This window comes from Puma concolor, chromosome B2 (genome assembly GCF_028749965.1).
Source record: "Puma concolor isolate L17-30 chromosome B2, mPumCon1.1.hap2, whole genome shotgun sequence".
In the NCBI taxonomy this organism is placed as follows: Eukaryota; Metazoa; Chordata; class Mammalia; order Carnivora; family Felidae; genus Puma; species Puma concolor.
The window spans coordinates 21,525,745-22,074,815 of NC_141671.1; the positions used below are offsets into that span (position 1 = coordinate 21,525,745).

General features: G+C 43.9%; 4 protein-coding genes, 3 long non-coding RNA genes and 1 pseudogene across 21 annotated transcripts; 6 read left to right on the forward strand and 2 right to left on the reverse strand.

Annotated features, from left to right (window-relative positions):
- Positions 1 to 3,419: 3,419 nt before the first annotated feature.
- Positions 3,420 to 29,464, reverse strand: RIOK1 (RIO kinase 1). The gene is made up of 17 exons (XM_025917216.2): positions 29,150 to 29,464; positions 25,872 to 26,085; positions 23,804 to 23,894; positions 22,545 to 22,614; positions 21,236 to 21,278; positions 18,224 to 18,316; positions 17,336 to 17,448; positions 17,148 to 17,228; positions 14,774 to 14,860; positions 14,234 to 14,371; positions 13,763 to 13,866; positions 13,450 to 13,556; positions 10,852 to 10,917; positions 8,335 to 8,454; positions 7,455 to 7,508; positions 5,840 to 5,992; positions 3,420 to 4,267 (listed from the first exon to the last, which is right to left on the reverse strand). Exons 1-17 carry the CDS (start codon positions 29,218 to 29,220, stop codon positions 4,157 to 4,159), a joined length of 1,716 nt encoding a protein of 571 aa, XP_025773001.2. The 5' UTR covers positions 29,221 to 29,464; the 3' UTR covers positions 3,420 to 4,156.
- Positions 29,465 to 29,493: 29 nt separating this feature from the next.
- On the forward strand, positions 29,494 to 84,814 carry CAGE1 (cancer antigen 1). Of its 9 annotated transcripts, none has more exons than XM_086706338.1 (14): positions 29,494 to 29,744; positions 31,428 to 31,645; positions 35,052 to 35,139; positions 38,100 to 38,623; positions 41,374 to 42,429; positions 45,642 to 45,791; positions 47,658 to 47,768; positions 50,168 to 50,248; positions 50,472 to 50,579; positions 65,145 to 65,249; positions 65,874 to 65,944; positions 79,944 to 80,012; positions 82,431 to 82,470; positions 83,715 to 84,814. In XM_086706338.1, the coding sequence occupies exons 1-14, from the start codon at positions 29,732 to 29,734 to the stop codon at positions 83,817 to 83,819; spliced, it is 2,739 nt and encodes a 912-aa protein (XP_086562464.1). In that variant the 5' UTR covers positions 29,494 to 29,731; the 3' UTR covers positions 83,820 to 84,814. The 9 variants fall into 9 exon arrangements, with proteins under 9 accessions (XP_086562464.1, XP_086562467.1, XP_086562465.1 ...); XM_086706341.1 differs by having other exon boundaries at positions 84,015 to 84,814; XM_086706339.1 differs by having other exon boundaries at positions 31,431 to 31,645.
- An 8,999-nt stretch (positions 84,815 to 93,813) lies between these two features.
- On the forward strand, positions 93,814 to 134,001 carry SSR1 (signal sequence receptor subunit 1). 2 transcript variants are annotated; one of them, XM_086706353.1, is made up of 9 exons: positions 93,814 to 93,985; positions 96,686 to 96,798; positions 100,621 to 100,708; positions 101,993 to 102,255; positions 103,937 to 104,013; positions 104,800 to 104,878; positions 108,098 to 108,191; positions 118,305 to 118,368; positions 133,696 to 134,001. In XM_086706353.1, the coding sequence occupies exons 1-9, from the start codon at positions 93,907 to 93,909 to the stop codon at positions 133,718 to 133,720; spliced, it is 882 nt and encodes a 293-aa protein (XP_086562479.1). In that variant the 5' UTR covers positions 93,814 to 93,906; the 3' UTR covers positions 133,721 to 134,001. The 2 variants fall into 2 exon arrangements, with proteins under 2 accessions (XP_086562479.1, XP_025773122.1); XM_025917337.2 differs by lacking the exon at positions 133,696 to 134,001 and having other exon boundaries at positions 93,816 to 93,985; positions 118,305 to 120,681.
- Positions 134,002 to 151,709: 17,708 nt separating this feature from the next.
- Positions 151,710 to 334,953, reverse strand: RREB1 (ras responsive element binding protein 1). Of its 6 annotated transcripts, none has more exons than XM_086706350.1 (13): positions 334,767 to 334,953; positions 224,055 to 224,169; positions 220,429 to 220,552; positions 219,583 to 219,795; positions 214,520 to 214,609; positions 213,016 to 213,179; positions 189,948 to 190,092; positions 189,270 to 189,403; positions 172,950 to 173,139; positions 169,101 to 172,014; positions 162,334 to 162,498; positions 156,596 to 157,402; positions 151,710 to 155,214 (listed from the first exon to the last, which is right to left on the reverse strand). In XM_086706350.1, exons 4-13 carry the CDS (start codon positions 219,751 to 219,753, stop codon positions 154,697 to 154,699), a joined length of 5,298 nt encoding a protein of 1,765 aa, XP_086562476.1. In that variant the 5' UTR covers positions 219,754 to 219,795; positions 220,429 to 220,552; positions 224,055 to 224,169; positions 334,767 to 334,953; the 3' UTR covers positions 151,710 to 154,696. The 6 variants fall into 6 exon arrangements, with proteins under 6 accessions (XP_086562476.1, XP_086562473.1, XP_086562474.1 ...); XM_086706347.1 differs by lacking the exon at positions 334,767 to 334,953 and adding an exon at positions 285,419 to 285,852; XM_086706348.1 differs by lacking the exon at positions 334,767 to 334,953 and adding an exon at positions 284,737 to 285,354.
- On the forward strand, positions 154,052 to 175,717 carry LOC112853683 (uncharacterized). The gene is made up of 3 exons (XR_015251083.1): positions 154,052 to 154,173; positions 154,433 to 154,480; positions 174,394 to 175,717. It is a non-coding gene; the product is annotated as an uncharacterized LOC112853683 (long non-coding RNA).
- An 8,269-nt stretch (positions 334,954 to 343,222) lies between the features above and the next one.
- Positions 343,223 to 366,823, forward strand: LOC147580785 (uncharacterized). The gene is made up of 3 exons (XR_015251084.1): positions 343,223 to 344,386; positions 356,519 to 356,683; positions 366,444 to 366,823. It is a non-coding gene; the product is annotated as an uncharacterized LOC147580785 (long non-coding RNA).
- Positions 366,824 to 401,627: 34,804 nt separating this feature from the next.
- LOC112853720 (large ribosomal subunit protein eL39-like) lies at positions 401,628 to 401,948 on the forward strand (annotated as a pseudogene).
- A 75,204-nt stretch (positions 401,949 to 477,152) lies between these two features.
- LOC147580786 (uncharacterized) lies at positions 477,153 to 493,845 on the forward strand. The gene is made up of 4 exons (XR_015251085.1): positions 477,153 to 478,449; positions 479,707 to 479,773; positions 491,937 to 491,976; positions 492,871 to 493,845. It is a non-coding gene; the product is annotated as an uncharacterized LOC147580786 (long non-coding RNA).
- The last annotated feature ends 55,226 nt before the right edge of the window (positions 493,846 to 549,071 follow it).

The window sequence follows — 549,071 nt, forward strand, 5'->3', positions numbered from 1 at the left end:
ACACTCTAAAACTAGGCCTGTCCTAACACAGATGGCCCTGCCATGCCCTAGCCTCAGTTCCTTGGCCTTCCGGCCTTCAATGCTTTTGTCTGTTACCCTCCCGTGGCCACTCCCACCCATGGCTGTACCGCAGATATGTCCAAGGGCAACTTTCCATTAGTATGACCTTAAACATACCTTTCTCTGGCCTCCTCTGTTTTTCCAACTTCTGCACTCTAGTAGTATTGTGACTCCAACAATTCTTTGGCCCCAAGGACCTACACTTTTTCAACGACAAATCTAGAACCCCATGATGGTCACATACAGTGGTTACACAGGTTAAAAATCTCATCCAAAGAGGATGAGGTTGATCAGCCTTTAAACAAAACTACTACTAAACAAACAAACAAACAAACAAAAACTACTAAGTAGCACTCATGAGACATGGAAGCGTCTCAGAGAGCTACAAGTAGCTCTGCTCACACACTAGATGACCCCCTTACCGTTCTGGGGGGGGGGGGAATGAGGACAAAGATTATGTGGCTGTGTGGTTACTCTAGCTGTAGGACAGCTACCTTCTCACACTCATGGCCCGCCAGCACTCAAAGCACGATGTGCAGTGACACAGAAGATGAAGGAAAGCTGAAAACCAAAGTCAAGAATTCCACCAATTCAAGTCTTGGTTCCTCAAATTCAAGTCCAGAGGTTTCCGTAACTGGGACCAAGATGCATGGAGAACACAGGTGCAAGAAAGGCATCTTCTCCTTCAGAAACTAGCTTAGATGATTTGATACCCAGCATTCCAATTTGCCCTGGGGCATTTACAAAAGTCTTTATGTCCAAGGCAACACAAACCCAAAGGCTACAGAAGTTATAAACTGCAACCGAAATGCAGGGACTGTGACAACTTAATCGATTCAAAACACAGCATAAAGAGCTCTTGCTTAATGATTACCCATGGTTGAAAGCTGTGTCCATCTGATGTGCTCATAAAACATCTTCCTGGGAAACTATACTTTGAGGAGATGCTGATCAGTGCAACTCTTTCACCATGACAAAGTAACCCCCAGAAGTCAAGGTAGAACTCTGAACGGGCATGGTCTCTACTTACTGTGTGTATAAACAACTAAAAATTAGAAAACCTGTCAAGCTTTTGAAAACAAAAAGATTTTAATGTCCTCCTTTGGAGCCCATGACGTTTGAGATGTCCTTAAACCGAATTTTTTCTTTTACCAGCTTTTAGAACTTTTCAACTCTTCATTTGCCAATCCAAAAGACTAATGAGATCACAGCCACAAAACAGGATAGGCCCACTACCAAGAAATAGCAAGCTGCTCACACTGAATTCAACAGAACATTCTTGAAAAGGAGAGACCATCTGAAACAACCCTTTGTACCAAACCAAAACGTTTTCCAACCTCTTGAGTCCATCTTCATCAAGGAGAGAGAAAACTAAAGGAAACCTGATGCCAGCACAGAAACATGGGTTTCCTACTTGTCAGACTGAGACAAATAGTGCCACCATAGTTCCTGTCTTTTTGCTGCAAGGCCGTGCTCAAGTGCTGGAGCATCTGGGCCTGTGCAAGTTCTGGTCCCAAACTGCTTCATCACAGGAAGGATGACACCTAGAGTAGCCCTGGAGATAGCTGTGACTTTGTGCTTCAAAGAAATTATCCAAATTTCTCACAGTACACTTTTAGAAAGTACATTATTTGAAAGGATTAAGTATCAACAAAATATGACAGGAAATCAGATACACGTACAATTGACAAAATTATGTACCAGCCTTTGAGTCAAAGACCCAAACCTCATCCCTCCAGATGGAAAGTAACTGTACAACCAATAATCCATGGGCACTTAAAACCTATCAGGCACTCAAAATTCAATTGCAACTGAAGTCAGCAAATAGCTCTAGAAGTCTGCCTAAGAAGAGACTCCTTCTTCTAAGCCTTCTGGTGAGAAAGACAGGAATGGGGACATACAGTTTCAGACAAGTTTGCCATGAATATTACCAGTGGCCCACAAATCCAAACAGGTAAACAGCCTATCAGCAAGACAGTTATTAGAAAAATGTTCCTCAAATTAGAATCTACCCCCCCCCCTTTGTTTAAAGTAGGTTCCATGCCCAGCGCGGGGCCCAAATTGGGGCTTGAACTCACGACCCTCATGCTTAACCAAGCTACCCAGACACCCCCTAGAATCTCCCTATAGTCCCAAATTTTGGTATTTTACAAGCCACTTCCTCCTGGAAGCAATGCAAATGAGAAGGAATTGTCCCTGTATCTTGCTGACACTACTTCTGCCCAAGAGAAATTGATTCCAAACTTCATAATTACATTAGATTCACCAAAAGATAGCACTGAGAAACTTGGCCCCTTCAAATACACCCTGTCAGAGAGTAAGACCAAACAAATACAATATAAGGAAGATCCTGAAGATAAAACCCTCAAAGGTGTATAGAATTGTTAAGTCTGTTTCTGCTTTCCCTTTGGTTAATTGTAGAATATTTTAGAGGGGCTGTTGTATTTCACTGAATTACATTTTGCATTTTGAACTTTTTGAAGTCAGGGAGAAGATCGTATGAACATAATAAATGTGATCTAATATTTTAAAAGCTTAGTTGACCACCCCCACTAGCCCACCAATCTTCAAACAAGCAGGTGCAAGCTTCAGTTTAAGGTAAACTAAGCTTATTTGTAGCAACTGTTTCTGATGCAAGGGCTAAAACAGACATTTCTAAAAAATTAATTTCTTTTGACCTTTGTGCTTTGTTGCAATGTAAGCTTTTATCTCATCTCTTACCCCCAAAACCTGCTCCAGCCACATTCCTTCCCAACACAGGAAGTGGCAACTCCAACAGTCTCTCAGTTGCTTGGGTCACAAATCCTGAAGTCATCCCTCACTGTCTGTCACACGCCTGATACATACTCCCCTCAGCACATCAGGGTTGCTCCACTTTGTGTTACACCCAGAATCCCACTGCTCTCTCCAAGTCCACTGCTACCATCCTAGACGAAGTCATCACCATCGCTCACGTGGGCTACCACCGTAACCACCCACTGGTCTCCCACCCTTGCTTCCTACTCAGGACTCCACAGAGGCTAGAGAGATCAAGATCCTCCCAAAACCCAAGTCAGATCGTATCCTTCCTCTGCTCAAAACCTTCTAATAGCCTGGCACCATCAGATCTCCTCTTTCTCAGTTATGGGAGTCTCTTGTTTCTAGAACTTTCAGGCACACTTCTGTCTCAAGGCCTTCCCACCTGTTGTGCCTGGAATACCCTTCTCTCTGAATATGCACACGACTCACATTCTTCAAGTATTTGCTCAAAGGTAGCTGCTTAGTGTGGACTGTTTGACAATGGCAGCCTCCTTCCTCCCCAGGAGTTCTCTCTTTTCTGCATCCTTTCTCTCCACAGAATTCACCACCTACTCAGACACTGTTTTTTATTTACTTGTTTAATGTTTTCCTTTCAAAATGTAAACTACCTGAAGGTAGTAATTTTTTGGTTTTGTTTACTTCTGTATCCCTAGCACCTGAGCCACTCAAATATTTGATGAGTGAATGAACAGGCCAAACAGCAGAGTGTGAAACAGCTTACGAACTGGGATGTCTGAACTCAAGAGTATCAGAGATGATGCATAAGTGCATCACAAATGAGCATCAATGCATACCTCACGGTCGTAACAGCTGCAGTGAATGATTATGTCAACAGCCATGTGAATTCTCTTCGAAGGGAAACTCCCTTCTACAGAAACCGTGGCCCTGTGATCAAATGATTTCAGATGGGTCTCTGGCATGTACAAACAAAGCAAATACAATCTGCCAAGTCTGTCCAAACTGCCTTTACACTTACATTGTAACATTTATGATGCCTCAAAAAACACACTGCAGGAGAAAAAAATACATATAAAAATAAAATTGTACAAAGTTCTTCATATAGTTGCTTAAATAAATCCTCTGTCAATACCACACAGAGGCAGTGACTGGGTCTAGATAAGAGAGTTTAGAGCTTTTTACATAATTAGATGAGAACACGTAACTCCGTCTTCACGACACTGCCGTGATAACCTCAGTTAAAATCAGTAGCACGTCTTCAAGACGCAGCTCATAGCTCACAGCGTGGGTGAGAAAAGTGACAGATGGTAAATTACTCTTATGTTGTGGCGTTCTGATTCTATTTGCCCTTTTTCATCCTGGCGGTCTTCTCCTTTCTTTTTTTCACATGTTTTGGAATTTTGTTTTTTCTTTTCTCTCTCTGGGCTTCCTTGACCATCTTTTTTCTTTCCTGTAAAAAAACAAAAATAAACTAAAAGAACCTGCAGACTTCATTTGTTCAGGGTATTAACTTTACTATTACAACTAAATAAAAAAATATATGTGAAAAGATAGAAGTGAATATAACTAGATGAAAATGATTATGATTTGGTAGTGAAATTTCATTCGAAATTTGTCTTTGGAGTTTCTTAACAGAAATTTGCAGGGCACTTGGGTGGCTCAGTTGGTTAAGTGTCTGACTCTTGATTTTGGCTCAGGTCATGATCTCCCGGGTTCCTGGGTTCGAACCCCACATCAGGATCTGCTCTGACAGCATAGCACCTGCTTGGGATTCTCTCTCTCCCTCTCTCTCTGCCTCTCCCTGACTCACACTCACTCTCTCTCTCAAAAATAAATAAACATTAAAAAAAAAACGGGGTGCCTGGGAGGCTCAGTCGGTTAAGCGTCCGACTTTGGCTCAGGTCATGATTTCACAGTTCGTGAGGTCAAGCCCTGCATCAGGCTCTGTGCTGACAGCTCAGAGCCTGGAGCCTGCTTCGAATTCTGTGTCTCCTTCTCTCTCTGTTCCTCTCCTGCTTATACTCTGTCTCTCTCTCAAAAATAAAGACTAAAAAAAAAATAAAAACAAAAAACAAAAAACAACCCTGAAGACTGCCAGGTGCACCTAGATTAGTCAGTCGGTTAAGTGACTCTTAATTTCTGCTCAGGTCATGATCTCAGGATCCTGAGATCTATGCCCAGCATGGAGCCTGCTTAAGATTCCCTCCCTCCCTCTCTCTCTCTGTCTCTTCCCCCCATCCTCAGCTCCTCCCCCACACCCTGTCTCTAAAAGAAAAGAGAAGAGAAGAGAAGAGAAGAGAAGAGAAGAGAAGAGAAGAGAAGAGAAGAGAAGAGAAGAAAAGAAAAGAAAAGAAAAGAGAAAGAAATTTGAAGACTGCCAAACAGAAATATCTGGGAGGATTATTAAATGTTTGCAACTAATTTTCTTCACAAGTTTCATACTCTAAGAGAAATAAAGGTTGGAAACAGACTAAGCATTTCTAGTAGATTGAAAGAGAAAATTCTGTGCACGTGAGCTCGGTATGTCTCTCAGAAGTCTTAGGACCCACATGTTGTAAGGTTTAAAGGATCAAGCTAAGAATGAAGAGTAACATTTACACAGCAGTCATGTATCATTCAGTCAGTAGTGTCTCTTGTCCATGGCTAGGAGTGGAGTAAGTCTTTTAGATCCTGGCAACACTTGGCAGGGCTGCAAATCCCCTGTAAAATGGCGTTTCAATACTTCATCATGGGACAACTCCAACATCATTTGTATTTCAAGTGAATTACAATCATTTCTGATCAATGAATTCAGTGTGTCCTTCTCTCTAGGCAGTGCCCAGGGACCTCTTAAGAGCAGTCCAATCCCTAAACGGTGTGACTTCCAAAGGCAAAGTTCACACTTAGAAACTAGATCTACAACTGGAAGTACTTACTGATCAATACTATTTTCTGCCATCATAATCTAGATATGTGAACAAAGAGAAATGAGGCTGGCTTTGCTGCCACATTGAAGAACAAGGGAATCTGAGTTCTCACTAACCTTTTTATCAATTTCAGGGTCAGCAGTGGGTTTCCTGGAGCAGGCCTGGTCTCCCTGCTCTTCAGAGTCTGTGTCAGAACACTCAGAGCTTCCAGCATCATCTGAATCAGAACAAGCCTTTTCCTTAACTTGATCTTCCAGAAGTGCAGGAACCTTGAAAATATTACAAAACCATGTCATTCGAAACCACTTAGTTATCTATTGTTAAATGTGTTAAAGCCACAATTCAGATTTTTTAGCCTTGCAGATATACACTGAAAAACAACATCCTGTACTGAAGCATCGAAAACAACAGAACATCAGGGCAGAAGCTAGAAAACAGCCCATCTCGTGAGGCTCAAGAACATACCCAAATGAAGGAACTGGGGCTTTCCTGGGTGACTCAGATCAAAGACAGAACTGAGCTGGAATATCGAAAAATGTGAAATATAGATGGAAGTAAGAATTAAAAGATTTATTTGGATAATCTCACAGCTCCTATAAATACGATTTCAAGCAACAATTTATTGTCAATCAAAAGGGAAAACAATATTTAAACAAGAGAGACTTTCTTTTCTGACATTTAGAAGTTTTAGCAGAAAGCATTTTTTTTTTTTTTTAATTTTTTTTTTCAACGTTTATTTATTTTTGGGACAGAGAGAGACAGAGCATGAACGGGCGAGGGGCAGAGAGAGAGGGAGACACAGAATCGGAAACAGGCTCCAGGCTCTGAGCCATCAGTCCAGAGCCCGACGCGGGGCTCGAACTCAACGGACTGCGAGATCGTGACCTGGCTGAAGTCGGATGCTTAACCGACTGCGCCACCCAGGCGCCCCCAGAAAGCATTTTTAAAGAACAAGAGGTTTTCTTTTTATAATAAAAAGTAAACTTTAAAAGGGAACTGTACAAAAAGGTTTCCTAGCCAGTTTTAACAAAATGTTCCTGGCCTGGAATTCATGGCACAACAGCCCTGTAACACTTGCTATATATAACACACAGTGAGTATGTGAGTTTTCCTAATTTGATTCTTCCAAAAACAAACACACATCAAATTTTCAAAAAGCAAACTATGATCCTTCACATTTAAGCCTTTAGTTAAGAACATTAAAATAACAAGAACTGCCTTTATTTACTACTGCTTAATTAGAATTAATCTGCACCATCCTGAAATGTAAAACAAAATAAAACAAGACTTTTCCAAGAAAAAACCCCTAAGGAATCCAGCAGTATAAGACTGCCAGACTCATGAGGAGATTGCTCTTCAACAGGTTATAAAGCAGTAGGAGACCAGATTCCATTGTGTTTGTTTTTTTTTAAAGCTGACTGTAAAAACATTAAGAAATACATGGCTATCATCAATAATTTCACAAATGAAGACCAGGATATAAAAAATATCACTGCCTCAGCAACAATAGAACAATTCGGAGGCAGAATGAGAAATAAACCGTAAATTCCCAAATTTCAGTCTTAGGGTTAAAAGAATGAACACAAAAAGGGCATTTCTGAAAATTCCCATGAACTTGGAAAGGATCTATACTAATATAATACCACTGTTAATTTAATTCTAGTATACATCAAGTTTTATACCCTCCAAAGGAGTATTCACGTAAGTGAACAGCAACACATGTTCTCATACCTTCTGAACTCCTGACAAATCTTTCTTCATTCCCGTAACAGTTTGGTACAGAATCTTATAACCAAAGAGACAAAAAAGAAGAGTCAACATAAACCTATGCTGTGAAGAACACACCCTGTAATATTATGGAAGAACGCTGGGAGCTGACCGGTACCTTCTGTGATTATTAAAAGGAGCCTAAAATTTATCTCCTCTTAACACACAGTTTATTCTTGGTGGGAATTATTCTTCCCCACCAAACATAAGAGACATGAGCAAACTCTGGCCCACAACCTGCCCACAACCTACCCACAGCCTGATGGTTTTTACAGATGAAACTCTGCCACCAACCTGATGACACAAAACTCTAACTCTGAATCTCAATTAAATGAAATGTATTCTCCTCCCCCAAATAACTCCATTCTTCTCTCATTAATAGGAATTGTGATTAGCAGGAATTGATTATTATTAAAGAGCTTTTAATTTCATCAATAAATACTTGGGGAAATTTTTTCTTTGTTATATAATGACCTACATAATAGCCTCCAATTTGCTTCCTGGCCTGCAAAGTCAAAAATATTTACTATCTGGCTTTTTCACAGAAAAAAAAAGGTTCCAGACCTTGAAACACATATGTTAACAGACCCACTATAATAATGATTTATAGCCTAGACTTATACAGATATCTTCAATTTTCTGCAACTATTGTCTATTGGACTCAAATGTGTCATTTTTTCACAAATGCCAGTGAACATCCTTTATATCCAATACACAGAAAGGACCTGTTAATGCAAAGGGAATTAGCCATCTCACTAGATTAGAAGCCAACAGTCAAGAGGCAGGTATGTGACAGTAGCTTCCTCTGTAAATTTGCTTGCTATATACAAATCAAGCTACTCACATTGTCTTGTTGGGCATTCATGGCCATATCCTCTTCCTTCAATTTCATCATTATATCCACATCCCTCTCGTAATTTTTTACTTCGTTCAAGGTTCTAGGAATGTATGCTCGCTTAAACACCTAACACACACGGAAAGTAAAACCAAAAGCGTTATTCACATGCTTCTCTCATTCACTGAGCATCCCACACCCGTCATGTCACAGAGGAACCTATCGTCATCTACAACACTGATTTTCAGCCAGGCTCTCCGCACACACTGGTGTTTACATCTGCTGTGTGGTGTGCCAAAAGGAATTTGTTACTAACAATAAAATATGAAATGATTTGAAGTTACCCTTAAAATAACACCTCTCTCCCTTCATTTACATTCTCAAAAGCTTTTCTGAGTGGGAAAGGAAGGAATGGAGTTGCATTAGCAAGTGCTGCCCCTGGTTATGCCTTACAAAGGAACATGTTCTTACATAGAAATATTGTCTGTCCTGTGCTATGGTGAAAAGGGTTCAGAATTGGTGATAAATATAGGGTGCCTTATAGTCATCCACCACACTAATAGCTGTGAGAACATGGATCACACTCACAAAAAATCCACTGATCTTCAAGGCTAAAACAATTTTCTTTTTTACCATAAATATTTAAAATCTACGATGTTACTGAAATCAACATATAAATCATTTTAAAATTCACAGTCACGAACTGAAACAGGATTTTCCTTTTTGAGTCAGATGTTTCAATAACTTCTTTAAAAACGTGCTCTATCTCAAGTATTATACTCTCTGATTTCAAACTACACTACAAACCTATTATAATCAAGAGAGTATAGCACTAGCACAAAAACAGACACATAGATCAAGGAAACAGAATAAATAAGCCAGAAATAAACCCATGCATATAGGTCAATGAATTTACAACAAAGGAGGTAAGAACACACAATGGGGAAAGGACAGTCTCTTCAACAAATGGTGGTGGGAAAACTGGAAGCCACATGCAAAAGAATGAACCTGGACCACTTTCTTACACCATACACAAAAATAAACTCACAGTAGAGCCAAGACCTAAATGTATGACCCAAAACTATAAAACTCCTAAAAGAAAATAAAGGCAGTAAAGTTAAACAACAGTGTTGGCAACATTTTTTGCATCTGTCTCCTCAGACAAGGGCAACAAAAGCAAAAATATGCAAACGGGACTGCATCAAACTTAAAAAGCTTTTTCACAGCAAACAAAGCCATCAACAAAACGAAGAGGCAGTCTACCGAATGGGAGAAAATATTTACAAATGATACATCTAATAAAGGGTTAATATCTAAAATATGTAAGGAACTCCTACAACTTACCACCAACAAAAAAACAATCTGATTTAAAAAATGGGCAGAGGACCTGAACAGAGATTTTTCCAAAGACACACAGATGGCCAACTTACCCATGAAAAGATGCTCAGGATCACTTATCATCAGGCAGATACAAATCTAAACCATAATGAGATATCACCTCACACCAGTCAGAATGGCTAGTATCAAAAATAAATCAGTATTGGCAAGGGTATAGAGAAAAGAGAACCCCCATGCACTGCTGGTGGGAATGCAAACTGGTGCAGCCACTATGGAAAACTATATGGAGGTTCCTCAAAAAATTAAAAACAGAACTACCATAAAATTCAGCAATTCTTCTGAGTATATAACCAAAGAAAATAAAAATACTAATTCAAAGAGACAGATGTATCCTATGTTCACTGAAGTATTATTTACAAAAACCAAGATAAGGGAGTAACTTAAGTGTCCATCAACAAAGAAAATGGAGTGCATGTATGTATGTGGATACACATACACACACAGTAAAATGAAATTATTAGTAAAAAAAAAAAAATGAAATCTTGTCATTTGTGATAACATGGACAGACCTCAAGAGTATTACATTAAGTGAAATAAAAGAGAGAGACAAATACTATAAGACTTCACCTATATGTGGATTCTAAAAAAAACAAAACAAACTGACTCATAATATAGAGAACAAGCTGGTGGTTGCCAGGTGGGGAGAGAATGAGGGGCAGAGCAAAATACGTGAAGGGGATTAAGAAGTACAAACTTCCAGTTTTAAAATAAGTCACATATAAAATACAGCATAGGGAATACGGTCAATAATACTGTAATAACTATGTATGGTGACAGATGGGAACTAGACTTATTGTGGTGACCATTTAGTAATGTATATAAATGTTGAATCACTGTGCTGTACACCTGAAAGTAATATAATACTGCACGTCAATTATTCTTCAAGTAAATAAAGTTCTCTATCTAGAAAGATTGTCTCATAGGCTGCTGAGTGGAATGATGTACTGAAATGTATTTATATAATCTGGCTCAGTTAAATTATGCACAAGGAAAACAGTCATTTGAAAACTGCTTCTCTCTTAAAATCAAGTTTGTGACCTAGCATGCCCTTAAAACAAACAAACAAAAAACAAAAACACAAACAAAACTCAGTGTTTCCTAAGCCTGTGAGTAGATAATAAATCTCACCTCTTCATCCACATGATCTTGGCTGGACCTTTCTTCCTTGGTCCTTTGAGATGCTATTTCCATGGCCTTGGAAAGAAATCAAAAGTTACTTTCCTTTATATTCAACCTATAGAAGATGCATCCATTTCTCAATTTTAGTATAAACCTGCTCTCATTTTTACCAGTATCACCTCTACACTTCTGAAAGAAAAGACTCAGTGACCTCTAGTGATACAGGTTAGCTCTCTCAGTCAGACCTCACCAAAAAGGCTGCGGGAAGCTCACAAGTAACAGAATAAATCAAACTCATCTAGCCTCAGGGGATCCCCACCCCTTTCCTTAAGAGTAAAACTACTTTTCCTAATGTTTAAATGATTAGCAAAAACATTTACTAACAGAAAACTGAGACCCAAAGAATGAAAGACCTATTCTTTAATTCTTGAATAGTCAATGAAAGAAATGGAAGAGGAAAGGTGGATTGTCCTTTTGAGTATGTGTCTCTAATGCTGTGGAAGCATCAACCACCAAAGAAAGCTCTTTGAACAAACGATGACTGACACTAAGGTGACAGATTTTACAAGAGTCTTCTGGCTTGTAAAATTGGATTCGTTCTCTACTTAGAATATACAGGAAAGAGGAAAAAATTGTGGTACTAGGTTTTTTTGTTTTACATTCAGACACTAAAATTAGTGCTTAAGAGTTTAGAAATAAAAATGATACCATTTATCCAATTAATATATGCAATTGCTTAGTATGCACCAGTACTGACTGAGGTACAGGCAATACAAGAAGAGAACTCCTGTCCCTTAACAGTTCATGGTCTAGTAAAGGGTGACAACATTAAAAAGAACTTAATAACAGAATGCAGTACAACTACTTCTATTACAGGCTCACATAATATGGGAAATACACCCGTGGAAACAATGATTTTTGCCTGATTCCTCCTGGAGAAAGCTTTTTGAACTGAGCTCTAACATTCACTAGGCAGAGCAAAATGTGCAAAGGTAGAAATGGGAAGGCATTCCAAGGAAAGGGGAGAATACAAACAGGGTATGATAAAACCTGGAAAACTGTTTCGGGGCATATATGCCATGTATTCAGTATTCTAAGATTTAGAGGCAACGAAAGTAAAAACAGATACACTGACACCAAAATCAAAAGGGTGTGACCAAGAGAGGGAAAAAGCAGCCCAAAGAATGGGAGAAAGTATCTATAAATCACAGATCATCTGATAAGGGGTTACTATTCAGAATATATAAAGAACTCCTGTAACTCAACAAAAAACAATCCCATTTAAAAATGGGCAAAAAAGTGGATGACATTTCCCCAAAGAAGATCTTTTTTTTCAACGTTTATTTATTTTTGGGACAGAGAGAGACAGAGCATGAACGGGGGAGGGGCAGAGAGAGAGGGAGACACAGAATCTGAAACAGGCTCCAGGCTCTGAGCCATCAGCCCAGAGCCCGACGCGGGGCTCGAACTCACGGAGTGCGAGATCGTGACCTGGCTGAAGTCGGACGCCCAACCGACTGCGCCACCCAGGCGCCCCGCCCCAAAGAAGATCTATAAATGCCAACAAGCATGTGAAAAGACAGATGCTCAACATCACTAATCATCAGGGAAATGCAAATTAACAACTATAAGACACCACCTCACCCTCACCAGGATAGCTGTTCCAAAAACAGGAAAAAACCAACAGGAAAACAAAACCAGAAAATGGTGAGGATGTGAGTACGTGGAGAAACTGGAATGCTTGCACAGTGTTGGGTGGCAATGTAAAATGGTATAGCCACTAAGGAAAACAGTATTAAAATTAAAAGCAGAATTACGATATAATGCAGCAATTCCACTTTTGGGTATACGTCCAAAAGAAATAAAAGCAGGGTCTTGAACAGGTATTTGTGCACCCGTGTTCATAGCAGCATTATTCACAACAGTTGAAAGGTAGAAGCAACTCAAGTGTCCATCCACACACGAATGGATAAACAAAATGTGCTGCATGCCACAAATGAATCTTGAGGACATTACGTTAAGGGGATCAAGTCAGCCAGAAACAGAAACAAACAGCTTGATTCCACTTATGTGAGGTACCTAGAGTAGGCAACATCACAGACAGAAAGTAGGATGGGCTGTGGGAGGGAAGAAAGAGGAGTTAATGTTTAATGGGCACAGAGTTTCTATTTTGCACAAGGAGAAAAGTTCTGAGATGGACGGTGGCGGCACATCATTGTGCATGCACTTAAGTGACGTGTACACTTAAAAATGGTTACAATGGCAAGTTTTATGCTATGTACGTTTTACCACACTTTCAAAAATTCTAGGATTCAGAAAGACCTCTGAGAAACAAGGGAAATACCAAAAGCGAACAGGTCTCTTACTAAACATTCATGAACTTTGGCAGTCTATGTAATCCTGCCCAATGCTTCATGTCAAGAAACCTGGCTTTCTCATTGGCCTTTTACTGTACTTTTGATTCCCTATCTGTGAAATCAGAAGGAAAAGGTCTCAGGAAGCTGTCAAAATGAACATATGCTAAGCAACCTGAGTCCCTAGAAGCGCCATGTAAGTGCAAATTACTATTGCCATTTTCTGCCCTTTCCCTTCCTCGCCCCATCTCACCTTTGAGAGATAAGCATCTATGTTCTCATGTGTAATGGATGGATCTGTGACAAATTCAAAGAGTTCCCGCACAGTCATCACGGCAACGCTGTGCTTCAAAAAGAAATCTGTTGGAAGGAAAATATAATGATAGCTTTATGAGGGAAAAGGTTTATTCCAACTACTTTACAGAGGAACAAAGATATGAATAAAAATATACAATCTCCTAGCAAATGGTAATCGCTGTATCAAATGATTTAGGGCCATATCAACAGCTTAACAGTGCAAGACCACTATACAAACAAGCTGGCTGGAAACTCCAATTCCCACTCACCGTTGATATTGGCACAGTCTTTTCTCAAGAACTCCAAGGCATGTGGGTGGTCATGCTCCACGGACTGGGAAACATCAATGATGTACACACCTCCGCTATGGTACCTGTGGGCCAGACACACAGGGACTTGGATGCTACTACTTTCCTGCATTCCTTGCTTAAAAAATTCTACTTTAAAAGCAAGGGAAATAACCAATAAGATGAACAAGGTGGGTAAGGATAAGAGGCCGCTTGACTAACAAGAGATGAAAACCGAGAAAATTTCCAAAGTCCTAGAAGCCTGTTAATGATCAGATGGTCAATTCTGTGACTGAGGTCACCAGAGGCAGAGAACACATCCTATACTATGACCGCATGGAAGCCAACTTTAAAACTTTAAAATTTAAAAATGACTTCTTAGATTGGGATTTTATTTTTTTAAAGGACATGAAACACCACGCAGGTGGCTCCTAAAGGACAAAATGCACTCACAGCATGTTAAATTCACTGAGATCCGCGTGGACGAGTCTGGCGTCTTGATACATTCTTCTCACGAGTTGGATGACCTGCAGATACAACTCCCGAGCCTTGGATTCTGAGAGCTGGACGCTTTTCAACAGTGGTGCTGGCCTTGAATAAAAATCAAATGAACTAAGATAAAATGCCCCAGAACAAGTTTTCCTGCTTTAGACTACATTGCTACATGCACTTCTTTTCGACAACTCATCGCTGAACAATTTGGCTCATGACAGATGTACCATTTCAACAAGCTGTCAAGAAACAAGTGCTCTTGCAGCCTACTATACAAAACATTTCTCAGAAACAGGGTGAACTTTGTTATTCTGAAGCATTTGGGGACTTAAAAAAGGTAGAATAAATTAACTCTATGCACTCATACAGTAAAAAAAATCCTATCAAATACTTCAAGATAAAAGGAGCTATTTAAATGGGAAATATTTATACACTGTATACTTCAAAGCACTTAAAAATACCATTCTGAGCATGTAATTATTAGGCCTTCTACGTACTCACATGTCATCTTTCCCAATGAAACCCATGACAAGAACATGACTTCTTAGCAGGATAGGTTCTGGGCATGGGATCTGTGCAGTGTTTAGCCTGTGATATTCAAACAGGTAAAAGGACAAGTTAGAAGGTGACACAGCATCTAAAGCAAATTATAATGGCTACAGAAGATTAGTATCACTGTTAGGAGGCAGCGCCAACATGTTTCAACTGTATTATTGTTTGTCATAAACTCTAGGGCCCCAGTGATTTTTAGGTGACACCATGATGCACGACCAAGAATGACACAACACTGGCAATTCAACTACTCACAGTCTCTAACACTCGGTCCCATTCCAGAGATGTTAACCTGTCAAATGTGCATCTCAGAACTGATGAGATACAGCAGGTATGTCTTTTCAGCTAACTAGCTAAACAATGATTAATAAAAACAGTTGGACTCAGGGTGCCTGGCTGGCTCAGTTGGTACAGCATGCGATTCTCAATCTCAGGGTCATGAGTTTGAGCCCCATGTTGGGCACAGAGTCTACTTACAAAACAAAACAAAACAAAACAAAAAACAAAACAAAACAAAACAAAACAAAACAAAACACGGTTGAACTCATACCTAACATCTAGCTAGCTAACTGAACACAGGAAGATTTCAGAAAGACTTTCAAAATAAGGATTTAATACTAAAGTATCCAATGTATGTTACCTCTGTATGGCACATACAAAGTTAAAAGTTATTTGAAAGAGAAAAAAATACTTCAAATTTTTTGAAAAACTTCATCTCAGCTAAGCAAGTTGCCTTCACTTGATATAAAAGGATCAGCACAAAGAATAATACATAAACATGTCGAAAACTGGATAGAAAGAGGAGGGGTGCCTGGGTGGCTCAGTTGGATAAGGATCCGACTTCAGCTCAGGTCATGACATCGTGGTTTGTGAGTTTGAGCCCCGTGTCGGGCTCTGTGCTGATAGCTCAGAGCCTGGAGCCTGCTTCAGATTCTGTCTCTCCCTCTTTCTCTGTCCCTCCCTTGTTCAGGCTCTCTCTGTCTCTCTCTCAAAAATAAACAAACATTAAAAATTTTTTTAAAAACAACTGGATAGAAATAAGAAAAAGAAACTATAATAGAGTTTAGGACCTAGCAAAACTGTCTAAACTCCAATACCTATGACAAAATAACCCATCAGTCTCACCACCAGATTGTGTTACTTCCCTGTTTAAAATCTTGCAACAGCCACTCTGGAAAACAGTATGGAGGTTCCTCAAAAAAGTAAAAATAGAACTACCCTACGACCCAGCAATTGCACTACTAGGTATTTATCCAAAGGATAAAAAAAAAAAATGCTGATTTGAAGGGGTACACGTACTCCAATGTTTACAGCAGCACTATCAACAATAGCCAAATTATGCAAAGAGCCCAAATGTCCATGAACAGATGAATGGATAAAGATATGATATATATAAAATGGAATACTACTCAGTGATGAAAAAGAATGAAATCTTGCCATTTGCAACAACGTAGATGGAACTAGAGTGTATTATGCTAAGCGAAATAAATCAGGCAGAGGAAGACAAATATATGATTTCATTCACATGTGAAATTTTAGAAACACAACAGATAAATATAGGGGAAGGGAAGGAAAAATAAGATAAAAACAGACAGATAAACTGTAAGATTCTTAAATACAGAGAACTGAGGGTTGCCGGAGGGCACTGGGTGGGTGGATGGAGCCAAATGGGCAATGGGTATTAAGGGGGGCACTTGGGGTGAGCACTGGGTGTCACATGTAAGTGATGAATCACTGATTCTACTCCTGAAACTAATACTACGTTATATGTTAACTAACTTGAATTTACATAAATAAATTAGGGGTGCTTGGGTGGCTCAGGCGGTTAAGCAACTGACTTCAGCTCACATCATGATCTCATGGTTTGTGAATTCAAGCCCCACATTGGGCTCTCTGCTGTCAGCATAGAGCCTGCTTCAGATCAATCCTCTGTCTCCCTGTCTCTCTGCCTCTCCCCACTTGCGCTCTCACTCTCTCAAAAATAAACATTAAAAAAATAAATAAATAAAATAAAGTCCTGCAACAGTCCCCTATCATCCTCCGTATAAATTCTAAATGCTTTCACATGGCTACCAAGGTGCTTCAAACGACTCACCCTTGCTGAATAAATGTAAATTTTTCTATAACGGATTCTCAAAACAGAGAAGATAAGGTAGTTTCTATTTGCCCAGAAATTGGTTTCTTTTGCATACCTCAGATCTAACACAACTGAACAGCACTATGAGTCCCCACCTTTACACAGAACCACACTGGGATTTGTCAGCAAGAAGGAGCTGGGGCCAGTATGCCTGGCACAGCACAGACACCCTCCCTCGAGAGTCACCTGATTAAGTTCCTCATTTCTTTTTCTGCCCAAGTTTTCACCATCTTTCTGGGGTTTCCTTTACAATAGCCATGACGAAATCTTGAACAAGAAAAACACTTGTTATTGTAATCGTTCTATTATTCTAGTTTTTATTTTTTTAGGATATAGAAATCAGGCCACTGGAAAAAGAATCTGAGCTCACTCACCTGAATTCCCCGCTTACATACTTATCCCGATCTTTGAACACCAAAATAGAAGTTTTGTAAATTTTGATTGCTCTGCTGTCTCCATTTGCTGTGCTAGCGTGGTACACATTAGCCTATTTTGCATCAAAAACAAAATAAGTTTGTGTAAAATAACAAAAGTATTTTAATTTTCAACTGTTTGATTCTATCCTCAAAAGTCAAAAAAAACAAAGTCAACTGAACTGAAGTAGCATGTAGAAGAAATATCATCTTTTGAATACATCAATTAAAATATGAAACATCATACCAAAACGTACAGTAAGTAGAGCTCCAATTTACATATAAGATCCAATTTATAATTAAGCATGAAGCAGTTTAAAACATCTTTGCATCTCAAGTATGTGAAAAATATTTCAAGACATTCTTACATCTCATGATTTATAAACTGAATTTTACTGAGGACTGCTTCCCATAGAATGAGTTGCTAATTTACAAATGCCATGTCTGTCTGTCTGTCTCCATATCCACGTACAAAGAAAAACAGAGAAAGAGATTTGCTCATCCACAGAAACTAGACTATAAGCCCCCCCTCCCATAGTAACTATGTGGCAAGGACTGGGGCCTGCAGTAATCTGACCACCTATGCCTACCCTGGGCACTACCTGGACTCAGTGATCCAGTACAGCAACAATAGTGAAAAGGCCGATTTATGTGCACAACTTCCTACCTAGCCATAAATATTAATAAAGCTGTTTTTACAAACACTAATTAAACTATCCTGACTTGTGCATGCTTTTTTTTTCTTTTCTTTTAAAGGCACAATTTATTTACTATGTGCCTTAGTTTCATTTGGTATCTGAAATAAGAAAACTAACATGAAAACATTCAGGCATCCAAAGAAAAGCTCACTTCTTTTCCTGTGCTAATGCAGCCATTTATCTCTGATATGATTCCTCTAGTCAACATCTTGAATAGTATCATTCGTGTTCTAGGATCCAACACCTAAAAAAATGCAAAAAATACAAAGTTCAGAAAGATAGTATCAAGTATTTCTCATTGAAGCACCTGACCATTAATAAACTGAAGAGCTTAAATACTATGCTATTCTGGCTGACTGACAGTCTCAATTGTGGTGTTTTTATTTATTCTGATTTTTAGTAAATAAAATACGACACGAAGGCCAAAGGAACAAGAGACAAACCAACAAGTTCGTTCAGACACAGAAGTCAAAGTCTACCAAGTTCAACAGAAGCAGAAATGGACTCTAGACTGATATTAGCTAATAGAATATATAATGCAAGCTGCATAGCAGTTCCACATTTTCTAGTCACACTAAAAGCAGCAAAAAGTAGCAGGTAAAATTAATTTTGATATACTTTATTTAATGCAATCTATCTAAAACACTATCAATTTCAACATGTAATCAATATAAAAAGTTATCAGTAAGAGATTTAACATTCTTTTTTTACACCAAGTCTTCAAAATCTGGTTTATGTTTATAGCACATGTCAATCCAGACTAGCTACGTTTCAAGTGCTCAGTGGTCACTGTACTGGATTTGCAACTTTAAACTGGGGTCAGCACCCTACAGCACAGAAGTCAAATCCAGGCCATGGCTTTTTTTTCTGCAGCCTGCAAGCTAGGAATGGTCTTTACATTTTAAAAGTTGCTTAAAAAAAAAAATTGTGAGCCACAGTGCTTGAAGTATTTATTATTTAACTCCTTATTTATTGATTATTAAAAAAAAAAAATTGTTAATGTTTACTTTTGAGAGAAGAGTTAGAGCGTGAGCAGGGGAGGGGCAGAGAGGGAGGGAGACACAGAATCTGAAGCAGGCTCCAGGCTCTGAGCTGTCAGCACAGAGCCCGATGGGGGACCCACGGACCATGAGATCATGACCTGAGTAGAAGTCGGACACATAACCAACTGAGCCACCCAGGCACCCCATTTATTTTTTATTTGAGAGAGAGCGAGAACACGTGCACACATGAGTGGGTGGTTGGGGAGGCACGGGACAAGGGGGGTGAGGGAGAGAGAGAATCTCAAGCAGGATCTGCACTGAGTATGGAGCATGACCAATGTGGGCATAACCTGAGCTGAAATCAAGAGTTGGATGCTCAACCGAGCCACCCAGGCGCCCCTATTATTTAACCCTTTAAAGAAAGAGTCTGTGCACCTCTGCTATAGATGAGTAAATCAGGGAAAGGGTCTCTTTCAAAGTTAGAGCAATCAATCTTGAGTAAAAAGGATCCCAAAGTCCTCTTTAACAGAAAGCAAGGAATTTAAAGCCTGGTCTCATCCATCCCTGAACTCAACCAGCCAGATATTTACATGCAATTTCAAGGGACACTCACAGCAGCCCCTCCAGCTCCACAGAGAGAGACAGTGTGAAGTGGCCAAATCTAACTATACTTTAGGGTCTATCCTCAGTGATGCAGCCACGGTCATACCAGAAACCTAGGGTTAATAAAAACAAAACAACCCTGGAAAGACTACAGGACAAAAAGCCAAACTGCAACTATGGCAACTAGAGAAGAATGAAAGGGAATTGGGCTAACGGGCCCTAACTGACATTCCCACTTCACTGCACAGGTCAGCAGAGGGAAGCGACGCGCTGAGAATCCAGGCAGACACCTGTGTGGCTGCAAAACTGGGAGGAAGCCAAGGCAGGGGCGTAGGAGGAGCAACGTACCAAAATGGCTTAAAATCAAAATAAGGGAGAGAAACAGGAGAATGGAATAAACTTTACAAATACATATTTAAAAAGACAGCTTAAGACCAAGATATACATTGTTTATTCAAAATTAATTTTGAAAAAGGGGGAAAAAAGGATTTATTGCCTTTGTTATTTTAGGGTGTTTGAAAATTATGGCTGCCTCACTTCTCTAAGCTGGACTATACACTTTGTTTTCAACCACACACACACAAAATAAATGAGAGGACAAGGAGGACACAGATCTCAGACCCACTCCTGCCCAACTACAGGTGGAATTCTTCAACTGCACAAATGGTTCTGGAGCTCAGGTTGGGTGTTACTCTGCTGGGGACTGAGGTGGCTAGTAGCAGGGGGTTCATATCTTATATCAAGGATCTGGGGATCATAGGGGCTACTATTCCAAAATGTTTGTGCCTCTGTGTAGGGGTGAGAAGGGTGGTAGATAGCAGTAGCAATGTTCTGACCCTTTTTACCACCTTCACGTCAAAAATCGGAGCCAATGCTAACATCCAATTCACAACTCTCTACATACGGGAAAATTAGGAAAAAGTTCCCCCATTCTTGAACAGAAAGAATAAAACCAGCATAATGTCTAAACCAAGTAAGGGATTTCTAGTGAAAATCTGAAGGCATTGCCCTATCCCTTCACTTTGTGACAGGTACCTTCTAATAAAGCTCACAAAATTCCTGCATATCTTGCTTAAGACAAAAGATTTCTGGACTTCCAGTAAATTCTGCATCCTCATAGAAGATGAAAACACCGCATGGTGGCCACAGAGGGGGGCATGACTCTAAGTTATCTATTATCAATAAAACAAAATGTAGACTTTTTTTTTTAACGCTTATTTATTTTTGAGACAGAGAGAGACAGAGCATGAATGGGGGAGGGTCAGAGAGAGAGGAAGACACAGAATCTGAAACAGGCTCCAGTCTCTGAGCGGTCAGCACAGAGCCCGACGCAGGGCTCAAACTCACGGACCAAAGATCATGACCTGAGCCGAAGTCGGACGCTCAACCGACTGAGCCACCCAGGCACCCCTCAAAATGTAGACTTCTAAACTCAAAACTAGAAGGAGTAATTTTAGGTAACATTAGCATTAAGCAAGAAGAATGAATGCAAACTATAATCCCAAGAGAAAAGAAGTGCTAATTTAAAATGAGAACTTATAATGCCTACTTAAAATGAAAGCACATTTAAATTGTACCTGTTCCACAGTTGCTCTGTCTGCCTTATCTTTGATGCGATACCTAACCAAAACCAAAAAAGAACGTGACATTCAAAATTCAGAAGCCAAAATAAAAAGTTCAAAATGTATCTCATCCCATAAAATTCCTAAGTAGGTACTTTCTTTAATAACCCATTTCAAAATCTCATTGTAGTTTCATTGCTCAATGTTGCTTCCTTTGTGTCCCCTTAATCATCAGTTCAGTTCCCTAGAGCAAAAGGAGCACATCTGCAGTAAGAAAAAATCATTCTATCCATATTTCAGAAGGATTAGATAAAGAGAGCAGCCGGGGTAAGGTGAACCATGCTGCAAAAAAGGAAACATTGGGTCTGTTAATATTGTCTCTCAATCTTTAATGATTCTATTAATCTAATGTGAGATTTAAAGTCATTTATATCACCTTCTCTTTAGAGTCCCTTTCTACAAAGACACGGGTTTTTGTCATCTAAAGACAGTTCTTGAGTTCTGCATTAAAATGCAGACTCTGACTGGTTTCAGTCCACACACTGATTCTATTAGCACACTAACCTCAACTCAAAGATTCAAACACAAAGATTCAGACACTTCTATGAAATAACAGATGACTATGGCAGTTCTCAAAAGGCTGGTATCTCTTGGGGATAGCAATAAACCAGAAGAAAAGTGATTTTTAGTCAGAAGAAAGTTGGTTTTTAAGTTCAAACACTGCTAGTTGTATAAACTTAATGTCATTTTCTACAATATGTCAATGCCCTAGTGTTTTTAGCATATAGAAGTTAGCTTGCACTTAAACAACTGGTTTTGAGAAGAATAAATAGAAATTGTTCTTATTAGATCACTATTTAATTTTAAATCTTCCCTTACATTTTTAAAAATATTTCATGGAGGGGTGCCTGGGTGGCTCGGTTGGTCGTGAGTTCAAGCTCCACACTGGGCAAGGAGCCTACTTAAAAAAATTTAAAAATAATAAAATAAAAATTTAAAAACATTTCATGGAAGGGAAAAATTTTTAGTAAGTTTTTAAAAGGAAGCATTTTCACACTTTAACACTTCAGTTTAAACTGGAATCTACATTTTAGTTTACCATTACCCTCCCAAGAGCACATTGTGAATTTCACAAGATTATAGTTTGACCACACATTTAAAACGCACTTAATATTCTCAACTTACTAAGGAAAGGACACCCTCATTTAAGCTAAAAAGAAAAAGAAAATAACTGGTTTAATCATATAAAGAAATATCCTTTCCATGCTCATTTGTCTAGAATTAGTCCCTATCCGCCATGTTTTATAGTTAAAATATTACTTACATATCTGCTTCCTTTTGTCTAGACTTCTCGGTGACTTTATTTATGACAGAATCAGTAACATTTAGCTTATCTAAAAATTAAAAAATCCACAATGTAAACAACAGTTAAGACAAAAAGACAACATTTGAATAGAATACTTTTTCCCTCTTCCTCCTCTATTTTCCAAATATTTTGTTACACATAGAGTATCTTTTAATGATGAAAAACTATTAATGTTTTTAGATGTTGAGCATGAAGTTGTGTCTCCTTAGTGACAAGTGTTGCCACTGTCATCATCACAGCTCTAATTTGAGCCACAGAAACCCAGATCCAGGAATCTCCCCAAAATCCTTTACCTGCATATGCTGAATTTCAGACACTTGTTAATATTTTATACGGCGAATTTGGGAATATAAACTGCCCGAATTCCAAGTTTAACTCTAAAAACTTCAGTTTCATTTCAAGTTATAGGTCAGTGATAGGATATGAGAGACACTGTGCTAGGTTTATAATGAATCAACTTCCACAAGACAAAGATGATCCTGCATTTTTTAAGAGGTGGTGGTTCAAATCAACATTCTGATTCCTTGCATTCAACAGCTCACTAAATGATTAATGCGTACATAAAAAGTGTCTAGTAAAACAAAATGTATTTATATTCAATATTCTAGTACAGTTGATACTTGAACATGTGTTTGAATTATGCAGATCTACTTATATACGGATTTTTCACAGTAGTGTACTGTACATGTATTTCTTATGACTTAACATTTTCATTTTCTTTTATCTAGTTTCCTTTATTGTAAGAACTTAGTATATAACATACATAACATATAAAATGTATTTATCAACTGTTTATGTGATCAGTGAGGCTTTTGGTCAACAGTGGGCTACTGGTAGTTAAGTTTTGAGGGAGTCAGAAGTTACACGTGGATTTTCAACTGCATGGAGTCAGCATCCCAACCCCCAAGTTCAAGGGTCAACGTATTTTCAACATTCTAGTCTGAGACAATGCTACTTTAATACACAACAGATGAAAACTTGAACAGATATCTGTAAATTTATATTTTTACAGCAGAGGAGCAAACAGCTAAAAAAGCAGAAGCTGAAGTCTCTTCCTAAAGCCAGGTCTTTAAATACGGAGTTTTTATCTTCTCTAAACATTATTATTATTCAGCCAGTAACACTGAACACACTCATTTCTTGACCTAACAAAATTTATGACACTTCATGGCTTCTGAAAAGCTTCCTCATAGCCCAAATATATTTTATGAACTCACCTAGATTAATTTTATTCTCAAATTTCCGTAAGACCTTGTCTGCTGGAGTAGATATTTTGGCCAAATTGTAGTTGGAAGTCTGCTGATTTGTCTAGAAGAAATAAGTTCCAGAGTTGAAGGCACTAGTTATAAATACAGACCTAAGGTTAGTTATTACATGTCTTTCTCCTTAGCTAACAGTTAACTATCAGAGCATCAATACTTGAAGGAGTACCCTAAGAAAAGGTTAAGAATCAATCATGTTTGCTCAAGAAATTTTTTAAAAAGACATTTGAAATAGGACAAAGTTACTGGCTAAAATGAACAGTCTGTATAATCTGTATTTTTTAACCTCCCTACAATATATTCCTCATTATTATAAAGAACAAATTGTAATTAAATCCATTTTTTTTAATTCAACTGTTAATAGACTTAGAATTTGACAATGTTCATTTACCTCCAAAACGTATAATGAATGGCTAAGGCCAACATTAAACTGGTTCTAAGAATTTCATTTTGGGCCCATTGTCTCAAGAAAGGGAAAGATCAGGCATGAGGCTTACCACTTACACTGGCGCTATACACAAACTAAAATAATAACAAAAAGAAAGAACCCTTATTCAAAGGGAGTATAGTACAGATAAAAAGGGCTCATAACAATGACTGATTTACTCCGCGTATCTCAGCTTGCAAGTGTGAGGCTGACTGCATAGACCTATGCTGTCTGTACAGACCTATTTAAAGTTTTCTACCAGATACAACTTTGAAAACATTTCTAAGTAGAGATTCACAGTAGAAAACACAGGTAAAATTTTAATCACCCACAATCCCAGCACCCAAAGATAATAGTTAACATTTAAGCATATACACTTGCCTTTTTTTCTATCTTTATTAAAAGAGAATAAACTCTATATTAAAATAGCTCAACGTCTCACCAAAACAGACAAGTGTGAAATTCATCTGGTTATTTTTAAAATGCACTAATTCTTATCCACAATATAGCAATCTTAATATTCAAAGAAATACTGTTGGTTTTTTCCCCCTCCATCTCTTTCAGAAATCTTTATGCTCTAGTAAGATGTACCATGTTAATCCTAAGGCTCTGCAAAATCCTGAAACAGAGTACTTCCAGTTGAGAAGCAGGCTCTACAGTCTGATAACTTGTGCCCAGTACACAGTAGGTGATGGCAGATTCATGTCATTAATATAGTTTTCCACTGCAATGTATTTTATGGCTGCATAATATCCCATCGTGTGAAATCAGTCCCACAACAAATTTAGTCAAGCTTGTTTCCAGTGTTTCTCTATAAACAATACTGGAGAATCATTCTCATAACACCATTCTTGGCACAATCTTAAAAGAATTGCTGAATCAAAGCATTTATTTTATGTTTTAAAAGCTTTTATCACATACCAGTTTATCCTCTAAATAAGTAGTTATTTACTCAATCAGCAATTATAGATTTTGCATCTTGGTCAGTTTCATAAGTGAAAAAACAGCATTTCTACATATTTAACCTGCATTTTTTAATTACTAAGGAAGCGGAACTTTCTCTCCATGTTTCCTAACCATTTGTAGTGAACTGCCTATTTGCATCTTTTCCCATGCAGACTTTAAAGCTCCTAATCTTACCATAATTTAAATAGTTTTTATTTTTTTACTTTTTTTTTTTTCAACGTTTATTTATTTTTGGGACAGAGAGAGACAGAGCATGAACGGGGGAGGGGCAGAGAGAGAGGGAGACACAGAATCGGAAACAGGCTCCAGGCTCTGAGCCATCAGCCCAGAGCCTGACGCGGGGCTCGAACTCCCGGACCGCGAGATCGTGACCTGGCTGAAGTCGGACGCTTAACTGACTGCGCCACCCAGGCGCCCCAATAGTTTTTAAAATGTACTATGAAAAGAACCTACATCCAGGAAATGATCAGAAATACAAAAAGGATGAAGAATAAAACTCGTTAAAGGTTGGGGCTACAGGGCAACATAACCTGAGGGAAATCTTCCAATTCAAGTCCAGAACAACAAAAAGTCCTTTGAAAAAAGAAGACATAAATAACATAAAGATGTATACAATCATTTGTAAAATACCTGTGGGTTACTCCTTGCATTTGAGATACAACCTTTGGTGAGTTTTCCAACTCCATCATCCCAATCCCAGTCATCTTCATCATACTCCTCCTCCTCTTCCTCCTCCTCCTCCTTCTCTTCCATATCACCTCCGCCCATCTTCTCAGGCACATTCTTCTGCAGATCTTCAAACAGAATATCTTCCTCTCTGATGGTCCTCAGGTCAATGTTTTCACTAGAAATAACAATGTGCAGCATGTTTCCACATAACTCTAATTGGATTTATACATGCAGCTATTTGTGATATAACAGACTAAATTTATACCAATAAATCTAAAAGTTTTCCTCTCAACATTATCTCCCAATAAACTCAAACTTAATACCAGGTTCTGTTTTTCAAAGTGTCATTCCCATTGTTTGCTTATTCTCCAGGTCCTACTAAAGAAGAAGTACATCAGGTGTTAAATCACTTCGGCCTTAATGAAGTCAGGATTTACATTGTCATTTTCTCTGCTGAATGAATGCACTCTGACCAGTACACCAGACCCAACTCCAGGAAAACCATTCACAGATATGTCTTAAGAGTCAATGGGGGGAAAGCTTTCTGACAAAATTTGGGACTAAGTCTAAAGCAGCCTTACCTTGAACTCAATACCACTCCAACAAAAGAAGCTGTATCAAGATTTGTGCTACACAAAGAACTTCAAATCACCCCTATTAATAAAAGGGAAGGAATGGTGAACATAAGCACCACAAATGAGTGGTGTAATTCAGAGCAGTCTGGGTGTAATTCAGTAAGAGAAGTGGTGATTGTCAAACCCAGAGATCAGGCCCAGAGTAAATGGAGCACAACCAATAGGGTGTTTTTCTGCCATGTGAAAATTCAGAGCCAGTGCTACCAGATCTTAGTTTTTCAAGAGAAGCCAGAAGTGTGGACTTTTAAATCTCCCACTTAACTGGTACATTTAATTTTAACCAAACACTGTGCATACCAAACAAAATATGTCTGCAGGTCAGATTCAACAGAGGTCCCACCAGTTTTGATCACTCATGTAGAGAACAAACACAGGAACCACATAGAACCCTGATAATGTGAACTACCAGCTTAAAAACGGTCAGACAAGAGTTCAGTAAATTCAGGTGATCAATCCTGATTATTAATTAGCCACAGCTCAAAGGGTTCCAAATCTCCATGGACATGGGTGGGAAGAGAATAATCATCAAACACCTGCTATTTACTACGATTTTGTAAACATAATCCTTAATTTGATCCTTTAATTGCCAACAATCTACAATGGCACATTAAAGTTATACCTCATTTGTTTGTTGTTTTTCTTTAATTTTTTTTTAATGTTTCTTTATTTTTGAGACAGAGAGACAGAGCATGAACAGGGGAGGGTCAGAGAGAGAGGAAGACACAGAATCTGAAACAGGCTCTGGGCTCCGAGCTGTCAGCACAGAGCCCGATGCGGGGCTCGAACTCACAGACTGCGAGATCATGACCTGAGCCAAAGTTGGACGCTCAACCGACTGAGCCACCCAGGCGCCCCAAAGTTATACCTCATTTGTACCAGAACTTCTCAACCTTGGCTGGACAATTCTTTGCGGTGGGAGGTCGTTTTCTGCCTTGTAGGATTTTAGCAGCATCTTTGGCTTCTACCTACCCAATACATTATGCTCTCCCCCCACCTCCCAGTGGAGTGGACCCTGGAGTGTGGCAGGGTCACAAAGTCCATTGGCTTATCTTCACAATATCCAGTGATGGATGGTAAACCAGTGTATACCCATTACTGCCAACTATTTACCAGCCACACTGGGCTGTTTCTTCTTCCTACTTCTTCCCTAAAGCCTTTTATATGGTTATCTGGAAACATAAACCTGGAATGCATCTGAAATAAAATCTTCTTGTTTCTCTGACTAAATCTTATATAACCTTTCAGTATTAGATTATCATCATTTGGTCAGGAAAGTCTCCCATCTTCTTCACTCCTTTTTCCTTTGTACTACTTACCCAATTCTAATACAAATAATTTGTCCAATTATTTAATGTTTCCCCTCCTATCTTGTAAGCTCTGTGTCAATCAGGGTGGTGTTTACAATGTATCCCTACCCACTAACACTAGACCTGGCACACAGAAAATGATCAACATATTTTTACTGGAAAAAAAAAAAATCCCCAAATGACTACTAAAATCTACATGTAATGAATCTTTACTGTGAATATAAAGTAAAAAACGTTTTCTTGGAATTCCAAAGGAACTCTCATGTTTCATGTAGGAGTTATCCTGAAATCCTTTTGCCTCACATCCCACAGCCAATCTACCACCAAACCTTGTCACTTCTACCTCCAAAACATATCCCGTGACCCTATCTCTAGCTCCCCTCATGTTTGAACTGAATTACTTTATCACTTTTGAACTGCTTCCACTCATGCCCTCTACAACCATCCTCTCCATAACAGAGTAATTCCTTTAAATCATAAATCAGATTGTCATTCCCCTAGTAAAATCCCTCCTATGGCTTTCTGTTAAGACCTAGAATATCCCAACTGCTTATCATCCCTTATAAGGCTCTATATGATCTGGCCCCTTCTCACTTCTACATCATTTCCTAGCCATCTTCTCAACTCGCTGTGCTGTGCTCTAGGTACACTGGCCTCTAGCCCTTTCTTTCACAGCCAAGAGTGATGCCAACGTTGGGCCTGTGCATTGTTGTCTCCTCTTCCTGAACTGCTGTTCCCTCTGCTCCTCCTGAGGTTAGTTCCACATGTGGACTTAACTCATCCCTGACACTGTCATTAGTCTACCAACTGATTTTAATTATTTGCATTGAGTATATTATCTGTGGGGTTTTTTTTGTTTGTTTATAAAATATCTCTATGTACTTAATTGTCTGCCCTCCTTCCCAAATAGAAGGTAAAATTCAAAGACTGCAGGGACTTAATCTTGTTCACCACCATCTCCCGCGCCGAGAACAAAACCTGGCCCACGACAGGTGCTCAAATATTTTTTGAACGCCAAATGCAGTTAAAGACTAAAAATCTACGTTTCCCAACCACTGTCTCCAACTCTGCCTCTCAGCGAGGCTAGCCAATCTGGAACTCCCTTGACAAGTGGCTTTCGTGAACTCTGGCGCAAAGTGGGATTAAAAGACCCGGCTGGCATGGAGAAAGAAGCAAAGGGCTGTGGAGAGACTATTCCGAATGAAATAACTGTCTCCCTCAAAAGCCCGAGGCTGCCCGCGGCGGCGGAGACAGCAGAATCCTCACGGAGTCTGTGTGCCCAAAGGGGCTCGCCCACCTGTCCGAGGAATCCGCGTCGTCGAACTGCCCGGGAACCACCCGACTCATCAGCAGCCGCCGGTAGTCCATGACGGAAGCGTGCAGAGCCTCGGCGCCCCTGGAGGCCGTCCGCCCCGCGCTGGGACGGAAACCGCACAGAGACAGAGCTACACGCAGCCCATCCAACCCCCTCTGGGCAGATGCCCGCCTATCAAACTGCTCAGAAGCTCCAACGCCAAAAGCGAACGCCACGTGCTAAGAGAGATAAGGACCTACAACCAGGACAGCTAGGACCGCCCTGACCGGAACTCCCGCCCGACCGGAAGTCTCAATCCTGACGGAAGTCCCGCCCTTCCCCCGGCCGCGCCCCTGGGGCGTGGGGCGTGGCGCAGGGCGTGGGAGCCCGCCTGGCGTCTTAGCGAGCCGAGACTGGCTAGGGCGGTGGGCGGGCGTCACACAGGGCAGTTCCAGCGCGCCCGTGTGCCATCTGCGAGTTTTTCAAAGCCTTCAGTGGATGAGGTCGTAAAGCGTTTTTCTTTCTCCCGCGAAACCCTGTGCGGAAGGTGGAAGCGCTGAATCCTTACAGCGGATCCAAGAAGCTATGGACCCTGAAAGTGAGCACACTTTTTAGACTTGAAAAGTTTGGTGCATTGTTTTGAGGGAAAATGAGAGGAGTGATTTTTAAAATGTTTGTCATACAACTGAGAGAATTTTAAATCTAGAATGTTGGTGGTAACTCCAAATGACGACCCTTTTAGCGCCCATCTTAAAACAGCTTTATAATGTTCCTGGAATATCTACCCAAACATCTGAATAAATACTTTAAAAATGTTGGCAAAGACCTGGTAAGGACAGGATGAAAGATGGAAAAAGTAAACCTAACTTTAAAGTAAGTTGACAGATTGCGCCATGTGAACAAATTTATAAAAGTGTAAATGGAAGTTCTAGGTTCACCAACAAAGAAATTGAAGAAATAAGGGCCTTGAGTTTTTTTGCGTTTGGAAAACGAAGATTTTTCAGATTCCTTTCACCACAGCCTAGGCAGCATTTATGTGTTCGGAAGGTGGAAAAGGTGAGCATAAAGTTAGGCCTTTCGCTAAGCCCGACTAGCCTGCTTGTCTTACTGGCTTTTTATACTTCAGACGATGGCATGGCTTTGGGAAAACAAATCAAGCCTCAATAAATTGTTCATTAATTCGATAATTCAATAAAATAATCCGGGCAAATAGGTAGCAACTGTAAATTGAGAAGTTTTAATAGAAATAAAATCTTTGGACTGCAGGATTCATTTGATCAGTATTTACTCTGTGAACAACATTGCTGTTTGCTGCGGTGATTACTGGAAAATCATGAATGGACTCTTCTGGAGGCATTTATAATCTGTAAATACTAACACCCTTGAAAGGGTGGTAAAAGCTAAAACGGTAAAACAAATAGGTGCTGAATTGTAGAGATTTCCCATGTTGCAGGAATTTTTTAGATAGATGAATGGGTATATAGGAAGGCTTTAGGAGAGAGAAGCATTTGCCAGGTCAGACTGAAATAGTAAGGAGTATGATCTGACTAGAGCAGGCGAGTATTGGATAGGTAATGTGGGTCCAGGCTATGGGAGTCCTAGAAAGTCCAGCAGAAGAACTTGGACTCCAGGTGATTGGACATCCTGTCCACTACCATCCCCGACCTGAGGAAGTCATGAGAGTATGGGCCTGTGTGATGGCGCGAGTAGTAGAAAGAAAGCATGGGTTACGAAAAACATTTTTAAAAGAGAAATGGACGGGACTTGGTAATTGGATGGCTCATAATGATGAGCTAGAAGGATATCAAAGGCATCTCCAAGTTTTCAAACCCAGTTGCCTAAGAGAATGGGTGTGGCATAGGAAAGTGGGGGAAATGGATTTACATTGTTGGATTTGACTTGATAATGAGATAATAGAAAGTACCAAGTAAATAGAAAAACAGTATTTTGTGGAACCTAATAGTTCTCTGATAATATTTTGTAAATATCTTTTGATTAAGTAACTGAGAGTTCCCTTCACTTTGAGTCCCAAGTCTTCTAGGGAATTATTGGATAGTAGCCACACATATCGACTTGTTTTTGTCCAAATCAGTATTTGCACTATACAAAGTGACCATGGTATACTCAGACTAAAAAATTTTTTTTTCTAATAACTTGACCAATGACATTTTAAAATTTAGGACACTGAACTTTGCTGCTTTCTTAATGTGAGAAGGCATGGGGGACAAAGCTCTCTGTTCACATATACTAATAAACATTAAAATTATGTTTTTTTTTAAAGAAGACTTTCATCATTCACCAGTTAGGAACAAGGATTATCAAAAAGTTTGCTCATCACCTTCAGATCCTGTGCATTTTGAAGTGGATGCTTCTCATGAAAAATTAGAAAGCAACTTGGAAGCGGATGCCAGGAATGTCAGCAGTCTTCGTCAAGACTTAACTCGCTCAGATTCTCCCTTCTATATGGACACCAGCAGTACCAATTCAGACTTGCCTCAGGTGTGCATTACTTGTAAGTTCTAGGAGGTATAGATGTATTCGGCTTTCACGTTGTCTTCCTCTGAAAATGTCCTCAAAAATACGAAAAACAGTAAAAGAATCTCCAGTGGAGGCTCAAAGGAGGGGAATACACGGTCTAGTTTTCCCAAAGGTAGAACGTTACAAATAGAGCATTAAACCTGATCCTTTCTAGCCTCCACACAAAGTCCTAAGCATGCAGCCAGGGGGACATGGCCACAACAACTGGGTCACAGAGGCAGGAAAAGAGCCCAACGGGCCAGACATCTGGTCTTGAGCATGTTCTAATATGTCAGCATGCAAATGATTTAGATGTCATTCATCATGGTATTGACAGAGCCCTGCATGTAAATGACTTTATCTTAATGACAATTACAAGTGTCCTTTCTCATAAACTAAAAAAAAATTATACTGTCCCAAATTGTGATGAATGTTTAACAATTACTAGCAGGAGTGTAGGGAAATAATAGGAATGAATTATTTTGTGCCATATGTAATTGCCTTTTTATAGTTTGAAAATGGACAAATATTGACAATTTCATGTGGGCTAACCCATAAATTGGCATAAACTATCTAAAGGGCTATTTAGTGGGGTGCCTGGGTGGCTCAGTTGGTTAAGCGTCTGACTTTTGATTTCAGCTCAGGTCATGATCTCCTGGTTTGTGGGATCGCAGAGACTGCTTGGGATTCTCTCTCTCCCTCTCTCTGTGCCCCTTCCCTGCAGACATGTGCATGCACAGGCGCTCTCTATCTCTGTCTCTCTCTCTCTCTCTCAAAATAAATAAAAACAAAACAAACTGAAGAAACACATCTTTAAAAAAAATACAGGGCTATTTAGTGAGAGGAAATTGCATTTTATTTTTAATTCTATCTCAAGGAAGTATGCAAATGAGCTATGTGCAGGATTACCTATAATAAATAAACATCAGGGGTGCCTGACTGGTTCAGTTTGAAGAGCATGTGACTCTTGATCTCTGGGTTGTAAGTTCAAGCACCACACTGGGTGTAGAGATTATAAATAAACAAGTAAACTTTCATGAAAGGCATTATTTAAACACTAGAAGCAACTAAATTTTTACCAATAGGAACCTAGTTAGATGATTGCACAGATGTACAGTAGATACGTAAACCTTAAATATGATAATACAGACACACAGTTGACCCCTGAACAATGCAGCACTTAGGAGTACTGACTCCCCTCATAGTTGAAAAGCTTCATATGACTTGTGACTCCCCCAAAAGTTAACTAATTGCCTACTACGACTAGAAGCCTTACCAATAACAAACAGTCAATTAACACATATTTTGTGTATTATCTTTATTATATACTGGAAAGAAATATGATTTAGAAAATCATTAGGAGAATAAAATACATTTATAGTACTATACTGTATTTATAAGAAAATCTGTGTAAGTGGACCCGGGAAGTTCAAACCCATGTTGTTGAGGGGTCAACTGTATATTCGGTGACATAGAAAAATGATTACATTGCTTCTCACTGGGTAGTGGGCTTTTGAGTGTTTTTTACTTTCTCTCTTTTTTAAAATGTTCAAGATTATTTTCATAATGATAACTTTTATCATATTTTCATTTATTTTTTTTAAGTTTATTTACTTTGAGAGTGCATGTGTGTGCATGTGCATGCAAGTGGGGGAGGAGCAGAGAGAAAGAGGGGGAGAGAGAGAGAGAGAATCCCTAGCAGGCTCAGCACTGATGCAGGCTCCAACTCACAAACTGCCAGATCATGACCTAAGCCAAAGTTAGAGGCTTAACCAACTGAACCACCCAGGTGGCCCCTTTCATATTTCATTTTATTTTTTTTTTTTTTAAACGTTTATTTATTTTTGAGACAGAGACAGAGCATGAACAGGGGAGAGTCAGAGAGAGAGGGAGACACAGAATCGGAAGCAGGCTCCAGGCTCTGGGCCATCATCAGCCCAGAGCCCGACGCGGGGCTCGAACCCACGGACCGTGAGATCGTGACCTGAGCCGAAGTCGGACACTTAACCAACTGAGCCACCCAGGCGCCCCTCATATTTCATTTTAAAAGAAAATTTCACCATAGTATTACAGTGTTAGTCAAAGTCTAACATATTATATATATCAAATTGTAAAGAATGAATCTCCTAAATTATGTAAGAGGTTCTCTGTCTTGGAACTCATGGAGTATTTTATTCTTTATAAAGAATTTATAAACCAAAGGAACAACAAGCATATTTTAAAGACAGTATTATCATAGAACGCTAGAGTTAGAGGTAATCTCTGAAATTCAACGAGTAGTGGAGTTCCAAGAAGTTTATGTAAATATAACATCAATACATATGAATAGTACTATTTTTTTTAAAGGATATTCTTCTTGGGGCGCCTGGGTGGCTCAGTCGGTTGAGCGTCCGACTTCAGCTCAGGTCATGATCTCACAGTCTGTGACTTCAAGCCCTGCGTCGGGCTCTGTGTTGACAGCTTGGAGCCTGGAGCCTGCTTCGGATTCTGTGTCTCCCTCTCTCTCTGCCCCTTCCCCGCTCATGCTCTGTCTCTCTCTGTCTCAAAAATAAGTAAAACCATTTAATAAATAAATAAATAAATAAATAAATAAATAAATAAAGGATATTCTTCTTGATATGTTTAAAATCTAATTAGCAGGAATGGTCTAGATTAGCAAGAAGTCTAAAAAAATGTTTATAAAATATAACTCAGTTATCATACTCTTTAGGTACCTTCAATAAGTGGAACAATGTTATAAAAAGCATGATTGAATAGAAGCTTGTAACCAGTTGACTTTAGTAGGAGATACAAATTTTTTAGAGCATCATTTGTCTTACATGCCTGGTACACTGTTCATAATGAAACCAATGTTTTCCTCAAACATTTAAAATATTACTTAACAAAACCTTTCCCTTAGATAACATTGAGATAACTTTGAGAATAAGTCTTACATGAATTTTTATAGATTTTTATCTATTGGAAATCATATTTCACCTCATTACTGGAACCCACCCTGTATCTTCACTGTTAAAAGACTTGAATGACAACTACCCTAATAGATCTTTAGACCAGATTTAACAGACTCCAAAGGATTATCAGAGATTTATACATTATTATATACTCATGTTTGTAGTACCACGATTTGACTTACAAAAAAAACTAAAATATTAAAATAGCAAGATACTTGCTTAACGTCATTTAATATCGTGACTCCCTTAGCATGGTTTTACTTTTTAGTAAAGGAGCTCAGATATACAGTAGGGAAGGATACTGGAAAGTACATTCTACCCATGCAACAAAAAATACTAAGAGAAAAGTTACATAGCAATGTACATACACATTTAGAAGAAGCTTCTGATGTTTGTTTAAAGTATTAACACTAATGCCTTTTTTATTATTAATACAGAATGAAATAAAGAATGTAAAAAGGGAAGATGAGTCTAAACTCACACTTGCTGAAGAAATTTATAGCACACTAGATGACCGGTTAGGTGGTGAGTATCTCTTTGTTGGCAATACACAGAGAAACAAGATTTGTGTGTGTACGTGTCCTGTGATAACAGCAATAATAATAATAGCCATGTGCTAATATACACTTTATATGCATGATCACACTCCACAAACAATCCTATGAAATAGGTTTTTTTTTTTTCTTTTTGAATAAGGGTTGTTTGTATCTACCCAGATGAGAAGCATGAGGCCCAGAGAGTAACATGCGAAGTACAAACCATTAGCAACACATTTGACTATCTTAAAATAAAAAATAATTTCTATATGACCAAATTATAACCAACAAAATTAAAAAAAAAACAAAACAAGATACAGACTAAAAACACATGCAATGTATACATTGACAAGATTAGTATCCAAAATAAAGAACTCCGATAAGAAAAAGACCCCTAGAGCTTGATAGACAAACAGGCCAAGTGTACGTATTAGCTTGCTGGAGCTGCCATAACAAAACTCCACAGATCGGGTGACTTCAACTACGGAAATTTATTTTCTCACAGTTCTGGAGTCTGGAAGTCCAAGATCAAGGTGTCAGAAGAGTTGGTTTATCCTGAGGCCTCCCAGATGTCCTTTCTTCCTTATAAGAACACCAGTCATATTGTATTAGGGCCCCACTTTTATGACCTCATTTAACCTTAATTACCTCTTTATAGGTCCTATCTCCAAATACAGTCACACTGTAAGATGCTGGGGGTTAAGCCTTCAGCATGTGATTTTTGGGGAAATTAAATTGAGGCCATAACAGTATCTAACAGGCAGATCACAGAAAAGGAAACCTGCAAGACTATTCAAATGACCACAAAATACCATTTAATGCATACCAGTTTAATATGCATTGGAGGGACATAGTAGAGCAAATAAACTTCTGTGCTCTTGTTGGAAGTATAAATTGGTACAGCTACTTTGGAGGGTAATTTTGCAATGTCTAGTGAAGTTGAAGGTAACATTTTCTATAATCCAGTGATTCTACTTTGAGGTATGTATATCCAGAACCTAGACAAAAATTCTTAGTGTACAAGGAAACATGTATAAGGATGTTTACTGAAGGTTGTTTTTAACAGCAAAATTAGAAACATATCTAACAAAAAGGGATTAAAGTGTAGTCCTTCAGTAAAATGAACCAAATCACAGATATTTACATGGCTAAGTCTGAAAAGCAAAATTTTAAGTGAAATAAAGACTTTTGTATGGATATATATATATACGTTTTATGTCTAATATATATGTTACAAATGTAATTTGAGTCTATTTACATACAATTTTAAAGCACGGAAAATAGCACTGTACTGCATATCACCCAGGGTGCTGCATGACATTTTGAAATATTTAGGAAGCTGTGACACTGGACATCTGTTGGACTCCACAAACTACCAGCTTAAGATAGTTTACTATTTCAGTGTAAAACCTTTCTATAAAGTATTATTTGCAAAGCTGGGTCTTTGAAGGTTGCTGTGATAAAAAGCAAGTATTGTACAAAAATCAATGTAGAATAGAAAGTGATGGTTGTCATTGTCCTATCTGATTCCAAGATTTGAGACATGTGATACCCAGTAGTGCATCCAAGTAGTAAGTTCAATTGTATGAGAATAAAATAAAGCATTATATTTTTCTTTCAGTTTGTGTGTAATTTTCAAACATCTAAGTTGTTGAGACAAATACTGAAGTTGAGCTTCACTACTTAATAAATGGAACTGTTAGGTATTTCTTTCCAATTCTTGGAAGTTGATATATATTATTTAAGGTACATAATTGAGTAATGAAAGCAGAAAAATATGGGTGGAAAGAATAAATACCTACCAGCTTTCGTAGTTATCTCTCAAGAGGGGGAAAGGAGGGAATTTAGATAGAAGGAGGCATCATTAATTAGTTTTGTAACATTTTATTGCCTATTTGCTCCTGATTTTTATCTTTTTAATTTTTAAAATGTTTACTTATTTTGAGGGAGGGGGAGAAAGAGTGAGGGAATGCTGAGCATGAGTGGGGGAGGGGCAGAGAGAGAGAGGGAGAGAGAATCCCAAGCAGGCTCCACAATGTCAGCCCAGAGCTCAACTTGGGGCTCAAACCCTAAGATAATGACCTGAGCCCAAACTAAGAGCTGGACGTTTAACCAACTGAACCACCCAGGCATCTCTACTTCTGATTTTTAAAAATTTCTTGGGGCACCTGGGTGGCTCAGTCAGTTAAGCATCCGACTTCAGCTCAGGTCATGATCTCGCAGTTTGAGAGTTCAAGCCCTTCACTGGGCTCTGTGCTGACAGCTCGGAGTCTGGAGCCTGCTTCGGATTCTGTGTCTCCTCCTCTGTCTTCCCTACTCATGCTCTCTCTCTGTCTCTCAATAATAAATAAACGTTAAAAAAATTTTTTTAAATGTCTTAAGTCTGGATAACTTGTCATGTTGACAAACACAGCATTTAGAAATAGTGTTCTAGAATCCCAGGTGCACTGCCTACCCAACCTGTGACATTAGGCAAGTAAGTGACTTAACATCTCTTATGTCTCAGTTTCGTTATCTGTAAAACAGGGATAATAACAGTGCATGGCTCAGGGGATTGCTGTGAGATTAACCAAGTTTATGTGTGTTTGTTATTATACTGTTCATTGTGCTTTTGTATTCTTTGGACACATAATCAAAACATTTTAGAATTACAGTACAACAAAAGAATTTTGAAGATATCTTGGAATTTGTTGTAATGGCATTTGACCAGAATGATGTACAAACTTTTTTGGTAGCAGTCATTTGAGAACTTCTGGTCTCCATGTAAAATGTAGTTTATTTTGTTTGCTAGCACAAAGCCATGCTGAAATACACTCAATAAAAAAATGTTGACATAAATATAATTTTAAAAAGACTCCCAACAGTTTATTTCATAAATGTAAATATAACTGTTAGCATATAAATGTATGGACAGCTAATTCTTATTTCCATCTTTCTCTTTCTAATGAGATTTCAACATTGGAAATGACTCACAGAATGTACTACCTCAACTAGTTGACCCCAGCATTTCTTCCTTCAGACAATTTGAACCCATTTGCAAATTTCATCACACAGAAGCATTTAGTAATGAAATGATAACATTTCAAAATCTGAAAGAAGGCTTACCTTATACAGTACAACCCGAAATGCAAATTCATGTGTATTATTGTGCAAAAGACACTAATATAAAGGAAGATTCATTTAAGGAAGAAAATTCACTGGGAACTAGCACTTCTACAAATGAAGAGCAATTTGCTCATAAATGTGTCATACAACCTTCTAGAAGTCCACCTGTAGTCCACGGCAGTGGAGAGACAGTGAAATTCATGGAAATGTCACTGGCTAAAAGTGCTGCCACGGAATCTGCCCTCAAACCTAGTCAACCTCAGAGCTTCTGGTATGAGGAAAATGTACCCAGTGATGTTGACAAACCGTTTTACAAAGAGAACAGCTTTAACCAGCTTGATCTGAAAGCTAATTATGCAACAGAGAAGGTAAATTTTGGGATGGTCAATATAGCTTGTGGAGTATTAAAATATGTGCTTTCAAAAAAAAAACCCAAAACTATGTATATAATTTTAGACTTTTCCAAGTACCACTAAATAATCTAATAATCAGCAAGAGGGACATTGCTTCTCTGGGGAAAATACCTTCTGAGATCTTAATCAATTTAGAAACAGATTTTTCTATTAAAATCATGTCCATACATGGAGATTAGCCCTACTGAATGGTCATGTCTTTGAGAACCAAGGCTCTGTCTTACTCATCCTTTTATGTGTCTTAGCATCTACATGGTGCCTTGGCTTTTATATTTGTGAATCAAATTGGCTGGAACTCAAGAGTTTACAGTAAGGAAAAGATTGAGAAGAGGAAGAAGGATGGAGGTATTAAGTTATTTGACAGGAAAATCTTAAAATTTTTCTATCATGAGGGATTTCAGTTAACAAGTATAAAATGTTAGTTTTTCTACCAAAGTGAAAATACTAATTTGTCTTTTGACTTATTGATTCTGGGCATACATGTAGTATCCTAAGAACACTGAAGATGCCACTAGTATAAATTCTATGTGCTCTCTGAAAATTTTTTGAAAGTAATAGTTTTAAGACTTGGTATGGGCAAATATAATCCAAGAATAGTAAAAATAATACCTTTTTATTTTAAGTCTGATGAAAAAAGCTATGACTATTTTTCATTTCCAAGTATGAGCAGTTTTTTTGTTCATTTATTTGGAAGCATTATTTAAAAGAGAACTTTATTTCCCTGTATTGATTCTGGAAAATGGCATTTAAAAAATCTGCTTAATTAGCATTTCTCAAGATTGCTCCTTCCTATTTCCACTGCATTTAGTCATTTTTTCAGTCAATAAATACTTTCTGGAACCTATTCTGTGCTAGGCTCTATGCTATGTGTTGATTATATAATGGTTTTAAAGAATGTGGTTTTTGTCCTCATGAAAGTAACACCTTAGTAGAGGAGACTCACATTAAAGAATCACACAAATAAATGTAAACTTTCAACTATGATAAGGCTCTGAGTGGTTACATATAAAGTGTATGTAAAGTGTAGATAACGTGCTATAGTATTACATATAAACTGTAAGCTGCAAGGATGATAAGAGCTGTGAATAAAATGACAGGAGTCTTACTGTCCTAGTCAGCGAGTTTGGGGGAGGCTTCCGGAAGTAGTGGTCATTGAGCTGAGCTCTGAAGGATAAGTTAGGAGTTAAGGAACTGTGGGTGGGAGAGCATTCCATGCAGAAGTAACATGTGGAAAACCCTGTGGCTTCAGGGAACATGGCACCCACTAGTACCTGACAGAAGCCTGGATTGAAGGAGGCATGTAGTAGATGAGGACGAAAGGTAGCCTTAGGCAGCAAGACCAGATAGTAGAACCTGTAGGCCTCTGTAGGGATAGTTGTTTTTATCCCAGAATGATAGTAAACCATTAAAAGAGAGGTCCAGTGACACCTGAGTGGCTCAGTCAGTTAAGCTTCCGACTTCAGCTCAGGTCATTATCTGGCAGGTTCATGAGTTCGAGCCCTGCATAGGGCTCAGTGCTGACAGCTCAGAACCTAGAGCCTGCTTCAAATTCTGTTGTCTCCCTCTCTCTCTGCCCCTCCTGGGCTCACACACTCTCTCTCTCAAAAATGAATAAACATTAAAAAAAAAAAATACAGGGGTCCAATACCTCTAAGTTCTAGGAAGTTATATAGCCCACCCTTGCAAATATCTTTTACAGGATTTTTAATGTCATATTCATTTCAGTATTTTCTTACTACAACTTATTGTCCTTTGAAAAAGCCCCTAAAACCTGTGTTGTGGGCAGAAAGTCAATGGCAAAATATGTTCGTCTGACATTCTTACATTCACAGGAGTCATAGCAATGAGATAATGGTTTAGCAGGCAATAAAAGTAGTTTTCATTCAGGGGAGCCTGGGTGGCTTAGTCGGTTAAGCACCCAGGTCTTGATTTCAGCTCAGGTCATGATCTCACGGTTGTGGGATCGAGCCCTGCATTGAGCTCTGCACTGAGCCTCATGCCTGCTTAGGATTTTCTCTTTCCCGCTCTGCTCCCCCTCCCTCATGTGTCTGTTCCCTGTCTCAAAAATAAATAACAGCATTTTTTATTTTTTATTTTTTAATGTTTATTTTTGAGAGAGACAAAGTGTGAGTAGGCAAGGAGCAGACAGAGAAAGGGAGATACAGAATCCACAGCAGGCTCTAGGCTCTGAACTGTCAGCACAGAGCCCGATGTGGGGCTTGAACTCACAAACTGTGAGATCATGACCTGAGCTGAAGCCAGACATTTAACCGACTGAGCCACCCAGGCACCCCAAATAAATAAATAAACATTAAAAGAAAGAGGTAGTCTTCATTCAGAAGAGGCCTCACAGACTGTAGGGTAATTGATAAATTTGTTTTAATTCATTTGAAGTCAAAGAAAGTACATGTGTTCAGAAAATTTCGCACCATAGAAAGTGGTCAGAGTATCAAAGCTGAGTTTTTCTTTTGTAAAAGTAAATATGATACCTATCATATACCTACTCTTTGTGCTCTGCTATCGGTGCTATATATATACTTAGCAGTTAATACCTAAGTATGTTTGTTAAATAGGTATTATTGGAAGTGGATATTATCATTGTTAGAGCTGAGAAAACCAAACTAGGGACCTAGGACTTAAGGCCAGCTCTGATTTCAAAATGTATGATCTTTATACTCTTTTTCACTTATTTTATTTACTATAAGATTTCAGTGTCTTCGAAAGGAATCCAGAGTTTCGGGGATATTCCTGAGATGTCAGTCAGTCACCAAAAGGCAGTCACAGTGGAGGACATGGACAGACCAGGGACTGTCTCATATTGGTCTCCTGCAGTCATTTCTTGGAGTAGTGGAGCATCTCAGGAGGACAGCAAGGCACCTGACATGGAGCAGAGTTTGGAGAGCTTACAACCTCTGGAAGAGGACATGGCTTTAAATGAAGTCTTACGGAAATTAAAACATACTAACAAAAGGCAGCAAATTCTGATCCAAGACCTGCAGTGTAGTAACAAGTATTTAGAGAAGAAGGTCGAAGAGCTCCAGAGGCAGACTACCAAGCAGCAGGTGTTCGTTGACATAAATAAGCTAAAGGAAAAGATGGAAGAACTAATTGAAGACAAATACAGAGTGATCCTAGAGAAGAATGATACCGAGAAGACACTGCAGAACTTGCACGAGGTTTTGACTAACACCCAAAAACATCTCCAGGAATCTAGGAATGAAAAGGAAACCTTACAGCTCGAGCTTAAGGAGGTCAAGGACAATTATGTTCACCTACAGGAAAGGTACATGACTGAAATGCAACAGAAAGATAAAACTGTCAGTCAGTGCATGGAGATGAACAGAACCTTAAGTAAGAAAGAAGAAGAGGTAGAGAGGCTGAAGCAGCTCAAAGGAGAATTGGAAAAGGCCACCACTTCTGCTTTGGACTTGTTGAAAAGGGAAAAGAAGACCCGAGAGCACGAGTTCCTGTCTTTACGGGAGGAATTTCAGAAACATGAAAAGAAGAACCTGGAAGAACGACAGAAACTGAAATCAAGACTGGAGAAACTGCTCACTCAATTTAATACTTTACAGTTCATACCTGAGAACGAGAAGGGGAAGAATGCCAAACTGAAGCAGCAGGTCAGCTCAGTAAAACAAGAAAATGTGAGGCTACAGCAGCAGATTGCAGGGAGCGAGGAGCAAAATTATGCCCCTTGGTTTGAGACGGCTCATTTAAAGGAGGACTCTGGGGAGGCAGTGGAGGCAGATATCACAAAGGTATTGTCACAAATTCAGAATCTCTAACGCAGAATTTCAGGAGTTTCTAACAGTCTGCTCATGCATATTTAGATGCAACACTTTGTCAGCAGAAAGAATTATTAACAACGACAAAAAAATGGGAGAGTGGAAAAGGTACCACAGATTTGGAGAAGCTTCTCCGGTTCTTGGGTACTCACATTAAAGACAGCTACTTCTTGGATACTCACCTAAAGAGGCTATTTCTGGCCTCTTGTGACTATTTTGGTAGAGATGAAAATTAACATGGGAATTTTCTGGGTACCTATGATCAATCATCTGAAGTATCCTTTGAGAAAGGGTTTTCTATGTGGGGATCTCTATGTTTTCATGTCACTTCTGCCTATTCAGTGATAAAACTAAATAACGCAATTACGTATTTGGTTTACAAAGTAAAACAAAACTATATTATATCACATATTAATTTTATGAAAGTATACAGTTTTTGATTGAGGTGTAATTGACCCATAACATCAGTTTCCAGTTTACAACATAATTCGTTATTTGTACGTGTTGCAAAGAGATCACCACAATAAATCTAGTTAACATCTGTTAAAAATAACATGAAAGCCTCATAACAGTACATTTGGAGAGGCTGTAATTTTGTATTCTATGCAGTTCAAATGACTTGGTAGACAAGAACCTGGAAGCATGTCCTGGAAGTGATCATTTTCATAAGCCAGAGCACATCTATTTCAGTTTTGAAGGCTTGTCTTGAGATGTTTATAGTATAGGGGCACCTGCATGGCTTAGTTGGTTAAACATCCAACTCTTGATTTTGGCTCAGGTAGGATCTCACGGTTGGCAAGATAAAGCCCCAAGTTGGGCTCTACACTGACAGCATGGAACCTGCTTGGGATTCTCTCTCTCTCTGCCCCTCCCATGTGCATTCTCTCTCTCTCAAAATTAATAAACTTAAAAATATTATTTATAGTACAGCCTTATTAATTCTGACTATTTAGAAAGAAGGCTAATCTGGGGGCACCTGGGTGGTTCAGTTGGTTAAGCATGTGACTTCAGCTCAGGTCATGATCTCACAGTTCGTGGGTTTGAGCCCTGCATCGGGTTCTGTGCTGACAGCTTGGAGCCTGGAGCCTGCTTTGGATTCTCTGTCTCCCTCTGCCCCTCCCCTGCTTCTGTTCTCTCTCTCTCAAAAATAAACATTAAAAACTTTTTTAGAAGAAGGCTAATTTTTTTAATGATTCTTAGGAAAATATTGTCTTATACTTAAAAAATTCTGTCTGTGCTCTTTTCTCCAGAAAGAAGTTAGGATTTTCTATGCTAGTGGTTCTCAAGCTTTAGCATTCATCAGCATTAGGTGTGAAAATGCAGATTGCTGGGGCCCACCTCAGCATTTCTGATTCAGTAGGTGTGCAGGGAGGAGGGTGGTGCTGAGAATGTGCATTTCTAAGAAGATCCCAAGTCTCACCCATGCTGCTGATCCCAGGGTCACACTTTGAGAACCACTAACCTAAGCAGAGATGACCTTAATTTTAGCTGCTAACCAAATCATGACAAATTTTGAATTGGTAAACTCTGAATAAGTTAGTACAACTGTACAGAGGTTTATCACAGTATATCTTTTTTTTCTTGAATTTTCTTTAAAAAAAAAAAAAAGTAGTGGTGCCTGGGTGGCTCATTCGGTTAAGGGTCTGACTTTGGCTCAGGTCATGATCTTGCAGTTTGTGAGTTCCAGCCCCACATTGAGCTCACTGCTGTCAGCCTGTTAGCCCAGAGATTGTCTGCCCCTCCTCTGCTCATGCTCTCCCCCAAATAAATATTTTTTTTTAAAAAAGGAAAGTTCTTTGTTTTATCTTGACTAATCAATTTCTTTAATATCCCTAAGTCATCCTTACTCTGCTTTTAGTTTTGCTTTTCATGAACTCTAGGTCTGTTTTCTCAAAAGTGTGGTCTGGGAATGTCCATGAGATCAAAAGTATTTTCATAGTAATAGGAAGATGTTATGCCCTTGCCAGTCTCATTTTTTTCACAAGTGCTCCCAGTGGCATTTTCTAGAAACTGTTGATCATTGCTTTTATGGCTGCTCAATGTGTGAAGCAGATGTAAGAATCATGCTGTCTTCTATGAAGTCAGCATTATAGATACTTACAAAAATGTAAAAGATGCCACTCTTTCCACTAATTTTTTCCTTTGGAAAATGTGGTAATTTCATATTAAAATTGTTATTTATGTTGACACAAAGGATTTATTGTTATTTGAATAGATTAGTAAACATTTTTATTTTATTTTTTTAATGTTTATTTTTGAGAAGGAGAGAGAGAGAGAGAGAACATGCACACAGAGAGTGGGGGAGGGGCAGAGAGGGGAGACACAGAATCCAAAGCAGGCTCCGGGCTCTGAGCTGTCAGCCTAGAGCCTGACATGGGGCTCAAACTCATGAACTGTGAGATCATGACTTGAGCCAAAGTCGGATGCTCAACCAACTGAACCACCCAGGTGACCCAGTAAACATAATTTTTAAATGTTCTTAGTCATAATTTCTTTTTTTTTTAAAGTTTATTATTTTGAGAGAAAGCATGTGCATACACACGCACCAGTGGGGGGAGAGGCAGAGAGAGAAAGGAGAGGGAAAGAATCCCAAAAAGGCTCTGCACTGTCAGTGTGGAGTCCAACATGGGGCTCGATCCCACCAACCTGAGCCAAAGTCTGGAGTGGGACGCTTAATCAACTGAGCCACCCAGGCACCCCCTCAGTCATAATTTCTAATACAAAAAATATTGATAGATATAACCCATATAAACAAAAGGCTTTTGGGATTCTTATTAATTTTTGAGTCTATAAAGGGGTCCTGAGAATCAGAAGTTTGAGAACCACAGCTCATAATTTTGTTTTTTTTAAATATTAACATTTATCTCCAATTTCGTTTGTTTTTAATTTTAGAAAGAGAGCATGAGCAAGTGGGGAAGAGGAACAGAGGGAAAGAAAGACTCTTAACCGGACACAGGGCTCGATCGCACAACCCTGGGATTATGACCTGAGCCGAAATTAAGGGTCAGACACTCAACCAGCTGAGCCACTCAGGTGTCCCATTATCTCTTCAAATTTAAATTTGAGTGCCACGTTGTTAGGGCTGCTCAAAGTTTTAAAGAGTGGTATTTAATTCAGAATTCTACTTAAAGAGCAATCCAGACTCTCTGTCTTTATTGTAACACCTCTGAATTGTGTACACATAGGATGCAAAGATGATACATTCTAATTTGTTCCTGAATTGCTCACCTTGTGAAGAAGAAAGCCTGAATCCCCCAGATGTGCAAAGAACCTCTCAGCTGGTCTCCAAACTTCACAGTCTTCTGGCTCTGGTCATAGGACTTCTCACACGTCAGGTAATTTTAAAAATTCATATTTTTTATTGGGGAAGGAAGAAATATAGAAGTTGGACTAAACCAAAGAAGCAATATAAAGCGTTGGAGTTAAGTCATGGGAGAAAAAAATGGAAGACAAAATTCAGACCTCCTCCTGCTTCTTTTTATCTTTCTTTAACACCTAATTCCCACAAGTAAAATAATATAATCAGATACAAGATAAAGGCATCAGAGAAAACCTTTTATTCGGTACTTCTTACATGTCATGGAAACTCTATCAGAGTGATAGTCTTGTTCTCTGGTTCAGTTGGTTCCTAGTGATTAGTGAGCGTTCCCATCATGGAGCTGTTTGCCCAATCTAAAATTTAGCTTTTGGGCAGGGGGAGAGCAGTGGGGAGTTGTATACATTAGTGGAATGAAGAATGAAATTAGTGTAGGTGAGCTTAAATTCTGACTTCACCACTTTCTGGCTCTGTGACTTGGCCCAAGTGACTTTGCCTTTCTCAGCCTCAGTTTCTGCATTGTAAGTAGGGGAAATGATACTTTCCCCTGCCCTGGGAGGTTACAAGCACTACATTTAATGAGAGATGAGAGTACAGAGCATGACATTTGATAGCTTCTCAAATGAGCTAGCTGTCTTTCTTCCTCTTCATTATTGTCCATTTCTTTGATCTTGGGTGTAGTCATCAGAGCCCAAATTGGGGGGCATGGTCTGTGATGTTCCTGATCCAACACAACCCTTATTTCTATTGTGTTTTAGCTAAAGTTTGTTGAATGCTAGCATTTATTTAATGCTAGACACTGAGCTGATTATTTTATGCAGAGATCACAAAGTGGCAGCATGCAGACTATATCCACCTAACGTTTTGTTTTTATATATGTGACTCTGAATGTGGCACAGACTCTCCTTAGCTGCAAACTTTTCCAGCCTACTTTGTTCCTTCAAACATTTGCTTACTTACTGTAAGGCTTGGCTTTCCACCATGTCATTGGAGGCTGCTTCTCCACCACACCTCCCCATGAAGAGTGTGTTCTCATCCCTCTTGTTGGTGGATGTCATCCCACACCAAATATTATCTGTTTGCTTATTCTGTGTCTCCCACCCCCACCAGAGTGGAAGGCTTCAACATCAGAAACGTGGTATGTTGTATGCCCCGTATCTAATTCTGATGAAGCCCTTAATCAGCACTCAACAAATATTTGTTGACTTTCCAACCTGTCCTTGGAGGCATTTAAATTTACTGACCCTGCCTTTCATGGGTTATCTCATCCAAACCTTATGTCAGTGTTTATATTCTCAGGCTTAAAAAAAAATGGAAACAAAACATGGAAAAACAAACTGGGACTTAGAACTGTAGGGTGTCTTGTCCAAAGTCCTACATAGGGTTAAGCGACAGAACTCAGATACAAACTCAGGCAGTCTGACTCATGCACACAGTTTTGGCCCTGAGGTTATACATACAAATACCTTCATTATAGGCACCTAGAGCTTCAGTATTGTTGGGGATGTCTGATTACTCTGCTGTTAGATATAGCAATTTGGCTGAAATTTGGATTTGTAAACTGACCGGGCTAGGCTAACAGGAGATGTTCACCTTATTATAGGTGAGTATTAACTTCCCAGAGATTATACCAATCTGTCCCAATAACCACTTACATACAAGTGTGAATCTATAAGAATTCTTTCTTATAACCCTTTATTAGGTGTCTTATGGATGAGTAATTGAGTTCAATATTATTTTATCTCTTTTGGTTTGATCAGGTATTATGGAATTGTGTGTGTGTGTGTGTGTGTGTGTGTGTGTGTGTGTGTGTGTGTGTTTTCTGTCCTTCTTTTAGCTTTAATGAAAACTTTTTAATATAGCTTCTCAAACTATTACCCTTTAGGACATTACTACTACTGATGCTGAATATTTCAAAGATTGTGAGAAAATTAGTGATATAATGCTACAAAAACTGAAGCACTTCCATCTTAAAAAGAAAAATTTAGATAAAAAGGTACTGTATTTATTCTTTATTCTAAAACCTGTATCATTTTTGGTGAAAATAATAGTCAAAGAGAAAGGTAACATGAAACTCTCCAAATTTTGATTTTTTTAAAAGAATCATTTTGGAGGACCAGATTAGTTTTACTATGGCCCTAACTAAGGAGATACATTGTTCAACATTTGGCTTGTTTTATAACTTAAGTTTGTATTACAAAATATTATTCATCTACCAAAAAAAGGTATGATTATTTTTTCCACTTTTGCATGGCACTACTGATTCTTTTTTTTTTTTAATGTTTATTTTTGAGACAGAGAGAGAATGAGCACAAGCCAGGGAGGGGCAGAGAGAGGGAGAGAGACACAGAATCCGAAGCAGGTTCCAGGCTCTGAGCTGTCAGCACAGAGCCCTATGTGACGCTCAGACTCAAACCACGCGATTGTGACCTGAGCCGAAGTCAGATACTTAACCGACTGGGCCACTCAGGCGTCCCAGCACTACAGATTCCTGAAGAACAGTGTATTTTGATATCCCGATAGTGGTTTCAAACTTTATCACTTGGAATAGTGGATACATTGAAAATCAGTCATTTTATTTTTCAAGTGGCACAAGCATAAGGGAAGAGATTCCTGGAATTTCTTCAATTATTCTTTTCTTGGTATAGTGGTACAGCGATGGAGGGACAGATTAAGAGAGTAAGTGAAATGGGGAAGGTAATACCAGGATGTTAACTTCTGCCAGTTTTCATATGAGAAGAAAACAGAAGTGACAAGTTTATCAGCTAACGGAATAAAAATATACTCAAGTATGGGATCTTGGATTGTAGTAACAAACTCAGTCCTATATTATCAGGAAATTACTTCTCTGAACTAGTGTGGGTAGAAATTTATGCAGGTATTCTGGGGAGTCTCTTTGTCTTCTAGTTAACCTGTAGAGAAAAGGATCAAGGAATAACAGATATGCAGAGAAACAGATACATCCTCCATTTTTTAAGCCACCCTTCAAAAATAGGCCCCATTGATGGGGCACCTGGGCGGCTCCGTTGGGTAAGCGTCCAACTTCGGCTCAGGTCATGATCTCACGGTTTGTGAGCTCGAACCCCGCGTCGGGCTCTATGCTGACAGCTCAGAGCCTACAGCCTGCTTCAGATTGTGTGTCTCCCTCTCTCTCTGCCCCTTCCCCACTTATGCTCTGTCTCTCTCTGTCTCTCAAAAATAAATAAATAAATAAATGTAAAAAAAAAATAAAAAAAAAAAATAGGCCCCATTGAGGATTGGAGCAGGATGTTACAAAAATACAATGTCAGATGTTTGTGTTCTTTTGGTAAATTTACTGAAATATTGGCAGGTGAAATGATGTGGTGTCTGTGATTTGACTTAGTGAAGGGGAGGATTGGAGTGGGGAAGACATGGTTGGGGATATAAATGATACAAGATTGGCTGCTAACCGTCAATAGTCGAAGTTGGGTGATAATTAAATGAAGGTTCGTTCAAGTTTTTTCTCTATTTATATTGGAAATTGCTCATAATAATAATTCTGTGCTTCATAGTTTACCTCACTGATTTTTACAGAAGTTTGAATTTTGAAGATTAAGATTTATTGTTATTATACTGAAGGAACAAATTAACAAATAAGAAATGATTATAAATTACACCTAGGAAAAATTGGTAGTTTCTTTTTTTCCTCTAAAGAATTCTGATAGTCTGGTTGTAAAAACAACTGAATATTGGCATAAGCTCCCAGAGATTCCCAAGCCCACCCTCAGGTTCATTGATTGGTAGGACCCGTGGGACTCTGCATAGAGTCATACTCGAGGCTCTGTTTCACAGTGAGGGGATACAGAGCAAAGTCAGCGCCTGGAAAGGGTGCTCAGGGCAAAGTCTAGAGGAAAACAGATTCAAGCTGCCAAGAGTTCCTTCTCAGTGGAGTCATGCAAAATGCACTTCATTTTCCCAGCAATGAGCTGTGACAATATATGTGAAGTTTTTACCAGGGAAGCTCATTAGAGACCCAGCACGCAGGATTTTTATTGGGGGCTGCTCACATAAGCACCTCTGACTAGCACATACTAAAATTCCAGACCTTCCAGAAGGAAAGAGGTGTTCGTAAACACTATATCTTTGTACAGATAGATGAGGCACAATGAGCTGTTCATATTATGGAACAATGGAAATCCTCCTGCAATCCAAGTTTCCAGTCCCCGAGGGAGCAATCTGACTAGCAGGCCTTTCTAAGGAGAGCAGTCTCAGATCTGCTGTGTGATCGCTTTTCTGTACATGAGCTGTAAAAACAGTAGATCTTTGGAGACCAGGGATTAGATGGTGCATGATTTGATGATTTTATTATAAATGTTATAGAATGTAGTTTTATTTTGTCTTCTTTTCTGAAATGTAAAATGCTTTTCTTCTTAGCTACTGAAACATAAAGACAGAATCACAGCTTTTAGAGAGTTGATTACTAATGAAAAAGCATTTCAAGATCGAGTTACTGAGGTGAGTGTAATATTTACTGTGCACTGTCCTTAACAAAATACAATTTCAGATATTTATGTTCTTCTGGGAAATGTGTTGAAATCCTCCCAGCTGTATGTTCTATACATCTATGATTCTAGCCATTGAAGATCTCTTTGATTGTTAAACTTATAAAGTATTTATTGTCAAATTTTCCAAGGAATGTGGAAGTGTTGGAAGTGAGCACAAATGTATGTAATCTCAGGTTACAGGCTTTGATTCAGATGAAACCAAGAATGTTGGAGATGTACCTATCTTACTGGGAGCCAAACGGAATAAGTACCACAGTCTGAATGAAGAGCTTGATTGCTTGGTAAGAAAGATCTTTTGTTGGTTTGCTATCCTTTTTATCCATATTACCATTTTATGGACAAGTTTAAGAAACTATCAACCTTCGGGGCGCCTGAGTGGCTTTGTTGGTTAAGTGTCCAACATCAGCTCAGGTCATGATCTCACCGTTCATGAGTTCAAGCCCTGCATAGGGCTCTGTGCTAACAGCTCCGAGCCTGGAGCCTGCTTCGGATTCTGTGTCTCCCTCTCTCTCTGCCCCTCCCCCACTCATGCTCTGTCTGTCTCTCTCAAAAATAAATAAACATTAAAAAATTTTTTGTAATTAAATAAATAAAGGATTCTTTGAATCAAACTTAAAAAAAACTATCAACCTTCAAAAACTTTGTTCATTAAAATGGTCTTACACTGGCACTGTGGCAGTATTATTTGACCACAAGAGTATAGAATTGAAGTTTGTACTTTCAGGTTTTGAAATTTTACATATTGTCCTACCTGATACTGTTTAAAGTAATCAGATTTATTTTTTCAAAATGCAGAAATAAAAAAAATGTGCTATTTTTCACAGCGATTGAAGCACATTTATATTTTTGCACATTATTTATTTTAGTAATCTCTACACCCAACGTGGGGCTCGAACTCACAGTCCTGAGATCAAGGGCTACATGCTTTTCTGACTGAGTCAGCCAGACACCCCACTACCATCATTTTTATATCAGTATATCAATAGCTGTTTATAACAACTATGATTTAGGAGTACTTTGGGAAATAGTTCTTATAGTTTACTTTAGATGCCATCTAAAGATGAAGGCATCACCACAGAAAAGAAGTAGTAATCATGTGACTTAAGGGAGGTGTTAGCTAATGTGGTGGCGATAATCATTTTGCAATATAGAAGTGTATCAAACGAATATGTTGTACACCTTAAACTTACACAGTATTATATGTCAGTTATATCTCAATAAAGCTAGAAAAAAATAAAGATAAAACATGAAAAATATGTTATAAGAAAGTGAAAATGTGAGGTGCCTGGGTGGCTCAGTCAGTTAAGTGTCCAACTCTTGATTTCCGCTCAGGTCACGATCTCACAATTTGTGAGCTCAAGGCCCGAGTCAGGCTTTGCACTGACAGCATGGAGCCTGCTTGGGACTCTTTCTCTCTCTCTCTCTGTCTCTCTGCCTCTCCCCTGGTCACACTCACTCTCTCTCTCAAAAATAAATACATAAACTTAAAAAAAAAAAAGTGAAAATGTGATCTTGGTATCTAGATAGTTACAGAATTACAATCCAATTGGATTTTACTATAATGAAAAGGTGATTAATTAATGTAATTTGTTTTTTAATAGTGATTAATTAGAGAAGTCTATAATATTTCTAAATTATTAAAAATTGGCATTCTGCACTAAATTCATAGCATAACCATTCATCTTTAAGAGAGAAGAAAAAGTCCAATGGGCTCAAAAGTTTCTTGTAATTCATTAACTTTTTAATTTAATAAGTTATTATTGACTTCCCAGAAAAGGCTAAATAAAAGTTGTAGTCACTCTGGAGACAGAGAGCTAAATCAAACATGATGCCCACTTCTTTTTGTTTTAATTTAGTGTTTGTTTATTTTTGAGAGAGAGAGAGCATAAGCAAAGGAGGGAGGGCAGAGAGAGGAAGACACAGAATCTGAAGCAGGTTCTAGACCCTGAGCTGTCAGCACAAAGCCCAGTGCAGGGCTCGAACTTACAAACCGTGAGATCGTGACCTGAGCTGAAGTTGGACACTTAACTGACTGAGCCACCCAGGCAACCCCCTGATGTCCACTTCTAACATAAATAACTATTCATAAGGGGTAATGGAGAATTTTTTTAAGTTTATTTATTTTGAGAGAGAGCACAGAGAGAGGCAGAGAGAGAGGGGGAGAGAAAGAATCCCAAGCAGGCTCCACACTGACAGGGCAGAGCCCAACATGGGGCTCAAACTCACGAACCATGAGATCATGACCTGAGCTGAAATCAAGAGTTGGGTGCTTCACTGACTGAGCCACCAAGGCGCCCCAAAGGAGAAATTTCTTAAAAAGTGATACAGTGACTAGCATCTGTCAGAGGCCATGTTTGTTGAATGAGGAGTCCAGAGGAGGACCAGATGCTGTCCAGGTGGGGGAGTCATGGAACACCTCGTGAAGGAGAATGGCTGGTTATGTCCGACCATAGAGGGATGAGAGCAGACCCTCAGTAAGTTCATTAGTAGTTTCTCTGCTTCAGCATAGAAGATACTGTGAGGGAACTTCATGTTCCCAGCAGTGGGAAGCTGGGAAGGAGAAAGAGCACACAACTGGAAGCATGTCAGATACACGATGTCATTTTTTTTTTTTTAACGTTTATTTATTTTTGAGACAGAGAGAGACAGAGCATGAATGGGGGAGGGTCAGAGAGAGAGGGAGACACAGAATCTGAAACAGGCTCCAGGTTCTGACTTATCAGCACAGAGCCTGACACGGGGCTCGAAATCACAGACTGCGAGATCATGACCTGAGCCAAAGTCGGACGCTTAACCGACTGAGCCATCCAGGCGCCCCACGATGTCATTTTTAAAGTGTGCTGTGGCCTACTTGTGCAAACCGTGTCTCAGACCAAATAATTGATGAGGAAGGGACAACTCTTCACTGGAAAAGTAAGCTATTAAAAGCGGAAGAGAAGAGGCATCTTTTCCTAGCAATTCTAATGGCTGCCCAAACCCTACATTCAAGACTGAGGTGGGGTGCCTGGGTGGCTCAGTTGGTTGACCGTCCAACTTCAGCTCAGTTGATGATCTTGCCGTTCATGGGTTCAAGCCCCGCATCGGGCTCTGTGCTGACAGCTCAGAGCCTGGAGTCTGCTTCCAATTCTGTGTCTCCCTCTCTCTCTGCCTCTCCCCTGCTTATGCTGTCTCTCTTTCTCTCTCAAAAATAAATAAACATGAAAAAATTTTTTTAAAAGACTGAAGGGGAACTTTCAGTGAATGGGTCAGACTGACAACCACCTGAGCCTGCTGATTAATGTCAACCTCACTAAAGGGGAGACGCACATGCCTGTGCCCTGTGACGTGCCACAGGAAGGACACACACAGCAGCATCTATGAAGCCTTTTCAGCAAAACAGCTGGGTCCGAAAGCAGCTTTCTAGACCTAACTACCTTGACAGTAGATAAAGAGATGAATTAAATGACACCATGATAACAAATGCAGAATGTGAAAAACTCTCATCAGTCAACACTGGACACAGGGAAAGGAAGGAAGCGAAGGAATAACGATTATAGACTAAAGGAGTTTGGAGACAAGAAACTAATCAACCAAATGCAGTGAGTGTGTGACACCCATGTGTACAGGTCCTGATTTGAACAAACCCCCTATAAGAAGGTATTTGTGAGGGGCTCCCAGTAACAGCTCAGAGCCTGGAGCCTACTTCAGATTCTATGCCTCCCCCTGTCTCTACCCCTCCCCTGCTCACACTCTGTCTCTCTCTGTCTCTCAATAATAAATAAATGTTAAAAAATTTTTTTTAAATAAAAAAAAGGTATTTGTGAGATAGTAGCAGAAAAATCAACACAGTCTAGATATAATATTAAGAAGTTATTGTTAATTTTACTAAATGAAATAGTGATATCACTGTGTTTTTAAAGCCCTGATCTGTTAGTGATACATATTGAAAAGTATGTGTGAATGAATTAATAGGATGTCTAGGTTTGCTTTAAAATACCCTAGGAATAGACACTTGGGTAGCTCAGTTGTTTAAGCGTCTGATTTCGGCTCAGGTCATGATCTCACAGTTTGTGAGTTTGAGCCCCACGTCAGGGTCTGCACTGGTGGTGCACAGCCTGCTTGGGATTCTCTTTCTCCCCCTCTCCCTCCACCCCTCCCCAACTTGTGTGCACATGTTATCTCTTTCTCAAAAATAAATAATAAACTTTAAAAATAAACTAGGGGGGCCTGGGTGGCTCAGTTGGTTGGGAGTCCAACTTCGGCTCAGGTCATGATCTTGCCTATAAGTTCTAGTCCCAGGTCTGGCTCTGTGCTGACAGCTCAGAACCTGGGGCCTGTTTCAGATTCTGTGTCTCCCTCTCTCTCTTTGCACCTGCCCCACTGGCGCTCTCAAAAATAAATAAACATTAAAAAAAGTTCTTAAATATTCCAGGGAAATGAAAAGCTGGCCAAGTTGGGGTGGTGGGAGGTTGAAAACGGATGAAAAAACAATGGAAAATGTTGATAAGTTGTTGAAGTTAAGTGCTGGGAACATGGAGGTTCATTTATACTAGTCTCTCTACTTTTGTATGTGTTTGGAATTTTCCCAAATAAAGAGTTTTAGTTGTGTTCTTTGTTTTTGAAGTGCAGAAGTATGCTCCAAGAGGCTCATTTCTCATTCTCTAAGGAACTCTAGGCCAGCAAGACTTGGTCTGCTGGAGCTAAATTTGAGGCTCATACCTCCTCTCCTCCTTTGTCTTGTGCTTCTCTTGTGGCCCTTCTGACCCCTTGCTTTTGGTTCTTCTTCACAATTCTGATCCTCTTGTTGCTCGTTTCACCTCCTGACCTCTTCCATCTTGAGACAGCGTCCTTGACCCCAGCTTTGCCTACTGACTGGCTCTAGCACTGTGGTTGTTTAACTGTCAAGTACAAAATGTATCCTGATCCTAGAAGCCCTTGATAAGGTACACCAAAGGTGGGGATTTAGTCAGAGGGAACAGACAGGCGTCTAGTTAACAGTGCTGAAGTTCAGGGGTGCCTGGGTGGTCCCAGTTGGTGAAGTTTCCTATCTGACTCTTGATTTTGGCTCAGGTCATGAGTTCAAGTTCATGAGATCAAACCCTGAATCAGGCTCTGCGCTGACTGTGCAGAGCCTGCTTGGGCTTCTCTGTCTTCCTCTCTCTCTCTCTGTCCCTCCCTCCCTCAAAATAAATAAATAAACATTTAAAAAAAAAAACAGTGATGGGGCACCTGAGTGGCTCAGTTGGTTGAGAGCCCGACTTCGGCTCAGGTCATGATCTCATGGTTCGTGGGTTCGAGCCCCGCATGGGGCTCTGTGCTGACAGCTCAGAGCCTGGAGCCTGCTTCTGATTCTGCGTGTCTCTCTCTCTCTCTGCCCCTCCCCTACTCGTGCTCTGTCTCTCTCTCTCAAAAATAAATAAATATTAAAAAAAAAAACAGTGATGAATTTTAGGGTTCAAGTTAGGCTAGTTGTAATGATTCTTCAGGGTCCTCCTAGATCCCATCTTCAGTAAAATAGGAATTTTTTTTTAAGTTTATTTATTTTTAAGGAGGGGGAGGGGCAGAGGGCAAGGGAGAGAGAATCCCAAGCCTACTCCATGCTGTCAGCACAGAGCCCAAAGCAGGGCTTGATCTCACAAACCATGAAATCACGACCTGAGCCAAAATCAAGAGTCAGACACTTAACTGCCTGAGCCATTTTAGTGCCCCCAAAATCTTTTTATAAAAATAAAATACTTTTACACTAGTATTATAGAAGATATCCTTTTTTTTTAAGTTTACTTATTTATTTTGAGAGAAAGTGTGAGCAGAGAGAGAGAATCCCAAGCAGGCTCTGTGCTCTCAGCACAACAGAGGGCTTAATCCCATCAACTGTGAGATTATGACTTGAGCCGAAATCAAGAGTCGAATGCTTAACTGAGCCACCCAGGTGCCCCTAGAAGATATCCTGTAACCATAATTATATAATAGTTGAAGACTAAAAACTGAAATACTATTCTAAAACATCCCACTTTACTGTAACACTCACTGTATTAAATGAAACGTTAATTTATTCTTTTGGTAGTCTTAGAAGTTTATTTCTTCTCAAGGAAATGCTCAGAAAGTAGCAAATTTCCTTCATTTTCATATTCATCTCCTATAGTCCTAAAAATAAGGAAACAAATATTATATAAGGCATAAAACTACTGCTCTAGGAAAACTTTTCTAAGTAAGCCAAAAGAAAACGGTCACAACCCAATGTCATATGGTTCCTCTGAACTATTAAATATACCCACCAGTTCCTGGATTTGGATACAGTATTTCCTTGAGTAAACCTTACAGTTTGTGGGCCTCTCTGCCACTGAACCACCAACCTCCCGAGGAAGATTCTGGGCTCACTGGAACTCAGGTCACACAGATGGGCGGGCTATCCAGTTGGGCAGAACACTTGCTCCTCAGTTTCCACAGGAAGATATTGACCTTACCATCTGTTTCCTTGCCGTCTCCAGCACCCAGGGCATTCATGGGATACTCTGCTCCCTTTCCTCATCTTTCTGGTTTTGATTTTCCTAAATCCTATTGTGAAGCCAGTGCAAGAAGCAATACTTGCACGACAGATCCTGGTTGCAGGATATAACATCAGTCTATTTGTTGACCAACCTAGAACTTAAGAACTCTTCCATCTCGGGCGCCCGGGTGGCGCAGTCGGTTAAGCGTCCGACTTCAGCCAGGTCACGATCTTGCGGTCCGTGAGTTCGAGCCCCGCGTCAGGCTCTGGGCTGATGGCTCGGAGCCTGGAGCCTGTTTCCGATTCTGTGTCTCCCTCTCTCTCTGCCCCTCCCCTGTTCATGCTCTGTCTCTCTCTGTCCCAAAAATACATAAAAAACGTTGAAAAAAAAATTAAAAAAAAAAAAAAAAAAAGAACTCTTCCATCTCTGAAGAATTATCTGTGCAGCCCTGTCATTCCTCCCAGAGCAATCCACAGTAGAAAATCCATTTCACTTCTTGGTCAAATACACATATACCCCACGCACAGAAGAAACACTGGGTTTTTATTGTTCTGTTCTATTCCATTTTTGTGCATGTTGGTCATAAATTCATTTCACTGCTTAATGAGTCACAACCTGGATCATGATTATTAGCAGAAAGCTGCTGCTTGAAACATGTTGTCTTGGCCCTCCAAAAGGATTGCTTTTACCAGGTTGTGTTTCATGTTATGCCCTTAGCAATCCTAGGAAACCTCTTTCTCTATTTGTTACAGAGAGATTATTGTTTCACTTAGTGCCACGTGGATGAGAACCTCCTTTGAGGCCTCAGGCCTACTAGGAAAAACTTCTCTTTAGAAACAGGTGTGTTTTCATCACACGAATAATGCAAATCATGTAACTGGCCAGATGTCAGTTTTGCTTTAGCTGCCAGGAAGTTCAGTATCAAATGCATGGCTCTGTAGTGCAGGTTTTACCTGTCTTCATGTATGCATCTTGTTCTTCACTTGTTCTGTACATTCTGATTTAATTGCATTTAACTTATATTTTACTATATGTATTCAATCTCAAAACCATGTAAAGAATTGGGAAATTAATCAATCAGCCAGCCTTCAGATGTCCCAGTCTCCTAGGCCATTCATAACAATGACGGATATATTTACGGTCATGGTTAAACGTTATTTCTACCTTGACACACTTTCTCTGTAAGTTGACAGCAGCAGAGCATAAGACAATCCCATTTGAGGAAAAAGTGTTAGTGTAAGCAAAAAAAAAAAAAATTTTTTTTTTCTTAGGAAACCTGGAATTATGAACTATGTAGAACCAAATAGCTTGACTGTATTACCAGGCCACTTGTACCTCTCATCATAGAAGGCCTCAGTGATCCTCGCAGAGGCGTGTGGGAGGCACAGCAATGGCCACCCAACACAGCAACAGAGATTTTGTGTCGCTTAATGAAATAAAAAATCTAGGCACTTACAGCAAAAGGGACTTGGTAGCTGTGATTAAATCAAGGAAACTTCTGTGGAGATAGATGATTAAATCAAGGTCCTTGGGATGTGGAGGTGGATTATCCTGAATTATCAGGATGGGCCCAATCTAATCTCATGCATCTAGCCATGTCTGAGAGAGCTACAACCTTGAAGAATGTTAGAGATGCAACGTGCTGGCTTTGAGGATGAGGGAAGGAGACCACAAGCCAAGTGACGTGGGCAGCATTTAAAAGCTGGAAAATCTCCCCTAAAGCCTTCAGAAAGGAACACAGCCCTGCTGACACTTTGACCTTAGCCAAATGAGATCCCTGCCAGACTTCTAACCTACAGAAATGAAAGATAATAAATTTCTGTTGTTTTAAGCCACTTAGGTTTGTGGCTATTTGTTACAGCAGTAATAAAAAGCTAATACAAGAGGTATTGACCTTATTTTTTGGGGGGGGGGGGGTGGATTTCAGTGCCTCATAATATATTAGGGCAAGTTAATATATTATTAACTTGGAACTATGTCCATAAATCTAGAACACAGGGGGACTGTAAAGGGGACCCAACCCAGGAAATCTTCCTCCGGAGGACTTTATAACTGAGCAGTAACACCTGGTCCGAGGGAACCTCATCCAGCACCACCAGACAGCTGGCTTCTTCACCTCTCAGTACCTGTGTCCACACAGCATGGAAAGCAGCTTTCCAGGAGGACTTCCTCCTCTACTCTGGCCAAGTGTATAGGGCCTGTGAATAGGGCCAGACACAGGTACTCTTACTCTGCCTAGCTCAGCCCTACCCTGGGAGTCTGCCTCTTTGAGATCATTGGCAAGGCCCCTCGCCACTGCTGTAGGTCTGCATTTGCACCACGTGCTCCAGCACACGTGGGCAGACCCCACAGGAAGGGAGGTGCTGGGGAGATGAGAGAGCATGCCCCTGCAATGCTGTCAGCCCTCGAGCACCCTCCAGATACTTCTTATCTCCACTTATGCAAGGGCTCTGATGCGATCTTAAAAAGTATTTATTTTAAATATTTCACACCAAACTAATATAATAAATAACCCTGTATGTACCACCCAGGTAAAGAAATGAAACGTGAATATAGTTGAAGCCCCCTGTGGCTGTCTCCAGTTGCATTTTCGTCCCCTCCACCCAGTGGTAACCATTATCCTGAATTTAATGTTTACCTTGACCATGCAGGTCTGTATTTCCTGCATATATATGTATCTTTAAACAATGTGCAGTATTGTTTTGTATATCTTTTATTATTTTACATATCTTTTTTATTGTACATCCTTTTCTAAGTTTTTTGGCCTCAATCCTATAACTGTAAGGTTCTTTTTTTTTTTGTGATAGATGTAGCTGCATTTACCCATTTTCACTCCTATGTAGTATTTTAACATATGAATAAATCATAGCTCACACTAGAACGTTTCAGATATACCGAGTCTTTGTCCACAAACCTTTGCAGAGTTGAAATCATAATGTCTATATACTGTTGAATTTTAATTGATATATCACACATTTTTATATGCTACTATACTATCCTTATAGATTGTATATAGATTATATATAATTCTCAATGGCTGCATAATATTCCATAGAGTGAAAATACAATAATCTTTTAGCCATTCCCCTTATTGGATGATTGAGTTCTTTCTGCTTTTATGGAGAGGCTTTTCATTTGTGATTATTTCCTTAGAATAAATTATTGAAGTGGCATTACTGCTTTTAAAGCTATAAATATGCATGTGAATCTTTATGTACATAATCAAATGAATTTCAAAAGACTAACTTTACCTTACAGATATCAGTGTGTTAATGGTGCTATTTCATCAAATATTACCACTTGAAATGTTTCTAACAATTGACCTTTTAGTTTATACTTGTAGTAAGATGAAACATTTTTTAACATACTGTTTTTACAATTGTGTGTGGGGGACAGTCTCACCTGCAGATTTTAATATATACAGAGTTTAACAACTCTCTTTTAACAGAGATTTTAACATATGCATTATATTTTAAAGAATAATAATTGTGATAGAATAAATAACATCCTGTTTGTTATATGCAGATTCCAAACTGCTTTCCAAGACAAAGTTTTAAATGTTATTGTATATATTCCTAGGCCTGATAACCATCTAAAGATTTTTTTGCTTTTTCTTCAATTTCATGTGTCCCCAAATCTGATTTCTCTTCTACCTTCACCTAGTTATGGAGACTGACCAGGGAGGGTGGGAGGGGTGGGGAGCAGGGGGAGGAGTTTCCCCGTGAGGGCTGAGATCCTCACTGGGCGCAACAAAGGATGCCAAAATCAAAGGACTAAACAAGGCCAAAAACCATGCAGGAATGTCATGGGAAAGACCTAGAAGGGAAGCCACAAGAATCATCGACCAGATAGGAGGATGGGGTGGAGGTGTGGTGGCACCAGGTACAGTACCTATGGATCCAGAAATCTAGGGCCAGACAGAATAGAGCCAAGTGAAGCCTCTTCTCTGTGAACCATGTGGTGAATGGGAGCTCTATCATCGGTTTGACTCACAGTGGTCTAGATCTCCTGCTATTTTAAGCCAAGTGCATAGATAGTCACTTTACTACTCTTCAGTTTCTCATACTTCATCCAAATCTACTTTCTTTTAGTGGAGACTTCAAGTGGGTTCAGGTTAGCATTCAGCTCAGAAGTGCTACAGTGTCTCTGAGACATCAAGGAAAAGACACATTAAAGGACACCTTTCATTAATATTATTCGAATATCACATTCAAGGTTATCTCATGGTATCTTCCTTTACAAAAGAAAAATGTTACCACCACTCCACCCTTTATTATTTAAATATTACTTTACATATACTTTTTGGTATGCTTTCATGAAAATGTTTTAGACTTTTTCAATGATTCAATTCTGTCTTCTAAAATTTTTCTTTTTTTTTTAAAGCTTATTTGAGAGAGAGAGAGAGAATGTGCATTCAGGGGAGGGGCAGAGAGAGAGAGAGAGAGGGAGAGAGAGAATCCTGAGCAGGCTCCGCACTCTTAGCACAGAGCCCAGTGTAGGACTCCATCTCATGAATTGTGAGATCATGACCTGAGCTGAAATCAAGAGTTGGATGCTTAATCAACTGAGCCATTCAGGTGCCCCTAAAATATTTCTATTTTGAAATTTCTTTTAAACTCTAAAATTTGACCTTTTAATGAAAAGACAAGCAATGGACTGGGAGAAATTTACAAATCACAGGGATATTTTTAATGTTTATTTTTGAGAGAGAGTGTGGGGGAGGAGCAGAGAAAGAGGGAGACAGGGGATCCAAAGCAGGCTCCATGTAAAGCCTGTTGTAGGCCTTGAACTCATGAACCATGAGATTATGGCCTGAACTTAAGTCAGATGCATAACCAACTGAGCTACCCAGGTGCCCAACAAATCAAAGATTTGATAGAGGACTTTTATCTAGAATATGTAAAGCACCAGGGTGCCCAAGTGGCTCAGTTGGTTAAGCGTCCAACTTGGGCTCAGGTCATGATCTAATGTTGGTGGGCTCGAGCCCCGCATCAGGCTCCATGCTGACAGTGTGGAACCTGCTTGGGATTCTCTTTCTTCCCTTCTCTCTCTGTGCCTCCCCCACTCATGCTTTCTCTCTATCAAATAAATTAACTTAAAAAAGAAAACTTAAAAACATATGTAAGGCACCCTCAAACTCTATAAGAAGAAAATAACCCAATTTATTTTAAAAAAAATTTTTTTAACGTTTATTTATTTTTGAGACAGAGAGAGACAGAGCATGAACGGGGGAGGGGCAGAGAGAGAGGGAGACACAGAATCGGAAGCAGGCTCCAGGCTCTGAGCCATCAGCCCAGAGCCAGACACGGGGCTCGAACTCATGGATGGCAAGATCGTGACCTGAGCTGAAGTTGGACGCTTAACCAACTGAGCCACCCAGGCACCCCGAAAATAACCCAACTTAAAAAGTGGGCAAAAAGGTTTTAATAGACGCTTCACTAAAAGAATACATGGATAGCAAATAAATATGTGAAAAGATACTCAACATCATTGAGATGCACATTAAAACCACAATGAATACCACTACATAACCCATTATAGTGTCTGTTAAAAAGACTGACCACACCGAGGAATGATGAGTACGTGGAACAACTACAAGTCTCATATGCGGCTGATGGGAATGTAAAATGGTACAGCCACTTTGGAAAACATTTTGGCAGTTTATTAAAAAGCTAAACATACACCTGCCATTGGTCTACTCTTAGGTATTTACCCAAGAGAAACGAAAGCATATGTTTCTACAAAGATTTGGATGTGAAAGTTCCTAGCAGCTTTATTTATAATCAAAAACTGACAGCAACTCAAATGTCTAGCAACAGATGAATGGATAAAAAAATGGTGGTATGTCCACATGATGGAATACTACTCAGCAAGGAAAAAGGGATGAACTACTGATACACATGCAACCTAGATGAAGCTCAAAATTGTGTGGAGTGAGAAGAGCCAGACAAGAGTAAATACTGTTCGCTTCTATTCTATAAAACTCTAGAAAATACAGACCAGTCAATAGTGACAGAAAGCAGATGGGTATTTGCCAGGGCTCACATAGAGTGGGGAGTCAGGGAAGACAGGCAGACAAGAAAGAGGAATTACCAAAAGGCAAGAGGAGGGGCAGTGATGGAGATGTTCATTATATTGATTGTGGTGATGGCTTCATGGTTGTATATATATGTGAAAACAGCAAACTGTACTCTTTAAATATGTGCAATTTAGGGCCACCAGCTGGCTTGGTCAGTTAAGCGTCTAACTCTTGATCTTGGCTCAGGTCATGATCTCATGTTTCATGGGATCAGGTGCCATGTCAGGCTCCATGCTGATAGGATGGTGCCTGCTTGGGATTCTCTTTCCTTCTGTCTGCCCCTACTCCAATCATACATGCACATGCTTTCTCTCTCTCTCTCTCTCTCTCTCTCTCTCTCTCTCTCTCAAAATGGGTAAATAAAAATAAATAATAAATGTTTAATAAAATATATTTAATAAATTGAATAAAATTGTTTAATAAAAATATGTGTTGTCATATGTCAATAATACTCTTTTTTAATTTTTTTAACATTTATTTTTGAGAGGTAGAGAGAGAGAACAAGTATGGGAGGGGCAGAGAGAGAGGGAGACACAGAACTTGAAGCAGGCTCCAGACTCTGAGTTGTCAGCACAGAGTCCCATGTGGGGCTTGAACTCACAGATGGTGAGATCATGACCTGAGCCAAAGTCAGACCCTTAACCAACTGAGCCACCCAGGCGCCCCTCAATAATACTCTTAAAGCAGTTAAACTTTACACACACTTCAGCAGAAACTTAAAATTTTGATTCCTTTTCACTGTAATCCAAAAAACTGCTTTACGAGAGCTATTCCTTCACCTCTAAAACAAATATTTTTTAAGGAATATTTTGCTCTTATTTCTTTAATCTGAGGTTAGCAAATTTAAAAAATTCAGTCAGCAGATTTAAAAGAGTTATTACTTTGATCTTGAAAGCCATTAAAGAAATCCAAAATGTGCCACGAAGTCTATAAATGAAAAACAGAAGTGAGAAAGAATTCCACATTGCTTTAGTTAGAGGTCACAAGATACCTGAAGCTCCAGGTGAGGAGTGCAGGGAAGGAATAGAATGGGAAAAGCCAAGCCCTATGCTAATAGTTGATCAATACGGATTTTAGTCTTCCCCACTTCTAGACCTATCCTTTCAAAAACTTTTAGATTCTCTTCCCCTTGATTCCATCTGTTAAACTGAGATCATAATATCTGTACTCCCTACCTTAAATAATGTATGTAGTCAGAAGAATAGGACCATTAATTTGGTATTGTCCCCATTTATTTACATAAGAGAGAATAAGAGAGTGGCTATTCCCGCAGCAAATTTGTTTTGCTGTTGCTTCTCCTATGGGATTTCACTACAGACATGTAAGTATATCTAAAACATTAGAAGGTTGATGGCCATTTTGGGGGCACCTGGGTGGCTCAGTCGGTTAAGTGTCCAACTTTGGCTCAGGTCATGATCTCAGGGTCTGTGAGTTCAAGCTCCACATCAGGCTCTAGGCCGACAGCCCAGGGCCTGGAGCCTGCTTTGGATTCTGTGTCTCCTTCTCTCTCTGCCTCTCCCCCACTTGTGCTTTCTCTCTTTCTCTGTCTCTCTCTCTAAAAATAAACATTAAATTTTTGGTAGTTTTTTGTGTGTAAAACATTAGACCTTAGGTCAGAACATGACATACATTGAGCTGAGCCTTTTTAAAAACTTGGTGTCATTTATGCAAGTTGAGACTATGTATCAAACCTGAAAATGCATCATCAGGGACATCAGTGCTTTACTTCAGATGGGAGCAAATATATCAATGCACTGGTTATAAATGGAAAGAGGATAATGAAGATTTTGGGCAGACGTTCGTTTTCACTAACAAATGTTCAATTATTTGCAAAGGTCTTTCATAATGTTAAATTGGAGGAAGTTATAATTGTGAGTATAAAATTATAAAATTATCATTTCTGTTCCTCTGTTATAAATGCAATCTAACTAGGATTAGTGTCTATTAATTCACTTGTGATACAGCTTGGTTTAAGAGAATCTTGGAATAAGGGCACCTGGGTGGCTCAGTGGATTAAGTGTCCAACTCTTGGCTCAGGTCACGATCTCACAGTTGTGAGTTCAAGCCCTACGGTTCAGCGCTGACAGTGCTGAGCCTACTTGGGATTCTCTCACTCTCTCCCTCTTTCTCTGCCCCTCCCCCACTAGTGCTATCTCTCTCTCAAAAACAAATAAACTTAAAAAAAAAAAGAGAGAATCTTGAAATAAAGTATAGGCTACTGTTCTCATTAGTTCTCAGCAACCATGTGTGGTTTTCATGGCAGTTTCCAGGTTAGTATTTTTACTGATGTTTCTCCATAGATCACAAAATTAGGAAATCTTCTAGAGTCAAAAGAAGACCATTGCAACAGACTCATTGAAGAAAATGACAAATATCAAAGATACATAGGCAACTTAATAAATAAGGTACAAATGTTCTTATAGAAATATTTGTCTTTAAAAACTATGCCAAATATTAAAATAATAGAATTTTAGTGCTACAAAGGATCTGAAGAATGATGGAACACATTTATATTGATTCTTTTCACTTCATAATGACATTATAAAATGCTCCCATCAGCCTTTTAGCTGACATCTAACAAAGAACATTCTGTGTATCTATCCCTTGCTGTTGGCAATTTTAGGTCTTAGTATTACGACTTCATTTTGAGGGTAATTGTAGATCTTTTCAACTTAACATTCTAGTTTACCTTCTGAAAACTGCATTAACTTTAACCAAACAGGCTCTAACCCTTAGCTGATACATCTACCACTTGTGTGGAAGACAACTGGATTATAGTTGACTCACTACAGTTGTCCATTTTCTGACACTTCACTCTTTCTGCATGATGAATAGGTACTTTATGATTCTATTTCTATTCATATTCCTGATTTCAAACTGTAAGGAAGATGTTTTGCCTCCTGTAAAGCTATTGATGAAATTCACATAATTGAACTTCAACTGAAGAGATTTTTATAAAAGCAAATATAAACAAAAATAAAAATTATAGAATTTATCATAGAATAATTTTTTGGCTTATTTTTTTCAAGGTTACATCATATGAAGAAATTATCGAATGTGCTGACCAAAGGCTTGAGATATCCCACTCCCATATTGTACAGTAAGTTGAAAAAAGCTTAGTTTTTAATTTTGTAAACATTTACCGGTATTTTATTTTGCTCTCTGCCTTACCAAGTTTATTTTTTTAGGCTCCTAGAAAGAGGAAAAATGTGAAGTTTTTATAAATAAAGGCCATTCTTCAATCAAATAGTCTGCTCAATGTCTGACTACTTGAATAACCAGATTTTCATCTTCTTTTCTCAGAGCTCCCTTTGATTTCAGGGAGGGGGGCGGTGACAAACTTAGTGAGAAAGATCCAAAAATTTCAGGAGCTATTCCATGGTGTTCAGGTAAAATAACCTTGCAATGCTTAATGCTTAGACTTTATTCACAAAAAGTTTTGAATGCACACCAAATGAAACATACATGTATATATATATCAAGTGCCAACTAAACTCTCTCATGAGAATGAGATTCAGCTTGAGGCATCTGGGTGGCTCAGTCAGTTGAGCGTCCTACCCTTGATTTTGGCTCCGGTCATGATCCCAGGGTCATAGGATGGAGCCCCACATCAGGCTCCACTCTGAGCACAGAGTCTGCTTAAGATTCTCTCTCTCCACCTCTGGCACTCTCTCTCTCTCTAAAGAAAATAAAAATAAAAATAAAAAATAAGCTGCACCTGGGTGGCTCAGTCAGTTAATCGTCTGACTTTGGCTCAGGTCATGATCTCACAGTCTGTGAATTCAAGCCTCACATCAGGCTCTGTGCTGACAGCTCAGAGCCTGGAGCCTGTTCGAATTCTGTGTCTGTCTCTCTGCCTGTCCCCTGCTCACTCATGTGCGCTGTCTCTCTCTCTCAAAAGTAAATAAACATTTATAAATAAATAAAATTCTGCAAATTTTTTTCACTTATTATCTTCATTTCTCATATGCTGTTTCTTCATCCTTCCCCCAATTTCATTTATACTGTGCTGGCTATCACTAAGCTTAAGCAAAAGGTCTTACATAGAAGGCACATAGAAGGCACATTCTTACATAGAAGGCACACCCCACATGTGAACTTTCTATAGGGCTAACTCACCACAAGATAACTAACTGAAAGACAGTTCGGGTATTTGTACCTTGGGAAGTTTGTTTTTGTTTCTTATTATTGTATCTAAGCAGAATGAATGTTAAAACAATTTTCCCATTTTTCAGACTGACATTGACAAATTTTAAATTTGAAAGAGGAAAGGAGTGTTAATTATACACTGAAGACAAGTAAAATAAGACTCCTCCTTAGCTTGTAACCAAGAAAACTCAGCCAATGTTCAAACATCATGGGCTCATGAAATATAGAAATAACAAATAACCTAATATTTCTAAACCAATATCAAACCATCACTCTGGCCACATTTCTTTGCCCCAGTCATTTTTAAAATTCAAATTTTTTTGAACTTACATTTCAGAAAAGTGACTGATCCACTTTGTGGCCAAGAAGAGATTTGAGGGGCACCTGGATGGCTCAGTCAGTTAAGCATCTGACTCTTGATCTTGGCTTAGGTCATGATCTCACAGTTGATGAGTTCGAGCCCCACACTCTTCACTGACAATCTGAAGCCTGCTTGGGATTCTCTGTCTCTCCCCTCTGCCTCTGCCCCTACCCCGCTTGCTCTATCTCAAAATAAATAAACTTAAAAAAAATTTTTTTTAAAGAAGAGATTTGGGGTGCTTGGGTGGCTCAGTCAGTTGAGCGTCTGACCTCGGCTCAGGTCATGATCTCACGGTCTGTGAGTTCAAGCCCCGCGTCGCACTCTGTGCTGACAGCTCAGAGCCTGGAGCCTGCATAGGATTCTGTGTCTCCCTCTCTCTCTGCCCCTCCCCCATTCATGCTCTGTCTCTCTCTGTCTCAGAAATAAATAAACATTTAAAAAAATAAAAAATAAAAATAGATTTGACATCTGGGTTCTATAAATTTTACTAAAATGGTTGTCAACTGTGGATGCTTATTAAAATTCCCTTGAATGCTTTTTAAAAATATCACAGTGCTCAGACTCTACTCCCAGATGCAGTAAACTAAAATAACAAGCGAGTTCTGGGCATCAGTGTATTTCAAAAGCTGTCCAGGTGATTCTAATGTCTGGACAGTTCAAGAACCACTGCCAGATATCATGTGAGTTGATTTGCTTTAAGTGATAAGAATCATCATTTTTTTAAATCAAATATAGTCTCTTACATTCATGAAAGCAGTTTTTTTAAATTATCATGAATTAGCTTTGATCTTTAAAAATATTTTTTGATGCTTTTATTTATTTTTGAGACAGAGAGAAAGCACAAGCTGGGGAGGGACAGAGAGAGAGGGAGACAGGAACCGAAGCAGGCTCTGCACTGACAACAGATATCCTGGTGAACTCATGTGAGATCATGACCTGAGCAGAAGTTGGATGCTTAACTGACTGAGCCACCCAGATGCCCTAGTTTTGATCTTTTTAAAAGGTATATGCTACATCAAAAATTATCAAATACATCATTAGAGCAATGTTTCTTTAAGGTGGTGCTATTCTGTTAAAATTTAGCAGTGTTTGAAGTATCTTTAAATATTTTCACTGGATATACTGTAAGTTTTCAATTTACATGCCTTGAATTTTAGAAACAGCTGCTTGCTTATAAAAGCCGTTAATGACACTTGATTTTTCTAAAAGACTAAATAAAAGAAGGAACTTGGTGAGATCCATTTTGCGCATGCAGCCAGAGTAATCTTTCTGAAATATAAATCAATCTGATCATGCCTCCTAAAACACTTTTAGTGATTTCTTCCACCACTTTTAGATAAAAGAAAAATCCTTAACATGACCTAAAATTTTCTTCACAATGTGGTTTCTGCCTGCCTCTCCAGTCTCATCTCCGCACTCCCTGCATTGCCTTCAGCCACACTGGAGATATTATAGCTTCTCGAATGCATCACATTCCCTTTGGCCTCATAACTTTAGCATAGGCTGTTCCACCTGGAACGCTAAGGCTACCTGCACCTCAGTTATCTCCTACTGTTCTTAAAATCTCCACCCAAATGCCCTTTCCTCAGAGGTATATTCACTGTCTTCCCAGTCTGAGTAAGGCAGCTTTTCCGTAATGCTACAGAGATTCAAGTAACCAAGCATCTGTCTCCCTAACACTGCTCTCCCTGTAATACCTGTGGCCAGATCAGTTTCAGGTATAAAAGTACTGCACCATATATTCCTGGTTCAGAGACAGTTTTCTATGGAATTTTAGACTTGTTCTCTGTACCCTCCTCCCCATCACATCTATGACAACATCTTGGTGAGAGGTAGATCCTCTCACAAAAATATCCCAGTTCAGGGTGCCTGGGTGGCTCAGTTGGTTGTTAGGCTCAGGTCATGATCTCGTGTTTCATGGGTTCGAGCCCCACGTGAGGCTCTGTGCTGACAGCTCAGAACCTGGAGCCTGCTTTGGATTCTGTCTCTCCCTCTCTCTCTGCCCCTCCCCCCCCAAATAAATAAACATAAGCAAAAATTTTTTAAATATCCTGGTTTAACATACAGATGGCCAACAGGTACATGAAAAGATGTTCATGTCACTAATCATCATACAAATCAGAACCACAAGGAGAAGACACCTCACACCTGTTAGAATGGCTATTAACAAGACTAGAAATAACAAGTATTGGCTAAGATGTGAAAGAAAGGCAACTCTCATGCACTACTGGTGGGAATGTAAACTGGTGCAGCCACTGTGGAAAGCAGTATGGAGGTTCCTCAAAAAATTAAAGATACCACTACCATATGATCCAGCAATTCTACTTCTAGGTATTTATCTGAAGAAAATGAAAATCACTGCAGCATTATTTACAATAGTCAAGGTATGGAAACAACTGAAGTTGTTGATGGCTGAAAAGAAAAAGAAAATGTGATGTACATATGCAATGGAATATTATTCAGCCACAAAAAAGAAGGAATTCTACCATTTGTGACAACATGGATGGACCTTGAAATGCTAAATGAAATAAGTCAGAGAAAGACAAATACCATATGATCTCACTTATATGTGGAATCTAAAAACTAAAACAAAACAAGCTCATAGATACAGAGAACAGATTAGTGGTTGTCACAGGTAGGGGGTTGGGGGGGGCGGTGAAATGGGTAAAGGGGGTCAAAAGGTACAAACTTCCAGTTATAAAATAAGTCATGGGGGTGTCATGTACAGCATGGTGACTGTAGTTAATAATACCATGTTGCATATTTGGAAGTTGCCAAGAGGGTAAATCTTAAAATTTCTCATCACAAGAAAAAAATTTTGTAACTCTATATGGTAACAGATGGCAACTAGACTTATTGTGGTGATCATTTCACAATATATACAAATATTAAAGCATTATGCTGAACATTTGAAACTAAAATGAAGTTTTATGTCAATTATATCTCTCTAAAAATTATTTTAAAAGCCACAAATTAGATAGCACTATTTCAAAGTGCATTAAACCCTTGAAGAGCCTCCCCTCACCCTTAATATAGATGCAAACTCTCCACTACAGCTGCTAAAACCCTGCATTTTTTTTACCTCATACTCTTTCTCCCACCTCATCTTGGTCTCTCCTTACCTATTCCTTGTAGTTGCTAGAACTTGGCAAGACTTGTCTGTCTCAGGGCATTCACACTTGCTCTTTCTTCTGCCTAGAATGTTTTCCCCTGACCTGACATTTTGCCCTTCTCAACCTTTAGTCTCTGTTCAAATGTCACCTCCTCAGAGACCTTCTATGACCACACTATCTAATGTGACCCTTCTTCCAGTCCCTCTGTATCACAGAAATACATACATACATAATACATGCTCAATGAACAGGATAGACAGTAGACTGGTCACTGAATAAGAAAGAATAAGTGAGTTAGAAGAGAAAAAAAATGCATACACTGTATTACACAAACATATGAAATAAAGGTCAAGTGAAACTGCTCAGAGGAATAAGATCCAAACTACCTGGAATTTCAGAAAAAGAGAATGGAATGGTGGAGAATAAACTATGGAGGATTTTTCAGAACAGAATAATGTAAAGAAACCAAGACCTAGAAATGTTGTTGTAAAATTAAAGAACACTAGATAGGAAGAGGGGATCTTAAAACCAGGCTTAAGAGAAATGACCTTATCTGCAAATGCAAACCAGCTTGACTGACCTCTGTCCTGTGGATAGCAACAACAAAAGCCAGAAGAGAGTGGAATACTGTCTGTGAAGCGCTGATAAGAGTCACTGCCAACCTAGAATGTTTTATCCACTTGAACTCTTGAAGAAATGCAGATAAGATACAGAAACTTCAGACAAAAACATAGATCATTTCTTGACAATAAGACTTTACTGCTAGAAACTTCAAAATGAAATGAAAACAGAGAAATGACAGCAGGTGCAGCAGAGATTAATTAATTATGATAAAAACTTTATACCAATGATTTTGAAAAATTAGATGAAATGGAGAGTTTATAGAAAAAATATTAAAAGCAAACAAGGACAGCCTGAGAAGCATAAATGATAAATTAATTTCATCATAAACATAGATACAAAACTTCTCAACAAAAATAAACAAACTGAATCCAGCAATGAAAAGAACAACAATGCTTCCTGAGCAAATTGAATTTATCACAGCAATGAAACATTAAAAACTCTATTAATAAAATCCACCACATTAACTGATTAAAGGAGAAAATAGCATTTCTTTTTTTTTTTTTTTAATTTTTTTTTTTCAACGTTTATTTATTTTTGGGACAGAGAGAGACAGAGCATGAACGGGGGAGGGGCAGAGAGAGAGGGAGACACAGAATCGGAAACAGGCTCCAGGCTCTGAGCCATCAGCCCAGAGCCTGACGCGGGGCTCGAACTCACGGACCGCGAGATCGTGACCTGGTTGAAGTCGGACGCTTAACCGACTGTGCCACCCAGGCGCCCCAGAAAATAGCATTTCAATAGGCTCAGAAATTCTACAGCAGTATACATTAAAAATATTTTTGTACAGCTCATGACAAAAATACAAATAAGGGAATCTTGTACTTTTTTTTTAAGTTTATATTTATTTATTTTGAGGGAGACAGAGACAGCATGAGTAGGGGAGGGTCAGAGAGAGAGAAGACAGAGAATCCCAAGCAGGCTTTGTGCTGCCAGTGCAGAGCCCAACACGGGGCTCAAACTCACAAAACCACAAGATCATGACCTGAGCCAAAATCAACAGCTGGCCGCTCAATCGACTGAGCCACCCAGGCACCCCAGGAATCTTCTACTTTTTGATTAAGGGTATGTTCCCATCCCATGCCCTCCCAAAACCCAAAGCCAATATAATAATCAATTGAAACACTGTAAGTATTTCTTTCATCTGAAAATCAGGAACAAGATAAATAAACCCATTGTTGTTGCCAATTCTATGTAGTAATATGCTGGCAGTCCCCACCAACATCCTAAGAAGAGAGAAAGAAATTGAAATTGTGAATATTAGTATAAAAGTAACAAAATTGTCATTATTTTCCAATGATATACTTGCCTACCCAGAAAGCCCAAAATAATCTACAGATGAATTATTGATATTTACAAATGACTTTAGCAAAATTGACAATCATGAAAAACTTCTAAAGTCAATTTAATTTCTTTACACTATAAATAAACTAAATAAAATTTTAAAGTCTATATATAATAGCAAACAAAAGTTCCCTACAAAAAATGTCCATGAACTTTGGAAAGAAATTTTTGTCCTTATTGGAAGATTAAAGAATACATAAGTAAGTGGAGTGCAATAAAATATTCATGGAGTAATGAGTAGAAAGCTTTAATAATTAAAAAAAAAAAAATCAGGGCACCTGGTGGTACAGTCCCATTAAGTGTCCAACTCTTGACTTTGGTTTGAGTTCAAGCCCTGCATCAGGCTCTGTGCTGATAGCAGCGGGCTCTGTGCTGATAGCACAGATCCCCTCCCTCTCTCTCTGCCCCTCCCCCGCTCATGCTGTGTGTGTGTGTGTGTGTGTGTGTGTGTGTGTGTCTCTCTCAAACATAAATAAACATTTAAAAAAGTTTAAAAAGATAAATAAAATTCATATGGAAATTCAAAGGGCCACAGAATGGTCAAAAGAACTTTGAGAAAGAAGGACAAAATTGGGGGAAAACCTGATTTTAAGACTTCCTGTGAAGCTACAATAATCAAAACAGTGTGGCATTGACGTTAAAATAGGAAAAAAGATCAATTGAACAGAATATGGAATCTAGATACAAACCCACACATATATGGGTGACTGATGTCTCCTAAAGGTGCAGACATGATGAAGTAGAGAAAAGATTGTTTTGACACATATGGTGCTGAAATACTTGGATATTCATTTGTTTAGAAAGAAAAACTTTGGGGCGCTTGGGTGGCTCAATGGGTTAAACATCCTACTTCAACTCAGGTCATGATCTCATAGTTTGTGGGTTTGAGCCCCATGTCGGGCTCTGTGCTGACAGCTCAGAGTCTGGAGCCTGCTTCCGATTCTGTGTCTTTCTCTGTCTTTGCCCCTCTCTGTCTCTCTCTTTCTGTCTCTCAAAAATAAATTAAAAAAAAACTTAAAAAACAGAAAAACTTTAATTTATACCTTGTACTACAGCCAGAAAAAATTCAAAATGCATATTAGATCTAAATTTAAGAGCTAAAACTATAAAACTTCTAGAAGAAATATAGAAGAAAATGCCTCTAACCTTAGGTTAGGCAATGATTTAGAAAAGACACTAAATCCATTAAAGAAAATTTGAGGGGCACCTAGGTGGCTCAGTCGGTTAAGCATCCGACTTTAGCTCAGGTCATGATCTCGTGGCTTGTGAGTTTGAGCCCCACATCGGGCTCTGTGCTGACAGCTCAGAGCCTGGAGCCTGCTTCCAATTCTGTGTCTCCCTATCTCTCTGCCCCTCCCTCACTCATGCTCTGTCTATCTGTCTCTCTCAAGAATAAACATTAAAAAAATTTTTTTTAATAAAATTTGATAATTGGATTTCCTCAAAATTAAAAATTTCTTAGGAAAAAAAAATCCTAAAACTTATATAGGATCACAGAAGACCCTGAATAGCCTAAAGCAAATGTTGAGAAAGAAAAACAAAGCAGGAGACATCACACTTTCTGATTTCAAGCTATATTTATAAAGTGATAGTAACCAAAACAACATGGTACTGGAATAAAAACAGACACATAGACCAATGGAACAGGACCAAGGGCCCAGAAATAAACTCACACATTTACAGTCAACTAATATTTTATAAAGGAGCCAAGAATATCTAATGGAGAAAAGACAGTCTCTTCAATAAATGGTGCTTAGAAATTGGATATTCACATGTAAAAGAATAAACTAGAACACTCCTTTCCACCATTCAAAAAAAGAACTTGAAATGGATTAAAGACATAAATGAAAGACTGAGAACCATGAAACTCCTAAGAAAAAAGATAGCTTAAAAAGCTCCTGGACAGGGACGCCTGGGTGGCTCAGTCGGTTAAGCGTCCAATTTCGGCTCAGGTCATGATCTCACAGTTTGTGAGTTGGAGCCCCACATCGGGCTCACTGCTGTCAGCACGGAGCCCACTTTGGATCCTCTGTCTCCCTCTCTCTCTCTGTCCCTCCCCCTCTTGCACTCTTTCAAAAATAAATAAAACATTAAAAAAATTAAAAACAAAAAGCTCCTTGACATGGGTCTTGATTTTTTTAGATGTGACACCTAAAGCACAGGCAACAAAGCAAAAAAATAAAAATAAAGAAGTGGGACTACAGCACACTAAAAACTCCGCATGATAAAAGAAATAACAAAATGAAAAGGCAACCTGCAAAATGGTAGAAATATTTGTAAATCATATACCTTATAAGGGGTTAAAATCTAAAATATGTAGAGAACTCATACAACTTAATAACAGGAAAACAAACAATCCAGTTTTAAAATGAGCAAAGGATCTGAATAGGCATTTTTCCAAAGAAGATATTCAGATGGCCAACAGGTACAGGAAAGCATGCTCAACATTACTAATCATCAGAGAAATGCAAAATCAAAACCACAATGAGATATGCCTTCATACCTGTTACAATGGCTATCATCAAAAAGACAAGAGATAACAGGTGTTAGCAAGGAGATAGAGAAAAGGAACACTTATGCACTGTTGGTGGGAATATAAATTGGTGCATCCACTATAGAAAACAGTGTAGAGGTTCCTCAAAATATTAAAAATAGAACTACCACATGATCTACAAATTCCATGTCCTGGTGTTTATCCAAAGAAAATGAAAACACTCAAAAAGATATATGTATCTTTATGTTTATTGCAGCATTATTTACAATAGTTAAGGTATGGAAGCAATCTAAGTGTCCATAGATGAATGAATGGATAAAGAAAATGTGTTATGTACACACACACGCACACACACACACACAGAAGAATACTATTCAGTAATAAACAAGAAGAAAATCCTGCTATTTGCAACAACATGGATGAAACTTGAGGGCATTATGCTAAGTGAAATAAGTCAGAAAAAGACAAATACTATGTGATATCACTTATATGTGAAATCTGAAAAACAAAATAAAAGAAAACCCAAACCCATAGAAAAAGAGATCAGATTTGTAATTAACAGTGGTGGGGGATGTGAGGAGGCATGAGAATTAGGTGGAGGTAGTCAAAAGGTACAAATTTCCAGTTATAAGATATGTAAGTACTTGGGATGAAATGTAAAACATGATGACTATAGTTGAACATTGCTGTATGGTATATTTTAAAGTCCCTAAGAGTAAATTATAAAATTTTCATCACAGGAAAAAAACTTTTACTCTTTTTTAAAAGTTTATTTAATCTGAAAGAGAGAAACAGCATACATGCCAGAGAATGGGAGAGGGGCAGAGGGAGAGAGAGAGAAAATCTTAAGTAGGCTCCACACCCAGCACAGAGCCCAAGATGGGGCTCGATGCAGGGCTCTATCTCACGGCCATGAGATCAGGACTTGAGCCCAGATCAGGAGTCGGACACTTAACCAACTGAGCCACCCAGTTGCCCCTATTTTCTCTTTATTTTTCATGTATTGATATGAGATGATGGATGTTGACTAAACTTATTGTGGTTGTGGGGAAATAGGTTCTACTTACATAAATGGGTTAGAAAAAAGCTTAGGGTGGAAAGCCACCACCACGGGGCAAAAGCACTCGAGATTAGGTAGTGAGATATTGTAATGGGATCATAACAATAGAACTTTTATCCAGAATATATAACAAATCCCAAAACTCAGTAGTAAGAAAACAACCCAATTAAAATGGCAAAGATTTGGTGAACAGATACTTCACCAAGAAGATATATGGATGATGAAGAAGCACATGGAAAGATACTCAACATCATTAAAAGACAAAACCACAATGAATAACTCTACACAACTACTGGAAGTTTTCAAAGACTGACTATAGAAAGTATTGGCAAGGATGTGGAGCAGCTGACCAGCTCAGACCATCCCGGTGGGAATGGAATATGACACAAGCCATTTTAGAAGCAGTCTGGCAGCTTCTTACAAAATTACACAGACACTACTGTATGACTCAGCACTCCTATGTGTTGATCCAAATGAGGAGGAGATGACAATATTAAATAGGCCCCCTGTTTACAAACAGCTTGAGTTTATCATGCTTCATTATTAGAGAAAATGCCATGGGATAAGTCTTTGTATTTCTAGACTTGTGTACACACAAAGATGACTGTGCATGCCAGCTTTATTTGTAATAGCCCAGAGCTGAAAACAACCCATATGTCCCTCAAATGGTAAAATGATAAATTGTAGAATAGCCACACAGTAGAATACTACTCAGTGATTAAAAAAAAAGAGAAAATGAATGAACTCTTGGTACATGGCAACAACATGGATCAATGTCAAAATAATTGGACTGAATGTGAGATTCCATTATATAAAATTCTAGGTGATGGAAAGTAATCCATAGTGAGAGAAAGCAGGTCAGTGGTTGTCTGGGGACTTGGGGACTAGGAGGAATGGGAGTGAGGGGTTACACAAGTACATGAGCAAAATTTTGAAGATGATGGATATGTTCACTATGTTCACTGTGATTATTGTTCTCTGGGTGAATATATATGTCAAACATCAAACTGCATGTTAAATTTGTGCAGTTCATTATATGTCAGTTATACATTAACAAAAATGTTTCAAAAACAAAGAACAAATGCCAGTGCTAACACAGACTTTACAATGGGTAAGTCTGACTTCCACTCCCAAGCAGGGACATCATGCCATCTGTTGGCTTGGTCCAGTTAGCACTTTCATTCTGCTGGATGGTGCTGCTCTGCTTGCTTGGCTTTCTGCATGAGCTGCCAGTGTCCTTCAAGGGAGGATATCACTTCCCCCATGGAAACCAATGACTCCATCTACCTGGCCTTAGGTTGTGACTTTTTGTCCTCAGCTCTATGCACAGGAGCACTGTGTATAAGTACGTTACATTGGTGCTTGCAGCACGCTTAGAAGAACTTTTCACTCTCTCTCCTTTTTTACTTCTTTTTTTTTAAATCTTAAAAAAAATTGTTTTTAATGTTTATTTTTGAGACAGAGAGACAGAGCATGAGCATGAGCATGAGCATGAGCAGGGGAGGGGCAGAAAGAGGGAGGCACAGAATCCGAAGTAGGTTCCAGGTGTCAGCAGAGAGCTGAATGCAGGGCTCAAACCCACAAACCGTGAGATCATGACCTGAGCTGAAGTCAGACGCTTGACCTACTCAGCCCCTTTAGTCTCTCTCCTTGAGTATCCTTTTCCTCCACGACTTGGGCTGTTGTTTGTGAGCTCTAGAAAGACAAAGATTTATTCCATGGCATTTTCTCTAATAATGAAGCATGACAGACTCAAGCTGTTTGTAAACAGAGGACCTGTTTAATATTTTCATCCCCTCCTGGATGGACAACATCTCCCCTTTAATCTTTGAAAACAAAAGCCTGATATCTCTGGACAATAATGCAAAGGTTTCAGAATGACACCCCATGAGGCATATCCCAAGGCAGATATGTTTTGTTTGGTCCATCTAATGTTTAAAGTATTTTTGAAATATTGCTAATATTTAAAAAGGAAGATTTCCTGTAAAGATTTAGATTTCCGTCTCTTCTTTAAAATTAAGATCTGACATCATTACTGCAACATTCCCACATGGCAACATCAGGCAACATCAGCCAAGTAGCAACTTTGTCCTTTAGGCAGGGAATGAGTATGATTCCCTCCCAATCAGATGGGGGCCCCCAAATGTGGGGCGACCAGACTGAGTGGAAGCCAGTGGCCTGGGAAATGAAAGAATTCACCTGAGGCAGAACAAAGGAGATAGAAGTTTATTGAATACACCGAAGGGAGCAGTGGGCAGGACAGCAAAGGAGAGACTGACTGTCTGCCACAAGGTAGTGGGTGGGGACTGTATTTAAAGAGGAAAGGTAAGGTGGTATGGTGACCAATGGAATTTTCCCTTTTTTGGAACTGTGCCTGGCTGTAAGTAACCCATTGGTCAGCTAGGGCTTATGGATATTTTGAGGTAGGCTGCCTGATGGGCCGGGTCTGTATTCAGCCAGGAGGTTGGGGTCACTGTGGGCCCTTTTGCCTTGATCAAGTTTTCATGGCTCAAGTTTGTTACTTAAAAGTGACCTCTACAATAGGGGCAAATGTTCTCTGGTTTGTCCAAATCCCCACTTAGCTGGCTTTACTCAGTTCACATACTTGCTTGACTCTTCCATAGGCATTTGAGGTAATGACTTCTGCAAGAGAATTTTCTATCCTCCACAGATCTGTTTACTCTCCATAGTAGCCTGAAAAACAGTTTCCCAAAGACATCCAAATCCCATTCCCTGGAACTTGTGAATGTGCCCTCGTATGGCAAAAGAGACTTTGCAGGTGTGATTAAATGAAGGATCTTGAGATGGTGAGATTACCCTGCATTATTCGGGTGAGCCCTAAATGCAGTCCCAATTGTTGTTACAAGAGGGAGGCAGAGAGAGTGAAGTTTGATGACAGAAGATGGCAATGTGATCAAGCAGCAGGAAGAGTAAAGGCCATGTGCCGAGGAACCAGGAGCCAAGGAATTAGGACAGAGGCCAGAGAGAGGGAAAAGACAAGGCAAAGAAGGCTCTTTCTGAGCCCCTGGAGGGAGCACATCCTTGCTGACACTCTGACTTTAGCCCAGTGTATCTGATTTCAGACTTCTGACCTCCTGAACCGTGGGAGAATAAAGGTGTGTTTTTCAAGCCTCCAGCTTTGTAGTCACAGGAAACTAATAAACTGTCCCTGGATGGGAAAGGGAGTTTGGGAAGAGACTACTTTAATTGAATTTGCCCTCCTAAAGGCAAGAAGGGAACCTGCTTGTACCTCTCTTGCTAAAAGCCATAAAAGTAGAACACAAGTAAATCTCTAACAGGCCACCTGCATGCTGTGATCCTTCCTACGACACTATTACACATTTCCCCCATGTTAAAGCAGTTCACAGCTCAAGGGTTGTGCTTTTAAAAAAATTTTTCTTTTGAATGTTTGTTTATTTTTGAGAGAGAAAGAGAGAGCACAAGAAGGGGAAGGTCAGAGAGACAGCGGGGCAGAAGATCTGAAGAGGGCTCTGCACTGACAGCAGTGAGCCCAATGTGGGGCTTAAACCCACAAACTACAAGATCATGACCCGAGGCAAAGTCAGACGCTCAATCTCTCAATCGACTGAACCATCCAGGCGCCCCCAGGGGCTGTGTTTTTAACATGTTATTCCCAGGATCATGTTGAGTTTCCTTGAGCAAAGGGATCAGTTCTCTCACTGTCTGTGTAAATGAATAGAACGTCTGTCACTTTATAGGTTTACTACTATCTACTTTCCTTCTTCACTACTGGAACCTATAAAGGAAGAAATTAATTAAATAATTTGAGTTGCTAGGAAAGAATCCCAAATTCTCATACGGTGAGGTGGATGGATGATATACAGGAAGCTAGATCACCACTTATATTTATCGTCTCAAATCCCATAGTGAGTCCAACAAAATATTAGTTTAGAAAAGTCAGTTTTAGTCATAAAATCCAATTGTTTCTTCCTTCAGTTTAGAAAAGAGAAATAAACATCTGGAAGATTTAATTAGGAGGCCCAGAGAGAAAGCAAGAAAATCAAGGTAAGTTTTCTCTTTGTTTCTAAATAATAATGTCTTTAACTTTAAAACATAAGTCTAATGAATAATACATTTAAAAAACTTTTTTTTCCTTTTCTTAATTTAAGATACACTATATGCAAGTGCTTGGTATTTTGCCTGGCATAAAATAGTTGGTTGATAAATGTTTTTTGTAGAACTTGAATTGGAAAGCCAGAATACCTGCCCTCATGGAACTTATAATCACCTCTAAGGAAGATGATATAAAGATATGAGCTAATATTTTGTCTGCACCAAAACAGCTTACATATATATCTTATGACCAGATTTTCTTACACTAATATTAAATCTTATAATACATACATTATTTCTGTAATTTTGAGGCTACAAGGTATATGCACAAGCCCTATGGGGTTGATTAAGACCATAGCAGCATATTAAAATGGGATTCTTCACGGCCTAGTCCCTGAGGTGCTAAAAAAACAGTTATCAGTTCTCAAAGTGAGAGTGAGTTTCCCCATGTGCAGAGTTTCTGAAGGAAATTGCAAAGAACTGCTTTCAGGACTCCTATCTCTTGGCCAGATCCAATGTATAAAAAGTGTGGAGAGTGGGGAAGACTGGAAAAGAAATTTCTTTGAATCCATCATATTGTGAGCTCCCATTGCCCCCAAGTAATTCTACCTCTTTTGCTTAAAGCCTGGTGTGGGGGTTTCCAGAAGATCAACTTGAGAGCTTTGATATGCATGCCCTAAAAGTTGGGAAACAGAACACCAGTGACACACCATGCCTGAGATAACTAAAGCAAGCTGTGGCAGATCCACAGAGGGGCTGTGATGGGGTGGCCTGTTCTCTCTGAGCTCGTCAGCAGGACAAAAGATGTGTGTGATAATTTCTTAAGAACCAGACAGGAGAGAGTTGAGTTATCTTGGGCTCTGCCCAAAGCTACCTGGAGGGCTACCAGCACCAAGAGGCCAGAAGGGAATGCCAGATTTTTAGAGGCTGATGGAGTATCAGGTGACAACCAGAAGGGAGATGCATCGGCTTTCGTCAAGGGAACTGTAGGACAGAGGTCCCTAGCAGTGGCAAGCTCCACAGACGCAGTCAGCTTAGCCACTACAAGCCCAGAGACTGAAGTCACCATACCAAGTAAAAATGTCCCAGCACCTTACCTCTCCTCCCTCCTCCTGCAAATGGAGGAGATGGTGAGTGAAGAGGGAGCAGAAATTGACCCTCAATGGCAGGTGGTGCTCCCAACTACATGCCTTAGCTTGGCAAGGGGGAGGAGAAGTCCTACTTTTGAATGAAGATTAAAGGATTAATATGCAAGACCGGACATTCTGCTTACTGAATTGAGATTGTGTTCGTGCCCCACAATGAGGACTGACCTCACCTTAGAGTTAGCCAACGACATCACTGGGCCTGCTGCATATTCAGCCAATGGCAAAGGAAAAGCTTTCTTGAGTGAGGAAAGTCCAAAGCAGAAATGGGAAGCAGATATTAAAGTTGAGTTTTGACTATGTCATGAATCACGAATGTTCAGCATACCATTTGCAATACAACTATGTTTTGAGAATTAAAACCCCTTAGCAGATTATCCTACTATTTGCAAAGTGATAGGTTAACTATGATTTTTTCCCCCTAATATGAAAGAATACAATCTGATGCCTGGCATATTACAGATGCCCTATAGTTGCTAATTTAAACTAAATATGAATCTTCTCTGAATTGCTGTCAGAAACTGTGGAATATTTTTCCCATCCTTATTTTAAAATAAGAAAATTCGCATATAAATTCACAGATTTCACTAGTACAGCTAGTTGTTTATTTAGCCTATTTTCACAGTGGATTTGAGGCCCAAACTTCGAATGGCCTTTGAAGCCAGGGGGTGAGCTGGAGTAGAAGAGCCCTTTCCAGCTGGTCAAGGCTGTTTCTTAGAAAACTGGAGACTTACAGGAGCCTTCAGCCCCCACCATCCTTGAAGCTTCCCCTCAGCATGGGGAACACGCTTTAGACTACCTCTGCACTGCCTCAGAATTGTGGTGCTCCTGTCGCTGACTGTCTTCAGTAGTGGAAAGAGTGGGAAATTCGGAGATAAAAGCGAGCACGTTAATAGTTTCAGATGTCTTTTTTTTTTTTTTTGCTTCTAGTTCTTCATCATTTTCAAGAGCCAGAATCTTATCCTAAAGAAGTCCATGAGAATGTTAAAACACAACAAGACTGTGGCTCAATATTTTTATTTAATTGCAATGAGACTGATCCATATATTACACACTTAAAAGCTTTCTCTGACTCTTTTAGGTGCTCATGGTTCTATCCTAAATGGCAATTTCTCCTTGAAAATGAAGGCAAGAACATATTAAATAATGGCATACTTGTTCACTAGGGTCTCTATTTTAGCCCACCACTTTTTTTTTTTTTAACGTTATTCTCTATCTCCTACAGACCAAGAAGATTAGAATATCATCCAAAGTCCTTGACCGTGGTAGGTCATACTGATGATCACTATAAAGAATGTTCTGTTTCCATGTAATTTGACTGTAGCACAAGATTAAATAGGAGTTCCTAAAGTTACATTTCAGTAATGTTCAGTGTCGCTTTCCTTTCTGTCCTCAGATGAGGCCTCTTTGACCTCTGATCATCATACATCCTGTAACTGGGAACCTTCCTTCTGAAATTTTCCTTGTATTCATCCTCTTCACTGCATCCCTACAGCCACTGCCACATGTCAGGCCCTCATCATTTCTCATCCGCCCTATGACAGTCATCTCCTACTTGTTTCTGCCTCCAGCTTGGCACCCCTTCCTTCCATCCTCCACAGAGTAGACAGAGTGATCTTTCAGAAGCAAAAAGGATGATGCCCCTTCCCTACATAAAACCCCTCAGTGGTTCCCACTTGCATTCTGGATCAAATCGAGCTCCCTAGCACAGCATGTAAGGTCCTCTATGATCTGGCCCTCACCCTCCTATCCAGCTTTCTCATTCACTGCTTCCTCCTTGTCATCATAACCAAACCACATCTAACCACTTGCCATTTTCCAAACATGCTGTTATTTTTATGCCTTCCTGGTATGGCCCATGCATCTTCCCCTGCCAGGAATGTTCTCTCTCAATTCCTTTTCTCCTCTTACTTCAGTTCCCACCTCACAGACTTATAGACCAGTTCAAGCTCCATCTCCTGTATAAAGCCTCTCCTGCCCTGTCTCCCACATGCAACTGACTGGCTTCCTACCACGTGCCCACACTGTCCCCTTTGATAAAACAGCACCTGCAACATTTCATTACTGTTCTCTACTTGCACATCCCTTAACTTGACTAGAACCCTTTTAGTGCAGGGATTGTCTCATATTCATTTTGGTATCCCCCAGCACCTATCCCCTAATAGGTACTAAATAGGAGGGGGTGTTAGGCAGACTCAGGACCCAGGACCAATGCTACCCATGGTGGAGTAATTCCTAATATAAGATGTAGCCACTGGTGCCCTTGTCCTACCCCAGGCCAAGGGTATGTATTCATGAAAACCTGTGGCCTATTTGTGATATAGCTTTATGGAAGAGGGGTATAGTCAAGGCATGTCTGTATATGCTCCACTGAGACCCAGCTGTTCTAATAGTGGAGTTATGAGAATACCTTAATACTACCTACCAGTTCTTAGTTATACTGTGCTGGTAAGTCATTTTATGAAATATTTACATTCTTGTTTCTATTCCTTTTTCTTCATTCTGCCAGCTGGCAACCAAACCAAGGAAGATGAAACTCAACCACCCTTGTTCCTTGCCATGTTCCTTAATGAGAAAAAGGTTGAAACAAACAAAAATATTTATTAAAATATAGTATTGGTATTATCTGTGAAGTTTATCCATCTACAGGCTGTACTACTTTTCCATATGTATATAAGAATTAGCTGTTTATGCAGTAAGAATTGTATATATAATTAAGAATGCCATATGTAATCAAGAATCAGCTGTCCTGTCACTGAATGCCTGTGTTTCCTAAAAACTTGATACATCTTTTTCCTTTCCTTTTTAGATGCCAGATATTTTAGAAGGAAATAGAAATTATTTAAATTAAATAGGATTGAAGATTAAACATTAATCATTTTCATCAACCAGTCCAGGAGCACAGTCATTACTAAGTATAGTAACCAGATCAATCATACAAATGATACATTAAAATCTGTATAAAAGATGAAATTATACATTCTAAAAATTGTGATTACTTTTCTTCTAATTTATTCCTGTGAACGACAAAACATATTTAACATAAACAGAGGAACAAGTGGCTTCTTTTGCAAATGTCTATTTTCATTCACACAATATCACTTCCATATTATCAAGCCTTTAATGACACATAAAAACAGTAATGTATCTCATTCCAACTTTTTGTTTCTGCCTGTAGGACATCGTTTTTCTCTTCTGGCGGGCAAGCTCTTCCTACTACCAACCAAATTTTAAGACACTAATTCTGAAATCCTTTGGAATTAAAACACAGATGAAAGGGGAGGACTGGTCCTTTGAGACCTAACTCATAATTTCTTCTTTAACATAGTTTTGAGGAATTAGTTCTGAATTTAAACAAAGGAACCAGAGACAGCTGATTTTGTGAGATATATCAGAAAAACAAATGTGCCTACATGCATATTATCCTTTTGCTAAATCCCAGAACCAGGATGGAGGTGTAGCTGTTGAATCAACTATTGGAAGGGAGAAATTATTTTAGCTTGCTGAAATTAGTTTTGCACTGAAATTACTCAGGTAAGTACAAGAGAAGAATATATGGAGAATATATATCTGCACTTGAAGGAAGTGCTGAATAAATAAAAGCTATTATTATTGTTGTTATTTTTGCTGAGGAATTCTGTAAGACAGATCTTATGTGAATTTTGAAACAGAAATTTTAACTTCTCAAATTCAAAAAGTTGCAATACCATTTAAGACAAATGATGAGAAATGCACAGAAAAATGCAGCTGTGACAGTGTTGTGTTTCAGAAAATTAAGCATTGAAAGTTTTGGAAATGATTCCAGTTTTAAAAAGAGATATTGTTTCCCTGGAGGATCCCCTCCAGGGAAAATTAAAAACATGACAGGAGAAAGACAAATATTAACATAAAGATGGCTAACATACAGATTGCAGTTCTGCAATCTGTACACGATTGTGATGAAACTTTTGGAAAGGAGGGATTAACATAGGCTGTCTGCAAACAGGAGCGTGTGCCTAAGCACCACATTTGCCATGTATGTTATTAGACATTTATGATATTTTACCTGCAGGTTGTCTCAAAATGAATGTGCCTCCTTTGGTGCATGACTGAAGGATGCTGAGTCTAAGCCTGTACTTCTTTCAATAAACATTTAGTGACTTTCAATAAACTGTGTGACAGCCTCTATGTTAGATGCCAAGGACACAAAGAAAAATCAGGCAAGGAAGGACTACATAATCCAAAGGAGATAGATACACTGTTCTAGAGTGGGGTGCAGGTGTAACTGTCCAGGGTACGCTAGAAGCATAGATGAAACGACCCAGGACTATGTCAAGGAAATTCAGGACACCTGAGCCATATCTGTCCCTGACTGGACATTCCCCAGACAGATAGAAGGGGAAAACAACAGCACAGTCAAAGCACAGAGGCATGATAGGCTCTATTACATCCCATGAACCACAAGTCATGTCTAAAACCCACATTCTTCATATGGCAGGAGGCGAAGATGGTCATGAATAGCATTGTATGCCTGGCCAAAAAATCTGAACTTTATCCTTATGAAATCTCAAGCTCCAAAAGTTTTAAAGTAGAGGAATGATGTGGTCATATATGCATTTTGAAAGATCACCTTAAAAGTGATGTAAAGGGTAGGTTGATGGTGGGTGATGCTATAATCAGAAGTACCTGTTAGGGGCACCTGGGTGGCTAAGTCAGTTGAGCGTCCGACTTCGGCTGAGGTCATGATCTCACAGTTCATGGTTTGAGCCCCATGTTGGGCTCTTTGCTGACAGCTCAGAGCCTGGAGCCTGCTTCTGATTCTGTGTCGCCCTCTCTCTGCCCGCCCCCCGCCCCCAGCCCCCGTCATGCACACTTGCTCACTCTCTCTCTCTCTCAAAAATAAATAAACGTTTTAAAAATAATAAAATAATAAAAGATTGTGACACTTGCCTATAGAAATAAAACTCTGGGTATGAGCAAGTGGCATATGTAATTCTGGAAGCTCCACTCTGAAATATTTACAAAGGACTCTAGGAGTCAGTATGAATTCATAATTGTACCTCTGGGGTACTTTGTGAAACTGAACATAGATCCTCCCATATTTAGCAAGGCCAACCTTGCATGAAGAACAATTAGAACATAGTTTTTAAGAAATTCCAGTGAGCACGATATGGTGAAAAATTCAATGGCACTAATGTACACTTGAGGGTCCTTATAATAAATGGGGCCAAGGTCAACAAAGATGTTCTGAGAAGAGAATTTCTGTGATTTCACAGCACAACCACTCTACTGATGAATTCCACTTCCATTTGGACTAGAGGATTTGAACATCCCTATCAGAGACCTTTGGTACTCGGAGAATAGGGTCTAGGAAGAAGTCAGTTCCCTCTCTCCCATGTCTCTCGTTTACTCTGATGCTACTACCACACAACACTGACACCAGATGTGTGGTGTTTTTTCACACACCAAGCATCCGACAGCAATTCTCTGTGACATCCGCTGGGTGTCCTACAATTTAAATCAATTCTGACACTCCCCACCTGGAGGTAGCATCAGACTCCACAGGGTAAGGGCTCAGTCCCACAAGACTGCCCTCACTCCACGGCAGATGCCTATCACTAGTCCAGGTGATGACCAGCTATAAATCAGAGGTTCCGACAAACCCCTCCTCAGGTTTGATTAATTTGCTAGAGCACCTCACAGAACTTAGGGAAACACTTACCTTTAACAGTTTATAAAAGGATACAGATGAAAAACCAGACTAAGAGTTACACAGGATGAGGTCTTGGGAGGATCCTGAGTGCTCTGTCCCCACGGAGTTGGGGTGTGTTCCCTTCCTGGTATTTGGAGGTATTCGTCAACTGAGAAATTCATTGAATCCTATCCTTTTGGGATTTTTATGGAGGTGTCCTCATGTAGCCATGACTTATCATTAAATCCATGTCCAATCCTTTTCCTCTTTCTGGAAAATAGACAGTAGAGCGGAAAATTCCAACCTCCTAATCATGGTCTGGTCTTTCTAGTGACCAGCCGCCAGCCAGGAGCCATCCAGAGCTCACAGAGTTGCCTCGTTGGAACAAAAGATGCCCCTAATGCTGTTCTCACTTAGGAATTGACAAAAGTTTTAGGTGCTCTATGACAGGAACTGGGGCAGAGACCAGTATATATATTTTCTTCTATCTCACAAATAGGTATAAAAACTATAGTACGTAAATACATGAGGAATTACTACAACTAATAGATCTTTTTAATATACCCTTCCCTTTATTGAGGGATGATCTACATACTGTAAAAGACACCTATTTTAAGTGTAGAACTCAGTGATTTTACAAAGTAAATGTACAGTCATGCAATAATCCCCACAATCTAGTTTTAGAATATTTCCATCTCACACACCCCAAATCTCCTCTAGCCTACTGGCAGCCAATCACTGCTTTCACCCCCAATTTCTTCAGGATTCTGGTCAGTCTTGTTCTTGGGAAACATACAAGAGAAGTCTTAGTACGACAAACTGTGATCAGCTGCTGTGTCTGAACATGAGGCATTAAGGCTGCTACTTGGTTACTTTCTTGGTATTTCACTGTCATCTGCCATGACCCATCTAGTTTTGTAGGGGCCAGCTGGCAAATTAAATTGGAATTTGATGGAGACCACCACCCTATGAGAGTGGCACACACCTCTACCATTCTCTTGGGATGTGAGTGTGCTTTTAATTTACTATCTCCATTGGGAAGGAGAGTAGTAGTGGCAGCTTGAGAAGCTTCCACTGAGCCCTTCACACTCTTAATACTCTTGATAGCTCCCCAAGGAACCAATGTAAGGGTTCTTTCAACCACCAAGTATGTCCATTCCATCTGTACTTTCAGGGACCAGATAAGGTGGGTCTGATAACCTGAAGAATCCACTGTTGGCTGGACCCAGGATGAGACTGCATTTATTGCCTGGCTCCTTTATAATCCTACTCTAAAAGGGGGCCATGTTGGCATGTTAGATCCTGGATATAACATCAGTTCAGACCTTGTGTCCAAGAATCCTCCAAAGGCCTGGGTGTTCCCCTTTCCTCAATGCGTGATTACTGTGAGTAAATGTCCATCCTTTGAAGAAGGATGGGGGATTCACAACTGAATGGCAACTACTGTGGGGTTTCAGGACTCCCCATCATAGTACCCTGGCTTCTCTGCAGTTACTGCGTTCTGGAATTGAGAACCAGCTCAGGCGCAGCTGAGGAGGGGACCATGACTTTTTCCTGGGTGACTGCCCTCAACACCCTCCCAATCTTTCTTGATTTCTTTAATTGTATAAATTAACACTAAGTTGAGTGCCCACGTATCTTATTAACCATTGCCGTGGCTCTCTCCAGGTTACTCCTCCTGCTCGTTCTCCAGTCCTCTCCCTATCAGACTTTGCAGCTCATGGTGACGGTGATAACTGAGCCCACCCTGTTGGATGGTTAAGGGGTGCCATCTGGTCTTTGTTCTCATCCACTCATCCTCATTGCTATCAGCCCAGTTCTGTAACAGCATCCTTTACCCTCAGCCTGGGCTACAGAGGACAACCCACCACTGGCCTCAGTGAGGCTGGAACCCTTCTTGCCTCTGCATTCCTCATTGCTTTGGTAGATGGAGTGTCCTCCAGGCCCTCTCCCAGAATGTGAGCTGGTGAGTCTTCCAGCCTTACATAGTAGATCCATTCCAACAGGCTTACGTTTAGGAGCCAGGCAGAGGAGGAGGGGCCGGTGAGGTGGAAAGAGAACTAGGAGAGTAAGGTTGTCACTGAGTCTAGAGAAACAAGTGTGAAAGAAGCGGGGAACAGGGCTCAGATGAGGACTTTGGGGTTTAGCAAGATGGAGATGTTTTACTGTTGAAAAGAAAAAGCCCAGTTGGAATAGGTGGAGAAGAAAGTTGAAAGGTGAGCTAGTGAAGTTTTACTGTGTCAGAAAGCAGGGAAATGAGGCTGTTGCTGAAGGGGAACAGGGGCCACAGGGAGTTTTGTTTTTTAACTTGGGCGATATTACCGTATGTTTGTATGTTCATGGGAGAAATGGATTGGAGAAGTAGAAATGTATTATGAGGTAGGGGCGCCTGGGTGGCGCAGTCGGTTAAGCGTCCGACTTCAGCCAGGTCACGATCTCGCGGTCCGTGAGTTCGAGCCCCGCGTCGGGCTCTGGGCTGATGGCTCAGAGCCTGGAGCCTGTTTCCGATTCTGTGTCTCCCTCTCTCTCTGCCCCTCCCGCGTTCATGCTCTGTCTCTCTCTGTCCCAAAAATAAATAAAACGTTGAAAAAAAAATTTAAAAAAAAAAAAAGAAACGTATTATGAGGTAGAAAAGAGAGGGCTATCTTTGAAATACACGTTTTTGAGCAGGGGACAGGATGCGTACCACAAATGGTGGATGCCCTTGGTGGGCCTATAAATATTTTTGTTGTAACAGAAAGAAGGGCAGAGCCTAGGTGTACAGAAGGACATAAGTGGAGGGTTTTGTGGACAATGATCAGGTGATTGTGCTTTTGTCTGTCCATTCTTTTCAAGGCAATATGAGCTGGGGAGGTCTGTGAATTGTGCAGAAAGAGAACCAGATGGGAAGAGCAGCCGGGAGAGAATGTAGGACCTCCTCCTAAGTTAGGAGAGCTTGGAGAGCCATGACTTCTGTGTGTGTGTGTGTGTGTGTGTGTGTGTGTGTGTGTGTGTGTATTTTAAATGTTTATTTTTGAGAGAGAGCATGAGCAGGGGAAGGGCAGAGAGAGGGGCAGACACAGAATCTGAAGCAGGCTTCAGGCTCTGGGCTGTCAGCACAGAGCCCGATGTGGGGCTCAAACCCACAAACTGTGAGATCACGACCTGAGCCGAAGTCAGACGCTTAACTAACTGAGCCACCCAGGTGCCCCAGAGCCACAACTCCTACGAAAGCTTTCCTTGTTTTCTGTTTCTTTTTCCTGTCATGTCCCCTTTTCATAAGGAATTTCTTTCAGAGGTAAAGTATAGCACAAAAAGCCCAATTCTTTTCTTTAGCCCTTGCTAGGTGAAGTCTTTGCTTGCATGTAATGAACACACCATTTTTTTTTGCTTGATGTTTTTTCATTTCCTATTAAGCCTACAATTAAACTTCAGTTGCAAATTTGTGGAGAACAGATGTCACTGGTAACAATATAACCAATTCAACAAATATTTTCTGTGTTATCACAGAGTGTACTCTTCTGTAAACGTGAAGCCTAGGCACACTGATCCCTGGCCTCAAGATGTTTAAAGACAAGACACATAATAAACTATATATTGTGTTGAAGGTAGTAAGCACTGTGAGTGAAGAATAGAGAGAAGGAAATAGGCAGTGGGGGAGAGGGGGAGGGAAGGCTGGAGGGTTGCGATTTTAAATTAGGAGGTGAAGGTAAGCCCTCAAGGTAACAGCTGAGCAAGAGTTTAAGGGACATGAGGAAGTTCCTCAGCTATGTGGTAACCTGGAGAAATATAACACAGAACAAAAACTGGTGCTTAATGAGCCCATTTGCCAAAGAGGCTGAAGGAACACTTAAGTAATCAGAGGAAGAGAAGGCTCTGCTTTTGCAAATTCTAAGGGAATACAATGACCAAAGGAGAAAATCAACTGTGGATCTGCCTGAGCTGTAGGAAGAGAATAACCAGGATGTGGTATATTCCTGGCAAATGAGTATCTTCAGACAGATAGGTGCAGAGGTGAGAGAAAAAGAGAACGTGGGGAAATATTTGGAAAGACCTAAATAAATTAGTAGATACTTTCTTTCTTTCTTTGTTTTTTTTTTTAATTAAGATTTTTAAAGTAATCTCAGTACCCAATATGGGGCTCAAACTCACAATCCCAAGATCAAGAGTCACACATGCTCTACTGACTGACCCAGCCAGGTGCCCTTAAATTAGGAGATAGATTCTTAATTCCATAAATCAAGGATTGGAACCAGCTAAGGGGGAGAGCTCTGGGTGGGCACTATGGGAAATCTGCTTATTATTGGGAGAATGTAGGTCATAACATAGGACTTGTAAGCACCAAGATCAGGGTAAGTATTTTACTTCCCTGATCCACAGGCAACTACTTTTTATTTTTGATGTTTATTTATTTATTTTGAGAGATATAGAGAGCTCGCAGGGGAGGGGCAGAGAGAGGGAGACCGAGAATTCCAAGCAGGCTCCGCACCCTCAGCTTGGAGTCCAAGGCAGGGCTGGAACTCACAAACTGTGAGACCATAACCTGAACAGAAACCAAGAGTTGGATGCTCAACACTGAGCCACTCAGGCACCCCAACTACTTTTTATTTTAATACCAACTGGGCAGTCACATAGGTTTCTTTGTTTTCTGTTTGTATGTTTTTATTTTTCCTAAATTCTGCATATAAGTCACTTCCAGGATAGGCACACTTTGTCTCTGATGAGTATTAGGTAGCTGGCTGCCTGAAGTTCAAGTCCCAAATAAAATCAATTAGTAATCATTTAATACCTGGTGTAGCAGTCCTAGTTTAAGACTGAACTGGATTATCCTCACCGGTTCAGGCTACTGTCTAAACATGTCCTGAGAACTGGAGACAGACCTACTAGGAATCTCGTTTGAGTTGTAATGAGAATCCTCCCCATGGGAAATCAGTCCTGTGAAGGGAAATGAGAGTCAGTGAGACATCCTTGGTCCAGTGAGGAGACAAGAGGTGATTTTGAGTACTGTACATAATGCCTATACCTTACACGGCTCACATTGGATTCATTCTGGTACGAGGAGAGAGCAGCAAGTTAAATAGAAGGATTGTCAGAAACCTGTCACACATCAGGAACTCAGAAAAGGCCTGATTTGAAACTCAGGGAACAGAAGCTGCCTCACGGTTGGGAAGGACAGTCTTCCCGCGCCAGTAGAGTACTCGCAAGGTTCAGCCACAAAGTGTTGACAGTGGCCTTGGTGGCGTTGGCAGAGTGGCAGCTTTGGCAGCCGAGCACAGAAACGGAGGCAGCAGCAGAGTGGGAGAATGCCCTCTCAGGGAGTGCCTCACTTCTGCCAGGTGCCTTAGCCATGTTAAAAAACCAAAATTGAACCAAGTAAATGTGAAGATCTAACTGGCTCTTTTAAGCGACTCATGAATTGGGCAGCATTTCACCTAGCAAGTAGAGGGCAGCTCCAAGGAGTTGTACAAAAGGGAAGGTTTTTATAGGAAGGAGGGTGGGGCCAGAAGTTATTAGCAAAAGCAAAGGGTTGTTTCAGGCCTGGTCACCTGCCCTTAGGGGGGAAGGACAGGGTGTCTTATTAGGTTGATTACCTTACCTTCTTTTGGGAGATAGAAAAGGGCCCATGTGACTAGATGCCTCATTGATGCTGATCAGAAAATTCGTGACTGACTGGTTATGACTCTATTTCTGGGGGAAGTTGACACCGCAATTAAGTAGCATATCAAGTCCAGATTTGGTGTTTTGGCCTAAATGATGCCATTTTGGGCCTGTGATTTTCTTTGTAACAGCAGTGGCGGCAGTGGCACTGGTGGCCTGGTGGAGTGGAGTGGGGCTGAGCTGCTTGAGCTCAGCACAGTCAGGCTGTGATTTTAGTAGACAGAATTAATGGCAACAGCAGCCACAAAGTGCTTTTATAGGGGCCCCAGGGCAAAGAGGCCTTGAGCAGAGCCAATGCAGGAGCAGAATAGCAGAAGGTCCTAGGCCATGGAGCAGGAATCTGGACTCAGCCTGCCAGGTTCAAATCTTGCATCTGCCATTGACCAGCCTTTAAGCTCTGGGTAAATTACTAACCCTTCCGTGTCTCCGTTTTCTTCTCAGTGAATAATATCCAGCTCATAGGGATTTTTAGAGATTACTGAGATTATAATGAAAGCACAGCTCTAGGAAATAGTGATTGGAAATAATAAGCAGGCAATAAAGGTTAACTTACTTGTTTCATCATCTATAGGACATCTCACACGGATTCAATCCAGTAATACTACATATTCACATTGTTTAATTGCATGAAATACCAGATTATTGGTAACAACCCAACTAGATGAGGAAACTGAAGGACACTGAACAGCCATTGCTGCCTCTATTTTATATTTACCAAATGTTTACCATATGCCAGGCACTGTTGTAGATGATTTATAATTCTGGAATGTCAAGTAAGAATTTAAGAACTGTCAAAAAAAAAAAAAAGAATTTAAGAACTGTCACTATTTAACCATAGATGAGGTTGTGGGCAGATAGGGTCCAAGATCTTTCAGTGTATACTTTAATGCTTTTTGGGTTTTTTTTAACAATTATATATTACAGAACATATTTCTGCTTTTCAGTGCCACATACGGGCACTTCATGTTCCTTGTAGCACTGTAATTTAAAATTATACGAAGACTATCGCGCGCTGGGCACCAGGCGGAACGTCACCCAAACGAAGTAACTACTTGCGACGCAATTAATTGGGACCAACGGACAAGCAGGGTGGAGCGAGCAACAAACCACTGGTGGCCAGCCCGCGTCTAACGCGGGAGGCGGACTTTCTCGGGAACGTCAGAGGCCGCCGGCAACCCGTCACGTGACTCCTGGGGCTGCCCGTGCTCCCCACCTTTCCGAGCCAAGCAGCCACGTTGGCGGCGTTCCTGGGCCAGAAGAGGGGGCGTGGCGAGGGCCCTTGCGTGATACGTGCCCCGCCCCCTGCCGGAGCCCGGATGAAGAGTAACGCCATTACCGCCGGAGCCGCGGAGAGCACTGGCGGGCGGTGACTGGTTACCGGACCGGCCGCGCCATGAGAGTCCTCTCCCGCCTGCTTCTGCTTCTCTTGCTTGTGTTTCCCGCCACCCTCTTGCTCCGAGGCGGCCCTGGAGGTGAGGCGAGGGAGTCGGTGGCGGGTCTTGGCCGGGAAGGAGACGAGACGCCACCGACCGCAAGTTTGAAGCTGGAGGCGGCAGCGGCTCCTGGGTCCGGCGTGCGTCCCGCCACCCTCTCCGTACCCCTTCCCCGACCCCCGGCCGGTAGTAGGGGGTCTCAGCGCGCGCGGGCTGAGTCCCGCTGGGGCCTCCACCTCTTGCGTGCGGAGCGCGGGGCAGTGCCGGGCGACCTTGCTTGGTGGCCGCCCGCAGCCTTGGGCTTCTCCTCTGTCCCGGGACCCGCGCCTGCAGCTGTGGCCGGAGTTGGTGGGTCCTCGGCTTGGGGGAAGGAGGCGAAGGGGCAGTGGGCACAGCTGCACCCCGAGCGCGCTCTGCAGCCCGTTGTATTTCTTCTGGTCGCCTCCGCTCCACCCCCATCCGCTCTGGGCTGACGTGTCTTTAGCTTCCACGCTGGGAGCCCTCCATTCATTTGCTGAAACCCTTGGTCTCTACACACCTAAACTCTTAGAGCATCTTCTTTTCTGGCCATCTCCCTGTTTATCAGCACTCGGTCCGTCCGTGTTACCAGGAGTCTTCATTTCAGAAGAACTCCACATGTTCGCCTTCATTGTCCACCCCTTACTCCCAGGCCGAACGAGGAATTCCTATTACTTGAGCCCTCGGTTTTCTTCTCCTATGTATCGTTTTTCTGTTAACTGTTTTTTGTTCTGTGGGAAACAGCGCTTTTGCTCTTGGGGGTGGGGGGTGGGGAATCTAATTCGACACGATACGTTTATTTCGGCTTATTCTTTCCAACAGTTAACCTGGTGTGGAAATCACTTAGCAGAACATTAATGATGTGGAAAGTTGGCTTTTTGCCCTGGTTCTATCAGGAACTTCAGTTTTCTAATCTGTAAAATTCAGTCTGACTACAAGATTTCTAGAATTCCTTTCATTCTGTGAGTTCAGGCAAGCTGTGTGGCAAAATGAATGATAGTGCCAGGTACCCATGAGTGGTTTTGCAAAGAACAGTGAGGTGACTGGCTTCTATTTAGTGGATAGAAAACCAAGTGAGAGAATTACCCAAACCTGTTAATGAAATCATTTGCGGGTGTAAAGAGGGATTCTTTTCCTTTATGAGTGGCTTGCTGGTCTGTGCTCACTTGGCTTTTTAAAGAAAATTAGACGATTGTACTTGATTAGAATCTAGGTGTATTTTTTCAGATTTTAAAACATTTTCATCTTTAAGAAACATCAATTCAGTATCTAAAGCCAACTGGATATCTTTAAGCATTTTTTTGTGAGGAATGGTCTTTCAAAGGATGTTTTCTCTTCATTTTTCCAATTGAAAATGGCTAGACTTTTAGGCACAAGATTGTTACTGGTTAACATTAATATCTACAGAAATGTAGGGTGCAAATTCATTATGTATATTGAGAAGTCTTGAAATTTAAGTACAGCTTAAAATTGTGTGAGCATAGGTATTTTTCTTACTGGTTTTAGAAAATGACTTGTAAATTATGAATGCACTATTTGAGTCTTTCTTCAGCAAACAGTAGAAGCTATTTTTCACAATGTGTTCGCAATGTGTGGATCAGTGTTCTTTAATATTTTAAATAAATCTTAACCAGTAAGAACTAAAGGAAGTGGAAAAAACTTAAAATGCATAGTCCTTAGTACGTACTGTTTTTCTTGGGTATTGCAGCATCTACATATGCTTCCTTTCCCACATTTTTCCCTCTACTGAACTGCCACATCATCATTTTTTTTCTGAGGAAAGTTGGAAGAATCACTAGGACTTGGGAATTCTTTTTTGAGGTCTTGCCTGAGATAGATTGAATGTGACTTATTTAGAGAACTTTTGTCTATAAAATTATAGTTTCTTGGCCTTACAGTTATGCGTAATTTTTAAGTGTAGGGAAAATAAAAAAGTACTTGAACATGTTTGAAGGTATATGCAGAAATAAATGCATGCTTTCAGGGCTATGAGCCCTGAAGTTATCAGTGCAGTTTTCATTAAATCATATGCATTTTATGCAAGCTAGTTTTTACCATGGGTGCCATACAAATGTATGTTCCTTGAAATTACATGCTATCAAGTTCTAAAAGTTAGAACTGTAGTCAAGTTTAATAACAAATGTTTCTTGCCTAGTTATTGAGAGTGCTATTTTCCTTTAGACCTAAGCAGGGTTTTTGTTTGTATGGTTAATGACAGGGATTAAATTTTGGAGCTTTTTACATTTATCTTTGTATGTACGTACGTACGTATGTATTTATGAGAGCACTAGCGGGGGAGAGGATCAGAGGGAGAAGGAATCTCAGGCTTGATCCCACGACCCTGGGATCCTGACCTGATCTGAAATCAAGAGAGGCTCAACCGACTGAGCCACTCAGCCTCCTGGAGCTTCTTTAAAACAAACTTGCTTCAAGTTTTTTATTTGAGCCTCCAGCCATCTTTAGTTTCACCTTCATTTTCCTAACAATTAGATCCTTTTTAAAATTAAACCGCATTTCCCATTAAAATTAACACATAGTTGGTAAGACAGTCAATAAGATAAAATCATGAATCATCTAGATGCATTGTAATTTGTCATCATTCAAGTGAACTGAGAGATTGAGTTACTCCAAGGGGGAAGGTGTGTTGCCTATACCTGGGATTAAAAAACATTGGTTTGCCAGGGGTAAAGGTTAACTGTTTGTTTTGTATTTTATTGTTAGGCTCATTAGCTGAGGCTCAAGATCTTACAGAAGATGAAGAAACGGTAGAAGATTCAATAATTGAAGATGAAGATGATGAAGCAGAGGTGGAAGAAGACGAACCCACAGATTTGGTTAGTGTTCTATGCAGTGTAACTCATGTATATGTCATTTCTAGAATTTATCCTTTTATAGACAAATTTGATATTAACATTCTTGCTTTTAGAGGCTTGTAAATGTGATCAAAGTGGATTGAAGTTGAGAGAATGGGGCCAGGCATTGAGGATGGATTATAAATATTTTCTTGCACAAGGAAGGAGACATGAAACAAAGAACAATTAAAGATCATATGATTGTGAGTCTATGAGAGTAATAGTATAGTGGGAATAGCACTGGACCAGTGTTGATAGATTTGGGATGCATCTACTTAGCTTTTTGACCTTGAGTAGCTTTTCTCTCTGGATTTCATTTGCCTCTTCTTTCCTTCATTCAGTAAGCAACTATTTACTGAGTCCCTACTATGTGCTAGGCACTGTTCTTGGTGTGAGGATAGGCCAGATATTTTCTCTGCTATCGTGGAGTTTCTGTTTTTGGGGCGGTATGTGTGTATTTTGCTGGCAGGAAGTGAGGAGCAGGCAGTAAACAATATATAAAATGTGTCCTGTGAAGAGGAAGGGGTTTAGAGAAGATGTCTTGAAAGTCCTCTAGTTCTGAGACTTATTCTAAAATTATAGTATGACAGTAAGAATGTTAGGCTAAAATCAAGATTATTGCTGCATGCTTCTAGCTAATTTCATTTCCTCTCTTGGACTACTATAATTTATCCTACACATTTTTTTTTCTTTACTACTTTTAAACCCCAAAATTGGTCCTCTTCACAGTCTTAGCAACACATTGCCTTCAGTGTCAGAAAGCGAAGGCTATCAGGTGCAAACGCTGTCAAATTTTCTACTTCTAAATATGTTACTCACTCATTCTTTCTACATTTTCCTTAAAAATTAGTTGTCTTTACTGTCTTCTAAGGCTAGCCCTACCACCTGTGTTCTTGTCCCGCTGTCGTCCTGTGGGATTTTGTATTATTCTGTAATTTCACATGTTGATCCTTCTTAGTGACTTGATTCTTTCAAACTGTATATGCATATACAGTACTTACGTACTCCACTTTGTATTCTCCACTTTAAGTTGCTACACATTTTATCTTTACCAGCACATTTCTTGAAAGAGTAAATGTATAGTTTTACTATGTATCTAGTAAAACTGTTCTTGCTAAGTCACTACTGACCTAATTGTGAAATTCCTCGTCTGTTTTTCATTGTTTTCCTGTTCAAACTCTTAGCATTTGCAGAGTAGAGTATCCCTTTCTTCAGTCCCTTCATGTTGGCTTCTGTGGTACCCTCCCCCTTTAGTTTCCTCTGCCCCTCTTCTGCTGCTTGGTCTTTCCACTATCTTCTCTCCCCTGCTTATCCCCATAATGTTAATGAAACCTGTGGTTTCAGGGCTCCTGGGTGGCTCAGTTGGTTGAGCGTCCAACTTCGGCCTAGGTCATGATCTCATGGTTTGTGGGTTCGAGCCCTGTGTAGGGCTCTGCACTGATAGCTTGGACCCTAGAGCCTGTTTCGCATTCTGCCTCCCTGTCTCTCTGCCCCTCCCCACTTGTGCGTGCACTCTCAAAAATAAATAAATAAACATTAAAAAAAACCCTGTGGTTTCAACCAACACCATCTTTAACTGACAACCTTCAGACCTTGTCTCTAACCGCTTACCTTACTGAACTCTATACCTTTATTTCCAGCTCTTTGCCAATTAGCACCATCTGGATATTCCATTAGTACCTCAAATTTTATTTATTTATTTATTTTTTAAAATATTTATTTATTTATTTTTGAGAGAGAGAGAGAGAGAGAGAGAGAGAGAGAGAGACAGAGTGTGAGCAAGGGTAGGGGCAGAGAGAGGGAGACACAGAATCTGAAGCCGGCTCCAGGCTCTGAGCTGATAGTACAGAGCCCAATGCAGGGCTCCAACCCACAAACCGTGAAATTGTGACCTGAGCTGAAGTCGGAAGCCCAATCAACTAGCCACCAATGCGCCCCTTAGTACCTCAGATTTTATATGTCCAAAATGGAATTCAGCTTTTAGCTCCATAAATTATTTACTGTTTTGATATGGCTCAGTGATTCAAGCTCTTGCCTTATTACTTCCATTTCTTTTTATCCCACAACCCATTAAATCATACCTTCAGGGTGATTTGTCTTAACTTTCTCTAGCATACCCTTTCCTCCTTAATATAGTTTTAGGGTTCCTGCCTTCTTGTCTCTGGTCTCTTTTCTCAAAGGTGGAAATTCACTAACTCTTACTAAATTAGTGGTATCATTAAGGATACTTAAAATATAACATTATACAATTGCATAGTCATCAAACAAATTTTTGAGTGCCTTCTCTTGAGTACTAGCTGGCTGTGGAGAATTTTATTTTAAAGTGTAAGACAGTCTTTGCCCTTGACGTCTGTCTATTGGGGGAGAGAGTGTTTTACATAAATGGAAGGCAAAATGCCAGTAAACAGTGGTACCCTTAAGCATCTCAATTTATTAAGGGCCTGAATATTTCAAATATGAATATCTTTGTAATTCTCATTGATGCTTGGAGAAGGACTGCACTGAGGTTAAAATTGTAAATTAAAATTAGTTCATATTTTCTATCACCTTTGTTGAGACCTAATTTACGTATCATGGTAGTCTCTTTTAAACATGCAATTCAGTGATCTTTAGTAAATACTAAGGTGAGCAGTTCTGACTTTTAGGACATTTCCATCATCCCAATATAATCCTTCTTTTCCTTTCCTTTCCTTTCCTTTCCTTTCCTTTCCTTTCCTTTCCTTTCCTTTTCTTTTCCCTTTTCCTTTCTTTTCTTTTCTTTACCTTACCATTTTTACCAAGTTGTGTGATGTCTTCTCAGAGGAAAATTCTTCTCTTAATCAGGTTAGAAATCACTCCAAGGGTGAGGACAAGGTGCTCGAGAACAGAAGTCTGACAAAAGGGCTACAGGCCAAGTCTAGTGGTCTTTATTCTTTTACATAATTGTCTGTGGCTGCGTTTATGCTGCAGCCTCAGAGTTGAGTAGTTGCCCGAGGGACCTCATGGTTCTCAAAGCCAAAAATACTTGATATCTGGGTCCATGGGTTGGTGCCACTTTCAGAGTATTGTTTCCTCCACCCATGTTGTGGGAGGAGGTAGCTGGGGAAGACTAAGTTGGAGACTTTTTCCTATAAGGTAGTATTCCTGGTATTTAAATTAAGGGGGAAAATGAATACTATTTGTTTTAACTAGAATGTAAAATGTTCCTTTGACAGACACATTTTAAGCTTTTTTCAAACTTTACAAAGTTTACCAACCCATGCTTTAGAACCTTGAAGTTTGAAGTGTGGTTTGAGTACGTGAAGCCTTGGCATTTCCTGCGTGCTTTTAGAAATACAGAATTTCCAGGGCACCTGGGTGGCTCAGTCAGTTAAGAGTATGACTTTGGCTCAGGTCATGATCTCGCAGTTTGTGAGCTCAACCCCTACAAGCTGTGCTGACAGCTCTGAGCCTGGAGCTTGCTTCTGTTTCTGTGTCTTCCTCTCTCTGCCCCTCCCCTGCTTATGCTCTGTCTCTGAAAAATAAATAAATGTAAAAAAATTTTGGGGGGAAAAAAAAGAAATACTGAATTTCCAGCTTTCCCTAGAGTTATATCAGATCTGCATAAAATCTCCAGGGGATTGGTATGCACTTTACTTTTTGAGATGTAAATTTTATTTTAACTGATGAGATACACTGAAATTCATTCACTACTAATCCCAAGAAAGCCTCAGAGAAGCAGTCTTTTGTGCTAAATCTAGTGAAGTCGTTTTTTTAAAGTCATTATTTAATTTTTTAATGATGTATTTTTACCCCATAATTACTTTTTAATGTTGTTTTTCTTAGGCTGAAGATAAAGAAGAAGAAGATGTATCTGGCGAACCTGAAGCTTCACCAAGTGCAGATACAACAATCTTGTTTGTGAAAGGAGAAGGTAATAGAGAAATGTTAGTTTTAATTCAGACATAGGAATTTTTCAGATGACAAGCTCACTTTATTTGGGAAGCAGAGATGCTTAAGATCTTTATTATTTTCCTCTCTTAGATTACAAATAAGTATGTAAATACATATTTCCAAACAAGTTTTCCTATATGTGTGAATAGCCATATCTGTAAGGTAGTATTCTTGGCATTTAAACTAAGGGGGAAAATAAATACTATCCATTTTAACTAGAAGTTAAATGTCCTTTTGAAAGCTACTGTTTTAAAACTTTTTTCAAACTGCCACAGTAAACTAACTCATATCTTGAGTGTAAATATTAGTGAAATATTAAATGTGTACTATTAGGCCTTGATTAGAGCCTAGGTTTCAGTAAAAGAAAATACATATAATGTCTTAGGTTTATTGAGGGCTATATGGCAGACACTGTTCTCAGTACTTTGTGTGTATTATTTAATCCATATGAGGATAGTTACTACTGTTCAGTAGAGAGTCTAGAGAGGTGAGGAACTTGTCCAGGATGACTCAGCTGGTAAGTAGATTGTGAAGACAGACCCAGATTTGTCTGTCCCAAAGCCTCTGCTAAACTGGGTGAAACTCAGCTCTGTAGACCACAATGTAATCATTGAAGACTTCTTTTTTGAAATTATTAATTATCTTGGTCTTCTCAAGTTTTGTTTTATTCTCACCTACATTCCAATTTTATGCCTCCAATAGGTATGATATGAATAAGAGATTCCCCCCTTCTCCTTTTTTTGTAGCTGTCTCCTGGGGTCTCACCTTCAAATTTGTGTTTTGAGTGATTGCTCAAAGTGGATATGGGTTACCTGGTTCGTTTTTGTTTTTTTCTCAGTATTTTAACAGATACTACAATTTTCAGGTGAATCTCTTAGGCGTGTCTTTCTGTCATTCTTCTGTTATTTGCACAGATAATAGATACTGAGTTGAAGGTGATTTCAAGACAGATAGTCACACGGCAGCATAATCTTAACTGCTAAAAGTACACATCTCTTTCTTAGACCACATGATGTGCAAGTGATGTAGTCTGACATTGAGATACTCCATTCAGTTCTTAAGTTGGAACGCTGGAGCACCGACAAGGGTTGCAGTTTATACATCAACTGTAATCTGTTACTAGTTAGTAGGGGGCTGGAGTGAGCTACTAAAAAAGATTCTGAAACCAGGTCCACGTGTAGGAGAGGGTGCCCAGATCCTTATAATGTCTCTTCGTGTCCTTTGAATGTTTTCTAATCTTCTGGTTTCTTTTTTTGTTTCTTAGATTTTCCAGCAAATAACATTGTGAAATTCCTAGTAGGCTTTACAAACAAGGGTACAGAAGATTTTATCGTTGAGTCTTTAGATGCCTCGTTCCGTTATCCTCAGGACTACCAGTTTTATATCCAGAATTTCACAGCTCTTCCTCTGAACACTGTAGTACCGCCCCAGAGACAGGCGACTTTTGAGTACTCCTTCATTCCTGCAGAGCCCATGGGTGGACGACCCTTTGGTCTAGTCATCAATCTAAACTACAAAGATCTGAACGTAAGGCCTTCTAAACCTTTTTTTTTTTTTCTTTTTTTTTTTTAAGTTAGAGATGGAGGAGGACAGTTGACATTGTTTAATGAATACTCTTATTCATCTAAGTGCCTGTTTTGTAGTTGGAACTGTGATGGGCAAGAGGGAGGCAAAAATAAATTACACATGTTTGTCTTCAAGTCTAGAATCCAGTGGAGGCAGATGGATGTAAACAGGTGATATCACAGCATTTATAAATGATACATAGTGAGGGATGGGTGTAAAGTGCTGTAGTATGAAAGTGGATGTGACTTGACCTAGATGTTAAAAGGAAAAGGAGCAGTAAGCCACACAGTGGAGTCTGCTTCGTATTCAGATGTTAATATGTGTTAAGAAATCTATTTTGTACTTCCTTTTATTGCTTGCATTTTGCCCATTTTACTGCTTTTATTTGTAAGTGAAGGTCTTTCTGTAACTGTTTTTCCATCATTTTATACCCTCATAGATAAAAACATAACCAAATATTTTTAGGATAGTTAGAGCAGTGAGGTTTATGGTTTATGAGAACCAAATAGTCTAATATGCTCTGTTGTCTTTTTTGTGGTTTTTAATATACACATTGTATATCCAAAGAATTAATGAGAGAAGGCCACTAGAATTTTACTGCTGAGAGTTGACTTCTAGGTGCCAACTATTATGTCCTTTAGATGAGAGCACATCTAAACCATTCCCTTCTCAAAGTTTTCAAAGTTGGAAATTTCATCCTCTCCTGGAAGCTTACTCAACCTTTTCATCGCATAGTGTCAACATGTTCACTCATGTCTGAGATCAATTTCTCATGCTGCCATTAAGTTTTCTGTTTTTCTTTAAATTACTTAATGGGAAGGGTTTTTCATCCTTCAAAATAATGTATTAAGCTTCCTCAACTTCATAGTTAAACAGTTTGAATAATTATATATTTTGTCTTGTTTTTGAGCACACATGTACATAGTTTCAGTTCCAGTTTGAATGTTAGTTTGTATCCTCAATGTATTCTGATTGCTGGAATTGTCATTGGAGCAATGTGGATGGAAAGATCTTGAAGTAAAACTTAAATAATTACAGTTTAGCAATAAGTGACAGTTTTGAGAAAGTAATGCCTTGTTGTGAAGCATCAAATGCTGAAAACATCTAAGTATTGTCCCAGTGACTATGATGAATTTGAAAACTGAAGTGTGAAACTGACAAAATTATTCCAAGACCACAACATAAACATGCTTTGATACTGCAGATCATGTTTATTGTAAATTGATTTCCAGTTCATTGTGAATTTAGAGCATGGATTTGACTTCTGGTCAAATCTAGTTCTTAAAATCCGCTACTCTGCATTTTCATGCTGTTCCCTTCTTTGGAGGATTCTGTACAACAGAAGTTATGGCTTCTAGTTAATGGGTGTTCTGTGGGGTTTTTTTTTCTTTCTGCACATTTGTCTCCTTTTTACTTTACTTCCCTGTTTTCTCACACCTTTCCCCTTCTCTGCCCTCATGAAAGTGGAGGACAACTTTAGCAAGGTTTTTTATTTTGTAGAAGAAAGTAATACAGTGTTGAGTCTCTGACATTGAGCTAAGTGATGAGAAAGCTGTTTCTTTATCTGTTGGGGATTCTTCTAAGAAATTGTACAACCTTTTATTTTTTCAATGAATTTCACATTTTTGTGATTTATTAATAGGGCAATGTATTCCAAGATGCTGTCTTCAATCAAACAGTTACGATTATTGAAAGAGAGGATGGATTAGATGGAGAAACGTAAGTGAAAGTTGCAATGTGTAGGTAGATCTTGATCTCACATGTCAGGCCTGGAAAGCTTGCTCCTGTCAACATTTGTTTTAATAGTGAAAATGGACCTATAAATTTTGTGAAATCTATATCTTAGGTGGTTCTTATAACTATTAACAGAGAGGAAGGATGGTTGAAACTGATAAAAAAAAAAACTGTTTTAAAAAAGATAGCTGGCTTTCTGAACATCCCCTCTCCTAAATTCTTTTCTACCCCATGCTCATAAGCTGATCACCAGCCTCATCTAAGTTACATACCTCTTAAATTGCTATTAAAAATATAAATTAGAAGATGTTATTATCTTGGAAACTGTGTTCTTCATGAACAATGATGAGTCATTTATACCATATACATATATGTAATTGAGCAAAAGCAATTTTTAAGTCAAATTATGCAAAATAATATTTGAGGGAGACAAAAGCTAATATAATTATTTTAACTAACTGAGCTTGAGCTTGAGTATGACAAATAATAAAGTAATTTTATTTATTTTAGATCAGATACTTGGTTTTTTTTTTTTTTTGACTAATTGTTCTTAAAGATAAAAGTAAATTTGTGGAACTTACTACCTAGATATAAATTGAATATAAAATATTTTCTTCCTTTGTCCCATAAGTTATTTGGAAAACTTATATTGTGTTAGAATTACAACTGTAATTAGTTGTGCTATTGTTTGAGGTAAAGCAGAATTCTAGTTTTAATTAGTTGTGTTTCTTATGAATTAAAGCCAGTTTGTTTTTTCTCCTTTCATATCAGAATCTTTATGTATATGTTCCTTGCTGGTCTTGGGCTGTTGGTGGTTGTTGGCCTTCATCAACTCCTAGAATCTAGAAAGGTAATTCTAGATGAATGACTCTTACAGTCATACATCAAAAGTTGTTATATACTGAGCATATTCTAGTTATTTGTGGCTTCTTGCTATCATTCTAAGTTTGTATTTACAGGTTTGTTGCACCTTAAAAAAATTTTTTTTTATTGTTTATTTTTTGAGAGCAAGCATGAGTGGGGGAGGGGCCGAGAGACGACAGGAGAGAGAGAATCCCAGGCAGGCTCTGCACTGTCAGCACAGAGCCCGATGTGGGGCTCAAACTCAAAAACTATGACCTGAGCTGAGATCAAGAGTCAGGTGCTTAACCAACTGAACCACCCAGGCATCCCTGTTGTACCTTTTTAAAATAAAACTGGGGCACCTGGGTGGCTCATTTAAGTGTCCGACTCTTGATTTTGGCTCAGGTTACCATCTCATGGTTCTTCGTGAGATTGAGCCCCATGTCTGGCTCTGCACTGGCAGAGCCTGCTCGGAATTCTCTCTGTCTCCCTTTCTGTCCCTCCCCTGCTCACATGTGCCCTCTCTCTTTTTCTGTCTCAAAATAAACATTAAAAAAAAATAAACTGAAGATGAGACCTTGGATATGTGACTGATTTGTTTAGACTTTCATATACATACAATTAGCATCTTTGGCTACACCCTCCAGAATGATCTTTACCTTCTTACTGTAATTCTAAATCGTGCTAGAATTTTATTCTTTAAACTCAGTAAGATTTCATTGTTCTGTTTACTATGCTTTTTCATGGATTTGTTACTTGTGAGCAACACAGATTTTAGATTTGCTTTAATACTCTTAACTGTAAGGATAGCAATTACCTAAGTCTTTTCATTTGAAAAAGGAAGAATGAAATTGGCTGTATTCTGTCTAGCTTCTGCTTTCTTGTTAAGGTACTAAAGTGGCAACACTGAAGCGCCTGCTATAATCTTGGTTTCTCTTTCTCTGGATACAGTAGCTAATTCCATCACTGTATCTTTAGCTCCCTGTCCTCCCTGCAAAAAACCAGAGCAACCCATATTATTGCTCTCAATGGAAAGTATAACACGATTTGTGTCAGAGACAGTAAGTACTTACTCTTTAAAAGAAATACTGGGGCGCCTGGGTGATGCAGTCGGTTAAGCGACCAACTTGATCTCGGCTCAGGTCACAATCTCACGGTTCATGAGTTCGAACCCCGCATCAAGCATCTGAGCTGATGGCACAGAGCCTGCTTGGGGTTCTGTCTCTTCTTCTCTCTGTCCCTCCCCTACTTGTACACTCCGACACACACGTTTTCTCTCTTAGTGAGTAAACTTGAAAAAAATAAAATGTTCTTTATTTTAAAAATAATAAAAAAAAATAAAATACTTGGAGGGCACCTGGGTGACTCATTTGGTTAAGCTTGGCTCAGGTCATGATCTCATGGTTGTGGGTACTGTGTCGGACGCGGTGCCTGCTTTGGAATCTCTGTCTCCTCCTCTATCTGCCTCTTCCCCCCTCCCCCCCAAAACAAACATTTAGGATAAAAAAAAGAAGAGAAATACACAGGGCACCTGGGTGGCTCGTCGGTTAAGCGTCTGACTCTTGATTTCAGCTCAGGTCATGATCTCGTGGTTTTAAGAGTTTTGAGCTCCACGTTGAGCTCCATGTTGGCCATGTAGAACCTGCTTGGGATTTTCTCTCTCTCCCTCTCTCTCTGCCCCTCCTGTGAGCTCTCGCTCTCTCAAATAAATAAACTTAAAAAAAAAGAGATGGGGCCCCTGGGTGGCTCAGTCAGTTAAGCACCTGACTTCAGCTCAGGTCATGATCTCACGGTTCACGAGAGCACAGCTCACGCTGGGCTGTGTGCTGACAGCTCAGCCTGGAGCCTGCTTCAGATTCTGTCTCCCTCTCTCTCTCTGCCCTCCTCTGCCCACACCCTGTCTCTCTGTCTCTCAAAAATGAATAAATGTTAAAAAAAAGTTTTTGTTTTTGTTTTAAAGAGAAATACTTAGTGCTCAAGTGTTAATTTCCATAACTTTCTTTCCCACGTTTTCATGATAGCATTTTTGCTATAAATTTGTGTATTAGGTATAATGGCATCTTTAATTTTTTTTTTTTTTTATTTGGATGAAGCCATTTTTTTTTTTTTTTTTTAATTTTTTTTTTCCAACGTTTTTATTTATTTTTGGGACAGAGAGAGACAGAGCATGAACGGGGGAGGGGCAGAGAGAGAGGGAGACACAGAATCGGAAACAGGCTCCAGGCTCCGAGCCATCAGCCCAGAGCCTGACGCGGGGCTCGAACTCACGGACCGCGAGATCGTGACCTGGCTGAAGTCGGACGCTTAACCGACTGCGCCACCCAGGCACCCCTGAAGCCATTTTTTAGTTACCTTTCTGTGTGTATAGTCTGGTTTCTGGACTGTATAACTAATACTCTTATGTAAATGGCTAGGTTTTTTTAAGAGCAAGACTAAAGAAGGAATTGAATCACTTTCTTCCAAACAGTTTTGCTGCAAGTACTCCAGGGACAAAGTTTGAGGTTGTTGTTGGCTTAAATGAGATTTTATGTTCTTGTTTTGTTTTACCTGTGCCGTCTGTTTAAAAAGTGTGTGTAGGTAACAATGCAGCAATCTGCCTGCCTACATTGAATGTTTTAGTAATTATCTTGAATTTTGTTTGATGTAGAAAACTTATTCTTTAAAGTTCGTTTCCCAAAGAGAAAGAAAAATTGTATAAATAGAAGTTCTTGCTTGGTCCACCAGTTGTATAACAACATATGAAGCTTTATAGCAGAGGAAAAGGTCTTTAAAACCTGAAAACAAATAACTGTTGCAAAGATTTATTACTTATAATTTATTCTTTTTTTTTTTAATGTTTTATTTATTTTTGAGAGAGTGTACACACACACATGGGCGGAGGAGGGGCAGAGTGAGAGGGAGACAGGATCTGAAGAGGGCTCTGTGCTGACAGCAGAGAGCCCTGTGCAGGGCTTGAACTCACAAACTGCGATTGTGACCTGAGCCGAAGTCAAACACTTAACCCATTGAGCCACCCAAGCCCCCCCCCCCCGCCTTATTGTTTATTCTTTATAATTAGTGTTAGACATGACTTTTCTCTTTTAATTAATAAAATACTTAAGTAAGGGTATGTTTTTAAAACTATTTGTTTAAGATATATAAATTAGGTAACTTAATAGGTCTTTTTAAAATTACTGTGAACAACATAATAGAACTTCTTTAAAATGATGTTTTTATGCTTTTTTAGCGCAAGAGACCCATACAGAAGGTAGAAATGGGTACATCAAGTCAGAATGATGTTGACATGAGTTGGATTCCTCAGGAAACTTTGAATCAGATCAGTAAGTACTCTTATAAATGTGGCTGGAAATTTTTTCTCTTAAATGGAAATCAAATTAAGTATTTTAGATTTAAAAACACTTGGTCAGTTCTACTTAACACTCATCTTTTCCATTGCTTGTATAGAATCTAGTATAATATGATCAGTAAACACTTAAAAATTTTTTTTCTGAGTAATATTTTTATGCTTTAATTTAGAATGCTTCCATATCTGCAGTTTAATCTACAAATGTGTGAATTCTCTGTATTCCTAATCTTTTCCTATCTCTTTTTTTCTGTTGCTTCAGTGCAGAGTAGAAGAGGTGAGGCAATTAATTTTTTTAATGGTGTTTGCTATGTATAGTTTTGGGGAGGTTGTATAGCATATGAATACAGTACATTTAATGAGTAATGGAACAGTTTTTTATAGCACTATATTTATTAGAAAAACTAACTACCCACTGCAGTTTGAAAGAATAAACCTAAAATATTGCTTGGTGGTTTACCTAACATATTTCAGCTTTATCACATATGCAATTAGTTAAAATATTAATCTTTATAGATATTTTTTCTTCAGCTGTAAATGGGCTTTTAAAAAAAATTTATTGTAAAAGTAGTATGGCTTCATATTAAGAACATTATAATAATAGGGGCATCTGGGTGGCTCAGTTGGTTAAGCATCTGACTCTTGATTTCGGCTCTGCTCATGATCTCACGGTTGGTGAGTTTGAGCTTCACATCGGGCCCTGCAATGTGGAGCCTGCTTGGGATTCTCTCTCTCCCCACCTCCCTGTGCCCCTACCCTGCTCACGTTCTTTCAAAATAAATAAACTTAAGAAATTAAAACAAAACAAAAACAGTACAGAATGAAAAACTGAGATCACCTTCTCACTCCACTAATTTCTTTTTCTTTTTCTACAAGTAATTGTTATTCTAAGTATTTTCTGTACATTTACCAGTGCATATGGCTATTGTTTCTGTGAATATTGTACACAGATGGCATAATGCTACGTGCACTGTACTAGAATCCCAAGTTTTCGTATGTTGGATATTTTTTTTTATGATACTTATTTACCTCATTGTTTTTAACAGCTGGATAGTATTCCTTTATGTAAATGTGTCATGATAAATTAAACTTGTTCTCTGTTGAAGGATGTTTTAATTCCAGATTTTCATTCTTAATTTAAAACTATAATGAATATTTTTATATAAATTTATGGGATAATTTATCATTTTTTTTTAAATTGAGGTAATTGACATACAACATTATATTAGATTCAGATGTACAATGTAGTGGTTCACTATTTGTATATATTGTGAAATGATCACAGTAAATCTTGTTACTGGTCCCACACAGTTAAAAGTCTTTTTTTTCTTGTGATAAGAACTTTTAAGATGTTTAAATATACAATACAGTATTAACAACTATAGACACCATGGTATCCATTATACCCCCATAACTTATTTTATAAAGCTGAAAGTTTGTGCCTTTTGACCCTCTTCTCCTTTCACCGACCCCGCTATCTGGAATAGATAATTCCTTAAAAGTAGAATAGTTAGGTCTAAGATTATATACATTTTTTTTTTTAATGGAAAAAGCTCTTTCCCTCCCAAAAGATAGCGTCCGTTTATGTTCTCAGCAGTGTACAACATTGCCTGTTTCTTTTCTACTCTCACGAGTCTTTCTCAGGCATTAAATATTATCAAATGTTTTAATCTGGTGGTATGATACAAAATGGGATCATTGTTTTTCATTGACAATTAAGAATGAGATTTGAGGGGCACCTGGGTGGCTCAGTCGGTTAAGTGTCTGACTTCGGCTCAGGTCATGATCTCACAGTTAGTGAGTTCGAGCCCTGCATCAGGCTTTGTGCTAACAGCTCAGAGCCTGGAACCTGCTTCAGATTCTGTGTCTCCCTCTCTCTCTCTGCCCCTCCCTGCTCGCTCTCGCATGCGCTGTCTCTCTCTCTCTCTCTCTCAAAAATGATAAATAAACATTAAAAAAATTAATAAAAATTAAAAAGTAAGATTTGACTTCTTTATACATATATAGCCACTTATTATTTTTTTTGTGAATGAGCTATTTGTGTCCTTCCTGGATTTACAAATTGAATTGTTTTCATGTGTATTACTTTCAGGGAACGTTCTCTATTGAAACATAATTATGGTAGGGTAGGTGCTTTATTAAAAGTGGGTACAAAGTAACAGCATAGAAGGGGCTTTCATTCTCTAGGAGAGAGTAGGAGAATCATTCATAAAAGTTGACTTTTGACCAACCAGAGTCTTGAGTTAGATGAGAAGGAATCTTCAGAGTTTTATGTGCTATGCCAAGGATTTGGCTTTTCTTCTTGGTAAAAGGCAGCCATCAGATACTTTGAAGCAGAGAAATAAACATTTATATTTTTAAAGGAAATTGTAATAGTTTTGTGGTGTATAGTTTAGCAAGCAGGAACTACTAGAAATAGGGATACCGGTTAGGTGAATTGCGTAAAACATCTGAGAAATCCTTAGGGCCTAAGCTAAAGCAGTAGTGATGCAGAGTAAAATAAACTGGAAAGATATTTCAGAATTGGAGGGAATTGGCCTTTGGGTGACTTTTTGGATGTTTTAGGGAGGAAGGAGGAAAAAGTACTTGTGAGTTTTAGGCATCTGGGTGGAAGATGATCCCATTAATGTTAGGGAATATAGGAAGAGCAGCGAACATGCATGAGGGGTGAGGAGTTGGAACTAGATCTGTTGAGTGTGAAAGCCAAGATAAGGATATCCAGTAAGCTATTTGAAAGTTGTATTTAGAGCACAGGTGGATCAAGATTTGGAGATGTTGATGGGTGCCTGGCTGGCTCAATAGGTGGAGCATGCAGCTCTTGATCTCAGGGTTGTAAGTTTGAGCCTCATGTTGGGTGTAGAGATTACTTAAAAATCTTAAGACAGGTGCCTGGGTGGCTCAGTCTGTTAAACATTCTACTCCTGATTTCTGCTCAGGCCATGATCTCATGGTTCCTGAGTTCAAGCCCTGCAACAGGCTCAGCACTCTCAGTGGGATTCCCTCTTCCTCCCTCTCCCTCTCGTCTCCCTCTCCCTCTCCCTCTCGTCCCCCTCGTCCCCCTCATCTCCCCCTCGTCTCCCCCTCGTCTCCCCCTCGTCTCTCCCTCGCCCCCCTCGTCCCCCCCCTCGTCCCCCCCTCGCCCCCCCTTGCCCCCCTCACCCTCCTCGCCTCCCTCCCCCTCTCAAAAATGAGTAAACTTGAAAATAAAGTCTTAGAAAAAAGATTTGAAGTCATTGAATATATAGCATAGGTGGTAGTTGAGGTCCCATGAAATAATGTCTTTAAATTTAAATAAATCCAGGGGCGCCTGGGTGGCGCAGTCGGTTAAGCGTCCGACTTCAGCCAGGTCACGATCTCGCGGTCCGTGAGTTCGAGCCCCGCGTCGGGCTCTGGGCTGATGGCTCGGAGCCTGGAGCCTGTTTCCGATTCTGTGTCTCCCTCTCTCTCTGCCCCTCCCCCGTTCATGCTCTGTCTCTCTCTGTCCCAAAAATAAATAAACGTTCAAAAAAAAAAAAAAATTAAAAAAAAAAATAAATAAATAAATTTAAATAAATCTTTAGATAATCTTTTCTCTTTAAGGACAAATTTTCCCCATTATCCTGACATTTGTTATAGCAAAAGATGGAATTGGGTTGTACAGTAGACTGTGGTATCTTTATAATGCATCAGAATTACTTGTAAAGTCTGGTATGTTAAAATACAGGCTCTTCAAAAGTAATTAAATTTTAAGTGTCTTACATGGAATTAGCCGAAACTAATTTGAAAAGTATTAAAAGTTATAATTAAAAACTAAAGTCACCGTAACAGCTGTGGAGCCACCTCTCCAAAAGAATTCTTTCATGACAAATAGATTGGGAGAGTTAGTTTTATAATATCTTTCTTCCTGACATTATCATTCATGAGCTTTAAAGCTGGGAATGATTATACTTCAAATCATTGATAATTGTATTTTAATCAGCAAGTGTCAAGTATTTAGTCTTTCACAATACTCTGCTAGGTCATGAGTGGTATGTTGAAAAGAATATTACTGTTTTTTCAGAAGTTTACATTTCTACTTGAAAATAAAGCACACGTTATGAAATATTTGAGTAATCCAAGGTAGTATATGATATGTGCTAGAAGGAGTTACATGGTATGGACAACTTACAAGTTAGGAAAGAGGACCATATTAGAATCTAGGGAAACCTTGTTGAAGGAGAGAATTGAACTGTTGAGTGCCTCCTTGTACTGGGCATTCACTCTGCAAGGTGAGGTGCTATCCCTCTATTTACTGATGAGACACTGTTACTGAGGAAAAGTAACCTGCCAAGATCCACAGCTGGATTTGTCTCATTCTGAAGCCCACGTACTTTTTCAGGAAGACTTAATACTCAAAGATGGGTAGAGTTGGGACGTCGAGGTGGCTCAGTTAAGCATCCAACTTCAGCTCATGATCTCACGGTTTGTGAGTTCAAGCCCCAACTGTGCTGACAGCTCCAGAGGCTGGAGCCTGCTCTGGATTCTGTGTCTGCTTCTCTCTTTGCCCCCCCCACTGCTTGTGCATGTTTTTTCTCTCTCTTTTTCTAAAAAATAAACATTAGAAAAAAATATTAAAAATAAATATATAAATAAAAATTAAAAAGGTGGGTAGAGTTAAAGTCACTAAATATTTTTTAGTACTTGTCTTTCTTCCTCAAAATCTGATTGTCCAGCTGAGTTTGTTTTAGGACCACGTCTTACTACCAAAAGACACTTGTATTATTCCTTCTCTTTTTCTTTTATTATTTATTTCTAAAAACAAAAATAACCCTTTTTAGTGTTTTTTTTTTTTTTTAAGTTTTCATTGTTGTTTTGGGGGGTTTTGTTTGTTTGTTTACTAATTTCTACACCCAACATGAGACTTGCACTCACGACTCAGATCAAGAATTGCGTGCTCTTCTGACTGAGCCAGCCCAGGGCATCCCAATTATTTGCCCTTTTAGAGTGCAGGTTGTTTTTTTGTTTGTTTGTTTTCTATACAGATACAGTGACACACACTACCTCAAAAAAATTTTCAATTTGCAAAGAAATAACCTTTTCCTGACAGAAATAACATCACATTTAAAGAATTATGAATTACTTTATTAATAATCATGTTGAAATTTCTTCAGTTGTTTCAAAAATAGCTTTTATAGCTGGTTTTCCAATATAGGATGATGCATTGCATCTGTTTGTTCTGTTTCTTAAGTCCTTTTTAATTTATAGCAGCTCAAGAGATGGCCGCTTGTCCTCTGGAAAAGGACTTCTCACACTTTATTTTTAAAAATTTTTTAAAGTTTATTTTGAGAGAGAGTAAGCGTGTGAGCAGGGGAGGGGCAGAGAGAGAGGGAGAGAGAGAATCCCAAGCAGACTCCATGCTGTCAGCCCAAAGCCAGGGCTTCCCAAACTTTGTGTGCAAGATCACTTGAAAATCTTATGCAGTTTTGGATTCAGTTGTTCTAGGGTGGGGCCTAAATGTCAGTGTTCTAATAGGCTCCCAGATGATGCCAGTGCTGCTGACCCATTGATCACACTGAGGGAATGAGACTCTAAAAAATCCCTTGTTCCAGATTTCTCTGATTGTTTTCTCCTGGTGTGTTTTAGCTAACACTTCTTTTAACTTGGAAGACTAATCTATAGGTTTGATTAGATTTAAATTAATCATTTTTGGCTGATATGTCATAACTTAAAAGTACTTTTCCCCGTATCACATCAAGAAACTGTATCTGATTAGTGATGCTAAACTGAGCACTAGATTAGGGTGGTAGCCACATGATCGTTCCATGTAACCAGGATCGGATAGGTCTTTTTTGCTTGCAACCTAGAAGTTACCTGTATACTATCACTTTGACACGCACCAATGTCCAGTTCTCTAAACCATTCACCATTTGATATTCCTTTCCTGAATCAGTAATGTTTCAGAAGTTGTGATGATTTTTAATTGAAATTTGTTTAATTTTTACTAACTGCTATTGTTTTGTAAAGTAAAGCTTTCTTTCATCAACTGGGACTTTTTGGTTACCTTAAAAGGACAATTCCTATTGAAAAAGCAGGCTAAATGCTTAATTCTTATCTTTATTTTCCAATTTTCAAAGAGTTGGTTTAAAAGCCACCCAAATGGTGACAGATGAGTTTTTCCTAATTCTCTTCTTTTTGACTATCATGTATAGACTCGGGTTTTCATAGAATCTGTGGATTTTAGTGAACTGTATTCTTTTTGATGCACAAATTGTTAGAGTTTTGACTACTGGTTGCCTTTTTGAACTACCTCCAATCTTACCCTTTTGAACTTTGAATGATCCCTTACTTGTTGGCTCAAGAAGATAATCTAGACATTTTGTACTTTCTCTACCTTAGGCATGGAGCAAGCTGTTTCTCCAAGGACCCCTGGATGATACTTAAAAATGAAAATCTGGACATTAGGGATGTCCTTGACATTGGATGATATGGTTTCTAGGCCCATTCTGTGAACTGAGCTGGAAAATATCTATTTTTTCAAATCCCCAAATCATATTGATATTTTCAGTTCAATTTTTAATAGTATTTTTACTTAATTTTGTATGCTTGTATTTCTCTTATACTTGGTTCCTTACAGCAATAGTTCTCAAACTGTAGCCCTCCCCAGAACCACCTGAATTGCCTCTTCCCCTTGCTAGGCCCCACCCCTTAGAGTTTCCAATTGGGTAGGTCTGGGGTGAGGCCCAAGAATTTGCATATCTGTATTTTCAGGTGACTTTGAAGCTACTGGTCCAGACCATACTTTGAGAGCCACTCTTAGAACATGCTTTTCTCATACTTTGAGAGCCACTCTTAGAACATGCGTTTCTCAGAGTAAAGGGGTTGAGACAAATGGAAGATACTTTAGGTTGAAAAAATAGCCATTTCTTTCAGAGATGGTACATGTACTTTGCATATTTGAGGATAAAATGGAGAACACCAAGAGAAACTTTGAAGATCATGGAGCAGGAGGTGTGCATGGAAGCAGAAGGTCTCTCAAGCTTTGAGGAATTACCTTTGGGGAGTGGTAGTGTGAGGGCAAGCGAGTGTAAGGGGCCAGCATTTATTTTGGAAGATTTTTCTCCATCTCACCAGAACATAAAGGAAAGAGAGGTGTGGTTTTAAACAATTTGAGCCTGTTCCTAATAAGGTTTTTTTTTTTTTTTTTCTTTTTAATTTTTTTAACGTTTATTCATTTTTGAGAGAGCACAAGTAGGGGAGTGGCAGAGAGAGAGGGAGACACAGAATTGGATGCAGGCTCCAGGCTCTGAGCTGTCAGCACAGAGCCCAATGAGGGGCTGGAATCCAGAAACTGCAAAATCATGACCTGAGCCAAAGTTGGATGGTTAACTGACTGAGCCACTCAGGTGCCCCTAATAAGTTTTTTTTATGAAGGGCAGGGTGGGCATTTTCAGATCAGGCCCATTTACTGAATATCATTAACATATTTTAGTGTTTTTTGTTTTTTCAGTTAACTGATTTTTTCATATACTTTAGGTTTTACTCTTAAAAGCTAAAATATTTTGATCTTAAATATTTTGTTGGATTTTTAAAAATAGTTTTTTAGGGTTTTGGGTAGGGAGGGTTATAAGAAAAGGGTGTTTTTTCTTTGATGGCTGAAAAGCATCATTATGCACATTAGTTATTGTTTTTTAGTGAAGTAAAATGCTGCTCTCTAGGCCGTTGAGGTATTTGGAGCCATTTTCCCAAAAGCTGAATGTTTTTAGGCCACTATCTTAAGTCTGTTTCTCATTTATATGCTTCTTTTTAAATTTTTCGTTAATGTTATTTATTTTTGAGAGAAGGCAGGTGGGGGAGGGGCAGAGAGAGAGGAAGACACAGAATTCAAAGCAGGCTCCAGGCTCTGAGCTGTCAGCACAGCCCAATGCGGGGCTCGAACCCACAAATGGTTTGATTATGACCGTAGCTGAAGTCGGATGCTTAACAAACTGAGCCACCTAGGCACCCTCTCATTTATCTGCCTCTTAACTTTGATGTGCTAGGTAGGTGATGGAGGTCTTTAGACTTGAGACTCCATTAAGCTGAGTTGGCTGCCTTACTGGAGTCAGATTGTTGTGTGTTGAAATAGGCATTGCAGTTCCTCTGAGGCACTTTTTCCTGTATTCTCATATTTAAAACCCTGCTGCAGGTGGTTGAAATTGTTGGAAGTCAGTAATCACCACTTCACATCTGCATAGTAACAGCTGTATTTGCACAGATGGCTGTTAGATTCTGAAGTACTTTTTGAATCCTCAAATGTCACATTCAGCATATTGTTTATTTTAAAATATTATCTAGGGGTTCGTGGGTGGCTCAGTTCTTTAAGCATCTGACTTCAGCTCAGGTCATGATCTCACAGTTCGTGAATTCAAGCCCCATGTCGGGGTGTGTGCTGACAACTCAGAGCCTGGAGCCTGCTTCGGATTCTCTCTCTCTCTCTCTCTCTCTCTCTCTCTCTCCCTCTCCCTCTCCCTCTCCCTCTCCCTCTCCCTCTCCCTCTCCCTCTCCCTCTCCCTCTCCCTCTCCCTCTCCCTCTCCCTCTCCCTCTCCCTCTCCCTCTCCCTCTCCCTCTCTCCCCCTCTCCCCCCCTCCTCCTCCCTCCCACTCTCTCTCTCTTTCCCCCTCCCCTGCTCGCACTCTGTCTCTCTCTCAAAAATAAATTTAAAAAAGAAACATAAAATATTATCTAGTAATTGGTCAGTTGTCTGAAGGCAGTAGTTTAGTCTGACCTTTCTGAAATCTGATGAAAGTTGTATACTTCTTCAGAAAAATGCTTCTGTGCTCAGTTTTAGGTGAGTTGAGCCTCCCCAAATGCATCATTAACTAACCTGTTTTAATAAAGTACTGAGATCAGTTTTCACGGGATTTGTAGACTCAGTCTTAATATTTCATAGTCATTAACATTTAAGCACATTTTAGAAAAAATTTAGTTGCTAAATATTCTTGATAAACATTTACTATATATTTTTAAAATATGGTTATGGTGATCTGGTAATTTTAGAAAATAAAAATTAAGATATTGTAGGTGGATTTTTTTTTTCATATCATTCTTCATGAGATGCTTACAAATGAACCCCATACTTTGGTGTTAAATACCTTTTTTTTTTTTTAAGCTGTAAAAATAATTATAATTTGTAACATATTCCCCAAAGAGCTTATCTTCCTAATATGTAAAGGGCTCCTAGAAAATAAAAAGGGTAGTGGTCAGAGAGAAGACAGCTTTTTTAAAGAAACATAGGTGATGCTTACTGGTTGGACATAGACACCACCAATTTAGCTATTGTTTAGTAGACTCCGCTAAGAATCTAATGTAAGAGATAAAGAGAGGGATGCCTGGGTGGCTCAGTCAGTTAAGTGTCCAACTCTTGATTCTGGTTCAGGTCATGATCTCACAGTTTGTGAGTTCTAGCCCTGCATCAGGCTCTGCACTGGCAGTGTGAAGCCTGCTTGGGCTTCCCTCTTTCCCTCTCTCTCTGCCCCTCCCCCCCCCCCCCCAATGTGCACACCTGCTCTCAAAGTAAATTAACATTGTAAAAAAGGAGATAAAGAGAAAAAAGTACAAAGATAATACTTAGGTCTGCATGATGGTTTTGGTATTGATCATCTGTCTAAAAATTTCCTTTAATCTGCTGCTTCCAGGAAAATGTATGAAATTGCCAAAAATTATGCAAACTGCATGGCTGCATTTATAAATATTAATTTGTAACCAATATACATGTTTTTGAGCTGCAAACTTCATACCTCTTAATAGTACTTCTAAAGTGTTTACTTATGCATGTATAAGCATATTCATTGTAGAGTTTAAGAAGATTATACTTGGTGGCTTCAGTATTCTAGTAACCAAGATTAGGTCTTTTCCCATCCTGATTGCGTGAAGTTTTGTTTTAATTGAGTTACTTCTTGAAGGATTATCTTAAAGGTTATTTTAAAAACCTATACTAGATAAGAAGCATTTATTATTAGGGTATTTTTGCATGTGTGTGTGTGTTTTCTTTTTTTAACTTAGTGGTAAAGCTGAAGGAAAATGCTTTTTAAAGGTCTTTTGAATCCATTGTACTTAAAATAAGCAAGTTAAAAACTTTCTCTTTTCTTCCAGATAAAGCTTCACCAAGAAGGTTGCCCAGGAAACGGGCACAGAAGAGATCAGTGGGATCTGATGAGTAAATGTTCCTTTGTGCAACAATTCAGTCTTTACTTAACCTGCCCTAATGTTTTTCGGCCTGATGGGAATTAGTGCAGAGAAGCCATATCACCATAGAAGGCAACTACTACTTATGTGTGGACTGAGCAATCAGAGTCTGTGGCGATAATATTACTGAAAATGCACTGCATTCATTTTTCTAAAGTAACAAATTTGGTTTTTTTTAAGCCATTAAAATCTATGTGTGTGCGTGTGTATGTATGTGAGCAGTTGGTCTTACCAGAATCATTGTTGAACTACCTGAAGCATGCCTTTAGAATACTGAATATAATGATGATGTCTCTTTTTGACATTTTCTGATATTTCCCCCCAAAACTTAATGAATATTTGTCCAATATGATTGTAGATGTCCTGCTTTTAGACTGTTTTAAAGGAAACTGTTTTTTAGAATTGCTCAAATCCCAGTTGATGGCACAAATTACTGTTTTGTTCTTGTTGCTGTTTTACAACTAGTATTCTAAAGGCACACACAGGAGTAGCTGCTTTTTAGCAATAGAATTGTTTTGGTATTTTTGCTGCTGTTTACTATAATGCGCACCTTCAGAAAACTTCCCAAATGAGTCCAAGGAATTTGGGGATTTCTAGCAACAAAATTGTGAAGCATGAGAAATCTGCTGATTTTGATATATAAAACCAGCCCCACCCTCTTTTTGTTTTTGTTTTTGTTTTTACAAAAAAAAATGGTACATTTGTGGGAACTGAGTTGTGTTATCCATCGTTTTCTCTCTGACCCAGGAGGTAGCTCTGCAGTGATTTTAGACCTCTTTAAGTTGTCATTTTGTTTTTTTAAGAGATCATTTTTTCCCCCTTAATTAGAAGTATCTTGCTTTTAGAAAAATTGCCTTGGTCTACAGACTAAGCAAAAAGTCAGTTTATAGGGGCAGAGATATATTACAAGTAATACTAATCTGTTAAAAAAAGATGAGTTGGATATTTTTTTAAGTAGCTAACCAGTTGGTTCTTACCTAATCTTTTGGGTATTTTGGTTGTTCAGAAGCATTTATTTTTTTAGTTAATCTAAAGAATTCCAAAGTTTTAAGCACTTAAGATCTCAACCAAAATTAAATTGGACTTCATAAAACCCTATTAGAGTCACTCTTGTCATAGGTAGTAAATAAAGTTTGGCATTATTGTCAGACTGGAAAAAGGGTAAAGTAAAATAGATGAACAAATAAGAGGCTTTTCCTCTCTGTCTTTAAGCCATAATCTCCCACGTATATTTCGTAAGGAAATGGTAAATGAAATTCTAGTGGCTGTTTAATTCCTGATCGGTCTTTATTACAATGAACTGACCTCTCCTCCCCTCTTCGTTATAATCCCCACTCACGTCCATGCAAAACAACAGCAAAACAAGACACACAGACAAAAAAATCTTTCCAGGTTCTTTAAGTATTTAAACATCTGAGCCAAAGCCAGAATAGAATAGAAGTTACTGTATAGTTGTTAATCACTTTGCAAGTAGGGGCTAAGGTGTCAAATTATCTATATTGGCATTGCTGAACTATAAACTTTCTATACCTGTAATATAAAGTGTTTGAGTTTTTAATTGGGCTGTATGATCAATAGCTTATTTTGAAAAAGCTCTATGAGCTGTAAAAACTGCATGTTTTTTGTTTAATGTAATATAGGAGACCCTCCACCTTCTCAAGGAATATATTCCAAAACATTGTTTTGTGAATTTCTAAGTTTGTGAAACTACTAGAACATAATGCAATGAGGTGTAATTACAAAATTTAAATGGCTTCTAGAGAGTTTTATTGACTACTTGGTGATACTTAGGCAGTGGCAAAGCTACACTGAGTTACAGATGCCAGCCCTTCGGCCTCCTAAGTAATTTGCCTTACATACTAGCCTTTCCACTGCTGGGGTTCCGATCAGTGCCTCAGAAATCATTTGTCATGTTTCATTTTTTAGTATAGATTGGGAACAGTTGAAATCCTTTAAATCCTCAGCTGCCAGGGGTCTTCTATAGTATCAGTATGTGTTTAGCAGAAACTAACTCCATAATGAATGGAATTCAATTCCACACATGGTTTGTTCAAGCACACTTAATAAGTAGCCTATTTTTTAAATGTCTTTTTTAAATGTAAATATTTGGATGAAGTTTTTAAAGTTTGTTTTGATATATTCATTTGCTACACCAACCATGGTTTCAGAATTCACCTTTTGAGCAAATTGGTTTCAGAATCTGTGAAATGAACCAAGAATCTTGTATATCAAACCTGTTACCCAGACATGTGAGAATAATGTGTTCATAAAGCATGGATCTCGCTTTGGTTGTATAGCTTCATTCATTCATTTCATGGTCTCACATAGTGACTTTTAAGACGTCCCCCTGCCTTCTTGAACCCTCTGAGGTGTTGTCTGAGGAGGGGCGGGGTGGGGCGGGAATGGGACCTGCAAGGTCCTGAGGAAGATAGAACTTAGAAGAAAAGGAGCATGGGCTTGGTTTTAGTGAAGTTTTTAATTTCATATAAGCTTCAGAAAATAGTGACTTTGATAGGGGGAAAAGGCAAATTCAGATCTTAAAACATTAAAAAGTCCACTGCCTTAAGAATGTATTTGCAGTGCATCAGCCTGTACTTGTATTTGCCTCTGTTAATGGTGAAAATGTGACATGGAAATCTTTAATGACTGTTACTTTGGAGGTATAGTAGTAGGTAAATGTAATAATATGCAAGTCTCATATAGCATTCATCTTTTGTGGAAGAAAAAAGGTACTTGGTTAGTGCATTTAAATAATGCAGTTTGTTTTTTTTTAACCTTGAACTTGGCAATACACATCATCTCTCACCAAGATTTTGGTAGGTTACAGTCCTTGGGTTTTCAGTCTTCATTTTAGTTCCAAAATTAGATTTTAGCTTAAATTTAAAAATTTAAATTTGTATTTTCAAATATACTTGAAGTAATTTGCCACACTTTTGGACCACATCACTTATAGCTATAAAATCAGTACATTTGCTCTAATTTTACTAAATAAAATCCTACTTGGAACATCTCCACCTTAGTGAAGAGCAGCCTGACATGTCAACCCCTTACTCTTAATTAGCATAAGTGGAATAGGATATTGGGAAGGAAGAAGAAAACTTACCTGACCTGCAGACATCTAAACAGTTTCTTTAGGGGCTCTTATGAACTTTACCAGTTAGTATTTGTAGGATTTTTTTTTATTTTTCATTTATACAAAAGCCTGAACTTTTGTAGTAACTAATTATGTAACCTGGAGTTTGCCCTTTTTTACATTTTGGAATTATCTGGGAATATGGCTCTGAAGCTCAGGTACCATTTAATGTAGCTGCTTTTTTAAAGGCAGTAGGAAAGGAATTCACTTATTAAACATCAGTGATGGACTGTCCTCTTGGGCCTTTCCATTTATCATCTAATAAACCTTCAGAACAACTCCCTGAGGGAAGATGATTCTCATTTTTATAGAGGGGGAAAAACCAAAACCTGAATTTAAGTAGCTTGCTCAAGGCATTATGTATTGAATTTAGATTCAGAACTTTTTCTGAAACTCCCACATTCTTTCCCCTGACCCATGTTTAAGACGGAATTTTATAAAACCAAGCATTTGGGCAGATTCAGCAACCAGAAAGTTCCAAAAAACTCAATACTGAATGTATTATGTCTATGCTTGTACTATACAGTAGTATATAAATGCCATTCAACTCTAGAACACTGTAAAACCCCAGAGTCTTCTCAGCTGTTATATGTCGATTTGTGCATTAGTTTGATGTTTTTGAAATTTTTTATATGATGATTCAGTTATTCACAATACCCTATTTAATCTTAATGACACCTCTTAAATGTACTCCTGAGTAACAAAATCATGGTCTTTAAAAACGTTTTCTTTAAGATAGATTTGACGGGATTTTCAAGTTTTAAGGGGTTGAAGATTCATCTTTGTGTAAAGAGATGAGGATGAGGGGCACGTGTGTGTTTCAGTTAAGTGTCTCTTGATTTCGGCTCAGATCATGATCTCACAGTTTTGAGAAGAATCCCCACATCAGGTTCCTAGGTGGACAGTGGAGCCTAACTTAAGATTCTCTCGCTGCACTTCACCTACTTGCATGCATGTACTCTCAAAACAAAACAAACAAACAAATGAAAGGGAAGTACAGTTGACCTTTGACTAATGGGTTTGAAAGGTAGGGTCCACTTATATGTGGATTTTTTTCAATAAATAGTGCTGTAAATGTATTTCCCCTTACGGTTTTCTGTAAAAAACTTTTTTGATGTTTCATTTTTGAGAGAGACAGCGTATGAGTGGGGCAGGGGCAGAGAGAGAGGCACAGAATCTGAAGTAGGCTCCAGGCTCTGAGCTGTCAGCAGAGAGCCTGACATGGGGCTTGAACCCACAAACTGAGATCATGAGCTAGAGTCAGATGCTTAACTGACTGAGCCATCCAGGCGCCCCTCCTCTTATGATTTTCTTAACCTTTTTTCTAAAGCTTTATTATAGGGATATAGTATGTAACATACAAATATGTGTTAATTGACTATATTATTGGTAAGGGTTCTGGTCAGCAGTAGGCTGATTAGTACTTAATTTTGGCAGATATTTTAGAGTTAAGTTTTTGGAATTACTCAAAAGGTATATGTGAATTTTTTAATGCATGGGAATTGGCAACCCAAACCCTGCATTCAGGGGTGGACTATTCTTGGGTTATACAAGTACACAAATTGGGATTGTAGGTTAGGCTTGTGTCTTCTATCTATTCAAGTAGGGATTTTGCTTAGTGGGCATCATGGAGCATTAAAAAGAAAATCCCATGTCCTCTAGAAAACATGAAGGACAGCCCGTATGTAGACTTCTGTTGTAGTACCTATGTCAGTTTATCACTGTGTTGCTTTTCCCTCTGCTAGACTGAGTTCCGCATCTTGTTTGCCTTTTATCCCCAATTTCTAGCTTGCAGTTGTCATGTGGAAACCACAAGGTTTAAAGAAAGTATGAGAAAGTGTGGGCCAATTTTCATTTGTCAACTCTTCCATGGGATTGTGTTCAGAGGTATTTCTGGTGATAACCCAGTATCATTGGCAATTGTCAGGTTGAACAAGGACAGATGGTATGGTATGCTAGCGTTGGGATTAGGGTGTGGTCCACCATGGCCACTAGCCAATGGTGGCCTTGAGAAAGCAGCTCATCTCTGAAGTCTTGATGTGTTCTTTATAAATTTTTTAAATTGAGAGATACTCGAAGTATCAGTCCCAAATTGTCTGATTGTGTTACCTACGAACCCTTACTTAATACAGTATTATTAAATGATTCTTCGTAAATTTTGTTGACTTAGCAAAACGAAAAAGAACTAAGGTACAGAATGGACCGCCTAGAGGCTGCCTGAAGTTCGAATCCTAGCTCTGTCTTAATTGGAGCAAGTCGTATCACCTCATTGGCTTCAGTTTTGGGTACCGACCTTTTGGAGTTGTTTAGCAGTTCAGAACAACATAGACCTGGCACACCAGAAGCTATGGAAGTGATTGCTGCTGCTGTCGCAAAGCGCCACGCTGTAACGTCCCATGACACGTATGCGTGGTGGTGTACCTGGCACTTTTTGGACTTCTCTGTGGAGTCATATAGTTAAATCTGTATGGGAAAGCTAAATCCTGGTGGTTTTTTAAGCTAAAGAGTGAAAGTCTTAAGGCGGACATGTAATGTGGCCAGCGCTCCACATTTAACAGTGAACCAGAGTAGTGGGGCTGGCACTGGGAGTGCTGTTGTAATCTCTTGGAGCCTGCACATCAAGCTGAGAATTCTGTCTTTCAGAACCCTTGGAGTGGCTACAGGTTTTCCAGCACTGGTGGCAGTGCTTTTCAAAACATTTTTGAAAGCCCTCAGAATTTCTTTGAGCTTCACACCGAGCCACCCAAAGAAAATCAGTCATGTTTGTGGATCTTCAGAAATCTATTTGATCATCCGTTTTACATGTCAAAATAGGTGCTCAGGCTCTAAAAGCATTTTAGAAAGGGGTAGGAGAAATATTTTAGTCAAGAATAGTGTTCAGATTGAGCAAGTATATATATATATATATATAATATATATAATAATATATAATATATATGTACACACATATATATACACACACATCAAACATCTGTGTTCTTCTATACATTCTTAATACAACTATCCTAGATAACTGCATTATCTGTGATGAAACCACTTCAAGTTGCCCACAGGCACCTATGGTGCAGATTTGACCCATTGCTATCTCTAGCTTTACTGGGACAAGATCCGTGAATACTCAGACAGGGAGCACGTTCACATTCACGCACAAAATATGCTTACCTGTGTTCTAGTTTCATTGCTTAGGATTGGCTTGATAGTTTCTCTGAGGTTAGATATGTTCTGTGTTTTTTTTGTGCTGTCACAGCCAGAAGTCAAGATGGATTTATAAATACTCTGGACAGTGGCTCTTTTAAAAAGACCTGTAGAAGATTTAAAGCAGTTGGTTCTCAGTACACTTGAAAACAGGACTTCATCCCTTGAACTCTTCCGGGCAGTTGATGATTAGAGTCCTATGTATTTTAAGGTCTTGAATTTAATGTCTCAAAACTGTTCATAATCAAGTGAACTTTCCATGGCTTAGAAATACTGGTTGTGTATTTGAATTCGCCCCTACAAGCTGCTGGCACTCTGTGTCTTCACTAAGTGGGAAAATAAGATCTAGAGGGGGCTGTCGGCTGCCTGTCCTGAAGCCGTCCGCAGAGCCCTTCCTAGAGTATTCTCATTTCCAGAACCACCGGTAAGATCCTGTGACCCATGGGGCACTACAGTGACTTTTCACATGGCTGATGGCCTGATAGATCTGGTTTCGAGGAGGAATCCTGGACGGGCGCTGTCTTGGTTATCTGTGCAGTGAAGACTTTACTGTGCTGATGCTGTCTACACAAAGTGCCCAGAACTGTTATGGGACCTTACTCAACTGTCACCAATCCCATTTCTCAGATTCTTGAGACTTCTATTTCCAGATGTGCACCTCCTTTCCCATTGTCCTCACCATCTCTGACTTTTTTCTTTTTGTGCCCACCTATACAGAAACCCTCCTGTCTTAAGTCTTTTGCAGGATTCTCTTGCCCCTCGACCTGCATTGCTGTTTATGTTGTTTTCTCTCTTCGTCAAAGTATCTCTTAAGCTATTGGCTTCTTTTTCTTCATTAGGCTTTCAGTCTTTTACATTTCATTCAATTTAGCTTCTGTCCCCACAAACCTGCTCTCAGGATCTCATGGTTCCCTACTTGCCAGCCTTCTGCAACTCAGTTCTCTGGCCTCCACTTGTGCATTTAACCCACTGGCCACCAGGCCCCCCTGCCAATTCCCCTTAGTTCCTGTGATGCTCTTACCTCCTTTACATGTCACCGCTGACTAACCCCAACCTCTGGTCATTGTTCTGTCTGTACTGGCTTTGAATAGCTTTATCTGCTAACTGTGTTTATTACCTCAATCCCCAGCTATTTTCCTCGTGCCCTCCTGCCTGTGATTTCCTGTTCACTTAAACTTTTTATTGTAACCCTGAACAAACATGTCACAGATGTTTATTTCCCTGCATGAATCTCCTCTAACTTCTCACCATTCTCTAGTAACACGACTCTCATTTATCCAGTATTAAATCTTAAAAAGTCCGAGTATAGTCATTTGCACATAAGTATTTAATAAATTCTTAACTAATTTTAGTTCTGCTATGAATTAAATTAGATTACAATTCTGCTTCAAAATCTAACAATTTAAGAACTTCAAAGAAATCTGAACTCATTCATTATAGGCAAAACTACTTCTGTTTCAAAATATTTATTTTAATATTTCCTAATTCATTGCAGGAGGTCTTGGGTTTAGTATTTTAATTCCAGTGCTTTCAGACTTGGAAATGTGATTTCTAGCAGTGTATTTTAATCAGGTTATTTATGACACAACTTTCTTCTGCAGTGTGAGATTTTATTTGGTGACTGTATCTAAGATGTTATCTGGCTGTCTTTTAGGATTCTTCAATGAAAGTTGGCCTGATTAAACCATAACATTCTTGTGCAGCTTTGAGAATGTTCCTGCTGTATGAGTATCTCTTATCACAGTTTTTCCAGTTTGGTAAATTCAAGAACACCCTTTTTCTTTGTTATTTCCATTGGTCTAACCTACCGCCCAAACCGTCTGCTGCATCTTCTAAAATTTACATATCCCTTCATTAAAGCTGATCTCGAAAGTATTTGTATGCAGTAAAAATGTTTCCTAAAGTGCCACTGCATATTACTTCTAGGTCTTAACGATGAGAAGCACGAAGTGAATCTAAAACATTAAGCAAAAAAAGGAAAACTACAATATTGATCTTAATTACCCCCTGGAATTCGTAAGAAAAAAAAAAAAGGTTCACACATTGTCTGCATTTAAAATTTCGACATTTCAAGTAACAAAGTCTTCTTTTAGAATAAAGATGATTTAGGGTGAGTTTTACTTGTGCTATTTGTCAGTGAGTTGACTGTTCAGGTGGTGGACGTAAAACCCACCCCCCACCACTCTCACATATTGAGAGTTTGGGTTCCCAGTAATTGTACAGACTGCATCCTCTGACCTTTTAGACATTTTTTAAGCAAGCAGAGATGCATCTTTGATTTAGCTTACTCAGCACATATCGATGAGTCAGTACCTAGAATTTCCTTTTCAAGATTTTATTACAAGTGGCAGAACTGAATAAATGTGTTCTTCATGGAAAAAGTATGGAGATCTCCAAAAAACTTTGGAAATTTAGTGTTTCTAACTATGTCACGTTTTTTAGTCTTTGCTGCTGAAAGGAAAAAAAAAAATGAAGAATCAAAATATTAGGACAGTAAGAAACCAGCATTTTAGTTTCTTGTCCACAATGCTTAAAACACTCTGTATTCTATAAATTTCAGATTAGTCCAAAGTCTAAAGAGCAGTATACCCACAGAATGCTAAAGTAGTTTTTGTGGTAGGGTGATAGATTTTTTTTTTTTCCTTTTCAAGATGTTTGTAATATGCTTATATTTTATAATGGAAGAAATAAGTGTTAAATTTATCGGAGCCTCCTACAATGAGTATAATAATCACAATGGTTGTGGGCAGTTTTGCTGTAGCTCATAAAATGAGCCCATTTTTAAAACTTGGATGTATGGTCACTCTATATATTCAAAAAAATTAAGATAGATTATTGATGGAAAACCCTTGAGAGTATTTTTCATTTTTTCCTTAAAGGAACCGAAGCTTCCCATGTGTTATTTTTCAAATTTAATAAACGACCTCTGTAGCCAGGTTTGTGCCAGGTACTGAGTGCTGGCGCTCTTCCCCCGCACCTTGTCCGCCAATCCCTGTGCCCATGATAGCCCAGTGATTCCAGTCCTGCCCCTTGTCTGGACTCTAGTCCCACTTAAGTTGGAGCATGGAGACCCACCGTCGTCCACAGGCGCTCTGGTATTCCCTTGCCTCTCACATCTCTTCTGCTTCCCTCTGGCCCCCAGCCTTGGCAGGTCTCGAGCCCACACATTGTCCTTGATTCTCCTTGCCGGCTAGCCTTCCCTGACCTGCTTACCTCATCCAAGGCCTCTGCTCAAGCACCTGCATCACACCACTGTTTATTGTCCGTATTCCCTCACCACTGTCTGAGATTACCTTGTTCTTCCATTATCTGTCACCCCCTTTGGAAATGGAAAGTTTTGTGACAGCAGGAATTTTATTTAACTTAACCGGATCACCAAGGCTTAAACCATTACTGACACATGATAAATGTTTGAATATATATGGATTATTTAATTATCACACAACCATACAGTGAAGTAGGTATATCCTCATTTTGCAAGTGAGGGACCTGAATACACAAGTAACTTACTAAAAATCACTCAACTATTAAGTGACAAAGCTGAGGTCAGAATACAGGTGTGTCTGTGTCCAGAACTTTCACAGGATCTCCCTCATGATATGGAAGTTTTCCAGGTGGGAGTCTGGTCACCATTCACTGGAAACTCAGCAGAAAATAGGTTGAATTGCTGTGCTTTGGATTCACACATGCCCGAGTCTTGGCTTCCCTCTGTGCACATACGCACCAGACTTCCAGGCTCAGCTCAAATGGCAGACGACTGTACCCTGGAGGATTCTAGAGAATAAGAGGCTGAAACGGCCTCTTCGTTGTACATTTCAGCCCCACAAGGAAGCGTTTACCGAAACAAAGGAAACTGGCAAGCAAGTGCCCAAGAGTTGCTAAAGTATGGTTGATACGAAATCCTGTAGGTGAGTTCTAGAAAAAAGGAAGTGAAAAAATAGGGAAGCTGTGGCTTCAAAATGAAGTCAGTTCCCAAATTGTGACTGAATTGTAACCTTAAATGTGTTTTTTTGTTGTTAAATGCATAATGACAAACTTAGTAAATTATACCAAGTTGAGACAGCTAAGTAGCTATCATAGGTGCACAGAGGCTGCCCACTAGCCATTATAGGATCACCATAAGGAAAGAGACCAAAGAATACGAGCAGTGTAAGCCCCCTTCAGGTAGTGTTTCAAGTCAAGAGACTAGCTGTGTGTTAAGATAGATATAGATATATTTTTTTAATTACTAAATTTGTAATAGGAATAATTGTGTGTTTTGGGTTTCATAATTTATTATTTTTTAAGTTTTTTTTTGAGAGAGGGAGAGGGAGAGAGAGAATGAACGGGGGAGGGCCAGAGGGCAAGTGAGAGAATCCCAAGCAGGCTTCACACAGTCAGTGTGCAAAGCCCAACTCGGGGCTCAATTCCACAAACCTTGAGATTGTAACCTGAGCTGAAATCAAGAGTCGGATGCTCAACCAACTGGGCTACCCAGATGCCCTTGGGTTTCATAATTTTAAATCAGTAGTACTCTTCTTTTAGAATCCTGTTATTCCCAGGTTACCTTGATACCTGTCTGCGTGGGTGTGTTTTGCTGCCCTCTGCTGCTAACAGTTGGTACAACAGTGAAGTGTTGACTCCCAGGGCTACCCCTTAACATTGCTAGAAAGGTGAAGGATTGGGAAGACAAGTCTGTGTTAGGAATTTTTCTCTCCTAAAGCAAACTACTGTTTCAACCAATGCAGCCCAACCAGCCTATGCATGCCTCTGCTCCCCACAACTAACCCCCAAAACTAAACATCAAAGTGAGAAATGGTGCTTTTGCTAAGATGTCAATGAAATGATTTGGATTTTTAAGTTATTTGAAGGATCACATCAGTAGAAAGGTGAATGCTGAAAAGACACCCCTCCAGCCAACCACACCCAGAATGTGTTCTCTAGATTAATCTTAACCTTCCAAGAGCCAATCACCCCTCTGCTTTGCCTCCATCATGCACACACACACACACACACACACACACATTTACTTCAGATGAACTAACCAAATATTTTCACTCGTTGGACATGAGTGCAGTGTGATGGTTAATAGCTATTGAAACTAGATTTTGCTTGACTCAAGGCTCACCCACTTAGTGGCTGGATAACCTTAGACTTGCCACTTAACTGGTCTCAGCCTGTTTCTTCTGTAAAATGGGAACAGTAACTGGAGTTATTAGTCACTAATATTCAATGAATATTTATAAAGCCCTCACTATATGTCAAGTGTTGCATTGAACTTATTAAAATAACTGCATGTAAAGAAAGCTTATCTCAAAGCCTGGTCCAGTGTAACCTAATTTTCACCAGTAAGAAGTAGGTTTCTTTTCCTCATAAGTAATTTTTGTGTGTCAGCAGCTACAAAACCATCCTGTGAAATTCTAAAGCGTGGTGCTCTTCCTATTTTCTATACTTAACAGAGCCTCATATGTTATTACAGTTAGAAAGAATCTTATGAGTTATCTGGTCTAGCTTTTGTCCAGTCCAAGACTGTCCTCTGTGACCCCCCCCGTATGAGCACCTCCACTGGGCCAGGCACCCATTCCCATCCTTGGACAGCTCCCCTATTAGACAATTCTTTCTTGAACACAAATTGCCTCCTTGTGGTCTGTGTCCCAGTTTTCTACAGATCATCTTAGAAAAAAATCTGCTTGCTTTCTCTCATGACAGTCCTTCATATATTTGAAGAGACCTATCACTCTTACTTTGTAGGCTAAAGTAAAAAGTGATAATAACCACCTCAGCCTACATGGATTTTTCTTTCTAAAATATTCCCATTATTTTTTTTTCCAAGGGAACACTATTAAGATGATGGAAAACACCTAGCCACTTAAAGTCATACATACTGTATTGAGCAGTGTAATTTAAGGGTCCAAAATAATTATTTGCAACTAACGTTGGAAATAATTGCCATTTGTTCCCTCCCTGCAAAATGCATTACTGGAGCAGTTATTTGCTCTCAGGCAGCATTCATGACTGCAGTTGCCCATAAGATTGGATGGAGGAGGCTTGCTTAAAGCACAGTGTTCAGGGCACCGTCCCCAGAGCTTCTGACTTGAGTTCTGGGCTGGGGCCCAGTAATCTGCATTTTAATAAGCATACCCAGTGCTCCCACATGCTACAGTGTGCCCTCAGGAGAGCCTGGTGTCCCACGCGAAGCACTACCTGGTGCAAAGGAAGGAGCCCATCTTCTCTGCTGGCCCCCGGGGAGCCCCTAACTAGCGGAAGGGCAGGGCAGCACCTGCACCACAGACAGGGATGGGTTGGGTTGCTGGGCTCTGGGGACCCTCCTTCTGCTTGTACAGGAATGGGGCTGCTTTGCTTGCCTTTTCCTATTGTTCCTGCCCTCTTCTGGGATGCCCCAGAGGCCAGCTAAAGGCAGTGGTGGCGGCTGACCCTTTGAGCACTTCCTGTGATCCAGAAACTCTTCTAAGCATTTTACTTGTGTTCACTCATTTAATGGCCAGGGCCCCCCACCCTATGAGAAAGGCTCTAATACCATCGTGGTACAGCCAAGGAAACGGAGGCCTCGAGCGATAAGGCAGATTGCCCACTGTCATTACCCTGCTTTAGAGATAGTAAGGCCATCCAGGATCTGGACCCGGACAGTGTGACTCCAGGAGCCCTGGCCCAAGGCACTGGGACCCCTCCCGGGGCTGTCAGACCCATCCTCCCAAACACTGATGTCCCAAAGCCACCTCAAACTCAATCTGGAAATTGGTCATTTTTCTCCCTAGGTCACTCCTTCAGTGTTTCCTGCCTCCGTTGGTGCGGTGACTGCCATGGGAAACCCCCGTTTTACAGGTCCCCCTCCTTCCTACCTCTTACCAGTCTCTGCTCAGCTCACTTCCTGCATTTGACAAATACAGCTGGCCCACGGGGGCGTGGTGCTGGCTGTCACCTGTCATTGCTGGGGCAGCTCAGACCCCACGTCCCACTGCCAGCCCGGTCCCCTTCAAACCCACCACCACCCACACGCTGCCCTGTGCTCATCACAGATTGGCTTCCCGATCCTGTCGCTCTCCCCTGCTTAAAACCTTGCGGCGTCTCCCCACAGCCTGCAGGACGAAGACCAAATCCTCCACCGTTTGCCTCCCACGGACCTTGGAGCCGATGTCTCACTAGTCCCCACGTTGAAACCGTTCCCCCGCTGAGCTGCCTGTCCTCTGTGCACAGCACCCTGTTGCCACCGTCCAGCCCTCTCCCTAGATGGAGGACCCTGACACTCTGCCCCTACCTGCTGGCCAAGCACCTCGCTTGCGGGTAACCTTTCATTCTGATACAATTTCAAACTTCCAGAAAAGTTGCAACATAGCCCAAATTCCCTCTACTCTTAACCCTCATGCTGATCATTACTCGTTAACATTTTGCCACATATACACATACACGTACACGCTGACCTATTTGAGGGTGAATTGCAGACATGATGCCCCTTTGCCCCTGAACACACCCGTGTTTATGTCCGAAAGACAAACACACTCTCTTATCTAACCAAATTACAGTGGTCAGAGTCCGGGAGTTTAACACTGATGCGAGGTTCTCTTAAAAAAATTTTTTTTTTAACGTTTATTTATTTTTGAGACAAAGAGAGACAGCATGAACAGGGGAGGGTCAGAGAGAGAGGGAGACACAGAATCTGAAACAGGCTCCAGGCTCTGAGCTGTCAGCACAGAGCCCGACGCAGGGCTTGAACTCACGGACGGTGAAATCATGACCTGAGCCGAAGTCGGACACTTAACTGACTGAGCCACCCAGGCGCCCCTGATGCGAGGTTTTCTAATCCACAGGCTGTGGTCGGGTTTCACTAATTGTCTCAGTGATGGTCATCACGGCTGCATTTTTTTTCTGGTCCAGGAGCCAGTCTAGGATCACCTGTTACATTTAGTTGTCAGGTCTCCTTAGTTTCTTTTAACCTGAAACACTCCCTCAGTGTCTCAGGACTCAAAAAAGCATGTTTAAGGAGTCAGGCAGGTTGCTTTGCAGAGTGTCCCCCAGCTAGAGCTCATGTGCTATTTCCTTGCCCTCAGATTCATATTATGCCTTTCTGGCAGGAACAGCACAGAAGTGATGAGGAGCCCCACTCAGTGCCGTGAGCCAAGAGGCACCTGCTTCTGCTGTTTTGTCGTTACTGTTGTTGATACTGATGACCTGGGAGACGTGGGGGTCTCATTTAGTTTGTCAACCTCGGTTTTCACGTCACCTCTTCAAAGGAAGCTTTCTTAGCCTCCCGCACCCCTCTTCCAGGCACCCACAGGTCTGGGGGCGCTGTTCCTATAACACCATTCTCAGTGACTCGATCTAATCCTGGTGGTTGTGTTCCTGTGTCCCCCACTCTGCTGCAAGCTCTGTGAGAGCAGGGACCACATCTTGTTCACCAGGGCAGCCCCCGCTCCCAGTTCAGGGCCTGGCACGTAGTAGGTGTTTCATACATAATGCTGAGTGAATGAAAGAGTGTGTGAGACTATCCTTGAACAGGTCCAGTCACAAAGCAAACCCCCACCCAGCTCTCTCCGGATCAGGCTTTGTGGCTTTTTCTGCTTTACTCGTGGAGCATGGCTAAGTTTTTTTTTATTTCTTTTTATGCCGGGTTCTCGCTGAAAGCATGAAAGTCTTGACTAAAGCCCAATAAAGAGGCACCATGTTTATCCTTCCCTTGGGGAATCACAGGACGGACCGATTTTAGAAACTTCGAACCCCAGTTTAAGATTTTCCCATTTGCTTCTTCTTGGCGTGTGGGAGGGTCAGGGTGGGGGAGATTCTCTGGGTCTTTTCTCATGTGAAATATTTGGACCTGAAAGAGCAGCACGAAGCATCTTTGGTGGGCAGGGGGGCCCACAGCCCGGTGGCCTCTGTCCAGCCACACCAGCCATGCACCGCACCCCGGGTCGGGAAGTGATTCAAGGGCTGTCCCGAAGCCTCTCAGGAGGTCACTCTCTCCCTTTGTTGTTTCAGACGCAGGAGGAGGGAGACGCACTGATGTTGTCATCAGACCTCTCCCGAAGCTTCTGCCATCTCATGGTCTCCAGGGGCTGGGGCTACGGCTCCCCACAAGCCTGCTGCAAGGAAACCCCACCCCCCCGGACGTGCGGTTCCTGGAGACCGGCCATCCTCTCTGCACCGTTTTGCTATTTGTGAAACCTAGGACAGCACCACCCCCTCAGCTGGATCCTCCCCTGGCTCCCGCGGAAAAGCCACCGCTGGGAATGGCTGTGCGACCAGGGCTTTGTGGCTTTTGAATAACGGCTGTCGTGCGTTGTTTCTGGGTGGACATGTCCTAGTCCATCAGGCCTCCCCTGCCAGCAGGTAGGATGGGGATGTGGGGACCCGCCAACAGCGAGGACCGAGTGAACTGTATGCCCCAAGCAGTAGATTCATTCCGTTCAGCTTGCTCTTACCCCATTACGTAGATGGTGGCAAAGGTCAGGAGACAGGCGGCTCTGGGTGAAGGGACTTGGTTGCAACACACACCTTAGCAGCTTCCAGGTTCATCTTAGGGACATGTTCCGAGATGAGCTGGGCCGAGAGGGGCCTCAGAAGGAGTTGGGCAACCGTGGCACTTGCAGGGCCTCGGGAGCAGGAAGAGCTGAATAATGCTCCCCGTGATGGCAAGTGAGCAGGCCTTTTCCGTGAGTGGGGTCCTTCCTCCGCCTCTGAGGCCTGGCTTCTGTGTGCTGGTGCTCATAATAGGCTCCCCAGGGCCCTTTCATTATGCTGACATGAATTGCATTGAGTTGAATTGGACTGAAATAAATTGAATTGAAAGGCGTACAAACAAGTATGAATCTCTCACTGAGTGCCAGGCCCCAGGGAATCACCAGAATCGTAATACAGTCCCGTCCACACCCACTGGGCCTTATAAGGACACTACCTCAGACTTGCAGCGGGAACACGTTTGGGGGGCGGGGGAGGAGGAGAAGGGGCAGGGAGGGCGGGGGGTGGGGGAGGCTTCGAGAGGAGACGTTCTTTGAGCTGAGCCTTCAAGGGCAGAGTGGGGACTCTGGAGAGGAGGGAAAGGCAAGGACATTACAGACTGGGCAGGTAGCAGGAACAAAGCAACTTGTGTGTGAGGAACAGGGAGGTGGCGATGAAGCCAGTGACCATGATCCAGCCGAGAGATGACACAGAGTCACACGAAGTGCGGCTCAGATGTGGCCGGGGATCCTTGTGCATCCCAACCACCTAGAACATTCCGCACACCTAAAGTGGAGTTCCCAGGGGGCTGGCCCAGGAATCTGCATTTTTTAAACCACCTCTAGAAGTGAATTCAGAGTTTGAGACTGGCCATCAGGGGGTGGAGGGGAGCCTCTGCCGGGTGATCAGGTCCTGTGTCAAGTGAGTGATCGGCACACTTCGTGCAAGTCAGAACCCCCGGAGGGCCCGTTAGCACACAGAACTGCTGGCCCCAGCCTCAGATCCTGAGTCAGCAGGTCTGGAGTGGGGGCCTGGGTATTCTCCTCGTGGATATGCTGCCAGGGGGTGATGGGGATGCCACTAGGCAGCCAATCTGAGGAAACACCCCTCTGGGAACCCAGCCGGACTGAAGGAAGCCCACTGACCCTTCTGCGGCTCTCAGGACTCAAGACAGTCATATTGGGACCACTTACTTACATTTGCCCATCCTTGGTTTCCAGCCGTCTGTGACACAAGTGTGGTGCTTGGGCATGTGACATACCCAGTACTCACTGATCCCAGGGTGGGTGAGCCTGGGCCGAGCAGCCCAGCAAACCCAGCTGGGGCATGCTGGGGTCTGGTGCTCAAGGCCATGCCGTCCCCCAGGCTGGCCCTGCAGAGGCGCACGGTATTCCTAGGGATCCATGGGATACCTAGTTTCCTGCAACCGGAAGTGGTTCCGATTTCTCCAAGGTCACAGGTGAAATCCCCAGGTGTCCCTTGGAAGGGCTGTCAAGAGCAGCTAGGGAAGAGCAACGTTCCATTATAGATGCCAAATGCCTTATTCAAGGCCACACAGCTCAGGTTACCAGGGTGGGAGAGAGGACGGGGCGGGGGGGGGGGGCGGGGGGGGGAACTCTCTTCTCCTTATTACCTCGCCGTCCCCCACAGGGCTTCTGCCACCTAAATGCGCATGCAGGCCGTCAGCATACATTTTACAGCTGAGGCACCCAGAGTTGAAAACCTTATTTAAATGAACAAATGTTGGGGCGCTTGGGTGCCTCAGTTGGTTAAGCGTCCAACTTCAGCTCAGGTCGTGGTCTCGCGGTCTGTGAGTTTGAGCTCCGCATCAGGCCCTGCGCTGACAGCTCAGAGCCTGGAGCCTGTGTCTCCCTCTGTCTCCGCCCCTCCCCCGCTCACACTCTGTCTCTCCCTCTCTCTCAAAAATAAACAAACATCAAAAAAAATGTTTTTAATGAACAAATGTTCCCACCTACCCCAAAGAGAAGTCAAGTCACAGACGTCTAGTCCTAGGCCAGGGGAATCTCTTGCTTTTCCAAACAAAAGCAAAAACCAAACAGCACTTTCTTATTTGTGTGAATTCTACAAAGATGTTTAATGAGATGTGGGGGGAAGGCGAGCGTCATGAATGCAGACCCAGCTTGGCATGGCAGGTGTCCAGCAGGGACACGTCTGTGTGACCCATGACTCATGGGCACTGTCTCTGGAACCTGGTCCTGTGTTCACCTCCGGTGAATAGCAAGATAACTATGGTCATAGTAATGCTAGGACTAGTCCCTACCATCTCTCCAGAACTTACCATGTGCCTGACCCTCTTGCTACGTGCCTGGCAAGCAGGAGCTCCTGGACGCCATTTTGTTCCTTCTCCTTCAACCCTATAATCACTCACGTGTGCGTGGTGTCAGATACACGCAGAAGATCGACCCAGGGCACCGTATGAGTCTGCCCATAAGCTGGGCAGCCTAAACGACGGAAATGTGGTTCCTCACAGTCCTGGGGGCTGGAAGTCCAAGATCAAGTGCTATCTCCTGAGGCTTCTGTCCTTGGCTTGCAGATGTCCATCTTCTCCCTGGGTCCTCACGTGGCCTTTCCTCCATGCACATGTATTCTTGGTGTCCGCATGTCCAAATGCCCTCTTCTTATAAAGCCACCAGTCAGATTGGATGAGCACCCACCCTAATGGCCTCATTTTGCTTCAGTTACCTCTTCCAAGGTCCCCTCTTCAAATACAGTCACAGTCTGAGTACTAGGGATTGAGTTTGGGAGGGGGTACACTTGGGTGTGTGAATTCAGCTCATAACAGGCAGTATTTCCTTTACTATAATCTTGAGTATGTAGGTGTTTAAGGGCTTTGAAAAATTAAGAAGTACTATCTCTCAAGCTTACACTGCCCTTCCTTACCTCACAACCCAGTTTATTTTACCTTCAGGTATATGTGTAATATTCGCAGCCTCCAAACTCTTGAAAACGTGTGAAGCCCCTTCCATTCTTAGAATTCTGAGCAGCTTCTTGGTAAGCCTGTCTCTAGTATCATTAAAAACCGAATTCTGGGCCCAGAGTCTCCCGGCTGTCTCCACCATGATGGTGTGATAGAATGTGGAGGATCTTGTCTAACAACCCCGGGACACAAGAGACCCATGACTCTCGTTGGCAAATGTTCCTCGCACAGCCGCTGGGCCTCAGGGATCTGTTGCCTCCCACGGATAGTCCAGGTGTGGGAAGAAGGGCTCACACCAGCTCATGGAGAGGTGAAGGGGTGTTCAGCAGAGCCCATGACCCTTCCTAGGGCTTGGGGGGGCATCACCAAAGATGCCAACAGAGGAACTGCACCCTCAGAAATGACCCCGCTCCCCAACACAGGGTCCCTGCTGCCTCTTAGAAAATGAAAAACCTAGGGACGCCTAGGTGGCTTAGTCGGTTGAGCATCCAACTCCTGATTTCAGCTTGGGTCCTGATCACGGTCATGAGATGGAGCCCTGTGTTGGGCCCTGCACTGAGCATGGAGCCTCTCTTTCTCTCTCTTTCCACTCCCCTCTGCCCCTTCCCTTGCTCATGCTCTCTCTCTCTCTCTCTCTCTCTGTCAAATAAAATTCAAAAATACCTTATCAGAGAATGAAAAAGTCCAGGACTCCCGTGTGGCTCAGTTGGTTAGACTCTTGATTTCGGCTCAGGTCATGATCTCATCATTCACGAGTTCGAGCCCCACATCGGGCTCTGTGCTGACAATGCAGAGCCTGCTTGGGATTCACTCTCCCTCTCTCTCTTTGCCCCTCCCCTGCTGCGCTCTCTATCTCGCTGAAAATAAATAAACATTTAAAAAAATGTAAACCCTATACTCTGGTTTCTCTTCAGATCGAATAAAAAAATGTAAACCCTAAAAAATGAAAAACCCTAAAGTGAATAGGTAATAGAGGATTTTCTACAACATGTAGAAGCACTTAGGTCAATTTATGGGGACTGTGAATCCTTTTCTCCAGAATCAGAAGTGAAAGTAAGGCTTTTCTTTTCCCATCTCTGTGAAATAACTATAGCTGCCATTGTCTGCATGGGAGCCCCTTGAAGGGGCTTCGTTGTCCCCATATAATCCCTGATACAGAAGACTGAGGTTCTATCACCACGAAGGCCTTAAGTACTCACAGAGGCCTGGGCAGTATCATTTTAGGGGGCTTGTACTTATTGGAAGTTCTGTATGCACCTTACATTCTGGGAAACAGGCATTTCATACCCATTGTTGAGATAAGACATGAGGGTTCAGAGGACCCAAATCAAGTGCAGGTATGAGGCTTGGATTTGAACCTAGGGCTGTTTGGCTCCAAATCCCATAAGCTTTGCGCTGTGTCTCCCTGCAGAATGCCGGGAGATGGGTAGGTCCCAGCCTTCTGCACAGTGGAAAGCTTCAGGGAGCTTTTAAGATTCTCAGTGTTTCCCCGACCCCAGAGACTGATTAAACTGGCCTGGGGTGGGTGCCCGGTCACCCAGGATGTAAACAGTTCCCAGGGCATTCTAAAGAGCAGCCAAGGCAGAGAACAACTGCCTTCCAAGGAAAGCACTTGGGAAGGTCAAAGCTACAAAATGTGCAGTCTCGAGGTGAGTGGGAAGTCATTAACTGAAAACTTGCATGTCAACTTGGCTTGGGCTAAAGTCCTGCCACTCACTGGTCTGCGTTAGAGGTGAGGGCACACCTCATGTCCCCACCCACCACCCAGAACACACAGCCCAAGACCGCAAATCAGGGCTTTGTTTCCACTATGAAAACAGACATGGACTAGCTAAAATGTGCAGGGTGCATTTTGGAGGGGGCACAAAAAAGAATAATCGCCCCTGCCCTGCTCTTTTCATGCTGAGGAGATACAGGTCAGCTTAAAAAAGCGAAAAAAAGGGGGCGTGGGTAGAGGGAGAAGGACAAATATATTCCATTATGTGATGAAAACCAAGTGAATGATCTTCGCAGAAGAGCTGAGTAGTCTGGGAGGGCCTCCAGGAGGGGGTGAGACTGAGGAGCAGAACTGTCAGGGGACGCGGTCGTTTGAGGGAGTGCTGGAGCAGGAGACTGCGGGTGGGTTGGCCAGGTTTGGGAAGTAACATTTCGGCGTCTTTTTCCAAGCCCACACAGGGCCGTTGGAGGTGTTGGGTCAGAAAGTCACTTGAGGAAGTTTCACTGGGTGTGTACCAGCTTCACTTTGTCCTGGTGTCCCCTCCTCAGGGTCCTCCACAGCCACGCGCTGGGCCTCAGTGACAGGTGGGGCCTGGGAAGGAGAAGACAGGTGTTGCCTTGAAGGAACAGGTGGTTCTAAGCCCCCATCTGAATCCCACTCTCCCCCATAAAGGCTGCAGTGTGAAGCGGGTTAACCTTTTCTCAGCCAGCACGCTGTGAAGAGTGTAGTGGTTTCTCTGCCCTGGGGCTAACCTGGTACTTGAACCCTCCCTCCTTTTTCTACCTGAGGGCAGGGCTGGGGGGGGGTGGTTGGTGGGCGCACCAGTTCTCACGACTGGCACTGAGGGGGCCAGAGCTGGCCGGCCTCTGCTTCCTAAGGCCTGTCTTCGGTGCCTTCCTCACAGGGCAGCTCCAGCCTGACACCTTCAGCTCTGCTGCCCTCCCCTCCCTTCCTCTCCCTGCGGGGTAGACCCTCCCCAGGCAGCTGGCTTTCTCAGGCTGACTCTCCCTTCTCTGGGAACAGCCAAATACCCAGGACCTAGCCCTGTTCTGGGGCTGATCCAGGGCCAACCCCTGACCCCACCAGGCCGATCAGATAAGCTTGCCTGGGAATTCAAGAGGTGGCAGGGAGGGACCCAGTGTCCCCAGGGGAGCCCTGCAGGTGGGAAGACCTGGACCCCGTGGACTTAAGTCAGCCTGCTGTTCTGCCTTTGAAAGAGACTAAGCTGCTCCCCCTCGCCCTTCCCTCCAGCCCTCCTGTTCTGCCAGCACACCTCTCCCTTTGGGGTCACCTGCCTCCTGGCCTGGCCTGTCCCCCAGACTCAGCCCTTAGTCCCTCCCCACCCTCCCAGCCCTGGGTGAATGCAGTTAGTGGCTTTGGTCACCAGCCTGAGGGCCCCATTCCTGGACACTCTAAGATCGATAGAGGGCTGTGAGACCTGTCTCTAACGGAGCCATGTTTTGTGTCACAAAGCAAAGCAGATTCTCACTGTTCACTGGAGTCCCTGTCACTCAGTACCCCCAAGGCCGCACTGTCCCCGGCTCCCACGCCACCCCTGCCCTCCACCTGGCTCTTTGAGACGGTCTCCGGCTTCGTGGAAACAAGGATGCCTTCCAAGGGGAATTTCTCAACTTTCCCCTCTCCCTGGTGGGGTTGCATCTGCGTTTTCCTCTCCCCCTAGGTCCCCATCTGTTCTTCAGAGCTTGGTCACCTGCCCTTTGTCCCTCCTCCTCCTGGGCTTTGGTCAACCACCAGGGAATTTCTTGCCTTATCAGTGAACGCTACCCATCCCCCCACTCCCCACAAACACGTAACTTTTTTCCTTTATCCTTAAGTCTTCCCAGGACCCAGAAATCCCCTCTGGTGACAGTCTTATCTCACCCCTTCGCCTCTCTGCAAAGGCTCTGTCTTCACACCTTCATTTCCACTGTGTGTCGTTCCTTCCCTGGGGCTCCGACCCCCCACCCCCCTCCTGCAGGGTGGCCCCATCCTCCTCTTTCAGGACTGGGCATGTTCCCCCTCCCTCCCTTTTTTTTAGACAGTGATGTTCTCACTCCTGCTTCTCTGAGCTCCTCTGGTGTCCTCTGTCTTTCTGGGTCTCTCCCTCTCTTTCTTCCCTTCCTTAGCTGTACCCTCAGCCCAGACACCCTGACTTGGATCCCCCTCAAGCTCTCTGCCTCCCCCTGGTGGCAGCCCCGAGTTCTCCTCTGGGGAACTTTCTGTCTCCAGGCAGTTTAGGGGTATCTGACCTGGGAGGGCTCCAAGAATGTGATGTGACCCACCATGAGCCTGCAGCTCTGACCAGCCAACAAGAAGAAATCCTGGGGCCCTGGGGTATCTGGGTGGCTCAGTCGGTTAAGCACCCAACTACAGCTCAGGTCATGATCTCACAGCTCATGGGTTAGAGCCCCACATCAGGCTCTGTGCTGACAGCTCAGAGCCTGGAGCCTGCTTTTGGGTTTGGTGTCTCCCTCTCTCTCTGCCCCTCCCCCACTTGTTCTCTCTCTCTCTCTCTCTCTCTCTCTCTCAAAAATAAGTGAACATTAAAAAAAGAAGAAGAAGAAATCCTGATTTCACTAGCCAGAACTAGCATAGCAGCTGGGGTTGCTAAACTGTTGAATACAAGGGTGAGCTGCTGCCCTGGGGGGTGGGGGGGCGGGGTAGACCCTCTGTGACCACAAAATCTATAGGAAGAAAGCAGAATGGGGAGAAGAGGCAGGTGAATCTAACCACCTCCCTTGAGAACCTGGATCTGGCCGTGCCCACAGGTTGCTTGGGGACTTCTCACCCAGTCCCAGTCTTGCATAAGTTGGCCTGGTTGGGTTTTTGTCACTTGCTGTCATGGCAGGCACTTCACGCCGTCCACGACCCACCAGACCGGCTTCTCCTCATCTAGTTTCTCCAGCTTCATTCACAGCGCCGTCTCCTCTGTGTGCCAATGATGACTCCAACATGCTGACCCCTGCCCTGTCGGGTCTCCCTCATGCATGATGCCAGGTGTCATCGCTGCATTATTTCAGGAATTTCCTCACCGTTTCTAGAACACGGCCCTGATACACCAGCTGGTGCACCCACCGGCCTTCAATGACCCGCCTGTGACCAGAAGCTGGGCCCATTATGCAAACTCTGCTAATTCCCTCATTCATCACATATGCAGTCTTCACTGTCCTCTCAGTAGGGCGGGGAGTGTCCCCATCTACCCAGTGGCTGTTAGCCCATCCCCCTCCGGCAGGCCCCTCACCCCTTCATTCACTTCTCCCTGTCCTGTCCCCAGGCCTCCCTGGCTGGCTCACCGCCACCACACCCTGTCTGCTGAAACCCTCCCAAGTGCCATTCTCCAGGGTCAGCAGCCAAAGTGTCCCCCCTGCCTGAGCACCCACAGTGCCCTGTGCTCCTCCACCATGTGGCCACACCAGTCTCTGACAAGAGTTACCTGCCTACCTCTTTCCCTCCTAGACTTCTGGAGAGCGGGGTCTGTCTCCCTTGCCTTGGGATCTCCTACCAGTACCTGCGCCTCCTCAGTGCTCACAGATACTGGCTGAGGGAATGGCCACAGCTGACCACAAGGCCTCCTGGGCCCCAGCCCCCTCCCTGCCCTCTGGCCAGGACTCCTTCCAGGTAATTCCCTGGTTCTCCTGGGCCTCTTTCAGAGATGATCGCAAAACTCACCTCCAAGAAGCCAATCCACAAACACTTATCTTGCTCTTTTCTTTTCCCCCAATTAAATAAAAAACTCTTAAAAAAAAAAAAAAAGACAAGACAACGCAGAGGAGGAAGGAGGGAGGGATGACTAGGTAGACCCCGGAGGATTTCTCAGGCAATGAAACGACCCTGTATGATACTCTCACGGTGGATACATGTCATGATACATTTGTCCAAACCCTCAGAACAGACAACCTGACGTGAGTTCTGGGGTGAAAGACGACGGACTCTGGGTGACGATGACCTGTTTTCCGTTGTAACAAATGCCAGGCCTGGTGGGTTGCTGATGGTGGGGGAGGTTGGGGCTGTGGGGGCAGAGGGTATACGGGAAATCCCTGCACCTTCCTCTGTGCTGCTGCGAACCCAACACTGCACTAAAAAAATAAAGTCATGGGGCACCTGGGGGGGCTCAGTCGGTTAAGTGTCAGACTTTAGCTCAGGTCATGATCTTGCGGTTTGTGAGTTCGAGCCCCGTGTCAGACTCTGTGCTGACAGCTCAGAGCTTGGAGCCCGCTTCAGATTCTGTGTCTCCCTCTCTCTCTGCCCCTCCCCCGCTCGTGCTCTGTCTCCCTGTCTCTGTCTCTCTCTCTCTGTCTCAAAAATAAATAAACATAAAAAAAAGTCTTAAAAAAAGACAGTGCATAACAGGAAAAATTGACATGGTGTAATTCAGTTTCAATAAAAAATTACTAGGTGTTTTCCTCCTGGTGTATTTACTCCCACATCCTCCATGCACCCCTGCCCACACCTCCCTGGCATTTGCTCTCACTGTTCCTTTCACACTGACAGGGCCCCTCCCTGACTCACTCACTGGTGATGCCTCCCCTTCTGCCTTCACTCAGCTCACAGACCAGCCCCACCTCTCCCCTGCAGCACCCAAACTCAGGACAGTCAGCACTTACCTCAGGTGAAGGAGAGCTGGGTTGCCTCCCTAGAGCCAGTGAGCTGAGAAAGAAAGGCAGCTGAGAATGATGTGGAAGGTTTTGGAAGGATGTGGGCAAGGCAAAGTTCGGGCAGTTCTGCCGGCTCATGTGGCCCCTTTCGGGTCCCAGAGCTGGGTACACACTGTACAAGTCAGAGTTCTGTGCTTTCACCAAGAGCTGGGGGGAAGGTCTTGGCAAGGCGCACCCACCATTAGTGCTGGCTTGACTGAGCCTCACTGGTTCTGATCATGAAACTCGATACCACTCTCAGGACAGCAGCAAATACAACTGGGCTTGAGGTTAGTGGGGGGACACCAGCCCCTAGGAAATCAGCGGCCAGGCCTGAGACACTGAGGGAGTCCTGGGACCCAGGGAAACACACAGGGCTGGATTCTGGACCTCTGAAACAGAATGGAGCAGTGTCACCTCACCAGCCGTGCCACTAGGCGGCGCTTAGGAACTTAGGAAGGTGAGCTCTGGGCTGAGGGAGGGGCCACTTCCTGGGAGTGGACCCAGTGCAGTCAGTTGTAAGCACAGGGCTCAGGGTTCAGTGCTCTGAGGGTGCCATCTTGAAAGTCTTGATGATTTCATCCTTGAACTGGGATTTGGGAGTGAAGTCTGATGGGGTTTGGGGGCTTGGAGCCTTGCCTCGTGTGTTGTCCTGCTTTTCTCCACCTTCCTGCTTCCTGGGATGGGGTCTTGGCTGCCTACCTCCCCCCTTTCCTAGAGATTACAGCCCCTTGGGTCCAGGTGGAGGCCTGGGGGTGGATGCAGGGAAAGTTGGTGTGTTGGTGTGCAAGCTCCACATGCTGGGTTGTAGGTGAGGTCTCAGGTGCTTGTGGGCACCTCCCCACAAGGATCCCCCATGCCTGAGAGAGTGTGACCTTAAATAGCAAATAAGAAACACCATGGAGGGGCTCCTGGGTGGCTCTGTCAGTTAAGCATCTGACTCCCGCTCAGGTCATGATCTCGCGGTTTGTGAGGTTGAGCCCCACATCAGGCTCTGTGCTGACAGCTCAGAGCCTGGAGCCTGCTTCAGATTCTGGGTCTCCCTCTCTCTCTCTGCCCCTCCCCCTGCCCATACTGTCTCTCTTTCTCTCTCAAAAATAAATAAACATTAAAAAAAAAAGTACATTAAAAAAAAAAAAAGAATCACCATGCCATGGAGAGAGGCAGGGGGCAGGGGTGAGAAGGAAAAACATTTTTTTTCTGCTTTTTGAACAAGGGCTCTACATTTTCATTTTGTCCTGCATCCTACAAATAATGCAGCCAGCCTGGGCTGGGGGACAAGAAGGTATCAGAAGGCAGGGCGGCCCAAAGTTCCAGGCAGGCGACCCCAAGGTTGAGCCCGGCCATACTTCTTAGAGGTGCCTTTCCTGGGGGTTGGGGTGTGGCCCCAGGGTAGGGCGGGGTCCTTGTACCAATGCTGGCAGGTGAGTAGCTATACAGGCTAGAAAAGAGGCCCCAGAGGGGTGCTTCAAGGAAGGTTCTGGAGCATTTCCTAGATTTTAGAGAATACATATTTGCAAACAGTTTGCCTTAATGTTAGCCTGAGCGGCAACCAGAGGTACAACTGAGGAACAGGAGTCTGGGACAGTCTTTAATTTCTGGAGCCCTGATTTTCCAACTTTCCCAGACTGCAGATTCCTCTGGGAATTCGCTAAAAATGCATATGACTGGGGCCCACCTCCTGAGATCCTGAAGCAGTAGGTCTGACATTGAATTTTTAACAAGCAATCCAGAAAATTCTCTTTAGTGGCTGGGCCATGTGGGTGGGGGACCCACACTGAGATGCCTGGGCACGAGGGAGAAGAAACCATCTGGCAGGATCTGCCCTGGCAGGCACCTTATGGGGCCGAGACCAGCCGTCTCTGCAGGGCCCGGCCCAAACAGCCTCACCCTGACCCCTACATCTTGATGGTTGTTTTGCAGCGAAGAGGTGGAACACTTGGGGATTCACAGAGTGACTGTGGGGATATATGGATGGTACCCAAATCACATCTGCTTCCGTGTTTCACAGGAGTATGTGCTCCCGGTTTCTTCTTTTGTTTTAAAGATTTTTAAAAAGTGTTTATTTATTTTTGAGAGAGAGAAATAGAGGTCGAGCGAGGGACGGGCAGAGAGAGAGGGAGACACAGAATCCAGGCTCTGAGCTGCCAGCACAGAGCCCTAAGCGGGGTTCGAACTCATGAACCGCGAGATCATGACCTGAGCCGAAGTTGGACGCTTAACCAACTGAGCCACCCAGGCGCCCCCAGTAACTACCCTTTCAATGAACAACACACACCATCACAGGCACCCCACGACACCCACGATCTTAGGATTTTTCTGGTGGTCAGTTTCATCCTAACAAGGCCACAAATTAGCTGGCTGGCCTGGGCAAACCATTTCAACCCTGGTCTCTGCTATGAGATGATAAGGATTTTTTTTTTTTTTTTCCTTCCCGGCTCACTGGACGTGGGTGAAGACAAGAAACAAAAACCACAGGAAAACACTCTGCACTGTGCACGCTGCTGTGTAAACACGTCCCAGATGAGGAAAGAAAAAAAGTTGGGCCCCACTAAAACAGCGATACTCAATGAATAAAAGTAGTTACATTTTCTAAACTGAACGGGTATCACCGTGATTTAAGACCCCCCATCAGAGAGCTTCCTGGGTGCATGGACGAAGGCAGGGCTGGAGAACAGCTGTGCCCCACGCTGGCTACCTTGGCCCGAAGCATTAATTCCTGCCTGGACCGCCAGGCTGGGCTCCAGGCGGCAAGCAGCAAGGGCCAGACACGTCACGGCCACATTTGGCTGTGGCTTCCTTCCCCTAAAAGTAAAACGGGAAAGGAGAGCCCGCTGGTTTCTTATTTAGGACACTGACACTGGCAGCCTAGAATCTGAGGGGACTGTTCCGTTGTTGCTAAAGAGCAACCTTCAATTTTAAGTTTAAAATAAACCCAGCCGTCCTTCTCAGTCCGCGGCTGCCTGGGGAGCTGGTGTTGGAAAAGGAGGGGCCCAGGCCGCTTGGGGCGAAGACAGGGAACTGGGAGCTGGCTGGCCATGGCACGATGGAGCGTCCTTCTTCCTTCTAGGCCCCTTCTAGGAGCCTTTGGAATCCATGAGTAGGGCCAAAGTGCAGAAATGCCGCAGGAAATTTTTGGGTGGCTTGTGTGTTTAGGCGTATGTGTTATCGCGTGGCTGAAGCCTGGACTGGTGGAGTTGCTGTCAGAAGGGTCCGGAATCCACAAACACTCACACTTTAGTGCACACCCAGTCCCCTGGGGCTCTTGCTACCTTGCAAGTGCTGACTCCCAGGATTTGGGGCCTGAGGGGGGCTCACTGTAGCAAGGTAGCAAGGCCAAGACCTCATCCTGGGGTCAAGGTCCTCACCCTGCCCCCACCAGGCCCTCCTGTAGACAGACCCCAGGCTTCGCTGCAAAGGCGGAGGCCATGAGGCAGCTCTTCCTAAGATGCTGCCTGGTGTGAAGCAGGAGTTCAAGGTGCCTCCCTCCCAGCAACCCCAGCGTGTGGCATCTGCTGCTCACCAAGGCCCAACGGAGTCCTGGGCCACTGTGACCATGAGGCCTGTGGTGGGGAGTGGCCAGGTGACTGCAGAGCCAGAGGAGACCCACCTCTCTCTGGGCCCCTCCTCCGTTGCAGGGAGCAGTTTGACCAGTTGGGTGAGGTCTGGACCCGTGTTTCCCCAGCTCTGGGCAGCAGAGCAGAGTGACCCTAGGGACAAGTGGCAGGCCCCCAGGACTGTCTCTTGGGCCCTTCATCTTCCTTCAGTCAAACTGGAGAAGGCTAGGTGGGCCGAGACAGAGAGAGAGACAGAGAGAGAGAGAGAGAGAGAGAGAGAGAGAGAGGGACATGCACTCAGGGGCTGTGGGCTGACTTGGGACCTGGGGGAAAGAGTGTGCAGAGTTGCTCAGGGATCAGGCCTTCCCTCTGGAGAGCTCCTTTCCTGCTAGTCTGGCTCCCCTCCCTTCATAGGAGTCAGCAGGGGCTCAGGCAAGGCCTAGACCTCTGGGGCCTTGCAGCTTGGTCATCCCCCACAATCCCCTTAGCAGGCTGTTCCCCCCAACATCTAGGGAAGGAAGGTGTCCTGTGCAAGTTCTGCCCACTCGCCTCCCCTGGAGCCAATGCAGCATTTGTATGAGGAGCAGTGGTGAGGGGAGCCTTTCCCTCTATGCTTGGTAGCAGGTGTTTTGTTCCAAGCACCTGACATGTAGCAAATCTTCTAGTCTGCACGGCAGTCCCACAACGAAGTAACTATTCTTTTTAAATGTTTATTTTGAGGGAGAGAGAAAGAGAGAGCAAGGGAGGGGCAGAGAGAGACAGAGAGAGAGAATCCCAAGCAGGCTCCACACTGTCAGTGCAGAGCCTGACGTGGGGCTCAAACTCAGCAATGGTGAGATCATGATCTGGGCTGAAACCAAGAGTCTGGAAGCTTAACTGACTGGGCCACCCAGGCACCCCCAGGTAACTATTCTTATCCCATTCTTATGGATGGGGAAACTGAGGCAGAAGGTCATTTACTAGGCATAAGAGACAGAGCTGGGATTTGCACACCAGCCAGCTTGCCAGAGACCTGGCTTGTGGCCATTTCTCTGCCCTGCCTCTCTGACACAGGGGCAGAGAACTAGCTGTGTCTTCAGGTAGGAGGACATAACTTTTGGGACCCCTCCCCCTGGGGCTGGCTCACCTCCACCTGCCCCCTGGGTTAATTCCATGCAGGGAGGCATGTCCCTCATCCAAGCTCCCACTTATCAGTCCGTACATGTGTGTTGATGAAATTCTTTTTTTGTTTGTTTCTTTATTGTGAGAGAGCGTGCACAGGCAGGGGGAGGGGCAGAGAGAGGGAAAGAGAGAATCCCAAACAGGCTCTGCACGCTGAGGCTGGAGGCTGACATGGGGCTGGAACCCACAAACTGTGAGATCATGAGCTGAGCAGAAATCAAGAATCAGACACTTAACCGACCAAGCCCCCCAGGCGCCCTGATGAAATTTTCTTTCAAACATGTGATGTTCTTTCCCCTTCTATGAGGTCGCTAACAGAGTCAAATTCCCGGAGACAGAAAATAGAAGGGTGGGTGCCAGGGGCTGGGGGAGACGTGGCACAGATGGTCGCCTGGTGGGCCAGGACCACCGACCTTGGAGTCGAGTGAGTCAAGGTCAAGTACAGACCCACGGTTTGCCAGCTGTGGCTCCTCCACTAGGGGCCAAATCAGATAACATGTGACAGAGTGACCAGCACGGACAGGTGAGTGATGAGTTCATGTGCGTCTGTTACCATGTACTCATTCTCTCCCTGGAAAACAGCGATCAGAACGTGAGGGTTCTGGCGTGGCCATTTGGATTAGTGTCCACTCAGCTCATCAAAGCCAGTTTTGCTCAGGCAGAGCCATGGGGCTGCAGTCAGAACTTAAAATCCTAAGGCTCCTCCTCCCCATCTGGGAAATGTCCCATCCCAAAGTGTCAGGGGCCCCAGCCTTTTGGTACTGGGTCCTGTGCTCCTGCCCTGCAGAGGAGAGTCTGGCCAGGCACTGACAGCGGACCTGGGTCAGGGTGAGCAGCAGGTGTCAGGGTGGGAGGGGGCACGCCCAGAGATCATGCTGGCGAGGAGGGTGCTGTTTCTCTGGGACCCACCACAGAAGGACTTGTGTGTTGGAAGGACAGGGTTGGAAGCAGCCACTTCCTAGAAATGGGGCACTTATGTGGGGTGTAAAGGATCAAGGATTTTTTTTTTTTCCATTGGCCACCTATCCTCTACCAAGGTTAATATTTCAGGATTGAAGCCTCCTCTTTTTTTATTTTTTAATTTTTTTTATCTAGTTCCAGTATAGTTAGCATAGAGTATAAGATTCTGGTGTACAATTTAGTGATTCAACACTTCCATACATCACCCAGAGCTCATCACAATAAGTACCCTCCTCAATCCCCATCACCTGTCTCCCCCATTCCCCACCCACCTCCCCTCTGGTAACCATCAGCTTGTTCTCCAGAGTCAAGAGTCTGTTTCTTGGTTTGCCTCTCTCTCTTCTTCTTCTTCTTCTTTTTAATTTTTAATGTTTATTTTTGAGAGAGAGAGAGAGAGGGCATAAGCAGGGAAGGGGGCAGAGAGAGAGGAGACAGAGAATCCGAAGCAGGCTCCAGGCTCCGAGCTGTCAGCACAGAGACCGATGCGGGGCTCAAACTCACAACCTGTGAGATAATGACCTGAGCTGAAGTCAGATGCTCAACCAACTGAGCCACCCAGGCGCTTCTGGGCGGTTTTTGTTGGACTGCTTTTGCTTTGCATTATACTCTCTAGCTCCATCCACGTCATTGCAAATGTCAAGATTTCATTCTTTTTTTAATAGCCAAATAATATTCCATTGTATATATGTATATTACCACATCTTCTCTATCCATTATCTATCAATGGACACCAGTGAAACCCTCTCTTTTAAAAGTGAATTCTGGGGCACCTGGGTGGCTCAGTTGGTTAAGCGCCCGGCTCTTGATTACAGTTCAGGTCATGATCTCACAGTTCGTGAGTTGGAGCCCCGAGCTGGAGCCCCAAATTGGGCTCTGCGTTGACAGTGTGGAGGGTACTTGGCATTCTCTCCCTCTCTCTCTCTCTGCCTCTCCCCCACTCACGCTCTTTCTCTCTTGCAAAATACATAAAAACAATAAAAAAGCTTAAAGAAATAAAGTAAAAGTGAATTCTGAAGATCTGGATGTCACAGCTAAGCCTGTATGCTCTGGCTGGTGTCTCAAAGCTTTGACTTCTCTGTAGCTAATGGATCTGACGGCTCATCCAGTCCTGTCGGCTCCCCTTGAAAATATACCGTGAACCCAACCTCTTCTCAGTGTCTCACCTCATCACTCCGTTCCAAGCTGCTGCCTGTTCTGGCCTGTGTCACTGTGACTACCTTTTGACGGCCTCCCTGTACCCACCCGCCCCATCATCCCACGGTCCACAGGCAGCCAGCAAGCCCCTCTGCCCTTTGTCGCCTGTTGCCCCTGCCCCCCTCTCATCCTACTCCAGTCTCGAGGCTTCTGCAGACCTGGCAGGCTCCCCCAAGGCCTTTCTTTCCAGGGCCCAGCCCCAGACATCTGCGTGGGTGACTTTCTTGCTGCTTGCTGTCCTGAGACATCTCCAGTCATCCTGTCCAGCCCTTCTGGCCCCCAGGCCCCCATTGCCTCCTTTCCCCTCTGGACCTGCATTCCTCTGCATCTTCCTCCCTAGAGTTTATTGTCTGCCACTGTTAAAGCCCAAGTTCCACAAGGAAAGGAATCTGTTTTGTTCCTGCCTTATTCTCCATGCTTAGTGCTGTGCCTGTCTTTTCTGTCATGCTCCCCAGGGGCGGCTCACTTGCTCTTCACACTGACCAGTGCGGTCCAAATCCCCAGTCAGGGAAATGACTCCATCCACCCTGGGGGGATGGGGTAGGGGGCTGTAAATGCGTCGATGGCCAGCAGCACCCACCCCCCACAACTGGAGAGGCTTGTCCAGTCATTACATTAGAATCATTCCCAAATTATTTGATTATCTTATTTTAATACAAGTTCAAGACCCCTTGCTGGCATTGCAGCCAGTCTCCTGGGGGCTGGTGAGAGAGGGGTGTATGTGTGGGGTCTCCCAACAGAGGGCCCTGGAAGTCTTACAGACCAGAGAGAGCACTGCACCTCTTGTCTCGCTGTGACCCGGCACTTAGCCCTGTACCACGGTGAATGCATTATAAGCACTGTCTACAGACAGCTTGCCCTGAACCCAGCTTCCCCGAGTTACTTTTTGAGTCCTGGCTTAGAAGATTCAGGACTTTACAACGACAGACCTCCCCGCCCCCGGTCCCCCTACTTGGGTTCCCCTGCACCCTTATAATGGGCAGGAGGAAAAGGCAAAGCGGACATCACAGGAGGTGCTGCCCAGAAAACACAATTCCCCTTTCGCTGTTGCTAAACCAGTACAGACGCGTCACCTCCCAGGCCGAGGGTGAAATCACTGCAAAGGCCCCTGCACGTCCTGACTTCCCACTCTCCCACCCACCCTCCCACCTGAGACAGCCCTGCACCTGCAGCCACGTACAGGTGGCTCTTCTTTTCACGTCTCTTCTTTTCAGAGAAGCCACCTGGGGGACAGAGCTGTCTTTCCTGGGTGCCCCACGCCGAAGGGGAGAAGGCACGCAGTTCCCCTGATGGCCCTGGACACCAGTGGCCTGTCCTGCACAGGCTGCGGTTTGGGGGCTGGATAAGGTGGTGGGGTGACAGCAAATCACAGGAGGGCCGTGTGACCGGCAATCTGCCATTTTTAAAATATAACATTTATTGCTCAGATGGTTTGATACAGAACAGCTTTTCTTCTCATTTTGAATTTGGAAGTATTATACAACTGAATACAAAGAGGGACACAAAGTACCAAAACCAAACTCGTGATTCTGTTCATGTGGCATAAACCGGTTTTGTACATAACATGTAGCAGCAGTTTTTAAGTTCCCTTTAGAAAAATATGAATTCTACATATTTATTATTGTTTCCTGTTTAATGCATGGGCTGAAATCACTGGGATCAACTTCCTTCTTGAAGAAAGAGAGGCTAGAAACGAGGGGGGGTTGAAGGTATGATGCATCTTTCTGAAACTGGCATCTGACTGTCACGTAGCTTCCCCCGGGACTGTTTGACAAACAGCCCCGGGTTTTATATTTTGTTTTCACAGCCAGGAGTTTCATGTAGTGATTGAATCTCAGCATTGTGTCCATAAATCAAAGAGAAAAAACAAGAGAAAAAACTTGCACCTCAAAAAACTTTTCAGAAGATCCATATATATATATATGGATATATATATATATATATATACTTTTTTTTTTTTTTTTTTTTTTTTTGTAAAAGCCCTGAGAGAAGGAGAAAGAGAATCAAACAAAATGTATAGGAACAAATTAGCTGGACATGCAAACTAAACTATGATTCACCCAGAGTTTAAACAAATCACAAATTTCACAGTTTAATATTGGGGGGGGGAGGGGCAGAACAACAAACAAATAATACATTTCTCAACCTCACTAATAAAATGTGGCAAGACCTTATTGACTACGAGGGTACAGATGGAGGCTAAATAAAGCTTTAAATCAATAGTGATTATTGCGAGCTGTGGCCCAGCAGTTCTGCCGGGCCGTTTCCTGCTACATCTCACCGCGGCGTAAAGGGTTAACTCATGGCTTCTCTCCACATGGTTGTGAGTTTTAGTGTGGAGAGTTGCAAAGAAAAACAAAACACAAGATACCCCAAATAATAACAACAAAAATAACAATAACAATCGTCATTAAAAAAAAAAAAATGGAAGGGATGCACGAACTGGTTTCAACTAAGCAAACCACACTTAGTATAAAAGTGATACAGGGGATCATTGGTTCTGATTTGTATCCATCTAAATAAAACCTCGTTCTGGGTTCATACATCCCCAACACAGTTACAAATCATATATACCTCAACCTTTTTCCTTTCACATGCAAAGACATCACTTTTCATTATCTCAAGAATATAGATCTTCCTTTGAAGTATGGGAGGTTGGATTTTGGCCACGAGAAATCGCTAAGGAAGCGGAGAGAAAAGGGTCTGTGTGTCTCTGTGTGCATGAGTGTAAGTAAAGTGTGTGTATGTGGGGGGGGGGGGCGGTGCTCAGGGCTAGGAGGGTCAAGGGTCCTGGGAGGGGTGGGGATGGGGGTCCTGCAGGGGGAAGGTGAGAGGGGCTGAGTGGTGGAGCAGCACAGGAGGCCCCTGGCAGCACAAGGCTCGGGCACCCTGGAGGTCTTGGCTGGAGGACCGGATGCTGAACACAAGCTCAGCTACAGTAGGATAGATTTCTTTTCACTGCTGGCGGCTACAGTGAGGGAATTCGATTACCTGTATGGGATGCTCATGGAAAAAAAAAAAAAAAAAAAAAAAATCCTGCCTTTTTGCACCCAGGGGTTCAGGCTATTTCAGGAGCTAGAAACAGCACATTTATCGTCAAGCACCAACCCCAAATCACAGGAAGGTAAATACAAATCTATTTTTCATCTTCAATCTTGCATGTGCAGTTTTATTACCAGTAGTAGTACTTCCTCGCTTTGAAAAATGACAGTAGCACAGGCGGGTAAGGCTTGGGCTGGGTTTGGCAGGAGGACCAGTAAGGGACAGGTCTCCTTGCTGCCTGGCTTTCTCAGAAGCCCTGGGCGCGTGCCTCCTGCTCTCCCCTCTCTGAGCTGCTCTTCGGCCGTGTGGGAGGACCGTTCACGGCCCCTGCTGGATTCTGCAGTCACGGAAAAAAGGCTTGTCTAAGTACAGTGGAAGAGCTACCACCCAGGTGTGGGGGAGGCGGGGGGCAGATGCCCACATGGGGACCCAGCAGCAGCCCAGGTCTCCCCGGACAAATATTGCCCATTTGTTTCTGCTGACTGCAGAGACCAGCAAACTGATGAACTAATAATAATAATAATAATAATATTAATAATACATATACCAAAAGGGGGAGGGAAATCAGATATATGACATCTGTGCATGTTTTCTATAGGGTAAGTTGCCAGCATAACTCTTCTCTGCAAGTTAAGAATGGATGTCTTGACATTTGAACAGTAATACCACGGCTAACGCTGAAAACACGTACAAGGTTGAAGCTAGAATCTTTCCTGGTTTGGCGTGCACCAAATTGGAAACCTTCATCGACCACATCCTGCAACACCGAGGACCCAATCACAGCTCCACCATGTAGCAAACAGAACAAGAGAAAAGGTCTATTTGAGAAAAGAATATCTTATCCATATTTCCTCTGGTAATTTACATGAAATTCACATCATTTTCTTCCAGTTATTGGCTATGGGTATCCAAGGGCGTATTTTTTTTTCTTCTGTTTCCAGCTCACAGAACATTCGTTACTATCACAGATTCGCAAGAACAAGCTCACACACACCAAATACAGAAGGTAACATTAATGCTTAAATGAAAAGGTCCTCTCCAAATAATTCATTAAAATATTTGCTTTGTTTTTCAGAAAGTCATTTTGGGAAAACACAACACCCAGGCTGACACCGAAGGACTGGTGAGTAGTTAAGGCACTCGAACTGTCCATGCTGCATCTCTCGCACGGGGATGTAAGGCTATGGCACCGGACAAGATGGCCCGCTCCTGCTCATGTCACTCTCCCTCTCACTCCCCGAAAGCTGAAGGGCACTGAGAAAACCTCATGAAACATAGATTCAGGACACTTTGCTCTGCTGGCTTTGTCTGTGTGCTGGTGGGGGGACAAGACAAGCTGTCATTCCATTCCCAGGAGTGGTGAGGCACCGTCTGCAGCCAGGAGGGGATGGGTGGGCCTCTTGCCCTGCAGCTCTGGCAGGTCTTGCACGAGGGCCGCTGGGCTCTCGGGGTCTGGGTCACCCTGAGACACCTGCTCCTTGGGGCTGCCCGCTGGAGCGGCCTTGGGGGCATTCCTGCCAGCTTCAGCCTGGCTGGTACCTGCCGTCCGGCCCCCTGCCCGCTCCTCCCTGCGGCTGGGATCCTTGGTCGAGTTGGCCAGGCTCTCCTTCCGGCTCCGGGTGACGGCCACGTGGTTGCTGGTCGGTGGAGCCGAGTCGGCCTCGTTTTCGGAGACAGGGTTGTTGCCGCTGTGGGTGGACTCACTCTCACTGTCCTCCTCGCCTCGCTCATCCTTGTCGCTGTCCTTCCCAAGCTGCTTGGCGTGCCTGGCTTTCTGGTGGACCCGCTGATGGCGAACCAGGCTGTGCTTCAGGGTGAAGGTCCGCTCGCACGTCTGACATTTGTATGGCCTTTCTCCTGGAGCAACAGGAGAAAAGAAGTCACGTCAATGGTAAGGCCACCAGTATCACCTCTCCGCCCTACACAAAAGCAGTAGCCGTGTGAGCAGGCAAAGGGGCAGCAGGTAGCAAGGGTCAGCACCCCATACTCAGGGAAACCCTCTTATTTGTCTGAATTGGCAAAATAAGGTCCTAGACATGCATGGGGCTGGCCTCAGCTTCTCTCTCCCTTTCATCCCTCAACCTAGGTTTTCCCCATAGGATGCAGGAACCAGAGTCTCAGGGTGGAAGCCTTGTGGACATCCAGACTACCCTGAGGAAAAAAAAAAAAAAAAAGAAAAACCTAGGGAAGGACAGCAGCAAGGTCCCTCCCATGGGGACAGGCACCACTTCCAAGGGTTGTGCAAGACAGGCATCTCCTAAGTCAAAGGTGCCAGATACTCTGTGTTCTGATACGGAGCAGCTGGGGCTTTCCCTCTTGCTCACAAATACTGAGCTGTGAGCACCTGAGAAAATTACCTGCCAGGAGCTCAAGAACCCCTCTCTCCCAGGAGCCAAGCATGGGAGCCCTCCGATCCCCAGAGCCCAGGCCCTGTGGACTGCAAGGCAGAGGAGTGTGCAGGGAGTATGTGTGCACCGTGGATGCAGCAGCAGGGACGGGAGGACAACCAAGACCAAGATGTGGGGCCTGGGTTTCTTCTGTGGAGGGGGTAGGTGGGATGTGTTTGCATCTTTTGGCTTTATAAGTACGTTCAGGTGTCTTCCCTTCTACCAGAACAATGGCCCCTGCTTTGGGGTTCCTACCTAGGGAGTTCCAGAAGGAGCAAGGACACGTGTGGAGCAAGGACACCCGGACATGCCTATGAAGCTCCTGTTCAATGACATCAGCTTGGCTGTCGTAGAGCCAAGTAACGAAAAACCCCTCGCTTTGTGCTTCAGCAGCCAATTTTCCACCTGAGGGCTGATGAGGAAGCCCAGGTGCCTCCCACAGAGCACCTGTCCACAGGCCACACCCCCGGTCCTTCCCAGGCTCACCACAGGTCCCCAACGCCAGCACCCACATTCTTCTAGATGATTCTGTGAGACAGGGCAGCCTTCGTCCCCTTTCTACAGATAGAAAGGCTGAGGCTCAGACGGCTGATCAAAATGCTCTCAAAAATATCACTGCTGAGGGCCCACCCTGCCGCCTCCCTGCCAGGACCCTGTATGTTCCAACTGCTAAGAGAACAGTCTGTTAAATTCCTAGTTTATAGTGCCTGTCGCGCCCAGGGGGCACACTCAGGAAACGGTCTCTGGCCATTCGGGGCAGGCGCCTCCTCCAGACCCTGACTGGCCTCCTCGCTGGAGCATGCTCCCTGCACAGGCGCGGGAAGCATCGCCTGGGCATGCCCCGCCCTTACCTGTGTGCGACCGCATGTGCCGAGTCAGGTCCTGCAGGGACCAGAACCTCTTGTTGCACACGCTGCACACCTTCTTCCTCTTGTCCGCCTTGCTAGCCACGCTTCTCGGGGAGTCGGTCTTTGGCTTCTTGTCATCGTCACTCTTCTCCGAGGGCTTCTTCTCGGCCACGCCCTCCCCGTCGGAGGCGCCCTCGGCCTCCTCGCCCTGCTTCTCCGTGGCTGGAGACACCTCTTCCGGCAGGGGCTCCTCCGAGGAGGGGTTGGTGGGCTTCTCCTCCGGCTCAGGAGCGGGCGGCACGGCGGGGACGGGCAGAGGGCCCTCGGCCCCTCCGCTCGCGCCCGAACCCTCCTCTCTGGGCTCCTCGCGGCCGTGGGCCTTCCGGTGGCGGCTCAGGGTCCCCAGGAACTTGAAGCTCTTGCCGCAGACATCGCAGGCGTGCTTCTGGTCCTGCTGGGCGGGGCCCCCGCTGCTTGCGGCGCCCCCTTCGCCCTCCGCCAGCTTGAAGCCCATCAGCCTGCTGGCAAGGTTGAGGTCCAGGCTCTTGTTGCTGACGGTATCTTCCTCCGGGCCGTCCGCGTCCTCGTCCCTCTCCTCCATGCTGTGCTGGTCCTCACGCTCCTGGCTCTCCCCGGCTCCCTGCTCCTCCCCGTCCCCGGCTGGTCCCCGCTGCCCCTCCTCTGCAGGGAGCTCCTCCTGGACCTGGATGGGCGCAGGGGCTCCCTCTGCTGCGGGCTGCTCTTTCTCCCGGGAGGTGAGGTCCAGCACTTCGCCCCCCACCGCTGGGGTCTCTGCGTCCGACTGGCTATCTGTGGGAGTGAGCACAGGGGCACAGGCTGAGGCCCAACGCCACCCAACACGCTCCTTCCAAGGGTCCCATTGTGACTCTCGGCTGGACCCACCACCCCCAGGCCCGTATACCAAGCCCAGCGAGGATACCTCTACCCCCACTCCTTGTTACCACTCATATCCCCAAAGGCCGCGGCGAACCTGGGGTTAATTGACGAAACACACGGGTTGGGGTCACAGGGCAGGCTGCCCTCGGAGCTCCGGCCCTCCCTTTCCACTGCCCCCTAGCGGTGCCAGGCACCCTTCACGGCCACACACAGGGATGCTCAGGCCCCCAGAAGGTGTGAGCAACTCAGGGCAGCACAGACAGAAGGATCGGCGAGAGAGGAGAGTTGGTGCATTCCAGAGACTCGCAGCACTAGGGAGGTTGAGGAAGCGGAGCTGTAAGTTATTTTTCCAGTGCAAAGAGATTATACAAACATGCAACATATATAGGACCACTGCCCGAACATAGTACCTGCTGAGCGACTCACAGAAAATGGCCCAAAGCATGTATTCTGTGCCATGGCACACGCGCTCCCGTTCGAAGGCTAACTCCCGGGTAGAGTTCCAAGGCAGGAGATGCATGCACACCTGGAGGCCTCCCTGGCTGCTGTGAGGACCCCACGCAGTGAGTGGAAACACTTCCTATCTCTTCATTTGTTCCCGCCTATCCACCCTCCATAGGAAAGCGAGACGTGGCAAGTCTACTGGTTTCTAATGACCTTCATAAGGGATGGCACTGGGGCAGCACCAATGACACAGAACAGACCACAGTATTTCTCACAAGCACCATCTTCTCTTCATTCAGGTTGAATACGGACTTAATGACTGCTTTATGTGCTATGACCTCGAGGCTGTCTGCTGAGACCTACTATTTAATTCTAGATCCAATTTCTTAGGGCAGGGATTCGGAAATTCCTCAATTAGGGTGACAGAGCCCTTGTTTCCTGGCTCCTAGGTCAGATGCACCTGCCTCATGATGCCGATCTCGGATCACAGTGCCTGAGCCAGCAGATTCAGGCACCTAACCTGGACCCTCACTTGAGGTGACCAGACATATCACCATGTCCACCCATGTCCATCACTGAGTCACCCACTCGATTTGCCATCAAGGCAGTCCTGGGGGCTGGGGGTGAAGGAGCTAGTCCTACCCTTGCTGTGGTCACTCCTGCCTGGGGCTTTTGGCTTATGTACAACCATCTACACGGCACTCCCACTTACGTAATTTCATTGGTTTTGTTCTGACTGCACCTTTTGGCAGCCACTGTTTATCTCAAGAGGCTTCAGAAGGAAACACATATGTGTGGTGTGGATATAAGATTTCTGTCAATAAGTGATTTTTATAAATTATCCAAAAGTTAAAAAAAATTATCCAAAAATTTAAAGAAGACTCCTGAGATATACACACCAATGTCTTAGGTCTTATTCTTAACTAAAACTGTATGCCCATTTTTGGGAATCATTTCAATGGGGAGCAGCTATTAAATGGATTTTGGTATAAGCTCTACCAAAAAAAAAAAAAAAAAAAAAGCATAGAATGCTCAGTTTCTTAAAAAAAAGCTTAATCTCTGGTTACTTCCTATTTGTCCCAGTATGTTCTAGGCAGTTTTGCTTATTATTTTTTTTCACCAAAGAACATGGGTTATTTTCAAGTTTCACTGCAGATCATATTTAAGATGATCTTGAAAAAAAAAATCATGACGACTTCTGAAACGAAACCCAAGTAAATATGCTAATATCAGATTGTTCTCATCGCCCCCCACTCCTTCCTTCCTTAGCTCATCCTGTATCTAGTGAACAAAAGGGGGCTTGACTGTGCTCTACCAAACTTCCACTAGGGGGAGTGTTTTAACAGGGCAGTCCGGTACCCTTGAAGTTCTAGCAACTCCAACTGATTTTTATTAGTGATTCCTGGCAACAGTAGACTTAGCTTCTTCTCATTTCATGGATATCCAGCTTCTAATGCCTGCCAGGTCCTATTTTGATCCCCACCTTCTTCAACTGCCTACACTTTCAAATGCAGCTAGTACAACCAGTGGCTTTTATAAGCAGTGTCACTCTGTTCTCTTGTCTCTCCCAGTCCCTCATTCATGATGCTAAATCTAAGAAAATTGCTAGCAGAAGCAGGAATCCTGCGTGCACCAGTAGATAACAAACCCACAGCTCCTGCTACAGGGAAAGTGGAGACTTTCATGTCAGTGCCACAATGAAATATCTATTGCTTCCTAGAAATTCTATGCTACTCAGCTGATGTGACCAGCTACCAGCCTAAATACCCAATCTGACTGGGCAGGGGCACAGCTGTTGAGGAAGCTGCTGTCTGTATTTCACCTGCCCAGAAGCACTTCCTGTGGTGCAGTGTGCGCTGGCACGTGGACTCCTGGACTGCTTAGGGCGGCCACTGTTAAGAACAGTGTAAAACCTTCCATGTTTCTACACTGATTTACAAAGTGACATGCATGTGCCCACAAGTATGAAGGCTCCCACAGGCATCACCCAAAAAAGAACCACGAATATCCCCCAAAGGCAAAGTGGGCTAGGGAACCTCTCTGCCACGAGAAAGTGAGTAAAGAGCTTCGGTTTAATGATCGATGTGCCCCTGAAGCCAGAACTGCCCCTTGGTAGCATTGTTAACATTCCTTTTGGTGGGGGGGGAATCTAGGGTATATGTTCCTGAAAGAACTTATGTGATTGAAAATGTCAGACTTACGTTATAAAACAAATTTAGGGACTTTAACCTAGGCATATAAACCTAGAAAACCTCTCAAGAACTTCCTTGGTCATTTCCTGCCTTTTTTTTGGTTTTGTTATGTTTTTTGTTTTTTTTAATGGTCTTTCTCCAAAGCCTCACTTTTAACTTCACGGGAGGGAGCCCCAAAAGCACCCCATACCCCCACCGTGCTCACCTGGGTTTGAAACTTTCCTTGAAATCACTCAACTCCACCTCCCTGACCCCTCTGTCCTTGCCTCTTTCTTACTATGTATGGATTGTGACCACAATTAAACCAAACATTTATTTTCTCTGGTTTCACATTACAGCTTTCAGTGAATTTTCTTTTTCCAGAGGCTTTGTCCCTTAAAGAAACCCTACACAACTTCCAGGATGGGCTGGAGGCGGGGCTCTGATGGGATGTGGAAAAACAGAACTCACAACTGCAAATTTAAAAACTACACCCACAACGTAAAATCTGGCACTGAACCAAAGCTAAGACGTGTATTTGAATTAGCTTTGTGTCTGCAGGCTCCTATAGCTGTCCAGAGGTCAGGAGATCTGGGTTCTGTGTTCCTCCAGAGGATCAAGAAGCTGAATGCAAAATGTGCATCTGGCAACTTCGAGAAACCGAGGGCTCCCCTTGACCTCCTCAATGATCCACTCCTGCCCCTCTTCTGGAACAACTGTGGGTGGAATCACATGGCTGCTTTCCTAAACCAGGCTTTGAGAAAATGTTCAGGGGCTACCAGGTGACACAGTGGCCGGCTGTTAAACATTAAGAGTGATCACCCGCAGCAAATTCCGCAAGCATCGCTGTGGGTTTCCTGGGGGCTGAACAGCGGAAATCTGGCTCATAGGGATCCAAGTTATGGCAAGGTTCCATGGGTGTCTGTATCTTTCTTTACCCCAATATCCTGGCAAGTGATGTAGAAATGGAAGCTGGAGGGAGGAGCCAGCAAGCTGGCTTATATTTTTATACCCTTAGAGGGTTTGATCTTAACCAAAGGGCCTGGCACTTCAGGGCTTGGAGGAGGTACAGGGAAAAAAGCAGAAGTTCCACATCGATTCCTCTTCCTGGAAATGCTACCCATTCAGATGTGCCCCTCTCCCCCCTGTAACTTAGGGACAGGTGGGCTGGGGAAAGGGGGACTTCCAGACAACAGAGCTCCCATCCCCACCCAAATCTGAGGGAGACAAACACAGGGCACAATTATACCCCCTGGAAAAATGCATCTTGGGGAGACCCTCTTTGGCTTTGAGCAGTGGGGAAATGTCAAGCTTTCTGGATTTGCAGGATCAAATCCATGCTGGTTACTAACCAATGGCCAACTAGCCATGTAGGTAAGTAACCTGCAGTAGCCAATTTTCTGATCTGTTTGTTTTGGGGGGTGAGAGGCACAGGACCCCAGCACTTGGAGATGATGGAATGTAGTGAATAGAGGACAGGAGTAAATACAGAAGCTGTAAGGGAAAAAAAACAAAAAGGTGGCAGGAGACGCACTGAGCAGCCGTTAATTGCTCTGTAGGGGCTGGAGGAAGGAAGCACATATCAGCACATGAGAATAATACCCGGATTCAGGTCAAGCAGAGATGTGATTAAAGAAAGGACATGCAGAGTGCTTTTTCAAACAAGACAAAAGTTTTTTTTTTTTTTTTTACTGGGAAGAGAGTTATTGAAGAGAAAAACACCCCCACCCCACGCACCCCTCCCCGTTGAGGGCTGGGCATCACTACTTCCTGAAACACCCTGACATCTGAGTGAGCCCATCTCTGCTCTGGAGGATGCGGCGGAGGCTGGGGTTTGAGAAAACACCACCCCGCGCCAGTAAGGTTTCATATCCCTTTTAGACGGGATACTACCAAGAGCTAGAACTGTACCCCCAACCTCACACCCCACTTCCAGAGGGACCTGACAGCAGGAACAGACGTGTCCGCTGGTGGAGGAGGGCGGAGGGTGAGGGGACAGATCTTCCCTAGTGGCTCAGAAAAGCGATCTGGGGGCATGGTCAGTGTTTCCCCAGTCCCCATCCTGCTGCATTTCCCAGTCCTCGGCAGGGCCCACGTCTACGGCAACTGCCGAGTCCTACAGAGAAATGAGGAAGGCAGCCTGCCACACACGTGCGAGGCTGGCCAGCGGGGCTCTCCGAGCTGCCCTCCTCTGTCCCTCTCCTCCGCTCCGTCACCCGGAAGCACTACCTGTGCTATCATGGGGTCCAACATCACTCTCTTTTGACTGGGGGATAAGCCCGTTTCTTCTCAGGGAACAGTTGGTAACTCCGTGTTTGCGCAATTGGTGGCGTTCACAGTTAGATTTGGTAGAAAAGAAGGCATCGCATTTTTGACAAGGGAAGGGTTTCTGACCTGAAGCAGGAAAAAAAATATATATTTATCTGGCTTTCTACTGTAATGAAAAAGAAAAGTTGCTTTCCATTCATTCTTCTGGGGTAACTGGCATTTGTCCCCCCGCCCCCCACCCTCCACCCCTTCCTTTAAACACACACACACACACACACACACACACACACACACACACACACACACACACTTAAAAAAATACTGATACCACATCAACAACTCAAATGGGATCTTCCCTTGAGTGAAATGGAATGAAGGTTTTGTCTTCAAAATACTAGAAGTTAACAACGAAACCAAGATGTTTAAAGTAAAACAGCAGCATTACAATCGAAAATCTTAAGAAACACAACAACCAGAAAGAGTGAGTGAGTGAAGGGATTTTAGAGCAGAGCCAGGAAACACCTAGAGTCTGTCACAAGGAGAAGCCACCTCTTGGTAAGGGCTGATATGGCAAATACTACAGACGCTGGCGGGTCAAACTGGAACCTTGGGCCCCTGGACGTGTCTTTGGGAGCCGCTCCTGGCTTCCTGGTCTAGCTGGGTGTGGCCTGCCCACAGTAGACTGGAGGCAGGGAAAGGGGCTGAGACAGTCCTACAGTGACCTCTGCCCAAGCTCACTGTGGTCCTAGCGGGCAAGGCAGAGGAGGTCCGTTCCTTGCATTAAAGGGTCTTTGTTCCCCCTGCTGGAGTACACAGTGACCAACAAATAACTGAGTCTGTGTTAGGAGATCAGCTGCTCCAGGCCTGCCTGGCTGCCTGTGAAGAGAAGTGGCTGAGTGGGCCCTCTGCACCCCCACTCCACACTGGGGTAACTCCTGAGACAAAAGTAACCTGATATGCTTTGCTGGTCTTATCCTTCCACTTCAATTCCTTTTGTACTGTAAACACAATACTTCAACATGTGGACCAGGCTCTTCTGCAACGTGTCCTGGGTGCGTGTGGATGGATGTGTGGAGAAAGCAAGGGTAAGGAGGATGGCGAGCAGGAAGGGGACAAGGGAAGGGATTAGGTGAGCTTCAGGAGAGAGAAGGCAGTGGTAAATCATTTACTCTATCGCTGGCTTCTTCTGCTTTCCCCCACAATTGCTAAGGTCCTGGTGTCTGATTCTACAAGAGAACAGGTTTTGTGTACTAACAAACACCACTTCAGAGCTGCAGCCTGGCATGTTTGCCTTGTAACCTTGGGACTGCCACAATCAAATGCACATGTCAAAAACTGGCAGCAAAGTTAACCAGCACAACCCCCTCAAAACACCAATCATAGAGGCCCTTCAACCTCCCGGTTACTATCAACGGATGCCCAAACCAGTGCAGGTGACAGGCCTGGGCACTCACTGTGAGCGGAACGCATGGGCCTGGCGCCTGGGATTATTTAGCACAAGGGGATGGGGGAATTAGCACTGCGCACCACACAACTCCAGGGGGAGCTGTTCACACAGAGCATGCTGGTGTGCAACCCCACACAGCCAGAATCGCTGCCCTGCCAAGTTCTAGCACCAGCAGCAATCCAAGAAAGGGGACGTCCCTTCCCTCCTGAGCTGCAAAATTCAGCTTCAGAATCACTAGTGCAGCTTTTTAAGAATGCAGATGCCTGGAACAATCAAAGACCACGGAAGGAGAAACGCACAGATCTGACATGTGTGCTTTTAAGGAACTCACATGGGACCTATAGGATAAAAAAGTGGAGAACCCACTGACCCCTTGAAAGCTTCCCTCCACATAGCCCAGTGGGTGTTTCTGCTAAGTCGTAAAAATGACAAAAATGAAAAACAAAAACAACTCGCCTTTACATGTAGTTTTTTTTTTTTTTTTTTTATGGTGCAAGCTTCACGTTATTCTTGCTTTTCACTAAAAACTGAATAGAATCTTTAACAACTGTTAAAGTTTTAAGTAACAACTTTAACAACTGTCACTGTTTTAAGTAAGAAAAATACTTGAAATGTTTTATTATCGAAGGCGACATCATGGCTTCTCTGAGGCCAGGCAGTGAGAGAGAGAATTAGCGGAGAGCAAAACAAGTCAGAAGCTATGAGGATGAACTAGGTAATTCTCAATTCGAAATAAAACAATCGGCTGCTTGCTTCTTCCCATGACAAGATTTCCTCTGGCATTTTCCACACTGGTAAATGCTTCACTTTTACAGCTGGGTTTGGACAGCCAGGTTCATGCCCCATGATGAAGATTAATACACTAAATTCAGACAACGGCCCAAAGATTTCGGAGTACTGTATTGGGTTATGAAGAGTCTCAAAGTGACAACAGGAATCTTTAAAGATTTATCTCTCTCTGCATAAGCCTTACATTCATTTGCTCATTCACTCTCTCGTTTATTTTTACTGCTGTATAACTGACACACGCAAGCCTTACATTTTTAAATAGTAGTGTGCTCTCTCTGATTGCATGGACAGAGAAAAACATGAACACTTCCAATATTTTTTCATCAGATAGGTTTCCCCAAAACTTGTTGATGGGCAATTTACACGGAAAAGTATCAAATGATGTCACTTACTTGGTTAGCTGCCACAAATTACTGCTTTAGCAGAGGTGTTTCTAAATGTACCTGTGACCACAAGAAGTTATCTTTGCACCAAAGACTCACCACCTCCCTCCACCTCCAGCAGAGCCATAAAAACCATCAGCTAGCCAGCGTCATGCTCTACTCTCAGAGAGCAGTCAGGAAAAGGGGGAAACCGTGTACTACGTGATGCTATCTGGCCTGCTGGGGCCATCAGGAGCAGAAGAATGAAGAGTGAGAGTAAGTTTGAGAACTCAGCTTCATACCCTCAGACTTCTTTCCATTGCCCTCCACCCTCGTGGGGAAAGCTTCTTTCTGTATTTGACAGAAGGCTGGCTGGGCAAAAATGGTCAAGGCCGCCACTTTAAGAAAGTGAAAAGTAGCCAGCGTCACTGGTGTCCAAGGCACTTTCCACGCTGAGCTTTGCCCATCCTACTGGTTTCAAACTCAGTTGCCCGTGAGCAGCTGGTAGCACAGGTGAGGGTGGAGGGCCTCAGGTCGGCAAAGAAGAGGCGCTAGAATCAACTGCAAGAATCCCAAAATGTCAGAGCTTGGTGGGGGGAGGAGGGAGTTTCAGTCATCCCAGGGTCCTGACTCCTTCATTTTGGGAGAAAAGGGACTGAAAGGGCAGGAAGACGGGGATGAGCAGAAACGGGCCAGCTGCATTTTCTGGTACTCTCTCGGCCTGTGGCCTAAATGAAGGGGAAAAGGAAGGGACAGTGGACTGTCCTCTCCCCAAGAGGCAACACTCTTCAGGCAGATAAGGCAAGGAACCAGGAACCATCCCTGCTCACCAGCACACAGGCTAGGAAAACAGTGCAAGGAAGGAACTTGGCTGTGCATGGAGAGCTCACCAGGGCAGATAAAACAGGATGGCAGATGCCAGCTTCCTTCTGAGACACAATCCCTAGAACCCGAGCCCTGTGCCCCTTGCCTGAGCCACAGCGAGCCCCACTGGACACAAAACATCTGGTCTACCTAATGCTGCCCATCTAGGAGACAACTTACTGGCGTTATGATCGTTCTGTGTGTTTGCCAAGAGGTCACGAGGAGGTGGACTCTTGAGACACATACGTGGTTTTGCTTAAAGGCGATGTAAACCCAGACACTGCTCAAAGCTAGATTTCAACACTTAAAAAAAAGGCTTCTTTGCTGTATAACACTTTTGTTTACAGGGCCATTTCAGAACCGAGTTTAGTTTCTGTGCTCATACATATGTGCCTCAGTTTTATTCCCAAGTTTCCGGAGGGAGCATGTCACAGAAAGCTAGGGAGCCAAGGCACAGGCAGCTGGGGGATTCTTCAATAGCTGAGCGTCTACCAGGAAAACACCAGTCTGTGGGAAGAGTGGGTGGGTCAGATGATTTCCCAGGCTCTGTCCAGCTGTGACACTCGATGAATGGAAAACGTTCTAACACAACACCAGACACAACACCCAAGTGCTCTATAAAATTATTTAACAGAGGTGATGCTGAGACTGTCAATGGAAGCTGAAGCAAGTAAAACAGCAAAGGAAATTAACAGAGCCCAGTGGGCGTCAGCTTTATACAGTGTCTGTGTGTGTGGCTAGTACTATCCTGAGGTCATTCAGTCTGATTACTAGGATCCTGGTCCATATCTCTGTTCACCTTATCTCCAGCCCCTTGCCAGCCTTCTGCCCTGGTACATGTCAGGATATGTCATGAAGGCAGAAGCAGGCATGCCCTATACACCTGCCAACAGAGAACCAGCAGCCACATACCTCGATTGTGGGGCAGCTGCAGGGAACTTGACCCTGGCTTTGAACTCGAGCTCTAAGACCACAGGCAAGTTACTCAGCCTCTCTAAGCCTTCATTTCCTCGCTTCAAGATGTGGACAACATCGCCCTCATGGGATGGTCAGGAGGACTAGCTCTGGAATGTTTCTCGACCAACCCCGAGTGCTCCCCTCAAGTTAAGGCCAGCAACCCTCACTAGAAGGACATGGGATGGTCACGTGGTACGACAGGAGGTCATGGATGGGGCTCCAACAGACACAGCTGCCAAGGGTCTAGTAACTGGAGAAGTGGCAGAACATGTTTATATTTATGTCTACCCCACCCTACTCCATCATAAACAAGCCTCCCATCATCCTTGCTGCTTCCAGATGCTACCAGACTTTACACCAACTAGGACATTTTGGCATTCGAAAGCCAGACAATTGAAATGACTGCTTTCACAAGTGGGAACTCAGATGAGGCATCTGTGAGATGTGGGCACAATTCTTGAAAGGAAATGCCAGCTGCTCCAGTTCTATTAGGAAGACTGGTGGTTCACTGGGAAGGGCGGAGGGGACGGCATCAGGGGAGTGTAGAGGAGGTGGCATGGACATGCATTGTGAGATCCAGCCACCTGCTTTCTGGAAAGTGGTAGCAAAAACACGCACTTCTCCAAAGGCTATGCAGGTGACAAACAAGTGTCACCCAAAAAGAGTAGCAAGAGACCTCTGCGTGGGGCACCTCCTGTTCAAGATGCATCTTCTTTTCGGTCTTAGAACTGTTACTCTGTCAGGCTTCAATGATCTCAAAGGAAAAGAAAATGGCAGCCTGAGAAGGCAGCACACACTTTAGAAATCTAGAAGTTCTGGTTCCTGTTACATATTTGAGTCCTCCATGGGCAGGTACTCCTGGTTTGCTGTCCCCGGAGTCCTGGGTTTGAGCCCCCGTCCCTCACCCGAGAGAAAGGATGCATCTATGTGGCAACCAGCCTCAGAGAGACTTGCTCTCCCCTCCCTCATGACTAGCCATGCCAGCCATGGGCGTCTCTGAGGTTTCTGTGACAATCAACCTTTTGGAATGAAGCCTTTCCCACCTGAGTACAGAGCGTGGCTCACACATAGTTCCCCACTACCTTCCCCTCACCACCATAAGCCTTGTAACTGACTGGGGTTGTCAGATCTAGCAACCAAAAACAGTTAAATTGAATTTCCAATAAATGACAAATCAGTTTTTAGTCTATCCCCAATGTTGCATATTTAAGCTATGCTAAAAGTTATCTGCTTTTTATCTGAAATTTATGTTTACCTAGCACCCAGTATTTTATCTGGCAATCCTGTATTATGCAATTCTTTATTTGGTTTTAGGTCCCACCATTAGTATTTGGGTGGTAATCTCCAAAAAGTTAAGGATCTCACCCAATTTACCTCTACTTCGATGACATAAACCATGTATAAATATTCAGTAAATCAGGATTAAGACAAGAGCGAATAGTCATGTGACTATTAGAAGTACCTGGTATAAAATTACTTAAAATGTATCCTTTCAGGGGCCCTTGGGTGGCGTCTGTTAAGTCAGTTAAGCCGCTGACTCTTGTTTTGGCTCACGACATGATCTTGTGGTTTCGTGAGTTCAAGACCCAAGTCCGGCTCTGTGCTGGCAGCACAGAGCCTGCTTGGGACTATCTCTGCTCCTCCCCCACTCACAGTGTCTCTATCTCTCCCAAAATAAATAAACTTAAAAAAAATGTATCCTCTTAAATAAGCTTTTTAAAAGTCAACATATAGAAACTAACATTTGAAAAACACTTTGGGATATATCTTTTTGGCAATATGAAGTCTGCAATATTCCCTTTAAGAATATATGGAGTCCAAACAACTTCACAGAATGTTCAAAGTCTTAAAATGTTGAGGAATCTGGGACGGACTTTCTCCTGCCAAAGCACCAATACCTCAATACCGAGTTCCACTTCTCCCTAGCTGCCTCCTGTGGGGAACCAAGTGATCTTGCTACATCCTCCTGAAGGGCCGAGGCAGATGCAAGTGAATGATCCAATGGGCCCAGGACCATTTTCACCCCCCAAACACCGATATTCAACACTGCCTTCACCAGCAGCTCCTCAAAGGCCGAGACACTAGGAATAGGTTATTGTGGTTACAAGGGCACAGGGGGAAAACCCGTTGGCATCACCAGGCAAGCCCCCTGCTTCAGAGACTGAGGCTGAAGAGAAGCTAGAAATGGGGCCATGGGAAAAGGGTCCCACGCTTTTGACCCCGCCTCCTGTTCTCCCCATCCCTGGGGCCGGCCAGGCCATAACCTCCCTTCTGGGAAGTAGCACTCGGGGCCTGGTGGGCCCTCTTACCAGTGTGTGTGAGCATGTGCCTCTGGAGGGAGCTGGCCCAGGGGAAGACCCGGGGGCAGTGGGGACAGTTGATCTTCTGCAGGCAGTTGGCGTAGGAATTCCGCTTCACCCTCAGCAGCTTGTCTTCGGGGGGGCTGCCCTGCTCCTCGTCACTGGGCCCATTGTGGTCGGCGGGGGCTCCGGCCACCTCATCCTGAGCGTCGTCCTCTGCGCTCTGTAGAAACGGACTGAACTTGTTGGTGTCTGTAGTGGCCAGCATCTTTTCAATGCTGGCAAACTCCCCACTGGAGTCCAGGTCCACCCCGCCGCTGCCGGAGCGGGGCCGGCTCCTCACCCCCTTTTTCCGGCCCCTCTTCTTGGACAAACCCACCGGCCCCTGCTCGGTGGGGGAGGCTGCTTCTGGGCTGTTGGCAGGAGGCGACGGGTCGCTGGATTCTTTTGGGCTGGTGGTGTTGGTGGGGGCGGTGGCGGCTCTGGGGACAGGACTTCCTAACCCGTCAGGAGCCGCGCTATTGCTGCTAGTGCTCGCGGGTCCCGGCTCTGTCACCTTAGCTTTCAGCAAGGTGGGGGCCGAGGACACAGATGAGATGATCTGGGCGATGGAAGCCAGTGGGGGCAGCTCCTCCGTCACGGGGGGCTTTGGCAAGAGCAGAGGGGGCTTGGGGCGCAGCGGCCGCAACAGTGCCGGGCTGCTGAGGAGAGTGGAATTGCCCAAGATGGGGGAGCTGCTGACCAGAGCTGAGGAGTAGATGGGGACAGCAAGCTGAACGGAGCCCTGCAGGGGCTGAGCATGCGCTTCCAGAGTGGTGGCTGCGGAGGCCGGAGCTGCAGGGGCCACGGGTTTTTCCAGGATCCCGCTGGGCCCCAAAGTCACTGGCAGGGTAGGGCACGGTGGAGGACCAGGAGAGGGCCGCTCACCGCTCCCTGGTTCCTGCTCAGGCTTCTTGACTTCGGCAGGAGCAGCCGTATCCTTGTCTCCTTTCCTGAAGTTCTTGGGGATGGACAGGTCGATGGGCTCCATGGAGCAGTCGTAGGGGGCTGAGGAGGTGGGGCTCAGGAAAAAGGCGGCATTCTCCTGCTTCACCTGGACCAGGGCCAGGCCCTTCTGGGAAAAGTCCAGGGGCTCGTTGAAATCCACTGCAAAGTTGCTGGCGGGCTCCAACTTGACTGAGACATGGGGAGGCAGAGGCTGGGAGGCGCCCCCGTGGAGAAAGCCGTTCTGGGGCTCCAGGAAGGTGGCCAGCGGTTTTCGTTCGCCAAAGGTCCCGCCACTGTCCTCGATCCTCCCCGAGGCCTCGACGGGTGCCTCGGCCGGGCTCAGGCCGTCGGCCGCCAGGACGTAGCTCTCGATGTCGTGCTCGGGCACGTGCAGGTGCTGCTTCAGGATGTGGTGGATGCAGTTGCGCTTGGCGGAGAAGGCGGCGCTGCACTCCTTGCACTCGAAGGGCTTGCGGCCCTTGGGGCAGCCGCCCAGACCGCGGCCGCAGTGCGTGCGCATGTGAACGCGCAGCGCGCGGTAGTGCTTCAGGTCCTCGCCGCACAGCCGGCACACCGTGTCTGGGGAGCAGAAGGCGTCCACCATCTCGGCGGCGCTGCTGGTCACGTACTCGATGTTCTTCTCGATGTCCTTGCGGGTGGCCTTGAGGTGCTTCTTGCGCAGGTGCCGCTCGCAGTTGGCCTTGACGGTGAAGGGGTAGTGGCAGATCTTGCAGATGTAGGGCCGTTCACCGCTGTGCGTCCGCAGGTGGCGGATGAGCGCGGCCTTGTCGGCGGCGATGTAGTCGCAGATGTTGCACTGATATGGTGAGATGCCCAGGTGGGAGCGCACGTGGGCGCGCAGCACCCCCGAGAAGGCGAACACCTGGTTGCAGAAGCGGCAGGGGTAGAGCACCTTGCGCATGGCCGGCGTCTTCTTGCTGCCGGGCCCCGTCATGATGGCCTTGAGGTCACCCTCCGTTATCTCCTGCTTGATCTTGGCCTCCATGCTCAGGGGCAGCAGGGCCTCGATGATGCTGTCTTGCTCCAGCTGGGTCTTCATCTCGGCCTGGCCGGGGAGCTCCATCCGCGGCTGCTGCAGGAAGAGCTGCGTGGCCGTGTCTGGCTGGGCTCCGGCCTGGGACTGCAGCAGGTGGGCGTTGGGGACCGCCTCCACGGGGGCTTTGAGGAGCTTCAGGGGCGGTGGGGGGAGGCTGGGGCTGATGCAGCCCGGGGAGGCCTGCTGGGCATTGAGGAGAGGGGGTGGTGTGGAGGTGGCCACCACCGTCCGTGGGGTGACCAGGGGCTTTGGCTTCAGAGGGGGCATATGTTTGAAAATGGCCTGCAGAGGGGCAGCAGGGGCCTTGGAGAGAGGCGGAAGACTGATCTGAGGGGGGGCGGAGGCCGCCATCTTCAGAATCTGCTGGATGTCAGCCAGCTCGATGGCGGACTCGCCGGAGATGGGCTTGACCACAATACTACTGTCGGGCTGGATGATGAAGCCCTTCTGGAAGGGCTGCAGGGACAGGTGCTTCATGCTCTCCTTGGTAGCCGGGAGGACCGTGAGAGAGCCGCCCAGGGAAGCAGCTTCGAAAGGAGACAGACTCAGCATGTTGGTGCAGCCGGGGTCCTGAGGTAGCTGACACCTGAGTGTCTGGAGCTGTATTGCTTGGTTGTCATCCGGCAGGGGCTCCTCAGCGGGGGCAGGCCTGACGTCTTTGGTGTGCTGCAGGCCCAGCAAGGCCAGGAAGACCTTCTGGTCCAGGGCGTCACCAGGCAGGGTCTTGGCCTGCAGCCTGTCCCGTCCCTGGTCCGTGGCGACGTGGGTCTGCTTGTGCAGGGTGAGCGAGGAGAGCATGGGGAATGCTTTGTCACATGTGTCGCAGACAAAACGGTGCTGTTCGCTGATGCACCTTCGTAGGTTTGTTTCACACCAGGCCTGCGTGGAAGGCGGGTTGGCAAAAGCAAGGGAATAAGGAGGATTTAAAAATAATCACTACCCCGAGATGCAGAAAGTATCTGTTATATAGCTGCCCCAGTACCCAGCCTCTCTCTGTACTATCTAAGGAGTTGGCCTCCCCCTGCTTGCTAATTCCTGTCCCTACGCTGAATAAGGAAGACCACAAAGCACCTTAAACATCATATTGCTTGACAAATGACATCAATCCCTGGAGTATCTCAGAGAAGCAATGAAATACAGTTAAGTAATAATAACACGAGGGGCACTGCCTGGGAAGGGGCCTGAGGCTGTGCCATCTGCGGGGAGGGTTATGTGGGTGTATATGCGTGGGCGTATACACGTGGGTGTATACATATGGAATAACCCATTACCCTCGAGGCTTCTGTGCCTTAAGAGTTTCACTGTTGACATCCTCGATCTCAATTTTTAAAATTGAAAAAAAAAAAAGTTTCAAAGTAGTTTTCAGTAGGCAGGGAACAAATATGGTTCAGGTTAATAATGACCCAAAACATTTTTAATAGAAAGTACCACACTGGAAATATTTACCTGTAATGTGGATATTAAAGAAATATTTAAGAAAACAAATTCAGTTCAGATAGAGGTGGGAGTGGGGGTGGTGAGCACTTCACAACTTTAAATCCAAACGCCCAAGAATGGGCAAAAGGCATCGGTGAGCTAGACTCTTACACAAGGTGGTAAGAAATTCAACACAAGATTAAAACCCAACTATCCTTTCTCAACAACCCAATGGAGACTGAAAGGGTCAAGCTGAATTGCAAGAGAAAACGTTGTTACAAAAAGGACAAAACCCAAGGGACAACATTTTACGGAAGGGAGACCTCAGGGTAAGGAGGTATAGTCCAACCACGCGGCCCAGGGAGGTGGCTGCTGGTTCCGCAGGCTGACCAAAATACCTGAGAAATTCGAGGAAACTTCCTACAGGAGAAGTCAGTGAATCCTAAGTCATGGAAGCCAGCAGGAATGGAAGGGTTGTTCTGTATGAAAGGCCTTCCCATGGCGTCCCTGGGAAGCTGTTTGTGGACAAGCGCGTTGTGGCGTAGCAATCCTCGATGTGTTCGAAAGGTGACACAGCAAATGTCACATCTGGGAGAAAAAAGGGATAGGATATGAGGAGGCGGCCCAATCAGAGTTGCCACTTATCCAGGAGCCTATTATATTTGTTGTTGCTTCATTTCAATTGAAATAAAAATGGTATAATCTCGAGAAGCCAGTCTGCTCACGGTTAACACCAAGAAAAACGCTTCCTTTAAAAAAGTATTTTATCAACTTCTGGATATCCAAGCTTTGTAGACAGAACAGGTGTGTCCATTAAGACAGCTGGGAACCTGAAGCCACTGTGCTTACTTCTGCTTACCTCAATTATGTGGCATAAAGCGATCATTTCCAAGGTTTTCTCCCTCCCTCGGCTCAGTGGATTTTAGTGATCATAAATGTTTACAAGCCAAATAGCATAAGTTTACACTGAACCGAGAGCAATCACGATGGCATCCCTGGTCTCTGATCGGGACGAAATGATAATCAAATTCTCCAACTGAATTAGTAGTCCAAGCCAGTGACTGTGTTCAATTCTGATATTACCATCGTTATCTGAAAAATAACTGTAGCTCCCACAGTAAGCAGGCACCACGACTGTGGCAGGCAGGTGGATATCCGGACTTCCATCTTACAGATAAAAACACGGAGGCTCAAAACATTAAGTGACATGGCCAAGGTCACACAGCCAGTATGAAGCAAAGACAAAATATGAGCCTCCTTCACCCTCCCGCCCACACCTGTTATGATGTCTCCTTTTCCTTGAAAGACCCCCACAGATGCAGTCCATCTAAAGATCAGCACCCCCAACTTCAGAGGTGACCTCCACCTTCAATGTCCTGGGCCACACAGACGTGAAACACACACATTTTATAATGCTTCCTCCACTCTTCATACCAGCGTCACCTTCTGGGTCTTCACTCAGAACCACCCTAACAACTATCCTATCATCGGGGTGTTCTCAACATCCCCTAGACTGGCCCTCAATACGGTAGCCATGCAAGCCATGTGGGGCTGTTTAAGTGAATTAAAATTTCCTCAGTGACATCAGGCAGTGCAGTGCAGACCTGACCTGCTGCTATGTTTCCATGACCGCAGAAAGTTCTGTTGGACAGTGCTGTGTGCCTAGCACCTTTCCAAGTATTTGCACATACACATGCCTTTGCCACTTACGAAACCCCTAAGGCAGGTCCCACGAGTGCTTTACAGAGAAAGAACCTGGGTCTCAGAGGGGTAGGGCGACCTGCTGGAGTCTGCATCTGGACTACATGCACCTTAATGGAAAACTTTTTTTTTTGCTTTGAGATTCTTCTCTGGAAATAGATAACGAAATGACCCGCGAGGCAGCAGAGTTCACCGTCCTCTCACGCTGAAAGAAGTGCCAAGTATGTGCGACTCTGCTATCCTTATCGCGCGGTGGCAGGCCCCAGCAAGCGAGGTCCTGCTGTGCGTCCACCTCTCCTATCTCCGCTGCTACCTCGGCCGCGTCTCACCATCAAGACTCCTGTCATCATTCAATTAAATTTAGAATGCTGGGTTCCCATGAGCCACTCAAAACACAAAGCTCCTTCTGGGGGAACGGTGCTGAGGTCACCAACCGTGAGACGCTCTAGGGCCCCCACAGTACGGCTACGTCTCCCTCCCTGGCCATCCCTTGCACGCAGCCCACGTTCCGGGGGGATGGCCCCCCAACCACAGGGAACCCTGCCCAAAACACTCAGAGTGCTAAGTCCTAGGCTGTGAGAAAGTTAAGCAGGGAAGCAGTGTGTCTGTGGCTCCTCAGGCGAGGCTCTCCTTCTGTCCAGAACACGCTCAAGTTCCAAGCTGCATGTGTGGAGGGGCCGTGACCTCGATGCCCCATGGCAACTCTGTCCTTTCCTGTTGCTCTGGAAACGTTTTTCTCTTCTATGGAAACGTTTTTCTCTTCTATCATGGGGACTTCAGTCCCCCCAGACCCAAGTTCAATTGCACACTCCTCGTAGTCCCCAACCCATCCCCATGCCAGCAGTCAGCTGAACACTCTGTACTGACCTGAAGGGACGAGAGAAATGCCTGAATTCAGGAAATTTAGCGCTGATCAGATACATATGATAGTAAGAAATCCCTGTTACTTTTTGAAGTTGTGACAATATTTTGGTTACGTCTTTTTTTTTAAACATCCCTTTCCTTTAGAGGTAATGTAATGAAATACTGTTATGTGAAATGTGATGCCTGGGATTTGTTTTGAAATGATCTGGGATGGGGGAAGAGGCGAAACACGATGGGCTGATGGGCCGTGAGTTGGTAATTCCTGAAAATGGGGGGAGGGTGCGTGAGAGGGTCATGACACTGTGCTCTCTACTTGTGCATATGTTTGAAATGTTCCTGATACACTTAAAAGAGAGAAACATCTAATTACAAATGGCTAATGAGAGCGGGCTGACTTGTGGCCTCTTTTTCTGAGCTTCAGAAATGTCCACAGCATTGTGGTAGATGCGTGTGGGGATTTTAATTTATAAACCCCAGAAGAGAGGTCTTTATGCTGAGTCTCACTGTAGCACAGGTGAAGGGAAGGAACCCATTTCCCCAACAAACCTACGGGACAATCAGAGCTTCTGGAAAAAAAGGTGGAGGCGCCGAGCCCAGGGCTCAGGAAGGCTCCATGGTGTGAGATTTATGCACAGGCAGAGTGAGCCACACTCGGTGGGCTGGGCAGTCGAGCCCATGGCCTCATCTGGCTTGGCCTCTTATGAACCAGAGATGGTGCTGACTGTCTCTCTCCCTCCCTCTTCCCCTCTGTCCTGTCTTGGCTGTAAGCAGGTGTGGATTGGGAAGCTGCAGGAAACAGAAGCTGGTCTGTGCCCTCCCTGGAAGGTGAGAACAAGAGGAGGTGAGAAAGTCTAGGGTAGGCACCAAGGGCTGTCACCCACTAGGCACTCTGCACCTGAAGTCTGCACTCCCTCTTGCCAAATTAATTGTAGCACTGACTACAAACACCTAAACTCATTCAGTCCAACAACCCCGCGAGACAAACAGCACTAGTAGGAAGCAATGAGTGTGTGATTGATCATTCAGCCACACCTGAAAGTTGGCCCTGGTTCCTCGCTCAGCTTTCCCTGCACCTTGCAGAGAGGGGCTCATTGATCAAAGTCCAGTAAAGGCTGGGTGGGGCACTCATAAAAAAAGAAAAAGTCATGCATACATTAACTATTTTATCTAATCTAAAACATAGACAGTTGGCCCTCGTTATTGGTGGGTTCCGTATTTGTGGATTTGCTTACTTGTTAAAATGTATCTGAAAACCCCAAATGAATACTCGCAGCGCATCTGAGGACATGCACAGAGAGGAGAAAAACTAGAGTTGCCCTCCGCGCATTCCTGGCTATGGCTGAACGCAATGCTACCCTGCCATCTTGCTTCAGCTCCCATTGTACATGAGCGTCCTTCTGCAGTATATGTAGAGCCATATTTCTAGCATTTCTGTGCTTTTTGCTGGTGATTTCATGGCTTAAAATGGCTCCCAGCACAGAGTTAACATGCCACCTATACTACACAAGTGCAAGAAGCAGTGATGTGCCTTGTGGCAAAAATGAATGTGTCAGGCAAACTTTGTTCAGGCGTGAATTACAGTGCTATTGGCTGTGAGTTCACTGTTAATGAGTCAGTGGTATTTTTTTTTAAATGTTTATTTATTTATTTATTTTTAATTTTTTTTTTCAACGTTTATTTATTTTTGGGACAGAGAGAGACAGAGCATGAACAGGCGAGGGGCAGAGAGAGAGGGAGACACAGAATCGGAAACAGGCTCCAGGCTCTGAGCCATCAGCCCAAAGCCTGACGCGGGGCTCGAACTCACGGACCGCGAGATCGTGACCTGGCTGAAGTCGGACGCTTAACCGACTGCGCCACCCAGGCGCCCCTTAAATGTTTATTTTTGAGAGAGAGAGAGAGAGAGAGAGAGAGAGAGAGAGAGTGAGCAGGGGAGGGAAAGAGAGAGGGAGATGCAGAATCTGAAGCAGGCTCCAGGCTCTGAGCTATCCTATCAGTGCAGAGCCCGATGCGGGGCTTGAACTCACAAGCTGTGAGATCGTGACCTGAGCTGAAGTCGGATGCTTAATGGACTGAGCCACCCAGGCGCCCCGAGTCAGTGGTATTCATTCAGATTTCCTTAAACAGAAACAAAAGTTTCTGTACTGATTAGCTGATGAAAATGTAGACAGAGGCTTGTAGGAAATGGTACCCTGTGTTTCCTCTAGGAACAATATTTAACATTCGCTAATTCTGTGTTTGCTGCAATCTTCAGGGACAATAAAGAGCAGTAACCGATCCCACATTCACTCTCCAAAGGCTTGTGTTTGAGTCCAGCTGCACCCAGAGAAGTTCCATGTGTTTGTTAGGGCGCGAATCATGCTCCCCATTCAACATCTTTGATACCCGGTTTTAGACTCTTTGAGGCAGAGCAAGAACTTAGATTTTTGCATATCAAGCTAAAGCAGAATTCTTTTAGGATTTATGATCCTTTTAGGCTTTTATGATTATTTCTCTCAACTGCTCACAGATGTCTCGCCTACCCTAAATTTGACAGCAATTAAAAAAAGTATCTATCTAATCTGGACCACAAACAAGACAGCCCAACTTAGCTTTCATAGAGATTATTCTTTTTTTTTTTTTTTAGTGTTTATTTTTGAAAGAGAAAGAGAGAGCGTGTGCACATGGAGGAGGGGCGGGGGGTGGGGGGTGGGGACAGAGGATCCAAAGCTGGCTCTGTGCTGACAGCAGAGAGCTTGATGCGAGGCTCGAAGTCACGAACCATGAGATCAAGACCTGAGCCAAAGTTGGACACTTAACCGACTGAGCCACCCACACGCCCCTCACACAGATTATGCTTATAAAAAAATTTCACAAGCTTATACAAAATTCTATTGATTATAGGAAATGATCGCAAGTATTACTGACATAAACAGGCTGGGTATAAATAATACTGACTCTTGGTATCATGCAAGTCGACTGCAAAAGGTGAGCAGGTGAGCCTGAGAACTGGGCTGCAAACTTTGTAAGCTGTATGACGCCTGGTAAGTAGAAAGTTTTTGAGTATGTACTCTTATCCATTTGTTGTTTAACACACAAATATGTGTGCGTGCGTGTTATGTGTAGGTATTTGCACATGTCAGGTAAGTCACAAAATACAAAAATAAACATTTTTAAAGGGTTAGATAAAAGGTCTATCATTTTTTCTTCTACTCCAGAGACCTTTCTGAATACCCTCCCTGAGTCTACTGCATCAGTGTGACGCCTGCTATGAAAATTCAGTGTGGGGGCACCTGAGTGGCTCAGTGGGTTAAGCGACCGACTTCGGCTCAGGTCATGATCTCTCAGTCTGTGAGTTCGAGCCCTGTGTTGGGCTCTGTGCTGACAGCTCAGAGCCTGGAGCCTGCTTCGGATTCTGTGTCTCCCTCTCTCTCCCCCCCTCCCCCCTCACTTTCTGTCTCTCAATAACAAATAAACGTTAAAAAAAAAAATTAAAAAAAAAAAGAAAATTCAGTGTGAGGGGCAACAGAAGTCAGTTTTCTACAAGGGAGTAGAGTGTCTCGTAATGTGGCATTTAGAATTTACTGCACTTCTATCACAGCTGTGAGTTTTCAAGGATACCATTTTCTCACTTATCTCTCACATGTCTATCCCTTCCTTCATTCTCTGGTTCACTTTCAAACCCCTCCCATCTCTGGCATCTAGGTTAGTTTCACACATAGTAGGTGCTCAATAAATACATGGCTGACAACCAGCACCGACCACATGCTCTGTGTCCTCCCCCGTGGAAGGTACCTGGGGAGCGGTATGGGATGGGCTCAGGGATCAGGGACAGTGGGGGAGGGGAAGCGGAGGTCGTGTGACCTTGGACCACTCATTTCATCTGCATTTTGGCTGCCAGCTGGGCAGAATTTCCCAAACAGGCCTGAGATAGGAATCTGCCTCCTCATGACTTTCTTTGTATAGTGAGAATTAAGTGAGAGTCTAAGGACATCTGATGCCACAAGCCTTGAGAGCTCTTCCCCATCCTTCTCTGGGCCTGTGTTTTCTCATCTGTAAAATGGGCATTTTTAGAGCTACTATCAGTGACGGAGAACCAAATGCTTGGGAACCTGCAAGGTGCTATTTAACCATTATCGTACACTGCTAGGAACAAGAACCATCAGGAGTAGCCCATTTCCTGGCCACTGTAGCTAACATGAGAATGCAGGGAAAATGAATTTTAATTGCAAAGGATGTGTTCTCTCTCTTCATTCTCAAGAACTCCACCATTGTCTCCACTGCTTCTGTTTCATCTTGAGACTCACAGGAGAAATGCATGTCCTTCCTGGTTGCCACCTGCTCCCCCCACCCACGGCCCCCACTCCTGCTCCCCCCCTCCCCCAACTCTTGCTCCCCACTGCCGACCCTGGGCCTCCACTCCTGCTCCCAGGGCCACAGCTCAGAAGAGAAGCACATGTCATCCCAGCATGCACGTGCACCAAGAGCCTTCTAAGTAAGACCTAAACAAGGCCCACATCCACAATTTCACACCTCTGTTTTCATGGGATTCAATCAAAGCACTACTATTTCACTTCTGAAAAGATACAGAATGTCATCTTGCAAACAAGCGGGGGAAAGTGGCAGAGGAAAAAAAAAATCTGCTTTGAAACCAGAAGCATATTGTGAGGCTAGTTAAAAGGAAGAAAATAAAACCCCACAGAAAAACACTGCCTCCCATCTTATGCTCGGCACCTGTTGGCAGACCTTAAATAAAACCAGTGTGGAAAACCATCACCCAGAAACATTTGGACGGGTCTTTGTCAGCCAGAGACACTCCGGTTCAACCAGCCTTCCCAAGGCCCCTGGGGAAAAAACACTTTGCAACTGTATTTCTAAAGAGCTCTTCAAGGACAATGGAGGTCACTGTCAATCTGTGGGCGATGCTGCTTGTTGTAGGCTCTGATCTTGGGGTATTTGCTAACCTCACTTGGGCTTGTCAGTCTTCATTAAGACCACAGCCATTGGTCAGGTGGTCCCCGCAACTCTCCCTTCACCCCGGCTTGTGGGATCTCTCAATCCTGCCCTGGATGGTACTCCACGTACTCATGGACCATACCATTGCAAAACGTTCAGAAGGAGTAGGGCTGTACTTTAATCATCCTAGGACCAAGGACTGTTGTAGGGCAGTTTCATCTTGCGTGTGATTTTGACAACGTGCCTGAGGGAAATCTTACAAATTGAGATTGCTTTTTTTAAAAATTTAATAGAAAAAAAAATTTTTTTTTAAGTTTATTTATTTTGGGAAGACAGAGAGAGAGAGTGCAGGCAGGGGAGGGGCAGAGTGAGAGGGAGACACAGAATCTGAAGCAGGCTTCAGACTCTGAGCTGTCAGCACAGAGCCTGACACGAGGCTCGGAATCATGAATCGCAGGATCATGACCTGGGCTGAAGTTGGACACTCAACTGACTCAGCTACCCAGGTGCCCCTCCAGTTATAGGATTGAAAGATTCTAACAGGATGCCTGGGTGGCTCAGTCGTTAAGCATCTGCCTTTGGCTCAAGTCATGATGTCACAGTTCCTGAGTTTGTGTCTCACATTGGGTGAGCATGAGCCTTAGGTAAAACACAAGCCCCACTTTGGGTGAGCCCTGCTTCTCTCTCTCTCTGCCCCTTGTTCACTTGTGCACCTCTCTCTTTCTGTCCCTCTGGAAAAGAAGAAAAAAAGATGCTAACAGAACTCCATTGATACTTCTAAAAACAAAAGTTTCTCTTTTTGGGTGGCACCTGTGTGGCTCAGTCAGTTAAGTGTCCAACTCTTGATTTTGGCCCAGGTCATGATCTCATGGTTTGTGAGTTCAAGCCCCAAGTCAGGCTCTGTGCTGACAGAGCCCCTCTCTGTCCCTCCCACACTTGCATGCACACAGGCATGCTCTCTCTCAAAAAAATAAACAACAAAAAATTAAAACCCTCCTTTAAATGTTTTTATTTTTTTAAAATCACACACTGAAATAAATTACTCAAAGGGAAACAAAAACTCATCAGTGGAAAAAACTCCCAAGGACAAGGTGAGGTTACACATCAAACAGGAATGAATGCCCATACGGACATTCGGCCCACTCTCAGCTTACACACGCACACCCATACACACCTGTATGTGAGCCCCCAATCATTCTGCTCACAGAAACGGTATTTCTGCACCCCAATGCAGTTCACCAGAGCCGATTTCACCCAGAAAACACGTGAATTCCACCACATGACAGCATATGCTTCCATAAGAAAGAAATTTGAATTCAGAATACTGGAGATTTTACCATTCTCACCTTGTCACCTATGACGGCCCAGCCTCCCACAGAGCTGCTCAGTCACAGCGGCTCCTACTCCTGGGGTGGGGGCCCCACGGCTGTGTTAGGGTCGGGCGGCAAGGCAAGAGCTATGGTTTGGGGCATGCAGTCACGGCCTCGTAACAGCAGAGGCAAGAGGCACAAGGCCTGCAGCTTATCTGCTCCCCCCACCTTCCTTAGCACCGCTTGCAAGGTCACCGGAGGGTATGGGTAGGTGCGAAGCACAGATAGGAGGGGGCTGGGGTGGGGGTCTTAAGGGAGTGAAATGCCTCCCAGCAGCATGTGGGGGTGCTGTGAGCTAAGTTTCCACTGTGGCCCCGGGGGCTGGAGGGCTGCACGGCAACCACACAGAGCCTTCAATATGTACTTTATCCACAGCCCTTCCTGTCCCTTCTCCCTCAGAGATTAAGCAAATAAGCAAAATCACACAGCACACTGGCCCTGGCCTTGGCGGGACTGGACAGAGTACATTCGGAGCACAGTCGGAGAAGCCTGAGTCTCACGGGAACAGTGAACTAACTGCACTGGTCTTGAAGCCACACAGAGACCCAACCACTCCAGCCACAGCTCAGCCCCTGCCCCTGGCTGTCACAGGCACACAGACAGCTAGGCAAGGACAGAACAAGCCAGCTCCAGCAGGTCAAGGAAATACTCTCCTTCGTTAGCTGAGGGGACTGGCTGTCCTTTTAATTCTCAAAGGACTTTAATGAAAATGAATGCTCTTATTCATACCCACATCCACCACCAGTCTTAAAAAGACAAAAGTCAGAATTTTCAAGTCACCGAATTGAGGACTGACCCCTCTCACAGTATGCCTGTGGTAATGAGGCAGAACACCGTGGTATCAGTTCTTTTATTTATTTACTTATCTATTTATTTAGTTTTTAGTATTTATTTTGAGAGAGAGAAAGAGAGAGAGAGAGAGAGAGAGAGAGAGAGAGAGAATCTGAAGCAGACTCCATGCTGACAGCAAAGACACCCATGAACTGTGAGATCATGACTTGGGCCCAAGTTGGATGCTTAACTGGCTGAGCCACTCAGGCACCCTGACATCAGTTCTTTTATAACACACGCCCTTGTAAGAAGACACTACAGCCTTCCTTCTTATTTATTTCTTCAAAGAAAACTATACGTAAGCCTGTGCTGGGGTAGAAATGCAGTGTGACAAATGTGCTACTACAGTCTGGGCATTCTGGGTAGGAAACGGAGGAAGCCCTAAACAAAGCCAGCGGTTTGGAAGGCTCACAGCAGAGCCAACAGTTACACATCAGGAATAGCTCTCACCTGGGGCGCCTGGGTGGCTCAGTCAGTTAAGAGTCCAATTCCGCTCAGGTCATGATCTTGCGATTTGTGAGTTTGAGCCCTGTGTTGGGGTCTGTGCTGACAGCTCAGAGCCTGGAGCCTGCTTCCGGTTCTGTGTTTCCCTCTCTCTCTGCCCCTCACCTACCTGTGCTCTTTCTCTCTCTCTCAAAAGTAAATAAACTTAAAAAAAAAAAAAAAGGAATAGGTCTCACCATTAAGGACACAAGCCTTGAAATTAGCAATGTGTCCACACTCTTTGGAGCGGGTTTCCAAAGTACTTAAGATGAGAAGGAAGCATGCGCACCTTTCAAAGATGAAGAGTCAAGCCAAGGTAAATCTGAAGGCAAATGTGTCAGCAACGGGATTTACCGAAGTGGAGAGCGAGGCCACAGAGAAGCTTTAAAACAAAACCCCCAAATCATGTGGCTAAACAATTTGGAAATTAGCTCCTCCCAGTGCCTGCTACAGTAGTGCTGTACTCATCCGGTGACCACAACTCTCTGGGCCAAGAAGAGAGCTCTGAAGTCAACCGAAAGCTCAAGAGCAGGCGAAAGAGATAAGCAGCGCCCCCTCCAGGCGTCTCCCCTTCACACCAGTATCACATCTACCATCATGGCAGTTAAGGGGGGAAAACATATATTTACTATGCTAAACATATTTTGGAAAAACTGCTTCGGCAAATCTCAAACATTAGGAAACACCCTTCTTCAGGACTCTCAGGCCTCCCCAACAATCTAAGGAAAATGATGTGTGGTTCCACTATTTAAGGAACCTTCAAGCTTCCGTCAAGTTCCTTCAAGCTTCTGTCTGGCTTTCACAGTTGGATTACAAAATTTGGTAGGTAGGACTCAAACCAAATTTAAACAGCCATTCAGCTTCCCAATCTTTACGAAAGCAGAACTAGAAAAAAGCAGCTCTTTGTAACAATAAAGACTAGAAGACAAACTGCTTTTATGTTTTCTGTCAATTATAAATAGTACCTGGGAGAAGCCCTGGAATTTGACTCTTCAATGTCCTAAGAATGGGATACCCATTCCATGTCTGTTGCAGTCTGAGGACTGGCTTGCCCCCTTCATCCTCGCCACAAGTCCTCAAATGCATTTTCCAGATGGGCAAACAGCGTCGGCTCGCCCGGGGGGCCAGGGAGATTCCAGGTAGCAGGCTGGGCTGGATGGAGCTAGTCAGCTTAACTCCACTTTGCTATGCTTCTGTTCAGAGGACAGTGATTTGCAGATGCCCTCAGCTCCTTCTACAACCCATGGCACAATCTTAATGTCTGGACACCAGACAGGGGCTCACCTGTGAGCCTTCCCTGCCACTAATACTCCCTGAGCAGCCAGAGGGCCCAGCCCTTGTCATCAGAACCTGTGAGATACCTTGCTGAGAACACTCAGCTCACCCTGGCTTCCTTGATATACTGAATTTCTTGCCCATTACATTGTTTTAACCGAGAGACTGACATTCCTTCTTAAAAGGGATTTCATGCTCCATTTTTTCCTGCTCTGTCTCCAGAGGCAAGAAGGGGTAAGTGCAAACAACCTCTCCTCGGAGCCCCACCCGGTTCAGACATTCCTGCCCTGGTGCCCACCCTTCCCCACCCTCCCTCCCGTCCAGCCAGAGAACTGACATCCAACAGCTGCACTAATCTCTCCCAGTTGCTGGGAGCAACAGTGAGGGCCCTGTGACAGGGCCCTGGCCGGTGGCTGGCGGGTGGCGGCTTGCCCTCCCCACACCCAGGAATCTGCCAGACTGCACACTGCGTCCCGACACCCTGCCCGGACGGTTCAACCAACCAGCATGGCGTGAAGTCAGGGCGGGTCAGAGGCACTTCATCGTGGGCAGGTTAAGTGCAGAAGCCGGTGGCCGCCTTGGCTCTGAATAGCCCAAGTCGTGGGGAGGCCCCTCCGGCAGGGTGGAGAGGGGGATACTGACAAAGGTGCCTCCGACTTCCAGGCTGGCCAGGGGGACATGTCCCCTGCCTCCTCACTCAGCCCCCAGCACCATTTTAAAGCTGCCTCCACTTGGCCAAGCCATGGACCCCTGGGAGTCTTAAGTACAAGATACTGATGAATATTTTTCATACCCTTTTCCTTATTTTTAGGATTACATTTAAGTGTGGGCCCAGTGCCATGTGAATTAGTCTTTAGGGGCTCCCTGTAGGTGATGGGGGTGTGTATGGGGAGGGTGGTGCAGTGAAGGGAGCCAAACATTCCTTGGAACACTTGAGAATCCAGAAGAAAGAAGGTTCTGGCACCTCCCTCCACCACTAAGATGAAGGGGGTGGCTTTCAGCCTGGCCTGCGTGCCTGTAACATCACTTATCCTCATCGTGCAGGTGCAGGACAAGCTCTCATGCAGCCGGAAGGGTGAACCTGTCAGAGCCCACTGTGTTCCCCACATGCTAATTCTTGACATAGATTTAAGGGCATCACCTTAAAACTTTTCTTACTGACAATCAAGATCAATAATTTGATCAGGCAGAGGAGAGCCTCCAGCCTCCACCTACAGGACACAGTGAAGTGTCACAACATTCAGTGCAAAATGTCAAGGGAAGCTTTACACTAACTGGATCAGGCTCCCTCTGCTTCGACAATAGGCAGCTTGTGCCCTTCATGGCCCTGAATGTATCCCTTTCGCTTTGTTTTAGAACTTCCCATTTACTTGTTTCCTGACTGGCCCTGGAGGGGCCCTGTCTCTAACATCATTGTATTTTTTTCCTTCAAGTCTGGTGGAGTGCCTGGCACACAAGAAACACTCAATCATTTGGATACGTTTTAACTAAAATAATTTAAAAATTATTCACCACCCGACCTTTAATCGAGAAGCCGCCACGTAAGATTATACAGTAAGTTTTGCTATATTTTGCCCTTGGCAGCAGTCACAGAGCCATGGTAATCACCCAGCTGTCAACCCTCCTGGCCCAGCCCCCACCAGCCTGAGACAAGTCATTCAGACACAAGCCCAGGGGCCTTTACAGCCAAGCTGCTGCCTCGGTGCCCTCCCTGCCGTAGGTGGGCTTGTCCTGGACCTACATCTGTGTGGTGGGTTGCTGTGCCCCTGAAATGTGGCTGGTTCAAACTGAGATGGGCTGTTACTGCACCTCACTCACTGAACTGCACAGGCCTTGTATGTAAACAGGAAGGTAAAACACATCCCCGACAATTTTTATACTGATTATGTGTTGATGTTGTATTTTGGTATCACTGGTATAATGAACAAAGAAACATGATTAATCTTGCCTACTTCTTTTTACCTTTTTAAAGTAAGTGTTTATTTATTTATTTTGAGAGAGAGAGAGAGAGAGAGAGAGGGAGAGAGAGGGAGAGAGAGGGAGAGAGAGGGAGAGAGAGGGAGAGAGAGGGAGAGAGAGGGAGAGAGAGGGAGAGAGAGGGAGAGAGAGGACATGAGCGGAGGAGGGACAGACAGAGACACAGAATCCGAAGCAGGCTCCAGGCTCTGAGCTGTCAGCACAGAGCCCGATGCGGGGCCTGAAGCCACGAACTGTGAGATCATGGCCTGAGCTGAAGCTGGATGCTTAACTGACTGAGGTACCCTCTTTTTACTTTTTAAAATGTGACCACTAGAACGTTTATAGTACTGTCCCTCACCCCTGATTCCAAATGCTAGCTCTCAATAAGCCCTCCTTGTCTAGGAGGATGTGGATTTACTGTTGGTCATGTCTGGGCACAAGCAATGCCCAGCACGAAGAGCTAGAATCGCTACCAGCAGCTCCCTGTCTTCCCTTTGCTTCATGCTAACACACACTTCATTAATTTGAAACACAGAGGAAGGGAGAACAGCCTCAGCAGTTGCACGGGTTTGGATCTCCAACACTTTTTATTAAGGGATAACAGGCACCTGGCCAGCTTTGGGGGGTGGAGGGGGTGAGGGCAGAAGAGCGAGAAACCAACAGCTGTTTTGAGTTATAAACCTTGTGTTTGAACTGGTAGCATCCCACTGTGGTTCTGCTGCCTTTGGGGTTTGCAAATGGAGTTGGTGTCTATTTTAGCTCTGGGTTAACAAGCAGCCTCTCCCACCGGCTACTGTCACAGTTCACTGCCTGGCTGGGCCCTGCCGGCTCATGCCTGCCCCCATGGCCTCCTCTGATAGCAGGCTATTATGTGGAACAGGAGAGCAGAGAGGAGAAAGGGAAATTAACTGTGTTCTGTAATCAAGTCCCTTTGGTTTCCAGACGCAAGCCCCACCCCGCACAACAACAGCCACTAGTTGGGGGATGGCTTGCTCACCACCCACCCCCCCACAATGGATGTGCTGTGGGCACAGCGTCTGGGGGCTCCCGTGGGGTGGAAGGCTGCCAGAAGGGGCTGAGGCCCAGCCAGGCTACCGAGCAACTCCAGTCAACCCCTCTCCAGACAAAGGGCATTATTCCTGAGTAGGCGAGGAAAATAGGCAGGACTTGAGGCTCAACTTCACAGACCATCTGCCCTGTTGGCCTTGGAGTCACGGCAAGTGAATTGCCCACCAAACTGTGTAGAACGGGACAACCAGTGTCCAACGCAGGGCCCATCCCCACCTCTGAATAGCAGGCCCAGCCTGTCCCTGGGGCAAGTGCTTGTCCAGAGGGCCCCGCTGCAGGCGAACCCACTCCCTCATCCAGGCCACCATGAGAAGGGGACACTCGAGTGTCCTCTATCACTGCTATACGTGGTGCTGTACAGGCTCCAGCTGCTCAAAAATCTCTCGTGAGACTCAAATTATTTTTCCTGTAGGACAGAATTATCTGGAAGGGGACAAACGGGTAGTTCCAAAGATGAACTGTGATCCCAGACTAAAGCACGAAGTGAAACAAAACACACAGAGGAGCTCAGAGACAGGCACTGTGTTCCCTCTGTAGTGCCAGCTCGCGTGGCTATCCGGCAGCAACGTGGGGTGGGGGGCGGGGTCCCACGTGCTGTCTGCTGCCTCTGCCCACGACTCGCCTGTCTGGTCACTTCTCCTCTGTTTGCTCAGGTCCTCGGTTGAGAAAACTATTTCAATATTCACCACCTACCACAAGCCCACATCCTGGGGATGCTGCGGATGCTAATGAAACCATTAACGTTCCCAAATCTCTCAGGACCAGAGGGCCCGCAAAAGGAAGAGCCAAGTGCTTTTTCTTGGTAGACAAAAGAACAGCTGTTAAAGAGACCAACCCCCTAGAATTTAAGGCCGGAAAGGGAGCACAGGGACTACCTGGTCCAGCTCTCCTTCAAGGTTCAAATATAGCTGATCCAGGCCCCATGTGAGTAGGATGGGGTCCAGGGGTTCTGACCACCAGTCCCTGCCCTCTCCTACACGGTCTGCAATTCCCCAAGACGGGGGAGTTATGAAAAGACATTTTGTAGCACTTCAACTGCTCAGCAGTTTAAACTTTTCATGGATTCTTTTTTCCCCCTAATGGAAAAAATGTCAAGCTGATGTGATTAAGTGTAATCGTCTGACGTGGCTTTAAGCCGCCATAGGGTTAGGCTTTTCCTACAACACAGAAGCCTTCAACCTGGTCAGACTTCTGTACTCCCAAATCACACCCAAATGCCTTGTCCTGAGGAAGGAAATCTGGCCCATACGTCGGTGAGTTAGACAGGTGTCCAGATTTCCATACTCCCAAGCTGCCTTCTGAAGCCCAGAGCTGCGGGCACAGAGGTGCTCGCCTCCGCTCTGGGTGAACCTTCGTCTGTGCCTTGCAGGCCACAGCTTCCAAGTCTTCTAGCGCCCCTATGGCACCTGGTTCTTTTCAATGCTCGGAAACCGTGGCAGTAGCATTTTAAAAGTGGCAATTCTGTAGGAAAATGTTCCAGACCTGTCACGGAGAACACAGGACTTTCTCCCTGATGAGGAAGTTCTCCGAGAAGATAAGGAAGGAAGGCCAAGTCCACCTTGTCCCCGGCCCTGCCCTGAACACTGCTGGAAACTCCTATCACCATCCACCTTCTCTGCTTGGGCAGGCGAAGAACCAGGAAAGCTGGAGCCAGCAAAGACCACAAATGGAACCCAGAACAGCAGAACAATCATGTCTCACTATCTTACTGTGACAGCCTTCACGTTAGGCTGAGTGTCTTGCACGAAGCAGAACAGAACTCCTCTTACCCCAAACTGCTACCAATCCAGTTGAAACATGGATGAGCACCTGGCATGCCCTTCCGTCCTTACCACACTGTTGCACAAGCTAACAATCACTTGGGCTGCAACACCTTTGGTGTTACAGACAATGTGCCTGATGCTCAAAAGCCCCCTGTGACGGGGCACCCTGTGCACAGTGGACTCTCAGCAAAGGCTCCAAGGGCCCTCCCAGCAGCGAAATGGAAGTGTAGTGAACCTCGGTGAACACACCCTGTGGCTACAGCCACTTCTTCCTTCTGACATTTCTCAGCCTGGTTTCTTTCCTGCACCATCCACCTTTCTTACTAGCTGCCTTGCTGTCATCAAACTCAAGTTAAATCCCATTAGCCCAGTTTGGAGGACTGGGAAATAAGGACAGGTCATAGGCCAGAAAGAAACAGAAGGAAAAAGAGCTTTCCAGAGTACAGCTGTGTCCCACCCTTTCTCCTACCTTAGTGGGTTATCTGAGTGGGTCTCCATGTGGGTCTCCAGTCCATACTTGCAAACGAACTCCTTGAAACATATTGGGCAGTGAAACACTTCGTCCACCTTCTCCAGGTCACCTGCCTGCCCGTCTTCTACCATCTTGGGGAAAGGGAAAAAAGTGAAGTCAGGAAGGTGGTCTCCCACATGGGTCTGCTTCAGAAGAGAAGCCAATACTCAATCCAAATCTAAAAGGAAAAGGAGGCTTCCTTCCTAGGGATTAAGGAGGCTACTGACAGTGCTTTATTCTCACAACACCTACTGAATGCTCCCATCCATCCACCTTCAACCCACTCATCCATTCAATAAACGTTTATGGAGCACCTAGTATCTGACAGGTACAGAGAATCAAAGAGTGAGGACAAGAGCCCCTAATACGCATGAAGCTTCCACTCCAGCTGGAGAAACAAAAAAGCACAGAGCTACGAAATACGCTCTTCATCTCTTGGGGCTCAGGTAGGGGGACCCACAGAGAAGTGCACACGGGTACTCTTTCCTGCAGACACCTTATAAAACAGTGTGGGAAAACACAGGTTAAAAGCTTAGGGTGGATGTCTGCCAAGTCCCCAGACTGTGAAAATAAAGGCAGAGGTATTTCTGCCAGGAGTCCAGTGGTTAGGCACATCTGTGCGGGAGCAGGGAGAACCTTTTTAGCAGGTGCTGGGTCTTCTTTCTCTGACTCGGCATCATGACTCAGCTTCCTCTTGGAGGACAGCCGCCTGCGCTTCAGTGGGGATGGGGGCGCCGTAGCTGTAGCACTGTTAGGGTCCTTCTCATGAATCTTCATATGTCTGGAAAGAACAAACACACGTACACACAATGTGATTTAGCAAAAAACCGAGTTGGCTTATTTTTTTTTTTTAACTTTTTGTATTACATATTTAGGGGTTGGTACCTACATTTTCTTTAAGGTATGGAGTGTAATTTATACAGTGATTTCTCTCTTTTTAAAGCTTTATATCATCTCCCTGAACCCCTCCTTGAAGCTCTCACAAGTGCTATCCAAAAATGGCGCTCAGTGCTTTGCGGTCTGTTGGAAGACGTTCATGAACTTCACGGATGCTAATGAGATAAAAGACCATCCGATTTGCCAGGTCTGCTTGTTCAGACGAAAGGTACTCTTTTCGGACACACAATGCTACAGAATAAAGAACTCCCAGATCTGGCCAGCTCCTAAATCAAGCCATCATTCTGCATCTGGCACCTCACAAATGCCAGTGGTATGTGTTCTCTTCTGCTTTCGGAGGCACGCTGGGGGTCAAATCTGAGAAGTGCTAACACAGGAATGTCTGCAGTGAACCGGAAAGACTTTCTGTGTCTTTCATGATATTACATGGATTTATGGATTGTGAGAGTAGCGGGGGCAACGGGTTGAGTAAATTGCATGTTGCAATCCTGACATCTGCAGGGCCAGGAACACACATGTAAGAAAGCATTACACATAGTCTGTACCTCTGCTCCAAAAAGGGAGCTTTATAGGTGACCTGATTTAAGTGACCTTACTTTATCAAGTTCTAAAACAAACACCCTATGGACAAGGTCCCAAGGCCTATAAGGAGAGAAAGAGATTACAAAAAGACAGTCAGTCTCAATTTCCTTACTCTGTGACATCAAGGGTTTGGTTTTCCTAATGACAATCGTCATCACCATCATCATCTTTGGGGTTAAACTGTGCCAGATGGAGGAATGGAGACCAGCTTTTTAGAAATCGCTCTTTTCACAGGATTAGCTTACTGGGGAAGCACTTAGGAAATGGGAAAGATGGCAAAGCTTTCATACATGGTCTGGTCACAACTCTAGAAAGAAGTACAACTCAGCTCAGCTCCCTCTGGGCTGTGCCTTCTTCAGAGGGGACAGGCCGGGGGAGGACAAGGCTAAGCAGCCTGTGAACCCCCAGCAGTGGCAGCAATGAAGGTGTGTGGGCCGACGGTGCAATGACGTGGCTGAGTGTGTGCCCACCCCCCCACAACCCTGCCCCACACTACCTGTGAATCCTCTTTTCTCTGGGTGTGTGGGGGTGAGACCTTGGGTGCCTCCTGTTCCGGTTCTATAGACATACTCTAGGAGGTGGAGGGCCCCCACACTCGCCCCTGACAGTCTATCCCCCAGCCCACAGAGCCATCCACCAGCAGGCTGGATATGGCCTAGACTTGGAGAAGATGGGCCTCAGGCCGAGCCTCTGTTCTCTGGGTGGGGGCTGAGGGGTGTCACTGTGGTGGAGTAAGCAGATCTAACAGGAGAAAATGGAAAAAAACACAGACAAGCATCATGCCCATGTCCACATAATTCCTTGCTAATATTATCAGGGAAGGATGATTTATTATTAATTCTTGGTCACATAAAGCCTCAGGAAAGTTCTGGGGAACCAACTGCCCTGTCCTTTTTTTTTTTTTTTAATGTTTATTTATATTTGAGAAAGAGAGAGAGCGAGTGAGCACGTGCAAGCAGTGGAGGGGCAGAGAGGGAGACACAGAATCCGAAGCAGACTCCAGGCTCTGAGCTATCAGCCCAGAGCCTGACGTGGGGCTTGAACTCACAGACTGAGATTGTGACCTGGGCTTAAGTCGGAAGCTTACCAGACTGAGCCACCCAGGCGCTCCTACCATTAGCCCTGTCCTAAGTAGCCCTCCTCCCTCATTGCAAGGTGACTGGGATTTAGAGACCATCACTTACTATCAGCATTGAGAGGAAAAAAGGAAAGGGCTGGCAAGTTTCTTTTGATATTTACTGTATTGCATATTCCAATTCTAGAAGTGTAAAAAAAAAATGTGTTAAAGCACCTAAGAACTAAGGAAGTATGAAAAATACTAAGACATGTAAATGAGTACCAAACCCTTTCAATAAATCACTCAAAATTAATTTAAAAACGAATACCTTCTCTACAGCTGACAGGTTACTTGTGCCCGGTAACACGAGGCCACAAAAAACCACAGAGAATACGGGAAATCTGAGACTGACAACTAACTGTAGGTGGCTCACTAGCTGAGCTCCACCTTTTTTATAGTATGATCCGCACGTTTACAGAGTGATCCTTATTATCCAGATCTGAGATTTGTGACGAAAGCAGTTTTCACAGAGCAGAGGATGAGGGACAGTAGTGGGCACGTGGTGAGAACCTATCTGGTGGGAAGTTTACAGATTCTCATTTCTACTTTGCAGAGGAGGCCGGTGCGGTGTGGAGAAGCTGACATGCCCGGGACCCTCCCAACCAGGACAGACCCAGGTGTGCTGGCTTCAGAGTCTGAGCTTTGCCCCCTAGACTGCCTCCTAAGGCCAAGCCTTTGATCTGCATTCTGGATCACCGGAAGGCACCTCAGGGCTCCAGCCTGACCCTGGACACCTCCTCCCTGAGTGACCACAGTCCAAGGCCTAGCGGTTGGTACTGAGCTCTAGCCAAACGTCAACAGGAAAATGAAGGGGCCACTGGTCAGAAACAGATCATTCCCCACCTCCGGTTCTGCCTCTGTCTTATTCTGAAAAACTGGGGCTGCCCTTGAACTGCACTGCTGCTACAGGCAGGAAGAGGAGACCAGATCAAAGCAGTCTCAAGGGCTTGGTGGCGAGTACGCCTTTACTGAACACATCGACCCACTCCAGTTCTCCGACTGAGGACTGAGCCCGCTGGAGCTGCAGGTTCAAAGCTCAAGTGTGCTCCTTTATTCCAGGGTTACATCTCTGGTTGACAAGACATGGGGAGTTTCCAATCTGCCCATTGAGCCAACAAGGTGACCAACAGCTGTGGGCTCATAAACTCCATTCAGTCAGTAGTTCAGCTGCCAGAGCTGGGGAGCTTCAGCCATTTCTGAAGTTGGATGTGATCTGCAGTTAAGACTCTCCCTAACCTGACCCCTTCCCTTCTGCTCTGGCCTCTGATAGCAGGAGTGGCAACATTAACTGTCCGCTTCCTCCTGAACACTCACAGGAAGTGGGGCGTGTCACCAACAGGAGCCAGTAATGGCCTCTTCCCCACAGAGTGTGGCCAAGAGAGGAAGGCTGAGGGTGGGGAGGGGCAAGCCTGCGTCTCTTCTTTAGAAGGCTTGGGTTTGTTTTTCTCATTTCCATGTACCCTGAGGATCAGTAAACAACAATGGGCCTCAGAACTGGTGGGGAGTTGAGATGCTCTCAGAACTGGCGGGGAGTTGAGATGCTCTCTCTCCAGCCTCCCACTCGGCTGGAGAGATCACCATTTCATTCTGCTCCAACACTTGCCGCCAACCAGGACTTCTCTGTTTTTTAGCGATGCTAATTGTTACAGCCATCTTTCCCATGTTGAGTAAAAAATCCCATCCTTCTTTTAAACGTCCATCTATCCTCCCAGGGCAACATCGAATCGGTCTACATTCTCTTCTAGATAGCAGCTCTTCAAATATTCACGACTGCAGTGTTTCTCCAAAGTTTCTCTTCCCCACACTGGACAATGCCAGCTCCTTCAGTGGGCTCCCTCAGGCTCTGCTCTCAACTCTGTTGACTGATACTGGTCACTACTAACCCTGGGATGTGCTCCGGTGTGCGGACATCCTCTGTGCCATGTTGGATCGGAAGGAACAGCAATCGATGTGGTGTGAGGGTTCGGTGATGTCATACCTTCACTTCCAACTAAGATCCCTGTGACTTTGTCACTCAAACTGCCACCAAGGCATGTCTCCACCGTGCTACACTTGAGGATTACATCTTTTTTGTTTTGTTTTTTGAGAGAGACAGTGAGGGAGCTGGGGAGAGGCAGAGGGAGAGAGAGCATCCCTGGCAGGCTCCACACTCAGCATGGAGCCCAACGTGGGGTTTGATCCCACGATCATAATCTGAGCCAAAGTGGGAGTTAAACGTTCAACTGACTTAGCCACCCAGGTGTCCTTAATTTACATCTTTTGAGCAGTTGTCTTTTCATTTTCCAGAGTGGCAGGGATGAGAAATATGCAGTCTTGGTGTGGTTCAGCAAACTGCATCTCTCACGCATTGCTGAGGGGAGTAAAAATGGTAATGACCTTTCTACAAAGCAGCTGAGCAACAGGGAGCAGAATTTTAAATATGTGTGCCCTTTCTCCAAGTAATTCCACTGCTAGAAATTTGTCTTGAAGATTAAGAATTGAACAAATGTGCACAGATTTATGCACAAGGATTCATGTGTAACACATGGATAGATGTGCTGCAAAAACACTTCTACAGGATTTTCCATCTGCTGGTCTTATATTTTAAAGTGACCTCCCTGATTTCCCTCTTGCCCTTCTCCTGTGCCTCTCTACACAGCAGCCAGAGTGAGCGTCTAAAACATGGATCATATCATACCACTCCACTGCTTGAATGCCTCTGACAGCTCCATTCCTAGAATTAAATCTGGCCTGTGCCCATTTCTCAGACCTCATATGTTGGCGGCATATTCTGACCCCAAGGCCCTTTCAGACACACTAGCTCTCTCTGGGTTCCTCAAACTCATTCAACTAGTCTGGTCACAGGGCTGCTCCACTCCAGAACTCTAGGGCTGGTGCGGGTCATTCAGGTTTCACGGCAAGTGTCCTACCCCATTCATGCAGAGGCCCTCGAGCCCACTACCCAGTTTTACCTTCCTCACAGAACATACCAGAAACTGAAAATACCATGTATTTCAACTTGTTTGACCATCTCCTTGGCTTCCATTGAAAATAAGTTTCAGGGTGCCTGGGTGGCTCAGTCTGTTAAGTGTCTGACTGGCTCAGATCATGATCCCATGGGTCATGGATTTGAGCCCTGCCTCAGCCTCTGTCCTGACAGTATAGAGCCTGGAGCCTGCTTCAGATTCTGTGTCTCCCTCTCTCTCTGCCCCTCCCCCACTCCTGCTCAGTCGGTCTCTCTGTCTCTCAAAAATAAACATTAAAAAAGAAAATAAGTTTCATTATAACCTTGTCTCTCTCGTTCTCTGCACTAGCACTGGTGGCTATCTAAGTATCTGCCAGATGGCTGAATGGCTAGACAGATGAATGCATGAAGTATAAGCAGAAAACCTGTCCACTTGCAATATCACAACAACACATGTCCTCAGCTTCCAAGATACCGTCATAATTAATTACCTTACTAGGGTTGACTGTGAACAAACTTGATATGAGATCGTATAGTAAACAGTGTTATAGTAAAAGTGCTTCAACAAAAAACACTGAAAGATGAATACTGAAGACACACATGAATCTCTCCCATTATTGGTATTAATCTGTGTTTCTGCATTCAAACCTTCACCTACATTCACAGTAAGCTTTTTACATAAAAGTCTAGAATTTTCCTTCAGTGGCATGTCACTTCAATAGTAGAAATCCTGCCACACCATGGTCTACGGAAAAAATTTTATCAGAATTCTTCAAGGATTCGAGTGACGTTTTCTCCATTCATAACACCCGGGGGTGAGGAGGGGGCTAGGAGGGTTTCTATAGTAATGAACAAAAACAAATATTGCAGATTTTTTTTTTTTTTTTAAGTAGAAAAAAAAATATCCCTACTTTCTAGTACTGATAGGGGCCTACTTTGAATTTTGACATGGAGGCTGATTTTCAACTCAAATATTCTTGTAAATGTAATTTTCTTAATTTTTTTAAATGTTTATTTTTGAGAGCGTGCCAGTGGGGGAGGGGCAGACAGCGAGGGAGACACAGAATCCAAAGCAGACTACAGGCTTTGAGCTGTAAGCACAGAGCCTGACATGGGGCTTGAACTCACAAAGTGCAAGATCATGATTTGAGCCAAAGTCGGAAGCTTAACCGACTGAGCCACCCAGGTGCCCTATAATCCTTTGTTTTCTAAGACGTAAAGTGTAAGAAGACCCATTTTAGCTAGGGTGGGCTGTTGGTAAGAATACTGAATATATCGCGGCTAAAACAAATACATCTTATACCAGAGCTGAAACGCCAATCTAGGAACTCAGAGGAGACAGACCAATTCCTAAAGCATATCCTTTTCTTCCTCCCTGAACTTCCTCGTTTCCAGCTCCAAATACAGTAACTTTCTGTTAACCTTTCTTAGGTATGTTAAGCCTGTAGATCTGGAAATGAAGGTGCACTTTTACCGCTGAAGCACCGCCTTGCTCTGAGAAGCAAGCAGGAACGTGGGAAGAAGATAAAGCAAATTCAGGTGCAGTAGAGAGACCAAGTGACGGCAATGAAGTCTTAAGGGAGGACTTGAGCATTGAGACAGTTCAGATATATCCTGGGTCTACCATTCAGTAGCCAGGGAGATTCCACAAGTTTCTACATCTGTAAAATGGGGACAAAACTGCCAGTCTCAAGCTGTGGTCCTCCAACCAGGAGCAATGGCATTGGCCGGGAGCCTGTTACAAATACCAGTTCTCAGGCAGACTCAGAGACTCTGGGCCAGGGTCCAGCACCCTGGGTTTCCACAAGCCCTCCAGGTGGTACTCATGCCTGTTCAAGTGTGAGAACCACCGGATCACAGTTAAATTCTCTTCAAATCTTCATCCTGGTCACAGGCTTGGTTAACTGCCTGGCTGGGATGTCACCATCTTTTGGATATAAGCCTTAGGCCGCTCCCAGGCTCACGCTGCAAAATACCAGCAGACTCTGCACAAGTTTATCGGGCATAAACACATAAACCAAAAACGTGATGAAACTTAACATTCTCAAAATTATTTTGGGGGTAAAACCCTTTGGAAAACTCTCAACAAGTGTGAAGGATCACCCCGTGGAAGGTGTCCTCTTGGCAGGTCTCAGACACTGTTTACACTCTGCTCTTAGAGAATTTGCCTCATTTACCTGAAGAAGCGCAAAGTTCAGGCAAGATCTAGACCTTTCCAGGATTTGCTAACTTCTCCTGCTTAATTTCTACGTAAGTTTCATTAATCCGGGAGCTGAATTATTAGATCCTCTGAGCAAATGGCATTAATAGGAAGGTCACTCTTTTAGTACACAACACAAACCAAACACAAACAGCGCTCAGCCCTGCGGGGGGAGGGGGGCCCTCCAAACTGCGTCAACAGGCTCCAACAGGTTTTTGCAGCCTGATTACAGATTCCCCATTCCTACCAGTGCTCGCTTTGCTTTTCCAACAGTCTTATGAGAACCAAAAGAGGGATGAATGAGATTCAAAAGCATCCCTGCTCCACAACCTACATTTGGGGCCAAAGAAAAGCAGGTCTCCCTAACAGATGGAGGGGGCAGGAGTTTAAGGGTGGATAGCTGTGTCGCCTGAGTCCATCCAGTCCTGTGCCAGTCCGCGAGGAACCAACCATGCGGCTCCCCATGGGGTTCCACCTCTGAGCCACCTTCTAGTAATCCGGGTGTTGTTCAGGTTCAGTCATGCTGATCCAGGAGGCAGGTCTTGGCAGCTGTGCCTGGGTGTGGAGGAAGATCTGACGATGGTGGGTGTAAGCAGCCTCGTGGACTGAAGACAGCACTCTCAGAAAAGTCTAGAAGTCAGCCTACTGTGAGGTGTGCATCTCAGAGAGGCGTTTCCCGGCGCTCCTCAGGCTGGCTGTGGGAACGCTGGCTGCAGGCTGCTCTCGGTGCTCCCGAGATGCTCTCGCTGAAGTGCCCGGATGCTGCACACCCCCCCCCCCGCCCCCCGCCGGCCAGCTACACCCCACGTCACATCACGTCCTCGATAACAGCAGTGTGACTCGAGGAGGGTGCGCCTGAGTCCTCACGTGAAGTTTCCTCCTGCTGCATCTGCCTCTGCTCAGGGGCAAACAGATGAGTGCGGTGACTTTAAAGACCACATCCCACGTCAGAGTTTTTCCCACAAGCTCCCATTCCCCTACAGCAGGGGGACGCGCACCCCAAAAGTGGAGAATCTCTCTCATCCTGCGGACTGCAGCCTGGCACGTGGGTGGGGCCAGCGTAAGCAGAAATCGAACTGTATGAAAAGTTAAGGGATCTCCATTGAAAGCAGGGGGTGCTAGAGGTTCAGGTCCTACCTAGTTGCTCAGTGCAGTTGCCTTTGGACTCTACCTCCACTGCTCCTCGGCCCACAGCTGCTCCCCAGTCCAGACTCAGGGGTACTGTTCTGGCTGACCCCCAATTGCTGCTCTCCTGTCTCTGGGTTCCCCTGTAGTGGTAGAGAAGGCACTTCCTTCTCCATTCTGATGTCATGCAAAAACCCAGTACAAACACTTCCTCCTTGACGGACAGAGCTGGGTTGCCATGCCTGAGGGATAGGTTTCCCTGAGTGTCCCCCACCTCCCAGCCATCCTTCAGGTGGGAGAGAGGTAACCTTCTGGCTACCACATTCCTTTTCCCCTACTTCTCTACTGATATTGGAAGCCGCTGACTTCAGAACAGAGTCGAGGTACAACAGTCTCCAGTTATTGATGGTTTACTTAGAAAACAGAGGGCCCTTCACTGCTCCTTCCTCCTCTCCTGAGGTTCAGATACGGTGTAGGGGAGCTTGGCGGTTGGCCCATGTACATAAATACCAACCTCTGCAAAATCTTTATTCTAGACCTTGTTCCTAACCAGGTTCTTTAGATCAGTACACCCTAAACCCTCTTGTATTTTTATTCCCTTTGCCTGCCCTTGTTTTGCTAAAATAATTTGGTAGAATGATCTCCATACCCTATTTGGCTCCCTGGATACCTGTGTATAATACCCACAAAGACACACAGTGCATAGTTCAGTATAAAATCACGGATTCCTTAAAAACAAACAAAAGACCTCAGAGTTTGGATGTGTTGACCTCTGTCTCACCCAAAGAGAACTCTCATTCACGCAGAGCTACAATTAGTCAGCCTGGGCTGTCCCTGTATTAATCCAGGAAATGATAAGCAGAAAGTCACCGCTTTCCCACCTGATAGTCCTGTAGGTATTTCAAGCAGCCGCCATGTTGTAGTGGACTCTTCCCCTTCTCTGGGCTAAACACCCTCCATTCCTTCCACCACCACCCCTCCCCCAGATGGCCCAAGATCCCAATCCCAGGACAGACTCCTGTGTCTATGGCCTTAGGTAAGGAAGCCCCATCTGAAGTTGGCATTCCCAGCATGGCCCCATCAGCCCAGAGCCATTCCCTTTGAGGGAAGCAATCACCACTGCCTCCACCCCCACCCTGCAGAGAATGCCTTTCCGCAGAAAAGGGCTAAAAAACCATAGACAAAGCAATCCCCCATTCTAACTGTCACGGACTTGAAACATGGTCACCCAGACCCTTTTCTTGCTTCAGCCCCGAAGGGAGTTCGCTTTAGCTTTCTTTCTTAAAGACGGCAGAACCCAGTTATTCACATCCTTTTTCTTTTTGCAGAGGAGGAAGAGATGACTATCTCCACAATGAGGTAGTGCCAACTCACTGTTCGCTACTCCTCAGCCTCTTCCAAAAGAGGAACAGGAAATGCTTAGGCTGGGCTGTTTGAGATGGCCCGCCACATGCCGAAGAGGGAAATGGAAGCTGTGGGTGGTGGGTACAGAGAAGGGGCATGGTGGAAAGGAAAGTCACCACCACTTAGGGGATTGCCATAATGTATTCTTCAGGGGCCAGGGGGAAACAGCTAAGAAGGAGAAGGGTACCAAGATCAGGTTGTGTCCCATGTGAGAGAGGAAAAAAAAAAAAATGAACATAAATGAATCCAAAGAGAAAGGTCACCTGCAAAAAACAGCCAGGCAACACAGCCCCTTGTCCATGACCGCAGAAGTTCAGGGTCACCTTGAATCTCAAATGGGATGAATGTGGTAGACCCGGGCCTCTGCCTGCCAGAGGTGACACAAATAACCAAACGATGTGCTGCAAGGGACAGTGGCATGCTGCCTGATCAACGGGGGCCCAGGAAGAGAAAGAGCCTGGGAAGGAAGGTCCGAGATTGGCTGACAATCTTAGCTGAACCTGTAACATCGCAAACCTCCATTTTCCCGCCTATAAAATTACAACAGTCCTCTCGAATGAGCTGGGTTATATAACCACGAAGAAGAATTAAGTGCTGACGTTACATACCAATGCCTATTATGCAACCGAGTCTCTGGTGTAAGGGAAATACAAAATCTCTCCCCATGTAAGACCAACAAGCTCTCCATCAACCCGAAGTCCTGAAAGCAGCAAAAGAGAAAGGCTCTTCGGTGTGTGTGTGTGTGTGTGTGTGTGTGTGTGCACGCACACACACACTCACACATGCCCAAGGGCAGGCGAGTGGGGATTCAGTGTGATAAATACCTGTGCGAAGATTTCTGGGCTGCTTGTTCCCTTTTTAGTAGGGGTATGTGTTGAGGGGGGTGGTACGGACAGAATTTGCTGCTAATCACCTTCCTTAACAAATCAGAAAACGTTGACAGTGAGTGGGCACGTTTCAATGTTTGCTAGCACCAGCTTGTTCAGCCCAAACAGGTTGGACAGGTTGAATATTTAAACAAAGACGGAAAAATGCAAGGTATAAAGCACGAGGCACAGGTTTAAGTTTGTGCTCTTACCGCTTGCAATCAGGCTTGCTTTCCTCCTCCCCTCTGCTACTTTGATATTATACAAGTAAGTGGGGACACACACTCAGGATCTGTTCCCCATTGTCAGGGCATCAGCGGAGGGCAGGGTGGGCAGGGAGAAGGGGGCGTGTTGAGGTCCGGAGCAGAGGACGGCCCCCCACTCCTCATCCTACCCCCAGCAAGCACATACCTTACCTTCCGTGACCTAATTCCTAGCTCTCACAACTGCCAGGTCGTTCAAGTGTAGGCAAGCATGGATGCTCCAGAATTTGATGCCATTCACCACTTTTACCTGGTGCAACTGAGCTTTCAAAATATTTCAACGAGATATGTCAAGAACACCATGGTGCCTGCCTTCAAGAGAAACTTCTTTTGTGTCTGCTCAAATCTCCAAAACAAATACCACCTCTGCCAAAACAGAAGAAAGCCTGAATTATAAACATTAGCATCTAGCCTGCCGAATGATAGTGAACTACTTAATTATGAAGTATATCATAAATCTGAGAAACAGTGATAGGATGAAAAAGGCTTTCACATCCCCACACATGGCAGAGTTTTACGAGTGAGCTCTCTTTGATATAACTGAACTTGACCTGGTCCTTCTGCAAAAAATGCCGAATAAAAAGGGAGCACCAGCCACAAGTACATTTTTCAAATATTCTTTCAAAAAAATTAAGCTATGCTCATTGTTAAGGGGTATTAGAAAAGAAAAAACAAACACAAAGTAGCAGGGAAAATGTTCTAAAGAATGTCAGTCAAACATGAAACAGGTTTCACAAGAGACTGTCAATTGAAAGGGGTCAACTCTCAGCTTTGCTATTTTCTTATGATTTTTATTTTAATGGAGGAATAAAATTCTGTGACAAATCACTCTGACCTGTTCTTTTTCTCAGAGTGGTAGTTTGCTGCTATTTGCAGATTTCTAAAATGTAAAGTAAGAATTCTGAAAAGAACCACAGACTCTCATCAAATAGTATAAACACAAATCCACGCGAAAAACAGAAAAATACCACAGAAAAAGCAATGCCCCCCAAAAGCAGTGTTCAAATAATAATGAGAATTTACACAATTAGGAGAAGAAAATTCAGGCGTATGGCACACAGCTGCTCTACAAAATACCGCTCTCAGACTGTCAGGTTCTTAGATCGCAGCTTATGGTACCCTCGTGGTTGAAGGTCAAGGTCTCTCTTCCTGGTTTTGTAAACACACATGCTCATGGGCATGCGGAAGGAACTGGGGGGTTAAGTTTCCGAAGGGAGAAGAGAGAGGCAAAGGAACCACAATTTGTTGAACACTTATGTGAGCCTGGGGCTTGGGTATACATTACAGCATTTATTCTCATCATAGCAGACTCTGAGAGTAGAACGTTGCCCCATTAAAGATGAAGAAATGGAGGTTCTCTTTACCATTCCACAGAGCATCCTTTATCAGCACCAGCCAGAGAGGAAGGAAGAGCTCTCAGAGGACACACAGAGAGGCCGCCTTTATACAAACCACTACTGACGTTAAAATAAAAGCGTACAGGTTTCAATTCCAGACAATGAGATGTAAAGAAAGGCTATAAAAGTGTTTAAGTGTAATCAAATAATAAACTCACTTGGTGAAAGCTTAATAATGCTACCGGGGGAAACTGGGAACTTGGACATTCTGCTGCGATACGCAGATTTGTGAACGTTCACTCTCGAGGGGAAAATTCTGGGCCTCTTAATGATGTGGGCTCTCGAAGAGAATGAAAAGCATATGAAGAGGCGTGATCAGGGAACCAAGTATTACAGTTCTGTGATTTTTTTTTTTTCTAGTTAAAAAGAAAAAAGTTTTAATAAAGCTTTTGAGACTACACCCAAAGTATGTGTGACTATTTCCGTAAACACAGTACCACACAGATGCAAACTGCCTTGATATCCAAGTATGATTATCATGAAACCACCAGATATTCACTGAACAGCACCAAACGTAAGGGTCCTATGTCCAGCACAGTTCATACATTCTCATTATGCTGTGTACACACCATTAAAATCTCCACAAACCCCTCAACTGTCTCAGTGGAACTGACTATGTTAAGATCTCTGAGCAGCCCCGAGAGACACTCTCTTCTGATTTGTCTTTCCTCAAGGGGAAGATACTTAGTTGTAGACAATTGAAACGTCATTATATAATAATTGTTTCCTTCTTTTTAATAGAAATAGGTTTAAAAAAAAAAAAAGTTCACACAGTCCTGGGTAGGATGACCCAGATTTTTATCCTAGAAATTATTTCTTCCCATGTCACACGATACCTTCCTTCCTTCAAAGGAATCTGTCAGGGGAGTCAGTGAGTACCTGGTGATTAAGACTTGTTTCAAGATGGGACTAGCTGAGGCTCCAAGTGCCCACCTCCACTCCGGAGAAGCAGCCAGTCCCAGAACTAGTCATAGGGTGTCCTCAGAAACTCGTTTTTACCATGAAAGAAGTTCACAGGGCCCTTCCTCTTGCTGGGCTCTGAGGGTAAAGAAGTGACTGTCCCCTTCCAAGACACTGCCCTACCTCTGTTCCTTCTGTCTTTAAATGCTGGCCACCTGTTTGGATACCCAAGTTCAGTTGTGCATGCCAAGGGCTGGCTCCACCTAAGTATCCGAGAGTAGTGAGCTAAATTCAGAGCCTCCACGGCCTCATTTGTCATGGGGCAGGGTCACATTTCTGTGCTGCGGACGTTTTCTTCCAGCATAATAGGAACACATAAGCCTCTGTTCCTGAAGACTGTCCATTATCCAGCGGCATCCTCAGGGTCTATGTCTCCTGCACTTAGCAACAGAAAAAGTCGTTCCCGTTGCAGTAGGAAATAGAGCCTGTGCCCAAATAACTAAAGGACACTCCAGGCATTTCGCTTCCTCATCTTGCCCCTTCTACTGACATGGCCAAAATGCAGACACATGCCTGCTCTTCGGAGAATGAATGGAGAAGCTGGTTAGGAAAGCCCGGTCCTGCTGGGGTCTTTGGTATGTCTGTAACGTTAACACAAACTCCACAACTCTCTTTATGGCTTTGAAGTCTCCACTTTGTAAAATGAGCAAAGTGGAAACTAATTTCCTATTTTCTCAAGGCAATTACATTCTGGCAAAGGAAAAACACCCGTTTTGGAGGTAGGATTTCTTCCCAAAGGAGATCTACTTCTATCTTCTCTTTCAAATATCATCACTTCTGCATAGCTCTGAAGTCCAGCACTTTCTGGAAAGTTTTGCAAATTGCAAAGCTCAATGCCCTTTTTCCTACATCGAGCTCTCCCGGCGGGTGTGCTCTGGCTCAGTTTCCCAAGTTTGTTTTGGAAGACAAGTACTGCTCAATCCAAATTTTCAACGTGGGAGCAACTGATAAAGAGTTGGGGGAAGTTAAAAGTTGGAGCCGCGGTGATCTTTCCGTGATGCGTGTTTTGCACTTGATGCGGCCTATTATTCTGCTTGGAAACTAAGCTGTGGTCAGACGGTTTGGGACGAAGGATTTCGAAACCTCAAAAACACGAAAGTCCGCAGACAGGGAAACGGCAGCTTGAACAAGTGTACCCGATCTGGTAACAGACTGACACGGTCTCTTGCTTATGCGCTGAGGCTCCCCTCCTAAGACTAAGGAAACGCTACCAAAAGATTGACTAGTCTTATAAACAAAGGTAACTACTGCACCATCCTAAAATGACTAGCGGCCAAAGGAAACAGAATGAGTTGCTTCATAAAGTGGGTGGCGACAGAGTGCCTCAACGTCGGTTAAGAACAACCTGAAATTGAAAAGGAGTAGTTCCTGGGGTCTGGGTTGCGAGATGTACACGGAGGACCTCTGAGTGTGGCAGCAACCAGAGTCTGGGATGGAGCCCAGATCTGCCCTCTACAGCAGCCTGCTCAACACTAACCACTGGGAAGGCGAGGCTTATCTGGAAGAATGTGTACATGTGGAGATAGGCATCACCTGTGCACATGCAGATGCCCTTTGGAGCAGGAGGCGGAGGGAAGGTGAAACCTGTTCCTAAATGGTACCGTGTGCCGGAATCGAGCCTTGGGGAAATGCATCTAGAAAGCCACACCACAAGGAATCATGTCATAGCAGGGGTCCTACTGAATCTGCACCCCTCAGGGGAGAAGCTGAAAATCAGACCCTGAAACTGACACAGAAAAGGAGGGCCTGGTTGTCAACAAGACAGAATGGGACACATGGGGGTGGTGCGAGTGCCCAGCACTCAGGGGGAAATGAATGCAGGCCAGGGGGTCTTGGATCACTCAGCGGGGCGTGGGCCCCAGAGCCCCCACAGATGAGCTCCTGGCTTTCCCTGATCCCAGCCAGTGCCACAGACGTGGGAAGCAGCAGCAAAAGAAGGAAAATGAGAAAGGAGGAAAAAGAGAAAAAGAACTTCTGTCTTCAGCATCAAACTCATAGTCGACTGACTTCCTTCCATACTCTGAAAATCGAGTGAGGATACAGCTCCTCAAAACGTGGGTTTTCGCTGTTCTTTTTAATTCCTGCACACACGCGTCCCAGGGCAGCTCTGGTCTCTGATTAATGAAACACAGGTATGTGCTCAGGGGAGATCACAGCTCACCATTTGAGTCTCATGTTCTGGAACAGATCCCTGGGACAAAGAAGTCTAACTCCACTCTCTCTAACACATTTTTTATGTTTTCACATTTTTATAATTTTTTTTCCCAAAAGTACAGTTTCACCAGCGAACGAAAGTGGTAATGACTGTGACTGATTACCACAAACTGAAATGTTCTTTTAACCTATTATTTGCAATTTTCTGCAGAAAAGGCAAAATAAATGTGGTATGATGAACTCAAATATTCTAAATGTTAAATTACAGATTCAGTGTGTAGCAAAAAGAAAACAAAAATAAAAGCAACCTCTTGATTTATTTTCTGGTATTATAGGAATGCTTACTTGGCATACTGTCTGTCCTTCAGTGGCAGTAGGAGAGCAACACTGGTGACCACTGATAAACATCCTAAGTGCTCTGCATGTATTAATTTGTGAATCCCCACAGTGTAGCCATAACACTGGTACAGGTATCACGGCTTTCTATGGATGAAGTAATCGAGACACAGAAAGGCCAAACAACTTCTCTAGGGTCACACAGCTAGGACTGGCACACGCTTCACAGAGTATCACAAGTGTGCTTTCAGCTCCAATAATACAAACTCAGAAACATCCCCCACCCATGACATTTCCATGCCGCACTGTTATCCTTCGAAATGCTTTCACAAACATTGCTGCATTTGAGCATAAGTTCTCAACGAGGTCTTCCTATTCCATTCTGTTAAAGTGTACACAAATTAAGAGATTCCTGTGGCGTCCTGCAGAATTAGGCCTAGAACTTGGCCCACAAAAATTAGTCCTCCGCTCCCAATCAAGATGACTCACGATAAATAAAATCAGTACAAAATCCAAAATTAGCACAAACATCCCTAAGGTCTGCTTGAAAAAAAAATATTTATAAATAATAGTTTACAAACAAGTCCAATATATACTGTTTACAAATAAGAACTGTGTCTTAGGATAATATCAAGGGCTGAGCTATAAAAAATTGAAGATCATTTCTAAATCTACCCATGTATACCAAACAAAAAAAAACCGTCATAAAATCCAATAAAAGGCTATCCCATGCTCACTAAATAAAGTGACTGAAATAACCTGGCTGAAATAGTTTAACGTTAAAAATACAGTTGACCTGGGGCGCCTGGGTGGCGCAGTCGGTTAAGCGTCCGACTTCAGCCAGGTCACGATCTCGCGGTCCGTGAGTTCGAGCCCCGCGTCGGGCTCTGGGCTGATGGCTCAGAGCCTGGAGCCTGTTTCCGATTCTGTGTCTCCCTCTCTCTCTGCCCCTCCCCCGTTCATGCTATGTCTCTCTCTGTCCCAAAAATAAATAAACGTTGAAAAAAAAAAAAATTAAAAAAATACAGTTGACCTTTGAACGATGGAGGTGTGAACTATACAGGTCCGCTTATCTATAGATTTTTTTGGTACAGTGAAGTACTGTAAATGTATTTTCCTTATGATTTTTTAAAGTGTATTTTTATTTATTTTATTTTAGAGAGAGAGAGAGAGTGTGTGAGCAGGGGAGAGGGGCAAAGAGGGAGAGAAGATCTTAAGCAGGCTCCGTGCTCAGTGCACAGCCCAAAGTGGGGCTCGATCCCACCACCCTGGGATCATGACCTGAGCTGAAATCAAGAGTCAGATGAACAACTGAGTGAGCTGCCCAGGTGATGCCCCTGCTTATGATTTTCTTCATCATGTTTTCTTTTCTGTAGCTTACTTTGTTGTAAAACCATAGTATATAATACATACAACATACAAAATACATATTAATCAACATATATGTTTATGTGCTCAGTGAGGCTTCCAGTCAACAGCAGGTTATTAGTAGTTAAGTTTTGGGAGAGTCAGAAGAGTTGTGTGATTTTCGACTGACTGGTGGTTGGCACCCCTAACCCCTGCATTGTTCAAGAGTCAACTGTAATGCTCTACGAGAGCATGGAGCTGCTTTGGGGGTGGGTGAAAGAGTGCTTTTTTCTAATATAAAAAATGATACAAACACTATTATCAATTCTTTCTCATAGTCATTACAAGCATGGCCACTAAGCCCACAGCCGACATCCAAGTCTCAACCTTGGCTGTTATTCTGATCCTAAGCAAGTTTCCTCATGCAAAATGGGATAGCAATTCCACAAACCTTACAGGTAGAGTGCATAAAAAAAATTGGCAATCGACAAGGAAAGAGAAAATGTGAACAACATATAAACCAGCTAGACCTCCTGGCACCTCCAGAGGACACACCAAGCAACAGCAGAACGAACATTCTTCTCAGAGAGACACGGGCCATCCTCCAGGACAGACCATATGCTAGGCCATAAAATGAGCCTCCAGAAATTTCAAAGGATTGAAATCATACAAAGTATGTTCTCCAACTACAATGGTATGAAATTAGAAATTAATAGCAGAAAGAAATTTGGGGATTCGCAAATATGTGGACGCTGAACATTCTGAAATAACCAACGGGCCAAAGAAGAAATCACAAGGGAAATTAGAAAATACTTTGAGATGAATGAACAAGGAAACACAAGATATAACTAAAGAATGCTTAAAAAGAGATTTATAGCTGTACATGCCTGTGGTACAAAAGACGTTCTCAAATCAATATCCTCACCTTCTACTTTTAAACGCTGGAAAAAGAGCTAACTACCCTAAAGCACATAGAAGGAGGGAAATAATATAGAGTGGGAAATTAATGAAACAGCAGAAAAGCAACAGAGAATAAAATTACAAAATCAAAAATTGTTTCTTTGAACATCTCAATAAAACTGACAAATGTTTAGCTAGACTGACTAAGGAAAAAAAATAAAGAAGACGCAAGTGATTGGTATCAGGAATGAAAAGAGGGGCATTACGACTCAGGACAGAAAGGCCTATAAAGGGAAAGTGAACAACTGTAGGCCAACCAATAAGATAATTTAGATTAAATGGCCAAATTCCTGGAATGGACACAAACGACGGAAACAGACTCAAGAAGAAAAAGAAATGTGAAACAGACCGATCACAAGTAAAGAGGCTGAATTAGTAATTTAAAAACTTCTTAGAAAGAAAAACCTAGGTGGCTTCATTGGTGAGTCCTACCAAACTCTTAAAGAAGAGTTAACACCAACAAACTCTTCCAAAAAACAGAGGCAGACAGAATACTTCCCAACGCACTCTGCGAGACTAGCAGTAGTCCCCACACAAGGACTCATAAGGAATCGACAGACCAATATCTCTTATGAATATAGGCAAACGTCTTTTAATAAAATACTAGCAAACCCTGTCCATCAATATGTGAAAATGACCGTACTAAGTGGGATTCATCCCAGGAAGGAGGCTGGTTTAACATACAAAACAGAGCACAAGAAAGGTAAAAAATAATCGGACCATCTCAATAAATGCAAAAAAAAAAAAAAAAAAGGCATTTGACAAAATCCAACCCCCTTTCGCGATGAAAGTGCTAAGTGGACTGGGACTGAAAAGAACTTCCTCAAACTGATAAAGGGCATTTATGAAAAACCCATAATGAACACCATACTTAATGGAGAAAGACTGAATGCATTCTCCCTAAGAACAGAAATAACACCAGGGTGTCCGTTCTCTTCACTTCTATTTAACACTGCGCTGGAGGGGCCAGCCAGGGCTAGCAGGCGAGAAAAATAAGGCATCCAGATTAGTTTCGAAGGAAGAAGCACACTGTCTCTATTTGTAGGTGACATGATGTCATATACAGAAAATCCTAAGGAATTCACCAAATAACCATTAGAATGAATAAACAAGATCAGCAAAGTTGCAGGAAACAAGAGCAGTACAAAATGTGAGTATTTTTATACACCAGCAATGAACAATCAAAAACACAATTCTAGGGGTACCTGGGTGGCTCAGTCGGTTAAGTGTCCGACTTCAGCTCAGGTCATGATCTCTCAGTTCGCAGTTCGAGGCCCACGTCAGGCTTTGTGTTGACAGCTCAGAGCCTGGAGCCTGCTTTGCATTCTGCGTCTCCCTCTCTCTCTGCCCCTCCCCTCCCTCTCTCTCAAAAATAAAGATTAAAACAAAAACAAAAACAAAACAATTCTAGGGGCGCCTGGGCAGCTCAGTCGGTTAAGCGTCCAACTTCAGCTCAGATCATGATCTCACAGTTCGTGAGTTCAAGCCCTGCGTTGGGCTCCTGGAGCCTGCTTCGGATTCTGTGTCTCCCTCTCTCTCTCTGCCCCTCCCCTGCTCGCTCACGCGTGTGCGCTTTCTCTCAAAAATAAATGTTAAGAAACAAAGCAAAACAATTCTACTTCCAATACCGTAAAAAAAAGGACACTTAGAAATTAATTAACAAAATAAATACAAAACTTGCACTTTGAAAACTATTTAAAACACAGTTGACAGAAATCTATTAACATGTAATAGACATAAATAGAAAATATCTCAAAGTTTTAACTGGTAAGAGGACAATACCCCCAAATTGATCTATGTACTTTATAACCCCTATGCCAGCTGCCTTTTGTGTGGAAATTGACAAGCTGTTCTTAAAATTCATACAGAAATCCAAGCAACCCATAGTAGCCAAAACAATCGTAAAAAAGACCTAAGTTGGAGGATTCACATCTCACAAAAAGTTGCAGATATCAATACAGTATTAGGCCTTGGGGTAGACATGAAGACATATAGATCAATGAAACAGAACTGAGTAGAGAAAAAAATCCTTCCACTGATGGTCAACTGAATTTTGACAAGAGTGGCCAGACCATTGAATGGGGGAAAGAAAAGCTTTTTCAACAAAGTGCCAAAGACTAAAGTTGGACCCCTTCTTTACACTATACTCAAATATTAACTCAAAACAGATCACAGACTTAATGTAAGAACTACAATTATAAAACTCATGGGATTCCACTTCACACCTAAGAGGATGGCTTTCATGAAAAAGACAGGCGGTAACAGGTGTTGGCAAGGATGTGGAAAAGCTGCAACCCTCACACTCTGCTGGTGGGAATGTAAGACGATGCAGACACTTTGGAAAACAGTTTGGCAGGTCTTCAAAATGTTAAACATAGAGTTACCACATGACCCAGCCACTCCACTCTGAAGTATCTGCCCAAGAGAAATGAAAACCTATGTTCACACAAAAAGACTGGACGAGAATGTTCACAGGAGCATCATGCATAATAGCCAAAGAATGGAAATGACTCAGATGTCCACCAATCGATGAAGAGATAAATAAAATAAAATATGGTATATCCATACAATGGACTATTATTCGACAACAAAAAAGGATGAAGCACGGATACGTGCTATAACATAGATAAATCTTAAAAACATAATGGTAAGCAAAGAAGCAAGTCACAAAAGGCCACATGTTAGAGTACACAAATCCAGAGACAAAAAGTAGATTAGTGTCTTCCTAGGGTTAGAGGGTGGGGAGTAATGAGAAGTGACTACTGATGGGTATGGGGTTTCTTTTACGGGGTGATGAAAATGGCTGAATACTGATTGTAGTGACAGCTGCAGAACTCTGTGTATATACTGAAACACACTAAATTGTACGCTTTAAATGGGTGAAATATATGGCATATGAATTATATCTCCTAAAGATGAAAAAAAAAAAAATCAAAGTGTGGAGCCCAGTGCCTGATGCACACAGTAACTGTAGCTTTAACTATGGTTATTTATAAGATGCATTGTCTGATACATCACTGTAGAAGGCAGTAACTATTTACAGATGTGCTTGACATGTGCCGTATTCAATCACAGATGCTGTCCCCAAATGGAAATTTTCCCAATCAGAAGTGACTGGGCCCAAGACCAGAGAGGTCTCATGGAGAATCATCAACAGTGAGCACTCAGGGCCAGCGCAGCCTCAAGGACAGTAATTGTCACTAATGCGCCCCACTGCCCTCTCCATGGGAAGTTCCACTGGGCATGGGTCTCAGGAAGAGGAAGCAGGGAAACCACCCAAGAAGGAAATAGGCAATACCCAGGAACAGATTTTGAGAGGGCAAATATGTAAGGGACAAAGGACTTTTTTTGGGGGGGGGGGGGTGGCAGAGAGAGGATAGAAGGACCAGGCAAAACAAAACAGCAAAAGAAGGTAAACTGATCCTGATGGGCTGATCACGGTGGTAAAAAACCAAAAAGCTAAAATGTAAAATAGAATACTAAAAAATGGTGACGGTATTTATTCACCTCCTTCTTCCTGCCCAAAAACACTCTCAGAAGGAGATGAGGGGCAAAGAGGACTGAAATTTACATGGAAAGAAAAAAAAGTAAAATACTTTGTAAAAATCCTTTAAAATATTGATATCTTTTGTAAAGTCACACTATACACCTTCCTTCCAGTCCAGACTGAGAAAACCACAGGCTTTGGATTCCTGCAGCATTACTTAGAAATGCAAACAGTAATGACAGATAACATTTACGGAGTGCTTGCCATGTGCCTTGACTCTGTGCAAAATTCATGATCTCCTCACCCTCACCCCACTCCAGTGAAATGGTGGATACTATTAAAAGGCTCGTTTCAGTGAGGAGGAAAACGAGGTACAAAGGTTAAGAAACTTGCTCAAGAATGGAAAACTTACAAGTGGCAGAGTGAAGATTTGACACCGAGTGCCTAATTCCAAAAGCCAGAGATCTATCACTATGCCAGTATGTCCCAAGTACACCATCAGTGGTTCATAATACGGTTTTAGGTAGAATAAACTGGCCCATTTCCTTTTAGTATTGGTATATAATAAAGTATCAATTTCACAGTAACGCTGTAAAGTGTTCTTTGGAAAAAAACGTGTTAAAAACAAATAATGGCGGGGAGGGGAGGGGTGGTTAGTCAATTTTTAAAAAGCAGAGCAGCGTGATGCCTGGAAAGGAAATATAGAAAAATAAGAATAGTCTGGTTTTTCTGAGAAGGTGATATTTTTTTGAGTCCCTTTAAAAACTTTCCCTAGAGTCTTGATGTTCCTAAAATGTTTGTGTAAAATAGGAGCATTTAAGGGGCGCCTGGGTGGCCGGCTCATCAGTTAAGTGTCGGAGTCTTGATTTCATCTCAGGTCATGATCACACAGTTCGGGAGTTCGAGCCCAGCATCAGGCTCTGTGCTGACAGGGTGGAGCCTGCTTGAGATTCTCTCTCCCCCTCTCCCCTGCTCACACTCTCTCTCAAAATAAATGAACATTTTTTTTTTTAACTGAGCATTAAAAAAAAAGTCTTTTTGTTCTAACCCCTCAAACCATATGTAATCATTCTATAAAGTTTATTTTCTATTGGTTTTGTCCCACACAATTTTAATATGCCCACCATGGGGCTCTCTCCTACTTCTGAGTGAGCTACTTTTCTCCCTCAGGAAATAAATTCCTGACATTTATCAGATCTTCTTTTTCTTCATTTTATCCCATCTTATCCTGAAGTTCCAAGACCAGGCCATCTCACTATTTATTCAAAAGCCCCAGAAATTTTTCGCAAGGAAAAGAGCTGCAGGGAATCTGGGAGGCATATGCAAATAGATTTTTAAGAGGCAAGGGTTACTGTGCTATTCCTTGAGGGTTCCTCAGTATCTGATAAGCTGCCCACCTCTGGCACCCAAACAAAGAAACTCCAATTGGCAGAGGGGGAAGGACTCTGTGTTTCATCCCGAGGATCCCCAAAGGCCAAAGACCTCGCCCAGGTACTTCTGTTTCCCATGGCCAGACACGTCCCATACACTGGAGAGAATGAGCACATCTCTCCGACTTCTCCATGCAGTGCACAGATCCTAAGAGCTTGGAGGCAGGTCCCCTGGTGGCTCAAAGGCCACTTGACTTTCTGTCAACCTCCAGAGGCAAAGGCCGCCCTCACCCACCTGTGCATGTTCCCATTGGTGGTAAAAGACTGGCCACACACAGTGCACTTGTAAGGCCTCTCGCCAGAGTGCACCAGCATGTGGCGGTCCAGGGAGCTGGCCGAACTCAGTGACTTCCCGCAGATGCTGCACGAATGGTCTGCCCCTCCAGTGTCCGTGTTGTGCTGGGGAAAGCAATCATCACATTGGTCACTTGAGAAGGTGGGTCAAAGCTTGGCAATTATGAAATGCAAATTAAGAGCTTTATATAAAAAAAGAAAAAAAAACAGCAAAGCTTCTCTGATATTTTTTTTTTGTTTCATTTTAAATATCTTCCCAAATGTCAACATCTACCAGGAACACAGGCAAATAACTATTCTGTGTGATCTTCTTCCACTTTCGTGTTCCAGTTTTGGAAAACACTTCTGCAAGGCCCAGAGAGGGGTGGGGTCTCTGCAGGCCTTTCTTGGGGACACACATAGATGAACTGACCACATACATTAACATGAGCAGAAGGACTCTCAACTATGAAGCTAACGTGAAATACGGTCTTTGCATTAAGGCAACGTCCATTCTTCAAGTTTGCTGACTCAGTCTTGCTGTCAGGGAAAGAGAACTGAAAACTGCACAGTTTAGAGTTCTGGCCTCTGAAATACATTAAGAAGGAACATTTCTCTCCAAACCTAAGTTACTTAATGGTATTATTCCTCAGTGCCATGTTATGATTTTAATATTGTCAATCCTTCTCACTCATATGCAGAATTTAAGAAAAAAAAAAAAACGAGCAAGGGAAAAAGAGAGAGAGAGAGAGAGAGAGAGAGAGATAGACAAACCAAGAAACAGACTTTTAACTTTAGAGAACTGATGGGTTACCAGAGAGGAGGTGGGTGACAGATGGGGGAAAGAGATGATGGGGCTTACAGAGTGCCTGTGTCATGATGAAAAAATAAATAAAATGGAAAAAAAATTATCCATTCCCACTCCAAAAATATATATATATTTCCAAACAAACAACAACAAAATATATATATATATACACACATATGTATATATGATTAATCCTTCTTTGTTCTCGATTCATCCATACTCTGTCATCAATTTGCCACACCAGGCAAGGACGAAGGATAAAGGTCATAATATAGAAGCCAAAAGAAATGCCAAACGAATATATTTCCTGCCGCATGATGTAAGTTTATAGCAGTATGAAGGCTCGGGATCTATCTCTACAATCTCACTGTGCTGTGAGGAGGTTTGGTTCAAACTGACGAGTCATATGATGAAAGGTCTTCTGTTCAATGTGGTCATTTTAGCTAGATGTTTGCTAACTTCTGAAAAGGTATTCTGTGTTGACCAGGGATTCTGTCACGGTAACACGGACCTGCAAAAACTTATTTCATAACCACCCTTTGAGATTATTAAAATATTAAATCTAAATTAAGCTCAGCCACAATGCATCTGCTAAGATCAAACTGCCCTCTCTTAATGAAGAAAGATTTCTAATACAAGTATGAAATCAGCAGCAAACCTGACGGATGTGCATAGTTAGCTGATGCTGTGTAGTGCAAATCTTTTCACACAGGGGACAGTTATAGGAAGACTTCTCCTCTTTCGTTTCCTGCAAAGACATAATACAAGGGAAAATCAAGTTCAACTCACACAGTAAGCCAGTGCCTCTTGTTCCTGTCGTAAGCATCTGTGTCTCAAAGAGCCATAACAATAAATCGCGGAGAGCATGGGCTCCAGAGCCTGTCCAGGTATGAGCTTGGGTAAGTCACAGTCCTGTCTGCCCTCAGTTTCCTCATGTGTAAAATGGGAAAAAATAATGGCATCTCCCAGACCGCGCTGTGATGAGGATTAAATCAATGAGCACATGTTAAGCACTGGAATAGTGCCTGATACAGGCTAAGTGCTCCATAAATATCAGTGTTCTTATTAAACACCATTTAATTAATCATCAGTGCCAACAAAAAAAACAAGGATCAAGTCACAGCAGAGGTAGAAACGGAACAGCTCTCTCCCCAAGCCCCACCTACGTGGCTCCAGTCACTACTCCTGAGCACACAGGAGAGGCAGTGAAGTTCTCCTCCCAACATGACAAGGCTTCCGTGCCCAGCTGTGTGCCCCACAGGCATCGACATGCCCCTCTTACTTGCTGCTTGCACCTGCTTGACACCGCTCATCGATAATCAGGAAGAATGCTGTCCTTTTCCAAACTGTGATGGGGGAGCACACCCGGGCTGACGCCTTCCACAGAGGGTGACAAAAGAACCAGATCACTACTTGGCAAGGTGGCTCATTTTATGTTCTCTCAACACACCCGGGAGAGGCTGCCTTCAAGCAATAGATTTTTACCTTTCTAAGGAAAAGGACGAGCTCCCTCACTAGCCATGTGGTATAGTTCCTTTCTCCAAATAATTCATGGAGAGCTGCCCTGGACGTGCCCCTTCACCCACATGGTCCCTAAGCACCCCGGTCTCTGCCCTCATCTCCCAAAACCAACAGGATCAAGGCATGGATATCTCGCCCAGGAATCTGAAATGAGGATGCTTAGAGACTGAGATCAGTGGCTTTCCCACTGATCAGCAGAATCACCTGGGCAGATTTCTGAACGACATAGTTCTAGACCAGACTCCTGGCATGCTGATTCAGAATGGGGGGGGGGGTGTACCCCAGAAATCTGCTCATTTCTCAAGCTCCCCAGTCATTGTTCATATGCACCCAGGTTTGGGGGTGACTAAGTTACTACCACAAGTGATCAGGAATACCTGAATTCAAAGTTCATGTAGTCCTGGGGCTGAGCTGAGCACTGGGGTGAGCCCAAGCCATGACAATGCAGCTGGGGAGGACGTGGGTGCTCACGGAAGTGGGAGACCAGGTAGCCTGAGATAGGGGACGGCACCATCTGCCAGGCTGGACCCTCAGACTTCTTTCAACAGACCTGTTTTTACTTGTACTCATCTGAATGAGTTTCTGTTCTTTGCAAATAATGCCCATCCTTGAACACTTACTATGTGCTAGATGCTACATATAGAAATGTCACAACCACGGTTACATATCCCATTTTCTGGATGAGGAAACTGAGATACAGAGAGGTACGTAACCTGTCTCAAACGAGGAAACCATGAAGTAGGAGACCCAGGATTAAAACTCAGGCCGGCTGCTCTCCCAGCCCATGCCCAGTTTAGGGCATGACTATGCTACACAAGTCTGATCAAAAAAAGGATTAACCCCAAGGCACAGAAAGGAAACACCCTTGTGGTTGGCTCATGAGAGACGATGAAAATAATAATCACTCTGAGGACTCTAAAAACAAATGGCACCATAAACCAGATGGGGTGGAGTGAATGCATGAGGATGTCCAGGATGTATTTGCCCACGGTACTTCTGTGTCCTCTTCAAAGACTAACAGGCCTCATTTTTAAGCAATACAAACGCTTTTCTCATCTGTGGCACTGGGTCTGAGAAAAGGTACACTACATATTTTTCACCCTCAAATTTTTTTAAAAAGCAGGGGAAGGGCAGAAAGAGAGGGAGACAGAGGATCCAAAACAGGCTCTGTGCTGGCAGCAGTCAGATGTGGGGCTCGAACTCATGAACTGTGAGATCATGCCCTGAGCCGGGATCAAGAGTCGGATGCTCAACTGACTGAGCCACCCAGGCACCCCTCACTCTCAAATTAAAAAAAAAAAAAAAAAAAAAAAAACAACAACAAAAAAAACAAAAAACCAGATAGGAAGCCTAAGGAAGCTGATAACCCAGAGACAGTTACAAAAAAACCTGCCAGCCTCACCGCCATCCTCCCAGGGGCATGATGTGTATGGAGCAGGGAGGAGTGTCACCCCTTCTCGGCCCATCCGACTCCAGTCACAATGGAGCTGGCCAAGAACCACCAAAGAGAAACATCAAAAACGAAAGCATTCACAACAAAATGAAAGCAATTGCTATAATAATGAGGGCTGTCTCATAGCCGGACCCAAACTCAGTCCCTGGGGTATTTTTGTTATAGAACAATATATATTAATAAAAATTTTTTTAAAGAAAGATTCATCAAGAAGATGTCAATAAATGGGGTGCCCGGTGGCTCAGTCAGTTGAACATCTGACTCTTGATTTTGGCTCAGGTCATGACCCCAGGGTTGTGGGATTGAGCCCTGTGTCGGGCTCTGCACTGAGTGTGGAGCCTGCTTAGAATTCTCTCTCTCTCTTTTTCTCCCTCCCTCCTTGTGCCCCTCTCCCCACTCAGGTGCTCTTTCCCTCTCTAAAAAAAGAAAAAGTCAGTAGATGTCAAAAAGCCAGGCGTCCGTGTGGGTAGCCTCTTGAGGCAGCACGTTTCTTGAAAAAACCATCCTGCGCACACCTGGAGGTAGATACTGGACATACTGAGTAGGTGCTTGGAGCCTCCGGCACCAAACCTTCTGTGAGGCTGGCAGCTGCACTCCGCAGACCCTCACACAGGTCTACAGAATCCACAGTGGTCGGGGAGGAGGAAACCTCTGGACTCAGATTTAATTTTCACAAACAAACCCAACAGCAAAGAGAACAGCCCTGCTGTGAATCCAGTTACTGTGGCTGTGCTGGTGAAAGAAGCAGACTTCCTGAGCTGACAGATAAAATTAGCAGCTAATGTGATAACTAACCATTCCATAATGAAACAATCTGGCACCCGTGTTGGCGTCCGGCTGTGGCTAATCTGTCCTGGAACTCGGTGCTAGCGCTGATGGGCCTTCTCCCCAGGCTCCTGCTCTCGGCCTTCCCTACCCGCTCACAGGTAAGGGTGATGCCCACTCTCTCCCCCAGCTGCGCTCTGCTGTTTTTAATGCACTGTCTTTTCCATGTTACCTCTGGCCCAGAGGTTACCTCCCCTGCGAACACTGAGCCCATGCCCTGAGGAACCCTGGAGGACACAGAAGGTAGATGGAAAATGGCTCAGGTACACCTGTCCCATTTGCTTGCCCACACCTGCAGAGTCACTTCCATTTACCATGCAGGGATGGAGGTGCTGTGGGTCACACTCTAGGGTTCTACCTACTGTCTCTGAACCACTGGGCAGGGACCAGAGCCTGGACTACGGTCAACTCTACCTGTGTCGGGGAAATGCCGGGCTTGTCCCTACCCATGCCACTTTCTACTGGCGGAACACAGAAGGATGAGGGGACGGTGACCGTACGTATCTCGTTCATCCCGAAATGCCTGCCACCTGGTGCAGTACCTGGCTGGAAGTATATATTGTGAAATGGGTGGATGGATGGAGAGATGGACGGATAGATGGATGGATGGACAGTCACGTGAGAGTGGAAATAAACCTTTTCTTCCCAGAGCTAGCGCTCCGTCTCGACTCAGGCCACAGTCATACAGGCTGAGTATTTTCTCAGGTACCCATGGGAAGAGAGGCAGGCAGAGACAAAGGAAAAAAGAGAGAAAAAAGGTATCAATGCTCCAACTCTCCAAACATCACTGAACCCTGCTAAGTCTTCAGCTGTGAGGAAGATGGGAATGAACAGACCCTTCTCCTATGCTGCTGGAGTGGGTTTTAGGCTGGAACGACTTTTCCTGGAGGACAAGTAGTAGCCAAAGCCTTAATTAACATACTTCTAAGAATTTATAGAAAACCATCATGGATAGTGCTCAGACAATTCTGTATAAGGACAGTCACTTGAGGATTATTAATAAAAAAGGAAATGAATTCACAAAAGCCCCACAGGTTTACTTTCCAGTCCATCCCTGGCATTGAGAGGAACTGAGAAGACTGCCTTTCCCCCCTGAGGATTTGGTGTAAACCCATTCAGTAAGTTAAAACAAAAATTAAATGTGGAGTCATCAGTTCAGATTACATGGATTCAGAGAAGAAATGAGCACCACACACCCCCTGCCTCGCTCCCTGAGTTTCCTTGAACACACTGCTACCAGAAGAGTGACAACTTTTTCTCAAGTGCCCCATTTGTACGTTAATTAGAAGATCTGTTTTATTTCCCAGTGGAGGAGCTTAGACCTTTGTAACATCATTAATTAACACTTCCAATCCTGGCCTGCCCCCTTATTCTTCCCCACTCTTCCTGATTTGATGCCCACTAAAAACTCAAGAGGACTAAATCACCCCATGAGTGGCATTCTCTGAAGCCAAATTCTGTGCTTTGTCAAAGGTGGAAAGCTGAATGGGAGATCCAGCAAAACCAACACTTATTTGCTACCTGATCTGAAGATACTTAAAAAAAGAAATCAAGGCGATGGCTTCAAAATCCCAATTAACCAGCTGTGTGAGTAAAGAAATGAACTACATCACAGTAGAGGAATAAGTCCAATTCTTTGCCTTGGCCATCACGTGAAGACAGCTTGCATTCAAATCAAATTAAAGGGCAGAGAATAAGGATTCCACCAATACTCACACCACTGCAGAGAAAATTTCTTCCATGAAAGGAAATTGACATAAGCCCGGAAAAGTTCACTCTTGAAGCCTCTCGGCATGTCCCTTTAGTTCTGAGCTTGTCCGAGGTTTTGGCTTACGAAGCTGGGGCTCAAGGGAACAAACTTCACCCAACGTTCTCATAGACTGAAGCCACCAGATGTCACCAGCTAGCGCACAGGAGCTTACCTGGTTCCTTCTGCCAATCCGATTTGGTCCTGGAGGCTTCGTGGGGGACTTGGTGCTCTGGGGGCTCCCGCCATTCTCGGCGACCTTCCCTACACTCATTACTGCTGACATCATGGTGTTGACGGAAGACAAGTCTGAACCTTCCAAGCCAATGGGCGAACTTGACGTCATTGGGTCAAGGGTTTAAGCTTCTAAGAAGCTTCTGCCATAGAACTGAAAATCGGAAATCGCTGCTGTGATCAATTGGTTTAGCCCCTGTCAGAGCCCGGTGGCACTGGCTATGGCTACCATGACCGTAAGTCAGGTCCAAACACCGAATGCCCCCCTGCTTCTTCAGTTCAAGCTGACACTCGTGCCCATAATGACTTGAAGCTTTCATCTAAATGAAGCACTGTCATAACAAAGACTAACTGATAACCTCGCTTCCTTTCTGTGCATCTGTACTGACACAACCCCCCAAACTAGCAGAGGCAGGTCTCCTGGCCTTTCCTAATCTTTCATTAGACAGAGCAGGGAAAGGCTCTGGAGTCTTTCTGTCAGCCCAGGGAGCTGACATTTGCCTGGCACCCTCCTAAAAACCAAGCTCATTTACTACTACAGGAATGTTCTAGACTTAACAACTTATGATGAGAACCTTCAGGTCTCACGTAACTCCACTGCTGTAATTCAGTGCTCTTAATGGGGAGCCCAAATTGTACACGACAACTGAGAAGGCAATCCTCTCAGAATTATAACCAAACTTCAAATCAACATAAAAAGGACCGTTTCTTAAAATATATGAGTAGGTAATGTACCTATACCCCAGAAGATGGATGGAAGGAAAACCCAGCCCCCACTGCCAATTACCTCCATTTTCTGCCCCAACTGATATACTATGAGGTTTTCCCTTGCTATAGCTATCATCCACGTGGAGTAGGAAATGAGTCTGTGTTCACTTCTTTTTTTTCTTCTCTTGTATCACTTGTTGACACTGGAAGGGAAGCAAAGGCAAAAAAAAAAAAAAAAAAAAAATCAGTGAATGCCTTTTCACTTAGGGAAGAAAAAAACTGATGCCATTTACTTGTTGTAATCTTAGGCCACTATATTCATGAGAATACAGGGAGAACAAAAGGGAGGCGATTTTAAAAGTCATGTCTTTCTTCCAAAACCACATTCTGTGGTTGTTTTTCAACCTTAACTGATGTTCCCTACAGTGCTGTCACCGTCACTCCCAACAGCCAAAACGATTTTGTGGTATTTTACTTTCTGGAGCTCTTAACTACACACACACTGAATTTCCCTCCATACTCTACCCCAGTCCCCCACGAGCATTCAGACTCCTACTTGACCCCCCTCCCACCTCTACCTAAAAGTGACTGAAGGCAGGAAAGCAATTCACGAAAGGCTCGTAGTCTAGTACTAGACTATGTAGTATTAGGTCAGGCCTCAAAGAAAGCTGGTAACAGGAACGGCATGACCAACCAGAACACCCACCACACCTCGTGGCCATTGCAAAATTGACTTCTGCAGCCTTTTCTAGTTACCTTCCTTTGAGAAGTGCCATCCAGTTACATGCCTTACCATGGCTGTGATATGGCCTCAGATTAAGTCTGCAGGTAAGTTACTTCCCTCATTTTATCTAGAGCCAAAGCCCTGCCAGTAAGCCTCAGATCCTATACTGACCTATATTAACTGTGCCTTGATAAATTCCACATGTCCTCTACTGGACTTGTAGTCAAAGATCAAGCTCATCATCTCGGCAGCCAAGTGAATGCTCAGGAACACCACCAGAAAGAACATGATTTCTTGTGGTTTCCTCCTCCAACTTGAGGGGACATGACCTAGGATATGACAAACGGTAACACCCAGAGCTACCAATGCAGCCAGCAGCAAGCAGAGCAGGAAGGGCCTGGGGACATAACTTTATTAAGCCACGTTGTTGTCAGCTCAGAAGTCTCAAGCTAAAACCTTAGCAAAAGAGCCAAAGAGAATCTCAGGAACAGTACTTTTCCAGCCAAAAGACAAAACGTGCCTTCCTTGTGGGCAGCCATTTTGAAGATATGGACTTAATGGATTTACAAACGGGGACGAAAAGGACTAACTGCAGAAACATGCAACTCGAGACAACAGACCTCGTCTTAGCCCGCACATCTTTCCTATAAAGAGAGAAGAGCTATGTTCAAAATTAAAGCAAAGGCCAAACTGCAGTCCTTCTGTGGTTTCGCCACCAGAAGACCATTCAAAATTGTGCTTCAAACTTCCTATTTTAACGGTCTTTGAAAATTTATTTGGGAGATTTCTCTCTCTTGGGAAAACCACGAGACACAAACATACACATGTAAGTGTGCATACATACATAGGCACACCTGCATCTCTAAAAGTACCATTGGTTCCTAGAGGTATTGCAATCAATCAGCAGACAATCATCTGTTTGATTCAAATATGTGGATACCTTTGATACTAAAACCCCTCCCCCACAGTTGTAATATATAGTAAATTATAAAATAACTGGCCAGAAACTGTTTTTTGTAATTATGTTGTGTTAGTAAAAAGAAAGTTAACCTTTCTGATTCATAGGAGGAGTTTAGAAGGTAATCTTGCTTATGTCCTGATACTAGGAAAAAAGGAAAGTGTGGTAGAATTTATGGAAATCTGGGAACAGGTTAGAGTAAACACCTCTAGGACTAAACGTAGAATTTTATAAGTTGTAAAAATTACATTCGATTTACTGAGAAAATGGAGAGGAGAGAAACGGGCAACATGAGAAGTAACAAAAATACATTCATGTTACAGAGCCAGATTACTAGGGATAATTTTTGTTACAGTCATTATAACATCCAATATACATTCTTACAAACTCCCTAAGTGTCTTAAATACACAATACCTAGCCATTGTCACCACACTAACCAACATAAGGGATGAATGTTGCAAAGGCTTATTCCAACTGGAAAAGAAAAAAGCCACACAAACTTGTTATTTCCCATTTTGACTGGGCAGGAAGACATTTGCTACATTTATTTCCTTTTCTGGGATAAAGTATAAAGCGTTGACACTACTCAGTGATGACACCAAGATCACCTGTGTTTACTTCCTTTACCTAGTTTAAATGTAAGTAGCAATATGTACATATTTCTCAATAAATTTTTTAAAGTTTATTTATTTTGAGACAGAGAGAGAGAGAGAGAGAGAGAGAGAGAGGGAGGGAGGGAGGGAGGGAGAGACAGTGCGAGCAGGGGAGGGGCAGAGAGAGAGAAAAAAAGAAAGAATCCCAAGCGGACTCCTCACCCTCAGTGCAGAGCCCGACATGGGACTCAAACCCATGAACTGTGAGATCATGACCTGAGCCAAAAATCAAAGAGTCGGACACTTAACCGACTGAGCCACCCAGGTGCCGCAGCAATGTTATTTTTTTAATAGAGACTCTTCTTGTCTCAATCTGGAAAGTGCAATTAGTAAAATGAACCCCCAGCTACACTGTTTGAAAAGAAGAGCACCGTCATTGGACTCATCCCTCAATTGCTGTTCCAGAAGCAACACAAACCAGCCTTACACACCCAGCACAGGTTTTTACTCCAGTGTGCTCCTGCGTCTTATGCTTGAGTTCTCCCTTTGAGAGGATGCAGCAGGGAAGAAGGGAAAAGTCCTGGTATAAAATAAGGTAGCTCATTGTTCCAGGTTATGGGGGAAAAAAAAATCCACCTTAGCATTAAGGCACATCTATGCGCTAATTTACCCAGAGGCCAGTCGGCCAGGATTGTTAGTGAGTTCTACCTACCTATACCTGACATTGGGCTATACTGGGGTAATAACCCAAACTAACAAACCTAAACCTTCTGAGATTTGATCTCAGCGATGAAAGAGAAGTTGAACAGCTTGAAGTCCATTTACAAAGCACATTTTTTTCTTTACAGATATTAATAGTCTCAATATTTTCATTCTTTCCTTTGCTCCCTGACGCCACCCTCCACATCAGCCCTACCACTGCAAATAACCACCACCAATAAAATCATAACAATAAACAAGTTAAAAATCACTAACCCCATTCTAAGGCAATGTCTTCCAACTGGAACCAGAGAGAGCTGGGAACCCAGAAGGAGTTCCCAAATCACAGATAAGAAAAGAAGTCATCATCTTCATGGACATGGCCAAGTGGACTGGCCTGGCATTCCAGTTTTTAACACAAACTGCCTGAATTTGGGCGACAGGGGGCGGCGGGGAGGGAGAAGCAGGGCTCTGCTGTCTGAACACTCCTTCCTGTGAGACCAATACCCAGTACCCTCTGAGATTTCTCATCCTACACTTCAGGCCCACTGGATCAGAAGAGCTCGCAACTCAGAGTTACAATTTCATTGTGGTTTTGCATCAAAGCCTCAGGAGGACCTTGGGAAGAAAAAGGGCAACCCATAGGGAATGTGGGGAGGAAGGGGGAGGGAAAGGAAGACAACACTGGAAATTACTGGGCCTCAAGTGGAGTCCATAAAGTGTAACTGACCTGTTTTCTTCGTCTTATCAAGCTGGCCCTCCTTACCGAGGAGCAGACGCTGGCCCAGGCGTGGGCAGGGTCACACCTCAAAGCCACCACTTCTGGAATACAGAGTCGGAGCAGCCTGCAAAAATGAGAAAAGGTGGCATGAAGAGGGAGTCAAGACCAGGCAGAAACGATCCTGTGTCCGGATCCCTTTTCCCGGGGATCCGGGAGGGCACAAGTTAAGGGCAACAGAACATTTCCCATCCCCGCCTGCACGCAGAAGCAAGCTTTCTTCCGGCTCCGAGGCTGATTCTGCCCAGAGGTACCCACTAGCATCCACCGGAGTCGAGAGTGCCTTGGACAGACAAGAACCCCCTAGCACGCCCCAGCAGGTCAGGAGCCATATCACATGAGGGCAGCTGGGACCACTGGCCCAGGCAGAGCTCTGGGCATCTTAGTGGCATATTAAGAGCAGATGCTGATGCTGCCAGCTTCAAGGGCAGAGGAGAACGAGACAGCACTAAGTGCTATCAGCAGCAGACTGGAAAGAAGACAGCTGAAGAGAGTAAACACCATGGAACCAAACAGTCTCTTAATGTAAAGGACAGATTAGTGCATCTTCTCCTGAGTGATGGGGGAAGTGTCCATGACGGTTCAGATAGGACCAAACACGTATCTTCTCCTTTCGGTAGGGGGTATACAGAAAGCTTTTCAAATGACACAGGCTCCTCGGGGAGTCTGAGCGAGTCTGCTCTGGGGTGCAGGGGCCTCAAGTCCCTTCCCTGGGAGCAAGTTGGCCCTCTACAAAGTCAGTGAGCAAAGGAATGCAGGATTTCCAGAGCTGCAGCCTTCAGCCACATTCTCTCGGTTTCTGGAAACGGCTTCCCGCAGCTAAACGGAGGAGTGCAAAACTGGGAGAAGATCGAGAAAGACATAAATCAAGCCCTTCCGAGAAACCCTGGCGTGGCCCACCTTTTCATTCGTATCCCTTTTCGGAGTGTCTGGAGAAAGGTGCTCAATCCTGTCATACGCCTAGTTATCACCTTGAATGTTCCTCACTTTGTAGTTCCTGAGCACCTAGGGCGGGCAAGCCCCCTGCAGGACTGGTCAGCTGGGGCGAGAAAGGGCCACCGACCCATGACAAGAAGCTCCTGAGGCCACAAACACTCTCCCTCCACCTCACTGCTTCGATTCTCCATCTTTTCTCTTTGCCCCCTTCTCTTTTGAAAAGTTCTTTGGATTCTGAAGAAAGTATCAAGAAATAAGGAGTAACTGTAGGGACAGCCCCTGAATGGGACAGAGGCCCTGTAAGTCTCGAGGAATCCTTCTTACTACCCCAATAATTCTCAGTGGTTTTGGGGGATGAGAACCTCCTGAAGGGTGTGATAAAAGTTATGGACCTTCCCACAGGAAAGTGCACATACTGTACATTCGACATTTCCCTTCCGCATCAAGAGTTCAGGGGCCCCAGACACTCATCTGAGGATAAGCAGGATAAGAATCCTGGTTTTAGTTGACATCTAACCCACCTTCCTTTAAACTCTGAATCAAGAATCAAGTCAAGTTTGTTAAAATGCCCATGAGGTTTTAGAAATGCACAAACAAAACATCCTTTCAGATCATCCCCACCCAAACTTAAAGATGCCTAGGGGTGAAATGAAACACTGTGGAAGAAAAAAAAAACACACGCAAAAAAAAAAAAAAAAAAAAAAACAAGCCAAATTTCCCTGTTATTATTCATTTCTTCATTCGTGGCAACTTTTATTAGGAAGAAAGTCTGAAGAGGAATACCTCCATGGTTTTTTGTTTTTTTGTTTTGTTTTGTTTTTGAAACTACCACGATCTCCAAATAAGTAAAGTGAATTACAGTTCCATATAGAATTGTTAAAAACACACATCAGAGAGATGAGTCTCTGCAATTTAAACTTTCACAATATAATAACTAAGACTCTCATTAAAATTTGAACTCCCTCCCTCCCTCATTTAAAAAAGATACTGTTAAAAAGTCCACCGAGTAATCTCAATACACACCGGGAACCAAGGTGGGAGAGGGCCAACGCCAACACACTTGACCCTGAAACTTTCATCCTCTGATCTTGGATGTAAAGGATTTGAATATTTAGAATGTCTTGCAATTCTAGCTGAGTAACAAGAGTCACTACCCTGTTTGTCTGGGGTTCCACCAGGCCTGAGGGACTCACAGAACTCAGCGAGTGGAAAAGTACGGGACAGTTCTTGGAAGAACATTCAAGATACCCCTTACCTCTATCACCATCGCCTCAGGGAAAGCGGGGGGGGGGGGGGGGGGGGGGAGAAGAAGGAAAAAGGGAAAAAAAAGACCTAGTGAGGAGAGGTTCTGTTCTAGAAGGTTACTCCCGCAGGGGTAAGTGACTGCAGCACAGGCTGAGAATTTAGAGGGGTGGTCTCGGGGCCTCCCAAGGGAGGATGCTGAATTTCTGGATTTGCATTCCCACACGGGCTCTGCCTAGATCCAATGGAAGCAAGATGTCTTGGAGTGGGCAGAGGTCCATCTGTGAGGATGAGGGGGCAGGGAAGGCCAGCCCCCAGGCCCCAGCCCCTGAGCAGATAAGGGACAATGCTATGTAAAGCCAGAAAGAAAAGATTAAGGAGTCTGTCTCCAGGTCCAACAGAGATAGCAAGCGGGAGATGAAAGATAAAAGGGAAGATGGTCTAGAAACAAACCTTCTCAGCTTCTGAAAACCCAGAGGATTCTTCAGTGAAATCTAAAATCTGTCCTAAGGCCCGCAGGACAGATGGGGTAAGTTAGATGCCTAGGATGACAGTAGAGGCCCACGGACAGCGCTGAGCCTACAGAGGACCACAATACTTGAGATGGTTGATCTGTGGACTGGAACAGCCTAGTGGACGGTCTAGCTGGCCGGGTGGGGCCAACCCAGGACAGTCTCAAAGAGTCTGAGTGAAAAGGAGTTCAGATACTAAAATGCTCTGGCTTCTAAGGGAGCTCTAGAAGCAGTGAGGACATCTCTCTCAGGATGAGCTCCATCAGGAAGGAAACATTCTTTCCTCCATCTGAGCTAGGCTGGAGACAAAACCAGACCAGGCTGGATGTCGCACCATGGCAATGCCCATTCTCCTTGGCCTGCAAGCCTAGGGACAAGACGGTCTCCTCTAACCAGGACAGCCTCGCGTGTGCTCTGAAAGCTCACAGCTGTGATGACGGCTCTGAGTTCCAGGAAGTTGATGTGTTTCTTGGCGTAGGGCTCAGTCTGTGCCTTGGAGAGGGCGGCAACCCAGGCAGGCCACCCTGCCCCCTCGCTGGCATGGGCTTTGGTCAAACGAAGCCTTGGAGTGTGGCACAGAGCACTCCAGCAGACTGGGCACAACTGGGCACCGTGGGCTGCACCTGCCAGTTCTGGATCTTCACCCCACTGAGTGAGGAGACGGGGTGGGCGGTGGAGAATGCACCGCTTGGCAAAGCCCAAGTTTAGGAGAGGAAAGTCAGGAGGAGGGGGCAGGGCAGTACCCCAGGTCCCAGGACCATATATGTGGGAAGTGGTCAGACTTTCTGACCTGCCACTCAAAGCTCTCCAGGCTCTGGCCTTAGTTTACCTTCTAGCCTTCTTGCCCAGTTTCCATGATTACCTCTCCATTCAGTTTCTTCCTCCAGAACGTATGTCTCCCCGAATCCAATCCTGCAGGGGCCACCTTCCACACGAAGCTTCCCTCATTCCCTCTGGGGGAACCCCCAAGGGTTTTTATTATAAAACTCTGCAATATTAATACTAATACTACTAATGATGATGACACCAGCTAATGAGTTTTGAACACTACTTGCCACACACTAAGTGCAGTATCTCATTTAATCCTCCCAGCAACACAGAGGAGCACTGGTTCCACTGTACAGGTGTAGGGGGTTAAGCACCTTGCCCCTAAGATCATGCTGGAGAGCAAGGCAAATCTAGTTTCTAAACTCCACTAAGCTTCTTTTAGACAAAATTTGCAATTCCTGGCACAGGGCTTGAGAGAATAGATACACATTCTCTGACTTGTCCCAATCATATTCTGGGGCATTTCTGCCCTTCCAGATGGCTCAGCACCTGGCCTCCCACTTTTACCTGTTTCTAGGGAGGCCAAGGAGCTCTCACCTTACACCTTCACCTCTGCCTTCCACTCTCTGAGGATGCACGACTGGACTTCCACCTCTGATTGAAAAGTTCACCACATGGGGTAAGGGTCTGCAAGCACTCACCACTGCCCTTGCTGTGCAAAGGGATGGGGGTGGGGGGACTGCCACATTCTATACCCTTGTGTTCTAGAAGGAGAAGGAAACTGGAAGGAAGCCACCAACCTCTGCCTGAAATCCCAAATAGCCTAGTCTGTCCAAGTGGCTGGATCCAACTGATCCAGCGATGTGAGCTCAGAGGCAATCTGTATCCTCTGGGTCACTCCTGCTTCCATGCAAATGGAATGCAGGCCTGGAGCGAGAGGAATTCTGACGGGGAAGTCTACACTTTCAGGTGCTGGGGTTCTAACAAGGTGTCTGTGGCGGGGAAGTAGCAGGGCAGGGAGGGGGTCAGAGAAGAGGAACACAGATGGTTGGGAGAGGGAGCAGACAGAACCGCACAGATCAAAAATGAAGTGAATACCACGTGAAGGAAATCTCGGCCTCATCCAGTCAGTGAGAAGTTAACTACCACTAAACCTCCAGCACCGGCCACCCCAAAGTGTAGTCCTCATGCAACGGCATCCCGGACCTTTGCTAGAAATGCAGATTCTCAATATATGCAAAATCAGGTCATTACACTGTGCACCTTAAACTTACCCAGTGCTGTGTGTCAAGGATACTGCAATAAGACCAAAAGGAAGAAAGAAACACAGGTGCTTGGGCCCCACGCCAGAACGACTATGTCAGAAATACCTCCAGGGATGGATCCTGTAACCTGTATGTTAGCTCTCAGGGGGTTCGGATGCAGCCTTGAAAACTAGCATTCAACTTTACGTAGAATTCTGGAAGAGGGGGGACATAAAACGAAGGATCTCCCTGGGAAACTTTCTTTCTGTGAAGATTTGGGAGAAGCCACTGTTTTAGCATAGCCCCAGAGCAAAAATCAAAGCACTGGAGACAGATCTCAGTTTTAACTTCAGCTGTATTCACCACTATGAATGAATGAATGAATGAATGAATGAACAAACGAAATAATGAACGAACGAACGAAGGAAAGAAAAAGGAAGGAAGGAAAGTATATGTGTGGGAGGGATTAAATATGCAGGGCCTATTTTAGCTGCTCAGGAACAGGGACACGTAAGATGTGAACTTCAGACAGGGCAGGGCTGGCCTACAGTGTGCGGGAAGCAAAACCACTCAGCCTGGCCTCTGTGAAGCTCTGGGCCCTCGAAGTCATCTCTCCAGAAAGCACTGGCCAAGCTGTCACTCACAGAAAGGGTACTGGAGGATGTTCTCCACAGTTGAACCTGCAGCCGGGATTTCTGGTGGTCCCGGACCCCCTCACGGCACCCTCCCCCCACAATTTCTCTGCTGCTCGTGGCAGCAAGGGCCACAAGGGGCAGGAGAGAAGGAACAGTCGGGGAGGAGAACTCTGAGGGAAGGCAATCCTAAAGAACCATAACAGCCTCAGAACTAGCTCATGGTCTCCTGCAGTTTGTCTCTTAATGTCTCTTCCCCTAGGAAGGGGAAGGAAAAATCCAAGAGATCATTCCTGCAGCCTAGAGTGGCTGCCCTTTACTGATCAGGTTTCAGGTGCCCCTGTGGATACTGGCAATGCCACAGGCTGCTGACTTTTCACAAGGAATACTGTCCTCAGGTACAGGAACATTTTAAATATTCAGTAAAGCGTGTGGGGAAGGAGTGGCTTCGGCTTCGGGGAGAGTGATGGGTTCCATGCTGGAAGCAGTTTCTCTTTTAAAACTAAAAATCACTTGGACATTTTGATTGTTACATTACATACAATTTCAGCAGGGAGGCAAGTGTTGACTTGGAAGACAGGGTTCTTGCTTACCAAACTTAACTACGTGAGTCAGATCAAATTTACTATTTAAATACAAACTGCTGGGAAGATGGGGAGGTTTTCTGGTATGTGCTAGATAAAACCATCCGTGGTACCCCACTCTTCTTCCCGTACCTCTCTCTCCACAGTGCAGCTGGCTTGTTCAGAGGGGGGAAATGGGGCAAAGTCCGGCTTATAAGCTTTTCTGTCAGTAAATTAGCCTGTGAAGAAGCTGACTCCTCTCCTTGCAGCTCTTCTCCCGGGAGCACGTCTTACTGACAGGATCTAACTACTGCCAGACTCGCGAAGCCGTCACAGCTGCCACATGGCAGCCATTTGTTACCCAGATCCCTGGCCTTTTGGGGGGGGAGGAGGGTGGCTCGGTGGCCCACCGAGCGTGGCCCTGTCTCTCTCTCCAGGTGAGCTAGTCTTTTCTCCTAAACTGGCCACCAGGACCTGGTATTTCATCACCATCTTGCCCAACTTAGCAGAACCGTGTAGGACTGACTCCCTACTCTGCCTGAGGAAGCAGGTGAAGAGAAGAGGCGGGCTGCCAGGAGGCCCTAACTGAGGGAGCACTCCAGCCGGGCAGAGGGTCAGATGACCCACTGGGTACCGGCACCTACCCCCAGGGCAGGGCAGGCTTTTCTGGGCTAAGGCAGAAGATGTCTCCCCCTACCCTGCAAGAAACTGAATTTAGAAGCCCCCACCCTCCCCACCCTAAGATCTGCTCTGCTGGCTTATCAGGAAAGGTGGGGAGAGGCCTCCACATCACACCTTGGCTGAGTAATTTAAAGAAAGAAGAATACTGCCATAAGAGCAAACAGGATTTAAATCAGAAGTCTGGTGTAGATCCAATTACACGTCTTTCAGAGTACCTCCTTCCCCAATAACTAGGGGGCATTAACTATTTGTGACATAAACTCTGGGCTGGAAAGTGTGTGAGGTACTTCACGTATATTTAATCCTTCCCCAAACCTTACAAGGCAATGATGAGGTTATCTGGCTGGCTATTAAGCAGCTCCTAGAGGGGCAGGGCCGGGATTCTAGCCTGGGGTTGTCGGACTCCAAAATTCTCTGGTACCTTCCTCTGCACCAAAGATGATCATGGAAAAACCATTCAGAGAAGGGCAATTAGCAAGCTATAGGACTGGGAAACCAAGTCAGGGGGAAACTAAGAAATGGCTGAAGGAACCAGAGATATTCTGGAAAAGGGGGCACACTCCTCTCATGTGTTCACCACGACAGGAACAACATCTGGGTGGGAGGCACCAGGAAGCAGGTCTGGGACCCCACAATCCTTTTACCAGAGCCTTGAACAACCAGAGCTGCTCACGGATGGAATGAGGCCCCAAGAAATGTAGTCATGAGCTTGCTGTCCCTGGAAGTATTCAAGCAGAGGCAGAGTCACCACAGCTCAGTTTTGCAGAGGGTGAGAGACCAAATTATTTAGATCCTCCTTTTGACTTTCAGATTCTGTACCTCGAAAAGGGCCGTCCCTTCTCCCTAATCCTGTAAGATCCAGAAGCAGGAACGAGGAGAATACATTACAGTAGCAGAGCATCAAGAGCGCAAGATGTCTTGGACTGGAAGCTCAGCTTGCCACCAATGGAGAGACTTTAAGTCTCTGAGCCTCAGCCCGCATCTGGAAAATGAAGCTAGTAATACTGCTCTCACAAAACCAGGATCAGTCAAAGGAGTATCTACTAAGACACTTAACAGGCAGTACAGCGCCCGTCAATGCCAGCTATCTATGTTATGCCCTTTACCTCCTCACATTCCAGTTCATTTAGCCCCTGGGCCAAGTCTCCCCAACTCCTAGATTCATCCGTGGGCCTCACCTCCTGCACCACCAATGCTTGGAGGGCAGGAGTCAGTTGGAGGATCTTGAAAAATTTCCATTCCAGCCCCCATGTTGAACAAGGAGATATAATTCATCACAAACGCAATCGCGTTAGCAGCCAGGGGTAGAGCAGCCACTGCCAACGTCACACGGAGAGCAGGAAATAAAACCCCTCAAGCTTCAGTCTGCGGCTGACACAAATCCCGGGGAACTTCGCATTTGCTTAATCAAGCAGGCTGGCGCTGCGGGCTCCCGCCGGGATGGGCTGGCTCTTCCTTCTTGAGCACCTCTTCCCTCCCAGCTGTGGAACCTGAGTGTCCTGCAGCTGACACCCAGTCACTCCCAGACTCTCCTCTGAAGTGGGTCTGGCTGCCTTCAGTCACATTACAGCTCGGAGGAGGAGAGGCTGGAGTAAAGTTCAGCGGCCGTTTGCAGAAGGGTTTTAGGCAATATCCTGCAACTCTTAAACAGGCCATGAGGTCGTAGGGCTGGCCTTTCTGACATGCTTGGGGAAAGGGGCTGCAGGAACAGGATTCTCCACTTTTTCCCTGCTGAGGGGCTGGATGCAAGCTAAGGATTCCTAGGGCAGGTGATTAATCAGGGACCGGGGCTTCAAATTCCCAGGATTTAGGGCCATTTCAAGATGACACCCCTTATAAAACCCAAATTAGTTCATGGGAGACAAAGTGTTGTTCGAACTGCTTCTACCCACCCTAACGGCTCAGAGAAGGCAGAGGGAGGAGATCACTTCTTCCCTTGCCCATTGGAAAAGTGGTCAGCTGTGGTCACAATTTCACAGTGGGTGATCAGACATTACAAACCGTCAGCTGAGAATGACTGCTGGGTGAAGCAACCGTGCCCAAACTACCAGGAGCTCTGTGGGCCTGCCCTCTATGCCCTCTAATGGGTGACCTTTCTCCCTCTGTTTTGCCTCTAAGAAATTATGAAGAAAAACAAATACTCTGAGATATAAGAGGCTGGTAAGTGTTTATCACAAGTCAACCAATCAAAAACATTAGCAAGCACATGGTTTTTCTTAAAGTCCACTGAGCCCAAACCAAAAGCTTATTTCCAGGGCAGGATGAGGCACTGGGGAGGAAGGTGCCACGTGGGGCCGGTCCCCCAGCCCCAGCACTAAGGAGCCAACCAACAGAGAGGCACCTCGGAAGGAAGGGAGATTAGCACAGTCCTGGAGGAAGTCTGAGGCATACGGGCCCTCCTGGCTGTTTCTGCCCTGACCTGCCAGGAGGGTGATTAGTTCCCGACAACTGCACTCCTGGACTCCGGAGGGTGTCTAATTGCGCTGCTGTGGCACCAACACAAAGGGCCCGGCTCTCAACAGCCCAGCAGGGTCCGAAACAAGGATAGAGTTGCCCAAAGCACGCGGTTCGTCTCTGTGTGACTGAGCACCCACAGGGCACTGGCCAGGCCCAGGCTCCTCAGTGTGGGTTCACACTAAAAGCCCCACCCTGACCCTTAAGAACCTTTTGCAAGCCCCTAGACTTCCTTCCTAAGTGACAAAGAACAGAAAGGACGATCTCAAAGGGGAGATCACCAGTTGAGTGAGCACTGGGCCGGCACCAGAAGTGAGCCTAAGAGGAGACACGTCACTGAGAAAGCAAACGGCGCTAGCCTGTGCACCTCGCCAGCGGCACAGGGAACACACAGCCGTGCGGGGCTCTTCTGCTTGGCCCAAGGACGGCCTGATGCTTCCACCGGGTCTCCAGGGGTCAGACACCCCTGCAGGGAAAACTTCTGGAGCACAAAGTTTAGAGGGCCTGGCTCAGGCCTATTTAACTTAAGCAGTATGGAATACAAATGTCCCCAGGCAAATGGGGATATCAGTTGAAAAAAGACTGGCCTCCACTAATACTCTGACACAAAATGGTTTTAGGATGCTGTGAAACCACGTCCTGCTTCTCAGAGTTCTTCAGCCCGCTTGCAATCATAAAGCTGACGCTCTCTCGCTCACCCCCTTCATTTTACTTGAATGCCTGTGATAAAGGCACCCTCTCGTTGTTCAAAAAGAACATCCCTACTCTTTTCCTTTTATCTTCCCTTAACAGTTTGCCATCCAGTGATAGGAGGGGCCTCGCCTCCAACAGTCCGTCCTTTTATCTCCCGCTGACCATGCAACAACATGAGGCCAAGGACTGGATTTCCTGCAGCTCCCTTCGAGGGGCTGTTTGACTTGTTTAAAGTATTACTGGCCTCCAGAACCTTGGAACAATGCCTGAGCAACACCTACCCAGCATCCATTTCAGCTCCAACTTTAAAAGCCTCCAAGTCCAATGTACCAGGACTCCCTGTCCCTCCGTGTGGGAGCGGCTTGATGCTTCCAAGAAAGAGGACTCACTTTCCAGGCTCACGTATGTAGTTGCCTTTTGTCGGCAGCAAATATGAGCTGACTTCATCAAAGTACAGAAGCCCCAGAAGATACTTAGGGTAGCTCAAGTTAAACTCTGAGTTAACACTGTCATTATCATAATAATGCAGTGGCATTTAATACCATTCTTGAGCCACTGGAACCCAGAGCAATCTGTATGTCATGTGCTTCCTTGCATAAGCCTGGAATACACTGGATCCTTCGTGTGTAGAAGGCAGGCCATGACCTCTGATGTCCTTCCAGGCTTAACTCTGTATGCGACTCAACTCTGCTGGGATGCCTAGGTCCGGGCTCAAAAGGACTTTCACCTGCTGCTGAACACTATGAACATCCCTGTGAACATCCAGGATTGGCAATGGCAGCAAAGTCCCATTTCATAGCAGATCAAGGCAGTTGTGGGGCCGTTTGCCACTTACGGGAACCAGAAGGAGTTCACCCCCCAGAGTACAGAGGACACTGCCTCCCTGCCATTCAAGACCAGGAGTTCATTCTCTTGGCCTCACACCAGCATATGTGAGGTTAATGGGTTCAGAGGATGATAAGATCAGATGTTCAAAACAGCCCACCAGAGTTCCTGGAGTATAGAGAAAATCTTTACAAAGTCAACTAAAAAAAAAAAAAAGAAAAGAAAAGACAAAGAAAAACTTCCTTGCCTAAGTACCCCTTAGCCCCTCACAATCTCCGAGGTAAGAGGCCTGGGGGAGGAGCGGGGAACACGGTGGTGCGACGACAGTAAGCAAGGCCATGGAGAGTTACGGTGGCAAATGAGCGACAGAAGCCAGGCTGTACATTAAATTTGCAACACAAATTTCTATGCCATCACTCTAAGATGGGGCCGGTATTTTTAGGATCTCCCTTTACAAGGCCCAGACAATACACAAGAGTGTGCAGACCAGATCAGCCACGCTGTCCCCATGCAAAATCCAGGAGGTTGCATTCTGCGTGTCCCCTCTCCCACCGCTGTGGGGCTTGGCCCTGTTGTTGGCCCATCTGAGAACAGGAGCTAGCTAACCGGTTCGGCACCACAAGCCAAACAGCAGGCACTCTTCAACGTCCTCAATTTCCTCCCAGCCATGAAGTCAGAACAACCGGTACAGACAAAGAAAAGCAAAAACTTGCGAAACAACGGCATCTACCGTGCTCACTGAATATGCCCGAGGAAACGTTCTCAGAGCCCTTTAAGATGCTTCATTATGATTCTGGAAAGAAAACGTAGTCCACTACACCCAGGCACACACATGTTCACACAAACCCAATTTCATACTCTGCCGGCCCCACAACTAGAACGCAGAAGTCAAAATATACCTCAAGAGAGTGGCCCCGGTTACTTAACAGATTTGGAATTGTAACTGACACTTTTCCATAAACTCTATTAGAGGCCAGTGACATCCTGGCATGTTCCCAATCTGGAAACAGAGTTTTCCTAAGGGCTGGGGAGGGGGGGTGGGGGTGGGGGTGGATGGCAGGGAGAGAAAAGGACTAACAGATTATACAACAGTTTGCTACCTGACTATAGTAAAACTGCCGTTTGCAGGAAAGACAGAGATGTAGGGAAAAAACCCCACTGTCTTTTGATTACTTGGAATTAACCCCTAATGTTATGCATTGGCCAAGGCAAGAATAATCCTTTTAAGGCTTCACCCACAAGAAACTACTAATTGTGATAACTTTTTTTTTATTTTAACCCTACCAGCCGAGATTCTTCTAAAGGGAATCCAGTCTGGAAGACAGATATGCAAAGTAATTCCAGTTCTATCTTACATGAAGATCTTTAAAGTACCATGCTCCTGGTGTGAGTCATGTGTCCTGTACAACCCAAATTTATAGTCAAATGCTATTATTCACATTAGGCAAATGTTTTTTTTTTTTTGTTTGTTTGTTTTTTTTCAGTTTGGAGAAAGAGAAAACAAAGGGACACAGTAATCCATTCAAAGTTGCCAGGCTCAGAATGATCACAGTGTCTCTGTACTTGTCATTTCGATGGCTTCAGCTACCAGACAGGTTTCATTTTTAAAAAATGGGTCTCAGGGCACCTGGGTGGCTTAGTCGGTTAAGCATCCGACTTCGGCTCAGGTCATGATCTCATGATTCGTGGGTTAGAGCTGCGTATCGGGCTCTGTGCTGACAGTTCAGAGCCTGGAGCCTGCTTCAGATTCTGTGTCTCCCTCTCTCTCTCTGCCCCTCCCCCACTTGCATGCATGCTCTTTCTCTCTCAAAAATAAAGAAACATTAAAAAAAAAAGGGTATCCTCATTTTCCTGGGGTTTGACTTCCAGGCCCCATTCTTGCAGCTTTCAGTGTACTCAAGTCAAAGTTAAGGACAGTACACAGAAAAGGTGCTTTCTCTCTGCAAGGAGTTAACTTGTTGAAGATGTTCTATACTGTTTTTGTGCCCTAGATGTAGGGCAAGATTTCGTATCAATGTGAAAACCTGAAAGAAGATGGTGGTCATTCTCAGACATTAGTCTGCTAATGTTCTAGATTTGAGAACCACCAGGAACTCTAAGACAGAGCCCCAGGCCTCAAAGGCTCACATTTGGGCTGCAGAGATAGACAAGACACATGGAGATAAGTTCTAATCCGAGGGAAAATGAATCGTGAGCCAAACACTTTAGGGCTGCAAGCCTCCCGAGAGGTAGGTCATCAAGCATGAGGGCAGTAGGGCAGAAGCAAACCTGAGCTTAAAGGAAAGATCTGGCTTTCAGAAGACAGGGCATAGCAGTTAGAAGGAAATGCGTGGAGACTCAAGAGGTATGTCTGGATGGTACACGGTGTCACGAAAACATTGGCCCATACACGCCTACATTTTCACCCATGCTGGAGCAAATAAAGAAAACCACACGACTTACTAAGATACTCACAGTACTGAATTCATTCTTTTCTTAGGGTCAGGTGCCTCAATTTTAAAATGAGATGATAAAGACAGTAGATGGTTGAGACTGGTTATTAACACCCTTACTTGGCAAGAGAGAGAGAGAGAGAGAGAGAGAGAGAGACAGAAAAGACAATCCCTTGTGTCTACCTGCAAAAGTTTTGCCTTGGCTTTCTAGCCCCTGAAAATAAAACCCTTGGGAGCCATCACACTATACCAGTGCATTGCTGGAAGAGGGAGAGTGGAGTAGGGCAGAGGGCAAAGATGCAGTGGCAAGACTATGCTGGCGTCAAGGTTCCATCCGAGGGGGATGAACTTCATCTCGTAACTATGGAAACCCACTAACGGTCTATTCCCCTTCCTTTAAAAAAAAAATCCTGAGATGAAATAATCAGATCGATATTTTTAAAACTTCTTGGCAGCATTTTAGGAAAGGGACGATGAGAGGCACATAACCCAGTTAGGAGTCCACTGCAATACAGTCTAAGAGACAGAGGGGAGGAGCACAGGGATCCAGGAAGACGTCACCAAGGGACTGACATTGTTGTGAGGCTGTGGGTGAGGGAGAGGTTGGGCTTCCTGCGCTGGCAACAGAGATGCAGAAAAAATTCCCAGTTCGGGAGAGAATAAAGAGAATGCAGCAGGAAGGGACTGGCTAGTAAGCAGGATGAAGAGAAAAGTTCCGCTCGAAAGAAAATCTAAAACGTCCGTGGCCAGAAAGGGAGCAGATGGGGAAAAAAGAAGGTTCTGGAGGAGGTGGGAAAGGAGGGCAGGGGGCTGCCAGGCACGGAAGATGAAACATTTGTGTTTGAACGGAATACATAACATGTGTAGCCATGTAAATAGAAGTATTCATTGTCAAATTGACCCTGCTAACGAACACTGACATAAGCTGCTGATGTTGGGGGAAGTGCTTGGAGAGCCTTAACTCACAGATTACAAGTCTACACAAAACTGTACCACATGTAAAACAAGAGAAAAACAAAAGCCATCCTCCTCTGTCTTTCAAAGAGCCTATCATATAAAACTAGCATGTTAGATACTGGGGAAAGCATTTTATTGACTTGATAGGGTCTGGAGCAGTGATGTCCAGTTGAAAGTTCTCCAACGATGAAAATGACCTCTATCTGTGCTACCCAATATGGCAACTGCTAACCACACGTGGCCACTGACCACTTGAATGGAGACTAATGTAACTAAGGAACTACATTTTAAATTTTTATTTAAGTTTAATTTAAATTTAAATAGCCACATGTGGCTACCAGCTGTTGTACCGGACAGCATAGGTTTATGGTAGTTTTTTTTTTTTTCTTTTCCCTCCAGTAATCTTGGGTTACTAGATTGTTTGCTTCCTGAAGTTTTTAAGCCCTAAAAGCAGGAATAAAGATGATCTGGTATGGTTTTACCTGCAGGCATGAGAGGGGAGTGAGCTGATCCCAGAAGTAATAAACTTTGCTATGAGCCTTTATTCTTCCCCGTATTTATCAGTGTCAATGTATAAAGGGAAATCACCCATGAAACCAACAACAGAGGGACATCTCCTAAGCCAGACTGACTTCTTCTAGGTGAGTCATCACCACCCTGCCCCATCTACCCCAAACCTGCTCAGACTTGGTTCCACCTCAAACATGAAGGTCAATGTGTACAAACATGGGAAAATGGTTACAAAATCAGATCAAGTTTAAAAAGCAAGATAGTACACTTAAGCATTCTACGTTTTGATAATGTATTAATGGACAAAGTCTGGAAGATGCAATGTGAAATGAGATATATGTCAAGGGAATATGCTGATTTTTTTTAAAAAATGAAAGCATAATATCACTGCAAACTTGATTTTTAGAATTAATTTTTTTTTTTTCAGGGGCACCTGGGTGGCTCAGCTGGTTAAGCATCTGACTTCGGCTCAGGTCATGACCTCACAGGTTGGGAGTTCAAGCCCCGTGCATCAGGCTCTGTGCTGACAACTCAGAGCCTGGAGCCTGCTTCGGTTTCTGTGTCTCCCTCTCTCTGCCCCTCCCCTGCTTGCTCTCCCTCTCTCTCTCCTTCAAAAATGAATATTTAAAAAATTTATATATGAAAAAAATTTTTTAATATACGAAAAAGAAAATAATTGGACTGCATTCCTTCTTAAGATATGAAACCATTCTCCTGCCTCCCTCCCTCAATTTAGAGATCTTTAGTTATAGCCCAGTACCTGGCACACAGTGAGCATCTGTTTTAGCGCACTCTAAGTAAGGATGCGCTGATCAAGGAGTGATATGCTCAGGTTGATAAGCCCCATTCTACAGGCAAGTAGAAGATTCATACCGTTGAAACTGTATGTAAAATTTCTTGGGTAATAGTCCATAAATTTGATCAGATTTTCAAATGTTCCTTTTTCTTGTGAAGATGAGATCAATCACATAATTCACTTCTGACAGGATCCAACACATGGCAGTGACTTAATAAAAGTAATCCCCCAAAATGATTTTCCAATGCCTACTGTAAACAGTTCCAATGTTAGAACAGAATTCATGCTACAGAAAGGGGGTTGGGGGAGATTTCATGATCTCCATTTATGTCACTGCATTTACATGGTTTTGTTTTGTTCCCCCAGTAATTCCAGGAATAGCTGCTAAAACCAAGTTAGTTTCCTGATGCTGACCATTAGGTTAAAACAGATTTTTGAGTGCATATTACCACCACCTCTAGGCCATCAAAGGCACCGAGGAGGTTTTCTGTAAGATCCACGTAGAGGTGTAAAATGTGGCCCAAACACTAGCAATTCCTGGGACTCTCAAAGGGGTCCCAGAATAGAGGGTGGTCTTGGGAGGATGTTTGTTTTGCAATTAACAAAAGGTAATGGCATGAGTGAGCCTTTTAAATAGAAGCCAAGAATTAAAACCGAGGCCCTCTATGCACCAAATAGTCCTTCCTTAAATTGCAATGCATAAATAAAATAAATTGGCTATAAACGGGAGGATTATATCAACTATAAAATTCAAGAGTCACAGCCAGGGGAGTGGGAAAAGCGACTGATTAAAGGTATAGGGCAGGGGGACTGGCTTGCTCCTTGTTTCCTCATGTACCCTTTGAAGGTGAAAACTAATTTTTTTCTGGCCTTTAAGTTGGTTAGAGGTTAAAACAAAGCAACACAAACAAACAAAAACAAAATAAAACAAAAAAACCTGTCTGAAAAAATTAACAAATGGGAGCTGCAGTCACCCTTCCAATGATTTGGAGGAAACAATACTCCACCTGCGGCCCTCAAATACTTCGTGATGATAAAAAATGCATTTGTTGGTCACCTCAGCTGGTAACTATGGCTCTGCCACTAGACTTGGTGTGTGTGTGTGTGGGGGGGGGGTGTTCTAGAAGCTCACCACCTGGGTGAAAGAAGAAGAAAAAAAGATGATGAGAAGTTAAGAGAATGAAGTGTTGTCCTTGCGATACTAATGTGAAGTCCAGGGAGAGAACACTGGCAGGTGTAAGTGGAGGGGGAGGAGGGGTGGAAGAGAGACTGAAAGGAGCCCATACACAGAAGGGACCCTGAGAAGCCCAGGAAGCAGGTCCTGCTGACAGAGGGTGCGTGGGGGGCGAGCTGCGGGAAGCTGGGGCGGTGGGGCCGCAGGCTCGGTGTAGGCAGAGAAGATGATGTCAGTTTTCAGAGAACTTGTTCAAACATGGAATGGGACTGCAGGGGAGGGAGGTCTGACTGGAAACGGGAACAAAGAGAGGCAGGCTGGATGTACAATGGAACGGAGGGAGCTAGAGAGTAAGGGGCTCCTGCCACAGGCTAGATTTCCTACCGCCCTAGAATGGGGACTGGGAAGAAGGTTTCCAAGCAGGCAGTAGAGCTAAGCTCTTTTATAGACACCTGGAAAGTGAAGAAATGACAGGAATCAGAAGGGGAAGTCTGGGTACTATGGGATTAGTCTATGGGTCAGAGCTTCTGAGCACACATGCGATTCGCTGGCCAGAGAGAGGCGAGGCCAGAACTCACTGAGCTGGGAGTCAGAGTAAAGAGGGTCCAGGATGGGATGGGAACACCCTGGTTAAGCCACAGAGATAGGAAAAAGGACTGGTAGGAAGGGGCAGAGTGTAGTGTCCAAATAAGTGTGAAAGCATTAGCAAGGAAGGTGCATAAACCTTCTGAGTCTGGGAAGATGAGAGAGTACAGAAAAGAACCATTTGACAGGGTGCTCAAGGAAGTTGGATGATCTTAATCTTGAACACACAGTAGGCACTCAAATATTTTACTGATTAGTAATCTCAAGAAAACAGACAGGGGGTGATATGCTGTGAGTAGGAGGAAGAGAAAAGGGGAATTGATGGTTTAAGGAGCACAGGGCCCCAAGGGCCCTAGGGACCTGGTGGGAGGGAGCACAGAGGCAGAGATAGATAAGTAAAGGCCTCCCCTGCGGCCCCAGTGGCCAGGGACAGCCAGGGACAATGGCGCTGAAGAGAGGAGAGGGATGGCTCTCAGCTTAGGTATTTACAACCACGTGATCATGATCTGGAGGTGCTCTGGAATAAGAAGGCGCTCAGGGGAGGATGGCATCCTGTTTCCCACTCTGGACAGCTGGCAAAGGAGAAGGAGGAACACCGTGTCATTTCAAATGGTGGCATCTTTTATTACAGAGATTTGAGGCAAGCCTGTCAGGTTTCATCCAACAGATGCCCAAATCATACATGTAGCTGTTCTCCGAAACAGTAAACAAGTGGATTCTATCTACAAATACCAAGGGCTCCTGGTCTCTGAGGGGGCAGAAACGTTTTCTGAACGTTTCTAAATGCCCAACCCAAAATGGCTTTCATGGTAGTCCCCCCCCCCCCCACACACACACAGCTGAACTTCTAACCCAGATGCGCCTCAGTACGGAATGCAGCCGGGAAATCTGCACGGGGGACTCGCAGGAGTTGGTTCTTAAGGGGCACGCAGCCCTCCGCCAGCACAGGGTCCCCCCCATCCTTCCCCTCAGGGTAAGCTGGTCTGGGCGAATCTGCGCACAGGGCCCTGTGATTCAATTAGCGTGAGTTCAGTTGCTCTTTTTAGGTCAGTTCTTTCTTCTTTTGTTTAGATCTGACTCAAGATTTACTTCAATTATCTACACCTCTGTTAGAGCACCTAAGCAAATTAAACCATCTGAAGTGAGGGAGAGGAAAAGAAGGAACGGCATCTGTAAAGCAATGTATGCAAAACAGTTCCCCCTCCCCCCAATCTCTGTTCCCTTACATCGCCACACTCCTAGGCAAGCAACTGTTTCTCAAAGGAAAATTCTAGACTCTGAAGTCTGAATGTGAAAGACCCCGTGGTTAAGCCCTGGCTTGCAGAAAACTAAAAATTTCAGCAATTCTGCAATGAAATGTTAGGTTCAGAGCTATACAAAGCGTAGCAGCTGTTCCCGGCCAACACGAAAACCGAAAGGGGTGATGCTATCTTTATCCTCTACCTAGAGTCGAAGCTGGTACCGGCCCAGGGCAGAGCTACCAGAGCCGGCTCAGTTCTAGCCTGCTGCGCCTGGGAGACAAAGAAGGCAAGGAAGTGCAGGGGCCAGCAAAGTACACGTAAACAACAACAAATAACAGACCCACCTGGAAGACAGTGAATGCAGTTAATCATTGACAAGTTTTAAAGGATGCCAGGAAACAGAACTGCTTAAAAAGCAGTTCTCAATGTCAATTGGAAATCCTTTGCTATCCGTTCAAAATTTGAAAGGTTAGATAGCACCTCACTCTTCCTGATTTTCCCCAGTGGGAAGAAGGAGAACCCTTTCACCAATTTTCTTGGAAGCAAAACCACATCGTGTCTATTACAACTTAAGTCTTGATCATAAAAACTGAACAGAAACTATCTTCAGACCACCTCCTGGAATGAGGCCTCAGAGGAGCATCTGGGAGGGCAGAGGATGACAGAAAATGACCTGAGAAGGGCCTCTCGCGAGCCTGAAGCTTGCACACGGGTTAGCTGGAGAAACATGTTCCAGTGCCACTGGACCACCTCGCTCTGAGAAAATGCTTCCCAGCAACACCTGGGTGCCAGCCCTAGCAACCCCATTCTATTATTGTTCAGTGTTAAATGACTGGGCGACTGTTACCCAGCCATGCATCTCCAGGACTGGGCCCACGCTGTCCGCAGCCCGCCACACACATAAACCACCAACGACTGACGCTGCTTGCGGGGGGGGGGGGGGGGGGGGAGGGCTTCGCCCCTAATGTGAACCGCCACCAACACGCCGCACTTCCTGCTCATTCTGACAGCCAGTCTCCAAGAAAAAGAGAAGAACCACTGCAGGGCCCGGGGGGTTACCACCCGGAGACCAGCCAGCAGAACCGCACAGCAGTGAAGGAGCAGACTTGTGAGCCACACTTCTTGGGTTTGAATCCCGCCTCTTCTGCTTGCCAGCTGTGGTGAGTGGCTTGACCTTATGGCAGTGCCCTTGGACGGTTGCGGTTATAGAACCCTTCTCTGCCTCAGTTTCCTCATCTGTAAGATGGAGACGATGATAATACCTACTTCACAGGGTCGTTGTGAGAAACGTCTGAGTTCAATATGTTAAGTGCTTTAACACGGTGAGGTATAGGGTCTAACAAACTAAGTGCTTGCTATTATTATCCTACATGGGCTCACACCTGAGCATACGTTTAATGCACAAAAACACTAGCAAGTGCATATTGGCACTTCAGAGTTCATTCACTAATTATCAGTTCAACTGGTGCTACAAGACATTCCATTCATCCAAGGCAATGGTTCTCAAACTTGAGCACGAACCTAGAGAGCTTACTGGAGCAGAGGTCTGGGGTGAGGCCTGAGCACCTGCATTTCTAACAAGTTCCCAGGTGATGCTGATGCTGCTGGCCTGGGGATCAAAACTGCAGAGCCATAGCTCGGTGGCACAGTTCACTTCTTACGTTCCACCTTTGAGGCCTAAGCCTTCTCTAGTTTCTTTCTGTGCATAGTATGCTTTAAGGAGAAATAAGAAAGGACAGTGGCAAAGATGCCTGTGGCAAAGAGGTGTCCTGTTCAGAGAACAGCAATGTGTTCCTCCGCGTTGCCTGGTACCCTTACAACTTTGCATGGCAGGTGGTAGATCACATGACAAGTTCTGGCCAATGGGCTGTGAGCCAAGGGCCCGCGCATCACTTCCAGTCTGAAGCTTTTTCACACTGGCGTGTGATCTGCTCGCTCTCTCCTTCCTGGGGCTGCCTGGAAGCATGTGCAATGGCAGGACAGCTAGGAGATGAGAGCGGCCTGGATCCCTGGGCCACTGCCTGGAAGGGAGCCACAAGACAGGGCTGCTGGTCCCGCGCTAGTTTCACAGGAACAAGAAATGACATTTCATGGGTTGAGCCACAGAGGTTTTAAAGTTGGTTTCATACTTCAGCATAGCTCAGCCTAACCTAAGACAACTCACTGTGAAAAGAACCTCTATATCAGTAGTCAGTCTTATTAAGTACAACCTATCACACACAGATGTGAAGTGTTTTATACTAAAATCAGTTAGCTGGGATTTCTACCCTACTCTCAATTCACTTCTGTTCATTAAAATAGAAGAATTTGGTTTTGTTTTGTTTTTTTAACCTCCCATTTGGGAGCTCTTCCTCACCAAATTTAAAAACTTTTCATCGCAACAGGATTATGTAACAGTTGCCAACAACTTAGAAAGCTAAATATGCTAAGAAGTACTGAAAATGTGAACAGTAAATACACTGAAGGATTCAGATCAAGAGCCCTAGGAAACAAATATGTGCACACTCACACTCCTGGAATCCCTTGATTCCCAAAAGCAGGCCAGAAGGAAAGGGATTCAATTTTATTCATTAAATCATGTGTGAACTGATAATGTATTCTGGCCAAATGAAAGAAGGTGATCTCTTTAAGGTAAAAGCATCACCATGTAACCACAAAACGACTCCTTAAAAAAAAAAAATCGTAATTTCTAGTCAACCTAGAAAAATGTGCAATTTAACATGCAGGGAATGAGCTGTCCACAATATACTAATCTTCCAGATGATGTAGAATGAATCATAATAAAAATTCTCGTCTCCTAAAAACGCCAGCCCCTACCCAGACACACACATACACACACATACACACACACAGCCAAAACAAAGCATAATCTAGAACTCCAAGGTACGACATTTATGAAATGCACAAAAACAACTGGGGAGAGAGCATAGAATCACGTAAGCCCTTCCGGGTTTAAAGAACTGAACAGCACTTCTCTGGAGGGCCCTCTGTGAGGACAACGTCAGGGATCTACAACTGATCTCAAAGGTGGGGGGACCGGCTGGCTCAGTCTGAAGAGCACATGACTCTTGAGCTCAGGATCCTGAGTTCGAGCCCCACGGTAGATGTAGAGATTACTAAACAAAACAAAACAAGGTAGAGGGACTCCTGGCCAGAATTCTCCCTCACTCCTTCTGCAGAGGGCAGGAGAGCCCCTCTGGGCACACACACACATTTTAGAACTCATGCTGAAGGAGCTCACTGGCTCTCTGCTCCCCACTTAGCACAGGCAAGGCCAAGCTCGAGATGAACAGACCCTGCTGCTTCAGGCCTTCTCAAGTTCCTAAGCCCCTAGAGTGCCTCATTCTCGGGGTGTGGCACATTCCATCTCTTTAGGTACTCCCATGTGGCCAAAATGAGGAAGAAAAAAAAAAGGGGGGTAAACACTCATGTAATACATTTGGTCACATATTAGAACTCGACCGTAAAATCAGAGTCGAAAATAATAAAAAGGCCCCAATGCTCAAAGCTGCATTTCTCTGTTTTACAGCTATTTAGCAGACTGTTGGGGTTTTGGGTGAATGGATTTTTTTTTTTCATTTCTTTCAGGAGATATGAAAAAGTCATTAACAAAAATGCAAACCTGAACACTTAAACTTCTTTATTTAAAAGAAAAATCATATGACACACCACCTTTAAGATTTTAGAGAAACCCGGGTGCCTGGGTGGCTCGGTCGTTGAAGCGCCCAACTCTTGATTTCAGCTCAGGTCATGATCTCACGGTTCGTGAGTTCAAGCCTCAGGTTGTGTTCCACGAGGACAGTGTGGAGCCTCCTTGGGATTCTCTCTCTCTCTCTCTCTCTCTCTCTCTCTCTCCTCCTCCCCACTCAACTGTGTGCCCTCTCTCAAAATAAATAAACTTAAAAAAAAAAAAAGATGAGAGAAACCACTGAAGTCTCACATATACCCTACAACAGGGTTACTTCCTCACTTTTCACTAAGGAGCTAACACCAGAGGACAGACACTGTTGGGAAACCAGAGAGAACAGGAGTAATGTGCAGTTCGATAATAGGTGGGTTTATTAATAATCACAGAGCTAAAGGAACTCAGCCTCACATCTTGCTAGTACTCTACTGTAAGACCCCTGGAAACCCCTTATTATTTCGCAAGTTGATTTTATAATGCTCCTAACATGTCCTCAAATCAGAGTTATTGTGTGCACATCTGCAAGAGAAACATACTGGGAACATCCACGTTTAGCAAATGAAAGCCATGTAAAAGCGATCCCATGTGATTTTTGTAGTCTAACTTGCGCAGTTTATTTCTTCCATAGTCATGTTCAAATTGAGAGGGTCAAAGCTCTAAGTTAATTCCTGGGGGTCTATAAACACTATGCTTCATATAGCTGAAAGCCCCTTTCCATTTACTTCTGCCCAGAGAGGTCTGTGGTTGCAGACTTCTACACATCATCCCGGTGTTAGGAATTTATTTGCTTAACAAGATGGTTGGCTCTATCCTGCTGCCCGCCCCAGCCTGGTGGCCACCTTCTCCCACACACAGGGAACTGCGGGTCGTGTGCTCACCAGGAATGCCGCTCCCTTCCGTTCTCACTGCTGCTGCCTCTCTGACTGGCACCCCAATAAATCTGAGACCATACAAATGCACGTCCCTGCGATGTGCAACTTTTATGCACACCTAGGCCATGACCCAAACCATCCTGGCTAAATGACTCCAAATCAGCACATCCTGTGCACCCTCAAGCTCCCCCTCTGCACCAACTCCCGGCACCAAGACTGCAGCTGGCTGCTCCTGGGGGCTGGTTTGCTGATCATATGACTGCTGAAATCCCTCAGATAAAAGCAGGCATTGTCCACTTTTCCTTGAAATCTCAAAATCCTGGATAAGACCAGCAATCAAGTAACATTTCAATCCTCCAACCACCTTAAATCAATTGATCAAATTCTTCTCTCTGGGTCTCACCCTGGCCCCTGGGGCCCCTTACAAATAACCCAACGTCCAATAAAATCCATTTTAGTCAGGCTTTAAAGCAGACCCACGGCATTTACTTCAAATACAAGACGAGGATTAGGTGAAGGCGGAAAAGCTTTTAAACAAACAACGAACGTTACGGATCGAGACACTAGGAACTGCCCAAATTTCTGTCATGCCCTGCAAGTGCTCTGGGGGCATCGGGAGTATCAGCAGAGAGCTTCCCCCTTCCTTCTTCATGGTCGGCCTCCAGCCCCACAGAGGAGTTCTCGGAGCCTGTGATTCATGGAGGCTGATATCCAGGAAGCCAGCAGCTGTTCAAATCTACGCCTGGATGTCTCCCTCCCAGGCACTTCCAGTTCCACCATCTCCACCTCTCAATGGTTGTCCTGGAGGCCCGCCCACTCAGGGGATGCGGTGAGTACATCATCTCCAACCGAGCCGTGCAGGGAGCCACGGGGCGCTGCGCGGCTCAGCACACCGAATAACACACAAGCCCTTTACCCCGTGCCACACCCCTCCTGCGCTGTCCCCACCCCAAGAAGTCAGCACAAAGACCTGCTCCTTGCTTCCTGGGAAGTAATGGTTTTTATTACTTTTCCATCTGCTGTGAGCGTCCAACATCCAGAGAACTAATTCTTATTAAATGCAGCCCAACTACATTCATTTCCCTCCCCTGAACGAGTCACAAACGTCTACCCATAAGAGAATACTTTCCACCTTCAGCATGGCAATCCGGAGGTACAGTTTCCATGGATACGCAGAAGACCGGGTTACAAAACTAATTACGTTTTCAAAGGGAATAATTTCTCTTAGCAAAACAAAACAAAACTCACGAAACCTATTTGATTCAGTAGCAGAAAAGTTTGTACCAACCTTACTCAGGTTAACTGCATTACAGCACATCTAAAGGCACCAAAGACTTAAAGAAATCTACTACCATTGGAAGGTAATTTAAACGCACTTATGAGTAGGATTATTAAAACTTAGGCCCAGCAATGTGCCATATGCAGATAAAAATCAAAATGCTCCAGAACCATTACTAGGTATTAGCTGCCCCCGGAGCTTTCCAATCCTGGGATTTCCATGAAAATGTCCCAAAATACTTAACAACACCAAGAGAGATTTTGGTGTTCAACCATGGAGTGCCACAGTAGTCTCCATCTACAAAATGGAGCTGCAGAGAGGAAAAAAATTAACAAATAACCTAAAAAACAGAATAATGGCTGGTAAGCAAGCATTTTGTTTTTCAAATTAGGATTGTTCCTCCTGGCCAAAAAAAAGCCATGCAGACACTATTCCAGGTGACATGATCAATCCCGAGTACAGACGTGAACTGTGGAAGAATCATGAAAAAAACAAAGGCAGACCCATAAAAACAGACAAAAAGTGATTGGAACTCCTGTTTTACAAACTGTGCACCACCCAGGGTATGCAGGACTTCTTTAGCACCCACCAGATAGAGGGGGTCTTTTCTCTCACCAGCTTTTAAAAATCCATGACATTTTGTGTATTATTTCCACTAAAAATACAAAAAAGAACAATTCTCATTAGGAATACAGATGAACAACCTGGTAATGGTATTTGGACACCATGTGAATCTGTTAACGAATCTTTTTTTTTTTTTTGCACATTTGGGCTAAAAAAATACCATTTTGGTATATACATGAATACACTGGAAGGTTTATCCTAACATTTTATGTTAACTCACAAAGCAGCTGCATATCACTGAGGGGAGCTGGTGGAGGGAAGTATTCAGAAATTAATTTTCCATATAAAACTCCTGGGTGTAAATCATTCCAAAGTATCTTTCAAACTTCCCCATCTCCTTAAGCAGAACATGGTGAATCAACATATGATTAATCTAACTTTTTTGGGTGATGACTCAGGATCATTACAGTGAACAACCATTACACAAGGTGCCTTCGGAAACTAGCGTAATATCCCCCCCTATTTCAGTTTTGCCTCGGTACCGCACGGCCTCAGTCAGCCATGCGTTTTTCCTAACTGAAATTTTTATTGAGATCTTTGTGGATAGGCGTGCAATGCAGCTGTAAGAAAGAACACAGAGGACTCCTCTCTGTTCACGTTGCCCAGTCTCCCCCAATGGTCACCAGCCATGCTGTCTGAATTCTTCTGCTCATTTGCTGACATCTTTTCTTGCTGTCAATGCAGCTCCTTCTGATGGCTTGTCTCCACCCCGAGGCACCAACTTTGGCCTCTAATTTGTTGTTGACTTGAACACGTGAAAAAATGGTAGGCAAGTGGTCAGGACCACATGCGCAGTAAGGATAAATGGTGTTAGAGTGCAGGCCTAGCTGATCATCATGATTCAAGGGTAGGAGTGAGTGCTAGTACTAAGACTTCCTACACCTGTATGGCTTTGCATACCCCATTCCAACACACACAGCCTCCCTCGCAGCTTATTCTCTCTCACTCACATGCTGAATATTCTGGACTTAATACCAAATAAGTGACCTCCACATAAGTGATATATTGCTTTTAAGTCCACTGAATACCAGCTAATTAATCAATTGCTATTTCCATATCGGCAATTGGTCCTCTGGCAGAACCTGTGTCTTACTCTGAACATGATCTACCAGGTGCTGCTAAAAGTTTGAAGTAAATACACATAGCCTTCAAAAAATTACCATTTTTTTTTTCTGGACTCACTGATCTTTTTAAGGAAGTTTTCATTTACTGGTCATTTGTACTACTTGGAACAATTCAATTACAGAAGTTAAAGGAATAAAGTTCTAAAAAAGATATGATAAAGAGCATAATGAATGTGCTTAAGAGACTTCAGTCAATAAGAAAACTGTCTCTTTATTCTTCTACTGCATTAGGAGCTTCTCAAACAAAGAGGCTTGATGGAGACAGACAGAAAGGGGCTTATCAGCTTAGGAAATGCGAAGGATGGTACAATTAACTGTCACACACTCAGATATAATTCACTGTGATGAGGCCAATGAGAGAAAACAAGGCAAAGAAAAGTGCCCATCCTGTCTTTTTATGTGTAATAATACCCAAACATCCCAGCATTGCAAAACACCTTTTCTTCAAGGGTTATCTATACAAGGGGCCTGAGAAGAAAAGCAATAGCCTTTGGAGGGAGGGGGGAAGGAAGGAAAAGAAAATAAGAGGAGGAAAAGGAAGAGGTCTCTTATCTGAGCCACAAATGCCCCCCCACCACTCACTCCAACAAACAGAAGGGCTATATTCTACAGGTATTCCAAGGGTGGGAGTGGGGGGGGGCGGGGGGGGCCACCCAACTACGTTAACTACGTTTCTTTCTTAGTCCTGTGTCCTCTCTGCTCCATGGACCCAGCCCTGCCAAGGGGAAAAGGGCTGCTGTGCCCTGCCCTGGCAATCATGGCAATCTGAAGGTGAAGTGCTGTAAACACACGAGGGCAGCTCAAGGAGGATCTGGACAGGAAAAGGGAGTTCACAAAGCACCTTCTCAACTGGCTGCCAGGGACATATCACAGGGGAGAGCTCCCCTCTCAATGTTAAAAGATGCTCCAAAACCAAACAGTTGAAGACAGACGGCGACCATAAAACAGAAAACGTGTATGGTGTTAAAGATACTAAGAAAAGCAAGGTTCTTGTTCAAAACCAGATGTACAAGGAGAATTTGGTTTCTCCTCACGTGACAATATAGTTGCTTTAGTTTTCAGAGTGCCAGACACACTTGGATCAGAAACATGTTTCAAATGGTACGAAGAAGGGGGGGCAGCGGGGGGGGGGGCGGGGGGAACCCACCCCTCCTCCTCCCCCCTCCAAAAACTCAAAAAAGCCATGACAACACCAGAAATAGCCTGAGCCTGCTTCTAAGCGCCCGAGGATCTGTGCATTAGGAGAGGTTCCCCCGTGATGTGTGTTATAGTGAGCTCAAGCATGACTATATATGGTATGTTTACGGAGGGATTAGATACAAACACCACGCAGAACTTATATGAGGCCAGAACTGAGCTTTAAAGAGCTCGGCCTCTCTGCATTTATGGCCACAAGCTATTCCATCCCCTACGTCTGCGGACTTCAGATGCTTGGAGAAGCAGTGTCTCATGACTTCCAGGCACTCAGAGCACAGGACTCTTCCACACTGACCTCCAAGTCTCCACCCCGACCTCCTCCCCCGCCCCTCTCCAGCCCCCCTGGCCCCCCAAGGGCCGCCCACCCCACAGTCCCACAGAGGCATAAATACGCGCAGAAGAATGTCTCTGCTGAATGGGGCCTATGTTACATGGCGAAGGGCACAGACAAGCGCGCCATCGATTTCTCAAACAGCTGGCATGGCTGAGGCCTCTCCCACAGGCTCCTCATCTCCACAAAGTATTTTCATCACATCAAATGTTCTGCCCTGGAGAGGGAGAGCCAGACGCTGAAGGGGGGGCAGGCGGAGTAGGGGATAATCTGAAGATGTTTTAAAGTCCTGGGAGAGGAAAGGGAGAACAGGGAAGAGAGGAGAGAGAGAGAGAGAGAGAGAGAGAGAGAGAGAGAGAGAGAGAGAGAGAGACAGACAGGAAGAGAAAGAAGGAAACAGGGAGGGAGAGAGGGAGGAGGAGGGAGAGAGGGAGGAGGAGGGAGAGAGGGAGGGAGGGAGGGAGGGAGGGAGGGAGGGAGGGAGAGAGGGGGGGGAGAGAGAGAGAGAGAGAGAGAGAGAGAGAGAGAGAGAGAGAGGGGAAGGCTTCATCACTGGCTTTAACAGTCTTGCCCAACCTGTTCTGCGGTATGTTCTGTTAACTCCTTTCTGGCAAATGGATGCAAACAGCAACCCCTTTCTTTCCTCTTCTTTTCCCCACAGCCATACTGCAATTTAAGGCAGACTTGTAGAGAAAAGTCCTGAAGAAAAAGGCTAAAGTCATTACTGACTGAAGCCCATAACTTTTAATCATATGGTGTGATACCTTCACTACCAGCTCCCTGGGCTGTCATCTCCCTGGATACTGCCAACTTCCCAGCCCTCTCTACCTCCTACCTCTCCTCCTCCCCTCAAAAATACAAAAATTGAGGCTAGGTCCTTCACAATACATAAAAGGAGGTTAGGGTGAGCTAGGCCCAGTTTTCATGTACCTGAACAAAGCATTGTGTAAGAAGGAAGCATCACCTTGTTGGTTTTTTTTCTTCTTGGTTTTGTTTTCTGATTTTTTGGTTTTTGGGTTTTTTTTTTTTTTGCTTGACATTAGGCATTTACAGGGTTAACAGACAACCTGCAGACCAGAAATTTACCTGCTTAGCAACAGAAGCATCAACTAAGCCACACTGGTTGTTTTGACACAGGAAAAGCAGTTTCTACCTGGTGAAAATAGCTGGTGATGTTTCAATTGGCATTTGAAGCAACACACATATTAATCACATGAGAAGAGCAGTCAAGAAACTATGGTAAGGGAGAAAAGTCCAATGAGAGTTTACCCAGCTTAAAGGTGCAGATCAAAACCAAGCTTGAAAATTGCAGGACCACGTACAGAAAGTGCTCTAAAAGTTAAGAGCAGACTCAGGGTTGAGAAAACTGTTCTTGGAAGCAGTAAAACCCAGGCTCACTTTCCCAGGGAACTTGTAACTGCTTAGTTTTTACATCAACCAAGACTGTAAGGACTCTTCAGGCGCTGGACTTAATCTTCACAAAGAAATAGATCTCCCACCCCCCCACCCCCCACCCCCCACCCCCAAATAGTGAGATGAAAATGAAAACATCAATCTCACAAAAGAATACACCTTTTCCTTTTAACATGTTTGCACGTCTCAATTTTAACAAAAACAAATACAACCCTGGGCCTCCATGACAACTTTGAATGACAACAACTAAATACATTCCTGTACTTTATAAAATTCAAACTATGGAAAGCTTCTTCATTTTTAGCAAATGACTGTTTCATGTTTGGAAGCTCCAGGATGCAGAAGCTTGTAGAGCTGGTTGCTCTAAGATGTTTGCTGTTTTAACAGAAATTTGTCTCCTTAGCCACAGCAGGGCCTTAAAGCAGTCAGAAGTAACAATTTGGCCCAGTTGTTGAATACGTAAAACACAGCAAAAAAGTAAGTCAGTACATGCTTTTAACGAAAAGACAATTAAATAAAATATAAAGAAGGCATAATGTCAATGTATGCATATACACAGAATAACACATATGTATAATTAATTATAGGCAAAAGAATGTATGTTTAAGAGAAACAAAACAGAAGTGAAAATCTTTAACCTTAATGGTATCATTTTCGGATGGGACCCTGTTTCAAAAGAAGAAAAGAATGATAAACAGTCATTTGTAAGGATAATATTCAAAGACTCTAAAAACCAAGTGTTAAAGAGTTTGGTTTTGACAGCTTCTCTTAAATTCCAAACTGAAGACAATACCTGATGACAAAGAAATTGTGTGTAAAGCTTAAAAGGAAATATAATAATCTAGGAAAATCCAAAATGTTCTAACAAACACCAATGCAATTCACAATAAAATTTCAAAGTGACACGGTTCTTTGAGATTATTTTTTAAAAAGCATAAATGCGAACCCAAGCCACAAAAATAACCTCTTTCTTTAATAAAGTAAAATACTTTCCCTTATTCGGAACCCCCATCTATACTCACAGTCTGAGCAAATTAAACCTACTTTCTGAAACTTACATTTGAAAAATGTAAGTTGGGTCAAAGAAACTGTAACCGTGGACAAGATGGTGGTATTTAAAGCAAAAATCTGGCTTAGGCAGGAAAAAAAAAAAAAAGGAAAGAAAAGGGGGAGAGAAAGGCCACAGTGATGCACTGATGGCGGGCAGAGTGGGCTGCAAGGCCAGTTGTATCTAACAGTTGTGCCCGCAACAAATGGTGCATTCATGAACTGCGTAAGCAGAGGCTGTTCAGAGGCTGTAAAGTCTGCACACGAAATGATGAGCGGCCGACTTTCCTGTTGTTCCACAGTTAAAAGACTAAAAAAAGGACTGAATTCAGTTAGAGGCACAGGCTGTCGCTTCAGCTGTGGCAAAATGGTGAGCAAGACGGTCTAGATAAAAAGGCTCCAAGTACCATTTATTCGCTTCTCAAAAGAGCTGGGCCTAATGATAATTGAGTAAACACCTCTACATAAGATAATCTCTAAGAGCTGGGGCAGGGGAGGCAGGGTAGAAACCAGAACATCCATCCATCCATCCATCCATCCATCCATCCATCCATCCATCCATCCATCCATCCACATCCATCCATCTCCCCCCACCCCCATTTTTAAAGAAAATATTCAGCCTCTCCAAAATCCACAGCCTCAGACCAAGGGATTACGTGTCCATAGTCTATTACCTGTGACATAACCTCTCCATGGCCTAACAAAAGAAACATCTGGTACCAGCTACTCAGCATCCCTGATAATTGTCATTGTGCCAAGTTCTTAAAAAATTAATTAGTAGCATTTACACCTGCCAGTGCAGACAGCCTATCAGGGTTCTAGCACAGGTACCACAATACCTGCCTTCATAGAAAACTCAGGGCTGCAAGAAGCAAGCATTAGATGGGAGAATTTCAAGGTTTATATATCACTTCTTATTTTTATTTATTTTTAAAATTCTCAGTGGCTCGAAAGTATTCATTTGTCTCATCAGACATAAATATAAAAGTAATCCGTTTATAAATACAGCTTTGAATGCTAATTATTAGGGGTATTCATTAGAATCACCTGGGAAGCTTTTCAGAAGGATAAGTCCCAGCCTCACAACATGTTTTGGAGTGGGCCCTGACATGTGCCTTAAGGAAAAGTTCTTCCCTCACCCCCAGTTGAAGAATCACTGTTTTGGATGCTGCCACCCAGTGAAAAGGGAGCACATCAAGGCAGCACACCAAAAATGAGACAAGTGACAAAGTGGAGAGACTGTGCCAGGTGAGTCACTAGGTACTATGTTGCTCATGGAGTGAGGGCAATGGTGCCCTGGTGCAGTGAGCTGGCCACTTCAGGTTTTGCCCAGCCCTGTGACACAGACGAACCGGCAGGAGCCATGTGCCTCATCCACTTTGCCAGCTCAGGGCACACTCAGCAGGGCACGGTGGCAGGTGGCCTTCAGTCATCAGAAGTAAGGCTGTCACCAAACCACCTGTTGTCCTCGGTGGTCATGCACTTAAAAGTACAAAACATCAAGAAACTGCATCCCAGCTGCATGTGTTCCTTATCATCATCAACACACTGATTATGAAGGGAGAATGAGACAGACGCACCTCACTTTCAGGAGGGGCCCAGCACTGCTGGGAAGTAACTGAGTCTTAAAACCTGAAGCCACTTGAGGCCTGTTTGCTTGTATTCTGTTCCACCACCCCACTCTCAGAAGGCGGGTCACACTGGAAAGGAGAAAACAGATGCCCAACACTCAGTGGGAAAGGACCAGGAGCCGTCCTGTTTCCAAGCTCAGCGAACCCGAACCGACTGCTGCCACTCTCCCCTCTCCTGTCTCATGGAGCTCCTTCTCCCAGATCCTGGTCTGCTGCCTATAATGCCTGCACCATTCTGCTATGTAAAAAACAGTCTACATATATTTTCTAGCTACATGCTGCTTTCACTGAAAAACTGCCATCAAGTAAACCAAATGTGTTAACGTGGACTTGTTCTGGGAAATCAGTACAAAATACAAGTGGGCAAGCTCACGCCTATGCAAAACTTCTGAAAATCCGAAAGTGATCACAGGCTAAACGGCCTCAAATTAGCAAAAAAAAAAAAAAAAAAGGGGGGGGGACAGGACTTCGCACCGAGCGCACGCACTTTCTAATCTCTTCCTAAGAATTCACTTTTCAAAAACGAGCTCAATTACTAAACGGGCCCTTTGAAGATCTCTGGTTGTTCATTAAATTGCTGCTTGGCCGTCGCGGGCCGAGGAGAGCGCGTCAAGGTCTTCTTGGAAGGGAGGCTGGCACCGCCCACCGGGAAGGCAAGCCCGAGCCCCGCCCCCGCCGGCCGACCGAGCGACCAATCCGCGCCCGCGGCCCTGACTGACGGCCCCGCTGCCCGCTCACCCGGCAGCCCAGCGCGGGCGCTGAGGTGGGGCGGGCGGCCCGAGAGGGCCCGGGCTGGACCCGCGCCTCCTCCAGGTCACCCCCGCAGGCCCCCCGTCCGCTTCCCACTGGCGGCCCTCGGCGGGGGGGGGGGGCGAGTCCCCCGGGACAACGGCGCACACGCTTCCAGCCGTGCGAAGACACTTGTGCTTCGACGGCTTCCCCAGCGCACAAAGGCTGGTCCGCCGAGGGAAGGGGCGGCGTGCCCTGGCCGCCTTCCGCCCGCGCGTCCTCCCAGGCCCCTCCCCGGCCCCCAGCCGGCCGCCCACCCGCAAGCCCGCAGCGGCAGCGCAGGCGACACCCAGCCGCACAGCCTGGAGTCTGCAGCCCGCGGGGGGACGCGAGCCTGAGGGGTGGCTCGGGTGTTCTCCCCGCAGCCCCCTGTCGTGCACAGGGCTCTGCCGTTGTGGTCGGAGCAGCCGCAGGGATGACTGTGCAACGAGGGAGCCGGACACGACACCGACACCCGGGGGGGCGGGGGGGCAAGCTTTATTTGACTGCTTCCACACACTGCACTGAATTGAGGGGCAAGAAAGACGACAATATTTATTGCCAGTAATTCTAAAGACATGCATCTCCTTTAGAAAAAGCACAAGTCACGTTCCTGGTTTTGAAAAGGCTACAGAGGTGAAAGTTTTACAGTATTACATGATTTCTGAAAACAGTATGTGTAGTCTCTATTTGGCCATATTTCATTCTAGCACTTGGTTTATGACTTAACGTGTTAACCCCTAGAACCAAACTGTTATCTGAGGGCAATCAATCCCAAATAATCTTTGAGAAAGTAAAAAAGACACCCCTATAAAATCGAAAGAGATCGTCAGAATCGCCGTGATAAATGTTACAGTACTTCTCTGCTGGGACCTTGAAACACTTTCATTCTAGAAGGCAGCCCTGACAAAAGCCGAGATTTTTTCCCCCTTTTTCTTTTATTAAAGTAAAAACAATTTTAAAATCACTTGCCTGCCATTCAGAGGGAGCATCTGAAGAAATCAGTTTTAACTAGCACATGGAAATGCTAGGCAAAGTAGCCTTGTCTTAGGCTCACGTAACTCGAGAGGCTATTTAAAATGTGAAACTGGATGTCTTCTCCCTAAATTCTCAATAATTTCTAAAAACTCAACATCCATGTGACCTTGGACTCTCTCATTTTCATCTGTCTCTTGCAGTGCACTCTCTTTGCTAACCATTCAGCACACTGCAAGCCCTGATAAAAGTAGTTAATGTTTACTGAAACCTGTGCATGAACTGTACTAAACCCGATAGGAGTGAAAAGGCAAAGTTCTGTTAACAGCATCCATGTACAATAAAACAAAAAGAGGGGGTGGGGGACCAAGAAGGGAGGAATAATTTTTTTCCCTTCTGATTTGAACTTAAAATTTCTCACTGATGAATAAGTCAATTATATACCACCAAAGATGCTTTTAATCTGTTACCTTTTGGGAAAATCTTGGACACAAATAAACTTCAACTATTTAACCATTTTCTCAGTGTTTCTTTCCAGAACTTAAAACTGAAACCAACCTTTTAGATCTCATATCCTCTTACTTGTTTTTGAAGGCCTAACTACCTACCTGATCCACAACCAGGTTTCCTTATACTCTTATTCATCTAAAGAGCTGTTTACAGATGGCAGCTGAAGAACTATTTCATGCAAACACAAATTTAACATCTCAATGGTTATCATCTAAAATATTTTTTCTTCCCTTGACTCTTCACTTTTTCAAATGTAAAAATAGTTCACTTCACTGTGGTCTAATCAGATCTTGAATTCTAACATTTCTTACCATTACATTCATTCTAAGTACAGAGTTAAATATCAGAACTTACTGATCTTTTTCACTTACTGATAATCTGTCTTTTTCTCACATTTCCACATGATCCCTTTTTCTCCCATTAACTCAGTTAAAAGAGTATTTCAACTTACACACATACACACACAGACCGTATCCAGAACAGGATGCTCTCAGGTGTTTAAAGCCAACTTTCTCTCTCCCCCATCCCCCCCCCCCTCCCGGCTTAAAGGGCAGCAATAGAACCAGTCACCTTGGAAACAAACATCACCCAGTGTTTGCAGAACAAACAATGGTACCTTTTCAGCCAGTACCAGGCAGGCAGGCCAAGGGGCAGCCGAGCAATTCTGGGCCGGACAGGAGTGTTAACATATTGCATTCATTCAGTGCACGAAAAAGTAGTTCAGTACTGAAAATGAAGTGCTCTCAAACGTGTGAACATTTGGCTAGAAACCATAGACAAAGCAAGTAAGGTTTAAAGTCAAATAAGGCTACCCCTAGTTAGAAAAAAAAAATCTTTTCATTATTTTTGGAATTGTTTTACATAGCTCATGAATAAGGTAAACTAAACTCCTGTCACTGAGAATTACCTTCTCCAGCAACCAGGAAGAAGCTGCTTAAAATCTTTTCAAAGAGCACGTTTCATCTAATCATTCCTACAAAAACCACCCTTTTCATATGCCACCATATATTGGTTTTCAAAACATCTATTACTTGGCACTTTAACCCACAAACTAATTTCTAGTACTGGCTCAGATCTGACTGTGTGCTAGAAAATTAAATGTCTTCTTAAATACAGTGCCAAACAGATAAATAAATCTGTAAGGGCCCCTGGATAACTTTTTGACCTTGGATAACAGCAATGACTAAACTTTCACTTACTGAAGACTTACAAAAGCTAATCATTTGGGTAGCTGAAGTCTGAGAGGGAGAGTCTGCTACAGTTTTTAAAAAGCTCCACAGCACAGTTAACATCCACAACAAAAAATACACAAGTGTTCCTCAGATCCTCCAGAATGACAATTTTTAAGTGTTAAAGTAACAGTTTCCTCCTTATTCTGGGTGTGTGCCGGAGTTTTCCTTCCCACCAATTAAGAGAGGAGGCTGGGCCCAACTGAATTCTTTGGACAGGAGTTTGATGTCAGTTAAATACCGCAGTAACTGGCATTTTCTATCACCTCCAGACGAAGGGACAAATGCCTAATTAACATGGACCAACATGCAGCTTAAACTGGAAAAGTGCCTGTCCTTTTTCTTTCTTTTCTTTTTTCTCTGAGATTTAGGTCTTTAACATCCTTGAGTTAAAGCGCACAAAGGGTGTCTAATGCCATCTGACTGAGGTGTAAAAGTCTAATTAACTAATGCTTTTTTTGCAGCGACAGTAAATCAGCGAACATTATTAATCTTCCTGACTGGGCCTGAGTGTGTGAAGAAGGCTTTTGAAAGGGAACTAAACAGTGATACTGGGTGCCCTTGAAAATGAAAAGGAACCCTGCAAAGTGACGACTGATAATCCTAAAAACTACAGAGAAATACTTTAAAATACCACCGCTGGGCGCAGCACTAGGCCCTGTGCTCTCAAAACCATAAGGCTGTGGCTCCCGGGGCCCGGAGAGGAAGAGGAGGAGCCAGGCCGGCAGCTGAGAGCCGCTCTGCTCTCCCTTCCTCTCCTTCCAGTATCACGCAGGCGCCCTGGGAGGGCAGAACCCGAACCCTCCACTCCTGCATCTGATTCTGCACCTTTGCAAGTAATTTTTTTTTTTTCTTTTAGTAGAACAAGCAAAAAGTATTACCCGGAATCGTCGGGGCAAGTGACTCCCACAGTTTGGCTAGTTTCAATCAATTCATACAACAACAATCCAAGCATCTGGCTTCTTGGTTTTACTGCCTGTTCGACACCAAAAAAAAAAAAACCAAAAAACAAACAGAAAACACACATGCACATCATACTCACATCAGAAAAGCATAGATTTATCAAATGCATTCACTGAATGCCAAAATGTGAAGAGAGAAAGCCAAGAGCCAGACAAGGAACTTCTGCACCACGGCCTGCTTGGCCCGGTCTGCGAGGATGGTAACTGTTGTCAGCCCCTCCACCCTCTGTTCTGGATTCCAACTCGTTGTCCCCCCAGCCACGCACCCCATTCCAGAAGGCAAGGCCCTGAGGAAGGCACTTTCTCAGTCCCACCCTGCCCCTGCCTCCTCCCGGGCCTTCCCAGAAAGCTGGGGCCCCAGGCTGAGCGTGGAGAGCCAGCACTAGGCTTTGGGGAAGGAACTCCCAGGGCTGTGCCACTCCCGTCCCCATATCCAGAGGAGTGGCAAGGTCCAGGGCAATGACCCCAGCTGCATGCAGCTTCCTCCATCTTCTCGAAGACATCTCGGAGGGGCAGAGTTGGGAAAGGAAGTGAAAGGAGGACCAGGTGCCACGGTGGCTTGATCTTTCCCCATCCTTAGTATTTCTATCAAGTTTCTGTTTCACTGCCCCTCATCTAAGGGGTATGGGAACCTTTTTAATGAAATTCTGCGGGAAACGCAACAGGTTTGATTAATGACGTGTTTCTGCAAGCTACCTGATAATAAAGCACCCTTGAAACATCAGGTTCAGAACTCAAACCATTTTGAATAAAGATATTTATGTTTTGTTTATAGATTTAAAGGTCTTTGAAGACTGCTCTTCATTACTTGGTACACTGTTATGCCCCCAAAATCATCTTTTCTCCTGTTCAAAAAGTAAGGTAGGTTCAGAGAAACTTTTAATTATGTATTCTAAACCGACAATGCATCTGTAACCCCTCCTCCAATAACATCTCTTACAAAAAACTTAGTGAGCTACTATGAATTATCTCCATATTGCCAAGTCACTGAAACCTGAAGCAAGCTACAGATGGGGAGAAAAACCCCCAGCTGACCGAACAGTTCTTCAAAATAAACTCAGCTGAAATCTTAAGATAGAACTCATTTCTATTTTTTTTTTTTTTACAGATAATTACTAACATCTATAAAACAAAGATGAAAGAAGGTGCAGATGGAGTCCCCTTTCCAATCAAACCTCTCTTAGACTCAGAACTGCAAAATTGCCTTGGAATTCTTGAAATTGTATTTGGAGGGTTTCTTGCCTGGAAACCTTTGTGAGGTCAGTGTTCATCAGAAGCAAGCACCGCCTGTGATGTGCACTGGGAAAGTCTCACCGCAGCTGTGGGCATCAGGCAGGGGAGGCACTGGTCCCACTGTGCAGACAGCAGTGGCCCTGTAACTCACAGTTCAGGTGACTCTAGTCACAGGCCACCTCTTTCACCAAGTCCGCTTAGTGAAAATAATTCTTCCTGTCTCCTTTAGGAAAAATCCAGTTTTATTTATTTATTTATTTATTTTTTTTTTCAGAAAATCCAAACAACACGGTCTTTTCTGGGTAGTAGCTTCCCCAACCCTGCTCTTTCCCAGGCTCAGCTGATACATGCTTACTGTGTGCCCTCTTTTGCTTGCTAAGACACTCCTGAAGGGTCACTGGAGCAAGCAACTTGAAAAGGCTATGTAAGTTTGAAATAAAGATTACATGCAACATTTTTTTGAATTTGCACAGATACCACATACCATGTAAACAGAATACCTGCTCCCAGCCTTAACTAATCAGAAAACCAGAGGCATGCTTTTCCTTCATATTATACAGCTGACATCAGAAATGAGGTGGCTAAGTCTCCTACCCGCATCTGGGTGGTTAAGCAGTGTAAGGATTTTGTTGTCAGAGCCCAAGAGTAGTGTTGTGTTGTTTGTTTATTTACTGAGAGAGGGGGGAGGGGCAGAGGCAGAGAGAGAATCCCAAGCAGGCTCCACACTATCAGCGCAAAGCTTGATATGGGGCTCAATCTCACAAACTGACATCATGACCTGAGCCAAAATCAAGAGTGGGATGCTTAGCTGACTGAGCCACTCAGGCATCCCTAAGAATAGTGTTTTAAGAGGTATCACTACTGAACAATTACTAAGTCACTAACACCCTCATTTTAAAGAGAAGAAAATAGAACCTCAGGTGCATGGTTTTTGAGGAAGGTCTCACTTCATTGGCAGGTCTTCTGGCTGCTGCTCTGCCTTAAAGAATACTTAGAAATAAAGGATAAATAGATAAATAAAGGATACTTAGAAATTCCCTAGTTTTATGGTATTTATCCTTCATATGGAAGGACAATAGTGTCTAGCCTCACAAAAGCTTTTCTGTTTACTTCTACTGATTAAAAAGAGAAAACACTGCCTGGGAGCATCATTAAATCACCTCCTAAGAATATGATAATGGAAAGAGATTCTGCCCATTTTACAGATGGAAAAACCAAGGTGCAAGGTGCAGTATCTTTCCATTAACCATAATCAAGGCTGGGCTGGGTTTAGAACCTGACTAGTCACCTAGCCTGCAAATCCAGCCCTCTCTCTAACAGATCATACGAAATTAATCAGAAGGGCCAAGGGAGATATGCCATTAAGGTCTGTTGAAGTGTTTCTGATTCAGTTTACTTCTCCAACATTTCTTCCTTTGAAATAATGAGGAGCAGGTTGGGTGGGCACGCACCTCTGGAAGCTTCAGTAGCGAGCAGATGGAATGGAATGCATCCTCCTAACCTGTCATATAAAGGCCTTCAGATCTTGCACCTGCACAGCTGTTTCTGGAGTTCGAGCATCTCATTTGCCCTCTAGAACTGATCTAATCGTTATTTTCCTAATATTCGACCTCAGAATTCTTCATATGTAGGATCCATTTTCCTCTAGGGCAGATGCCCCAGGGAGCTAGTTCAGGGGGTCCACTCATTCATACGCTCATCAAGCATCTACAAACCAAGTAAACCATACACATACACATATATGTACTGTTACTTGGCAAGAGTGTGAAGATGCTCTTGTAATAAACTAATTCCATGAAATGTGTTATTTTAAAGAATTTTTCGTCAGAGACTGCCAATAGAATCTATAATTGAAATTGTGCTTGCTCTGGAAAAAGTTTTTCCATTACAATAGGTCCTTATATTGGGAAAAATTGGGAGTAACTGCTCTAAAATGTCCAAATAACATGACATTAATTGAAGCAAAATACCCAATTAAAAACACAACCACAGGTAAACTACATATCACATTGTATGTAACATGCACAACACAGTGTCATACATCGGATGGGAAACTTCTCAAGACAGTCTGGCCCTCTGGAAGGACTTTTTGAACTGCTCAATTTGCTTTTCATCAGTGACTGATTGGTTTAGAGTAATAAGATGACAGATCATATGCTAATCAAAAAATAAATATATTGTTTCAGTGTTTTCCTCTTTAGAATAATCAATCTCCGATTAACTTTAATAATTTACAGTAAAAATTTTAATCCTCGATTGGCTTCATTTAACCTAGGAAAATACCCCTCCTCCCTTCACATGATGAATGCCCAGGGAATGAAAAATAATGAAAGCATTATCCTATGGCCCTCTCCCCTAAATTATGCCACATCCAAGTAATGTGATTTTCATGTTAAAGAACATTTAAATACATCAGCAGATACTTATCATATCACATTAAATTTTTAACAGATTTGGTATAAAGGCGTGTACAAAAATGGGCTTTTTAATTGTCTACAAATGTAATGAATCCCATTTTAGTAGTAGGTTATGTTTTCACATAAGACCATCTAGAAGGACATACACTAAAAGTTACCTCAGACTCACAAAAGGAAATTTTACTTTGTGCTTTATTAGCTTTTTTTCCCTTTTTTGTTCATTTAGAATTTCCTATGGTGAGAATGAGTTAAAAAATGCAACGAAATAACAAAATCCTAATGGGGGAAAAACAAGTTTGTAGACTTAGGAATATTTCCTTTGCAATCCAAGGGACAGGATGACAGGGGGTTTGATGTCTCTCACACTCCCTCGTATTATTTCCAGTAAATATGAACATTTTATAATGAGAAATGTTCACATAGTACTGCGATTCTGATTTACTGGCTCTTGATAGGATCTACTCACTAACATCCTCAGCAGGAATGCGGGGGCTCCTGCAGAGGGTTCGGACAAGCCCACGGAGGACAAATCTCTGGCAGTCTGGACTTGGCAGGGTGGCTGACGCTGAAGAGAGCCTAACCTGCAAGACCAAGTCCTACCCCACCCTCCCCGCCAGCCTGTATCTCTCTAGGCCTCAGGTTCCTCACCTGTAAATTAAGGGGTTCTAAGGAACAACCGGACAGTGATCCCTCAGGCCCTTCTGGGAGAATATTCTGACTAGAAACAAAGCAGACGCAAAATATAATTTAATCAAATCTTGCTCGTTGCAGCCATTTGCCTGGGGTAGATTTAAACTGATTTCACCAATGTTATTACTTGTTATGGCTTGACGGAGAGTACAGCACAAATAGGGACATTCGATTAATAAAATTAAAAGTTTTCAGTGGCTAGCAAATTTTCAGCTTTGCTGATTTGTAGGTCAACCCTGCCCCAAATGAAGCCACCTGCAGACGACAGATTTGAAACACAGCAAAAGCAATGCCACTCATCCAAGCTTTATGCTGTGCCAGACACTGGGTAAGTATTTATAGTGTTTTATATCATGCCCTACAATCCCATGACATAGATCTGATTACTCCCTACATTTTACATGCGTAAAAAAGATCTGTTAAAAAAAAAAACAAAAGATATGTGGTGTAAAGAGCAAAAGCAGTTCGTAACTGTGGCGTGTGCCGAAGGGCAAGTCACATACCTCTCCGCCTCACTGCCTCCACCTATAAAGTGGGTTAACAGAACCCCTGCCTCGTTCCTGCATTCATTTGATGAGTACTGACCGAGCACCAGACGTGCCAGGCACTGTGGTAATGTACTTGGCGTCATGGAGGAACAAACCAAAAAAAGGAACAAAAAGCCCTCCTGGAGCATATACTCCAGCATAAGGAAAACATAACACGTGCCTAAAAATCTAGGGGGTACTTCATAACATTAGCTTCCTCACTTCCCCCTTTAGGCACAGAAAAAGCATTAGAAAACAAATCCAACAGAAGCCATGGGCTCCGAGTCAGCCCCAAGGGAGAAATTTCTACGCAAAGAAATACAGAAGAGCAAAGATTAATTAAGAGCACCTGTAGTGAAGGACACTGGCCGGGGCTCAAATTCGGACTCTGTCACTTAGGCTGGAGTGACTCCAGGCAAATTATTTAAAGGCTCTAAGCCTCAGCTTCCCCATCTGTAGAATGGAGAGAACAATGACTTCACAAGGTCAATGCAAAGATTAAAGGAGACAAGGCACAAAAAGCTGGGGTGCATAGAGTCTCCTGCATATTAAGGGTAGCTGGTTTGATTAGGACCATCTCCTCAGACCCCACCTTCTGTATCTGCAAGATGTGAATACACTGGCTTGGTAGGGTTCTTGTAAGGACTATGGAGATCATGCATGAAAAGCATTTACCCTGACTGGCACACGATGGGTGCACGGCTGCTTCTTAGAAATGACTGAACACAAATGAATGGGAAGGGGGCAAGGAGGGCATCCTCACGGACAGAGCTCAAAGGGAAAGAGCTGGGGAGGCCACACATGGGGCAGGAGCTGCGAGGGGCACTTTGCTCCTAACAGAGGTGCTGAGTGTGTGTCCACGGAGCAGGATCAGACGCAGATGGTTGTGAAATGACAGACCCACTGAGTCTGAGTCACCTGGGGTGGCAGCTGGCGTGTGTGGATTATGCATCCAGCTGCCTCTCTTTTGGGCACTTTCCAGCTTCCCCAGAGGGTCGAAGAGCAAAGGAAAGGTGGGAAAGGGCTTTGGACTTTGCAGGGTTCTACAGGAAGGCTACAGAGGGTAAAAATGATATACAGGCGAGTTATCAGTAAAACTCCTACATCCAGGCTCCCTTTCTCCCCAAGCAGGCAGTGAGCGTGTCCCTGCTGTCCTTTTGGGCTGTGGTGGACACCACAGTTTCTCTCACCAGGAACTACCAAAGACAGCCACAGACTTAAAAACTGGCTGGTGGGGGTGGCTGGTAGACTGGCCCCAGCCTCTGGGGCCACAGTGCTCCAGGTCGGGTGTCCACACAGTACATCTCAGGACACACATGTGCCAGGAAAGCCTTCCGGCCCCACCTTCAGTAAACCAGTGCTATTAAGGGACAAACCAATATGCCAACATTATAAACATGATATGGTATTTCAGCGAACAAGCCCCCCAAAGGGGATACACTAGACCATAAGAACCTGAACCTTCTACCAAGCAGGTCTCCGCTGCCCTGGGCACCCTCCCTACCACACATCATGCTCTTGAGGGTAGCTCACCTGGAGTTGGTAACTTAGAAGTCAAATATTAAGCCCAACATATGTGATTCAGCTTTCAAACAAGTCTGTCTATGGCTGTAAAGAAATCAAGCCTCCCTGCGTGTCCACATCACTCCGGTGGCGTTAGGCACTTCAGAGATCCTGGGCACTGCTTGGTTCATCCTGTACCAGGCGAAGTGGGAGGCACTCTCTGCCTCGGGCCAGAAACGAACATGGAAGTGAGCCACGGCAGCCACCCGGAGCACAGACATGCCACACTCCCCATTCTGAGGATGCCTCTAAAGCATGCTCAGGCCAACCTGTCACTTCTCCGCTCAAAACCTTAAGGCTCCCTCCCACTTACAGAAGCTCCAGTTCTCTGCCTCACCCTGCCCCAGGTAGCCCTCCAACCCTATCATCTTCCAGTACACGATCCTCGATCCCAAATGACACCCGAATCGGCACACCCCACCTGCCCCTCTATGCCCACACTTCGGTTTCTTCTGTTAGCCTCAGCCTTCCCACAGGTGCTAGGCCTGGGGTCCACACTGCAGTGCGAATTCCTTTCCCATCGTAAAGGCAAGAACCACCACGCTCCACCATGCCTCAACCTAGTGTCCTAAATGCAGGAGCTGGCTTGTTTAGGGATATTTGTGAGGCCTTCAAATACTATGTTATGCTCAAATCTAAGCAAACTGTTAAAGAATCAAGGTTCCAAAATGCTGGCTACAAGCTTTCCAGGTACAAAGGCGTAATGAGATTTTGTGTAACAAAAGAACATCCCTTAAAACAGCGGAGATAGGCCAGAACAGGAAGCTTCCCGGCAGTCTGACACTAGCCGTGTGACCTCAGAAACACGAGCACCACTAACCCTCAGCTTCCGGTCTCCGAAAAGAGGGGAATGATACCCACGCCCCATCCATGGAGTAACACACACAACCAGACAGCACAAGGCCCTGGGCACACCCAGCGCTTTCCTTCCCCAACCTGTGTGCCTGGCTGTCACACAAACAAAAGGAAGATGCCTCCCGCACCATTCCCCTCCTGGTCCCCCAAAGCCCCGCTGTAGCCAGCACCCCACTTCCTCCAGCTCATGTCTAGCACAAATGAGAGACCATGTTCAGAAACAACACTGAACAAAGGAGGCTGCCAACAGCTCACAGACTCGTAACATAGAAAATCAGTTTTTGGGGATAGAGATCATTAACTTTAAGGTCTATGTTGTGTCCTACCTCCTGAATCGAGGGGACCCGCCTACATTTTTCACAGCCCTCTCAGCCAGGTCCTTCAGTCCATGAGTACCGGCTTTGAAATGTATCCAGCCACACATATAAAATTGAACACGTCTTCCCCAGAGGGCAGAGGACTCTGAAAACCTAACAGTAAAGGCAGTATCATGTCCCTACTGTAGTTAATAAACCACTGATTGTCTTTGGGGCCTGCTATGTGACTTCCCCCCCCCCCACACACACACACGCGCGCGCGCGCACCCCAGGCAGGGGGGTTAAGCCCTGGGCACCAGCACTCCCCTTCCAGAGTGACTTCATCTACAGAGAGGCAGGTGGAATCTGAGCAGAGGGCTGGGGCATGAGAGGCACAGCCACTACCTGGGTGAGTTCAAAGGCACAGGTGAGCAGGCAGGAAGTGCCCTGCTCAGGGCGCTTCCTCTTTAGGAACAATTTCCACCAGGGGCTCTTAGCCCCCAAAACCTTCAGCCCCAGGGTCATCCAGACTGCAAAGGAGCTAGCCCTCTGCCTGCTCCCTCTGCAAGCCCATTCACTCCCAGCTGACAAACTGGTGATTACAATTACAACATAAATAATTCCCTCTGACTCCCAGTGTCCACTCCCAGAGGGAAAAGAGAGGAGTCTCTCCCCTCCAACTAATTCCGCTACCTGATAAGCCTAAATAAGTACCAATGAGTAAAACACAACGAAGGAAGTTTAAATATAGCTGGCCTGAGTTCTATTTACTGAAATAAAGCTCCCACCTCTCAACGAGATCATGTCACATTTCAGAGGGCAGCCCACACATCCTGGGCTGAAAAACCTCTGGTGGGGGGGAGGCACAAGGGAAGGTAAATTATCCTGTTAAACGCAGCACCAAATTCTAAGTTCCTGCTACACTTTGCTGGACATGTTGTCTCCTCCACTGCCTTCTTTTTCTAAAGGGTTAGTTAGCAGTGTTCTTTCTCTGAGACAAGCCGCTCACATCATGGCCCCACTTCAAAGCATGTGATGGCTCATCACTGTCTACACAAGCCAGCCTGTCTCTTTTTACAGAATCCCATCTCAACACCCCTCCATCCCTAACTCAGCTCAACACCCTTGGCCCTACCCCTCCAGCCAGACCCTACTTCCTACCCTACCCTGGCCCCAAAGAAGCCTCATATTTCTGCACTCCAGGGCCAGTACAAACACTGCTCTTCTGCCTAGAAGTCCGTTTTCCCTTCCCCACTTGTTTCTCCACATGGCCAGCCCTTCCCATGTGAAGACATCACTTCCTCTTTCCTCCCACTACTTCCCACTCCCGGGTCCTCTGCCTGCCCCCATGTCCCTGCTGGCTGTGATGCACCGGGGAGTTTTAGGGCTCGCTTTGTTCATCCTTTCATCCCTGGAGCTTAGTACCTGGGGAAAGTGTCGAGCAGTGACACTTCCCGATGCAGGGAAGCTGATGGTGGTATTCCACGGGGGGTTGGAAAGGGACACAGAACGCTGGCCTCCCAACCCACACATCTTGTCCCTACACTCCTGCTGAAGCTATCAAATTGCCACAAGCAAAATGACCACGACCATATAGTAGCAGTAAGCAGAAGATAGCCCATTTACAATTGAGCTGGCAGCACACAAGGCTGAAATTTTCTATTGGTTACCAATTTCAAAACAATCCTTCTCCACAGACCCACCGGAAACAGGAAACAGACCATCAAGCACTCATTGCAATTCGAGATCTGCCAGTTCCCATAACTTGCTCAGGCACCCCCAAAAAGGGGAGGAACGATGCACACTGGTGACCTCCATCCCCAAACATCCTAAGGGAGAAAGGACGGCTTTCTATCACTGCCCTCCAGTCTACAGTGCTCCTATTGCTTAAAAAGCAAAGCAACCAAAGAACATTACCTTCCAAAGGCTATCTCCCTTGCATATGGACAAAGTTTAAGATCAGGTTAGTAATTAGATCAATTGCTGCACCCCCCTCACTAGTTAGCACAGTTGATCCTGAACCCTAGCATCTTGAGGCAAAAATCTTGAATTAATTTTTTTTTTTTAAAGTTTTTTAGTTATTTGAGAGAGACAGAGAGAGACAGCATGAACAGGGAAGGGGCAGAGAGAGAGGGAGAAAGAATCCCAAGCAGGCTCCACACTGTCAGTGCAGAGCCTGATGTGGGGCTCGAACTCACGAATCATGAGCTCAAGACCTGAGCCAAAATCAGGAGTCAGACACTTAACCAACTGAGCCACCCAGGTGCCCCCCAAATCTTGAATGTATTTATATATTACGTGACAGCCTATTATAACATAAAACAACAAGGGGCCTGTTTTCAAGGCACCGGCCCTACTGAAACCCAAACCAACACTCAATTTCCCCAAATGATTATAGAGCTGACAGGTCTCAGGCTTTTCCAAAATGGCCCACATACCGTTCTTACTTTGAAACAGAGCTCGAGCACTTTCAGTGACGTTGAAAGCGGGCCTGAGAGCCAGGCACGCACCCCACTACCCATCACACGGAGGGCCAGCAGAAGCCCCAACTCCAAGCCCTCACTCTTTCACTTTGGGGGCATCTCTCACCACATGAGAAAGACAACCTCCGATCCACTGGAACCTCTCTAATGGGGTCATGGGGGAAGTTTAGCTTCCAGAAAGATCTGTGCAGGGCTTCATCACTGGGTCTCTCCTATAGTGCCAGCGGGAGGCTCCAGGGACAGCCACTTCCCTCCAGCTGATCTGTGAGCCAACACCACACCACCTGTGCAAGCCTCTCACTCCAGCAAACACACACCTCCCCTCCTGATCTTCCACTGAACGCATAGTCTGTCTAACTCCTCTTATCAAATGCCAGATAACCTGCCATTTCCAGAAGCCAGCAACCCCGTCACACGCTTGTTCCTGCACACCTTTCCCCTTGATGGTACATACCAATGGGCTCTACACATGGCAGGTGTCAGAGAATATTTATTTGGTGACTGGATCATGGCGTGAGCAGTGGCCACAAGCACAGGGTCTCGACTCGGGCTACACAGCGCCGGTTGCCATTCTGGGTCCCCATCTCATCTGAATAATGAGCATAATAACTGACCTACATCATAGGGTCAAAGAGTCGTTGTGAGGAAATGAAGGAGACGATCCATGTCAAGAATTTAGGACAACGGTGACTAGTATATGCTCCATAAATGTTAGATGTCATTACTGCTGCTCCCAGTACCCACATGGAGTGTGTGTCCACCTGAAAAGCCTAACCACCAAAAAAGGGTGAAAATTAAAGCGGAATAACTGGAGATTTTTGTCATCAGATTGGAGTCATTGATTAAGTCCAGCAAGGGCAGAAGAGAAACTGAAAGACTTAACTTCTAACTTCTGGTTTATCTGATTTAAAACAAACACAAGCAGGCCTTGTCTGGTGATGTTTTTCACCAAAGGTGGTCTCTAGCCCAAATGCGGTCTATAGAACGTATTTAAAGGCAGACTTCCCTGTACTATAAATGACCACATCACAGTTTCTGCTGTTTAAGGGTGGTGTCTATGTATTCAGCTTTCTGTAGAGACACAGGCGGCAGCACTCACTATGATGAGACCTCCAAGGGCTGGCCAACCACAGCAGCCTTTCCAAAATTTCATGGGCTATATAAAGGTAACGATGAAATAAAGCTGCCGAGCCATTTTGATCACATTCTCCAAGTACACTAATTTGACCACACTACCTCCCCAAGACAATTACGCTCCCCCCTTTTTCTAGAGTATTCCACAACATGGATGCATGACTGCACACCATCTACTCTCCAATGGACAGATAAAGAGCAAGCGTCTACCCACATGCCATGATTATCACCCACATCAACATCAAGCGCTGCTCAAAAAAAGAAAACAACAATGAAAATGACAGGTGTAACTACCCAGGGTTCTCAGCACTTACTGCCATGACATAACCAAATGCACATGGAACTGACTCATTCTAAGGCAGCACAGGCACTTTCCTAAGGAAAAAGTAATCTGTGCAGCACCTATCCCAATGCCACATTCTTTTTTTTTTTTTGAGTTTATTTTGAGAGAGAAAATGCCCTCATGAGCAAGGAATAGGGGGGAGAGCAGAGAGAGAGAGGGAGAGAGAATTCCAAGCAGGCTCTGCACTGTTCGCATAAAGCCTGACACGGGGGCTGATCCCACAAACTGAGATCATGACCTCATTTGAAATCAAGACTTGGACACTTAACCAACTAAGCCACCTAGGTGCCCCCAATGCTATGTTCTTAGCAAGACAACAATGGCTATGGTTTTACAATGAAGGGACATATCATGGTTAGCCTTAAGAAGATCACACAGCCTGTCCTTACTGATACCCCCTTGAAATTCTCTGGAGAAAGCTCATTAAAATTCCAAAGCATGTATCTTTTTATTAATTTATTTCATGAACCTCTTCAGGAGCTTTACATGAAATATATTAAACTTTCATTCACTTAATCTTAACACAGCAGATGGTCTAATATATCCAGAAGGTAGCCACACAGAAGACATTCCAACATCCCAATGTCTAGGGAACCTAGCACCATCGAGCCCTTCAACAAGGGGTATCAGGATGCAAATACACAACTGTTTAGAGAAAAATAAATTACCCAACAGACAGTGTGTGTTCTCATCACTGTCTAGGGTTATGGATGAGTTATCCAACAGGGAACTTATATGTTTGTCACAGATACTGGCTACTGAATATACTACTGACAGCAATTCTGGATATTCATCACAAGGCCATTGCCTAGTAAGTTTTATTGGCAACACACTTCTTGTTAGACCTCCAAATCCACAGCTCACAGTCAGGTTGAAAGACGTGAGTTGTTTGCATAGTACCTTAAGATTTAAATTTTCAAAAAATATGCTTACACCCAGTTTTTAAAGCTTTCTTCTCAGCATCTCCTTACCAGGCTATTTAAATTAGAAAGAAATAGGATGGGGCAAGGTCTTTGTTGATTTTTTTTTTTTTTTTTTTTTTTTTTTACCCTAACTGGTTCATCTTATCAAATATAGGGCTGGAATAAAGTGTGGTGTCTGTTCTAACAGGATTTATGGTTGCAGTGATGCAGAAACACCCACGCTCCTGAGCAAGAAATGGAAAATCATGTTTTCCCCAGTGTGGACAGACAACAGCACTATTTGGAGCCCCCTGGGATGTTTGGGTTACACTGGTCGGGATTGATACCATAAAAGAGAAGCATCTTTGGGACATGCTGGGACTCACCTGAGGCTTTTTGATGAGTCATTTGTATAACGTCAGAGACAAGCATTACCAAATTCAGGAGCACTGCTAATACTTTCTTGTGAGATCACCTGAAGGGGTGGTGTCCCGGCTCACACACAGGGGTACGGCTGTGCAGGCAAGCGAGGCAGACACCGCCCCCATCAGGAAGCAGGAGTTTCCAGTGCAGGAGAAAGTAACTGAGGGGGGGCCTCGCCTATGGACCTGAGGGTCACACTACAAGAGGCAGCATGCCTCAGCTGCAGCTTCTAGTTTTCACCAGCTCAGTGGAAAACACGTCACTTTCTATCTCGTTCCACAAAGATCTGTCTGCCTTGAAAAGAAAAAAAAAAAAAAAGTTAATTAACGCAGTAAAAACCCCAGGTCTGCCTGGGAGGGGCAAGTGGGCCATGGCCAGAAGCGTTCAAATACAGGCGAGACAATCGCTCAGTGGGGACAAGCTATGTTCCTTGTGGCAGGGATTAAAATCTTTTCCTTTGACACCCACAGATCTAGTGGAAAGCCCAGCACACAGTAGATACACAGCAAGTTTTGTTTACTGAATGAACTCTTGTTTTCACGCAGATTACCGAGCAAGCAAAATACTGATGCGGTTCTGAGACACTCAGAGTGTCAGGTGACCACTGAGAAACTATGAAATATGCTGGAAAATCAGGTCAGGAGGGAGTTCTGACACTCCTAAGTCAAAGGCTCGTGCAGTTTTGAGAGTCCTACCTTGGTTCGTACCCAAAGCCTCTTCCCGAGCCCCGTGCTCACAAGCCAAACAGATCAAGCATCACTAAAACAAACAGAAACTTCAACGCTCTGAAGACAGTTGCAGATCTCATCCGAAAATCATTCAGAAGCTCGGGCCCTCTATAAGAAAACTTTCCATTTCCTTTAGACATCAGAAAATTAAAAGGACAGAAGGAAAGGGAGAGAATGAGGAGGGAAGGAGGAAGCTATTCATTTGTTTCCGTTTCTCACTTTTTAAATATAGGGCTACTCTTCAGGCTTTTATCCATGCCAGGGGTGTAAGTCTGAACCGATGAAAACAATACAAGCAGAGAAGATGCTGAAAGTATTAAAGAACATAAAAATCATTCTTTAAAGAACAGGGAACATACCTTGTTTATGAACCTTGCTTTATCTAGCACTCTAGTTTCAGAGAAAGGCACCCCCACTCGTCTACCACAAAAGCCAGACGCGGAAGCCATCTCTCCCCTTCCCCCTCCAGGAGTCCTTCCCACTGCTGAGATCTCTATCAAAGCCATCCAGGTTCCCCACCTTTATGGCCGCCATACTCCAAGCCACCATTGGTTTTCAAATAAATTTTTTTTTTTTTATTTTGAGAAAGGGAGAGAGAGAGTGCATGCATGGATGCATGCACAAGCAGGCCTGAATGGGGAAGGGGCAGAGAGAGAGAGAGAGAGAGAGAGAGAGAGAGAGAGAGATGCGGCGGGATGGCAGGGGTGGGAGGTGAGGTAAGAATCCCAAGCAGGCTCTGCATTGTCAGTGCAGAGCCTGACCCGGGGCTCAATCCCACGAACTGTGAGATCATGACCTGAGCCAAAATCAAGAGTCAGATGTTCAACTGACTGAGCCACCCAGGCACCCCTGGTTTTCAAAATTTTGAAAAACTGACCTTATGCATCTTGCAAACAGAAGGCAAAATAGCTTCCTTGCAGTCTAGTCTATCCTCCACTCTGGGCAGGAATAATCTTTAAAAATGCAAATCTCATCATGCCATTCTTTGGCCTAACACCGTTTAAGTTCTTAAGAAAAATTCCAAATAACTGTGGGTTACAGTGTGAAGCCCCTACCTATCTCACCGTGCTGTCATTCATTGGTTCTGTGTCTTTTCTTCCTACACACACACACACACACACACACACACACACACACACACACACACACTGCTTTTCTCACTTCAGTGGGCAGCCCTCTCCCCAACCACAGGACTTGAGTAAGCTGTTCTCCAACACACTCCTTCCTTCCCTCCACCATCTTTCAGACATTATTAGCTCCATGGGATGCCTTCCTTGACCTGCCTCCCAGTATCTTGCCCACACCCAGAGGCCAAACTTCATATGTCCTTGTCCTACTTCATTCAGTTTGCATCTAGCACAGAAGTACGTGACTTGGTGGACGAATAGGTATTTTCCAACCTCTGTGAAGCCAGCAATGGTCTCTTTCTCATACTACACTCTTGGTATTTATTACAGCCTTCACATGGTATATATTCAAATACTAAATAAATAAAAAATCAATAAATAAAGATCTGTTAATGTTGAAAAAAATTTAACACTCTGAGGTTGGCAAATCTGGGGGTAGAAAACTGTTTTCTAAAAGGAGATTAGGGGTGCCTGGCTGGCTCAATCCACTGAGCATCCGGCTCTTGATTTCAGCCCAGGTCATGATCTCATAGTTTATGAGTTCGAGCCCAGCATCGGGGATCTGCACTGACAGTGTGGAGCCTGCTTGAGATATTCATATTCTCTGTCTCTCTCTCTCTCTCTCTGCCCTTCCCCCGCTCATGCTCTCTCTCAAAATAAATAAATAAACTTAAAAAAAACATTTTAAAGGAGATCAGGTCTGATACTGACTCCCAACTTGATAGAATTTTAGGAAAAAGGGCTTGTCCTGAACAACAAATAGTTCTCAGAAACCTTATTTTCATGATTTAAATACAAATTAAGTTTAGAGATGTACAAGTGAAGTCTCTTTTAAATTATACTTAGTTTAAAATTTTAACTTAACAGTTTGATCCAATATAGGACTAACTAACCAAGTCATGAGAAATCTGTTTGAGATGTTCACTAGTTTTATGTAATTATCCCTCAAAACAGCAATTAAAAGCCCTATGATGGCAGAGAAATGACTTTTAAAAAATCTGTTTTCCATAACAGAGAAGAAAATACATAAGCCTCCTCAGAAATAAAAGAGTTAGAATATTATACCTGAGTGTACCTGCCAGATCTGAGCCTAAAATGACTTTTAAAAAATCTGTTTTCCACAGCAAAGAAAATACATAAGCCTCCTCAGAAATAAAAGAGTTAGAATATTATATCTGAGTGTACCTGCCAGATCTGAGTCTAAACTCTAGTTATCAGATAAGCACAATAGGAATACTTAAAGGTAAGGAATATAATTTTAATCAGCTAGGGTTTCATCTTATATGAAGGATACCAAGCCCCTCCACTATGCAGTTTAAAATAATTATTTTAGGTACAAAAGGCTCCATCAGTAAAACACCTGTCTCTCACCCAATCTATCTGGTATCTCCCCTATCTTTGAAGCTATAATGCACCTCTTTTAAAAGAAACTTAAACAATTTTGAGATGATTTTGTCTATTCAGAAGTGGGTTTTTTAAAATAATAAAGTCTCAGCATAAAGGAAACTCCCCTAAAACAGTGAAATGACTCTTTCCATCAATATGATCTATATTCAACTTCTATCAAGTATATTCCACACACATGCACCCACAAATAAAGTGCAGGTTTCTGATCTGGTGTTTTGTTTTCAATCCAAGGAGTAGCAGAAAAAAGAAAAGTTAAATTATACACAGACCAACACTCCTATTAACTCATCCACTAATGAAACAAAAATCTAACTAAGCAGAGAAAATGGGCCTACACGTTGGAGCTCTGAAATGATTTTGGTCTTTGATCTGTGTGCCCATCTCTCCTATTTAATATAAACTTCAAACTAAGAGCCATGAAAAGTGGTTATAATTAGTAAGGGCCCTAGTGAGACAGCTTTTAGTGCAATCAGGCATTAACAAAGATTTTTTTTCTCTTTAATTTCCAGCAAATTAAGCTCAGCGAAGTTTTATTTTAAAATTTCTGTAATTCAAAATTCTTCTGCACCACTGTTCCCTTAACACCAAATCTCTGCATGATGGGTGTGCTAAAGACTCGTTTACTTCTGTTTCCTACTCACAGTCTGTACTGATATTTAGGACTTAGCTTCCAAATTTTATGTGCTCTTCTCCAACAATACCCTGCACTTCTACAAAAACTCTTGCTTTTGGTATGAGAAAATGGATCCAGTCAACATACCTTATCAACTAAGCACCACTATGCAATCCTTGAGCTAGGTACAGAAGGTGGAAAAAAGAAGAGTTAAAGTCCCCCCCTATTCTGGAGGTGGGGAAATACAGGTCAACAGGTACTTTATGACGGCCTGGACATCCTCTGGATGGAGGACCTGATTCTCCCTGCAAGAAGTGGTCTGAAAGAAGATCTAAGAAATGCTGTTCGCTAGAAGTGGATGGGGATGAGCCCGAATGAACAACCCACGCACACGCAGAAACAGTCGTGGTGCAGAAAAGTGGCAGGAGCCGAAACTAGAAAGAGAGTCTGGAAGCTGATGATGAAGGTCCTCGGGTGCCAAGCTGAGGAGTTTGGATTTCTTCCTGTAGACAACAGGGAGCCAAGAGATGTTTTTCAGCAGGCAAACACCATGTGCAGCTTGAGTTTCTGAGCAGAGTGAGGAGGATGAGCTGGAACAGGGAATACAGGCGGCGGGAAGCTAATTGAGGAGGTGTTTGCGACATGATGAGGATCTGAGGTCAGAGTCCCAGGACAGAAGTTTTGGGGAGGGTCTGGTCACTGAATTTAGGGGTAAAGACAGACACAAAGTGGGCAAAGCACTTCCTGGCCAGAAGACTGGGTGGATGATGCACCTCAGACCACCTTCTAGAAGTATGGGAGAGGACTTTTATTTTTACAAGCCACCTCTGGGGCACCTGCAGGTAAGCCAGGTGACAAAAGGTCCTGGCTGGGGAAAAGCTGTAAATGGAGACTGAAGGAGTTGCCGCTTTATAGGTTAGAGAGGGCAGAAAAGCACCAGAATCCACGGTTCCTATTACCCAGGAACAGGACAGCCACAGGGGTTTCAGAGCAGGTCACAGAGCAAGAGCAGCACAAACAGATGTGAACAGATGCTTACTGTCTACCCACAGGTTTAGGATGGAAAAAAAAAAAAAAAAGCTACCTTTCAGAGTCCTACATTTCTCTAAGGTCAATGGGAGCCCAGGCAATCTTAGGGGCAACTGGTACTTCCAGCAGACAGCCCTTCCCTTTCTAGAATTCAGTCTCCCTGTCTTCCTGCCTTTTTCTCAGCTCCTCACCTCCTGCCTGTGTGACAAAGCCCTGGGTGGGGGGGGGGGGGGGGGAGTGGGGAGTGGAACAGGACAAGGGTCAGGCAAGTGGCACCCGTGGCCACAAGCTCACTCCTGTCACTATCCTAGACCTTTCTGGTCTGAGGAAATCCGGTTTAAAGTTCGTATACCACATTTTGGTTCTTGAGATCAACCACCTTTTCATGTGTGAGTCCCAAGAACATGAAAAGAACCCCGTGCCTTCCCCCTCACTCCCTCCTGGTCTCTTTCAGCTATGGGAGCAGCCTGCCATCCATGCCCCTCGAGGGGAAACGTATGGACAGAAGGCCAGGTTCCAAAATGCTGCCCCAGAGAGAGGGTGGGTAGTTATGTAAGAATTTTTGCAAAAACCTGAGGAAACAAAACCAGGGAGAGTTATCTTGCACTTAAGAGTGCAAAAACATGGACCGTCAAGCACGTAAAGGCTAGTTCAAACACTGCGGGGGGGGGGGGGGGGGGGGGGGAGTGGAGGAAGACACTCAGCGTAACTTAAAACATGAGGGAAAACTGGCAGATGACAGCACCAGAGCAAGTTTCCCAATAACTGAAGAAGTGACTCGGAACAGCTTCCCAGTGCCAACGAATCTGGTTTGTTTTAGAAGCAGATGAGCTCTAGAACTTTTTATTTATTGTGGGGTTTTTAAGTATATTTAACGCCACTTAATGTCTTCCCCAGCCCCGAATTTTCTGTGAAACCTGGAATATGCCAGCCATGGTACCTCACAGGCATGTAATGGGAGCTTACTTGCTTTATGAAATTTCAGATCTCCAGATACATCACGTGTGTTACGCGGACTACACCCGGGCCACTTGCTCACACAACACAGGCCACGACTACTGTACCTTTAAAGCAGGATTCTCAACCTCCACCTACTGACATCCTGGACTGGGTAAGTCTTTGTTGTGAGGCCATCAGCTTGCACTGTGGGATGGATAGCAGCATCCCGGCCTCTCTACCCACTGAGGGCCAGTAGCACCCCTCCCCCCACCCCCACCCCACCCCCCAGCAAGGCAATCAAAAACGTCTCCAGACATTGCCAAATGCCCCTGGGGGCAAACCGCCAACTCTGAGATCCACTGCTTTCAAGGGTGAGTCCAAAGCTTTCCACGCCATGCCTTGTCCTTAAAATCCATCCCTAAGTGAACTTCATTAAGAAAAATTTACTAGTTCTGTTTGTCTCTCGGCACCCAAAGCAGAAAAAGTGCTGCGTTTCCCCAATTTGAACATAAACTCCCAGGCAAATTTTGCCTCAAGGGTTGGAGCTGTGCACAATTCTGGAAAGGAAATCCAGAGTGGATACCCACAAAGCTTCCTGAGCTCAAAATATACCACTTTCTTCCATATATAGATTTTGAGTTTCTGGAACATTTATTATTCTTACAACAATTCCAGGAGGTAGAAAACCTACTAAAAAAAAAACAAAAAACAAAAACAAAACCAAAAAACGTGTACAATCACATTCATCAACAGAGATGTGCCAAAGGCTAAAAAGTTTCTTTTTAATTGCCTTACATTTTCAAATCCAACACAGAATTATTGTGAAAAGGATCTGGTCTCGTTTACAACATGCGCGTGTGCACGCACACACAAATAGGCACGTATTCTTTGGAAGCTAAGCTGACTTTAAAAAGCAGGTGTTCTGTGCAGCTAGACCCGGGTTAGGCTTATTACCAGCCACAGAGTGGAAACTGGCACAGCTGTAAAATGGGTTAATATACCCACCTAACCCTCACCGTGTTTGTTGCTCTGAGGATAAAATCTGAATCTTTGTTAAATGGCCTTCACAAAAGCAGGGTGAAGACTTTGTCAAAGGTACATCCTCACAAAAACTGAAAATTTAGAAGCCATGAAACCACTAAAAGTCTCAAACATTCTTCTGACCATCCTACCCCACAGCCTCTGAAAAAGGGGGTTAAAAAGAGAGGAGATCCTAAGCAAGCCAGGGAAAAACAAATAGAGCCATTTAAAAGCTTTATCTAATTACCCCCACTGAGACTTTTTCACTGTAGTCTGGCTGGCTGACAAAGAAATGGGGGGGTGGGGGGCGGTGTTCACCAGGCTTTCTCTCCCTTATCAGGACCACCCGCCCTCAGGGAGTCTGAAAGGCCTCAGGTGAATCCAGCAAGGGCAGTCAGTACCCAGTGTCCCCAGCCTTGGGGACTTCACAGAAGCTTTCAAATTCTCTTAGCGTTACTTGTTTGAATCGCACTGAACAAACATCTCCACCCTCTCCCACTTCTTTTGTCTCAAGCACCTAGTCACAGGCCACCACCTTCATTGATGGGCAGATTGGTTCACCTGCACCCTAAAGTACCATCAGAAACAAGATGCACCAGTAGCTGGAAGGAACAGCTTCCTGCGCCCTCCTCCCAGGCTTCCCTGCCTCTCCACCAACCAACATGGAGCTCCATCTCTGGCTCCAATCCACACAGGCTTCCCTTCATACCAACAGTGAACACCCAGAAGGTGATAAGAGAACCTTGAGCCCAGCACCGTTGATGACACTGTCCCACAGGGCAGCTACCATAAAAAGTCTGCCTCCCTTACTCCTCTCCACTCCCGTCCCCCAACCCCCAAACCCTTCTTGATCTTCTACCTCAGTCGTGGTGAAAACAGAGCAGATGGTTTTCCTCTCTATCCTGCCTTCCACGGGAGTGGGGAAATTAAAAATAAGTGATGCATTTCAGAAAGCACATCGTATGCCTCCCTCTGTGTTTCATATGGTACACCTTTTACCTCTGATTTATGGGGAGGCCCCCCGGGGCATGGAACTCACAATCTGACCCCAGCGTTCTGAAGAGGGCCACAGCTATTTCTTCTCAAAAATCACTTTCTAAGTCTGAGAAAGAGAACTCATTTACCCTGCCCCCCCATAAAGAACCCATCCAATTTCTTAATTATATTTGGATATAAAAAAATGTTACTCAACTTTGCCTGTTCAGTAGGTCAGATGTACACAAACAACTCTGAGGCAGGGAAACTTTTGACTTATAGCAGGCTTGCCTTTCAACCAAGAGATGATGGTTACCAACCTTGGCTTCTGTTAGATTTCAACTATTTTATCTCACTGTACAACTTCAAGATCCTTAAACATACTTAAGGCAGAAAACCTTACGTAAATCATATTGCTTTCTATTTTCTTACATTTGGTCACCCTTCCAAAGATACGCTAAACCTAATACGATTATTTTCTAAAAGGTATGATAAACTGGGCTGAAAAAACTGAGATGGGGAGGTGGAATCCTATCAAAACCTAATCTAATCTCAGGAAAGGGGGAAGAAAACTATTGTCCTGTTATCAGGAGGGACTATATTGCATACTTTCTATTGATACTATATTGCATTTCTATCTTTTGAATGCAAATCTGGTTAATAAAGATGACAGTAAGACATCACTTTCTGGATTAGCTAGATTTTCCAAAACAAACTAACCTGTTATGAATAAATGCAGTAAGGTGGTGTTACACACATATATCCTCAATCCTCAGGAAGGCAAGGTTTAACCTGAACACACGGGTATCAGACAAGAAGTCCGCCCAGACAAGCTGCCATCTGACACCAGAGTTGGTCAGAGAGCATGAACTTCAATTAAAAGACACTTATAAAAGAAAGAGAGATTATTTAAATATGCTAACAGAAACAAAACAAACTTAACAGCCTACCTTGCTAGGTCAGAGGACAAGGATGATTCAAAAATTAATTAAATCTAGTAAATAATGTAAAACAGGGAAGGACTCCCTTTCAAAAATGCTTTGGTTAATTTTAGCATCCTTCTGTTTAGCTGCTTAGCAACCCTTATCCTATGACCTTTTAAGCACCACCTACTTTTCAGAAGGATAATGAATAGAAACATCAAAAGGATTCACTTCTGACTGTTTCTAGCGAGCACATTTAACCAATTTTTGTAGGAGTTAAATTTATATTAGTTATATCATACAAAACCCTAAAAGGGTAGAATTTTTTTTTAACTTCATTCACCAGGAATCTTCCTCTGCTGAAGGTAATAAATGATATTAACAACTGAGCTTAAAGACGGCAAAGATTTCCAAACTGACCTGAGAAAGTGGATCAACACAGCAGTTAAAAATTGAAGAGTAAAAAATGCGAGCCACATAATGGCAACTAGCTATTGCCTGACAATACAGCAGAAAACCAATAAACAACTTGATCAGATGCACACTGACAAGGTAGATTTATTTTCCTTCTTCAACATTCTATACCTGTGCTGGATGCAAATAAGATCTCAGGAGTCGGCCTGGAGATATCTAAAATAAAAGACCCTTCAATCAAAAGGTCACTTGTTGGATGATGTAAATAGTTAGGAATGGATGCACCACCTGTGCCAGCTGAGTCAGACCCATCTTCCCCATCACATAACAAACACTTGTCTGCCATCAGGGCTTAGGCTCTGAATTTCTGATGAGAAATTAAGGAGTATCTAGAAAAACGTAGAGACTGATATGCCATGTAACAGTAAGCATCAGCAGCAGTTTTTTAAGAGTTATCACATAACCAGCAAACCCTTTAAAAACAAAACATACAAAAATGCAACCTGTTTAGCAGTATTTTTAAGAATGATAAAACAGAGCAAGTTCATTAGCAGCCTAAAATGGAGCACAAGCTAAACAAATAACTAAATCAAAGGGCTCTCCCTTTCTTTTGTAAAAGTGGGGGTGGGTGGGAGGGAAGGTGTTTTTTCACACATTTAAAACTTGATAAAAGACATTCAAATGTTTAATTCATCAGTGTAACCAAAGCTCAAAACACATCAAAGCAGGATCCATCAGCAGGTACCCAGAGAGCTCCTTCCAAAATGCAAAGGTAAAACACAAACAAACAACAACAACAACAAACCAGACATTAGTGGCTCACCGGTGCATAAATTATTTGAACACTAATTTCGGACCCATTTCTTCAAAAGTTCTGTGTAACAACTGGAAGGAGCACAGAACTAAATGTTTAAGAAAAGAAAAAAAAGTTTAAGTCAGGGCTCCAGCCTCCAACTTAGACTTCCGGGTTGCACTATGTCTTAGAACCATACCTGCCTACTCGAAAAAGCACCAGGTCTAGAGGATGCTTCTAAGGGCTATGGGTGGAGGGGGGAAATAAACAACCAAAACCCAAGAAAAAGCATTCTTTGCTTTGCAGTTCCCTTTTCTCCACCTTCCACTTCAACTAAACTTATTTCAGAACACACTCATGCGCATGCACAGACCACTTCGTGTCTAAAAGAAAAAAAGCTCTCAAAAATATGGGATGCACATTAGCAACTCAGCCTTTTGCAGAAATCATCTCAAGTCTCCTCTTAGAGACCGAAATACCTAGCTATTTCCAGCATCCCTATCCAACAGACAAACTTTATTTCCATTGGCGTTTACAAGGCTAAGCTTAAATCTAAACTCTGAAACAAGCATGAGGGTTACTTTTTCTACTGATGAAAACCCTCAGACAGGTTTTTCAGCACACCAAAAAAAGTTATACTTTTTATTCACCCTTCTATCTCTCTCCACCACCACCACCATCCCCCCAAAAAGAAGAAAAAAAACTCCAAAGTGCCCCGAATGTGTGCTGCTGCTGGCTCTGAAGCCGTGTAGAATTTCGTAATGGAATGTGAACTGCTCGTCCGGATCTGGGCTCACGTTCTATCTTCTAACCAGTAAGGAGCGAGGGAGGGCAAATCTGCTGAGCAAGGAGAAATACTTTCCTCCTCTTTTATAACCCATCACGGATGCATCGCGGACGCTGGACGCGAGCTGCACGCGGCGCCTGTCAACCCGCCCACCCGCTGGCCGGTCCCCGCGACCCCGGGGTCCTCGTGCCCCCTGCGCCCCTCCCCTGCCCGGGGCCGCCCCCGCCCTCCCCCCCCCCCCCCCCCCCCGCCTTGCCCTCCCGAAAAGGAAAGTGGCCCAGCCGAGAAGTGGGCTCGGCCGCCGCGTCCCGCACTCACGAGTCTGCTCCGGCCCCGTGAGCGGCCGGGGAGCGAGTCACCACATCCTCGACGCGACCCTCGGCCCCTTCCAGAAAACACGCCGCTTCCCAGGGAGGGGGCCGGCGACGGGAAGGACCTCCCCTGCTCCTTAGCAACCATTAAGGTCGCAGTTTCCTAAGAGACCGCGAGTGGGGAGGGGGCGCGGGGGGCCGGGCTCGAGGCCGGGTGGGGGGGGCTGCACTGGGTCCCCTGCCCCTCGACGCCGGCCCTCCTCCCCCACCCCCGCCCCGGCTCGGCGCTGCGGGCCGGGATGGGAGGAGGACGGGAAGCCCCAGAACTCGGGAAAAATTGGTCCAGCGGGCGGCGGACAAAAGTTTCCGAGCGCGCTCCACAGCTGGGCGGCGAAGCGGGCCCGGCGGCCGGCCCCGCCTCGGATGCTCCCGGCCTCCTTCCTGTGCTCGTGACGGCGCCGGGTGCCGAGGTTCTCCCCCCCCCCCCCCACCGCGATGCAGGCTCCGCTCCACACCGATGGCTCCCACGAAAACACGTACACCGCCAACGGAAGGGGCCAGGGAACAATACGCGCGGACACGGCTCCAGCCCCCTCCTCCCCCCGGTCACCCGGGGACGGTGGTCGGCGTGACCCCCAGCCAGGAGCGGGGGACGGGGGAGGGCGCAGGGTTGCCCGCGGCCCCCTCCCGGCCGGCGCCGTCCGCCAGGGAGGATCAAAGTCCGCGGAGCTGGGCGCGGCGGATGCTCCCACCGCGCAGCCCCGAGCGGGCATCCCCGAGCGAGCACCCCAGGCGGGCACCCCCGGATACCTTGCGGCGGCGGGCGGGCGCCGTCATCTCCGCGCTTCTCGGCCCGAGAGGGACTCGAAAGTATGTAGGAGAAAAGTTTCCCCTCCCACATGGGGGGGAGGATGTCGGGGGAGAGAGGGCGGAAGATGGAGAGCAGCGCTGGGAAGATGTTTCTGGCCGGCGGTGCGCGCACCATCCGAGTCCCCGCGGTGCTGGTTAAAAATAAATTCCGCGGCGGGCGCGGCGGCGCGGGTCGGGCCGGATTCCTGCGCTCGGACGGCTAATATGGATGCGCATCAGGTCCTGGCGGCGGGGCGCTGCGGCGGCCGCGGCGGCTCGCGCTGGGAGCTGGTTGGCAGAGCCGGCAGCTCGGGAAGGGGAAAAGGAGCGGAGGAAGGGGAGGAGGAGGAGGAGGAGGGGGAAGAGGGGAGGAGGAGGAGGAGGAGCGGCCCGGCGCGCAGCCCGAGGGGAGAGGGCTGCCCAGCTCATCCCCGGCCGGCCCCAACGCCCCGAGCGCACGTAGCGCGGCGTGGGGCGCTCGGGTCCTCGGCTCCGGGGAACGCCGAGTTGAAAAAGTACAACGCGCTCTGCACACTTCACCCTCCCCATCCCCAAAAGTTCTTTAAAAGGTCGCTCCCACTCAGCCCTAGACATCTCGCTGCCACCCGAGTACCGGGAGCCTGAACCCCGGGCGCGTACTTACGGCCGGGCAGGGCGCTTGGCTCCCAGGCATGATGCAGTGGGGACCGGTGGGCTTCGGGGAGAGAACGAGGAGAGATGCAAACTTGTTCCGGAAAAGGAATCAAAATGGCGTTTCTGGATGTGCAAAGTTCATCAACTCCGCAGTCACTTCCCCTCCTCCTCTTCTCCCACAGGGAGGGAGGTGGGCGAGGAGCTGGCGACCCCGGCGCCCCAGCCGTCGTCCCGGCCCCCGCCTCGGCCCCCCGCCCCGTTTCTTCACCCGCACGCTCGGAGACTCGCTCTCCCCCTCTCACCCTGATAAGTAGACACATCACGTGTTGCTCCTGCGAGTCTCCTGGGGACGTGTTACTGAGCGGCGGCGGCGGCGGCTCCAGCTGGGGGGTGGGGGGGATCCGCGGTACCCGCGGGTCCCCACCGCCGCCCCCACCCCGATTTTAGCGGGGTGACCGCAGTTTCCATCCCCGGATGGATGGAGGTGGAGTCCCCCACCCCACCCCCACCGCAGCCCCAGGTTTGCCCCACGCCCTCCGCCGGCGCCCCGGGCCAGGGGAGGGCCGGGCCGCCCCAGGGGAAGGGTCTGGGCCGTCGCAGCTGAGCGCGATCCCGATCGGCCCTGCGCTCGCCGGACGGCCACCTTCGAGGACCACCGCGCCCCCTCCCCGGCAGCCCCTCACTTGCTGGCAACTCCCCGCCCCCGGCTTTCCATCACTTCACTCCATGGTTTGTTTCACTATTTTAACGGAGGAGACGGATAGGCAGCGATGCCCGGGAGGCGCGAGAGGGGCGCCCCGGGGGGCCGACAGGGGGTAGCATGGGGGTCGGGTTCCCCCGCCCCGCGCCGCCCCGCTTGGTCACGGAGGCAAACGGGAGGGTGAGCCCCACCCGCGCCGTTCCCTCTCCACGCGGTCCTCGCTCTGCATCCAGGTGGGGCGAGTAGATGATGGGGCAAGAGATTAAGGAACCAGCGATTCACCCCGCCCCCAACTTCGGGCTGTTTCCCCGAGCCCGGTCCTTCTAGCGCTGGGGCTGCCGCCCGGGAGCGTATTCTCCGTCCAACAAATTCAACTCTGACCGGCTTTTGTCACCTTCCCTTCCCCACACTCCACAATTGAGGCTTGAGCGGGGGTTACCTCGCCCCCAAGGGGCTGAGGATGGCACAGGCTCCTACCGCCGCTGTGTCCCCACCCCGCGACGGCACGGGCTGATGCTGTGTCATCCACGTCGCCCTCCGAGGCACCAGGGAAGCCACACGCAATATCTCTTTCTTTCAGAGGGCTCCTGTTTCAACTCTGAAAAGTAGGGGCCCTCTTCGGAGCTGCTTGCTCTCCATCCCCAAGGCGGCGGCTGCCACCACGCTTCAGCGTGGCTGTGGCGGCCCAAGTTATCACCGAGCCCCAGAGAAACCAGGCCTGGGCTGTGCTTCCTCCAACAAGCAGCTGACATGTTTCCCACTGTTAATACTTTTCCAACCGGGGTTCTGAGAGGAGCCTTCTCTCGCCCTTAGGAAACCTCTTTAGACAGGGGTGATTGTGGTTTTGGAAAATAAATGCCCCCCTGCCCCCAGTTTCTGAGAACAAACGTGCCTCCTAAATAGTTGTAGAGAATACTACTGTAGAATTAGGCGTTTGAGACCAGTTAGGCAAGACGATGTTATAGGTACACAAAGCTGCCTACTCTGTACTTACTATGACCTTTGACCCTGGCTCTACCACACCAGCTCCTCTGAGGACACTTGCATGCCATACAAAGTTGTAAGCCCCATCATGGGCCTTTAATTTGTGGCCTTCAATGGAATTCAGGTTTTCGGGGCTGCAGATGGAAAGAAGTGTCTATCTAGGGTGGATTAAGGATTCTGGTCAAGATAGAACTCTACAGAACCAAGCAAAAGCAGTTGGACCATTAGCCTGGAGATAAGTAGGCTGAACCACTGCCCAAGAGGGAACTGATTCAGCTGCTTGCTTCTCTGACGTCCAGAATCACCAACATTAAGTTTTCAGAACCTGTTAGGTTTCCCAGGGTCTGCTGTTCACTGAGGAAAACTCTACTCAGAGAAACTTCAGCACTTGCATTTTCCTATGCACCACCCCCACCCCCTGACTCCACATCCCCAAGTGTGTTTATCAAGTGCTTTTGTGAAGACAGGCATGCCTGAGGAGGAAGTGAGCAGGTCTCTAAGCAGGAGTAACAGTTCACATGGTCACCATAGAATTGTGTCTGGAGCTTCCGAGTTGTAGTGTGTTCCACTAAGAAGGCAAAGGAAGGGCCAGGTAGGGAACGCTAGTTTATTTACTTGCCTTGCCTCAAGATTCCAGTCTCCCCAGCAAGTGGTAGGTATTGCATAGGAGCATCAAAATTGGAATTTTGCTTGTAATTGAGCTCATTCTGTAAAATACACTCAAACCTGCAAAGCTACATGAATTTTTATGGCAAATCACTACCTTTATAATGTCATCTAGATAATTCTGGCAACTAAAAAGAAAACAGTTTAAAAATAACTTATAAAAATTAAATTTTAGGGGCGCCTGGCTGGCTTTTCAGTAGGGAATGAAACTCTTTTTTTTGTTAATTTTTTTTTTACATTTATTTATTTTTGAGAGACAGAGAGAGGCAGAGCACAAGTGGGAGAGGGGCAGAGAGAGGAAACACAGAATCCAAAGCAGACACCAGGCTCTGAGCTGTCAACAAAGAGCCCGACTCAGCTCGGACTCTGAGCCGGAGGCTTAACCGACTGAGCCAACCAGACGCCCCAGGGCATGTGACTCTTGATTCAAGCCCCACGTTGGGCCTGGAGCCTACTTAAAAAATAATAATAATAATAATAATAAAATAAATAAATAAATAAATAAATAAATAAATAAAAATTGAATTCTAATGATACTGGGTTCTGTGTTCATCTTTTCTAGCTAATTAATAAATTTGGAGTCAAATGACTTGTTCAAAGTTCTGTTTGTTCATATTCATATAAATCTCATTTATCCAACAAATATTTATTGAACATCTAATAGGAAAAAAGAGTCATGCTATCAAAACCACAATGAGAAAGATGCCTCTCCACACCCACTTAGGATGGCTAAACTCAAAAAGATAAATACTAACAAGTGTTGACAAGGATGTGGAGAAATTGAAACTCTCCTACATTGCTGGTGAGAATGTAAAATGGTGCAGCCACTTTAAAAACAGCTTGGCAGTTCGTCAAAATCCTAAACATAGCGTTACCATATGACCCAGCCATTCCACTTCTAGGTACATACACAACAAATGAAAACATATCCACACAAGAACTGGTACACAAATGTTCACAGTTGCATTATTCATAATAACTAAAAAAGTGGAAACAACCCAAATAACCACCAATTGATGAATAAATAAAATGTGATATATCCATACATGGAATATTAGTCAGAAGGAATGAAATAGTGATACATGCTACAATGTGATCAACACTGAAAACATACTAAATAAGCCAGACCCAAAAAGGCAAATATTGTATGATTCTGTTTATATGAAATATTCAGAATAGGCCAATATATAGAAACAGAAAGTAGACTAATGGTTGTGGAGGGTTGAGAGTTTGGGGGATTTGGGGATTGACTACTACCGTGCATGGGGTTTCTTTCCGGGGTGATGAAAATGTTAAGTGGGTGATTTGTACAGTAAGTTATATCTCGATCAAGCTGATATGCTTACACATCAAGAAATTGTGCTAGATTCTCTAGCAGAGAAGTGATACAAAAATGGATAATTCATATCCATTGCCTTAAAAGAATTTATAGTCTAATCTCTGCATCCATATGAAGTAAGCATGAAATGCAAACCAACATATTAAAAACCATTAAGTTGGTGCGAGATTCAGGGGCTCAGAGAAAAGAGATCTCTTCTAGTAAGAGCAATCAGGGAGGGGCAGCCGGGTGGCTCGGTGGGTTAGGTGCAACTCTTGATTTCGGCTTGGGTCATGATCTCATGGTCATGGATTCAAGCCCTACAACAGGCTCTCTGCTAGGCCTAGAGCCTGCTTAAGATTCTCTCTCTTTCCCTCTTCTTCTGCCCCTTCCCTACTCACATTCTCACACACTGTCTCTCTCAAATAAGTGAATAAATAAACAAACAAACAAAAAACAATCAGGGAAAGCTTCATGGAAGAGAAAGCCAATGGAGTTGAGCCATGGAGAACAGCTAGAAATTTTGCAGATGGAGATTGGGATTAGAATCAGCAGATGCAAAGGCATGATTGTAGCAAGTCATGGGTCCTGTTCACAGATCCGGATGGCATCTAGTATGGCTGGATTATGACATATACAGGGATATGCAGGTGACATGACCAAAAAGGCAAACAAGCTGAGGCTCTACCACAAGGAATTTTGAATACTATGCATGGAAAACCTCAGGTATGAGGGCCTGAACTAAGGTAGGGGTAGAGAAGGAATGGAGAACAGAAGATCAAGAACCACTTCAGAGGAAAGCCAGAAAAGCAACTGGTGGACCAGGGATGGGGGTGTAAGGGAAGCGAGGGCCCTGATGATGCCTGGGTCTTAGGTGACTGAAGGAAGGACTGACAAAAAGAGAAAGTCAGGGGTAGAAGCCCATTCGAGATGGAAAGTGACAGAGCAGGGGATACTGAGCTTGAGGTGGGGATAAATGGGAACCATAGTTTTCTGTGCTATGCAAAGGAAGAGAATCAAGAAGGAGGAGGAGGTGGACATTGGAGAAGGCTGCATGGATGAAGTGACATTCACGGAAGCTCACGAGATATGTAAGGTGTCCCCTAGGCAGAGAGGAGGGGGCAGGGCACTCCAGACACAGGGAGCAGCAAGTAGTAAGCACAAGGGCACAGAGGCGGAAAACAAGGTCAGTTTCCAGAACTGCAAATACCTCACTCTGTGGCTGGGGCAGAGGGAGGAGGGGAGGTGGCAAGAGATGGAGCTGGAGAAATAGCCAGTGGGCCGGACCGCTAAGAGCTCTGGGCACCTTGCAGCTGACTTGGACTTTATCCAATGGTGAGGCCCTGAAAGGCTTAAGGAGGAAGGCAGACAGAGCCTCCCTCCGAGGACTGTGGAGAAGGGTCTGGAAGACTTGAGACAGGAAGGCTAGTTAGGGATTAACAGAAGAGTCTGCCTAAGAAATACTGAGGACCCAGGGAGCCCTGGCTGTAGAGGTAGGGAAGAATGGACTCATTGGAAATACAATTAGCATGTAGATTCCCCAGAACTTGACCAATTTGATATGAGAGAAGGGAAAAGAATCCCTCTGGAGCTGTGACCAAAAGGTGTGGAACCGAAAGATAGGAAATCACGGCAGCCATGGTGGAGTGATGACAGCAAAAACAGTGGGACAGGTGGAGGGACTAGACCAGGTAGGAGGTGTTACAGAAATGAAACTCACTGGGCTTGGGCCCAACTGGTTGTGGCATGAGAAGAAGGGAGAATTAAGAAGACTTCTTCCCTGAGCTCAAGTTTGGTACATGGGTGGGTCCTGGGTCCACTGACCAGCGACGTGACTGGTGGCGAGAGGGGGTGGTCTGTGGAAGATGAGAGGAAGCTGGAACCAGGGAGCAGGCCCGAAGACACACCTTAGGGACAGAGCAAATGGGCAGCAAAAACTAGAGGCTGAAGCCAAGGGAGAATGCCCGCAGTTTACGTGGGTGATGAGGGAGTGACAAGTGGGTTCTCTCCCTCTCTCTTTCTTCCTCTAAAGAAGCAAAAGAGCCAAGGAAGTAAGGGCTGTCAAGGGAAAAGATGGTCAACAGTGTTAAAATACAGAGAAATCAAGGCAAAGGGCCCAAAAAGGAATGAAGTCGGTAAGTCGATTTGAGAGCGCAAGGCAGGGCCAGCACACAGGGGGTTCCAGAACCACTGGAAGAGGAGGGGAAAGCCATGCTCTGTTGAGAAGTTAGGTGATGAAGGGAAGGGAGAGAAAGGATCAGAGCAGCTAGTATTTACCGAACCCCTACTATGTGCCAGGCACTGTTCTGAGGGCCTCATGTGTATTATCTTGCTTACCCTCTCCACCCTTCAATCTGGGAGGTGCCCTTATCATCCCTGTTCTGTAACTGACAAAACCGAAGCAGAGTCCCAGTGTCACATGGCTGAGATGCACACCACACTATCTGACCCCGGAACCCACTCTTTTATTGTTGTTGTCCACCAATTCAGAATTGAGTGGTCTGCTAACAAAAAATGCCTACTTGATTGGACTAATCTCAATAAAATGCTCTTGCTTTGCAGAAAACCATTGTCTGTGCAGTTGTTTTTACAAGGATTTAATTAGCAAGGTAAGTCAATGTACAACTTTAATTTTTTTTTTTAACCATTTATTTTTGAGAGACAGAGAGAGAGCATGAGTGGCAGAGGGGCAAAGAGAGGGAAACACAGAATCCAAAGCAGGCTCCAGGCTCTGAACTGTCAGCATAGAGCCCGACGCGGGGCTTGAACCCATGGACCACGAGATCATGACCTGAGCCCAAGTTGGATGCTTAACTGACTGAGCCACCCAGGCACCCCGATGTACAGCTTTAAGATGGCTAGTTTGGTTTATAACCATCCACCCTTCACAAAAGCCTCAAGCACAAACTCTTTCTGTTCTCTAAGTACTATGCTCTGTATGTACAGACAACATTCTAAAGCTATAGCCTGATATTTTGTATACCCAGGACAGCGAGGCTGAAGATGATGTAGCAGAATCTACACTCTTAATGTCTATACCACTGGTTCTCAGCTGCAGTGATTCTGACCCCACCCCCACCCCTACCGGGGGATGTTCAGCAATGTCTGGAGACACTTTTCATTGTCACAGGTTGGGGGAAGAGTACCACTAATATCTATGGGTAGAGGCCAAGGATACTTCTTAACATCCTACAAGGCACAGGACAGCACTCACAGCAAAGAATTACGTGGCCCCATATGGCAATACTGTCAAGGTTGAGAACCCTTGCTTGATGGTGCCTTGAAGATTATCTCGAGGAATATCAGCGTCCAGGAAAGAGGTTTTAGAATGGGTAAACCACCCAGACCATTTATGTCACCAGGAAAGGAATGTGGATCCACAGAGGGAGAGAATACAGATATATGAAATAGAAAACAGCTTCTGAAGGAAGGTGTGTGTGTGTGTGTGTGTGTGTGTGTGTGTGTGTGTGTGTGTGTGTCTGTCCATGGCAGAGAGATCAGCCTTGCAGGAAAAGAGGGATACTTCCTATTCCATGACAGGAGGAAAAAGAAAAAGAATACTAGGAGCATACTGAGAGATATTGCTGGGAAACAGGCAAGTTGTGGGGCTTCACACCTGATGGTTTTGAATACAGAAAAGGGGCAGAGCCAGACAGCAAGCTGAGCAGCATGGGGCTGAGGCTTGAAGAGAGAAGACATTTAGGAGTTGGTGGTAGAAAAATTCTGCTGTTTTAGCTTCAATGCCATGGAGCCACAGAGGAGAGAAAACATATGGTAGGGATTATGGACAGTTGGAAACTGAAATGACTAAAATCCATCACAAGGGAGATGACACTGAGGGGGCAGGGTCTGAGAATCAGGAGTGGTCGTGGCCATGGAGGTGAGGGGGCAAAGCAGGGGAGAGAGCGAGGAGGGTGCAAAGGACTGAGGGGGGCTGAGACCAGGGAGGTGGACAAAGGCTCAGGAGAAAGAGGAAAAAAGGGACAGAGCAGAAATTCCAACCACGGGGTTGAAGGACATGGAGAAAGCTATGAAGAAGGGCCAGGACATGAGTCCTTGACACGGGGGGTCTTGTCACTGAAAATGAAGGAGGGGACAGGCTCGAGAGGAAAATCATGGAGTTGGTTCCTCAGGATATCTTGAGGGAAGTGTGTCTGAGAGATGAGTACGTGACCCGCACAAATGAGAAGAGGGGGGCATAAGCAGATGGCACCAAAGTCAGAGGAGTTCTTAAAGGCTAAATTGGGTCTCCCCCAAACTGACATGTCAAAATCCTAGTCCCCAGGACCTTAGAGTGTGACTGTATTTGGAGATATGGCCTTTACTGAGGTAATTAAGGTTAAATAAGGTCATAGGGAAGGGCCCTGGTCCAATAGGACTGGTGTCCTTGTGAAAAGAGATTAGGACACAGATACACACGGAGGGAAGACCATGTGAGGACACAGGGACAAGGCGTCATCTACAAGCCAAGGAGGAGGCCTCGGGAGGAATCAGTCCTGACGGCACCTTGATTCCAACTTCCAGTCTCCAGACCTGTGAGATAGACATTTCTGTCGTATATGCCCCCAGCGCATGACACTTTGTTATGGCAGCCTGAGCCGACTGATACAGCAGGGAAGGATGTGAAAAGATGGTGAGCGTGGCACGGAAGGGACAGTAGAAAGTGTGTTCCTAGACTCCACGGCCTCCTTTGTGAGTTGGAGAACTAGTCTCCTGGAGGAAAGGCTTTTAAAGGAAGTGATGTCTCTAAAAACAAACCAAGTTTCCATCCAGGTGCAGAGGGAGGGGAAGCACCATGGAGGAGTCTGTCTTAGAACAAGGGGGTCTGCGTCTTCAGTGGATTGCACACCTCTTGTAAGTGGGGACCTGCCCTGCTAACAATTTCTCTGCCCCAGTGCTAGTGCAGGGACTGGAATATTGCAGGTTCTTAAGGAATCTCTCTCTCTCTCTCTCTCTTTTTTTTTTTTTTGCAAAGTGTGCAGAGGTGGAGGGATGGGAATGACAAGGGTTGGGGGCACAGGGAAGCTTCTTTGCCCAGGAAGGGGTTGACCCAAGAGTGACACGTACAGCAGAAAGCTGACAGGCAGGTGGAGAGATGTCCTTTAGAGTTTCCAAATCCCGTTAGTAATGCAGCCGAATAAAGTCTCCCTCTCAGACAAGGAGCACAGTCATAGGGATGGGCTACTGAGAACACCTTCATACAACTTCTGTTATCCCAAATACATTAGCTACTCAGATAACTAGAGGGATGCATTATTTCTGGTGGCTGACAGTTTTCCCTTTATATGTGAACCATTTGGAGTAAAATTAAAAAAAAAATTTTAATGTTTACTTATTTTTGAGATAGAGAGAGACAGAGCATGAGCAAGGGAGGGGCAGAGACAGAGGCAGACACAGAATCTGAAGCAGGCTGCAGGCTCCAGGCTCAGCTGTCAGTACAGAGCCCGACGTGGGGCTCGAACTCAGGACCGCGAGATCATGGCCTGAGCCGAAGTCGGACGCTCAACCAACTGAGCCACCCAGGCGTCCCATGGAGTAGAATTTTTTTCTAAAATGTACTATGCACTGCTTGCTTTTTCTCCCTCTGCTAAAAAAGTCAGAAAGTTAACATAGGAACAAAAGGGAATTATTGTAAACTTCAAATATTATATTGGATTGCCATACAAACGTAACTTCTTATAAGAAAGATTTATACTAGGCCCAGAATGATCCCATCCTCAAGAAACTCTTCATCCTTGAAGGTATGTAATAGCTATTTCCTAGCATACCTTTAGACTCCACAGTAAATTCCAATTTGAGTTTTTGCCTGCTCTTTCTTTCTAAAAATTTTTTTTAACGTTTATTTATTTTTGAGACAGAGAGAGACACAGCATGAATGGGGGAGGGGCAGAGAGAGAGGGAGACACAGAATCGGAAGCAGGCTCCAGGCTCTGAGCCATCAGCCCAGAGCCCGACGCGGGGCTCGAACTCGCGGACCGCGAGATCGTGACCTGAGCTGAAGTCGGACGCTCAACCAACTGAGCCACCCAGGCGCCCCTTGCCTGCTCTTTCTTATTTTTCCTCCCTCCTTATCTGGCTATCCCTAGTCCCTTCTTTCTGAACTCAGTGTGCCTGCCAATAGCAACCTCCTCTTCCGTTTCTAATTGATCAATTCCAATCCACAGTGTTAAGAAACTGGATAACCAACACTGCTAGAAATGTGTCGAAAGTCAGCCTGAAGCCCAGCACCTCTTTTGCTGCCCAGAAGCCAGCAGTTGCTTATTTCCTGATTATCCGTTGGGTTTTAGATTGATAAGTTGTTAGCGTACTTCTCAACTATAAAAGTGTTTGAAAGATATCGGCATGTTAAGCCATATTAAGCCAGCTTTCCCTCCATGATAAAAGTTCATCATTGACTAGAATTTCATGTAACTTCAGGGGACACAAAAAGAGCCAGTTGTCCGTCCCTTTCCACCTTCAGGCAAGATGGCTGGTATTAGAAAAGTTGCTCTACTCTCATTGGATTAAGAGTCTTTCTTTGTTTTTAAGACATGTACTTATAATTCAATATTTGTTTCTTTGTGGGAGAGAACTCTTCATTCATGAGTATAAATAGGGAAAATAAATACTTCTTCAATACGCAGTATGTATATGTAACTTTGTGTGTTCAATTGAGAATGCGCGAACCAGAGTACTACTTCTGCAGTTTCCGGTAAGCAGACCCCCAAATGGGACTTGTAAGTAGAGACCATTGACAGTGCTTTACTATTCCCAATGGCTCTGTCTACCCTGCCTGGCCACTGGCCATCTTGCCCACAAAATAGGCCCCAGGTCAAAGGAACAGACCAGAGTTTTCAGCTGTTTTAACTGTAATGCTAAGGAAATTGCAGAAAATCACGTGACAGGATAGCCATAAAAAAACCCTGACCATTTGTAAACTGGCGACAACAATGTGTATACACACATTTCTGTCCTAATAGACAGAAATCTCTCTTTCCCTCAGAAAGAAAGACAGTCCTATCGAGGGCTTCTGTGTCATTTCACAGTGAATGGGGAACTGGGATGATCTGACCCCCTGCCTCTGACTTCTGTAAGGCAACGGACTTAGCAATTTTGGGCACTTGAACGTGCACACCTTAGGTAAATAATGGAGTACGTTTTTGGGGCACCTGGATGGCTCAGTTGGTTCAGCGTCCAACTTCTGCTCAGGTCACAATCTCACGGTTTGTGAATTCAAGCCCCACATTGGGCTCTGCGCTGACAGCTCAGAGCCTGGAGCCTGCTCTGGGTTCTGTATCCCCCTCTCTTTCTGCCCCTCCCCCACATGTACATGAATGCATTCTCTCTCTCTCAAAAATAAATATTTTTTTATTATTAAAAAATAATAATGGTGTACATGCTCAAAAAATCAGTACTTTAAAGTATGCAGGCTGATTTATGTTACTTCTCCACATGACTAAAGAAACTTGACATTCACTTATTCATTCAACCAGCAATGGGTAGGCACCGATGATGTTCCAGGCTCTATATATAACAGTAAACAAAGCACACAAGATCTCTGTCCTAGCAAGTCCTATAAAGATGTGTTATGTTTTTTTCTTTTTTTAAAGTTTCTTTATGAGAGAGACAGAAACAGTGTGAGTGGGGAAGGGGCAGAGAGGGAGGGAGACAGAGAATCCCAAGCAGGCTCCATGCTGTCACCATGGAGCCTGATGTGGAGCTTGAACCTATGTACCTGAGATCATGACCCAAGCCAAAACCGAGAGTCAGATGCTCAATTGACTGAGCCACCCAGGCACCCCAAGATGTATTATATTTTAATAAAATATCATGAAAACTTTAACAGGTATACTACAAGTTGCTTCCCTGGTGGGATTTTTCACAATAAAGGCAACATATACCTCTGTTGTGGGCTGAATTGCATCCCCCGCCCCCCACTCAAACTACAAATTCGTATGTTGAAGTTTTAGCCCCTAGTACCTCAGAATGTGACTGGGGAATAATTAAGGTAACATGATTCCACGTTACCTTACAGAGGTAATTAAGGTAAGATGACGAGGTCATTTAGGTGGGCCCTAACTATGGCTGGTGTCCCTATGAGAACAGAAGATTAAGACACAGACAAACGCATACACACAGAAGACCACATGAACACACAGGGAGAAGATGGACATCTGTAAGCCAAGGAGAGAGGCCTCAAAAGAAACTAACCCTGTCCACACCCTGACCTTGAACTTTTAGCCTCCAGAACTGGGAGAAATAAAGGTCTGTCGTCTAAGCCATCCAGTCTGTGGTACTTCGTTATGGCAGCTCTAGAAGACTCATATAGCCTCCAAAGCCTAAACTGTATCTGCCCAAGTATAGAGAATATCTGTAAGCTAAAACAACTTCATCAGAACTGTAAGCTAGGATGTCAGGATATAAGCACCTACACACAGACAAATGGAATGAGAAGACCTTAAAGGAGTAAGACGGTATTAGATGATACTATGGTAAGACAAGTTTGTGATAATCCTAGAACTAAAGCCAGTTGGAAACAATCTGTTTAAGAATCTAAAGTTAACTACTAAAACTCTCCTATGCCCATGGAACAAATAGTTCACACCTTTTTAAATGACCCTATAGAAGAATACTTAGTATTTATTTATTTACGTGTACTGTATTTACTTAGTAGGCTCCAGGACCACCATGGAGCCCAATATGGGGTCTGAACTCATGACGCTGAGATCAGGACCTGAACCAAGATTAAGAGGTGGATGCTTAACCGACAAAGCCACCTAGGCACCCCGAGTTTTTTAATACTTAATTTCATTTTAAAAGTTCGTGTTTTTTTTTTTTTTTTGAAGTGAAAAAAAAAACTGGCTACAAATAGGTAGCCCAATTTTTGTTAACAACAACACAAATTCATACTCACATATCAATTTGAAAAGACAGAAGGTATGGACACTAAAAAATTAAACAGTGCTTATTTCTAGGTAGAAGGATAGCTTTTCTTTTGCCATTCTACTGATCTCTGTTTTCTTTTCTCTACAATAAACATGGAATAATTTTGTTATAAAGAAAAAAATAATAGTATCATTATATCCATTACATGAAATGAAGATCTTTGATGTCATAGATACTTCTATCAAACTCAAAGATTTGAAGCAATTATTGACGGAATGTCCTAGGCAACGTAAATAGTTCAAATTTTATTTTTGTTATTATTTTTTTAATGTTTATTTATTTCTGAGACAGAGAGAGACAGAGAGTGAGCAGGGGAGGGGTAGAGACAGGGGGAGACACAGAATCCGAAGCAGGCTCCAGGCTCCGAGCTGTCAGCACAGAGCCCGATGAGGGGCTCGAACTCACAAACTGCAAGATCATGACCTGAGCCGAAGTCGGTCGCTCAACCGACTGAGCCACCCAGGCGCCCCAAATAGTTCAAATTTTAAAATGCAAAGCTCTCTCCACATCCAATTCATTCCTCTTCCTCACAATTTATCTGTGTAGTATAACTCCGCCAGTTCCTCATATTTCCTATGGATTTCAGCCATAACATCATATATCAGATCATGTTTTGTTCCTAAATTGAAATCCAAGTTTCAGGCTTCAGCCCAAAGAAGAGTTTTTCTTTCTCCTCAAGTTTCTCAGAAATTGGATTTCGTAAGGCAAAACAAGGACTGCAAATACCCTTGGAAGTGGCAGATTACAAAGGAAAGAGCAAGCACTGGGACGTGAGACAGCCCTGAGTCCCATCCTGGCTCTATTCCCTACCGGCTGTCACTAGTACAGGTGTGTCTAACTCTGACAAACTTCAGTTCCTTCAGCTATTAAACAGATGTAATAACCATCTGGGTACTGTCATGAGGATTAAAAGAGATAACATGCATAAAACATTTAAAAAAGGCATCTGGCCCATGGTAGGTGTGCTGTAAAGTACAGCTCTTAATACGTCTATAAAAATTTGAGGCTATTAACATTTTGCAAACACATAGATCTTAATGCAATAACATTATTAAGGTTACATCAAATTCCTTATGTAATCTTTAAAAAGAGAATAGTGCCACACCAAGGTCATTATTTCTTAACCGTTACATGATAATCATCCATTTATGTGTATGTATATATAGCTGGATTTATGTATATGTGCATATAAGATGCTTATAAAATAAAGTTGCACAGGGGTGCCTGGGTGGCAGAGTTGGTTAGGCGTCCAACTTCGGCTCAGAGGTCATGATCTCACTGTGGGTTCAAGCCCTGCATTGGGCTCTGTGCTGACAGCTCAGAGCCTGGAGCCTGCTTCGGATTCTGTGTCTCCCTCTCTCTCTCCCTGCCCTTCCCCTGTTCATGGTATGTCTCTTTCTCTCTCTCTCTCTCTCTCTCTCTCTCTCTCTCAAAAATAAATAAACATTAACAATTTAAAAAAAAGTTGCTCATTATCATTTTTAATGTTATTTAAATAACAAGATAAAGCAGTTATAACTGAAATGCGGAGTTGGAAATTTTCTGCAGTCATTAGAAAAATGGCTTATTTTATACAAAGGGAAGGACTTGAGTGATAGGACTCTATGATTGGTCAAACTGTTCCTGTTATTTCAGATGAATTTGGGGTAAGTGCTGATTTTCACATAATTACTTCAACAGAGAACCGGAGGCACATGGAGAGTACCAAGTATGTCCAACCCAAACAGCCAGTAGGTGGTAGAGCCAGATTTGGAATCTGTGGCTCAAGTTCTCTCTATTGCAGTGTATAGAATGACAGGAAACTTTATATCTATAGTGGGCTATACGTCTGTAGTTACAAACAGAAACACATATGCAATAATAAAAATAGGAGGGAGGGGCTCAGTTGGATAAGCGTCTGACTTCAGCTCATGTCATAATCTCACGGTTCGTAGCCTCAAGCCCTGCATCGGGCTCTGTGTTGACAGCTCAGTGCCTGGAGCCTGCTTCAGATTCTGTGTCTCCCTCTTTCTCTGCCCCTTCCCTGCTCACACTCTGTCTGTTTGTCTCTCTCAAAAATAAATAAACATTAAAAAAAATTTAAATAAAAAAAAATGGGAGGGAGAGGGGATGAATGCATCCAGATACTAAACGTGCAATAAAACTCAGATCCACACAAAGTATATATGCTATATACTATGCTTTAGTGCCAATGCAGTGAGAGATGACCAATGGAATCAAACAGAAAACCTAGAAGTATTTGGTCTACGATAAAGATGGTACTTCAGATCACTAGCGGAGAAAGATACATTGGTCAACATAGTTGAACAACCTGAAAGGGGAAAAAATTCACATCAAATACCAACTTCACACTACTTTACATCAAAAGGTAAAAGGTATTTCAAATGGATTAAAGAATTAAATGTAAAATATAAAATCCTAAAAGAACCAGAAGAAAAGTAGGTAACTACTTATCTGATCTTTAAGGATTATACATGGGCTTTTTAGGGAGAAGGAATAAACCATAAAGGAAAAGAAGTACATTTTCAATCACATTACGATTTAAATTTAAATACATTAAAGAAAACCCACTGTAGGCTAAAATGAAAGACAAATTACAAGCTAGGAGAAAAGCATATTTACAGGCAGAGTTGGTTAAGAGCCTCCATATAATTGGGGCACCTGGGTGGCTCAGTCGTTTGAGCGTCCGACTTCGGCTCAGGTCACGATCTCACGGTCTGTGAGTTCGAGCCCGGCGTCGGGCTCTGTGCTGACAGCTCAGAGCTGGAGCCTGCTGCAGATTCTGTCTCCCTCTCTCACTGCCCCTCCCCTGCTCATGCTCTGTCTCTCTCTCTTTGTCAAAAATAAATAAACATTAAAAAAATAAAAAAAAAAAAAAGAGCCTCAGTATAATAAAAGCTACACTTTATTGAGCCTTTATTAGGTGGAAGACATGTAAGCTCTCTGGACACAATATCTCCCCATAATCTTACAAGGGGGATACAGTTAGTTCCACTTTTAAAATAAGGAAATGGAGACACGGAGTGGCTAAGAAGTAACCTGTCCAAGGTCTCACAGCTAATAAGTAGCAGATCAGAGATGTGGATAGATGTAGATAGAATTGAGTTCACTCTTTTCCTCTCAATCACTGTGGACTCTTACAAGTCAATATTGAAAGAACACCTCCATTGCAAAATGGGCAAAGGATATGGAAAAGCAATCCAGAAAGGAAAACATATAAATACTTAAGTAACATATTTTTCATCTTCAACATCAGTAGTAATAATAAAAGAAATGCAAATTAAAACACGTGGTAAGATTCTTTTCTCTATCAGATAGGCAAAAAAAATATTTTAAAATGTCAACATCTAATTTTGGCAAAGCTGAGGAGAAAACATATATGTTGTTGTGGGAATGATATTATTTTAAATCACCTTAAAAGAAATTTGAAAATTTAAGTATTTTCCTCTTAAAAATGGCTCTTTTAGCCAGCCATTCCACTTCTTAAAAAAAAATTCTAGAAATTTTGCTAAAGAGATATACACAAAGATATTTGTATAAGGATGGTTGTCATTAGATTATTTGCTATTATGAAAAACTGGAAACAAGCTAAAAGTCTACTAATAGGCTTTTGATACATAAATGGCAGAACATTCACATGATGGGATAACATGTTAACCATCAGCAATCATGAAGTGTAAAATTGGGAAATGTTCAAAATATAGTATGTGAAAAATCTTACACAACTGTATGTGCTACTTTTAAGTTTTGTTTTCGTGCTCATGCACATTTTTCAAATTTTCTACAATGAATATATATTAATTTTGCATCAGGAAAACAATTGTTATTAAAATACCAATAAACTTGAAGCAGAAAAATAGGGAGTTTAAGATTACAGAATTTAAATATGATTTCTGGGGCACCTGGGTGGCTCAGTCAGTTAAGCATCTGACTTCAGCTCAGGTCATGATCTCATGGTCTGTGAGTTCAAGTCCCATGTCGGGTTCTGTGCTGACAGCTCAGAGCCTGGAGCCTACTTCGGAGTGTCTCCCTCTCTCTCTGCCTCCACCCCCCCCCCCCCCCCCCCCCACCGCACTCACACTCTGTGTCTCTCAAAATTGAATGTTAAAAAAAGTTTAAATATGATTTCTACCCAAAATTTAAATGTTCCAAATATTGGTAAACATGGGAATTCAAAATCAGAATCATTATAAGGAATCATTATAATCCTGTGAAACTCAAAGCAGATATAAAAGCAAGATACAGCTTTATAATATATAAAGAAACTAGTGGTTAGGCCACTAAAATGAAGAGGTATCTACCATCCCCCCTCCCCTTCCCACATTCACATATTTTACCCCCAAGGAGCTTAATTGATTTTCAGTATTCAAATTCACAGGAGGACTAATGAAGATCTTATGCAGAGACAGCTATTTTTAGAGGAAATAATAACCTGTATATTCAAAATAGAATTAATCTTTACTTTCTCTTTCCTCTCAGGTAACACTAACATAGTAGCTTGTAAATAAAGTTGCTCAAATTGTATGAATCTTCCAAGCTAACTGATTTCTAATTTAAAAACATTTAAAAAGTAAGAATTGAAATATACTTCTTCAACACATACAGAACAGCCATTTCGAACCATAGCCAACATTATACTTCATAATGAAAAGCTAGAGAAATACCTTTAAAAACAACAATAAAAAGCTCCAGATAGAAAAAAATTATGTATTGTTCTGTATAGGTCATGAAACAGATAAAGAAATTTAAATATTGAAAGAAAAAGTTAACATTATCATTACTTATAGATGATACCATCATAAAACGACAAAACCCAAAGAAATGAATGGAGAACTATATTCAAGAGAAGTTCAATAGTAATAGCTATCATTTATTGAACTCCAACATTGCAGCACTGATTTCCCAGAGTCATGTATCTTATTAGAAGTAGACCTGGGATTCAAACTCAATTCTGATTGTTTCCAAAGACCCCAGAGACTGTGTTCTTTTCAATATGTTTTTGCTTTGCTCTGTAAGGTGTATAGTTATAATGTACAAGTGCTCACACACACACACATACACACACACACGTCTTATCTAAAAGCAAGAACCATCACAACAGTACAACTTAAAAAACCCCATTCACAAAGCAAAAAATTCAACAAGGTTTGTGTGTCAGCAAGGAAAGGAAAAAATCCATCTCCAACATAATTTGGATATATATATGTATATATATATTTATATAATAAAAAGTAAAGATAGATGAAATAAGATTTAGATAGGAAGACTAAAATTATTTTAAGCATTTTTTAAATGTTTATTTATTTTTGAGAGAGAGAGAGCATGTGTGAGGTGGGAGAGGGGCAGAGAGAGAGGGAGACAGAGGATCCAGAGCAAGCCCCTCAGTGACAGCCGAGAGCCCAATCAAACTCGCTAACTACAAAATCATGACCTGAGCCGAAGTCAGACGCTCAACTGACGGAGCCACCCAGGTACCCCAGGAAGACTAAAATTTAATTTTCAAAACATATATTCTAAATTAATTTATACGTTAAACACAATTTCAATCAAAACTCCAACTGGATAACAAAATTTTACAGGGAGAAATGTTAACAAAAGAATTCCCACATGCATCTAAAAGAAAGAGGGGCGCCTGGGTGGCGCAGTCGGTTAAGCGTCCGACTTCAGCCAGGTCACGATCTCGCGGTCCGTGAGTTCGAGCCCCGCGTCGGGCTCTGGGCTGATGGCTCAGAGCCTGGAGCCTGTTTCCGATTCTGTGTCTCCCTCTCTCTCTGCCCCTCCCCCGTTCATGCTCTGTCTCTCTCTGTCCCAAAAATAAATAAACGTTGAAAAAAAAAAATTTTAAAAGAAAGAAACAGGTGAGAACAGCAAAAAAATTTTTACCAGAAAGCAATAGGAAAAAGGGGTACTAATTATTTAAAAAAATTATGTCTATACACTTACTGGAAGTCAGTTTACGATAAAGGAAACATCACCAATCATCAGAGAAGGAAAGAATTATTCAGAATTAATTATTGTTGCAATACTGGTTACCAATTTGGGAGAAAATATCAAGGTAAGTTCTTACCTCACACCATACACCCAAATAAACTCCTTATGAAATAATAATATCTAGTTAAATAGAGATGTATTTGTAAAGCAAAAAATAAAAATAAAAAAGATAAAAACAAAAGTTGTCAAATTCCTGGAGAGACAAAAAAAAAATGTATCATACTACTAGAGGAGAAAGAAGTTTTAAAACTTGAATGCAAATAAGGACAAGATATACATAAAATTCAAAATTAAAGGGACATAAAAAAAGGAAGACCATAAATAAATAACGACCACACTGAAGTTATGAACCTGCTCTATATCAAAACTAAAAAAGCAAAAAGCCAAACTGGTAAAAAAAAAAAAAAATCATTTGTAGCAAAAACTACAAAAGAAATATAAATTTAGCAAAAGAGTTCATTTTTCTCTATTAAGTTAGAAAAAAAATGCCCCAAATTTACCAGGATTCAATAAAATGAGTGGATACTCTCATATGCTGTATCACTAAAGGCACTGTAAATGGGCACACCCCTTTTGGAAAGCTTTATTTACATATTTTCTCTACATATCACTGTGATTATGTGGTTTTTTTTTAATAAGAGTAAAAAATGATTGGAAAGAAATTTACCAAAATGATAAAGAAATAACATCAGAGTGATGGAAATGGCTTGTATTTGGGTCTTGCATTTTCCCATTTATCCTGGAAACTAAGGCTTTTGTGGTGTCTCTAAAAATTTTTTTTTTAATCTTCATTTATTTTTGATAGAGTGAGAGAGAGACAGAGTGAGAGCCGGGGAGGAACAGAGAGAGAGGGAGACACAGAATCCAAAGCAAGCTCCAGGCTCTGAGCTGTCAGCACTGAGCCCAATGTGGGGCTCAAACCCATGAACTGTGAGATCATGACCTGAGTCTAAGTCGGACGGTTAACGGACCGAGCCACCCAGGCGCCCCTGTGGTGTCTTTAAAAGCAGTGGGAGAAGTAGTATGTTTTTGTAAAACTGAAAAATCTGTCAGTGGTTGAGTTAGTGTCCCAGCGAAGCACACCTGTCTACAGACTGGTCAAATCAAGTGCCTCTGCTCCTGCCCACGTGCTTGGGAGACGGAGCGTCAAGGAATCCCAGCCTACCCCAAGCGCTACAACGTCCTTTCTCCAGGATGGAGCTCAGAGTGAGTCGGATCACACGTCTCTCATCTGCAGTTGCCTAAAAGCCTCAGCGCTCAGCTAGAGCAGACCAGTGCAAGTGCTTAGATTCCTGGAGTCTGGGCAAAACAAAAGGGCTGAGGAGCCTACTCCTCATGCCTCGTTCCATTACACAGAAACACAATAGGAGAGTTCAGCTATGCATGCCACCAAACACCAACACTAAAATGATCATTGTCCAAAAACCATGAGATACCACCTCAGACCCATTAGTATCAAAAAACAACAACAACAACAACCGTGGGGCGCCTGGGTGGCTCCACTGGTTAAGCGTCCGACTTAGGCTCTGGTCATGATCTTGTGGTTCAGGAGTTTGAGCCCTGCATCTGTGCTGACAGCTCAGAGCCTGGAGCCTGCTTCACAGATTCTGTGTCTCCTTCTCTCTCTGCCCCTTCCCTGCTCATACTCTGTCTCTCTCTCAAAAATAAATTACAAATTAAAAAAAAAAAAAACTAACAGAAAACAACAACTGTTGGCAAGGATGTAGAGAGAATGGAATGCTTGTGCACTACTAGTGGGAATGTAAAATAGTACAACCTCCATGGAAAACAGTATGGCTGTTCCTCAAAAGAAAATAAAAACAGAATTGCCCCTATGGTCCAGGGATTCCACCTCTGCACATATACGCAAAAGAATTGAAAGTGGGGTCTCAAACATATTTGTTTTTTTTAATTTTTAATGTTTATTTATTTTTAAGAGAGAGACACAGAGTATGAGTGGGGGAAGGGCCTGAAGCAGGCTCCAGGCTCCGTGCTGACAGCTCAGAGCCCAACACGAGGCTCGAACCCACAATCCGTGAGACCATGACCTGAGCCGAAGTCGGACACTCAACTGACTGAACCACCCGGGTGCCCCTCAAACATATTTGTATGCCCATTATTCACAAAATGTGAATGCAGCCAAAATGTGGGAGCAGTGCTCACAGATGATGAATCGATAAACAAACAATGGAATATTATTCAGTCTTAAAAATGAATGAAGCATTGGCATGTGCCATAACACAATGAATCTTGAGAACATTATGCTGAGTGAAATAAGCCAGACACAAAAGGACAAATATTGTATGATTCTACTTGCACGAGGTCCCTTGAGTTGTCAAATTCATTGGAACAGAAAGTAGAATGATGTTTGCCCAGGGGCTGGGGTGGGTGAAATGGGGAGTTAGTGTTTAATTGGGACAGAGTTTCAGTCTGGGAAGACGAAAAGAGATCTGGAGACAGATGGTGTGACGGTTGCACAACAGCGTGAAAGTGCTTAATGCCACTGACCTGTGCATTTAAAAAAGGTTAAAACGGTAAATTTTATGTCGTGTATATTTTACCACTATATATATATATATATATATATATATATATATATATATATATACACATATATATGTATATATATATATATACACACACACAAACACACGTATATATACAAGCATACACACACACGTAAACACACACACATATATATAAACACCATTGTCACATGAATACTAAAGGCACCAGTCACATTCACTGTGTATTTTCTTCAAAGCTGCATATTGCTCCTAGGAACATCCTGGTGATAGAAAACGCACCTGTGGCTGGGTAAAGGGAACATACACTGAGCCATAGCCAGTTCTAGGCAACTGAGAGCAGGGTCATGCTTCGCGTGAGTCAAATCAAAGAAGAGCATGGCACACCGCACCAAACTGAGTGCTGGGACCATAAAACAATGCAGAGCAATTTCCTTATCGTCATGTCCTCAGTTTAGAATATTTTACAAAAGTAATTTACAAAGGGCAAAGTTCTCAGCCACAGCACCCCTTGGCTCATGAATCACCCACATAGTTCTTTCATGTTCCGTAGAGAACAAGCCTGGAGGGGCTCTCCTATGGAGTTGCAAAGGATGTCACCATGTCAGAAGTCTGAGGCTAAAATGAGGGTGGCTAAGAGGTCTGCTCTGAGCACTTGCTTCAACAGTCTGAGCTCCAGTTTCAGGGATTATTTTGCGAACTCAATTTAGCTATAGTCAAACATGTCAATTTGTAACTTGCCTAAATAAGTCACCTGTCCCTAAGCTGGGGTCCTGAAGCACCATTCAACTCCACTGGCATTGTCTGCTGTACAAAGATACAAGCACACTTTTCTTTTTAAAACCTGGTCCAATGGCTCTCTGAAGCTGTCTTTAGTCTTCTAAAGACTCTTTGGCCACCTACTGGATTTTTTCAGCTCGAGAGCTGGGCAGAAAAAGAGCAACTTACTGCCCTTGTTCAAAGGAAAGCGAGTTACAGACTAGAAGCTAGACAGACTTTATTATTCAGAACCCACAGGGATTTGCAAGAGAATAGCTCAGACACAGTCTGTTACTACCCTCCTCTCAAGGAAAAAGCCAATTATTTTCTTCTACCTAAAGAGTTTAGCAGGAGTGTGAAATGTGAAAGCTTCTATGACATCTTTATCCTGGGCCCAAGGAAGGAAAAATAAAAGGTGGCAAAATTTGAGTACCTTTGCTTTTTTTCACTTAGTTACTGGGAGGAAAAAAAAGATTTAAATGACTTGTCAGTTTTTTCACTTATTAAAAAGGATTATCAGCTACTTTCACTTTCTAACGAACAGCTCTAGTCTCCCAAATGAGTTCTGTGTAAGGCATTTGATTTAAACAGAAGTCGTTTCGATTTGTAGAGAAAGAGATGTTTTTTAAAAAATATCTTTTTTTTTTCTTCTTTTAAGCATGAGCATTCTGTTAGATGTGACCCTTGAGATCAGAGAGCAAAGCTAGAGAAAAAAAAAAAAAATGGAAGCTACGACTCATTCAGGAAGAGCACACTGAAAGTGAAAGATTCATTGAGGAGTTTCTAACTTTTGGGCCGTGGCGGAAGAGAAGCAGGTTCAAGGTGGGAGCTGAGAAAGGCAGGGCCCAGAGGAAGCAGTGGTCTGGTGAGGCTGTGGGGTGTGCCGGGAACCTGTGAGCTGTCCCAGCACCCTTGCTCACAGTATCGTATCGCAGGGGCCCCAAACCATGATTTTTCAAAAACAGATCAGGGTTTGAGAGGTCCAGGGTTTTAGAACCTGTTCCTCCGCTGCTAAGCCTGACAGGTAGTGCCTCCAAGGAGAAGCCTTGGACACAGGGGGAGCAAGAGCACACACATGTGCGTGGGAAGGATGTGCAGGCCTCATGCAGCACTCATGTGTCTATCTACGCACTCAATACTCATCAACATAGGAGGAAACACACTCAGAGAGCTGACGTGACATACAAAGGTCCAAAGCTACTTAAAGCTGGGACTTGGGTTTGAGACTCCTGATGCCCAGAGTGGAGTGAGTTTTCCTTACTTGAAACCTGAAAGCATCTGTCAGACAGCGGCTTGACACGGCCACGTTGCTGCTGTGTGCAACTGCCACCAGTGCCTGCGATGTCATCAGGAGGTGTGGTGTTGGTACCGATTCCCGGAACCCTGCCAGGCTCTCCATTTGTCCGGTGGCAGGCTGTTGAGTTGCAAAAGAAAGCAGGAAAGAGGGAACAGCACCTAAATGACCAGCAGCCTAGGGTGCAGACACACCAGGATGGACAGTTCCCCGGTGTGCATGTCCCTCAGGGCTCATCATCTGCCCTGGGCCTTTCCCTCTGATCTCCCTTGGCTCAAGTTGCTTGAAGCATTGCTTTTTCTTGCCTCTCTGTTCTCTTTCCCTTCCCTCTTTCCAAGCAGCTAAGGATATCCCCATGGACGTGGCCTCCTTTGGCTTTATTAATACCGATTATAGGGAGTTTCTGAGCAACAAAAACCTGCACTGTAAATAGGTTTGGATTATGAAGTTAGATACCAATAAAAGTTCACATGTATTGGGGGTACCTGGGGGGCTCAGTCGGTTAAGTGTCTGACTTCAGCTCAGATCATATCTCACAGTTTGTGAGTTCAAGCCCTGAATCAGGCTCTGTGCTGATGGCTCAGAGCCTGGAGCCTGCTTTGGATTCTGTGTCTCCCTCTCTATCTGCCCCTCCCCAGCTTGCACTCTCTCTGTCTCTCTCAAAAATAAATAAACATTAAAAAAAAAAAAGTTCACACATACCAAGAGCACTGACTCCATCTTGAGCCAAGTGGTTTGCCTACACGATCTCATCTGACCCTTGCCATGACCCTTGGAGGGAGACATATACTCCCATTTTGCAGAACGGAGGTTTAGAGAGGTTAAACTGTCCAAGGTCAGAGCAACCCTGGGTCACTGCAAAGTTCAGGCTTTACTACCACTGTTCCAGAAATCACACCCATGAGGGTCCCTCTGACCAGCTTGGCCCCTACTTGAAATAAAGATTCTGACTCTCTTCCAAGGGGCTGTGATGAAAACAGACCAATAAATCTAACTTTCTTTGTTCAGACAACTCTGAGTGCACCGGTCTGCTGAACACCACCCTCCCTGTCGGGGGCCTTACCTCCAGAACAGGAGGGAAGACTACCACGGAAATGCCGGGTGGAAGAGAAAAGCTGGCGACCCCTTTTTCTGAGATGGTTGAAAACTCAGTTAGTTGTAAATCTCCTCCTAGAATTGCCCCTCCTGCTGTCCCCAAATGCAAAGCAAGACCTTGACTTTGAGAAAGCAGGGGAAGGGCCCTTATTTAAGTTGTGGTAGACAGAGTTTACAAGTGGTAGGGAGGACTTTGGGATGAAAGCGGGGGGGGTGGGGGGCTGTTCTGAGCGCAGACGTAGTGTTTTCCGGTCTGCCCCATGAATGCACCCAATTTCACCGAGCTAACAGGACAAAGGTTAGGGAGCAGTTGGTAAGCTGGGGAAGAGCTCACAAGCAGTTTCAGTGCTGTGACAAGCAGCAGCCACAGGAAGCAGGAATCAGAGAATATGAGGCATCCATACAGTGAGAGAACTCTGCTGGCGAGCTAAATACAGCAAGCAATCTTTCCACAGAAGAAACCATCCAGAGGAAACTGGTAAAACTGAACGTTTGGAACTCAGATGTGTGACAAATGGTCGGTCCTGTCTGCAGGGTCTACCATCACCAGCTACCTCGTGCTTCATCAGCTAGACCAACAAGGCGTGTTTCATGTTATAGAACGACATGAGTGGACTTAGTATGTAACTCAAAAGCCTGGCATGCAAAGGCCCTAATTCCATCCTGAAAGGAAGATTATTTGTGGGTGTGTATGTGTGTGTGCTCTCCACTTAGAAGAGACTTCTTTCCAGTTTCTGAGGCTTCTGAAAAATTCCAGTATCGTGCACAGGCTTTAGACTGTTTTCTGGAGGGGTTGATACACAAAGCCACCACACTGGACTCTGGCCACACATTGTAATGTCTTTCTGGCAGTTGATGGAGAAAGTGCTATAGGAGGGTGTAAGGGGGAGGGGAGGGAACACATCAGTTTAGAGGAGGCTCTTCTAGTGCCAGAAATACCCACTGTGGCAACTGCCATGGAAAACCCAAGTTGCTGAAAGTTATTGGCTTTGCATCCAAAGGCACTCCTAGATTCGGCTCACCATACCTCTCAGGCTCCAAATGAAACCCAGAGCCTGGGTTTCATTACGGGCCTGGAAGCGTCACCTCTAGGAGATGCTTAACAATAATCTTCCCTAGCAAAGAAAGGAGTGATTTGAAATCTTAACTGGCTATGGCAGAAAGATTCCTGTGTACAGGAACACAGACCTTGTCATGGTTATTTCCTTGGCGTGCAGGACCCTGTGGGTGGGCTCTCCTGGGTAACCAGGCTCCACACTGGTTGAAACTCCTTTGTAGATGTCAGTCGGATTCACCTGGCCACTTTTGGGATGAAGATTCCCAGCCTGGATGTGAAGGTTTCTTCACTACTCCTCTCTGCGCATGTGTGAGAACATGGTTCCACAGATACACCGCAAGAGAATGACAAGACCAGCCCTTTAACATGGACCTGGAATTGCTCAACAGAAAGTCTATTGTTTCCTTAAAGTAGACTACCTACGGCAAAGATGCTGTAAAAACACACAAATCCTGACACTCTCTCTTATTAGCTAACAACTTAGACAAATTATCTAACCTCTCTGAGTTTTGATTTCTTCACCTATAAAGGCATATATTACATACTATACAGGATTGTTACACAGTGTAATGCACACAAGTACTCAGCACAGGGCCTTGGTATTCATTAAGAGTGGTTGGTATTCATTCGCCCAGAGGTTCCCTTTCTACCAATCCAGAGTCACAGCTGTATACCAACTTATAGGTTGGTCTTTTATATACTGAAAATTGCTTAATAATTCTTATTTATTGACATATTTTTTCATGTTTATTTTTGAGACAGAGAGGGGTAGGGAGGGAGGGAGGGAGGGAGAGAGAGAGAAAGAGTGGGGGGGAGGGGCAGAGAGAGAGGGAGACACAGAATCCAAAGCAGGCTCCAGGCTCTGAGCTGTCAACACAGAGCCCGACACGGGGCTCAAACCCGTAAACCAGGAGATCATGACCTGAGCTGAAGTTGGACGCTCAACCAATGGAGCCACCCAAGTGCCCCTCAAGACTCCTTTAAATACTTAAAATCACAGATGACCCCAAAGAGCTTTTGTTTATGTAGATTATATCTATCAGTATTTTCCAAACTGACAATAAGTTAAATTTATTATCTAAAATAACACTGATAAACCTATCACATGTCAACAAAAATAGCCTATTTTTATGAAAAATAACTGCATTTTAAAACAAAATTTAACAAGAAGAGTACACTGCTTTACATTTTTGCAAATCTCCTTTAATGCCTGGCTTTACAGATGCCTAGATTCTCTGCTATCTTTACACGATCACACCTCATGTATCCTCTGGGTAAGTCCAGAGAGAAAAAGAGTGGAAAAAAGCAAATCTTATTGTTATAAAAATAGTTTTGACCTCATAGACCCATTGAAAAGATAATCAGTGGTGGGGGAGTGATGCCTGGGTGGTTCAGTCAGTTAAGTGTCTGACTCTTGGTTTCAGTTCAGGTCATGATCTCGTGGTTTGTGAGTTCGAGCCCCACATGGGGCTCTGTACCACTGGTATGGAGCCTGCACAGGATTGTCTCTCTCTCCCTCTCTCTCTGTCCTTTCCCACTCACACTCTCTCCCTGTCAAAATAAATAAATAAACTTAAAAAAAAAAAAGATAATCATGGATTCCCAGGGTTCTCCAAGCCAGACTTTAAGGCCCACTGCTTGACCAATGATAACAAGGAAACACCACGTTTGCTTCTACTATTGAGGGTGTTTTTATTTTACCAACATCCGAATTTCAAATTTCAAAACCCAACCTCATTTTAAATCATTTGCCTCCATGTATATGCCCTCATTCGGCTGGAATCTGCCAGTCTACCTACTATAAGATAAGAATGCATGTGTGTATGTGTGTGCACACAATATACAGTAACTTCCTATGTAGAGAACTTCCCATGTCCACAGCTGACTTTTTGTTTTAAGTTTGTTCATTTATTTTGACAGAGAGAAAGAGAGAGAGAGAGAGAGTGAGTGAGCATGGGGGAGGGGCAGAGAGAGAGGGAGAGAGAGACTCCCAAGGAGGCTCCACACTATCGGTGTCAGGGCTTGAACCCATGAACCGTGAGCTGAAATCAAGAGCTGGACACTTAACTGAGCCACCCAGGTGCCCCCCAAACTGCCCTGTTTATTCTCCCCCCAAACCTGCTCCTCAGTGGGAAGGGTACTCCAAATTTTCCAATGAAGACATTTTTTTTTACCTCCCCAAAGTCAAGTCCTTTGCAGCACAGGCCTATACTGTCTTTCCAACCGTAGTTTACCCTGGCAAGTCCACTTTGCTTCAGCTACTCCTGGCCTCACTTCCTAAAAAGCATGCTTCCTCCTTAAAGTCTTCTTTAGAAGAACAGTAAAAAATTCTTTTTTCCACATCCAGCCCAAACACAGAATTCTCCTTTACCACACCACTGCTTGATAGGTTTAGAAACTTCATAAATGGATTTATCAGTTACACATAGCCAGCCTGTATTAATTTTCATTGTATCATTGAAATAAACTCAAGACTAGAACGTTGTCAGTTGACTGTTATTTATAAAATGATTTTTCCTACATTGGGCACTGGCTTTGTGCCTCCAGCATATAGTTTGGCAGGGCCTAAGACACAGCATTGTAAGTCAGATCATTTTATTTATCACAGGGAACCCCACTACTTTACTTCCCTTTATGAAGATCGATGGAAAGAGGGTCTTGTTGCCAAGAAAAAAAAAGCCATTTCTCCCACACAACTGGTTTGCTTTCAGACTGAAAGCACCCTCTGAATCTTCTTACTAATTATTTCCTTTATTTGCTTTGACTGCTAGGAAATTCAAGGTCAACTCTGAAGCCTACCCCTAGGAAATGATCTGGATTTCACGACACAGATTTTATGTATCAACCTTACCCCAAGCTTTGGCTTACAATTCTGCTTTAGCTTTGATTCACTTACCCATTTGTTTTAAATACTGGTGTGCTATGTGTATTTCTAGAATCGCTTTTTAGGATAGAGCAGGGCATACATGAATAAGTAAACAGGGTGAGCTTTTAATCTACTTCAAGCCAAGTTTCTTAGATGAGCCCTTAAAGAGAATGGGCCAAAATCAGTTGCAGGGAAGTAGGAAAACCTTTAGCTGGCTATTCCTTTTCTATGGTCCATATAATTTTATACATTTCCAGATACACATGAGCTGTTACTTAATGTTAAAAACTCTCTATCATCACTCATCCAAACCACTTGGAGGGGGTTCATTTGCAGAAGCTCTCTGGGATTAAGGAGAGGAAGAAGCAGCAGGAACCCCAGGTCAATTACATATATCATCTTTTCTATCCACAGATACCTATGAAGATGCTACTAACAGCTGAGAAAATTGAGGCTCAAAAGGGTTAAATAATTTGCCTAAAGTTACACAAATGTAAATAGCCAAGCCAGATTATGAAACCAGGTCTGTGGTATTCAAAAGATCTGGCAATGGGGCACCTGCCTGGGTGGCTCAGCCGGTTGAGCGTCTGACTTCGGTTCAGGTCATGATCTCACGGTTTGTGGGTTCGAGCCCTGTGTCGGGTTCTGTGCTGACGACTCAGAGCCTGGAGCCTGCTTTGGATTCTGTGTCTCCCTCTCTCTCTGCTCCTCCCCTGCTCGTGATCTGTCTCTCTCAGAAATAAATAAACATTAAAAAAAAAAAAAAAGCTTGGTGTATGTTCATTTTGTGAAAATGGAGGGAGTACACATTTATGATATGTACACTTTTCTGTGTGGATATTATATGTCAATAAAATGTTAACAAGCAAAGAAAAAGGTCACGGGGCTCTTCTCTCACTGTACGTCAATGTGACAAAACTCAGATGGAGTAGAGCAGAAGAAAGTCATGAGCTGGACGCATCAGCTGTGATGTTACTGCCTTAACTATTCAATACCGACGGCATTATTTTTAATGAATGAAATAGTAAATTTAATGAACAATGCTTATTAGGTCTCCTCCAAATGTGGGCCATTCTCCAAGGACAATGGGTCAAAGGGATGGCCTAAGTTACAACCCATGCCTGTGTGTCTGAAGCCTTGACAATAAGGCAGGAGGCCCAGAGTAGATGAAAAAGTCATAATAATGATAACAATATGTATTTTTTATTTTCCTTGTGCTAGACTTTCATCTTCTCCATTGAAAACATTACAAGCACACAGAATATCCGTAAATGGGCTTTTCACTCTGATGGATATTAAGTTCTCTGAGAGGCCTGATATTTTAGAAGAGTCTCTCCCATCATCTACCATTGTATATTTAAAGATGGAAGGGATGCCGGGTGCCTGGATGGCTCCGTTGGTTAAGTGTCTGACTTTGGCTCAGGTCATGGTCTCACAGTTCATAGTGAGTTCAAAACCCTGCATCGGGCTCTGTGCTGACAGCTCAGAGCCTGGAGCCTGCTTTGGATTCTATGTCTTCCTCTCTCTCTGCCCCTTCCTCCCTCCCTCTCTCTCTGTCTCTCAAAAATACATAAACATTAAAAAATTTTTTAAATGGAAGGGATACTTAGGTGGCTCAGTCAACTGAATGTCCAACTTTTGATGGCAGCTCAGGTCATGATGTCACAGTCATGGGATTGAGCCCCATGTCAGGCTCCACTGAGCATGGAGTCTGCTTAAGATTCTCTTTCTCTCCCCCCTACCCCTCTGCCCTGCTTGTGATCTCTCTCTCAAAACAAAACAAAACAAAACAACACAAAACAAAACAAAACAAAACAAAACACAGTCTGAGCCTCTTCCAGTCCCTAGACATCTGCCAATCTTGTTATAGGCTGTAAACCTGACCATGACAATAGCTCTAAGGGATTCTTACCTGACTCAAGGACCAGGCAAGGACAACAGAACCAGGGGACAAAATGGGGAAGCTAAGCAAACGATGAATGTCATTATAAGCCATTGACAAGATCTCTTTAAACCCCAGAGTGATCTTAATGACTGGGCTGTCTGCGTCACTATTAGATGGATAGCAATTCTCTAGAAAACAGAAAATCCTATTTGACTACATAGTTAAAGACAGAAAATCCAGTGGCTCAAAGCTAGGTTCTGGAGAGAGGCAGGCATTATCTTTCTATCACAACCAGGATGCAGAAGCTGTGTGACCACAGGCAAGTTTCCTTAGGTCTCTAAGTCTTAATTTCCTGTTCAATTGATTATTAATAGAACTTAAAGAGCGTTCTGGTGAGGAATACATGGGAGAATACTCCCAAACCACTTGGCACAGAGCCTGGTGCAAGGGTAGAGCTCAAAAGTTCTTTTACTCCATTCCATGGGCATCTGCTAAGAAGTCATCAGTCTGTCTGATATACTGGTTTCCCATACATGCCTTCCTTTTGTAGAATCCCTACGCTAAACCACGGGGATGCTAAATGCCCAGGAAGGACTTGCTGAAGAAATGAGTAACTTACATGGCACATAACACAATACCAAGACACAATTTTGATCCAAGTGGACCCTCTGGGCCTATTTCTGTGGGACACCAGTTTATTTTGTAATTAACAAAAGTCAGGATTTTGCTCTTAGGATTCACAAAGACAATGAGCACTCTGCGTCAGCTGTTTGACTCTGGGCAAGTTATTTAACCTCTGAGTGTCTCAGCTTCCTCTTCTATGAAATGGGCCAATAATAGTAGTCTAGGGTTAAACATGAAGTCCCTGACGCATGGCCCTTAATTAGGTGACAGCTACATTATAACAAACATCCTGTGAATTTTTCCATTAAGTGATATGTGATCAATGAAAATGGAAGCCTACCATACTTTCAGTACTATCACTAGGTCCTGTGTGACTGTCGGTAGCACCAGGGAATCTTTTAAAATATTAAAGTCCTGGGGCACCTGGGTGGCTCAGTCGGTTAAGAATCTGACTTTGACTCAGGTCATGATCTTGTGGTTTGTGAGTTCGAACCCCTTGTTGGGCTCTGTGCTGACAGCTCAGAGCCTGAAGCCTGCTTCAGATTCGTGTCTCCCTCTCTCTCTGCCCCTCCCCTCTCAACCTCTGTTTCTCTCTCTCTCTCAAAAATAAATAAACGTTAAAAAAAAGAAAAGAAAAAAGAAAAAAAAAAGAAAAACTACTCAGTCCCTGCCTCCTCCTCCCTACTTGTCTTATTCCCTTGGTGTAAGTCAGGCCCAGGAACCTGAATTTTCAAAGCATCCCCTGAGTGAGTCCCAGCAGATGGTCACTGAACTGACAAACAATGCCTGGAACATGCCGAAGAAACCAGATCAAATGTTGGGTGATTCCCCTCTCCCTCCAAGAGACGGATTTATGGTTTGGGTAAAAACCATTAAGAATACATTGGTTTTTTCATTGGTTTCACTTTGAGTTTCTGCCCTCCTGCTATACAAAGTGAAATCATAGGGAGCCTCACGGCGTGGGTCCTTACCTCCCACGTGAGGTGGAGTACCACGTGACCAGAAAGCTTAGAAAGGAAACACAAGTCAAGGGGAACCTATATACACGTGTTGTTTTTTCTTTCTTTCTTTCTTTCTTTCTTTCTTTCTTTCTTTCTTTCTTTCTTTCTTTTTTTAAATTATAAATTCTTTTCTTTCTTTTTTTAAATTATAATGCCATTGAGACATGGGCATTACATGTGACAGATGGAAAAAAACAATGTCAGTTATTCTCCAGACAAAGCTTACTTAACGCTGGATGATGCAAGTCTATGTATGAAGTTGTGACTCTAACCTCATGTTTATTACAGAATTTAGGGAAAAATCAGAGCATTGGAAATAAAACAGCAGGGTCACAGACACACCATGGGTGGTCTATAAGAAAAGTACTGAAATCTAGTGATCTCATAAATGTAAAAGAAGTAATGAATGGAAAGCAGCCTAATATATAGGATAAAATGAACCAGATTGCCAAAAATCTCAGGTAGGTTTCAACAACAGAAGTCAAGGGTTATAATGGTTTAGAATCATGGACTTGAGGGGCACCTGGGTGGCTCAGTCGGTTAAGCATCCAACTTTGACACAGGTCATGACCTCATAGTTTGTGGGTTAGAGCCCCATGTTGGGCTCTTTGCTGATGGCTCAGATCCTGGAGCCTGCTTCAGATTCTGTGTCTCCCTCTCTCTGTCCCTCCTCCTCTGCTGGCACTCTGTTTCTCTCTCTCTTAATAAATACATAAATAAATATTTTTAAAAAATTTAAATAATGGGATTGAGCATTTTATCCATTTTGCGTGGGACCAGAGCAGTAATTGAAACAGACAATCACCCAGATGTAAGTATCCATATTTCCTGCCTACTCTTAGCAGTATCTTATGCAACACAAGCACTTAATAAGTATTAATCAAAGATTATCATAATCAGCTCATAAAAAATACTAAAGAAAAACAAAACAATATTATACACCCTCCAAAAAACTGTAAAATATACCATCTATAATAGCATCAAAGATTTCCAGGTCCTAGGAATATACATTATATATATTTCTATATGTATATAGAAAATTTTCTAGTTTTATAAAAAAAATTATAAAACTTTTGGGACATAAAGGATATAAATATAGAGAAATCAGTGTTTATGCACTTATATAATGCTTACTATGTGCTTTACACATATTATATGTAACACATTTAATCCTCTCAATTACCCAGTAAGGTAGGTACAATGATGATTCCTATTAACAAATAAGGAAATTGAAGTACATCAAGGTTAAATACATTCTCCAGGGTCATGGGGCCGATGAAGAGCAGAGCCAGGATCTGAACCTCAGGAAGTTGGGTACCTTCCTTTTAAAGACTCTGCACACCGCCTTTCTTTTTTTTTTTTTTAATTTTTTTTTTTCAACGTTTATTTATTTTTGGGACAGAGAGAGACAGAGCATGAACGGGGGAGGGGCAGAGAGAGAGGGAGACACAGAATCGGAAACAGGCTCCAGGCTCTGAGCCATCAGCCCAGAGCCCGACGCGGGGCTCGAACTCACGGACCGCGAGATCGTGACCTGGCTGAAGTCGGACGCTTAACCGACTGCGCCACCCAGGCGCCCCAGCACACCGCCTTTCAATGTGGTAGACTCCCTATTGTAAACAAGTCAGTTCTCCCCAAACTGGTCTATAGATTCAGTGCAGTCCTAATAAAAACTCCAACAGGTTCTCTTAGGGAATTTGTGCTGTTTCTAAAATTTATGTAGAAGGGCAAAAATGCCAAGAACACCAAGACATGCTTGAAGAAGACCGACGCGGAGGAACTTGCTGTCCCCCATCCCTGCCCCCCTGCCCAAATGTCATGATTCACTCTAGGCCGTGAGAATAAGGATAGTGCAGGGTTGGATCAAGCATTGACAGAGACCAATGGAAGAGAATACAGAGCACAGGAACTGACACAGCACAAATGGCCACCAGGTATATGACACAGGTAGTATTCCAGATTATGTGAAAAAGATTGGGTGTTTCAATAAGTCGTGGCTGGATGACCAAGTAGGCATTTAGATAAGAAAAGAAAACAAAGCCCTACCTTACAACATTCACAAAAATCAGTTTTCAGATAAATAAAATACAATGAAATCCCATGTGAAAGGCAAAACTACAGATAAAAGAGAGTATCTTTCACGAACCTAGGATAGGGAAGAACTTCTTAAACTAAATACAAAAGTACTGACTGCAAAGGAATCAAGTGATCAACCCAACAGTATTGAAAGAGTCTGTGCGCCTCCAAAAGCATCATAAACAGACTAAAAAAAGAAAAGTCACAAAGCGGTCAGATATTTGCAACACATATAATTGAAAAAAGATTCATAACCAGAGGACATAAAGGTGTCCTACAAATCAGTAACAAATCAGTAACCAAAAAAGCAACCCATAGAAAAATGGGCAAAAGTTTAAAACACTTGAGAAAAGAAGAGTATCCAAATGGCCAATACACCTTATTATTAATCAGGGAAAAGCAAATTAAAACCACAATGAGGCCTCATTTCATATTCACCAGACTGGCAAAAAGGAAAAAGTCTAGCAATACCAAGTTTTGGCGAAGATGTAAAGCAGTAAGAACTCTCACTCACTGTTACAGGGAGTACAAACTGGGACAAATACTTTGGAAAACAGCTTGGAATTACAGCGTAAAGTTAAAAATACTAATAGCCTATGAGCCAACAACCCACCTCTAACATGCACCCTAGAAAAACTTTCACACAACTATATTAGGAGATAAATGCAATATAAGAATATTCTCAACAGCCTTTTTCATAAGAGCCAAATGCTGAAAACAGTTCAAATGTCCACCAGCAGTAGAGAAATGCATCACTGTAGTATATAGAAATACCAAACAGTGAAAATGTACGAACCAGAGCTATAAGCATCGGCATGGCTAGTCTTGCAATCCCATTGTTAATAAAACAAGTAAAAAGTAATATATACCAAACACTTGTAAAACTGAGTAATGCCATTTAAGGATACCTACATAATTGTAAACTTCCCATGGAAAGAAGAAGAAGGTGGTTTTGAAGCAGATTCCTAAGGCAATGTTCTATTTCTTAATCTGCATGGGGGTTACATATGCCCAGTTGTTCATTATTCTTTAAAGCATACATATCTGTTTTCTACACTATTCTGAATGTATACCAAATTTCATGATTTCTGATTATCCTCTTAAGAAAGTGCAATTCATAGGGCACCTGGGTGGTTCAGTCAGTTGAGCGTGTGACCAGCTCCAGTCATGATCTCAAGGTTCATGAGTTCCAACCCCGCGTTTGGCTTGTTGATGTCAGCTTGGAGCCCACTTTGGATCCTCTGTCCCCCCCACTCTCTGCCCCTCCCTAGCTTGCACTCTCTGTCTCAAAAATAAATAAACCCTTAAAAAAAAAAAAAAAGAAAAGAAAGAAAGAAAGTGCAATTCACCTTCCTTAATAGGAAAGTGGCTTGCTTTTCAAAAAGAAAAGCACACTACATACTGTCAAATTAAAAAATTCAAAGATATATTTCAGAAAATAATCCACGGACGACAGCAAGAATGTTCAATCACAAGGAACCCTAAATAAGAGTGATTGCTCAAGAAAATCTGATTTTACTATCATTTTTATAAAAGTTTGAAGACAAAGGCTGGTTATTCACACAGAGGTTGAGTTCCATTACACTCTGGGGGAATTACCATAAAAATAATTAGAAACAAGACAAGAAATGCACAGCAGAGCAAATACCTGATGTTTTAGTCACATCTTATTTTATCCTTTTTTTTTTTTTTTTAATGTTTATTTATTTTGAGGGAAAGAGAGAGACAGAGTATGAGCAGGGGAGGAGCAGAGAGAGAGGAAGACACAGAATCTGAAGCAGGCTCCAGGCTCTGAGCTGTCAGCACAGAGCCTGACTCAGGGCTCAAACTCATGAACCGTGAGATCATGACCTGAGCCGAAGTTGGACGCTTAACCGACTGAGCCACCCAGGCGCCCCTGCTTTGGTCACATTTTAAGGACCCACTGTAAGACTGAAATACAGCAGCACGACGATACTTTTTAACACTGCTTTTACATTTCTTCATGTTTTGCCTTAAAACAGAATTAAGAACTTTTACCCAGACCTAAGACTTTCCACCCTGATGGCAACTAAGTATAAGAATTATACAGAAAATACAAATTATTTCCCTAATGTCTGACCTCACACTCTGACAGCAAATAGATTTCTGGTCAGCTAGGGCTTTCTGAAAATGGTTCTGCATTTGTTTTGACTGGGAGGCCACTTAAATCTTACCCACTTGTTTAGCCGCAAGGATTGAAACAAAATGTTTGCTGGCAAAACAAACACGGGTTTTAAAATTCTCCACTTGGGCTGCTGGATAAAACACTTGTTTACTGAAACAAATGTTTTATTTGGAAAATGCCTGCCAGTGTGGACACTTTCCAAAAAATACACCATGATGTGCTAGGATGGTGATGTCTCACCCTTGATAGAAGCTGGCATTTTAGGGTAACTTCACAAAGGTTAACCTTTGAACCTTTGAGAATAGAACCACAATGGGAAAACCAATCTGTTCAAAAAAAATAATAATAATAATCAACCCCTAAGACCTAGAAGGCTCTTACTGGGTCATTAAATAGGCTAGTTCAATCCCCTCAAAGTTAATCTCTTTATAATCAAGTTTATAAATGAAATAATAATAATAATAATAATAATAATAATAAAAATAATACTAGAGCCAAGCCTCTCCCTTTAGATTTATTCTATGCTTTCTGGCTCTCCTATGTGACATGACATGAAAAACCATTTCTGTTTCTTAAGCAGATACCCTGACTGTGGTGAGCACCAGGTGTTATATGTAAGTGTTGAATCGCTAAATTGTACACCTGAGACTACTATTACACTATATCTTGACCAACTGGAATTCAAATAAAAACTTAAAAAAAAGAAATGCCATTATTAACCACAAAATAGGGTTAAGCATAAGGCAAGTCTAACTTGAAATCCATCCATGGATGGATAGTACCATCCCTAAAGCACCACAAGGGAACATCCTGAAAGACAGTCTTGGGACCCTGTGTTTACTTTCATATGAAGGCTCCAGTAAACACATTACCTTTGGCCAAATAAGACTCTCACTGATAAAACTTGGGGGTTTTATCAACAGTGGGGTATCTGGGTGGCTCAGTAAGCATCCCACTCTTGGTTTCTGCTCAGGTCATGATCTTGCGGTTTCATGAGTTCAAGCCCCGTGTTGGGCTCTGTGATGGCAGCATGGAGCCTGCTTGGAATTCTCTCTCTTCCTCTCTCCCTGCCCCTCCCCTGCTTGTGTGTGTGCACACACACGCACGCTCTCTCTCTCTCTCTCTCTCTCTCAAAATAAATAAACTTAAAAACATTAAAAAAATTTTTTTTAACATTTATTTATTTTTGAGAGACAGAGCATAAGTGGGAGAGGGGCAGAGAGAGGGAAACAGAATCTGAAGCAGACTCCAGGCTCTGAGCTGTCAGCACAGAGCCCCACGCAGGGCTCGAACCCATGAACTGTGAGATCATGACCTGAGCTGAAGTCGGATGCTTAACCGACTGAGCCACCCAGGCACCTCACTTAAAAACGTTAAAAAAAAAAAAATCCTTATCAATAGTTTCCTGCTAATGTTAGGCAATAAGAAATAAAACAGATCATTGTTATGGACCATAATAATGATCTCCAAACTTTTTACAAGTACATCCTCCACCTCTAAAAAACATTTTGCATACATCCAAGTATATGCATATTATTACACACCAACTATATACTACTATTAGACCTAATAAAACAGGTACAAAAATGGACAATGGAAAGAACTTCACATGTCTTCTAGGAAGACATACAGCTGACCAAGAAGCACACAAAAAGATGTGCAACATCATCAGTCAACAGGAATGTGAAAATCAAAGCCATGAGATATCACTGCATATCCACCAGGATGGCTGTAATAAAACAACGTTTTTCAGAAAAGAAAATAACAAGGGCTGCAAAGACATGGAGGAACTAGAACCCTTGTACAGGGTTAGTGGGAAAGTGAAACTGGTGAAGCCACTGTGGGAAACAGTCTGGTGGTTCCTCAAACCATGTTAAGCTTGGAGTTACCACATGAGTAATTCTCCTCCTAGATATATGCCCAAAAGAACTGAAAACAAAGATTTGAACTGATACTTGTATATCCGTGCTCAGAGCAGCATTATTCAAAGTAACCAAAGTGTGGAAACAACCCAGAGGTCCATCACAGATGGCTAAACCAAATGCAGTACACAGGCAGTGGAATACTACTGAGCCATGAAAAGGAACCAAGTACTGACACATGCTACAATATGGATGAACTTTGAAGACATGATGTTAATGAAATGAACCAGACCCAAAAGGACGTACAGTTGTCCCCCCGTATCTGTGGGGGATATGTTCCAAGAACCCCAGTGGATGCCTAAAAGCACAGATAGTATCGAACCCTATATATACTATGTTTTTCCCATACAAACACATAGGTATGATAAAGTTTAATTTTTAAACTAGGCACTGTCAGAGATTAACAACAAAGTAATAAAAAAATAGAACAACTAAAAGAATATTCTGTAATAAAAATCATGTGAATGTGGTCTCTCTCTCTCAGCATGGCTTACAGTATGGAAATCATCCTGCATCCTCTTGTGATGATATGAGATGATAAAATGCCTGTGATGAGAGGAAGTGAGGTGCATGACCTAGGCACTGTGACGTAGCGTTAGGCTGCTATTGATCTTATGAGGATACGTCAGGAGGAGGATCATTTGCTTCTGGACCACGGTTGACCGCGGGTAACTGGAGCCTCAGAAAATGAAACTGTGGATAACGGGAGGACTACTATCTACTGGTATGTGCTGTATGGTTCCACCTGTACAGAAAATCTAGAATGGGCATAAAAGACAGAAAGTAGATGAGAGGGAGAAGGGAGACTTGGGAAGTTCCTGCCTAATGGGTATGGGGTTTCTGTTTGGGGGTGATGAAGAATTTTGGAAATAGTGTACTGTGAATGTAATTGATGCCACTGAAATGCACACTTAAAAATGATTACAATAGCATATTTTATGCTACATGTTTTACCACAATTTTAACAAAGTAAAAAAAAAAAAGGAGAAGCTAAAAATACAATAGAGGTTTTACTATGTTCTTGTCACATCGTAGTGGGTCACTATGCACACGACAGGGCCTGGTGGCAAGTGGGGGAGGGAGCTTCCAAAGCCAAACCAGGAATTAGTGAATTGGATTGGACATGGGAGACAGGAAACACGGGGAAGGTAATAGGGCCTGAGTTTTGGTAATGTCCCCAACTCAGAATTTTACTTTTAATTCCAAAGGAAAGGGGACCACTTTCTGTAAACTTTCCTTAGAACTAAATACAGATCATCTGTGAGTTCTCGCTATACCTCACACCACAGACCTGGAAAACCCTCTTCACGTCTCCTACAAAGTGTTCATTAGAATGCCAGCTTGCTGGGAATCCACGCTGGTGGAGCCACTCTGGAAAACAGTATGGCGGTTCCTCAAAAAACTAAAAATAGAACTACCCTACGACCCAGCAATTGCACTACTAGGCATTTATCCACGGGATCCAGGTGTGCTGTTTCGAGGGGACACATGCACCCCCATGTTTATAGCAGTACTATTGACAATAGCCAAAGTATGGAAAGAGCCCAAATGTCCATCGATGGATGAATGGATAAAGAAGATGTGGTATATATATACAATGGAGTATACTCAGCAATCAAAAATAATGAAATCTTGCCATGTGCAACTACATGGATGGAACTGGAGGGTATTATGCTAAGTGAAATTAGTCAGAGAAAGACAAATATCATATGACTTCACTCATAGGAGGACTTTAAGAGACAAAACAGATGAACATAAGGGAAGGGAAACAAAAATAATATAAAAACAGGGAGGGGGACAAAACAGAAGAGACTCATAAATATGGAGAACAAACTGAGGGTTACTGGAGGGGTTGTGGGAGGGGGGATGGGCTAAATGGGTAAGGGGCACTAATGAATCTACTCCTGAAATCATTGTTGCACTATATGCTAATTTGGATGTAAATTTTAAAACATAAAAAGAAAATTAAAAAAAAAAAAAAAAAGAATGCCACCTTGCTCACTGCAAGGGCCAAGGCACTGCCTTACCAAACAGACGGGTATGCTTTTTCCATCATTTTATGGTCTTAGGTAAAACCCAGGTCCAACTGAAAATACTCCTTTTCAAAGCTGTTCTCAAAGTCATTTTCATCACTTTTCCCCTCTTGGGCTCACAAGCATCAATCATGGGGAAAAGTGACAGGAAATAATAAAAAGATTAACAGCTCAACATCAAGAAGCACCTATACTGCGTATGCGGAAAAGTGTCAAATATGAGGCTGGCCAAGGACCAAGGTAATCAAAAGTAAAATACACACGAGTTTGAGGGCTAGGCTGACATTTCAGGAGGCAGAAGGCCCTGTTAAACACAGAAATGACAAAGCAAAGGGGCACAGCTACAGGACAATCTATTTCCGTACAAACACACAGCACAGAAATTTTCTGCATATACCATCACAGAATTCCACTGTAAAACAGGCTCAGGTAGATTGTTGGATTGTTTGATTTTAAAAGCTGGACTATTTTTCAAGTAAAATCTAAGAACTTAGCTTTACAAGAAAAGTAAAAAAAAAAAAAAAAAAAAAAAGTATGAAACTGCCAGGACCACCTGAACTTGCATTTTCTATGGATTTGTGATTCAGCAATATGAATTATTGGCCACTGTCTCTTGGCAATTAGTTGACGTTCATGATTACGCTGTGCTGGAAAGGGCAAACATCTTTTAAGACTATAACATGAGCTAGTTGATTCAAATATGTATATAAATATACTTCTAAATAGAATTCGGTAAATTATACTGGGTGAGTGTGTGTGTGTGTGTACCAGTGCACAGGATTGTGAATATGTAGACATTCTAAGTTCTTGGTGAAACTCTAGATTGCCTTTGCCTGGTATGCTATCAGAGGAAACCCTTCCGTTGGTAATTAATTAAGTTCCTACCATGAAATCTTGGCTTTTAAAAGATGAGTCATCCAAACACAGAGAAATATACATATCATAAATATTCTGGTTTAAAAGCATTCAGTTTTGGGGTGCCTGGGTGGCTCAGTCGGTTAAGCACCCGACTTTGGCTCAGGTCATGATCTCACGGTTCGTGAGTTAGAGCCCTGCATTGGGCTCTTTCACTGACAGGGTGGAGCCTGCTTCGAACCTACTTCGGATACTCTATCTCCCTCTTTCTTTGCCTCTCCCCAGCTTGTGCTCTCTCTCAAAAATAAACATTACAAAACATTTTTTAAAAAAGTATTCAGTTTTATAAAAACACAAATTCAAAAAGATATATGTACCCTTATGTTTATTGCCGTATTATTTACAACAGCCTTGTTACGGAAGCAACCTAAGTGTCCACTGATAGACGAATGGATACAGAAGATGGGTAGCATGCATTGGTCGTTCAGTGGTAGAATTCTTAAGATGTGGTATTTACATACAATGGAATATTACTCAGCCATAAAAAAGAATGAGATCTTTCCATTTACAACAACATGGCTGGACCTGGAGGGTACTATGCTAAGTGAAATAAGTCGTACAGGGAAAGACAAATACGACTTGATTTTACTTATATGTGAAACAAAATAAAGGAGCAAAGAAACAATAATAAATACAGAGAACAAACTGGTGGTTGCCAGAGGGGAAGGGTAGGGCGGATGAGGGAAAAAGGTGAAGGGGATTAAGAGGTACAAACTTCCAGTTATAAAGTTAGTAAGTCAGGGGGATGAAAAGTACAGCAAACACAGTCAATAATATTGTAATAATGTTGCACGGTGACAGATGATAATTACACTTATAATGATGAGCACAGAATGACGTGTAGAATTGTCTAATCACAATGTTGTACACCTGAAACGAATATAATAATGTATGTCAACTATGCTTCAATTTTTTAAAAATGATTTTTAAAAACGGTGTTCTGTTTTAGTTCCAGCACTGATATTATTTCAAAACTTTTCTCAAGGCCCTCTCGCATGCTATATTAAAAAAAGTTGCCAAACTGGTTTTAACACATCTTCTCAGGACCGATAAGCAAAAGTTTACTAAAGCAGTTTTGAATAAGATAAACTCAGAACGATTCTATAAGTTTTCTCCCAGTTGGCAGCATGTTTTAATGAGCTGTTAAATAAGCTATATAAATTTCTAAAGCCACGAGAGAGACGTGAAGACGCTTCTCCTTTGGTAGGACGTGAACACACAACGCCTTGGGAACCACAGCTGACATCCTGTTGGACTGCCTAGCTCCAAACCTGTTCTGTGGGTATTATGAATGACTGAGTGCAAACAGTAAGGGGTTGTGAAAATAAGTTTCCAATGTTAAAAAAAAAAAAAAAAAGTGAACTGTAATAGATTTGGGTTGACCAAGAACTCTGACAAATGGCAACAATGTTCTAATCTTTCTTGAGACTCTTACTTAACTATTTAACCTTAAAAATGGTTTAATTTTGTGACATGATCATTTACCTGATAATAAATTCACAGGTTCTTGCTCATTTAGAATTTTTGGTTGTGGGGTGCCTGGGTGGCTTAGTTGGTCCAACTTCGGCTCAGGTCATGAACTTGAGGTTCGTGGGTTTGAGCCCCACATCGGGCTCTGTGCTGACAGCTCAGAGCCTGTGTCTCCCTCTCTCTCTGCCCCTCCCTTGCTCTCTCTCTCAGTCTCAAAAATAAACATTAAAAAAATTTATTTAAAAAAAGAATTTTTTTTGGTTGTTGATATTCACATTTACATAAATCATTAAGATTTACTAGAAAAAAAATAGAACAATGGCAAGTATTACCTGACCCTCCATGTACATAAAGGGAATATTTCCAGAGTATGCAAAAAACGAACTCTGGAAACTCTAAGCAATAGCATAAATTAAATTCTGTAAGTTCACACTTGACTGAGCACATTCTCTTATTCTACTCTTACAGCATCAAGAAAACTTTAAAATCGATATCAAGGTGTTAGCACTATTTCTGACATCTTAAAGAAATCTCAAGCATAAAATTGCATTTTCCTGCTGCACTGATTAACTTCACAATTACCTGCTGTTGGAAAGGATAGTCAGGCAAGCCACCAATCTGACTTCTTTTAGGAGAGCATATGAATTCTTTAAGCTGCACCAACACATTCTTAGTTTTATGTGTAACCTGGGATTCATTTTCTGACATTTTTAGAATATTCCCTTATATTGTCTTTTTAAATTTTTTTTAAGTTTACTTATTTATTTTGAGAGACAGAGAAAGCATGCGTGCAAACAGGGGAGGGGCAGAGAGACAGAGTCAGAGAGAGAGAATCCCAAGCAGGCTCCCGGCTCAGTGCAGAACCTAACTTGGGGCTTGAACCCACGAAATGTGAGATCATGACCTGGGCCAAAATCGAATGCTTACCTGACTGAGCCGCCCAGGTGCTCCAACTCCCTTACATTGTAAATGAATTACAAAATGTAGATTCTAGGGGCGCCTGGGTGGCTCAGTCAGTTAAACGTCCGACTTCAGCTCAGGTCACGATCTCGCGGTCCGTGGGTTCGAGCCCCGCGTCGGGCTCTGGGCTGATGGCTCAGAGCCTGGTGCCTGCTTCCGATTCTGTGTCTCCCTCACTCTCTGCCCCTCCCCCGTTCATGCTCTGTCTCTCTCTGTCTCAAAAATAAATAAAAAAAAAATTTAGATTCTATTGTGTAACAATGTGAATGTACTTAACAGTACTGAACTGTACACTTAAAAAGGGTGAAGATGGTAAATTTTACATGATGTGTATTTTACCACAATTAAAAAAAACCACAAGCACCTAGATTCTATCATCTTTTACTGCTCTTCAGTGAAGATAAAAAAAAAAAAAAGGCTCAACAACAACAAAAAACCATCCTTGGCTTCAAAAGTTAGAGTCTTAGAAAAATGGATAGTTTAAATTCTCTATGGGGGAGAGAATACTGCCCGTGTAACCTCCTGGACTGCTTTTTTTTTTAATGTTTATTTTCTTTATTTTTAGAGAGAGAGAGAGAGAGAGAGAGAGTAAGCAAGGCTTCTCAAGCAGGCTTCATACTGTCAGCGCAGAGCCCGACTTGGGGCTTGAACTCATGAACCATGAGATCATGACCTGAGCAGAAATCAAGAGTCAGACGCTTAACCGACTGAGCCATGCGGGACCCCCCTCCCGTATCGATTTTAATCATTAGTTTCTGCCTGCTAGACCACCAGACGTGTAATAACATCTGAAGGTGAATTTTTCTCTTTATAGCTTATGAACAAGAAAGGAAAAGGAAGGGCAGGCAAATGATAATTTGTAGCCAGACAACAATTTGTAGCATGAGGTTAACTGAAAGCTGGCTGTGACAGAACATTTGCTACTGCTCAAGAGGACAGAGATTTGTTTTTCTGACAATAAAGAAATAAACAGATACTTGGATATGCAGATATTCTTTGAAAAAGGTGTCAACAGCAGTCACCTTTTAGAAACCCAACTGTAAATTTCTGACTACTTATTTCTCCAGAGGATGTGTGGTTGGAGAGCCCACGCCTTGCCTCTGACTCTTCTCTTGAAAAAGATCGGCCAAACAGTCTTCTCCTGAAGATACCGCCAAACACTGCACCCTGGGTCTGCGTATCCAAAAGTACAGGAAGCGGTCTGCCCAGGGCTTCATCTTTGACAGGCTAGGATGGACAGAATGTGAGTTGCTCCACATCATACCCAAACCTTCTTCCTACCCAGCAGGGCAGATGACCTCCACCCCTGCTTCCAGACCGGTGCTAAATTTGGAAAGCATCAGGTCATCTGGGTAAAAACAACTTCAAGTACTGCCTCTCAATGACTGTCCACTAGGAACAAAAGGAACACACGAAAAGTAGGAACTCTTGCTCTCCCAAGGGGAGACAGGAGGCTCAGGGGAGGCCTCAGAACTGGTAGAACCAACTGGCTAAGGTATTGGTTCCCCCAAAGGAATCCATACCAGAGTGGCCTGTAAAGCTTATTAAAAATACAGATTGCCAGCTCAGGAGATTGTGATTCTGTGTCTACGGCCCCTTAATCTGATGAGTCAGGTTCAGGAGACATTGAGTGAAACCACTTGAGCTAGAACAGTGCTGGATGAGTGGATGGGCTCTAACTAAAGGCCCAGGAATGACCCCTTTGTTGTGCTTTGTGAGGGAGGAGGAGAATTTTGAAAAATATATGTTTTTCTTACATATATATAAATTCTAATTGTGCATGTTCCCTCACACTGGTCCTTTGGTCACCAAGTTCAAACTGAGGAGTTCATTCCACACCTGTGGCTCTGGCCAATAATCACCTACTTCTATATGGATGACTCATATCACTACTTCCGGCCAAGACTCATCCATTTTCCCTAAACCCGCTTCCAATCACAGCTTCAGATTCCATTTCTCGAATCAACTCTTCAATTTACCATAAACAATGGCTTCCTGTTCCAATTTCTGTTGATAGTACCGCCTCTCAAGTCTTTCAGACTTAAATTCTTAACCATCACTCTCCACATTCATATACTATCATGGATACCACACTTATCAAGGCCCCCTTGGATCCCTGCAACAGTCCCTCGCGGTCCCTAACCCCCCGCTCCAATCTAACTCACAAGATTAACCTTCCCCAAATGCAACTCTGACATGTATTCCCCTTACTCAGAATCCTGTCTTAATTCCACATTACCTGTAGAGAAAGTCCTTCCACCAAACTTAGCCAGGCATTCATGGTCCCTAATTGGTCTGTCCCTAACCTATCATGACCAATGTGACCATGTCCAATGACCAACTTCACATTTGATCCAACTCCTGTTGCAAAGCTAGTCTATTCAAAGTCCCCACTTGTGCCCTACAACTTCCTGCCTCTTGGCTGATCTCATTTCTACCACTTTTTCTTTGTAGCTATAAACATCGTGTGCATCCTTTAAGGCCTAAGTTCAGGGGCGCCTGGGTGGCGCAGTCGGTTAAGCGTCCGACTTCAGCCAGGTCACGATCTCGCAGTCCGTGAGTTTGAGCCCCGCGTCCGGCTCTGGGCTGATGGCTCAGAGCCTGGAGCCTGTTTCCGATTCTGTGTCTCCCTCTCTCTCTGCCCCTCCCCCGTTCATGCTCTGTCTCTCTCTGTCCCAAAAATAAATAAATGTTAAAAAAAAAAATTAAAAAAAAAAAGGCCTAAGTTCAAATTCTACCAACTCCCTATGGAACACTTCCCGATGGGTGCCACTCCAGAACACGCGCAGCACTCTGCAACATCTGAGCCTTTCCTAAGCAAGGGTGTGCCCTCTCCCCTTCACTGTCCCTCAGGCTCTCCACTCTCTGCCCCCTCCCCTGCAAGCATGCTCCTAGGGCACTTTCAGACTCACCTCTCACTGACAATCATATACTAGCTGTCTGGCAATGTCTCCCTAGGAAGAGCAAACCTTCAATTCCTGCAGAGAACCAATTCAGGTTCACAGATAACATTTTAGAGAACAAACAGAAGAAGAAGAGAAAAAAAATGTCTCATTCCATTTCTCAACTCCTGGTACCTTTCATCTATGAGTCCATCCATCATCTCTTTTTATGCATATATGCACATATTTTTACTTACCTCTTGAACAGTTAAATTTCTTGTATTTGTCATCCAGCTACAGCCCCCAGCTTAACTGACCATAGATTTGACTCTTTTAGGAACATGAACATGTTTCTGTGTCATCTCCAAAGTGCTTCACACAGTTCTATACACAAAGTTGTCAGAGAAAATGTTTCAAGAATATGTATGTTAATTAAAAAAAATATTTGAGGGAGGGGGCAGTGGCTGTGATACATGGTTACAAATACATCGCCCAAAATAATCTATGTGAAAACCTGCTACATATAGGTGATTTCTTGAAAACTTCCCCCAAATTTATGTAACAAATATTTTAAATAAGCAAAGATAATTCACAATATTAAGGATCCTGCTGTTGATCCTTTCTTAACAGATAGTCACTCCTTAATTGAATTTCCTTTATGAATCTGATTTACAACTAAAATGAAGACCACCCTACATATAAATGTTTCATGAACTCAAATGAAATTTGGGGAGTGGGGGGAAGAAGGAAGTGTGAAACTTCATTTCTTCCTTAAAATTTCAATTAATTTCTATGGCAACAATTCTGGTTTGAACCAAGGTTTTGCAGGTTTTTTTTTTTTTTATGTTTATTTATTTTTGAAAGAGAGAGAGAGCATGAGCAAGGGAGGGGCAGGGAGAGGGAGACACAGAATCCGAAGCAGGCTCCAGGCTCCAAGCTGTCAGCACTAAACCGAACGTGGGGCTCAAACTCATCAACAGGGACATCATCAAGACCTGAGCTGAGGTGGACTTAGCCGACTGAGCTAAAGGGACCCAGGTGCCCCTTTACCAAGGTTTTAAAGTTGAATTATCTCACACAGAAGGAAGCCATGCTCCTTAACAAAGTGACAAAATCTAAGATTATGAAAGTGTTCATTTTTTTTTCAAGTGTCCAGAAAACTACTGTGTAACTCTGCCTTTTACATCCAGGACGCAAGACAGTCCGATGTATGGGATTTGTCAGCTTCCAACACAGTTGTTCCACAGTCTGGGCCAACACCGGAAGTGAGAATAAAGACTTTTGCCAGTTGAACTGAAGATCCTTTATGGAGAAAGTAGTGTGAAAAGTCCAAGTCTCCCACCCCAAAGAAGACCAACTATTATTATTCATTATTATTATTATTATTATTATTATTATTCACATTTTACCAGTGAGACAACTAAGTGAAGTTAAAAAAAAAAAAAAAAAAAAGTAAACTGGGAATGATTAGATGCCCACAAAAGTTTTCACTACAAACTAACCTCTTCTTTTATGTATTTAGAATATGATTCAATTTACAAAAATTCAATTTGCTTTCTATGAATACACATTCTTTAATGCAAAGTACATCTCAATTTTGGTTACTTCCTCTAGGATGGCCTTGGAAACGAATTTACAGTAACACCTAAGGCACCTTTTCCGAGAACTCTGAAAATCTCCTTAGAGGATAACACATCCTTTTTTCTCTTCTGAATAAAACTCCGGCAGCTGCACATTTTCTTCTGAGTTTGTGGCATCATGGTTCTTTGGGCCTTGGCTCCACAGCCCTGTCCCGTCCTCTGTAACTAAGGTCCACTGAACAAAACCAGAAGGAAACATGGGACAAAACTCCAGAAGCGTGCCTCAAGGAGAGATGTGAGCTGCAAAGCCCACAGTGCTAAGCCTCCTCTTTTCAGTCTCTTTTCCTATTATTCTTTTCCCCCTGACTCTGCTTGTGTCCCCAGCATTCAAACCCAAAGCCCATCACTTTTAAATCTGGATTCATCCCTCCCCTAATCACATGCACAGGGTGTGAGGTGCCAGTATGCTCAGGGGGAAACTAACTGGGCCGCTATCGCTTCTTCTGCATTGAGCAGGGCTGGGTTTTTGGGGTTTTTCTTCTTCTTCTTCTCCTTTTAATAAAGGCCTTTTCATGTTTGTTTCTCAAGCCTTCCCCAAATACAAAACTGTCACTGTCCTCTACTCCTTCCAACTCTACGGTATCAGCTTCAAACCTTTGTATCAACTAAGTCAGCGTCTGTTAAGAACCTTGGTACATTTATGGCACCGGGGGGCCTGCACTCAGGAGACTCAAACTCTAACGCAAAAACGTCTTATGTATGTTCTTGGAAACAGTAAAAAACAACCACGAAATAGGGCAAAAACCCACCTCTTTCCCCCGCTTTCCTTTCAAGTCCTGGTTCCGTAATAAGAAAAGTTAATCCACCCCCTAGTGCCACGGCAGCCTCGTCCTGGTCAGGCTCACCTAGAACATTCATTGCATCATTGCATCCAAGCCAAACTCGGTTACTGAGGCAACTAAGTTTTTCTTCCCAAAGGGTCACAGGGAAACACATCCCTCGGGATCCCCTGGTAACCGTCCACCGATAATGCTGGGGAACCACAACAGCAAAAGACTGGCTGTCCAAGGCTGGCGTTGGCCGCCTCTGCCGGCAAGGGGGAGGGGGGGGTTCTGCGTGGGGGTGCGCAGCGTCCAGTTACATTCCTGACCCACTTTCGCATCCCCTCCCTCCCCCTTCTCCTCCTCCTTCTCCTCCTCCTGCCGGGCAGGCCGCGAGGGCACCCGCGCTCCGCAGAGCCACCCGCGAGCCCTCCCTAAGCCGCCGTGGGCGGGGGTGCACCCGGCGTCGGGCTCTGCTGGGGACCCGGAGGGAGCCCGCCCCCGCCCCCACCCCCGGCTTCCCCTGCGCGGCCCCTCCCTGGTCACATGGGCTCGCGAGCACCTGTTGGCGACTTCGGCTTCTAGCAGAGCCCCTCCTGCCGCCCAGGCGAAGCCCCCTGCGGCAAGGGATGGGAACGCTTCCCCGCGCACGTTCGCAAACCCCGCTGGGGTGGACGAGGGCGCGGGGGCCGGTGGGCGACGCCTGCCCGGCCGCTTAGCTTTGCAAAGTGCAGAAGCACCACGGCCGCGCGGCGACTGGGTGGAGGGGAGCCTACCCTCCCTCCCCCCCCCCCGCTCCCCCACACTCCCCGCCGAGCGGGAAGGTGGGGTGCGTCCGCCCCCAGTCCGACTCCGCTGGAAACCTGGTCTCCTCGCGGGCACCGGGAGGGGATGCTGAAGAGTCCGGGCCGGGGCCGCAGGGGCGAGGGCAGGTAGCGGGTGGTGACGGGTGGGTGTGTGTTCCGAGCCGCGGAGTCCAGGAAGGGGGCAGGAAGCCGCCGTCTCAGCTGCAACTTCTGAGCGTGCAAAGCAACTCAGCAACTTTGCCTGCGCCGCGCCCCTCCCCCGCGCCGCCGGGCCGGGCCGGGGGCTGCGCTGCGCTCGGGGGCCCCGGCGCCGGGCCCGGTGGGGAACAGATCTGGGGTGCGGGCTGGCGGGGGGCAGGGATGGGGTGGGAGGGCCGGGACTGCAGAAGTGGTACAGCTGCCCGGGAAGTAGGACTGGGGGCGCGCCTCCCCGCGCGCCCCGGGGCTTGGAAACGACGCGCGGCCCCCGCCCGGGAGCCCTGGGGCCCCAAGCCGCGCCCGCCCCCGCGGCCCCCTCCGGGCCGGGCCAGCTCCCGCTGCCGGGTTCTGCTCGAGGAAGGGGCGGAGGATGGCGGCGAAGCCATGGAAACTGCCGGGTGGATAAATAAGGAGAGGGCCGCGCGAGGCCGTCCCCCGGCTGCCAGCATCTCGGCGGCGGATGCAGCGCCCTGGGAAGCGCGGCCGAGCCCGCACAAGTCCCCTCCTCCCTCCGCCCCGGCGCCCCACGGCTCCGGCCTGGGCGAGGGGGGCGCCGCCGCGGGAGGCAGGCCCCGGCCCCGGGGGAGGTGCGGGGCCGAGGCGAGTGTGAAGGTGACCCGGGCCTCCCGGGGTCATGGGCTGTTTGCTCCGACCGGCCCGAAGGACGGCGCGAGGCCCCAGCCGGTCCTGCCAGCCCGAAGAGCCTGGGGAAAGCCCCAGATTCGCGTCCAGAAAGATGCATTCGCCCAGTTCAGACATTCAGAAGCGTCAGGGGGTGCTAAACTTAGGCGTGAGGGGGAAGGTGGGGGACCTGGGCCAGCCTGGAGAGGTACAGGCTGTCCCCGAAGTCATGCCCACACTCGCGCAGCCGTCGGATTGGCAAGACGGTGAAGGATGTCAGCGGGTTGCCGGGGCCAGGCCTGTGCACTGAGGCATGAGGGGGAAAGGGGGGCGGGGGGGGGCGGAAGAGCCCAGGCCATCCACCGCACCCTTTCCCTGGAAGCAGATTTACGAGTCCCTCCAACCTTCTCCCAACACTCACATACTTCATCTGCCTCAGTGTAGAGTTACTGATGCTTTACGCCCCAGCCTAGCCCGTGAAGAGCTAGAGATGTTAATGGCGGTGGCGTGAAGTTGAGTCACTTCAGGGTGTGGGGGTTACTTCAAGTGAAAGTAAACCACCTGCGTGGAGGAGCCCATCAACCGGCTGAATGATTTAATTACATGCCATCTTAATTTAAAGAGATTTACATGCTCATTGAGGACAGCTGGACAGTTACATTGTGATATGCACCTGGCAATTTTTAACTGAACAAGGTCTGTTTCACACTTAAAATGGGTGACCAAAAATTGCTTTTTTTTTTTAACTTAACAATTCTTATCCTTAATAGGAAAGGATAGTCTTTTACCTGCTTCCTCTGAAATAACTGTGAAAACTCTAGGCTAGAGCCTGGTTTTCCAGAGTGTTGTTCCAGAGAACACTGGAGCCTCAGTATGGCCACGGGTGATGTTTGCAAAAAAAAAGGTTCCGTGGTCATATACCACATTTCATTGATCCTGAGATGCACATGGTTTTGAATTTTAACATCTCTGATGTCCTATTTGATGGCGTCTTTGCTTTGAATTCTAGTTTACTTGGCAGTGGTTTTCTTTCTTACTAGTACGTGAAAATAAGGAAGTTTGAGAAATGCTGAGATACACAAGTTTGTTATACAACAAAGAAATGCAACACATATCTTCATAGCAAGACTTTCCAGAATCTTCTGTGTGCTGAGGTGATTGTGAATCACCAAGAAGTTATCATAAGCAGACTTCCCTAAATGCATCCGTCCAGTCACTGGTTTTTGTGAGCATTATTGTTGAAGATTAGTATTCCTTTCAGGAAATGCTGCTCTAGTGGTTGTGACAGATTTGAACACAGTTAAGGAAAAATGTTCACATTTCAAAATAGTACCTGAGTGTGATCAGAGGTCATTAAATGATAAATTAAGTTGAGTATCATTACACAAAAGACAGAGACCATTTGGGGAAATATTCACAGAACTGTTCACGTTCAGTTATATTAGAAACAATCAGTATTATTTTTAGGGAACTAATCCCAGTGAACATGCAGTTCATCAGAAAATTCATGTATCTGATATATACTGTTGCTGTTACACTACGTCTTGCATTATTTTGATTTGTAGAAGCTGATAAAAATGCTTTATTAAATTAGACTGGCACTAAGCTACTAGCCAATTACTCCCATCACCCCCAAAGCTCATTAATGTTTATTTTTGAAAGAGAGCACGAACAGGGTAGGGTAGAGAGAGAGGGAGACACAGACCAAAGCAGGCTCTAGGCTCTGAGCTGTCAGCACAGAGCCTGATGCGCAGCTTGAACCCACAGACTGTGAGATCATGACCCATACCGAAGTCAGATACCCAACTGACTAAGGCAGCCAGGCACCCCACCCCAAAAGCTCATTATAGGAAAAAAAAGTTTTTTTTAAAGAAAGAAGGAGAAAAAGCAAGGAAGCAAAAAAAATGTACAAAAAGGTGTAATTTAGCATAAAAAATAAACCTGTCACTCATCCCTTAGCAAAGGTGAGAGGCACGGTTGGATTTTTATAAGTGAAAAAAATACTCTATTTGGAATGTTTCTAATACAAATAATATTTAACTTTTTAAAATGTGTAATTTAAAAGGTGCATTTTCATATACTAGCTCATTTTACTGTACTATAATCCTGTAAGGTTGATGAACAGTCACTCTTGCCCTTAGATACTTGTGCATTTGTTTGTGTAACCGGAGTGTATCAAGTACCTACCAGGTTCTAGACATGACACTAGGCTTTGATGATAGAAAGACAAATATGAGAAAATCCGGCTCTGTAGAAGTTTGCGTCTGGTAGGAGAGATGGATAAATACAATAAATCATTGTAATGCAGTATGACATTGAGGCTTAGAAAGGTTAATGACTTACCCAAGGGAACTCAAGTCAGGATTTGACTGGTCTGATGATTTCAAATTCCCTGCTCTCTTCTATAAGAGACCTGTTTCCATCTTGGCAGGTAACATCATGAAGATATAGTACTTGAAATTAATTAAACATAAAATCAAACATCTGGAACTTCGAGAGCCAGAAAGAAATGTAGAGATTGCACAGGCTAACCCCCTCATTTCACAGGCCTGGAAAGTGAGCCACAGAGAAGAGAATGAATTTGCTCAAGGTTATACAGTTATCTAATGACTGAATTAAGATTAGAATCACAGTTTGTTGACTCTCAGCCCTTTGCACTGTTAGGTGCTGCCCTGTGGTAAGAGACAATGAAGAAAAGCCTTAGCAGAGTCTGTTTCTACTGTTGTGCAGCGTGGGCCATCTCAGTAAAGGCCTAGGGCGATTGTTGAGTCTGTGATAAAATGCCCCATGACTAAGCACTTATTTAAAGAAATATTTCTAAGAGGAACTGCAAGGGGATTTCAGCTGAGTTCCTTAAAAAACAGCCACTATCCTTAAAAGTTGAAGGAAAAAAATAAATACAGGACATTTGGGGAAATTTGCACATATTGGAGACTATTAAGGAATTATTGTTTAAGTATAAGTGTGTTTGCGATTAATGCTGTTTTTGAAAAGTTCTCATGTCTTAGACATATATAGTGAAATATTTGCACTGAAACGATATGATGTCTGCTACTAAAATAACCCAGCTTTCTTTTTGGTGGGGGTTCAGGGGAAATGAAGATTGTAAATGAAATAAGATGCCAGACACCCAAACTAGGAGGTAAGTATGTGAGAGTGTGTTATACTGTTATCTCTATGTTTGTGTATCACCCAGGGGGGCGGGGAGGGGGGGATCTCTTCATAATGTTGAAATACCTTCTTTTTGGCCGTTTCAGAAAGTCATTTCTCCTACCAGATGAGTCAAGGTCAGGGAGAAGTGTAATCAGTAATCGCTGACATTTGCATAGGCTAGCACCTTTAAAATTTACAAACTGTATTCGCACCCACGCAGACCTTTCCTCACTCTCCTGGATTAGTTCAGGTCTGCGTTGAAGGCAAAGAATCGCAATTGTGTTGTCCACAGAACCAGGCCTGAAGCCCTGTCTGAAAATTAAATTTTCTTAGCAGTTTTAGATGGTAGTAAAAATCCGAAGGATTTCCAGGAATACTGAAGACAGGCACATGCTGCTCCTGCTCCTGTCTTGCATTTTAGATACACAGAGGGGATGTGCTTCGATTTACCTCAGTTAGCTAACGTTCTTACTACAAAATATAATGCCAATCCCAAAGCCACATTATCATGGAATCTATAATAGTATTAAGGGCCTCTTTGTGGCTAAGAAGAGTTGGTGTGTTACTGTTTTTATTATAAGATTTATAGAGCTGGTTTATAATACTGTATTCTTAATTGTATGGGTAATATACTTAAAACACATGTGGTAGCTACAGTTCTGGTTCTATTTTTACGTGACTTTGGGTATTTTTTTTTTCCTTCCTTCTATTCATATAAGGTATACCTGCTTCTGGAAACTATCAAAATATCACAAAGACAACACAATACATGTGGTTAATTAAAGGGATAGACACCCTGGAGGTTATAAGCCAGGTCATTATCATTCAATAAATATTTTATTGGCAATACTTATTGTTTTCTAGGGAGCTGGAAACTATAGCATGGGTGGGATTTCCAAGCACATAGAAATGAAACTAGTTTCCAAATGAGAGTATCTTCACTCGATGAGATGTTTTGGGGAAAGTAGTTTCCTCTCACCTTGTTTAAATTGCAGAAAACACTAAGGATGTGTGGAGCATCCCTTCCCGCCTTCACATCATGTTTGTGCTTTAAGTCAGTGGCTCCCAGCTGGTGGCTGAAAACACCCTCAGGGACACCAAGTTATTGCAAGGGGTCAGAGATGCTTTGTGTGCGTCAAACACTTTCTGTAGACTGAATGATGAAATGACTGGCATAGAAATGTACTCTGCCCAAATGTGTGTGTTTGTCATCAACGAATAAACTACAAATGCATTAGAAAGCTTTTCTGAGTTTATACCGTCACTCTCTTCTTATGTATCTCTTAAATCAATGAGTATGAAAAATATAGGTACTATCTTACCTATGGAGGGGACCAAAAAAAGGAGAACCAAGTCTCTAGGGGAGGTGAGAAGCTTCTTCATACATTTGGTAAAGCAAATTCTCTCTCTCTTTATTCCAGGAGACACATAATAATTTCTTTGTTTCATTATATATTATCTGACACCAGAGATGAAATGGTGCCAGGGATAATTGGATGCCTTCATGGATTTGTTTTATCATTTGGCTTTTAGAACCGGAAGTTCTAGGCATACCTTACCTTCTCTGCCACTTTTTTTTATACTTAATATATTCACTTTTGTGCTCCAAGCCAAGAGGAGTTTTTCCAATCCATGCACACTGTGAGACCTGAAATACCCAGGGTAGAGATCTCTGCGGGAACTTTTTACAGCAATGGAAACTTACTATTGGGTGCGTCTTGTCAGAAATGCAAATGTTTTGCAGAATGTCTCCGAAGGCTCTTAATACAGAGTAAATTTTCATTCCCTAAGTTTCTCTACTTGCTTTCTATACACTCTGTTTTCAGCAGGGTATTTTTTTTTTTAAGGGCCTTTAGCCTTGGATTATTACAGCCAGCAAGCTAGCAGATGGCATCATTGCTGAGTGGGGTTCCAGGGTGAAGGATGATACACTGAGCTCCCAGTTCATAATTGGAGGTGGGATTAGTTGGAAGAGTTGTGTTTATTAACAAATCTTCTTCATTTTATTTATTCTCCAGTGATTGTTTGCCACTGATTAAGCCCTTACCCTGCACCTGACATGTTATGCTAATTTTCACAACCTTATGAGGTGAATACTATTATTCTTCCCTTTGACAGATGAGGAATTTGATGTTGTCAAGGAGGTTAAGTAATTTACCTAAGGTCATGCAGCTGGTAAGTGACAGAATGAGGATTTGAACCTAGGTCTGGCTTCAAACCCCCCACCAGCACAGACTACTCTTCAGAGAGGAGCTGGCCTCCTCACCGGCCCCAGGGTCTAATGACTTAAGCACCTGCTTATTCTTATCTTTAGAAAGCGAGAATTGCTGTAAACCGAACCAAAATAATGACAGCTGTTTCCTTAGACCATCCATCGTTAGTCACTTTTTCCTTTATCTCTCCCCAGCGAGCAGTAGGTTAGTAAGTGGCTTAACTGTTACCAAGATCATCCGCGCATTCAACTCACAGATGGCACTGGGCTAGTTATGACTTAACCTAATTATTCCGGCCTTTCTAACTTTTCACTTCTAGCAATAGTCATCAAAAAAGGGAAGATTCTGAAAGACTTATATTGATCTTACTACCTTAAAGAAGAGGGAAAATCTTATTTCGGTGAATGAGTCCTAGCTTTCCTATAGAAAGGGAGATTATTTATTACTTGTCTAAGTAGAAGTTAATTAAGAGGATATTGCACATGATAGCTATTAAGTCAGTAATGGCATATGGAGGCTGAAAGATCTCACTATTGGACACATATGGTGGCTAAAAATGGGGCATCTTCTTGGTTTGACTTCACCACTAGCCTGTCTTGAGTGCTTTGATCTGGATTCACTCTCACCTCTAAACTCTTTTTTGGACCTCAAGCCATTTTACCATCAGCTGAGGACTTATCTGGTCATCTTTCTCAGTGGCCTCTCTCATTTTGAGATGGAAGGAGATGAAGCGTTTCCAACCTCTTAAAATCTAAGAGGGTCATCTGCCAGCAATAAACTCTTCCCCCTTTCTTATTAGGAGGACAAAAACCAAATGTAGGCAGTCAGATGGGCTGACATTGTGTGGTATCTCCCATATGCCTGCATAAATCCTCACCACTCCCTTGGTACAGAAGTTAAAAGGAGCCACTTATATTTGGGAGTTGGGAGAAAGGAGGGTGTCCCAGCCAGGCCAGAAACAGTGGTTTCTGGGGCTGAAGCAGTGAGGTGGCATGCAGAGAGCATGTGCTAATGGTCAAGTAGCAACCCCCCCCCCCCAACTGGCCCCTGGGGGCTGGGAGACAGGACAGTGAGAAGACTAGAACACTGCCTCTTAAAGCAGCTAAGACCCCCCACAGAGAGACAGAGAGGCTGCATTCTTTGTGGCAATAGCTGAAAATATAGTATGAGACTGGGCCCTGAGAACGGGTAGCCTGCCAGTGGCAAAGAGAGAAGCCAGCATCTCCCAAACATAAGACCAAGACGATGAACAGGGCCTTTGCACACCCGGGGCCTGTTACACCTGCCTGTCTGGGATGCTGGCTCTCAGCCCTGCCTTTGGGAAAGAGCTCAGCTTTATAATACTGGTTGCCCTCTTGCCCAAATAATGAAGAAATCCAAGTAAAAAGGTGTGTCTATGTTTTTCCTTCCGAAGTTGGTTGATCTGGGTTACGGTTGTAGTTTACACTGTGCCTCTAAATTTTATGTTGAAGAAAAAGCAGTGTTTCACACCACAAATTCAGCAGCTGAGATGTTGCTCTTGCTGTTGTTCTTGACCAGATGAGGTTAGGTTAAACTCTTGTCAGCCAAACCTTGATTTGTTAACACTACCCATGTCCCAGGTAGCAAGCCCAGATGGCTTTCAAAATAGACCAGGCATGCATAGCTGACAAGATCCCAGTGGGCAGAAGGTGTTACACCACCTGTGATATAACTTCTAGAATGGTCGCTGCTGCCCCTTTGCTCCAGAATGTAGCTCCAGTGCACTGAAAAGTGGAAAGTCCTCAAACAATTTGTGGGAGTAGTGTGTGTGTACTTTCCCTAGAGCTGGTTAAACTTTCACTCAGCTTTGGAGGCTTCTAATAAGCAATTACAGCCTTTTCTTTTCCTTTTTTGCTTCAGAGGGACAGCTCGCCAAACAAACTTCCTGGTGGCCGTTCAGAAGGACAAAATTCTTTGCCGAAGCATGTGCCAGAGTTTGACAATGCGCGGCAGCCATCGGAAGCTTTTGGCACACACTGGGCCACAAGTGGGTTCCAGGGCTCTTAGGGAAAGAGTGCTGCTAATTTGTGTGGCAACTGCTTCAGAATGGTGAGCGGGGACGACACCTGTTTAAGGAGCAGGAAGTCAGGACAGGGGATAGATTGATTCTCCAGGCTGAGAAACACTGGTAAAGGAAGGGGAAAGCCCCATCTTGGAAGAAATTTCAATTATCTGCTGACCTGTGTGCCTGCTGGCAGGTATCTTGCTCCTCCCCAGGATGACCTGACTCTCCTTTGCCTTCTCTCCTGGAGAGCTGCCTCTTGAAGGGAATGTGCTCTACTATTTAGAGAGGAAACCAGGAAGTGAGGAGTCACAGCCCCGGCTTCCTGGTCAGGCTGCTGACTCACACAGCCCTCCTTCAGGCAATTTCCTTCATTTCTCTGTACCTCAGTTTCTCAGTTCAATGAAAGATGAAAATGGAATTCCCCTGGAGGCATTGGGAACAGCCTAATTAATGTTTATGTTTCTTTGAGATAACTGGGATTAAGAGGTCCTATTACTGTGGAGCATCATTACACGGAAGATTACATCTTAATTGTCAACTCTAGGCCTACACTGGATAACTAGCATTCAGGATTGGGCCATCTTCCCATTAGGCCTACACTGGATAACTAGCATTCTGAGTCGTTGGGCCATCTTCCCACTAGCCACTTCGTGATGTCCCTCTCCCTCCATGCTTTCCACGTTGATCTCGGGGTGTGCCATTTGCTTGTCTTCTGTTAGTAAAGGGAAGGAGACTTTCATTTCTCCTTGCTCATTCCAGAGGCTAGTAGCCCCTAAGTGTTTGCCAATAAGGGCTGACTGAGAGAGAGAGAGAGAGAGAGAGAGAGAGAGAGAGAGATGCTGCTAAATGCAGCCCCTTCAAACACAACCCTCCATGTTCTTTTAAGGAATTTCGGCTGTCCCTTTGTACTTACTTGATTTTCTTTTCTCCTTTCAAAGTGTTGACTTCATTGTTTGGCCAGGGTGAATACATCACTTCCTCTTTGGGGGTCTGGGTTTTGTCTCCTGCTGGGTCTGAAATGTCATGTAATTTGTTGGGTTTTGCTAGATTATGTTGGGGGTTTGTTTGTTTTTTGGTGTTCCCAAATTGGCACTGCTTCACCAGAACTCTTGCCACTTCTACCCCCTGATTAATGATGTGATAGAAATTTGCAGCCCCTTGGCATTTACCACAAGATATGCATTTGTCTGTAACTGCTCTCTGGGTTCTGTTGCCTACAAAGGGAGTTCCCCCTGCAAGGGTAAAAAACCAACAAAACCCCGCTGTTATCTTTTCTTCCTGCTGTGCGGTCAGGTTGCTCTGTTGCTTTGCTCATTATCTGAACTTTGTTGAAGAGTGGATCGCTATGTGTTTCATCCACAATATGGTGCATGCCCCAGATCTTTTCCTCTTCAGACTTACCAGCCTTTCCATGACTCCTCGTACATGACTTTTTCCATTCCTGGAAGCAGTGTTTCTCTACTCCGGTAAGTACGTTTTAGTAGATACACTTGGAATTTATTAACTCATTCCACAAGCATTATTTACTTACCGACATGTGCCAGGCACACGGGATGCAGGGCGTGTGCTAGGAATCGTGAGACTGAGTTCCTGTTCTTGGACAGCAGTGTGTGGGCAGGGCAGGGTGGTGGAGGTGCAGGTGGTGATGGGGAGGGTGAGAATGACCCACAGGCTCCTAAGTTCCAGTGCACAAAGAAGGATTTCTGAGGGTGCACTAATAATATTTATCATATCCACAGTGTGAGTTTATTTATGATAACAAAAATATTTTCCTGAGCTCTTACTATGTGCCAAGCACTGTGCTAAGAAACCTCATCCAATCCGCACTCAGCCCTTCGTGCTGAGGTGTATTGTCATCCTTATTTTCTGAACGAGGGAGGAGAGACTGGAGAGGCTAAGTGATGGTTGCAGGGTTGTTAGTAATTTCAAGCTTAGGCAGAGAGGCTGTGCTGTCCAGAGAAAGAAGAGTTTGCCAGGGCCCCTTTTGGAAAAGGTCCTGCCTGTTCCTGTGACAGCACTAGACATTAAGTCCTCTCCCCACCTTTCTGTGAAAAAGGATTTGTTTCTTGTGTTCCAGGAGGACGTTGGGTGGGCTTGCTGTGTGTTGAAGCACATCAATGCCTTTACTAGCAGGTTCCTCTTAATATGGTCCTACCTCAGGGTTGTCTTGGTGAACTCTCCATTGGACTTAGCAGAAAAACTTGGGCCATTCTGCCAATACTGCGTGGGGTACATGCTTGGAAAGGATTTTGGGGGTGATACTGGTGGCTAAGGAGCTCTCCTTTTATCTATTTGTAAAGAAAGAAGGATCTTTCTGTTTTTTAATTTTTTAATTAAAAAAATTTTTTAATGTTTATTTTTGAGAAAGAGAGACAGAGTGTGCATGAGTACATGAGCAGGGGAGGGGCAGAGAGAGAGGGAGACAGAGAATCTAAAGCAGGCTCAGGGCTGTGAGTGCAGAGCCTGACCTGGGTTTCAAACTCAGGACCTGTGGGATCATGACCTGAGCTGAAGTCGGATGCTCAACCGACTGAGCCACCCAGATGCCCCAGAAGGATCTTTCTAATATATTTAAGGCTGTTAACATTACTTTATAGACTCCACATGAGCATCATGTAGGTTGATGTGCTTATCAAGGTCATCAGCAATGTCCTTGTCACTGTATTCAGTGGGCACATCCAGTTCTTATATTTGACTTTCAGCATAATTTGTTGCTGACTGCCATCTTTTGAATGAATCTATTCTCTTGATTTCCTGGTTCTCTTCCTAGCTCTCAGGGCAGTGCTTTGTCTTTCCATGTTGGTGATCTCCAAAGATATATACTCTTGCCCCAGGGCACTCTCATTTTCAGAGATGTCACTTCGTCGTCAGGGCTTCAATGAGCGGCTTCGCGTGAATGGCTCCCAAGCATCTCTCCTCTAGACGAGATGTCTTCTGTGGCTGGAACCCAGCTAGTTTGTGGGACTTGAACCCAAAAGGTCTAACGCTGGACTGGTCCTGTTTAGCCCAAACCCTCTCCTTGCATCCTCTCTCTGTGAAGGCTGCCACAAGCCATGCATCCATTTGCCCAAGCCGAGGGACTTGGCACCACCCTTGATTCTTCCTTGCCCCGCTCCCACTAAGAGCTCTTCCTTCAACCAGTTCTGTTGATCTCAGTCTACGATTACTTGAATCTTCTACGTTTTCCCATGCCGTCACTACCACCTTAGCGTCCACCATCTTCATTGACTGGCTGTCTGCAGTCACCTCCCTGCTCTTTCCTGCAGGAATTCTTGCTCCTGCCAATCCATTCTCAGCCAGGCAGCTAGACTGACTTTTCCCAGCTGCAGCTCTGATGATGTGACTCCCCTACATAAACCTCTTCAATGGTTGCTGCTGCTCTGAGGATAAAATTTAAATGTTTTAACATGGCTTGTAAGACCCTATATGATCTGGCCCCAGCTTTCGCCACAGTCCTTCACTTCGTGCTCATAATTCTCCAACTGCATGTGCTATGTCTTGCCTATATGGTTTGTAGGACATGCTAATCCATCTGCTTGGACTATTCTCCCTTGTCCTTATATGCTTGTACCTAGTGCTATGGGCTGAATCATGTTCCCCAAACCCCCAATTTATATGCTGAATTCCTGACCCCCAGGACCTCAGGGTGTGAGCTTATTTGGAGATCAGGTCTTTGCAGAGGTAGTCAAGTTAAAGTGAAGTCATTGGGATAGAGCCCTGATCCAATATGACCAGTGTCCTTATACAAAGTGGAAATTTGGACACAGGGATGCATAGAGAGAAGATGATGTGAAGACACACAGGGGGAGGGTGGCCATCTATGAGCCAAGGAGAAAGGCCTGGTACAGATCCCTACTTTGCAGCCTCACAACCTCATAGCCTCACAATTCTGCTGACACCGTGAACTCAGACTTATGGCCTTCAGAACTGAGAGATAATAAATTTCCTTTGTTTGAGATACCCAGTCCCTGGCACTTTGTTATGGCAGCCCTAGGAGACTCATATACCTGGATAATTCCTGCTTATCTTTTGATCTAAAGCTTAGGTATCACTTGTCTGTGACCTCCTAGACTGGGCTGAATGACCCTCCTCTGTGCTTCCCTGAATCTCCTGCTCATTGGGACCTCATTCTTTCTATGAAAGCATGTGTCAGTCTGTATGAATTGCTTTTTGTCTGTGCTGCCTAATGGGCTAAGCTCTATGAGGGCAGGGACAGACATACCTTACACATCATTGTAGCTCCAGAGCCTTGCACCTAGTGAGGGTAGAGTCTTGTATTAGGTATGTATTGCTGCATAACAAATGACCCCACAATGTGATAGCTTCCAACAACAAACATTTATTATGTTATTGTGTTTTGTGGGTCAGGAATTATGAAATAGTTTAGCTGGCTGGTTCTCTTGTGAGGTTGCAGTCTGGATGTTACCCAGTCATCAGAAGGCTTGACTGGGTAGAGGTTCTTCTTCCAAGACGGCTCCCTCCCGTGGCTGTTGACAGGAGGCCTTCGCTACTCACCGCATGTAAACTTCTCCAGATTCCTGTTTGGGTGCCCTCATGACATGGCAGCTGATTTCCCTCAGAGGAGGTGATTCAAGAGAAAGAGCAAGTAAACTGCTATGGCTTGTACGTCCTAATCTCAGATGGGCCATTATTTCAGCTATGTTTGCCACCTTGTATTCATTAGAAGTGATTAAATACAGTCACACTTAATGGGAGGGGAATTAGGCTCTATTCTCTGAAGGGAAGGGTATCAAGGAATTTACGGATATATTTTAAAACCACCAGAGGACTTGTTGAATAAATGAAAACATTTTGAATAAATGCACCAATATAAGCCTTTCTCGTTTATTGATCCAACCAGCTATTTACTGGGCTCCTACTGCTGCAGGACTTACCCTGGGTAGAAGGCTGAAAATTCCACTGGGAGAGTGGAAAACATAAAAATAGAGGTCACACTGGTGCTTCATCTCTCAAGCATGCATGTGACAAAGACCAAAGGGCCACTCTACCCCATGAGCCCTGTCATTGTGGCTTCAGGACTATCCCAATTCCTGGCCTTGCTTTACCCGCCTCCACTGTTTCTCTGCCACCACTCCTGAGATTTTCATAGTAGCTCTTTTTCATTTTTATTTTCTAATGTGTATTTTGGAGCCATTTTCATGGTTATTTATCCCATATCTTCATAGATCATCAGCTCTCGGAAGACAAAGCTGAGGTATATGATCTTTAGTACAGACCCTTGTTCACCTTGGTCACTGAATAAGCATTAGAGGACAGTGTAGGTGTAATCTGTTGCGTGAGTGCGTGCACCTAATAGCTTTGGTTTATACGGCACAGGAAGTTGCTGCTGCTGTCATTGCTTGCAGAGTTGAGGAACCACATGACCCTTCTCCCACCCTCACTTGCGTTTCTCAGGCCCCGTGTGAAGTGTCAGAACCCTGACTTCATGTTCTGATAGGTTGCCAACCTCTGACACAGTCTTTTCTTCCTTTTTTTCCTATTAAAATTTGTTTTGATGCAGGGGCACCTGGGTGACTCAGTCAGTTGGACATTCAACTCTTGATTTCGGCTCAGGTCATGATATCATGGTTTGTGGGATGGAGCCCTGCATCTGGCTCTGCGCAGACAGCGTGGAGCCTGCTTGGGATTCTCTCTCTCCCTCTCTCTTGCTCTCTCTCTGTCCCTCCCCAGCTCATGCTCTCTCTCTCTCTCTCAACAATAAATAAATAGGGGCACCTGGATGGCTCAGTCAGTTAAGCAGCTGACTTCAGCTCAGGTCATGATCTCATAGTTTGTGAATTCAAGCCCCATGTCGGGCTCTGTGCTGACAGCTCAGAGCCTGGAGCCTGCTTCAGATTCTGTGTCTCCCTCTCTCTCTGCTCCTCCCCCACTTGTGCTCCTTCTCTCCCAAAAATAAATAAATATTTTAAGAAAAAAAAATAAATAAACTAAAAACAATTTTTTTCATGTTACTATTTCTAATCATCCAGATAATTTAATTTTTTCTCTGTTTCTGCATGTAATGGCAAACTACCAGTAAAAAATTTTTGGCTAGTTAAAATACTCATAAAGAGGAAGTTTTGAAAAGTCTGTTAGATGATATATTAATAACAAAAAATGGGAAGAACATTGGTGTAGCTAATACCTAACATTTATTGAATGCTTATTATTTTGCAGTTGCTAATTTTTAAAATGTCAGTGTTTGATCTCACTTACTTCTCAGAATAGCTCTAATATTATCCTCACATAACAGATGAGAAAAATAATGCGTGGAGAGGTAAAGTAACTTGCCCACTCCTGTACAGTTATTAAGTATGCATATGACTCTGATGCAGGCACTTTGACACAAAGTCTGTGCTTGACACTTTTATGGTGCCCTTTCTCCCTGAGTCTTTTTTTAATGCAAAAATGTTTAATTCGAGCACAGCTGATACACCATGTTACATTAGTTTCAGGTGTACTATATGGTGATTCAACACTTCTATACCATGCTATGCTTACCCCAAATGTAGCTCCCATTTTACACCATACAACATCACTGCATGATCTCCATGCTGGACCTTTTATTCCCATGACCTATTCAGTCATAACTGGAAGCCTGTATCTCCATCCCACCTCACCTGTTTTGCCCATCCCTCCCACCACTTCTACTTTTTAACACTCCTTTGCAAAGATCGCCTCCTTTCCTTCCCCAGCAATCCCAAAGGCTCAGGGAAGACCAATTTGAGGTTTCCGGAAAATCAGAATAGAAGGGCTAGAAAATATCAGTAGAATGCTGTGTGGCCAAACATTTTTAAATTCTCCTCCATTTTACTCAATGACTTAGAGCTAGCTAGTGGTAAGTAACAAGTAGGACTTAAGGCCAGGCTGGTCTCCTGAGTGCTACCCTGTGCTCTGTCCCTCCCAGTCAACAGGGAGGCATTAGAGCTTACGTCCTGTGGGAAGACGGGGTGCAGAGGGTGGTGCTGCCACCTACTAGATGTTGTAAGCTTCAGTTGATCATCTGTAAAATGTGGATAATAATGGTACTTACTCTCAAGATCGTCATGAGGCCTAAATGAAACAATCCACAGAGTTTGATATATAAGTGCTCAGTATATATATTTTTTAAATGTGTTGAGTGTGTGTTCGATTTTTTAAAATTTTTAAATGTTTATTATTTTTGAGAGTGAGAGAGAGAGCGAGCGCATGAGCAGGAGACAGACAGAGAGAGAGGGAGACACAGAATCTGAAGCAGGCTCCAGGCTCTGAGCTGTCAGCACAGAGCCTGATGTGGTGCTTGAACTCATGGACCATGAGATCATGACTTGAGCCAAAGCTGGATGGTTAACCAACTGAGCCACCCAGGCACCCCAGGTCCTCAGTAGATATTAACAATTATTATACTGTCCTAGCCCATAGTTTATTGGATATAAGGGAGGCAAATAAAAGAGATTCCCTATTAGCATGTCAGTTGAGGATCTGCATTTCCTCATTTTTGTATCTTAAATCGGCAACCCCAAAAGTTCATTTGTTTTATCATACAATATAGTGTTTTGTTTCCTGGAAATAGAAAGCTTGCTAGGAGCAGTTCTGACAGTTAAAGATTAAGGTGTGTGTGAGTGGTGTGTACCATTTACTTGATATTTTGCAGAAAGTTCCTTACTGTCTGCTTTTGGTAATGAGACCATGTTGGTGGAGGGATTCCATGAAGATTGGAGACTTCTGGCCTAAGACCACTGAAAGCCCAGGGCAGAGATGGAGACAAAGAGAGGTGGATTCTTTTAGATTTTGCCTGACACTGGCAAAAACTTGGGCTGGGACAGAGACTGGATATTTGTTGCATGAGTCATGGAGAGTGAAAGGTGAAAGAATGGGGCATATTCTCCTTAACTATTTGGACAACTATTTGGATAAAGAAGGAAGGGAGAAGAGAATTTTTTAATGTTTATTTATTTATTTCGGGGGGCAGGGGGAGGGGCAGAGAGGGAGGGAGAGAGAGCATCCCAAGCAGGCTCTGCACTTACAGTGTGGGGGTCGATCTCAAGAACTGTGAGATCATGACCTAAGCCAAAATCAAGAGTTGGATGCTCAACCCACTGAACCACCTTGTCACCCTGAGAAGGGAATGTCTTTAGGTGGGTTTCAGCATCTGAGGAGGGATCCACAAAATAAGCCAACAATTTCCAAATTTTTTGAAGTTTCTTTGTCACATTGCGTTGTTGGATTAATGACTTTGTCTCCGCCAGTATCTTTTTAAAATTGAGGCCAATTAAGAATAATTTTACTTGAGGAGAGAACTAGATTACAATTCCCTAAGATGCTGATTGAAATGCTGAGATTTATTATTTTTTAAATATTTATTTATTTATTTATGCATTAAAGTTTTTTTAAATGTTTTATTTATTCTTGAGAGAGAGAGAGAGTTTGAGAGAGAGAGCACATGAGCGAGGAAGGGGCAGAATGAGGGGGAGACACAGAATCCGAAGCAGGCTTCAGGCTCCAAGCTGTCAGCAGAGAGCCCAACGTGGGGCTCGAACTCATGAGCTGTGAGATCATGACCTGAGCTGACGTCAGACACTCAACTGACTGAGCCATCCAGGAGCCCCAATGCTCATTTATTGAATGACGTGCAGGGATCCCTGGGCAACTTTCTCTGTGGGTGTTGTTTCCTGTGGGGCTGAGGTGGGCACCACACTGAGTGGTTTGTGACCTTGCTGTCCTGAGGCCCTTTCTTGCCCTTCATTATCTTCCAAAGCCTTGGTGGCTTTTGCCCCCTGTCCTTTCTAATTCTTCCAAAGGGACAATTTCCCTTAGAAAATAAATTAGTTATTTTATTTTGCAGGAACGGAGTCCAATTTCCTACCTAAGCCTAGTAGCTAAACACGTAGCTAAAATTTCCTTTGATTCTCTTATCTGCATGCAGATCACTGAAGACAGAGACTTCAGATAAGGTCCAAGGCAACAAATGGATTATTTGTGGCACAGACCAAGTAGAAGGAGGAACTCGGGTGGCTTTATTGAACTCCAATTCCACCTTTAGTTTACCGAGGAAATTTAGGGAGGGAGGAAGATGGGTGGGGACAGTGCTTTGTTTTTCTGCTTTTAAAGTGCTGAAAGGCTCTTTTTCTCTCACCTTCCCCTTTATCACTTGGCAATGACCTTTCTTTTGCAATCAAGGGTAGCCTTGCCACTCACAATGTCTTCCAATGTATGCGGCACATCCCTCTCATCCAATAAGGGCAGTAGAGGCAAGGCTGATGATCCTCAAAACCCCAATGTGCTTATTAAAGAAGAGTTCTTATTTTGAAAGTTCCTTTGAATAACTTTAGCTGTGCTGGCCTAGCTTTTGCCTTCACTTTGTAATTCTGGGTCTAGATTCCAGAAGTTAGATCTACTTGAATGAAGGCACCGTGGAGCATAATGGATTTTAAGAGAGGAAGAGCATGATCTGGTGCCTAGAACTGGGGCTGGGGGACCTTGCACGTGGTGCTCCCTCAGTGTTTGAAGTGACTTGGATATGACGACCTCCCCAAACTCCAACGCGTGGGCTCATGACCTGGAGGGTCCAGGTCTCAGCGGTTTGTATGTTGTGTGCTCATTGCACACCCTTAAGATGTTCATTTCTTGACCTTTCTGCCCTGCACTTGTTCATTTTCCATTTACTTCCTGCCCTACACCGCCACCGTGGCTCTCCATTTTTCAGACATAGGCAGCCAAGGAAGAAGAGAATGCAGAGCTGAGAGGCAGTGGGGGAAACTGCTCAGAAAACACTAGCCTCTGGGGCTCAGAATTCAGGGTCAGGGTTCTATTTCTTGTCCTTCATAGATGGGTGATACCAAGCACAAGAGGGCTGTTTGCTGTGTGCAGGGCATAGGAAGGGGATCTTTTTCAACATTAATAGGTGCAGAAATGTGGACTCCTCAGAAACAAAACTTTTGTGGAAACTCATCAATATGGAGCACACAAGACAGATGAAGAGCAATGACACCTTGACACAGGTACGCACGAGTCATGCACATTTTACCAAAGAATGGAGTATTTTTACAAAAGCATTTACAAATGCTCTAGAATCTTTAAGGAAACATTTTGTTACTTTTCAGTAATTTCTTCTTTGTAAGCGTTGTGTTGTGTGTTTGTTCCTCCCCCCTCCCCCAGAAGAACTGATGTTTTTCAGGGTGTGTTCATTCATTAGGTATGAACAAAATGTTTTATAAGAAAATTTCCTTCAGGGGTGCCTGGGTGGCTCAGTTGGTTAAGCGTCCAAGTTCAGCTCAGGTCATGATCTTGCAGTTTGTGAGTTCGAGCCCCTTGTTGGGTTCTATGCTAACAGCTCAGAGCCTGGAGCCTGCTTAGGATTCTGTGTCTCCCTCTCTCTCTCTCTCTGCCCCTCCCCTGCTCTCTCTCTTTCTCAAAAATAAATAAACATAAAAAAAATTTCTTTTAGTGTTGAGGTTGAAAGATTCTGCCTTAGAACCATATAGGCCAGAATTAGTGCCATCATTTATACTATGTGATATTTGATAGATTTCTTTCTTTCTTTCTTTTATTTGAGAGAGAGAAAAGATGTAGGGGCAGAGGAACAGAGAGGGAGAGAGAATCCCAACAAGCAGGCTCCACACTCAATGCAGAGTCGGACGTGGGTCTCGATCCCACGACCATGGGATCATGACCTGAGCAAAATCAAGAGTCGTATGCTCAACCTACTGAGCCATCCAGGTGCCCCTCAACATATTTCTTGACATCTGGGAGACTTGGGTCCCTATTTTAATGGAATGTCTTATCTTTTATATTTAAGTTGGTTTGTATGGCATGTTCCCCAATTTGTGAGATGGAGCGAACAATGTCTTCTTCAAGATTGTCCTTGTGAATCAGTGGGTGAATGAAAGTACGGCGAATGGCACCAACAGATTCTTAGCTGATCTCAGTTCCCTTTCTCTTTGTGTTTATTATACCCAACTGCAGGTGTGCCCCAGTGTACACAGTAAAGGGTTATACACACACTGATTTTTATTTAAGGGCTTTAGAATAACTCTCTAAGGAACTACCAGTGAATTAATTATATAGCAAAAAAAATCAAGTTCAAAAAAGCAACTTCTTTTGTTCATATTCATTTCATCGACTACATGGCAAGACTTGCAGAGAAACAAATGAAACCAATAGAGCCTCTGCCATCCAAAGCCCTTGGTCTGTTAGATGAACCATATGAGATTGCCATTTCTGTAGGACAAACACCATGGACTGTCGGCCATTTCATATGGTTCAACCTGGTGGTAGGAGAGAGGAAGGAGATGTTTCTAGCCAGGATCAAGAAGGCTTAATAGAAGGATGGCTGCCCGACATGGCACATGGCAGAAGGTCCTTAAGTAGCCCCGCTCTGAGTATCAGGTGCCACGTAACAGGGGAAGCCCAGCACTATCAATGTGTTCACAGGCTTCCTCTGGAGCTGCTTGCTGCCACTGATTTCTTGCTCTACACTTTTCTTGCTTCCAGCTCTCAGGATTGCAGCCTAGCCCTTGGGACAGGATACTCAGATGTGTGGGCATTGACCTTGGTCTTCTGTCCAGCTGGCTCAGGCTCCTCCTCCTTCTGGGTGTCTTGGGAAAACAAGACTCCTGGTTGGACTGGGCCCCAGAACTCTTTCCTCAAGGTCACCCGTTTGGGTATGTGGAGTACCATTTTAGGAGCAGAGGACACTACTGTGTTTGCCGAGGTGGAGCTGGGGGATTGCGAAATGGCCAGTGTCCGGCTGGGTGGCCGCGCAGGGTCCTGTCCTGGGATAGGCCCTGTGGGGGTCCCTCTCTGATCTCTTACTCAGAACAGAGTCCACTCTTAGGGCCCCTCCTTCCTGGTAAGGTGCCCCGCCCTTTGCATTGGGCCTCCTCCATGCTGACTACACTTCCCATTGTCTGTTGTCACATCTTCTTCCTCCTGAAAGGGACTCCCTCCCTTCTAGCCACCACAGCGAGTCTGCCTTTGCCAGAGCTCTGCCTGCAGGAAGAGTGCCAGCCTGCTGCCTTGAGTCTCATCAGCCCAGGCCACCTCCAAACAGGGTACTCCTAGAAGAGGAATAGTGGATATAGGGGAGAGGCAGACTGTCATCCCTTCATTCACCCATTGTCAGGTTACTGAGCTCTTCTCTGGTCTGGGTGCTAGGCTGGTTGCCATGGTGAGGAGCTCGAAGTCTGGTAGGGAAGCTTGGTCAGTGAGCAAACGTCCGGTACAGGATGCTGAGTGCTAGGAGACAGAAAAACACAGATGAGGGGATGTCCATCAGAGGGAAATGTGAAGCTTCCAGAAGGGGAATCTGGAGGACAGAGAAGGGAATTCATTTGTTGTTTCTTGAAGCACAGATTGGTTGGGCTGCTACGTTGTGCCAGGCAGTGTACCAGGCACAACGGGGGGCGGGGTGGTGGTGGTGCAGTGATAAGCAAAACCAGATTATGTCCTGCCTTTGTGGAGTTTAGTGTCTATTGGGGGAGACACATATCGATGAAATAAGCACAATTATAAATGAATACTTACAAACTGTGTGAAGAATGAGAGAGCATGCAGAAAGCTGGTTAACAGGGCACCTGACTGATCTGGGGGCAGGGTGGAGGAGGAGTGGGGCAAGGAGAGTATCATTTGAATTTCGAGTTGAACAATGGGCCTGAGTTAGCCAGGTGAAATTGGCAACTAGGACATTTCGGACAGGAGAATTATGCTGGTGAAGGTTGAGAGATGGAGGGAGAGCCGTCCATCCAGGGAGCTGAGCCGGAGCACAGCTGCAGAGAGGCAGGACGGCCAGGACAAGGATTTGTTTAGGCTTTATCCTAAGAATGATGGGAATCCAAGGTTGGGTTTTAAGCCAGGGGGCAGGGTGGGTGCAGGGCTGGTGACAGGATCAGGTTTGAATTTTGAAAAGGCCTCTCTGGCAGCAGAATAGAGGATTACAGAGAACAAGTGTGAGGCAGGAAATCAGTATTTATTTATTTATACATAATGGGATCCTATTGTATGTGTTGTTCTGTAACTTGCCTTTTTTTTTTTTTTTTAAACTTATGTCACACTGATCTATCTCATTCAACTTAACAATGCAGCCAGCCCAATATTTTGTAGTATAGGTGGATAGGCTATATAATGATTCAGAGTTTATTTCTAAATTATTTCTAAGTTTTCATGTTCACAAAATACTGGCAGGAACATCCTTGAACATGGGTGTGGCAGGTGGAATTCTGAGATGGTCCCAAGATTCCCACTCCTGTTGCACTACCCTGTGTAATCCCCTCCCCTACAGTGTGGGCAAGAACCATGGAAAGGATGGGCTCTAACTCCTGTGACTGAGTTAATGGACTTGGAATAATCTGGGTGGGACTGTTTTAACCGAGGATCCCTTCCAAGGGGATCTCTGAAGGGAGAGATTTGAAATGTGAGGGGGCTGAAGGATGGCCACATGGCATCCAAGGCACATGGCATCCAAGGCACATGGCATCCAAGGCCACATGGCATCCAAGGCACACGGCATCCTTGCCACATGGCAAGGTTACATGAACCCCCAGGACCCGGGAATGACCTCTAGTGGTTGAGAATGGGTCACCTCTGACAGCTAGTGAGAAAACAGGACCTCCCTCATACAGGCAAGGAAGTGAGTTCTGCTAACACCCTGAGGGAGCCTTGGAAGCAGATCTTTCCTGAGTTGAACTTCCAGATGAAAACACACGGGCCGACATCTTGACTTCAATCAAGAGAGACCTTAGGCCGAGAACCCAACGAAAACGTACCTGACTCCTGCCCTTCAAACTGTGAGATAACAATTTTGTGTTGATTTAACTTGTTTAGTTTTTGTTAACTTGTTATGCTCAATAGAAAATCAATACCATGGGGCGCCTGGGTGGCTCATTCTGTTAAGCGTCTGACTTCAGCTGAGGTTATGATCTCACAGTTTGTGGGTTTGAGCCCCGCATCTGGCTTAGCGCTTAGCATGGAGATGCTGGGGATTCTCTGTCTCCCTCTCTCTCTGCCATTCCCCCCTTCATGCTTGCTCTCTTTCTCAAAAAAAAAAAAAAAAAAAAAAAAAAAAAAAACTTAAAAAAAAAAAAGAAAACCAATATCATGACTATTTTAATATATTTTTCAGTATTTCCATAGGACAGAGATAGAGAAACATATTGCCTGGAGTTTGAAGGTGTGCCCATTTAAATTTTTAACAATTATTTTCAAGTTGTTTCCAAAAAGTTCACACCAATTTCACATTCCCCCAGTGGAGAATAAAAGTATCTATTTTCCTATGTTCTCACTGATTATTATGTTTGGTTTTTTTTTTTATGTTTTGTCAACCTGATGGGTAAAAATGGTACCCATTTCTGTTAGAAGGGGCGTCTTTTGGATATCTATCAATCTGTCCATCTATCTATCTATATTTGGCTACTCATATCTCTTGCTTTCTACTCTATTAAGTTTGTGTGTTTCTTCTGTGAAAAACAGAAAGTATGACAAGGTCCTGGTATGTGCTAAGTGCTTGATAAATGTTAAGTGATCACGAGTGATTTATAGGAATTAAACATATAACTATTCTATTAATCCTGTATTACAACTGTTGCATGTTTTTTTTTAATGTTTATGTATTTATTTTGAGAGAGAGACAGAGTATGGGTGGGGGAGGGGCAGAGAAAGGGGGAGAGAGAATCCCAAGCCGACTATGTGCTGTCAGAGAAGAGCCCAATGTGGGGCTTGATCCCATGATCCATGAGATCATGACTTGAACCAAAATTAAGAGTTGGGCACTCAACTGACTGAGCTGCCCAGGCACTCCTCTATTGCGTATGTTTTATTTCAATCTGATTTTTATGAAAAAATGTTCCAGGTTTTAAATGTTGGCAACCAATTAACCAATTCATAGGTAGAGCCAATAATGTGGGTCAAACAAAACCCCTAATGTGCAGCCTCTGTTCTCTCCCAACCCTCCTTCCGTTTTGTTATCCTTACACATTTCTTACTTGCTGATACTTATCCCTGTTAAATGAGTGGGGAGCCTTGGGTGTTTTCCTATGACTGGAAAGAGTTTATACGTAAGAATTATCTTTCTTTAAAGGACTGGAAAAAGTCACTTATAAACCAATCTGAATTTGATGCTCTTTTTTGAGGGCAGAGGGGAAAAGATATATTTTTGGCTATTGTTATCAATTAAAAAATTAATGTTTATTCATTTTTGAGAGAGAAAGAGAAAGAGACAGAGCATGAGTAGGGGTGGGGCAGAGAGAGAGGGAGACACAGAATCCGAAGCAGGTTCCATGCTCCAAGCTATCAGTACAGAGCCTGATGCCGAGCTTGAACTCACGAACCATGAGATCATGACCTGAGCCAAAGCTGGATGCTCAACTGACTAAACCACCCAGGTGCCCCTATTGTAACAATTTCTTATCTGGCCATTACCCTGGCCTGGTTTTCTACCTTTTTTGGAGTCAATTTTGACATTTATAATTTCCTAAAAATTATCCTTTTCATCTAGATTTGCATATGTATTGGTATAAACATTTAAATGAGTTTTTTAACACATTTTGAACTTTTATTGAACCAATAGTTATGACTCTTGTCATTCTTAACATAATTTTTCATAAAATCCTATTTTATGTATTTGTGAAAAAGTTATTATATATGTGATACAAAATTTAGTACACACAGAGGATATGTACTAAAAAAAAATACATGTACAGGAACACCCTTGTGCCCAGCTGTCAAGTTCCCTTCCCAGAAACAACTGTAATTTGTTTCTTGTGCAACCTCTACCACAATTGATTTTAGAACATTTTCATCATCCCCAAAAGAAGCCCTTGCATTCTTTTGCTATCACTCCCCATTTTCCCCCAGCCCCCTCCAGCTCTAGGCAACCACCAATCTCCTTTCTGTTTTCTGATTTGCCCATTCTGCACATTTCATATAAAAGGTATTGTAATTATGTGGTCTTTTGTGGCTGGACTCTTTTACCTTAGCTTAATGTTTTCAAGGTTCATTCATCCATGTTCTAGCACATTTCAGTACTTCATTTTTTTTTTTTAATTGCCAAATAACATTCCACTGTGTTTACCCATTTGTCAATTGATGGATATTTGGTTCTTTCCACTTTTTGGCTATTATGAATCATGCTGCTGTGAACATTCTTGTACAGCTTTTTGTATGAATATGTTTTCATTTCCCTGGGAGCAGAATGGCTGGGTCATGTAGGAGCTCCATGCCTCACATTTTGAGGATCACAAAACTGTTTTCCACAGTGGCTGCACCATTGTAAATTCCTACCCCCCCCCCCATGTGCAAGGGGGCCCATTTCTTTACCTCTTCCCCAACACTTGTAATTTCCCATTTAAAAAAAAAAATATGGCAGTCCTACTGGGAATGAAGTGGGATGTTATTGTGACTTTGATTTACATTTCCCTAATGAATATGATGTTTAGCATTGACCATTTGTCTATCTTCTTTGGAGAAATGTATGTTCAGATACTGGGCCCATTTTTCCATTGTGCTATTTTTCTTTTCATTGTGGCATTCGTTGTTTTCTTAGGAACTATTTCTCTCCAATTTCTTACCAGTTAAGTTTCACCGTGACGCTATCCCAAATTAGGTAGAACAGCACTGTCCAATCGAAATACAATGCTATATAATGCATATGTGATTTAAAATTTTCTCTTAGCCACATTAAAAACATCAAGAAGAAACAAATGAAATTTATTTTAATAGTAGGTTTTATTTAACAATATATATTATTTAACCCCAAATATCCAGAATAGTACCATTTCTTATGTGTACTCTATACAAAAATTATTTACATTCTTTTTTTATTTGTATGAAGACTTTTAAGGGTATATTCTACATTTACATCACATCTCAATTTAGAATAGTAATAAGCTGGGGGCTCCTGGGTGGCTCAGTCAGTTAAACATCCAACTCTTGATTTTGGCTCAGGTCATGATTTTGAGGTTCATGAGTTCGAGCCCTGCATCGGTCTCTGCTCTGACAGGTGGAGCCTGCTTGGGATTCTCCCTCCCTCTCTCTCTGTGCCTCCCCTACGTGTGCTCTCCCTCTCTCTCTCAATAAGTAAATAAACAAACAAACACACACACAAACATTAAAAAATAGAATAGTAATAAGCGAAGTGCTCAATAGCTTCAGGTAGCTATTGTCCACCATGTTGGACAGTATGTGCTCAGATTGTACCATAAGGTTTGCAACAGTAAAAACCATTGTTTTGCTTGCTGCTGTTTCTTGTATTCCGCAGTCGCATCTCTGCTGGTCATATTTGGGGATGGGAAGTTGATGGAAATGCAAATCTAGTGGTCTCTTTTTACTCTGAGCAACATAAAGCCAGTTTAGAGATGGTGCCTGGGACTTGAGAGAGCACATAAGATAATAAAGAACGATTGGAGACAGGAAGGGAGAAACCTTGCACTGGCATAGGTGAATGATTGCTGTAATGAGGAAGGCGGTGATGGAAGAGGAAAGAAGGGGATATATTCCAAAGACACTGAGGAAATAACACAGAAGGGGCTTACTTGGTCAATAGAGAGAACTAGGGAGAGGGAAGAGCTGAGAATGACTGAGGACACTAGTTAGGGTGAACAGGGGCTGTGCCACCTAGGAGAATTTCAGAAGAAGACAGGGTTTGGGGAAGATGGTGACCAGTTGGATCCATTGAATCCAGGATGCCAGTGTGACATCAAATGGAGCAGCAGGCTGGACATGGGGCGGAGGGACAGAACCACCCAGGAGGGTTTGGGACTTCTTCACAGAGACATGATAGGGGCTGCTAGGGAGGGGATGGCCAGTGCTTTGGGAAAATGCAGGGATGCGAGAAAGAAGAAACAGGACAACAATCTGAAAAGGAGCAGCCAAGGAAGAAGCAGGAAAATCAGGGTAGTCTAGAGTTTGAAGAAGAAAGTGAGGAGTCTGTGTGAAATGCCACCATAGGAAGTAGATAGCAGCAATAATAACAATACTAATGGCATTGGTCACACATTGTTGCTCCTCTGTTGTACCCGTGAAATCTGGAGAATGAGAAAACTCTTGTTTCATGTGTAAGAATGTGATGATTACTAGTACATTTTAGTAACTTGGAAAGACAGTGTGCGTTTTGGGTCTTTAAAATTTTTTTTTTAATATTTATTTTTGAGAGAGAGAGCTTGAGCAGGGGAGGGGCAGAGGGAGAAAGGGACAAAGAATTGGATGCAGGCTCTGGGCTGTCAGCAGAGAGCCTGACGCGGGGTTCGAACTCACAAACCATGAGATCATGACCTGAGCTGAGGTCGGATGCTTAACCGACTGAGCCACCTGTGTGCCCCCATTTTGGGTCTTAGAAGATAGAATTAATTCCACAGGCTGAGTCCTTGCTCTCTGGGGGAATCCAGGACTTGAACACCACTTACCAATCCAAAAGGCCGTGAGTGATGATAGTAAGTCTGGATTACGTCAGTCCTGCTGGACGGCCTCCAGGGGCATGTGAGAGCCATGGCAGTCCGGGCTGGCCTGCGTCTCCAGCCTCATTTCCCTCCATGCTGCCTGGGGCTCTGCGCCTGGCCACACAGGGGGCCACCTCTCCAAGGCCCTTTGGCGTGTGCTGTTTCTTTCAAGGCTTCTCTCCTCTCTCGCCTGACCAAGAAGCCGGGATGCTTATATCATTTTCTGGCTTAAAACCTTTTAATGATTTCCCATGACACATACAATAAAATGCAAACTCAGAACCATAATCTAGAAAGCCATGTGTCATCTGGTCCTTGCTTATCTCTCCCACCTCAGTTCTTTCACGCCGTGTCTCACCCACTAAATTCTAGTCACACTGGTCTTGCTCCCTTACTCCAATAGCATACCAGGCCATTTCCTCTGCTTGAAAAACCCTCCCCCCACATCTTATCATTATGGTCTCAGCTTAAACATTGCTTCCTCAGGCTTCCCTGGTCACGTGGTCACTCTGTCACAGTCCTCTGCCCATTAGTGGTTCCTCCTCCTGGAATGTGAGTTTCTAGTGAGAGGACTTTGCACGTTGGTCCACTGCTCTAAGCCACTGGTCAGAGCAGTGGGAGCCCATGATAAGTGCTCAATATCAGTTGAATGGAGGGAAACACTACAGTCACCTCCTCCAGGCAGACTTCCCTGACTCCTGCTCTACCCAGCCTGGTTTAGGTTCCACTCTGATGTGCTCACATGGAGTCTTATCTTCTCTTGGGTCCAGTACCTTCTATGTTGGGTTGTAACTGCCTTCCTGCCTGACCACCTTACCTCTCTTTTAAAAAAAAAATTTTTTTTAACGTTTATTTATTTTTGAGACAGAGAGAAACAGAGCATGAACGGGGGAGGTCCAGAGAGAGGGAGACACAGAATCTGAAACAGGCTCCAGGCTCTGAGCAGTCAGCACAGAGCCCGACGCGGGGCTCAAACTCACGGATTGTGAGATCATGACCTGAGCTGAAGTCGGACACTTAACTGACTGAGCCACCCAGGCGCCCCTGACCACCTTACCTCTCATCGCGGCATTCCCAGTTTGAGGAAGAGCTCCTTGCCCAGAACAGACCTGCAACCAATGTTTGTTGGATGTTGAGTGAAGGAGGCAGAGGGGAGTGAGAGTGACTCTGAGAGGAGTCCCTTCTCCCTGTGACTCTGGGGAAAACATGCAGTTCTCACTGAAGCAGGAGGCCTCGCCTGCCCCCTGCCCCCCTGGGGAATGTCATTTCCAAGTGTATCCATTCCAGACAAATACCAGTGAATCTTCCTGGGAGAACCAGGTAGCTGGAGTGTCCCTGGTGGTATAGGCCAGGAGATACAGATTGCCCTGGAGGCTTGTCCTGTAGGGGAGAGGCTAATAACATCCAGACACTGGCCTACTTGATGTTTATCCATCTGCTTTTTGGTGAAACTGTGTGGTGCAAAATGTAACAATACAGTTGCTTAACCATCACTGACTGCAACCTACTGGAAACAAAAGCAGTTTTCACTCAACCTGATTTTGGTGAAGTAATCATGAAAACTTGAAAAAACTTCGATTCAGGGGCACCTGGGTGGCTCAGTCGGTTGAGTGTTCGACTTTGGCTCAGGTCATGATCTTACAGTTTGTGGTTTCGAGCTCGCTGCTGCTGTCAGCCTGTCAGTGCAGAGTCCACTTCAGATCCTCTGTTCCCTGCCCCGGCCCCCCCTCCCCATCCTCCCCCACTTGTGCTCTCCCCTGCCCCAAATACATAAAAATAAAAAATAAAAAAATTCAAGTGTTAAACATTGTTTAAGAATAAATATCACTAAGATTTAGTTTTCTAGATTGCTGTTCTTAAAAATAATAATAATAATTTAAAAAGCACCCTGGGTGGCTCAGTAGGTTAAGCGTCGACTCTTGATTTTGGTTCAGGTTGTGAGCTCATAGTTTGTGATTTTGAGTCCCACGTCTGGCTCTGTGCTGACAGCTAGGAGCCTGCTTGGGTTCTTTCTCCCTCTCTCTCTGCCCCGCCCCCTCTTGCTCTCTCGCTGTCTCTGTCTCTCAAAATAAATAAAAATAAACTTAAAAAAATTTAAAAATTTGAAGAAGTACCCTTAGTCATTAACCCCATTGTGTTTTTATAAGTGTGTTAAGATCGAGATGGTAAAATTCATTAAATAACGTGGGGTGGGAGATAGTTGGTTTTTATCACGAAGGGGGAATCATTAAGCAGGGCCTATGGAAACAGGAAATTAAGAAAAGTAAGTCTGATTAAATAAATATCCTTTTGCTTTCCTCATTGCCCCGTCCTCACAGGCTCCTTTCCGAACTTCTCTCTCCCTTGTCCTGCCTCACCCCTCCTCCACCAATGCTTACCTCCAAGGCCTCACAAAAAATTGGATTCCAAGTTACACTTCCTTGTTCAAAATTAGTGCCACAGGCATTGCCTTGGGAAGCTGGGATTCAGGTTGCGGATCTCACTGTGACAAAAGCAAGGGGAAAAAACCAAATCTGTGGTGCACTGGGGACTTGAGAGACAACAATAATGAAATAAGATAGGGTTATTATTGATCTAGTATTGTGTACGCGCAAACAACTGCCCGGAGACAAACACCCTCGAGCTGAGAAGGCCCTCCGCCATGGCACTTGGCAGAAGTGCCCGGAAGGGACAGGGTGTCCCAGAACTTGAGGAGACCAGCTTCGGATCCCCTGAAGACCCGTCCTTGGTTGACCCCTCAGTGTGTTTCCGAAAGTGTAGGCAGCAGAAGTACCTTTATTAAGATTATTATTTTTACATTGCAAAGCACTTCCAACATCCTTCCCTCCCCTCCTTTGTGTTTACTTCCTTGTTTTTGAGAAACTGGTATTAGTGGTTTTTGGACAGATGGGTTGAGACAAAGCTTCTCAGAGGACTTAATTCCCACCCTTGGCAGAGCCTGCTTTTTCCTGGACAGGTGTCTTCAACTTTATCTTTGCTTCTGACTGTTGTTGTCCTAGGTCTTGGCCCAGATGGATGTCCTCCCTGCCTTTTGCCAGTAAATTAGCCAGGCTCCTCAGATGGGTCACCTGGTTGACCTCTTGGGATACCTGTGGAAGATTCTTCCAGAGCACAGCCTGCATCATGCCACTCAAGATCCTAATTTAATCTACATTTCATAACTGCTCTTGTGCCAAAAAGGAGATCCAGTGTTTCCAAATGTTTTCATGCAGCTTCCGATACAGCTAAGGTCTCCATTTCTTTTCTTCCTGAGATACAAGCTGTGCCATTTAAAAAAAAAATTTTTTTTTTTAACGTTTATTTATTTTTGAGACAGAGAGAGACAGAGCATGAACAGGGGAGGGGCAGAGAGAGAGGGAGACACAGAATCTGAAAGCTGTGCCATTTTTGTAAGGCTCTCCATGAAGGTGGCCTGGGACTTCCTATTTCTGTTTCTTGAATGTAGCTTTCCCCCATCTTTCCTCTTCATGTGGCTCAGCTGTTACCAGGATATCTTGGACAGATTTCACCACTCTGAGCATTGCTAGCTACTTCTCCCAGTAGCCTTCAATTTGCCGTTCCCGAGTGGGTCACCGGTGGAATGCTTGGGTTGGCTTCAGAGCCTCTCCTGTTCTGACCACAACCGTGCCGAGAGTCTGTAAGTTAGGCAGGGAAGATGGGGCCGGCTGTTTCCCTGAACCTGAAATCCTCTGTGGGTTCCCTCAAAAGTGCTGTAGGGGTGATGAAGACAGTGGGTTTCCGTTAGGGAGCATGGATCTTGGCCAGGGATAGAAGAAGTGAACCCAAGGAAAGGGTTGAAGGAAGAAGGCTATTTAAGCAGGTACAAGTGACTTATGTTCTCATTTAGACGCCCCTTTCCTTCATGGACTCACTATAGTAAATAAAATCAGGGAGAGAAGAGGAAAAAGGAACAAGAAGGAAAAATTTACTGTGATCTTCCCCATCCAGTGTGTTCATCTCGTGCATCCCTCCAAACCCGCCTCCGGGCCCCACCTCCCCATTTCTGTAACTGTATCACCTTCCCTATGCTGTGTGTCAGCTGGGACTCTGACGCCTTCGCTGCCCCAGAGCCCACCAGAGCAGCTCCCGGAGATTGTATCTCACCACCTGTCTTCTTTCCTCATTTCCCTGCTTTACCACTCGACGGCCCCCTTCCCCAGCTTCCAGGGGCTGGCTCGCTGGTCTGCCCCATCCTGGACTCTTTAAATCTGGCAGAACAGCCCATATACCGTACCCCTGGTCACACGTTTGGGCTCCATCTCTCCGTTTGGTTCTGAACCCTTGGCACCTTCCTCCGGCTTTGTCTACATGCCTCCCTAGACGCGGTGCTTGCTCCTGTTCACTACCTTTATTTCAAGTTCTGGTCGCCAGCATGGTGTCTGGTCTGACCAGAGCCCTTTTTTCCTGGCACAGCATTTTGTAGAGATAGGCAGTTCCTTTGCTTTTATGTCACTTCTCCAAGTGAGAGGAGCCAGATCGAAAGAACAGGTGCGGAATGGGGCACTGCAGGGGCCAACCCCCCTCTCACATTTCTGCTAAAATCCTACAGGGAGACTACCGGAGACCGAGGATCCGAGCCCTATTTGTTACACAAAACATGCTGGGTGGTAAGCAGTGAATAGGACATGTGTACACGTTTGGAAAAAACGCTATATACCAAACTGATAAAAGGACTTATTCTATGCTTTTTTTCTATAGTATTTTATAACAACAATGTACTAATAGAATGTGTTTTGTATACATCATTTTTTTTTTAATGGAAAAACACAACCCAGCCTACAAGTGCTGAATGGGGCAACCTTTATTAGCATCTTGGACAGCCCTAAGCTGGTTCTTGGTGACTATCAACACCATCATGGGGTTTACACTGAGGACCATACACTGGGCTGTCAGTGAGGGGTTAGCTGAAAACTGTCTGGTGTGCTTCCTTAGGCTGCGTGAGACTGAGGATAAGAAGACCTCTGGGAAAGATTTTAATATATCACGTGAGCTTGGCCTCCCGGGGAACATGAGGGGATAAAACAGATGTTGACTCCATTAACTTGTCGGTGAAGCAAACCAAACATCACCACAATGGGAATTGGATTAATGTTAGTGTTTTATTTTTATTGTTTAGGTTAATTTGGTGCGAACTTACTTTGTTCATGTGGACTTTACATATCAGATACTGGATACACATCGCAATAGCAGGACCCCGTAAATACAGTCTTCTGGATTTTCACCACAGCATGATGGATTCTCAGCTTCATAAACTGTATAACTCGTGTGTATAAACTTCCCTAATTACTAATACCTGGCTGTGTTTTAATTCTGCTTCCATATGTTCTTGACTTCTCTGCAGATATAACAGTAAGTTTCATGTCTCATTGCTCAATTAGTTGCTGTTATTAGCTTAATAAGTGAAAGGCTTTCTGGTGTCATTGACCTGATTTTTAGGATTGCAAAAGGCTGTATACATCATTTGTATTTATTGCCAAATAAACCTTTGTAAGTGTATGCTTTCCTTGGGCCCATAATTCTCTTTTCAAACCTCATTGTTCTTCCCCAGACATAGTGGAACCACATCACAATGTTGGAAGTGGAGATAGAAATAACACTCTCCTTAAGAATCAATCTTGTTGTTATGGGGCCAGTATGGTTACTGTGTTTATAGAAAACACTTTTGAACCTGTGGAATGTTCAGGTGCTTGTGCTAGTGAGCTGTGTTACAATGGCATTCTCCGGGTCTTCAAATGCTACCTTTACTGACAGAGCTACCTCAACTCCATCAGGAAACCCATCAGACAGCCAGAGAGATTGAACCCTGTTGATGCAAAATGACTTCCTCAGTTGGTGATACATGTGGGCATTTTCCATTCTTGCTAAAAGGAAAAAAAAAAGACTCTTTCCTTATATGGTTGAGAAAACCTAGCAAAATGTTTCATTAACATCCAGAACTGAGTCATGTCCTCAAGTCATTTATAGAAGACCTATACTTTGGCATGAAGCACAATACACAGTGACAAGCTAGCCAGAGAGAAAAATCATATGTTGCCTGAGTTGGTCTTTACAACTTTTCTAACTTCAGTTTTCTGGATCTTCGGTCTCTCAACACTGGTATTGACTATCCCTGGGTGCCCAGAGCTCCTCAAGAGATGATTTTCTCCTTGTAGAGCATCTATGCTTAAAATTCCTCATGATACTGCCCCTTGCCCTCCCCACTGCCATCTCCTGTACAGGGTCTATTCCTTAAGAATCCCACTCTGAGCTTATTGTCCTGTGGAAAACCAGTCTTTCAAGATAAGGGTTGTAGGTCAATAACGACTTTCCCTCAGAGCTATTTTAATTTTACTAGGAGATTCCTGGTAAAAGTACCAGTGCCTTCATCTGAGTAAATAAATCTCTGGTGTTGGGAATTTGAGGTATGTGGCATGACAAGTTGGGTAGATATTTTTGCCTGAGAGAGAGAGGGGTACCACTCCTCCCCGAACCGAGGAACTGAAGAGGTTTTAGAAACCATCTAGTTAAGTCACTGTGTGTCCATTTCCTCCTCTATGAAAATAAACATCAATGATGACTTTATAATGTTTCCTGCTCTACTATTTTCTGATTCTATGAAATAAGTGATTTCCTGGCACCAGCGAGATAGAGGTCACCTACTTAATTTTCCTGGACACATACGACTCACCAATTCTTAAAACTTGCATTGAATTATTTGTACATCCATGTTCACAGCAATATTGTTCATAATAGCCAAGAAGTATCCACCGACAGATAAATGCATAAACGAAATGTGGTCCATACACAACAGAATAGGATTCAGCCTTAGAAAGGAAGGAAATTCTAACACCTGCTACAACAATGGATGACCCTTGAGGACGTTACGCTGAGTGAAATAAGCCAGTCACAAAGGACAAATACTGGTTCCATTTAAATGAGGTCCCTAGAGTAGTCAAATCAGGAGAAACAGATAGTAGAATGGTGGTTTCCAGGGGCTGGGGTGGGAGCAACGGGGAGTTATCTAATGGGTACAGGGTTTCAGTTTGGAAAGATGAAAAATGCTGGAGGTTGATGGTGGTGATGGTTGCACAATAATAGGTACTTAATGGCACTGAGCTGTACACTTAAAAATGATTAACATGATAAATTTAATGTTATGTGTATTGTGCCACAATAAAAATTTGCATTGAACTCCGAATACCCAATGCTTGGTAACTGATCAATACTTGAACACAAGCGCATGGTACCTAATTTGTTGTCATTTTATTTTACCCTATTGGTTTGTAGCTGCTAACGGTAGTTGAATCATGATACCACAGCTCTTCAGTTCGTTTGTAAACAACAGCTTCCCTAGCCATGGTTGATTTAAGAAAGACATGGGTATAAACAGTCATGACTCTAGCACATCTTTGTTCTGCAGATCATTGAACAGTAAGGTGTAGCACATTTTGCCAAGTATTATCACTCATCTAAATGTAACAAATGTGACAAAATACAGGATATTCACAGGTAATGTGACACTATCCTCAATTTCTATTTCTTGTGATTATGAAAAAAATTAAAAAAAAATTTAAATGTGTTTTATTTATTTTTGAGACAGAGAGAGAGAGAGAGAGAGAGAGACAGAGTGTAAGCAGGGAAGGGAGAGAGAGAGAGAGAGAGAGAGAGAGAGAGAGAGAGAGAGAGAGAATCGGAAGCAGGCTCCAAGCTCTGAGCTGTCAGCACAGAGCCTGACATGGGGCTTGAACCCATGGAGCATGAGATCATGACCTGAGCCGAAGTTGGACACTTAGCCAACTGAGCCACCTAGGAGCTTTGGAAAACATTTTTTTATATCTTACAAGTTATATCTTGTAACTGCAAAGCACTAGCTTAGATTTGGAATTTCTTTTCAACTCCTTACCCTCCTCCTCCTCCTTCTCTTCCTGCTTCTTCTTTTCTCTCTGGTTAAAACTTTGTATGAAACATAAAGCAACTTATTAAAGGAAATAATTTGGCTTATTTCTACCTCAATAAGCGCTCTCCACGCATCTGAGTTTTGAGTCTTGAGATCTCTTCTTCTCCAGCCTTGGAGGATTCATCAATTTATACTGAGGCTGAATGTTGAACATGGTGTTAAGTCATAGAAAGCTAAAGCTGAAAGGGACACCATCTAATCAAAACCAGCATTTGAATTTGATTTTCCCTTAATCCTCCCACTCCCAAGTATCAGAGTAAAACACATACTTATTATGGGTTTTGTTTCTTTAAAAATTTTAATTTTGGTAAAATATACATAAATGTCCTCCAGGTTCATCCATGTTGGAGCACGTGTTAGAATGTCCTTCCTTTTTAAGGGTGAATCATAGTCCATTGTATGTATGTACCACATTTTATTTCTCTACTCACCTGTCTGGATAGTTGAGTTGTTTCTCATTGTAGATAATTTTGGAAACTACAGACCTATATAAAGAAAAGAAAAAAATAAAATTCTGTCATAATTCCGTTGCCAACAAACAATCATTGTTAACATTTTGGCACATTTCCTCATAGTGGTGAGCACTGACATTTTTGTTTAACTCTTCCCATTTGTAAGGGATGATATCTTCATGCCTGTATGTTTGAATTTCTGATGATGTTTCTTAGAAATGGAGTCACTGGGTCAGTGGGCTTAAACATTTTTAAAGAGCTTGAAGGATAATGCCAAAACTCTTTTCAGAAATAACTGTAATTTTAGCATGAGGAAACTGAGTAGCAGAAAGCCTTCCTTTGTGTTTTTGTGGCTCTTTTTACAGCTGGTAAAAAACAAATTTACACATTCAACTAGGTCATTTCACATGTGACTGCTATTGGTACCACACAAATAAAATATTGGATACCTGATTTGATTTCTTTCCCCCGTGATCTATGAGAGATTTGGTACCACGAACATTTCTCTTCATTCAGGGATACAATTATTGCTTCTACGTGCGGGTCTGGTTGGGATCTGGGATCTGGGGCTAGAAAGGATTCAGGGGTTTGTACTGATTTACATGAGGTGATGACAGCCAGAGGGAGGATGTGAGATCTGGGACACCACGTGGGCTGGGTCTAACCTCGCTGTTTCCCTGAGAGTGTAACTGAGATGGAATGTCTCCCACTTGAATGATGGCTATGAGGTCTAGTGCTACGTGGGGAAAAGGCTGGGCACTCGGCCCCACCCTCCAGAGCTCTCCATGTGATGTTACAATCAAGCCCTGCCTGGTCCTGATGAATCTTTGTCAACAATGGGCAATACTAGTCTGCCCAGACTAGCCAGTTTCTTTACAGAGGCAATGTGGTTTTGTCGCTGGAGGACCTCATGGGACATTGGAAGTCTAGCCCGCTGTTCACTGACTCGGTGACCTTGGGGAACTTGCTGGCTTCTCTGGGCTTTGGTTTCCCTATCGGTTTCCTCAGTGAGAATTCAAATGGCTGCACTAAAGGGATTTGGAAACCAGAAAAGGTCTGAATAAATATCCAGTGTTATTGTTAGTCCAGAGGTAATCACGTAGGGCTGCAAAGATGGTGGCGTTTGTCAACTTTGAAAGCAACCGGCTCCCTCAGATTTTATTATCACCGTGACAGTATACTTTAAAAAATATAGCATTTAAAAAAAATTTTTTTTTCCAACGTTTATTTATTTCTTTTGGGACAGAGAGAGACAGAGCATGAACGGGGGAGGGGCAGAGAGAGAGGGAGACACAGAATCGGAAACAGGCTCCAGGCTCTGAGCCATCAGCCCAGAGCCTGACGCGGGGCTCGAACTCACAGACCGCGAGATCGTGACCTGGCTGAAGTCGGACGCTTAACCGACTGCGCCACCCAGGCGCCCCAAAATATAGCATTTTTAAAAATGTTTATTTTAGTTTTGAGAGCGAGCACGAGAGAGATACACAGCATGAGCGGGGGAGGGGCAGAGAGAGAGAGACACACACACGGAGAAATGGAGACACAGAATCTGAAACAAGCTCCAGGCTCTGAGCAGTCAGCTCAGAGGTGGACGTGGGGCTCGAACTCACAAACTGTGAGATCATGACCTGAGCCAAAGTCAGTGCTTAACTGACTGAGCCACCCAGGCACCCTGTAAAAATATGGCATTTTTTAAAAAGTGTATTTATTTATTTTGAGAGAGAGAGAGAGAGACAGTGAGAGAGCGAGTGCGTGTGAGTGGGAAGGGGCAGAGAAGGAGGGAGACAGAGGATCTGAAGTGGGCTCAGCGCTGACAGCAGAGAGCCTGACTCAGGCTGTGAGACCATGACCTGAGCTGAAGTCGAACGCTTAACCAACTGAGCCACCCAGGCGCCCCCAAATATAGCATTTCTCACTCATACTATTGCTTGATGCATTTCGTCTAGTATCATTTTTCATGCACATGGTTCTGGTACATATGCTATGTCGTTTAATCCCAACAGCATCACCGTGAAGCAGGCGCTGCCACCTGTAATACAGAGGAACACGCTGTCCCATGAGGTTTTAGTGATTTGTTCCGGGTCACACAGAAGAGGAGAGGGGGTCTGAAATGCTGGACTCTGGCATTCAAGACCAGTGTATCTGTACCAGCCCGTCTCCCCCACCCCAGAACTGGAAGGTCCTTGGGTGGGAAGATTCCTTGGGTATTTCCTGCTTCACCTTGTGTGAACTTGGGCAAGTGACTGCACATTGAGGACCAGGCAGTCTGGAGCGCAAGGGACACAAAGGTTCTTTCCAGATCTCGATTCTGAGGTTCTCTGACGTAACCTCTTCAGCTGTGTTTACCCTCTAGCTCTTGCTCTTGCCATTACTTTACGTGGCCCTGCACCACCCCCTTACCGGAAGTAACGTGAGGGCAAGAACTGAGTCTGGGATGCCTCCTGCTGCGGCCCCCACCCCTCCCAGTGAAAGCTATTCCCTCCTGTAGGGCCCCACATAATATGCTTCTTGTCTGTCCTTAATTTTGAAGGCAAAATGCTTATTATTTATTAGTCATCCCAAGACAGTCTATTTAGGGCTGTTAATTGCCTATTTGGCAAACACACTTTAGTGATATGTACATATTGTGGTGTTTGACCCTGTAAACAAGACATTATTACTATCCTCCCCAGCTCACACTGGCATATAAAAAAGTGACATTAATACCTTACCTGTTCCCCTCACTGTGGTTAAGCTACCCGGCAATCTGTGTTAGCCGTTTTCAGACTGTTCTCATGAGGAGGAAGAAAAAGGGCTTCTTGCCCTTGGTTGAGTAGAAAATGGCAGGCTGTTGGGAAAAAGGTAAATGGTTAAGGTTTTAGCGCTTTTTCCGTTTTCAGATGTGTGGAACCCCTGTGGGGATCCTTGCCGGGCATAGGCGTGGGAGTAACCAAACTTCGGTGCATTGCCAGCCTGTAATGCTGCCTAACCTTGGTCTCAGCAGGAGACGTCCAGACAGCCTTGTGTGGACTGTGGCCGTGGAAAACCAGCTGCTGACACGATCAACAGTGCTGTGCTCTGTGGGGATGGGTGATGTGAGTCCAGGAAATTATAGGCTGCCTTGTTACCAGCCCTTCTAGAAAGATTATGGGGTGACTTACTGATCTTTAGGTGGGTCAGGGGTTTTGAGGGAAGGTTACATCTAAAGCATGTAGTTAGAGTTAAAAAGACAGACTGGAATCTCAGAGAGAGAGAGAGAGAGAGCGCGAGCATGGAGAAAACTCCAGACAAAAAGAGACCTGGACTCCCGTCCTGGTTCTGCCACAGCCAGTTGGTGGGGTGGGGTGGGGGGGCTCTGGGGGCGTCTGTCCAGCTGCTGTGTGTGCAGCCCCCTCCGATGCACAGAGCAGGGAACCCCAGCTCAGCAAAAAGCGGCTTACTCAAATTTCTCCCACTGACTGGAGTCAGGACCACGTGTTCTGCTGTCCAGGCCAGGACACCTTCTGTTACTCAAAATCACTGGATTTCAGTGATCCTCTTTCAAATTTTCTCGACTTCCCTGGTGCTTCAGATTTTTTACTTTTTCTATTTTTTAATTTTTTTTAATGTTTATTTTTTTAAGAGGGAGAGAGACAGAATGTGAGTGGGGGAGATGCAGACAGAGGGAGACAGAGAATCGGAAGCAGGTTCCAGGCTCTGAGCTGTCAGCACAGAGCCCGATGTGGGGCTGGAACTCATGGATTGCGAGATCGTGACCTGAGCCAAAGACAGTCTTAACTGACTGAGCCAGCCAGGCGCCCCTAGATTTTCTACTTTTGATGCATTTTGTATTTAACAAAAGGGATAACTAAGGGAGTTTGGGAGGTTTTAGTGTGAATATTCGCATAGGCCGAATTGTGTCCCCAGAAATTTGTAAGCTGAAATCTTAACTCCCAGCACCTCAGAATGTGACCTTATTTGGAAACAGGGTCATGGCAGATGTGATTAGTCCAGATGTGGTAGGGTTGGAGCAGAGGGGCCCCTAATTCAGCATTACTGATGTCCTTAGAGAAGAGAAAACAAGCACAGACACAGGCATACAGACACATAGACACATGGACACACAGATAGGGAGGACATCATGTGACAATGAAGGCAGAGGTCAGGGTGATATTTCTACACATGGAAGATTGACAGCAAAATACCAGAAGCTTGGAGGGAGGCCGGTGACAGATTCTCCCTTCCAGTCCTCAGAAGGAAATAACCCTGCTGATGCTTCAGTTTTGGACCTCTGGCCTCCAGAACTGTGAGGAAATAAATTTCTGTTGTTGAAGCCCCCGAGTCTGTGGCATTTTGTTATGGCAGCTGTCGCTGACTGATACACATCATCCCCTTAAGGCTCTTCTCACGTGAGCCCCTCACTGGTGTCTACCATCGACCTTTGCCACTTTTGCTCTCACACAAAATACTTAACCTTCTCTCAAGTATTTTTTTAGTTTGAAAAGAACATGGTAACGGGAAAAAGTTAAGGAAAAAGTAAGCACCCCATTTAATCATAAGACTTTTAGGTAGGGTTTTTTAAAAAAAAATATTTATTTATTTATTTTGAGAAAGAAAGATAGGAAAGAGGCAGAAAGAGAGGGAGAGAGAGAATCCCAAGCAGGCTCTGTGCTGTCAGTGCAGAGCCTGATTCAGGGCTTAGTCTCATGAACTGTGAGATCATGACCTGAGGTGAAATCAAGAGTCAGATGCTTAACTAACTGAGCCACTCACGCACCTCAAAAAAAAAAAAAAATCTAAAAAAAATGTTTATTTCTTTTTGAGAGAGAGAGAGACAGAGCAGGGGAGAGGCAGAGAGCAGGGGACAGAAGATCTGAAGCAGGTTTCATGCTGACAGTGGAGACTGATGTGGGTCTTGAACTAATGAACTGTGAGATCATGACCTGAGCCGAAGTCAAATGCTTAACTGACTGAGCCATCCAGGTGCCCCTTGAAAAGACACTTTCTAAAGCAATTTATATGACAGTTTTTCTCAGGGACTTTTTTGGCTTTCTTTTTAGGATACTAACCTAGGGTCATTTATCCCTCAGTCCAGTCCCAGAGTTTATATTGTTTGTGAGATTTGTGCCAAACTCTACCTAACAGAGAATGCACTCTCTTTCTTTGGCTTAAATATTGCCCCCACTTCCTAACCATGTCAGAAGGGTTACCTGAGCACTGGAGTCCTTTGTTCTGTGGAGCAGTTGCTAAAAAGTCCCACCTCTCCTTGTGGGTCCTTTTGAAGTCTGCTCTCCTGCTTATGTCTTTGGCCAGAGCTGACTGCTCAGAAACTGTGTCACAGAGAGTGAAGCTGCCACCCTCTGCAGCCAAGTCCTCACAAGCATGTGACCATCACACACGTAAGGGTTACCCTTAGCTTTGTAGAGCCTGAAACTTAAGTTTATCTACTCCCCCAGAACTGTTCTGGTTGCTTCTGAGAATGAAACCCTTTGAGGAACAGTATGTAAGCCTGCATGGTGCCTATGCCCCTATTGTCACTGCTGCTAGTGACAGTGGAGCCAGAACAAAGGCAGCTGATACCCTGGAGAAAGCCTCATGACCCCTCCTGCCCCACAGAGTCACTGAGTCCTCATCCTCTGCACAGACCACCCTGTGTCTGTTACCAGTGTTCCTCAGGACGAGCTCACACACATTTGATCAGGTTAAGCTTTCCTTTAGATTAATTATATAGTTGAGCTCTATGTTGTTTTTCTGTGTCAAAATCAGCCCAGTATTGACAAATTCACATATAGTTCAGTGTAATAGGTTTTTCAACTTAAAAAAATTTTTTTTTTTAATGTTTATTAATTTTGAGAGACAGAGAGAGAGAAGGAGCAGGGAAGGAGCAGAGAGAGAGTGGGACAGAGGATCCGAAGCTGGCTCTGTGCTGATAGCAGAGATCCCAATGTGGGGCTTGAACTCATGAAACATATCGTGAGATCATGACCTGAGCCGAAGTCGAATGTTCAGCCAACTGAGCCACCCAGGCACCCCAGTTTTTCAACTTTTAAATATGACTATAAACAAACAAGGAGTTACAAAAATAGAGGTCTGGTGTATCTATCACTCAGCTTCCCCCAGTGGTGGCATGTAACATAATATGGTTCTTATCAAAACCAGGAAACAGATGTAGACACCATACAATCGACTAGTTTACAGGCCATACTTGAATTTTACCAACCTAGTAGCTTTTGGGGACTATTCCCAGTTATTTCCATGGTAACACATTTAACACTCTCTTAGGATCTGTTTATTTTATAGATGATAGGGCTTCCATTTTGTTCTTAAGCTTTTGCAAATATCACATTCTCAAGCAAAAAATTCAAACAAGATTAATTGTGTACAGTTGTGTAGGGTGTGAAAGCTTCCTTTGTCACATAGAAGCGCTTACTCTTAGAAATTTGACGTGAATCTCTCTTTACCTTTTTTTCCACATACATATGCACATTCACATGTGGTGTATGTGTGTATATGGATGTGTATTTATATATATACTCCAAATTTACGTACAACCATAATATGTAATTTGTTTTAAAATCACATTTTATAAGGGCACCTGGGTATCTCAGCTGGTTAAGCATCTGATTTCAGCTCAGGTCATGATCTCACTGTTTTGGGGATCGAGCCCCATGTTGGGCTCTGTGCTGACAGCTCAGAACCTGGAGCCTACTTTGTTTGGATTCTGTGTCTCCCTCTTTCTCTCTGCACTTCCCAGCTTGTATACTCTCTCTCTCTCTCAAAAATAAATAAACTTGAAAAAAATCACATTTTATAAACCATTTTTTCTCATTAATATGTTATAGACATCATTCTGTGGCCATGACACATTTTCATTATCATTTCACTGAGTGAAAGACCATTTCTCTGCCCTGTTTGGTGATTCACCCCACCCTTAGTTATCTCCTTCAATCCAGGCTCCCTGCTGTAGATGACACTGTCTTCCCTCAACACCCTGCCTCTTTGGCATCCCATTTTTCCAAAGCAATTCCCTCGTTTTTCACCAAGGGCTGAATTTCCAATGGGACTCCAGGACCCTCCTCAGCCGGCTGGCTCCTCTGTACTCACCCGGCTTACCCTTCCCATCAGCGAGCTCTGTGGACAGATCAATCTTTGGCCCTTCTCCACCTGCCACACTTACCATTTGTCATTTCTCATTTGCCAGACCCATGTTCCTCCCAGTATTGTTAACTTAGGGCACATTTATGTAATCCTCATGAACTTCTGTTTCCTCATCTATAAAGGGAGAAGGCTGAATTGCCTCCAAGCCTTTGTGGCCTAGGGCAAGGAAGGGCCCCTTTCCCTGTAAAGGGCTGGGTAGTAAATATTTTAGACTTTGGGGGCCATCTGGTTTTGTCACAGCCAGTTAACTCTGCTGTTGCAGCACAACAGTGGCCATAGGCAACATGTAAACAATAGGTACGGTTATTTTTCAGTAATGCTTTATTATGGACACTGAAATTTGAATTTCACACTGTTTTTACATGTCACAAAATTTTTTATTGTTATTTTTTAGCCATTTAAAAATATGAAAACCAGGGGGCGCTTGGGTGGCTCAGTGGGTTAAGCGTCCTACTTTGGCTCAGTTTATGATCTCACAGTTTGTGAGTTTGAGCCCCCATCTTGCTCTGCTCTGACAGCAGGGAGCCTGCTTGGGATTCTCTCCCTCTCTCTCTCTCTCTGCCTCTCCCCTGCTCACAGTCATTCTCTTTCTTTCAAAATAAATAAATAAATAAACTTAAAACATATAAATAAACTTAAAAAAACATATATAAAAATACCATTCTTGATCCACAGGTAGTACAAAAATAAAGATGGCAGGCTGGATTTGGCCCACAGGCTGGTCTAGTGGAAAGAGACTGAACTTTGGGGTCAGGCATTTAAGAACTGCAACTTGTGAACTGGACAGGTTATACAACCCTCTTAAACTTCAGACTGTGCAGAGTTGTTGTGAGAATTAGAGATAACTTATGTAAAGTTTCCGACATGCAGAGGGCACTCAATATGTGTTAGTCCATTTGTCTTTCCCTTAAGGATCTTTCCAAGACAGGAATTCACTGACCCAGAGCACAAAGTCCATTTCCGTCACGAAGCCTTTCAGGCTGGCTTCAGCATGTTCTCTGCCTTAATTGCACGTGTACACGTGTGTGCATAGAGCCTTTGTGTTTACATATGGGTTCCCTTCCTCTCCATGACAATGGGGTGAAAATTACCTCTCACCATTTCTACCTACGAGAGGTCTTGAATTTTAGATTGTACACGAAATGCCTCAATTAGCAATTCCTTAATCTCTCAGAATTTTATAGTACTTTATGGTATATGTGTGTTTTAAATCAGGAAATCTTAATAAAATAAAAAAGATCAATGTATTTTATATGTTCTGTAAAAGAGACATTTAAGTCACTCAAAAAATCCTACGATTTCCAAGTCCCCTGCCACAAAAGTCTGGGGTGTTATTACCCCCAGATGCCGGATGAGGCATCTGTCCAGACTTCAGGACTCACTCACTTCCCTGTCTAGGCAGGTCCCATGCTTGGGCATTTCAACCTGTTGGAGAATTCAAAGGGATTTATGGGGATTATTTCATTGGACACCCAGGACAAGTTTTATTATTTATAAGAAGACACAGGCTCAGAGAGGTTGAGGTGATGGCCAAGGTCACACAGTGTGGGAGGACTAGGACGCAGGCCCCTGGACTCTGGGTCTGGTGGTCTGCTGCATAACTGACTTCCAATGCTGCTTCCAAATCTTGTATTTGGTCCACTCTGCTCCTTCACCAGGGAGTTGTTGAAGCTGCAGTCTACAGCTTTTTGATGTACTGTGAGAGATCCTAACAACTTTAAGCAATGCAGTTGGTCAATTGGCATTCAATAAATACCTGTCCGCTGGTTCAGACATTCAGGAGCTGGCATTAATTGTTGCCTTTCAGTCAGCCCACTTTATTACAGAGGCTACACAGAGATGGTTGTGTCTGTCAGGAGTTATTCAGTTTGGGAATACTTTTTTTATTTTAAGCTTTTATTTAAATTCCAGTTAGTTGACACACAGTGTAATATTAGTTTCAGGTGTGCAGTATTTTTTTTTAAGTTTATTTATTTAATTTTGAGAGAGAAAAGCTACTAGTGGGAGAGGGGCAGAGAGAGGGAGGGAAAGAGAGAGAATCCCAAGCAGGCTCCATACGGTCAGTGTGGATCCCGATGCAGTGCTTGAACCCACAAACTGTGAGATCATGACCTGAGCTGAAGTTGGATGCGTTACCGACTGAGCCACCCATGTGCCCCGTGTTAACATTTCCAAAGACCATTGCTCGTCACAAGTGCACACCTATATCCAATTTGGGGTTGGTTTTAAGAGCAGGAGCCTCTGGCATTATTATTATTTTTTAAATTATTATTTTTTTAGTTTTTATTTATTTCTGAGACAGAGAGAGATAGAGCATGAGTTGGGGAGGGGCAGAGAGAGAGGAAGACACAGAATCAGAAGTAGGCTCCAGGCTCCAAGCTGTCAGCACAGAACCCAACGCGGGGCTTGAACTCACAAACCGTGAGATCATGATCGGAGCTGAAGTCAGCCGCTCAACCGACTGAGCCACCCAGGCTCCCCAAGGCATTATTAACCCATTATTAGCCCATTATTATCTCAGGCCTAGATCTCATTGCCGGCTCTAGTCAGACGTCTGGTTATCTAACCTCTACAGGTTTTGCCTCCTCATCTGTAAAGTGGAGAAATGAGTATCTACCTTATAATGATGATGTCAGAATGAGAGTTGCCTGGCTTATAAACAGTGTTGAAAAATAGTGACCGTAAGCAATTAACAAAGAAGCTAGGTTGCATCGTGGTGAAAGGGCTCCAGACCTCAGTGGCTCACTGCCTTGTCTCCACGTATTTATGCCATGTCCATTGTGGAGAGGTTATAGCTTTGCCCCACTCAGGGGCACTTTGCCTTGACACTCAGGCTGACTGAGAAGCTTCTATCTGGAACACCAAGGCAGAGGAAAAAGCTTGGCAAAGCCCAAACTGGCTCTTAGAGCTGGACCTGACATATATTACTTGTCACCTTCCGTTGGCCAAATCAGGTCGCATGGCCAAGCCTGCCATGATTAGGAAGAGAAACTCTTACTCTCCCCTAGGCAGAGGCAGTGCATATTTTTGAACACTTACAGTTTACCGCAATACATATGCAAAATAACCTTAGGAGGTGCTAGAAAGTGTGGTACAGAAAAGACATGTAAATGATGAATAAACATTAACATGGAGTCCGCTTTCAGGCTTAATTGCTTCCAGCGTAAACGATTCTTTCAGAATTTTCTGAGAAAGGCTTGTCCTTGTCACTCTCCTGTCGGGTTTATATAAAACCAGAGATTACTGTACATACACTCGCAACAGCTGTCGAATACACAGAGTTCTATGAAAGCCAAGCTTCTGCTTATCTTCTTGGAGGCTTTCAGAGGCAAACACTGATCAAAGCAAATAGCTCCTTTTTGTCAGCCACTCTAGGCTTTTAAGATGAATTTGGAGAAATTAATGGCAATGCACAGAGACTCATTAATTTAAACACACACACACACAACACACTATTGTCAACCCTTTGGATCCTGTATCAGTCAGGGTCCTTTAATTATAAACAACAGAAACCATTCAGGGGGTGGGGAAATCTAGTAATGGCAATTAGGTAGCTCAGAAAATGTCCAATAGAGTTTTGCACTTAGTAACAATGGCTGAATTGCATTGATTACGTTGCTGGACTGTTCCAGTAGAAAGCCGACTGCTGCCAACATCGGGTATGAGACACTGTTACTAGAAAACGCTGCTAGGTTGCCCATGAAAGCTAGATGCCTCCTTTCTCTGTACTCTGCCCCCTTGCCACTATGAATACTGGGTGACTTCCTCCTTTTTTTTAATTTTAATTTTTTATTTTTTATTAATCTTTTATTAAAATTTTTTTAATGTTTATTTATTTTTGAGAGAGAGAGAGAGAGAAAGAGCAAGCAGGGGAAGGGCAGAGAGAGAGAGGGAGACAGAATCCCAAGCAGGTTCCATATTGTCAGCGCAGACCCTGAAGAGGGGCTCGAACCCACGAACCATGAGATCATGATGTGAACCGAAACCAAGAGTCAGACGCTTAACTGACTGAGTCACCCAGGGTCCCAATTTAATTTTAATTTTTTTTTTTTAATTTTTTTTTCAACGTTTATTTATTTTTGGGACAGAGAGAGACAGAGCATGAACGGGGGAGGGGCAGAGAGAGAGGGAGACACAGAATCGGAAACAGGCTCCAGGCTCCGAGCCATCAGCCCAGAGCCCGACGCGGGGCTCGAACTCACGGACCGCGAGATCGTGACCTGGCTGAAGTCGGACGCTTAACCGACTGCGCCACCCAGGCGCCCCTAATTTTAATTTTTTAAAAACAATTTTTTCCAAATCAAAATCTCATGCACACACCATCTTCACCAAGGGATCAAATTTTGCATCCCAATAGTGAAAAAGTTTGTTATAGCATGTGATGCATGACATACTCCACATCACCTACGAAATATTCTTGTATCAGGATGCACATAGTGTCAGATTGTCTTTATTTCTGTGATGATAGGAGCTATCAGTAATTATCGCCTAGATCCATCAATTCACTGGGGCTTGCAAAATGGTGATTTTCTAATAAACTATTTCTTTAAAAATTTTTAGTTGAAATAATTTAGTATAGATATGTTCTTTTCTTTATCTATTTTTGGGTTACCCCATTGTTCAGGTCATACTAGAAAGGCAGGATAAATGTTTGATTTTTTTCCATTTATTTCTTTTTAAGATTATTCTATCATCCTCTAAAGGTGACCAATTAGTTATAAAATATGTATATTATCATGACTTCTCGAATCAAAACATATTTGATTAAAACACACGTGATGTTTCAATCCATTGCAGATATCATTTTTGAAGCTCAAATTGTTCTGTCTTTTGCTAGTGGAAGCCTCTTCAGTTTGGTTCCCGTGTCCTTTTGACATGACCCTTGTAGCTTGTGCTCTTTAATACCTCACTGTCTGGCATGGCAGGCTCATTTTGTACATTTTGTGCCTTAGACCAGAATCAGTAATTTTCCAAGAGGTCTTTGTTTCTTTTAGTGAAAAATGGCATTTCAAGACCATGTTGTGGCCACTAATACTGTTTATTGCTATTGGGTCAGCCGTTGTTGCCAAGTCTCTTCAGTGGAAGGATCTAGGATATATATTCATATTTATGTAATATTGTATGTGTTTTTAAGACAAAATAAATGAGAGGGGTGCCTGGCTGGCTTAGTCAGTAGAGCACCTGACTCTTGATCTCAGGGTGAGTTCAAGCCCCATGTTGGGTGTGGAGCTCACTTAAAAAAAAGACAAAATGGGGGCGCCTGGGTGGCGCAGTCGGTTAAGCGTCCGACTTCAGCCAGGTCACGATCTCACGGTCTGTGAGTTCGAGCCCCGCATCGGGCTCTGGGCTGATGGCTCGGAGCCTGGAGCCTGTTTCCGATTCTGTGTCTCCCTCTCTCTCTGCCCCTCCCCTGTTCATGCTCTGTCTCTCTCTGTCCCAAAAATAAATAAACGTTGAAAAAAAAAATTAAAAAAAAAAGACAAAATGAAAGAGAAGATAAAGCACCACATGAGTTTATAACTGGTACTCCCAATTCAAATTTATGATTAGGCTTTTTCTTTTCTTTTTTAAAAAAATGTTTAATTATTTTTGAGAGAGAGAGCATGAGCAGGGGAGGGGCAGAGAGAGAGAGGAAGAGAGAGAATGCCAAGTAGGCTCCATACTGTGACTGCAGAGCCCAATGTGGGGCTAGGTCTCATGACTATGAAATCATGACCTGAGCCAAAATCAAGAATCCATCAGTCAACTGACTGAGCCACCCAGGTGTCTCTCTCCCCATTTAAATAGTTGTGCTATATACTATCTACCTGACCTGAGCATATAATTACCAAATACTATACTCTCTCCCCATTAAACCTCACTTAATCTTAGTTCTACAAATGTCAGTATATTGAATGTTCTTCACCAATCCTTATGTCAATGTCTCTGGTCATTTTGGTTGTCTGAAGCTTGTTCTCTAGCAGATTCTTCAGAAAGGGCTATGGATATGGCAACAACATTCCCTCATTTCTTGAATGCTAATAGTTTGTGATGTTTATACTTTACTTTTACTTTATACTTTAAAGTCAATTTTTTAGGATATAAAACCCTTGGGTCACATTTTCTTTCCTTGAGAATTTTAATACATCATTTTATTTTCTTCTGGCATAAGCTCTTGCTGTCAAAGATGAAAATTTAATTTTCTTATTATAAACATCGCCACCTGTTCATCTTCAGTAATTTTTTCTAGAATATATTTTGGTGTTGGTCATTCTGGGTTGGTATTTTTGGATACTTGGTGTGCTCTTTCAATATGTAGTTTCAATTTTTTTTTCTTTTTCTTGGATAGTTTTTGAAATAAACTTTTTAGCTTCTATTCTGCTCCCTTGCTTTGGTTTTATTTTTCAGCAGCTCCAATTATCCTGTGTTGGATCTTCTTTGCCTATTGTCAATATTTGTTAATTTCTTTCATATTCTCTTTATTTTTCTTCATTTTTTTTAATTTAAAACTTTCCCGTTAAAACATTTTCTTTTTCTCTTAAGACATTGTCTATTTCTTTTTTTTTTTATTTATATATGAAATTTATTGTCAAATTGGTTTCCATACAACACCCAGTGCTCATCCCAAAAGGTGCCCTCCTCAATACCCATCACCCACCCTCTCCTCCCTCCCACCCCCCATCAACCCTTAGTTTGTTCTCAGTTCTCAACAGTCTCTTATGCTTTGGCTCTCTCCCACTCTAACCTCTTTTTTTTTTTTTTTCCTTCCTCTCCCCCATGGGTTCCTGTTAAGTTTCTCAGGATCCACATAAGAGTGAAACCATATGGTATCTGTCTTTCTCTGTATGGCTTATTTCACTTAGCATCACACTCTCCAGTTCCATCCACGTTGCTACAAAAGGCCATATTTCATTTTTTCTCATTGCCACGTAGTATTCCATAGTGTATATAAACCACAATTTCTTTATCCATTCATCAGTTGATGGACATTGAGGCTCTTTCCATAATTTGGCTATTGTTGAGAGTGCTGCTATGAACATTGGGGTACAAGTGCCCCTATGCATCAGTACTCCTGTGTCCCTTGGATAAATTCCTAGCAGTGCTATTGCTGGGTCATAGGGTAGGTCTATTTTTAATTTTCTGAGGAACCTCCACACTGTTTTCCAGAGCGGCTGCACCAATTTGCATTCCCACCAACAGTGCGAGAGGGTTCCCGTTTCTCCACATCCTCTCCAGCATCTATAGTCTCCTGATTTGTTCATTTTGGCCACTCTGACTGGCGTGAGGTGATACCTGAGTGTGGTTTTGATTTGTATTTCCCTGATAAGGAGCGACGCTGAACATCTTTTCATGTGCCTGTTGGCCATCCGGATGTCTTCTTTAGAGAAGTGTCTATTCATGTTTTCTGCCCATTTCTTCACTGGGTTATTTGCTTTTCGGGTGTGGAGTTTGGTGAGCTCTTTATAGATTTTGGATACTAGCCCTTTGTCCGATATGTCATTTGCAAATATCTTTTCCCATTCCGTTGGTTGCCTTTTAGTTTTGTTGGTTGTTTCCTTTGCTGTGCAGAAGCTTTTTATCTTCATAAGGTCCCAGTAATTCACTTTTGCTTTTAATTCCCTTGCCTTTGGGGATGTGTCGAGTAAGAGATTGCTATGGCTGAGGTCAGAGAGGTCTTTTCCTGCTTTCTCCTCTAAGGTTTTGATGGTTTCCTGTCTCACATTCAGGTCCTTTATCCATTTTGAGTTTATTTTTGTGAATGGTGTGAGAAAGTGGTCTAGTTTCAACCTTCTGCATGTTGCTGTCCAGTTCTCCCAGCACCATTTGTTAAAGAGACTGTCTTTTTTCCATTGGATGTTCTTTCCTGCTTTGTCAAAGATGAGTTGGCCATACGTTTGTGGGTCTAGTTCTGGGGTTTCTATTCTATTCCATTGGTCTATGTGTCTGTTTTTGTGCCAATACTATGCTGTCTTGATGATGACGGCTTTGTAGTAGAGGCTAAAGTCTGGGATTGTGATGCCTCCTGCTTTGGTCTTCTTCTTCAAAATTACTTTGGCTATTCGGGGCCTTTTGTGGTTCCATATGAATTTTAGGATTGCTTGTTCTAGTTTCGAGAAGAATGCTGGTGCAATTTTGATTGGGATTGCATTGAATGTGTAGATAGCTTTGGGTAGTATTGACATTTTGACAATATTTATTCTTCCAATCCATGAGCAGGGAATGTCTTTCCATTTCTTTAAATCTTCTTCAATTACCTTCATGACATTGTCTATTTCATTTATTCATTCTAATTTTCTCTTCATTTCCAATTTTTGAAATGACGTTTTCTTTGATATAGAATATTTCCAGACTTCTGTCATTTCATTTCTGAGTTTTTCTTATTTTTGATTTCTGTCATTATTCTATGTTTTGTATCCTTAAAAAATTTATTTTAGGGATGCCTGGGTGGCTTAGTTGGTTGAGTGTCCGACTTTAGCTCGGGTCATGATTTCACAGTTCATGGCTTCAAGCCCCACATCAGGCTCTGTGATGACAGCTTGAGCTTGGAGCCTGCTTCAGATTCTGTGTCTCCCTCTATCTTTGTCCCTTCCCTGCTTGCACTCTCTCTCTCAGAGATAAATAAACATTTAAAACTTTTTTATTTTAGCTTTTTTTTTTTTTTTTTTTTTTTCAAATACAGGTTTTACACATATCCTTCTGGTAGGTTTTCATGATTTATAGAGATTTTTTTCAGCTTCTTTATCTTTTTTTTCTTATAATAACTTCATGTGGGATTTTTGTTTAGATATTTTTGTGTGGTTTATTTAAAAAATCAGTTTTCCTGAACTTTTAGAAGGAGGCACGTTTGATGGTGCTGCTTCTAATTTTTATCATGTATTGTTTTCATGTAATGTTCCTGACTCTGTTCTTCTCCCTCACTTTTAACTGGATTGTCTCTTTCCTTTGTTATCCAACTCAATTTTGATTCCATTTCCAGAAACTTCTCAGTGTGGAAGCCTGTCCTGAAAGGGAGCCCTGCCTTAGTGGTTTCAGGAATTCATAGGAGCTTGACTTCTCCAGATCCGTTAGTCCTTACTGAAAGCCTCTTGTTCTTGTCCACTATTGGATTGGGCAAAGCCCTTCTGGTTTCAGCTGCCGTTCTCAGGTTGTCCCACTGAGTTCTCCTTTACATAACTATTGGCCATTTGGGGATTATACTCTCAAGTCCAGCAGACACCCTTTTGCTTCAATTTGCTTCCTCCTGCATAGGTGCTGAGACCATGTAAACCAAGTGACAGTTGATGATCTTGTATTTTGGGGTTTGAAGAGAAATGTTGTCATCCAATTTTGTTGCAAATGTCCATGGCAATTTGGTTTTGCTATTTCATTTGAGAATTTTAGAATTCAGAGGGATTAAACAACTAATGCCCCTACCTGCATCTTCCCAGAAGTCCCTCTATACTATTCCTTTTTGAAACTTTTCCTAACACAACTGAAAAACAAATGTCATGATGGTATACGTGATTGGTTGAGGTTAAGTCACATGCTTTTGGCCTAGTTGCTGAGGATGCTGGGAAAGTAGTTTCTGACTTCCACCCTGGGGATGTGGAACTCATAAAATTGCAAATGCCCTAACGTAGGAAGGATATTGAAAATGCATGGATTACGTCCATTATGGATCTATATGCTGAAGCTTGGCTTTGACCCAGTTAAGGCAGGTTGCTGCCTTTGCAATGTCACTTCAAGGGCTTCAAAGTTTCCAACAGCTTGAAATATTTATCATAATGACTTTCCAGAAATGAGGAGCATTATAGCTACTTTTAGGATAAAGATATTATCCATTAAAGACTCCAAATTTCATTTTAATATTTGGGAGTTTTCTTTCCTTTTTATTTTTTAATTTTTAAATGGTCATTTATTTTTCAGAGAGAGTGACAGAGACAGAGCACAAGCAGGGAAGGGGCAGAGAGAGAGGGAGACACAGAATCTGAAGCAGGCTCCAGGCTTTGAGCTATCAGCACAGAGCCCCACGTGGGGCATGAACCCATGAATCGTGAGACCATGGAACTGAGCCAACGTTGGATGCTCAACTGACTAAGCCACCAGGTGCTTTTTGGGAGTTTTGGGAGTTTTCATTCAGCGTATCTGATCAGAGAGCTAGGCAATTGGTGGTTTTATCACACAAACCAGTCATTGGAATGACTATTTTTTGGATATATTTATTCATCATAAATTGTCTCTGTATGTACACAGATCTTTTGACTCTAGAACTCAACAGAAGCATCCTATATTTACTGTTGTGTTACTTTGGATATTTCTATAGAGTGAGGAGAAGCCAGAGTCTGCTTCCTCTCTGAGAGTCTTATGTTTTATACTAGTGAGCATCACTTTTTTTGGTGATAATACTACACAGTTCAATTGATTTTGACCCTTTCCTGGCATATCCCAACTTGTTCACTTTCCCTACTGGCCTGCCACAGAGATCCTAGCATGCTTTGAAGGGAACTCTTACAGCTTATAAGTCAAGGCATTCAGGAAAACAAAACAAAACAAAACAAAACAAAACAAAACTTAAAAATTTTTACACATCTGCCCATTAAAGAACACAGTTCCTTAACAAAATATTAGCAAATTGAATTCAAAAATACAATCATGGTCATACCATGATCAAGTGGGATTTATTCAGGGATGCAGTGGTGGTTCAATATCTGCAAATCAGTCAATGTGATATATCACATAAACAAAATGAAGGTTAAACATTATATGATCATCTCAATAGATCGAGGGAAAGCATTTGGCAAAATTCAACATCAGTTTATGATAAAAACTCTCAATAAGCAGGTGTACAGGGAATGTACCTCAACATAATAAAGACCATGTATGACAAATCCATAGCTAACATCATACTCAGTGGTGAAAAGCTGAAAGCTTTCCTTCAAAGATCAGGAACAAGACAAAGATACACATTCTTTGTACTTTTATTCAACATAGTATTGGAAGTCCTAGCCTGAGCAATTAGTCAAGAAAAAGAAATAAAAGACATACAAATTAGAAAGGAAGGAATAAAACTACCACTATTTGTAGATGTCATAATATTATATACAAAAAATATACAAAAAAATACAGTAAAAAAACTGTTGGAATTAATAAATTCAGTAAAGCAAAGTTACAGGATACAAAATCAATACACCAAAATCTGTTGCATTTCTATACAGTAATAATGAAATATCAGAAAGAGAAATTAATAAATTTGTTGGAATTAATAAATTCAGTAAAGCAAAGTTACAGGATACAAAATCAATACACCAAAATCTGTTGCATTTCTATACAGTAATAATGAAATATCAGAAAGAGAAATTAAGAAAATAATTCCATTTACAATTGTATCAAAAGAAATAACATACTTAGGAAAAATTAATCAAGGAAGTAATAGTTTTGTATATTGAAAACTATTAAGATATTAGTGAAAGAAATTGAAGACGACACAAATAAATGCAAATATATTTTATGGTCACAGATTGGAAGAATTAATATTGTTAAAATGTCCATACTACTCAAAGTAATTTACAGATTCAATGCAATCCTTATAAAAATTCCAGTGGCTTTCTTCACAGAAATAGAACAAACAATCCTAAAATATGTATGGAACCATAAAAGATTCTGAATAGCCAAAGCACTCTTGACACAGAAGAACAAAATTGGAGGCATCATGCTCCCTGATTTCAAACTATATTACAAAACTATAGTATTAAAATAGTGTGGTATTGGTATAAAAACAGACACATAGATTAATGGAACAGAATAGAGAGCCCAGAACTAAACTCATACATATATAACCAATTAATTTACAACAGAGGACCCCAAAATATACTGTGGGGAAAGGACAGTTTCTTAAATAGTGTTGGGAAAATCGGACATCCACATGCAAAAGAGTGATACTAACCCTCTATCTTACACCACACACAAAAATGAACCAAAAAATAGGTTAAAGACTTGAAAGCAAGACCTGAATCCATGTAACTCCTAGAAGAAAACAGGCAGTAAGCTCCTTGATAGTTCTTGGCAATGATTTTTGAATCTGGCACCAAAAGCAAAAGCAACGAAAGCAGAAATTAACAAGTGGGACTACATCAAACTTAAAGCCTTCTGCACAGTAAAGAAAACCATCAACAAAATGAAAAGGCAACCTACTGAATGAGAGAAAACATTTGTGAATCACATATATCATAAAAAGCTAATATTCAAAATATATAAAGAACTCATACAACTCAATGGCAAAAGACCAATCTGATTAGCAAGTGAGTAGAAGATCTGAATAAACATTTTTCCAAACGAGAATACGGATGGCCAATGGGTATATGAAAAGATGCTCAGCATCACTAATTATCAGGAAATGCAAATCAAAACCACAATTCATATACTTTATACCGTTAGAATGGTGATTATCAAAAAGACTAGAAATCATAAGTGCTGTTGAGGATGTGGAGTAAAGGGAAGACTTGTGCACTGTTGGTGGGAATGTAAATTGGTGCAGACACTATGAAAAACAGTACGGAGATTTCTCAAAAAGTTAAGAATAGAACTACCATGTGATCCAAAATTCCACTTTTGGGTATTTATCCAAAGAAAAGGAAAATACTAACTCCAAAAGATGCTCCCCCATTGTCATTGCAGCATTATTTATGGTAGCCAAGATATGGAAACAGCCGAAGAGTCCATTGATGGCTGAATGGATAAAAAAATTGTGATATATAAATTAGATATATACATACATATTGTATGTATAATATATTATATAATATTACACATATAATATGCATTAATATTATACATAATATTATAACATTTGATGACATATATACTATATGTATATTGTATATACACATATATACATATGTATACTATATATATATGTATAATGTTATTCAGCCATAAAAAAAAGAACAAAATCTTGCCATTTGCAATAACATGGATGGAACTTGAGGGCATTAGGCTAAGTCAAATAACTCAAATAACTCAGACAGAGAAAGACAAATACCATATAATCTCTCTTATGCGTGGAATCTAGGAAAAAATATGTATATATAAACTAAGCTCATAGATACAGAGATCAGATCAGTGGTGTCAGAGATGGGAGGTTGGGGGGGTGGTGGGAGAAATGGGTGAACTGTTTTTGTTTCGTTTTACTTTTAGTTTAAATGGAATAATAAAAAAGATACATACACCCTTCACCCCTGAAATTCTGGTCCTGAGTATGAGCTCTAAAGGAACTCTTACAGATTACAAAAGAAGAGAACATCATTCTTTATTTTTCCTATGAGTAGGAAATGAATGAGTCAATCATGGTATACCCATATCATAAAATACCAGACAGCAGTTAAAAATGAATAAATGAAAGTTACATACAACAACATGGAGAAAGCAACCTGCAGAAGAATGTACATAGTAGGACAGATGTAAAACCTACAAAGTAATATTGCTTTGGGTACAGTTGTTTTGGGTACATCGCTAATGGGTACAGTTGGATACAGAAATGGGGATATATTCATGCATGGGGAATGAGAAGCACCAATTTTAGAATAAAGGTTACTCAAGGGTAGGAAAGGAAATGGAATTAGGAAAGGAAACAAAGAGGGAGGACTTTGGATTTATTTTTTAAGCCATGGGTACCATTAAAACAGGAATCTGGAAGGCAGAGGCTTAAAAAGAGGCAGAGAGAATCTGGGTTCAGGAAGGGGAGGAAGTATAGGCTAGTTAGCATATCATACATCAGCATCCATTAAGGTGATTGTATAAAAATATAACTTATTGACATGAAGCACTGTTAGGAACATATTAAGTAAAAATTAAAACTATAAAACAGAATTATTTTTTATCCCCTTTTTATAAGACATAATATATATGTGTGTATGGGGTAAAGTGTCTGGAAAAGAATACTCCAAAATGGTAATAGTGCTTACCTCTGGGTAGGAGGATCATAGATGACTTTTATTTACTTCTTTATATTTCTCTGCATATTCTATTGTTTCTAAAACAAATATGAACTTCTTTTTTTATTTAAAAATTTTTTTAATGTTTTATTTATTTTTGAGAGAGAGAGACACAGAGTGTAAGCAGGGGAGGGGGAAGAGAGAGAGGGAGATCCAGAATCTGAAGAAGGCTCCAGGCTCTGAGCTGTAGGCACAGAGCCCGATATGGGGCTCAAACTCACGAGCGTAAGATCATGACCTGAGCCAAAGTCGGACACTTAACTGACTGAGCGACCCAGGTGCCCCAGAACTTTTTAGATAACAAATTATGGAAGATTAAAAAAAATTTCCCTCCTACAGAAAACTCTCCCTTATCCACTGCTGTTCCCTTGCCATTCTTCTGTGGGGGGGGGGGGGGGTCTTAAAGCCTGGAATGTAAGATGATTTTCGGCGGTTTAATGCAGATAAAACATGTCTTATTTTCATAAGTATATATTTATTTTAACGTATATAACATAAATAAAAAGAAATTAGTTTCAATCAATGGTGCTGAAAAAGCTGAACATCCACATACAAAAAAAAAAAAAAAAAAGGAAAAGAAAAGAAGAAGAAAAAACATGAATCTAGACACAGACCTTATATCCTGTTCTAAAATGAACTCCAAATGGATCACAGACCTAATGTGAAACATGAAAACTTTAAAACTCCTGGAAAATAGCAGGAGAAAAATATATTAGCACATCAAACCCAAGGTTAAGTTAATACTCAAACTTGGGGTGCCTGGGTGGCTCAGTAAGTTAAGTGTCCGACTCTTGATTTCCGTTCAGGTCATAATCCCAAGGTCATGGGATAGATCCCCACATTGGGCTCTGCACTCAGGGTGGAGCCTGCTTGAGATTTTCTCTCTCCCTTTTGCCCTTTCCCCCCCAAACAAAAATAAAAATTAAAGTAAAATAAAACTAAAAAAAGGGATTTTTGCAGTGCAGAGGAAGAAGATTATCTTTTCAATAAATGGTGTTGGGCCTGCAGGATATGTATACGGAAAAATGTTGTTTAGATCCCTGCTTCACCATACCAACCCCCCCAAAAACAAAACAAAACAAAAGCCCCCCTAAATGTTGAAGATAAAACAATAAAGCTTCCAGATGATAAACATAAACAACCAAAAACATACTTAGTTCTCTTCCATTCTTTTGTTGTAATGGACTGAGTTGCATGGGGATTAAATAAGCACACAGCAGAAGTTGACAGGTTTGTGATGTATGACATCTGTCAGTAAATGGACTCCTCATTTCTGTCCCAGCCAAGGGTTCCTGGTAGAATATGTTATTTATAGCACGGCATACAAGTGCCTGGCAATACAGTGTGGGCAATGAAGCATGACAAATGGAAGGTGTCTCCTAGGGGAGGGAAGCTTCCTTTAACATTGCCTAGTTTCCTGTTTTTGCTGCTATATTTGCTAAGAGTGTCTGAAGCATATCATTTAATGAGGGCCTCGTCTGAAAACTTTTTTACCCAGACAAGCCAGGACTACCACTGACTACTTTTTTTTTTTTTTTTGAGCTGTGGCGTCATTTTTATAGTTTATTTATTTATTTATTTTGAGAGAGAGAGAGAGAGAGAGAGAGAGAGAGAGAGAGAGAAAGAGTACAAGCAGGGGAGGGCCAGAGAGAGAGGGAGAGAGAGACAATCTCAAGCAAGCTCCACACTGAGAGCGCAGAGACAGATGTGGGGCTAGAATTCACGAACTGGGAGATCATGACAAGAGTTGGATGCTTAACTGACTGAGCCACCCAGGCGCCCCAACCAGACTACTTTCTAAGGAGATGTTGGTTAACTACCCTAGAGAATCTGCTGGGTAGAGGCCACTGATGCATCTGAGGACAAAGGGTGCTGAGCAGTGGCCTGAAAAATCCTACCAGGTATTGAGCACTTACTGAGTCAGTTTCATCTCACACACATGTTTAACATTGAATCCACCCAAGCACACTGTGCAGGAAGTACCATTATTTTTGCTTTACAGAGAATTTTAAAGTTCAGAATGATTAAACTGGCCAAGTTCATGGGTATGTGAACTGTGCAGTTGCACTGGTCCCCAAGCTTAGAAAAGCCCTGTGTTTGGTTTAATGCACTATTACTAACATCTTGAAATTCTTTTTTTTTTTTTTTAACATTTATGTATTTATTTGAGAGAGAGAGAGAGAGAGAGAGAGAGAGAGAACAAGCAGGGGGGCAGCAGAGACAGGGAGACACAGAATCCGGAACAGACTCCAGGCTCTGAGCTGTCAGCACAGAGCCCAACGTGGGGCTCGAACCCATGAACCATGAAATCATGGCCTGAGCCTAAGTCAAACGCTCAACCAATGAGCCACTCAGGCACCCCATCTTGAAATTAATAAATGCTTTTTTTAACGGAAAGCCTTATATTTTCTTTTTGTAGTCGATCCCCCAAATTAGGCAACTTTTCTTGTCCAAATGCATTAATGCTTGGACTCATCAAATGTCCATGTCTGTTTTTATGGAGATTGTGATTGTGACTGCCATCAACTTCCTAGAGCTCAACAGGCTGGTGGGGTAGCTCTACCATGTGATGAGGGGCATTTCCTGGGTCAGGAGGAAGAGTGGCTTGTTGGTGGAAGGGGTGCTGGTTTTATTTACCCCTCTCCTTTCTCTCTGCTTGCTCTTCCCTTTCTCCCCCATTCTGCCAGACTTCACCGTCTTCCCAATGGAGTGCTGGAATTGGAGCCCAAGTCTCCTGATTCCAAAGCCCATGGTCTCCTACTAGCCCTACCTGTGCAGACAGGTGTGCTTCCCAGTTCCAAATGTTTCAGCAGCTCTTTAATAAGCCCAGATCCATACCACTCGCATCAACATTTTGAGCTCTGGTTGGATTGGGTGGCGTTTGGGGGGATGGATCTTCAGCTTCTCTGTCTGGTACATAATTGCCTTCTGAACTCCTAATGGTTATTTCCAGACACCAGCTGGACAGGTGCAGCCAGAATTCTTTCAGGCATCTCAGGCCCTCAGCGCTCTCTCACAGCTTACCATTTTTCCCATGCTTGAGATCTTGTTAAAGAAGTCACCTCTGGGCCAAACACTCTAGCTGACCCAGAGGTCGCAGAGTTGTCTCTAGCTCTTCCCCCTTTCTCATTCTCAATGTCACTAAATCCTATATATTTTTGTTTTTTGCCCAGAAAGAGCCCCATCCCCTTAACTACTGCCTTAGTGTGTTCCTTGGTTATCTCTCCTGGACTTTATGGCCATGCTAACTGGGCTCTCTCTCTCTGTCTCTCTTTTTTTAGTTAGTAACACTCTCTTTTATAATCAAATTTACAAAATCTACACATGGTGTGTTGAAAAGGGGGAATCTATATATTTTTATTTTTTTAATGTTTATTTTTGAAAGAGAGAGAAAGCACAAGTGGTAGAGGGGCAGAGAGAGAGGGGGACAGAGGGTCCCCCTTCTAGGCCACCCTCCACATTTGCACAGAGTTATCTAATGATAAAACCATCCCGATCATTCACTCTCTTGCTTGGGCTCCCTGTTGGCCACCAGATAAAGCCCAAACACCTTTCACTGTCTGGCCCCATTGTGTCTGCACAATTTCATCTTCTTTCATTTCTCTCCTGTACTCCATGCAGCAGCTGCCCTGGGTTCCCTGTTCTCCAATAAAACTACCTTTTGTGTCTCTCTTTACATATGCTGTTTCTGTCTGGAATTATCCAGCTTGCCCTTCCCCATTCTCTTACTGATATATACATTCTGTACATCTTGGGTCATATGTCGTTGGTGCTGGAAAGTCTTCCCAGATGCCCCATCCTCTCCCTTCTGGACCTCTCTCTTCTTATTCACACATTATCACGCTATTTTGGAAGCATTTGGCCATGCGTCTGTCAGTGGTAGGAAGACAGGGATCATATTTATTCATCTTTGTATTCCCAGTGACTGGCACAATGCCAGGCACATAGAAGGGGCTGATGAGATACACTATGTGTGTGTGTATGAACTTTGAGTGATTGTATTATTTTTGAAAATTATTTTGATTTTTGAATTTTAAATAGATAATTGACATGGTATGTGTTCTTTTTGAATTAGAAAAAAATGCTATCAATAAATGTGTTTTAAAAACTATTTTTAAATGGTGTATAATTAATAAACAATAAAAGATGCAGGTCTGAAGTGTTTAGGTTGATACATTGACAATTAGTATACACTTATGTAACCACCACCCCAACCAAGACAAAACATTTCTGTCACCTCAGAAAGTCTCAGATATGTCCTCTTTCCAGTCAAAGAAAGACCCATTGCCCTTAAAAATGACCCAGTTTTTGATGTATATCAACATGGGTTAACTTTGCCTGCTCTAGAATTTCATATAAGTGAAATCATACAGTATGACCTTGTCTGTACCTGCCTTTCCCCCAATATCACAATGTTTTTGAGATTGTTCCACATAGCAATGCTTTGTTCCTTTGGGTGCTCAGAAGTATTCCATTGTAGGCCCACAGTTCATGTATCCATTCTCTAAGTATGAGTTAGTGACCTGGAAAATCTGAGAGGTATTAAGCCATTCTGTGAACTTGGAGGGTGGCACCCCTACAGCAGAAGATTTGGCTCTTAGTAGGGACTCTGAAGGTCTAGCTGTTACTTATGGTAAATGGCACCAGACCAATCCTTTCTTTTTATTGTTTATGTTCTCTCTATTGCCCTTGGTTGACACACCTTTCTGCTCACATTGTGCCTGCTTGTGGTATTTCTGTTGCTGATTTTTAGCTTCTGTGTTGCAGTACCTTACAGATAAATCAACTGTCTTAGAATCATGCTCTAAGGAATGGTCTGACAGGACCATGCCCATTATGAGGGACTGTGATATTGATTTTGGCTCCCCCAAGGTGTTTTTTACCCCTTCCTTCCTTGGCCATGTTCCAGATGTCTAAATTGCTCCTGGATTGCACCCTCTGGCAGTTGGGGTCTCTGGGCTCCAGATTCCCCTCAGCTCTGACCACAGTGGTCCTGTGCCCTCTGTCTGGTTGCACCTCTATTTACTAGCCCCAGCCTGTATGCCTTCCATGAACCCTATGGTTCCTATGACCCTCTTGGTTAGGATTCCTAACACTGACCCCAATCTTCTACCTGAAACTTGTCCATATGTTCCTGAGCCCAACTATGTGTCTCAGACCCTGACCTTACCTATGCCCTCACTGCTCATCATATTAACACACACCGTCTTGGCATAGACACCTTTCAAAGTGAAACCATATAGGTACCAGGTTATGAACATTGGGAACAGCCAAGGGCACCCTGATTCATCACACCTGCCCACTGCCCTTTGCATAAATACCAAATACTTAAACTCTCACTATAGAACTATGAAGCTGGTGATAGTGTCCCTGTTTCAGGACAGATGTAAGAATGCATACAGAAAGATGAAATAACCACAAAGAACCCCCTCCATACACAAAGGTTATGCTTTCCATAGTAGGTTCCCAGTCTCACATCATTTAATAGGGTGATAAATCATCCTGGTTTGCTCAGGACTCTCCCAGTCTTAACACTGAAATTCCTGCATCCTGGTTGTAGGCAAACCAGGATAGCCGGTTTACCTAAAAGTTAACAACTTTGAAAACATAACCTGTTAATCAGAAGAACCTCTTGCATTTAGTTTCCCTGATGATGTTGCAATCCCGAAGAGCATTTATGAACCCAAAGGAGATAAACTTTTAGAGATAGCTTTTTAATAGAGCACATCCATCTCTAGTGCTAGCTAACTGCATGTCTGTTTCTTCAGTGGTCCAGGGTTTGGTGTAGGCCAAAGTGAGGACAAGCACACAGGGCTTACCTCCCTAGAGGAGAGCAGGGATTCATGTGCTCATGTCTGGAATTAAACACATTGTTGGGTCACTAATGCTTCAGGTACTTTGTTCGTGGACTGTATATTATTATACAGTAGTGCACCATGGGAGGGGACTTTTATTCCACCTTCCCATACTCAGGACCTGTCAGCTTGCAGGAACTCTTTATTCTGGAAAATCTCCTAGAAGAAAGCAAAAGCAAGAAGGAATGCTCTCAATGCTTCTTACATGGGAGTATATGCCCTGGATGGTGGAGAATGTGGCATCCTGGGACTCAGGGACAGCAGGGATTTGTAGCACTTTGTTTCATGGTTTTTTTTTGTTTTTTTTTTTTTACCTTGGGTGAAGGACGTTGTTATGTCACTGAGATTTAGGCTGTTAGTAATAAAATAATTTCTTCTCAGCATATATCTGAGATTCAAGGAAAACTTTTAAAAACAAACCTAAACTGCTGTGATAGGGCAAGCTGCAGACCAAATGTGGGACTTATACCCAGGTGGGGCTGAGGCTGGGGAAATGGGCTGTGAAGACATGAAAATTAGAATCCCTTTCTAGACAGAAAGGGGTTTGTTCTCAAAAGAGTGTTGGAAACCAACATCTCAGGGGACAACAAGTTCAGCATGGGCTAGGAGGCTTTGGGGGACCTAAATTAGGCCCAGAAGGAAAAGTAGTATATGAATGAAGGTGAATGGGCAGGCAAGTGAAGTATACCTTGGACAGATATGCACGTGCACACTTTTCTGTTTTCCAAGGCCATGTGCTTTTCACTCTATGAAAAGAGTGTTTTGGACTGTTTCACTCTCTAATGTTTTGGACTTTGCCCCAACAAAGTATCATAGAAAGCACTAAATATATATGTTTTTAATTGAACCACTGAAATTCTTTATATCTGTTAAGGACTCCAGAGTCCCTCAGCCCTAGACTTGAATTCTAGCTCTGCTACTTAGCAGTTTCATGTCCCCGAGAGGGTTGTGGAACCCCCAACACCCAGCTTCCTGTTCTTTACAATGGGGTGACACCTGCCTTGTCTCTGTCCAAGCTTGTGGTGAGGATTAAACATGAGAATGTACATGAAAGTGCTTTGAAAGCAGTAGACTTCTATGCAAATGGGTTAGCAAGCTGTCGCACTGAATTATGTTCCCCAATTCATATGCTGAAGCCCTAGCCCCCAGTGTGACTGTATTTGGACACAGGGCTTTTAAAGAAGTAATTAACGTTAAATGAGGTCGTAAGGGTGGGCCCTAATTCCAAAGGACTGGTGTCCTTGTAAGAAGAGGGAGAGCCACTAGAGATCTCTTTCCCCTTCTGCACAAGTACAGAGAAAAGCCATATAAGCCCAGAGGGAGAAGGCAGCTATCTGCAAGTCAGGAAGAGAAGCCTCATGGGAAACCAACCCGCCTACCTTGGTCTTCCAGAACTGGGAAAAAAAATAAGTGTTGTTTAAAGTCATCCAGTCCGTGGGATTTTGTTATGGCTGCCCTAGCAGATCAGTACAGAAGAAAATCAAAGTTTCAATGATTACAGAATGCTTTTGTATGCATCTTTTTAAAAAATGTTTATTTTTTATTGCAAGGTTGGCAAAATACTATCAAGCAGTACTTTGAAATTTGTTTTAATTAAGTGCTCACATTTTTTTGCATCATGAAATGTTGAGAATAGGTGTGGGTCTTGTCTTCTGCTGCTTTGCATCCTAGAAGCAGGTGGAAATGTCTGACAGTTAAGTAGAACTGGAAAAGTGCAGAATGATTGGTATTCTTTGGAAGAAACTCTTGCACTTTTTATCCTAAGTCACTCCATCCCTGCCCCCATATGTTGTTAGAGCTTCTGGGGACGGTATAATTTTTTTTTTTTTCCCAGCTGTGATAAATGGTGTACAATGCTGGTTTAAGATAAGAGGCTACAATTTTGTGGAAAGAGTTCTGAGAAACGTGGATTCCCTGCTTCTTTCCTGCAACCCTGACTTCTTAGGCCAGTAAGTCACAGACATGATTGCTATACTCCGGTTCCAGTCTGTTCTCAGTGGTTGACATGAATTTATCTGTTTTTCCACCCCTCCTCTTTGCTCCCGGCTAAGCCCTTTCCTTCCCCATCCCCGCACCGACACCTGGACTCTCCCTTGTAATTTTAACACTTGGAGTCCAGAGGGACCATCTCATGTTGCCTTCATCCAGAAGGGCCTTGGAAAGCTAGAAAGCAAGCATCCTCTTTGTCTTAGCAGTGGTATATACTAGCTACTCAAGTGGTTTAGCTTGTATTGACACTTTTGGGGTTAGTAATTCAGTGATGGGAAATGAGGCCTTTTCTGCTCTTTTCTCTTTCTGTTATGAAGTATATTAATCTTGCCCCACCCTCTTTTGAACATCAACCTGTCACCTATCTTTGAGAGTGATGGTTTTCAAGGTCTGGGTGGGAAGGACGAGGGCCAGTATGGCCAAAGGCATTAAGGGTTTGGTGGGTTGGTCTCAATGGAAGGATTATCCTCAGGGTAGACACCACTTTTCCTCTGTGTGCGTGTGTGTGTGTGTGTGTGTGTGCGCATGTTGGTGGTGGGAGTGGTGGTAAAATATATATACATAGAATTTACCACCTTAATCATTTTAAGTGTACATTTTGGGGGCTTCCAGTATGTTCGTATTGTGCAACCATCACCCCCACTGTCTACAGAATGTTTTCATCTTCCCAGACTGAATCTCTGTCTCCATTAAACACTAGATCCCTCCCCCTCTCCCACTAGTCCTTTGCAACCACCCTCCACTTTCTGTCTTTATGAATTTGAAAATTTCATGGTTCTAGGTACTTCATATAAGTGGAAAGAGGACAATTTTTGTCCTTTTGTGTCTAGTTTATTTCTTTGAGCATAATGTCCTTGAAGTACATCCATATTGTAGGCTGTGTCAGAGTTTCTTTCCCTTTTCAGGTTGAATGATGTTCCTTGTATGTATATGTCCCATTTTGTTTATCCATTCATCTGTGGATGGACACTTGGGTTGTGTCTATCTTTTGACTATTGTGAGTAATGTTACTACGAATATTGGTGTGCAAAAAATCTGTGGGAGCGTTTGAGTCTCAGCTTTCAATTCTTTTGGATAGCTGCCGAACAGTGGAATTGCTGAATCATAGGGTAATTTTATGTTTAACCTTTTTAGGTACTACCAAACTTTTCCCCCACAGTAGCTCAGCCATTTTCCATTCTTACCAGTAATGGTAGGCATCTTTGTCACAGGTGTGGGGATTTATTTGGCACCTTCAGATGCTCAGTTAAAGCTATAATTAAATGACAGGTATACATTCTAAGAGTACGATGGCACCTGGGCCATTATGTAACATACAAAGATGTATTTTCTTCATGTTTTCCCATCCAACCAGATAGGAAGTAAAATAGCTTTGGGTTTGAAAGATTTAATATGTAAAAATATTTGGTCAAAGACAACCAAAGTCCTCATGCTCTACTGAAAGTGAACTTCTGGTAAATGAACTCTGTGGACGCACTGTGCCCTTATGCCCAAACATGATATGCCATTTACATGCCCAGTAACAAACTCTATTTCCTCATTCATTCCATAAGAGTTTGTGGAGCTTATTAGGGAAAATTCTTCCTAAATCTCAGTTTTTTTCTCTTTGTGCTTGCAATCAAATAAGCATATCCTTTTTCTTGAACTTAAAACTCTATGAAGCGTGCAGGCATTTGGAGAGTAGCGGGTGGAAGATGCCCAGGAGGTGTTTTCTGGAATGGAACAGATAATTTCTGATAAGGTCCTCCAAACTGTGGTTTATCAGGCTCCACTCCCCCGCCACCCCCCCAACCCCTCCCCAGTTCTGGGCAGGGTGTAGGGAGGGAGAATTTACTTCCAAGTTCTGTTTTAGAGACATTCTGAAGTGTGATGCTCTAGTACTTGCCAGGGACAAGCAGAACACTAGTCTTTATGGTGACCCTCTGTCTGCTTTGCTCCTGGAAGTCTCTCCTGTAGCACTGACTCTGTGACTATGTTTATGGTTCAATTGAGCAGCGGACTCCCAGCCTAGACTAGAAGTCCTTCAAGAGTAGATTGGCTGGAGCTTGGGGGGTCCTGTCAGGCTGAGCCCGGGGGAGGCTCAGTCCCTAAAAGGGACCCTTCTGTACCCTGACAAGATAGCCTAGAAGCCAGTGGGAGAGGATTGAGGCCCATGAAGAACAAACACTAATCCTGAGCTTGCTGGGGAGAAGGAAGAGGGGCGACCCTTCCTGACACCTGCCGCCATACCTGGGAGACTGGCTTGTTCTCCTGTGTGTGTGTGTGTGTGGGTTGGGAGGGGGTACCCTGATGCTCCGGTGCAGCTCTGCTCATTTGTGATCTTGATTCAGGGGAGAATATTATCATCTGATACAGTCTTCCTATCTAACACTTTATCAAGCGCAGCAGTCACAGCCCAACATCAATCTCTTGCTAACACATATATTCATCTTGATGGGGCTCATGGCAGCCTGCGATGGTTACCATATAAACAGAGTTCTGTGATGAAGCTGCATTCCCCAGGGAGCATTCCTCCTTGCCCTTCTAAGTGCTCCCATGTGGGCTACTGGGGGTCAGCAGTGACCCAGAGTCTCCCTACACACAGACTTTTGGCACTGGCCTCTTGATTCCCTTGCAAATGGAACAGGAAATCCATGCATGGTGAAGTGGGGGTGGGGGGGGCAGGGGAGGTCCATGGGCTCTAATTAGCTTCTGTGGTATTGAGTCTGTTTTTCTTTTTCTTACAGCATGTTGACTTCACATTTTGATCTTAATGTGTTTCCTTATTGTGAGCCCCATTCCTCCAGTGGGCTGAACGGTTGCTCCACTCTTGGATAAAGAACCTTCTGACAATGACAGTGTTGTAATGAGGGTGTGCCAGTATGGTCATCTTGAACATCCTTTGGGATGGCATTAAGAAAACACTTGGTTGAGCTGGGTGGGACCAAAGCGGATTTTAAAAAATGTTTTCCTTCTCTTTCCTCTTCTCCACCATCGTGGTGTGTGCTGTGACTGTTTCTCGCCATGTCTTCTCACAAGACTTTCAGGATCAAGTGATTCCTGGCCAAGAAACAAAAGCAGAATCATCCCATTCCCCACTGGATTTGATGAAAACTGGTAATAAAATCAGATACAACTCCAAGAGGTGGCATTGGAGAAGGACAAAGCTGGGTCTGTAAGGGATCGTACATGAGATGGCACACGTTTATGCTGCCTGAAAGTCATGTGTTCCATCACCTCCCTACTACCTGACCAGTAGATCTGTTTCATCAGGAAATTGACTTTTCTCTCTTATGATGCTTCTGCACCAGTAGGTTGGTTCAGTAATAAACATGTGAGACCTTTTGATTGAAAATAAATAAAAATGAAAAATGTTTTCCTTGCTTTTTCACACCTTTGCTTTTCTACCAACTGATTTTCATGAGCTTTCTGGAATCTGGGTGAGTAAATTAACTGCGTGGAGGGGAGATTTGCTTGAGGAAGGTTTTGCCTTTCTTTTTCCACATGTTTTATACCTAAGTTTTCACTGCTTTGTGGTCAAGGAGTCAGGTAATGACCCCTGGGGTTCTGAAGACTCTTTCTTTTTTTACAATCTCTCCAAGAACTTATTCTTCTGACTGATGTTCTTTCCTCTACTTCCTCACTTTTCAGAAGGCAGCCCATGTACCAAGAGTGTATATATATTTTTCTTGTGATTGGTTAAGAGCAATTGTTGGTATTTAAAATACTCCTTTGACCTTGGTGTACTGGCTTGCCATCAAATTTTATTGTGTAAGCTGAAGCAAAACAATCCATGTCTAAAATCTAGCTCTCGGTGATACTTAGCACACTGTGATATTTATATGTCAAATGCCACTTAATGGTAATGTAAATAAGACATTATGTGACTCTTGTGCGGGGGTAGACATTATTCTCAGTGCATTGTACAATACTCTCTGGCCTGGATCAGACTCAGGTACTTTTCTCTTTGCATGTCAGTCCTTGAGACCTTGCTATTTTATCATATTCCTGTGGCATAAAGAGAAGAGGAAGACAAATTCTTTGCTCTTAAGAAGCTTGGAGAAGAGGCTTACAAGTGAATAGTTACATGCATTGCAATAGTCATTACTGTACAGATTTGGACCAGATTTGGGGATGCTTACTGCCTTCTCTCTCTTTCATGGAGGGAAGGAGCATGTTTAAGAAACAGGGTGAATGAGGGTTGAGCTGAATCTTGACCAGGGTTTCTCATCCTTGGAACTGTTGACATTTTGCACCAGATCATTCTTTGTTGTCCTGTGCATGGTGGGATGTGGAGCAGATACCTGGCCTCTGTACTGGGTGACAATGACAGCAACCCTCTTCTCTTCAGGTTCTATCAATAAAAAATACCCCCAGACATAACCAGCTGTCCCCTAAGGGAAAAGAGTGCCCCTGGTTGAGATTCACTGAGATTCTCTGAGTGAAATCAGAGAGGAAAAGGGCTTCCCATGCACAGCCAGGGATGTGGGAGAGAGCCCAGCCCATTCAGGCACCCTCAAGTGCTTGAAAACTGGGTGGAATTCAGTATACCTGGAGGCTAAAAGGTAAATAGGCCTGGTTTTGAGGTCTCCAAGCAGAGAACAAACTAACCACTCAAGTTCAGGGGCAGGCAATGGGGAACAGCACAGTCAACTAGGGTGTTATTGGGTAGCCTACAATGGGTGTCATTAACATTATGCACCATCTGGCAGCTTCCTATTGTAACTAATTAGGCTTGCTAAGTACTCTCTAAACCTCTAGAATCCTTATTTTAAAATGCTACACTCTAAGTTTGGTGCCTTGGGGCAAAACCCAGGTATCTTTGTTTATGGTCATGCTGTAGAGGGAGGACTTCATGTGTACTTGCTTGGAGCCAGTGAGGAATGCTTCAGAAGACCTTTGTCACAGCAAGGCAACCTGCTGTGAAATTTTAGAGGCCACCAAGACTACTGTCTGGAGATCAGGTGGAAGGCAACAGAAACTATGAAGCCTTGAAACAAAGACACAGTGCACCCAGAGTGGAGAGGAGGGCTGGCTTAAGAGCCATTAGAAGGTACAACTGGCCAGGCTTACATGGGAGCCTGGGAAGGGGAAGGTGCAGGATGAGCCTGAGTTGTCTGGATTGGATATCTTCCTTTTTTGGGTGCCCAGAGATGGGAGCTAAGAGAAGAGCCAATGCAGGTAGAGGGAGAACACAAAGATGGCTAAAGTCACCAGTTGGGACAGCGGGGCAATGACCTCTCAGACCACTGGAATCTGGGGAGAAAGGACCAGGCTGCAGATACATGTTTGTGAGTCACTGTATTGAGGTGGTGGTTGCAGCTGTGGGTGAGATTGCCCAGGGGTGTGTGTAGAGAGTGGAGAGTGTAGGATGGAATCCTGTTTTCCATTCCTTGCAAATCCTGCCAGTGCTCTTTCCCCACAGTCACTTTCCAGGCCTGCAGCCCACCGTGAGTGACTCCCTCCCCCATCCTTTTGAAGTAAAAAACCACTGGCTAAACAATCACCATACTGGAGATGCTTTGGGTCTGACAAACTCTGCATTTCTGGTAACTTCTCTGTGTTTTGCTCTTGTCTTCCTGACTCCACGGTAAGCTCATTCAGGCTGGGGCTCTATTTTTGCATCTTCTCAACCTGATTCTACACCAGTTCAATCCAGTAACGATCCCCAACTCTGAGGCCTATGGGATCCTTAGTTGAACGGTGACTGGAGGACAAAGTTCTGTTCTCCTTGAAGAGCCCTACCCCCCTGTCCCTCCTGCTGGCACCTGGGGCGTGGGGCTGACTCACTGAGTCAACATTTTTTGGACCTGCTTGGTGCATCCCAAACCCTGATTCCATGTGCAGCCTGAAGGAAGAAGAACCTTCTTGGCCTTACCTCTGAACCTTCTTGGCCTTTCCTCTGAAGATTGGCAGTTTAATATACTAAAAACAAGCTGGATGTTGAAGTGACCTGTTGAAACACAAAGCACTGGGTTCATTGTTCACTTGGGGGAAAATATGAAAATTCTGCTATTGCTGTGTGATTGGTGGTCAGCACCAGAACGACCAGTTGGAGGCCTTACTAAGCCAGGCTGCTGGAAGGACAGCTCAGAGGTATTGTAAAATGTGTTCTCTCCTGCTGGGGTTATCTGCCAAGAAGGGTGCAGCTTATCACCACAGATGTTTTCGCCAGGCTGCCTGTGCACTTTAACCCGCTGTTGCAACTGGGGTCATGCACAGGAGCCACGGGGTCTGGGCCCCCAGTGCAGCCAAGCCAGACTGGGGCCTGATGTCAGCTGCGTGCTCTGACCTGCCCACTGGGCACAGGCTGGTGAGGGGGATCAGTGCCTGGCGGGCTGGTTCTGCTCTGTTAAGACAGGGTGTGACAGCCTTGGGGGTGATGTGGTCCAGAGGGAGCCACAGGCTTCTCTGCTCCAGCTTTCCTCTTCTCTGGAGGGAAGTGTAGCATGATCTGGGGCAGTCACCTGTTCTTTTTTTACATTATATGTTTTTCCTTAGTATTTTTTTTTCAGGAATAGAATTTAGTGACTCATCACTTACATATAAAACCCAGTGCTCATCCCAACAAGTGCCCTCCTTAGTGCACTTTGCCCATTTAGCCCATCCCCCTTCCCAACACCCCCTCCAGCAACCCTCAGTTTGTTTTCTGTATTTAAGAGTCTCTTATGGTTTGCCTCCCTCTCTGTTTTTATATTAGTTTTGCTTCCCTTCTCCTATGTTCATCTGTTTTGTTTCTTAAATTCCACGTATGAGAGTCACACCATTTTTTAACTTCTCCGTCCGGGGGTTTTGCTTGCACTCTCTTCAGATTTTGCTCTGAGTGCTGGACCCTGGGTGGTTTTCCTTCTTCCCCAAGCTGCCAGGTTAACATTGGTGTGAATCAGAAAGTGCGACTAGCCAGCACCCACAAGCACGTAGCACCCAGACATGTTTCAGCTCAACAGAAGCTCCAACTGTTCCAGCCTCCTGAAAGTCAGGGCTTTAGTTCAGGGCTGAGGCTGAGGGCTGGATTTGCTCTTACTGGTATGGCTGTGTTTCCATCTCTCCAGATCCAACAGCTCAGGAGTGGAGAGTTATCTTTCTTTCTTTCTTTTTTTAATATATCAAATTTATTGTCAAATTGGTTTCCATACAACACCCCGTGCTCATCCCAAAAGATGCCCTCTTCAATACCCATCACCCACCCTCCCCTCCCTCCCACCCCTCATCAGCCCTCAGTTTGTTCTCAGTTTTTAAGAGTCTCTTATGCTTTGGCTCTGGAGAGTTATCTTTCTTGCAACTCATAAGGGTTTCAAGCCTTCTTGGGGGTATCAGAGCTGAAAGGATGGATGTGTGTGTACCAGAATCCCCAAATCTGTCTCAGCCTTACTATGCCGATTTTAGGTTTAAAAGCATCAAGGGAAACAAACAGCAGGGTGAGCTCCATTTGGGCAAGAGCGCTTTCATTCAGAATAACGCCATTTCAAATCTGTAAGTCCTATGTGCTCTCCTATTCTTTCCATGTGTGTCTGACAAGTCTGCAGGTGTGAGTTTCTGCAATGTCAACTGCCCATCGCTTTTTCATTTCATTTCATTTCATTTCATTTCATTTCATTTCATTTCATTTCATTATTTCATTTCATTATTTCATATCATTTCATTTTTGTTGGGAGGCACATGGGGGCAGGAGGTGTGCCCAGTCCGGCTTCTCTGTCCTTACCCAGAGATTTGCTAACACACTTGAGGTGGGCGAAAGTCTCAGGTGCCTCTGTCTATGGGGTAGAGGTGAACTTGAGCTAGTGGGTGGGGGCAGAACAGAGAGATGGGGAGACGCAGTCTTAGCTTCAGAGCCACAGGGGCTTCTTGGAGGGGCTAAGCGTTCTACAGACAGTTTGTGTTACAGGTAGCCTCTAACACTTCTTTGTTTGTGCCAGTGATCAAATCTTCTTCATTCCACAACCTCCAGCTTCCTGTTGTACCCGTTGATTGGGCACAAGTGGTAAACACCCTGGAGATGTAGAAGGCAGAGGGAGTGGTGGGGTGCTGAGCAGGGGAAGCTTCTTGCTCAGCTGCTTGGAACTTCCTCCTTCTCCCTCCATTGCTAATGCACCCCCCCACCCTTCTTCCTCCTCAGATGGAGACCCTGAAAACCAGCAGCATTTGCTGGTCCTTGCCCAGATAGAGGGGTCCTTCTGCTTAGCACAGGAGGCTGCCTGCTGGCTGCCACCACCTGGGAAGTGTGGGAACACGTGGCTGCCACATAGGCAGTGAGTCAGCATCCCACCTTTCTAAGAGGCTCTGGGAACTCGGCAAGGGTGCTCATCACCTCGGGTTAATATTAACTGTCCAGGCAGGTCCAAGGCAAATCCAGGAAGAGAGGCGTGGCATCCCCGGGGTGGATGGATTGGGTGGAGGAGCCAAGAGTCCTCTTAACCTGGGCTCTTCAAATGGCCCAGTTTATCCCTCCCTGAAAGTTTGTTTTCTGTTTCCCCACCACCCCACTATTTGGTGAGATACTGCAGCTGGCTTGGCCCATGTAGGGGAGGGGGCTGAGGGTCCCAGCACCCTCGTGATTTTTTAGAGGTTAAGAAAGGCTTTGGGGTCAGAGCTGGGTTAGAGGTTCAAGGTCCACTGTGGATGACTGTAAGACTGCAGGAGGGTTGCTCTCTAAGTCTTAGTTTCCTCATCTTGGGGAAAAGACCTCATTGCATGTGCGTTTCATGGGAGATAACATGAGTAAGTGGCAGCTGTTATCTTCCTTTTTACAATGGCTGTTTCCCTTGACTTTTTCCTCAGGATCCAGCTTTCCTGCCACAACAACCTATAGGGAAGCTTCCCAGACACTCTGCTGTGAAACCTGGCAATGGGATTTAATGCACCACAAGGAGCAGCCGGTTTCTGCTTCCCTCAGTGGCGTTAGGAGGGTGACTGTACACACAGAGGCGGGGGGACCACACAGGGGCTGCACCGACCCATCACAGGGGCTGGGGTGGGGGCCGTAAATTGTTGAGTCACCCCAGAGGGGTTTCCTTAGTGACCCCAAATCCATCCTTGCACCCAAGATGTCTGGATTCTGGAATATCATTGGGCCTCTGACATTTGGAAAGGTGCGTTCAGAGCAGTTGTGAGCGAAAGCTGTAGCCTCAGGGGATTTGGGCTAAAGGGTCATGAAGTCAGGCATTGCACCTCCTGTCCTTGGAGGCTTATCATCCACTGACAGATAACCAGAGTCTTGGCCAGATGACTCACGAGGGTGGCTTAACTCCTTCCGGGATCGTTCGTGGCTAGCTCTTGGGAGATTGGGGGTGGGGGTGGGGTGAAGAGGAAGATTTGTTTCTTTTCTTGGCAAATATTTACTGAGCATCATTATGTGACAGACCCATTCTAAGCCACAGAAGGTGCAGAGCCCTGAGTTCCTACTTTTTCATGCAGCTTCATTCCACGAATGGAGGACGAGAAGTAAATAGGTGTTTGAATAAATAAGCAAGAGGCTTCAGTGGGGAGTAAGCTGTGATGATGAAGAACGAGGCAGTGGTTCCCAAACTTGAACAAGCCTCAGACTCACCAGTAGGGCCAGTTAAAATGCAGATGGACCAGTGACACGGGTTCAGTGTCCAGGGAGAGACTGATAATTTGCCTTATGAAGGAGTTCTCGGGATGCTGTTGCTAGTCCCTGGACCACACTTTGAGAACCACTGACTTCGTATCAGTATGAAGGGATGGGGTGGAGCTGGTTTAGAAACAGGACACTCAGGAAGATGGGGTCAGGGTTCCTTTTAGTTGGCTGGGAGGCAGAAAGCCTGGAGGCTGTATGTTATCTGCAATTCTTTTGTGGGAGGGACAGATGCAAAGAAACGGAAGACTTTGGTCTCCCTCACCTCTCACTTTTCTTTTGTCCCTGTCTAGATTAACATTCGGAATCTCCCTGCCCTGGGGAGCTGGCCGTCCAGTTGGCTTGAAGATGCGACACTGCTCTTTGGTGGAGAGTATTCTCATCAGTTTGTTGGTTCTCATGAGGCAGCAATTTGAAGGCCAGATCGAAACATTGCAGAAACATCACTGCCACCAAAGAGAAGGACATTCCTGTTCTAGTTGTAATCAACCCCCTGGATCTTTGGGCCCCTTTTTACCGGTCACTCACTGGGTAGATGTGTTTCTTTTTCTTTTTTTCTTTTTTATGTTTTATTTTATATTTGAGAGAGAGAGAGAGAGAGAGAGAGAGAGAGAGAGAGAGAGACAGACCACAAGTAGGGGAGGGGCAGAGAGACAGAGACAGAACCTGAAGCAGGCTTCAGGCTCTGAGCTGTCAACACAGAGCCCGACGCAGGGCTCGAACCCATGAGCAGTGAGATCATGACCTGAGCTGAAGTCAGATGCTCAACCAACTTTGTTACCCAGGTGCCCTGGGTAGATGTGTTTCTGTAAAAATCTATCTGTGCATGAAATGAAGATAAAAGCCATCAGAGTTTCGTAGATTATAATTCATCTGAGGGCAGAGGACACAACTTCGTCTTTCTATCCCAGTGTCTAGCCGTGTGCTTGCCTTAATGGTAAGCCATAAATGCTTGTTGATTTCAAATATTTGCTCAATCATTTATTCACAGCTGGGCACTATCCTGGGTGCTGGAGAGTTCAGAGCAAGGGAGAAAGATCCAGCCTCTGCTCTCATGGAGTTTATGTTCTAACTAGGGGATGCCAGCACATTAGCAGGTAATTCCCATGTCCGGTGTGGTCTTACATTGTATGTTAAGAGTGGGACCAGATGCTGTGAAAACACATAACCTAGGGAGATCAGGATGGCTTCCTGGAAGAAGTGATATATAGCATGAGGTGTGAGGGGGGTGGAGAGGAGTGGTGTGGGAGTGTCATATGCACAGGCCCAGAGGTGAGAGAGAACACGTGGGGTACAGTCCCTGAGTGTCATCTATTTAGGATGACTGGGGCCAAGAATTGTACCTGGATCCTGAAGCGATCAAGTGAGGGACACTGATAAAATGTCTTCGGGGTTTCATGGTTTTGTGGCTATTCACACTGAGTGTAAAGGCTCTGACTTATGCCCAGGTTGGGGACACTCGCTGTGGCTCTGACTGGGTACTGTGTGAAGATGGCTCTGTCTGCAGGTCCTGGGTCCCAGATTTGTACTCCCTCCCACCTGTGGAGCCAGGAGGTCTGGGCAAACCAGTTTGGATCAAGGAAGAGGCTTGTCGAGCTCTTTCCCATCAAAAGGCATTCTTGGAACCAGAGCGACAACTCTCTTACCATGTGGTATAGGGAAAGACCGTGTCCAAAATGGTTGTTGAAACACTGAAATATAATTTTAGTGTTGATGGCTTCGGCCCAGAGAGTCACAGATGGTTTCTTGTTGAACTCTGTTTGCTGGCCTGGCACGCAGGCTCTGACTAATGACTCTGTGACCTGGGGCAAGCCAGGTAGCCTCTTGGCACCTCACTTTTTCAGAGTTACAAAATGGAGATAGACTGTGCCTCAAAGAATGGCCTGGGAATGTTGTGTATAGAAACAAGATGGTGTTTTTGAAAACATTGGTCTCCTGGAGGAAAAGTTCAAACATCCAGGATGTTGATTGTTAAAAGGCATTTAGTTGGTGTGGCAATGGTCACTGCTTACTCTGAGTGTGTGTGTGTGTGTGTGTGTGTGTGTGTGCGTGTTTGTGTTTGTGTGTGTGTGTGCATGTTTGTGTGTGTGTGTGTGTGTGTGTGTACTTAATGGTTAACTATTCAGGCTAGAATCTGTATTTAGTTTACTTCTAGAAAATACTTTCAGCTTGCTTTTATATAGACTTTATTCTTCTATTTATACAGAGAATAGTGTGTTCACTATAACAAACTTCAGGTTAACAAAACATCTCAAATGCAAAGAGAATGGGCCGAACACCACTTTTTAGGTTATTTTTTAATGTGTACTTTGAAGACCTATACATTTTCAGCTAAAAAGTTTGTGTTTTGTGTGAGAGGTGCATATCATCTCAGAAGCTCTTTGAATCCCTTTACCTTTCTTTCCAAAATGTTTTTTTTCCTCTGTTGAGATTCCCCCCAGCTTCTTTCTCATCATCAGGTAGCACCCCCTTTGAAAGCTCTTGAGTCTTATTTAAACTTGAAGATATACTAATATCTTCTGTCCTGATGGACTTGTTTTCTGGCCAAACTTCCTCCTGCTACAGCTGACCTAGATTTCCTCCCTTCCGCTTTGGCTTTTTTGACCCTAAGACGTAGTAAAGATAAGACTGAAGTTACCTGTAGGTGAGACATGCAGAATATTCTAATTATTTAGGAAGTTCTATTTCTCTGGCTGACATGCATTTGTTTTGCAGACATCAAGGAAACTCTCCACCTAGAGAGAGGAATCTTTCCATGGGCTTTCTCTCTTTACTCTCTTTGATTTCCTTACTATTTCTCACTGAGGAATGGCATGGAAGGTGGAGAAATGAATGTCTACCATAAAACGCGAGTTATGTGCTTGATGCAAGGAAGAAGGAGGTTAAAGTGGCTGATGCCAAATGCAAATTATAGTTCATGGCTGAGAAATAATTAAGCTCGATGTGTTTTTTTTTTTTTTTTTCTTCTTCTTTAATCCTAGAGTCCAATGCGCAGAGTCCTAAAGGGAAGCTAAGTGCCTTTAATCAACCTTCGGATGAAGCCTATTTGAGCCAACTTCTGTTCTTCTGGTAGATGTCTTAAGGATGTGTAAATAGAATCAGATTTTTAAATTTCTGTTTTCACTTAAAATCCAAACTTGGCTTCAAACCGAAGAACATTGGGAATTCAATATAATGTAATTTATTTCAGACTGCATGAGATTGGCTCACCTGGGAGCATTATTTCCTATTTGAGCTCATCAGTTTTTTTCAAATATTTATTTATTTAAAAAAATTTTTTAATGTTTATTTATTTTTGAGAGAGAGAGACAGAGTGTGGGGGAGGGTCAAAGAGTGAGGGAGGCACAGAATCTGAAACAGGTTCCAGGCTCTGAGCTGTCAGCACAGAGCCTGACATGGAGCTTGAACTCACAAACTATGAGATCATGACCTGAGCTGAAGTCAGCTGCTTAACCAACTGAGCCACCCAGGTGCCCCAATTTATTTATTTATTTTTTGAGAGAGGCAGAGAAACTGTGAGTGTGGGAGGGAGAGAGACAGAGAGACAGAGAGACAGAGAATCCTAAGCAGCTTGTGCAAGGCTCGACCTCATGAGCAGATCATGACCTGAGCTGAAATCAAGAGTCGGATGCTTAACTGACTAAGCCACCCAGGTACCCCAGAATCCATCAGTTCTTAAAGGCGGTGTGCCCCGACTAGTACACCAGCCTCCTAGCTGGTCTTCTTGACTTTAGTCCTGTTTTTTCTAGGTCATCCTTCAAACCACTGCCATAGCTATATTTCCCCCAACTCAGAGACTGTTGTGCTTTTCTGTTGCTTAATCTCCTTCAGTGGCTCAGTGGCTCCCCATGACCTTCTGAACCCTTTCCAGATGCCTTTGCATACATTCAGTTCTCATCTTACTACTGCTCTAGCTACAACATTCCTTTCATTGCACCTGTGAAGCATCCCCTTTCTTGCCTTCCTACTTATCCTTCAGGATGTAGTTCTTCTTCTCTGAAGTCCTCTGTGTCTACCAAATAGGGCATCTCTCCTCCAGGCTTCTGTAACACCATGTCTGCATTGTAACATTACCACCTCGACTCATGATTTTTTCTTGACACCTCCATGTGCCTTACTAGTCTGGGGGACTTGAGGATTGGGACATGTCTGATTCAACTGAGGGTCTGGTTCAGAGAAGGTGATCAATAATTTTGTGTTGCATCAGTGAATTGATGAATAGGATGGAATGGGGGAAACATGGAAGGGAGGATTCATTAATAAATGTAAAAGTGTTTCCTTAGAAAGGGGGTTGCCTTGGGGTATGACTGCTGAAACTTAGGAAGAGTAATATTCCTAAGGTTGGCTGGTACCCGAGCCAGTATATCTCTGAACGTGAGTCTTTTCAAGGAAGATTTGTTATCAAAGACAGAAGACTATGGACTGGGAGCCTCTAGGGAGGAGGAGAAGGGTTGGGGGCAATGGGGACAGCCTGAAGCTTAAAGAAAAGACTTTGGGATACTGTGAGGATATGTGGAATTTTAAGATGGAGCTGTCTTGATTTTTGTGATTTGAAAAACCACACTAGTTACCAGAACTAAAAGAGAAGATTTTCAGAAAGCAACAGTTATTTTAAAGGTTGATCACTGGGGCGTCTGGGTGGCTCAGTCAGTTGAGCATCTAACTTTGACTCAGGTCATGATCTCACGGATTGTGGGTTTGAGTCCTGCTCTGAGCTGTCAGCACAGAATTCAAAGCCTGCTTCAGATTCTGTCTCTCTCTCTCTGCCCTTCCCCTGCTCATACTCTGTGTGTGTCTCTCTCTCAAAAATAAATAAACATTAAAAAATAAAATAAATAAAGGTCAATCACTAAAAGTGATCAGTCTGGGAGACTATAGTCTAATTTTTAATTTTAATCCCTTTCTTCTTTAGTTTTTCATTAGATTGTTAGCTGATTGAAGTCAAAGGCAATGTTCAAATTTTCCAATTATTGTAACTGTAAGAGTGATGCATGCTTGTAAAAATAATGTGCAAGTATACAGAATGAAGATGTAAGTCTCCGTCCATAGGATTATAACTGGCTATAGGGAACATTTGTGCGGACTAGAAAAAGCCACTCTTGCTGTCTGCCAAAAGTTGTATAGCAATACACATGCACATCTGTGATGTCTACCGTATGACTGCCCCCATGCGTGGTCTACCATGTGTGGCCACCCTCTGCACGCCCCCCTCTCAACCCACTCCCCTCCTCAGAGGTGGCCAGATCTTTATCTACCCATGTGTGTGTACACGTGCATGTATTTACACACTGACATGCATACTTATATAGAGAGAGAGGAGGATCAAGAGGTTTATAGAAATGGGACCATATTTTACATACTTTTTGGTCACTTGCTTTTTTCCCCTTGACAATGATCTTGGATACAATTTTCTCAGTTTATATACATTTATGTTATTCTCTCTAGTGGCTGCTCTTCCATAGCATGGCTGTACTTTATGTAACCACTCCTTTGTAGAAGGACATTTAGTTTGTGTGCACGTTTTTTTATTACCCAGAATCATGTAATGTATGTGAATGTTCTAAAGTATAGGCTAATAGAACCTGGTTAAAGGGTACTGGATGTTTACATTTGGGCAGATGATGCAAAATTGTCCCCCAAAGTTTGAGCTGAATTACACTCCCGTTTCTCCACATCCTTGCCAGTAGTTGACCTTATCAATGTTACATTTTCCTCAGTTTGATGGAGGAAAAATGGCACCTCATTTAACTTTCATTTTCCTGATTACTAAGGAGGTGGAGCGTCTTATCATATTTTATCAGCTATTTGTGCTTCTTCGTTGAAATGCATCTGTTTATTCTTTGTATTTTCAAAATTGGCTTGTTTAATCTTTACTGTGTATGCATTGTAATCATTTACTACCTTGTTTTGTTTTCCACACATACTTCCTGTTAACTATGCACTGGAATAAATGATGAAGGCTGAGTGAGAGGTAATGCAGTAAATCAGAAAGATCATAGCATTTTGGAGCATAAAAGGGTCATGGAGATGATGTTGTCCAAATGCCTTATTTTACAGATGAGAAAACTAGGTTTTCAGGAGGCCAAAGTTATCTCATAGCTGGTTGGTGGCAGGTCTGAAAATTGATTCTAGTTCAGTTATTATTATTTTTTTCTGCCTGTTGTCCCTTCATGAAACAGTGTTTATGAAGAATATCATTGGTTCTTCTTTTCTGGGTACTGTGTTTTCCAAGTCAATCTTTATTAATTTAACAGAAAGCAAATCTGTTAAGAGGGAGAGGGTAAGCTTTCTTAGCCACTTGGGAATGGCTTGTGAGAGCCATGTTACTGGGCCGAAAGCCAAGAATGGTTTCTTACAAATATCAGGAGAGTAGAACGAATAGATTTTGTGGGAAGAGAGGCATCATATGCTGAACCTTCCAGTGGTTGTGTATTTTCTGGTTCTCAGTGCTTTCACAACCTATAATGAAGGATCTGCAGTAATCAGCAGATTTAGAAACCTTCATACAACACTTTAGAAAATACTGCACATGATTTAGGGGCATACTCTCCCACATGCAATGTATTTGGCTTGCAGAGAAGACTGAGGAAGCTTCTTTTAAGGAAGGAAACGTATGAAGGGATTGGTGAAGAGTCCCTCTTCAAGTCAAGTTTGAGACCAAGGTGGGAACTTCCCTTTAGGACCTGAGCATGAGGACAGAGCTTTCTCACAGCTCTGTGGGGGAATAGAAGACGAGGTGTTAAAGGCAGAGAGAGTCATATCAAGGTTCTATGGTGCCCATGTGGTTGGAATTTCAGGTGGAGAGTTTTCTTGGTTCTCACACAATACAAGGAAGAGAGGCAAGATAGACAAGATCAAGAATGTTCCTGGGCCTGTTGGCCATACTGTCCAGCATAGCCTAGGGCTCAGCTTCCTGCACACAGTGGACAGGAATTTGGGAACATGAAAGAGTTATTATCTGAATACTTGTCTGCGGTGCTGGGCCTGGAGGCCCCCCTGAGTGCAATCTCCCTTCCCTAAGTCATGTGGCCACTAGAACCATCCAGAGTAATTCCTTATTATCATTAACTATCTAGTCAGAGTTCATTTTCTCTCAGTTTTAGGATGGTGATGATTATTATTCATTATAAGACAGTTGCTTTTTTTTGACTTGGGGTCTGATAAGGCTTATACAGGTTTATATAAGGTTTATATAGAGGGATTGGTGGAAATGCCTGTCTGTTTTTTTAAAAGTTTGTTTATTTGAGAGAGACAGCCAGAGAGAGAGAGAGAGAGAGAGAGAGAGAGAGAGAGAAAGAGATTGAGTGGAGGAGGGGCAGAGAGAGGGAGAGAGAGAGAATCCCAAGCAGGCTCCCCAATGTCAGTGCAGAACTGTGAGATCATGACCTGAGCTGAATCAAGAGTTGGACACTTAACTGACTAAGCCAACTGGCGCCCCTGTCCTTTAAGTCTAGAGTTTCCTCCTTACTTTTTTTCCTTGCAATTTTTCAATTTTTGGTTGTTTTTGAAGAAACGAAGTCATTCCTTCCTGTGGAGTTTCCCACACTGCTAACATTGTTGATTACATCCCCAGGGTGTTGTTTATCACGTTGCTCTGTCACCTGTATTTCTGAACTTCTGAGTCCAAGAGATTTGGTTACACTTGAGTTTGACTTGTTTAGGCACACAACCCCAGCTGGGAAGTGGTCTTATCACCTCTCTGACCTCACCTACCCTGCTTCATCTTGCTCATTCTGTTTCTGCCCCCCTGGCCTTGAACATTCTAAGTATGCTCCCCCCTGTAGGGCTGTTGCACCTCTGTGCCCTGTTTCTCACCTCCTTCAAATCTTTGATCAAATTTTCCCTTCTTGATGAGGCCCACTGAGGCTGCCAATTGAGTATGTATGTCGTCATACCAGAGTTCCCAGTCACACAACAATATCTGACACATGGTAGTGGTCACTACATGTGTGTTGGAGGAATTAAAGAAAGGGAGGGGGTCCTCTTCCTCCAATGCTACCTCTGGCTGCAATGACATGAACACATATTCACTGAAATCCATTCTGCACCAGGTGTGCTCCATGCTAAATGCTTAGCTCATGTCATCAGGGCAAGAATATAGAGTGAGTCCTGTTATTATCGTCTTCCTACAAATGAGTGTAGTGGGCATGGAGAGGCACTGCCCAGGCCCTCCTCTAAGGGAAGCCTGTGGCTCCAGGGCAAGGAGTGCTGTCAGCAGGGAGCCTCCACAGTCAACCTCTTGTTCAATGTCATGTGTATTCTGTGCTGTCTACATTGATGACAGATCCCAACATAGCCAACTCCGATGGACCACATGTGCTCCAGATTTCCCCATGGAGTTGGCAGAGACTTATGTTGCAAATCTGTTTCTCCCTTTCCCAACCTTGATTCCTCCACCTTCCCTCTCTGCAGGTGTTGATTTTTAATAATTATCCTACAAGCCAAACCCCATCTCAGAGTCTTCATCCCAGAAACTCCAACCTGTGATGGCAAGGAAACAGATGTTTACAGGGTTAGATAGCTTTCCTGAGGCTGCAGTCTAGTGGGTGGTAGAACAGAGATTTACTGAGCTGTGGTCTCTTGTATGCAATGCATTGTTTCCACAAGTACCCCCTCTACCCTACCCCAAATCGTGAAAGTGGGGGAGGACCGTCAATGCCGTGGTTTAGCTCTGTTCCAGTTCTCAGCGGTTTTAGCGAGGCAGCCTATTAACATTTAACATGTTTCTACGTGGCACTGGGTTCTTAGTGGCAAATGGCTGACTATATCACAGAGTAGGAAGTCAAGTTATTGATTTCTCATCCAGTGATTAGGAAAAGATTCAGCTGGGAGCTCAGAAGTGTGATGCTCTCAAGAAGGCTGTGCTGGCTGGGATGTCAGGGACAGGAAGAGGGCTGGGTGGAAGGATGCCAGAAGGGTGGGGAGGGATCTCTGTGGAGAACCTGGAAAGCTCCTGAAAGTGAAATGTTAGCAAGATAAGCATGATGCATTCAGTTGGCTGCTGGATGGGGGATCTGGGCAGGGGACAAGTCAGGTCAGGGAATTAGGACAACAGTGATGTCACTTGGAGGGACTGGGGACATCAGAGACAGAAAGACAGGGGCACACAATGTGGCTTTGGAGTGGAGGACAAAGAAGGAAGAAGCAAGTTAGAGATGAATTCTATGCCATTAAACTTGAACATTTTAATTTGACTAATTTAATTTCACTAGTAACCAAAGAGATGTGAATCAGCACAACCATTTGGGTCAATTTAACCCATCAGAGTGACCTTCTCATTGTTTCAGTGAGCATGTCTGAGACGTTTAAAGGTTTGGGGAAGTGGACATTCTCATGCTGTCCAGTGGGATTGCTGTAGCTTCTTAGACAACCCTTCCACAGCTCTGACAAGAAATTTTAAAAATAGTGGTCTTTATGGGGTGCCTGGGTGGCTCAGTTGGTTAGCGTCTGACCCCAGCTCAGGTCTTGATCTCGTGGTCTGTGGGTTGGAGCCCCATGTCGGGCTCTGTGCTGACAGCTCAGAGGCTGGAGCCTGCTTGGGATTCTGTGTCTCCGTCTCTCTCTGCCCCTCCCCTGCTTGCACTCTTTCTCTCAAAAATAAATAAATGTTGAAAAAAATTACAAAAATGATGGTCTTTGATTTCCTAATTTCAGTGTAGTGAACTGTATGCAGAAGTAGAGAAAAAGGTGAAAAAGATCACATTTCCTAAGGCAAGAGCCCTTGGGAGTCCCTGCTTTCATCCTGGAGATTTTGGTGGCCTCAGGACCATAAGCCTCACCTTATCTCCTGACCCCACAAGTGGGTCCCTCCTCTGTGTCTCACAACATTGGTTACTTACTTTTTTTTTTTTTTTTTTTTTTTTGGTGAAACCACTGGTATCACTTTGTAATCTGTTTGTTTTGCCTTTTCTCTTTAGAGTTTGGGGTTTTCAGGTCAGGGGACATGTCATGACTGTGTGTGTTTCAATGAACACGGAGAAGGCATTGATCACATATTTGATGAGTGAATGATTGAAGGGCTTACTTAGAATGGACAATGGTTTATTTTCAGATCTGGCTTCTCCAATTCAACACAACCTGCAGGCTACAGGTATGTGCGAGTGAGGGGACAACACAGGGCAGCCATTGTCCATACAGCTTTGCCCATACTCAGCAATGAGTGTGAGAGCAACGAGTTCCTGACTCCTTTGTTCAGCTACAGAAGCCAGCCCGTGAGCTTTTCTCCATGTTCCCTAGAGAAGCGAGTATCTTCTGCTTCTGTCTGGCTCTGCTTCAGGTCCTGGCAGAACCCCCTTCTAGCTCTTTGCTGTGGAAAGAAAAAGTCCCTTCAGGTCCATACGCCCAGGGCAGGTGCCTCCCAGGTAGGACAGAACCAACTCTTTCTTCTTTCCTTGGCCTCCCGCAGCATATTTGGTCTCCTCTTTGATCTATTGTTTCATGGATACTGAAAGTCCCTTGAAGAATCCTCCCTTGTTTACCCAATATCAATGAACTCTTTTTTTTTTTAATATGAAATTTGTTGTCAAATTGGTTTCCATACAACACCCAGTGCTCATCCCAACAGGTGCCCTCCTCAATGCCCATCACCCACCCCCCTCTCCCACCCACCCCCCAACAATCCTCAGTTTATACTCAGTTTATAAGAGTCTCTTATGGTTTGGCTCCTTCCCTCTGTAACTTTTTTTTTTCCTTCCCCTCCCCCATGGTCTTCTGTTAAGTTTCTCAGGATCCACATAAGAGTGAAAACATATGGTATCTGTCTTTGTCTGTATGACTTATTTCACTTAGCATCACACTCTCCAGTTCCATCCACATTGCTACAAAAGGCCAGATTTCATTCTTTCTCATTGCCACGTAGTATTCCATTATGTATATAAACCACAATTTCTTTATCCATTCATCACTTGATGGACATTTAGGCTCTTTCCATAATTTGGCTATTGTTGAAAGTGCTGCTATAAACAATGGGGTACAAGTGCCCCTATGCATCAGCACTCCTGTATCCCTTGGGTAAATTCCTAGCAGTGCTATTGCTGGGTCATACGGTAGATCTATTTTTAATTTTTTGAGGAACCTCCACACTGTTTTCCAGAGCGGCTGCACCAGTTTGTATTCCCACCAACAGTGCAAGAGGGTTCCCGTTTCTCCACATCCTCACCAGCATCTATAGTCTCCTGATTTGTTCATTTTAGCCACTCTGACTGGCGTGAGGTGGTATCTCAGTGTGGTTTTGATTTGTATTTCTCTGATGAGGAGTGACGTTGAGCATCTTTTCATGTGCCTGTTGGCCATCTGCATGCCTTCTTTAGAGAAGTGTCTATTCATGCCTTCTGCCCATTTCTTCACTGGATTATTTGTTTTTCGGGTGTGGAGTTTGGTGAGTTCTTTTTTTTTTTTTTTAATTTTTTTTTTTCAACGTTTATTTATTTTTGGGACAGAGAGAGACAGAGCATGAACGGGGGAGGGGCAGAGAGAGAGGGAGGCACAGAATCGGAAACAGGCTCCAGGCTCTGAGCCATCAGCCCAGAGCCTGACGCGGGGCTCGAACTCACAGACCGCGAGATCGTGACCTGGCTGAAGTCGGACGCTTAACCGACTGCGCCACCCAGGCGCCCCTAGTTTGGTGAGTTCTTTATAGATTTTGGATACTAGCCCTTTGTCTGATATGTCATTTGCAAATATCTTTTCCCATTCTGTCGGTTACCTTTCAGACTCTTAACAACAAACCACTTCTTACCAGAGTTCTCCAGCGTAGCCTGTAGGTTGTGGTGTGACCAGCTCAGAGAGGTGGCTGAGAGGCTTTCTGACTTAGACAGGGATGTTACCCTTTGAGGAGATGGAGGCCGTGGGGGCGGAGACCTTTCCTTTGTGAAACTGACTAGTAAAAAAGGAGCAGGGTGGGGTGATAGCTGGAAGGAGGATTAGATCAAGGGGAGATTTTGCATCCAGGTGGAGGGCTCTGTCCACGTGTAAGGTTAAAAATCCATGTCAATAAATATTTTAAACTCCGGTGAAGTGAAAGCCACAGGGAACAATGACAGGAGCCAAAGGGGAAAGCGAGCTAGTGGATGGGCATGGGAAGGGGAGCTGAGTGGATGAAGCAGTGTGGGGGGGTGGGTGGAGAGGCCGAGAGGTACAGTTCTGAAGAGAAGAGATTAGGCACATAGTGTGACAGCGAGTTCCCCAGAAGATGATAGAATGGAGGCTATGGGATGGCAGTGGGGTGGCTTATAGGGGTCTCACATTAGTCACATGGGGAATTTAAAAATATACTGCTGTTGGACCTTTCTCCAAGATAGTCTGATTTAACTGGCCTGGGGTTTGGTCCAGGTATTGGTCTAGGTGATTCTAATGTGCCAGCTGCTTAAGAGCGACTGCTTTGGACTTAGGACAAGGGGCAGTATTTCTGCTGGAGGTGGAGAGGAGGAGAAGCCTGATGGAGAAATTGAGGATAGTAATACATATATAATACCATGTATTTTCCTAGTTCTTTTTTTCCCCACATTTCTCAGACTCTAAAGTGCAGATGGATCCTCTGGGGATCTTATTAAAGTATGAATTCTGATTTAGTAGGGCTGGCTGGGGCTTGAGAGCCTTTATCTCCAGGGCGCCCCCAGGGGATACCACTGCTTCTGGACTGAACCTTGGTTAGCAAGGCATAAGGTTTCCAACCTGCTCTCTTGTTGACCATCTTGTTTTGTATATGAATTACGATATGAGGCCCGTATCAGGTAGGCCTTACCATCCTCATTGTGCAGGCTAGGACACAGAGATGGAGAGAAGGGAAGAGGGGCAGAGAGGGGCCCTCAGCAGCAATAGCTGGTAATCCTTTTGGGCCCTGGGCCACACACTTCACACCTGCTCCTCACTTAACCGATTTCCTCAGACCACACACCTGTAAGTGGTGAGCACGGGTCTTCTGACCCAAGCACAGAACCTGATCTTTTGTATTCCAGCAGCCTCCTTCAGGACATGAAAGAACATTGTTATTATTGAAAGAGAGAGTAAGAATAGGAGTTTAGGGACAAAGAAAGGCATCTGGAGATAGTGGTACAGGAAATCAGCCAAGGGATGGGGAGAGAGGCTGAGCAGCCATCACAGCAAGCTTGCTGTTGGCCCTTCGTAAGTTGGAAGTGGATCAGATCCCCTGTTCCATCAAGGGGATGCCTCCAACTGTGCCCTAAATGGAAGCTGAGAAGGCACATGGGTGGACTTTGGGCAGTCAGAGAGATGAGAACGTTTATCATCTAGGATAGGGGTTCTCAAACTGGAGTGAGCATCAGAATCATCTGGGGGGCTTGTGAAACACAGTGTGCCCCGCCCTCAGAACTTTAGGAGGTCTGGGGTGGGGCCTGAGAGTATACATCCCTACCAAGTTCCCAGATGCTGCTCATGCGGCCAGTCCCAGGACATCACTTGGAGAAACTGGAGCAGTACCTGACCAGAGACCCCTCTGAAGGTCAATGAGGTCAGTTAGAGCCAGAGTGGGCTGTTGATCCTGGTGCCTTTAGGGATGAAGTCCAAGGAGTGAAAGTTTAAAAGAGGGGAAAGGTGACAGTTTGATGGGCTCAGTGTGGTATAAATTGGCAAAGTCTGACTCCTTGTCCTCTTGTTCACCTTTGAATCCGCTGGGAGTGGGAGAATTTGCTGCCTCTCCGAGTGACAGCGATGACCCTGGGGAAGTTAGACTTTTCTGGGAAAAGGTCAGCTTCTGCAAAAGCAAAGAAAAAAAGGGATGCAGTGAGAAATAAGGTTTGGGATTCTGCCATCATGAAGTGGGACAGGGGTTATTGTCCCAAAAAAAGCAGCTGCAGAAGGGCTTACACCCACCAGGGTTGGGAAGGCTGGCCTCATGGGGCCAAGGTACAGGACAGGAGCCCAAGAGAGGGCAGGGGGAAGGACAAGGTAGGAAGGAGACGCATGGAGCACGATGCCAGCATGGGTGGACCCGTACTACCTACTGACAGGTGGAGACTAAGTGATCACAAATACAACACTTCCTTCGACTTGCCTGCAACTGATGGTCTTTCAAACAACCAACCCTCCTATTACCTCATTTGACCCTCCCCCCTCTCCCCCCCCCCCCACCCCCCAGCATCCCTGTGAGTACGGGGAGAAGGTACTCTCACTTTAGGCTTATAGATGAGGAAATAACCACAGAGAAAATTACATAACTTGCCTGAAGAGGCTGCGGCAGCTGCAGAGTTCAGGTCTTCCTGTTCTGGGGCCCCTGCTGTTTCTGGAAGCTTGTGAGGGCCTCAGGCTCCCTCGCTTTGAGGACAGGCCTGGGTGTGACTCAGTGGACACAGTGGGATGGGGAGGCACAGCTGTGGCTTGGGGATGAACCTGGCTCCCCAGAAGGGCTCATTGCTGAGTTAGTTCAGGGCAGAGGAGGAGACCAAGGTGGGTTGCCCCAGCTGATGAGAGTTTGGGGGAGGGAGGACCCAGAGAAGGAAGAGAGGTGGGGAATGTTTCCACAGGGCTCGTGGAGAACAGGGAGGCTGTTCAAGGTCTAGTGTTACTCTAGCAACTGGACGTTCTCCCCTTGAAAATGGGGAGGGGGCTGGGACCCAGCTCCTTGCACCCATTTCCCACCAATATGGTCCTCCACCTCTTGCTGCCTAAGACTTGTCCTTCTTCCTGCTGTCCCGTGGCTCCTGCTTACTGCCATGAGTTGTACTGCTCTCTCCTTCCTACGTACCGTTTGACTCCTTGTGATTCTCCTGATGTGTATTATACTTAGAATTTCTTAAGAATAATGACCTGGGGGGGCGCCTGGGTGGCGCAGTCGGTTAAGCGTCCGACTTCAGCCAGGTCACGATCTCGCGGTCCGTGAGTTTGAGCCCCGCGTCAGGCTCTGGGCTGATGGCTCAGAGCCTGGAGCCTGTTTCCGATTCTGTGTCTCCCTCTCTCTCTGCCCCTCCCCCGTTCATGCTCTGTCTCTCTCTGTCCCAAAAATAAATAAAAACGTTGAAAAAAAAATTTAAAAAAAGAATAATGACCTGGGGGCGCTTGCATAGCTCAGTTGGTTAAGCGCCTGACTTTGGCTAGGTCGTGATCTCACAGTTCCTGAGTTTGAGCCCCACACTGGGCTCTGTGCTGACAGCTCAGAGCCTGGACCTGCTTGGGATTCTGTGTCTCCTTTTCTCTCTGCCCCTCCCCTCACTCATGCTTTCTTTCTCTTAAAATAAAACCCGGGTGGCTCAGTTGGTTGAGCATTTGACTTTGGCTCAGGTTCTCATCTCATGGTTTTTGACTTTGAGCCCACATCAGGCTTGCTGCTGTCAGCGTGGAGCCCACTTCAGATCCTCCCCTGCTGTGCTCTCTCTCCCTCAAAATTGAATAAACATTAAAAAAAAAAAAAGGATAAAGACTAGTTTGAAGATGGGCACAAGGATGGGGTTACCAGCCACCTCTCAGGCTAGTCCAGCACACCAAGATCAAGGTGGCAATGCGATCTGGTGGGGAGCAGGTGTCAGAGCTGCCTGTGAGTGTGACAGGCCCTCAGAGAAGCGTGCTCCATACCTTACAGAAGCAAAGCAGACCCCCTGTCCTAGGGGCACTTGAGAAGAACTGGCACACTAAGCAGATTTCCAGAAATTTCCAGGATTTCCAGACAAGAGGAGTGAGATGACATTTCATTTTCCAGACCTGAAATGTAGGGGAAGGGTATGGCATCTGGAGCAGCCCACAAGACCAGAGCTGGGGGAAATGTTAGGCAGAGCTGGGTAAAATAGAGGGACATGGCAGTACGTGTCAGATGATTGGGCTAACTGTCCCTAAACCCCTCCTGACTGAGGCCAGTGCTGCTCCTGGGTGCCAAAGCTTGGCTGGGCTTGCAGGGAAGGGTCTGTGGGTTTCATTTGTGAGAACAGGCAGGGCAGGGCCAGTGATGGACGGATCAAGGTCATAGGGGGCAAGTACAGACTGACGCATGTGCAGCAAACCACAAGAGCACCATGTCTACATGGAGAAGGGGTCTTCACACATAATACATGCTGTCGGGACCTGTTTTTAAAGGAAGAGAATTCCATGCTCACTTGTAAACTCTAAGTGCTCGCAACAGCACCCTATCTGTAAATGTATTCCTAAAGCCACTTCAAAGGAGACTCCTGCCCAAGGGGTTTAACTAGGTTTCATGGTCAGAAGCCACAGGATAGTGATGGAAGGAGGAGGTGCCTGTGGCCTGTGGATGGTGAGTCCCTTGAGAATATTCCAGCAGAGGCTGAAGGGTCACCGAGCAGCGATCTTGCTCAGGGGCGGACAAGCATTGGCTGGAGGCAGGGGTAAGGGTTGGACCCCAGGGTCTTTGAGGCCCCTCTTCAGTATGGCTTAGAGATTCTAGCTTCTGTTTTTACCAGGCCCTCCATTCACAGGGCTGCCGGGAGTAAGAGGGGCCTTCAAAAGGCAGTCCTGTTGAGTTCCCTTCTGTCCTGTAGGTAAATGGCAACTCATTCGGGATGCACAATTATCTGAGTTCAACATAATTCGAAGGGAATACAAAGAGATTATGTGTGTATGTTACAGCTACTTCTCATATAGCCTCTCCTACCGAAATGAACTGAAGGCAAAGAAAATGCATTCTTTTAACATCCCTTTGTCCTGTAATGGTCCCGCTCTCATGGAGGATCATTTCCTACACTGGGTTATAGTGATTTGTGTACTTGTCTGTCTTCCCTGCTGGACTGTGGTTCTTTAAGCAGGATCACTAGCTTTTTTTTTTTTTTTTTTAGGTTTATTTATTTATTTATTTATTTAGAGAGAGAAGGCAGGGGAGGGGCAGAGAGTGAGGAGAGAGAGAGAGAATCACAAGCAGGCTCTGCACTGCCAGATCATGACCTGAGCTGAAATCCTGAGTCAGATGTTTAACCGACTGAGCCATCCAGGAGCCCCAGGGTCCATGCCTTTTAATGATGACTTCACCTTGTACTTGGCCATCTTCTTAGACAGCACCATCAGGGGACCCTCACACTTTGGAAAGGAGGCGAAGTGGGTGTTGTCATTATATACTCATTTGGTAGGTGTGGATTAAATACTTTGCCCAGGCGCTATGCAATTGAGGCTTCGAATCTCGGCACTGCTCACTGCTCCCTCTGTGGCCTTGCATGGGTGCTTCATCTCTCCATGCCTGAGTTTTTCATCTGTGAAAACACACAGTTACTGTGAGACTTGATGTAATACGTATGATTGGTGTATATCTATATCTGTATCTATAGATGGGTAGATATAGATATAGATATAGATATATAACCTCTAGCACAGTATCTTTCACCTAGCAAATGCTAAATAAATGTGAGGCATTATTTTTTTAAGTTTATTTATTTATTTTGAAAGAGAGAGAGAGAGCACGAGTTGGGGATGGGAAGAGAGAGGAAAGAGAGAATCCCAAGCATGCTCTGTGCTGTCAGCACAAAGCTCAGTGCAGGCCTCCAACTCATGAGCCGCAAGATCATGACCTGAGTTGAAACCAAGTGTTAGAGGCTTGACCAACTGAGCCCCTCAGGTGCCCCTAAATGTGAGGCATTATTACTGTGAGCAGAAGGCCTGAGTCTTACTCCTACAGGATATTGTTCATTATTATTTATTGAGCAATTACTATATGTTAAGCTTTGTGTTACATGCTTTACCCCAGTGAATCATCACAAAACTCTGCATGGTTTTCTTTTTTTTTTCCTTCTGTTTTACAGACAAAGACATGGCGACCCAGGGAAGTTAAGTTCTTAACGGGAGTCGCCCCACTGTTAAGTGACACAGCCAATATTTAAATCCATGTCTTGCTAGTATTTCTGCTTGGGCTTTGTCGCTGTTTACGCCCACATGCTCTCAGGTTCTTTGTGCTTCTGCTCCCTGTAGGGCCTAAGCTCGGTGCTGGATTTAGAGGCAGGCAGAGACGACTTTTCATACTCTGCCTGAGTTACTTGGGCTAACTTTCCAACAGTTTGGATTTCTTTTAAGCCACCCAAGAATGCAAAGGAAATATCAGTTATGGCTGCAAAGGGTCAGCGGACAAGCTCCCAGGGCTTTCTTGCCCCCAGATCTAAGGTCATTTCAGCTCTCAGCAAGGAAGCTGGCTTCCGCCTGCTCGGCTTGGCGGGGGGTGGGTGGGGGGCACATCTGCACACCTGGGTCCACCTACCCCCCTGGGAAGCAATCCTTTTGCTCCTGGTCTAGTTTCCATGGCCTCAGAAGCCAACAGTAGGCTGCTAGGCCCACCTCACTTGCCCATGGAAGATGCTCGGGAAATCCCACCTGTGAGTGAATGCATGCACAATAAGGGCAAAACTCTGTGTTTTATGTGCTTTATATGCAGGGACTTTGAAGGCAAAGATTTCAAGGAACCCAAAAAGAATGACAGACCCTGACCCAAAGTGACTTAATACAAAAGCACTTTGTTTAGAGGCCTGAAGGAAACTGATAGAATAATATTGACTGTCTCTTAGGTACTCTGCCAGATGAGTCCAACATGTTTCCTTGTTAAATCCTCCCAAAGCTACATTGGTGAGGACCCTCTCTTGGATGCAGAGTGTCTCATAATTACTAGAGGCAATGAAAAAATACACTTGTGTCAGCTGTGTCTGTCCCTCCACCCCCAGCAGGATTCTGCGGAGGGGTGAGGAGGGTGGGAGTGTTGGCTGCCTCCCCCAGGTCCCTCCATTGAGAACCCTGCCCTGTGAAGTTACAATGACTTCCCCACTGAAAGTCTGAGAGTACAAGGTTCAGGCACTTGCTCTGGCCCAAGATCACATCATTAACTCCACGGCAGAATTAGGATTAAAATGCACCTCTGTCTGGCTTTTCCTACTAGCCCACACTACCATATGCTGTTTCCCACACTGCAAGTTCAAGAGAACTGGATTTATTTATTTTTATTTTTTAGTCTTAAAAGTTTTTTAAGTTTATTTATTTTTGAGTGAGACAGAGACAGCGTGAGCAGGGGAGGGACAGGGAGAGAGGGAGAAAGAGAATCCCAAGCAGGCTCTGCAACTGTCAGCCCAGAGCCCAGTGTGGGGCTAAAACCCATGAAAACCATGAGATCATGACCTGAGCCGAAACCAAGAGTTGGATGCTTAACCGACTGAGCCACCCAGGTGCCTCGAACTGGGTTTATTTTTAACTTCACTGTTGACTAGTGCGTTCCCCCCCCCACCCCCCCAGCAGTCATACCTCCTCAGTCTGTTGCTGTTTTCCCCTCTCTCCTGAAGGAAGCCTGTCTTCACCTGGCACATTCCCCTTAGACTGACGACCAGTAGGAGAGCTCAAAGGAGCTACAGTTTGGTGTCTTCTGAAGGTGCTTGGGGGTCAAGGTTACATTTAATACAGAATAAGCTTGCTATCCTGAAGACATCTGGATTATTTGTAAACCTATTTTTGGCCACAGGCAGATACAATGAGAGTTGGGATATTAAGTTAAGGCAGAAACAATTCAGATTTTTTGGAATATATCTTCTGACTTCAGGACTCCAGACCTTGAAATGGAGATATTTAAGCAATGGAGTGTACGTACATGCTTTTGTTTTCACTGAGGTGTTTGGAAGCATGGGAGGCAAACCTGAACTGGATCATTAGCCCCCTTTTCTCGATGTAGAGCTTCACCCACACACAAACGCTTCTTGTGGGATCAAGACTCAAGCAGGGCTTGTTGAATTCATGAAGAATGTAGCCTTGGCTGGTTTTTAAAAATTGTGCTAAAATGTACATAAGACATACCATTTTAACCGGTTTTACGTGTACAGGTCAGTGGCACTAAGTACATTCATGCTGTTGTGCAACCATCACCACCATCCGTCTCCAGAACTTTTTCATCCCACGCTCACTGCCCATTAAACACTAATTCCTTGTTTCTCTTCCTTCCCCAGCCCCTGGTAACCACCAGGCCACTTTCTGCCTCTACAACTTTGACTATCGTAGGGACCTCATGTGAGTGGAATCACACAATGTCTGTCCTATTGTGGCCGGCTTATTTCACTGAACATAATGCATGCCCTCAAGGTTCATCCATGTTGTAGCCTGTGTCAGAAGTTCGTTCCTTTTTTAGGCTGAATTGTATTCCTTCGTACGTAGGCATCGCATTTTGTTGTTCTGTTCATCAGCTGACAGACCCTCAGGTTGTTCCCACATTTGGCTGCCGTGGATATGGGTGCACACACATCTGCTCAAGCCCCCGCTTTCAACCTCTGTCTGCTTATTTTTCATATCCTGTGGCATCATCAGCACTGAGAATTAATACTCTTTCCAGTTCTCTCAGAATAGCATTTTGGGGTCCTCTTTCAATACCTAATTGTAAAGCCCAGCAAAAAATGATTAGAAAAACGTTTCTGACAATAAACTTGCAGGAAAAGCTACTTCACTTCCTGGTTTGCATCTTGCTGTTAAATTGTCCACTTTTAATTCCGGGGCACATCAAGCCATCGATCATTCTGTTTACTTGCCAACATGTGGTTTGTAAGGCAGGCGGTGGAGGGTGGAGTGACTCCCTCCCATATGATGTGTGGGGCGCCTGGCTCTTCTGCTACTTTATGACATTCTGCACATGTTCCCGGAGACTGGCAGCTGTCCTGCTTCATCACTCTGTCACTTCCTTCCCTGTATTGCAGACTGAGCTTCTGAAGCCCTGAGCTTGGTTGAGAAGTCATTAAAAGAAAAAAAAAAAAAAATAATACTTAAAGAATAAGCTCAGTTCTACCGAACTCACTCTAAAAAGCTCGGCCTCAATCAGGCCTTCACCATAATGCCTCACGAACCCTTCCAGCTGGGTATCTTGCTGCGTTTCAGTTCTCGCTGCCCCGCGGGCTCAGTTTGTAGGCATGGAGGAGGAGGGGTAGCCCTGCCTTGTGCTTCATCGTAGTAGAGTTATTCTGGGTCTCAAAAGGCCTCGTAAATCTGCTCCCCAGATGGAAGTCTCCATAAAAGGCTCCTCTCTTTGTGTGAGTCTCAGATTTCCCTTCAATTAACATTCAACAAATGGATAATCAAATGGATGAGATAAATTGTAATACCAAGATATACATATCTTTAAATAAAAAAATGCATATATATATATATATATATATATATATATATATATATATTTTAATTGAGTGCTACTGTGAATTCCGACCTCCCTCCTCAGTTTCCGAGTAGCCATGTCTGTGGTAGGTTAACTGGGAGTCCTCCAACAAGTCAAAGATAAGCCGAAGGTCACTAACCAACACAGCTTTGACTAAACAAAATGTCACCAAGTCTCAACATATTAATGATTTCTTTTTCCAAAGGAATTACATAGCATGAATTTGAGTTTTTTAGGGTACTTTGTAAGAGCCCAAGGTTTAATTTTTCCTTAAATTTTTTTTTATGTTTATTTATTTATTGTTTTTGAGAAAGAGAGAGAGAGAGACACAGAGAGAAATCCCAAGTGCTGAAAGCACAGAACCCCATGTGGGGCTTGAACTCACAAACTGTGAGATCATGACCTGAGCCGAAACCGAGAGTCAAAAGCTCAACTGACTGAGCCACCCTCGCTCCCCTAAGTTTTCTTTAAAGAAGTTAAGGGAAGTTAGAACAGGAGGTCAAAGGCATGGGCCTCACAGTGTGACCCTGGGAGTGAGGAAGTGACCTTATAGTGAAGAACAGGATCTCAAGTGCTGGTCCAAGGTCTCCCTCCCTGCCCTGCAGACCCAGGAGCTATTAGTGCGTTTGGGACTGGTGGCCTAGTGACCTGGTGGCTGGGTGCTGTGTAACACCACAGGGCACTGACTCATGACACCGTGCAGGACGGCAAGCTCCCAATCTGTAAGTCGGAAGCCTCACACCAGCCCAGTGGCTTTTAGTCTCTCTGTCTTTCCCCACACAAGACCTGGATCCACTACCCTCTGCTTGGTGCTGTTGCTCCACACCATCGGTATAAAAACCGTGCTGTCCTTCCTCTATCTGCCACATAATTCTCTCAACCTTTTATCATTTGCTTTTATTATTATAAGAGGACCACAAATTTTAAACTATACAGAGCAGCATAAAAAACTGAATCCTCTCCCTTCCTTTGGTTTTTCCCCCATCATCACTGAACTGGATGTGAATCCTTTTGATTTCTGATTCCATAGAAATGCAAATCATATGTCACATTGTTTTACATTAAAGGAGTGGAGTCATATTTTACCTATTATTTTTGCAATTTGTCTTTCACTTAGCAATATATCGTGGGTATCTTCCCAGGTCTACATTTTGAGACTTGAATAATATGAGTTGCATAATATGCAGAAATTTGCTATGATTTATTTATTCCTATGGAGAGAGTTTCCAATTGTTTCTCATTTTTTACTAATATAGACAATAGTGCAGCCCAAATCCTATGTGTATAAATACTGAAGCTTTTATTTCTGCAGAATAAATGTCTTGTAGTGGGGTTGCTGTGTATGCCCAGTTTTAACCTTAACACAGCTGTGTATGCTGTGTAAGCCCAAAATTAAATTTAATTTTCCAAAAATGGAGAAATTCACACCGCTACCAGCAGCGATGTATAAGAGTGCTCATTTCTTCACATTCTCACAAGACTGATGCTGTTCCAACTTGTCAGAGATATCTCATTATTGTTTCCATTTCTAAGTCTCTGATTATTAGTGAGACTGAGCATTTTCCCCCCATAAACTATTGGTTATTTGCATTTCCTCTCGTGAATTGCATGCCTATATATTATTTTTCATATTTTTGGGTTGCTTCTATATTGTTAATTTATATGATTAAAAAGTATTAGTGAAATTAAACCTAAGGCTGTCATAATGATACAATTCTTTTATTTCTTTTTAATTAATTAATTAATTAATTTTGAGAAAGAGAGAGAGCGAGAGAGAGAGTGAGGGGGGAAGGGGCAGAGAGAGAGGGAGAGGGAATATCCCAAGCAGGATTCGAGCTGTCAGCACAGAACTTGATGTGGGGCTCAATCCCACAAACTGTGAGATCATGACCTGAGCCAAAATCAAGAGTCGGACGCTTAACCAACTGAACCACCCAGGTGTCCCACAAATATTTTCTTCTAGTCTCTGTTCATCTTTTGATTTTGTGATGTCTTCTGTCATTCAGACACCATGGCAAAATTTTTTTGTTGTTGGATCCCTCAATCTTTCTTTTTTGACTTTTGAGATTTTTGTTTTGCTTAAAACCTTCTCTGTTTCAAGCAAACTTTCTCCTAGTATTTGATTCTAAAATTTTATTACTTATTTTTGATGTTAAAATTCTTATTCCCTCTTGGAATCCATTTTTTGATATGGTATGGAGAAAAGAATGCCTAATGAAATTGTGTTCTAGATGCTTTCTGATTATGCCAACATTATTTATGAAATAATCCATTTCCTCCCTTTGAACCAATATACTTTCTTTATCATGTATTAAGTTCCCATATACCCTTGCCTCTGCTTCTGGGCTCTCAGTTCTCTTTCACTGATCTATTTGTCTGTTCCTGTGCCAATCCTACAGTGTTAGTAATGGCTTTAATCATTAGGGTTACTCTATGGAAGGGTATGCTCACTTACCATTTGTTTGAGACCATTTTTGGCAATTTTTGTACGTGGCAATTTTTGTACGTGGCAATTTTTCTTCCATGGAAATGTTAAGATTATCTTTGCTAGCATGTAAACATTTTCTTGGTGTTCTGATTGGTATTCTTAATAAATCATTTTACTAATTTTGTGAGATATATACTATCTCATTGTTTTCCTTTCCAGGATCATTTTGTTTCATGTCTTTTGATAAAATTCCATAGTTGACTTAGTTTAAGCTGTATATGTTTCTTGTTACATTTATTCAAAAATACCGTGTGTTTTTGCCTCTATTATGAATAAGATGGTTTTTCCATTTCCTGAAGACTTTATTTATTTATTTATTTATTTATTTATTTATTTATTTATTTTTATTTAAGAGCAGTTTTAGGTTTATGGCAAGATTGAGAGGAAGGTGCGGGGATGACCCATAGACCCCCACTGCCCCCCCACATGCATGGCTTCCTCCATTATCAACATCCCACACCAGAGTGGGACATTTGTTACAATGGATGAACCCGTAGACACATCATAATCACCCAAAGTCCATAGTTTTCATTAAGATTCACTCCTGGTGTTGTACATTCTATGGGTTTGGGCAAATGTAAAGTGACATGTATTCATCATTGTAGTATCATATAGAGTATTTTCACTGCCCTAAAAATCTTCTGTGCTCTGCCTATTCATCCCTGTCCTACCTGGCAACATTGCTCTTTTTTATTATCTCCACTACTACTCTTTCCAGTAATATCTTTCCAGAATATTATATAGTTGGAATCACATAGGATGTAGCCTTTTCAGATTGGCTTCTTTCATTTAGTAATATGCACCCAAGGCTTTTCTATGTCTTTTCACAGCTTGATAGCTCATTTCTTTTTACTGCTGAATAATATTCCATTGTCTGGATGTACCAGAGTTTATTTACCCATTCACCTACTGAAGGACATCTTGTTCGCTTCCAAGTTTTGACCATTATGAATAAAGGTGCTATAAACATCCATGGGAAGGTTTTTGTGTAGACAGAAGTTCTCAACTCATTTGGGTAAGTAGCAAGGAGTGCAATTGCTGGATCATATGGTAAGAGTGTGTTTACTTCTGTAGGAAACTGCCAAAGTGTCTTCCAAAGTAGCCATATTATTTTGCATCCCTACCAGCTACATCTTCACCAGTATTTGGTGTTCTTAGTGTCCTGAATTTGACCAGTTTAATAGGTCATTGTTCTGATTTTCTTTTCCCTAATAACCTGTGATGTAGAGAATGTTTTCATATGCTTATTTGCCATCTGGAGATCTTTTTCTGATGAAGTGTCTGTTAAGGTCCTTGACCCATATTGAAACCAAGTTATTTGTTTTCTTATTGTTGAATTTTAAGAGGTCTTTGGATATATATATATTTAAAAATTTTTTTTATTTTGAGAGAGAGAGAGAGAGAGAGAGAGAGAGAGCATGAGTAGGGGAGGGGGAGAGAGAGAAGGAAAGAGAGAATCCCAAGCAGGCTCTGTGCTATCAGTGCAGAGCCCTACGCAGGGCTCGATCTTATGAACCATGAGATCATGGCCTGAGCCAAAATCAGGAGTCTGATGCTTAACTGACTGAGTCACCCTGGTGCCCCTGTATATTTTGGATATGTCTTTTGCAAATATTTGCTCCCAACCTGTAGCTTATTTTCTCATTCTTTTGACCCTGTCTTTAGCAGAGCAGAAAAATTTGAATTTTATAAAGTCTAGTATATCAATTCTTTCTTTCATGGATCATGCCTTTGGTGTTGTATCGAAAAAGTCATCTAACCATGTTCAAGGTCATCTAGTTTTCTCTTATGTAATCTTTAGTTTTTCAGTTTTGCATTTTATATTTATGTCTGCGATCCATTTTGAGTTTGTTTTGTGACAGATATAAGGTCTATGTCTAGATTTTTTTTTTTTTTTTTTTTTGCCTATAGATGTCCAGTTGGTCCAGAACCATTAATTGAAAAGACTATCATTGCTCCATTGTATTACCTTTGTTCCTTTATCAAAAGTCAGGTGACTATTGGGTGAACTATTGGGTATTTGGGTCCATTTCTGGGCTGTGTAGTTTGTTGCATTGATCTGTCTATGCTTTTGTCAATGTCACATGATCTTGGTTACTATAGATTTGTAGTAAGTCTTTAAAAAAAATTTTTTTTTGTAATGTTTTATTTATTTTTGAGACAGAGAGAGACAGAACATGAACAGGGGAGGGGCAGAGAGAGAGGGAGACACAGAATCCGAAGCAGGCTCCAGGCTCTGGGCTGTCAGCACAGAGCCCGACGTGGGGCTCGAACTCACAAACCATAAGATAATGACCTAAGCCGAAGTCAGACGCTTAACCGACTGAGACACCCAGGCGCCCCTGTAGTAAGTCTTAAAGTTGGAGGGTGTCAGTCATCCAATTTTCCTCTTTTTTTAATATTGTGTTGCCTATTCTGGGTGTTTTGCTTCTTCCTATAAAGTTTAGAATCCATTTTGTTATGCACAAAGTAATTTACTGGAATTTTGATTGGGATTGTATTGAATCTATAGATCAAATTGGGAAGAACTAATATCCTGACAATATTGAGTCTTCCCATTCATGAGCATGGAATATCTTTCCATTTATTTAGTTCTTCTTTGATTTTGCTCATCAGAATTTTGTAGGTTTCCTCATATAGATCTTGTATAGATTTTGTTAGACTTATACTTAAACATTTCGTTTTTGGGGGGTGCTAATGTAAATGGTGTGTTTTTAATTTCAAATTGCACTTATTCATTGCTGGCTTATAGGAAAGGGATTGACTTTTGCATATTAATCTTATATCCTGCAACTCCACTTTCTTTTTAAACTGGTTATGGCTAGCATACTTAAGAGGTTTTGAATTTTGTACATTTATTATATGTAGCTACTTCATCAAATTCTAGTACTTACAATAGGTTTTAAAATTTAGCGCTTGGTTTTCTAGGTGTACAATCATTATATATATTCTTATTTCCTCTAATATTTATACTCTGTAGTTAATTTTCTTGTTTTATTGTGTTAGTGAGAACTTGGAAAAGTAAATTGAATAATTCTGGTGAGGGAAGCATGTATGTCTTAGTGCAGATTTGAATGGATTAGCCTTGGTATTTCATTGTTTAGTATAATGTTTGTTGTTGGCTTTTGGCAAATAGGTTTTTATTACACTCAAAAAATTAGAATTAGCTCCTGAATTTTATCAACTACCTGTTTTTCTTTGATATTAGTATATTTTTGCCGTTCTCCAAAGAAATCTCTTTAAGAGCCCCATTTTATTTTACTTATTAATTTTTTTAATTTTTAATTTTAATTCCAGTTAGTGAACATAGTATTATATTAATTTCAGGTGTACAATATAATGATTCAACACTTACATTCATCACCCTGTCCTCATTATGACAAGTACACTCCTTAATCCCTATCACCTATTTAACCCTCACCCCCCCCCCCTCTGTTAACCATCAGATTGTTCTTTTAAGAGCTCCACTTTAAAAATTGTTGCTATCAGCTGGTAATGAAAACTCCAGAGTTCACAATGGGTGTCAAACTTGGATTTGGAGGCCTCTGGAGGCCCTGGAGGGTGTCAGCTTGGAGAAGTCATTTATACACCATGGGGCAGGGCACAGCAAGATGGAAACCAGGGCCTTACAATGAGGGGTGGAGGTGAGTGTGTCATTTCTGAAGAAGATGGGGGAGCATTCAGGTAGAGTCCAGGAAGTAAAAGCAGGGTAAGGAGAACTGATTACCAGCTGTCATCAATCAAAATACCAACTTGAGCCTGAGAGACAAGGGTGGGGTTGGGAGTGGAAGCCAGTAAGATCCCTCACCCAGCATTCGGTAGAAAACTCAAGAAACCTGTGGAGCAGATACCAGCATCTGGATATAAACTGCAGCTGAGGTCATGGGCCAGCCAGGTGAATGAGGTAGTAGGAAATCAAGCTTGAGAAGCAGAGGTGGGTGGCCCAGTGTAATCCCTTTGGCTTAGGGCACCTTGTTAAAAGCCCAATAACCTGCTTCCTTGTCTTCTTTCAGTTTGTCTTGAAGACAGAGTTTGATAGGTATCTGTGATTAACACTCTGGGTGAAAATGATTGAACAAGACACACAACATTACTAGATGCTTTCATCCTTTATAAAGGAAGAATTATCTTAAGCCAAAAAAGTTAAAAACAGTCCTTTTCTTAAAAATAAAAACAAAATGTTGACAAAAAGTCTGATCTGGAAAATAAAGAAAAATGTAAAGGAAAAAAAAAAAGAACAACTAATGATTCCATCCCTTAAAGGTAACTCCAATCAACTTTTTAGTGTACTTCCTTCTAGTTTTTTCCCTATGATGTGAGATCATATGGAGATCTTGTGTCATTAGGGGATGTGATCAGGAACTCTGTGTTCACACTATCCCCAGCACAATGCCTGGCAGACACACACGAGGCATATTTGTTGGAAGACTGTTAATTAGGGCATTAAAAAGTCTTTGTGAACACAGCTTTAAAAAAATGTTAATTAATTAATTATTTGGGGGGGGGGGTAGGGGCAGAGAGAGGGGGGCAGAGAGAAAATCCCAAGCAGGCTTCACTTTGTCAGTGCAGAGCCCAACACCGGGCTCCAACTCACGAACCGTGAGATCATGACCTGAGCTAAAATCAAGAGTAGGATGCTCAACTGACTGAGCCCCCCCAGGCTCCCTGAACATAGCTTTTAATAGCTACATGAAGTTCTTCTTACAGACATGACCTAACCTACAGAAGCATTTGAGACTACCTTTCTCTTCCACTGCCTGTCTTCACACCCCTCCGCCACCCTTATTCTCTAGGAGGATCTGGAGTGCACCTGTCCTCCTTATTCTGTTTCGTACTCCGTGTCTCCTCTGCCCCCTACCCCTCTGCCTTGATAACTTGTCCTTGCCTCTTAGGGCCCAGCTTAACAGATACTTCTGGCCAGTCTGTCATGCTCCCCCCCTCTCCTAACTTCCCCATTGGTTAGAACCCCTTTGTTAATGGTCCCACAGCACCCTGGCATATCCCTAGGCTCCTGTCAACAAATAGAAGGCACAGTCTAAACAGGTCATTGAGGGGAACTTACTGACAGACTGTTTACAAAGATGTAGGCAGGGTGACAAAAAACCAGCAGGAGACGGTGGGACACTCTGGGCTAGCACGAGGGAAACTACGACCAACTCTCAGTCTGAAGGAAATAGGAAAAGAAGGGGTTCCTGGGGTGCAGAGAAGACTCCTGACAGAAGCTCTGGTAGGGGAGCACATAAGTGGACATGCTGTGGCCTGGCTGGGAAGGTGTACTTCTTCTCATGCTCCCATCTCTCATTGGAGCCTCCTGTTCAGCAACACCATGGAAACCAGGAGGCAAGCGTAGGATTCAGAAAGGCCAGCAGCCTGGGGCTCAGAGCATGGCAGAGAGGGGGAAGGGGATATCTGGGGGGCAGAGTGTCCAGCACATGGCCCACCCCCGTCCGGCCCCTGTGCAACTGTATGACCCCGTACGTTTGCCTTCCACACTCTCAAGAAAGATCCTTGAAGTCACGAACCATGCCTGGTGTCTTTGGAAATATGGCTCCCCCTCCATCCCCCCGGGAAATAACATGAGAAGGGGAAAGTCAGTATGTGCACAGTAATTCACAGCACCATTTACAATAGTGGGAGATTAGAAATGCCTCCAAATAGGGAAGCAGTAGCAAATAGCAAGCTGGCCAGGACATGTCATTATGCATCCATGAAAGGATTCTTGGGTGGGCTCTGTTAACACATGTAAACGGGGTCACAGGATAACAAGTGACAAAAGCCAATCCTGCTGATTGTAAGTTTGTCACAATGTGTAGATGTGTCCTACATAGGGAGAGATCAAAGGCGTGTATGTTCACAATAGCTGAGAAGCACTGGTCAAGTGTCATATCGCCCAATTTAAGAGAAAATAGCAAAGTTCTCATTGAATTTGTCACAAATGTTAGTGCCAAGTAGCTAGAATAGTTAGGACTGGCACAATATAAAACAGAGGGATGGCAGCTTATTTTAGGAGGCTCTGTTGGGAAAAGCCACTTGGCTTTGGTCAGCTGTTCAACCCCCCTCCCCCCCCAACACACACACACACACACACACACACACACACACACACACACACAAGCGTCCAATGTTGTAGTTGGTGATTGAAACTCCTTTTCCAATACCCCATGGTGGGCCTTGGAGGGAATTTGTCAGCTAATACACAACAAAGCATTTTCAAAGTTTCTCAGACTTTCATGTGTATATGAATCACCTAGGGGATCCTACCAGGGGGATCTTGAGAAAATGCAGATTCTGCTAATCTAGGTCTGGGAGGGACCTGAGATTTCCCACTCTCAACAATGTCCCAGAAGATGGGGACACTGTTGGCCTTGACCACCCTCTGAATAGCCTGGCTTTAAATCAGTGGAATTTTGTTTGCTTTTTTTTTTTTTAACCTTTTGAAACATACCTTCTGCCGACAAATGTGCAAATTACACGTTCTTTGTCATCACCCGCCTCCAGATTCTGATGTACTTCTGACCGAGTGCTTGCCCTCTGTTTGACAATCCTAGTGTCTTTGGGGCCTCCACCAGCCAAAAAGAACTTGCTGGAGTTTCCTTTTTGGAATAAGCATTCCAGAAACGATACCTTTAGTGTTTCTGATATAAATATGATCGTGTGGAAGAGAATTTCAAACCGCACATGATGCCCGGCCCTTTTCTTTCCAGTCATGGTTATTTTTCTGATTATCATCTTGTAATTCTCACACTGTTTTCATGTGAGAAACTTAAAATTCTCCTTGAATACATCTGACTTCATGAATTCTCCACAAGGACCTCTGGAGGTGATGCAGGGCCTGGATGATGTAGAATTCCAAAGGATGTCTGGTGACCTGGTGTGATTCCACTACACCAGAGAGGGGACAGGTCCTCACCAAAGGACCTGTTTGCTTTTCGTTTCCGTGATTCTCGAAGCTTGAGTCAAGCACCACATCAGCTGAGTCTTGCTGTAGAAGGAATCTCCTGTAGCATCCATTCTTGTTCATGCCATCATACATCTTCCTTTTTCAGACATCATTTCGTTTCCACTGAAATGCCCATATTTTGCATATGTCAGCAAGAAAACATTTCTATATGGTTATAAGTCAAAGTGTTTTTGGTTTTCTTCTCTCTCCCTCACTTCCCATTAAAAAATCATCAGTAATGTAAATTAAATTCCTATTTGCACAAGTAGCCTTTGTTACTGATTATATTTTCTAATTTAAAAATGAACTTCCAGGGGCACATGGCTCAGTTGGTTAAGTGTCTGACTTGGACTCAGGTAATGGTCTCGTGTTTCATGAGTTCAAGCCCTGCATCAGGCTCTGTGCTGTCAGTGCAGAGCCTGTGTTGGATCTTCTGTCCCCCTCTGTCTCTGCCTCTCTCCCACTCTCTCTCTCTCAAAAATAAATAAACACTGAAAAATAAATAAATAAATAAATAATAACAATGAACTTCTAGGTCCAACAATCTGAGAGTCACCTGTTTCCTCTGCCTTATTTTGTTCTTCTCCTGGCCTTCTCTCTCTTTGTCCTGATTTGTTTTCTGAGTCCGATGTTGCTGTGGAGCTGTTCTAATGGACAGTTGGAAAGTCGGGTCCCCACCATGATCCCAGGCCCATGCCTGTGGGTGATCACCACCTCCTGTGAATGTGTGAACACATCCAAATACATGAGCTGGGGTGAGGGGTCAGAGGGAGGCGATTCTCTCCATGGTCCTTGACTCATTGTGTGACCTTGGGTACACCATTTAAGTCTGTTTGCTCTGAGTGATACCCATCCCTTGTAAATCTAGAAAGCCATTCTCAAAGAATTATTGCATCTTTGTCCTGATAGATGTTTAGTGAGGATGTGGGAAGAACTCTGTTAACAGATCTGTTCTCTGGCCCCCGTCCCTTATGTATGTCGTTTATTCAAACACATACCCCTCGCCTGAGAGAGGATCTCCTCTCTCAGCTCCTAAATCTGTGTATGTGTGCATGCAAAAGTATACACACAAACAGAGAGGAACACAGAAAAGCAATACTTTTGCCTGGAACTGCTTCTTTGTCATCATTCCCATCGCTGCAAAAATATTGCCTCTGGCCTCTGCCAGAAATTCAAGTCACTCATTAATAAATACCCCACATCTGTTCAATTTTCTTATTCCTCAGGCACTTACTTACTCTTTTGCATTCCCAAGCAATTAAATATGACTATATCAACATTTTGCCTTTCTTGCACTCCTTTTAAAATATAATACCCGCCCCCCCCCCCCCCCTTTAAGCCCTCTCAACCTCAGTCTTGCAACACAGACCAGGAAATAGCCTGGTTTGTAGACTGTGGAGGGCTGGGAACAAAGCTGTCTGCTGAGCCATCTGCTGTTTCTTAGCTATAGAAAAAGAGGATTTACAGGTTTGGGGGCAGATTATTTTTAGGGGTTTCCAGGCTACTAATATTCTATCCTTGTTTGTGTAATTCCTCTCCCAGGTTGAGACTCCCACGAGTCACTGTGACCTCCACAGAGAATAAATAAATGTCCCTGACATACACTCTCATTTGGAAATCTAAAAATATGGAGTCTGGAGCTGCAGAACCTGTCCCAACCATATCCAGTTCTGTCTCATCACTTCTCTTCCAATTGATAGGACTCCCCATTTCTAGCAGAGGGAAGCACCTTATCTGTCTGCACGGAAGGCGGTCTAATCCAAGAGGGATGTGGAGGAAATGGAATAAAACAAAAGTGAAGTCAATTTGCATTCAGATGTTTGCATTAAATATTAATAGGGCTTGGGGGTGAGGGTAGTGTGTCTTTTATTCACATTCAGGTTGCCATGGCTGTCTGGGATTTGCAGGGCTGGCTCTGGGAGGAGGGGGAAAGGTAAAATGGAGGAAAAGGGCAGCCACCCCCCTGTGAACAGCTCAGGGTTCAGGCCCTCATCCTGTGCCTTCACACTGTGGCCCAGACTGCCAAGAGCAAGACATGGAAGTTTCCAGCAATAACCAGAGAACATCTGGAGGCCTGTCTCTAGCCAGTGAAACACCCTCATACTTTCAAAGCAATGAGCCCGAGTGTGGGGTCGGAAGAGAGTATCAGGGGAGGGGCAGGAAAGTGAAGAGTGGTAGGGGTAGGGGAGCCCCGGGCACGGAGTGTGTCCCCTGGGAGGCAGGGGCCGGAGACTGTGTCCAGGCCTTTCCCCGGCGTGTGGGGCCTGCAGCCCCAGGGCTTTCTTGAACAAATCCACAAAGTCAGTACAGGAGGGTAGGGGGCGGGAAGGACAGGCAGCCCCTCTCTATCCTCCGGCTTTTGAAGGGAGGTCAGGGGGTTGTGTTATTGGCAAGCGTGGAGGAAAGTGTCGCTTTGAGGAAATGGTGGCTCTGTGCCCAAGGTAGGCTTCATGATGGGTCCAAGTCCTTCCGAAAGGAAGCCCCTGAAACCAAGCGTCCAGTTAGGAGACGTTTTTGTGTCTTCTTACGCTTGTCTTTTTTCTTTTTTCTTTTTTCCCCCTGAGAATGAGGGCCTCCGAGTGCCTCCAAACTCACACCAGTTGAGTGACTGTTTACTTAGCCTTCCTGCAAGGCTGGCTCTCGTCACCCACGTCTGGGCCTGTCCCTGAGTTATCCTTCATGAGGGAAACTTGGAAATTTCCATCATTCCCCTCGAATCTGAATCTACCCTGCAGTGGCCTGACGGCTCGGGTGCTATAGTCTCGCAGCAGAGAATTGCCGTCAGTCCTGGCCGCATGTTAGCATCACCTGCACGTCTTTGGAAAGTTTGGTTGCCCAGATGACACATGGCCCAGTACCAGCAGAATCTTCAGGGGTGGACCCCAGGCCCAGGAGTTTTTAAAACTTCCCAGGGTGACTCCAATGACTGCCAAGTTTGAGAGGTACTGGCATGGGGTTATGAGCACATCCAATGGCCTGGACTTGACTGTTGGCTCTGTTGCTGCTGGTAGTGGCCTTGGGCAAGTTATTTACAGCTCTCTGCCTCAGTCTCCTCCTCTGTACAGTGGGAATAACAATAGTATGATCAGTAGCACAGCACATAGCATTGGTGTGAGGATTACATGAGGTAATTCACACCAAGCGCTGGGACATTGGCTGGTGCATAGTTAGTGCTTTATAAGAGTTTGGCTTTTATTTTATTTTTAACGTTTATTTATTATTGAGAGGCAGAGAGAGACAGAGCATGAGCATGGGAGGGGCAAAGAGAGGGAGACACAGAATCTGAAGCAGGATCCAGGCTCTGAGCTGTCAGCACAGAGCCTGACGCAGGGCTTGAACCCACAAACTGCGAGATCATGACCTGAGCTGAAGTGGGACGCTTAACCGACTGAGCCACCCAGGCGCCCCAGGGTTCACCTTTTATTATGCTGTGAAGCATAACTCACGTGGATGGGCAGGATGGTGCCGGAACCTGAGAAGAGGCATAAAGAATTGGAGCTATTTCTCCCCGAAAAGGAGGAGGCTTTGCTAGAGTGTGATGATTGTCTTCAGATTCCTATCAGATGGAAAAGGAATGTTTTGCATGACTGTGAAGGAGAGAACACACAGGAGCGGAAAGTTTCCAACAGAGCCACTTAGCAGCAAGATGAACCGTGTCATGGGGAGTGACTTCCCAGACTCTAGGGTATTCAAGCGGCAGTGGGACAGCCTTTGGTGGAAATGTTGTAAAAAGGAATCATAAGGGCACGAAATGACTCGCAGGGTTGGTGTGGCCATCATAGGTGGTGAGTCTTGAGTCTAAATCCGTGTTGAAGAGACAGGACCGAGGTCAAACCAGGTGGAGTCAAACTTGTTTTCAAGTCAAAGAGGTGAAGCTGGGCCAGGCAGTGGAGGTTGGCCCAGGCAGGCCTGGAGCGAGAGTTGATGAAGAAGCCAGCCACGGGACGGGTGGGTCTGGGATGCCTGCTGTGATTAGGGCTGGGCTGCCTCCAGGCTTTTTGGTTGAGCTCCGGACACCTGGCCAATGGGTGGTAGGTTGGCTTTGTTTGAGGCAGAGTGTCAGAGACCATGTAAGCAGGGGAAGGGGAGAGAGAGAGAGAGAGAGAGAGAAAAAGGAGGGACAGAATCCCAAGCAGGCTGTCAGCTCTGACAGAGCCCGATGTGGGGCTTGAACTCATGAAACCATGAAATCATGACCTGAGCCCAAAACCAAGAGTGGGGCACTTAATCGACTGAGCCACCCAGGAGCCCCAGTAGATACCTTCTAAATCTGCAGCTCAGCTCTGCAGTTTCTCACCTTCAATGACCCCCACGGCAACTTTTCCCGGTGGATGAACCCCTTCCCTGCCTTCTCCCTTTGCGCTGTGTGGTTTCCTCTGGGATCTCTCTGCTTTGTGAGAAGTCCATGAAGCCTATTTTACCTGCCCTACCTTTTTTGGGGGCAGTCTGGGGAACAGCACTAACTGTGACATTACCTCACTAGACATCAAACTGAACTTCCCTTTTGATAAGGCAACTCTTCTCTCACCCTTTTGAATAATATGCCTAGCACGTATTCGGCCACCTCCCTTGCTGGGCATTAGGGAGATGGTGTCAGCACATGGCTCCTGGTTCTCCTCTTGTTTCATCCCCACCTCCTTGTCACCCGTGTCTCTCTGGTCAGTGCCCAGCCACACCCTGGACCTCATCACCTCTCAGGAGGCTCCCCCTTTAGAATTTCCATCTCTGAAAATGCCCTCTGTAGCCATGCCTCCATGTCCTTCCTGGGTCCCACTCACTCCTACTAACCCTCTTCTTGGCCTGCACTGGGGCCTGTGGAGCCCTCCCTCCTTGGGGACATCTCGGACCCATCCTGGAAGCATCTATTTCCTCCCTCCCTGTTGCTTTTAGATACTCTGGTGAGCAGTCTATGGGAAGCTCTTCAAAGGTGCCCCATTCCCTTCCCCTCTTGACTTTCCAGTGTGCCTTCTGGTCTACTCCTCTTCCCGAACTCCTGCTTTCCATTGAGGAGGTTCCCTGCACCCAAAGTAATCGGACCCCCGCGCCCCGTTGCTGCCTTCAGACTCTGTGCCCCCGGCCATCTTCCTTTCGCTCCATTTTTAGCTCCCTATCAGATTGCCACGACAGCTGCTCCAAATCTTTTCCACTCTGCTCAAGCCCGGACTGACCCTGCTCTCCTCCCCTCCCTGGGACAGACCTCTTCCTGGCTAAGAAATCCAGCCCTCTGTGCTGCTGGGACTTCTTTCTTCCCTTCGTCCTTTTCACAGAGATGATTTCTAACATTCTCCTTCCCTTTCCTCCCACTCTGGGGAAGAAGCAGTTTTTATTCCTCCCAAAGCTAAGCCTTCCACCTGCACCCCCAACTCTGTCATCTCTTTTTTCTCTGCCTTCTTTCTCCAGTATCATCTCTTCCAATCCCCCAACCTCCATTTCCTCTCAGTCCTGAGTCTTGCGACTCACTCTAATTTCTTTCACCCTAAGAAACAAGCAGTAACAAAGCCCTTACTTTGTCCTCCACCATGCCTCTTCCTTTCCCTTATTATTTTGCTTTTCATGCTGTCAAGTGGGGTTCTATTTTGCTCCCCTTGTCCCCATAAACCAACCACACTGAGCTAATGTCCCTGGAATATGCCTTGCTGTCACCTTCCTCCCTGGGAGGCAGCCTTCTGAGTTGGAAAAAGCATTGACATGGGAGTCAGCCACTCAGGAGTTTAAATCCTGGCTTTGCCCCATATTGTTATATAATCTTGACCCTCACTTGGCACACTATTAATCTTCCCAAGGAAAAGAAAATGGAAGCACCTAATTCCCTGGCTTGCTGTTGATACTAAATGCTTATGCTTGTGAAGTGCCCAACACATGGTGCAAAATAAAAAAATACCCCCTTCCATCCCTTGCTGATTCCTTCATGTGCAACACCTTTGCTGTCTTCCATCAGCCTTTTCAATTTCCATCCACCCTTCAAGCCTGGTCTTACTCTTTCCTCTCTACCTGTGGGGCCCAAGTTCTTCCACTTTGTTTGCTCTTTGACCTTGTTCCTCTGTTATAGTGGGTACGGGGTCTACTCGGATATATCAGGCTCATTTGTACATATTTGTCTGATCTCTAATAAAATCAAGATCTTCTAGGTACAGGGATATTGAATTCACCTTTGGATCCCTTTAGACTACCTTTCAGAGCACCTTACATATAACAGCGACTCAGTAAATGTTAAGTTTAAAAAAAATTTTGGGAAGCCTGGGCAGCTCAGGTTAAGCGTCCGACTTCGGCTGAGGTCATGATCTCAGGTTTCCTGAGTTTGAGCCCCACATCAGGCTCTGTGCAGACAGCTCAGAGCCTGGAGCCTGCTTCAGGTTCTATGTCTCCCCCTCTTTCTGCCTGTCCCCCGCTCACACTCTGTCTCTCTCTCTTTCCCTCAAAAACAAATAAACATTAAATTTTTTAAATTTTAAAATATTTGCTTAATGCTAGATATATCTAGATCTGTCTATATGCTAGATATCTTTATAACATAAAAATATAAAAAAACTAAGCCGATCTTTTTCTCATCTATGAATATACTCTCTAACCTTGTAGAATTTATAAGACAGGGATTTACAGTGTAAAGAGACCTGGAAAAACCAAAAAACCAAAACAATAACAACAAAAACCCAAACCTGTACCAAAGACCATCAACAGGTCTAACCGGATTTTTTGTGGTCCTAATGCTAGCTCATGGACATCATTTACCTTCAGGTTACTCATGTCCTACTTTGGCAAGTCATGAAGATGTTCCCTGCTTGGTGGAATCCATCAGATTTCTCAGGTGAAAGAGGAAATGGTCAGACTGGCCAATATCTAAGATTCTTCCCAGCTTGCCCAACTACAGATCAGTGATCACGCATTGTGAGCACCCCATAATTAAGACACTCATTTTTAAAGGTGACCGAGGATGCATCTCATGTTGGTCCTGTAATGAAACTTCTTTGAAGAGGGCTGTTTTCTGTAGGTGCATTAATTGATTAATTTATTTCTTCATGCAACGCATGTTTATTGAGTGCCGACTGTATGAGCTCAGTGTGGTGCTGAGTGCTGGGTGCTGGGAACACAGTGATGACTCAAGCCTGGTCTCAGCAGAGCTCTGGTTGACATTTGGCATGCTCTTCTTGGAAAGGGAGGACACATGGAGGTGGGCTGTGGGCTGGGCTGGGCCAGGTGGTGGCCTAGGCTTAGTGGCTCTCAGAGAGGACAGTCCAAGGGGACATCCCTCATCAGTAACAGCAGCACCTGCCCTTCCTGGCAGGACCCTCCACGCAGTTACTCTGAGCATGAGTCTCTGGGCTTGTCACATTATCCACAGGCAGCCTGAAATGCCTCCTGCTATACACACCAGCTTCCCTCAATTCATCTTTCAATCTGGAGGATTTACAAAGATTTATACCATTAAGAGCAAGATCTCAACAACAGGCTGTATGGGAAAAACATGTTTTTCTCCTGCCCGTATATGTATTAGTGTGTAAGCTCTTCTGGGCACGGACCCATTTTATGTGTCATGTTGTCTCTGTAAAGCTTCATTCTCTCCTAGGGTTGATGTTTCAGAAATTTGGGTCTATAACTTCATCCAGGATCAACATTTAGGAATTAACACCAATTCTTGGTGAATGGTGAGTCACCTACATTTTACAGTGGGCCACATGGGTCTGATTCCTATCTCATACGCCCTGAGAAAACAAAAGGAAGAGATAATGCCAATATTACTTAGAGTCGAGCCTTCTTTTTGGATAAGGAGTGGTAGGGTAGGACTGAAACATGCTCATCTTCCCCATGGCCCAGAGACCACGGCTTGAGATTCTTCAGGGGTGCTGGGGGTTAACACAGGACAGATGAAAGAGCAGGTTGTCCGTGCTGTGCACTCCCTGTACCTGCCCATGTATCAGATGTGCATGCTGTGTTGGTAGACAGTTGCAAAGAATCCACACTGCCTGGAAAGACAGAGCCATCACAGTAGGGCCTGGTGAGGACTGTGGATGGGAGGGGATATGGAGAATCTCTCCCAATTCTGTTTTGATGACTATGAACCTCTTTTTTCTCTCCTACTGGCTCAATGGCTGACCACCTGTCAGACGTGTCTGTGGGAGGATACCCAGATTCACTACTCAGGTCTCTATGTAGAAAGGGATTACAAAGCAGAGAGGAGGGGAAGTGGAGAACAGGGAAGGTCTGTGGTCTGGATGGTTCCTCTGTGTTGCTGGGAGAGGGCAGGGCAGAGTGCAGGGGGCAGAGAAGAGGGGACAGTGTCCTCAGTTATCTGGCACTGTATGCTTTCAAAGGCAGTTTTCTGGCTCTTGGGTATAGGCAGATCCCAAAGGAAGGGATCTCTAGGCCCCATCCTGTAATTGTTACTTTGCCTCTTCTAAAAAGGATCACATCCCCCAAGTAGATCTTTTCTATGTTTATAGCAAATTTGGCTTGAAAAGTCATCTGAAGCTTTACTGCATGTTTCAAGCCTAAATAATCCTATCATTTGGATGGGGTTGACAGTTTCTCAAGCCTGTTCTCATTTGCTCTCATTCTCATTAGATTTGATCCTTACCACACTTGCATGTAGGAGGCAGGGTAGGTATTACTCATCCTGGTTTATGGGTGATGAATTCAGGCTCAGGTCTATTTTCATGGTAGAATTCTACTAGAGTGCCACTAGTGTCAAAAATATCTTACTTTTGGGGCACCTGGGTGGCTCAGTCAGTTAAGCGTCTGACTCCTGATTTTGGCTCAGGTCATGCTCTCATGGTTAGTGAGTTCGAGCCCAGAGTTCGTTTCCATGCTCACAGCATAGAGCCTACTTGTGATTCTCTATCTCCCTCCCTCTCTCTGCCCCTTCTCGATTTGCACTTTCTCTCTCAAAGTAAATAAACTAAAAAAAAATATTTTACTTTTTTCGTTAAATGATGTGTATGTGGTAGGGGGATACTTAGTGGGCATTATATATGTCACCATGGAGATTCCAACATCCAGTTTGACAGAACAGTGATGAGTTCAGGATTACATGGACACAGCCTGGGGGTGGGGTAGAGAAGCTGAGGGGCTGTTGAAGAGGTGGTGAACCTCACCCTGGCCAGAGGGTCTCACCCCACACTGTGGTCAGCCTAAGGTACTTCTTTCCTTCTCTCAGAGAGCAGCTGACTCAAGAGCCCTTCTCTCATCTCTGACAAGCCCACAGATTATTTCTTCTGGTGTATGGACACAGGGGATGCTGCTCAGCTAAATGAGTGCAAGTGCCCTTTATCTTTGGAATCTTTCTTAGCCCCACCCAGAAGACCAACAAGAACGCAAAGTGAACAGGACCCTGTATCATACCTGATATATTTCTTTTTTTACAAAAAATGTTTATTTATTTATTCTTAGAGAGAAAGAGCACAAGTGCAGGAAAGGCAGAGACAGAGAGGGAGAGAGAGAATCCCAAGCAGGTTCCACACTATCAGTGCAGAGCCCAATGTGGGGCTCAAACCCACAAATCATGAGATTGTGACCTGAGCCGAAACCAAGAGTGAGACATTTAACCAACTGAGCCACCCAGGCACCCCTCTTTTTTCTCTTTTTTAAGTAGGCTCTAAGCCTAGCATGGAGCCCAACTTAGGGCTTAAATTCATGACACTGAGAGATCAAGACTTGGATGCTTAACCAACTGAGCCATGCAGGCACCCCTCACCTGCTAAATTTCTGACCAGCCAAAGAAAACCAACTAGCAACTTACAGCCTATATGGGCAGCCATTATAAAAAATTCAGGGTGAACAGAATGGCTTGATTTGACCAATTGGGAACAGTTAGGGATTGAAATAAAATTGCATATTAGGTAGGAAACGTAAATCATCTTAGGTTACCGTTCTCTCTTTGGCCATCTTATCAGTGTAATTTGGTGTCGCCAATGTACACTCACTAAATATTTCCATGTGCTCACTCGAAATTTGAAGTCATATATGTTACAGTCATAGACATTTTCAATTTGTTTCAATTATTATGTTACATTTCCTATTTAATGTAATAGGAATTTGGGGATAGAAATGAAAATAATCATAGTCATAAATGTATTACTTGAGGACAGAAAAGAGATGTTTCCTGTCATCTCTCTCATAAACTAGAAATGCAGCTAACACTTGTTCTGCCTGTCAGCAAAAACATCATGGACCATGGACTACATCATGGACCACTTAGCAAGAAAATCTGGGATGGCCCACAGCTGGCAAGTGGATTATATCGGTCTATTATCCATGGCCCCAGGTTGATAGCCATGGATCTTGCTTGGAATAGATAGATGCTCATTCTAGATTTAGATCTGCATTTCCAGGAACTGAAGCAAATACCTCTAACACTGTAAGGGACTTAGAGCAGGAAGTTTTAAAATTTGGACCTACTTCTTATGTATCATTGTGAGAATCAAGGAATCTATATTACTATAAGTGCCTTATAATGTTGTGCTGTCAAGAGTCATGTGCAATGGACTTACACACTTACCACTCACAAAGCAGTGGACTGATTGATATTTAAATGGGCAATTGAAACATATTGCTTGCCAAATTGTAGGGGAGAGGGGGATGAGGGACTGGAGGGGGGGGTCACGAGAGAATGAATGAGTGTTAACACTTAAAAAAAGTACTAATTCAAGTTGAAGGAAAATATTAGTTGCTAGTACAACAGGATGCAGGATCTTTTAATGTCTTAGACAATTTAGAGATGAAAATTGGCACATTGCTGACTGATAAGATCTGCCTCAACATCCAGTTTCCCAAGTGAGATGCTTTCGTGTAGTATAGAAATAGCTCCTGAAGTTGAAATTTGTTCACGATTCCAAAGCCTAGTTGGTGAGAGTAGAAGTGCTACCCTCAACATCTCAACAGAATCAGTCACTCAGGGAGAATGTAGCCAGAGTTGTCCCAGCAGAAGTAAATCAGAGAAAGTAGTCTTGGATGCTAGCATACATAACACTTGAAACAAAATATTTACTACTCAGTGTCTACTTGATCAGAAATGTGGGTTACTTGGAATGTGTACATATGCCACGTTTTATTTTTTATTTATTTTTAAAGTTTATTTGAGAGAGACAGAGACAGCATGAGTGGGGGAAGGGCAGAGAGAGAGAGAGAGAGAGAGAGAGAGGAAAAGAGAGAGAGAATCTCAACCAGGCTCCCCACTGCCAGCACAGAGCCCAATGCGGGGCTCGAACTCACGAAACCATAAGATCATGACCTGAGCCAAAACAAAGAGTTGGACACCAAACCGACAGAGCTACCCAGGCATCCCAACATATGCTATGTTTTAGAAGATGAAGCAAATAATCACAAAACATTTGTTTTTAAAACAAAGAAAATGAACTAAGCAGCAGCTACCATCTGCTGACTGCCTGTTATGCTTCTGTGTACTTTATTTTACAAAAGCGACATGGTAGATATTGTGTCCATTTTGTGTATGAGGGTGCTATGGCTGAGAGATTGAGTAACTTTTTGGGGGGAGTCATAGAGCTAGTAACAGCCAAGACTGACTTCAAAGCCCAAGTTTTGTTTTTTGTTTTTCTTGATTCTGCTCTATGAAGTGTTTATTCAGAAAACTCTCTTAAAGAGTCCATCCAGAGTCCATAAACATTTTAAGTGAATCCTCTATGGCTTTTACAGGTGTACCTATGTGTGTATATGCATACACACACATATCTATGTACATGCATGGCACAGAGTGTCAAGGAATGGATCTACTGTTTACTGTAGGCAGAACCTTGCTAGGGGCGTTCCCTTAATGGAGTCATCAAATTCTCAGGTTCTGAAAATGGACTGTGTCAGTTAAATGTTATCTAAGGGACTGACTCATGCTGACCCAACTGACTGATAAAACAGGTATTGCTTTGGTAATTAAATGTGAGCAAAAGTGATAAAATTCACTAAGTTTCCTTCCCAGCATGGTGGTGACCGTGGAGGCATGGGTTAAGAGGGAGCCTCTGTCAGTCAGCTGGGTTCCTGGGTGATTGCCGAGCTGACCTGAGCTGGGCAGCACTGGGAGAGGGAAATTAAGCTTGCCATTGAATCAGCAGAGGTGATGGCGTTGGGTGTTAGGTATATAACCTCGCCCATCCTGACTGATAGAATAAATTGGTCACTCCTTCTTATATATAACAATGGATGAAATCTAGTCCAAGCATGTGAATAAAAGGGGTGCTTGAGGCCAAAGACGGTTTTTAATAAAACCTACATTAAAATCTCAATGACCTGTAACCCAACTAATCAAAATTCAGTTAATTTGTGCACTTACCGTTCTCTTCAGTGTGCTGGTCCAAGGCACCTTCATCTCTGGATTATCGGAACTGTTTCTGCCTGCATCTACCTTCGTCACCCAGACTCTTTCCTTAATCCAGTCCTGGGGTGGACCTTTTCCAAAATTGTGTTTTTACTATCTTCCAAACTGATGTTTTAGTTAACAATGTATCAGGACTGTCTCTCTATGAAGTTAATGAAATTATTTCTCACTGAAGGAATGTGGCTTGAAAATCAGGGCCAGTCATTTGCCCAAGGCCCTTCCTCCCATGGGGGGCTGATCCTGGTGTGCTCTACCAAAGAGAAGGGCCGGTGGTGAGTTGATGTACGGAGAATTAGAACAAAAGGAATGAAGTCTCTGCAAGGACTACTTCTATCAGCAGTGGTGCCCCAACTGTCAGGCGTCCTGACCCCCAGCCCAGTCCTCTGTACATATAGTACATCTAAGGCTTGCTTAACCAGAAAGTGGAATCTGGTTAACTGAGAGCTCATGGTACACTCTATTTTGTAATAAGGTGATATCTGCATTCCTAAGAAGCCTCAGGTTATCAAAAACTGAATTAAAAAAGAATTGTTTTGACGGTTAAAAAAAGGTAGAAGCCTTCTTACCATATTTAAATGATTTTTCTTGCAGGATTTCAATAATAAAGGTATTTTGAAGATATATTTTGTAATTGAAAATTTAAAACTCTGAACTATTTCATCAAAACTGACAAAAGCAATCCTATGTGGTATGTGGATTGAAGACACAGGAAAGCCTATATGATATATAAGATTGAAAATAAGATCTATGGATTTATAAACCAGGAAAAGGAACCCTAGCACAGCTCATGGCTACCAGGGCCTGGGCAGTGGGCCACTCAAACCAAATGTGCTTGTGACCCCCACTCAGCTTCTTCTCCTCACATTCTGCCCGGTGGTGATCATGTGAAAACCAAGCACAATAGGTATAATACAAACTATGTTCTCATAGTTATTGCTTTCTTTTTTTTTTTTTTAAATTTTTTGATGTTTATTTTTTGAGAGAGAGACAGACAGCATGCAAGCTGGGGAGGGGCAGAGAGAGAGGGAGACACAGAATCTGAAGCAGGCTCCAGGCTCTGAGCTGTCAGCAAAGAGCCCGACATGGGGCTCAAAACCATGGACTGTGAGATTATGGCCTGAGCCGAAGTCGGATGCTCAACTGAGCCACTTAGGCGTCCCTTTGCTTTCTTTCTTTCTTTTTTTTAAAGAAATTTTCTTTAATGTTTTTAATTATTTTTGAGAGAGAAAGAGAGAGAGAAAGAGAGAACGCGTGCAAGCGGGGGAGGGGCAGAGAGAATGGCAGACACAGAATCTGAAGCAGGCTCCAGGCTCTGAGCTGCCAGCACAGAGCTGGACACAGGGCTCAAACCCATGGACTGTGAGATCATGACCTGAGCCAAAGTCGGACGCTCAACCGACTGAGCCACCCCTGGCACCCCCAACTATTGCTTTATTTCTTATTCACATTAACAAAAACATGTATTAGAGTGGCTATACCTGTGCATATAGTCATTACCACTTATGTGAATCAACGGAGAAAACAAAACAAGGAAACAGACAAAAAGGACATGTTTTTCCTCTTTCTAATGTGGGCTGCCAGTCTTTGTTTCAAATAGTGGTCCCTCAAAGCACAGGCCACAGGGAAGGAGATGCTGTGGGTGTCACCATGTAATAGGACCCGTGGTTCTCACAGCTGCATATATTGTCCAAATGGGAAAACTACCTGCCATTTGTTAGAATTGAATGCTTGCCAGAGTATGTCTCTTTCATTAGGAAGATACCTAAAAGGATGCACACACTGTGTGATATCTGATGTTTTATCTGAAAGTAGATGAGGTCTGGGGGAAGGGGAGGGGCAGGGAAGGCAGAGAGAGAGACAGAGTGAGCAGAAACAAATGAAATAGTTGGAAACAATCTTCTTCCATATCACCAATCTCCAACACTCGACGGAAACATTTCCAGAAAAGCTTTAGAAACGTCTTACCTTTAGGAACAACAGAATAGTGTAGAATCAAAAAACCACCAAGAGAAAGAAAGTGTATCTTCCTCAGGAGAGAGTGTTCTACAAAAAGTCATGGAATGCACAAGAAGAAGTTTATTTTTGACCAAAGTTGAAGGGATAAATTTGGTCTGTGGCAGGTCTTGGTATTTTAGAGGGTCCACTTGTCCTGAGGAGTTTTGAGAAAACTCTAGTCTTCTGTAGGCTCTGGGGCTTATCAGTTGCCACGGCAACCATTAATCTCACTGCTGAAGTTCTAAGTGATTGGAGATGAAGAATGTTCCCTTGAACACATTTTACCCCAGACCCTCTGCCTGCATACAACTGCCCTAGCAGCTGGGTGCCCCCCGCTGCTGTCACTGGGGCACGGTGCTGTGAACTTCTAGATAGTCCACAAATTAATGCAGGCAGTCTGGACTGTTGTTAGGGAACTCTAGCTGGCAAATAACCCAAGCAGGTCTGGGACAAGTTGGTGTAAATGCTGGCACAGACGGGCTCACCTGTTGTGTGATTAAGTCATGAGGTTGCCGCTTGCGCTCTTTGGGACCAGGCCAGGCAGCATTTGTTCAAGGGAAAAATAAGGCTCTGTATGTGCGGTGTGACTGTAGCAACAGAAACAAATGGGCAAACAGATTCTGGTGGAGGAAAAGAATGAAAAAGTGGGCGGCAGGGACAATCCGGCAGCTGTGTTGAAAGGTGTCTTAGTCAGGATGGCTTGGTGGCAAGAAACAAAACCTACTCAGCTCGAGCAAAGGAGGGATTTGTTTGATGGTACAGGAACCCAACTGAAGGAAGTAGGGTTGACATCATGGCAGCTGAGGAATTGTCCCTGGCTCCTCATATTCCCTGCCCTCCCATCACATGGGTCTGATGTAGAGTTGGATTGCCATGGTGCCTAGGAGGGCTCCAGCTCAACTTAGTCTTACAGCTCAGGTGCCCATAGCTCTGTAACAGATATGACTCTATTGGGAATTCCTAAGGCAGGTATCTGATTGGTCCAGTTGCCTGTGGCCAGAGGGTGGGGTCAGAGGGCGGGCTTCCCTTGAGCAGGTGGGGGTAAGTCCTCTGAGAAAGAGGTAGACATGGGGGTAGAAGTGGTAGGTGGAGGAAATTATACACATTTGCAGAAGGCAGCTTGACATGGGCACTGACAAATCAATGGCTCGGAATGAACTCTGGCCATGAACAACAGAATAGCTGGATCAGCCTTTCCAGCTGAATACTGTACTGGTCTGAGCAGTACAGGAAAAGGGAAGCATGGAGGACTGGCTATGGGTTCCAGAGAGGACGAGGAGGCAGTGCAGCTAAAGGGGTTAAAAAGATGTCAAAAGTATAAAGGAACTGAGTAACTGAAAGTCCAGGTGAGAATAAAGACTGGGAGTTTGGAGACTCATGAGAACAAAGATGGCCTCCAGGGAGAGATGGCCTTAGAGGAGGAATGACTGGGGAAGGAGTGTGTGCTGAAGCAGCACTGGGTGAGGTCTGGGCTGAGGTCATGCTGGGAATGATGTACAAACCCTTTGATAAATGTCATAGCCATGGATGATGTTATGGGCTGACTTGTGTCCCCCCAAATTCATAGGTTGAAGCCCTACCCCCTCAGAACCTCAAAATGTGACTGCATTTGGAGACAGGGTCTTTATAGAGTTAATTAATGTTAGATGAGGTCATAGGATTGGGCCCTAATCCAGCAGGACTACTGTCCTTATAAGAAGAGGGGATCAGGACACAGACACACACAGAGGAAAGACCACGTGAGGACCCAGGGAGAAGATGGCATCTGCAGGCCAAGGAGCGAAGCAAGCCCTGCTGACATCTCCATCTTGGACTTCCAGCCCCCAGAACTGTGAGACACAAATGATGGTTAGCCCCCCAGCCTGTGGCAGTTTGTGATGGGCACCCTAGCAGACTAACACAGAGGCAGTGGGGAGAGGGTTATTATCGGCCTAGAGGCAGCGCTGGGATTCAAAGAGAAGGCCAACACCCACTTGTGCCAATGAAACTTACGGCATGAGATAAGGCAGGAGAAGGGGGATGTATATCCCAGGGAGAGCAAGGAGTTCAAGGAAAGAGGTAGGAGAGGAGAGGTCTGTGTTATGGGGAGACAGCCCACAGCACAGGGGATTAGGTGATGGGAGGTAGCTGGGAGGAGGCAACACAGAAACTGGGTGAAGTGGGCAAAGATGGGATGGTTGTTCAGGTTGGGCACAGGCAGCAGGGGTGGGAGAATAAGTGCCCCATCCCGTATCCAGGATGCAGATATGTGATGTCACAGAAACACTGGGTGGAGGTAGAACAGAGTCATGTTAGAGGCAGAAGGAATTGACATGGGAGTTTGGCAAGATCTTATAATTGATGGAGGAAGTGGAGTTCAGAGAATACACACACACACACAACACACACCTTGTTTTGTCTGAGGAGAACTCAGGGATTCTGGAACAAGAGGAATCTCAGGTCTTGTGTCACAGTGACCCCCTACCAGGGAGTCTAGAGCATGTCTAGCCTGAATAAGAAGGGGTGGAATTCTTTGGGTTGCTTGGATGGGACTGGACACTTAAGGCCTATTATGGTAAAGTCTGTACCCCCAGCTGCCTTGTTTCTGACTTGTTTTTCTGTTTCTGCCAAATTATAAAGCATAGACTCTCTCCTGCTCTAATTCTGAAGCTTAGCTTTTTGAGGGCTGATCTTGCCCAGTGGTTTGCTTCGGCAGAGGAAGGATTGTGGGAGCTTTGTGTAAAATCTCCCAGAAGTGTAGTTGAAGGTCAGTAACTGATTTGTGCAGGGTTTGGAAATGGGGGTGGGCAGTCTTGACTCGTGGATGGTTAAAAAAGCATGAGAGTGAGTGTATATGTGTCTTGGGGAATGTGTCCAGCATGAGCCAGGATGGTGCCCTGCAGTACAGCTAGGCCCTATGCTAGGGGTACAATGCATGGTGTCATCATGTAAGTAATGCCCTTACAAAACAGATGGCAATGTATTGATGGCTTAACATAAATAGACATGGCCAGTAACACTAGAATGCAAGCTGTATAGGAGGAAGGACCATTTCTATTGTATTTCCCAGTGCCTAGATAACAGTGCCTAACACATACTGGTGTTGAGTAAGTACCTGCAGAATGAATGAGTCAATCATGGGGTTCAAATGCATGGAGTTCAAAAACTTAGGTACTTCACTCCCATCCTCTAGTTTCTTTTGTCCAAAAAACAAACAAAACTGAACAAAGGACACCTAGAGAAAAATCACATAAGGGGGGCAGAATGGCGAGAGTATGCTCAGCATCACTCAGAATCGAAGGAATATGATTAACATGATAATCATATGCTGTTTTAAAATGAGCTTACATGTTATTTTGAAATTAGCAAAGATTTTTAAATGCTACTATTGAATGCTGGCATGAATGCAGTGAGATATTCACTTATATTTCAGGTGGGAATGAAGGTGGGTATAACTTTTATAAAAAAGTCCATGTCTATTCAAAGTTGTAAAGGGTAAAAATATTGTAAAAATTATAAAAACATTCATATGAGTTGATGCAGTTCCGATTATAATTATATGGCTAAATCTTGGACCAAGTTTAATTCATTATACTGAGTTCCCCACTCCAGGAGGACATTTGCAAGGAAATGGCATTGTATTTTTTAAGGAAAAAATATTGGTAGTAGAAATAGTGAGATAGGAAGACAGAAATAGAAATGAGCAATTGAGAAAATGTTCCTGACCACATAACAAGATTGTGTGTGTGTGTGTGTGTATGTTTTGATGTAGAATAAAACAGCCAAAGGTCCCCACGAGACCAATTATCAATTAAGCACTAATGTGCCCAGAGCTGAGACCAAATTATTCCCTACTATATTTTATAGTATTTTACCAACTTGCTTTTGTATGACTGAAGTTTATGACATTAGATTGTTTAACTTTAAAAACACTCTAGTAAGCATTTAGCTAACACTTAAAAAATTAACACATTAATAATTTATATTCAGTATAATATATTACAGGGCTTCAGTTACATTGTAATCTTTTGACTAAGGTACTTTAATAATCCTGTGGCTTTGGATGCATGCCTAGTGACACGGTATTTGCATTATTGCGTTTGTTATTTTAACACTCACAATCTATGTTTTATTGTATAGCAGTTTCAAAAAATAGTATATAGTGCATATAACAGTGATATGGGAATCTTTCTCAATTCAGAAACAGGGCTAAATGTAAAATGCAAATCCGGATGATCTTAATAACTATGATTATTATGTGTGTATATCTAAGACTTGTGGAATTCATTTGTTTTCAGATTTTATTTGATGGGCAAGTAGGAATGCTTTGGAGCTAAGCCGTCGTTAATAAACCCCTGAGTTGCAAATGTCACACACCTGTCAGCCATGAATGGCCCTTTCTTTTTTGAGCTGCTGTGATGTTAACTCTGCCTTATTTCCCTCCTAGCGAGGCTTCTCTTTCCAGGGTAGTCTCTGGTGATTAGTCATTTCAGCAGGACTTCCTCATCAACATCTGTTCCAAAAGCCAGTTATGTGTGAGAGAATGTGGCACTTTGAAATTTGCACAGGGTTATTATGCAGATGGCGGCAGGGAGGTCTTGGCTCCCCACATAGGTGACAAACACCACCTCCACCCACCACACATGTTCCTCCTCAAGCCTACGTTTGTTCGGTTTTTGGAAGCTTCCAGTATGAGCCTTCCAAGGGAGCTCACCTTCCTCATCTGCAATACCTTGTGACACATGGGTCAATATGAGACATATTCCCTGTCCTCAAGGAGATCACCATCTGGGACACATGTCCCCTTGCCTCTGCTCTGTTCTTTTACCCAATGCAAACTGGCTTCTCTTCCCTTGGGAGGTTCCCCCTGACCCAGCAGTTGAAGCTTGGTGGCCTCCTTTTGGGCTGGTCCTGTTGGGTTCGTGTGAACAGGGGTCAAAACATTCCTCTCATCTTTATTCTCCTTTCAGTGACCAGGAGTCCTTCTTAAACCCAAGTGTGGCTTTAATATTCCTTGGCTCCAGAGCCTTCCCATGATTCTCTGTTGCTTATGGTATATTATCAATTTTATTTTTTGCATGGCACCCCCTTCCCTTCCTTCTGCTGGCTTCACTAACTCCGTGTGTGCTTGCTGTCCTTGAAATGATAGAATTTTAGGCCCAGGGCCTTACCCAATTGGTACATTTGGTCCGTAAGGTCCTATCTCCCAATCACCCTCCCTTTTCATCCCTCTCCCCGAATGCTGCCACGAACATCTATTCATTCTTCAAAGTCCAATTGAAAACTCATACTGTGGCAGCTTCCCTGACCCCCATACAAAGTGAAGTTTTTGTGCCTAATATCCAATTATTCTAACTGTGCTGTACTGCTGATAATGCATTATGGTTATTTGCATATTGCCTTATCTTTTTCACTGAATTATGGGACTAATTAATTCATTCAACCTACTCCTTTTTTTGCCCAGCATTTAATAGATGCTTAATAAAAGTTTGTTAAATATAAATGAATCACTTCACTCCTCCACTTCCTCCAATTGAGTACAAGCTTTGGGGGCAGCCATTCTGTTTTTCCTCTTTGTTTATTCTATTGAACTTAGTTTGGTATCTGCCACATAGCAAATGCTCAATGAATGTTGAAAGTGGTAATATGTATCTATGTATCTGTATATGAAAGCCTGAATAAAGCCACATACAAAATTTGCCTGGTAGCATTCCAAGTTAGGGGGGAAGATGGGAGAAAGATGGTAACATTGCCCATTTTTTGGATGAGAAGCCTGAACAACAGGGAAGGTATATGGTGGGTACAACTCTGACTTCCTAGTGTACTACTTGCTTTGCTTCTCTGGATGCTTCTGAAAGTCTCATCTAAGGCAATGTCAAAGAATCGGGTAGACATCACAACCTTGAAGAAGTCTTAGGGTCTTGGGAAAGAGCTGAGGTCTTGTCTGCTGAGCACATCCACTATGTGAATGAACCCCCACACATCCCATGTCCCCTCCCACAAGAGATCAGGGGCTCTTTCTAGTTGCACAATTCTGTTTTTCTTCCACTGGAGATCCAAGGGGACTCAGGGTTCAGCCCAGCTTTCCCATCAGGACTGTGGGCACTTATATGACAAACATTAAATCTCTATTAAAAAGCATTGGTTCAGAGTGTCTGGGTGGTTCAGTCGGTTAAGCGTCCAACTCTTGATTTGGGCTCAGGTCATGATCTCACGGCTTGTGGGTTCGAGGCTCACGTTGGGCTCTGAGCTGGCAGTGTGGACAGAGCCTGCTTTGGAGTCTCTCTTCTTCTCTGTCTGCCCCTCCTCTGCGTGTACTCTCTCTCAAAATAAATAAACATGAAAAAAAAAAAGCATTGGTTCATAATTTTGAATTTGTTTTTCTTTTTCTTTTTTTGGAACCAGATTCATTCACCCAGCCACATTTAACAGCTTCTGGGGCTGTGTGTCAGACATTCTGCTAGTTGCTGGCATAGAGTGATGGAGAAAGTAAACACAGTGCCTGGTCTCAGGGGCTCCCAGACCAGCAGAGCAGGCTGACACATACACATTTGCTCACACCTGACTACTACGCAGGGGCAACATGCAGAGGCCCATGAAGGAGGCGTTGGGCTGGAGCTAGGGCTCCGGGTGTGACTTGGCCCCTGCCTTTTGTCCGGACTGGATGACTCAGGGCAGCCAGGCCGGAGAGGCAGAAGGAAGCAAGGAGACTGATGGAGGAAATGCTTCAGAGAAGAGGAAATATGCAGAATGTCCCTTTCTCATCCCACGTGGCTCAGGTAGCTTTCTCTCCTATTATTCTAAGCTCTGCCTTGCTCATTCTGTTCCCCTTCCCTGCAGAGTTTAACCCTGTCTCTATTTTCTGTACTCTCACACAGGCACAGAAACGTGCATGTGAACACACACACACACACACACACACACACACACACCCCACTATGGCCTCTGCTCCAGCTTTCGGAACGTCTGTTTCAGGGAGGGAGTGGGCTCACTTGCCTTTCTGATCTCAACTGTTGCTTTCACGGCAGCTGGCCTGCCTAGTGACGTTTTGTTCCTATTGAGACAGTAGAAACCAAATAAATAGAGGCAAGCAAAACATGGAGTTCAAGGAAACAGAAGGAAGGGAGAGAGCTAAGCTGTTTTGCCCTTGTAGATAGGAAACCAAGTGCTCTGCTAACGATTACCTGGGGTAGGGCGGGTCGGGGGGGTGGGGTGGGGTGGGGATCTGCCCTGCCTGATGGTTACGTTCTATTTTCAAACCGAACAAGTTGGTATAAAAAATGAAACTCTCATAAAAGTTAAAATGGCAAATGTCGATTTCCTTGTTTTCCAGATTTCACAACTCAGGCAGAAGAGGAGTTAAATTGTAGTAGTGCAAGGAAATAGCAGAGCAAAAGTCACTGTGCTGTTTCTTGGAACAATTTCTGCCCAACCAGTTATCATTTCTCAAGCCCTCTGAAAGCGTGCCAAAAGCTGTCTGCATAAGTAGCGACAGGCTGAGCAGCCAGCACTGGGTGTTCTAGTCTTTGGGCGTAATGCTCAGCAGCTTTTACAGTTATCTCTTTAATTGGCCTCTGATTTGCTTTTATTTTAAGCAGTGCCTTTTGGTGGAAAGTGCACTGAACTAGGAGTCAGAATATCTGGGGTCTAGTCTTACCAGGCCATAGCAAACGACTGCCTTTGGGAAGCATCGTAGTTTTTACCCATGAGAGGAGAAGCAATTAAAGCAGAGGTCTTTAAGCCTTCTTCCTACCTCCAAGAGCCTTTGTTCTAGGTCAGGGGTTGGCAAACGATAGCCCCACTGCCTGTTTGTGTTCTGTCCATAGGCTAAGAGTGGTTCTTCCATTTTTAATGGTTGAATGAAATCAAAAGAAGAATAATATTTTGTGATCTATCAAGATGATCTGACTTCTAATTCAATGTCCATAAATAAAGTCTTATTGGCAATGGGCCTCTTCACTTGTCTATTGTCTACGGCGGCTTTTTTATTGCGGTGGTAGAGCTGAGTGGTTGCAGAGACCGCATGGCCTAAGATGTTTGCTATCTGGTCCTTTACAGAAAAAGTTTGCTGATACCTGTTGACCACAGTGAAACATATATTCTTACTTTCTGCATTCGTGAAAACGATATACCTCAGTGAGTTACTGTAAGAAGTAAATGAGCTAGGGGCACCTGGGTGGCTCAGTTGGTGAAGCATCCGATTTCGACTCAGGTCATTATCTCACAGCTCATGAGTTCAAGCCCCACATCGGGCTCTGTGCTGACAGCTCAGAGCCTGGAGCCTGCTTCAGATTCTCTGTCTCTGTATCTCGCTGCCCCTCCCCAGCTCGTGCTCTGTCTCTCTCTCTCTCAAAAATAAATAAACATTAAAAAAATAAAAGGAAGTAAATGAGCTAATGATGTGTATTGAAAAAGGATGTCATGTACATAAATACCTCAGCACCTGCGGGTTTCTGGATGGAGAAGGAAGAAACCCTCATTAGTAGTTTGTACAAAAACAAGCTATATTTCTCATTCAGCAGGGTTGAAAATGTATAGGATTGCAGTTGTGTGAAATTATGTGTACATCTGTAAGGGAAAATAACAAGAACTTACTTGCTAGGTTGGTATGATTCTAGATGAAGGGGTGGGTGTGTGTGTGTGTGTGCCTCAATTATTTAAACTACTGCTAAAACTGTTTTCAAATAAATACGAAAAGGGGGAAAGTATCCAGTCACCTTTACTTTGATATTAATGTTGAAAAAAAGGTTTTTTTTTTTTAAATTTCCAGGTGAATGTTGAGCTTTAATGGAAGAGATTTAGTTATCTGTGTGTTCCATACTAAGTTGTCTGTAGGCGGCTCTCTCCTAAACAATTGAAAGATATGAAGAGTTAAATATTGGAAACAATATATTTTTTATTTTTATATGATTCTTTAAAGTTGATTTATTTTGAGAGAGAGAGAGAGAGAGAGAGAGAGAGAGAGAGCAGCATGAGCAAGGGAGGGGCAGAGAGAGGACAGAGAGAATCCAAAGCAGGCTCTCCACTGTCAGCACACAGAACCTAACATGGGGGCTTGATCTAACGATCCATGAGACCATGACCTGAGCCAAAATCAGGAATCTGACACTTAACCAACTGACCCACCGAGGCTACCCAATACTATATGATTTTAGAAAAATTACAACAGCCATGATTTATGGGTTTTGTTATAATACTATTAGAATAACCCCTCACCTGTTAAATAGGTCATCTTTTACTTAAGTGTTTAGCAAGAAAAACAAAGTTCTACTTGTTTAAAATTTAACTAACTCAGAAAGCTGAGAGGAAAACTGAACATTTTCAATGGAGATTGGGTCAGTTTCAGGTTTGGCAAAATACACAAAGATCAAAGTCTTTCATGAGAGGTTCAGAGCTTGAGTGTGCCAAAGAATAACCTAGAGATAGTAGAACTTGGATTTCACATCCTATTTTCTAATAGTCACTGTCTAGGGAGCTTCCAGATCCACTCAGTTAATTTCATTTGTCATTGGTATATAAATAGCGATGTCCTTTTTCCACGAAAGTGACCAGCAGTTTGGTTGAACTGGTGGAGTTCTCTGTGGACACAGCCTTACAGTGAGCTGTGTGCAAGCTTCACACAGAAAGTGGGATTGCCCCTCTCTCTTTCCTGAGGTGCAGAATGAAATTTCAGGAGGCTGGGGCACCCAATTCCCTGGGCTGGCAATGCAGCTTCTCTTGGTAGTAGCAGTGGGACCTTGGGCAAGCCACCTAATCCCGCTGAACCATGACTTCTTCATTTTATTTTTTAAATTTTCATTTTAAGTGTATTTGTTTATTTTGAGAGAGAGAGTGAGCAAGCAAGCAGGGGAGGGCAGAGAGCGAGAATCCCAAGCATGAGCCTGCCATGGGGCTTGAACTCATGAACCATGAGATCATGACCCCAGCTGAAACCAGGAATCCAAGGCTTAACCGACTGAACCACCCAGGTGCCCCCACTTCTTCATCTTAAAAGAGGATGATAATAGAACTCACTTCATAGATTGGTGAATACTAAGAAAATTTGTGGAAAAGGGCTAACGTTCAATGAATGTTAGCCATCCTTATTATCATGGGTGGTCAGGGTAGCTAAAAAGCAAAAATGAATCAAATAGTTGCGGGGGGGAGGTTCAAGCAAATGCCTTTTCATTTTCTGCTAGCCCTGAGTCACATGATAAATGTAGACTGTCCAGCTCACTGGTTTCTAAAGGATGGAAATGTCTGGCAGAATTTGTTATCTACTTTAAGTCTGTAGAATGCCTTAGGCAGAAGTTCTTTAGCTCTTGATGAGTGATTTTTTTTTTTTTTTACATTAATATCCATCCAACAGAATGATGAAGTACATGCCGGCCATTGGATGTGTCAGGAATGGTCAATAAACAATGACAAAGGATCTTTCACATTCTCTCAATAAACACTGCTGCTCCTTCTCACCATCTTCCTTGATAAACACCAGCTGGAGTGAAGCTTTCACCCGAGAGGCAGCTCGTTGCCATGATGGAGGATAAAGTCAGTGGCTTCCTGAATTTATCATTGCCCCTCTTTTTTTTTTTTTTAAAGGCATGGTAACTGGCGGGGGCTGCCTGGTTTTGGGTCCTGGATTCTAGTGGCTTCCTTCCTCACGTGGCAGACATCAAGTGTGATGACTTATTTATCTTTTTCTTTAACTCTGTCATCCCAGCTTCTTGCTGGGGTGGAGTGAGGAGGAAAGAGACTTCAGGGCAGTTGAGTGTGAGAGTGGCCAATAGGGGAGGGGAGAAAGAGGATTTGAAGAGTGTGTTGTACATAAGGAATGGGCATTCCCCTCTTTGCTGTTTTCACGAGAAACAACAGAAAGGAACTAAATGTATTTTTGGATGTTGAACTAGTGTTTAATTGAATGCTATACTGGACCAAGATGGGGCCACCACTCTCAGCTCCTAGCTTACTCCCTGTGCCTAGGACAGTGCCTGATGATGGTAAGCACTTAATACATATTCGTTGAATGAGATACCAGCATTCTGGTTCCAGGTATATATCTCATGAATCCAATGCCATAGATCTCCAAATGTATACATTAAAGATAAACATCCTCTAAATCTCCTTTTTATGGAAGGAGCCAAACTCTTCTTTTGACATTTCCCTGTCCTCCTCTAGAGGAAGATAGACGTGTGGTAATACCCCATGAACAAGCTATCATATAGAAGGGAAAGTGATCTAATATAGGGGAGAAATGGCCCCAGGTCACAATCATGAGTGGGTGAGGAAAAGAAGAGGCAGAGACACACAGAGGTTGGTCATGTGATTCTTGATATGAGCTTGGGCCTAGGGTTGAGGGACATCCTCTTATATTTTGTGCATGTAGGGCAGATGGAAGGGGGCTACTCTCTTACCCTGGACTTTCACTCCTGATTCTGACTCATTCAGTAGAGGAGAGGGGCAGGTGTATGTTTGTGTGTATGTGTGTGTGTGTGTGTGTGTGTGTGTGTGTGTGTGTGTGTGTAGCCTTGAGCCCTGTTTATAAGTTGAGCTTGAGGTCTGTACATGGGTCACAGCTGTGCCCTAGTGGGCCCCCTTCTCATGAGAGTGGGGGTTGGGAGGGCTTTAAAGGAACCAGTGGCTTTGGGAATAGTCATTCATGTAAGAACATAAATCCCACCAGATGATCATCATAAATTCAAATGTATTTAATTGAGTAAACATGTATTGTGCTCCTATCATGTGTCAAGTGCTAGGGCTAAAAAGATGAACAAGAAACAAAATCTATTCCCAGGTGTCCCACAGCTCAGTGAGAGAATATAAAAGTGTAATCAATATCATAATGAAGTAGGCAGAAGGTGCTGTGGGAGGGGGAAGCAATCAATCTTCGGCTGTAAGCTAGAGACAGCAGGCCATTTGAGTTGAGCCATAAAGGATGGTTAGAAGGTTGTCACATGGATGATGTGGGGGAGGGGAAGGAAAGGACATTTTATGCAGAGAGAATAGCAAAGAACCAAAGAGGGGCCATGCAGAAATGCATGATCTTTTGTTGGCACAACAAAAGGTCAGAGATTCTAAAGTGTGTGGTTCTAAGGAGAAAGAAGGTAGAGGAGAAAATGGAAGGATACATCCTATCCCAAGGCTAGTCTGTTGCAGGTTGGGTTTTCCAGATGCTTAGATAGAGTTTGAAAGCATGATGTTTCTTAACCACCAAGGCTAATGAAAGAAGAGGAAACAGGATTGGGCAGAGAGAGAAATTGAGTCCCAACATATACTCCACAAAACTTCAGCCACCCCAGTGGGAAGTCTTGTTCACCTCCTAGCTTTGGGCAGCACTAGAAGAGTGGACCATTTAATGGCATATTTAGGAAGTCAGTCCCTGCCAGCCCATGTATCTGCTCAAAGTTCTTAAAGGACCCTAGTTGGGGTAGTGGCATCCAATGAAGGGTTGGCTCTTACTAACTCCTCAGTGATAGTGAACACAGGTCCTACACCTAGACCAAGACCCAATTGTAGCCAAGAGAACCACCTTGAGAAATCTAAAAGCCAATTCATGGCTAAATGTGCTGTAATTATTGACCAGTCGTTGTGGGTTGCTATTAATACCTTGAGGGCAAGCTTTTCTATGAAGATAGAAGTCAACAGCCACAGACCTCTCAGTTTGGTGGTGAACATATCCTTGAACTCCATGCTTCTTTCCCTCTGTTGAATGATGAGACAGGCTGTCATACTTGACATTGCCAATAACCCTTCAGGAGGTCTGTGAGCATCAAATAAAGGGAACACCAGGTTGTGTTCCAGCTCCAGTATGAGCTGGAATAATGAAAAAATATGGCTGAGGGCTCTTTGTTTTGTAAGCTGGGTAAGGCTAGAGAATGGCAGGGAGAGTGGAACAGAGTTGTGGCCCATTTGTCTTATTACTTGGTCCTCCAAAGACTCATCCTTGTCTTTTTTAAAAAAAAATATTTGAGAGACAGAGAGAGAGAGAGAGAGCACATGAGCAGGGGAGGGGCAGAGAGAGAGAAACATAGAATCTGAAGCAGGCTTCAGGCTCTGAGCTGTCAGCACAGAGCCCAACGCAAGCTTGAACTCTTGCACCACGAGATCGTGACCTGAGACGATGTCCGACGCTTAACCAACTGAGCCTCCCAGGCACCCTGACTCATCCTTGTTTTTAACACCACACTGCCTTCATTTAAATCCTGGTGTAGGCACTTCTAGCTGTGTGACTCTGATCAAGTTACTTAACTTCTCTGTGCTGCAATTTCTTCATACATAAAATGGCAACAATAAAGACAATAACTACATAGGGTCATGGAAATTGTTATGAAGATTAAATGCCTTGATGAGGCTGAAGAGCTTAGAACAATGTCTAATGTATAGTAAGTGTTCTGTAAGAGTTAGCTCTTACTATTATTATTGAAAGCCACTTAAAATCTATAACCCCAAACATTTGAGACCCTGGAGACCTTTGGAAAAGAAGAAGAAAAGAGGAAAACAATGTGGAGATGGGCATGACACTTCCTTCCTTCACTTACTTAACTAATATTTTGGCAATAGATATCCAGTGCCAGGTAACTATATGAAGACATGGGGTAGCCTCAAGAAAGAAGATACAGTTTCTGCTCCTGAGGACTCACAGTTTAGCTGGGGTGGAGGGGGGGGGGCTTATACACTCAAGTAAAATATCAGAATATGACGTCCTATGTGCTTGATTAGAGGTATAGAGAGATGGCTACGGGAAGCGGCCAAGGCTTTGGAGAAGGAATGTCATGGGGTGAGGAGGAACTCAGTGGGTGCAGGTGCCACGGGAGGAGGATTTTGCTGGTGGAGGTCGGGGCAGAATAAAAGCGAGAAGGTGTGGAGGGGCTCGATGCTCCATGCAGGGAGAGCTGAGCGCAGCCATTGCAGGGAGAGGTGCAGGCTGATGATGGAGCAGGTGAGCCAATGCCAGACTGCCGACGGTCTTGAACCACCCAGCTGGGGGTTTGAACTTCACTCTGACAGCAGAGTGCAGGGGCGAGATGTGATCAGAATCTGTGTCTCAGAAGTCTTGTCTGGCTTCACAGACATCCAGAGTCCTTTATACTTCCTCCTGAGATCCTTGGTGCTTAGAGTGAGCTTTGGGGACCAGAAGGGCCCGTCAGCCATGCAGAATCTCAAGTCTTCCTCAGACCGACCCCCCTCAAAACTCACCAGACCATTACAGTCTGGGCTACACTGCATATTTGAGTTCAGAGAGTTTGCCTTACAAATGTTGCCTTCTCCCTCATTCTGTTGCTGGAAGGCTGAGCTCCATGAGCAGCAAGAAGCTGGGGTTTGGGGGCTGAGGATTGCTCAGGTGAGGTGTCCTCTGGAAGGCTGTGGTTCCTATATCGCTGCCGGGGCTCCTCATCCGTGTCTGTCTCGCATGGCTTTTCTCAGTCAGAGTGTTTGCACTCAGCAGCAGGGACACAGACATGTTTCAAGATGTTTCTGCTCATCAAAGGCTTAAAAATTGTCATTATCAGATTTTCATGTCCAGCCCTTGAAAGTAATAATCTGTTCCCATAGTTGTCTGCCCTGTCAGGCTTTCTCCTCCATTACATTAACAGCCCCATTTGTGATATTTATTTTCCAAGTTTCTCTACCCTTCTAGAAGTTTCCAAAGTTGCCTCTGGGTCTCTCTCTGTCTCTCTCTCTCTCTCTTTTTTTTTTTTTTTTTTGCAGAGTAGGGTGTCTTTTCAAACATTATTTAATCTACCAGCATCCCTTCAGTGGTAAGCACCATGAGAAGGAAGCCTTCCTCCTTTTCCAGGATGTATTAACCTCAAAGAAATAAGAATGTGGATCTGGGGAGAAGGAACAGCCACATCCCAATATCTAGGTGCTGCCTGTCACCGGCTCATACCCAAAGGCAAATGCATATGAGTTGGATGCTGCATTGCCCCAAGTAGATGAGCCTCTATTCATCAAAGACTTTCTTTGAAAGCTTAAAGTGTATCTTTTCAGTGCTGCTCCGTATTTTTCTCAAGCTACTGTAGGGTTGGTATGCTAGTTCAAAGTACAGGAAAAGCCAGGGAAATTGTGAGAGAATTCTTTTTTGCCTTTCAACCTCATGTGGTTACTGAAAAAAAAAAATCCGCAGACCTGCCTGGATGTATCTTACCGAATCAATTCTGGAAGCAGATAGCCCATAGCAGAACAGCGGAATTGGACATTCTGTTCTCACAGAATGAATGGTCTGCTGAGCAGTTAATCAGCTCTTCATTCCAACTCAGGCAAGAGAAAGAGACGAAGGAAGCTGGTGGGGAAGAACAGAACTTCACCTTGTGTATCAAGAGTAACTCTGAAAGGGATACTATTAGAATCTATTCCAACAAAGACATCCTACCAGATCTGAAGACGTGAAAACAAACAGAAAAGGATTCGAGTCCTGTCATATAGCACAGTGGTCAGACCAAGTTCGCTCAGCCTTGGCCCTATTAACATGCTGGGTTGGATAGTCTTCTGTGCAGGGCTGTCCTGTGCTTCATAGGGTGTTCAGCAGCATCCCTGGACACATTCCCTTGGTCGTAACAAGCAAAAAGTATCTCCAGACATTGCCACATGTCCCCTGGGGGTAACACCACTCCTGGCCAAGAAAAACTAGGCTAAAGAAAGGGCTAACTGGATTCATGACCCAACTCTGCCACCTACTAGTTCCATGATCTTGGATAAGTCTCTTAGTCTCTTGAGCTCAATTTTCTCATCTGTAAAAATGGGGCTACCTCACAGGATTACTATAGGATTAGGCACTTAAATATGCATAATCTAGCACATAGTACATGTTCAATAAACATCAACTATTTTTGTGATGATAATCACGTCCTCTCACCTGAGGTAAAATACTGTAACCTGTAAACTGGAACGACTCATGGATAAGAAGATTAAGGACAAAGACCACATCTTAGATTATCACATGGGGACGAGGTCTGCTGTAGTGGACAAAAGCACTGGTTCGCCCTACATTTGTGTTCAGCTAAAAGAAAAGCACTACACACATCGGATTAGCAGGGAAGCTCTGGAAATTCTGAAGGACTCAAACAGTGTTAATAGGGGTGCCGGATTTAACCTTGGAAATCTGGAAAACAACAGGGCACAGTGTAAACAGAGTAAAAAAAGAACAGAGGGCCTTTTAGAAGAGCTGTAAGGCTTAACCAAAATCCTTCCCCCTCCCTGTGCGACACCCACTGTCTGACTTAAGCGCCTCCCTTAGAAAAGTCCTTTGAGGTCTGAAGTAACCAGCAGTCCTTGCTGAGGAACATGGCAACTTCGCCTTCCACTGTAAGTTGCTCATGGTTCCTGAAGCCCGAAGCTGAAGCATCTGGTGTTCTCTGAGATGCTGAACCAGGAACTCTAGGCAGAGCCTGGGGCTGGGGGTGCAGGACGGGGAGTCCCAAAGAATGGAGTTAAAATTGACTGAAAGGCCATTGCTTTTGATGGATTTTATGATGGATGCATAAAATCAAGCAAGATGTGAACTTTAAATTGATTGCAACATGTTACCTTATCACTGTGTTCCCTGATTAATTTCTGGTCTGATCTTATCTTGTATTTCCCAAGATGCTTCTGAAGGCTTTCATGTCCAGCTTAAATCACACTTTTCTTTTCTCCTGCCAGTATTCCATGTTCCCAGGGTGCGAGTAGATGGGGAAGCATTTTCTATAGGACAAGTTAGTGCTTTTGGGGGCCTCTCCCTTGCCTATAGCAAATTTCTCAGGGTGTGAAAGAAAAATCAGACTCCATGGAGTTCTTTTTGCTTTTTTTGGTATATCTTTAATCTGCAATCATTTCAAGGCCTTGGTTTATTTTTATATGTTACTCATCCACTTTTTTGCTTTATATTTCATTTTATCCTGTATTTAAATCTTCAAATTTCAATATCACCTTGAGTGTTATCAGGGTTATTCCTCATGCCAAAAGCTCAGAAATACTGGTGTATTTATGTAGGTTTATCTGGGGTTTTTTTTCCTTGAGGTACTGTTATTAGTCAGAATCCTGGTAGGAGGAAGGTGGCTGAGTTGAAAAGAACATTAATGAAGCTCTTCGGGCAGAGTTAAAGGAAACAACTCCGGATGGCAAGGCACCTGGGAACCAGGAACAGCAAGGACCTGTGACCTCCCTGAAGCCTGAGGGGCCATGAGGGGTGGGGATAGGGTTGTCCGAGCCTGATAAGAAATGTACTGGAAGGGGCTCTCACAGGACGATAGCCACGTGGGAATACAACCACCAACAGCCCTTTGGAGAGACACGAAGGAAGCAGAGAGAATAAACACTCCAACTGTCTTTTCTCCCACTTGTTGGTTTCCTAGTGGTGCCTCTGATTGGCCAATCTGGATGACCCAGTCCACAGAGATTAGCGTCCCTGACACAGAGAAGGGCAGTGAATAGATCTGGATTGAGGTGGGAATAAAGCACAAACAATAACCAACATCAACTTCTTCTTCACTTTTGGCTGTTGAAATTCTCATTAGGGTATCAATAGATGAGCAACTCTCAGTAGATTATCAATGGTGATGAGTACACATGAATGCATGCCAATTCTATTCTTGTTATGATGAAATCAATTTTTGCTCTTCCTAGAGATACGTATATAGTTTTGTTTGTTTTAGGAAGCTTCTCTTTCTCCTGCTTGATCAGTCTGGTGTCCCTGTACAGAGTGGACAACTGTCTTTAAAAACCTGAATGCCCACACAAAGAATATATTGGAAATGTTAATTCTCAGCCCCCACATGACATCTACTGAACCAGAAACCTGGTGGGAAGGGTGCCCACTGATTTGTGTTAACAAGCCCTCCAGGGAGTCTGACGCATGCTCGCGTTTGAGAAGCGTGGGGCAAGATGTTGTGCAGAACATTTCTGATACTTCTCTCACACCACACCTTTTTGTTCTGGGTGTTGCTGTGGCAACCAGCAGTGCATAGGTATAGCCTGACCACACCTTGCTTCAGCTGCACCACATATATCTTCTCTGCCTCTGGGCTTCTCTTCCACTGCGGTGTGGTGTAACTGGGGGGAGCATGCTCAACTCTTCCTAGGCATGTGCAAACCTGGAAATGCTAAAGTGTTCATTAATAGTCCTGGGGCAGCCTTGTGGACCAATGGAGGTTGGGAGCCAGTAGATATATATCTCTCCCATGGTCCTAGGGTGAAGGCGCATTCAACATGGCTCCTCAGTAGTTTCCAGTGGAACTGAGCTCCATTTGCCCAAAGTACTAACAAGCTCAGTAATACTCCTTTGGATTGGCTTTCTGTCTTCCCAATCACTTTCTAAAATTAACCACTACATGCAAACCCTTGTCTCACGCTCTGCTTCTTGGAGGAATCCAAGCTAAGACAAATGTTCTTTCCTCATCCTTTAGCAATATTTTACTCAATAGTGCTTATTTTTACCATCCTAGCAGTGGCTATAATCTCTCTGGCAATATGGTTCCATAGTTCTCTGTCTCCCCAGTAGGTTAGTATTCTTGAGGTCAGGGACCTTATTCAAGGAATGAATACTCTTCATTCAAGGAATACTCCCCACCCACCCTTGTCCTGGCGGGTTTTTGTATAGTGCTGAGCACAATAAGTGTTGAATTTAACAGACTGTCAGCCATGTCTGATGACTTGTAAAGTCACATTGTAATATTCTCAGTGTGTCTGACTTTGGATAGTGTTCTCCTTTATTGTTACAATCTTGAAGTTATGGCCTTTCTCTTTGAGCTATTTTCAATCAAGTTGTTGCTCAAAAATGAGGTTGGATTGCTTGTGACCATTCAGTACATCCAGGCCCCACTTCACGGACATTGAGCTGTGAAGTTGTAGAAGGTCCTATGTTCAGAAGGGTCCCACCCTTGGATAATGCTTGGCTCTTGCCAGTTGGAACAACTTCTTCTCCTCCTCCTCCTCCTCCTTCTTCAATGTTTACTTATTTTTGAAAGAGAGAAAACACATAAGGAGGGGAGGGGCAGAGAGAGAGGGAGACACAGAATCTGAAGCAGGCTTCAGGCTCTGAGCTGTCAACACAGAGCCTGATGTGGGGCTGGAACTTACAAACCATGAGATCATGATCTGAGCTGAAGTTGGTCACTGAACCGACTGAGCCACCCAGGCGCCCTGCCATCTTGAACTTCTTAATAATTTTATCTTTGTGGTTGTGTTTTGTGAGTGAAGTTCAAAGGACATTGGAATATACATGTGAGCAGAGGAGATAGACATAACATATGCATCTATCCTTCCCTACTTCCCAGTGTAGTTGTTCATGATGTTCCATGAGCACAGAGTCCCAAGCCGAACCACACACAGGAAGCCAGCAACACTTAAAATGAGTACCAGGCAAGTGTGTAATGTTCATGACTGAGCAATCTGAGAAGGGGAAGGTAAGTAAGGAGAGGAAGTGGGGAGAGAGGGTAAGAGGCCATGCTTTCCAGGTGGAACCAGAACATGCTTCCAAAGAAAGAAGGCAACGGTGTTCCAAGAAACACTGGAGACCAGGGAACCCTATCATACCATTTCTCGCTCATTTTACTTCCCTGTATTAGCTCACCACTTCTTCTGAAAATGATGATATAGAAGAATAGGAAAAGGTAAGGTAACTCCATCCTTTTCTTTTGGTCTTCCTTACCTATCAATAAGCTGAAGAAAGAAAGTGTTGGTAGAATGGGCACATAACAAAAGGTGCAATAAACACAGTTTGGTTAATTTTGTTCAGTGTCTCCATTGTTCTGATAAGAATAAAATGGATGTATGAGCTATAAATTCCAGTTGTTTAATTTCAGTGATTCTGCATACCAGCTGAATGTTGTTATGTTCGCACGTAAAATGATCATTTTATGAGATAAAGATGAATGGGAAGATTTAAATATATTCACATGTGAAAAGATATATTCATAAAAAAGAAAAATAAAAAATACATTAAAATTTGTGTATAATGAGCCACACTGTATGTGTGTGTCTCAAGTATGTAAAATAAAATGCTTTAATAAATAAGAAATAATAAGACTAAGGTGAGCTGCTTCTATTCCCAGTTAGAATGTGCCAGGCTTTGGGAATAAAAAGATAAAAGCCATCGTCCTTGCCCAAGGACTTCACAGATTAGCAGGGGATTCAGACAATCAACTCAACAATCAGAGAAGAGGGTGGTGAGAGCTCTGAACATCTAGCTGCTTGGGGATCAGGAGCAAAGACGGCAGGCATGTCAGTGGGGGTCTGGATGCTGGCTCATGTAGCCCTGGTCACCGGTCACACACACACTCTAGCATGGCGCTTGGCACACAGTAGGCACGCAATCATCAGAGGAATGAATCTGATTCAGGGTAGCTTTCTGGAGGAGGTGATTTTTTTTATGTTTTTATTTTATTTTTGAGAGGGGGAGAGAGAGAGAGAGAGAGGGAGAGACATTGCACGAGTGGGCGAGGGGCAGAGAGAGAGGGAGACACATGATCTAAAGCAGGTTCCAGGCTCTGAGCTATTAGCACAGAGCCCGACGTGGGGCTTGAACTCATGGACTGCAAGATCAGGACCTGAGCTGAAGTTGGCGCTCAACCAACTGAGCCACCCAGGCGCCTCTGGAGGAGGTGACTTCTTAACTGGAAGTTCAGTACCCTGAGCTTGTGGACACCCCAGTTGCTCCATTAACCTCCAAACATCATGTGAGTGATGAATATTTCTTTTCACGTGCAAATATATTATAAGTTGTGAAGAGAAGAGAAGCCTAGGTGAAACGGTATTTCCAAGAGTCCCTTCTAGGATGATGACCTTTGTGTCCAACGTCAGGAGGGAAAGGAAACATTGGGGCTCTCATTCCTGCCTTAGGTGTTATTCTTAATTACAAGGACAGGGTTTAATTTTGCATTATACATTTTATGGTTAAGAATTAGAGAAGTCTTTGTGTATTCCTCATCCAGATGCAATGCTTTCATTTCATAAATCCATCCATATAACCTATTCTTTTTTTTTTATTTTTTTTATTTTTTTCAACGTTTATTTATTTTTGGGACAGAGAGAGACAGAGCATGAACGGGGGAGGGGCAGAGAGAGAGGGAGACACAGAATCGGAAACAGGCTCCAGGCTCCGAGCCATCAGCCCAGAGCCTGATGCGGGGCTCGAACTCACGGACCGCGAGATCGTGACCTAGCTGAAGTTGGACGCTTAACCGACTGCGCCACCCAGGCGCCCCCATATAACCTATTCTTTTTGCCCATGTACTTCATATTTATTTGCAAGACACTCAACAGCCTTCATCCCTGAGAGAAAGAGTTGTTCCACAAGGCCCTCCTCAGGCAGCCCCAGAACCTCCGGAAGGTGACATGTGGCAATAACCATCATCCACAGAGCTTCCGAAGCATCTCACCTGCCCAACCTTATGGCTCTTCTGCTTGGTGTCACCGTTGTTCATGTATTAATTAGGCCGGGAGTTTCTTGAGAGTGGCTTTGTGTCTAAGTCACTCCTGGAATCCAGTACAATGTCTGGTACATAGAAGGAGCACAAAAAAATGGGGTTGGTTGAATGAATGACCTAATATCATCTGACTGCTCCCAAGCTTCTTTAACTATGGTCTTAGGTGTCTCACCTCTTTATCTTATTTATCACTCTTTTCCTGACACTTTTTAAATATAGAACATACACACATTTGCACAGGCTCACCTCCCTCCCTCCATATACACACACTAGCTTTGGAAATGCACAGTGAACTTGACTGAAAGATTTTGTCAGGGTACTTACACTTGTTAGGACAGTTCACAGAAACATAAAAAAAATGATGGATTGCTTCGTCCTGGCCCTTACACATCTTAGCTTGATGGAATGTCTTGGTGGTATCTGATTTCAGAGCACACCTGTAGACCTAGTGACAGCCTGTGCTCCTGAGTGGGTTTAGGAAAGCACTTATTTATTATAAAGTTAAAATTAAACTACACGTTTTTACATGTTGTTTAGTGGCAGGAGCTGATGCAAAACTTTGTCAACACAGAACTTTTCACACCTCGGGTTCCAACTTCAGTAAGTGGATTGCCGCATAAGACTGGTGTTGGTTTTCGGCACTGAAAATGAATGAACTAACTTGGGAAAACCCAAAGGCATGGCCCTTTACCTTTCTTTGAGTTAAAATCCTTTGATTTTAAAAGAATCTGGGTCACTTCTCTCTTTTGATACACTTCAGAGCTTCTTGGTTCTACTTCCGGATCAAAGTAGGAACTCCCAAGTGCCGTGGCAGCGAGGTGACCCGTCTTTCCAGGAAGTGCCCTCATCTGGGATGTGAGGGCAAGCTCCCATCTGTGGTGCTAGATGTAACCGTCTTCACTTCCTAGCCGAGAGCTCTGCTGCCCACGGGGTTGTGCGGCCTGTGTGTCCCTTTGTCTGCTAACCATGTCTCATTGCTTTCTTCACGACAAAACGTCCTACTCACAGTGAAGGGCCCCGGATGTGCCCGTGTGAAACTGCTCACCGCACCGGGTTCTTCCCACCACCACACTCCCATTGATGACAGTTCTCTGCATGCAATTTCTCCTAAAACTATCCACTTTTGCAGGGCCAAAGAAATCTCTCAGCATTTAGCATTACAGAGGCAGCTATGGTCTCAAAAATAAGATGGAAACTAGGATGTAGAGCAAGAGAAAGAAAATGCTGATTGAAATCGAAAGCTAAAAGCTAATGAGACACTCACACCATGGATGGGATGAGTTCCCTGCAGGAAAGCCACCAATGGTAACATGGCCTGTATGATGTTATGATTTATGGTTATTATGATTATTACTTTATCATCCTTTAGGCTTTTAGATATTATAAGGTTTTTTTTTATACATGATTGTTGATGTTTTTATTATTATTACTTTAAATGTTTATTTATTTTTTGAGAGGCAGAGCGTGAGTAGGGGAGGGGCAGACAGAGGGGAGACACAGAATCCAAAGCAAGCTCCGAGCTGTCAGCATGGAGCCCATTGCAGGGCTCAAACCCATAAACTGTGAGATCATGACCTGAGCTGAAGTCGGAAGCTTAACTGGACTGAGCCACCCAGGTGCCCCTGATTGTTGATCTTTAACCATAAGTAGGTATTGTAATTTTTTTACAAATGAGGAAATTGAGGCTTATAGAAGGTAAGTAAGTGATCTTGTACCAGGACACCTGCCTAGCACCCAGAAATCAACACTTTCAAGGTGGCTGGGGGTCATGGAAACTGATACCACCTTTTGGGAGGCCACGTCTCAGTTTATTCTCAGGACAATGCTACCTTACTATAGAATGGCTAAATATGATATATCTATATTATGGAATATGGGCTTGCAGTTTTAAAATGAAGTGGAGTCTACTTATTGTTTTGAAAGGATCCCTAAGAAGTACTTTCAATTAATAAAATAAAGTTGCAGAATAACACTTAAGGTATGATCATGTTAATATATACGGATAAATATCTGCATGTCTATCTATCTATCTATCTATCTATCTATCTATCCATCTACCTATCATCTATTTTTATGTATATATGAACATATAAAAGCACAGAAAAATACACACATAACTACCAATATTCCTCTGCATGGAAAGGTGGGGACATAAATGTCGACTTTGCTTTTAATTCATTATTCCTCAGGGTTGATTGTTTTAATTAAATGTGTCACTGTATTGCTTGTGTGATTAAAATCTAGTAATACAAATGGTACTGTAGTAAATAAACTTGGTTATCCTGTGCTAGTCATGTCATAATCAGCTCCTTAACTAGCAGTACAACTGTAGTTGAAAAAACAAGTGGAGGAAAAAACTGGCTCAGTCGGTTAAGTGTCTGACTGTTGGTTTTGGCTCAGGTCAAGATCTCATGGTTTTTGAGTTCGAGCCCCATGTTGGGCTCTGCACTGAGTGTGGAGCCTGCTTGGGATTTTCTTCCTTTCTCTCTCTCTGCCCTTCACTCCCTCGTGCTCCGTCTCTCTCAAAAAAAAAAAAAAAAAAATTTTAGAACCGCCATGGAGGAGGAAGAAGGAAGATTTTCATGAACTCCTCCCATTTTGGCACAGCACACACTCTCTGGTTTTCCGTGTCTAGTGCTGAGCTTCCTAGTAAAAGGGAGAGAGAGAAACAGGGACTGAATTCAAGAGTTCAAAGATGATTAAAGAAAGAGCTAGAAATTAAGACACGGTAAGAGCAGAATACAGTCATTCCAGTAGACAAAGAAGAGATCTTAGGATATTACAGACCCTCAGGGGCTCCTGGGTGGCTCAGTCGGTTAAGTGTCTGACTTCAGCTTAGGTCATGATCTCATAATTCGTGGGTTAAAGCCCCATGTTGGGCTCTGTGCTGACAGCTCAGAGCCTGGAGCTTGCTTCGGAGTCTGTGTCTCTCTCTCTCTCCACTCCTTCCTGACTCACACTCTGTCTCTCAAAAATGAATAAACGTTAAAAAAAATAATATTACAGACCCTCAGTGACGACATCCAAGGAATACCTACCACTGGTTCTCAAAGTGTGGTTCTCAGGCGAGCAGCATTATCATCGCGAGGGAACCTGGTAGGCATGCAAATTATCCAAGCTCGTTCCAGACCTACCAAATGTGAAACTGCAGGTGGGGCCAGCCATGTTTTGACAAGCTTTCCAGGGAATTCGAATGTGCGCTAAAGTTTGACAACCACTGCTTTCCACCAGTGCTTCTCAAAATTGAAAATACATCTGCATGGCCTGGGGATCTGGTTATGCAGCACATTCTGACTTAGCAGGGATGGAATGGAGCCCCGACACCCTGCACTTCTCACAAGATCCCTGGTGAGCCCCTGGTGCTGTGGCTCAGACTACATGGAGTCACTTCAGAAGGCAGATTGAGTGTGCATTCAATGACGAGAGTGTTTCCTAAGGAAATAATGCAAATCTTGTCAGCGTTTTATTTCATTTTTATTTCAAGGCCATGGGCGAGACTAATGCCGCTCTCTTTGAAGAGCTTGCTCTCTGGGGTTCTGGGGACGCGTTGAGGAACAGTGCCGTATTTGTGTATCTGTAGCTTTGCCTTCTGAAAGCTCCAAAACATTCGCTGCCACTCCTGACTTTTTGTGAACAGTTCCTCTTTCCAGATGGAGAAGCTGAGGCTGGCCCCCAGAGCTATTTGTGTTCCAAGGTCAGAGAGACCTGGGACAGCCTGGGCTGGCGAAGCCCTCCTGACCTGGCTGGAAGCTCTTCCCACCCGCCCCTTGCGCCTCTCTCAGCAGCCTGCGGGAAGTGGTGATGGAGCTCAGAAGATTAGCACGGCCACAGCTCAGTAGTAAAACCCAGAGCAGCTCACTCTCCAGGCTCGCTGGTGAATAAACAGGGATCTTTATCATCCTTTCCGTCAGAAAGCATTTATTTAAAACCCCTTGGCTAACTCACAGGGTGAGCTGGCCTGTCACACACCATCACATGGGATGGAAACTGGTAATTAAATTTAGCAACCCACCTCGGCAAATCCAGACGGAGATGTTTACAGGCCAGCACGAAAGGAGCCAGGAGTTTTCACTCCTAAATCAAGAGGTTTCCAGAGAAAGTGAAGTAAGGCTCGGTGGGTTATGCTGAATTATGGGCACCTGTTCCCATCAATAACTTGATGGCAAGACTCAGAGGCCAAGAATGTCCGCTCTGCACACAGCCTGATGGAGGGCTGTCGGCCTCATTGTTGAGCTGTGTGGCTCAGCAGTGGGGAGATGCCGAGAGGGAGGCGTTTGCTCCAAGGACAGCTTGTTTGTTTACCGACTCTGGGGGCTGAGGCAGACAGCAGTAACCAAAGAATAAATGTCATTTTCCCTACACACCCGGCAAAAAGCACTGCGGTTGCAACATGGAGCAGCTTAAGTAGATTTTCGTGATGGCAAAGAGCAAGGTGGGCATATCGAGTCAGGAGTTTTGCTAGTTTGCAGGGTGCTGTCGGAATTCTAGCCTGGATGCCTGATGCAGCCCCTGCCTGCAGTCCAGGAAGCTTTTCTGTTATAAGGTTCTACTTTCTGGAAAAGCCCTTGGGTTGAAAAGTGAGCAAAAGTGGAATTTTGTGTATTTCTGGATTTGGTGGCCTGTGTCGGGCTGTCTAAAGTAGAAAGGACCTCTCTCATTTTAGCCAAAGACTCGGCCAGAATCCCCTGCTTTTGTGTGCCTGGGAGCGTGACTGTCAGAGGGAGGGGAGTATCAGGCCTGTGCACAAGCTAGGCTCCAGTTACACCTTCTCCAGTGCTTGACGTGCCTGGTCAATTACACCTGCCCAGCTTCTGTAAGAGCTTGTCTTTGACAGGAGCCCAGATATGTGGGTGGGACGAAGAGGACCCTGGCAATCCTCAAGGAAGGTGGTGGGTGCCACTCCATCTGTGTGAAAGCATTCCACCGTCCAGGTGCAGATAAACATGTTTGAGCTTCAGCAACACCCACATGAGTATCTGTTCTCCCACCTTACACAATAGCACCTTACAGAAAAGGGAACAGGACTTCGAGTGTCGTCAACTGGGCCCTGCAGGGAGGAAAAGGCCAGCTGATAATGGAAGCCACCCCAGATTAGTGCGAGGGGGACTGGCTTCTTATTCAAGCAACCCTGGTGAATTTCCAGTCCCAGCGAGTGATGCTGGAAGGCATCAAAGTCTTCAGGGCTGGTAAGACCCTCACAAGCTGTAGTAAAGAGTCAGGGCAGAGTGATTTCCTAAGCTGCGTGTTCTTATCTACGTTTTCTATCATAGCATAGCTCCTTTCCTTATCTCTGCTTTCTCTCTGTTCCTTTTTCCTTGCCTCCCTTGTTTTCCTTTCATTTGTTTCTCCTCTCCTTTCTAGGCCTAATGACAAAAGCACGTCACCTACAGATGTTCCTGAATGGCACCGGGGCCCTTGGGCTTAGGAGGTAAGTGGTCCTCTGTGGCTCAGTTGAAGCAGGTCAAGGCTGACACTCCTGAGGCCTTGAATCCGATGCCAGCTTGACCCACTGTGCTGGTCGCTGTATACTTTCAGTGCCTGGGTTTCTCTCTCTGTAAAGTGCAGATAAAAGTCCCTCCCCTTCCTTCATAAGAGGATGGTCTGTATGACTAGGTTGGATATAAGATCATGACTCAGGAAGACCATGGTGTGAATGCTGGGCATTGCCCTCATTGTACATTTATGTGCACAATGGTTACCTTTCAGCGTGCTTCTCCTGGAGTTCCTCATCATGTCTTCCTGGTCTTGTAGGGCAGGTTGTAGTGGAAGAATTGTGTTTGGCACAAGGTCACACAAGGTTGGGTGCCTCAGCTGAATCTAAACAAAGAGCAATTGAGTTCCTAACCTATGTTCAGCTCATTGGACCACAGTGACCTCTGCTCTCTGTACCTGGAAACCCAGCCCTGGTGGAGGAAATAATGCTCCTGCTTCCCCAGGTGGAATGGAAACCTGTTACACTGCCTCCTCCACCCCATGGCTGGGTGAAATCCAGCTCTGTTTGCATCTGGTCCACATCTTACACCTACCCAGCACAGCTTGCTCCTTGCCAAGAGAAAGCTTGGGGCAGGGCTGTTCGTCAGGGGATGCTCAGTCTGGCAAGGGGGTAACCAGCGGACACAGATCCACTTTTGGGGTTCAGAAGTGATGGGGTGGCCTGGAAAGTGTGAGCTTTACAGCTTAAATTAAAGTGTTTCCATTGTGTCCAACTTTAACTCAATTCCTTTACATATAAGGCACCTAAAGCAGAAATGGCAGGACAGGACAAAAAAAAAAAAAGTGAAAAAATCCACTCTAAGTCTGGGATGGTTGCAACATCCATGGCTGGATTGCCGGTCTTTTGCCTGGATTCCCTTGCCCTACTTTGGATTGCAACAGTCCGTCTTGCAAACTACATCTCCCAGGCTCCCTTGCTGCCTGGTTTCCAGCTGGGTTCAGCCCAAGGGGGTTCAGTGAACAAGGATAAATCAGAGGGCCGGAGGAAGGGAAAAGCTGAGATGTTTCCCTCTGTCTCACTCTGAGCTGCCCAGGGTTCCAGCTCCACCAAATGGCCCAGAGTTCAGGTGCTAACAACAGTCCCTCTCCAAACCTAGGGTGCTGGGATCCTGTTACTTCTGCCTGGGATTGGCTTTTTGGCTCTTCCAGCATCTGTAACCAGTTCCCCGACATTACATTTCCTCTGTTTCCTGGCTAGGCACTGTTTCCCTAACTGATAAATGGATGGAACTTCTAGAGGTGCCTGGTCCCCTTTACAGATGAGGACCCTAGGGCCCAGGGGAGCCGTGGGCCTGCCTGTGGAACCTGGGGCAGAGGTGAAGCTGGATCCCAGCCCTGCCCCTCACCCTCCAGTGTTGTGTACAGACAGGGTGGGTGAGCCTCCTCACGCAGGGGGCCCTTGGGGTCTGAGCCCAAAGTCGGCCACACTTTACTGGTCAGGAGAAACCTAGAAATAAAGCTGTAATTGCTAGCTGACGCACAGAAATGGACCAGATATTCTAATCAGCCGGAAAGTCCCTTCCTTTATAAGAAACTTGGTGTCAAGGTATTAAAGAGGGATCTTCTTATTTCTCCTTTCTATTTGCCTCTTTAGATTTTGAGGAGGAGCCATGGTCTGGGGAATCTTTCTTTCTTTTCAAAAAAGTTTTATTTATTTACTTTGAGAGGTGGGTAGGGGCAGAGAGAGGAGAGACAGAATCCCAAGCAGGCTCTGAACTGACAGCGTGGAGCCTGACGTGGGTCTCAATCTCACGAACTGTGAGATCATGACCTGAGCCGAAATCAAGAGACAGATGCTTAACTGACTGAACCACCCAGGCACCCTGGGGATTTCTCTTTTGAAGAGAAACAGAGGCCCTTCAGCTCTTCTCTGGGAGGTCTGGGTGCTGCTGGGGGGCACCATGGCTCTGTCTAGAGCACCTTTTTCTTTGAGTATAGCTGACACACACCTTCCATTAGTTTCAGGTACAACATAGTGATTTGATAAATTTATATGCTATGCTGTGCTCTCCACAAGGGTAGCTCCCATCTGTCACCATACAATGCGATAACCGTACCATTGACTATATTCCCTATGCTGTGCTCTTTATCCCCATGACTTATTCATTCCATAACGGGATGCCTGTATCTCTCAGTCCACTGCACCCACTTTGCCCACCCCCAATCCCCTCCATGTCCAGAGCATCTTGTAATGACTCCTCGGGGCATGTCTAGAAGACTGACCCTTGTCACCAACCAGGCCCCAGCTCCAGGCAGCCGGCGTTGACATTAGATTGGAGCCCAGCACCTGTTCCAGCCACCCCCCCCTCCCCCAACCAGCCCTCCCTGCAGGGCACTCCGCGGTCAGCAGGGCCAGCAGAGCCCTAGAGGGGGCCCTCCTTGACAACCGCTCTTTGACTCATGCATTATTCAGAGGTCCCTGCCTGCCGCCTGCATAGCTCCTGGAAAGGTTCAGCTCCAGCAGCCCAGGCAGATCCAAAGGGATTTGTGACTGGAGAAGTTTCTCTTTTAACTTTCTTTTTAATTGGAATAAAATAAATCACATAAAAGTTACCATCTTCGCGGGTTTTGAGTGTAAAGTTCACTGGTGTTGAGCACAGTCACGTTGTTGTAGAGTTGCCTCTGCCATCCATCCCCAGAACTTCTTCATCTTTCCAAGCTGAAGCCGGCACCCATTAAACACTAACCCTCCTCCTCCTCCCCTCCCCACCCCCCAGTCCCGGGCAACCCCCACTCTACTCTCTGTCTCCGTGAATTTCACCACCCCAGGAACCTCATTTAAGTGGACTCATCCAGTTTGTGTCCTTTGTGTCTGGCTTAGTTTCACTGAGCATAATGTCCTCAAGGTTCACCCATGTTGTGACCTATGTGACAAGTTCTTTCCTTTTTGAAGCTAAAGAATATTCCACTGCACATAGGGGCCACTTTTGTTTATCCATTCATCCATCGATGGTCACTTCTACTCTCTACCTTCCAGCTACTGTGAATAATGCTGCTATGAACATGGGGTACAAATATCTGTTTGAGACCCTGCTTTCAATTCTTCTGTGTGTATACCCAGAAGTGAAATCGCTGGATCATATGGTACCTCTGGTTTTAATTTCTTGAGGAACTGGTATTTGGTTTCCCAGAGCTGTGTGATTTTACATTCCACCAACAGAGCACAAGGGTTCCCTTTTCTCCACATCCTTGCCAACACTTGTTGTTTTCTGTTTTTTTTTTGACAACAGCCATCCTAATGGGTATGAAGCATCTTTTACCTTTATAATTTAATATTTAAAAAATGTGTTCTGTGTGTGAAATAAAAATTTCAACATCAACTTTTTTTCCTTTTCCCAACCTCTCTGTCTCTGTTTCTAGAGACAACCACTGTTTCCACCCAAAAGAATGCTTCTGGAAATGGTCTATGCATAGCTTATGTGTATATACTTCTTTTTTTTAATTTTTTAAACGTTTATTCATTTTTGAGGGACAGAGCATGAGCAGGGGAGGGGCAGAGAGAAAGGGAGACAGAATCTGAAGCAGGCTCCAAACTCTGAGCTGTCAGCACAGAGCCCGACATGGGGCTCGAACTCACAAACCATGAGATCATGACCTGAGTCAAAGGTCAACTGACTGAGCCACCCAGGTGACCTTATACTTCTTTTTAAAGCAAATAAGACTATAGAATACACATTATTTTGTGTTACCTTTTTTTTTTTGCCTTTTAAAAAGTTTATTTATTTTGAGAGAGAGAGAGAGAGAGCAGGGGAGGGGCAGAGAGAGAGCAAGAGAGAGAGAATCCCAAGCAGGCTCTGCACTGTCAGTGTGGAGCCCAATGCGGGGCTCGAACTCATGAGCAGTGAGATCATGACCTGAGCCAAAACCAAGAGTTGGACGCTTAACCAACTGAGCCACCCAGGTGCCCCAGGTTACTTTTTTGTTTAGCTAAACATGGCATTTTTCATGTAATAGATTATTCATATATATATATATATATATATATATATGTATATATATATGTATATATATATATTCCTATATCTATAGGTGACAAGAGATTTAAATCTGTATAGGACATTGAAACTATAATTAGAATCCTAGAGTCTTCATCCTTCCAACTTAATACAGGAAGTTTGGACTTTGGGAAAATAACACACTCCCAGCCTGTCATCAAACACATTAATATTTCTGTAGCAAAACATAAAGATAAATTACACGAAGTGGGATAAAGATTCTAAATAGCTATGCACTGGTCATAGTCAGGTTTTGCCACCAAATGAGTTTAAAAAGCTTTCAGTTTTCAGAGCTCGTTGGATTTCACACTTGCAGATAAGAGATTACAGGCTTGTAGTATTTAGAGAGTGCCAGATCCTGGATTGGGAGCTTTGTTTTCATCTTATGTTTGCTTCTCGAAACAATCTCATGAGATAGAAACTTTACTGGTGGGGAAACTGAGGCCCAGAGACAGAAAGTAATTTGCCCAAGCAAGTGCGTAAGCTGGTACTGGAACCTAGGTTTGCCTGATTCCCAAGCCCAGGCTCTTCCCGTTATGTCCCAGGAGATGACATAACCTTGTCTGCCACTGATCAATAGTGCCGCTTCACTCTCAAAAGAACTGAGTCTTGGGATATAAATTACAGGGTCATAGGGCGCCTGGGTGGCTCCGGAGGTTAAGCATCCGACCTTGGCTCAGATCATGATCTTGTGGTTCATGAGTTCAAGCCTTGCATCGGATTCTCTGCTGTCAGCTCAGAGCCCACTTCGGATCGTCTGTCCTCCCCACCCCTTTCTGCCCCTCCCCTACTGGTTCTCTGTCTCTCTCTCCCAAAATAAATAAAAGCTTTAAAAAAAATTACAGGGTCACACCCACCATACCCTTGGTGACTGAGCTTTTCGGCAGGTGAGACCTGGCTCTTGATTCCTGTAGACATTGTTGGAGTTTAAGACAGCCTTTCTACTTCCCTGGCCTGGACTGTCCATTTTTCCAGCACTTTATAGCTTATAAGAAAGGGTGGACAGCCAGACAAGCTCTTCCTCTTCCATGAAGACTTCCCTGAATTCTGAAACCTCAGAGGAGCTCATGGTCCATACCACACTGTTTACTTCTTATTTTGTGGGATTATTTGTTCTAATTTATTTTTAAAAATTGCGGTAAAATACACATCAGTAAAATTTATCATTTTAACTGGTTTTAAGTGTACAGGTCAGTGGCATTAAGTACATTCACACTGTTATGCAACCATCACCGCCATCTGTCTCCAGAACTTTTTCATCCTGCAAAACTGAAACTACACCCATTAAAACACTGACTCTCTCTCCCCTGCCCCCGTTCCCCCCTGCCCCCCCCCCCCCCCGCAGTCCCTAGCAACCACCCTTCTACTTCCTGTCTCTATGAATTTGATGACTCTAGGGACCTAGTACAAATGGAATCATCCAGTATCTGTCTTGTTGTGACTGGTTAAATTCACTTAGCAGCATGTGCTCAAGGTTCCTCCACGTTGTAGGAGGAATGTCCTTCCTTGTTAAGCTGTTCCCTCTGCTTAAGTTTTATGTAAATGCTCTGAGGACAAGGGCATCCTCGAAGGCTGCCCTTGTGTGTGGGTCTCACACAATATGGCCATGATTTGACGGCTCAGTCAGTATCAATAGGTGCACGATGGGCAGATTGGAAACTTTTAGGGTTGTGACTGCCCTGAGAGTAAGGCCAGAGGGGGCCCCAGGCGGGCTGTGGCTTGCTCTCTGGTGGCATTTGAGCTTTCGACCACACCTGTGCTTTAGTTTTGCCATAGATTAATGATTGACTTATTATGTGGAATCAAGGGGTAGATGTTACTACTGTGTCTCATCAGTTCAGCAGCATCGCCCTTCAATCAGGGTGTGATGAGTGTGAGGGTGTGAGTACATGCCAGTGAGTGCTTGTGTGAGTGTGAACATGTGCGAGCACGAATGTGTGTGAACTCAGGTGAGTGTGAATATGCGTAAGCGTGTGAGGAACGTGTGCAATTGTGAATAACTAGGAGAAAGTGTGTGCGTGTGGGTGTGGGCATGCGTGTGTGAGTGTGAATGTGCATGTGTGTGTGAGAACATGTGTGAGTGTGTGAGTGCGTGAGAAAGTGTAGGGGGTGGGCCGCCTGGGTGGCTCAGTCGGTTAAGCGTTGGACTTTGGCTCAGGTCATGATCTCATGGTTCGTTGGCTCTGTGCTGACAGCTCAGAGCCTGGAATCTGCTTTGGATTCTGTGTCTCCCTCTCTCTGCCCCTCCCCTGCTCACACTTTGTCTTTATCTCTCTCTCAAAAATAAATAAACATTAAAAAAATTAAAAGAAAAAAAGAAAGTGTGGGGGGGGTCACTCTGCAGTTACAGGGTGGAATGGGGACAGTGGATGATCTCTCTTCCCATTCACTCGGGCTTAACATGAGCACTGGGCTTAGAGAAATTATGGATAAGCTAAATTCTAGATTTGAGATTCTAATGGGGCTTCAGTGGTTCTAAATGGAAAGAGGAAACAGTTTTGAGTTTCTTTCTCTCACTCTTTATATGAAGGTGTATTCTCTTCAAAGGACAGGAAGGAAGGTGCTAGATCTGGGTCTGTGAGGTCTTTTATCTTTTATGGCCAAGAGAGTCCCCATACCCTGGATGATGGAGGGGTGGGTGGGGGGACGAGCTAGGTGGATGATGGGGATTAAGGAGGGCACTTGTTGGGACGAGCACTGGGTGTTGTATGTAAGAGATGAATCACTGAATTCTACTCCTGAAACCAATACTACACAATATGCTAATTAACTTGAGTCTGAATAAAAAAAAAACAGAGAGTCTTCGTACCCTGATCCTTCCTTTCTGTGGGACAGCCACTGTCCCATGTGCTTACGTCAAAACATTCAGGTGAGGGCTTTCATCATCCTGCTTTACTGTTCTGGAAAAGGAGGCACAGACAGGTTAAATGATGTGCATGTGGTCACAAAGCTAATTCAAAGAAAAGCAGTCTTGCTTTGTGGGTGAGGTTTGATTAGGACCCAGTGTGGGGTCGAGTTTGGGCTTCTCAGCCTGGGAGGTATCCTGGTACGTCTGGTTCAAACTGCATCTGACTATAAGGAAGTGGCTGTAAAATGTCTGCTCTGGCAGAAGCCCAGGTCTGGCACAAGCCCATGTCTGGCAACTTGACCCTGCCACTTTCAGACAGAGGCCTGGTTCTGGCCATTCAGCTTGCTTTTCTCTCACTTAGCGAGAGGGCACCTACAGAAGGAGCCCTGCAAGATGGTCTTGCCAGCCCTGCATATGCAGGGTCTCAGCATCACCTGGCCGCATGTCAGGGGAGCTGGTTTGCTCTGAGTTTGACCTGGAGTTCTAGCTGGGCCTGGTGACCCTGACACTGTCCCAGCCCTCGTGTGGCATCAGTTCAAGTCCTGATATCCACCTGGTGTTGCTACAGCTTCTCAGAGGCCCACAGCTATGCTCAGCACTAGGAACACTGCCCATTCCAGAAGCTTCCCCTCATGCATGGGAAACACATTTTCCCGGGTGGAGGAGGGAAAGGTGGCGGCCATGGTCTGGGTTCATCATTTGGTGGTATTCTCTTCTTGTTACTGAGCTCTTGTGAGTTACTGAAAACCAACAGGAAGCGGGCAGAGTTTGAGCAAGGAAAACGGAGCCCCGCGCTAGGGCACTGCCGCCTCTAAGATGCCATGTTCTAAAAGGCGCATGATGCCCCTGGAGCTTTGTGACACAGGGGTCTGCAGAGGCTTCTCTGTGGAAATGCATGCAGGGCCTTGATCGATCACCCCAAACCAGTCAGAGATGGGCACAAGATCAGAGCTAGAAGAGTTCATGTGTGTATGTATTTATGTATGTGTGCATGTGCATGTGTGTGTGTATGAATGCGTGTCTGTGTGTCTACGTGTATATATGTATATGTGTATGTGTATATGTGTGTATGCATGCATGCATGTATTGTGTAAGTCTGTGCATGCATGTGTGTATGTATGTGTATATGTATGTGTGTATATGTGTATATGCATGTATGTGTGTATGTATTGTGTGTCTGTGCATGCATGTATGTGTGTATGTGTATGTATTGTGTGTGTCTGTATGTGTATGTGTATATGTGTATGTATACATGTATGTGTGCATGTATTGTGTGTGTGTCTGTATGTATGCATGTGTGTGTGTGTGTGTGTGTATGTGTGTGTAGCAGTAAGGTGTAGGTTCCAACCTTTCCTCAGATGTTGGGAAGAAGCCATGCCTGCCTGTATCTGCTCCCAGCCTTTCAGGAGCCCCACAGATCCGGCCTGTAGCACAGGCTGGATGATACAGGAGGCCTCTGGCTGTCAGGCCTGGAGCTTGTGTGCAGGTAGAGGAGCCCTGGGCCTGCTGCTGTGCAGCCTGAGTGTGCAGGAGGAGGAGGAGGACGAGTGGTGGAGGGGGAGGAGAAGGGGAGGAGGAGGAGGAGGAAGAGGAGGAGGGCGGGGGTGTGAGCAGAGGCTAGGGGGGTGGGCCTGGCAGTAGCTTTCAACCTGCTGCCCTGAGGGCGGGGCTTGGGCAGATGGGCCCTTGGGTCCCAATCCAAGTTCCTTTTTGAACAGCACAAAATGGTTCCGAGACAGGCAGAGAGTCTGGTTTTACTCCTTCTGTCGCTAGGTTGTAGAATCTGTAGTGCACATTTACATTCTAACCTCAGGCAGACATACTGTTTGTTGCAGAGGCTCTAAGCGCTTTTCCCGCACTCTGCCAGCCATGAAAGGTCATCTGAGGCTGGGCTCACTCACACAGTCCCCAAGGCTGATTGTGGGACATGGGTCATGGGCCCGCTGCGTAGCTGTCATGGTACCTGCTCAGAGACGTCTCCCAGCTGGTGGTGGTTGGTGCTGGGCCCAGGTCCCCAGCTCTGCTGCCTGTTCAGTGCCCCTTGAAATGCACCCAGAGGTGTCTGTCTTCTGGCAGGGCTCTGACCTCAGGGCGGTGGGGCTGGGGAGGTCTTGGGGAAGTGGGGGTGGTGGCTGTGCATGGCATGGCGGGGAGAAGGCCCCCATGAAAGGCTGTCCTCTGTCTATGGAGCCTGTGGGTCTCCAGAGCTCGCTTGCACAATGCTTCCTGCGAGCGTTTTCATCATAGGCTTTAGCAACTGTCATGTCAGCATATGACCTTTAAAACTGTTGAAAAGGAGCCACTTCTGGAGAATGTGCTCACGAGGAGCAACCCTTCTCCCTGCCCCCTGTTTGCTGCTCAAGGACGTGCCTGCCTGCCTCATGGGCTAAGGCAGCCTGCCACTGGTGGCCTAAGTCGGACCTGGAGCCCATTGCTTGGTCACCTGGCATCTGGTTTTATTGTAGTATTATTATTATTAACTGTTATTGTTATTTTGCCTCAGCTGTCTTCTGTGCGTGTGGTAGCGAACTTAGCATCTCTTTATCTCCATGAAGACCCAAGATCCACACTCTGTTTCTCCCTCTGACCCTGCTGTCGCCTCCAGGGACCCCCTGTCTCCAGCAGCTGTCCCCTGCCACACACATGCATGCAGACATTTTCTGAGCCTCAGTGGGGCTCCCTGAGTGGCCTTCTCCCAGGCACATAAGGCCGGGATTCAGGTGGAAGGGAGAACACAGGGCATCACTGATGGGATCTAGCACTGGAGGGTACGGGGTGGGGGGGAAGGGGAGGAGAGGGGAAGGGAACCCTTTCTGAGGAAGGAGAGGTCAGAGTCATTGCCATTGCTGTAAGACACCAGTGGGAGGGATCCCTAAATTCAAGGCAGACCCCAGAGCCAATTAGGGAGACGGGTGGTGGGGAGACCTTTTCTCTTTGTCATTCTGATTTTGGTGGTTCTTCCCTGGGCTATTGTGCAGCTCTTTGCTGAGTTCTTGGGGTCCTTCAGATTGGAAATAGGGGATTCAGAGCTTCTCCTAGGTGGACCCAGGGTCAGCCTGCTCCTATGCTTGTGCTGGAGTGGGACAGCTCCGGGTAGGGCAATCGCCTTCCCTCCCCCACGCCCGTTTCCCCCCAGCCTCTGGAGCTTCCCCTCCCCCCATTCCCCACCCACAGCCAATTAACTCCCACTTCTACTGGCTCTACCTCTCCATCATTCTTGCTGCACATCCACTTCTTTCCATTACCCCCAGTTCAAGAGTCAGCAACCTGCAGCCTGCAGCCTAGGTCTGCCCATCCACTGTTTTGTAAATAAAGTCTTATGGGAAAATAGCCACCCTCCTTCATTTGCATACCTCCCCTGCTTGCTTTTTTGTTGCAATTGCAGAGGTGAACATGTGCCCCATATTTACTATCTGGCCCTTTTACAGAAAACTTTTGCCAACCCCTGCCCTAATTCATCCTTATCCTCTTTTAATGGGATTATTGAACCATCTTTCCAACTGCTGTCCCTCTCCCCTGTCTGGCTCCCTTCCAATCCATTTTGCACTCTGGTGTTCCTAAAATAACAATCTGCTGACGGTACTTTGCCATTTGCTTCACTGGCTCCTCAAGCTTTCTGGATGGATTCTTAATACCTTCTCCTGGTTTGCTGGGTTCTTCCACCTGGCTCCATGTTCAACCACATGTGGCTTCCAAGTGCACTACGTTCCCAAGGCACCTGGGCCTCTTTCCCAAGGTTGAGTTGTTTCCTCTTCCTGGACTGACCTTTCTCTCTGCTCTAGCCTGACATGCTCTCATTCCACCTTTCTCAGGAAAGCCTCTTGACTTCTACAGACTGGGTTAGGAACCTCGTCTATGCGCATTCATGGTGCTCCAGAACTCTTCCTTTATAAGATATATCTTGTTAGAGTGACATTGTTTATTCATTCACGCACACATGCATGTATGCATTCTCCATATAGATCAGTCATTCAACTAAGGATCTGGATTAAAAAAAAATCCCAAGCTCCCTGATGTTCTCAGAGTTTATAGGCTGGTGGAGGAAATAGAAATGAACCAATATTAAGAAGTAAGATGGAGAATATTAAAGAGGAGAATACCCTAAGGTAGAAAAAAATAAATCAGGCAGGAGGAAATGAAGTACCCTGAAAGTGTTGACATTCTAGATGGGGTGACCAGAGATGACCTCATTGTGAAGGTGGTTTGGGGTAAAGACTTGAATGAAGGGAGGGAGGGAGCCATATAGGTATTTAGGGAAGAGCATTAGAGACAAAGGAAACTTAAATACAAAGATGGAAGGCAAGAGAACATCCATCTTCCGGTGTGTTTCAAGACCAGACTGGTGTGGCTGGAGGGGAGACAATGGGAAGGAAGGTTGGAAGGCCTTGTAGGGCTGTGCAGACCTTGACCTTTATTCTGAGAGGCATGAGACCCCATGTAGCTCTCACTGTGTGGAGGAGTGGCACAGGCTGAGTTGAGTTATAATAGAGTCATCCTAGCTGTGTTCTTACTTTCCAGTAGGCAGATAAGGTCCTTGAGGTCAGGTATCATGCTTGTGGACCTTTATTCTCAGACAGCACTCTGGCTCATAGAAGACCACAACAGGTGTTTTACAAGTGGGCAATGAACGAACGAATACATGAATAAATGCTATCTCTCCACAGCTGGGTCCTGACTCCTAAGGGCTTGTGAAGTCTTCTCACTGTTAAAGGGAAGCTCTGGTTGCAGATGCTGCCAACAGCCAACGTTAGCTGTCTGCTTGAACGTCACTATGGCAGCAACACACATCCAAACCAGTTTTCCTTGTTGCCACAGAAAGGACTGTTTAATGGATCCATGTCACCCTGAGGGAAGATTTCAGGGGTGTATCATATAGCATTGACCTTGGCCCTGCCCTGTGCAATGTTCTGCTCAGTGACAGAGATGAAGCTACAGAGAGTTATTACCAAAGTTAGAGATGGAGGTGGGAGGGATAGATGATTTGTTGATGGGACAGACTCAGGATTTAAAACTATCTTTGTAGGGGGCACCTGGGTGGCTCAGTCGGTTAAACGCCCAACTTCGGCTCAGGTCATGATCTTGCAGTTTGTGAGTTCGAGCCCCTCATCGGGCTCTGTGCTGACAGCTCGGAGCCTGGAGCCTGCTTCAGATTCTGTGTTTCCCTCTCTGCCCCTCGCCTGCTCATGCTTTTTCTTTCTCTTTCAAATAAATAAACACTAAAAAGACGTTAAAAAAACCCTAAACTATCTTTGTAGGTTCAAGATTCCAGCCAAGAGGCCCTATCTGTAGGAGAAGGTAAGTAGAGAGCCATATTAGGTTCTATGTCAAAGCCAAAAAAATCAACTGCAAAAATTGAATTGGGAATATGTAGCTTTAGTAAGTGATAAACACTACCTGAGTTAAAAGTGTAAAGCCATCTTCAAAAATCCTAAAGCAATGTTAGAAGCCATTCTAGAAGTGTATTCACAGATGCCAATTATCTGAGAGTTGTAATCCTCTGACTGGGTAAGGCCACGCCCAGGACTTCACGTCCAGGCCTGGATTAGACACCTAAAGAGTGCTGTGAACACGCTGGAGGGTGACAGAAGTATACTGAGAGAACAGTCGGTGTCTGGTGAAGAGGAGTCTGGGGGTGAGGTCCTGATAGCTCTCTTCAAAATGTCTGAAATATCGGGGCAAAAGGGCTTAGTTTTGAGAGTTTTTCTGAATGGCCTTAAGGGGTTGAAATAGGGCCAGTTATATGAGTTCAACTGATGGAAACACTGTCTAAACATCAGATGGGTTGCCTCAAGGCCTCTTTCTGTGGGGGTGAGGCGGGGGGTGGGGAGGAACAACCGTGGGCAGAAATGCTTAAGCATCAGAGAAGCACTTTTACTAGATAATTTAAAAACCCCTTTTCACACTGGGATTCCATGCTTTTTTTGCTTCTCTATTACTGTGTGTTGCGGAATCTGATAGTTATTCCTTATATCCACTTCGTACTTTTTCTTTAGTACTAAAACCCAGTATTTTTAACATGCTTTCTGCATGGAACAAGGTCTACTTTCCACAACCTTCCTTGGAACTAGGTGGGGCCAGGGGCTAAAACTGTGGCCAGTGAACTAAAAGTGGAAATATCAAGTTCAACTTCTGGGAAGTAGTAGTCAAGAGAGGGGGTATACTCTTCTTTCCCCTTCTTTTTTGCTGTAGGCTGGAATGTGGATGTGGTGGCTGGAGTGCAGTAGTCATTTTGGGCCATAAGGTAGAAAGTCTATGTTGATAAGGAGCCTGGGTTCCTGATGATTGGGGCTGTTATTACAACTCTAGTCTGTTCACCTTTCTTCTTCACTATGTGAGAACATAATAAAGAACATAGTAAAGTGCAAACAATGTGTTTGTAACAAACCACAGTTATTTTGGGTTTTCTGAAACTTAGGAACCCACTCATAACTAATCTACCATGGAAAGTACACACACACACACACACACACACACACACACACACCCGAAGGAACACTATTGAAATGAAGGACATGGGCTTCCCAGTTGGATTGCTTTGCTCCAAATTCTAGCTCCACTACTTTCTAGCTGTGTGCCATTGGACAAGTTTCTTCACCTCTCTGTGCCTCAGTTTCCAAACTTATAAAATGGGAATGATATAACAATTATGCAGTTTTCGTTTGTTTTTAGAGAAGATTAAATTAGAGAATACATTTAAAAACATAGAACAGTGATTGACCCATAGCAAATATTTGATACATATTAGCTATTATTATTTTTAAAAATTTATTTGTTTTGAGAGAGAGCAAGGTGGGGGGAGAAGAGAGAGGAAACAGAGAATCCTGAACAGGCTCAGCACAGAGGCTGATGCAGGTCTGGATCCCATAAACCATGAGATCATAACCTGAACTGAAACCAAGAGTCAGATGCTTAACCAACTGAGCCACCCAGGCACCCCTTAGCTATTATACAGACATAGTCCACGTTTGTTTATACTTTGCCTCTCCATACTGACAACTGTAGAGTTGTACTGTTTTCTCTTATTCATTGGTTCATTTGATAACTTTCATTAATGTCACAAGAAGAAACAGTAGAAGAACATTCAAAATATGCATACACAATCAAGATTTAATCTTAAGACAGTCTGCTTTAAGACATGAGGTTAAGGAATGAATTGTATCTAGAAGGGTGGGTCATTAGGATTTGCTGTGTGTTCTGAATTTCTTCCCTGTTTGGGTTACTCATTTCTAAATTGTATACGAAATACAGATTTCATAGTGGTAAGCAATAATTGGTACCTAGAGAAAGAGTTTACTTCTCTCTTAAGGTTGTCTTCCAGAGTTTCTTAAGAAACCCAAGTTGGAACTTTATTTATTTATTTATTCATTCATTCATTCATTCATTCATTCATTCATTCATTCATTCATGGGATGTATAGGTGAACAAAGAGGGGTACACACCCTTAAGATGATCTCAGCTAACAGAGAAAGCAGACATACTTTCTGTAGCTCTCTGGACGTGCCTCTTCTTATGTCTGGTTTTCTGGACCGTGGGTGTCAGAAGGTGAGTAAGAATTTGCCAGGAAGGAAAGGTGGGGTGGCACTTCTGGGAATTTATCCCCCAGAGGCACCTGCACATGTGTGGAAGGATGTACATACATGGTTATTCATGGAAGAGTTGCTTATATATAGTAGGGGAATTCTGGAACCCGCATGTCCATCTACAGAGTCCTGGATAATCTATGGACATCCTCAGAGTGGAATACTATGCAGCTGGAAAAAGAAAGGGGTTGCTGTCTGTGCACTGCTGGAACACACTTTCCAGAATATACTATTAAGTGAAAAAAGAGGCAAGGAGCAGTGAGCATAGATAGTTGGCTACATTCTGTTTAAGAAAAGTGTGGTGGAGTTAGAGTATATATCTCTCTCTTTCTTGTATTTGCAGAAAGATTGGAAAGATAAACCAGGAACTAATAAAAGGGATCATGCCCTAGTAGGGAGGGGGGCGGGTAGCGGGAAAGGAGAGGAGCAGGTCAGGGTGTGAGCAAGACTTCTTACTTGTTCTTTATTATTTTGATTTTTGAACTATATAAATACATTATCTACTCCAATATATAAAATGCAGTGTAATAAGAAAAGGGAGGGGGGCCTGGGTGGCTCAGTCAGTTAAGCATCCTACTTTGGTTCAGGTCATGATCTCTCGATTCATGGGTTCAAGCCCCGCATTGGGCTCTGTACTGACAACTCAGAGCCTGGAGCTTGCTCAGATTCTGTCCCCCCCTCTCTCTCTGTTCCTCCCCCGCTTGTGCTCTCTCTTTCTCTCTAAAAAATACATTAATTAATTAAAAAAAATAAATGGGAAGAACATTCTCCACAGAGAGATTAGCATGTGTAGAGGTTCAGAGGCATGGGACAGCACTACAAGGGAACAAAGTTCTCCCTAACTTTATTATTTTTTAATGTTTATTTATTTTTGAGAGAGACAGAACACAAGCAGGGGAAGGACAGAGAGAGGGAGACAGAGGATCTGAAACAGGTTCTGTGCTGACAGCAGAGAACCTGATGCAGCTCGAACTCATGAACCACGATACCATGAACTGAGCCAAAGTCTGATGCTTAAACAACTGAGCCACCCAGACACCCCTCTCCCTAACTTTAATCTAGAGTCTCTCTGGCAGGGCCTCCAGAACTATTTGTTGTCTCTGTTTTTGATTTCTGGACACCTACTGGGATAGAAGTTCATTAAAAATATGGGACTTTGTCAATCTTACAGCCATATGCAAATTACCTTTGGTTGCCTGATATTGTGGACTGACTCTCTGAGATCTCTTGCTTATGTGTATCCCAGCATCCTCTGAAGGAATAACCCCCTCCTGTTTCCCTGACATTGTTCTGCTTACCACCTGGGGTCCTATGCTCTCCCTTTCCTTCAGTTTCCTGCACCAGGAGTCATTCTATCTCTCTTCAAGAAAACAAAAAGGTATGGTTGGCCAACAAAAGAGAAATTATGCATTTAAATAGAAATATATAGCTCTGAATAAAATTACACATCAACATAAATCTATACGCAGACATGCATAAGAATATAATGCATATGATTATACTTACACATCCACACAGAAAGCTACATGAGATGTACAGTAGATATATTTCACCTGTTAAACAGGAACTGTATAGTGGGTTTTCTAGAATAGCAGTTTTCAAGAATTTTAGCTTGCATACCTCCTAAAGGAATTTTAAAAAAACCCTCCTTAACTTGTATAAGTCAACATCTTATGATAATTTTTTAATCATAAATTCAAATAATTGCCAAGGATGTAATTTTTGGCATAATGTAAAATGTTGACATTTTAAAATAAAAATATTGCATGTCTTTAAAATATGAGCCAAATGGAATTTATTTTTTTATTTTTTTTAACGTTTATTTATTTTTGAGACAGAGAGAGACAGAGCATGAATGGGGGAGGGGCAGAGAGAGAGGGAGACACAGAATCGGAAGCGGGCTCCAGGCTCTGAGCCATCAGCCCAGAGCCTCACGTGGGGCTCGAACTCACGGACCGCGAGATTGTGACCTGAGCTGAAGTCGGATGCTTTACCGACTGAGCCACCCAGGCACCCCAAGCCAAATGGAATTTAAATGTTGTGATGATTTGATACTTGCCATATTTTAAATAACACCAAGAGTTGTTATTGTTAACATTCAGACATTTTTTTGTCTTCCCCTTTTTCTCTGTGGATTCCTATCTCTATTCCATTTCTCTGTAGATATTTATCCTAATGTAGTAGGTTTTTATGTTTGAAAGTCTTTTATTGGTTTCATAATTATCAAATCTATGTGTGTAAATTGCAATGTGATATTTGTTTTGTTTCCTGTGACAAGTTGCTAAATGGTGAGTCTTTTTTTTTCTTTAGAATTAAATGAACACCAGAATAAATAGTAGAATAAGATATATTTGCTTTCTCTCACCTCAAGAATGGTGTGTAGCAATAATCACAGCTCTAAAACAGGAAGCTCAGGAGTCTGTGAGCTGGCTGAGTGGCTCTTTAGTCTAGAAGGGCTCAGCTGATGGGGCTGGGCTGGCTCAAATGTCCATAGCCAGCCATTTGGATGGCTGGAATGCCTTATTTCTGCTGCACATGATTTCTCACTCTCCAATAGGCTATCCTGGGCTTCTTCCTGGGGTTGTTGGGCAGGATCCCGAGAGTGGGTGTGGCCAAACAAAACCTCTCATGCACAGCTTCCAGGCTGACTCATTGCACTTCTGCGACTTTCCATTGGCCAAAGTAAGTCACAAGACCAGACCGTACTTTGGGGCGGGGGAAATACACTCAACTTTGATGTGAAGAGCTTCAAAGTCACATCGCAGGGACAATAGTTTGTTAGATTTATGCTAAGTATTTCATTGCAGGGGGTGCCAAAGTAAATGGAATTGTGTTTTTTATTTCAAATTTCACTTGTTCAGGGCTGGTGTATAGGAAAGTGATGACTTTTATACATTAACCTTAAATCCTGCAACCTTGCTGTAATTGCTTATTGGTTCTAGGAAATTTTTGTTTATTTTCAATTCTTTCAGATTTTCTGCATAGATAATCATGTCATCTGTGAACAAAGACAGTTTTAGTTTTTCCTTCCCAATCTGGATACCTTTTATTTCCTTTTCCTGCCTTGTTGCATCATCTAAGACTTCTAGTGTGGTGTTGAAAAGGAGTGGTGAGAAGGGACATCCTTTTCTTGTTCCTGATATTTGTGGGAAAGCTTTGAATTTCTCACCATTAAGTATGATGTTAAGTTGTAGGAATTTTGTAGAATTCTTTATCAAGTTGAGGAGGTTCCTCTCTATTCCCAGTTTACTGAGGGTTTTTTTTTTTTAATCATGGATGAGTGTTGGATTTTGTCAAATGGTTTTTCTGTACCTATTGATAAGATTGTGTGATTTTTCTTTTTTTAGTCTGTTGATGACATTAATTATTTTTTGAATATTAACCAGCCTTTCATGCCTTAGAGGAATCCCACTTGGTTGAGTGTATAATTCTTTTTATACATTGTTGGATTCGATTTGCTAATATTTTGTTGAAGAGTTTTGCATCCATGTTTATGAGAAATATTGGTCTGTAGTTTTCTTGTAGTGTCTTTTTCTGGTTTGGGTAATAGGGTAATGCTGGCCTCATAGAATAAATCAGAAAGTATTCTAGTTCCTCTTTTGGATTAAGATCTTAATTATAAAGTTGGTAAGAAGATGTTTTAGACTATCTTATTAAACAACACATGAAATCTGAAAGAAATCCCATGAAACTTTCATCCTAGGGCTTTGGCTAATGTACCTTGAACATTTTAGAAATTGTTTTAAACATTCCAATTGCAGTTAAAATGACCAGCATATGACGGAAATTATACCTCTCCAATAGTTACATGGCTTTAGCTATTTGAATGCGCCTTTCTTCTCAGCTAATGACACCTCCTAGGGATGAGTCTTAAGACTGGCTGCAAAGAATTTCTTGCATTTGAAATTGTGGAGAGAAAAAAGTATTTTTTTAGCATTAAATAATTCTTACAGATGTTCTTCTTGATTTTTGTTCATAGGACCAACCTCAACAACAGTGATTTTTCTTTCTCTCTTTCTCCCCCTTCTCTTTCTCTCTTTCCTTCTTTGACAGAGGTGAGAAAGTAGAAGAGGTGACTGCTGATAAAAAGCTGTTTTTATTCCCATTTCCCCACTGTACCATCTAACTGAATTCAGACATCCAAACATGGGCCAAACTCCCAGTTTGAATAATGGGCTTTCCCTTAACAAGCAAATGAACAAGTGTCAAAACCAGGGAAATCCCGAAAGCCCTGTGAGCAGACAGAACCTTCATTATTCATCATGGGAGGCTTCCCTTTTGTTGGCTGCCTTGGAGTTTTCCCATCACAGGATGATGAATCATGGTAAGATGTGTCAGAGCTCAGGGACGTGTCTTTCTTTCACAAAGTGAAGAAAGGCTATAGGGAACTCTAGCACCTTCTTAGCCCAAGCACTTGAGGAAAGAACACATGTGGAAAATGAGAATCTGGAAGGTGATTCTCAAGACTATGTAAGTGGTACCCCTGGAAAGTCTTCATGTGCCTCAAAGTTAGGGGGTGCCTGGTAAATTAGGGGATCTTCCAGGTTATCAGAGTAAAGAGGGACTGTGCCGAGGGCAGACAGTTCTTATCAAAGAAGAGAACTTCATTATCCTTATGACTTGGGGATATGCAGGAGAACTGAGGACATCTCAGGCAACTCTGGGCACTTTCCTTGGACTTATGTGCTGAAAAGCCACAGAAATTGCTTTTCTAAGTAGATCATATGCATTCTGAGTGCAGACGCATATCCTCTTTTTATTTCCCCCCAGAAGTCCCAGGATTGTGCTGGGCATATGGTAGACCTGCATAAACATGCAGCAAATGGACTTCTCTATATCACAGGAGTGAAGGGCTCGAAGAGACCTCTAGAATTTTTCAATTCACTCTCTTGTGCATCTGGTGAAATGGCATTCAAAGTCTCAAAGGCAGCTGAGAATTTACCCACATCTTAAAAAGCAAGAGAAATATTGCAATAATATCACATGTTGACCCATTCCGGGATCTAAGAACCAGAGTACAAGAAATGTTTCCCTATGTGCAGCATAAATGGCAGCTTGCTTTCCATCAAAGCAAGAATGGTTGATCCCATCAACAGTGACTTTATTTATTACTTAAAATATTTATTTATTTTTAAGAGAGAGAGAGAGAGAGAGACAGACAGACAGACAAAGAGAGCAGGGGAGGGTCAGAGAGAGAGGAAAAAAGAGGAGCTGAAGCAGGTTCCACACTGACAGCAGAGAACCCAATGTGGGACTTGAACTCACAAACTGTGAAATCCTGACCTGAGCGGAAGTTGAATGCTTAACCCACTGAGCCACCCAGGAGCACTGTAAGTGGCTTTAATCTTTATCACTAAACTGTGCCTTCCTCCCACCCTCCCTTCCTTGGAGCGGAGAACCTTGTGCTCCTTTTATGTCTCAGAGACGTAGCATATGTTTGGAGGGTGTTCTCATTTACCTTCTCTTATTCTGAGCTGAGGAGAATTCTGGTTTAAAAGGAAAAAGAATATTAAAGTTACCTTTCTAACTTTAAAAAATCTGTGATATTCATGGCAAATGCTATGCATTTGCCATTTTCCAATCTTCCCTCCCTGAGTGCTGGTTCTTCACGCTGATGTCAGATCTTCCATGGTCATTGCTGCTGCTGTTGTGAGCTGGGCACCAGGCTGCCCGGATAGAGACCACATTCCTTAACGCTCCTTGTAGCTTGCATTGTGGTCCCAAACACAAAAACCAGCCATGTTGCCTGGAAGCTCATGTACAGTTCCATCAACAATAGCAGTGCACATGATTTTTGTCTCTTCTTTGCCTCCTGCTTGCTGTTATTTAAGTTTATCTATTGCTGTGCACCGATACACTCTAAAAATTAGTGGCTAAACCACTGCAATTTGTTATTTTTGTCATTCTGTGGGTTAGGAGGTTTCTTAACTTGTCTTGTCTGACTTCCTAACTAGGTCACAAGATCTCATATGGCCTCATTGTCATCTCTGACAGCTGGGGCTCCTTGATTCTTCTCCATGAGGTGTCTCATTCTCCCATAGGCTAGATGGGCATCATCACCACGTGGTGTTCTCAGGATTTTAAGAAAGAGAGAGAGGAAGCGTCAAGATCCCTTAAGGCCTAGGTTCTAGAATTCATACAACATTAATTCTGCCAAATTGTAGTGGTCAACCTTGATTCAAGGATGGAGAAACAGACCCCAGGCCTTGATGGAAGGAGAGGCAGTGTCCTTGGCACTGCAAACATGTGTAGACACACATCATGCTTGTTGGCTGGGCTATGGATGTGATGTCTAGAAGCCAAGCAGCTATCCTGGACAAGCTATAGAGACATGGTGCTGAGAATGGGGGAGCGGTGAGAGGGAAAGATCCTGAGTCTCTGCAACTTTGGGAAGGCTCTCTTTGAGCCACCAACCAGCTCCTTTACTGTTTGAGCCACTGTCGTTTTGGACTTTCTGTCATTGGTAGTGAAATCTTTACATACTGTCCAATTTCCATACTCTTAAATTTCCAGGGCTACTTACCACTACTTAGAGTTTTCTGCAGTTTCAGAGTTGGGGAGGAAGGGGAAACCTAACACTTTGGAGATGACAACATGACATCGTGATGTAATTTCCTGTCCCACTTGGCGAGCCTGGGGACAATAAAATGAGGAAGGTGAACAAGAGGGATGCCACCATGAGGAAGGAAAAGGTTTGGAATTGTCAGGAGCCTAAATGTTGCCTGGCTCCAAGTCGTTCAACATAATCTCAGTGACTAGCCCAGGGGAGGAGAGCCCAGGAACCACAGTGGCAGGACCAGGAACGTTCCAGGCAAACTGAAAAAGCCAAACTTGCCCATGCATGGACTTGCGGCTCAGTGGTTCATTTGGATGTGGTCAAAAGTGGGCCTGCTCCTTGATATAATGATAAGCTGTGCATCTCTGATTCCATCTGGAAACCATTCTTACATTTGCATTAGGAAGAGATGATTTTGAGCTGGGTCTCTCTTAGCTCATCTGTTTTGCATGTGCACAGGGTGGGTTTTAGGGATGAACAACAGTTTTTCTCCTCCCCATTTTTTTTTCTTCCAGTTTTATGGTTTGGTTTGGGCTTTATTTATAACATGTCACATGTAGAAATACAGCAGGGCACTATCCAGAGGCCGAGCAGCATCATATCATTTTACATATTCCCTGCTCCTAATTAGTTTAGGCTGTTTTAAGGTTGCATTTTTCCCCCTATAATGATATAGTACACACAAAGTGTTAACTAGAAACAGGAATATTCCCCTCTACCTCTGTCCCACCCTTAAACCATCCCCCTCCTATGTCACCTCCTTCCACCCCCCACACCCTGTCAGTATATCATTCATCCACCAGTGAAAAACAGATTGATCTGGAGGCTTCAGCCACTCTCAGGGGCCAAGAGACCTTGAACTCTTACCCCACCCCTCTCTCTCCTCCAAACAGAATGGTACACAAACAAGCCTAAGCAGAGAGAAGGCATCTGTCTACAGACAAGGCTGATTCCGTGACCTTGCTTTGTTACTCAGCTCTGAGCATGGAGGCCTCACCGCCAGGGACTGTCCAGAGTTTCTGAGACCTCCAACAGTGTGTGGTCTTTTGGTCCCTCAGAGCCCATCAGTTGCTTCAGATGCTGCATCCTGCAGATGGTTGGCCCGCCTTTGGCACTGTATGAAGGACAAGCTGGTAAGGCCACATATGGGAAAACCATGACATATGGCAGAATTACAGTCTAGTTAAAGAAAATGTACACATACATATATGCATTTTGTCTTCAGAGGTCTTGGTTTAGAAAACAAATTTGCACATATCTGGGCACAATTTACATACACGTGGGCATACTCTGCATACACCTGGCACAAATTTGCAATGTTATGTTCATAAGGCTCTACTTCCAGGTAAAGTAACAGAACAGCTTATACACTGTAATTTGTATTTTCTCCCCTAGACCCATGTTGGGTTCCATCGGTTGTATAACTAATGTACTGTCTTCCCCTAATTTGTCCTCCATTTCCCAGAATGTGTTCTAATTTTTAAGAAATGCATCACATTGTTATGAGACCCAGTCCTGAAGGACATTAAAAGGCTTTTGCGAGCTGATAGCCATTGTCAGTTATTGTCTGTGGAGACACTGGGCTCCCTGGAGACACCCCACAGTGCCCTCCAAAAAGTGTTAGAAAATTGGGTCTTTAGTTGCATTTATATAAATTATAACATTATATTCATAGTTGTGTAAAAAAGACCATAATTAAAAATGATACCTCTATAGAAAAGGACTTTACCAAAAGTACTAGAATCCACATCACAATTGTTCTCAAATGCAATATTAGGGTATGTTAGTCATTGCTCAAGAACAAGATTATCAAACCTGCCAACATAACTGTGTGCAAACTTGAGAAAATCATGTCACTTCCCTGAGCCTTAGTTTCCCCCTCTGGGAAGTGGGGATAATGACAGCTATCTCAGTGTTCCCCAAATCTCAGGCTTGGAGACATTACCTTAAGAATTTTTCCCATATCCTTAGATCACCAGTACTATTATTTACTTCACCTTTCTGGAATTTAATAATTTTTTATCTTAATCAGGTATTATCTACCTTACCCTAGTCCTAAGCAAAAGTGTCTGTGAGGGGACACCTGGGTGGCTCAGTCAGTTGAGTGTCTGACTTATGTTCAGTTCATGATCTCGTGGTTCATGAGTTCAAGCCCCTCATGGGGTCTCACTGCTGTCAGCACAGAGCCTGCTCAGGATCCTCTGTCTCCCTCTCTCTGACCCTCCCCAACTTGCACTGTCTCAAAAATAAACAAACATTTAAAAGAAAAAGTATCTGTGAAATGACAGGTTTGATGTATTCTTTTTTTTTTTCACATTAAAGTAAATACATAACTCTCAGAAAATTTTTAAAAGATCCTCATCTGTGGGGCACCTGGGTGGCTTAGTCGGTTAAGCATCCAACTTCGGCTTAGGTCATGATCTCACAGTTCGTGAGTTCGAGCCCCGCGTCGGGCTCTGTGCTGACAGCTCAGAGCCTGGAGCCTGCTTCGAATTCTGTGTCTTCTTCTCTCTCTGCCCCTCCCCTGCTCATGCTCTGTCTCAAAAATAAATAAAAACATTAAAAAAAATTTTTAAAGATCCTCATCTGTATTCATTTGAATTTTTTTCTGGTACCACTACACTTGAAGAACTGTGGCCAAAAAACCGGAAATAACATGGATAAAGAGCTTGGTATAAGGCCCCATCATAGTCGTCAATGGTAGTCATATCTGTGATAGTCATATGGCGGCAGACACAGCTAGTTTCCTGCTTAAGCCTTCCCCTTCCCACATAGTAACAGAATGCGGAATTTCATCTGGTCATGCAACAGAAAAACTACATTTTCCAGGATTCCTTGCAGATAGATCTAACCATGGGATTATGTTTTGGACTATGACACATCACAAAATCTTTGGTGAAATTTCTAGGAAGTCCTCTTAAGAGAAGTCATATACTTCTGCAATGCCTTCCATTTCGCTTACTCAGACTTGCATGGGAAGGCAGGCGTCTGCAACCATAAAGATGGGGGCCATCTCCCAGAGATAGCAGAACCAAGGGGCTGAGGATGGATAATTGTGTGGGAGCTCTGGATGATTTGCCTCTGGTCTTGTTTTACCTAAAGGAGAGGAGATAAACTTCTCCTTTCAACCACTATCTTTCAGGACTTTCCATCACTTGCAGCTGAATATAATCCTAATGGATATAATATTGTGCACATGGGTGGGTGGGGCATCCATGCTGAGCTGGGGCTGGTCATATAGGAGAGGGCCGACTGTTAAATTTTCATGAATTTTGCATGCTGGTGAATGTCACCTTGGTAGCTTGGAACTGGTTATGGTGGGAGTATTGATACCACAGAAATGGCAAATGCTGAACATCAGAGCTTTTTACATGTTTTCCTCCACGAGAGCCAGTTATTGAACATTTACTATTGACTGTCACATCACTGACGGGCTTAAGAACCATGAAAGTTTGATTATGTAGTGAGTGAGAGGACGTGAGTTTGGGGGAATGATCTGACCTCCTCGTTTGCTCTCAACTTGTTCAAACTCTAAGTCAGGGACTGACTCTAAGCCAGACCTAGGAGCCTAGGCTTCCATATTTTCTAGTTCTGACCTTGAATGGAGGATGCTTGAATGCTCCTTGGGGTGGGGTGGAGGGTCTCCTGTGGGGAGGACTCAACAGGTTGATAATAAGAGAGCTTGCCTTCCCCTTGCTGTAGGGATAATGATTAGGGAAGATAGGAAATTAGCATTCTGACTTTGCCATCAGGTGCTCAAAATATTGAGGTGCATATATACCTATGACTAACCTATTAACCAAGTTTTTCTCTTCCTTTTCAAAGGTCAAAGTCTCTAACTTGGAAATAGACATGGCACATATTTAGAATTTACTGCCACTCCATAATTAATTATATTTAACAATATGTGCTATATGTCGATTAGGCATCAATGTAAACAGTTGCCACAAATGGAGCTAATGAAGATAACTTTTCCATAGTCAAGTTTTATCCCTAGTTACCCTTGTCACTGTTTTGCTAGGAGGTATACCTATTGTCAACTGTTGATTTCTTTGATATCCTTTGTGTTCAGTTGACCCTCACACACCATTTCACCCCAACCCAGGTAGATAGTTCCACATCATAGAGGATAAATTAGTGTATCTTCATGAGAGAAAAGAGGCTGTGATATAAACAAGCTTATGTTTAAATTCTGGTTCCTCTGTGATTTCGGCTGTGTGATCTTGAGCAAGTTATTTAATTCTCATGTCAGTTATTAATAGCTGGATAACAAACTACCTCAAAAGTTACTGGTTTAAAACAAACACAACTGTATTATTTCTTAGGACTGTGTGGGCTGACTGATTTTTCTGCTGGTCTAGCCTGGGTTCACCCATGTTGCTGCATTCAGCTGGTAGCTGGGATGGAGCTGTCAACCACAGTCTTGGTTTTGCCCACATGACCTCTCTGTGTAGTTTCTTGGGCCTCCTCACAGTGGCCTCGGGATTTCAAGAGGGAGGAAACAGAAGCTGCCAGTCCACTATAAGGCCTGGGCTCAGAACTCCCTGAATGTTGTTTCTGCTGCATTGTTTGCTCAGGGCATGTCACAAGGCCAGTCTACATTCAAAGAGGGAGAAATAGTCCCATCTCTTGACAGAAGGGGCTGCACACACACCAGGGCTGAGAGGGACTTTTGGTGGCCATATTTTCAGGTGACCTACCACAACCTCCCTGAAGCTCAATTTTTCTATTTGTCAAAAAGGGAAAATACCTATAAGGCAAGGTGATTCTGAAAAACTTCAGTGCAATCATGTGTAAGAAACTGCTAACATAAGCCTGATACATGAAGTAGCTGCTCTATAAGTGGCAGTTCACTATTCCTTCCCCTTCCTTGGCACTGCCCCAATACACCCACCTACCAGGCACCTATCATGTGTGGTTTCTTTTCTGCTCCCCCAGCACACATGAACCAGAGGTCTTAGGTGTCTAACACTGGATGGATGAAAAAAAAAAAAGTCTGAGTATCACAGCTAGAGATTGTAGGCTTATTTGGGGGTGTTTGGGAGTGGGACAGATATGGGGTGGTGCAGAGGACAGATTAAGAATGGGTCTAGGAGCAGGGTGTGAAGTGTGTGATAGAGTAAATGGGGGTGGAGTGGGGTGGGGGTGTTAACTCTGGGACTTGCCCCAGCACCATCTACTTCCTTCTGATATTAAAGAAAGTTCAAAGTTTACTATAGCATACATCTTCTTTTAGGGCCATAGTTATGGACAGGTAGGGGTGTGGGTGGGTGGATGGTAGTGAATGAGAGAGAGGGAGCAAGAGAGCACAAGAGAGCCTTTAGGGGACATGTTTGGAGACATTTATGATTGTCACAACTGGAGGGGGTGCTACTGGCATCTAGTGGGTAGAGACCAGGAAAGCTACTTTGCTAGAGACCAAACAACCTACTATGCACAAGATAACCCCAATAGCAGAGGATCATCGAGCTCCAAACATAAAATGCTTCTAGAGGACTATTGTGATTTCTGCTGGGCAAAGAGAAGGCACCCTGTTCCTCCCGCCCTATCAAATGAGGTGGTTTCTTATGATAAAAAGCTTCTGCACAGTGAAGGAAACAATAAAAAAAAATAAAAGGCAACTGATGGAATGGGAGAAGATATTTGCAAATGACATATTGGATAAAGGTTAGTATCCAAAATCTATAACAAACTTATCAAACTCAACACCCAAAAACCAAATAATCCAGTGAAGAAATGGGCAAAAGACATGAACAGACGCTTTTCCAAAGAAGACATCCAGATGGCTAACAGACACATGAAAAGATGCTGAACATTACTCATCAGGGAAATACAAATCAAAACCACAGTGAGATACCAGCTCACACCTGTCCTAGCAGAATGGCTAAAATTAACAACTCAGGAAACAGCAGATGTTGGCAAGGATGTGGAGAAAGGGGAACACTCTTGAACTGCTGGTGGGAAAGCAAACTGGTGCAGCCACTCTGGAAAACAGTATGGAGGTTCCTCAAAAAATTAAAAATAGGGTTACCATATGACCCAGAAATTGCACTACTAGATATTTATGTGAAGTATATAAAAATGCTGATTCAAAGGGGCACATGCTCCCCAATGTTTATAGCAGCACTATCAACAATAGCCAAATTATGGAAAGAGCCCAAATATCCATCAACTGATGAATAGATAAAGAAGATGTGTATATATACAGTGAAATATTACTCAGTGATCAAAATTCCTTTCACAAGATATAAATTTTTTCATACTGTAAGTAGAGCTAAAAGCCTATTCATGTTTCTATAGTGTGGTCCTCTGCATGCTTATGTTACAGTCAAAGGGAGCCAGAAGAATGAAAGGAGTATGATTAAGGATGGCATAGAATCAGATAATAAGGTGTTTGTTTAACAAGGTTTAATATTTATTAGGTCCTTCCTGCAGGTCAGACCTTGGGCCAAACATTTCACATTTCACATGTGTCCCTGATGTCAGCTGCCTGATGGCCCATGTTCTCTAACTCCACAGATCACTCTTGAATATTACATCGCCATTACTTTACCTTGGCTTCTCCCTCAGCGGGAGCTCCTGTCTCTGGGTGCACTGTTCTATAATTCCTTAGGATACTGGAGATGGGGTGGAGCTTGCTTTTCTTCTGGTTACTTTTCTTTGGAAAAATTTGTTGAGATACAATTCACAGCCCACACAATTCAGTCATTTAAAGTGTACAATTGAATGGTTTTTAGTTCTTAATATATTCACACAGTTGTGCAACCATCATTACAATTAATTTTAGAACATTTTCATTACCTTAAAAAGAAATCCCATACTCATTAGAAGTCATGTCCATTTCTTCCTCTCCCAACCCCCCACAACCATGAATTACTTTCTGTCTACAGATTTGTCTGTTCTGGACATTTCATATTAGCAGAACTATACAATATATGGTCAAGTTCTAATAATAAAATGCGGGACTGCTTTCTTTCACTTAATGATGTTGTTGAGGTTCCTTCATGTTGTAGTATGTATCGTTTTCGTCTCCTCCCTCCCTTCTTTCTTTCTTTCTTTCTTTCTTTCTTTCTTTCTTTCTTTCTTTCTTTCTTCTCTCTTTCTTTCTCTTTCTCTTGCCAAATAGTTCATTATATGGACACAGCACATTTGATTTATCCATTCATCTGTGGATGGACATTGGACTGTTTTCACTTTTTGGCCATTATGACTAAAGTTGCTATGAATATTTGTGTACAAGTTTTTGTGTGGACATATGTTCTCATTTATTTTGGGTATACCCAGCAGTGGAACTGTTGAATCCTCTTATGTTTTGAGGAAGAGCCAGACTGATTTCTAAAGCATTTGCACCATTTTACATTCCCACCAGCAATGTATGAGGGGTTGCAATTTCTCCACATCCTTGCCAATTTTTGTTATTATGTCTTTTTGATAGTGATCATCCTTAGTACTTCTGGTTAATTCTTGCGTCATAAAAAAAACTGTTAATTTCCTAATCTCACCTCTCACGTCCAGTGTCTGTTGTCTTCTTTCTGCTTTACATCAACCCCACAGAATTCTTTTTTTTTTTTTGCCTCAAAAGATAGTTGTATGTAGTAGAGTTTAACAGGTGATTTGGGTCTATGGGGGTGGATGAGGAGAGACATCACTGCACAGTAAATAGACTAACATAAAAGTAAGTACAAATGATCCCTGATTTATGATGGTTCCATTTAGGATTTTTCAACTTTACATTGATGTGAAAGTGACAAGTATTCAGTAGAAACTGTACATCAAATTTTGAATTTTGACCTTTTCCCGAGTGGCTGATAGATATGCTATAGACACTCTTTCCTGATGTGAGGCTCAGCTCCCAATCAGCATGCAATTCCAAGGGTCAACAACCAATATGCTGACAACCACTTCTCACTCACATAGCCATTCTGTTTGTCACCTTCAGGATAGCATTCAGTCAATTACATGGGAGAGTCAACACTTTGTTATAACAGAGGCTTTGTGTTAGAGGATTTTGCCCAACCGGGAGCTACTATAAGTGTTCTGGGAACATTTAATGTTGGCTAGGCTGATCTATGATGTCTTGTCCGTTAGGTGTATTCAATGCATTTTTGGCTTAAGATATTTTCAATTTATGATGGGTTTATTAGATGTAACCCCATTGTAAGTTGCAGAAGATCTGTAATAGTTTCTGTATTAGCTTATTTATTTATTTTTGAGAGAGAGAGAGAGAAAGGGGCAGAGAGAGAGAGAGAGAGAGAGAAAGGGGCAGAGAGAGAGAGAGAGAGAGAGAGAGAATCCCAATCCCAGTGTGGGGCCTGATCCTATGAACCGGGAGATCATGACCTGAGCAGAAATCAAGAGTCGGATGCTTAACCGACTGAGCCACCCAGGCATCCCTGTGTGAGTTCTTTAAAGTTCCTCAGTCATTGCAAACCTGAAGACTTTTACAGGAGCCGGTTTTCCTTCCCAGGATCTATGGCTTCCTTCCCCGTGCAGATCGTCTCTCTCCCTCCACTGTTGTTCACTTCTGGGTCCTGTCACCTTACTCTAGGACTCAAAATCCTTCCTGTTCTACTACGTGGAACAAATTAGCATCCCCATATCACCCTCCCCCACACCAGTCTGGCCCTGGAACTATCTTACCACAACAAAGATACCCCATGTGTGACTAAACTGGATAGTTTCTCTGAGAGGGATTTGCCACTAGCTTTTTTTTTTTTTCCCTGAAAAATTCCACACACGCAAAAGCAAAAACAAACAAATGGTTCAGTGTCCCACCACTAACAAAGTATGAGATGAAGAAAACGAATCTCTCACCTCACCCCAGCCCATTACCTAAAAGTAGGCTTGAGTAATTAGCTGCTGGGTATGTTCCACTATTTTCAAGAATTTCTATAAACATGAATACATGTGCATAGCATAAACCATGTTAGATATTGGGCTGCAACTACACTTTTTCATTTAACAATATGTTGTGGACATATTTCCATGTTGGCTTCATTTCTTTCAATAGCCATAGTATGAATTTATCATAATTAAAAAATTTTTCAATGTTTATTTTTGAGAGAGAGAGAGAAAGCAAGCAGGGGAGGGGCAGAGAAAGGGAGACACAGAATCTGAGGCAAGATCCAGGCTCTGTGGACACACACAGAGCCCGATGTGGGCCTCGAACCCATGAGCAGTGAGATCATGACCTGAGCCAAAGTCAGACGCTTAACCGGCTAAGCCACCCACGTGCCCTTGAATTTATCATGATTTACACACCCATATTCCCTAGTGGACCTATAAGTTGCTCCCAAGTACCTCCTATTACCATCAGTGCTGTGGTGAAATCTTTGACAGGTGCTTTTACTTTCCGGGGCTGGGACTCGACAGGTGGAGCATCTCAGGCACACCCAGGGCACCTAGATGGCCCTGGAAATGTGTGCCTCCTTCAATGTTGCATTCAAGGCTTACCTTCTTTGCCTCACCTTAATCCCAAGCCTATTACTTCCTATAATTCAGTTTCTTTTAGAAATACCTGGCATGAAATAGGGCTCTAATCTCCTCCTCAGTTTTCCCTGTTTATTTAGTTGCTTACCCTTTCTCTGGTGAATTGAAATAGAATCTTATTATATACTGGATTCATATCTATATATCTCTATCTATGTTTATTTCTGCATTTTCTATTTTATTCTATTAATCCATTTATTTTTACTCTGTGTATATACGTATTTAAGTATGGCTCCACTTCACCCCCAGCCGTACTGACTGAGCCCTTCCTTAGGACGAGTTCAGGAGTTATTGACCCAGCTTGCTGATTTCCCTTACTTACGTTTTCCGACATGCTAGAGGCTGTTTACCTGGGAGACCTGCTGTGAATCTGGGTATGGCACAGAGATCCATGGTTTTGATTGTTATAACTCTACGATGAGCTGTAACACAGCAGGCCAAGATCCCATCACATACTAACCCTTTTCCAAAAACGTCTCGGCAATTGTTGAAAATTTATTCTTCCACACAAATTTTGGAGTCATTTTGATCAGTCCTGCTAGTGTTCAAATTTTTAAAAAGTCATGCATCACCTCCTCTACTCCTCACACATATCTGACAAGGTAGGTGCCATGGATGAGGAAGGTGATGGCAAAAAAGGAAAACGCGGCACAGTACCTTGCATACTGTGCAAGACAGAAGTCAGATGCAGTCAGTAAGTCACTTGACTCCAGGGCAGGCTCTCCAACACGCTTGCAAACTGTAGAAATGATGAGCGCACAATCATGGGGTCTCTGCAAGGCAAGAGACCTGTGACCAGGAGGGAGCATGCCTGACAGATGTCCTCGCTACAACTGGACTCCCAAGTCTGCCACTGTGCCCATGTTGAGGCCATGCTTCCCGGCCTGCTCCCACCCAAGGATCTCCTGCAATGGAAGAGCAGACACAGCTGAGTTGTAGGTGGAAGTTCTCGTCATTAGAGTCGCTGACCTCCAGAATTGTGGGAATGCTCAGCACATGGAAGTTCAAGGGCCTGGTGGGCAAAACCTGAGACCCAGAAGCATGGGTCCAAGATCCAAGAGATGGAAGCAAGGGTGGCCTTGACATCCCTCCAGTGAGTCGCTAGGAGATTTTATGCTTCCTTGCTCCTGCACTGCAAGGCTAGAGGTACTGGAGATGGTGAGGGTACCACTGAACTCTGCACCCAAGGGCACCTTGGGCTTATTTCCAGGGGCCAGCTGTTAAGAAGAATCACCATCTGGGCAGGAGCTAGTGACCTTGACCAGCAGCAGGAGGAAGGGCTCCTTTTACACAATAGGCAGAAATCCTTGTGGAGCCCAAGGATCTCCTTGGGTGCCTCTGGGTACCCCTCCCCCAGAGCAAATATGAATAGACTCTCCAAACAAGTCTGAACTGGGAAGGCTGTGGGACCCTCCAGGTCTGGGTCATGACACCAGGTCAGCCACTGTGATCTGCCGGGATGAGAGACAGCAGTGAGAGGAAGTCAGGCCAGGTAGTGGAGGAGGAAGAGGATGGATATGAGTTTAGCTCTGATATCAAATGCAGCTATGGGGGCTGCACACTGTCCCTCAGCTTTCTTCTGAATTTCTTCTGAGGAGGAGAGATGCATGGGAGCCATGGAGGGTTTGCTACCTGCAACTGAGGAGCAGCAGACATATTGTGCATTATGGACCGAATTGTGTTCCCCCCGAAACTCGTATATTGCAGCCCTAAATCCCAGTACCTCAGAATGTGATAGTAAATTTGGAGATAGATAGAGGTCATAGGGGTGGGCCCTAAGCTGGTAGGACCGCAGTCCTTGTAAGAAACGGGGATCAGGACACAGACACACATGGAGGAAAGCCCACATGAGGACACAGGGAGAAGACTGCCATCTGTAAGCCAAGGACAGAGGCCTCAGGAGAAGCCATTCCTGGGACACCAGGGTGGCTCAGTAGGTTGAAGGTCCGACTTCGGCTCAGGTCATGATCTCACAGTTTGTGAGTTCAAGCCCCACATCGGGCTCACTGCTGTCAGCGTAGAGCCTGCTTCGAATCCTCTGTCTGCTCCCCGCCCCTCCCCCTCTCACACTCTGTCTCTCAAAAATAAATAAAACATGAAGAAGAAGAAGAAGAAGAAGAAGAAGAAGAAGAAGAAGAAAACAGCCCTGCCAGCAGCATCTCAGTCTCTTGACGTCTAGCTTTCAGAACTGTGAGGCGATCAATACATTTCTGTTGCTTAAGCCACTCACTTTGCCGTATCTGTTCTGGCTACTGAGAGAAGTAACACATGGCAGAAGGGGGACCGTGATGCCCAAGAAAATGTGCTGGTCATGTCTCCTGGTGCAGGGGTGTAGCTCCCCCTCCCCCACTGCTCTGAGACCCACCTTGGAGCTCTGGGCATGCACTGAAGCGTCACATTCTTCCTCCCCATGCTTCTTCCCTTCCTTCTCTCCTGCACAGGGCCAGGCCTGCTTTGTGGTCTGCAGAGCCCAGATATTTTCCCTAGACATGGCTCTTGCGCACCCAACCCTCTCTCAGCGTCTGCTCCCTGGAAGATCTGAACTATTAAGTTTGAGCCTCCTCCCTCCCCCCATTTCACAGATGGGGCTGTCGAGGCCTGCTTGAGCTGCATCTCTCTGCCTGCATGCACCGGCTTTTGCAGAGGCAGGTTCTGTTTGCTCAAACTGTATTTCATAGTTCATACTGCGATGAAGAGATCTTTCTAGCTTCTACTTTCAGAAAGCACCCTTCAAAAATAAATTCATATTCCCCTTTTCTGATTTATTCCATGTGTCATGCTCATCACTATCTCATATCCTCTCCTGTGTGACTTAGTTCTCTCATTTGTTGTCTGGCATGTAACTAGTGAATGAATGAGTGAGAGATCTCAAAGTGTACCATCCTTACTGCTCCCAAAGTTGGATAGCAGAGGTTGGTGAACATCTTTCCAGCTTGCTATTTATCTTGCTGCATCTTTAAGGGCTTGTGAACTTCTCCATCACCATGTCTACATTAGAAGCTCCAAGAGGGTAGTTTAGAATGAATGAGTGAGTGAACCGGACTTTTCGGTGCATCTGACTTCTACTTTGAAGAGGTTGGGAATTCACATTCAGACCATGAGTGCTAGAAGGTCAGAACATCACAGTGGTCAAGCAGGCTGCTTTGCCTGCCTCACAGTCCCATGTCTCCATTTTCTGGTAAACCAAACTCTGCATCATTCAATGGGGGAAATCCTAGCACCACTGTCATCTGCTGTTGAGCATCAGATGTAGTCCTGGATCAGCAGAGTGTCTTTGGGTCTCCATTCTTCCCAGTGACATACTCCACAGGCTGTCAATGGGACTGAAATGTGTGGAGGACAAGCTCCTTAACTGGAGGATCTGCTCTGCTCTTCCTCCTCTCCTCCACTCCATCCACGGTGGCCTTGCTATTCCTGAAACATGCTGGGCCTGCTCCTACCTCAGGGATTCTGCAGCCGCTGTTCCCTCTGTTTGGGGCTTTCCCTGGATGACTACATGGCCCACTCCCTCCCTCCCTTTGGGGTGTCCTAGCATTTGTGCTGTACCTCTGGAGTCCCCTCAACTTATTCCACCAGTCACTTGGAAAAGTGTCTGTGGATAGCCCTCAGAGGTCATTGCCGAGGATGAGGAGAGATCACTCACTAAGCTCACACCCTCTCTCTGGGGACAGCTCGCACCCAGGGGCATAAAGACTGGCCCTCTTGTCCCATGGGGACAATTCTGAAAAGCCACTCTGATCTCAGAGATCCCCAGCTGGTTGGCTGAGGCCCCGCTGAGCCTCCTCCCAGCCCTATTCCCCCTCTGCCCGGTTGATTCTTTTTTTCTTATTATTTTTTTTTAAAGTTTATTTATTTATTTTGAGAGAGAGAGTGCACAACCAAGGGAGGGGGCAGAGAGAAGGAGAGACAGAATCCCAAGCAGGCTTCAAGCCATCAGCGCCGATCGTGACGTGGGGCTTGAACTCACGAACTGTGAGATCATGACCTGAGCCCGAGTCTGATGCTTAACGGACTGTGCCACCCAGGCGCCCCCACAGGGGTTGATTCTGAAAGCACTTCCTAGCTTCTTGCCTGCAGTCTCTGTCTATAAGTCTGCTTTGGGGAGCCCGATCAGTGAAAGCTTTCTATTCAAAAGTCACTTTCTCCTGAAGCTTTCCCTGGCCACAGGGAAAGGTGGTTTCATTCCCCACTGCACCCCCACACCACTGATATCCATACCCCCTCCCCAGGTTTATTCTCTCCTTGGCACATACTGGTACCTAGCATCCCATAATACTTTACTGTCTGCCGTTGTTTGTTGTCTGGCACAGCCACTGAATGAAGGAGTGAATGGTCTCAAAATTTGCCAGCCTCGGCCACTCCCGAAGTTGGATAGCAGAGGTCGGCGAAAATTTCCTCCCACTTGGCATTTCTCTTGTGGCCTCTTTTCAGTGCTTGTGAACTTCTCCATAACCTTTTCCACATTGGAAGCTTCACAAGGCACTTTGGGATGAATGAATGTGTGAACTGGATGTCTCGGTTCATCTTATGTGGTGTTTGGGTGGTTGGGGTGAATTATGAAAGCTTCATACTCCTAACAGTTAATTTGAGACAGGTGGTAGCTGCTGCCCCAATGAGAGAGGATTTGGATTGTTTTTAGTGATTGAGGCAGCAGATAGCCAAGGCCTAGTTCAAAGTACAATGTAATGAGTGTGAGTCAGAACCAAGGTAGGAAGTGTGTTCACTGGGGCAGTCACCTAGTTCAACCGTTAGGATAGGAACAGGATATAGTTATATTTAAAAAAGAAAGAAAGAAAAGGAAAGAGAAAAGGAAAGAAAGGAAGGAAGGAGGAAGGGAGGGAGGGAGGGAGGGAGTGATGAAGGAAGGAGGGAGGGAGGCAGGAAAGAAATAAACTCTGGTGCTCTCACCAGCCCAGCACCAAGCACAGAAATGACACACAAGGCTTCAAGCTGACAAGTAAACAGCAGGGCCTGTGCTGAGGTGGGCCGAGGTGGAGCTAGCAGGAAGGGAGGCCACTCCATCCCCAGAGAGCTCTCATGCTTCTCAAGGAGAGGTGCTTAGGCTGTGGCCTCAGAGGTTCCTTGGAGGTGGCAGTTGACGGGGACATTAAGGGGGACTCTTGGGCAAAGGCCAGCACTGACCTTAGGCAGGTGTCGTAAGGAGGCCAAGCACCCTAGAACTGTGGGTGCAGGTGACAGCTGGGCTGGGGCTGGGAAGAAACCCCTTTGGGCTCCTCCACTGCCTTCCCCCCTTCCCCCTCTCAGAGAAGCAGGGCTGGTTTAGCACCTGGTGCAGTTTGGGCCTCTGTCCCAGGCATTACTGGGCAACTTGGCTTTGGCTGGATGTGGGCGCTTAGTGACACATTTACTTTTTGAAGTCAAAGTACGACAAGTTTACAGTGTTTGGCCTTCAGTGAGCTCCCACAGGACCAAGGTTATACAGACATTTCTGCCACACTAAACCTGTATACCTTCTTTAACCCTTAAAAAAGAAAGGCTTAGTTTGGGATTTCAAAAAAATTACACATCACCGTTGGTAGGCTCTAATATTTAAATGATATTTTTAGGTGGAATGATTTATGGGAATTAATTAATTAATTAATTAAATAATTCATTTTCTTAGTGCCTTTCAGGTAAGGTATCTGGAGAGATGTGAAGCCAGTTATCTGCCTTCAGGGAAGATATTGTTGGAACAGCCAGCAGATAACAGTGTTCTGGAAAGATTCTCAGCTGTTGTGTGATTGGTTGGACCGGCTCTGTCCACTCCGGTAGCCACTGGCCACACGTGGCTCTTAAGCACTTGGACTGTGCCTCATCCAAATTGACATGTGCTGTAATTGTAACAAACATACTGCCTTCTGGGGATTTAGCATGACAAAGAGTGCAAAATAGTCCATTAATAATTTTAAATATTGATCACATGTTTTAAATATTGATTATTTTGGTTCCATTGGGCCAAATAAGATCTATTACTAAAATGAATTTCACCTGTTTTTTTTTTACTTTAAAAAAAATTTAAGTTTTAATTTTAGAGAGAGAACAAGAGAGTGTGAGCAGGGGATCAGGGGAGAGGGGCAGAGGGAAAGAGAGAGAGAGAGAGAGAGAGAGAGAGAGAGACAGTCTCAAGCAGGCTCTAAGCTCAGCATGTCTGACGCAGGGCTCGATCCCACAACCTTGGGATCATGACCTGAGCTGAAATCAAGAGTTGGACGCTCCACCCACAGTGCCATCCAAGCGCCCCCCCCACCTTTTTTTTTTTGCTTTTAATGTGACTGCTAGAAACTTTGAAATCACACACATAACTGCTATTATGTGGCCATTGGAGAGGGGTGGGATCAGCCCCTCAAGACTCTTTTGGACCTCCAACTTTCTGTAGACACTCTTTATGTATTTAGATTCAAAATACTATATACAAGGGAACCTTAAAGAGTTTATCAATCTGGGGCTTTTTGTTGGAAAGTTGGGATTTTTCCCCCCAAAGGTAACAGATAACAACGGGTGTATATACAAGAGAGTTGAGATGGAGATGTGGGGGGAAGGGTGGTGTTGTCCACAGTATGGGGTACAGTCAAATAATCCAGAGTGAAAGGAAAGGACAGTGAGTGTGTGGGGAAAGGCCCTGCACCAAAAGCAAGAAATGGGACTTTGAGCATCCCTTCTGCCGCTTAGAGTAAGTCCTGAGAAAAACCACCACTTGTGTAAATGCAGTGTCTGTGCAGATAGGAGTCCTGAGGGCCCAATGGATCTCCAAGCCTTGGGAGAACAAGGGCTGATGAGTGCATTTCCATTCAGATTTTATAAGAAAAATAGAACTCCCTAATATAATATCTCTCAACTCCTCTGAGCAGGGAGCTCACCAGATTTAGGGAACATGTTAAAGAGTAAAACTAAGGCAAATATACAGAGAGCTTGGTTACTGTAGTCTGGGATCCCTTTTTTCCTTCAAGGACTGAACTGGAACATGAATTACGGTCTATCAGTTCCCAGGCTGTCTCCCCACTGAGAGCCTGTGTGTAAAATAAACCCTCAGAGCACTTATGCAAGGTGTGATTAGCAGAAGTGCCCAGGATTATGTTTATGGATGTCTGGAGGATTCTCAAGCTGAGAGTTCAGGCAACCTAGGGGAAAAATAAATTCTCTCTCGGGTCTCATTTTGGAATCATGAATCCAGACACTGGATCATTTAACTGCATTAGATGATCTTTTGGGTCTGATTTGAAAACTACAAAAAAGAGGAAGTCAGCACGAGGGATGAGGATATGGGCTAGGCTCTGACCCTGTGTAACATTCAAGGGACTTGCTCCTTGGAAAAGAAGAATTTGAGTTCATATCTTTTCCAATGTCGAGTTTCTTTTTGTGAAGGGTTTAAGTCAGATTGTTGCTTTTACTTGAGTGGCATTAGTTATAAATAAAGTATTTTCATTTTCATTTCATTCCATAAAATAATTTCAATTTTCAGTGTGCATATTGTCCAAGTAGGAGAATTCCGTTCACCATTTTTTTTTTCTTGTCCAACACTGAAGGCCTATTCCTACCAAAGCATTTCATAACTCTTCAATCGTATTTCAGCATATCTCCTGGTTAGCTTGTGTGGTTATCTAGTAATTTGAGTTAACTTAGAATAGGTGCTAGTCTGTTATACTTCATAAATAAAAAACAAAGGCACAGGGTTTGGCAAATTATTTACTATGTATTTTGCACAGAACACCACTAAAGCCTCAGGTGTGGTGGGGTGGGAGAACAACAGAAATAAAAGAAAAATTTTAACCCGGTGCAATTTAATCTTAAATATAGACGTTTCAGATAAATACAAAGGAGAGAGGGAAATGTGTGTCATGCTTTCTTTTTCCTTCTGTCACAGCTATTTTTAATCTTGATTGTTCCAGAGGCTGTGGCAATCCCAAGACTCTACTGGGTCCAATTATAGCTGCATATACACCCTTCCCTTTGCAGAGAAACTCTTGGGTGTATGGGTGTCTATTTTACTACCTGACCTTTTCTCTAGTTGTCAACTTATAACCCCTATCAACATTTATTCCCTTGAGATTTCTCTTAATAGTTTGGGCACTGGAGTAGGACAGTTGAGTGCAAGTCTCACTTGTAAGCTTATGAGACCTTGGAAAACTTCTCTACTCTTTCCAAGCCTCATCTCTTAAATAGGCATAATAATGGTGCCAGCTCACAGGGCTGGGTGAGGATTAAAAGAGATTATGCACATAATGCCCTCAACCCAGAGTCTGGCACTCAGTAAATCGTGGCTATATTTATTATCCCTCCCCTGCTAACCTCATCCTGGTTCCCTATGAAGCAGCACACCTCGAAGGGTGAGCCGGGAAGCCTCAGCACCTGCATCCCTGGGAGCCTGTGAAAAACGCACATTTCTCCATCCACCTCACACCATTGCCATCAGAATGTCTGGGCTTGGGACCCAGCGACCTGTGCGGACAGGCTCCAGGGGAGATTTGCATGCATGGTCAGTCTGAGAGGCACCCATCTGGAGATCCTACTGTGTGACTCCTCACGCTGACACTCACCTTGCTCCTTGCCCTGCCCCACCTCATTCCTGGGAACAGTCGAAGCTGCAGGTGTGGGAAGAAACTGAAGTGGGTTCTGGGAAAGGGCTGTTGACTCAGTACTTCCGGATGGATAGACACAGGGTGTGGAGGGTATTGGCCCATCCCTGCCTTCGACACAGCCAGCAGAGAGGGGAACTGAAAGGAATTTCTGAGTATCCCTGCAGGAAGCCAGGGAGAATTAGGCAGGCCCTGCAGGGCAGAGCGCCCAACCCTTTAAGAAAGGGGTTGCGAACCTGCCAGCCTGAGTGCCACTAGACGCTCCTCCTACCAGATCAGCAGCTCTCCTTCTCTCACACCAGCCCCTTCCGTGGGTCCTGGGGGAGAGTGCTGCATGGTCTGGCTGCTGGGCCTTTCTTCATGGCTCTACCTCTGAGACCCCCACCTCCCTTCTCCAGCAAATGTTTGCCCCTGGTTTCACCCATTTTGTGTCATAGATAACACAGTCACATATTTGATTCATCTGGGAAACTGTAAGCTCCCTCAGACCAGGACTTTATTTCCTCAATCACTGTTGACCAATGGCCTACTGTGCCAAGGTTTTTTCTGGGGGCTGGTGAGTCAGCTGAGAACAAGGACCACAGCCAGTACCCCCAGTACAGGTGACACCACCCCACTGGGGCTAACCCAACAGGTTCCCCAGATGACTTTACTTTTCTGCCTCACATCCTCTAATGGCTTCCAGTCATCCATACTCCTTTCTGGGGCCTGTAATGCTCTGTATGCTTCCCACTCTCTCCTCCCTTCAACAGTGATTCCATCAGCCTTCAGACCTGTTCCTGCACAGGTTTTTGCCCCTTCCTTCCCCTGAGATGCTCTTCCCCAAACTCCCAAGGCTTGCTCCTTCCTTCTCATCTGATCTCTGTGTCAAGTACAACCACGCCGCATTCCATCATCCCAATCTCCCATTTGGCTTTAGTTTCTTGGTAGCATTTATTATTGCCTAAAATTATATTCTATACTATCATATTACATATGCCTTCTTCACTTGTTACTGTCAGTCTCCTCTAGAATTTAGAAGTTCCCTGGAGGTAGAAACTTAATTTGCCTGTTCTCTGTCCTATCTCCAGTGCCTATACTGTGGTTGGCACCCAGGAGGAACTCAATGAGTATTTGGTGAATGAATGAATCAATGGACAAATGATTCTACTTGGAGTTTGCAGAATCTCTCATTAGATTCTGGTCCTCCTGTCAATTCTTTTCTCCCCTCTTCCCTTGGAAGGTGTCGAGCCTTTTGAAATGTTCAGTGGGCTGAAAATATGATTCTCCATCCCATGTTTACTTAGGATGTCAGTGACTGACCCCCAGTGATACTCCCTAGTCCTTGTAGGAGTCCTTCAGGATGTCAGGAAATAACAATGCATTATTATAAATAGCTTTAAGGGAAATCTACTATTGACTGTCAGTCTGGGAATAATAAACATTCCCTAGTAATTTTCTTACAGTATAGATGCTACTTTTAAGGGGGTTCAAAATATTCTTTAGAGTCCAGACAGTAACACAGTGTGGGCTTATCTTAGGTTATTTGTCAGAAAGTACCAAGTCTGGGCAGGTGAATTTTCCAGAAGTATAAAGCATCAACCTTCTTAATCCTAAAATTAAAACACAACTATGAAAGTCGTTTTGATAGAAGACTTTTCATAGATTAAAACGCTTATCTGCACCTACATATTGTGTTAACCTTCTTTGAGGGTGCTCTGCAGAGAGAGAGAGGAAGGATCTCTCTGATGGAAATTAGAACAACAACAACAAAATGATTCCCAAGACACTTAAGTTGGAGTTTTCTTTCTCCCTCTTATTTTTCTCACTTTCCTTCCTCTTTTCCTCATTTGTGACATAGAAAAGTAAAAAGCTCATTCTCAGCTTGGGGCTTCGAAGTCTCAAAGGGAAAAGTAAACAAACTTCTACCCTATTAGCAGATTCTGTGTCTGACAGATGTTCACTTAAACAATCAGATGTGCCAACAGACCTGCAGGATGTTCGCTTAGGAGCGGCCACCAAGGAAAGGACTTCCCCATTCATCAAAAAAAAATTTTTTTTAAGTTTATTTATTTTTGACACACAGAGAGAGAAAGTGTGAGCAGGGGAGGGACAGAGAAAGAGGGAGACACAGAATCCGAAGCAGGCTCCAGGCTCTGAGCTGTCAGCACAGAGTCTGACATGGGGCTCCAGCTCACAAACTGGGAGATCATGATGCTTAAGTTGGATGCTTAACCAACTGAGCCACCCAGGCACCCCTGGACTTCCCCATTCTTACTCCAGGGCAGTGCCTTGGGGTTTTGGTGGAACTCTTTATGCTTAGATAATATAAGGAAGATTTTTATAATGTACCATCTTAAAGCACTGTCAAATCACAACATATCCAAGGAAGCAAGGAAATTGAACAATTACATTATCAGGAGAGTGTTTCTTTAGCCTAACAAAGAAATCATTTTCTTTGCCATTTCTAGAGCCCTTTGAAAGAATTTTCCAGATTAGCTCAAGTTGTCAGTGGTCTGCATCTGTCTTATGAGGACATCTTCCTTAGGAGAAAATGAAGGATTACTGATTTCCTCGTACAAGAAGGAGCATACTCTCAGGACAACTTTGTACCTCCTATCAGTGATAATACTTTCAGTTGCAAGTGACAGGAAACCCGATCGAAACAGGCTTCAGCCAAAAAGGAAATTATGCTGGCTGGGGTCACCAAGCAGCCCAGAGTAGATCAGGTGTGGCTTCAGGTGTGACTTTATTCAAACCTCAAGGATACAACCAGGCCCAGTTGTCTTTTCTCTCCCATGTGCCTCCCATACATGGGCTCTCCCCTTGCAAGATGGCTGCCAACAGCTCTCAAGGTGAGGGCTCCTGTCTTCAAAGACAGCAGAAAAAAGAGAAGACCCAGACAGACCCTCATCGCATCTCACCATCTCTAAATGCCAACCAGGAGCCTGTCCCTCAACTAATCATAGTTCCAGCAGCATAGGATATCCTGATTGGCTTAGACTCAGGTCACATGACCCACTCGAGAGCCAATGAGAATGGAGGACTGGATGACGACCTAGTGATCTGAGGACAGATCTCTGCTACTGAATAGCTACACTATCATCAACAAGACAGACTGGGGAAGTGATGGTGCATATATAATTTACAAGGAATCCTACAAATACCATCATGCTTTCTTTCAGTGAAGATTTATCCCACTGTTAAAGTTTCCCAACTGGCATATCATCAAAATTAGCGGGGGATTTAGATTCTAGGCTTGGGTGGGAACCACCGAGTATAATAAATCTGTTAGTTTGATCATTTTTAAGATGATCCCAGACGACTTGGAAGATCAGATGGAGTCGGACACCCTCCTATGCATCCCTCTTGTTGGCACCTCAACTCCATCCCTATGTCTATGCCTGTATATTCTGCCTTGTACTATAGTATTTCTGTACGGGCTTTTCTTGCCCTTTCAAAACAATAAAACATTGGGGGAAGCGGATCTTGCTGTTCCTTGAGCCCCAACCTTCACAGGCCCTCCTACCTTGCCTTAGGCATAGAAGGTGCTCAATTATTTCTGTTGTTTGGATCAAAGTATGAGTGAATGGAACCCTTACATTTCTCCCTTTTTTCTCCTTCTCTTTGTTTTTGGCATCCGGCCCCCCCCCCCCACCCCAAGATGTCTGTCCTTGGTGTTTGTCCTAGCAGACTCCAGCCTGATTTGCTACAAGGCCTTGAGATGTTATTTCTGCAGGGTTGCTTGTGTTTTAAGAAGAAATTGTTGGAAGACATGACATTTTAAAGTCATAATGGTAAGCAGAAGCAGAAAAAAAGACCTAGGGTACAGAATTTGGGGACACCCCCCTTTCTGAGAACTCCTTTATTTTCCAAATTAGAAACATTAAAGTGTTTTCTGTAATTTCTCTATTACAAAGTGAGGCCAGAAGCACATGACAATAAAAATAGTAGAACAAAATTTAGGAAGACAGGCAGGGGTTCCTTTTTAAATAAGATAAGAAACCCAGAAGTCATAACAAAAGAAAAAAACCCAGAAATTTGATTAAAAAATTAGAAATATTTTCATGAAAAGATATACCTTTAATTGACAGGATGACAGGAGAAAAAATTAGTAATACCACCACAGAAGCTTACTATTTGATAAGTGCTTACAATTTGATATGAGAAAGTTAACATCCCAACAGTAAAATGGGCAAAGGATATAAATGGGTGTAAATAGGTGATTTATAAAAGAGGAAACACAAATGGCCAGAGTGTATGAGAAGATGCCAACCCTCACTTCAGTCAGGGAAACAAATATGAAATTAACCAGATGTCGGTTTTTACCCATCTGATTTGCCGAATTTGAAACAATCCATAACATCCAGGGCTGGGAGGTTTGGTGAAATGGGCATCTTATCCATTGCCCATGGGGGTATGCTTTGCTGTAAATGTTTACCAAAGTTGTTTAGAAACATCTATAAAATAAATGATGTTTATAGCCTTTGACTGAACCACAAATCCTATTTTTAGGAATCCAAGCTAAAGCTTACAAAATGAAAGCACCAGGATGTATCACTACAGGTATAAAGATTATTTTAGCTTTGTTTGAGGTAGGGCGGGATGGGGAAAGAAACCTTGCATATCCTGTCATAAAGGAATATGCATTCAAAAACTGTAACATCTCATTAAGCTAATAAAAAGAATAAATGAAATCTATAAATTGGGGGTGGGGTGTCCATGATATATATTATGTTATGTTATGTTATGTTTATATTTTATTATATTATATATTAGAATACCACTTTTTTATTAAAAAGTGATAGAGAAAGCAAACCCCTTCCATATGTGTTCGTATTTCTATATGATTATGGACTCATACACAAAGGTGTGAGGGTTAGATAGCAAACTGTTAACATTGCTACCTTATGGGATGGGATTACAGTGGGGGTGGCAGGCCTGCCCTTAACTCAGAGAGGTGGTGGGCCCAAGGAGAGAGGACAGACGGAAGCTTGGCCTTGTCTCCCCCTTCACCCCCACCCCCCAGCTCTTTACTCTAACTCCCTGTGCACGTGAAGAGACTTTGTGCATATATATGTTGGCACCCCAGCCTGCCTGCCCCCCACAGCTGTTCCTGGAATTATGAGAGCACCCATCCTGGGCCAGGCTGCCCTTGAAAGAACAAACCCCAGGGGGAGCCTCACTTGCGCCCTGGAGGAGGGCTGGAAGTCTTTGGAGAGGGAATTCTAGTATCACTGGTGCCTAGAATATGGTCTAAAAGGAGTCACAGACTCCAAGAGGGCATGTGTCCTGGGTCCTGAAGACTCCTAATTCACTGGTGAGGCTTGGGTTTCTAAAGCAGAGGGCTAGAACAGTCTGTCCTAGTGGCCCACTTTGAAGGAGGTGGGTACAGGGAAGTGGGGGAGATGATTAAATACTTTTCTTTATGGATCTCTAAATTATTGACTCATTACAATAAACACTCGGGAATCTTAAAAAGATATAAAAGTATCCCTTTAAACATTTTAAAGTGAAAACCAAAAACCTAACAGGGTTAAAGACACCCAGCTAAATTAATCTCTAATGGGGAAACGTCAGGCACCATCACGTACATTTGGGTAAGAGAAGGAGCTGAGACCACCTACCACTTTCTCATACCTCCTCATTTCATCTCGCCATCCTGATCTGTTGTTTTGCTGTAAAGTCAAGGGGAGTCACGGCATGGGATCAAGCACACATAGGTATATACACAGTTTTGAGAAGATATATCCACCCATCAGATATTTACAAGGGCTCATATGTGTTGGGCATTGTTTCAGGTGGTAGGAAAATAGCAAAGAATAAAATAGCAAAAAATCCTTGCCCTCATGGAGATAGACATTAAACAAGAGAAATATGTAAAAGTAAAGGTGTGTGAGAAGGTGCTAAAAGTAAAATCAGGACAGAGTGAGAGGTAGGGGACTCCAGTTTTATGTGGTGTGACCAGGAAGGTCTCACCTGGGATGAGATGTAAATCTTTACCTGTAGGAAATGAGGGAACCAGGTTGGGAAAGGAAATTCAGTGAAGTGACAGATTTGTACACCTCACATTTCCCCCCCTTGGAATTGATAAAACAATAAACCAGACATGAAAGACATGGAGGAAACTCCCGTGCATATTGCAAGGTGGAAGAAACCAGTCTGTACAACTCCAGTTATATGACATTCTGTAGAAGGCAAACCTTTAAACAAGGTCAGTGGTTGGAGGGCAGAGAGGTGGAGGGGACTAGGTTGTGCACAGCGGACTTTTTAGGGTGGTAAAATTCTTCTGTATGATTCTGTAATGGTGGATACATGACATTACATGATTGCCAAAACCTATAGAACTTTACAGCACAAAGACTGAACCTTAACATATGGAAAGTAGAAAAAAAAGTAATTTAGAAGATCAGAGGATCCCAGGGAGCAACACAGACTGTGACAAGAGATTCGAACTGTAATTAAAAAAGGGGTGCCTGGATGGCTCAGTCAACTGAATGTCTGACTCTTGGTTTTTGGCTCAGGTCATGATCCTAGAGTCGTGGGATTGAGCCCAGTGTCAGGCTCCGTGCTCAGCTTAAGATTCTCTCTCTCTCTCTCTTTAATTAAAAAAAAAAAAAGTATGAAACAACCTCATGGAAGTGGGTGGTGGGAAGGGACTGGCCTAAGTAATACTGGGGATGAGCAGAATCTATAAAACTAAAGATTAAAACTATAAATCTACAAATCTATAAAACTAGAGAGGAACTGCATATAAGCACTGGGCTCTAATCGTAATGTTGTTTCCCACACTGCTGCTGGTTTACGATTCTGATGCTTATGTACATATATACAGGGATGGGGCATTAAACAAATGGATGGTGGGTGGTAGGAGACAGGTTTTTTACCATGGGAGTGGGTATTCACAGATAAACAATGGGGGGAAGCTAACGTGGTCTGTCTCTTAATAGATTAAAGTTGGAGACGTCAGTAAAAAAATCATGTTTTACTTAACATTGATATAAATAGTTACATATAGAAGTGTTTGTAGAAATGTGTGCATAGAGGTTGGTATAACCTCATATATTTCTTTCCTCTGTCCTCTGACAGGACCTAAAAACAAAAAAAAACAAAAAAAGATACTCTGGTATTAATGAGTATACCTACGTCCTGACCCTGGTGTTTTTTTTTTAAGTAGGCTTCATACTCAGCGTGGAGCCCAACATGGGGCTTGAACTCATGACCCTGAGATCAAGACCTGAGCTGAGATCAAGAGTTGGACTCTTAACTGACTGAGCCCCACCTAGGCACCCCACAAGAACTTGATTTAAAAAAAAATTTTTTTAATGTTTTATTTATTTTTGAGAGAGTGACAGAGGACGAGCAGGGGAGGGGTAGAGAGAGAGGGAGACACAGAATCCAAAGCAGGCTCCAGTCTCTGAGCTGTCAGCACAGAGCCCAATGTGGGGCTCGAACCCATGATGACCTGAGCTGAAGTTGGATGCTCAACTAACTGAGCCACCCAGGTACCCTGCCTCCCAACCCCCGACCCGAACTTGATTTCTAATACCATTCTCTAATAAAAGGAACCAAGGCTCCTTGGAGAGTTAGGACCTGGGTACGAAATATACAAGATGAGTCTAGGGCACCTTCTAATGCCAGAAATGCCTTTGACATACCCCTTTGTCTCTACCTCTCCCCCCAAATGAGGAGGTATGTCAAAAGGCACAGAAGCCAACCAAAGGAGCTCTCAATGGCTAAAGCTGGAACAATTTGAGCAATACAAAAGGATTACAACCCTAAGTATAACATAAATATCCATGAGTCCATTTTAATATAAACAAATAATTGAATAAGCAAGTGGGGAGGATACATAAATCTCTATGCACAAGAATTCCTAATACTTGTACACTTTACCTTCAAGGAAGTGGAGCAGAACTTCCCAGGTAAGGACCAACCTCCTTCCAAAGAGTAGAGTATGGAAAACAGGGTGGGTGGGACAGCATCACTTGACTTGGAGAAACATGACAGATATGGCCTCCACCAGATGGTCACGGTCAGCATCAACAGTGATAAGTTATGTTGATGATATGTGATGAGAATAACACTTAACCTCTTCCTCCCCCAAACCAGAATACCAATCTAATCATAGAAAAGTATCAGGCAAATCCAACTGAGGGACATTCTACAAAATCCTTAATCAGTACTCCTCAAAACTGTCAAGGTTATCAAAAAAAAGAAAGTCTGAGAAACCGTCACAGCCAAGAGGACCCTAAGGAGACAGGATCATGGGATGTGATGTGGGATCTGGGGAATGAGTAGAGGGAAGATAAAAACTCAGGGAAACAGGAAATCTGAATAAAGTGTGGATTTTCCTTAATAATAATGTATCAGTATCAGTTCATTAATTGTAATGAATGTACCATATGAAGGTAAGATGTTACTAATGGGAGAAACTGGGCATCAGGAGTGTGGGGTATATGGGGACTCTCTGTGCTATCTTCTCTAATTTTCTGTAAATCTAAAACTATCCTAAAAATTAAAGTCTAGAGCGCCTGGGTGGCTCAGTCAGTTAAGCATCTGACTTCGGCTCAGGTCACGATCTCATGGTTCATGGGTTCAAGCCCCATGTCAGGCTTCATGCTGGTGGTGTGGAGCCTACTTGGGATTCTTTCTCTCTCCTCTCTCTCTCTGCACCACCGCTCCCCCCCCCCCCAACTTGTGCTTTCTCTCTCTTTCTTAAAATAAATAAACTATAAAAATAAAAATTAAAGTGTATTATATACTCTTAAAAACTTTGTAAAATTACAATAATGACTTTTTTTTTTTTTTGGAGAGAAAGAGTGCAAGTGGGAAAGAGGGGCAGAGGAAGAGAGAATCTTAAGCAGATTCCACGCTCAGCATGGAGCCAGACTTGGGGCTTGATCCCACAACCCTGGAATCATGATCTGAGCCAAAATCAAGAGTCAGGTGCTCAACCAACTGAGCCACCCAGGCGCCGCACAATCATGACTTTTAAACCCTGGTTTTGTTTGAGGGAAATGTAAGTTATGAGCTTTTGTGCACATGGGCACCAGAAGGGCATTGTTAGTGTTTGAAAACTGGTGCCTGGGGCCCTTCACAAGTCATTCTGTGGCTTTGGAAGGCTGTAAAACAAGATGGGGCTCCCTGAACATGAGTGACCTCAAAACAACTCCTGGGAACCTCTCCTTAAACCCCTAACCTTCCTTAACAGACTTCTCTGCATCCAAGAAACTGTGAATTTCCTGACAAGGAAAGAAGGCTCACTCTTGCCTTCTGAGAGTGGATATTTACTAGTAAGACATGGGCCACCTCATATTTGGTACAATTACCTGGGAACATGTAAAGTTCCATCCCAAGTCTGTTATTTTAGAGATGGCCTTTGAACACTAAAGAATTCCACTGGCTTTGGATCATTTTATGTTTCACCTCCCAGGGGAAACTGTCAATAATTTACATTGCACAGCATTGGGTTATCTAATAACTCTGAATTTTCTGCTCTAAGAGAGGGGAATAGGAAAGTGGCTCTTTGTTTTTTAAGGGGAAAAAAAAAAAACACATCACTGCTCTTCCTCGTTGAGGTGGTAGGGGTGCTAGAGGCTGGCCCTGGCCAGGCTCCAGAGGAGCCTTCCTGAGGATTCTTAGGTAGAAAGGAGATTGGAGAGAGGGGTGTTTGGGAGAGCTGGCCTGGGATGTAGAGGTGCTGGAATTCTCCCTCTCCTGAGGGAATCATTCCCTGTAAAGTGCCAGGTAGAGTGAAGAAGAGAGAATCCACTGACGGCAGAGGGACTGATCCTTCACCCCTTCCTAATGGCAGTTCCTGAAGGGTTGGTGCTTGTTTGCCTTTAAAAAGGAACTGGAAATGCTCTCAGCATTTTGAGTGACTCATACCAGTCTGGTATATTTGTAAATATCATTCCTTGGACTGATTTAAACAGGAAGCCTGGGAAGTCTGTTTCCCCAACACATTGCACTAGTGGTTGGATTCTGCTTCTGGGGAAAAGCAAAAGATACACTGATTTCCAATTTCATTCGAGGTGGAATCCCCAAGCCATCCGTGTTGGCCATGAAGGAGGCGCCCTGCTTAACTGCGGTGAATTACAAAAGAGAATTCTGTCCTACAGGTGGAAAACCACTGCCTCTGTGCAGCCCCCTTCTTTAATTGTAACATCCCTCTGCTCCCATCCCATAATGCTTGGGCCATTTTTAAACCTCAGGGTGCTCCTAGAGCCTTTCTTGCTGCCCAAGTGAAATGTGAGAAAATGTGTTCAAAGCCACAATTATAAACACCCCAAAAGAAGGTGTGCAGCCTTATGTTGCTTTCTTACCTTTCCTGTAAGGCTTGCCCTATTGATCTGTTTTGTGTATACCAGACACGAGCTATTCCTGTTGTGCTTTTCTCCCTCTTCCTGGGTCTTTAACACATTTCTAAGCTTAAGCAGGTGGTAGGTAAGTCAGACCTGTCATTTTGTGGAGCTGTCCTGGCAGAGTGGAGGTGGTCAGGTTGTGGGCTTGAATGTATGGATGGGCCATACATTCAAGTCCTCTGGGTCTGTGGGGACTGAATGGGCTGGGTAGCAAGGCAGCACTCCCCCCCCCAACCGCTCCCCCCAGCGACAACAAGGAATGAAGGAGCTGGTTGCAAAGGCTTTGCTTTCTCTGTCACCTGTCTCTTCCCAAGCGCGAGCATGTTTTATGTTACACGGTGAGTGGGGCAAAGTTGTGGTTTCTCCTAATTCCTTGTGTGATTTCCAGACATGACAGTCCTTCTCCTGGTAGGCTGAGTCTCTCCCCCGCCCCCCCCCCCCGATTCTTGCATTGAATCAATTCCACTTTAAAAAGGGAATAAAAAATGAAAGAGAACACGAGGAAAAGAGAAACTTGTGGAAAATGTCTGCGTGCAGAGATGGTGCTTCTCTGTGGAAATGTTGTGTTGCCACATGGAGTTATTATGTTTTCAGTCACAGAGTTAGAGAGCAAGCAAGGACGGGGTTTTCCTCTTTCTCTTCTCCTCCCTCCCTCTGTCTCTCCCTCCCTCCCTCCCTCCCTCCCTCCCTCCCTCCCTCCCTCTCTCTCTCTCTTTTCATTTGAAGAATTGGATGTTTGCCCATCCAGACAAAGCTGGCTCAGGGAGGAAGCAATGTGAGGAGACTGGAAATAGCAAGAATCCGGACACGCTTTGATTTCCAGCTCTGGCCTGGGAGAGGAAGAAGCTCTTCTCCTGTCCGGGCCGGGGTCCGGGTGGAAGGGAGTGCCATTCGTCCCTGTGGCTCTGGGTGGCTCCCATAGCTGCACAGGGGCCCCAGAGCTGTCCTGCACCCGGCTGCGGGGGGCACAGGCCTGCGCTGTTAGGGATTACGTGGAACATATGCATGTAGGACGCTTATGGCTATTTCCAGACACAAGGCCACTTTCCAGCCTGAGAAGCAGCTTGGATGCCACAGGGTAATGAGATAGAGTCCCAGCTGAACCTGAGAGCTCCACTCCCCTGCCCTTCCTCTGGGCCTTCTCTCTCCTCCCCCCTTACTCTCCTGCCCTTCCTCTGGGCCTTTTCTCTTCTCACCCCCCCTCACCCCCCTTCCCCCCAGTTCTTTCCTTTTTTGTTTCTCTCTCTACTTCCAGTTTGGTTTACTCTTTTCCTTCTTTACTTGTCCTCACCTTCTTTTCCCAGTTCCCTTCTCTCTTTTGTTCTTCTACTTATCGCCTTTCTCTCCTCCCTTCTTTTCCTCCTTAGTGTCTTCTCCTTCTTCGCCCTACACTTCTTCAAGTTTGTCACCATTTTGTTCCTGACTCCTCTGTCGGCTGAAGTGGATGGCAGTGCTCATGGAGAGAAAATGCCCTCTGTATCCATTGAGAGCTGGTGCCTGCCTTCCTATTGCTACAAAGAGGCAGTGGCGTTTTAATACAAAAAGAATGACTGCAACCATTGATTGAATACTGCTTTTAATTTTTGTAACAGCCCAGCTGAGCAGCATGAAAGTTTCTGTTTTACAGATTGGGAGACCCAGGCTTAGACTTACCAGTCTTGCACAAGGTCATCCTACATGTCAGAATGTGGCACGGGACCCAATTCTGTCGAATTCTGAAGCTCCCCTTGCTTTATACAGTGGTGAAGGTAGTGGTTAGTGTGGCCATGGATGCTGGGTGAGGGATGTGTTCGTGGCTCCATTCAAATGTGTAAAGAAACCATCTCCAATGTTGCTGTTACCAGAGTCACCTGCTGGGTACCATCCCACAGTTTCCAATTTGGATCTGGGGGGTGGAGCCTGAGAATGTGCATTTCTAACAAGTTTCCGGGTGATGCTAATGCTGACCACACTTGGAGACCCACTGGTCTGGAAGGCATTGGCTTTAGAGTTAGGTGGCTGGTCAGAGCTCAACCCCAAGTGGCAGGAAACATTTTCTAGAAGTGAGTGCGGGGTGGGTACAAATGGATGTACTTAAATAGTTTAACCCTGTCTCCTTTCACACAGGGCTCAAAGCTGCCTTACAAAAATATTCACAATGGGCACTTGGGTGGTTCGGTTGGTTGAGCTGTCTGACTCTTGATTTAGGCTCAGGTCATGATCTCATGGATCGTGAATTCAAGCTCCACATTGGGCTCTGCATTGACAATGGGGACCCTGCTTGGAATTCTCTCTCTCTCCTTCTCTCTCTCTCTCTCTCTCTCTCTCTCTCTGCCCCTCTCCCACTCATGTACACATGCTCTCTCACTCTCAAAATAAGTAAATAAGCATTAAAAAAAGAAATGGTAAGTAATTAAAAAAACAAAAAAACCGCCAAAAACCACAAAAATATTCGCAATAGAAAAATGATAAAGAGTTGAAGAAGTTAAGTAAAGGTAAAATGAAGGTAACAGTTTAGTACAAATGGTTGGAATCCAAAAACGATAACGTTCCCTCTCTGTTGGCACAGCTGCATGAACTTCTCTTATTTTCCTGGTTGATTGCATCCTGTTTTCATTGTGGGGAGATTCACTTGAATTTTATGCTTTGAGTAAAATTCTCCTTTTCCCAAACTGCCTTGTAGACAAGGTCTTCTTCTTACTCAGACAGTTTACAAGTTGTGAACTGATTGATCTGTATCTTTTTTTGTAACCTGACATTGGCAAAATGGTAATTGTGTACCATGGATTAGTTGAGCAACTATACTTCTGGGAATATCTATAACTTGCTTTCCACAGAAAAGAAAGCTAAGAAATAGAATTGGGAGACCCACAAGAAATCTGAGCTAGGATTCCTGTCTTCAAGGCACTTACAATCTAGCTTGAAGAAAAAGATGTACATCTAAAAACAGCAAGAAAATAATTATGCCCACTAGCAGAGGCCAATAATTCTAAATGTAGCAATTCACGGAAAGGAAAGGTCAGAGTAGGTTGATGCTGACCCAAAAGAATGAAATTTAAGTTGATAAAATTAAAGAGATAAAGATAACGAGAGGGGTGGCACTGGGTGACTCAGTGGGTTAAACAACCAACTTCTGCTCAGGTCATGATCTCACGGTTTGTGAGTTCAAGCCTTGCATCTGGCTCTGTGCTGACAGCTGGGAGCCTGGAACCTGCTTCACAGTTTCTGTGTCTCCTTCTCTCTCTGCCCTTCCCCAGCTCATGTTCTCTCTCTCTCTCTCTCTCTCTCTTTCAAAAATAAATAAAACATCAAAAAAAAAAATTAAAAAAAGATAATTAGGGGGGAACATTGAGAAAATGTCAAGAATTTTAGATACAAAAGTATAACTTCATATAAATGACACATAGAAGGCTGTGGTTTTGTAGAAAAGGGAACTGAGTTTGCCATCAGAAAACTTGGATTGAATTACAGATTTGCCACTTACTACTGTGTGACCTTGTGGTGGTCCTTTGACCTCTTCAAGTCTTCATTTCAGCAAATATAAAAATGGGGACTTCTAGTATCTATCTGTACCAACTGAGCCTCAGCCAGGAAAACAGAAATCAGTATTTGAAGTCAAAGGGCACTTGTTTTAATGTTTGTTTATTTATTTATTTATTGAGAGAGAGAGAGAGAGCATGAGCAGGGAAGGGGCAGAGTGACCGGGAGAGAGAGAGCCCAATACAGGGCTCGATCTCACGACCCTGAGATCATGACCTGAGTGGAAATCAAGAGTCAGATGCTTAACTAAATGAGCCACTCAGGTGCTCCTGAAGCCAAGTGCATTTAAACGGGGCATTAGGTGCTTAGAAACCACAGGACAGAGTGGGAGAATCGGAGCTAGGACTGCCACCGGCTTGTAGCTATGAATCAGGAAGCTTCTGCTTCCAGCCGGAGGCCAGGCAACAGGCTAGTGCTGGCCCAGTCATGCAGAGTCCTCTGGCCCCAGCAAAAGCGCGCACTTACAAAGCCTGAGAGCTGGCTGCCACTACAGAAAGAATGCCTTCCATCTCCCTCTGCCTTCTGAATCTTGCACAAGGGCATCGTCTTGGCAGGAGCCCCACTGGAATGCAGCTGGCAAGGTGGTTGAGAAAGTGCAGGTCCCAGGCTTCTAGCCCTGGGAATGCAGGAAAGGGCTCAGAAGCAGGGTCGGGAGGAGAACATGGGCCAACAGACTGTACTTGGCCCCCTGACTGAAAGGGTAATTGAGAGCTTAGATTACAACTCGTTAGCGTGTTGTAAAATCAAGTTAGAGGGTGGTGACCAACACTTAAAAAAAAAAAAAAAAACTCAAATGGATAAAATAAAAAATAACACTGTGTGCAGCACAGAGTCCTATTTGAGCGTGTTCACGAGTGTGTGTAGGTGTGTGTGTGGGTGGGGAAACGTGCCTGATACACTGGGTCATGATGAAAAGCCGAGGTCTGAAAACCACAGAATAAAGAATCAATGACATAGAATGATTTGTGCAGTTTGTAAATTGTGAAGAACGAAGCGAGTATTATGAATTAATAACACATTTGCCTTTCCTGGCTATTCCATTTTTCCGTGTTCCATTTTTACTCAACCTTGGTTCTTCATCTCTGCCGTGTCCAGATAACACCTGTGTCCCTGCAAGTATGTTCACGCTGCCCCCACTCGTGGAGGCCCACAAACTGACATCAATAGGATCAGAAATTGAAATTAGCATATTGAAAGAAAGAAAGAAAGAAAGAAAGAAAGAAAGAAAGAAAGAAAGAAAGAAAAACTGACCTTCGTGTTTGATTTCCTGAAGGCCCAGCCTAACTTTCCTGGTTAAAGTCATATTTAGCAAAATGGCTGTTGGTGTTTAGCTGGGAAGAAAAATAAGTCAAATGAGATGACAAATAGCTTTTAGAAGGTGCCCTGAACACCGTACTCATCATCACAGAGCCTATTTCCAGATTGAATGATGTCTCTATTCAGACAGCAGTTTCCTGGGGTACCCTCATTACCAACAGCTGGAAACGGAAATAATACTCCAGAGTCAGGTTCATACCTCAGCGAAAGCAGGCTTTGAAATTTTATTAACTGAGAAACCATTGTCGGCTCTTTCCTCATAGACCACATTATTTCAGGGAGTCTCATATCTTTGGGAATGGGTTGAATTTCATTTTGCTCAAGGGTAAACGAAATTTTAAACTAGGTACAAACCTAATCATTTTTTTTTTTTTCCTGGTTTAGAAATTCCTCCTTATCTCTCCTTCCCTGAACTCCCTCCTTTTTTAATTGCTTGTAAGAGGCAGCCCACGATAGGGTAACTGGTTTTTCCTGGAATAGCGAATACATAATAAAAAGAGCACCATTTACTCCTAACAATTTACTGGTTGTTCTCTGAGCCCCCTGGGAGGTGGGTGAATGTTGTTACTCTTCTCTTTATAGCAAAGGATGTATGACAAGGTGATAGGATCCAGGTCAATGCCAAGTAGGAATTCAAAACCTAGATGTGTTTGCTCTATAGAGAACAGTATTTTCTGCCTCCCCACCAGCTCAGGTGAACAGAGAGCTGCTATCAGCCCAGGACTGTGCTTATCTAAATGTACCTGTGCGTTTCTCTGCTGTGTTTGTCTCCAGGCGGCAGGGAGGCCAGGAAATGAGAAGGGGCTCTCTTTGCCACCCAGGAGAGCTAGAGAATCAGGAAGGGGGATGTGGATTGGAGGACTGTGGGGGGTGGGATGGGAACTATTTGGGGGGAGGCCATGAGACACGTAAAAAAATAATTGGGAACATTGAGAAAAATGAGAGCAGGAAGCATGAAGAGAAATTAAAGAAGTCACAGCATTTCTCCTGAAAATTCGTGTGGGATTAGAACGTAAGCCAGAAAAGGGAGATTCCGATCAGAATAGATTTGATCAGAATATCCTGTGCCCTGGGTAGTTGTGAGGGTTGTCTGAGAATGGATTTAAGGCTTTGGGGGACTAGGGACAAAATGATGTTAAATTCAGAGTGCTGCAAAGAGCTGTCTTTTGAAATGAGAGTAATGGGATAAAGGAAGAAAGTTCCCATTTGCTGATAACATTTCAGAATCTATGTTAGATGTGTAGCCTTCCTCCCTCCTTCTCCTCCTTCCTTTCTTAAAAAATAACCTCTCCCAACAGTCTTACGGCTGGCTGTTCCTACTTTAAAGATGAAATTTTAAGGTTCCAAGAAATTAAGTAGCTTGCCCAAGTTTATACAACTAAATGAAAAAGGAAGATTCAAATTGAGCTTCCCCTAACTCCCAAACCCACGTTCTTTCCAAAACACTACTCCACTCCCCCTCTTCCAGAAAATGGAATGGAAAATGTCTGTGGAAACCTGATCACCGTTCCAAGCTATATTACACAGCGAGACTGTGCTTATGTTATCTTCGTGTGTGCGGTCTGTGCCCAAAATTTCCATGAAACATTCTCTCTACATGGCTGGCTGTCTGTTCCAAGGAGAAGCTTTCATGGGGGTTGCAGCTCTACACAAGTGAGGAGGAAAGGGTGTGATCCGAAGAGCACTATCCTTGGAATAGAGATTCTTTGGCCAGTAGGAGTTATCACTGCAAATGCCAGTCAGTCCTGTGGTTCAGGGGTGGTATCTTAGTTTCGTTTGAGTTTCCTATAGTTGTGTGCAGTAGGATTTAGGCTGGGGCTCCCCAGGACCAGACTATGGGATTTGCAGAGCCCTGTGCAAAATGAAAATGTGGGGCTCCTTGTGAAAAATGTATTAAGGATTTCAAGATGGTGATGGCAGAGTATTCCCTCCCGTACGTGCAGAGCCTTCTGAGTGTGTGGTTGCATAGAATTTTCGCCCATGAAGCTGACCCTGGAACTAAACCATGTAATGTGGTCCAACAAGATATTCACTGAAGGCCTGCATCCTTTGTGTGTTATGCCAAGGTTACTAACACAAACACATCTGGTGGGTTGGAAGGGAGATACTGTGAAAAAGCAAGTTGACAACGGCAGCTATCATAAACTCCTTATTTGTTACTTCATTCATGAACTCATTAATTTGAAAGGCATTTATTGACCTGCTACCATATTCCCGGCAGCGTGCTAGGTGTTGGGGATGTGAACGTTTCATGTGAAGCATGATCCATATGTTCTTTGCCTCTCCCAAACGGTAGCCATGGCCCTGGAGACAGAGAGCTGCTTAGACACTGGACTTGGAAATAAATGGCCACTGAGCCTCGTGACCAGTGTTTCTTTCTTTCTTTCTTTTTTTTTTTTTTTTTGAGGTTTTTTTTTTCTTTTTTGGAGAGGGAGAGAGTGAAAGGGGGCATGAGCGGAAGGGGCAGCAAGAGGGAGAGACAGAATGCCAAGCACATTCCGTGCTGTCACAGTGCAGAGCCTGATGCCGGGCCTGATCTCATGAATCGTGAGATCATGACCTGAGCTGTCCAGACACTTAACTGACTGAGCCACCCAGGTGCCCCTTGACCCGTGTTTGTTCATTGAGAAGGCTCTTCACGTCGGCCCAGGGATCCACACATTGATGATTTACGGGCTGTTTCGTGGCAAGCAACAGAAGCAGATTCTGCTACCTTGAGGGAGTAACAGTATTTATTGGAAAAGTCTGGAGGGACTCACAGAATTAAAGCCGATGCGGTATAGCCAGGCTTTGTGAGAGGCAGAAACCCAGGCAGGCTTAGGCAGTCTGTGTGGAAGAAAGTAATAGTCCCATCACAGTGCAGCTTGTAGAAATGAACCGACTTCAGCTTTAAAAACAACAATAACAACAAAAAACCAGGGGCATCTGGATGGCTCAATCCGTTAAGCATCTGACTCTTGATTTTGGCTCAGGTCATGACTTCACAGTTTGTGAGTTGGAGCCCCGTGTGGGGCTCTGCACGATCAGTGCAGAGCCTGCTTGGGCTTCTCTCTCTCTCCCTTTCTCTCTGCCCTTACACTGCTTGCTCTCTCTCCCTCTCAAATTAAATAAACATGAAACAAAAAAACATTAAAAACAAAACAAAAATAAGTTACTTATTTATTTTGGTAAACTAGGATTGATGCAGACATTAGAGTTAAGCTTCCTCTCAGTTTGTGGCACCAGCCCTCACAGGCAAGGCCCCGGCTCGTTTCATTTTCTGTATTTTCCCTGTTTGATCCCTGAGTCTCACTGTCTTCCCCCCACACAGCTACTTTAAGTGTGCTCAATGTATGTCCTGGATTTGTATGTCTATACATGTGTCTAAAATAAATAGTGTCTTCGGTTTATGTGTGCATCCGTACGAAAAACTTACATCGTTGGTTTTATATGGTAGATGCTGTTGTGATGCTTACTCTTAGGCTCAACAGACGGCCTCTCTCTGTGGGTGTGTATAGTGGTTCTAAGCTGCACATCGCGCTTCCTAGAATTATCCACCATGTTTTAAAGTCCATTTTCTTGGAGATGGTCACCTTTCTTTGGTCTCCGGTTCCCCACAACACAAACTTCTGGTGATGAACAGTCTCCCGTATGCCCCCTATTGACCTGCGTGAGAGTTTCCTAGAACAGAAGTCTTGTCTGGTTGTAAGAATCACTTTGTATGGAGATGGGGGATGGAGGTGTTACTTATTCAGATGTAGACTCTTGAGCCTTCCTCTGGAGATTCATTTCCAGAGGCCTGAAGTGGCCCTGGAATCACCAGGTTTAATAAGTGCCCCAGGTGATTCTTTCTTTCTTTTTTTTTTTTTCTTTTTTTTAAATTCAAGTTAGTTAACATACAGTGCAGTCTTGGCTTCAGGAGTAGAATTTAGTGATTCATCACTTACATATAACACCTAGTGCTCATCCCAACAAGTGTCCTCCTTAATGCCCATCACCCATTTAGCCCATCCCCCACCTAACTCCTCTCTAGCAACCCTCAGTTCTCTTTATTTAAGAGTCTCTTATGGTTTGTCTCCGTCTGTTTTTATATTACTTTTCTTCCTCTTCCCCTATGTTCATCTGTTGAGTTTCTTAAATTCCACATATGAGTAAAATATATGACATCTGTCTTTCTCTGACTTATATTGCTTAGTGTAATATTCTCTAGTTCCATCCACGTTGTTGCAAATGGTAAGATTTTATTCTTTTTCATCACTGAGTAGCATTCCATTGTATATATATATTCCATTGTATATGTATATATATATTCCATTGTACATATATTCCATTGTGTGTATATATACATATATGTATGTATGTATATATATATACATACATATATGTGTATTCCATTGTGTGTGTATATATATATATATATATATATATATATATATATACACACACATCTTCTTTATCCATTCTTGTTTGGGGGAACCTGATCTACACAACACGCCCTGCATGGGGTCTCTGGGCCAAGGGCACACAGTTCTCAATTTCACTCTTCTCCTGAAAGACTGGTCATTTGGCTTTCACCGTCTATTGATTCTTGGTTCTGTCTCTGATTGGTTCTCATTTATGACTACTTGCTCTTTACTTGACTGCATTCTCCTTTATCTATTTGATTGAAGGCATGATGCTTATTTCTATGTTCTGTTTCCCCTGGTCATTACTGTGAATTCATCTAGCATCGACTCTTCCATTTTCTTTGATCTCAGGCAGCCTCCCCAACTGTTACTCCCTTTGAGCTCCTGCCTTGCAGAATATTGGGTGCCTTGGCTGGTGATGTGAACCTCCAGGGAAGGTCTTTAGCTCAGGTCCTAGATTGTTTCACTCCTGCATCTTAGAGAAAGCGAGAGAAAATGTGTCTTGTACGTGCATGTGTGTGTGTGTGTGTGTGTGTGTGTGTGTGTGTGTGTGTGTGTGACTTGAAGAAGTGAGTGGTTCGGGAACCAGGGAGAAAGCCTCAGAGAGAGAAAGAGAGAGCCTGAGTTAATTTAGGTCCATCCTTCTTATACTCCTGCCTTGGAGGTTTGTTTTGGTTGTAACCACCTAATGCTTGAGGTAGGTTGGGGCAGGGACGGCATTTTTGATGCAATTTTGGAACCCTCGTAGGGCTCCAGCAGTGTCCTGATGTGTCTGTTGCCTGTGGCCAGGCCTGAGTGAGCTGATTTTGTGTCCCCAGGAGTGGTGGCAGTGTGGGCAATGATACACCTGTGACAGGTGAGGGATGGGAGGCAGCATAAATGAAACACTTTGTATTTATGCATCCTTGTGCCCAGTCCTCTCTCTCCATGCTGTGTACCTGGCTCCCTCTCCTTCTTTCACAGGTAATCAGGTGTTTCCCACAAAGTTCATATCAGTTTCTCAGATCTTTCAAGCTCCCTGGGGCGTCTCTGGGGCCAAGCTCCTGGAAGGCCCCTCTTGTGTCCAGTTTCAAGCTGTTTGCCAGGCTTAAGCTGCTCCATTCAGTATTCATGGGGAGAGGGTCTTATGGGCCTGGCCTAGGCCATGTGGCCACCTCTCGGCCAGTGAAAGACATCTTGACTTCACTGACAGGTAGAACAAGACTAGTGAAATTGCTGGGGGAGGGGAAAGTAGGCAATGCAAGATGTTCCCCCCATCTAGACGTTTGCCTTTTAAGGGAGAAGTCAGAGGTTTGGGCAGCTAATCCGGAGAGCCTTGAACCAATGGTTTTGTTCACATGGCTGCCTACTGTGCTTGGATTACAGTCTCTCCCAGGGTGAATCTTGTTTTGAGACCATAGGAGCATTTTGTATAGTCGATACTTAACATCAATACAATGCCAATAGCCGACCAACCCCTCACAAACCTTGTTTGGTGGGTGATCTTTGCTCTGATCTGGTGCCAGTTTAGCAGAGGCTGATATTCAAAGACACTGGCACACAAGTCCAAACACCAGCTTCTAGTAAAGCTAAGTGAGCTCAGCTTAGAATTCCCGTTAACGTTGGCATTTCACAATGATTGGGGGAAGCCCTTGCTTTTAAAGTTTTTGATTTGGAAATATCAAAGTGTTCTAAGCATGATAGCTACCAAAGATGAAGCTGGAAAAAACTCTCAGGGGGTGCCTGGATGGCTCAGTCGATTAAGTGTCCGACTTTGGCTCAGGTCATGATCTCATGGCTTGTGACCTTGAGCCCCGCGATGGGCTTCACTCTCACAGTGTAGAGCCTGCTTGGGATTCTCTTTCTCTCCTTCCCTTTCTACCCCTCTCCCACTTGCTCTCTCCCTCAAAAAACAAAACAAAACAAAAAAACCAGAAATCCCCCAAACTCTCAGGATGTATGGCAATTGTTGGCATATAGAAAGCAGTGGTTAAGGTCACAGGCTTTGGGGTCAGGAATTCTGGGTGTTCCAGTCAAGGCTCCGCCAATGCATTATCTGTGCTACCCTGAGAAAGTTACTTAGTCTTTCTGTGCTCAGTAAATTTTATTTTAGATCACATATTTAGAGTCTCAGTCATTACACACATGTAGAATATTTAATATTAGGATATACTATATTATTCATATTTGATGTATTAGTTAGGCAACTAAAAATCAAAAGAAATGCAAAGTTTTTGTGTTTTGTTTTGTTTTGCTGCTGCCATTATCTTCAAAATATCATTACTATTGATTTTCTTACTACTCAAGAAAAGTTATACGGAACTGATGTAACTATTCCAGGAAAGTAGTTGTGAGCCTTGAGCTTTCCGGCACTATGTAATTTCTACCTTTTCTCCCCTTAAAAATGGCAGCTAAACTAAGCCAGTCCTGTCCCAGTGGAAACTTCACACAGACTGCAGAAATATAAAATGGACAAAAGCAATGCAGTGGAAATGTTCAGGCAGGTTAAACTGGCATCGATTGGAAGAAACCTGTTTTTGTGGAGTTATTAATATACTTTCATGAATAACCAGGACTTTATGTCTTAAGTTATTATTTAAGTAACCTCTGCACCCAACATAGGGCTTGAACTCATGACCCCAATACCAAGAGTCGCATGCTCTTCTGACTGAGCCAGCCAAGCAACCCGGATAACCAGAATTTTGGAACACAATTTGAAAACCTTTACAGCATAAGGCTTTCAATGAAAGAAAAACCTGTAGTAATTGTAAGATATACACATAGCCATGTGTGCATTTATACACACACATGAACCTGACAGGGCATGAGGGTGCAGTGCTAATGTTTTGTCCTATTGAATTATTGTAGTTTGAGAGAGTTAGCCTAGAGAAGACTTTCTTCTCCCTCTGTTTAATAAAGACCAGCAATTGTTTGAAGGCCTTTTATATCCTGTTCCTGTTTTGAAAGCACCTCGTGTTCCCATGTGATATAGCCCTGGGATATCCTTCATTTTCATCATTCTGGATTACAAAGACAAATGTGTCAGGCCAAAGCCAAGGGATAGTTGTTGAGGAAGGTGGAGTTGGGCCCTCATGACGTCTCAGTCTTGCTCAATAACAGCCTTAGCAGAAGCTGTGAGGGCCCAGTCTTTGGACCTCAACCATCTCGTTATGCTCTAGGGACTCCTAGCTGCCAGTGTCTATGTTCCCTGCCTGAGTCTTTTTCTGGCACTGGAGAAGGTCACTCTGCCCTCATGCTCCATGCAAGGTGGAAGTGCCATAGAATTAATCCCACTTAGGGATGGCCCTCAACCAAGGACTCGCGAGAGTTGATGTGAACCCAAGCTCTTGACGCTGAGGTGGAATGATTTTGGGGTGTGTAGTTTGAACTGTTTCTAGCGTTCCCTTCCAGAGTTGTCCATGGTGGTAGCTGCCTCATGAGGCATATTCATGGTGCCCTTCCTCTCCCTGTGTCACTTCCCTGTCCTCTGATCGGTGTGGCTTTTACTTCCTGAGTAACCCACTTGCTCCGTAATCCTTGTCTTAGGGGCAGCTCCTGGGTGAGTGGGGAGACCCAAACAAGATGCCATTAAAAATTTTTTTTTAATTTATTTATTTTTGAGAGACAGAGAGAGACAGACCACAAGTTGGGGAGGGGCAGAGAAAGGAGACACAGAATCTGAAGTAGGCTCCAGGCTCTGAGCCGTCAGCACAGAGCCTGATGCGGCGCTTGAACCCACAAACTGTGAGATCATGACCTGAGTGGAAGTTGGACGCTCAGCCGACTGAGTCCCCCAGGCACCCCACAAGATGACATTTTTAGCTTCATCTCCCTCTCCATACCTTCTTCAACTTGACACTCTTTCAAACTCTAAGTTGGGGCTCTGGGTAGCCCTGTGTGTACAATATGAGCCTGTCCTCCAGGCTTTGGTTGATTGGACCAGGGAGGGAGAAGAGCTGAGCCAATTGGAGTCCTGTCCCTAGGAGTCTGGAGATTGGTAGGGATGGGTGGGAGTTGAGTAGTGGTGGCTGAGAGAGACAGAGAGAGACTGAGTAAATCTTCCCCAGGGGGGATCTGAAGCATGAACACTTGAGAGCTGTGAACACATTCTGCATGCATCTATTGTGGGGATCTGAGACTGCTCAACTGGTCCACAGAGAGCAAAATGGAGCAGGTGTGCACTGGAAAGCATAGGTGAGGATCACAAAAAATAGTGCTGTGGTTTTGGCAACCTTCCCATTTCTGGTTTCAATCTTTTCAGAGGCATGGCTCCATTTCTGCTCTGGCAGGAGACTTTTTTTTTTTTTTAAAGAAAAATCCTTGCTTTTTGTTTAAGCCAGGAGGAGTGGCTTCTTTTGCTCAAAGCCTGAACATCAACAAATGGACATTTTATATCATAAGCGATTCCTATTAAAAATAGTGTTTTTAAGGCGGTTGCCCTCTCAGCTCTGGAATTAAGATGTTTTATTTTATATTTGTTCATCCCCTTCCCTAGGAGACAATGTAGCAAAAGTAAGAGGTAATTTCCTTTCCCCCCATAGGGAAAAACAAGGGGCCTCCTTTTGTGGAGTTCTTGTGGTCTCTGCCCTCCTGGTACTGAAGACAATCCCCTCTCGCATCCTGAGATCTTGTGAGGGAAAGAAGCTAGATTTCCTGAAGAGGTGTAGGCTGTGTGTATGGGGGCTGTGTGAGCACTGAGGGTTAGGAGGCTAGATACAAGCTGGGGAAGAGAACTGGGCAATTCATGGGTTTGCCGGACCACCCTTGCAGTTCTTGGTGGCACATCTGAGGACCTGGGGTGTATGTGAGGTTGGCCACCAGGCCCTGTGGCCTTGGCAACATTGATAAAGCAGAGGGGACATCTTTTCAGGCTGCCAGTATGGCAGAGCATGCTGGATGGGAGAACCAGCTCCTAGCGGTGGCACTGGGCAACAAAGAAGAAATAGTGACCACTCAAGACTGAAGAAAAAGTTCTTGTCCATCTCTTTGAAGCAAGTGAGCCCTGGGATTATGATGTGCTACAGGTGGGGCACGAATATTGCCTAATATTGGCCATTCTAACCAACCTTGGCCAGTAGGCTGTCTTAGTCAGTTTGGACTTCTATAACAACAATTACCATAGACTGGTGGCTCAAACAAGGAGCATTTATTTTTCACAGTTCCAAAGGCTGGAAGTCCAAGCTTAAGACCTCAGCAGATCCAGTATCTAATGACCACCCTTTTCCTGGCTTGTAGATGGCTAGCATTTTGGTTTATTCCCCATATGGGGGTGGCTGGTGCAAGGCAGAGACTGGGGGATGGGGAGGAGGGAGGGAGAGGGAGAAAGAGCACACTTAAGACATCTCTCCAGTTACTTACAAGGACTCGAATTCCATCATGAGGGCTCCACCCTCATGACCTAATTATCTCCCAAAGACCCCACCTCCAAATACTATCACATTGGGGATTAGGGTTTCAACATATGAGTTTTCTTTTTTTTTTTTTTTTAATTTTTTTTAACGTTTGTTTATTTTTGAGACAGAGAGAGACAGAGCCTGAACAGGGGAGGGGCAGAGAGAGAGGGAGACACAGAATCGGAAGCAGGCTCCAGGCTCTGAGCCATCAGCCCAGAGCGCGACGCGGGGCTCGAACTCGTGGATCGCGAGATCGTGACCTGAGCTGAAGTCAGACGTCTAACCGACTGAGCCACCCAGGCGCCCCACATATGAGTTTTCAAGGTGGGGCACATTCAGTCCGTAACACGGTGGGGGGGGGGGGGGCTGGATTTGGATTTAATTTAATTTGAGTAAGACATTTTTTATAATACTCCCGATGTAGTTGAGGATTTCATATCTGTTTCATTTATACATTTGGATAATTTTTATAATAAAGGATAACCATTCTTTATAAACATATTTTGCCCCACAATAAAATTTCAAAGGCAATTGTTTCTTGCTGATGCCTAAAGGGATGTCTTACTCTACTGTAAGGTTAGATAGGCGTCTAAGGAAAACAGAATTATTGAGGGGATGGTATATTGATGTTGGATCTCTCAGAGAGCCAGGTTAAACAAGAGGAACTGACTCTGGAAAAGGAGAGTTAGGGGAATGTATCAGGAAGTCACTGAACAGAGAGAAAGACCAGAGAACAAGATTAAGAAAATGGGTGGAAACCAAGGGAATATGGGAAGCCAAGAACATGCCTCAGGTTAGAAGGACACTGCTGTCAGACACTGGCCATGGCCACCCCCTGCCACCACAGGGCACTGATGGCGTTGCCATGGGTAGAATCTATCCAGTGCTGTCTTGTGCTTTTACATCACTTGCTATAGACTCAGTGTCCCGGGGTAGCCTCAGGTTGGCCAGGCACATGCTGTTTGCCCAGGCTTGGCCTCCAGGACCCAGGGACAGTGAAGATCTGACTTTCTGGCTACAGTAGTGGAAGGTTTGAATCCTACGGAGTTAATGACAACTTCCCCAAATATGGCAGTGAAAATTTCCCCCAATAAAGTCACTGTGACATGGTGCATGTAGCAATGAAAAGCATCCAATACTTAGGTCCCTGTGGGTGGGGTGGCTGCCCCCATGTCCCTCTCCTCTTCTTGTGTGGCACAGTCTATCTCCCTTAACTTGTCCACTCTGGTGGCTGCAGTCCCACTTCTGTGCCCCTGAAATGTCTAGCTTCATTGTTGTTTTTCTTCTGAGTTTACCTGTTATATTCAGCTGACCACTCCAGGTAGTCTCTTGGATGTCCCTCAAGCTCAACTGAACACATTACCTCTTAGGAAGGCTATCTCTGGAATGGTTAAGGTTGTAGGCTCTGGAGCTGGACACCCTGGGTTAAAATCCTGGTGGAGTCACAGCTTAGTTGTGTAACCTTGGAAAAAATTACAGGCCTCTCTGTGGCTTGGTCTTACCAACTATAAAATGGGGATAGCACCTGTCTCATAGAGTTTTTAAAATGATTAAATGACTCAATATGTGGAAAACACTTAGAATATTGCTGTGTACATAATAAGCCCTCAATTAATTATTATTGTCCAGTATACTGGACCTCCCCTTATTTCCTTTTTCCAATTAATACTCCTTGATGGGGGGCACCTGGGTGGCTCAGTTGGTTAAGTGTCTGACTTTGGCTCAGGTCATGATCTCACAGTCTGTGGGTTCAAGCCCCATGTTGGGCTCTGTGCTGACAGCTCAGAGCCTGGAGCCTACTTCAGATTCTGTGTCTCCTTCTCTCTCTGCATCTCCCCAGCTTGTGCTCTCTCTCAGTAATAAATAAATAAGCTTAAAAAATTATTTAAAAATACTGCTTGATGATACAGGCAAGAAAGTTCTAGATCACACATGGCTGCTTTTCCCTTTCTCTTCAATGCCCGTATTATATCAGTTCCAACGTCTTTTGATTCACTTTCTCAAATGCCTGTTAAGTTCTTCTCCTTATCTGCAATCCCACTGCAACTCTCTTCCCTTGCTTGAATGATTGATACAGACTTCTAACTAGTATCTGAGCTTCCAGCTACTTTCAGGTTAAACAAAGACATGTCATTGTCTCATATGATAATAAAAACAGCTAACATTTTCGAGTTTTTACTATTAACTGGGAAATGTTTAGAGCTTTACATGGATTAGTTAGTTCTTTAAATTACCACACCCAGCACCTGAAAAGGTACTTATATTATTTCCCTTTTGTAGATAGGAAAATTCAGCACAGAGTACTTAGGGGACTTGTCCAGGGCCACACAGCCATAATGGCCCAGGTAGGACCTGAACACAGGCTCTCTGTCCAGGCACTTCACCGTATATTCTCCCCTATGCAGTTGCACCCCAAAGGAGGCACGCAATCCCCAGAGTGTGTCACTGATGAAAAATTTAGAACTTCTATTTACTTTCATTTTAAACTAAAATTATGAAATCCATTAAGGTTGATTAATGTAAAATATATGGATTAACATTGGCAGCCTCACTTGGCCTGTCAGATGGTCCTCACTGCACGCAGTATCTGAGGCACCTATAAGGGAAGAGGGAATTTGACAACTTGAGAGGTTGACAGTGACATTTTCACACAAGTTTGCTGCCATTGACTCATTACATGTAGTTCACGTGCTATGAGGGGGTCATCAGGGCAGGCACATGCTTACAAAGTTGACTTCTAAAAAGTACTATATTACAGTACTTTTAATGAAATGAGAAGTGGATATGAAATACTGATTCTGAATGGAGGTTTACTCAAGGCAAAGTGTTGTCAAACCTATAGATGAATGTATTAAAAATGTCTGACCTTTTCTATCTGGTAAGTGACTATTAGTTATAAGCTGTTAGAAAATAATCTTGAGAAATTAAGAATATCCTAATATGCACCTTCAAAGTAAAATGGACAATCTAATAATGAAGGAAAGAATAATTGATTTTCAAGAGGAAGTCACGTTGTGGAGACAGCATGTTAAAAACAGATCTTTGGGGATATTTACAGTGCTGCAATTTTCTCTTTTCTTTTTCTCTCCCTCCTTCCCTCCTATCAGCCGAAAATGATAGGTGTTAAATATAGAACCTGCATTCTTTGAAAATATAGAAAAATAATTTTCTATTCTGCCCCTATTTTTCAAATGAAAAATTTCAACAGGCTTTGAACCCATGTGGTAAAAGTATAAAGTACAACTTCTGGTTAGTTTCTAATAACAGGCAATCAACATTAGGGAAGGCTGATCCTTACCAGCCAAATTTCAATAAAAGGTTTGCCTCAGTGATAGCATTTAAAAATGAGTACCAAGAGTATCAGAATCCTCATTTGGACCTACATACCCTATAAGACAAATATTTTGTGTATGACATTGAAATCATAAAATCATTAAAATCAAGTATCAAAATAAGACCTTCAAATCACTGTCATGAAAGGCTAAACTGAAGTTTCAAAAGTAATTGGGATTATTCAATCAATCATAAGACATGTTACTTATAAAACATTTTTACTGTAGATAAATAAAATATTTTAAATTACTAAAGTATTTCAAAATCTTTTGCTTTTAAATGTCATAATGTTTCCAACAAATTAATATGAAGCCAAGTATATAAAACTAATCAATACAATAATATCAATATATTAGCGCTGTATAAAATGTTTTGACAAAAAGTGTGGAGATTACTGCTCAATATTAATATAACTATGTTTATGATTGCTGTCTACCATTTAGAATACTTTATTTGCAAAGTGCTTATTCCTACCACTTTTCTGGAGTAAAAATTATTGCTATAATTAAATGTTTAGGGGCACCTGGATGGCTCAGTTGGTTGGGTGTCCGACTTCAGCTCAGTTCATGATCTCATGGCTCATAAGATTGAGCCCTGCGTCAGGCTCTGTGCTGGCAGCTCGGAGCCTGGAGCCTGCTTCAGTGTCTGTGTCTGTCTCTGCCCTTCCCCCACAATGCTTTCTCTCTTTCTCTCAAATATAAATAAACATTAAAAAAAATAATTAAATGTTAAGTTCATGTTTTTTACTTCTTTTGCTCACGTGTGTGTGTGTGTGTGTGTGTGTGTGTGTGTGTATGTGTATGAAAATATGTACCTTGTTTCTAACTGGCCACATTTTTTTTCCCTTCAACTTTTCAATCCTTGTTTATTCTTTAGATTGATCTGACTGAATTTCCTTGCTTTGCCTCTCTGACTCACCTCCACGTCCCCCCTTTCTTGTCTGGTCTCACTGGGTTTCTGGTTTCAGGCTCTCTCCTTTTCTCTTCTTCTCTCATCTCCCTCCATTATTCCATCCTCTCTGGAACCCAATCAGTACTCTAGGAAGTATGGTGGTGATAGACAATCACAGACAAGTAAGTAGGGAGTTCACTGGCTTCCACTTCCATTGCGGAGGACAAATGAACTGGCCATCAGCATTCCCCAGGATAACTTAAGGGCAGGACTGTGGAAGGTTGGGTGGCTGAGCAGAGGTAAGAGGTGGGTGCCCCACATGTGATGCATCTGGATCTTGCTGCCCTGAGTTCAGTGCTCTCTCTCATCTTCTACTGAGAGCTGGAGGGTAACAGCAGGTGACATTGGAGAAAAACTAAAAATCATTAGTTGTGTGTGGGAGGACCCATAGCTGATTTGGGAAAGGCAGAAAATGGTGGGCATGTGGACCTTCCAGTAAGGGGCCAGAGCTTTGCATGTCTCAGAGGAGTTGTGCCCCCAGTGGATTAAGATGGAACTATAAAGGCACCTAGTTACAACACTATTTGTTATAGGGCAGAAATCAGTGTAAGTCCTGCCGGCCCTGGCTCTTTTCCAAAGGATTTTATTTCCTGAATCACCAAAACCATTTCCCTTTGCAGGCTGCCCCACAACCCCCATGCTCAGCACGGAATTGCAAACAGTGAGGCTCCAAGGCCACTGACTGCCCTTCTGGCCATACCTGCTGGCGTGGACTTTGTCCCAGTTAGGGGCTTCCTGTACCTTTGCTGCACATCAACCCTAACTGCCCTGGGCCATCCTTCCTTCGTCAGCAGCAGCCTTGAGGTGCTGCTGCCTCAGCGAATGTCCAGCCCCCGGCTGAGGGGGCCTGCAGTCACATCCCAGGATAGCTGGCTGTGTGTTCGTGGTGCGAGGGCCCGCGGCCATCCGGAGCGGAGGCTGGATCCATGGGGACACTGGGAGAAGACAGGGTGCACCGGAGCCACATTA

Excerpts from the sequence above, each read along its gene's own strand:
- RIOK1 (XM_025917216.2), bottom strand. The coding sequence starts at position 29,220 with ATGGACTACCGGCGGCTGCTGATGAGTCGGGTGGTTCCCGGGCAGTTC. Across the intron at positions 23,895-25,871 it reads ATGCAAGGAGTAACCCACAG|ACAAATCAGCAGACTTCCAA; the intron begins GTATTTTACAAA and ends TATTTCTTCTAG. Across the intron at positions 10,918-13,449 it reads TAGATGCTTATCTCTCAAAG|GCCATGGAAATAGCATCTCA; the intron begins GTGAGATGGGGC and ends TTTCTTTCCAAG.
- CAGE1 (XM_086706338.1), top strand. Across the intron at positions 47,769-50,167 it reads AGAAAAATTTAGATAAAAAG|CTACTGAAACATAAAGACAG; the intron begins GTACTGTATTTA and ends TTTTCTTCTTAG. Across the intron at positions 50,580-65,144 it reads ATGAAGAGCTTGATTGCTTG|ATCACAAAATTAGGAAATCT; the intron begins GTAAGAAAGATC and ends GTTTCTCCATAG.
- SSR1 (XM_086706353.1), top strand. The coding sequence starts at position 93,907 with ATGAGAGTCCTCTCCCGCCTGCTTCTGCTTCTCTTGCTTGTGTTTCCC. Across the intron at positions 93,986-96,685 it reads GCTCCGAGGCGGCCCTGGAG|GCTCATTAGCTGAGGCTCAA; the intron begins GTGAGGCGAGGG and ends TTTTATTGTTAG. Across the intron at positions 118,369-133,695 it reads AGATCAGTGGGATCTGATGA|ACGCAGGAGGAGGGAGACGC; the intron begins GTAAATGTTCCT and ends TTGTTGTTTCAG.
- RREB1 (XM_086706350.1), bottom strand. The coding sequence starts at position 219,753 with ATGACGTCAAGTTCGCCCATTGGCTTGGAAGGTTCAGACTTGTCTTCC. Across the intron at positions 214,610-219,582 it reads GGATTGGCAGAAGGAACCAG|GAAACGAAAGAGGAGAAGTC; the intron begins GTAAGCTCCTGT and ends ATGTCTTTGCAG. Across the intron at positions 213,180-214,519 it reads TAACTATGCACATCCGTCAG|CACAACACGGACACTGGAGG; the intron begins GTTTGCTGCTGA and ends TGCTTTCCCCAG.